Source organism: Strigops habroptila, chromosome 5 (genome assembly GCF_004027225.2).
Source record: "Strigops habroptila isolate Jane chromosome 5, bStrHab1.2.pri, whole genome shotgun sequence".
Lineage (NCBI taxonomy): Eukaryota > Metazoa > Chordata > Aves > Psittaciformes > Psittacidae > Strigops > Strigops habroptila.
In genome coordinates this window covers 56,678,768-57,255,483 of record NC_044281.2, presented here as the reverse complement: position 1 = coordinate 57,255,483, position 576,716 = coordinate 56,678,768, and the positions used below count along the sequence as shown (strand labels likewise).

Sequence of the window (576,716 nt, the reverse complement as noted above, 5' to 3'; positions counted from 1 at the left end):
TAGAAATAGTGGTTCTTAAGGTGTTCTGAAGTCATGATAAAGTCCTAGTGTAAATGGCTGGGTAAAATAAAGACCTACTATTAATTATCCATGAGGTTATGACAGCCATAAGCAGGGCATGTGAGGGTGCCTAAGCCATGGGATGCTGTTCAGAAACAAACTAGAGAAGACTCTCTCTGAGGCTGTGGCACCTTGTCTGAGCCATGGAGGCAAATGTCTTCTGGACCATTAGCCCTTCTCCCCCTTCCCTGTTGCACCACTGACTCCCATTGCATTTCCCCAACAGCTTTGTGGCTTCCCTGTGGACCCAGAGATATGCCAGAATACAAAAACATAGAATGGTTTGGATTGGAAGGGACCTTAAAGATCACCTAGTCCAGCTGTGAGCAGGGACCCTTTTCACTAGACCAGGTTGATCAAAGCCCCATCCAACCCGACCGGTGTGGCACAGAGCAGGTAAGTCCTGGCACTATGGTAGGAAATAAGAAAAGCAGATCTCTGCTTCACATCTGCAGCACATCTACATCTGCTTAATTCCCTAATCTTCTTAATCCCACTATTTCTGATGTGCCTTTTAGGGCTCTGAGGTGTCCCTCTGTATCGAAGCTGTAGACAGCTGAAGAAGACTAAATGTAGTTGCCAGGTATCAAGTCCTCTCCTAAAGCATGGAGGCAGTAAGGTTTCCTGAAGGATCAATGCCAGGTAGTGTTATATCACTTTATAAAAAGAGATAAGGTTTTTATTATTCTATGTTTGTTCTTGGAAATTACAGAAATGTCTTCACTGAAGCTTTCTCAAAACGTTTTCCCTGAGGTAGAAACAAATCCTGGGAAATTGCAGTCCAAGAGTTTAAGTCTGGCAAAGTTAGAAGCAAGAAGTTTGCTGTGATGTGTCAGTCAAAGGCTGGTATCAGGCATTGTTGTCTGCTAACAGGCAAACGGTTAAAAAGAACAAAAAAATCAGAAGTCTAAAAATTACATGGGGTTAGCTCATGTTACATTTGAATTGCAAAGCATAAGCTTTCACACTGCAGGTATTTGGCCGTTGCATTCAAAGGACATTTTTTTGCATTGAACCCTGTATGATCGTTTACTGGAGGCTTTTAAATGTTTTTAACGTTGACACAGTGACTTTTAAAGATTTTTCTAAAGTTCTGTAGAATAGAGCAAGGAGAATGTCTCTTGTAACATGGTATATGTGCTATTCCTCAAATGTATGAGGCTGGCACTCCTTCTTAAACTTTATTGAAACCTATTACTTCTAAGGAAATTTGACCATATTGAGATAAGGACTTTTAAAAATAATGAATTCTTAACTCTGTCATTCACAAGCAGCTTGATGGGAGTTCTCATTGTGTGTTAGTGCTCCTCCTTAGGGCAGAGATCCCTGTACAGTGACACGACTTTGATGGGTTGAAACGCTCAAACCAGAACAGCCAAAGTGTCACCAAAAGATGTCCTGGTCACTTGTTCCTCTCACACTCCCTGTGTTGAATCTAATATTGATATGATTACCCAGTAAACTAGATCAGGTGAATGGATTAGCTGAAAACCTAAAAAATGAAGTTAAAAAATTGTTCGTTATCTATCTGAACAACTTCAGTTAGAAGAAAGTATCGTTGTCTCAAAAAAAAAAAAAAAAAAAAGTTGAAGTGGAAAAGTCCTTCCCAACTTTAGCTGTAGTGATGGATGAGTTTCCTTTTCTGCAGGTTTCTCTCCTGGGCTCTCACAACATTCATTCATAAACAGGAATGTCGCATTAGCACTTAAAGTTGCTCAGACTGAAGGGTTGCTTTTTTGTGTTTTTTTTTTTTTTTTATTTTCCAAAGGCATTACTTGTAGCTTCATTCATGACAAATCCATGGAAACTCAGTTTAGATTTGTTTGTTACTCAGAGGTATAGCTTAACCCTGCAATAAACACTGGATGATGTAAATGATGTTTATGTGATTCCAAATGAGGGAGGAACTGATGTCAAGTCTTCAGGACAAATTTTCTCATATAATGGGGGTCAGGGTGCTAGAATAACCAATGCTTGGAGGAATGCTATGGGAATGAGAAGTGCTTGTCAGTTTTGAATATTATTCGTTCTCCTATCCAATGCTTATGAAACATCCTGTTCATGCCATACTGTAGTTTTGTGCCTCTTGGGTTTAACTAGCCCTGATGTAACTCTGACAACTTCATTAAAGGTGGATGAGGGAGGTATCTGAACCATTCACAGGAGCAAAAATGGGGTATTTTGAAAAGGAGTTTAAAAAACCCCCAAACAAATATGTGGCAAGAATCATAGAGAAAATACACTTTAACAGGATTTCTGAAAAGTATTGAACAATTACTACATTTAGACCTGTGCTAGTGATTGCTCTGGGTCGGATTTCAACAAAGACTGGGATTTGTTAGAACTTCATGTTTGTCTTGACCAAAGTAGTAAAATGGTTTGGCTTCTTTGAGAGCAGATCTCAGAACTATCAGATGCATTAATAATTAAGTAGAATCTTTTTTTGTTTGTGTTCAAAGGGGCCATTAATTTTTGCAGTTTATTATTCAGGTCACTGTTCAAATGTACTCTTAAAACAGGCATTTCTTGTGCATATTGTATTTTTTTACCCCCAGATATCTTCATCTCCAAAGGGTGTTTCTTTGTCAGGATTTCCCAACAGAATAGCACTGCTCCTGCATCTCCTTATAATCTATTGAGGATAGTGACTGTAGGGATCTGAACGAGTAAGTGAAAGCAGAGGCAAAATCAGGACACGAGACCTGAATAACCCTTTTCCAGTGAGGTTCAGAGAACTCCCTACAGTCAGTTCAGATTTCAGAGTGTAAGACTGAGCATGAGAGGAAAATATCCACTGGATAATAACCTTTTACTCAGAGTCATCCTAGGCAAATTTTAGTCAAGTACTGGCTAAACTAATCTGGCTTGACACCAATAATAAATTGTGCAAATTCCTGTGACCTTCATCACTCTTATTTTGTATTAAATGTCATCTTGTTAGATGATGCATGAATGAATGGTACAATATGATAGATAGCACAAATTATTGTCTGCTAATAGATTTTGTTAAAACATATCTGCTCTCTGGGTTGGTCCTTGAGAAATATGCCCAAAATTCTTTCTTAACAGGCCTTAAAAATCAAAGGAATGTAGGACATTTACAGGAATTGAGAAAATTGCTTCTATTTTCTCTTCAGCTTAAGATGTTGCTCTTCTCCTTGCTTTCATTACTCCATGTGTGTGGATACTTGGAGTGATGGACACAAATACACAAGCTTGGCTTGGATCTGATTCTATAGGTCATGATAAATAGAATACTTTTAAAAAGGAAGGCAGGCTGTTTTCAGAAATATATAAGGAACCCTCCAGATTAAACAGGTTGGTGTTTAAACTGAGAGGAAGTGAAAACTGATTTTTAGCAACAACCCCTTAAGGCCACCAATTCCCACCCAGGCTGTTTCTGTTTGCAGGGAGTCCTGCAAAGCCCTGCCCCATGGACACTGTAGGCCATTACAATAGAGGAGGTTCAATAGACTTTTTGCTTTCCATCGGCAAGCCAAGCAGTTCAACAGCAACACTTACACCTACATTAAAATAAATGCGCTAGAAGAGCTGTGGTTGCCTCTGAATTGATAGATTTGATGTTATTGAATTAAAAAGATATTTGCTTAATAACTTATAATAATTAGGGTGAAACTTATGGTGACCTGGTAATTTTGTCTACAAAATGTTGTCCCCAAACACATCCATCCTCATGCTATCTGTTGGCATATAATCAAGTTTTAAAGTTTGCTCTTCACTGTGCACTACTGATAAGCATTTTTAATATGTTTCCAGAGACTGTCAAATAGTAAAAATTTTAATTGTCAGAAGTTTTCTTAAACAAAACCAAAACCAAACAAAAAAACCCCAACAGAAAACTCAAACCCTTAAAAAATCTTTAAGGGTTCAAGATTGTTTGGAATTAAACATGATACGTTATCAGCCCCGCTCCTTTTTCTGTCCACATTTATATAGATCTAGCCAGATGATGTGATCAGACCTGATACATATAGCTTAGACAGAAGAAATTCTAGCTAGTATTGAAGAACTCTTGATTGTAAGGCAACATCCTCAACTTCTACAACTGAGTAAAATGCCTACTAAATGCTTTTGCATATCTACAGCCAGTTTCTTTCTATGGACTCAGAAAGCCCTGGACATTTTAAATCCTACGTCAACAGCACATTTTTATTCTAACAACTATATTTCTGTAAAAACCTTTTGATGTGTCATTAAGTAGCAACCCATTTTGCACAGGAACTGATGTTTTCCTCTTGTCCTATTACACCATGGAATTGTCTTGAGCTCTTTCCACTCAGCTACACTTTAATTGAGCGTCACAGAAGGTAGGTGGAAAGGAGTGGCACCTACTGGTGAAACTGCAGTTTCCTTGATGGAAAGGATGTAGCAATATCTGTGACACCTTCATTGTTGAATTACTGTAACCAGGAAAAGAGGAATTGTTTTCAGTGTTAATACTCTTAAACCCAAATTAACTAAATTTTACTTAGTTCTGACAATGCCCTGGTGTTCAGCAACAATCTGCAATGATTCCAGTGGGGCCATGGCTAATTCCACTAGAGTGGTTCCTGTAAGCTTAACATTGGTTCCCTATTTGCTGTCTCTATCTTGATGTCCATCTGTGAAATAAATGTTATTTCCTGACTGTGATACATTCAGCTGCCTGCTTTTAGAATGATGACCTTTCCCATTGCAGCAGTGGCTTGGGTTTGTTCCTCTAGTATAAGCAATAATGGGTGTTGAAAAGAAGAGAAAAGAAAGCAATGAGGAAGGGGGAGACCTTCAGATGCAAGAACAAAGCAATATGTTGAGAAGGGTGGGGAGAGGGTTGAGAAGGGTTCAGGAGTGCTAAGTAAGTGTAAGAAATGTGTCCCCTCAGTTTGAGACTAAGCGGTAGCCTCTTTTGGGGCTGCCATTTAAACACTTGCAGGAAAACTTAATATTGTGAGTTCCTCACATCTAATTTTGCAGTGAGGTGGCAAACAAGGAAAAGAGGATCTTAACAACATGAAAAGATTGTGATCTTTTTTTCTTCTGTAGGCATATTTGTTTGATCATGCTGGAGCTTTGAGACCAAATAGCTTGCAAATTGCTTTCTCATTTCAGATGTTTCCATTGCTGAAAAACAAATACCTTTATTTTACAGCTTTTAAACGATTCTCCCAAACATTTCTCCTTCGTATCCCATTTCTCTTCCTTGCTCCAGCATTTTCACTGTTGCTGCCATTCATCTGTATTTCTTTTTTCTTTGATTTTTGTGAACTCGGCTTCAGCAGCAGAGTTCACAGAAAACATCCCCTCCTCTTCTGTGTAAGACAAGCCACGTAAAAGTAGTTTACTGGAAGGGAAGGAAGGAGATAAAAAATAAATCTCCTTTGTAAATCAGGCCCTCAGGCCAAATTGAGCTGTGATGTGGGGAGTGTTACCTAGTCATCTCCCACAAGGATTTGTGCTTCTGGAATTGACCTACCTTCCTTTCCAGATGTAAAAAGATGTCTAAACTTAGCTTAAACTCTTCCCAGGAGGACCAGAGTCCTGTGGGAATCTTATGGATGAGGAAAAACATGACAGACTATGGCAGTGATGGTTTCTAATGGCTGAAGTGTTTTCACACTTAGACTAGGTGCCAAATTCCCCCCTGGTCTCTCATGTTCTTCTAAGCAAATTCTTTCACCTGTGTGCCTCTGTGTTCCTGCTCCCACTCATATTTCAATAACATATTATGATAAACACTTGGAAAAAGATTTGGGTGTGAATGACAATGTCAAGTCTGTCTTCAACGCAGCCTAGGATTCTGTTATAACTACCATTGTTTTCATTATCAACATGCCTAAGAGACACCCAGTGCCTATGTTTGTTTAATGTATGTTTAGAGATTCACTTCAATTATTTTTTCCAGGTGTTCTTTTTTTTTGTCCATAATATAATTTTCCAGTCTCTAATGAAAACAAGCAAAAAATATCCTGGATTTGCATGGGCAGGTCTCCATGTGGGAGCTGGACTTACGAGAAGAAAAAGAAACAAGTGTCAGAAACAAGAGTAGGGCAACCTTTCCTAGTTTTGATATCATCTGGTGTTATATTGTTTAAATTAACATTCACAGTGAAAAGGCAGAGCTCCTTGATGACAAGTGATTCTGTTATAGGAGACATCAAAATAAATAGTGTGAACAAACTCTTGCAGCTTTAAACATCTATGAATCAAAGTCTATTTGGTCTCTTCATTGTTATGTCCCTACATCTTAATTAATGAGATCTCTGAACGACAGGCTGGGAGCAAGAGTTTTTAATATAGTAGATAAACTGAAAAAGCCGAAAGGACGAAATAATAAAAAGCAAAAAAACCCCAACAAAACTGAGAAGCAGAAAAAGGGGACTGTCTCTATCTCTTAGATTGTTAATGTCTTTTCTCTCACACTTCTTCAGACATTCTTGTTGAGATCAGTTATGTTTCATTTTATAGTGCAGGTTTCTTCTCATTTTGCTTTTCTTTCTGGTTAGCACTTTATCTTCTCCTCTTGACTCATTAGCTGTATCCTGAGTGTCCTCCTCTTATTAGTCATACTGTCATGAAAAGAACAGCGAGGACTGTTTGTCCATAAGATATTAACTCAAGAATTTGTCTGAGGGTGTACTGTAAGATTAAAGATTAAATGGTAGAAATCAACCTGGGCTCCTTCCCCAGCTGCATAGGATTAAATTAGAAGGAACAGCAACCCCATCAACTAGCAATAGGCTGGAAAAGAGAATTGTAGGTGATGCCAGAAATCGCAGATAAATGTGAAAGTTGGTAATACATAGGATGGGCCATCCATGCGGGCTGTATTTGGTGGTAGACAGGGTTTCTTTCCAGTTTAACAGGATATTTTGTTTTCATGTGCAAATAACTTGTAGAAACTCTTCTTCCTTAATATCCATAATGTTGACATGAAGGATTTCAACTGTCTGCATGCTGTATCATTCTCTGTTACTCCTCTATGTACAGGAAGGTCTCTCCCTGTTCCAAAAGGATATCGTAGCTATTACTGTGCTAGAGTTTACTGATTCAAGCGGAGAGAGTAGGGACTTAACTCTGTTAATGTAACATCTTTCTTTTCTCGTTTTGGGAAGTCCATAAGCTCAATGTGGTGGATTAATTTTATGTATTTCATTTTATGCGTTTCTGAGTGTGATGGAAATGGGGAAGCTTGTCTTCTTAGGGAAAGAAGCTTTTTATGACCAAACTATAGGGCTGACTGTTCCCTGAGACCTTTAATAACTTCAAAATCTATTGGCCAGTTTCAGTAAAATACAACAGAATCTAAAAGACGGTAGCTTCCTACAAGTTTTGTGAAAATCAGCTGCTAGGAAGATAAGGGATATCTCTACAGAGAAAAGAGTACAGAGAAGTCAAGTCTTAATGATCTTGCCTAGTTTGCTCAGTGGGAGTGGCCAAAGTACCAGTCAAAACTCAAAATCTGAAGACAAGCCACAGCAAACTGGGTTTAATTCTGCACTAAGGATATGGAGAAGACCTGAAAATACTGAGGGGATGGGCTCCAGAGATGTTACTGGAATCTGGGGCATTGTCAGGGGTTGCTTAGTGACAGAGGTGTGAAGAGGAGATTGCAATGTACAGAAGAACTTGAGGATAACAGGTGAGTGGATGTAAAACACAAAAGTTTAGGAAAAAAACCAGCTTCCCTGTGACCAATGTTTCTGTTTCATCATTGTTACTTGTTTATCATTTTCACTTCAAGCTATGAGATTTAGCTCTTATGGGTCAATGTGAGTCACTGCTTTTATTTCCAGTTTCTTTTTCAGTAGACAATTATAAGCAGTATGATAAAATAGCAATAAAAAAGAGAAAACTGCAGGCACGGAAAGATTTGGAGGGATTGGGTATATAATTCATATGAATGTGTTTTTATGACAATTGTTTGTGTTTTTAAATGTTTTCTGATGCTCAGTGGTTTACATTAGGGCAAGTTTTTAATTAAGATTTCTATCTAATATTTCCGTTGTAAACTCCCTTAGTTTGCAGCTTCTGTGCAGTATTATTAAATTTCAGAAACAATATTGTAAGTTGATATGACCACCATTTGTAGTTCTGAAATAATGAGAGGCTGCGTATGAAATGCTGTGACGTTTTCAAATCTGCTAGAGATGTGCTGAAAATGAAAACATTAAATGACAAGGCTTTTTTTTCTTTTTCTTTTTTTCCTTCCTAATGCATTTTAAAGAGCTGCAATTTCAGATTGTTACTGTATATCTGGAAGAAAAGAGGAATGTGACTTCAGATTTCAGCACCACTGGAAACAAGGACAGGATAATTGTTATTACTGCTTAGCCAATGTACAATCCATCCAAAAAATGTCATGATGAACAGCCCTCTCTGAAGTAGTCTGTGTTCTTCAGCTGCTTGCCCTTACACCTATTCCTTTTATTTGCTTATCTCAATGGTTTTGCATTTTTCTGTCTGTGTGCCCATTTCGTAATCTGATTCATATCTTCCTTAGGTTTCATCTCATCTCTGTCCCTCTCCTCTTTTTGGCTGCTTCCATCTGATAAAAAATATATTTGGCTGAAGCTCTGAATCCCTTGTACAACAAATTCAGTTAAAAAAAAAAAAGAAATAGCGAAAGCTCACCGAAAAAACCCAATCAGCTGTAAACTGTTGTTCTGTTGGCTTGAATAGGTTTTGTTATGGCATACTGAATTCTGTGAAATATTTGTTAAGATTTCTTAAGCACAGGATGGAACTTCTAAAAAATAAGAGCGAGTACATATGCTGAGAGAATTGTTTGCCCTCTCAACCGCTTTGAGCAGGGATGTGATTCTGTATGTAGTTGAAGTAAACACACAGCTGAGCTCTTGGCATTTGTGGAGGTTTCTTTTCGTATTTTTGTTCCATTTAAAAGAAAAATTCAGTTTGCTCAAAATCAGTTGAAAATAAGTGTCAAAAAATGAAATCCTCTTCATGAGAGGGAACTGTTTTCCAAATAAATGTACCTAACTGGAACTAGGTACTGCCTTAGGTCAGAAGAAAATTTCCAGTGGAGGGCCACAAGGATGATCAGGGTCTGAAGCATCTCTTATGAGGAGAGATTGCGGGAGGTGGGCTTGTTTAGTCTAGAGAAAAGGAGACTGAGAGGGGATCTCATTAATGCATATAAATATCTCAAAGGTAGGTGCCAGGAAGATGGTGCCAGGCTCTTTTCAGTGGTGCCCATTGGCAGGATGAGGAGCAATGGCCATAAACTAAAACACAAGAAGTTTCACCTCAACATGAGGAAGAACTTCTTTACGTTGAGGATGGCAGAGCACTGGAATAGGCTGCCCAGGGAGGTTGTGGAGTCTCCCTCTCTGGCGACATTCAAAACCCGCCAGGACACGTTCCTGTGTAACCTGCTTTAGGTGGCCCTGCCTTGGCAGGGGAGTTGGACTAGATCATCTCCAGAGGTCGCTTCCAACTCTAATGATTCTGTGATTCTGTGAAAATCTCTTTTTACCCACACAGTGGTATCTTGCTGTTAATGCATAATACTGGAAGCAACAAAGGTAATCACAGATTTTTTACCCAAGACATCAGTAAAAACCTTTTAATCAGCTATTGTGTGCTATCAAGTAGATAGCCTCAGCAGCCTGTTAGCACCCATTGACATCTATGTTTAAGAGGAATACACACTTTTGGAGTATTTCCCTGAGAATAGCAATGTCTACATTCTTCCTGAAAGCCATGTAATAAATCCTTCTAATTGGCAGTCTGCAAGCATTTGATTTCTGCATACTCAGCCCAATCCTGCCCACAGAAGGTGAATGCAAAACTATGTGCTAATGAATCAAGCACGTTCAGCTCTTGTAGAAATTCGCATAGTGGTAATGTTGGAATAAGTGATAAATTCCAAATGAAATTCAATGAGACTGAATCAGCCTTTCTGAAACTTATTTATCTATCTTTCTCCTTGGAAAGGATCCTAGAGGAAACTGTTTTTTCTTTTTTAGTTACAATTGTTTGGATTTAATGCAGGAATCAGCAGGCTGGATCAGACCCAAGTTTGGCACTGGCCAATATCTTGTTCCTAGCACTGATCAGTGACATACGCTTCAGAATAAGGTGAGAGAGGTCTGTAGGAGGCACTCATAGGAGTCTTTATTCCCATTTTATGATAGTGATTAGCTCAAGCTCCAGATCACTGAGGTTAATATTGTTACCCCTAATTATATATTCTGGAGTATTCTCCACGCAAACATAGGGGTTATGGAAATCTTTACATAAATGTAGACATTTAGATATTGGCTTCTGAACTTGTTGGGTAGGTTCTCTTTCTGTTTGATGGAAAAAGATGGGTGCTTGTAGGATGCAATGTATCTTGCTTTAAGGCAGACATCCAAAAGACTTGTCTGATGCCTAGAAGAGACATACAGTGAATTTTCTTAGATAAATCCACTTATTTCTACTGACTGCAAAAGGAACCTGGAAAGCTAGCTCAGACTAGATTGAAAGCAGTCCTGATGAGGACTTGGGGGTTTTGGTCAATGAGAAGCTAAACATGACCCAGCAGCGTGTGTTTGCAGCCCAGAAAGCCAACCATATCCTGGGCTGCATCCAAAGAAATGTGAGCAGCACGTCGAAGGAGGCGATTCTTCGCCTCTGTTCCACTCTTGTGGAGTACTGTATTCAGCTCTGTGGCCTCCAACATAAGAAGGATTTAGACCTGTTGGAGTGTGTCCAGAGGAGGGACAAGAAGATGATCAGAGGACTGGAGCACTTCTCCTGTAAAGACAGGCTGAAAGAGTTGGGGTTGGTCAGCCTGGAGAAAAGAAGGCTGTGTGGAGACTAGATAGAAGCCTTCCAGTACCTAAAGGGGGCCTACAAGAAAGCTGGAGAGGCACAAGTGGGCATGGCTTTAAACTGAAAGAGAGTAGATTTAGATTAGATATTAGGAAGACATTCTTTACTACCAGGATGATGAGGCACTGGAACAGGTTGCTCAGAGGAGTGGTGGCTTCTCCATCCCTGGCAGCATCCAAAGTCAGGTTGGACAGGGCTTTCAGCAACCTGGTCTAGTACAAGGTGCCTCTGCCCATAGCAGGGGGCTTGGAACTAGATGATCTTTAAGGTTCCTTCCAACCCAAACCATTCTATGATTCTATGAAGTATAGTTATGTGAGATTAGTCTTGATCATTTTGTCAGATTGCAATATGTACATAGGCAATATCAGAAGTGAGGCATGGTGTGTTTTCTTTCAACCCTAAAACAAATTTTGTCCTCTCTAGGTCGTATTAAAATGCTGTTAGGTCAAAAGTTCAAGAGTTACTAGAAACAACATGGGAAGAACACAAGAGATCTCCGGGGTTCAGGGCAATGGCATGATAGCAACGAATATTTATGTGTGGAAAAAAGTCCCAGTTATTATGAGCACAGAAATGCAGCAGAGAATCTACTCTGTTAAAATGTTTTCTGAAGTGATACACCTTGTTCATTGGGTTGGTGTTTTTTATGAACTTCCATCACCTGGAGAGAAGCTCTGTTTCTGGTGCTCTGGTAAAGGTGGTGTTGCAACTCTTCGTGTACGGATGAGGGAGATCTTATTATGAGATGTATTTGCAGAAGGGACACCTTAATTGTCTTGTGTGTCCCTTTTGCAGATGTTCGTAATAGTATCAAGGCTTTTTTCTGGAATAATTATTTGCAGGAAATGGCTGTCAAATCTGAATGCTGTGTATGTTTGCATAAGCAGAACTTCCTAATTTTCTGATTGTTGTTAGAAGTTGACACAGCTTTGGTTGTTCAATAAAATGGTTTTGAAAAATCTTCCTAGACTTCAGTTTTTCTCTCATGAATATTTTCAGCAGACTCTGATTATGGATTATTAATGTAGAAAGTATCATCTATCTATCAAATAGGGTATTCTCCCAAATCGGACTCTTCTTTTACCTGGCCAATAACAGATTATCCAGTCTGTGGGATGGAATATTAAGATAACTGTCAGTAAATGTTAGAAACAGTAATGTTAAATCTATCAGTTAATTTTTGATAGAAAATTAATGATAGGAAACAGAAGTGTTTGGGAAAGGAAAAAGAAGCAGTATTAACTGGGAAAAGGTATTTGTTCAGACTTAGCTGCAGTATTTGCTCCTCATAATTGTGTTGTCATTTAATATGAAAAACCAAGATTATTTCAAGTTGAAGCATGCACCAGCTAAGAAAAAAAAATAAAAATCTTTTTTCAGTTGTGTTGGCTTAACGCTAGATCTTTTTTTTTATTGCATATGCAGCCTAAGCTGACCCTTAAAAATCTGTGGGGAAATAGCAGCTCAGTGAAATGTTCAGACCAGATATCGGTATTTTGAGTGAAAGGGCCAATATTTTTGGTGATGCTGTTGCATTATTATTGTGATGAGCAAGAATGCCTTGGCTGATGCTCTTAACAGTAATAGAGAAGAAGTGGAAAAGGTAAATTGTCTTTGGACTGTGATATAAAAGAATGATCCAGCTTTTCACTGTGAGAATGAGGCATGACTAGGTGGGTGAAGTTTAGCTAATCAGTGGTCACAAAGGTGGGAAAATTGTTCTCTGTTTCATGCCTGAACTTTGCAAATCTGTTGTAATCTATTATAGATCCAACTGAAGAACCTGGACGCAACAGAACAACCTGTGCCCAAGACCTACAGCAAGGACAACTTGAGGTGCGATCCCAGACCACAAGAAAACCAGTTAAGTACAATGGAAAAATTCTTGGGAAAGAGTTCAACAGTTTTCTTCTTAAACAAGCATACAGCTTACTGTAAAGCTAAGATGGCCCACAAAACATGAGCAGCTGTTTATCAACTCGTTACTGTTGCTGTGCAACTGAATCAAAGGGGAGCGTCAGATTGTGACTGATATGCAGTGAGATAGTAGAAGCAAAAGCAGAATGTTTATACTCTGAAAGGGTTTTAGAAACCTGTGCACAGGAAGGTAATGCTGACAGGGCAATGCACAAATATGGCAAATACAGGTACACAGCATGAACTGAACCAACAGTGATTTTAAAGATGGACTTGAAAGTGTGAAAAGCTATGCATAAAGAATGATGACACTGAGTTGAGTTACTGGGCATGCCTGGAGGACCAGGATTCCTGGGACCAGCTGGAAAGCAGAATAGCCAATACAGAATATAGTTAAATTGTTCAAGTAATACTTAAATGAACAGAGGATAAAGATCTTACTGTCTCCCCTGAAACCTTTCTGGGGAGTAGATCTTCCATTCTGATCTACAACTTTATTAAACAGCCTTTAACTTACCACCGTCTGGGTTGAGACCTGCTCCTTTTATGTGCTGGTTACAAGAAGTCAACACAGCAACAAGTACTTGTATTTCTCAGTTCCGCTCACCAGCCACCACACCACCACATTCTTACCAGGAAGGAAATGTGAATAAGGAAATCTCACCTGTCTTTACGCTGTCTACGTGTGACTTTCCTACATTTATATGATAAAGCAGAGAAATTAATTTGAGGATGGTTAAGACTAGTCATTACCTGTTACTGGCTTGGGGAACTTGTGGACCAGATAAGACCTGTGATTTCACTTCACATGACCAGAGGTTGCTTAATTTGCTTAGCACAGTGAAGGCAACAAGGAAAAGCAAGGCTTTGATGTTGGAGCATTTTTTTTAGTTCTTCCTTTATTCCCAACTATGTGACGGGTGTTTCCATATCATATGATGTTTTCCTCAATGCGAAGGCTTTTTATTCCCTTCACAATAATTACTGGAAGAAAGGAAATTTGTATTTGGTGTTAATCTATAACCTGCCGGAATAATTTCAAATACCTGTTTACCCTCTGTAAATATTGAAGAAAATTCCCACCTCGTTCTCCCAGCCTGAAAATGGAAAGGAAACTACTCTAAAAAGGCTTTCATTAACCCGATTTTCCCTAGTCACAGACCATTAGATACTCACCCTCACACTGAAGAACTGGACTATTCTTTTATGTCACAGTCTAAAGAAAATTTAGCTTTTTTCTGCTTTTTTCTCTGATAGAGTTCTGAGATAAACTGTTGAAAGAAGAAAAGGTCAAATGTTTTTACCAGGAGGTAAACTAAAGAGAGTAAGATATTTGGGCTTCAAAGGGCCAGATCATCTAGCTGCCTAGCTTGCAGGAAGTGGATAAGCTTTAGTCAGTTATGTAAAACAAAGAGTTAACCTAAGGCTTCATCCAGTCTATGTTCCTCCTCTTCTACATCACCATGAATTGTTGTGTATTAGTGGGATTGAGATACTGGGCTATCCATGTTTTTGTTAGTTATTGGGTGGTTGACCATTTTTTCCCCAATATATAAGGAGGCATATTATAGATAAGAATACAGTATTCATGCATGCATATATATATTTATGTGTCTGCATATATTTGTGTATATGGTACAGCATAATACGTGGTAATATATATGTAGTGTAATTCTTCCCATATTCCTTGTTTGACCTTGTCTTGAAGACTGCAAATATAACATTAACCTTGCTGCTTCTGTGGTTTTTATGAACTTTCTTTAGTAGTTCTAATTTTCTCATTGTTAATGCCTCCTGTAATTCAGGCATGGTACTGCACAATTGCATGGTAATTTGGAGCAGGGGAGAAGTCAGGCTCTTTAGTAACCTTTTCACTAGAAATTTCTCATGAAAGCAACTGTTAGCAAGTTTGGATGTGTCTTTTTATAACCTTTACAGTTCAGTGTGTGTCTTTATAATGAGCTCTTCCATAACTCAGTCCCTCAGCTTTTCCAAAACTAGTCATACTTATATGTAGTTGTGTAGCCCTGAAATTCATTCAATCGTTTTTTTCAAAACCAAAGTAACAATGCTAGGAGCCTGGTAAATACTAAGAATTTTGTACCTGATCACACTTAAGATGCCTCTAATTCAAGTTATTTAAAACCAGACATGAGAAGATACCTTGACACCATCTTGGCATGTGAATAAGGCAAGTACTTACTGATCTCTTCCAATACTCTTACATTCTGTCCCAACTAGTATTCCAGACTTTTTTAGTGAGCAATATCTAGCTGAACTTGATTTTCTTTTTTTCTCCCATAAATGTATCAAATTAGTTTTGCGTCAACGTGAATTTTAAACATTGTCAGAACAGAATTATTCTCCTAAATGCATGTCACCTCAATTCTTTTGTTGGTTTTGTACTTTTGTAAAATCATTGCAATACCTTCTCACAAAGCCATAGTGTTTGGTTTTGGTGTTGGTTTTGGTTTGTTTTGGTTTGCTTTTTTTTCAAAGTGTGTCTGTCTGGTTCGGTCTAACGGTACTTGCTGTACAAAATACCTGAAGTCTTATCCTGATCATCTCAGAAATATTAGTGTGGCAAAAGGCTTTTTATTATTATTTTAAACTGAAAATAATTGTAACAATTGGTGTTTTATTTTGCTTTTTCTCCCTTGCTTGTTACCATTTTCTTTCTAAATATAATGATTTTCACTGTATTCCAAAATAGTCCATCTCTGGTGGCTATGAAATACCTTGTGATCTGGTGCTGGTTTTGATTTTGAATTTACTAGCTAGGCTGGGCTTAGTTTGGGGAAATTTAGGTTTCATTCCTGACTTAAACACAGTCTCCTTATTTGATACTGCTTTCTTTATACTAAGAGGACTAATAGCACTTCTTTAACATGCAAGGATATTACAAGGATAAATTTGCTAAAACATCAAAGAACCTTGAATAGCAGATTACTGAGGGCTGTTGAAACAGCTAAGAGCAGCGATAGATATCATCTACTTGCAAGCTTTTCTCAGTATTGTAAAAAAAATTAAAAATAAAAATAGATTATTTTACCATATAGTCTTAGTGAGTTGATGTTGCTGCATCATCCTTCATCTTACCTGTAACCATGTAATTTCCAACATGAAAAGGCAAGCAAAAGTGCTACTTCTAATGAATGTAGCTTCCAGTCATGTCAGTTGAGTGGTTAGTAGGTTTTCTTCTTTGGGTGTTTATGTTCTGCATTGCTGGCAGGGTGTCAGATTCCCTGCATGCTCATTTGGACCTGCTGAAGAATTTCTAGGCCATCTTTTTTTCAACTTTTTCTCTGTCTTCATCCTCCACCACTCGCCGCCTTTAAAAAAAGAAATAAAAAAAATTTATTGATGCTGTTGGCTCTTGGAAGTGGAGGGACTGCATTAATCAGCTAACACTGCACTCTTTGGGGGTTCTTGCATGTGTGAGGGTTTTCTTTTGATGACAATAGTCTAGCTATTGAACTAAAGCTGCTGTTCTCATTTACTCCATTTAAGAGAGGGCATAGATTTTTTTCTACCGTTATCTCCTGCTGACCAGAACTCTCAGCTGTGACTCCAGATGAATGGCATAGTGAAAAGATCGGGCTGGGTGTTTTATTCATGGGTAGCTCAATGACCTCTTTGGAGAAACAGGGGGATTTGGTTTTCACAGTAGGGGTACTTGGGGGTACTCAGCCAATGGAAGGCATGTACGACCCGTCACTCTCTGATGTTGAGTATCTATTGCTGTAACTGGAAAACATGCAGAAGAAAAGAACTAAACCCACGATTTTATTTATTTTATTTTCCCCTCTCATGTGAAAAACTGATCTGAAAGTCACTTCCTTGATCCAGAACTTTGCTATTCTGAACTCATTTTACTTGTTAAAAGTCTTCTCTAGAGTTGTGTTGGTGGGGATTTGTGGCAGATGTGGACTGGGAATGTTCATAAGTCCGACGAAAAATAGAATGTAATTTCTCAATTAGTTGCCGTCTCTCACTTCTATGGAAATCCAGAATGTTTCTCAACTACTTTCCACTAAAGGAAAGAACAGACACAAACACTGAAATAGCAAAATGGCTTTTCCCTCATAGTCTTCAGGCCATCTTACAAGTTCAAATGGTTTGGACAGTTCACATAAACTTTGGAATATCATTCAGTCTGAGCGGAAGAAGTTATCAGGATTAAACTAGACATTCAGAGTAGCTCGTGCAAAATAAATATCTCTATCATCTTCTCCAACTTTGTCTGCAATCCAACCAGATTTCCTGCAGTGTTGTCAAATAATATCTACTCTTTCAATGAACGTTAGATACAGTGCTTAGGCAAACTAGAACTAAATTGCAAGTCATCTACTCTTTCTAGAATAAAAAGATTGCAATTTAACAGCTCTCTTTGGGCAGAAATTATATGTATCTGTAAAATTATATCTGTATTGTACAGACTAGCTGCAAATATAAACACACATGCTTTTCTTTACTCTGTCTGTGCATTTCTCAGGATGTTATACAAGCTGAAAACTAGCTATGGGGCCTGGTAAATAAAGATGACACAGCTGGAACACAAGCTGTCTTGAGTGCTATTTATCGTAATGCTCTAGTAGACTTGCTAGTTGAAGACTAGCCATAATTCCAGATATACTGAAATTTAGAAGTAACTTTTGGTTGCGCCTGTTACTGATAAAGCAGATCTATTTTATTTATGTGTTTTCAGACTAGATACTAATCATAAAGCAAATCTACTGTGCATTTGAATTTGCAGGTGCAAAATTCGCTTGCTTAATGTGAAACAAGGTGGAGTCCTGTTGTGTAAAATAAAATGGGTCTCACTGCCATCAAAGAAAAAGAAATGCTAACATAACATGAATTTGTTGTTGACTTCTTAGCCAAAAGCAGCAAGGAAATCTGTAGCAATAAGCATATTCACCTAGAAGCTCTCTATGTAAAGGGCAAAGTTGCAGAGATGACAGGCTAGATGCTTTAAGATGAGTTTTGTTGCTGGAAAGCATAAAGAGTGTTAGGACTTGGTGTATTCTTTTCTGAAAAAACAACTGGTGACATAATCTAAGGTCAACATGTAATATCTTTTCCATGTTCTTCTAAAAAGGCAGATTAGTCCTTTCAGCAGTAACCTTTCTCATATTGAGTATATTTGCTTTCCTGTCTTTAAAATTCATCTTCTATTTGTGATTTTTGACAGCTTGCAGGATTGCATTTTCCATATATCAGTTTGGATGTGCTGCCTCTGTCATATTTTGATGAAAAAAAGTATGATTTTACTTATAAGATAATATACACTGCAAAATTGATATATAACTTTTTAGCAAAAGATAGTATACTCATATACTCTATCATATATTTAAAAATAGAATTACCAAAATAAAGCATGGTTGAATTGTCATCACTCTGAAGTCATTGTCTGATTTTGAACACTTAATACTATTTATTTAACTCTCCAGAAGAAGGAAAAAAGTGTGAGTGTATGGTGGAAATGACAAGAAACCAAGAAGTGTTCTAAGATACTTTTATAAAATAGGTCCTATTTCCAACATATCACCCTTATCACTTTTATTGTAATTGAATCGTGTTATCTGATGTTGTTTTACAGAAAGGTATTATATACGTAAAAGAAAAGTGATTTCTCTAATTGTATCTAATAATGTGATGATACCTAAGTAGAACCAGCCAGTCTGAGTGCCAGTTGTGTTCTCTGCCCTTTAGGAAAGCTGATTTCTTTCATCAGGTTTGCTTACTGTCATTAATTGAGTTCTGTGGAAAGATTTTCAGTCACATGAATGGTTTTTACTATGGTGTGCTAAACAAATAAGGCTTCCTGTCAGTCAACCCACTCTAAATACTTTTGAAGCTGTTGGTCAGCTACCACTAGATTTTTTGGTAAGTGGAAGTCAAAGGTCTATAAAGCTTTGTAGTAATGTAGGATTGGGTAGGACCTACATTATCATGATTTCACAGTTTCATGGGATTTCTCTCACTAGGTGACTGCTTTCCACCTTGGAACGACTAAGTTTTTTCCCTTTGTGCTTTTTCCAGTAGGCTTTTGCAGATTTTTTCATGCTTACAGGCTTTCTCCTTTCTCCCTAGTTTTCATTAGGGCAAAGCTGTGCTGCCTTATTCCTTTGCCAGCAGCAACCTTGAGCTTTCAAAATTCTTTTGCCTTCCAGTCTTTTGGTGTATCTGTAGACTTGTTGCTTCTGTTTTCCTGGCTAATCAAGGTGATATCTTTTAGCCTCTACTATGGTTCCTAAGTTCCCTTTGGTATCCTAGCTGCCGGCCTTTTCATCTGTTACCATTTGAACAAATTTCTCTTGAATACAGGCAGCCAGAATTATGCAGTGTTCTGGTTGCAGCTTTGTACAATGTCGTCAGTAATCCTGTATCGCTACTGGAAGTACCTCATCTTTTACATCCTAGGAGTGCATTTGTCTTTTCCTCATCACCCCAAATTAATTGCTCCTTATCAGCCTCTGATTGCCAATAAGGGTCTTTTTCCTCTATTTTTATCAACTGATGAGACACCAGGTCAGATCAGATAGTCTCGTTATTAATCTCTATGAGTATGACCTTGTACTTTATGATAGTACAGTCTACACATAGCTTATTAATAAGTCTCAGTTTCACATCATAAGAACATTTAATTAGCATATGCAGGCCTGGGTTGATTACTGGGGATGATGGAGGAAATGTGTCTATAGTCTCCATCTCCAGTAGTACCATCTTACATTAGATGTGCTTCCACGCCACGTGGCACAGAATGGCCATGTGCCTGCATAATCCTCCCACACAGATTGAGGTTGTGTTAGCTCGTGCATTCCTACTTGTTATGAAGCCTCTATATCTGTCCTATTTATGAGGTGACACATACTTTTTTTCTTTAACCAGTTCCTTTGCCATGTTACAAATATTCTCTACCTATCTAGATGTATATTTTATTGTATCAAAGAAAACATTTAATCAGAATCTAGACAGAAAAAAAAAGGATTAGTGGATTTAATGTTGAAAAAAGATTAGATTCATCCTATTCAGAAAAATCAAGGAGTTTTATTAGAGAAGAGTAGGTTATTTTGATGTAAACTACCTTGAAGTCTACAGTGCTTTTTATCATGTCTTCTGTTTCTCTGTTAATACATTCTTCCTTCACTGTCTCCTCTAAAGCCATGCATGCCATAAGATCAGTCTGATGAGCTGACAGTTTCTCTAAATTTTACATAACTACAGTTAATGTTCTCTAGTTACTGTATTGTTATCAACTGACTTGACTCTAGGAAATGCATACTGCATTTGCAATGTGAAACACTGGTTCCTTCAGAGTACATGAGTGGAAATTTTGGCCCTTTCAATCTGAACATATAAATCGGGATTCAGCTTCTCTACCTGGGGAGTATAAGCAAAGAGCTGAACCACCTGTAGCTCCATAGATGGCTACTAACAGAAAACAGCCAACTGCAGGATAGCTGCTCAGATCTGAGAGAGTTGAGTCTCTCTCCAGAGGCACTTGTCACCTACAAGACCTGCAGAGAGTAGGAAAACTACACTAACTAAAGTTGGGTGGAATGAATGGTGCTTGGAGCAAGATTGTTCCCTTGAGCCTCTTCAGATATGAGACACCCTCCAAGGCGTGATGATTTTGTCATTACATGGAGTATAGAAAGGAGTGTGGGAAGACTGCAGTATTTAAGGAGAAAAGCCAAGGAAAATTAGACGAGTGTGCACACTCTCCAATGAAACAGTCACTTTTTCCTGATGAAATGTAGGCTGCTAATGGACACCAAAGTGTTTTCAATTGCACTGGATTCTAGCATTTGTTATCTTTCCATGAGTGTTCATTAATCTAATTGTGAGGCAAATGCCAACTTCAGACTAAAGGTGGCCTAAATGTCACATCACTCTGTAAGCATTAAAATAAAGAGTGTTCAGGAACTAATGAGCATAGTGTCCACACTTCTTATGCATAGCAACTGGTAAATCTCACCTTATGCCTCTTCAACACAAAATCTTCCTTAGTCAGCTATGTATTGTCTAGGTAAGTTGTTTTTCTTGCAATTGTCAGATAGCCGCTTTTTATTTGTTTATAACAAACCACAGTCTGTGGATCACATGAGTTGGGGTTTTTGATTAGCTCTATACAATATGAGAATTTTCCTTTCCTTCAACAAAACCTGTTCAGCTTCCCTTCCAGTGTTTTCTCCAAAATCACAGGATAAACTTGACTTTTCCCTGAGATACTTCAGAGTAGCAAGCTGACTCCTTTTAGATCTGCTTTCAGGTATAATATTTCTATTTTCCTTCCTCTTTCACCTTGCTTTTTATCCTTCATGAAATGGCAAAGGATAGCACTGTGACTGACAGGGTAGCAAGAAAAGATGAGGAAAGGCTGTTTTGAAGGGTGATCTGAATTACCCAAGCAAGGTTTATTTTGAAATAATAGTAAGTCTTAACCATTTTTTAACATGTCCATGGTATATCTGAAAACAAGGAATTTGGACTATAAATTCAATTACTCGAGGTAGACTTTGGACACAGTATATTGTCAGGGGGCACATTGTCATAGATTTTGCTGGCAATAAAACATCTAATGCAGCCCTTTACTGTAACAAGGTAATATTCTATAGAAAGACGGAATTGACCTCAACTATGAGGACAGAGCTTTGAAGCTATGTCCAGAATACCATTTCCAGTTCTAGTCTGTGTATTCTGTGAAGCCCAGCAGAAGAAGGGGCTGACAGGGACTTAACTGTTAAACTGCGCAGTCTGCAGAAAAATCCAGGCTTATGGCTGGAAAGGGCAGGGACCTTTACACTTCAACTGGTGATCTGAGCAGTCAGCTGCTACTCAGCTGGTGCTGGGGAGCACCAGTGCTAGGTGGGAGCAGAGCAATTAACAGGGACTTCAGCAGCTAACCCAGCTCCGAGATGACCATTACCTTTGAGGTAATGGTCATGTACTCATGTACTCAGAGCCTGTTGTTTTATTGGTGAAGCTGGCTTTATGGTGCCATTGTAAGGCCCTTCACCATTTCCACACAGTCTGTCCTCTTCTTTACCATTCTGAATAATTGCTTATCAGCAGAAAACTCTGGCATATCTCTCTATTAGCTCCAGGCCACTACAGTGGCCTTGGGCATTAGTATAAGGTTTATATTCTTCTGTGAAATACAGGAATTTAGTCCTCAGTATAATGCACTGCTTTAGTAATATTGAAGTTTTTAGATTCATCGCAAAATGCTTGGATAACATACAATGCCCACTAATAATCAGGAAGATGTCTTTCTGACATTAAATTTTGTTAAGTTCTACAATACATCGAGCCCCTATTTCTGTACTGAGACCCCAAATCACAATAGTGAGCATCTGAACATACGAACCCTTTATTCCTATGTATTTATTTCATATGTCCTGTCTTTCTGCATGGATCATTCCAGCTTCCCACAAGTTCTGTAATCCTCATCATTCAAATAATTTTTATGTTCTCCCACATCTCTTGCATATATGTGTTAGGACATATTGTGGCTGGTTAAGAATTACATATGTACAGATTGGCAAGCAAACATACATGCCCAGGCGGCCCAGCTAGCTTATGGCTTTTAAATATGTAAGGAATGAATTTGGTCTGTCTTTTCCTCAACTAGAAGAATAAATTAGAATAGTTATCTTGTTCAATCATCTAACCATTTGACAGAAGTAAAGAAAATTATTATCTTGGATATTTCAACTTGTGTTAGATAATGGGCAGCTAGCACAACACTATAAACTGTGCTGGCTTAGGAGACAGGGTTTGTACAAGAAATGGATGTACTGCTGCCATCACTGCCTCTAGGACCTGTTTAAGTTAGCAATCATTTGGAGAAAGTCTAGAAGATACTGTATGGTGAAGGTTTGAGGACTTGAAGTGATGGTAAAAACCAAAGGGTTTCTGACTCTTTCTGACTCTTGACAGCACAAGTAAGGATGCAACTGCTCAGTGCAGGGAGGAAGAGGTGATTAGGAAAAAGCGATTTGGTCCCGAAGTGTCAATGCTTTTGAGCTTGAGGATATCAGCAAGCCTTGAACTTTTCCTGCTATATCTCACAGTTCTAGTGTCCCCATGGCACTTGTAGTTTCTTATCTCTTGGCCCTCATGCCTCAGGTGTGACAGCAAGTACACAATGAATATTGCTGATTACTAAAACTTGCACTCTTCTGTGCTTCAGTGGTATTCAAATGTGCCAACTTTGCCTTTTGGCAGACTGTACCTATACTTTCAGTAATTCTCCAAAACTCCGTTCACATCTTTAGAGAGAGTACAGTTGAACCCTTAGGGCTTATTAAGGGCATCTTCCCATTGAAATTCTGTATGTAGTGCAGCTGGTTCTCCCTGCTTTAGAAGAAACTTTGACAAGCAGCCATATTTGACAGCTGTATAGCTTAATGTGGATAAGTCTCTTAATAACTGACTTAAGCCTTGAAAGTTTAAGACTTCTGAGTGATGTCAAATAAGAAAACAATTTTTGACTTGTCACGCTGAATAATTGTTGACATTGTGCTACCACTTTCTTCCACATTCAGCCTGCCAGAAAAGAACTGTGGAAAATTCTAACCATCCCATTTTAACTTTGCTATTATATAAACCATCTATTTTCTGTTAAATGTATTTTGAAGCATTTTGCAGTACCTAACGGAGTTATATCATCACAACAGTCTGAGGCTGCAATTAAAGTTTCAAAAAAAGTTTTTGTTTGATCTTTCTTGAGAGAGAAGGGTGATGATGGTGAATCACAATGATGCACTGAAGAGTTAATCTAACAAAAACGTTTTTTTTCTCAATCTACTAACAATTTTCTCCAAATGCATTTTCTCTCATAATTTATGCAATCACATTACAGAATAAACTTTAAAACACCTGATAGAGTGTTAAGAGTGTATGGATTCTATGCTACTGAGTTAATAAAAAGAAATTTCAATAAATAAATATATACACACACATATCCAGAAGTACAGTCTCATTAGTGCACAGTCATTTCAAATAACATGCGGTACTTGAAATCTAGGGGAATCTGAAAAGGGTCTTATGCTTTCATAAAATTTGGATACTACTTCCTTCCTGCAAGTGCTTAGCTTAATAATTACCACATCACGACTGAATTACTGAAATTGCTGCCCTTGCAAGGTCTTTTTTTTTTTTAACTAACATGCTTTTCTAGTAGGTGGCCATTTATATTTGGCCAGGATGAGCTGTCATGCAGTGTGGTGAGTGGTTATTGCACTTTTTTCTCTCCTATTTATGCAAAACTTTCCAGCTAAAGTGCACATGAGATAGAAAGGCATTCCTCAGTGATGAAAAATGAAATAATGGTGACAGAAGGATTTTCAATTTATCAGAAAAAGGCACAATGAAATCCAATAGCTGGAAGAGAAGACAGAGGCGGTCTTATTAGAAATAGGATATGCAGTTTTCACAATGAGGGATAGCTGTCTGTTGGAAAAGCACATCTAAAAGTGCAGTGAGATCTATGTTATCTGGAATATTTATATATAAAAAAGGATGACTTTCTAAAATGTGTTCTAATTTCAGGGGAAAATATGAGCTGTTTGTAGATTTATTCTCCCCACACACTCCTCCTCCCCCCAGTGACGTTCCCTGGTTTGTTCTGTTCAGTAGATTAAAAAAAGTTATCCCTGTAGTAATTTTCTCATTTACAAGCTGAGGAATGTATGTTCTACTGGTTCTCAAAACTTTCACTTTTGAACAAAATGAAAGGGGAGTGGGGAGGACACCACAGCTGCAATGTAATACACCTTGATAATTCATTTTTTTTTTTTTAACTGCTGAAAAGAGAGGTAGAGGAGTGCTACTGATAACTTTCACCCAGAAGAATAATTTCTTATTTGGAAAAAAATTGCAAAAAACTGTTCTAAATTTAAAATAAATTTTCATTTGGAGATTGGCAAGAAAAAAACTAAAATCCAATCTGTAATTATTTGAATTATTCTTTTTATGATATTCCTTTTATGATGAACCAGCACAAGCTAATCTTTACAAGTGGTGGGTGGCTGACTGTGAACTTTTAAGTGACTAGTCCAGCAACTTCAGAGATGAATGATGAATGTTCAATTGGATCTACAGCAGGTCAAAAGAAAGGTGATCAGCAAATATTCAAGCATTTGTTAATAAGGGATGGGGATGGTCTTTCCCATCACTAGTTAAAAATTCTTGTTGCAATAGTATTTTTTGAAAGAGTAAGGTAATAAGGAGACAGGGTTGGGTTTATGGGTGGTATTTTGCTGAAATTTTGTCATCATTTCACATGCCATTGTTCCAGTTGAGCATGGCTTTTTTGAAGAATTGCTTTATATGTATAAAATGAGTTAACTGAGTTTGTGTGTCCTCCTTTTGTGTCTAGAGATCTAGTCATGTCTTTCACATTTATAGTGATTTCCCATTATTTCTGATCCACAGCCCCTGATAGGAGAGAGGGTCATGGCTCTAGAGAAGACCCTTCAGGCAATATTTTTAATGGTAAATGTGGAGATTGCTTCCTATAAATGATCTGTCTGCATATGAATGACCCCATGATCTTAAGTCCGGAAATTTCTGATTGGTAAATTCATTCATCAGATGGACCAGAGAGACTAGTACTGCAGACGTAAACCTTCTACACACGCTTCACTACTTAATGGGTTCATATCCTGGGCAGAAAAGGATTTGCTTTCTTTTTCTTTTTTCTTTTTCTCATTTCAATTTGTTCCAGGTGTACTTAGTATGACCATTAATATCTATGTGCACTTCTACAAAAGGACATTCTTATGTGCAAATTACACATATGTTGATGTCAATGCAATAGGCTGATAGAGGATATTTTTTCCCCTCCTTGAAGTGCTAATACAAAATTTACAAAGTGTTTCTATAAAAGAAATTATTTGGAATTTGGATTGGCTAAAGGGACTGCAGTTAGAGGACATTTCTTTAATTGCAGTTTGAGATAACACTCTCCAAGTGCTAGGTACAGGCCAGCCAGGCTAACATGGAGCTATTAGCAGGTGGCTGGACCAGCTGGAGTAGAATTGCCACCTGCTTCAACTCCCACTGTTAATTAGGTAACCCATCATTAATTGCATGGCCTTCTAACTAAGATCATGTGCAATATCTGTATACTGTCTAATAAAATTTTTGCCTCAGAATGATAACTCTGAACTCTCAAAGGGATTGATTGTAGTGTAATGCTGCAGATGTCAGATGCACATTCAGAAAGAAGCAAATGTCCCAGAAACGCTGAGTTCATAGAGCCAAATCTCAAGCTATTTTACTTGAGCACAGCACCAAGTCACTGGGGCAACATCAGTTTTTGCTTAAGGAGAATCCCAACCTGCAGGGCTTTGTTGAACGTGGCTTCGTCACACCATGGATGATCTACTTCTCCTAAGACAGAAGGTGATTACCAACAACAGAAGGAACTCCATGCTCTGTAGTTCTCAACTGCAAATATTAATCAAAATCAGCTTTGTTGTTAGCAACCCAGGAGCTTCTGCTCTTTTGGCTTCTATCAGATGGTCAGGGGTTTTTTGTTTGGGTTTTTTTTTTTTTCATTCTGTGACCCATAGGCCGGATACTTAGGGTTCTCCTTTTCTAAAGAGTGCCAGTCATGGCTTTGAACCTGCAAAATAACTTTTTAATGTTGATTTGGAAGATCTTGCTGATTTATAACACATCTCCATAAATTCTACCCAAAAAAATGCTACTTAAATATTTGTTGGTGGAAGGATTGAGGAAATTTAGCTGCTGAAGCGGCACTGGCAGTGTTTGAAAATCGAATGCAAAATGCTTTCATGTCACCAAAAAGGGACATTTTTTGCACTTTAGGTGAGAAAGTCCAGTCAGTGCTCTGTTACCATATGAGTAGTGCAGTGCCTGTGAAAGAGAAAACCAGGGAAAGGGAATTTTGTCCTTTGTGCCTATTTACATATTAAAATCTTCACTCCAGATTCTGTTAAAGGTGGAAATATCTGCTAAAGTAAACCATCAGTGTAGCCCACTATGTTTTGCTGTTATAAGACCATATTTTTTTCTAATGGGTCTATGTGATGTAAAGGCAGCATTTTCAGGTCCAGTCCTACTGTCTATGTAAAGGAAGTTATTGGTAGGGACACTTTATGCATGTTTTCTGCTTGGCACTTTCTATGACCTTGTTTTGCTCACCATCAGAAGACGACATTGCTGTTTCACTAGAATAAGTAATATAACAAGCTTGACAAGCTCTGCAAACAGACTTTTTCACCTAGGTTTAATCTAAGGCAAGTACTCCATTCTTAGTTGCTGCTCTTGGTATGATGCCAAATATAAGTTCTTAAGCTGGTATACTCAAACTTCTAATTTCTAGTAATTAGTGTCCTCCTGCAAATGGATTCTTTTTTCTTTATTTTCAATCATTATATTAAATTAAAATTCAGAAGGGAAACACTGCATCTTATTTATGAATTGAAGAGTATGTGAGAGCTAATTACTATGATTTTAAAATATTGTTTACTTTGAAATAAAAGAAACTACAAGTGCTGTGAGCTTGAACGGTTCATTCTTTAATTTTGGAATGGAAACTGTTGTAAATGTGTGAATAGTTTGAGAAGCAATGAACTTAATTTTCCTTTTTTTTTTTTTTTGTCATAATAAAAAAAGCAGGGAAAAAAAGGAAGCACAAGAATTAAATAAAATTATATATATAAAAAAGTACCAAACAGTTATAAAAAGCACAAATTGAGTAGGAAACCCTCAGAAATCTAGGTCAGAGAGAGAAATCCTACATGAAAAAAAGCAACTTTATTTTTATGGCTACTTAAATAGTCTTTAAATCTACGCAGTACAGTATTGCTCACCATGGGAATAGTTTATAAAGAACAGAAAAACAATCATTTTGACCATTTTCATTTCCATTTCTACACCTTCTGATTCTATCCCAGTTATGTTGACATGTTTTGTCTTGCAAGCCACTGAGGTGATTCAAAGTCCTTTGAGCACAGGGGCAAAGAAACAAGATAATTATTCTGGTTTGGAAAGGGAATAGCTGTTTGGACAAAAAGGGGTGTTTCATAAAACATTATCCCTTTTTCACTAAAAATGCTGGGGCTTTTCTGTCTCAGAGCTGTGCAGCTTTCTTTGGAAAAACAGCAGTAGAAATAGAGATAAGATAACATGTTTAACAGAATAGGGAGCCTGACAGCTGGTATATGTGTGTAAGTTTGGGGTATTTTTTTGGTTGGTTAGTTAAGGTTTTTTTGTTTTGAAATCAGTTCACTTTTCATGGCGGGGTGGGAGGGGAACAATGGGAAAAAAGGCGGCATGTGTGGAATGGCACTAGGTTGTTTTCTCTGTTCAGGCTTGAGTGACATGACTTGATCATAAATAGGGGAGATAGATAGATATTATTCAAAGAGGTTTTTATTCTTACACTACAATCCCTTGGTGTTTCCAGAGTGAAATCATAGCAGCTTTGTACTAATTAAAAAATTAATGGAAAAATAATTTTAATCTCAATTCAGATTTTTTTTTTTCTGAATCTGTTAATCTCAGAGGAAAGGGGGAAAATTAAAACTTAAAAAAAAAAAAAAAAAAAGGCTGTCATTATCCAGCCATGGATTCCTGCTGTTATGGCATCTCCCACCGTCCTCAGGGAAAGGATTGATTTCACTGAAAATTAAAGATTTTCAGCTTTCCTGGTGATACAACCTTCACTCTGATACTTTTTCAAAATTGAAGAGTAAATACTTTGGGACATGATTTGAAGATCTTTATGGCTGAGGTTTCCCTCCTCTAAAAGAAACCTCCCTCTTCTTTCCATCAAGTTGCACTTGGGAAGGTAGTACTCTTGGAGCATATTGTGTTTTATTGTGCGCTGCGCTGCATCTATACAAAGGGCTTCCTTGTATCATCATTCAAACTTGATGATTCCTCCTCTCCTTTAACATACTTTCAGCTTTTTAATTTTCAGCAATATGATTAAGCATATAAAATTATAAGAAAAAATATTAATAGAAAAATAAAGGTTGTATAGACAACATAGGACTAATTTATTCCATTAATTAGAGTGATATTTTATGTTGTTATTCCAAAGAAGTAGACATGCAAGTTATTCTATCACTTAATAAATTACAATAAAGTCTACTCTAAATGTAATATCTTTCAATTCCACAAAGATGATGAATATTCTGTTATCAATGACTTAATCTTCTAATAACTTCCATGCAGCAAACTTCACTTTGGCATAAACACAAACAGTAATAGAGTTAATAGGAGCTGTTTTTCTATACCAATTAAATTTGACCTTGAGGACCAGACAGTTAACTGATATGAGGTGGTGTATACTCTTTTAGGATATTTTATATAATTAAATTCTATGATGATGTCAACGGAGTCCATGGAGAAATAACATTTTTATCTTTCTAAAGACAGGCTGATATAGATGATTAATTCCATGAACACTTCATAAAATTAGTTTAAGAATTTTCATTCAGGACCTTTGTTTTGACAGAAAAGGATATCATGAAGTACCTTGATTAGATACCTTTTTTCAAATTATTTTCCATTAAAAATGAAATTTTCATAATAAGGATTTTCAAAAATATCTCCATTATTATGATATTTCCCAGGAAAACATATATTTCATTTCCACAGAAATTATTTTGATCTATAAATTATAATCAGATATTTCTGTCTATTCTATGCAGCAGCTTCCTTTTATTTTTTATACAATAATAAAGGGTTTGACTACTATAGTCATTAAATATCTATTGATGTATCATGTCTTGAAATTGTATGTCAGTAAAATATGTTATGAAATAAAGGGAAAAGTATTTCTACATGGAGGTATTTTAAAATTAATTCCTTTCTGAAATGTCACATTTTAGCAGACAGCTTTTATCAAACCACATGTTCCCCCAGATTCATGAGATATTATATATCTTCTTGCCAATTTGGCATGAAGAAAAACCCAGCTTTCAAACACTGAGATTTTCTGGAGAAGGCAGGGTTGGGTTTTTTTCTGTTGGTTTTGGTTGGTTTTTTTTTTTTTTAATTGTCTGATCTTTCTGCAAAGCTGTATAATCTCACAAACCCACTTTGGTGTCAGTGTGAAACTAGAATGTAAAGGTCAAAAGCAGTTTTATGCTGTTTAAATCTTGTGTGTAGGTAGTAGGATGGCTGCTATTTCTTGTGAGAATGTTCCCTATTTATTTTATGCCCAAAGAGCAAGCATCGGTTAGCACTGGTCTTATTCAGCCCACAGAGGCAATGAATAAGTGGGTCTTTTCAGGTCCTCCTGAGCTCAGGTTTTCTCAGCATCCTCCCTCTCCTGGATGGCCAAAAGCACCAGCCTGATCTCTGCTGACTGAGTCTGCGATTTGAGCATCTGGCTTAGAAGAAAATTAAATAATTCTTTAATATTTTACTGAAACATAAATAAATGAACATGTGACTCAACAGCACTGTCAGCTATTTCGTAATTCAAAGTGCTTTAACCCTTGTCATCTTATTAGCGTCAGCTGATCTCTCTCTTGATTCAAAACCATTCAATCAGGCAAGTGTAGCAATGATTGAATTTAAACCTGGATGTTGCAGACTAGACATTATTTTTAGGTTGCATACTTTCATAGGAGTATGAAGATAAGTCACCGGTAGCGGTAGTTAATACACATGCTTCTTCAAGTCCTGAAATGTATTTTAATCAATAGTATCTCAATATTTTCACATGGTATTTTTTTGTGATAACATAATTTTTTTACTTTTGTATCAAATTAAGCTGTCCTTATATGATTTATGATTGTGGCTTCATATTTAAAATGCAGAAGTCTTTCTAAATACTTTTACATAGTACTTTCTCTTGTACTAGTTTAATCAGAAAAACTGTTTCTGACTAAATTTGAGCTCTTTAGAGAAAATAACATTTCCTAAAAAAAATGGATTCATGAGCTTGTGTCACCTGTATTGTTATTAATGTTTCACTGGACTAATATTACCTGTGAAATAATAAGGACTTGTCTGTGAAGCAGTACTAAGGACAAGTCTTTAAAATCAAGTAAACCTGTTAATTTTAAAGTGGATTTCTAACCTGAACTAATACTGTGATTAATACTATCAAAGAGGTTTGAAGCTATTTCAAGTTGGTTTCACACAACTCACTTTGGAAGTCAATAGAATTAAATTTAACTGAATTTGGATTCTGAACTTTTTTTTGTCAAGCTGAATGGACCTATAAAGACCAGGTCTCCAGTGAAAATGCCTGATTAGATGTTCTATAATTTAAATCGTCAAAGAAAATAGTGAAATTCTGAGGTGGGGCAACCTGTCCTGCTAGTGCTAGAACTCAGGGTCCTCTTGTGGTCTTCCTTGTCTGATGTTCTCAGGATGGAGCTGTCTGTCCACATTGGCGTAATATTTCCTTCCACTGTGGCACCAGCTATGGAAAACAGAGAGGGAAGTGACCTTCCTGGGAAGATTGTAAAGCTTTCTGTTTGCTGTATGCTTGGATAAGAACTGTATATCTAACTCTTCCCATAAATTATGAGAGCAGTGGATTTAGGAACTTCCTCTAATTCACTTAGTAAATCAATGAAACAAGCTTTTTGAGACATGAGCAGAGTAGTTAAATGAAGATGCTCCATATGAAAGGGCAGGTGAGAACAAAATGTGAAGATAACAAGTGTGGCCTGAGTCTGCTATAAGGGTGATGGATAAGGGACAGAGACAGATAAGAAGCAGCAGAGCTGTGAATGTTCTTGCTAGCCTGGGTAAGTAGCTGGGAAGTTGTGTATTGAGGGCAGCCAGAGGAGATTCAGCCATAGGAGTACTGAGTGATATATAGCTGCACCAACACTGAAATTGCAGTAGAAATTTCACAGGGTTTCAAAACTAAAGCCAAAAGATTTTTTTAACTTTTTTTTTTTTCCCTTGGGAAGGAGAATTTTTCAAGTCTCTGTGTGTGTGTGTATTTATGTGTGTGTATCTATATTTATATGTGCGTGTATATATATACACATACATATAAAAAAACACCACCTATATTTTTTTCTGGAAATTCAAAGTTGATCTCAAACAGGAATATCATAGCTGAAGTTTTCTTTTTTCCATTTTTTTGTGTTTCCCCTCAGCTCTCTTTCCTCAGTTTTTTGCCTCAGGAAAAATCAAGGAGGAGGAAGATACTGGGAATATGAAGAGCTGAAGGAGGGAGTCCTCTTTTCCCAACACAATTTTTTAAAAGCTACAAAAAAAAAAAAAAAAAAAAGCTAATAATGTTGTAGTTTGATATTTATTCTAGGAGAGAAAAGCCTACAAACTAATAGGAACAGCAGAATTACTTCCAGTCCAATTCAAATAAAAATGGAGAAATAAGTCACAATTGCAGAAATTTAGCTATTGAAAGAAACTACCAGAGGAAATTATGGATTTTGCAGATTTGGAGTCTGCAGACAAAGTTTGTTAACAGGATTTCTGATTCTCTGTTCTATTAATTGTTATTGTTTAAAGTAATCGAATGTTGCATTGTTCTGAAAGTAGAAAGTTTTGGAAAGGAACCTGTTAGAAGCCATGAAAAAAAACCCTCATAATGGGAGGCAAGTGGTCAGGCAGCCTGTTCGTTACCAGATCAAGGTACTGTCATACCCCAGCCTCTGCCCATAATTTTATTGGGCAGATAAGTAAATGGGTAGAGGCAGACAGGGGTAGATGCAGGACAGGGATAGAGGGCTGGGGGAGAGGAGTGGCAGGAATTGTCTTGGGGTTTGGGGTTTTTTTCATGTTTCCTGTCAAAACAAGCAACCCTCCTTCAAGTAAAGACTGGTAATCTCTTGGTAATAAAAGAGTTTTACTCAAACATCAGGGTTTTTTGGTTTTTTTTTTTCCCTTCCGTTCAGCATAGCAGTAAAAGGTAACATCCTCTGGCATGTTAGATGGGAAGGAAAACTTGATGAACTAATGATCCCTCCTAGCCTCAAATCTATGAATCTATTACCAGCTTGACTTATCAAGATTAATTGTTTGTTTATCTTCCTCTTCTCTTGCACAGCAAGAATAGCAAGAGGAATATTCATTATGTTCATGCTGCTGAGGAAAAAGTGATGTAGAACTGCAATATTAATTATTTTTTAATTTCCTTTATCTCAGCTTTTCTGGAGCAGTGTCTTGCTATTATTACAATTAATACTGTTCTGCAAAAAAGATGCATAGCTGCTACTAGAATTCGGGAAACTAACAGCAAAACTTGTCAAGTGATTAATGCTTGTGTGGCATTTATGCTGGCACATTTTTATAACCTGTCTAAATGGCACTGATACTGGTGGATAGAAAGCTCTCAAAGAGTCATTGAAGATGATTATAGATAGGGTCACCATTGGTTACAGTGACAGAAGTAACTGATTAATGAGTTGAAACAGTAGAGAAAGACCAGAGATTAAAGTTGGCACGGCAGTTGACCTGTGCTGACAGAAGACAGATGGTTTCAGAGAGATGATTTTTGTAACCTGAAGAAATACATGAGTGAACATGTGAATACCAAAACCAGGTAGAATTAGGTTTTCAGTATTATTGAATGGACTGTACCACTACTGTGGACCTAATGAAAGATCAATGATGATAATACAAACAAATATTTCTTATTTAAGAAATTGCACTTTCTGAAAGTTCAGCCTGGTACCCTGCATGAATCAAGTGTTCACTTGGTGGAAATCAGTATAGTTCAGTGGGATAAAGTTAGCTGCTATCATTGCAGAATCTATGTCTATAACATCAGGACTTCTTTTGCAACGACATCCTGGTTTTTTACCCTCTGGTTGAAACCAACATCCACTCAGTAACAGGAGCGGCTCTCCAAGGGAACTATAAAGCATGAATGACATAACACCACAGCACCCATTACCTGTTTTGTGATTTTATCATCAAAGACTGCAATATTCACCATATTTGCTTAGCATCTACTTTAAGCAAGAGAACTCCCTGCAGCTTGTTGCTCATTCAAGAAGGCTCAAGTTTTGTCTTCATATCAATAAATGTTTGTGTTTCCCTGGCTGAGACCAAAAAGAGACTTTCAAGAACTTCCCTGCCCTAAGGAGCTTCTGAGCTATCATATGTAACAACTTTCTTAAACTAATAATGTTTATTATTTACATTATATCTATCTGGAAATATAGAAAGAAAATGTGCAAATACTGCTCTGCTTCCAGCTTGCTTATGGTATTCTCTATTATTGTTACAAATTTTGGGGAGGTGATTGTTAAGCTACATTCATCTTTAAAAAGTAGCTTCTGTGCATTTCAGTGGAAGTGTTAAAATGAAATGATTACTTTTTTAGGGAAGTAATGTGTCGGGGAAAATCTCATCATTTATCATACAGTCTTTAGTCTCTCAATACAAAAAGGAATTCTTGAGAAAGTGGTGAAACTTGAGCACCTGAAGAGTTCTTTGACTTCTTTAGATTTGATTTTAGACAAGGTAAATTACTGACCATGTGCTAGACTTGCCTTCTGATAAAGGCAAAAGATGAATGTCAAGACTGTAATTGCCCCTTCCATGTGTCTTCAACCATCTGCAGTGGTACCAAAGCTCTCTATATCACTGGGAGATGTAAAATAGTTCCATTTTGTCTACGAATCTTGAAATCCCTAAAAGCCCATTTATTTAGGAAACAAAGATCAGCGTTATTAAACTGACATTCAAAATGAGCATAACTTTTAATATGCTTTCTTTTTTCTTTCTTTTTTCTGAAATATAACTACTTGTTCTGTGGGATCATTATTATTTTGCTGTGCGTAAGGAGTTTGATATATCAGACCATGGTATTAACTTTGGTCATCTCCTGCTTGCGTGTGTACATGTTTAATATCTGTTTGTAACCTCTGGTATTTGAATAAGGTTATTAGGTTTTCCATATGACCTAAGAATTTATTGCTTTTCCTAAAACTTTTCAATCGTATGGACAGAAATAGTTAACTAATAAAACTTACGTTGGCATTTTAATAACAGAGGTCTTTAGAGGAGGAAAAAACCAAGGCATAAGCCTAATTGTAAATGCAGTGACAACTTTAAGACAAAATCTAGGAGTTTACATCTGAAGGATGGTATCAAACCACCTGTTTTGTGTATGCTCCAGAGACTGGATTGCACACCAGTACATGAATTTTTTCCATTTACCGGACCCCATGTACCATCTTTACAGCAAAACTGTGGCTAAGTGGGTTAAAAGATGGAAGAATAGCTACACGTATGAAGAGTTTTACTTGTCTCAAGTGATAGACCTAAAATTACAGTAAGTGCACAGTTATGACATATTCTTTTGAGGATCAAGAAAAGGAGGCATTGCAGGAAAGAATGGTGAAAATAGCATAATTTTTCAGTGTTAAATTTTATGGATTCAATTGATTCATAGAAGAAGTCGAAGAAGAAATACACTGACCCATGTTAAAAGAAGCAGTTGCATTTTGCTGCTGAACATGCCCTGATATACCTGTGCTTTGGAGCAAAAACCAGGGATGTGCTCTTAGCACTCTCTGTGAAATTGGCTCACATATACTGCATAATTCCCTAGGTTTTTGGCAAGTAAATGCCATGAAGACATCATGTTCCAGTCCAAGCAGTGCAAGGTCTGCAACCCTCAGGACTGCTGCAGACCATGGTGGACTTGTGCTTGGGTATGCTGAAAGAAGTACAAAGTCTCTCCATGTGTGATACACATTTCAGTGGGTGAGGAAACAGGTGGGAGGATTTTGGTGCAGAGGAAGAAAATGGTGACATCAGGATTTGTGGTTTTCAGTATGGATTTGAAGAAGGGATGTCTGGGATTCATTATCATCACTCTTTATTTTCCACTCTGGAGCTTCATCCAAGATTTAGGTTTCCATTTGCCTAAAGTTCCTGGATACCTAGCAATGCATCATCTGCCTCCAGTACTTCTGTTCTACACTGACACTTCTCCAAGCACATGCAAATTAGTTGTGTGTAAGTAAGTCTGACAATTCATGGAAGTGTAGGAGATTGCCTTCGTGTGACTTCTTCCACTCATTTACATAGGTGTAATCTATCTGTTGTTTCCCAAAGGCACTGGCATCACTGTGTTTGTGTATGTGTGTGTAAATTGTATTTCTACCCAGGAAATTCAGAGAAGGCACCACGTCTGAAATAAAGAGTATTTCACAGTTCATCTAGTCCTAAGCTTTGTAGAAGTGTTCGGGCTCTAACAAACATCTTGCACAAAAAAAAAAAAACCACCAACCACCAACCAAACAACCAAAACAATCCATAGATGACAATTCTAGCATGCCATAAATCATAAAATCAATGAAGCCATTAGTTTCTGATGGAAATGACCTTACATGATCTGCCATTCGAAAGGATTTTCTGTAGGTATTTACATGGAATTGTGCTTCAGGTAAGAATGATTTCTTTGAACCAATACTGAGCTCCTCCTAGTGGAGTGTTTTGAAAGGCTTCTCAACCTAAATATAAATGTTTCAATGAGACCTCAGAGGAGGTGATTTCATAAAAAAATCTTAAGGCACCAGTTGCTTGAAGTAGAGATTTTAATACATGTCACAACCTGCAGATTTTTATTTTTAGAGGTTTTTCTTGCCCTGAGGTCTGGGGTGGGCTGTGTATGCCACCCCAGTTCAGGTCATTTCATGGTAATAGCTCCTTCATTAGTAGCTTCATCATACTTTTGGGAATACTTGTTCAGATTCCTTTTTTTCTTGTCTCTCAGACTAAGGAATGATACATAGTGGCTTTTTGTTGGTTTCATTTGGTTGGTTGGTTGGGTTTTTGTTTTTTGTTTGTGTTTTGGGGGTTTTCGTCTGTTTGTTTTTTTGTAAAACAGCCATCTTATACATCAGACAGTTAGTTTCTATCTAAATCAGAATAATGCAGAAAGATTAGTAGATAGAAACAGATAGAAACTTACAGACATATCCTTTGAAACCTGTGTGCATTATTTGTCCCCTTTTAACTTTTCTTTCTCTTTTGACCAATTTACAAGACAGTCCTGTATAATGTGTAACAAAGAAAACAATTTTATTCTGATTAGAATAGCAGAGAGAGGTGAAAGGTACTATCTGTCCTAACAAGTTACGAAATTAATAGAATGGGGCCAGTCTAACCTGTCTTTTTTTTCTTTTCTAGTGATGTCTGTTGATGTCTGCAAAATCATAGTACTCCTTGATGCTAGCACCTAGCTCTGAAAGTTCGAACAAGCAGAATTTACAATCATCCAGACAAAGATAAGACCAGCCATCACTGCAATTGTTAGATGTATTGTTTTAGCTGTTACCAGTTCTAGGTTGTTGGTCCTTTGCCAGCAACATACTAGCAAAACCCTTATGTATTAGGTGTTGGTAGCAAAGCAATTCAAACTTGAAATGTGCAGATCTTCCAAAAAGATTTTTTTTTTTAATTTTATTTATGTAACTAACCTTTGCAATTTTTCTTTGTTGTTTGAGAGATAGTAGTGTCCATAAATAACAGGTAAAGTTTTAGGCTTCTAATCAGTCAATTGTTCTTTAAAGGAATTGAAAAGTGCCTGTTTCAAATTCAGACCCAAAACAAGTATCAGTGTCTGACAAAGCTTCGAGATTTCCTTCAAAGCAAGATTTATTGTCTTTAAGACAGTAAGTTCTGGAAAACTCTAGGCTCAATTGAGCTTAAAAGACCACAGTGAATTTGTCAATGAGTTGCAATATTTTCAAGGGCCTGTTTCTCTTCTGACTGTGTGTCTATTGGAGCCTATATACAGCAACTTTAGAATAATGTCAGTGACATTGCTTAAGTGATATTTTGACCTTTTATTTATTCAGAAGAATTTCTCACATATGATTGAAAATTAAATAAGCTTTTTCAGTTTAATACAGGCAGACTCATACAGCTGGAATGGTAGCTGAGGCCAGTGCAGAGCATTTGCAGATAGCTTATCACAGAAGACCCTAGGATCATAATCACTTCTAGTGACTAAATCAGAGTTGATCAATTCCTTTTCCTTATTTGTTTTTTTCCATTAATTAAATAGACAAACTATAAACAGTGGGGTTTTCTTTTCCTCCTTCTTAAACAAAATGCTGAAGTATGGCCTCAGAGGAGGACTTCCTATATGTAGTAACTGCTGTTTCATTCTTAGCAGTGAGTGGTAGTCTTCCAAATCAAAAGAAACTCCTTTTTTGAAACATCCAGAGACAGAAGCAGTCATAATCAGCCAACTGGGTGTCTCTGACACTCTCTGCTAACTTCCTTTGGGTTCTTTCCAACTCTTCTGTGCCTCTGCCTTACATTGCTTTACCAGACCTTTAGTTAATATTTCTGAGAGCTAACTGCAGTGACAGTTGCCCCAAAGCTGGCTGGGTTTGAACATATTTGTCAGGCACCATTTTGACCATCAGAAGAAAGACTGAAGTAAACTCTACTTTTGCCACAACTTTGCCATTGTTCTGGCCAGAATCGCTCAAAGCAGGTCCAGCTAGGTAAGATTGCTCAGGGATTTGTCCATTTGAGTTTTGAATGTCACAAAGAATAAAGAGTCTTCTAACTGTGTTCGATGATAGACATCATTGGGTTTGATTCTCCTTGGTCTTTTGCCTCCTGTAATTCTTATCTGTGCAAAAGTGGCTATGAAATGCTTTATGACCGAAAGGCATTTTGTACATGCACTTTACAGAGGCATAAAAACCTGCACTTAATCAAACCCTCAAATCTTTCCTCAGCCTTACAGTTTAGACACATCTACAGCATTTGACCACTGTAAGCTCCTCAGGGGAGGCATGGACTGAAGAATTCCTGTATTCATCTTGAAAAATTCCTCTTTTTTCCTACAGTTCTTCTCTGGGGAGTTGGTGGTAGCCTCTTGACCTGAAAATATCTTCCATTTTCATTTTGAGACCTATAATCTTTCTTTTAAGAAGCCCATCTGTAAGGCGTCTGCTCTCTCTGATAAAAGATCTGTCATTTATTTCATTACACTGCTTCTTTGTCCTGAAGGTTTCTAATCATTCTGGCTATGTCAATGCAAATTCCCCCTGAAAGTGTTAAATTTCAGAGATTTGTGATGAGCAGAGCCAAGATGAAATAGAGATCAAACTAAAAGAGGGTATATTGTGCCATGGTTCGGGCTGATCCGAAAGCATTTTTACAATTTTTAGAGCAACACTATAAGACAGTTAATCCACTGGGAAGATATTAAGTTTCTTTTGCTGGTAAGAATTAAAGGTGCTTAAGCCCCTTCCAGGATGAAATCTTTACAAAATTACTTCTCATTTATACATAATAAATATGTATAATGAGTCACCCTTGTTAACTTTAAAGAAGGCTCTTGGATTTTTTACTTCATGCATATAGAGTCATGATGGTTGGTTTCAGGCATGTCTGTATAATACAACAGTATTTCCACTTAGATTTAAATTAAGATATATAAAAATAAAATTCATAATCTAAAAAAGACATGTTGAGAAAATCTCAACTCACCTTTTGAATGGCACATACTTTGCTCGTTTCCTTTTTTGAACTAAAATTAACATTTCACATGTTGTATCTGAAGATGTGATTCAGCAGCAGCAGTTTCTTCTCTGTCAGATATTTGCATGATTCTTTTCCTTGACTCTTGCTGCTAGTCTGTATATAGTCTGGTCTAAAGTAGTGGATTGTGAGGAACAGGGGATCCTAGAGCCTGCAGAGCCACTTCCCTCCCATTGCTCCTGTCTCCTCTTCCATGCCCTTTCCCAAAACTGGTTTGTATATATTTAGGGATGAGTAGGTTCTTGTAGCTTTGCCATAAATTTATATTTTAGCAGTTTCACCAACAATACTGATCCTTAAAGGAGTGTCAGGGAAGCAGAATGTGCATTTTGGAGCAATGTGCATTTGGGAGCTGAAGGAGAAGTCCAAGCTTTCAGAGGAAGAGGGGAACAATATTTATTGGGCAGCTTTCATTTGTTTCAGTCCATTACACGCATGCAAGCAAGAGGGAAAGTAGACCACAGTATGAATATGTCCTGCTGAGAGAACCCTGGAGGTTTTAAAACTCAGGTTTCCTCTTTTATCTTCAGTTAGAAGTCCACCACAGCTGTAAGAGATTGGCTCAGTTTAGCCCTGGAGGGGAGAGTGCTGCAGACTGCTCCCACTGTCAGCACAACCTTATATTCCCAGGTTGTCTCCCCTACATGTACTCAGACATGCTTGACCTTACCTAGTAAACATAATATGGCAAAAGTCATGAAGATAATGTTGCAGGCTGAAAAATGAATATGTTCGGTACTTCATGCTGTCATTTTGCATTATTTCAAATGTCAGGTCAGTCTTCATTAGATATAAGACCAAATGCATCCTTTATTTCCTCCTTTACTGGCAATTTCTCCTAGTCACACTTTGTTCTATATTTCTCTCTCCCTCCTCATGTCATGGTTCTCAGCAAATTTCAGCCTGATTAGTGTGGTGATATTCACCCTTTTTATGTAGTTTAGCAGGGCAAATGGATGATCCGCAATTCCCAGCTTTTGTTGTGTTTCAATATGTGCTTGTATTGCAGCAAAGACTCTAGAAGTTCTGTGATATTATTTCTAGTATGATGAATCTAACCCAAATTTTCTGCACAATTTTTCCAATTTGCCCCTCTGATGACATCCTAAAAAGGTACAAGGGATGCATCTTCCGTTTTAACAGTTTGTCCACATTGATTTTACAAGTTATTGCATTTTGTATTTCAGTAATAATTTCTCCTGGTTTATTCTCCTATACTTTATTTGTATCTCCAGTCTTCTAAGTGCTTTGGGATGCATAAAGTAATTTACAAATGCAATTAGATAGAGATAAAACATGCACAATGAAATAAAGACATCATAAAACATTAAAAACAATCTTAAAGGTCTAGCGACTGGAGCCATGGCGTGGCAGTAGGAACTTGTTTCTTCATTAAAAACTAGCCTGGGCAGGTGGCTACAAAGCTATTTCATTGAAGATGAGTGCGTCTGTGCTGAAATGCTGAAGTGAAGCTCAGGACAGAAGAGTTCACTTTGCAACTTTACAAGAGTTAGGGATATGCCATTTCACAAATCTGTTGACTTCCTCTCATAGAATCATAGAATAGTTAGGGTTGGAAAGGACCTTAAGATCATCTAGTTACAACACCCCTGCCATGGGCAGGGACGCCTCACCCTAGACCATGTTGCCTTGAACACTGCCAGGATGGAGCATTTACCACTTCTTTGGGCAACCTGTCCCAGTGCCTCACCACTCTCACTGTAAAGAACTTCTTCCTTATATCGAACCTGAACTTCCCCTGTTTAAGTTCGAAGCCATTACCCCTTGTCCTACCACTACAGTCTCTAAGGAAGAGTCCCTCCTCAACATCCTTGTAGGCCCTCTTCAGATACTGGAAGGCTGCTATGAGGTCTCCATGCAGCCTTCTCTTCTCCAGGCTGAACAGCCCCAACTTTCTCAGCCTGTCTTCATACGGGAGGTGCTCCAGCCCCCGTAACATCCTCGTGTCCCTCCTCTGGACTTGCTCCAACAGCTCCATGTCCTTTTTATGTTGAGGACACCAGAACTGTACACAATACTCCAAGTGAGGTCTCACGAGAGCAGAGTAGAGGGGCAGGATCACCTCCTTCAATCTGCTGGTCATGCTCCTTTTGATGTCAGCCAAGGATACAGTTGGCTTTCTCGGTTGTGAGCACACACTGCCTTCTCATGTTCAGTTTCTCATTGACCCACACCCCCAACTCCTTCTCTGCAGGGCTGCTCTGAATCTCTTCTCCGCCCAACCTGTAGCTGTTTTTAGGCTTCCACTTGAGCAATGGGAAAAATACCATTTTTTTATGAAAACCTCTGTATTTACACCAGTATTTGGCATAGGCTTTTTTTTCCTTAATTATCAACAAAAAAGGGAAGATAAGAGTAGCTGGGGACATCAAGCGAAAGTTCTCTATCTGATGGACTATGGACAGCTGAGGAAACAACTCAGGAGTTGTTCTTTGCTAATTAGGTCACTTACAAGGCCCTGGGATGATGAGAATGACCTCTTCTGTTGCCTCCTTCGTCACACCACAGATTCTATGTCTTAAAGCTATACTTTTTTGTAGTAAATTGCGGTGTGTGAAGTGTTTCTATTGGCTACATTTACATAAGGGTGTCTTGTTTTGCCAGGTCCTCACGAGGGATTTCTGTTTCTGGTACGTATATACAAAAACCCCAGGCTGAGAGAACAGTTTATCCAGCTGTCCTTCCTGGTATCTGGTTCCTGCAAACGTTTCCATCCCTCTTCTGACACTTGACTGGAAGCCTGTCCAATTAAATACAGGAGATGACTATATTCTTGTCACATGCTGATTAAGCTTCAGTTTCCAAGATAAAGGAGTACTGTTCCCCCAGGCGTCAGTGTAAAAGAATATTGCCCTAAGAAATTGATTTAGTGAAATTCCTTACTTGAACAATATGACTAATATAATCCGAAAATCTAATTCTCTTTAATTAGTTGTTATTTCATATTGATCTAGAATGGCTTGAGAATCCAAAGCAATCATTCTCAGTATCACAGCATATTGCCAGTTACTGTTTGAGTAGAGGAAATTCTTATTTCCTAGTGGGGAATATGGACTTGATTCCTTTCATAGAGCTGAATAGTTAGAATCATGCCCTTCAGTAAATATACGCAATTCATGTTTCTTATGCTACACTATGTAAGAAAGCAGAGTGTTTGGGGAAGAAAAAAACAGCCTGATCAATAAAAGATCTTTCTTCATGTTTAAACTTTCTGAGGAGCAGGGGGGCTAGTTATTTTCTTATTCTTACTCATTCTTTCTGCAGTCCAGTCCAACCAGATATCATCTTAAAATAGATTATATCTGTATATTAGCAATTGTTATGGGGTCTAGCATCTCAAAGAACTGAAAACTAGGCACAGACATTGACACTGAAATTCTGGAAGCAGGGCAACTGCTTTCTTCTCTTGTGCTACACCAGCTCTAATTCATTTTCAAGCTGCATTTTAGTAATGTGAATCCTGAGTCATGAGCTAATAATAGGTGACAGGAAAAAAAAAAGAAGATTGCTTTAAAAATAATTAAAAAAAAAAAAATAGTGTAAGAGAGAAGGGAACAAAAGACTCTGATCAACTGAGAAAACCCAGCAAATTGAAATAATGAGGCAAGGTTTTATTTTAAAGTCTTGAAAATAAGCCTTCAGAGTATCCCTTTTACCTTTTTCTTTTATTCAAATAATGCTTACCTGGGAGGTGATAAAGATAACCCTGAAGTTTTTGGAATAAAAAAATGAAGCTTAAGCAAACCCTTAGGATATACCTTATTAAAATATCTTCTTGAATTTTATGTTCTTATTCTGAGGAAAAGATGGTGATATTTTAACCCTTGTCATCATAGCCTTATGATACAGTTTTCTAGCTAAAAAAAAATCCCCAAAAAAACCTCAGTGGAAAGCATAGAAAAAAGATATGATCAATCTCCATATGTAAATTCTGTCAATTTTTATTTTATTTTACTAATAAACTTGTTTATCAAGTCTGAGAAGATATTTCTTCTGCTTATGGCACTGACTGTCATTAGCTGAGTTAGGTGATTAATGTGAGCTCCAAAAATATACAATAAAATTAACCCAGTGCAGAATTCAGGTATGCGGAGAAATTAAAATACTTGTTGGTCAGTAGCTGGAATTTAGACACTAGTCACCCAGTTACTATTGAATTGTGCCACAAAATACAATCTCACCATACTCCTGAATTAGTCCATGAAATCCTGTCTCCTTCACAGATCTGAGTTAAGGAAGAGAGATTGAATCAAGTACAGAAAGCTAAAAGCAATCCAATATACATAGGCCTATTGAAGAAAAACATGTTTCAGAGATGAGACCCTCAGAGAATTTGTTCTTCTTCTTTTGCATGAGAAGACCTCAGACTTGTATGCTTTTTCGAATGTCCACAGTATTGCCTACTGTTTCATAAAGAAATGTTTCATAATGAATGTTGCATGCCACATACCCCAAGACATCCTTATGGTGTGGTTTTTCAGCACTATTAAACAGCTGGATCCTGAACTTAGTGTTTGTAAATCATGGGGCTTTTTACCTAAGGATGCCAGTAATTAGTTGCTGCTCCCTAAAGGACAGTGTCCGAAGGTCAGCACTTTTCAGGTGGAGTAAAACTGAAGTGAAAGGTGCTGAGAAAAGCCAAAGGAAGGCTCTGCTCAGTCTTCAGCAGGAGTGTTTTGTAGGTGCCACCCAAATAAACTGACCAGTGTAACCTGGGCTAGGGAGGAACCTTGTCTTAGTTAAACTATTTTTCACCCCTCTCTGTACTCTGTCCTTGCACTTTTGTATTGCAAAATAAAACACACCTCTGAGCTTTGGCTCTCTTCTCCTGAGCACAAGATGTATCATGATTAAACTCCTTATTCCAGTGTGATTATAGTCTTCATGGGAGCAAAGAATTTGGCCCGTTGTCACCCTGTTTCAGAGGCACCCAACCTCTTAAATCTCTGGCAATTGATTCTGACTCCTGATTTTTATAGGCACATGGTTGGCCAGAAAGTGTCTTCAAAGACCTCATGGGGAGGTGGTGTTCCTGAGACACCATTCAGGCCAGTTGGTGGCTTCTGGAATTTTGTACTGCTCTCACAAAGTTTCTGAGTTGTTGACGTCTCTGTACTATGATCCTTGAAACCTTCTGAGATTTACCCATAACGAGACTAATTTCTTTGCTGTTGTGCACAATTGTTAGGCAGCATACTGAGAAGTGTTTTAATAAAGACATGGCTTTAAAGTAAGCTACTACCATCTGTTCTGCCCTCTAATTACAAACAGGGAAAAAAGGGAGTGAAAATAGTTTACAATTGCATCATAGAGACAGCAAGGATAAATAAGTGACATAAAGGTATGCAAGTCTCCAAATATGGCCTGTATCACTTCTGTTGCTTTCACAATTCATGTACAAATGGAAGATGAAACTGTTCCCTTGTGAGAGAAAAAGTTCCTTATGGTAGTGATTTGTTTTCAGGATATCAGAAACTTAATCTGAAATGGCATGCCTGTAACAATATATACCAGTTCCTTCTCTTTTGGTGTCAGTTACTTAGCCCTGGAGAAAACTATAGATGTGAGTTGTGTGTGTTAGAGATAAAACAAAAGATATGTTAAAGAAGATGATCTGGTAGGCAGTGGATAGAGACTCAGAAGAATTGACTTCAATTCCAGTTTCCACTCCTTTAAACCAAAATAAACAACAACTGGGTGCATAATTTCAAGTGTAACTCTGGATTTGATGTACCAGGAGGCTTACACAGTACTTGCTTGTAAAACAGCAATAACAGTGCCATATTGTATAAAAGTGTTGCCAGGGTTCATTCAACTCAGTGTTCGTGAGACATGAAGGTTGTTGCCTGGCAGGAAGCATACACAATGCATTGAGATATGAGGGGTTTGATTTGATTCCCTACAGCCTTTTCTGCCATACCTTTTGCACCACTATATGATACTATCTTTGTAGTACTTATACCTTTGCAACAAATATGGAGTAAGCTGACACTGAAAGATGCTCCACAATCCCTCTGTGGCAATGAAACCACACATTCTTGTTCCCAAATGTGCTTCCCAGTGTGGTTCATGCTACTGCAGTGGAAACTGCAAAATCTCCCATGGTTGTAAGGTTAATCATAATCCTCAGCCATGGGAGGAGTGGCCAAGCAAGAAAACAACAGCTGTTTGATGACACTTTCTTCACCCTGATTGTCTCAGAGGCATGCAGGCTCTGAGTCACTCTCTCTTAATGCAGCTATGCTGCTGTTTCTAGTTTCATAAGTTGGGGAAATGCTGGCCTCCTGAAGCAAATTCCTGCAGGTCCTGCAATATGTTTATGCACTTACTTAAATTATCAGAGGATTTATCTGAAAGCATCTGAGCACACTGCACAAACTGAGCAAGAACAAATTCCTGTTTGATACAGGGAAACAATCTCAGAACCATGCAGCAAAAAGGAAGCTTGGATGACAAGTTAATGAATCCGTCCAGTCAGGGAGGATCAGCTGATATCTGATCAGTGTGGATAATCAGATTGTTGTGTATTCATGGACCTAATTTTAAACACCCATAGGTGATTAAGCAGTTCAAAGGGAGAAGAAGCACTCATGTAGCTCTTTCTTTTTTTCCATTTTTCTCCAGTTTGAGCCTAAAGATCTGCGAATATATGTCTCGTTTTCTAACTGTGAATGGGTCCATTACACCCTTTTCTTTAGCAAATATTGACAATAAAAAATAGAGCAAAATTCTCTCTCTCTCCCTCTTCCATTCCCCCCAAATAGTAAAAGTGAATGAGACAAGTTGTTCCAGAACAGTGCCACGCACCAGAGTGCGACTGTAATTAAGGTATTTGCTACATTGAGGACTCCACCAAAACTGCTAAAATGTTTTTAAATCAAGGAAGAAATAAAATCCAGACCTGCCCTAACCAGCAATAATTTTCTGCAAATCATATGGTACAAGGGGATTTTAGCCATGGTGAATACTCTCAGATGCTTGTTTCAGTTAATGTCTCAGGCTCAGAAGAGATCACAAGCCTGCATTTAACTATGTCTCTAAAACTAATTGAATCCTTAGGCACTATAGGAATGAAAATTACTTCTAAGTTTGAATCCCAGAAAAAGCTCAGAGGGCTATGTGCTCTTTCAACGCATTTCAGATAAAAGATGGTCCATAAGACCACGTCAGCCAGCACACAAATACATATCTTTCAGCGTTTCCTTTAAGTATGAAAAACCAAACTTCATGCCCAGCCTTGCCAAAATATACTTACCAGGAAGCACTGGAAAGCTACCTACACTTGTAAATATGATTTCAGTTTTCGATTACTAAAAAGACATACTAGGACAGGGCTACCCAGGAGACAATGTGGGCCAGGGCTGGTGGTGTTTTCTACATTCTTGCAGAACATGAGAAAAGTTAATTGCATTGCTATGAATCCTCTTCCTGCTCTGCTGGGACATTGCTGCTTGAAGAAAATCAATGGTTATGGTTTATTCTCAGAGGTTAGTGTGAGTCTGAAGTAATGTGGTTGGAAGGGATCTCTGGGTAGCATCTGGTCCAACACTCATATGTAGCTACACCAAGTTCTCTAGCTTTGCATTCAGTGGAAGTTCTCAAAATTTTGGCATGCATTGGGAATAAGGAAAGGGAGAGAAAGGTTTTGTAGCACTTTTGAGACCCTCCTGCAAACAGATATGCTCTAATTCTGCCTTGTATCTCCCCTGAGACAATGTTCTGTCTCAGAAGGGAATGCCTAGTCTTAATATTAATGTCATTTTGTAACAAAGTCACCCTGCTTCAAATAGAAGATGAAACTAGTACTGAAAATAAACATAAATTATAAATGATCTTTCTATTTCCATATTGTTATATTTTTCTGCACTCAGCAGACGATAGTGAAGAAATCACCTTGGATTTAGTTTTGGTTCTCTGCAAATACAGAAATTAGTTTGTGAAACAAATACGTCCAGGAGTCTCTATTGTACAGATAGTATGTGTCTAATCTGAAATATTTTCCTATATCTGCAACTCATATATCAACAGATAAAAAAAGGAGATACTTTTCATATCTTACTGTGTAACAAAATATTTTGTTGGTCAACAATGGCACTAATAATATAAAACTACTTCAATAGTCCAGGTGGTAGTGTTAGCAGCTTTGTTAATCTTAAATGGTACATTAAATAGAATGAAAAAACATTTTTAAAATGCTCAGGAATCACACTTTTTATATTGTTTGTATGAATTTGTGTAATATAGTTTAGGCTACAGAGTTGACAGGACAGCATTATCATTATTATTGCTGCTGCTCTTTGCAAATATACTTACAGAATCATAAGAATGATTTCCACTAAATTATTTCAAGATTGCTTTTTGTATTCTTGAATTTGCATAGAAAATACCTGGAATTTTGAGGTCATCTGTGGTAATAAAATATTTCTATTCCTTTACTAAGGAATGAAACTTCTATTCCTTTATTAAGGAAACTCGTGTTTGTGAGTTGTTTGTTGTTTTGTTTTAGTTTTTTGTATTTTTTTTTTTATTTTTGTGCATATTGGTTGCTGAACATAACTTAGGATTGGAGAAAAGTTGTTTCAAGGACATGAGCTAAATAATCTTTATTTTTGTTGAATAAGCATAAATGTTAATATAATCAACATCCTTGCTTGAGGGTTGGGTATTCAAACTGAGATTATTAGCTTGAAAATTATTGCAGGGAGGAATGGCACCTTATTACTTGACAGAGCAGATCCATATGTGTATTTGAAGTCATAATATATTTTCACTAGGGAGAGAGAAATAACATTTCATTTATTATTTATTTTTCTATTACCTCCGCATACTAGATCATTTTGTATAAACTAAGTTGTCTTCTAGTTCTCTGCAGAACAGCAAAATAATCCCTCAAATACAACTACATTATGTCTTTGCTCTCTATGCTGCTTTAAGGCTCTGTGGAAACCACACAGACAGACTCCATACACAGTTTATATGAAATGTTTTTGTAAATATAAATTTCTGTGCCTTATGTAGTCACTTTTGATTCTTATGTATGGGGAGTTGAATTATTTGTTGTCATGAATTTGTGCTTGCTTTCCTCATTATCCAGTAGTTCTAAATGTAAAAAGAAGGTGGTAGAATATGGAGAAACAACAAAGGAAAATGGAGAAGGGAATGTACCAAAACTTTAGATGTGTGAAAGAGTATACTGCAGGAATGGGCATATTTGTAAGAAAAGCAAAATTAGTTTCTCCTCAAATATTTCCGCAACTACTTAGTGGAAAGTAATAACAATTGAAATAATATAATTACGAAGAAAATAAAGTCAAATTGGAAGCATTTTAATAAAAAAATCCTGACTTTTCAAAAAGAAAAATCCTTTTCCTTCTCGACTCTATAGCTGCTTGGCAAATAGAAGGTTGTTAATGTTTGTATTTCAACTTTTCTTAGTATTTTTCTAATCCTCAGAATTTGACACAAATAATTGCTTTCTAAATGTCAAGAGGCTAATGGTTTTAGTTCAGTTACTGCACCTGTATTGAGAAAAAAATCAGACTTTTGAAGCAAGTAAAGAACTTGCTTCAAAACTGATGGATATTGACCAATCTGACCAGCTGCATTGCACAGCCTCAACATTTCATCAATGTCTGGGAGGGAATGATATGTGGCCATCCTGCTTTCAGGTGCTCTGACACCTGAATTATTATCGTAGAAAGTGGTGGTCTCAATACAATTCCTTCTCGTCCTGTACTTGTTCAGTTCAGGAGGAAAGGAATAATTTTGTTCTCAAATTCGTTTTCCTTTTAATTAAGGGCTCTGTACTTGGAAGAAAAATCCATGATTATTAATCACAGATGGAAGGAGGCAGGCTTTGAACAGCAGGTGAAGCTCAGTGTTTAGAGTGCTTGCTCTGGGGAAAATCACTCAGGTCCTCTCCCAGATTCCTAACTCCTCCTGTGCATCTGTGTGCATCACCACCAATCAGGCCCTGGGGTATGTTCATGGGCCAATCCGTCTGTTTAGACACAGCGTTTTTTCATAAAGCCCAAAGCTCAAGCTCCCTTTTTCTCAGAGCTGACTTCTCAACATGATAATGAGAACCTTTTCTATTTCATCTGAGAAAGTCGGCAAGGAACTCAGGCATCAAATAGGAGAAGCTTTCATGTTTGGAAAGTTGACTGTTCTTCTAACACATATCTTCACTGTTTTGGGTTTGTTGGGGTTTTTTTCTGGGTTTTTTTTTTTTGTCCTAGGGGAAAAAAGAAGCATTTGTCTTTACAAGAAGGTTAAATATATAAATGAAGCACTTTCTATTCTAAGATACAGGATTAATGAGATGAAATCTTGGGACCTCTTGAAGTCTGATCCAAGCGGAAATAAAATCAAATGCAACATAGGCCAATTGGATGAATGTGTTAAGGAGGAAAAGAGAGAGAGAGAAAAATTGACCATGCATAGAGTTTGAACAGAGAGTTAAAAAAACCCCACAGTTGATGATGACTGAACATTCATATTGCCAGCGTGCTCCCAAAGCACAATGCAGCTGTTACTTGGAGTGGAAACAGTTTGTGAAGAGTTGACAGACTGAATTGATTTAAGGGCCTCAGAACGAAACAATTATTTAGCAAAAGAAAGTATGAAGATGGGTAAAGGATTTCTTAAGTCTTGAACAAAAAAGCCTACAATTTCTTTCCTGAGGTGCAGTAAATGCTTTTCCTCAAACTAATTTTCAGTGTTGCAGTGAAGAGGAATAGAGAGTTCAGTATCAGGCATCCCATGTACAAACACTTCCATTATGTCCTTTGTTCCCATTTGAAGGCTGCATAGTGGCAATTACTCTGAGCTAGTGTTTATTTGGATCCTTTCTCCTAGGTGAGGGAGGGATGAACAGGGAACAGTGATTTTTCTATTAGACAAAACTTTGACCTTATCAAACACCTACATAACTGAAACCCAGGGGGATTTACACTGAGAAATTTCTTGATCCCTTTAGTGTTTCGGGACTACTCTGTCGTGGTCTGCAAAAGTTGTCAGTGTCCATAGCTGTGCAAAGGGGGTAACTCTTGTGACCATGGGAGGCCACAAACTGCAGCCACAAGAGGATTAAATTCTTCTGAGATCAGGAGTGTTCTGGATTTTAACTTTCAATTGGAGGACTTTGTGTGCAGAATACTCCCCTTTTGGATCCACCCCAAGATCTACAATACAAAAGCAAGAAAATTTTCCGTTTCAGGAGTCTTTGGATGCTGACTCCTGCCATTTTTGAATTCCCATTTTTCTTTCCCTCCTTTTTAGGAGTGGTATAAGTAGGTTTGGTGTTTCTTCCACTTCCTCATTTTTTTTTTAAACAGGTTAATTGTTTAGTGTGCCTAATTACATAGTTGACATAGTGACTAAACTGAGAACACTTTTCAACATGCGATTTTTATTTGGGTTTTTTAGTTTTGTTGTTTGTTTGTTTGTTTTCCTAAATTTAGCTGGTAACACTACATTTACCAATTCTTTACCTAATAAAATAATTTTTTACATTCTGAAGCCCATCTTTAAGCCTCTTGAAATCACTGGAACAAAACCAGGAGTCAACATTCTCTCCCTTCCCACAGGAATGGATCCAGTGCCTCAATGTCCTCCAACAGCAGGTCAGGATAAGTGTCTCCAGCTGGCTTAATGCAGAGGATTTTTCTCCCTCTGTTATGATTGGCAGTGCATTTCAGCTTGGTTTATGTGAACAAAGCTAGCAAGCAAGAAGCAATAGGGCACAGATCCTCTGAGGCTTCAAAGCCAAGCTTTTCCCACTTAAATGTCAGTCGACTACTATTTATCAGCAGCATGGAAAGACCTGACAGTAGGAAATTGAGTCTTTTCTCCTGGTTTAATACCCATGTGGCAGTGGGCCACGCACGGTGCCACATTGGGAAGTGAAGCATGCCCAGGAAAAGCACAGTAAGGTGAAGCTGCTGCCTCACAAGCATCCCATTCAAGGACACTGCAGCAGCCTCAGGGCTCTCCCGACTTCATCTTTTAAAAACCCACCTGAGGGGCAGGGGTAGTTTCTCATTGCCTTGCTTTTTGCATACAAGAGGGTGTCCCAGGCAGCCTTTCAGTACCTTACTAACCAGTTCTGGGTGTTTTGTTGCTTTCCAGAGTGTATAATTATGCATACAGATCCAGAGGCACATGGGCTTTCTTAGGGTAGCCTCTGGCCCTGCTTATGAGTTTGTCATCTGGCCCAGCACTAAGTATGACAACGAAGGAAGCAGTAGCAGGGCTCTATGTGGGCTCTGGGGGATGAGGAGTGGTGTATTCCCATATGTGAGGGCAGTAGGGTTAGGGGTTTAAGAATAGGAGTCTGCAGTTCTTGCTTGCATCACTGACTTTTGTGGGGATGCTTTGGAAATTAAGGATGTTGTTTGTGTGAGTAAGGTGTTTAAGTAGAAAAGGATCCTGACTGTGCTTGTCTATATCTGTGCTGAAATCAAGAATGGCATCTCTATCATAAAAGTAAGGATTATAGTCAAAAGGGTTACTCTGATGAAAATAAATATTTCATCTAGTTGTTCATAAGCCAAATGCTGCAGATGACTCATCATTGGGTGAAGTTCATACTGCAGGTATCACTGCCTGGGTAAATAATGCTATTAATTGTTTGCATTTAGCTCTGCTTGTAATCTCTCTTGGACATTTTATTTGCAGTTGTCATCAAGATAAATTTGTACCCTACCAAATGGCAAACAAGAACTGCCATCCCCACCAGTTTATTCATGCCAGTGGTTTCAATTAGCTGAACTCTGAAATACATCTGTCTTAGGAAGAGAAGCACGATACCTAACAAGTCATTTTTCCTCTGTGTCAAAATAGCAATATCACAATGAAGATCTGATGTCTGATGACTGGAATAGAGCTATGAATAATAGTATCTAATGAAGATATTAATTTAAACTTGTAATATCATCTTAATGGGAACATGTTGCAAAGTTAAATTGCATTTTTTCCCCCCTTTCAAATTAGCACAGTCGATTAACAGGTGTTCTCCGTGTGTAATTATTTTCAGTGGAATGAAAAGCTGAGTTAAACATTACAGCTGTATAGGAGTATACAGCTGTATAGGAGATCAGGCACTTTGGGAGGATGAAGGCAGAGAGGAGTGGAAATGTGGACCAGGATGCTCTGGCTAAGTTCCAGTTTGCTAATCACATCCCACTTAGACAAAGCTGGCTGGTAGTTTCGATTAGTTGCTGTGCTGTCCTCATATTTCCTTGGAGGGCTGGGTGCTTTGCAATATAAAATTGAAATCTGCTTCCCCCTATGTGTGCCTGCCCTTAACTCTCAAGTGACACAAATTTCAAATAACAGATCTATTTCACCTTCATTTTTGTGTGCAGGAAAGGTTTTTCATTTTATCTGTTTCTCTGTATAGGTATATATATGAACATACATATGTACGTTTTTCTTTAAAGGCTGACTACAAACTGAGTCTTTTGCTTTTCTCATGGAACATCGCTGGATAAAAATTTGTCACATTGTTTTGGCCAAAAGATCTGGTTGTGTATTTTCTAGCTTTCTAGTTGTACAACGGATAGTCTCACAGGCTAATTCAGCTCATGACCCAGACTGATTTTGAATGTTTTGATAATGATGGTCTAGTATTAAGCTTCCACATCAAGACTTTAGAAACAGTACCTTTTGATGAGCTGGTGATGACAGGGGTTAAAGCAGGGATATCTGGGTCTGAAGGTATGGAATAAAGGACAAAGCTGTGTCTGTCCAGAAGAAAAACAGATATTTTATTCTTCTGGTATTTGTGAAGTGGAATATTGAGCATCTGTTGTTACCCACATGTAGAGGTCATCAGTGTGACTTGATCATGGGATTTATGTCCCATAATGCTGAAGGGATGGATATACCCTTCAAGGTATATCCATCTGACTGAAGGGGTACTTCAGAATTAACTTTATTTACTCTCATGTAAAATGAATATTCACCATTTAAGTAAATGAAATCTGTTTCATTCAAAATCCAAAGCCATCCAAAATCAATGGGAGACTTTCCACGAACATCAGTGAGCTTTGATTATAAGTGAAAGGAATTAATTTTGCAGGAATAAGAACATCTGAGCAGCCTTTACAAGTGGATGGAAAATCATAGGAACAGTTTGCATTTATACAGAATTCTTCCCCTACAGAGTTCATTCTACTTTGAAAAGGGACTCCTTGAACAAGCTTTAACTCCATTTAAATATTCATACATATAGAACTAGATTGTTTTATTTAAGAAGATTTTTCTTTTCCGTCATCAAACATAACCTCTTAATCATGGGGTTTTTTTTCTCTTTTTCTGGTTTCTCAATTTTTTCACCACCTCTACCCAGACATTAGATTTTCTAAGACATCCAGATCCCTGTTTTGACAGGTTATTAATTATCACAGCTGGAGGTGGAGTGCTGTGGCTGGTCCTTGCTGTTTGTCATTTGACAGTAAAACTGGATGAAAACTAAGGTTTTGGAAGAAAATAGAAATAAACCCCAACATTTGTATACAGAGCACATTGACAGAACAGCTGCTGGGTTATTTTTCAGACCATCTCTGATGTCTCTTATCCTTCTTTCTTGAACTTCTCTTTTCTTAACTTGAAGATCTTCAGAGCTATTTCAGCTGCTCCAGGCAATGAGTTGGCTTAATTTGGAGCTCAGCTCAGATGCCTCTATACAAACACCCATAGTATGGGGAATAAACAAGAGGAATTAGAGATGTGTATACGTCTATGGAGGTATGATATCACTGGAATCACAGGAACATGGTGGGATGGCTCCTAAGACTGGAGTATTGGAATGGAAGGTTATAGGCTCTTTAGGAAAGACAGGCCAGGTAGGCAGGGAGAGGGTGTAGCTATTTATGTCAATGACAGGCTGGAGAGTATGGAACTCTGCTGGGGACGGGTGATGTGCCAACTGAGAGTTTGTGGGTCAGGGTCAAAGGGAGAACAGCGATGGGGGACATTAGTGTGGTGGTCTTCTACAGGCCACCCAATGAGGAGGACTGTGGATGAAGCTCTCTACAGACAGGTAGGAGCTTGCAGGCCCTTGTCCTCATGGGGGACTTCAATCACCCCAATATATGTTGGAAGGATGGCACGGCTCGGCACAAGCAATCCAGGAGGTTCCTCAATTGTGTGGAAGACAACTTCCTCTTGCAAGTAATAGAGGAGCCGACAAGGAGAGGTGCCATGCTTGACCTTGTACTTGCCAACAGGGAGAAGCTGGTGGGGAATGTGATGCTCCAGGGCAGCCTTGGCTATAGCGATCATGAGATGGTTGAGTTCGAGATCCTCAGGACAGTGCAAAGGGCACGCAGCAAGCTGACTGCCCTGGACTTCAAAGGACCAGTCTTTGGCCTCCTCAGGAACCTGCTCGGTAAGGTTCCATGCAATAAAGCCCTAGAGGGCAGGGGGGCCCAAGTTTGCTTGTTGATATTCATGGATCACCTGCTACAAGCCCAGGAGTGTTGCGTCCCGGCTAGAAGAAAGTGCAGCAGGAGGGCCAGGAGACCTCCATGGATGGACAAGGAGCTGCTGAGGAAACTTAGAGGGAAAAAAGAAGCTTATAAAAGGTGGAAGTGAGGACAGGCAGCCTGGGAGGAATACAGGGAGCTTGTCTGGGAAGCTAGGGATCAGGTCAGGAAAGGTAAGGCCCAGTTAGAATTGAGTCTGGCAAGGGATGTCAAAGATAAGAGGAAAGGCTTCTATAGGTATGTTGCTCACAAAAGGCAGACTGGGGATGTGGGCCTTCTCTGGAAGCTAACGGGAGACCTTTTGGGTTTGGAGAATGCTGAGGTTCTCAATGACTTCTTTGCCTCAGTCTTCACTGGCAAATGCTCTGACCACACCACCCAAGTCCTGGAAGGCAGATGTAGGGACTGTGGGAATGAAGACCTTAGGCCCACTGTAGGAGAGGGTTAGGTTTGAGATCATCTTAAAAATGGCTGATGACACTAAGCTATGTGGTTTGGTTGATAACGCTGGAGGGAAGGGATGCCATCCAGAGGGACCTCGACAAGATTGAGAGGTGGGCCAATGCCAACCTTATGAAGTTCAACCAAGCCAAGTGCAAGGTCCTACCTGGACCAGGGCAATCCCAGGCACAGCTACAGGTTGGGCGGAGAAGAGACTCAGAGCAGCCCTGCAGAGAAGGACTTGGGGTGTTGATCAATGAGAAACTGAACATGACCCAGTTTCAGTGTGCGCTCGCAGCTCAGAAACCAACCGTATCCTGGGCTGCACCAAAAGGAGTGTGACCAGCAGGTCGAAGGAGGTGATCCTGTCCCCCTACTCTGCTCTCACGAGACCTCACTTGGAGTACTGTGTACAGGTCTTGCATCCTCAACATAAAAAGGACATGGAGCTGTTGGAACATAGTCCAGAGGAGGCCCACGAGGATGATAAGGGGAGTGGAGCACCTCCCATATGAAGACAGGCTGAGAAAGTTGGGGCTGTTCAGCCTGGAGAAGAGAAGGCTGCATGGAGACCTCATAGGGTTGGAGACCTGGAGGCCCCCCTGAAGGGGGCCTACAAGGATGCTGGGGAGGGACTCTTCATTAGGGACTGTAGTGATAGGACAAGGGGTGATGGCTTCAAACTTAAACCGGGGAAGTTTAGGTTAGATATAAGGAAGAAGTTCTTTACAGTGAGAGTGGTGAGGCACTGGAACAGGTTGCCCAAAGAAGTGGTGAATGCTCCATCCCTGGCAGTGTTCAAGGCCAGGGTGGACAAAGCCTTGGGCAACATGGTTTAGTGCGAGGTGTCCCTGCCCATGGCAGGGGGGTTGGAACTAGATGATCTTAAGGTCTTTTCCAACCGTAACCAGTCTATGATCTTAAAACAGAGAATAATATGATAGCAGACCAGTACAGAAGGTAGCAAATTGTTGCTGAAAATATCTTGCCTTACTTAAAGATATTTCCAAGAAATCTGCAAATCAAGATTGAAGTAGGATAGTGATGAGATGATATATTCAAAACAACCAGAAGACCCCTTCCAACAACAAGGATGTTTACAGGGAATCAATAGGGGATCCTAAATTCCCTACATCTAGCTGTTGTCTGAAATCACTTGTCCGGAGGGGTGATTCATTTGTTTTGAGGTGATGACTTGGTCATTTATTTCATGGATGCTTGCAGTGGTGAGCGTAACTGGCTAGGTAAGGATGGTGTTTGCAGAAGGATGTTGTTTGGGTTGCCATGAAGCTTTCAGTGAGCATCTATGCCACTTGCAAAATAGGATGAAGCAAGGCTCTCCAAGGGCATGCATGGGCCACGAGGAAATTCAGCCCAGGGATGGTCAGTTCTGGCATCAGGGCCAGCAGGTGCAAGAGCAGCTAAGGAGCACTGCTAGAAGCACAGAGCCTACAGAATTTGTTCTTTCCTTAGCTTCTGAGCATCTCTGGGACTGATGTTGAGTAGGGGCATTGAGAAGGAGTTGGAGGAATTTGGGCAGCCCATGCCAAGACAAATCATCTCTTGAGAAAGATGAATTCGTATTTGTCTGAAACTGATCTTTTTTACTCAATCCTCTTCAGGTGTAGCTGCTGTTGTAAGGCTCTGAAGAGCAAACAATATCCAGAAGAGGGCAGTGCTGTACTCACACATCAGCTGGATCAGGTTGGAAAGCCAGGATCGTTGTGGAAATATTGTGAGTGATGAGAATTTGTTCTTCTCATGTAATCAGTTCACTTAATTATCGACGGATTCTTCTGCCACATTTACATTCATTTTACTTTTGTATCTAGTCAATCTCTATCATGGAAGGCACTAGATGTTGTCAAGGTAAATTGTGACAGCAACACTGCCTTGCAGTTTTATTTTTCCTCCTAGTTAGAATGAGATCTGGGAGAAAAAGGGAGGGATCGTCATCCTAAGCTGAGGTTTAATAATATTGCTAAAAAGGAAAAACTTTAGCATCTGAGGAACACTTTATAATGTTTCCTGAAAGTGAACAAACTCTGTCTCCTTTCCCCTTTCTCCGGAAGTTTTGCTGTGCCCAGATCCCTCAGCCTGGATATCCATCACCTGTAACTCACTTGCACACTATGCCAGGCTTACTCATTCATGTCATCCCAAAGGACCCCAGCAGCTTTGGCTACACTCAAATGCAGCTAAATCAGTTGAGATCAGATCCTTTCATTGCTTTGCAGCATGTACCAAGGCCTTAAATTGTGGAAGGAGGTAGGGAGTGAGCTGATAACAAAGCTCCTAAAATACAGAAGAGAGACTGTGCATTTGAACAAACTATATCCAGACAGTGAACTGCAGTGGTCCACACTGGACATGACAAATGCGTAGCTCATCCTGGTCTCCATTTGGGAAGAAAGGGAGAATGACAGATGCACTTTGGCTTCCAGGAGAAGATGTATGAGGATCTGCGAACTGAAGTGTCTCTGGAGCCACAAGAAGCGTCTAGCACTCCAGGATGGCAAAGAGGGTATTTTATGCCCAGCAAGCTGAAAGACTGGGACATAAGCCTGCGTCCATATAAAGGCTTCTGGCAGTACCTGCCATTTATCTCCTCTGTACTTGTTTTCAGAAACAGGTACTTCTTTCTTGTCTGAGTTTCCCTTGCCAAGTGTACAGACCTCCAGTTGCTCCTCCACTGAAATGGAGACCTGTATGTTTAAGACCTGCATGTTTGACTCCTGCCTTCTACCTCACTGCTGCCAAGTCTATGTCCAAGAGGTGCCCACCACACAACAGACTCTCTCCTGCTCCTAAACTGGTCACATCTGACTTTGGGGAAAAACTCGACGAAATCTTGAAAGAGAATCTCTACCTCTTTTATCACTGCAAGTACTATATTTTAGAAATGAAACACAGCACAGGAGGTGATGCTCTGAGCAGTCTCCATTTATCAGCCTTTAAAAGTCTATGATTATATGGGCAAAAAAGAATGGACAAGTTGCCAACTAGATGAATTTTCATTTTTACATCACCCAAACCCCTTCGTGCTAGTCATTATTGCTGCATGTTAACATCACCATTCAAAGAAAACTTGTTTGCAAATTTGTCTTGAGGACAACTTATGGAAGAAGTTCAGTGCATGACCTTTTTTCAGTTCACCTCCTTCCTGCAGATATTTTAGAGTCACAACAAGTGTGAAGCCATGCTAGTTAAATAATGACCTCAGACTTTGCAAAACAAGCAGGGTGAGGACTGGGACATATTTGACTAGAGAAACCTCTAAAACAAATCCAGAAGCCCTCAGTAGGTGACATAAGAATTACAGGGCTGAACCAATGTCACTGGATGATGGGTGTTACCGATCTGCTGCTTTTTACAGAACTTCTCCCTTAGGTAATGCACTTACCTACATATGGGGATATTCAATCATGTATTTGTAATTGGGACTTTCCCCTAATGAGAAAGCTTTCAGACTTCTCTTTGGTTATTAGTCAGAAAGATCCCATTAAACCTAGCGAAGGGACCAGATTATTCAAATGTTAATGTGGGGAGAGGTGAACATAAAAGAACTATTCACAGCCAATACATTCTATTTGCTTGACATCTGCTGCAGGGTCTGAAGTGAAATTATACCCAAACATATCTAGAGTGCAAATAGCTGGGATATAAAATGGCAAAGTATTTCTTATGCCATGACAGAATCTTTCAAAGGAAAGGACTTACTAGGGGCCTTATCATCATTCTGGTTCATGCTTCCTGAGACAGTCATTTAGGGATTGCTGAATTGTTGCTATTTTGAAAACTTCAGAAGAGGGAAAGCTGAAATCTGAGCAGTCATTGTCTGATTACACCAGTTCCTCCTGAAATGTTACATGCATTTAATGCTTTTTCCTTATGGAGCTTAAACTGATAATAGCCTTGGTGTTAAAATGCCATATTGTGCAAGGGAAGAAGCAGATGCTTTCTACTGGGTAGTGTACTTTTTGTCAGTGAAATTTCTGTAAAGGCAGTGGGCTCTTTAATATGTTATATCCAGGAGGCTCTCTCCATAGGTTGAATATTTGCCCTTGGGATCCAAGTACACACAGGTGCTTCTGCAGTGGGATATAAAAATCCCTTTCCCCCACCTTAGTGCCTCACTGAACTGGTTATCTTGGAAAGAAACCCATTGCTGCCAGCCTCCTGTTTGCCACAAGTGAAGGTCAGTCAGTACCCTATCAGTTTCCACTCTCTTTCCATAACTGCTTCTCATAGTGAAAGAAACATTTTTTTTTGTTATCTGCCAGTGTGCGTTTACCACACAGCTTATGTCGTGGATTTATTTTCTCTTCTAGCTTGCTGGCATGTCCACTTCTTAGTTCAACATCTGTTTCTTTCTACAAGGAAAGGTTTCCTAAATGCGTGTGTGTGTCTAGAAGAGATGCAGGCTTCAGTTTGACAGTCACTCCTTCCTACTAGCCCCACAAATTCAGCTGCTTACTTCTCAAAAGTCTGCTGCAGCTAGGTTAGCGTGAAAGAAACAAAGCAAATAAGCTTGGTTTGTATTGCAAGTTTTGGAGATAATTTATTGAGTGGCAACATATGCTATCCAGAGGGACCTTGACATGCTTGAGAGGTGGGCCGATGCCAACTTTATGAAGTTCAACCAAGCCAAGAGCAAGGTCCTACCTGGACCAGGGCAATCCCAGGCACACCTATAGGTTGGGCAGGGAAGAGACTCAGAGCAGCCCTGCAGAGAAGGACTTGAGGGTGTTGGTTGACGAGAAGCTTAACATGAATCAGCAGTGTGCGCTCGCAGCCCAGAAAGCCAACTGTATGCATCCTGAAATGCATCAAAAGAAGTGTGACCAGCAGGTCGAAGGAGGTGATCCTGCCCCTCTACTCTGCTCTGGTGAGACCTCACTTGGAGTATTGTGTACAGTTCTGGTGTCCTCAACGTAAAAAGGACATGAAGCTGTTGGAACAAGTCCAGAGGAGGCCCGCGATGATGATAAGGGGGCTGGAGCACCTCCCGCATGGCGACAGGCTGAGAAAGTTGGGGCTGTTCAGCCTGGAGAAGAGAAGGCTGCATGGAGACCTCATAGCAGCCTTCCAGTATCTGAAGGGGGCCTACAAGGATGCTGGGGAGGGACTCTTCCTTAGGGACTGTAGTGGTAGGACAAGGGGTGATGGCTTCAAACTTAAACAGGGGAAGTTCAGGTTCGATATAAGGAAGAAGTTCTTTACAGTGACGGTGGTGAAGCGCTGGAATGGGTTGCCCAGGGAGGTTGTGGATGCTCCATCCCTGGCGGTGTTCAAGGCCAGGCTGGACAGAGCTTTGGGCGACATGGTTTAGTGCGAGGTGTCCCTGCCCATGGCAGGGGGGTTGGAACTAGATGATCTTAAGGTCCTTTCCAACCCTAACTATTCTATGATTCTATGATTCTATATTTCAGTTGTTTGCATTTACTACTTTGGATCATCTTACATGAGTAAAATATGCTTGTGAAAACTTCCTCACAAAGGAATAATCTGGGAAAAGTGATTGAAATTTTGTTACTTTGTTCATGCTGCAAAGTTGAAAGCTTCCTTCATCCAGAAATCAACATTTTGTCATACAACTAAATTTTCTCTAAGCAAACAGCAAGGTTTTATTTGAGAATACTAAAGAAAATATTGCTTGTTTATAAGTGGAAAATCTGGTGGTGTATTATATGAGAAATAACATGTGTTAACATGATCAAAAACTGGGGACAATATTCTCAGTGAACATTGCACAATGCACGGTCTAATATACACCTAATTTTCATGCAGTCCCAGTGCGCTTGCAAACCAAGCCAAGGTAGCAAGGTATGCTGTCAGAATAGGTGCAGAGTCAAATCAGACTTAAAAAAATGTATGCACGTCTTTGGACCATCTTATCAAAAAATGTAGCCTTTGCAGCTCTGGTTTCTGTGCACTGAAGCAAACTGGTGCAGCACTAACCTTCCTGTGCTCAGTGCCCATTTTGCCTCCCCTTTTCTGTTGGTGGAGCCAGCAAGAATGAACATCTGCCCAATATATTTTGAAAGCTTAATTTTGCATGCTAATGTAAGCCCAGTTTCAAGGGTGGCTTAAGCTAATATGCAGTCTCCCAAATTCACTGTTCAACCTATAAACACACATTCCTTTACAGTGTCCAGGGTTGATAACTGGTAACAAAAAACAGAAAGGAGTAACACCTTACACTCCCAAGTTAGCTTTCAAAAGCCTTTAGTCTCTCTGAGCCTGTCTTCCACCTGCAAAAGGAGTTAGGAAGATAAATGTGCAAAGGCTTCCACAGTGTGCCGTATCAAGGATAACAAATGTAACAAAGCCAGACTGTGTAGATGAAATGGAAATTCCAGCCAGCCTGTTCTCAGAATTGAAAATTGGTAGGATAATCTGGGTCTGATATATTTTTCCTGGTTGTCCTTCCTCAACTAGTGTACCAGATATACAAGTTAGTTAAAACACCAGTAATTTATTCCACCATTTCCAGTGTTGAAATCCCTTGCTGACATGTTGATGAAACTCGCCTGAGTTGGAGAGTCTAATTAAATGCACAGCAGTTTATAAAGCTGGCTAAATTCAGGCACAATCCACTGCAAAGCAGAGAAATCTGACCAATATGACAAGCCAGGCTTTCTGAGAGACATTCAAAAAATGAAGAAAGGGATTAGAAAATGAAAAAAAAGTAAAGAAGGACCAGCTAAATATATGTTATATATGTATGTGTGTGTATATATAGGTACGTACACACAGATATTATGTATGTGTGTGTGTATATGTATATGTATACATATAACAGGGACAAAACTGGAATGGTGTGATTATCAAATTGAGTGATAACAAATCCCGTGGCTTTTGCTTAAATAATAAAGATAAATCAGCACAGTGGTTTCTCAGAAAGTCGTCTTGTGTTTGGCAAACTTCTAAACCACAGAAGAATAGTTTTGAGCCTTAGCCAAATCCTTTCTCTATTGAGTTCACTGAGGTTCCTTTTCTGAGTCAGTGCATAATATTAACATGTGTGTTTATAGTAACAGCTCCACAAGCCCTTTTGGCTGAAAAATTAGTGAAACTGCCTATGGTTTTGATTAATTGATGAGTAATCAAGTCTTATCTAATATCAAGTTGCTTCAGACAGACTGCTCATTAGGACTGAATTATAGAGCTGAGAGATAAAGTGTTCTTAGCTATCATTGGGCTGATATTTTACAGTTGGCCATTTTTATTTTCCTGCTGCCTTTGCCTGTATTGTTTGTTTTGTTTATTTGGTAAGCAGATAAAATAGCTGCAGTTTTGCATTGGATTTAACGCAGTTAAAATCCAAGCTATTCATGAAAAGGGTGCTGCTACTTCTCCTTCATCCCAGGCTATTCATTCCCTCATCCTCTTCTTGCCACACCTAAAGCTGGTGTAGATCTCTGATTAGTCAGACCAAGGAGCTACTTTGGCTGAAAACTAACTTAAAATAAAAATCTGCACTCTCCAGAGTCCCCTGATCTCTCTCATGGCATAGCAAGGGCTGGGCCAAGGAAAGGGCAGGAATTCAGAACCAGATGCAGTGAAATGATCTTCTTCAGCAGCTCTGTTGATTTAGATTAAGCTTCATAGTGATTTTAAGCCATCCTATTTCTTACTGGAAAAATATGCTGTGTGTAGCATGAGTTTATGCTGGTCTTGAATACATTGTCATAATAGAAAGAGGAAACATGAAGTATTACCTGCTGTACAGAGCATAGTTTTGAAGAGTCCTTCAGTATCCAAAACTCATATTAATACAGAAATGACTCACTTTGGTGGTCTCTACACAGAGATGCTCATGTTAGATGTAGCTTTAATGGGAACTAGTGCTCATAAATACTTTATGAGTAGAGGAAGATGCCCAAACTGGAGATGGGTCTGGTCCTTCCCTGAAAAAATCTTGGTTCCCTGTAATTAAATCTCACCTTTAAATTAAAACATACTTTGTTAGTTTTGCAAATCCTCCAGAGAGCAGCAGAATTGTTTTCTATTAAATCTTACTAAATTAATTAGGTTATTTAGATAGTCTAAATTTGGTTCAGTTCAGAAGCAGCACTCCAGTTTCTGTAAAGTCACATCATCATTCTGAGAGCATAAACATATCTTTGATAACATATGTTCCTTTCATGCAGATTTTTCTAGCCTAAATCCAGAGCTAGGAGATAGGCAGTTTTTCGTTCAGAACTGAAGTTTGTGTTTTATTTTGTATTGAGTTTTTTTAGCATAAACCATTTCTAATTCTTGTATTATGCTTTATGTAAGTAAGCTGGAATGAATGGTTGACAACATAATCATTTGGTCATAGTTATTATAGAACAATAAAGATTTTGCCATCTTTTTAGTTTTCCGTCTGCAAAGCACGGATACAGTTTCTGTCTCAGAGGAGAGTTATGATGCTTTATTGGTTAATGTTTGGACTGCATTTTGTCTGTGCCAAGTATCATATAATTATTTAATGTCCCAGTTACAGATGGTTGACATTGAGTTGCATCCTTGGAGTATTGCTCACTTATTTTATTTTCTAAGACTCTGAAAATCTGAATGATACACTTTTTCTGAATGTAATGCATCAAACATCAAAGCAGAAATGTGAATTTTTAAAATAATACTAAGAATGACACACCAGTGCGTGCAATTTTTTATTGTTTTTTGCTCCTAATACACAATATGTTTCTATTATTTTATACAAAACTGACCAAAAAGTCCTGCTATATTTCTTTGTAATTTCAAGAAGACTCTTAGATGTTTTCTTCTTCCTGTGGCCTAGATTGTGACATCGTGTTATTGCAAAATTCACCTTTAGAAGATAGAGCTATTTATATGACTAAATTTCAGGTGTGCTCAAAAACATGATTGCAGTGTTGAGGAGACTAATAAAAGCTCATCACTTATTAATTGGAAACTAGTTTTAGTATGTGCACCTGAGCACAAAAAATATCAAAACTGAGTCATTGAAAGTTCTTATAGAAAGAAGTCTGCTTTTTAGAACAATTTGATGGCTTCAGGCCTCAACATTCTGCACTCTCTGGTTGTAGCAACCACTCATAATAAGCGCTGTGATTTTGAGTGAGTTACATTTATTTGACTTTACTCACTGGGGCCTCTAAGGAGAATAGGCACCAGCTCAACAGCAAACAGTCCAGTTGCCAGTGGATGGAGAGCAAAGTAAGCAAGAGCATGACTCTAGGAATTGTGAATGCACTTCACATTGAGATTTCCTGGATTTATAAAAAAGATATAAACAAACAGAAACCGTTGAAAAAATGCCTGTGTGACTCAGTTGCCTTTGATATCCTCTCCTACATGTTGTGCTCTGACTATTGGACTACAAAGTCATGTTCTTTCAGTACACTGCCACTTTGATCTCGTTTGTCCTGTTGAACTTGTCCCTGGGTGTTAGGTGTCTTTCTCTCCTGCCCTCAGAACACAGTGGTGGGACACCCTATACGTGAAGGGACCTGACTCCTTGCTGTGGAAGATGGTTGTGTGATAAAGTTGATGCTTACTCTTTAGGGGTACCTCAGTCTCTGACCCTGCAAGGTCTTAAATGTCACAAGTAAGTGATAGGACACTGCTGCGCAGAGCAGGTTTAGATTGGATATTAGGAAAAATTTCTTCACCAAAAAGGTAATCAGGCATTGGAACAGGCTGCCCAGGGAAGTGCTGGAATCACCTTCCCTAGAAGTGTTCAAAAACCACGTAGCTTAGGCCCTTAGTGACACGGTTTAGTGGTGGACTTGGCAGTCCTGGGGAAAGCTTGGACTTGGTGATCTTAAAGGACTTTTCCAACCTAGTCAATTCTATGATTCTGTGAAGCAGAGTCTGATGGGGTTCACTTGGAGACCCTCCAAAGAACGCCCCCAAGGCTACCCCAAAGAGTAGCCTTGTACATGTTCCCTTTGCTTTCCTTGCACACAGAATGGGCAGCATGCATGCAAACAACCTCTATAGTCATGGCTTGTTAAAAACCTGTCCTGGGAATTTTTGGATCAAAATTCAAATGCCTAATGACATCAGATGCTGCTAAACTAGGTTGCTAACTAGTGTTATAGCATAAGATTTAGAAATGAAGAAAACTTTCAAGTCCAGTTGTATGCACCCAAGTTTTTCATTAGATCTAGTCTATGCTTTGAAGAGATCTGCCTCTTTCAACAGTTCAGTTCTAGTCACACTTGCATCATCACAGCTTTCTGCAGTCAGTCCTTGGACTTCCTATATCCAGAGCTAAATAGCAGGTGACTGTCAGAAATACAGTCTGCAGACATTGATCCAATAGATAACTAAAAGACATGCTTAAAACATGAGTCTTAACATGTGAGACATACATGTCGTGTATTGACATCCAATTGGCTGAGACCTATCCCACACTTCACTTTCACATCATACATCTCCCAAAATCAGCACCCCAAACTTTTAAATTTCCCACTATATATCCACATCACTGCATTTTTCTTTCGCATTTTCTCACCCTTCTGTGACAGACCTTCACCTCTCTGAAACATATCCCTGCCTACCCTTGCTTTTTTTTATCCTCTTGGAAGATGTGGTTGCTTCTGGATGTATTCAGTCTTATGCCTCTGATCTCATTCAGCTTCACAATTCTCTGCTGCCCAGCTTTCTAGTGTGTCGCTCACTGGCTCAACAGAGTTCCTTTGCAAGATGCTGCAGGTCACACAACAGGAAAGTTACAAGAGACACAAGCTTTTGCCTCCCATGGGGGTGAGTTACCAGAGATTAGCTGCCATGCAGTGTCTTTTTCCTGCTTGAGGCAGCAACTTCCAACCCCTGAACTTTTCACTTCATTTCCATGCATATTGCTGTCCAAAATTAATGCCTTTCCCATTTCAGCATGCTAAAATATGCAGTCAGAAAATCAGCATATTTTATAAGCAAGCAGATCATGAGCCACTTCTTGGCCATGACTATTATAGTCAACAAAGAGAAGCTGCAGAAAAATTGCCCATAGTATCTAAATAGGAAAGCTTTGAGAAAGGTATTAACGTTTTCTTTATCTCTTGAAGATACAAAGAGATGTCTTTGTCTCTCCTGAAATTCTACCAGAGGTATAGCGGGGATGAATCTGCTCCATAAAACACAAAGTTACACAGAAGAAAATTAAACTAATAAAAAGAGAGAGAGATTACAATAACAATAAAAAACAATAGGCAAAGAGAAAACAACTCCCCCTCCTGGGAGTTGCATAACTGCATAACTGGATGTTATGCATCCAGTATCAGTGTCTTACTCATTTGTTAAACTTTTATGGCACTTGGGAGTCTCAAATACTAATTTTCTTCAGCATGAAAGTGCCCTTTTTAACTGGATGAATATGATGCTCTAAGTGCAGGCAAGTGCAGGCATCTGGAAGATGCTAATGTTACATTCTAGACCACTGAAGGTTTGTGGGCAAGACACCTTTGCTTTATTGTTTCTCCTACCCTTTTTCTGACCTAACCTGCTGATGCTGCAAGAACATTTGGTCAAAAACACTCTGTTAAAACCAGCTGTTTTGATGCTGTTGTGTTACAATTTCATTGGCAGCGAGGCTAAAATATTACTTTCCTGTAAAGTAAAATCTTGTGCCTCAAAAATAAAATAGTGTCCATGTGGAAATGAGACATGCATACTTCATGGGAAGGGAAGCCAAGCAGTGTGCTGTCATGGCTGTTCATGAGCCACCAGAGTTCACCTCCAAGGGGACATTGTGGTGGGAATGTCCCTTGCATTCTGCTAAATGAGGGTCTGATGAATCATAGGAGGGGTTATCTTAGGGACAAGGAGAGAAAGAGGCAGTGCAGCAGCATTATTTATTTGCAATAATGGGAATTCGTGTTAGAAAAACAATGTCTTTCATCCTTCTGTTAAAAATGGAGAATTAAAGTTCTACAAGTGACAATCTGAAAAACCTGCATACAGTGATGAAAGGCTTTGCTTCAAGGTCTTCATATGGGTAAAGCATACAGCTGAGCCCAATATGACTGGAATTTCAGTGCCCATAATAGAAATAATTAGCTATACTTGTTTGTTTGCAGAAGTTTTCATTACTTGCTGAGTTTTATTTAGTGTCACTGTGTGTATACTAACACCACACACAGCTCTCCAAGATTGTTGAAAAAGTAGGCCATTTAAACAGGCGAACATCACAGGGTAACCTTAACTATTGGTAAGAAGATGGACCAGAAATTATGTTCATGGCCATACTTGCAAGACTCTGATGATAATAATAATAATAATAAAAAAAGAAGGTATCATACCATTGACAAATAGAAACAATTTTATATCTAATAGGATTTAAGTAATAAAGGCTGAAAGGCTGCAACAGCTGCAAAGAGATTAGATACGTTATGTTTTCTCGGTGTAATAAGACTTGTCAAATAAAGCTGAATAAAATCTTCTTATCAGTGTCTCTGGCATATTTTTCCTGCAGCCTCTTTCCTTTCAGCTGATTGTGGGAATTACCATTTCTCTAGAACAGTTACGCACACGACAGTTCAATTAGAGTCAAGTTAGTGAAAGTTATTGCTGGATTTGCTCTTGGTTATGCCTGGTTTTTTTCAAGCAAAGGACATCTGCAGCATTTGGAAAATACGAAGCAGATCAAAAAGCCCACTCTGCCAATCTGTTACCAGTATCTGCTAATATTTACTGGACAACTGGGCTGGACTGTCTAGATCGGTGTAGTGCCATAAAATTTAGCACTGGTTTACGCCAGATCTGGATCTGATGTTAAAATAAAACACATCAAAATAACAAGACAGCTTTCCCCAGTCTCATTTGATGCTGCCTTGGCTACACCAACCTGTTCCTTTGTAAGGTCTCCCTTTTCTCAGCTATCTGCTCCCACCTCTAGGCACTGTCTGGAGTCTTTCTCCATTCTCTATGCTCCTCCTGCCTCAGTTTCTTCCTGTCTAGAAAGGAAAGCATTATCTTCCTAGGGCTGGTGTACTAATGTTTGCTGAAAGCTTGAGAACACGCAGATGGTATTTGCATTCAAAAGTGTGAGTTGTTATTATTACTTTTAATAAGATGTGACAGGCTGACATTTTGCTAACCTTTCCCCAAAATCCAAGGCCAAACCTTTGTCTTGGTTACAAATATGCTTGGATTTGCCATGTGGTCCGTCCTTCCATCCACACTAGTATTTCTGAACTTGTGTGCACATCTGATTTAAATTACATGAGCATCTAAAACAGAGTTATTGTTTTAAATATGGAGTGGGAAGAGCAAATGACGATGCATGTTTGAGCAGCACTTTTGTTGCCTTCAACACATATTCGAACAAAGTATATTATTTTCCAAGGCAGACCAGTAAACCTAGTAAGAAACGCCAGGGATCGTCCGAGCTGATGTAATACATAAAGACACAAACATCATCCATAAATCAATAGGCATTGATTTAGGTAAATGAGAGCTTTACCTTTAGGTAAGAAAAATTTTATTTGTTTATATGTACGTATTTTAAATGTTCATTTAAATTCATGCAAGATTTCTGGGGACACATATCCAAATTAATTAAAATTTAAGTGTATTACATAGGCACCCACAAACTCATTTTTTAAGATTTTTTTTTTTAATTAAAGCTTTTCTCCTACATTTTTTTCCCCTCCAGATAGAAAACCCAGGAAGCCAATGCATTATGACAATGTAATAACCAATTAGGGAAAAAAAGCTGAAACTGGTTGCTGATGCTAAAACTACTGTCAAAATCTACAGTGTATCCATGACTGAAACAATTTCTGGACACTGTTTTAAACTCATTTGTTCCTTGGAATGGGGGGGGGGGGGAGAAATTTCTATATAAATTTATTCTAATAATTTAATTTATTCTCAGGCTAATTGCATGGAACTGTGAAGATGCTTGGAAGATAAGGGTGAGTGTAAATCCTGTGTCACCCTGCAGAGTTGCAGTCAGCTCTGGCTGAGCTAGTGTGAGTCCTCAGAGAGGTAACTGCATTAACCAGAGTGTTCCCAGTCTCTAAGCTGGCATTGCAGAAGCACTACATGCATGTTTATTAGAAGGAGGAGGGGGATTAAGATGCTTCTCTTCCTTTAATAGCACAAGAAATCTGATGACTGGAAGGATGCGTTAATCTGGATTTGGAGACCCTAAAGCAATGAGGCCAACCCAGCTGTCATCAGGTGGTATACACACATCATGTGCGGCATCTTGCTTGTCTGATCACAACTGTAGCCCTGGTCTCCAGCATGGCCAGACTTTCTATGGAGCCAGCTGAAGTGTGAGTGTGTACCGTCTCAGTCCAGTGGTCAGCATCTTTGGGGGTCTTGGGCTATCTCCTCTAACTGCCCAATTCTCCACCTCTATGTTTCTATTATTATTACTATACAACATTATTCTCCCTTCCTTATAAAGTAAGGGAAGAGTTGTATTGGGAAATACTCTTCACAGGTTTAAATCAAGAATGATTCCAATGATTTTAATTAAGTTGGTTCAGTTTGTTTCCAGCTGAAGTTGTCATCTATTTGTTGAGAAGACCTAAGGTATAGCTGCTGATAGAAGTATTATGTTAGTAGTTGGATGGGTAACATTTTAGCACACGCGCTTCTTTTCCACTTGTCTCCCGGTCCTGTGAAGTCAAATTGTTACCAGTGACTCAGATACAAATAAACATGGCGAAGAGCCTACGTAAAGTTATTCCTTACCATGGCCTGGCCAAAGGGTTTTTCTAAAAATCCTTTGCCACTGAGGTGCACAATTCTCAATGTGACAGGAGATTTTAAAAGGCACCTGCATGGCTCAGCCCTCTGGACACAAAACTCTGTGTAGGTACAGAGCCAGCTTGTTTTTCTAGGAATAAGAACAGGAGTCAAGAGGGCATAGAAAATGGAGAATTACATCCTCTGCTTAAATTCTTCTACTCTCCCTGCAAGATTATGAAAAAATCCTGTGTGCAAGTAGAGACTTGCTTTGGCTGTCGTCAGAAGTTCACGTTTTAATATTAGTTTCTTTCTATTTTGTTTGGGTTCTCTCTTTTTCTTCTGGTGGTAAAAACTTAACGAAAGTTAGCCTGACAGGAAATGCTGAGATCCAAGTTGTGGATGATCTGCTGCCACCAAAGTCCTTTGAGCCTTAAAGTTCATCCTTATCACTGCTATTGAACATAACAGCATTGTCAGCTTACTTTCCAGCATTGGTTTTCACGCATGATTCACAGATGTAACAAGCAGGTAGGCAAGAAGCTTCACTTGTTGCAGGACAATGGATGTGTACATTAGAAGCTTTCTGAAATGCAGAATGTTACTGAAGGCCATAACCTGATATCAGTGATGGAGTTGGCTGCAAGCTACTCAGTGCACATCAGTTCTAATAATTATTTTTTTTTATTTTGTTACTCACCTCTTGCAATAGATCACCACTCATGTCCTCAAGGTATTTCTTGCATACCAGAAGCCCTCAGGACATGGGAACCAATCAAAGATATTGATATTCTTGCTTCAACATTAAGCCAGGGAAAGAATTGACAGGAATTTCAAGTTCACTGTGCATACAGGAGCTGGTTACCATTTCCATATGGCTTTCAGACTGCCTTTACTCCCAGTGAAAACCCACACCTGAGGAACACCCAGCAGGGCCTGAGGCATGATTTGCTCCAAACAGGTTTTGATTCCCAGCAGCATAATTTGTTGGAAACATTCTGCTTTTGTTGGAAACATTGACAAGCAGTCTGGGAGCTACTGAAATATGTCCCTAAGATCTACAACAGATTTTGAATGACAGAACTCGAAGTAGTGATGACCAATGGTTGGACGAAGTGCCTCATGCCTCATGACCATCATAGAATCATAGAATCCTTGCAACAGACCCTAGATCAGATATACACTTATGCTTTCAGTCACTTTGTTTGTTTGTTTGTTTGTTTTTTATTGGACATTTAGAAGTCCCACTCCAAGGCCAAGCTGGAGTCCCAGTATCCCAGCCTTTCACACGCAGTGTTGTCCTTTTGGATTTCACCAAAATGAACAGCTGCTGCTCATGTTCCCCAGCTGGTAGCACATGAAATACTGTGTGATGGTGGCTGGGGAGAAGGCAAGATCCTTAAGGTCTAAAGAGGCAATGATCCATATGATCTGCTCTTAGCTCATGCTCAATATGCTTTGCACCCTGGCTATGTTCCTGGGCTCTGCTCAGGAGCATGATGTCAGACCCAGTGCAGTGTTGTGAACAGCTTTATCCCTGCCTGAAAGAGGAAAGAGATAGAGTGTTCTAGACCTGAAGGATTTCTGGGGCTTAGCTTGGCATTTCTAATTTTGGCCTGCCTCTTTTCCTTTCTAGTAGCTAGTCAGTTCTTACGCACACAAAGCACACATAAATATAAAGCACTGTATCCCTCAGGAGCAGCCCCATGAATTAATGGAACAAAAATGATTTATAAACATCCCAACCTCAACCTTCATTTGCTATGTGTGGAAGTTCCAATAACTGTATTATAGATGACAACCTTGTATAGTCATGCTGTTGTTTTATCTGTTCTCATCTTGGTGACAAATCTCATTCCCTACCAGTTTTGATGAAATAAAGAGGGTTGCTTGGATGACTTTCAAGCTGAGTTTTTAGTTTAAGTTACCCTCTTCTTCCTCTGTTGGTTCACTCTCCATGTCTTTCTATTTCAGCCTTAGGCAAGTGAAGGCTTCTGACTTGCTACCATTTCACCAGTAGTTTTCATGTATGATTAAATGGCTGCAACGTTTCTCTGCAAAAGTCACTGAAGAAGTGAAGTGGTGCTGGTTATACTACAGTTTGTATTTCGCAGTTGCCCAGATACATAAGGGACTAGGGATGTGTTTGATTAATACTACCAATATTTGCTGTCTGTGCAGCAGCAGAGACAGACCTCCACTACTCTAAGGGCAATGGGTACCTCTAAGGAAACTCCATGTCTATTAAGAGTGAGTAAGCCAGTATTCATCTCTATCTACAAGATATGTTTTTAATACGGCCTCCTTGTCCAAGCTCCTCTTGTACTTGGTAGAGAGGGTGACAAATCCCTCTGGTTTCAGACACCTCTCTCAGGCTGGGATTAATCATCTCAGATGACAATCTTTCTGTTAGCTCTAGTGCTGATGTGACTAATGTGGATTAGATAGCTAAATTTTAGATTACCGATTTCCTTACTCCTTTGTTTGGTAGACTGAAGCCTTCTCTTCTCTACAGGTAAGAAAGAAACAGGCAAAGCCATCATTTCATGATGCATGTTGCCAGGTAGTGTGACTGTCAAATACCTACACTTGCCTTCATTTCTTGTACACCCAGTTTGGGAAAAGGAATAAGAAATTGGATTATGATTCTTGCTTTCCTGTCATTTCCTCAAGTGGCAGATTGATAAGGTAGCACAAAATAGATATTCACCTATAATAAATATATAGTAAATCCATTATATAACAAACTATAATGAATGGATTCTTTTGATTGGGGTTTTCTTATATAGCAAACATATTATGTCTGGTTGTAACTGTCAAGTCTAAAGAAATACATAGCTGCTGATTTGCCTTTTAATTGGACTGAAAATATTCTAACAGCACTGTAATATTACCATTTCTTTCTGACCCTGTGGAAGAATAATCAGAAAAGCAACACTACTCAGAGGCTCAAGGTGAGGTTATCTGTCTTTCTCCTCAGCAGCAAGAGCTGCTCAGAATGTTAATCAAAGCTGTTTCCAAACTCGGAGCCATCTACTTCTAACAGCAAACACTTAAACTGTTCATTCTTTAATGAAGTTGTCCCAATGGCATACCTTTCCTTCATACCACTTCTTGTACCCCTACACTGCCTGAATGTAACTGTCAAGGGCTTTATATAGCCCCTCTTCATTCTTATCCTTTTCATGAGCAGTTATCCTGCTCAAAAGTGACAAAATTTAAATGAAAAATTAGGAAGGGTCATTGCTCTGTTCTGGCTGGGAAGATGTGTACATATTGGGTTGAATGCCTCCATGCTGCAAAGTCCAGGTACTTTGTATTAAAGATTCTGCTACATTATAGGTGATGTTAGTACATGCTCCCCATAAACAACCAGTGGAAAGATTAGACTGAGACCTGCAGGCTGCAAACAGGAAAAGCTTGTAAAATTTGGCATCATGCTGTGGATTTGATTTTGGCCACCATCTGAGTTGGTCATTTCCTGCATGGTGTGTTCAGAGACACCAGCAGCTATAAAGCTTCCCATTCTTCTGTTGTGAGATTTTATCATTCCTGTCACAGGGTCTGTTGTGCTACTGCACCGAAAGAGCACAGGGTGGCTCACCCTTCCCAAAAAGTTTTCCCTGAATGAGGAAGGGCATGACAAGAGACCATGAGCTCTCTGTCTGCTCCATGGAAGGAGCAAGGGTTTGAAACCAGGAGCTGCCATTTGCTGTTAACCTTCTTTATTTTTCTAACACAGCATTTAAAGGAGGTATTTGACTATGAAGGACTTCACTCACAGAGAAGGACCAACATACATCTTTTTTCATAATTTTTAGATTTAAAGCCTGTTCTAAAGAACTTGAAAGAGGATTAAATTAGAGACACTTCTTAATATGAAATGGTGCAGCTTCTCAGTGACTGATGGAAACAAATCTGTTTCCATCACCTACAGATGCAGCCAAGCAGCAGGACCATGGAAAACCAGCATGAGAAAAAAACAAATAGAGCATTTTCCAATTTAATTATATAATTTATGAAAAGATAACTGCTTATTTTGGGGACTGCAATAAGAATTTGCATATTCTGTTTGTAAACAGTCCTCTGGGCACCTTATCTGTGTTTACAAATGATAGTTGCCTTCTAAGTATTTGTTGTGTTTGTTGAACACAAGATAAACACAGGTTAGAAGGCACCAAGACTCTAACACCGCCTGCGTTTTTTTTTGTTCTTTCACCTCCCCATTATTCCCTTTGTTTTGGGGTTTTTGACCTCCTAATGTTTTTGCTCCCTGACCCAGAATATTAAGAAACAAATCAAATCTCCACAGGGGAAAGGTGCTTGTTAAAACTGGTTTTAGTTTTCAATGCAGCAGCAGCACAAGGTTAGAGCATTTTTGACACAAATAACCTCAGTCTTTAACCTGCAGCACTGCTTTAACATTCAGTAGTCTCGCCAACACATAAGGGGAAAAAAAAAAATGTTCCTATATTTTCCTTCTTTGGGCCAAATAAGAAAGCACTTGTCAAGGAAAAATATTTTAATATCAGAGGTTTTCTTTTTCATTTCTTTCAGTTCATTTACTTTAGGAAGATGCTTTGTTCTGTATCTTGGAGTTAGAAAACAGCTTTTTGTGGTTTTGAAGGGTTTTTTTTTGTTGGAGTTTCTTTGTGTTTTTTTAAGAGGATATCAATAGCTGGAAAAGAGTGTCTGGGGGACACTTGCAATATGTATGGGTCTTATTGGTACCCCTGTTGAAGATGCATGAATCTCATGAATCATGAACATCACCTTTGGCATCTGCCATAATAACTCTTTACACCAAGACAGACAGAAGCTGCTCTTGGAGCAACCTGGCATCAAGGCCTGGGAAACGCTAACACTGTGCTGAGTCTGGGAGTTATTTCTTGCTGTCACACATTCCCTATGTGGCCTTGGGCAGGTCATTTGAGAACAGTCGAAAGCCAGGGAATTTCATAGGTTTATAAATCTGCAGAGACTGTGCTGATCAGTTAGTGTTTCCAGCTCCTGTAGGATTTCCCTGATTAAATTTCTGTTTAGCTATGTCTTTAAGTAAGAATCATGTAAACCTGTCTTAACTTTAACATGCCCAGTAACACTACAGCTCTTGGTAATCATTCCCCTGGTTAATTACTATTCATATCAAAGAAACTGTGCTGTGCTTGAGGAACCACAAAGCCTGGATTACATAGTTATTTTCCCTCTATATTATCATTAAATAAAGAATACAACAGAGGAAACAGGATTTAATTTCTGACTTACAGTTGCCTCTATGTCAGCAATGCAGAGGTACCTGAACTAGTTGCATGTGAAAGAGTCCAGATCCCAATGCAGTTTAGTTGGGTATGCAGATTATTAACTCAGGCACAGATCTAGATTGAGGCAGTTTAGTTTGTGCACCCTGAGTGATAAGTCAGAGTGGAGCTATGCTGAACCAGTGGGGCACTGACCAGCTTATGCCTTCTCTGTCCCAGAAGCCAAGGCACCACTTCATAATTCCTGTTAGTGCATGCTATGATCAGAAGGCAGGACTCTTCAGCCAGAGCAAGGTTTTAGGTAGGGTTCAAGGTTTGCTTACAGAGATCTGGAAGCCCTGTGGAATAATAATGCTGTATTGACTCTCAGACCAGGCTTCTAGTGGTTGACTAGGTCCAGCACCTAGCTTTTATGTGCTGAACTCTTATTTAGCCCATGCAAGAAAGACTCTTGTAAAGGCACAGTCACAACAGAGATGCTGCAATATGATCAGATAAACAGTATTGTGACAGACTGATTCTCTGCACAGTTTGAGTGGTATTAAGGTGCCTAAACATAAGCATCCGGGGGACCCCACCAGGTCTCTAACTGCTGTTTTAAAAGAGTGTTTCTGTTTGTGCAGCACAACCGGCAATGCTGCTTAGAAGTGTCAGACCTCCAAGGGCATTGGAAATGGCACTAAATTCCAATGTAGGGATATATCAATCACCGCACCACCAATGGAAGGAAACCTCCTAAATCTACTTGGAGAGAGCATAGTTCACAAACCTCAGTGATCCATTAAAGCATCTGCTTCATAAAGCTATGCTCCTGAAGTCCAAACTAATCCACCTGAAACTTAGGCATTTAAGACAGGGTTAAGAACTTGTGTACCATTAATTCCTTCTGTTAGTCGGTAAAGAGAGGCATATTTAAGAGTTTATCTAAAATCTAGCAGATTCTGCATAGGATTATTCCAGGGTTGACAGCTACCTAATTGTTGGCCAGGGACTTTCTTCCTACATTCTTATTTTGATCTACATGGGACAGATTTTTGTTTGTGGCATCAGTTTCCTGAAAATGGAATGTCAGGATGAGTCCAAGCTTGTGGAGGAGTCCCAGTTTGTGAGTAACTCCCGTGTAGCCAGTGGAGCTACATCTGCTTTTGAAAATGTGTCAGAATAGAAGCAGGTTCCTTCCCCCATTGTGTTCAGAGAAAAAATCTGTATATCAGATATTATCCAGCATTTGTCTACCTGAAAGTCCCTGCCACAGCTAATGAAATGTACACTCTACCTAAGTCTTGTTACCCTTTTGTCGTATGGATCATACCTATCTTGATTCAAACCAGCTTTATTAGTGAAAGGGAGAGGGCAATGGAGAAGAGGAAACTTTGCAATGTGTGAAATAACATTTCAATGAGAAGTTTGTCATTCAGCTGACAGCTGAAATCTAAATTTCAGAAAGATGAGGAGTGTGGATTCAGGTGGGCAGAAGTTTTTATACTGCAAGGGCTTGAATTCTAGATGGATGAACTTATACAGGCATTTGAAATTGACAGCTTACAGCGCATCAGACTCAAGTGGTGGGAGGAATGACCCAGCTAGGGGAATATCCATAGATTGTTGCCATACTTTATGATACGAATGCTTTTCAATGCATTCATGCAATAAATAAATAAATAAATAAATAAATAAATAAATAAAGTGCATTGCTGTCACCAAGGGCCTTTTCTGATATGTGTCAGAGACATGCTATGTTTTCCTTTTGAATAGCAACGATTTACACTGCTGACAGATTCATGTAAGAGAATCTCAAAATCTTAAAGCAGAATTGAAGATGTTTTTCAGCAGATTTAAACATAGCGAAATGAAATATTACATCATTTTTGCTGACTTAGCAGCTTCAATACACTGAGAAAGTTTTATATAGAAAGGTCCAAATTGTGTCTGAAAGTCCTGGAGGAAATCTGATTTTCATGACATCAAGATACATTACATTGTCACCTCTACTTTAATTAGGAAGGTGTCTTTTGTGTCATTGAAGAACTACTGAAATTGGTGTGATATATACGCCACTTTTTAATACTCTTCTATTGTGTCTTACTACTGATCACTTCAAATTGCAGAGAATGGTCATCAGGTCATCACATTTTTCCTCTGGAGCATGGTCCCATCTCTAGCTTCAGTTGATAGTATTTTAAGAACTAGATCCTGAATAATTGCAAATTTCCTCTGTGTTATGCTAAACTGACAATACCCTGCCCTGCCTATAGGTACTTAAATAGAGAGCCAGTGAACTGGTGTTGAAGACTGTGTAGCACTGCTTAAGATCTTGGTAGGCACAGTAAGTAGTTCCTGTTAGTTACTTCACATAGCTCTTCAGCACAACTCTACATCAGCTTCCCACCAGCAATCAGTCTCTACTCCTCAGCTTTGTCTGGAGACTTTCCTGCCCCTTGTTAGTGCCAAAAATTGTTGGTTTGTTCTACACCATTGTGCTTTCTACCATACAATAGCACTTCCACCTCAAAGAAACATTTCTCAACCATTCGAGTTGCTTAGGGTTCTGGGTTCGTTTTTTTATTTTGTTTTGTTTTATTTTGTTTTAGTTTTATTTTTCTGCCCCCCCCCCCCCCTTTCCATTCTTCACTTTCCAGTGTGGGCTTAACCTGTGACAAAACATTTGAATATTTCTGCAAGCACAGGAAAATCAGACTGAGGATTTCATAATTGAAACTGAAGTGTAACGTTGAGGGGAAAAAAAAAAGAAGAAGAGGTGAGAGAGTTGAGCTATTCAAGCATGAGTGAAAGGATAGAAGTTAAAAGATGGGACTTTGCGAGCATTTTCAGATCAGCCAGAAATTTTTCCTTAAAGGAGATTGATGAAAACAGATGGGATACTCAACATTAAAGAATTTGGAGAAGAGATTCTTAACCTGCTTCATCACTACTTTGGAAAGTGATGTTGTACAACTCTGGGCAAGTTGTTCCTTCTTTCTTCTGTCTCTTTCTTTAGTTTTTTTTTTGCCCTGTTTTTTAATCTGTGTTTTGCAATGTCTTACAAGAGATTTACAAAAGTAGAGCTTTCCATAGTGTGGCTGTAACAACTGTTAAATACATTTTCTGATCAGAAACAAGCCAGGGATCTATGGCATGAAAGTCTCAGAGACACAGAATTACCCTCATGGCTCTGAGGCTCCACCATCCAAAGGCGATAGAATGAGGTATAATGCTCCATCAGCTGTTTCCAGCATACATATAGGATAGGATATAAAGTTAAGTATGTGTTTGTGAATTAAGTTTCAAGAGATATGGCTTCAATTCAGAAGCTGCCCAGTGAAGTGGTTGAGTCACTATCCCTGGGGGTATTTAAAAGACATGTAGATGTGGCACTGAGGGACACGGTTTAGTGGCTCGCTTGCCAGTGTTAAGTTTACGGTTGTACTCAATGATCTTAAGGGTCTTTTCCAACCTAAATTATTCCATGATTAATCACAGACTATTTGCAGGACTAGGAAAGAGGCTTAATATAATGAATACCCAGTTGACCAATATTAATCTATGTGATGATGCGGTCCCGTGTTTCAGGAATGTTACTAGGGCCAGAATCTAACACTGTTTATAGATAGTTGAAATAATATGGGTTATATTCATCCTGCAGACTTGAATCATAGAATCATAGAATCGTAAGGGTTGCAAAGGACCTTAAGATCATCTAGTTCCAACCCCCCTGCCATGGGCAGGGACACCTTGCCCTAAACCACATGGTTCAAGGCTCTGTCCAACCTGGCCTTGAACACCGCCAGGGATGGAGCATCCACAACCTCCCTGGGCAACCCATTCCAGTGCTTCACCACCCTCACTGCAAAGAACTTCTTCCTTATATCTAATCTAAACTTCCCCGGTTTAAGTTTGAACCCATTACCCCTTGTCCTACCACTACAGTCCCTAAGGAAGAGTCCCTCCCCAGCATCCTTACAGGTCCCCTTCAGATACTGGAAGGCTGCTATGAGGTCACCACGCAGCCTTCTCTTCTCCAGGCTGAACAGCCCCAACTCTCTCAGCCTGTCTTCATACAGGAGGTGCTCCAGCCCTCTTATCATCCTCGCGGCCCTCCTCTGGACTTGTTCCAACAGCTCCATGCCCTTTTTATGTTGAGGACACCAGAACTGTACGCAGTACTCCAAGTGAGGTCTCACCAGAGCAGAGTAGAGGGGCAGGATCACCTCCTTCGACCTGCTGGTCACGCTTCTTTTGATGCAGCCCCGGATACGGTTGGCTTTCTGGGCTGCGAGCGCACACTGCCGGCTCATGTTAAGCTTTTGTCAACCAAACCCCCAAGTCCTTCTCTGCAGGGCTGCTCTGAATCCTCTTCTCTGCCCACCTGTAGCAGTGCCTGTGATTGCCCCGACCCAGGTGTAGGACCTTACACTTGGCTTGGTTAAACTTCATAAGGTTGGCATCAGCCCACCTCACAAGCGTGTCAGGTCCCTCTGGATGGCATCCCTTCCCTCCAGCGTATCAACCGAACCCAACCACAGCTTGGGATGTCGTCGGGCAAACTTGCTGAGGGCACACTCAATCCCACTGTCCAGTTCGCCGACAAAGTGTTGAACAGGACCGGTCCCAACACCGATCCCTGAGGGACACCACTCGTTACAGGTTTCCAAACTGGACATCGAGCCATTTACCACAACTCTTTGCGTGCGGCCATCGAGCCAGTTTTTTATCCACTGAGTGGTTCCATCTATCAAATTGATGTCTCTCCAATTGAGAGACAAGGATGTCGTTGCGGACAGTGTCGAACGCTTTGCACAAGTCCAGGTAGATGACGTCAACTGCTCTGCCGCTGTCCATCAGTTCCGTGGCTCCATCATAGAAGGCCACCAAATTGGGTCAGCAGGATTTCCCCTAGCTGAAGCCATGTTGGCTGTCACCAAACCACCTCGTTGTTTTTTCATGTGCCTTAGCATGTTTTCCCAGGAGAAACTGTTCCAAGATTTTGCCCAGGCACAGAGGTGAGACTGACTGGTCTGTAGTTCCCCGCGGGTTCTTCACCTTCCCCTTCTTGAAAATGGGGTTATATTACCCTTCTTCCAGTCATCAGGAACTTCACCTGACTGACAGGATTTTTTGAATATGATGCGACAGTGGCTAGCAACTTTATTCGCTAGCTCCTTCAGGACCCGTGGATGGATTTCATTAGGTCCCATGGACTTGTGCACGTTCAGGTTCTTAAGATGGTCTCGAACCTGATCCTCTCCTACAGTGGGCCTAAGGTCTTCATTCTCACAGTCCCTGCATTTGCTTTCCAAGACTTGAGCGGTGTGGTCAGAGCATTTGCTGGTGAAGACTGAGGCAAAGAAGTCATTAAGAACCTCAACCTTCTCCAAATCCATGGTAGCCAGTTCTCCTGATAGCTTCTGGAGAGGGCCTACATTGTCCCTAGTCTGTCTTTTATTTGCTACGTACCTATAGAATCCTTTCCTGTTATCTTTTACATCCCTTGCCAAACTTAATTCTAGCTGGGCCTTAGCGTTCCTAACCTGGTCCCTAGCTTCTCGGCAATGCTTCCTATATTCTTCCCAGGCCGCCTGTCCTCGCTTCCACCTTCTATAAGCTTCTTTTTCCCTCTAAGTTTCCTCAGCAGCTCCTTGTCCATGCCATGGAGGTCTCCTGGCCCCTCCTGCTGCACTTAACTTCTAGTCGGGATGCAACACTCTTGAGCACGTAGCAGGTGATCCTTGAATATCGACCAGCAGTCTTGGGCCCCTCTGCCCTCTAGGACTGTATCCCATGAAACCTTACTAAGGAGGTTCCTGAAGAGGCCAAAGTCTGCTTTCTTGAAGTCCAGGGCAGTGAGCTTGCTGCACGCTCTTCTCACTGTCCTGAGGATCTCAAACTCAACCATCTCGTGATCACTAGAGCCAAGGCTGCCCTGGAGCATTACATTTCCAACCAGTCCCTCCCTGTTGGTGAGCACGAGGTCCAGCATGGCACCTCTCCTCGTCGGCTCCTCTATTGCTTGAAAGAGGAAGTTGTCTTCCACACAATCGAGGAACCTCCTGGATTGCTTGTGCCGGGCCGTACCGTCCCTCCAACAGATGTCAGGATGGTTGAAGTCCCCCATGAGGACCAGGGCCTGCGAGTGTGAGGCTGCTCCTATCTGTCTGTAGAGCGCTTCATCCACAGAGTCCTCTAGATCAGGCAGCCTGTAACAGATCCCCACCGTAATGTCCCCCATTCCTGTTTTCCCTTTGATCCTGACCCACAAACACTCTGTTACCTCATCACCCGTCCCCAGACAGAGTTCCATACTCTCTAGCCTATCACTGACATAGATAGCAACACCCCCTCCCCATCTGCCTGGCCTGTCTTTTCTAAACAGCCTGTAACCTTCCGTTCCGACATTCCAGTCATAGGAGCCATCCCACCATGTTTCTGTGATACCAATGACATCATATTCCCATAGCCTTGCACACATCTCTAATTCCTCTTGTTTGTTCCCCATACTACGGGCGTTTGTATAGAGGCACCTTAGCCGAGCTCCAAATGAAGCCGACTCAACGGCTGGGGTAGCTGGAACATCTCTACATCGCTCAAGCACTTATTACGGGTGCTCGCAACTGACCAGGAGTGTTGGGATGGATCAATGCTCCCCTCCCCCAACACATCTAGTTTAAAGCTTTCCTGACCAGCCTGGCAAGCCTCCTACCAAAACAGCTCTTCCCCTTCTTTGTCAGACCAGCTCCACCAGCCTCCAGGAGATCTGGCCTCCCAAATGGAGCCCCATGTTCTAAATAGCCAAACCCCTGACTATGGCACCAGCATTCTAACCATTTATTAACCTGCCAAAACACGCCTAGCTTTTTTAAGTCCTCCCCTTTGTCCTGGAGAATCGATGAAAAAACTATCTGAGCTCCAGAGCCCCTAACCACCTCTCCCTGGGCTCTGTAGTCCTCTAATGTTTTCCAGGCTACTGCTATCTATATCTCTAGCACCCACATGGACCACTAGAAGGGGGTAAAGTCAGCAGGACTTACTAGAGCAGGCAGGCCCTCTCAGCAACATCCTGATCCGAGCCCCTGGCAGCAACACACCTCCCTCGAGGGACTGGATCAGGCTGGCAGATGAGTGCCTCTTGTGCTTTCAAAGTAGAGTCCCCTACTACTATGACCCTCCACTTTTTTCCTGAGGCACCAGTAGTGACCCTCTTTACTGGTGCATCAGCAGGTGCTCATTAGGTGCGGTGGTGCTTTCTCATTAGCCCCCTGCAGAACTGCGAAGCGCGTTCTGGGTGTGGGACATCAGATTTAGGAGAAGCCCCTTGTCGTTAATTGTCCTCTTCCTCCTTTTTTTGTTCGTTTTTCTCATGACTAATTCCCAGCTTCCTGGGTTGCTGCCCTCCTTCTTTCCTATATGAGCAGTGCTAGACCTTTGCAGCCCCTGCGCAGTTTGGGCCTGGAGCAAGCAGCCCAGCTTCCTCTCAGCTTCCCTGGCATCTTTTAGCTCACCAACAGCCTCCCGCAGCTCAGCCACCTGCTGCAGGAGGACCTCCACCAGGGTGCACCGAGTGCAGCCCTGTCCATTGTGCACCCTCGCCTCAAGAGACCAGTCGAGGCGCTTTCTACACTCCGAGATCTGCGCCGCAGCCTCCCCTCTCATCGGCTCTGTCTGGGTGCCTACGCTGGCCACCGCCGGGGCAGGGCTGCCAGAGCGGGCCCTGGTCCTGAGGCGAGTGCTCACTATCCCGCTCGCTGCCCGCTCACCCTGCCTGCGCCAACTGCCGCGCCACGCCCTGACTGACGTGCCACGCCCTGGTCGCTCGCGCTCCCTGGGATGGGTTTTTCCCCACTGAGAGCTGGTGCCGCCACTCCTGGCGCCGCCCCCTGTGAGTCAGCTGCTCGCGTGAGCTGAGCTGCCGGCTCCTGGGCGAGTCCTGTCGAGGACTTGAGGCTCCCTCGGTCGCTCTTGCCGCTCCGAACTGAGGCTCCGGGACGCTGTGCTTCCCCCTGCTCCCGTGTTAAAGGCGTCCTCTCTGGAGATACTCACCTCGGCAATTCAAGAATCAAGATAGCCTGGTAAGGCTCTTTCTTCAGAGAACATAGTATCAAATGAAAATCTGAAACGTTGTTTTGAATTGAAATCCAAAAAATTTTGTAATGTAAAAAATGTTTAAGCTGCTTTTTTCTTCCTCATTTTTTCCATACAAAGCCTGAACTTTTCAAATAAGAAAAATATTTATTCAAAAGATAATGTGTGTATTGGCTAAAATCATTGCTCACCATTAAGTAAACTTCTCATTTCTTTCCAGTTGCAGAGCTCCTGGCTTCCCTCTTCCTCCTTACTTCCATATATGTAGTCATTTTCATTGAGTGTATATGATACAGAGAGCTTATGTCATCATCATAACTGCTTAGGGCTTCACTTCAATCATTCTCTTCCTTGTCAACATTATAATTTTTTATCAAAATTAAAAGTACTAATAGAAAGTGGTTTCCCCCACCCACTCTTTCAGGTAAACAAAAGAGAACTTAAACTTGCTGTTTATTCTTTCTTCCTGGAGTTAAGCCCTAGGTTCAAGCAGGTGGCATTTTTTATATTTGGAGAGAATCAACCTCTGCAAGCAATGGTTCCAGACAGGCAGGGAGGGGATAAGGGCAGAAAAAAAGAAGAGCTGATTTCCATCCTTGGCTGGAATGGTATGAGGCTATCATTTATCCTCACTGTGTCTCAGTTTCAGTAAGAAGCTGTGATCAGCTCCTTAATTTCTTCAGTCATAACCTCTTTCTTCCTCACTGTTTCTTTTAAATGATCTGGATTAAAAGAGGTAAGGCAGAACTTTACTGCTTTGCACTTTTAGGACAGGAGAAGGCTTCAACCAATGTCCATGGGACTCATTTGTGGTGGGTTGGTGTGCTCAAGTGCACCCGTGTCCTGCTGTGATAAACACACTGGTCATTTACATGCAAACACCAGTCTGGTTCTCATTTAAAATCCTTTGTAAATGTTTCTAAACTTCATTTGCTGTAAAACTGAAACTCTCTTCTCTCACTGCCCCTTCTGCCTCTAGCTGGCTGGTAGACTACTGATTACTTGTCTTTATCGATGACATGAACTATGCCAGCAATAATATAAATACATAATATTTAAGTCTCGTTTGCATTAAGCTAGCAGCAAAGTGTTGACAACATTAAGGAGGGAGAGAAACAGAGAAAGAAAACTTAAAAAATAAAATCTCCCGTCAGAATGCAATTAGCCTGCTGCTCACCTTCTCCTTTATGGACTGTCAGAAGAAAACTTCTGTGTATTTACGGCAAGATGAAGTAACTCTTTTTTCCTTCTTCCTTGACATAAATGGAGATCCTGGTAATACTCAGCTGTTGAGTTGATTTAAAAAAAAACCAACAAAACCTGGCCTGCAGATCACTGGAAACTGGGAGAGTATTCCAAGAAAATATCACAATAGGTTTGTGCTAATTCTGTAGTTGACCCTTAATGTTTGCTGTTGGGGGAGGACACTGGGATAGTTATACTGCTAGGTTGACATTGCCCAGCTGCTGCTATGTTCCTGTGGATTAGGAGAGCTTTCCTTGGAAGGGCAGGAGCACACTGATTTTGGTTTTCATGAGTGTCTGCATCTCCCGGTAATAGCTGGCTGCAGGACTAAGCCCATACGAGTTATCATTTCTAATAGAAGTGGCACATTATGCTTAGCTGCCGAGTAGATGGTTCTGAAGGATCAAAATCCCATCTTTTCTACCCAGTGGTGTGGAAGGGATGCCAAATATGGACACATGCTCTCTTTTTAATTCAAATGCTGAGACTGCAGAAAGGTAGCTGAATTGAGCCAAGCAGATCTTTAAAGGCTGTCTTTATACTGAGAAGTCATTTGGATATATGAATCAATTTTTGTTATTCCACTGTTTTTAAAACCTTCTGACTTTTTAAAAGTGTAAAGATTCAAAACAATTGAAAAAGGAAATACACCAAAATAAACTAAAGTTTCCTTGGGTTTTGTATGACATTATTTCCTGGGTCCGGGTGAAGACACAGAACAGAAAGGTTGTCCATTTCCCTAGGGGCCTACAATGTAAATATAAGAAAAGACATTATAGACAAATGCAATAATAGGAAAACACTGAGGAAAAGCATGACAGAATTAAGTACTGGGTTCAGGAACGTAACATTGCAACATCTTCACACCCCCATATATTTTATTACTTTGCAAAGCATTTTACTTTAAAAATGTACACACACAGAGAAAAAGTAGTTATCAAGATCCTTTTTTATAATAAACCTGCCACATATTAGCTCACAAAACCTCAGAGAGCTCAGCTGCCTCTACTATTGATGAGTCTATGAAGTCGAGCAAATAACCTAGCTTCTTCTGCCTGCATTTCAGCTTGCACCAGTGGTCTGTTCCAGATAGGTAATTCTAGTATTTGCCTCTTGGCCAAAGTATATCTTGTCTATCACTTGCTATGCTATATGTCTGTGCAGCACATAGGATGCCTTCATCCCAGTCCTTTGCTGTCATTGTAGTGCTAATATTAAACATAATAAAGCGTATCGAGAATAACCAGTAGCAAAAATAAGACAGAACTTTTGTAAACCACAATACTGCTTTCTGGGCTACTGATACTAAACTGGATTTTGACAGATAGAAATCAAAATAATGCTATCATGTTCCAACAAAGTTCCAACAAAGCTGCGCCAGTTTACATTACATGTAAGTTTACTCATTTGAAAAGTTGTGAGCACACAGCTTTTGCAACTATATTTTTTTTTTTTCTCATTTTTCTCCCCAAAAAATGGAAACAAACTTACTGTCTACAAAGAGGAGATCTAACATATTAAATTAGATCACGGACCAACTATATTAGATCAACATCTGTCCTCCCAGAAGAGGCTTGCTTACTGTCAATAATACAAGCTGACAGCTTTAGGATCAATCACCTTATTAAAACTTTCTTTTCTTTCATCTTTCTTCTCTCCTGATCAATCACCTTATTAAACTTTCTTTTCTTTCATCTTTCTTCTCTCTCTCATTCCTTGAAGGAGCTTGGCAAAGTTTATTTGTTTGTTTCTACTTCAGAATTTCTCTCACTAATACTTCCATAAGAAATAGATTTGCCTCAAGTAGCTTACATTAATCTGGGACACAATAATCAATATTTGGAATAAATAATGCATAATGTTGAAGTCTGATTATTATACTAATGATGACTGACATCCTTCTAGTACCTTCCAACCTCAAATCCCAAGGCACTTAATTTAATGACTACAGATTTGGGGGCTGGGGGAGGGCATGGGGAAAGATCCCAAGCTGCAGTAAGCTGTCAAAGCTTCTCTGGTGTTGCTTGGGCCTCTTTACCATGCATGAAGTCTTTTTTTTTTTACACAACCTACCACACTATTAGCTATAAAATAGGATGCTTTTATTATGATAGTGGCTTCCCAAAAATATTTTTTATGTTGATGCCTTACTGAGTAAAGATATGTAAAAGGCTAATATTTGGGAGAACTAGCAGGGAGGTGGGAGGATACACCACCTCTTGGAGCAGTTTATGCTGTGATGATCCTCATTTATTGCAAGGCCAGAGGCAGGTAGGTGACTAACAGAGAACACCCAAGGGAAGGCAACAGCTGTTGCTGAGGCACAGGATAGTGCCCCATTGCATCCACTTTGCTTTTGTGCTGAAGAATAGGTGTGGCCAACAAAAAGCAGATGTCTTAGATGAGGATCAGCAAATAAGATATAGGATGCTGCTGAGCTCTAAGGGTTGGGTAGACAGGACAGTGCACTCCTGGAAAGCCCACCAGCTCTGGCACTTAATGAAGTGTTGCACTGTTCAACCTTGTAGTTGTTTGGTTTTTTTCACAAACAGGGAGCAGTTCATGGCGTTGATGTCAATGGTCATGGGAGGCAGGATTCAAACCTGGGGCTTTTCTAATCAGCTTCCCCTGGATTTGATGCTCTCCAAATCCAAAGTGAAGGTGAGGGATAAACGGATGAAGGAGTTGCCAGCTGAAGCATGACCCAAAGGATGCAATTTCATAAAAGCCAGCATTGAAAGAAGCTGCTGGCTTTTGGTCAGTATGCTTAGGGAGATTTGGAGAACATTTCCAAAATCAGTGGTCCATCTCTCTGCCAGAGCATCACTTCGAGCTCTGGCAGAGAAGGAAAGGCTACTTCATATTTTTGCTTTGAGGAACAACTTTCTCCTGGCCACTTTGACCCCAAAATCACTTCCCCTGGAGAATTCAGGGTATGAGAGCTCTGGGGTCCCCCTCTTGGTGTAAAGATCCTTCACTGTGGGTTATTTTTTGTTTGGTTGTTGTTGGGGGTTTTTTCTGCTGGCAGAAGGAAGCAAATGCATTCTATATAAAGCTGGCAGGTGTTATGGTGGCTAGTGGTCAGAGTAATACCTGGACGTCCCTTTCACAGCAGACTGTATAGCACTGTAAATTTTATGCACCTTCTACAGGTACCATAGAAAGGATTGTGTCTTAGGTGTCAGGAACATCATAACCATTTTAAGAATCTGCTTTGTCCCTGTTAAATTCTATGGAAGTAGACAATGCTCCCAGATGTTACAGGGATAACTGTGAACCTGTGTGTTCTGGAGCAGATGTACACAAGAGGAGCACAGCGGGGGCTTCTTCACAGAGGTGTACAGATTTATCCACAGGGTCATGGTCTTTGATGAGCCATATACATCCTCCATTTCATAAATGCTTCAGTGGGACTATTCATGTGAGGAAAGATAATACAAAGATTTGCCTATATAAGCATGGCAGAAAGAAACACAATGTGCAGCTGGAGAGTGATAAGGGAAATTGATTTCTTTTTCCTATTCCTTTTCACTTTATTTCTCCTGGGTGGCAGCAGCAGTTCTGTTCATCATTACATTGCCTCCTGCTCCTATTACAGGAGCAAATTTTCCGACAAGCTCAAGCCCACTGCCACACAGATATATTGAACAATTCTGCCTCTTTAAAAAGAACTGACTTTTCACAAAAAATCTGCTTTATTGTTCATCAAGTTATTGGAATATTTGTCCATTTTTCTTTATACTCTTCACCAAGCTATAGCAGGTGGTTTGGAGAGATACATGTCACCTAAACAAGGCTCTTATGCGCTAGGTATAGTATTAAACACTTAACCACTGTGTTACATGGGTCTAACACTGTGGAATTGGTCTGTGGTGGCCCCGCCCTGGTCATCTCGAGTGGGTGTGTACGGCGGGGGGCTGGCAGTGCCACTCCTCCTGGCGCAGAGTGGCCTCCTGCGTTGGAACGGGTGTGCGTGGGAAGGGGAGCCAGCATGGCCACCCCTCCTGGCGTGGGCTGGCCCCCTGCGTCAGGATGAGTCTGCACTTTTGACATATAAAAGCCCGGGGTTCGAAAGAGATCGAGAAAGAGGTGGATCCAACTACCTTTGTGGTCGACTTTACCTCCGTGGGTATGCCCGCTAAAAGTAGTGCCTGCCACCCCATCTCTTCATGATGCACCTCGGAGCTGGCCTCTTGGTCCATTGTATAAGTGTGTTGGGTCGGTAAGAATCTGTGCCTAACCTAGTTTTTGGTAGCCTTTAGTTATCTCTCTTTCTAGCTGGTTATATCTTTGGATTTTTACATCTATTCTGGATCTTGTAATAAACTTTCTAGCAGTTTGGGGTGTGTGTGTGCATGGCTTACATCCTTCTCTACCAGAATTCCTTCAATCCCTGAAACAACCACCCATAAGATTTCTGTGCAGTCTCTGCTTGTGTTTAGGCTGCAGATGAAGCAATGTCAACACAAGCATGATAAATTGGAGGTTTCTTCTGCAGAGTGCTTGCACACACACAAACAAACACTTCATTAGCAAGACAAAACCCACAGCAGTCCCCACAAATGTATCAGTAAATTGCTTCAGGGTAAGAAAACACGCTCTGCATTAAACTCAGGATATCAGGGAGACTGGAAAGATGCTGCCTGGCTGGAAGCATCTCCTAGCCTGCATGTTGCCTCTGCGAGAGGAGGCTGCAGAGTAGAAATCCTCCCCTCCCGCAAAGGGCCGATCTTGCTGGCCCCTGTCTGGCTGCTGCTGGGTTCCTGCAGCTATCAAGGATTTGGTACTTTGCCTGAAAACTGGTCCTGTGAAATTACTCAAGAAAAAGCATCTGGAGTTAATGCATCCTGGCACATGAGGAATGCTTGTGTCCCCTCCAATCCAAAAGGCAAGTTTTGAAATTCTGCTACAGAGACCAATACCCTTTAGGGAGAAGGGAAACATTTGGGTTCTCTTGGGTGTAAGAAAGAGTTGCAAGTAATAGTTTCAATGCTGTTTATCTTTCTGCAATCAATTTGGAGAAAGCTGAGTGAGAAATACACAGACACAAGTTCCATTAGGAAAGTATGCTTTCCCTGTGATTTTTTTCTTCTAAGTTTTCCTAATTTCTAACATTTCCAATTTGGAAATGTTAACATTACTAAGCATTTACACTCCTGCTAATGATTTTTGCTATTGAGCACAACAAAAAGAGTGATACCTATGGGATTCATAGAATCATAGAATGGTTTGGCGTTGGGAGGGACCTTAAAGATCGTCTAGTTCCAACTCCCTGCCATAGGCAGGGACACCTTCTACTAGATCAGGTTGCTCAAAGCCCCATCCAGCCTGGCCTTGAACACTTCCAGGGACACCCACAACTTCTCTGGGTAACTTGTTCCACTGCTTCACCACCCTCACAGTAAAGAACTTCGTCCTAATATTTAATCTAAATCTACTCTCTTCTAGTTCAGCTGTTTTCATTTTGTTTCTTTTCGCTTATGTATTTATTCAGCTGCCTTAAACTTTGTAAAAAGGTAAACCAAAGTCATCTTCTCTTTCCTGCCAAGATGGCTAAGATGTATCTTGATTTTTTATTTTTTTTTTAACTATTTTTTGAGACATTAGCTTTTGTCTGACAGTGTAACTATTGATTTCAAACATAAATCTAAAGAAAATAAAATACAAGAAAAGAGATTAAAAAAAAACAGTTATGAGGCTCATTCATAAAGTGGAATTCGTAGGCTGAAATTTGGTGGAGCACATATTTAAAAAAGAGAGGAAAAAAGGAAAAGCAAATGATAATGAGAAAAATAACAGAGTATTGGTAGTGTATTTCTGGAAGCATTGAGGCTGGACTGTTTGATGAATGATTTTTCTCTGTGACTTAGCAGATAACTATTTCATATGCTAACTTCAAGACAGTGTGATGTTCACCATTCCTCTAGAATCAAGGAAGTCTAGGCTGTCTTCACTCCATCCTTATCACTTGCTGATTCAAATTATTTGATTACAAGAATTCAGTGAAACTAAAAAAATGATACACTTCTTCCCAAAGAATTTTTCTTCAGAAGAAATTAGAATACATTTGCCATCACTCAACAAGTTTAACTGTTTTATGTTGCACATTATTTCTGAAACCTGCAGTGTTCTTACCTTAGCAAGGTAAGAACACTGCTTTTTCTGGAAAGATCATCCACATATGCATTTGTTAGGGTTTTTTTACAGAAAACTTTTTTCTCCTCCCTACTGCAAGCTGGCTTTTTAAATTGGTTTTTAAATTGGTAAAGACTTACAGATTGTGATATTTAGTAGTAGCTGTATCACAGTGACCTGCTGCTATCAGCCTTGCTTTCTATCTAGTGAGCATTGGGGTTTATTTTTTTGTTCCTCATGGTGCTTGGGTGTTTCTTAGCTATTGTCCCGGTATTTATGTGCATCTCTGGCTGAGTTTGTTGTAGAAATGAAATGAGTAACTGTTTGAAATATACTAATTTAGATAGAAGGGTTAAAACTTTCATAGAGAGTGAGAAAAGCTTTTTTATTATTATTTTTAAAGGCAGGTAGTACTTAAATATTTTGTGTAGTATTGTTTCTCTTAAACAAGGTACTGAAATAAAAGGCATGATTTCAGAAAAATGTATGTTGACTTGTAAAACAACCCCTGCAAAGAAAATGGTTGAATTGTTTGTCTTGATAGGTATGTTTCAGACATACTTGTGCCTCTTTAGACAGTTGTTTATATAGATGTATAATGATTTAAAGACTCCTCTGTATTTTTAACCCTTCTTCAGATTCTTTGAAGATTTTTTTTTTATACTATAGAATCCTATATTGTGGTACTGCCCCTTCAGTTCTTTCCTCAACTAGATCCTTTCCCTTCTTTTTCCTCTTCTTTTTTGCCTCTTTCTTAATCAGAGTCTCAAAAGTTTATGTTTCTTATTGCTTAAGTGTCTTCTTATCTCTTTGTATTTTATTTTTAATTTTATGTATTTTATAGTCCTGTCATGGGTGTGACTCAATTAATGAGTCAGCCTAAAATTAGAGTTCTTAGTATTAATTTTCTTACATTTCAGTAGTTTTTTCTTTCTTTCATCCTTGTCTTCTAAATAGGATCAAAGTATGACTGGGAAGTGATCTCACATTTCTTTCCTATAAATATATTTGGGGAGGGTCACATGGGCTTCTCAGAAGTTAATAAATTAATATAACTGGAATGAGTAGCAAAAATACAAAGAAGTGATGACATCAAAAGTGTCTACAGCTGTAACTTCCATACTGGAGATGTTTCAGCAACTTTGTACCCACTTAGTTTCTTGTTTACTTTATAATTTATATTATATCAAATTATTTTCAAGGCATATAATTAGTCTCTCTATGTGAGAAAACAACTGTTTATTCAAATTTACATGTTTTTAAAATACCACCAAGACTCACTGTTGTCTCAGAACTAATTCTATTCCATGGAATTTGACGCTTTCTGAACTCTTACTGCTGTTATTGTATTTACATCACAAAATAAAGAATTATAAAATGGGGCTTTAGACAGAGCTATCTATGCCAATATGAATCAATTGCACAATGTTTTATGTTCCCTTTGTGGGTAATATTTCAGTGTCATTCTTTTTCATTTTTTTGTCAAGCATTACATTTTGTGTTTGCATTTGATATGATGCTGGATGTTCACACCATTGCACTCTTCTTACCACTTCCCTCCCAAAAATATGGTGGGATTTTTACAGTGATTTATTTAGCAGTTCACTGGGAATCTGACTCTTCAATTTTATCACTTGCTTTTCTTTCAGTTTTGTAAACTTAGTATTGCCTGAATATAGAGAAGGGTTTTGGCATTTAACATACAGATAACTGTGCTTAAAATACCATTACTGTTGTAACAAACCAATAAACCCTGAAGAACTTGTTTGAAGGGCTGAAATTATATCCTTAATTTACATGCTTTTCCTTCTCCTTGTTAAGAACAGTGGTGATGAAGTGTCATCCTTAACTTTGAATTGCCCAGCATCTGTTGGCTTGTAGCACAGCCCAACCCTAACATTATTTAGATGTAGTTTAGTGCATCTGAATGTTAAATGGTGCCCTGAGGATTCAATTCAACAGCCAGGACTACAGTAGTTACAAGAGGATAATTTCTCTTGTGCTCATTTTGCTTTCAAACATCTATCTGACCAGTTCAGTCAAAAAAAAAAGGGGGTGGGGGGAGGCGGGAGGGAAGGGGAATCCAGATTCTATTTGTGGAAATATTATGGAGTCAGGGTTACCAATCTGTTTCTTTCCTTTAAACTTTCAAGTTAATTCCCTAGAGCAAGGATACTTTAAATTTCTCACAGCACTTCATGTTGGGTTTGCAAATTGCAGGGAGTTCATCTGTTCTTAGATTTGTTTTGGTTTTCCTTACAAAATGAACAGCAAAAACATATGCATATATAATGTATACATAACATGTCAGCTGAGGAACCCTGGAAGCTGAAATCTGTTTCTAGCAGAAGAAAAAGGTAGAACTAATTTAAGAAACCTGCTACAAACCATCTAAGCTTGTAAAATGGTGGCAGGCTACCTCTGCGTAAAAAGCTGTCATTCTCAAGCGCTGCCTGACTTTGTATGATGTTTACACAAGTTTAAATGGTGATAAATTCAGTAAACTCTGTTTTAAATGACAGATTGGTTTGCTAAAAATTTGGATTAAGTTAGTATTAAAAAATAGGGGGTTTGAGAATGTGGGTTTTGGTTCATTTTCTAGGATTCACAGAGGTCATTTTTTCAAAAGAACCCAGACAGCTTATTTAGGTGTCTTTTAATAAAAATGTGAATAAACTGTGCAAAAACTTAATGTTTTGTTTTACCCTTAGATTTCACATTTATGAAAATACGTAAGATTTTATTTTTTTTTTTATTTTAACCAGAGATTTAGAATCACAGATGCTTTGAAAATATTGCTTAGTTTTCCATTCTTGGGAATTATTTTATTTTCTTTAAAAGACAGATAAATTTCTTAGAACACTTCAGACATTTGGGCTAGGAAAAAAATGAATGCTGATACAATGTTGCAAGCCATAAAATAATTGGAGTTTTTCATTGCAAGTTTTGCTTCACTTGAATGCTTTTTCCTTCTTGCTCAACAGGTAACGTCAGCTGGCTTCTTCCTAGGGCAACTTCTAGTTTTGTGAAGAGGAAGAATTTGCCTTGCTGAGGCAAAGAAATAAGAGCAATCACATTCTTTCTTCACATTCTTGGCACTTATTCATGTCTATTTCTCCTAATTTTTCATCTTTCATATGTGGCCCTAAGCAGAATCTCATCTATTTACAATAATAGGAAAAATATTGAAAAATAGTAGATCCTTTCCAAGCTCCATTAGCTAAGCAATATGATGCATGTTGATGAAAGGTGCCAACAGCCTCTCGTAACTCAGGTCTGGAGAATGGTTCCATAACCAGTGTCAGCTCCATTGCTCAAAGCTCGCCCTTAATGCTACCACTTAAGGCGGCCACATGAGGAATATGGTTCTTTGAGCTAACATTGGCATGAAACTTGCAAGGAGTTTGATTCCATGCCTCTTTATCTTCTGCTGATTTCTTGTTTGAGTGATGACAGTTTCTTTACAGGCAGAAAGCACCTCAGGAGCCCCAAGTTGTCTTTAGGCTTCTTTGATGTTTCTAAGCAGCAAGGACATACAAGGAAATCATAGTTTTTGTCAAATAACGCCTGCAGTCTTTAATCATCACTGATGTACTCTTTACAGATGCATTCGGCTCACTCCCTATTGCTTTGTCAGACTCAGTTTCTTTACAGTTAGTTCTTTGGCTGATCTTGAGGAACCTCTTTGTGAGACCCATTTGAGGTCTGCTGATTGCTGGTGGTGTCCAAGGCTGTATCACTTCATGTAAACATGCTTGGCTGAAAAATGTAAATTAGTTTTGGCACGAAGTACAAGAGCTACAAGTGAAATATATTTGCCTAGAATAATATGGGGGCAAACCAGTGAGGATTAGTATGACACACGAGTACCTACACAAAACCAAACGTAAAAATAACCTCTGTTTTCCAACATATCTTTGTCCAGAGGAAATAGAGAAGCAGACTTGAACAACAGTGGTTTTATCCTAGTTACTCGTTGTTTTCCAATGTGAAAATAATGTGCGTAACGTATCTGTCAAAACATCAAAGGAGGACATCCAAGCAGTTGCTGAAGACCTGCAAATCCCACTTAAGTTGGTGGAAGATGCAGTGCCAAACTGTAGCTCAGCTCTTTGAAATGGCTGACTACAGTGAGTAGTAACAAAAGCAATAACAAAAACAATTAAGTCACAACTACCTTACAATGTCTATTTTGAGGAGACACATTATATGTCATAGAAAATCAAACTTCATTTCTTTACTAGAAATAAAATCAGACAACTGTTGCTCATCAGTGACTATTCTGGTTGCTAACCAAAGTCTATGTAAATTTTCTTCTTTTTTTTTTTTTGATTCATGGAACTTTCAATGTTGTTGTCTCAAAAGCAGTTATGCTGAGTTATAACAGCCTGACAGAAACCCTAATAAGTACTTTTTTAAAGGATTCAAAAGGATTGTGAACAACTGTTAAATGAAAAGCAGGAAAAGCACTGAAAGAAATTAATTGTCATACTTGATTGCAACAGGGGACTGTAATCAATGTTGACTCTGAATACCTGGGTCCTAAATTTAGACCACTGCATCTGCAGGAGATTAGCAAGGAGACACCAAATTGAGGTAATGAGTTTATGATTAAAAAAAGTAAAACTCATCTTCTCTCAAGGAGTTGCATGAGGGCCTTGAGGAACCCAGTGAAAGGCAAGCTGTGCATAGCCTCTTAAGGTCTCATTAAAGATCTCTACCTCTATTTGCCTTGGTATTTTACAGACAGGTAGGTATTTGCAATATTTTGTAGCCTGTCGGCAGTGAGCTGCTCATTCTTCAAGACTAAGTAGAAAAAAATGACTCTGCAGGCTTTCAGTTCTAATTCATTAAAATATTTTACTTACAGAAAAGGAGGCTGTTTGATTCTTCCATAATTGCTTTTTTTATAGATATGTTGACCACCCAACAGATTACATTCACTTCAGGTCTCATTCATTTGCACTTTAAGTAAATCCCCTGTTGTTTTAGCCATTTTTGTCTTTTGGGAAGATGTAAGCGGTGATTTTGGAAAAAACAGACATTTGTGCCTCTGGTTACTTTGCAAGCCTTTCAGTGTGACTTTTGCTTCTCATTCACACAGAAAGTCTTGATTCTGACTTTGGGATGCCTTTTTGGACTTCTGTGGGTCAAACAAGGACTGTATGAGTCATCTTTTAGCTTCATTCATTAAGTTCATTAAGTTCTCTAAAGAATTTAAATGTTACAATGGTTTTGCATGACTCTTCATGTGATTTCTACTAATTTTAAGACCACATTACATAGAACAAAACCCACTGCATTGTTTATTTTGTTGATGGATGCTGTGGACCTTCAGGGAACTTGGAGAACAGAATTGATCTTTTGACTATCTTTCCTTTTGTATCTCCCTTTAAGACTGACCTCATGAAGTAGGCAACTTCAGTACCAGTGAATGAGCTTCAAAATCATCTTTTCTAACATTTTCTTTGAATTGTCATCATATCCTTGTCTCATTTGTTGGTTTTTTTTTTTTTTTGTTGTTGTTTTGTTTTGGTTGGTTGGTTGGTTCTTTCTCCTTAATTTGCTTCTGTCTCAGGCCTTTAATAATCTTCAACTTTGAGTTAAAATGACCTGTGTGTAATTTGCAATTCAAACACAAAATTTCATTTATATTTGGCATTTAATCAACAAAGGGCAAAGCCCAATGTCAAGTTAACACTACTCTGTTATAGAACAGTATAGGAAAAGACAAAATGTATTTTCTTTAGGTTTAAGTGTGAATCTTCTGCTCAGATGTGCTTAGAACTGTGTGTGTATATGTGTGTTTGGAGGGCAGGTTGCCTATATTTTTGTTACAAATATGCTTTTTCCTTTCTTTAGTTGCATTAAGGATTAGGAGCATCACTATCAGCACAAATTTAACAGTCAGTGTTCGATGGCTGGCTTAACATCCTTTTTCCATCGTGGCCTAAGTCTCTCCTACACAACGTATCTGGTCTAGGTGTTGCCTTGTATAGAGGATAGACATGACAATAGTAGAGCTGCTGCTGTTAGTGGGCTGCAGTCTGGCTGCTTTCTCTTGTTTTTATCTGGTTTTGGACCTTAGACTACAGGTTGGAAGCATATGCCACATGCTTGTGTTCAAAATACAGCATATGTGCATGCACACACACAAATGCAGCATGAATTTATGTGACAATTATGCTGTTCTGATCGTTACCATAGGGACACAGCAGTTTACCATGGCCTCTCTGTGTGGAGTGTTTGGATACAACAATCTGGCAGCTTAGTAGTTCTGTAGAAGCAGAGTTTTTTGCTATGTCAGATATTTTGTCATATTTCTCTGGAGAAGGGCTTTTGGTTTGGACTTGTGAAATACATGGAAGTCAGCATCATCTCTGCAGTTATCTATGCCTACATGTTGACTCCCTTGGAGAAGTCAAGCCCACGAGTAAGGTTTGTATGTAAGAAAACACTTTATTGCAAACCTGCGTGCTCTTCATAGATGATGGCTGAGGAAAGCTTGCTTCATATCCTAGAAGTTTAGACTGTAAGAAAACAAGGAAAAGACTAAGTGCAGTTCTAGAAAACAGAGTGTATTCAGTTATTAAAAACCTGTGGGCATCATGGGCAGTGATTTTTCCTTTCACAAATAAGTGAAGTTATGCAACTAAATTTCATATATGCTTTAGGAAAATATGAATGTTGATATTCATACGAGATTATTTATTTGGTGAGACAGATCTTGCTGTTCTTTCGCAATTCCTTTCTTAGACCTCCAGTATATCACAAAGCTGAAGCATTGCTTAAACAAGATATTAACCATTTAAAGGCTAAAAAGCATTCTTTTCCTGAAGACAAACTATTCAGAGCTCGTATAAGGATTTGTCTAGGATAAATAAGTTCAAGAAAATAATGTTATTTTCAATTACCTGGAGGTTGGAGGAGAAACATTATTACTGCCTGATTTGATCTCTGGTTTAGTTCATTCTGTGTATTTTTACACTATAACTTCTATTCGAGTTAGGACATATTTTAGACAGCTGGTAGCCGTGGTTCAAGAGGTGCAGATAATGAAGACTCTACCACATCTATTAGCAGTTTCTACTAATGGCTAATCACTTTGCTATTAACTTTTTGTTTTGCAACTTTACTGTGACAAATTTTTTTTTTTTTTTTTTTTTTTTTTTTTCTGTTGTAAGTTTCCAGCTATTGACTCTCATTATCTTAAAACTTGACCTGTCAGTTGTGGGCAAGTTGCTCTATGACACTATATTGGTTAAATGATATTGAGAGGCTTTCTTTCCTGCTTGTCCTCTAATAGCTTTTATAGCCTTTCTGTGGTTCTATTCCAGCTTTGAGACCCAGCATGGTTCCACAATAGACCTAGGCAGGACTACAAGCCCTTCTGCTTCCCAGTGTGCTTGTCATAATATCATGCCAATCCATTTATCTTGGCATCATGCTGTGGGGCTGTTTGGTTTTTGTTTTTCTTCACCAAACCTTACTCAGATAACTAGTTGCCACTAGAATTCTGATTAAAGTGTTGTGCTATTTTGGGGTTCACCCAGATGCTTTAATAGGTCATGTGAAAAATACATGTTTGAAGAAGCAAAAAAAAAATGTGATGAGAGTCCCCCTCTCCCTAAATGTAAAATGAGAATTAGTGGAATTGGTGAAATACTAAAATTTCTTCATAGGTACTATGTTATCCCAAGGCTTTGTAACTCTCTTCTTTTTTGAGCCTCTCACCACAAGTAACTTTTTTTAAAGACACGATTCTTTAAAAATATAATTATCCAAATACTCACCTTAGGGTAAGCTGACCCAGTGGTTCTGTGCATTTAAAACTATTAAATCTCTGATAGCATATCCATTAGAAATGAATGAAATAATGATGTGGATGAAGCTAAACCAAAGCACACAATTAATTAGATTTCATTTTCTGTTGTGATAGATTCCTGGAGCTCTGCAGGCACTGACCAGACATACATCTGCTTTTTTCATGTAGGCTAATTGAATTACAAGGTAGTATGAGTCTTTAATCTTTGCTAGATAGAGTGAGATAAATGCTTGCTAAATACACTGAGCGAATGAGTAGCTTAAGAAAAGAAGTGACAAAAACAGGTGGTGTGAATATAGAGGCTTTAGCAATATTTTTTCTGGTGATGGAGGGGAAAAAGCTGTTCTATTGTCACTTGGCTGGTTAAACATACTGTGACAACAGGGGTAGCTGCTTCTCTGCACACTTTAATAAAGCCTCCCTGTATGCGCTGAATTTCAAAATGGGGTGTTTCCTTTACGTGTGTGCATAAGTGTCTTTGCTTTTCAGGGTGTCTGAAAATACTTGGAAAAATTTCTGAGTAACTCAGAAATATAGATTGAAAATATTCAGGTGTTGGTAGACATTTCTGCGGTTGAAAATGGATATCATATTTACATCTTGTGATCAGGAGTGAAAATACAGTGTGTGCTTTTGCACTTTGGGGTTGTGGCGGGGCTTGTGTTTGTCGTATTTTTGAAGGTATTGGAACATAAAAAGAAATATGACAGAAGTAAAATGACTTTACAATTCTGGTAATTCATCTTACCAATCACCACCCTAAAAAAAACAATGCCACTCATCTGTGACTAGTCATAGACCTGCATTCAAGCAAAAAGAGAGCATCAGATAGAGAGCAGATTATGAGCTGCACTGTTGGGTGGGGGAAAAGAAATAAATTTCAGGTTGTGCTAGTTTGATATTGGAAGCAATTTCCTGTGGAAGACCTTTCCTCCCAACCTGCAATTTATGGCCTACTTGAATACTGAGGCAGAACCTGATCTCTTTTGAATACCTGAGAAGCATAGAAGAAAGCACAGATGTGATTCGCTGTAGGAAATAGATCTGAGCACCTCTGCACTGCAGAGCTCCAGGACTGTCCTATGTAACCAGAGAGGGAGACTTTCAAAGAGACAGCATGTGACCAGCTTCTGTCCATCTTCATTTAAAAGCCATCTGAGTTGACTGTTTAACTCACCTGTGGTGCTTGGAAAACCTGGCCCTTCAAGGAGCAGTTCAGGAGCACTAAACAAACATCTTGAATGCCAGTAAGTGGGCAGACCACCTCCAAAAGCATCGGTATCCTGATGTCCTGTCATGAAGGTAGCTCTAGGCTGTGAATGAGCTTGAGGGGTGGATCATACTCTGGGGAGGAAGATCGCCACCAATTACAAAACAACAGATACTGTCAAATTCACTCGTTAAAGCTTGTTTAGGTTTGTTTGGATAGACATCCTGAATTTGCTCCATTTTAGGAAGGTCAGCAATAAAGAGCTAACACCCAGACCAGATACTAGAGACCACTTCTCCTCTTTCTGGGTCATTTTGTGGCTGTAGAATTCCGGGAAACATACAAATATATCCCGAATTCTTTCATACATACCAGAAAGGTCAATCTTCTTTCCTGGCTGCTTCATGAGGAAGTGATTGATACTTGGCACTTCTGTATAATAATAAAACATTTCTAAAGTTATGGTCAATAAATTTGTGTAATAAAGAATGTATCCCAATGCTATTATAGTTCATACTTCCACTTCAGTAACTTCGCAGGCTAAGATAATGCAAGTTTTGGTCATGCTTTTTTTGTTCTCGAAGAGCAAAGACATTGAAATTTCTTTCAATCTAGTGCTTGTTAAGGTTAGTGTCTCCTTCAACTAGTGATTTCTGCTGGCGTCAAAACTGTGATTTCAATTTGAGTTTTTTATGTGTCTTTTCAAAACAGAGTGGTCTGGGACTGCAGGTGGCTAATATTCTTGTGGTGGGATTTTTTGTTCTTTTTTTCTGGACAATTCTGAATACACTTGTATGTTTGGTTTTTTGTTTGTTTGGTGGGGTTTTTTTGTTTTCTTTTTTTTTAGTGAGATAGCACAGAAAACTGACTTTCTGATCAGGTATCTTTTCATGGGGTGTTTTGACATCTATCGTCTGAGACAAAATATGGTTCAGTCACTAGATAAGTCTTCACTGGCTCTACCAGTATTTGAACAAAATATTCGGGTAAAGAGATGTTATAAAAACACTCATCTTTCTTCAAGGCATAGAGTTTATAAGGCCTTTGTTTTGATTTGTCCCCTTTTTTTGTTTGTTTCGTTGTTTGTTTTTTGTTGTTTGTTTTTGTTAGCGGTCTCTTTTTTTTTTTTCTTTTTTTTTTCTTTCTGACTTTGGATTCAGACAGCAGCAGTAAACAGGGCTGATGGAAGAAGGGATTCCAGTCCTATTTCCACTGAAATGATGATGTGGGTTTGTGTTAAGAGCTCATGTTCATGTAAGGAGTGTAAATAGGATTTGGAGACCATATTAATGTGATTTTCAGTCACAGAAATCCCTGGCTGTTCCGGAACCACATTTCAGCTAGCTTTAGAAATTAGCTTTAAAAGTTTTAAAAAGCCTTTGTTTTCCTTTTAAAACTTCCTATTAGTTTGTTGGGGGTTTTTTGGTTTTTGGGTTGTTTTTTTTTTTTGAGACTTTTGGGTATGTTAGGCAAGGTTTTGTCTTTAATGTTTTCCATACAGCCATGACATCTAGGCATCAGTTCAGCTGCCAGAGCACAAATACATAAATATAAATACATAATAAATACATAAAAATCTACCTATATGTAAACAACTGAATTGACATGTTAATGTTTGGGTTTGCTTCCATTTGAAAACATGAGGAATGAAACTAAAATAATCTGGGCTGAAAAAGCCCTGAATTTCCCTTCATTACTAATAAAAAAAATCAACAATTTTTATTTTTCTTGCTTTCTGTTTCGATAAAACTTTAAACATTTCTCTTCAAATGGTCTTGTCAGGAGATGGCATGTGCTGTCTGGTTTGTCCTTGCACCTTCTGTCTCATTTCTTCTGTTCTTGTGCATGCTGATGGCATATGATGTAGCCTTTTCTACCTGAAAAATTTTGAGTACCATTTCTAGACCTGTCCAGCCTTGCACAATAGTTTGTACCTCTGACTTCTGACTTTTTCTTCTCACTCCATAAGGGCCAGGGCAATATTTTGTGCATTTAAGCAGTCTTTCAGCCTCATTGCAGTTCTGGCACCCCAATTTATAATCATCTGTTACCAGCTGCTGTCTCCCTTTTGAACTGCCACACACCAGCCACCTACAGGGAAAACTGATGCCTCCAAATTCATCCGTGAATGCCAGGTATTAATTTAAGCACAGAAAGCTTCATGAAGAATCCTTAGTGTTCAGGTATAAAAATACTGCAGTAGATTTGCAGCTTTTGAGGAGTGAGTTTAAATGAAGAAAACACAGCAATTGATGGCCAAAAGGAGACTGCGTGAGGGAGAAAATACATGGTCACTTGTAAGCTGCAATCTGCTGAAACCCAGAGGGTTCTTTTAAGTTTGTCTCTGATCTGTGTTTGTTTATTCCAGCAGAACATGTTTTTGTCTGGAAGATATTTTGTGCCTCAAATATAACATACAGCTTGGCACAAAGAGCTCTCTCTTTTAAACTGGTATCAACAATTATGAAGTTCATTGTGGAGACTGCACAAACAGAAATGTGAAGATTCAAGCTTTTAAGGACAGGCTTTTCTCTTTGACTGGTGAGATTGTAGCATCTATCTCCTCCTTGTAAAACTTGTACATTGCCAGTAAAAGAATCTGGGGCCTCTTTTTGCAGATAGCAAAGATAGGACAATTTTTATATTCCTGGACTTAAAGTGAGTCATGACCTTGTTCCGTGAACTGTTGCTTTTAGGTAGAGAACTTGGGCTTAAATTAGAAGTATTTTTCTCTGTATAGGTCCTCTCTTTGTTTCATTTATTCTATTACAGTCAAACTGAGTATCGCTACAGAAACTGAACCACATTGTGTGTGACACCATAAACACAAAATAAGCTACATTTTCTGTGCTGAAGAAGCAAGTAGGCCAGAGAGATGAGAGTATAAAGAGTAGGAGTAAAGAAAAATCAGCCCCTTTCAAAGTGCTGGGAACCTGAAGTTCAGAGCTTGTTCAAGGTCACTCAGGAGCTGTGCACCAGAGATGAAATTTAACCAGGCTTTCTGAATCTGAGGCTAGACTTGCAATCATGAAATATCTCTTCATCCAGAAGTTTGCAGTCACTTGACATTTGTGTTAATGCCTGACACTTGACTTCAGCATTTCAGCTTTGATAAAGCCACGCTGGCTTCACTTAAGATGAAAAGAGTTTAAAAAACGAAACAACAGAAAAGCTGTGGACTGGTTTTTGTGAAGGCTCCTCCATGGTATGTGAAAAGAGATCTGCCAACTCAATTTCAGTGAATTTGTGCCAGAAACGATCTGAGTAAAACCTTACTGTAAGGATAAAGCCTCAACAGATTAATATAATCAGCGGCTGCTTGCACTGCTAGTTGAAACAAGGGAGGCATCTTGTCTTTTCAGCATGAATAGCTTAGGGAAATATTTGCCAATGCAAAACAGGTTGTTTCTGCACTTTTTCCAGATTTATTTGTTTATGGTAGAAATCAACTGGCCTTATGCCAATACCTGGCATGTGATAATTCCGGAGAATCAGTCTGGAGAGCATGGGACTTTGCAGATGTTAAGAAAAAGTAACAGATCAAGGTGGGCTCATCTAACCTCAAGGTGTGGGCTATTATCGTTATTACTATTATTACCACCAGTAAATTCTCTGAGCATTTTCAGATAATCTGGGAATTGGCTTCTGTGGTTTTGATCTGTGGGATATGCATCACATATTTTGGAGGGGCATATACTTTTCATGATCTTTATGTCTTTCTCATGCATTGCCCAGTCCTTTAGGAAAGAGAGTGGGAGGAAAAGCAGAAATAAGGCTGCATCTACGAGAAGTACAACTTGTGCAGAAGTAAAGTTACCGGAAGAGGCCACCTTGTGGAAGCCGATAACACAGCTGCACCTTTCTGCAAACCACTGACTCATGAGCAGAAGGATTTTTTTATTTTGGGACTGATTATCAGCTATTACTGACTAGGCAGGAGGGAAAAAAGAGCCCCTTCTTTGAAACCTGTCAGTGCAGCTTCATAGGGCTGACATACAGAGTACTTAAGTTGTAGCATTCAACCTAACGGTGGCAAACAGCTTTGCAATTTCAATATTTTCAAGAATATTTCCTTCTCTCTCTTTCTCTCTTTTCCTTGTTCTTGTACCCAACTGCCAATTCCCCAGTAACTACTGGGAATCTGTTGATTTATAATAGGTTTTAAAGAGGCAGCTTGTCATAATATCAGCATCAACTCTCCAGGTTTCTAATTTGTTACTTGTTTTTCCAATAGTGCTTGCCTCTGCTTCTGCTCTTTTCAAATGCTCTCATTGCTGCTCATTTTCTGTTTGGATTATATTCAGAAAATAATAACAATAATTATTATTTCAAACTATGTACTCAGAGTCACTTCCCTGTTTTTGTAGAAGGAAGGACAAAGGTTGGGACAAGCATCTGTAAGCAAAGAATTGCTGTTATATTTAAGATCCTGTGAACAGGCAGCTCCTGCCAGGGGACATAGGTACCCAACTTAGAGGCAAAGGCACAGTGAGGAGGCAGGATATGGGGTACAATGACAATTTGTGATGTACAGTCCTCCCATGTGTTTGGGGGGGTGGAGGGCAGTGTTTTGTTCACCTCTTGTTTTCCTTTGGAATTTTCCTTATGTTATTTTGACACACCCTGAGTGTGACTGGTGGTCAAGGTTTGACTTGAATAGGCCAAAGCCAGAGAAGGCAAATGGTTTATAGGGCAACATTTTAAGAGCTGGATTAAAGAATGAATTGCAATATTTGTTTTCTTTCTTAAAGTAGATGCCTAAAGCACAAATAACCCTACAATGGGATTAATTGTTTCAGAACCTAAAAAAATAGATGTACACAAAACATATTAGTAACATTGGTGTATGTTTTTCTACCTGAAAGGAAAGGTTTTGGTTTGGGTTTTTTTGGTTTTTTTTAATACTTGAAGTCATCAAATAGAATAGAGAAGAGGGACAAGGTGTTTGATTGAGAGGAAACATGTCAAATGAACTGTGAATAAGCTTGGTGATTTTTCCATTTGGAGAGGCAGAGACAAGTTGTTTTTGAAGCACCTAAATGAGGGTTGAGTGGTTATATGACATCAAATAAATTAAAGGAGTGACGGCCTGTCTCCTAAATGATTTCTTGCAGTCACCCCTGTTGGGACCCTAGGGGGAAAAAAAATATTGAGTCTTTCTCCTGCCTGGCATAGCAGCAAAACTTAAAAAAACAGACCAGTAATGTGGAAAAGCTTCCAAAACAAGAGAAATCAATCAAAAGATGTGCTTGGTCAAGGAATCTGATGGGTAATGGCAAAAGATGCCTCATCACTGTGTAGAGAGGACCGAGAACTGTTAGTCTGAAAACATCCTATGTTAACACAGCTTGTAAATCAGTGTGCTCTCAATGAAAGGAGTGGTGGGTAAGCTAGTGTTAATGTCAGATTTATGTTAACATGCACTGAGGAAATCAATACAAGGTAACACTGTTTGCATAGAGTAAACAGATTTCTGGCATGCTTGCTGGTTTTGATTATCCAAAATTGTGTATGCAGAGCTGTGTTTGCACTGCATTGTACAAACCAGAGGGTAGTTCTCCTGTGTAGAGAAAGGAACACATTTCAATAAGGCATCAGAAAAGGCTTAGAGCCGATTTCCCTGTTGCTTGGCTCAGGGGTAGGGCCTGCCCTTTACAACAGTTAATTTCTTTGGTCTGAATCTTATTTCCTTGCACGCCAATTTGTTCCTGGGGCAGTCTCTTTAACTCTGCCAGGAAAGCGTAAACTGAATTCTTTGTATGGAGGAGGGAGTGTGTGGGAAATCTTAGACACAACCAAAATACAGGACTTAGAAGAACCTGATCAAGGAAAAAGATGCATGTAAGGATGCTCAGAATGTTTCTTTCTTTGCCGTGCAGTTAGATCTGAAAGGCCATATGCAAATCTAGTCACAAATAGTATTTGATCGGAACTGGACTGATTTTAAATGCTTTTTGAAATCCTAATCCGTTTTATCATTAGTGGCTGAAATTTCCATGAGCTGCAAGTTACAGCATATCTAACAAAAAGTTGGGAGAATTTGCATCTCTACAGCTCTGATATTTCCCTCCCATACTGTGGTACTACCTGTTTTATACCTTTAATATCCAGTTGTTAGTTTAGTGTAACTTTTTCCTAGGAGAGCTGTTAGTGTGCTTGGTGTCTCACCCCTTAATGAACTGTGGATTTTTTACAGCTAATGATGCTCACAGTAGCCCATTTTAATTTGAGGCTAATTTTCCTGGGTCCAACCAAAACCTATAAACCATAAAGAGCATAAATGGGGCCTGACTGAAGGCCTGAGGTTGTTCAGTCCTCAATTCCTTCTCCTACCCTCATGCTGCTAGAAGTTATTTCTTTTCATAATGAGCCGAGGATGCGACGGTCCCAGCAGGACTGGGCTGTGGGAAAGCAGAGAGGTTTTGCCAGCCTTTGGCTGCCACTGGTGTACCAGGTGTGATGGACCGGGGCTTCAGGCTCTGAGCAATGTCTTTGTACCCCAGAGGCAGGGCATGCCAAGCTTCATATACCAGTTCTCATTTTCCAAAAGCGAAAGCTTATTTTCTCACATCCCCAGGTGTGGAGATATCTCCAGTTTGGGAACTGATCCAGTTTGCATCTGATCCTTTTGACCTGTTTGGGAACAGTTTCATTAAAGCAAAATCTTTCTCAGTGAGGAAGATAAAGAACTTCACCAAAGAGCATATTTCTTTCAATCCTTCTCCTACCCTGAAAGAGCAGGTTAGTTTTGTACAGTGAACTGTTAGGATGCATTTCCCCTTAAAAGGATCCATCTTTCAGATCCCAAATGTGCAAAATATCTTTATGTTTTTAGAAACTTCTACACAGATTCCTATTTAGGTAAGAAAATTTTTTTTGAGGAAAAAAAAGTTGCTTTTTGCTACAAGATAAGTCCAGACACAACAGTATCTGCAACATTTATTTCTAGATGGCATGATATTTGTTTTCTGCATCACACGATGGAAGACTGATTTTCTTACTGTTTCTCCCAAACCCATCAGTATTAATAATCCAAATGATAAATCTAAAAAGAACTCCTCAACTCCCTCCCTTACAAGAACAGCCTGTGTGTGTTGTGTTTTGCTTGATACAATATTCCTTCTTTGTTTAATTCAGAAGCATTTATTTTTCCTTCCATCATTCATTTTACTGCATTACATTAGTAGTTCTGTGGGGATCCAGTTGATTAATGACTAATTTCCATCCTATGCATGCTCAAGAAGAACCTGTTCTCACAGTGCTTCCCTCCAAAGTAATGTATTCTTGAAAGAGGGGGAAGTTTAGGGGAGCAAAACTTTCATGTGAAAACAAAAACCTGGTAGAACTGCAAGGAAAAATGGGACATGTTGAAAAATTTGTATTTCAGTAGTTTCCTGGGTGAGAGAGCACTTCTGAACTGAATGCCTGTATTCACGCTTTCTCTTTTGACTGCCCTAGCAGCCAAAGATGTTACCGTCACCAACCAGTTTGTGTCATGACCCTCTTGGAGGTTAAACCTCTACTGACTTAACTGGTTGTTTGAATTCCTGCCAGCTTATTTTGGTTTCCTTCTTAGAGAGCTAGAAATTGATGGGTAAACTCAGAATCATGATCTTTACTCCCCTGAGAGGGAACAGAAGCAGGAAAGACAAGTGCATTGCTCTAGGTCATGATACACATTGGTCGAAAAGTCAAGAATTGGTCCCAAATCCAACTGTCTGCTTAGTTCTTCATATTCACACTTGTGGTATTCCCAGTCTGAGCTTCCCCAAAATAGCCCATAGAAACTCCCTGAATTGCTAAATGTATCCTCTAAGACATCAAAATCAAGAAATGGGCAATTGGCTCTCAGCAATGACTGAAGACCTCTAAACCCCCACCAGATGCTTGGAAGTGTGCAACACTTCCGAGTGCCTCTACCTTTGCAAGGAGGAAGTTGCATAAAAGTGAACCCAAGAGTTTGCAGTACAATTCAGTCAGGTCCTGGTAGTGGCTGATCTGTGAGAGATCAAAGCCTGCTTCTGCAGGATCACCACATATCTTTTTCTTGCAATATTTTAAGCATTTATATGTTAACTTACCCTTCATAATAAAACAGAATTCAACGAAATGCCATAGGTATTTTGGCAACTATTCTTTTTCAAGGAATTAACTAGTTAAATTAGTATGTCAGCAAGTGAATTGAAATGCAGGCAGATATTGCAGACACCAGATCTGAATTTCATTGTTTTGCACATCATAAAAGCCATAGGCATCTGGCAAAGGACAGCAACAAACTGACCTTCTCCGGTTACTTCCTTATGCTTCCTCTGAGGATGCCACAATGTTTTAATAGGTATTCCAATGCAATCATAGATTATTCTTCCCCCCCCCCCCCCCACCTTGTTGGAGATGAAACAGAGGCAGAGTTCTATTGCTAAATCAATTAGAAAGAAAACTACAGGTGCTCTTGTAATGCTGCTTGCAGGAAGACATATTTCCTGATAAATTAGTTCCTCTGACATGCTGTTAATGAGAAATTGAGAACCATGTTGTACTCTGTGCCTGGGCTTGACTGACTTAAATTTCTTTTCTTTCCATTTTGAGTGTAAAATATATTGGGGAAAAAAAAGTATAGTAATTCCTAGAGCAAAGTAGATTTTTTTTTTTTTTTTCCCCCTAATATGCACATTTATGCATCAATCTAGCCACACATGATTGTTAATATGCTGATAGGATCGTCCTTTGCCAACTTCAAGGATGCACAAAAAAACATTCTTTCTCTGATTACTAGCAGCTAACGCATCTTGTCAAAATTTTTGGAAGTAAACTTGTGAAGTCAGATGGCAGAAATGAGCATGTAGCATCTTAACAACAAATCACAAGACATAAGAGCTGCAACATAAGATCAATTCCCATATACAACATACCTATTTGGATCATTATCTTCTCCTATCTTAGACTTTGACTGTGAGTCTGTGAGTTGCTTTGTGAATGAAGTTTTAGTCAACTGTTTTGGATGGACTGTTAAATGAGGGTGTAGGTTCTGATCCTGCAAGGTGTGAAATGCCTTGTAAGAGCATGTCCAGTGTCCACTGTGATGAGAAGTGAAAATGTTCAAATGCTGTATCTCTCTGCTTATGAATATAAAATAGACATTTCAGCATCAAAATGGTTCTGTTGTACTGTTATTGGACCTCATAAAATGGAAAACAGTCCCAGCTTCAAAAAAAAAAGTCATGCACTGTATGTTTTACTGTGAAGTTATCATCCATACTAGGACGGGAAAAGGAGAAGCAGGATCCCTCATCTGCCACAGTTCATAGTCACAGTGCAAACCTGCCTTCCCCAGCCCTTAAACATAAAATGCCAGTCTAAAGTGTAACAGCTGAGAAGTCGGCACCCATTCACTTTTTTTGTGCCTGGTCCATAGAATCATAGAATAGTAAGGGTTAGAAAGGACCTTAAGATCATCTAGTTCCAACCCCCCTGCCACGGGCAGGGACACCTCGCACTAAACCATGCTGTCCAAGGCTCTGTCCAACCTGACCTTGAACACTGACAGAGATGGAGCATCCACAACCTCCCTGGGCAACCCATTCCAGTGCCTCACCACCCCCACTGTAAAGAACTTCTTCCTTATATCTAATCTAAACTTCCCCTGTTTAAGTTTGAAGCCATTGCCCCTTGTCCTACCACTACAGTCCCTAAGGAAGAGTCCCTCCCCAGCATCCTTATAGACCCCCTTCAGATATTGGAAGGCTGCTATGAGGTCTCCACACAGCCTTCTCTTCTCCAGGCTGAATAGCCCCAACTTTCTCAGCCTGTCTTCATGCAGGAGGTGCTCCAGCCCTCTTATCATCCTCGTGGCCCTCCTCTGGACTTGTTCCAACAGCTCCATGTCCTTTTTATGTTGAGGACACCAGAACTAAAATGGAGGATAACCTCCATGCATAAGATCAAGTTTGCAGCATAGCTGCTAAGGTATTAAACTACAGCAGCAAAAATTTCTAGGTTCTCTCTTTATCAGTGCCTCAAGGACTTTTGCCATGATTTCTTTCTGAGTTTGTTTGTTTTGCAGGGGAGTTTGGTATTGATTTTATATATATTCCCCCCCCCCCCCCCCCCGCCAAGGGCAGTGAGCACATTTTGCTGGCCCTAGTTAGCTAAAATCTCTCTCATTAGAGCACAGACTCCATTCTGGGCTAACTCACAGTACTTAATATGTCGTAATTCTATTTTAGCAGCTGAAATTTGTTAGCTGTTCATAAGCAGCCTGGTCTCACAAGATCATTTTTCTTCTGCAGATATTTACTTTTCCCCATGAGATTTTACAAAGGCAGTGCATACACAAACACACACACGTATTCTATTTTCAAAATATCCTCTATGTGCTGTTTCATTAGGAAGTGGATAATCTTCATGTCTCTAGTGATGCATTCTGGCTTTGTGTTCCAAGTCTATTGGTCTCATGTTTTATTAGATGAATTGCTTCCTGTTAGTCCTTCCTTTTTTTGGTATATCTCTTTGAAAATATATTTTTTGTGTTTGACACAAAGTGGAACTGGAAAGGTTTTCAGTGCAGTTGCTATCAAAGGCATTGTCCCTAACACAGCAGAGTAGGTCAGTAGTTAAAGATCTTCATGTTTTGCTAATGTAGATAAGAAGACCTCTGCTGAAGCCAGCAGAACTGAATCAGTTTGTATCAGATGGAGATGTAGTCAATATATTTAAGGATGGAGTGGATGCTTTTTAAAAAGTAAGTTAGGGTTTTTTTCTAGTGACTATTTCAGTTGGTCACATCTCATGTGCAGTTCATATTACATTCATGGTGGATTAAACCATGCTATGTTACCACTCAGATCGATGTGGACCCGACTTCACAGCAATGCCAAGCTTATGAACATTAAGCATTCTTTTGTTTCTATTTCTAAGGTAAAGTTAGGAGCTGAATTGCTAGATGCAAAGCTAATCTTTAAATAAATAGCTAACCACAGCCTGCCAACACAAAGTAGTTGACCAGTCAACACAAGTTGAGCCCCACAAGAAACTGTATTCTTTGCTTCATGATTCATTTATATAAGTTCAAGATAATCTCTCTGACCTTTACTGATTACTTACTAGGCAAAATCACAGACAAGTGCAACCCCCTGCATCAACTGCTGTAAGTCACTTTTGCTCATCTGTGTGCAGCGTTTTGTGCAGTGCTTAGGAGGTCCTTTCCTTGGTGGCTTAAGAGAGGATGAAAAGTTTTCTTTCCATAAAAAAGTGCTATCAAAATGGAAAAAGAAAATAAATGAAGAGAAAATCATTCCAGGATGATATTTGCATCTGAGTAGATGTAGTAACAAAATTGCTGTTAACAAATGTCTAGATAAGCCCTTCTTGCCACTGCATAATATGAGTTGTTAAGTAAGACCAGCCTTTTTGCTCAGACACTTGAGGTGGTATTGTACCATTTTTGTGTAGTTGATACTGCCCATTTTATCTTCTACCACTCCCACTATATCCCTGAATATGTATAATTTGCAGTATTTAAAGGCCTGGCTGTGACTTCACTGAGCTCACCAGTGAAATCTCCAGTGTTGTCAATGGCATCATGTAAAACCTCAGATAATTCCATGTTTTACAGTGAACCACCCAAGCCCTGGTCTCAAGGTGTGCTTGAAAGCAGCATTCCCTGACACTTGAAACAAGAAGGTCCTACCAGTCCTCATACTCAAGTAAAAGCCCTTTGTCCCTTGATTCTTATAAAGTGTCTGCTCGCCATGCTCACTAATGCACACCCAATGATGGCGTACATTTATTGTTTTGCAGGAAAACCTGCTTCCTTTCTACCATGATCTCTTGTATTTTTAGCAGCTGCATACTTCCTCCCCCACCGATGAGTAACTTTGTATAATAGCAAGGCACTGCTTACAATAAAGTAATTTAGTTGCAAGCCATTAGAAATGGTGTGTGGTCACAAAAAGCACAATGTTATACAAAGCAAAACACCAGAGGAAAAAATCTTATCAAACAAAAGGCAAAGCAAAGGAAATCAGAATGTGTGTTAAAGATAAATCTTATGTCACGACCTTAAAAGACTCCAGCTGGGACTCCGCTATTGAGAATAGCTCTTGGAAATTATTTTCAAAGGTTAGCTGCATGTGAAAAAGGAACAACATAAAGTTTGATCACTCAGGGATTTGCATGCTTCCCACATGCTCGTGGGAGCCACCAGAAGACCCTGTACAGATGACTTGAATGGAGGAAGAAATAGTTCAGCTTTCCAACCAAGCAAGCAGGAGTGAGTGTTCTGTAAACATTTGAATATCAAAGGAGGCCTTTTAAAACCAAAGCCCTACTTCACAGGAAGCCAATTTAATGAACACACACCAGAAGTAAAAAAAAAAAATAAAAAAAATAAAAAAAATTACAGGGCTGCAATACATTACTTGGTGAGATTACACCATTTTGAGGCCTGTCATTTTCCAAAGACTTTTCTGTGCAGGTCAAGGAGCAGGCTCTGATCTGAACCTCGTGGTATGATTAGTAGGGCAAGAGAAAGAAGCTTAGCTTCAGAACGGACCCAGATTAATGTGTAACATTTGAGAATGCACCTGGAGCCAGCTGCTACTAGAAAAATAGTAGACACTTGGCATGCAGTAATCCTTTCAGCAGGTTTAATGAAGCTTTGTCTCACAGATAGTCCCTTCTGGTTTATAATTTCTTATTATTCTCTGTCCTTGCTGAATTGCTTATTGCTGATGAAATGGAAGTATTACAATCCTTAAAAGCTGTGTTGAAATCTAGGCTTGGTTTTCAATGCATCTTTTCAGGTGGACAAAGACAAAGAGAAGTCTTTAAAAGCTGTCTTATGGATAGGTACCTTGAGTGCAATAGTTCCAGTTTGATGAAGGGGAAATTACATTCCTGCCGGTTCTGTACCACATAGTCCTATGCACAAACAACTTCCATTTGCCTCCAATGAATCAAATACAAAAGTAAGAGATAAAACCAGACCTTATTAATTTCAGCTTTTTTTCTTTTCTCCTTTCTAGAAATCCTTTCAAAGTAGTAGGACTATTTTGAATCTCTTGGAGCTTCATTTTGTCAATGTTAAATTCAGATACACCCATTTTTGAGCAAACAAACAAATACTGGTGCCCATGCCTACCTGTGCAAAGTTTCTGTGCATCTTACTGGCAGATACAAGCAAAAGTTTGGGTTGGGTTTTTCTGGGGTTTTTTTGGGGGGTGTGGTGGGGTTTTTTTGTTTTTGTTTGTTTAGAATGTCAAAAGTACGAATGGATTCACGAAAGGGTTCATGTCTCTTAATAGTAGTCTAGTCTTGTTACTTCCAACTTCGGATGTCTCTGTACCACTAACTACAACATATCAGGAAGCTGTACTGGGGAAAAAATTGCTCTCACTATGTCCTCATTATTATATTCCTTAATTAGCTCTAGACCCCCGCTGGAGCTGGGAGGCTGAACTTGATGGGCTCAGCTCCACCCCAGTGCAATGCTTATGTCCATGTCACACGCAACGCCTTTACAAAAAATAATGTGGTTTTGATATAGAGAGCCTGACACAGGAGGAGCAATGTAACAAAACAGAAAATATAGGAACAGAATCACAAGTATGATGGGAGATAAAGATGAAAAAGAATTATGTCAGTATAGATCCACTGACGCCAATGAAAATGTGCTGATTTACACCAACTGTAGTCTTTACTAAGGTAACAATATAAAAGGATCACTGGGAGTATAACAAATGTTTCTTTCTAGCCAGCCGTGGCTGCAAGTTGCATGTGCTTACTCTAGGGTTTAATTTGGCACAGTAGCTATAAGCATGATATAGCTTAGCAAATGATTTATGTTGGTTTTGTAGGTAGCTGACAGCAGAGATCTCCCAGTAAAACTGTATCTTTGAGGTATAGGAAGAGAAGTGAGTGACATCTCAGATGGCATGGCCACCCCAATCTGTACAGTAATATTTGTGTTGTCACAGTCCATCTATGTGAGCAAAGGACAGAGAAGAAATGCATGACCATAAAGATCCTGGGATTATTTCCAAATGGGCAAATTATTTCATCTTGTGATGATCCATTCACCTGTGGAGGGTGTTGGAACAGTTAATTCTCTAGGGCTTATCAGGGGAAAAAGTTGTGCCTGCACAGGCCACTGGATTTGGCAGAGCGGTCAGTGTGTTTCTAGTCTAGGGTGTTTTCCTCTTTTCCTGCAAACCGATAGTGTGAATAGGTTTGTCCTTAGGTTTAGCAGCTTGAGAAAGGAAGGTGGAGAAAATCCATTGCACTAAGAAAAACTGCTGCAAACTGGCATTGCTATGGTTTCCCCTGGGGTGTTTGGAAATAAACCAGCAGAGCTGAGCTATTTGGTCATACTAATTTGACATCATGTGAGGATGTACAACTTGGGCAAATCTAGAGCAGCAGCTCCAGCCCAGCAGAAAGTAATGAAAATTGAGTGTGCCAGGGATACTGTGAAGAGTGAGCAAACTGCATCCCTGAAAAACAGTGAGTATGATAAAATAAGAGCAGTTCATACCCATCACTTATCTGAAGAAGCATGTGGTAAAGATGATCTTGATAGCTGTGGCATGTCTCATGACCTGTCTCTTCCACATGGAACTGGCTCTGTTTGAAAGCAAAAGCACTTGGAAAACAGGCTGCTTTACATATTTTAAAGTAACCAGTTATTAAAATATTTTTCAGCAATTATGCAGAAAGAATCATATTTCAAAGTTACTGACTCTTACAAATAATAGTTTAGAGAAGAAAACGCAAACAAACAAAAACCTCACAAACCATGGCTGGCATGTAGCCATAGACAGAGACAGGACTACGGTTTAGATGAACTGTGTGTTCCTGGATTAGTAACTCACTGTGTTGCTTTGCCTTTGAATATAGCAACCAGGGCAAGACTGATGACTGCACTGGACCTCAGAAGTACAGGGTAGACATAAATGTGATCTGGAGAACTAAAACTGAAGTATGTGCCTCATATAAGCTAGGCACACTGGGAATTTAAGGAAGCTTCCTTTATGAAGAAAACAGATACAAAATAATAGATATGTAAATGTAATTATTAGTAGTACAAGAAGGTGTAGAAGGATCTATGTTGAGAACATTTGCAGTTATTAAAGCATGCACTTAAATAGTCATGCTGTGGTTAGCACACAGTGAACTTCCCATATCTTATCTCTGAAACAATTTGAGACCACCCATCTGCTTCTGTTCTGCAAGCTGGCTTGTGAGAGAACTCACTTTGTGTCTCCCATCAGGACATAGCTTGAAATATTAGTTTGCATTGTTGCTTTCTCTCTAGCATAGCCCATATGAGTAGATGCCACCAAAGGATTCATGCATGGTCTAATGTGCTGTGGCACAGGAATATGCCCAGAACAAGCTTCCATGCTGTGAATGTAAGGAAACTATTCAAAAACAGGAGCAGGAGTCTATTTACTTTCATTTTCCTTATTTTTTTTTTCCTTCTCCAATTTTTCACTTTTACCTCATTAAGCTGAGAGAACAAAGGAGTGAGAAGGGAAAATGGATAGGGGGAGACAATGTTTAGTATAAAGTCCTTGCTTTTGACATGTGCTTGTCTCATTTGTGTCTCTCCTGTGTGTGAAGTTTGTCTAAATGTCTCAGCAGTGAAGCTTGCTAAAGACTTCCTCATCTGTGATTCTATTCTCCCCATCTACTCTACAAAACTTGGCCTTTTCCATGTTAAATGATGTCTGAATTGTTAAAGCTTTTGGAGGGACAAAAAAGGGGAAATATAACTGTTACTATATGTAAAGACAAAAAAAGAGGTTTGTTTGGGGTTTTGTGGGGTTTTGTTGGTTTTTTGGGGGTTGGTTGGTTTTTTATTTTGTTTTTGTTTTTCCTAATAACGAGAAATCAAAAGTTTCCTCACCATGTTGAGGAAGGCAGCAAGACCAGCATCTTCTGCATAAGTTCACCCTCTTGTATTTCTACAGGATGACAGCACTGTGTCATTGCAGTCTCTGTTTTTAGAGAGAAAAATACTAAAACCTAAACCATGATATAATGATCTTAAAAACACTGTTTGTACATAATTTATCTTTTTAAAAGTTGGCTATAAATCTGCAGAAGATTGCATGTACAGTGTTCAGGGCTGACTAGATCTGCAGATGTTCAGCAGGACTTCTGTCATGCTGTGAACCTGAAAAACTTGGCCCTTTTGGGTGTTCAAGAGGATGTTGATTAGTACTGAAAAAATGTGCCAAAAAGAGCAGAAGAAATTTATAGGGCAGATCAAAGGTGTTAGGGTCCCCAGAACAGACTCTCATACCACGTGGCAGGGCTGCATAAAGGAAAGCAGCTGAAAGCAATGAGCCCTGGGTTGTTGCTCCTAAGATTTCTTGTACTTCTCTTTACACAGAGATAGGGAGGTCAAAAGCAAAATGCAAATGGAAAGTCAGAAATTCAAGGGCAGTTACAAAGCATCTGAGTAATTAGCAGGCCAAGCATATTTTGGTGTGTGCAGTTTTTACTGTTTTCTTACATGAATGATTATTTTGCCTTTGTGGGTGTGAGAAACTGTGTGAATAGAAGATGGAGGGGGCAGAGAAAGGAGGGGGAAGAGTCATGCAATAAGAGAAATTACTCCCAGAAAAGAAGCTTCCAAATCTCTAATCTTAGTCTCTCGCTTGTGTCTCTTGCTACTGCAATACCTCCAGTCCTCTGCCTTCTTTCCATTCTCACTGATCTCTGTGCTGAGAGGAACAAGATCAGAAGAAAGGCCAGGATTCCGCAGACCTAGCTAAACACTTTGATGGTACTCGCATTATTTGCCTTAACATTCCTGATATCAGTATAGCCGATGTTGCTATAACATTTGGTGAAGAAGCCTGTAGTTGAGGGAGCAAAAAAAATAATTCTCTCATGTTTCTGATTAAAAATAGCAACTGAAGCAAGGACTCCCCCTGTCTGTGCAGTCATTCTTGGCTTGGGTGAGTTGGTGACAGCCAACATGGCTTCACTAAGGGGAAATCCTGCCTGACCAATTTGGTGGCCTTCTATGATGGAGCCACGGAACTGATGGACAGCGGCAGAGCAGTTGATGTCATCTACCTGGACTTGTGCAAAGCATTCGACACTGTCCCACATGACATCCTTGTCTCTAAATTGGAGAGACATCAATTTGATAGATGGACCACTCGGTGGATAAAAAACTGGCTCGATGGCCGCACGCAAAGAGTTGTGGTAAATGGCTCGATGTCCAGTTGGAAACCTGTAACGAGTGGTGTCCCTCAGGGATCGGTGTTGGGACCGGTCCTGTTCAACATCTTTGTCGGTGACATGGACAGTGGGATTGAGTGCGCCCTCAGCAAGTTTGCCGATGACACCAAGCTGTGTGGTTCGGTTGATACGCTGGAGGGAAGGGATGCCATCCAGAGGGACCTTGACACGCTTGTGAGCTGGGCCGATGCCAACCTTATGAAGTTTAACCAAGCCAAGTGCAAGGTCCTACACCTGGGTCGGGGCAACCCCAGGCACTGCTACAGGCTGGGCAGAGAAGAGATTCAGAGCAGCCCTGCAGAAAAGGACTTGGGGGTGTTGGTTGACGAAAAGCTTAACATGAGCTGGCAGTGTGCACTTGCAGCCCAGAAAGCCAACCGTATCCTGGGCTGCATCAAAAGAAGCGTGACCAGCAGGTCGAAGGAGGTGATCCTGCCCCTCTACTCTGCTCTTGTGAGACCCCACTTGGAGTACTGCGTACAGTTCTGGTGTCCTCAACATAAAAAGGACATGGAGCTGTTGGAGCGAGTCCAGAGGAGGGCCACGAGGATGATAAGAGGGCTGGAGCACCTCCCATATGAAGACAGGCTGAGAAAGTTGGGGCTGTTCAGCCTGGAGAAGAGAAGGCTGCGTGGTGACCTCATAGCAGCCTTCCAGTATCTGAAGGGGGTCTACAAGGATGCTGGGGAGGGACTCTTCCTTAGGGACTGTAGTGGTAGGACAAGGGGTAATGGGTTCAAACTTAAACAGAGGAAGTTTAGATTAGATATAAGGAAGAAGTTCTTTACAGTGAGGGTGGTGAAGCACTGGAATGGGTTGCCCAGGGAGGTTGTGGATGCTCCATCCCTGGCGGTGTTCAAGGCCAGGTTGGACAGAGCCTTGAGCCACATGGTTTAGGGCAAGGTGTCCCTGCCCATGGCAGGGGGGTTGGAGCTAGATGATCTTAAGGTCCTTTCCAACCCTTACGATTCTATGATTCTATGATTCTATGATTCTATCAACTGGTTTGTGGTTTCACATAGGGACCTCAGGGTGTTTTTAGGATTCTGTTCAAATGTTCTTGTGTGAATAGGCAGCTGTCAACAGTCTGTGTGGCACAAATCAAAAACTGAAATGTCATACCGATCGGGATCCTGGTACTGCAGGTGTTGAAGCAAATTTGAAGTTTAAGAAATAAGCAAGTCCATCTAAAATGCAGATGATCAGGAGCCAGCAAAAAGCTTGAAAAAGATGTATAATCTTTGGTTTCTTCTTTCAGAGAATAATAATGCCCCAATTTTAATTTGTTTTTATAATTTGTTTTTTTCCACACTACAAGTAAAACTACCTAAGGTTGATTTTTGTGTTCACACTTACTCATTCTAATTTGGTTGTTATTCCACACTGTTTGCTTCAGCAACTTTAATTTCATTTTAGTTTTATCTGATTTTCAAGTCAATATTTTCTTGAAATCAGTGATATTTGGAAATCGGGGGTATCTTTAAAGACCTGAAGTGAATTAATTTTTTCAGAGTGATAGGAGGGCTTTGGATGACATCAGAGAATTGAAAGCAGGTCTTGCCAGTTTTAAGAGCTACCCGAATTTCCCTATCCCACAGAGAAACTAATATAGCAACCATGCTGGACAGAGAAACTCTCTTCATGATGCTTGGTCCAGCTTTTCGTCTTTTCTTTTTATTTCCTTTACCATATCTTCTACTACCAGCAAGGACTAGATTATTTTTACAACAGCAGTGTCCCACAAATATCTTCTAATCTAAAGCCATCACTACTAGTCTTATTAGACTAAAAGGTTTTAATTTCTGTTTGCTACTAGTGACAGGCATTGCCTGATGCTTCCTTTTTTGCTGTATTTTTCATCTTATCAAACCTCTTTATATTCATTCTCTTTCCCACTTAGTCAGACTCCTGTCTTACTCTGCTAATGATGTGTTTCTTGTAAAGATTTAAAAATATATAAATAAATAATACTTTAAAAAAGTGGGGAGACTGAGAAAGAGGCACAGGGTTGATAATATTCTTCAGCTATCCCAGACTTGGTTTCACCACCAAATGTAATGCAGAAAGCTCTTCACTTTCACAAATGTAATGCATTACTCTTCACTTTGATTTGTGATATAGCAGCTCTTAGAAGTGCTTGGTGGGAAAGGTGCTGTGCATATGTTTAAGGCCCTAAATTGCAAACACTATCAACAAACAAGAAAGAGTCAGGAGGCAAATGAGGGTCTAAAGATGTGAATAAAATCAGATAGTACCAAGCACTAGGCCAGTGGTCAAGAATACTACATTGAAGCTTGCTAACTATCAAACCAGCTGACTGGCAGTCAGTATCTGGCCCTGTCTTGCCCAGGTTGCAGGAGTGGTGGCCATCCTTGGCCTTTTTTGAAAAAACTCATCATGGAACAAGCTGGACTTATTTAAGTACCATAACTCTTGTCCTATATCTCATGAACTAGAAAAGTATGTTTATATAAGAGCAGTTTTTGCTGTTCTTACACTTTCCCCCTCTCAGCTAAAGATATTAATGCTATTCTCACAGTATTTATTTATAAAGAAAATTTATTCTGGTTGGGGGGTGACATTTATGCTGATTTTACCACAGCCTTTTCATTGCCTATGTCTTTTATTATAGCTGTATTTCTTTCATTGCCTGATGTTCATCCCCTCTTAGAAGTAAAATATTTTACTAAGCTGACCATCTGATGAAAGATTTTTTCTGCTAGGTTCAGAATATATTTACGAAGTAGTATTGGAGAAGTGAAGACATATAACATTTCCAGACAGTGTGCCACAGTATAAGGGTGATAGAGGTTTATGGGATATATAAGAGAGAAAGGAGGGAATCGTTTCCTTAGGGTGATTAAGCAGATTTTATTTACAGCAGAAACTGGACACATGCAAATTGTGTATCCATTAAACACAATACTACTTTAGATTTCAGGCAGCTAGAGATGAATGCTTTGGTATTAATTTTCACCTACATATAAATGTTAGATGAAATTAAAGTTTAGGATATATCAAATATCCTTAAGGGGTTTGGGTTTTTTTAAAGAAGGCATGAAAAGCAGGGGTGTTGCAATTATCTCTAGAGAAACCATGGCAAGTAAAATAAAATGAAAATGCAAATTAAAATTTCCAAGTAAAGTAAATAATGTAAGAGAGGGTAGTGCAAAGCTAAACCACACAGGCTGCTTAGGCTCTGCCATCTCATTTTTCTTCCTAGTTCTTTCACACCATTACAGGAACTGGTGAGAAGTCAGAGAAGTTAGGTTCCTTGCCTGTGTCTTGCCTCTCCCGTCATATTCAATCTTGCTTTCCAACAAATTAATCCCTACTCCCCACTGCTGACACTCTATGCAGGAGAAGGGGAACAACTGGGGTTCACCTTCCCCATGGCAGAAGGGCTATGTGTGCAGTGAAGCCTAGTAAGGAGGTAACAAAGGGTCTGACAGAGGTCCCAGGAGATGCAGAGAGGTGGGAACCACTCCTGTGTCTTGCACAGAATTAAAGTGGTAGAAATGAATAAAAGCCAGCCTGGATCAGACCCAGTGATCAGTGAATGGCAAGAGAGCAAGTTGCTCACCCAGGCGTATTGTGAAATTGGTTTCTGTGCACTTCAAACTAAACACAGAAAAACCCAGCATATTATTGTCTTTACAGTGAATTTACTTGCGCAATGGTAGAACAAGGAGTAATAAAGCCTACTCTCTGGTGGTTCACAGAGCTGCTCTTAACTCCCAGCATTTCCTATGCAACATCCTGTTGTCATCACAGTGAGCTGCTGCTCTCCATCAGGTTTAGAACCTGTGAGCCACACCAATTGGATCCTACCCTTGCTTGTTCATACACATATCAGGTACATTTCTTGTGAGCTAGGCCATGCTTCTGAGAGCAAATTGGTGAACATGAAGCAGGCTGGCTTTTGTATCTTTTACTCAACACCATGTACTTTGCACATATTCCCCTTTACCCTCTTCCCAATCTTTTCCACAGGAACAAAAAAATGCTCAAGTGTAGGAGATAAAAATCTCACCAGCTTTACAGGTTTCAATTAAACACATCCATTAATGTTATCCTCGTGCTTATTTATAAACACAATTTATTCTTTTCTGCAAGTCATTCACGCAGCTGCTACTGCTGCTATGAAAGTGCTTTCCACAACTGCACATTTTACTATCAGCATATTTCTTTAGCTACTTTCCCTTCGTCCTACCTTAGAAATAAAATATTTCATTGAAATGTCCATCTGATAAAATATTCCTCTTTAGACATATATTTACTCAAAGAGTATTTGAAAAGTAAATTTGTATAATATTTAAGGCAGAAAGTGGTGCCAGCAGCAATAAATTAGTGGCAGGCTAACCTGCAGGTTTGTAGGCATTCTCTTCCTGCAATAATATACAGTATGTCGTTGTTAGTAGGGATATACATACTCCTGTAGATCTCAATTCAAGAAAGACTTATGCACATGATTTGAACAGTCAAGTGCTCCAGTTATCCAAACTGGAAGGGGCTTTAATTACATATTTGACCTGTAGAATGAAGCTTCCCTGAGGAGTCTGGGGGGCCCATAAGGCCATGCCCTTTAAGAGTTCCCAAACCGAAAGAGCAGAAGAGCTTCAGCAAAATACAGAAGTGAATGTGTATTATATGTAAGCATGGTGTTCATTGCAAATTTAAGCATGGCTTTTAATTTAGGACAGATGACATTTTGCATTCAGAGTTCAAGTTTATCCCAAACCTCTCAGCAGAATATTCCATCCACCCATAGGGATTTCACCAGGGGCCAAATGTGGTAAGCTGCCAGGGTCTAGGTTTCAGCTAATGGTGCTGCTGGTGAGTTATCCTTCCGTTTGACTGTACTACCAAGCCTGAAGCCTGGTTTGTTCCCCACCCACTGCTCAAATATGAAGAGCCAACAGGCATCTGCAGGTGAGCCAGAGGAGTTGCCAGCAGTTCACTTTACACAGCTTTGCAGTGCCCAGATTCCTGCTCTAATGCACCCATTCCCTCTCAAGCTCCTTTCTGTAGCCTCAGGTATGCGTTCAGCTGGTACAAACTGGTGTAGCTACTCAGCTTAAGCGGTGCAAGTTCTGCTCCCTGAAATAATATGAGACTCCAGCATGACTGAACTTAAAATTCATGAACACTCAAATGTCATGAATGTGATATACATTATGAATTACACAGGCCACAAGACAATGCAAAGATTTACCTCACTATACGCGAGCTCATTTCCACAATCTCCTGCTTAATGCCTTACATTTGCTGACCAAAGAACCCTGAAAACACAAGGGGGTTAAGTGTAGAGAGAAGTCCCTACCTCTGTGCTACTTCCTCTCAGGGTTGTTGTTGTAGGTACTTTGGCAACTAGGGACTGTACGTGTGTTACAACAGACACAGAGAGATTCCTCTGTATCTGACTAGTGTTTGTAAAAGGCCTTGCAGAAGGTAAGCTGTGTGCATTATTTTAGCCCCTTTGTTGACTCGTTACACAGTAAATAAAAGCTCTAGAAGCCAGGGGAGGAATATACAGATGGATTTGAAGGTAAATAACTCACATGCACTGCTCTTTTCTAAAATCCTTGTTACACTGGCAGAGCATGGAAGGAGGCTTTTCTCTTTATACAGAAGTACTTTTTCTACAGTAATTCCAACCCCCCTACACACATCCCCAGTTGTGATCTGAGTTAGGCTTTCCCAGACTGTGCTAAAAAGGAATAGAGAGGTTTTGCCCCTCAAAGAAGCCAGGTGCCACATGTTATCCCTCTAAGGCTCTGTTGTTCTTACCAGAGGTAGCAGCTGCCAGTCCCTTTAAGTCTGGGAACTGCTGCCTTCCATGGGCATTTCACTCAAGGTCCTATGGATCTTGCCTCCTCTGATCTTTGCTGTGGGTGACCAGTGGGGTTTCTCTCTCTCCATTTGATTAAAGAATGGTGTGATGTTGCTCCATAGCAAGAGATAATGGGGCTGAGGGGCAGGGAATTTAAATATCACTCATGACAGACATGGTAGCTCAGGTCTGCATTAACTTAGTGATCCTGCTTTCCCAAATCACTCCTCTCTTCTCCATAGTAACCTCAATATATGCTTTTAAAGATAAATGATACTGGAATGCTTAATATTATCTCTGGTTTTTTTTTTCCTTTACACTGGTTATCCCAACTCTTCTCTAATCTCAGTGAATGAGGAGCTGGTGGGTCAGAACAGCATGCCAGTGGAGCTCCCACCGTATGCTCTGTTCACCTGTCTGTGGCGTTGTTAAATGTGTAATCCCCTGTTTCTGACAAATTAATCTTTTCTGTGTGCAAGCACTAACTGTGACACTACAGGAAGAGGATTATGCTTGCATACAGTGAAGAAGTAGCAGAGGAATGTGTACTTTGAACACTCCTTTAAGTTCCTGTTTCTTGTGTATCTTAGTAATAAAGATGTATGGAAGGGTGAAAATGAGAATTTCTAAGATTAATGTAAGTGCTTACAAGGGGCTTTGTGAAGGCCCCATAAAGTCTTGTTGTCATGCAAAGCCACCAATTAAATGAATATTTCTTCTTTCAAAGTTTTGTTAGGAATGTGTCATTGAAATAGATCTTGAATTTTAAAGGAAGTTTTAGATAAAAAGCACAGGCTTGAGGCTAGAATGAGAAAGTGAATGTCAAATTTATTGGGTTTTTTCAGTGCCCATTTTCCAACGGTCAGCCAGACTGACCTGGACACCCTGTCTGCTGCTGGGGTACTTCCTTCCCTGTCCCTGGGCTCAGGTGGCATATGACCTGGTGTGGATGAGGACATTGGACAGATTCAGAGCCCTTCCTCACATTTTCGGTCCTTTTTATCATTTTGCCTCCCAGTTGTACCTGTCAACACACATCTAGCATTAAAGTCAACCCAAGTGTGGCTCCCAGCAGGGTGAAGTCCATGGTTTGTGACACAGGTGCAGGTGAGAAGCCTCAGATGCCTGCTCTAGTTTGCTCTGTTGAAGGGAACTAAAGCATGTCTCCAGCCCGTCTGTCTTTTTGTCCTCCTCTCCTCTGGGTTTTTTGAACACAAGATGAGGAGGATTTGCTGCAAGATGCTTGCTGCTGCTATTACCATTTCTGTAGTTCTCATTAATTTCATAGAAGCCTTGTTTTGTCTTGCAGCCACTGGCAGCAGTTCATCAACAGTGGAAGCAGGAGTCCCCTGAATGGAAACTTACTGTCTTAGAAAGAAGTTTTATAGTGGTGGAGTGTTCAGGCCACAGATATCTTTAGCTATCTCATTTACGCATATTGGTGCACTACTTGTGCAGTTGGTACCCAGGGTTCAGATTGTAATGTGGAGCAGCATGACACAGATAATACTAATTTTTCATCTTTGGCCTTTTCTTTCTATCTCTCTTGTTAAAACCCAATTGAATTATCCCAGACCGAAAAAACTATTAATTTAGTACGTATCAAATAATTTGGGGGGGGGAGGGGAGGAAAAAAAAAGTTTTACTACTCCATTTTGTAGTAAAACACTCACATCCTGTTTCTCCCCTATTGCCATGCCAATTAGCATTTACCTTTTCTGTGGTAGGATGATAAAAAGACTAAATATTGAATAAGCACAGGTAGCATCTAATTTATAAAAATATTTGTCCTTGGATATAGCTGGACGCACTAGAGGGTAAGGCTGGGATACTTGTGAAATGGAATACTGAGTGAGAGAATTCCTGCTGGTGATCCCAACGATGCAGAGCACTGTGCAGTGCCTGTAATGACTGACATAGCCTGTGAGAATAGTAGAAAACCATTTCCAGTTCACCTGTCTGTTTGTACTCATTTCTAAAATTTTCTAAAACTTCTACTATTTGGAAAAGGATTCCTGTATTTTAAGATGCATTTTCATTAGTATCTGCTTTTGAAATAAAATCCTTTGTCTTCAAGCAGTGAAAAAGAGAAAAAGAACAACCACAGATCATGAATGCTTTTACAATGCTATGGTGTATTAATAGATTGAGATTTTTTTCTAATAGAGATTTTGATTATTAAAAATACAAATTGTTTGATTAATTATAAATTATAATTTGATTTATAAGATGGTGTTACATATTAAATACTGCCAGATGGTGCCATGAGGGCATTAGCTCCTCATAATAGATTCTGGATGACAAGGGAATTAAAAGGGGACAGAGTCTGGGAACCAAATTAAACAAGCAGTGAAAACTCTGCCAGAATAAAAACAGATCCCAATGCATTTCTTGCTCTCCTTCTCTATCTCTTTTTCAAAGAGTTAAACACAAAAAAAAACCCCTACCTTTTTTTTTTGTTTGTTTTGTGTTTTAATGCTTTCAACATTTATAATTACAGAAGGACTCCAAAGGCAATGCAGCATGGATTGTCAATAACTTCATATGCCTTATAAGCTTCCTTCAATATGTTTGCATTGGTTAGTAAAAAAATCTATTGTTACATACCACCATCCGAAAAATGTTTCTGGATTTAGAGCAGCCAGGTTTGTTCCTTGTGTTACTCCTAGGTAAGACAGTTCCCTTAGCACTAGTGGCTGAGGTACATAATTGCCCTAAATGAAGTTTCTTTTCCTATGCAGAATTAAATGAGCTGCTACATTGGCTCTACTGATAAACATGAGTTAAAAGGACCAAAATATATGCTTATACTCAGAATAGTTCAAGTACCACTAAAGCGAAGGAAACAACTTCCTCTCCCAGAGGTGTGAGGGGTAAAAAAATAGGGTATGCAAATACATAGATTGAAATTCCAGTTACATAATATTGTTAGCACTAAACTGGGGTTTTTAAAAATAATTTTCAATGTTGATTTTTGAATAGAAGTTGTCTGTTTAAACTCCTGTGTGGAAGGAGATTCTACTTCAGCACTGACCTGAATCTCTCTCTTCTCCTGGCCCTCAGTTCTGACTTTGTGCCAGGTCATTGTATTTAAATATCTACTAGTGCCTGTGCTTTTCTTTGCATGTTAAAGGAATATTCTGGAGTCAACTAAAATGCATGTTATAATTTCAAGTTTTATTTTGAGTGGTATTCATTAAGAGGTTGCTTGTTCTTTGTCCAGTGATTTACTACTGTTATGTGAGCAATGTGTGCTGATGTAGTAATACCCTCCAGAGGATTCTATCTGCAGCTGCCCCATCAAGTATGTTCTCATATCTTTTTAGTTTAAAGTTTGGTGTCCTTATTTGATGCCATTTGTTGAACACCTACAAAGACTTTCTTTTCCATCTTGCTGTTCATGGATTCTTCTGTACCAGGAATGCAGGGAGAGTGTATGAGACTGAAAGCTCTGTAAAATAATCCTTGTTATTGCAATAAGCTTCTGAGGAGCCTGAGAAAGTCTTTAGGCTTAGCAAGTATCTTCTTCCTATGGGAGCTGTGCTTCTTTCTATTCACACTTTTTTTTTGTGAAAAGAACGGTGAAATAGTAAGGCTGTGTTTCTTGAACTCAACTGCATGTATTTTATTTTGATGTGTCTGATTCAAGAGCACTGCTTTTTGGTTTTTTTTTTTTTCACTCTTGATGTTCTTGTTTTGATATAACATATTTCTATTTAACAATGACTGATGACTTCAGGCTTTGCCTAATGTGCAATGTTTATAAATGAATGAGAAAAGCAACATTGAACATATTTGCATGAGAAGATAATATAATGAAGTTAAACAAATTTTATCTCTGAAGTTCCCTATTAAGTGCACTGGTCTTCAATGTAAGATGATGTAAAAAGTGCTGAGTCTGGACTTTTGGTCTTAAACTTCAAATTTCCACTGTAGGTGATTCCAGTATTTCCAAATTTCTTTTGGTACTGAATAAAAGAAAAAGTTATATTATCATACCATTTATGAAGGAAGGGAGGAAATTTTATTTTATTCTCTTTTTATTTTTTATCTTTTTACTTTATATTTTATTTGTTGTATTTAAAATTAAAATTATCTTAGTATGCTGTCTGTTCCTGCTAAGGTTAAAATATTCATTTCAGTGTTTCATTTTTACTTTCATATTGTGGTATAGTTTTAATGTAATAAACAGTCTATTTAAAAATGAAATGAAGAATTTCAGTCACTAAGAATATTCTAGTAATTCTCATTCAAATATATAAAAAAAAATCCCATTTCAGTTGCAATGTTACAGTGTTTCAGAAGTATTTACTGATGAAAAGCACTTTTTTTTTTTGTTTGTTTTTCACTCATTTCTCAGAAGTGTGTGTTTCAAAGTTCTTAAGCGGTGGTTTAAAGTAAAAATAGAACTTGCATATTTCTACTCAGGCTCTCTATACCAAAAATAGTAGCAAGAACTCTCTAAATCTCTTAAACTTCACAAAACTCAGTTTTCAGCAACTTAAAAAAAAACCTAATTATAATTAAAATATTACTTCTGACACTGTTAAGCTTCAAGTAAAGACAACTAATTTAAACTTTGCCACAGTTCGGTCTTTCCCGGAACTGTCCAACCTCAAATTGTAATCTTGTCACATCTGATAAGAATCTTATAAAATCTAATTTAATCCAGTTTGGAGATGCAAATTGCTCTCAGGAGACCTCAGAAGCATGTGTGTATGTACTCGTATGTACGTTTCAATAAATATTACTCAGGTAATTGGTACTTTAAAAAAACTCTCTCGCCAAAAGCCCCCACTGCAAAACTTGCATCATTTACAGCAAAGAATGATGGTGTCTATCATGCTCCACAAAGGTTAACCCAGTTTCCTTCCCTCTTGGAGCTCCATCTCTGTAATTTCTTCACAAACTACTCTCTTTCCTTCTGCAACTTTCTGCCTCTAATTTCATGAGGTGTAAGGTCTCTATGAGTTATTTTCAAATATCTACATATTTAAAAGACTCTGAGTCAGCAGAAAGAAAAGAATATAAGCAGGAAAATATAACAGTGCTGGTGACCCATCATTTGATATTCTAATCCTGACCTGTATTACCAAACAAATGCTTCTGCCCAGTTGAAGCTGGACTGCTCAAGACACAGTAGGAAATAGGTCAAAATCTGCAGTGCAGTTCAAAGGGACTTGAGTCTTTGATTTGTCTTCTCCTGAGTACATGGTTAATTCTCTGTAGAAAACGCAGCCCATATAGCATAAGATAACATATGTCAGCAAGATAAACTGGACTGGGAAAGACTTCTGCCTGTATATTTGGTATACTGCCCGTGCATTTCCAGTTGCTCTTCTGCAGAGGTAGGAGATAAGAGTAGGGAAACAAAAAGGATAGGAAGTATGAGAAGGATTCAATACAAAAGGAGACTGAAAGCACTGGAGAAGTAAAGATAAAAACAAAAACTGAGGGACGAGGATAGGTTTCTGAAAGAAGGTTACCCAGTTGCTTGTGCTTCCATTTTCTTGCATTAACTAATCAAGAAATAATTAAGCTTACCACATAAGTATTAAAACAGACAAAAGAAAATGTCTGTCTTCTGTTTTGTTTTATGATATTAATCATTGAATAAAAACCTTATGGAATACTGTCCTGGAGGGAGGGAAGCTTTTACCTGAATCATTTGAATCAGTTTCACTGTACTCAAACCTTTCCTAAGATGATGAAATTTTTACTTTCCAGGACTTTCACTCCTGACTTTCAGTCTTTCAGTCAGCTTAGTTTAGGAAGATGGTTTTATTTACTCCATAAAGGTATCTTTTACATAAATGTCTATGAAGTACTTGAGTCTGGCTACTAGGTGAGGAAGATCTACTGATCCCATCTGCAGCTGCTGTTCATATATCAGAAGTAATAATGTCCGTAAGGATTTCTACACCTGCCCTCATCCCCCCAGTTAGTTTCAAGACTATTCTTGAAAGTGCTCTTTAGGAAAGGACAATTTAAAATAATTTCTCCTACCAAAAAAAAAAAAAAAGAAATACCGAAAAGGAAAAAAAATAGAGAAGCCTGGTGAAATTAATTTGATGTCTCGTATGTAGCACAAATTAATTGTGGTTTAAAATATGAAGCAGTTACACTGAAAACAGCTCATCATTGTGATTCTTACTCTGGTCAGTTTCGTTCATGAATGTTTTTGGCACTGTCAGTCATCACATGTATGAAATCAGGAGTTATGTTTCATCTTGCCAGTTCTTTAAACAGCAAGAAAATCTTTTGGTGTCTGCTTCCAAAAGTATGCATTTGAAAGGCAGGTTAGCTGCAAGCTAGTAAGAAGCTGGGAGACAGGATTTACTCTGATGTAAAATTTAATTGCTTGTTTTTTCCCTAGTGCATATCAACCATAGAGGTGAAGCACCTCTGAATAGGTTTGTTCAGGTATGTAACTCTATTAAGACCATTGTTCGTACACAGATTAATCTAGACTAGGGCTTTAAAAACAGAAATTTGACAAAACATGAAAAATTGTTGAAATAAATGTGCAATTAATTTAACTTGTGTTTCCAACACACAGAATACCAGGCATAATTTTTTTAACCTCCCCTGCTTTCCCTCTCTATTCATTGCTCATTTAAATTCATTATGGAAAAAATTAGGAAAAAAAATTCCTGATAGTTATTTTTATGATCAAATACCTTTTCCAATTAGTGTTGGCTCCTCACTATAATCACAATGAATGTTATTAATTCAGCAGTCTACATCCTATTAAGGGTTTCATCATGGCAGTGTGTTCAGGAACTTAATGGCTTTTGCATATTAATGCTGCAGCCTGTGGTCTTGTGTCCATTAGTACTGTGTAATATCATGGGTTTGCATTCATACATGTACATACAAACATATAAACTTATGGTTATATACCAGTCTTCATCAGGTGACTGCAAGGCTATGAAACTATTTTGAATCTACTTAAGCAATTATTTTTAGTAAGATTATTGTACATTCAAAACATTCCACACAGTGAAAGATGTAATGCCATTATAAATTAGCAGGATACCATTACAACAACATACAAGAGAAGATAACTGCAGTGGTGGTTGCTAGGCATGGTGAATAGGCATTGCTTATCTTTGAGGTCTTGGTAAAAGTACACCTTACATCTACAATATATTATTTATATGCTAAATAAAAAAGTGACTTAAAAACATGGACAAAGTGTTTTGTGGGAAACTCTAAAGGTTGACAATGATCTGTGGGGGAAAAATTTTGGTAACTACAGAGTTATAACAACCATTCTGACAGTCTACGTTACTTTCTGTTGACAGCAAAATAATTAAGAAAATATTTGAGCTATCCAGCCTTCAGAAGAGTTCAAATTTTGGCGTAAACTGCTTTTTTTTTTTTTTTTTCTTATTATAGAAAACAATCTAAGATTAGTTTCTGTGCTCTGAATTTCTAAGGGTACAAGGGTAAAGAAGGACCTCTTTTAATCATTCAGTCTCCCCCTCACCTCTGTATAATACTGGTGGTAGTCCTTATTTCACTTTCTTTCAGTAAACTTCTAGCTTTTCTTCAGTCTTTCTGGAAGACAATCTAGATATAGTTTTGACAATTTAAATGATGGTCAGGCAGTCAGTCAATTACAATTTAAATTGTCCCATTAATAACCACTGGTATTTAAATGTCTGTATCTTAGAATTTTCTCTATTTTTCCTCCCTATTCTCCTGCACTTTTTAAAATTTAGTCCAACTTCCTTCTGTCTTTGGATTTTAAATATCTGGAACATCTCATGCAAACTGCTGCTCCACTAAAGCTCTTGTTCCTAGCACTTTGGCATTCAAGAGCACTCCTTTTTGTGCATCTTCTAATAATCCAGCAGCACATACCAAAATCTTGACCAGGACTTGACATTTCTTCTAAATTGTTGAGCTTGTTGTGACACTGAAGCCTTCACAGAGGTAGATCCAGCCATATCACTCCCTTTTATAGTGTTTCCTAAAAAAACAAAAATCCCTGATAATGCTACTGCTGCAAGTCACCTAGTCTTGGGCAAGCCTTTGACTTGGAGGGAATGATCCTCTTGCTTCAAACCTGAGCACTTCTTCTGTCTTCCAAAATGAACATTACACAAGATCTATTTAGATATTATGCCTTCATCAGAAAGCACATTTACAGCTGAGCAGTGAAATAGTCCTTGTACCACTAATTAAAATTCAGTGGTGAGGTTGTTTAATTACTCCCTCCACTGAAAATTCTTACTTTACTTTTCACATCTATTCTGGTAATAATGTGTTGAAGAGCTCATCAGCCTCTGAAGGAAGGCAACAATTTTTCTCGTGTACATAATCATTAAACTGACAAATAGGCACAGCACTATACAGTTATCAATATTAGCGCAGCAGCCCCATCACTATTAAAACTCTTAGCAGCAGGGGATTAAAGTGCATAAAGGAGGGAAAAATGGTGGGAAACAACTAAGTTTGAGATCCTTCCCTTTTGCTCTCCAAGCAGCCCCCTCAAATCAATTCATACTGAAATTCCTCCTTCCTGCACAAAAGCAAGATAACTGAGTGCATTTGATTCTGTAAAAAATTAATGGCCTTATTTGCTTGTTCTTTGTGGGTTAGGCTGAAATGCTTTTATTTCTTTTTCTTTCTTTTTTTTTTCATTCATGATTGTAAGATCTTAAAGCTAGATGCTGCAACCTGCTTTCAAATCCAGCCACCAACTCTGCCAGTGAAATAAGTGGGGTGGAGGGGAGGACTCCCAGATTACCTTTTTGAATCTTGACTTGGGTGAAATAACTGCTCTGCAGCTCCTCAGCTATCGTCTCTGAGTTCAGAGAATCAGAGTGCAGGGACCACCCAATTTCACAAGAATAGGCTTGCCAGCCACAGACTGCTTCTGTGAATGCCCGTACAATCAGATGAAGTTTTCAGGAGTATCTAGCCTCACTAAACCAGGGAGAAGCAGAATTGCAGCAACAAGAAATAAAAAACCTGCAGCCATGTTGATTGTTGGTGAATGCAACGTCTCATGGCAGGTCTAGAGAGCACAGGTAGGATAATGTGCATTTTGAAAGCCTGGTGTGGTACTTCTGAAGCAAACAAATGAAAGTCAATAATAAGGTAAAAATTGCATTTCATAGCAAGTTTAGAATATGAAATAAAAGGGGAAAATAGTCTGTTTCTTCAGTAACTGCATCAAGGATCTGAAAGGCTTGCTAAGCTGCCATTAAAACAAATGGTGTATCTTGGAGCTGAAGATCAATTATACAATTAACACTGAGGGAAATACCAGTTCCGTTTCTCATTTTGTTCATGGCATATGTAGCTCCAGCTTTCAGTTTTCATTCTGAAAAGCATGAATGAACACCAAGGAGATTTTTGGTGCTCTCTTTCTAACTCCCAAAAGGCAGTTAGAGGTTTAGCCCTGACTTTGTAAGTCCAGGGTAGCAACAGCACAAAACATGACCACAGTTCAGGAAAAAGTTTCTCCCATTACTAAACAAGCAGGTTCACTGAATTTCATACTTAGTGATCAGCTCACACTTAGGTGCCTCAAAATGAGAGGGCAGTTCCCAGCATGGCTATTTTGCAGTAGTGTATTCAATTTTGCATATGAGGTTGCAATCTGGGAAGATGTTTGAAGAACCCTTTGCTACAGAGAGCTATATCCTATCCCATTATTTGGCTGATGGGGGTAGTGTAGTTGAGCGCTCATTTGGGAGAGATTATCTCCCTGACGTATCGTGCACTGTTAGTGCCAGCTTACCTAAAAGAGAAAACATGTCAGGAGATCTCATTATTACTGCAGCAAGTCTTTGCAGTGGCCTCCAAAGGCACTGAAAAGAAACCACGTATCAAAATTTATACATGAGGGTTGTATCATGGGGAGAATCTCCCTGCACCTTATTCACTCTTTGTTGGAGGGAGGCTGACTGAAACCTGACACAATTTACCGTCACCAGGATAACTTGCTTGGAAATGAAAGACCCAAAATATCCCCTGAGTTGTCCCCCAGGACACCAGGCAGTAATGCACCCCATGTGGGACTGAAGGGGTGTGTGGCATGATGCTGCCTCCATCTCTTCCTCGCATCTTCTAGCACAGCACTCTGGATCCAGAGATCTCTAGGCACTACGAATAGGCATGGCAACACTGCTGAACTGGGTGATTTACTAGCACTAAAAATCACTTTGAATAAAGAAGGAAATGATAGCAAATTTAGTCGCTCAAGAAAATAGCAGCACGATAAATAATGTATGGAAATGGGATATTTCTTTAAGAGATGAAGGAAGAAATGCTGAAGCTTATATTGAGCAGTTAATGCCCTCTCTACTTATTATCTTTGGAGTTTTTAAACCTCTTGGCAGTCAGACATGTTCAAATGGAAGAATTAAATTTCTTCCGCCCTGGAAGATAGGGACCAGAAATTTAATTTGACCTGAAGTTCCAGGATGTTAGTTTCATTTTACAGAGTTTGATGTTTTCTGTTGTTTTGTTTTCTCAATAACATTTTACTATGGGTCCACAAACAGGAAAGTAAAATTCAAGACATGTACCTGGAGTGTGATGCATACCTTCCACAGGCATTTTTAGCTTGGAAAGGCAAGTATTTCCTATGGCATAAAAATTATTCCATTTCCGAGTTTGCTTGTGATAAGCCAAGTGACGCAAAGTTCATCACTTCTAGGAATCACATCCTGGGCTTGTATTTTGAACTTGATACATTTGCTTACTGTGATGACCTTAGGCTGTTATTTACTTAACTTCATTTTCCAATCCTTTGAGGCATGTAAAAGAATGATGAAGAGGTAGAAAACCCATGAAGCTTGTATATTTTTGGCAGCATTGCCAGATCTTTTGGTGCAGCCTTACAAATGAATGTTCAGCTTTTATTCAGAATCTATCCTGTATCCAAATTTCCCTATTGTATCCTGAAACTGGGAGCCAAACTGTTCAAAGACTGTGCTAAACTTGTTGATTTGGATCAAACCTCTGAAAAGCTTAAAGCGATTTATATTGTCTTTATTGTCTTTGCATAGCTAGAAAAAACACTTGTAATGCATTTTGCAAATATTAGATTTCAGGTAATGGAAGATATGCTTTGATTTGGAATCTCTATTACTCTTCTTATTACATTAAGGCCTGTCAGATTCACTATTGGATGAACCTTCTGAAAGGGGGTGGTGGTAACTTCACCATTTTGAATTATTTTAAAAAAATCTCATTATTCAAGCAAAAGTAGTTGGATCTAATGAGGCAACAATGCAACATATGTTGCAGAAGAGCAGACTTAACTGATCAATTTCATCTATCTTTGTCTCTTACTAAGAGTTACAAAAGTAACATTTAATGGGGTTAAAGAAAGCAGCATACTTGAAGGCATGACTTCAGATGAGTGTTTGGATAACTCATGCCCAGCAGAACGCATAATCCAGATTTATGTTTTCATCTAAGGAGATAATTTATCCTGAAATCAGTATTGTGCTGGATATGTCAAGTAGCAATTATACAGTGCTTTATGTTTTCAAATCAAGAGATGACTGTTTGCTGTTCTTAACTTTTGTGAAAATATTTGGGGTAAATCAAGTAAAAGCTATTTTCCTCAAATTATATGCTAGCACAACAAGGTAAACAAGCATAGGAATCTTTCAATGAATGTCACAGTCTAGTTGGCTATGTCTGAAGTGCTTCTATTCAAAAATTATGTAGCAGCTCCCCTTCCCAAACATGGCTGGGCTTAAAGAGCTTTAGGAGGTTCCATACTCTAATTTGTTGTGCTGGGTAACCAAGGATCTCGGGAATGATTATGCTCTGTGGGATTTGCTACCATGTAATCTTCTTGCTAAAAGATATTTTCTCTTTTTATGTCTTTCTCTAAGTACTACTCAGAATGCAATAAGGTTTTTTTATTTTCTTACTCATTATCTTAAAAAAAAAAAAGAAAAACACCATCCCCACCCTCACCCCACACACACAGAAAAAAAGCCAAAATAACCCTGTGTTGAAAGCTTGCCTATTTACACTGACAAAGTACAGCTGATTTAGAAGGATGTGATTATCTTTCATACCTTCCACCTACCAGTGTCAATGATTGCATGCAAAGCTGCTTCTGACTGGAAAGAGCCCACCCTCTGAAAGTATATTGAGATATCTGATTTGAAAAGATGGTGCTGTAATCTGTTACCTCTCAAAATGAAATAAATGGAAGTGACATTGCACCTGCACTCTGATATCTGTCTAACAAAAAAATTATTTATGGCTGTATTTCCAGAATTACACCATTTGTAAAAACTCCATTTGGGAAATCATTTGTTGAAAGGGTACTAAAAATTCAAGGTGTAAAGGGACAAGAAAATCACAGCTCATACATGAAAAATTATGGGGCTCATTGTCTATTTTTATTTTTTGTAACAGTGGAATCTAATTACCTTTTTCTGTGTCACTTTTGGACCAAGAAATATGTCACTACAAAATATTTAGCTGTTGAATTAGATCTAAGCAAAGCCCTGTGATTGAAGAGGGAGGAAGAATTATCAGCTCAGCTGGTGAAATTGTAAATGTCCTAATCAGCAGTCCCTGAAGCTGGAGATGTGATGCATCCTCTCCCATGTCAGCTTCTTTCCTTCAGTATTGGATGTATCACCAGCACTCAGTGATAGTGAAAATGAGAGAAATTTCCTTAGCTTGTATCACAAGCCCAAGAAAGAAAGGTATAGCTCAGAGAAGTCCATGTGCTGATTAGGAATGTATTCTGCTTGATCAGTAAGGGGTTACTGAAAAATTAATGCCTGCGGAAGATCTGAGGGTTTCAGTGTAATAAACGGCTGTAGCAGTAATATGCAACGACCTCTTCTAAATTAGTTAAGCACTAAGCCTCCTACTGTTGCAAGCAAAATCTATAGGACCTGAGCTATATACTTGCCTGCATTTTAGAGCACAGCAGAAATATTCTTAAAAACAACTGATTGAAGTGTTGGGTTTTTGTCATTGTTTTTTGGTTTGTTTGTTGGTTTTTTTTTTTGAGAACATGTGAGACAAAACGCTGTGTATCTATTTTTAATGGGACATAATAAGCTTTTCAACTGATGAAATTTGAACAGTGACTTTTGTGCTTCTCCAGCTGAGCTGATGACCACAAACAAGCTCTATCTGAATGCAGATCTCAAAACTGCCAAGCATGCCAAGCAAGGGGCAGTACTACTAACGGCAGATTTCCATGGGTTTTGTTATGGCGTACAGCTTCTCCAGCCCCTACTAAGCCTTGAGTTGTATATTTTTTAGCACATGGACTATTTGCAACATCCCTTTTCCTCTCTTCTGTGGATTTGCTGCTATCTCATAATGCTTGAATTCATAGTGGTGTTTTCTGGGGTTTGGGGTTGGGGTTTTTTTTGTTTTGTTTTTGGTTTTTGTTAGATAATTACAGAGTTCTTTTTCCTCTAGCTGGTTACTGTTTATTTTCATGTGAGAACTTAATTTTGTTCAGCCTAATCTCCTGCTGTCAAATATGATTGACAGTTGTCAAAGAGCTAAAAAAATTATTAGAGAAGTACAGTCACATGCACAGACAGTATTTGTAATGTCTCCTGAAGAAGACTAAGGACTAAATAACTGATTCTGGTTCCTGGATCCCTTGACCACCAGGTGCCTGAGAGTGGTTTAGCTGTTAAAGCAGTGTGTCAGAAAAGAGGCTGAGGAATGGGTTGGGGTCAGATTACCAGCCTGTGAAATTAATTTTCTCCTTTTGTTTCCTTTCAAAACGAAGAAAATAGTAAGGTTAGGATGCAGGACAGGGAAGTCCAAACTGTTTACAATAATAGCTTTGGAGTTCAAAATGGGTAAAATGGGATGAAAAAATTATTGAAAATATTCTAATTTCTTCTCCTTCAAAATCACACTCCTACCCTGTATAAAGGAAAACAAACAAAAAAAGTACAGTATTCCTTGTTTGTGTGTGTTTTAACCTGCTTTCTCTTGTGATTGTAGTTTATTGACTTAAATCTTATAAAGATTCCCAGGCTCCAAATATTTTACTGGGTCACCACCTGGGTCTACGATTTATAAGGTGTCTTGTTGTCAGGCTGTTCTCAGGTACAATGCTGTCAAGTGTGAGATTATAAGGATGAAACAGAGAAAAGAAATAAATAGCAGAGGAATAAAGAAAGGGAGAAGGCATAGGGGAATGGGGCAGGTGGTTAAGTTGAAGAGAATGCTGGTCTTCACAGAGGGCATTTGTACAATGCCCTGCACAGTGTGGTTTCCATAACCCCAACAAGATACCAATACAGGGGTATGGGTTCAGCTGGATGACACTGTTAATGAAATAAATTAGGTTTTTATCCTTTGCTTCTCTGCCAAAGGTATAACTGGCATTTCTTTTGCCACACTCCTGTAACACTGAAAACTCTAATTGCAGTTCCTTCCTTCTGTTTACCTGGTGGATAACTTTCCTCTGTGTACTGTCAGCCTGGGACATTATTTATTGAGCTGAATCTCTTGGTATTTTTTTTGCTCTTCTTCAAAATCTTTTTAGAGTCCTTTGTTATTTCTGTCTTGAGTGGTGTTTGCAGCTTCTCCTAAATTTAAATCATCTGTGAAGTTAAATAACATGAAATTTGTTCCTTCTTAAGGAATGTTAATTATTACATTAAGCAATCCAGATAGACCCTTTCAATTTTCTGCATTACATCGTGCTAAAGCACAGTAGTAACTAGTTAATGAACCCTTTAATTTTTCCATTTTTAGACCAGATCTGAAAATTAACATCAGTACAGAACACTACAAGTTTCCTTGTCTCAGCCTCTGCTTAGTTAGAGAGGGCAAAATACAAGCACTGAATCACTGGAGGCTGATGAATCTATGTGAAGGGATTACTTAAAGAAAAAAACTTGCCTGATACAGATGGAGACCCCACTATTTCACCACAGATAAAAGAAGAAGGTATCATTTTGTGTTTTCTTTAACGGGGTTTTTACCAGGTTTAGTCATAAATTAGACCCCTACAAAGCAGAGAGGGTGAGTGGCAAGACTTCATTCTATTTGTTTTCTCATTTTTCCTTTGAAATTCCTTTTGATTTCACCAACATAAAGAACAGGCAGCCACCTCAAATTAAAGGTTTAGAGTGGGAGGATCAAACAAATCTTATCAGGCTGCAGGACAGAAGAGAAATTATTTGAAAAGTTAAGAAGTTCATGTCATCTTCTCTCCTGTTCTTTCCCAAAACAATGGTAAAGGGTTTGCTAAAGTCACTGGAAGAAAATGGAGGTCTGCTCTAGCAAACAAGCAGGAGTTCAGATTTTTAAGAGCTTTTGCCTCACAGCAGTCTTGTGCCACTGAGAAACTGAGGCACAAGGAGATGGAGTGATTTGGCTGTGTTTATAACAGATAGAAGACTCCCCACCACTGGTTTCCTGAATCTCCTTTTTTCATGAACTAATCCCATCAAGGTTGTAGAGGTAAAATATATCCCATTTTCTTCTTAGAAAAGGTAATACACTGAGTGTATCCAGAGACACAATAGTTAATGGTCTGTGATGGCCCATCCCGAGTCTTTCTTGCCTTGAAAGTGTACATCCCAAGCTTTTCTGCCTTGTAACTGTAACTTTATAACTAAGAAGGAGCAGAGAGCTGTGCTGAATTCATCGTGTTCATCAGAAGGGGATGTTGTAACCAGCTACCATAGCCAACTGTTGCCCATAAAAGGCAGCCAAGGACATTTAGAGGTGACGAAGACGCTGGACTGGGATGAAGATAGCGATGAAGAGGAGGGAAGGGGAGGAAGTAACCGGAAGTTGCCGACCCCTAAAAGACCCTCTTTGCTTTAGAACGCAAACTCAAACTAGTGCCAAATAGGTCACTAGGCCGCTCCTCTTGGCACAAGCTGGCCCCCTGAGCCAAGACGAGTCAGCACCTTTTAACTAATAAAAGCCCAGGACTCGTGAAGGAGGGGAGGCAGATCTCATTACCACCGAGGTCCACGTTGCCTCCGCAGGGACGCCCGCCGAGGTAGAACCTGCCACCTCTCCTGCTACGATGTATCTCGGAGCTGGTCTCTTGATCATCGGGTCCTTAACGGGGTCGGTAAGCATATAACTTAATAAGTAACCTGAACACCCTTTAACCATTTTAAGCATTTTTTTTTCCTTTCCTACTCTAACCATTGTAATAAAGTAAAGGAGAGACTCACTCTTGTTGGTTCCATTATTTCCTCACCGGAATCTTCGATTCCCCAGAACATAAATTGGCAACGAGGATGGGATTCCGGAACTGAGGAAACTGGAACAGAGGGTCTTTGTACGTCAGGTAGTGGGGTGCACAGCTATCTGACAGGTGCATGTGGGGCCATGTAGTGGAGTGCACAGCTACCGGATCGCACCACGATTAGAGAGAAGACCTGTTCACTTGATTGCTATTAGTATTTAGCAGAGGAATTAACATTATGTTTAAGAAAAGGGATGCTGGGGCTGCTTCTGCAGCACCTCCAGTAGACCGGCCCGAATGGGGGGCTGAGCCATGGAACACATTATGGGACAGGTGGGAAACTTGCACATTGGTATGTCCTGAGTCATGGACGTAGCAAAATCCACTGGAACTATTGAAATATTGGGGACAGTTTATAGAGGGACCTAATACAAAAAATAAAGAGAGGTTACAACATGCTGGGCGAATGGGGGGCAGCCTCCTCAGTGCCTTCAAGTTTATTTGGGGACATAATCAACTGTTAACAGAAAAGATAGGACAATTAGAACAAGAATTGACAGATAAGGTAGGCCGATTAGAACACGAATTGCAGGCTGAAAAAGCCAGAGGAATTGTACAACAGCAGGCACTAGTAGCTGCCACTCAGACGGGAGCAGGGTGGCAGGAGAAATTAGAGAAATTGGCAGCATCGTATGCAGTACGAGCTGCCCGACGCCGACAGAGGAGTCCTAAGGAAAAAACAGATCCGGGTCCACGGGTTAGAGCAATAATTGCTCAGCCTGATTGGGACCCTGAAACTTGGGATGGTAATATCTGGAGCTCTTCGGATTTAGACGAGGGTGGGGGGGAATTGGAAGAACAGGATATTGAGTCACCCCGAGCTGCCCCTGTAGTAAAGCGAAGGGGAGCGATGGACCCTGTATCAGGGAGATGGGCAAGAGCAGATACCATGGAAGATTTTTCACCAGAGGATGTAAAAAACTTGTTAGCAAAATTTAGTCAGCGACCAGGAGAGAGACCACAACAGTGGTTAGTACGATTACTGGAAGAAGGGGCCGATAGTGTCATGATAGATAGCATCGATGCTACAAAATTCAGTGGGATCTCTAACGATCCATATGTTCAGCAAGCCTTAAGAGCATTGCCAACAGGCACAAATGTTCCCTTAAGCACAGTCATAGCTTATGGAATGAACCAAAGATATACTTCTGATGGTGCGTGGCCCCCTGTTTCTAATCAGTGGATAACATTATCCCAAGCAAAAACCCTCCTAAAATGGGAAGGAATGAAAATAGCTGTTCAGCGAGGGGACCCTGGCAAATACTTAGCAGAACCTTTTACAGCATCAGTGCGTAATTTGTTGCTAGAAGGCTGCCCAGCAGCCTGGAAACCCTATATGATCCCGGTGGTAATGACAGCACAAGGAATGACCATAAGTGACATGATTGAGAAGATAGGGCAGTTGGGGGAACTACCAGGCCTGGACAAACCTTCCGACCTACCAAGAAATGAGGTACCCAAGACTAGGCAGGAGGAAAAGAGGGATCCAGAAGAGCGTACCCGCCTTTTCCATCAATTGTTACAAGAGGGGGTTCCCAAGAGAGATATCGATGGGCAACCCATCAGTGTGTTGAGGAGAATGGCCAAGGAAAAGGGGGGGAAGGTTCGTAGTGTGGCTGCGTTAGGCTCTATGGAAGAAGGAAATGGAGGATCACCCCCTGCCTTGGATAAGATGATATACCCATGGCGGGAGGTAGACAAAGTTGTTGCGCAGTTTCACCCCAAGGCAGAATAGGGGTGTGGCCAAGCCTCAGAGTCCCAAGTCCGTGTAACTCGACATGACCCGTGCCCCTTTGTCACATGTTGTATCTGGTGTACAGATAACAATGTACAACGGGTACGGGCATTGGTGGACACTGGGGCGGAGGTCACTATTTTACACGGAAACCCGACTAAACATAAGGGAATGAAAACAACTGTATGGGGATTAGGAGATGCTCCTGTACGAAGTGTACTCTATCATGTAGAAAGATACAGAAACTGCTAAATGGAATGAAGAAGCAGACAAACAGGCAAAAATCCGATCGGCTGCCCTGGATCAGGAGGAACAATTGGGTCTTAGTCGATGGGCCCATGAAAAGGCTGGTCATGCAGGACGAGAGGCAACACGGGCGTGGGCGCTTGCTTGTGGAATCATATTATCCCAAACAGTACTTGAACAGGTGATTGGAAATTGTTCAGTTTGTCAACTCCTAAAAAATGCAAAAGTCTTTCAGACTCCAATGGGAAAGCTGAAAAGAGGGACCAAGGGAGGTGAAATATGGCAAATTGATTTTATTGGTCCTTTACCAGAGCATAGGAGACAACGGTATGCATGTGTAGCCATAGATACCTATTCTAGTGTTATAGTGGTAATTCCCACTCGATCTGCAAACAGCCATGCCACTATCAGATGTTTAGAAACTGTTGAATTATATTATAGAACTCCAACAGAGATACAGTCCGATAATGGAACACATTTCAAAAATGCACAGGTAGCCCGATGGGCTAATGAACGAAATATTAGTTGGACATGGCATTTACCACATCATCCTCAGGAAGCGGGTTTAATGGAACGAATGAACGGCCTATTAAAGGCCCAATTAAAGCGTCTGGGAAATGGTAGTTACTCTAAGTGGGTAGACCATTTAAGCGAAGCCCAACGAATTCTCAATAATCGAATGCTCTCCCCTACACTAACACCTTTAACGTTGTTAAAGGGCGAGACCCATGCACTAGCACGGGTAGCACATGGTTCCGTCACCGTGTCCGGAGGGAAGGACTATATGGTATATCCTGAAAACGGAAGCATAGTTTTAGTCCGGAAACAACCTTTAACTTTAGGTCCAAAGGAGGAATACTGGTTGAGAACTGATGTCCAAGTGCATACACAACCCAGCACAGAAGTATTACTGCGACATACTGTCTTACATCCTGATTTGAAAAAATTAAACATACAGTTGTTAAATCCTTCACAAGCAGATTATAAAAAACCCATAATGTTGGGGCTGAAGAATCAATCTGAAAAACAACAAATCATTCCCCCTGGAACATGGTGCAATATTTATTATGTAACTGGACTAATAGAACTAAAATCAACAGGAAAATCCTTTGGTGGAGGTTGAGTTTGGTATCAGAAGCCTGGAACACATGTCCCGATACCAGCAGAAGTAATAGCTGCGGATGACTCTCAAGCAGTCACTATCATGTGTCCCGAATCTGAGCAATGGCTTAGAGTCCCAGCTGAGCACCTTCGTAGAAGAGAATAAGAATGAAGGGGGGAGGGGGGGGGTGTATAACATCTTTTATATTTCCTTCCCTACAGACTTTTGGCCTGGCCGTGGCCGATAATACAACCCCAAACCAATATATGGATCACCATTGCCAATATCACCCACCACGACACTCTCTGTTTGAGTACTGCAACACTATCTAACCCATTTTTGATGTGTTTAGTGGGAGTTCCTTTGACAGAAAAGGAACTCCACAAAGTGGTAAGCGCTACCCTCCCCACAACCTTACAGAACACCTTCAAGAACTGGAATGGCACGCAGAACTGGAACCTATGGCACTCTCATGTAGGCCACACACGTGTTGCCTCCCCAGGAGCTTAATCTACTTGGCACCTTACCAGGATCAGCAGTATGTACTTGGTTTAACTATGCAAGTGCCACTGTAATCGATGTCAGTATAACTATTGTCAATGCCACAAAACCCATTTATCTGAGCCACACACTATGGTGTAACATTAGTAGTGTGAACGCCACAACCTCATTTAACACACCAATGACTCTACCTGATGGACTCTTCTTGTTATGTGGTGATAGAGCCTGGTACGGACTCCCCGCTGCCATACAGGGAGGTCCATGCACCCTAGGCCGACTCACCCTCTTACAGCCAAACATATCCGCACTACAAATACTGCGGCAGCCTCATAGAAAATGACGCAGCCTTGACACTTTTCAGAAAAACTGTAATAGCAGAGTCACCTTTTGGAACTCTGAGAAAACCATCTTTGTCTCTTTCTTTGTGCCTGGTGTAGCCGCTGCTCAGGCTTTAACTTCTCTGCGTAAACTAGGATGTTGGTTAGCCAAAGAAACCAATGCTACTACAAATGCCATAAAGGAATTATTAGCGGACATTGATTCCATACGACACGCAACCCTACAAAATCGGGCCGCTATTGATTTTTTGCTACTAGTACATGGACATGGATGTCAGGAGTTCGAGGGCATGTGTTGTATGAATCTTTCTGATCACTCTAAATCTATCTCTGCACATTTAGCTGAGCTAGACAACTTGACTCAACAATTGAAAGTAGATAATAGTTGGAATTTCTTTAGCAACCTCCGATGGGGGTGGCCGTGGCTACAAAAACTATTGTTACTTGGCTTATTGTTATTGCTTATCTTCAGTTGTATTTTGTGTTGTATTCTCGTTTTGTTATCCTGTATGCAACGAATGATATCACAACTAATGACTCCTTTTGAAGTCAGGTTAATACGACTCGGTGATGGTACCAACACGGACCACGCGGTGGCATGTGTCCGAAAACACCATAGCTAACACCACTGCTGAGCAGTTTTTTGGCTTTATTCCTCACTGCCATCAGTGCCTACAACGCGCTACTACATCCTGTAATAATTAGTTTACTAATGCAAAATGTGTATACTTCGTTACAATAGTAATTTGTTAATAGAAGAGGTAGATAAAACTCTACATTGTCGATAGGATTGCCAAAGAAAGTTGTAAATGAAGCAGAATAGTTTGATGTGGAATATACTAGCCATGACAAGGGGGTTGAAACTGAATGCTCTTGGGGTCCTTCCCAGCCCAAACCATTCTATGACTCTATGATTGAAAGCTGGCCAGATGCCCTTACCATGGCCAAGGGCAAGACTGGATTGGCCTCTGTGTTTGCCACTAAGAAGAACCTTTAACTCCGCTGTTGGCTGCAACCCAATAGGCGTTGAGCAGTGGAAACACATGTCATACCAGACCTTGATGTAAGGAATGGCCTCCTCTGTTATAAGAGGACCATTCAGAGGGAAGGGTAGGCCAAGCTGCCTGTGTTTAACACGAGTCACTGAGTGGCAAAAAGCTGGACAAGACCTCTGGCAATCCCCTGTTCACCAGGGTCACTTAAAACAAACTACCCTAGACTGCACTTTGCTAAGTTTTTTTGGTTTTCTTTTCCTTTACAAATACAAGCGATTAATTTAACTCGGAAGTGGTCCACTCACGGGCCACGCGGTGGTATGTATCCGGAGACACAATAGTTAATGGTCTGTGATGGCCCATCCCGAGTCTTTCTTGCCTTGAAAGTGTACATCCCAAGCTTTTCTGCCTTGTAACTGTAACTTTGTAACTAAGAAGGAGCAGAGAGCTGTGCTGAATTCATCGTGTTCATCAGAAGGGGATGTTGTAACCAGCTACCATAGCCAACTGTTGCCCATAAAAGGCAGCCAAGGACATTTAGAGGTGACGAAGACGCTGGACTGGGATGAAGATAGCGATGAAGAGGAGGGAAGGGGAGGAAGTAACCGGAAGTTGCCGACCCCTAAAAGACCCTCTTTGCTTTAGAACGCAAACTCAAACTAGTGCCAAATAGGTCACTAGGCCGCTCCTCTTGGCACAAGCTGGCCCCCTGAGCCAAGACGAGTCAGCACCTTTTAACTAATAAAAGCCCAGGACTCGTGAAGGAGGGGAGGCAGATCTCATTACCACCGAGGTCCACGTTGCCTCCGCAGGGACGCCCGCCGAGGTAGAACCTGCCACCTCTCCTGCTACGATGTATCTCGGAGCTGGTCTCTTGATCATCGGGTCCTTAACGGGGTCGGTAAGCATATAACTTAATAAGTAACCTGAACACCCTTTAACCATTTTAAGCATTTTTTTTTTCCTTTCCTACTCTAACCATTGTAATAAAGTAAAGGAGAGACTCATTCTTGTTGGTTCCATTATTTCCTCACCGGAATCTTCGATTCCCCAGAACACTGAGCTTTTTCTGAAGCAAGTAGATTTTTTTTTTATAGGTATGTGACAACTTTGTTTCTCCCAGCTTGAGCTGAGAGGAAGGCTTTTCCAAGATTTTGTATATGATTCTTGAAATGAAAGACTAGGGGTTATACTGTTGATCTCTTTAGAAGTTCTCGTATTATTCATTTTTAAAGAAAAAAACTTAGGTTGCCCATTCGCTTCCATCTATAAAGAGAATAAATTTGCACTCTGACAGTCTTTTATGTTTATGTTTTAATGTAAATAATACAAGAATGTAATGTACAGACTGACAAATGCTATAATATTTCTGTGATATATTTTGAAGTTCCATCTACAACTTCAAAGCATTCACTCGTTGAACTGTGTGTGAAGAAAGAAATGTATGATAACAGCCCATAATCTGTTTGCATGGTTTGCTGTAGTGCTGCACAGGAGGTGTTGTGTATGAAATATTGCTTTGTCACACTGGCAAGGAGATCTGAAATGGACTGGATCTTTCCGAGAAGGAGATTTCGTTTTGTGGGCTGTGCAAGAACAGCCTCCTTAGCTTTGTGCAAAAGGATTTTAAAAAATCCGGGGGAATGTTGACAACATCTTTTAAAAATGATGCTCTGGCTCTCTAGTTACATTTTATGAAATAAAAGAGAAGAATTTGGAAAAATTACCCAGACACTTCGGTGCTTCTTTCCAGATGAAATGTGGATGGTTTTGGTTTTATTGAAAATCTTGCGAGATAGAACAAGTGACATTATTGGTCATGCAGAATGACACAGAATGACTCAGTTTTCTCAGCGTTCAATTCCTGGGCATGTCTCGTCTCCGCTTTCCAGCTTGGTGTTTTCTCCAATGGCTTCTGGTGAGCACTCAGTTGATTGCACACTGAGACTCTTACGGCACTTCTTCTCTTAGATCGGATGAGACAACTTTGACAATCCAAAGCTGAATCTGTTTATTGCTCACCTGGGGATCTCAAAGTCCCAAGGTACAATGAAATTTGTTGATTGAACTTCAGAAGTGTTTTCCCTCAATGTACCTTTTTTTTTTTTTCTTTTCTTTTTTTGCTTGCTTAATTGCTTTCTGTGTATTTCTGCTCTGTGAGAGAGTTAGAGAGTGATTCTGGAACAGGAGGATGTCATGTATATTCTGTAGGCATTAAGAGTTCTAATTACTCCCTGACGAGTCTCATTCACAAAGCATTTTATTTATGATGCTTTTTCTTAAATGATTAAACATGTATTAGTTAAATATTTGCTAAATGTAAGGGCATCACATCTTTGATGCTGGTTCCCAGTAGGAAAATAAGAATAAGAAAATAGTAGGTATCTGTTACGGGAAAGTCTTTCCCAATAGACAGCAGCTATTTATCAGAAAGATACAGGCTGCCCTGTTTTTTAAAAATATATATAATTATATGACATTTTTTAATATGTGGTTCCATCTGAATGGTTTTGGGTTTATCTGCTCTTCATCATATAAATAAAACCTTTTGAGGTTTGACTTTGTAAAGATATACCTCAGGTAGCTCATTGGAATCGCTGCTTTGTTTCCAAATTGTCAACAGCATTTTTTTAAAGTTCTCACCTTCATTCTGCTGGAGATCAAATGAAGTGTGTGCAAAGAAAACCAAACCAAAGGACACAGAGTGGAAATTAACCAGGGAAAAGCACTGAGTAGCTGTCCTAAAGATGCAGGTCTCATAAGTGTCACCTCTGCGTTTTCAGTTTGTTTTGGGACCCTTCCTTGCCTTCTGCTTTTAGTCCTTTCTTCCCTTATTTCATATTGACTCGTGTGATTCCCTTCTTCTAATTTGTTCTTCTCTTAATTGACACTATTTCCCTTATCTCATCCCTTATTAGTAGCTCTGCTTTCTCACCAGTTCCACCTTCTTTTCACACAGTCTGCATGTTGAGATTACCATTCTTGCCCTGCCTCACAGCATTTTCAGTTATCATAGAATCATAAAATAGTTTGGGTTGGAAGGAACTTTCAAAGGTCATCTAGCCCAACCCCCCTGCAGTGAGCAGGGACATCTTCAACTAGAAGAATTTAAAGTTAACAACTTCCTATTTGCAAACTGCTGTCAGCAGGAGGGATGACGCTGGCATCTGATAAAAAATCCCTGAAAGATGGGGGCACCTGCACGTGAGTTCTCATCTTCTGTTTAAAGCATGGCTGTCACAAGCTTTGAATGACAGTGTGTGTGTCTGTGTGTGTGTTCCCACATGAGGCATGCACTGGGAAGAGCTGGTGGAAAATTTTGCTAGAGGTTGGCATTGTTAGAGGGAATTGGGTGCTGACTAGTTAGGAAACTTATTCCAACTCCCAAGTTGTCTGCTGAATGTCTCCCTTCACCCTTGCCAGGTTTGTCATATTTTGCATTTTTGATAACTTGTTCTGTGCTCTTGATGTGAAACACATGCACATCTTAAAATGATACTACTTTTATCTTGATGGAAATCCCACTCTCATCATTATATCTTCTTTCATGAAACCAATAGCTTTTAAGAAAAAAAAAAAATAATACAGAGGCATCAAGGTCAGTTACTCCTGGTAGTGCATAAAATACGTGAGCTAAAGTAACCACAATCATCATGGATACTTTATTGGTCCAATAGAACATGCCAAAATAAGAGGAATTAAATGCTCTAAGGTGTATCTATGTAATGAGGATGGAATGAAGCATTGGGCCCCACACAGACTTAGGACTTGAGGTCATGTAGGTACTGTATTGAGGCCTAGCAAAAAATCCTTTGAAAAATGTCACCCTTCTTGGCATGGTACAGACAGGCACCCAGAAGAGCTGCAGCAACAATGTATGTCAGGGGAGGAATAAACTGAAGTACTGTGGGCAGGCAGTACAGCTTCACCATGGTATTGAAGGTTGAAGGGGTAACTACTGGCCTAGGGAGACAGGGGAGGTTCAGAAAGCCATGGCTGGCTGGGGAACTAGCTTTACTCTCTGCAGCAGGGACTGGGTAAACCCCATTATTCTAAGATGTAATATCTCAGCCTTCCAGTCACTGACCAGGTCTTGTGAGCTGAACATCACCAAGAAATGCATTTTTCATTGCTGAGTGATTGGTAAGTTCAGAAAGCCTCGAATGTGTAACTCTTTGTATGTCAGGAGCAGGCTGTGTGTGGGACTGCAGATAAAAAGACATGACAAAATGGTTTTCTTCAAAGCATTTTTATTTTCTGGGCCTACAGTACTGCATAACATGTAAATTCAGAACAGCTCCACCAAATCCAGAGATGGATTGTGTTTACTCTACTGCAGGCGAGATCAAAGTGAGGCTGGAAGACGTATGCATTTTAGTGCCTGTAACATTATTTATTATGCACACAACCCGACAATTCCTGAGCTTAGTTCCTGCTGTTAAGTGTCTTCCTCACAACCTGCAAAGGCAGATTCTTTAATTAACCTTTAAATGATAATTATTTCCCTGGCAGTGCACCAAGCAGAATCAAAGTAACTCCGTTTTATACTGTATCAGACTTGTCTCCTGAAGATATGTTAGATTACTTAGAGTAACTCAGTGAAGCTGAAGGATACTACGTCTATTTGTTTGTGCTGTGTTCTACCAGATCTGTAGGCAGATCGGATTGGATGCATGGGGCAGGGCAGATGATTTGCTTTTCTGAGAAGCTTGCTGAGTGGAAAAGCCGGACAATACAGTCAGGAGTCATTTGGGAAGCAACACGAAAACGTACCAGAAAGTGCAAAGGAAAACTGTGGCCAGCTACTGTGACTTTGGAAATGACCTAAACAGACTTTACTGTGACAAGTGTTGCTGCGCCAACAGGGAAACACTTGCTATGATACTTGAGAAACATATATCCAGATAGTATTAAATGATATCATTTGCTGTTATATTTATGAGCTGAGCATGGAGTAGTTTGTATGGGGGGCTGGTTGACATGCTTGGCTTCTTGGAGCTGCAGAGAGCAATAGGGCAAGTCATCTCAATACATGGGAGGTAAACTGATTTCCCAGGTATTTAACATGCTTAATTTCTAGACCATTCCCTCACTCCTCACTGAATTTTATGCAGTGAGTTCATGTTATATCCTGGCAGTTCAGTACCATCCCCTGAATCAAACACCTGAAGAAGTGGTAAGTAATCAAGGAGACAGAGGCATATTTTCGCCTCCTGAAAGCCTCTCCCAATGTTGTGTCCATAAAAGCTACAGTAGAAGTGACTCCCCCAACCTGGGATAGAGATGCCAGTGAGGTGAAAGTACGTGTCTTAAACATGTTGATTATACATGCAGATCCATCATTTTAGGGAAAGAAATGATGCCAGGGCTAGCAGCATCCCTTTTCCCCACATATTTATTTGTTTCCTCCAAGTCTGCAGGAAGCAACTACCATGGGATAAATGAAGGAAAATGGTGGATAAATCGCCTTCTGTTTTCAGGACATTTTCCAAATCTGATTGGAGCTGCCCTTGAGAGTGATGGTACTGTCTTTTCTTATTTAAGTCCAAACTGTCCTTAGAAGCAGAATGCTGCCACCTTCTCTGCCTTTTTGATTCTCTCAGCAGCATGTGTCTGTGGAGGTATGTTTTACCCTTCACCATAACGACACTGTGTTTTTGCACACAATTCACTGGTTCCCATTTATTCCCAGATGTTCATAAGCAAGTCTCTCATCTGAATGACTGGACTATATTGCTGTCTCTAGGCTAGTAAAGTAAGAATAAATGGATGCGACCACATTCCTTATCTCCAGACTGCAGAAACTTTTGTCAATCCGTGAGATAGACTGGGCGGAAGCCGAACGCATAACAAAATCATTTGGGGTCATGGTACAATGATTAGATTCCTACAGCCTGTGTTACTGATGATTAGTACTCTGGCTCCCTGGAGAAAAAACATTTGAAATTCTATGCTACAGCCAGATGCCAGGCAGGCCATCATAAACAGTGTGTGAACCTGAGAAAAACATGCATCCTTTTAAGGTACTGAGATCTTTTCCCAGCAAACTCTAATCTCAGTCCTAAAGGGAAAGCTCCGTTCAGCTTTCAATGCTGTACTGCAAAGGGGATATCTCTGGCTACTTGCAGGGATCACAGCTGTGGTTTGGTAAGCTTTAGGAGGTGTTGCTTTTTCTTGAAAGAGGGAGGGAAGTCAGAAATGTACAAAAACTCTTAACTCAGTGACAGAAAGTTTTCAAAAGCTTTGTGGTAAGGCCCAGAGAAGACTGGCAAGGTATTGCCTTTTTGTCATGGCATCAATTATGTTATTCCCTGAATATGTCTGAGGCACTGTGAAACGAATGAATGCAGGACATGAGGTAGTCCAGGGAGATGATCTTTATTCAGCACTGGCAAAGGGAAGTTTTCCATCTTTTGGATGTCTGACTGTAGTTTCATGGCTGTCAGATTACACAGTCAAATGTATTCAACAGGTGAAAACTAATGTTCATTTCCAGTTTGTATATTTGCTCCTGGGATAGGGGTTTGTCAGTGTTCTTTTACCACATAGCTTTGGCATCCTGGTAGCTGCTTTGGATATGGTTTGGCTTATAAAGAAAACAGGCTTAATCCTGATTTACAGGCAACCCCTTAGAGTGCTTGAGAGCAAGTGGTTTTTTCTGAAGTCTTGGCATCATGTAGAGAGAACTTCAGATTTCTATAGACACACTGCATACCTTCCATGGAGAAATACAGTTGTGGGAAGCTAAATTTCTAATACAAGCATCAAGCAGTGAAGTATAATTAAGCCCCATATCATAAGAAGAACAAAATCATTCTCCTAACAGGGCACAAACCCAAACAACTCCCTGTTCCTTCCTTTTTATGTGGCAAAAGAAAGAGAAACATTTCATCCTGCCAAAAAACCAAAACCAACAATAAGGTGTTCACAAATGTGATCTTATTCCAGCAATGTCCAGCTTAAGAGAACAATTTGTGCTTCTGCCAGTAGATACTGCAATTGGATACTATTTTGCAGCAGCAGAATTGTTGTAACTGCTGTGGAGGCACAGCATGCTGCTAAAAACCCGGCAACTTTTATGAAAGCCGTTTATATTACTGTAGGCTTTCTATAAACAGTGGCAATAAAAAGCTAAACTGTTTTAGCAATAAGATGCAGATATTAGAGATGAGTTTTGCTGCAACAGTAATGCCTTTTGGCAAGTATGCTGGCATTTAGAGAAAAAAATAAAAATAAAAAAATCAAAGTATCTCTTAAAGACTTTCTCACTGCAGTTTTGACAGCGAGCAGAACCCCTTCCCCAAAAGAGAGCACTGGCTGCAGAAATCACACAGAATTGATTTTCTTACTAAGCTTGTATGAGAATGGGGGCAGAGCACTCCTCCTAGATAGCAAAGGCATCTTTTTTATGGATGTAAATATTCAGAGGGAAAGGAACAAGTTTCTCAGCTTCCCTCTGATGCATGGCTCCACTAGGTAGAAAACAGCTTTCCAGATATTTATGTAGAGCCATTTGGACTCATGTATTAGGAGTTTTAGACTGGGGAGGAAGGGGAAGTATGTGGTTGTGTGTTGGGTTTTTTTGTTTGGTTGGTTTGATTTTGGTTTTGTTGGGGTTTTTTTGTTTTGTTTTTTTAACTGTGCATGCTAGAGTTTTCCTTTAGGTTCCAATGGATTTTCCAATGGAGACCTTGGAAACCAGACCACTGATTTATGGACCTCACTGCAACTCTCCACACCTGATGTTAAGGATATATATTTGAAATCTTTGAATTACATTAGTTTTGTTAGTGTTCATTCTAGACATAGCTTCTATTGGTTTCTAGACTTAAGAGGGATTTTCTTTTAGAGTCAGATTCAAAACAGTTGCCAGAAAATGCTTGAGTTGAAAATATCTGGAGCTAAGAAATGTGCTTGGTCTATGTTCTTCACTAGGCATTTTCTTTCGGTCATCACTGGGGACCAGTTGCTAAGCTTTGGTTTGAACTATTTAAGCTGTTCCCTTATCCTTGTTTACTTGCACACTGATGATGCTTTCCAGCCAAAGAGTTGCTGGGAAAGAAAGAGGGGAACATAATAAGAACTATCTTTCTATTTTTTAGCTCCAAAATCCTTTTGAACAGCTGTATGCTGGAAAATCACTCAGGTAGACTCTGCTACACCTGGTAAGAATGATCTCTCTATCCCAGAAGTCCTCCCTTTTAAAGGAGATATGTATAGGTCTGCTTTATGCTTTCCTGTGTGATTTAAAATACCGATACAATCCCACACATGCCCAACAGCAGAGAATTTAGAAAATTTGAGATGTTGTAAAATTATGGGAGACTTACAGTCATTTACACTTAATCATGGGCTAATGGAGAAGTGTGGGAACTGTATGTGAAGTGTATGGACGTTTTCTCAATAGAAAGTTGTTGCACATATATTGGACACCTAATCCCCAGCATAGCAATACATCCGGGGTTTGCTTAAGTGTATCTGAGATTAGGCTGTAGTTCATTTCTGCAGCAGTAAAAGTTATGCCTACCTAAGCTGTATTCAGTGCCTACTATTTATCCTACCTGGAGCAAGATAACAAGAGGCTATGATATCTGTGCCTACTCTCTTGATCTTAAGTGATTATTTCTCCTACTTTGTGGGAGGCTGTGACTATAAATACAGTTAAGTATAGTTTTCCCCCTTTTTTCTTGTTGTTTCACAGAAGCTTGAATTCTATCTGCCACATTTAGTATTAGCTATCTTGCAGAGCTGGGTACAATGTATAACACTTTTTATTTTTCTCCTTTTTTTTTTGAAAACTAGACCTTTCCTTCCCCCTTCTATTTGTGGACTGCTGGTGAACAGATCACTGTTTTCTCAAAGTTATTCAGTATGAGAGTAATTAGGGACATTGAAGCATGAAGTTTGAGGGGAAAATAGAAAAGGAAAGATGATTCTCTGGCTGTATATAGCTTCTTTAGGGATGGTGTTTAGTGAGCACTGAGATTCAACATTCAAGCTGTTTGCATTGGATTCTCTAACTTCAAGGCTTTGTTCCTCCTATTTGAATGGTAAGCAATCAGGAATCAGCGTAGTAGAGCTTTTGTCAAAAATAATTGCTCTCTACATTAAATCTGAAATGCTCACTTACAATTGAATTTGCCCAGACGTGAATTTGTGAGAATTGGGTGATGTGAATTCTAGAGGTTTATGAATATATCTTAAGAAACTTATTTGAATGTTTGCTGAAAAGTGTGCAGAACATATTTTTTTCCAGGCTATTCTCCAGTTTATTCATTAAATAATTGTTTCTGCAGTTTCCAGTTGATGAGGTAACAAATCCAAAAACTAATCAGAAGTCAGTCTGCTATTAGTGGTATCAGTAATCAGATTTGCCAAATCTATTTGAGAACAGGCATGGAGCTGAGAGAGGCAGTCTGCTGCCTCCAAAACCCTCACCTCCTTTCCCAAGTGAGGACTTAAACTCAGTTTCAGCCTATGTCCACGGGCTGCTTTTGAAAACCACTTTCAAAACTATCTGGGGGAGGCTGCGGCACAGTGTGATATTGAGCCCTCAGAACATATGGATATGCTGCCTTTTGGACTGCCTTAGGATACCTGAGCACCTGTGTGCTGTGAGCCAAAGGGAAACAGGACCTGTAGGGTACGAGAACCTCTCTAAAGAAGCAGCTGGATGCCACTCAGCATATCCAACATCCTATGGGATAACATTAATAATATTTTTATAGAATCACAGCAATGCTGTGGTTGGAAGGTACCTCTGGAGATTGCCTAGTCCAAATGCCCTGTTGAAAGTACGGACAACTAGGGCAGGTTGTCTACAGCCATGTCCAGTTGTTTTTAATCATCTGTAACAAGATTTCACAATCTCTCTTTGCAACCCGTTTCAGTCCTTGGTTATTGTCACAGTAAAAAAGTTTTCTCTTGTATTTTGAGGTATTTGGATGACAGGACAGCCTGCAATATAAATCCTGTTATGTCTAACTTGAGTACTGTGGTCACCAGCCATGGTTTAGACACCTCCAGGCGCTTCTTTGCATTTGAATGGTCGTAAGAGTGGGAGATGCAGGCAGCTCTGTGCAGGGCTGGGAGGAAGGTAGCAATGACAAGAGAGGTCCCAAATCAGTGTCCCTGTAGTTGCTAAAATTGCAGCATATTAAATTAAATTCCCAATGGTCAGATTCATGTGATGGGCAAGATGATGTAACTTTAACTTAACTGATGTTCAGATTTTCTTGTGTCCCACTAGGGCATGTTATGTTTCCCAGTACATGCTGTTACATTTAGAAATAGATACCACCTGTCCTATGTGGCACACTATTTTGGGGGGCAGGCAATCATATTTGTCACTTCCCTCCTCCACCAAGAAGGCAGGAGCTGGGAAATCTCACCCAACCTCTATCCAAGGGAAAGCACATCAGCATCTTATACGCAATTTCTGAAATTTGCTAGTGGCATAAACATCCATGAGCAATTCACAAAGCAGGTAGGAATCAGGTATGCTATAGGTAGATACTCTAGGCAACAAGACATTGATGGGGCCTTTTGCAAGGAAATAGGAAAAAGCAAATAGCCTTCATATTCAGTGCAGCAGCCCAAGGATGTAGCTGCATGAACTGGTCAATCTGAGGTAAACAGGAGTGTGAATGTAGAGCAAGTAATTCTGTGGTCACTGCCTGAGTGCTTGCTGTTCCCAGCAGTAAATGCAAAGTAGCTCATTCTGTTTCTCACTGCATGCAGAGTGGGCTCACGGCCAGCTAATGTGCATCTATGCCCAGGCTTGCCTTCAGTGCTCACAGCCCACATGATACATAAATAAATCAGTGTGTCTATCTGACAAGCTTGTTCCAGGCTAAGAAACTTCTCAATAGAAGATACATATTTTGCCAAGGAAGTGGGAAATATCCTAGGCTTTTTAATAGTGACCTGCTGGGTTGGACCAAGGGTCCCTCCTGCCTGGGACTGTCACTGAAGGGGTCATGGAGACTGCGTGAGCCTGCATGCTGTCTGCAGACAGTTCTCCTGTGCTTCCCTGCATCTGCAGTCACTGAGTTAGAAATGTGAAAAAGCACATCCTTGCCTGTTCCTTTTGGTATCTGTGGGGACCTGTTGACCATGATTTATTTTATCTGTTTTGAAGCTGCTGCTGCTTTCTTCCTCCAACGTCCTGTGGCAGCAAACGCTCTGGGCTTTATTTATTTATTATTTATATACAACAGTGTAGCTTTGGCCTCCCCTGAAGATCAAGACTCTAGTTAATACTCTCCTGATGTAACAAGCCGTTGGTACCTTTTCCAGTGGACAAAGTTGGCCACCAGCTCCCTCCCAGTCATTCTCTGGCTTTCTTTCATCTTTCCACAACAAAAGCAGCAACAAAACCACAGTTAACCCAATGGCAGGTTAAGGAGAGTTGCCACATCTCCTGCTCAAAGATGGAGCTGCATGCCTGCTTAACAGAAGAAATTTAAAGCAGCACTCCCGCTGTGCTCTGAGGGTCATTTTCTTTCATATTATGGCCACTGGGTAATCAGGAACTACTGACTGTCACAGCTACAACAAAGCTACGAGGGAAAAAAAAAAAATCTATACACATTCATTATATGAGTCGAAATCTTACCATCTCTATACCAACTGATACATACATATATATATAATTGTATACATCTAGGACATGGCTCTGCGTGACATAAGGTGAGCGTAGGACAAAATATGATTGCTTGATTCTAAACCCTTTAGGAAAGGGACTATGTATCCTTTTCTTTCTTCTATAGACAAAATGTGCCTTAAGTACATAAGGTCTTAAATGATGCAGTAGCCTGCTACAGTCAACAGGAACTTCACTTCCTATTAGCATCACACCAATCAAGTTCCATTAGCATGAACAATCACAGAAAGAAAATTTCAAAGCAATGCATGTAGTGGGAGAGACAGGATTTTAAGGATTTAAGAATTTTAAGACCCCATCAAAGAGACTGCAGAAACAGTGCCATGCAATTCCCCTGACCTTTTGAACAAAATGATAGCTCAAATAGCACATAATAATCCATAGGTTTAATATTTGAAACAAAGAAACCAATGTAGAATTCTAAATTAATGAATATGTTTGAGGAACTCTACCCTCGCCAAAGACAAGCAAAAATAAAAGGTAAAATTTATCAGATACATTACTGGGAATTCACTGATTTCTGTTCTGTGAGAAGTGATGTGGGCAGATACCATCACACTTCAGATTCACCTAGCAACTTTCATAGAAATAATTTATACCTGCCAATTTCATTGCTGTCATTAGGACTTTGCCATTTTGAACTCAAATGGACTCACTGACTCAGCTGGAATCAGTGAGATTTTGCTGCTTGCTAGCACAAGAACTTGACCAGTCCCTTTGATTGTAATTTTTATTGCAGTCACAAGCATCTTTCGTTCTTCAGAACAGGAATAAAAAGATTCCAACTTGTAGTTAAAACTAGATGATTATTTTTTCTTCTGTTGAGAGGAGCAGAGGAAACTGAGAATTTGTTTTTATTGACATTTCCCTGAGATTTTTTTTCATCTTTTTTCTTTACGGAAAGCTTAGGATACAAGTGTTCAGTGAAAGTGGGTCTCTTTATTTAAAAAAAAAAAAATGTACAGAAGCAAAAAGATTCAAAATACTATCTGTTCTCAAACAACCTGATTCTCAGATGTAGTCCACCCCCCTGAGAAAATTTTGTTTTAATTTATTTGGCTGCAAGGGAACAGAAGCCCTGAAATTCCCTTGTTGGCTCCTTCCACTTGGGATGTCGTTAATACAGTTCCCATGAGATTTGCTGTCCAGTTCTGCAGATATCTGAAGTGTAGATTTTTTCTGGGGAAAAAAACCCAACTAACCACACCCCACAACCCCAACAAAAAAAAAAAAAACAGATCTAGAATAAATTATGCTGTTCCAGTGCACCTCTTTTACTCTTTTTTTGCTCAGGGAAAGCTCCCTTTGAAAAGGCTGAAACTACTGGGTGTTTTGTGCTGGCTGGCACCAAATATAGTGTGAATCATGACTTGAGGTTGTTAGGATGCTTCACTGCAATCTCTTGGCCTGGGAGCCAGCTTGGAAACAGGGCTGGCGATCACAGAATATCTCTGTCCTATTTATGCTCTCCATGTGGCTGCTACTTTTTCTTCCTGCCCTAGAGAAATCTCACTGCCCATACATTAAACACATAACTGATTTATTTGACTTCATTTATTTACATTCTGACAAATAGTTTTTAATCAGCCTATTTACTAAATTTATTTTCCCCAGAAATAGCATGGCATTAATTTGTGACAAATGACGTTTCAGCTTGTGACATCTCTCACTTACTTAAATTAGTTTCAGGTGACTCTGAGTAAATTTGTAATTATATTAAGCATGGGTCCTAAAAGAATATTTTGGTATTCAGTATTTCTCACAGTAATGAGGCTGAACTCCTTCTCATCTTACCTTTCTTTGGCAGTGTACAATGAGTCTGGAATCTTCAAGGGCTAAACCATTAAGATTTTGTAATGAAGTGCTAGAAGAGTTGAATCTTAAGAATATTAAGAAGAAAAGATGATAGAAGCATGTCACAATAAATCCAGGTTCCTAAGGACCTGTTAAGGAGAGTGGGTGGGAAGATCCTTAGTAATCTTTATATATCTGACAGGTATCAGAGTAATGTGTACCAGTGTATCACTCAAGTGAACTTTAATCCTGCTTTGAAGTCTTAATAATCTGTAGGGTTTTATGCATTAAGTAAATAATGTCTAAAAAGCATAAAAAATCAGCAGTTTAAGAAGTAAACATTAAAAAAGATAAAGCAATTTGTTAAGAAGGGAGTTTCCAAATGACAGTATTTATTTTCAGAAGACTGAAGAGAATAAGACATCATTGTGTCTCCATTTCTCACCAGATAGGCAGAAAGACAGACCCAAGAGAAGGCCACCACCTCTGGTTTAGATGTTGCTTATGACCCTCATATGGCTTCTGCCTGAGCCAGTAGTAATCCTTGCCCTGAGGTCAGAGAGGAGACTTTTTGCCCTGCTCTTGGCGGTGGACATTCATTCATTCTTCAGTGGACATTCTTCTCACCATGGGCAGAAACCCTGGAGGAGGGCCAGCCCTGGAGCTTCTTTCCATGAACATTGTGGGCAAGATCCCTGCAGAAACACTTGTGACGAAAAGTTGAAGCCAATGCTTGACGTACAGTTTGCACTGGGTGCTTCACATATAGGAAGACTGCCTGAGCACAGTGTGATGGTGATAAGTTGGCAGCTTTCTCTGGCCCTCCAGGGTGGGCTTGGTCAGCAATTCAAACACGTTATTTTATACTGTCAACTTGCATACCCTCCACCGGCAGAAAGCTCTCAAACTGCCTACTATATGAACAGGGAACTTTATTTAGTGCAGTCACATGGAAATGACAGGTCTTCCCCATTCCTGTGGTACTGCAGCTATTCTACTCACTAAAAACTCAGCTAAGCTAAATATTATCCAAGATATTGATATTCTATTATACTAGGTTTCAGCTGTGTGCTACTACATATTTTAAGATTTCTTAAAAAAAAAAAAAGTATTAAGAAGCAGCTGTAGTGTCTACCCCAAAATGTTGTAAAAGTTCTCAGATGCCAAGAGATTATGAGAAATCAAAGGGTTCTTTTAATGGCAATAAAGGCCTAGTTTAATTTTTATGGATTTTTTTTTTTTTTTGTCATTTCAAAGTATTCAATTTGCACTTAAGTCAAATTTTCTACCTTTTCTCCAAAATCAAAAGGAACAAAATCTACTTATAAACAGTGAAAAAGGAAGGAAAGGAAAATAAAGGCACAAGTCTCAACAGTTTTAATGTTATTGGGCTTAAAACATTAAATATTTTGAAGTATGATTTATGAAAACCAGAAATGGTATGTTGGTCTCTTTGGGAAAAAAAAAAAAAAAAAAAAGAAATCCCATTGAATGATGGATATCTGACATTTTATTTAAAAAAAAAAAAAAAAGAAAAAGAAAAAAGAAAAAAGGCACTCATTCAAGAAAGAGATAATAAGTGTCAATTAACCATTACTATTCCAATTCTGTGTGATTATTACTTTGGTTTGGTGGAGAAATTTGGTTTTTTCGTATGTACTGTTTTTACTAAATGATTGTATTTAATCTGAAAGAAACTGCAGTAAGTATCAGGGAAAAAAATACGCTGTGGCAAAAAAAATATATTATTTTGTTGTACTATGATTTCAAATTTCAGTTATTAGAAACCCTTGTTCCAGCCTTCATAGTTTTTTTCTGATGAACCCATCTCTATCTTTCTTTCAACAGTATAACAAAAAGGCACATAACTTTAGACTTTAAAACTCTTTCTTTACATTTAGCTTTGGTTTGGTTTGCTTCTGTCTTTGTTTCTAAGTCACTTGCCCTGCACAAGCAGTCAGTCTTCAATAAAAGCTTTGTGATTTATTGCTCATACAAGGTTGTGAAGTTCAGGTTGTTACATCTGTCTTCTCTAGGACTACACGATATATATAAACGCAGAAAATTTAGGCTGAACACAGTAATAAAAAGTTACATATCTTGACTTATGTATTTAGCCGCTAAAAGTTGGGAAGTTCTTTCCCAACTTTTAAATTTTCTATTTGATATGTACGGAAATTTCAACTCTAATCTAGAAATTTATTTATCAATACCCTGAGACTTAAGACTATTACAGGTGTCAATAACAGATATAATACTGAACTAAAATGCTGTTCTGAAACTTATTTGAGGGGTGAGACAACAGTGATAAATACGAAAATATTTTACATATTGGAAGAATCCAAAACCTTCATTAGCTTTAAGGGTTGATCTGCTCTCCTCTGTTTTCCGCATGAAAGAGTTCTATGTGAAACAGTGGTACTGCTGCCTCCTTAGGATTCATTTGTTAGAGAAAGGCTGGATTCTGGCCTATCCCACATGCTGAGTAGCTGTGTAACTTCTGCATGGCGCCCTGATGGTAAATAGGATGTTACTAGTGGGTGATGAGGGATAATTTTATGACTGGAATGGTATATGTTTGCATGCATTTGTTTTAAGCAAAATAAATAAGCTGGAAAGAAAAAGTCAATACAAAAGAATAATACCCGAGACATATCTTTTGCTATTTGTTTGGGAAATATGTTCTATGGCTACAAGTACCATATTTTTAATCTATTTTCCAAATACAGTTAGACCTAGAGAGTGGTACCTATACAGCTATTCCTCTAATATAAGCAAAGTTCAAATTAATTTCCAGAGTTCTAGAAGAGTTGAGAAATAAAAATGCATCCAAAATGTTAGATATTTGTGTGTGTAAACAGAGAAAAAAAAAAAAAAAATCTGAAATTTTAGTAACATTTTTTAAAATACGTGGTTTTTTTACAGAGGTGTCCCAAGAAAAATTCATCCGAAAATCCTAGAGTAGAATCATAGAATAGTTAGGGCTGGGGTTAGGGTTAGGGTGCACAATGGGCAGGACTGCGCTCAGTGCGCCCTGGTGGAGGTCCTCCTGCAGCAGGGGCTGAGCTGCGGGACACTGTCAGTAGCTGAAAGGTGTCAGGGAAGCTGAGAGAGAGCGGGACTGCTTGCTCTAGCCCAAACTGTGCAGAGGCCACAGGCGTCCTCCATAGCGCATACAGAAAACAGGAGGAAGAGTACAATTAAAAGGGGCTTCCTCCAAAATCCATCTCCCCACCCAGAACCGCTTCGCAGTTCTGCAGGGGACTAACGAGGAAACGCATTCCCCACCCTCACCTAAAGAGACCAGCGGAGGCACTTTGTGCTCCCCGAGCACTGCACCGCAGCCTCCCCTCCCCTCGGCTCTGTCCGGTGCCGCCGCTGCCACCGCCGGGGCAGCCGGATCAGAGCTCCCGGAGCGGGCCCTGCCCTCAGCCGAGCGCTCCCCGCCCCGCCCCGTTGCCCGCCCGCTCTGCCGGCGCCGAGGGCCGCGCCCCGCGCTGCTCCCGCGCTCCCTGGGGCGGGTTCTCCCCGCTCGGGCGGTGCCTCCCTCCTGGAGCTGCCCCCGGTGAGTCCCTGCGCGGAGCAGCAGAGTTGCGGCTCCTGGGCAAGTCCTGGCGAGAGCTCGGGGCTCCAGCGAGGGTTCGGGGCTCCCGCGGGGGCTCTCGCCGCCCAGAGCTGAGGCTCTGGGGTTGAAGGAGCTCGCTGGAGGGACTCACCTCTGCAAATGCAAGAACAAGATTGAGATTTGTTTCTTGCTTACTTCATGTCAGCATATATCTTTTGACCTCTTCAGCTGTAGACCTGCCTTCCCTTGGCTGGGCCCAACAAACTGGTGACTGGGGAGGCAATGAAGCTTACACATTAGGAAGAAAGTTAGCACAGGGAGGCAGCTGAACAACTGACAAGAAACTAGTGGAGCAGTCAGTTGGCTTTTTGTAATTCTCATCTAAACTTCTGAAAAACCTTATAGGTATTGGCTTCCCAGTCAGTGAAAACTAATTCATGTTGATGAACATTTTCAATCTCTTACTAAGACTTTTAGATGACTCATGTTACAGTAGGAATCTTCAGGGAGGAGTGTGTTGGAAGGTAAAAATAAAGAGGAGGAGGCTATATTCCTGCTATAGCTGTATTTTCTATGCCATTTGCTTCCCAAACTACTGGTACTTTTTGCTGTAAAATTACTCATCTCAAAGTGTTTGGAGAGTGTCCATGAGGTGGGAAATACGGCTCTTCATAAACCAGAGAAAAGTGATCTTGTTGGTTGGAGTCTGCTTTCTTCAAGGTGTCCAAATTGCAGATGAGCAGAGTTGCTTCCATTAAAAGTCTTTTAATCATATGAGACTCAAAAAATGTTAGCAGATAAAGAAACAAAGGAGTGAAATACTAAAGAATAAAAACACTGATCAAAAACCTATGATTAAACCTTTTTTTTTCTGATAAAACGTTTCTGAACAGAGTAGCTTTTTTTGCAGAACGTGATTGTACACATTTAGATTTCAGTGTTTTCAGATCTCTTTAATAAAAAGCATTTTTAACTGCTGACAGAAGTGGTTAAAAATATTTTTAGGAGAAAAAAAAGTTAATGCCCCATCAAACAATATCATAGAGGTCTGAGTGCGCAGAGATTTCAGTCTTTCCTTAAGTGTAGCAAAAACCAAAATACTATTTTCTGTTAATAAAACTGTTTTCAACCTTGTGATTTCTTAAACTAAAGAACTGTCAGGAAGAAACAACTTTAGCTAATCCATTGCGTTCATATCTCTTTGAAAGTGGTTGAGTTTGGACTATTGATATACTTAAAAAAAAAAAGCCCTTACAGTTTCACCTTTTGCTTTTTGAATTTTCTACCTTCAAGGCCTTATTGTATACCAGATTTAAATCTGACATTTGGAGTAAATTTCAAGAAAGCTCAGAAGAACCTGAGCTCTCAAGTCTGTGGTACACTTTAAATTTTAACAGCTGAGTCATTCTAGTCCAGATCTGCATTGAAGAAAACAGAACTGGGTAATTTGATGTTCTCGGACTTCAGATTTGTGGGATGTTATATCCAATCAGTATAATCACTACAGTGATATACACAAGATCTGCTGTTGTTCTACAACACCATCTCTGCCACGCTAACTTAATAACAGATGTGGTGATGATGTGGTATAATTTGAATTACTTAGTATGGTATGAGTATATATAAACATATATACTAAATTTTTTCCTACTTGAAAGAGATTACATTAAAATAGCAATATGCCAACCCACGCAAACTGTAAACTCACTAAGCAAGTCATCAGTGTGTTTTATCAGGCCTGCCTCTTCCTATAAGTAGTGCAGTATTTTGTGCCCCTTCCAAAACCCTCTCACAGCCTTCAAATATTTATCCAGTGAGATCTCTGTGACTGTCCACATGCCCTCTTACCCCGAGTCTATTTTCACATTTGACTGCGGTCAGCATTTAACAAAGGAATCAGACACACTTCTGCAGCAGCAAATCTATCCCAATGTTTTATTTAAAACTGTCCCTTATCCATTCCCACCTCTCATCCACTTAATGCTGGACTTATCCCATCCTGATGCTTTTTCTTTGGTGTGATAAGAGCCTCATGGTTTTCCTCTTTGGTGTGACAACAGCCTCACAGTTTCCCATAGTTTCCAAACAAGTATAGTTGGGAGGTATATGTATGTTTCTAGGTGTGCAGTTGTTTTTTAATTCTTTTTCATTCAGCTGATTTGTGACTCTGCAAATTGAAAAGAATGATGCTTTGTTTGTCAACTTGCTTTTGCTTTAGAGAGGAAAAATGCTGTAAGAGAACTATGTTTGTTTGTGACTATTATTCTGGCTTCTGTCCCATTTTTATGTCTGAATTCATTATGTTTTGGAGAAATTACTTCTTTTTATATATCTGGGTAACCATCCATCTGCAAAACTAGCATTTAGGCAGAGAAAATACTGAACAAAAAGGTGTTTGTTTGTTGTTGGTTTTTGTTTTGTTTGCTTGGTTTTATTATTTTGATTTTTGGTTTTGATTTATTTATTTATTTTTTTAATTTAACATCACACTAGCTTTACAACAAAAAGATTATAGATTTGAGTTTCCTTGTTTGTGAGCGAAGGTGATAATTTTCCATACTGCTATAACTCAGCTAAAAAGAATATTCCTGTATAGTAAAAGCAATGTGCATGTGTCTTGTTTTAATCCCAGCTGGTAACTAAGCCAAAACACGGCACTGTACCAGCTACTTGGAAGAAAATTAATTCTATCCCAGCTGAAGCTGGGACAACATGCAAATTGGGAGGCAGAAATAAAAAGTGGAGGAACATCTCAATGACTTCATGCCAAACACTGTCTTACTGCATACCTGAGTTTCCCTAACTACCTAAATGGAGTGAGGTTTTTCCTCTTTGCAAATACTGCTAATATCAACGCTTAAAAACTCATAAATCCGTGGCTTGGAAAGCACTCTGACAGAACTGTATGTTCTCTTGAACCTTTCAAAAGGTGAATAATTGGTCCTTCTTGGTTACAAATTGCAGAAATAAAAGGAATGCTACTTTTATTATTTTTAAATCATTTATTTCAGCTCAGAAAACCTCTCTCCTGTTCACACTTGATCATTATATCTGCCTTTCACCTGCAGATTTTTCTTTTTGTTCCTGTGGTAACTGCAATACCCAGTGTACATATGCATCTTTGATCATTGTTCAGCTGATACCACAGTGGGTGGCAGAGAGGTAAGAGGCTTTCCTGTGCAGCGCATTCATCTTTTGCTGGTCTGTTGGTTATTATATTGGCATGGTTTACAAAAGTACGAAAAGTTTTTAAAGATTACCAAAATCAGTTATTCTTTTTGCAAACAGTGTCATGGGTATGTATAGCTGGGCCTTAAAAAAAACCAAATAAACAAACAAAAAAACCCCACCCAACCAAAAATAATCCTACAAACGATGTATGAAGTGAGATAAGAAAGACTTGCTTTTAGCCTGTCATGATCGTATGTGGCTGGAAGCCTAATGACAGAATATATGAGCAACAGGATGCTCATTCCAGCTGCTATTTGAGGTTGCATTTTCTTGCATCAAGAAAAGTTAAATACAGATTACCAACTGTTTGACACTTCCTTCACAAACAAAGAATTGGATCCCCCAGTAATTACTTTTACTGTGACTTCTATGAGCCACTTGTCAGACCAAAAACTTGGATTAGAGTCGCATTTATAAGAGCTAAAGGGTTTATCTGGTATGTAGGACATACGCTGGATGTGTTCATAGGGATTAACAGTGAAGCAAAAATCCAGGTCCCACAGAAGCAAGTAGAAAAACCTCCACTAATGTCACTGGAAGTTGGATTGAACTGTTAAAAAGTTTCCTCAGTAAAACCAGGACATTTCTAGTCATGCCTACAAGGAAAAATTCCTCTGCAAGTTTTCTCCCTGAAAAATGGTGATGAAACATTTGGAGCTTTTGTTTTTTCCTTTTTTTTTCACACCCTATATCTAATCCAGTTAGCATGCGCAGCCAGATATGAACCAGTTTTGGATATATGTGCTCCATATCACTATGTTAATCTAGAAAGGTACATTAATCTGTACTTACATTTAGGTCAAATAGTTTTCTTACAGTTTTGCAGTGAATGTAATACATAAAAGGATAATGTAGATGTGAAAAATAGTGCAGTTTGAGGTGATTACAATGGGAAGAGGGGTTTGTATAAATGGCAAGTATATTTCAAAAAGTCATCTTTTGAAAGCACAAAAATGACTAATGCCTTCACTTAGAATGAAAGAACTCTAGAAATAGAAAAGTTTCATTAGTACTTCTTCCCTAATCACTCACAACAACCATCAGCTGCCTACTGGGTGAGTGGGTGGAGGAAGTATTCTGAAAGCCCCTCAAAATGAATTAAAAGATTTTAATAAATACAGTGGATGTTGAATCATCTGGCGTGAGCACTGAATGGGGAATGGCAAATTCCCTGCAAAACTTACACTTGCTTAGGAAAGTTCTAAAACAAGCATTTCTCTCCAGAAGTGCTAACATCTCTTTCATATTCAAATTTGCCTTGTTCCCAGCTTGAAACTCTTAGAAGCAAAGCATCTAATGTCTCAGTACAACAGTAATAGGGATAACACTTTTTTTCTTTATCCAAGCCATCCATCTATAGCTAGGTGCGCAATCAGGAGAGTCCAGAAGAGGACAAGAATGCCCAAATATAAAAAATGAAGAAGGATTAAAAAAAAAATCGAGTTCAGAAAAAGAGAATGCACAGGAAGTTGCTGTGGTGTTCCTAAAATATGAAAAAGGTCACTGAAAGGCAAGGACAATAAACTGATTTCTGAGGATAGAAAGAAACCACAGACTTGTACTGCATTAAGGTATATGAAGGATAGATGCTCAGAAAAGCTTTAAAGTAGTGGGAATCAGGAAGCAGTGAGGGATTGCCAAGGATCACATCCATAAAAAGTTAGACAAGTGCCTGTCAGGGGAGAGTTGAGTAGAGCCAGTCTTTCTCCTATGTTAAATCTCTTACCCTCAAAATTAAACTAGTTATATCTGTTGACTTATAACAACACGGTGTTCTTCTGAGCATTGATTACCTACCACCTAGCCAGACCCCTGAATTTTAAACAACTTTCATTTATTATTCTTATGTTCATCTCCTGTACTCAGTTACATGACTGCCTGGGTACTGTGGTCTGAATCTTCATTAACTACAAGTAATCTTTGCCTTTTTGCCTTCTTTTTTTCTGTTTTGTTTTTTTTTTTTTAATTATTAAGTATTCACCCTGAAAATTCAGAGCAGTAATTTTGTCAAAAAACAGTTTCGTGATCCTTGTCATGTTGAGCTTACTAACTTGTCAGTTTTGGATTTGGTTATATTGCTGTTCGGTGCAGGTAGTTGTATTGCTGTTCAGTGCAGGCAGTTGACCTTATTTTTATAACTTTATTCCCAAAACAATTTTTCTAAAGTAATTCTGAAATAATTCTCTTTTAATTTCATATGCATTATTGTCTTTGGCTACTAAGCACCAGACAAAGTAAGATTAATCCTCTTTAAGAAGGAAAAAGGGGGGGGGGGGTGTGTGTGAATGTGCTCTTGAAGCTAATATCAGCCAACATGCATATTTTTCCCAAACTCTTGCATTATAGAAGCTCAAAAAATATTATAGTATCTAATGTTTTTTAAAAAGAATGGGCTGTGTTTAATGTATTAAATTATCACAGTTAAAAGGTAGAATAATCAATTTTTTTTCTTCAGTATCTTGCATTTTGTTAGGTATTTTAAATCTAGCATGCATATGATTTATTCTGAATTCATGTCTTTAATGCTTTATGCAGACAATAGTTGTCTCAGATCCTCTAAAGAACAAGTTCAAAACCAACGGTAAGTTAGATAAAGTTAGGATCTTCATTGACGTGAAATTATACCCCAATTGACAAGTTAATTAAGTATGTGTTTAAATCCGTCCTCTTTCAGCAAATAATTTCATCTTAATTTTTGGCAAAAAATCAAAGTTAAGCATAAATGTAGGTAATGAGTCTTCAAGCATATTATTTAGTGTTTCTCTAAGTAGATTAATTAAGCCCTGGTAATGAACAAGACCATCCTGATAGTAAATACTGAATTTTGAATCATGTATTTTTATGGTTTGGACACCTTTTTGTTTTTTTTTTATTTTCCTTTTTGTTGTTTCATTTTGCATGTGTACATTTGCTGACAGTATTAAAACCTAGGGATGGAGAAAAATTCACATCTTATACTTTTGTTTGGGATTTTTTTTTAACTCATAGCAGGTAATTCCCAGAGGATTCATAGGCTCTTAGCTGAGATCACTGTGTGTTGCCACCTTGAAAATGAGAGCTCTGGTGTCAGAGTCGAGTCCCCAGCACTGGCTCACTGCCGAGTGAAGTCTCAGAAACTGTGATTGGAAGTAGGATTATATTTACAAATCTGCTACTAGCTCTTAAATCAGTACAGGGGTCACAGAACTTACTAAACATAATGTGAATGAGAACAAGTATTTGTCGTTAAGAAAGAAAGAAAGAGAGAAAAGGAAGGAAGGAAGGAAGGAAGGAAGGAAGGAAGGAAGGAAGGAAGGAAGGAAGGAAGGAAGGAAGGAAGGAAGGAAGGAAGGAAGGAAGGAAGGAAGGAAGGAAGGAAGGAAGGAAGGAAGGAAGGGAGGGAGGGAGGGAGGGAGGGAGGGAGGAAGGAAGGAAGGAAGGAAGGAAGGAAGGAAGGAAGGAAGGAAGGGGGGAGGGAGGGAGGGGGAGGGGGGGAGGGCGGGAGAGGGAGGGGGGAGGGAGGGAGGGAGGGAGGGAGGGGGAGGGGGGGAGGGAGGAATACCAAAGGGACAAAGATGAAGAAGCAGCCATTTTTCCATTTCAATTTATTAATATTACGACTCTTCAGAGGGCTGTATACATATCATCAAGCACTGGTTCACAAATGTAATGCAAACTGCTGGGAAACAAACTCTCCATGTGGGTGTGATCTGATTTGTATTTTCAAAGTTTAACAGGGTCTACCTGACTGAAAAGGTTTTGGTGCATACTTCATTTTTGTTGAGGAGTGATGGCACTTTTTTGGGGGAGGGGAGTTCCAGTAATACTGGAAAGGTTCAAAAACAACCTGCAAAAATGTTTCTTTGTACAGCAGACCTGAATGAGTAGGACAATCAGGACAGTGCAGCTTCCTGACAGTTTGAGGATGTTTGTTAGACTTGTGAGGGATTATAATATGATTTGGATAAGGTCAACAAATACTGAAAGCGAAACAATTTCTGAAAGTTGACTGCTGTTTGCTAATAGAAAACAGTATTTGATGGAAGAAAGTTGAAGACTGTTTCATACTAAGGACAGGATGCCCATTTCAGACAAAAAGGGTAGTTTACTTGTTGGGGTAATACATCTAGAGGTATGTTGAATTCTGCATCACTGGAAATCAAAGACTGGAAACCTTTCAAAAACTGGGTCAAATCAGAATCATAGCCTTGATGTAGAAATGCAGACAATAATTGTCTTAGATATTCCAAAGCACAAAAGCAATAGCTAGTAAACTGCTGTGGAGGGTGCTGGAGGAAATGATCAGCTGACACCTCAGTCTTTAAAAATGGTTAATCTGAATTGCTATTTTACATCATGGTTTGCTTTACTAACATATAAACTATCATACTACCATCTAGCATTATTTTATGTTAGCCTTTTTTATGGTACAGCTACTCTGTTGTTTTCTTTTTTTTTCTCATAACATCATGTTCAGGTCATGTTAATTTTTGCTTTATAATCATAAAGAAATGAGAAATGTATTTTTAATTCATTTGTTTTATTTACGAGGAAGCACCTGCTCACAGTTTATGGGAGTTAGGTCTCTAAAAAAGAATATTCTGATTCCTGATATGACATTTCAGAGGCTGAAATCTGAGTTACACCTGCTAGGAATCCAGCCCAGTAGTGACATGCTCTCACATCGGATTACCTAAACCTGGCAACTCTACAGCTGAGAACCACTATCGACAAATGAGCCAAAATATGGTCAGGCAGGTCATTTCCCTTGAGAAGCAGTGTGCTGAAACTTCATCGTTCTTTCACTCCATATATTTTTTTTTCATAACAAGATAATGACTTTTACTTTTTTGACAGATACTGCCAAAATTAGATACTGCCAAAAGTGGTGTTTGTGCTAAGTATAATAAATTCTGTTTAACTGATGGTGATGTTCTGGGACCTGTCACTAAGCCACAAAAAAAAAAAAAAAAAAAAAGTCCTTAGGAGAGCATTTTGTATGTTATGTGAGAAAAGTCGGGGTCTATCACAGACCAAGCAGCCAAATGAAAATAAAATGTGTGACTTAAGCAGAGTAATAACAAGAGGATTTCAAAATACCATAGTTGTCTCCTTTATTGACTCCAGGCGTGGGAAACAGAACTACTGATCCTGCAGGATTATCCTTTCGACTCTACTGGCATCCAAATTTCGATTTAAAAATATATCCTAATTTTAGAATTAATTTTTAAAATCCATTTTCTTAGGAACAACACTTCCATGACTGACCTTGAAATATTTTCCTCTTTATAAACCTACTCTGAAATATCCTGCCACCTTTTCCCTCCCCACCCCCCCCCCCCGCCCCAGTCCCTGGAGCCAAGATGTGTCATTGTTGGTTTTCAGCATAATTATTTGTTCTGCAGAGTGAACTTATTGTGTAATTATACCTACCACTATCAGTAACTATCACCAGCTACAACACAAACAGGACTGCTGGGTAAAATAGTCCTTCTCAGAAGCCTCCTTCAGTTATTTTTCTGTTAAATCACACTGTGTCACTTGCAAAAATATCCCACAACCAATTGCGTGCTGAGTCCTAAGGGAAAGGGAACTCAAAATCGCAATGGTTTCTAGATAAAATAGAAATGATGGCACTATCATCTTTCCTTCAGATTCTTTCCAGGCTCCTGTCATCCTTGCAAGCATTGGTATGGGCTCTAGCAAGTGCTGATAACACCTTGCTTACAGTATAAAGATGCCACCGGGAAATCTCAGAGATAAGCAGCAGTTAGACTGCTTATTTAAGGGTCACATGTGTCGGTGTATTATCCACTGACATTTGGGCATAAGCCTTGCCTGTGATTACTGCATGGATCAGTAGTATGTAAAAGGTAGGATTCCCAGGTTTGTCCAAATAACCAATTAGTGCAGTGCAAAAAGAAAGATTCGGGATTTGATTTCCGTGTCTGCGTTGGGTGTGTGCCAGCAAAGAGGCTCATGCAGGTTGCTGATCTCAGCTGCACGCCCCATGTCTCTGCCCAGCAGGGGATGGTGCACCCACTTCACAAGTGGGGCTTTCTCAATGGCAGCCTGGCTGTGGCCAATGAGGAAACTGCTTAAGCACATGATGTCCTTGAACCAGTACCCTGTGCCTTCTAGAGCACACTGATACTCCAGTGTATTCTAGCTGCTATAGATACTCATTTACTAGCTTATACTGGCACGGGATTTTGGTAACATAAAGCATTCAGAAAGTAAAATGATAATATAAGAAGAGTTCTCTATGAATTTTTCTAGAACTTCTTGAGCACTTATAACACTGGAAGGCTCAGTGCATTAAGCATCTGAGTGCCATATAAAGCATTAAAGAAATACTGAGCAAAACAACTACTATCCACAGTCACAGATCAGCACATGTACTGACAGCATACATTCCCTCTGGCAAGGACCTCGTGTACCTTTTAAGTTTTTTGCCACACCAGATGCACACACGGTTCTTGATAATATTTAAATAACAACACAAGCAGTAGTTCTGCTTTAGTTTCTGATTTTATATAAGGCATACTCGTTCCACCAGATATTTCCAGGGATGAGAAACTTACAAGAATGCTTGCTGTTCTGTGTGATAGCAGCAGGGTTGTATTTGGTTGTGTGTGCAGGAATAGCCTGAGGAGTTCACAAATGTGTTTGATTTGTATTGAGTGAAGAACCGTAGAAACTGCTGTGATGAGCAATGTGGAGAAGCACAAGTAAATACAGCAAGCAATCCATTGGTGTGTAGCACTCTTGCATTAATACAAAGACATCTTGTCTTTGAAATCTAGATGGTTTTATTCAGTTCTCATATGATGGCAAATCCATGAGATCAGAATGAGACTGGAGATCAGAACATTTTGTTGATTGCAAGCAAGAGCTGCCAGGACCATAGAATCCATCACTCATTCCAGGAAGGATTTTAACCATGAGTTTTTGCAGTCAGGCCCACCTCCTGCTGTTCTGAAGACATCTGCATACAGTCTGCATTGCTTATTTATATACAAACATCTGGAGAGCTTACAGACTTTGCTGTGTCATTCCAGTACAAGGCATGGACAATCAGTTCACCCAGTGGGAAATTAAAGGTAACTCTAGCTCAGCCTCTACTGTATTGACAAGTATTTATTGACTGTCCTCTTTGGCCTTTCTAAGTCTGATGAAAGATTAAATAGGGAGCTCTATCATGTCCTTGGAAATGCTGATGGAAAATGGTAGATCAGTGATTATATTGAACATGGATAAAAAGTGGTCATATATCACTGGGGTTTAATCTCTTTTGCAGAAAAGAGAGCATATTGATCAGATTCAGAACGCTGAAATTTAGGTATACCTTAAATGACAATGTTGGCACCTAGATATGCATCAATAAGGCTATTGTAATGTGTCTTATATTATTCTGCCCAAATTATTTCATTGGCTTTTCTATCATCCTTCTAAAAACCTAATGACCTCTTCAGTTATTGTTTTATGCCAGGATGTTCTTTGTTGCATTTGCAGTGATGTTGCAGTGTTCTGATGCTGCTGGAATCTCACTGAGATTGTTATTTGTTAAATTACAATCCTTGGGTGTAAATGTGTGGTGAATTGAACACTGACTTCTTGCTTTCAGTCTCTGTGTCTCTAGGTCTCTGGTGCAGTTGTCAAAGTAGCCTTGCTTGGAAGTTCCAGAATTATTTTTAAATTGCCCAAAAAATGCTAAAAAATCTAGTTTTAAAGCAGTGAGAGAGAAAAGAAGTAATTTCATACTGTTTTCTACATTATTCTTTCCTTTTTTTAGTAATTGACTTGATTTCAGGTCTTCACATTTTCTTATTACTCTTTGCTCTGATTAATATCAAGAAAATGGTGAGAAAAAATTGTGCATGAGTTTCTGTAGATCATCACCTGCAACAGAAGACAAAACAACTATAAGCTATTGAAAAGAATATCACCCAATATTGTACTGTCCATGTTCTCTTTCTTCAGGGTAAATGGGTATACAAACTTTATCAAAGTTTTGCTCTCTGGAAAATGTCTCCAAGGCATCAGTCAGGAGCTGGAAAATTGCTGAAACTTTCTGCTCTTACTGTATTGGCAATACTTTCCTGCCATCAAAGGTCATTCATAGTATAAACAGGGGCTGGCTAAATAGACAGTTTATCTATTTATGGGCATATTTACAGACTTGGCATATTTGAGAGATACAGCTAGCATGGAATACACCATTCATTTTGTAACAAAAGCTAGCCTATTTCTTCTTTTTCATGTTGGTTTGATGAAGAACGGAACTGTTTTCTTATTTGGCTTGTTTCATTTGGAAGTCCCTTTGTAAATCAGTCTTCAAAGTAATTATGTTCAGATCATTAAATGTACCCTGAAAGTACCATTGTTAATACAATTGCCTGCTTGATTCCACAAAAAAACAATCTTTTGCACATAGGCTATGCTCCTTGTTTTATGTACAAATATATGAAGGGACTACACGTTACTGACATTGCAGGGAAAGCTTGAAGAATGACTGCTCTGGATCTGAAGAAGAAAAAACCTCAAGACTTGCATTTTTAGGGTGAAAGAGTGAGAAGACTGGTTCATAGTTCGCTATTTAGCACTCAAAGAACTGGGCTCTTGTGGTTATTCTTTTTGTCACTGGGAAATTTGCAGCTAGTTGCAGCTATAAACTACTCTTTATTAAGCTGATAACATGACTGGTTTGCTAGTTCTTCATCAGTTCAGACAGTAATCTATACAGTGGCAGAATGGCAAGAAACTGTTATGATGTGTATGATGTTGTATCTTTCAGAAAACCAGAACTCTTTGGATGTGAATTAAGTTCTAGCGTCACTTACAATCTGTTCCAGAGCTGCTTTCTTTGGAAACAAAAAAAAGAAGGAAAAAAAAAAAAAAAGAATTCACCCTTCTACCGTCTGTGCCGTGTAGCTGAATTCACACAGAATATTTCAGGTCATTTAAAACAAGCATCTTGGAAATCAGGAACACATGCTCCTTGAATAGTCCATCAAAGTCAGAATGCTAATGTGACTTGCTGTTTGCTGCTGCTATTGTTTTTCCTGAAAATCATCCTTTAATACAGACTCCAACAATTTTGATGCAATCAGAAGAAAACACAGATCCTGTATCAAGTTCCATTTTAAGCTCTGTTTCTTTAATCTGTAAAACAAGTCATAACATACACTGAAGCACTGTCTTTTAAATTAAGCATTTGCCAAGATGCTATACTAAGGTACTCCATGATGGTAAGTGGATGAAATTAAATTCTCTGTGTTTGCCTTTGTAATAGGATAAATGGGCTTGCATGTCACCGCAAAGACCTTAACTTATTACATTTTGGATTGGATTCAGTCATGAACCATCAATTATTTGCACTGTAGGTTTTCTTTTGTTCTTTGTTGTTATCAGTGCCTCAACTCATTGACGATTTGTTGTGTACAATTTGTGACACTGTTGCAAATTTCTTGCCTTTTGCAAAAATCCACATGGAATCAGCAGCTTCTGCTATGTGTTTTCAGGGTGGATTGTGCTCAGCACAGAAGTGGTGTGGTGGTGGCCTGTTTTGTCTGTTGCACATCCAAAAGAATTCCGCCAATACAGCTGCACTCGTTCCCCTACTTCAGCTATGCTTTCAGCTATTGTTACCTTTTCTCTTTGGATTTCTTTTATAAAGGCAGACATTTTCTGTGGTCATCACTGACTTCAAGGGGTCTGACACAGAGAAATTTTTATTGACTTATTGCTTGTCTCCTAGTACTTTGCACAGCAAGTTGAGCTTTGCGATTTATAATATCCAGAAAAGAGCTACCTTTTCCTTACCACTTTCATCATTATCTGTTGTCTATTAATTATAATTTCTTACCTCTTGTAATGGTTCCCAAGCAAATGAGGCCATAAGCTAATAAGGAGCAGTCATTCTGTGCACTCATTATTATTAATCTGCACAGATTACTTCAGGCTGTATGGTATGACGTGCCACCTGGTCCAGTCCATCTGGTCTCAGCCCATCCTCCCAGTGTACTTCTCCTGGATGTGTTGACAGCAGTATGCCTCAAGTGTATGGCTTCAATCCCCACTTGTTAGTACATCTTCATGCTGACATAGCACTATGGCAGCCGGTCCAATGGCAAAATGGGAAAGCAAACGAAGAAGGATCATTTTATTCAAAACTTTGATCTCCTTTGACCAGCCATGTGTGCTGGTGAATGCTCTGTACTCCTCAGCTGCAATCTGATTTGTGTCACCAGCTGTGCTTCTCCTCAAAATATTCTTATCAGTATGGGAATACTATACAAGTGTAGCTATCACTGCTCTGTACAACTACATCAGGGTTTGCAATCTATATATGCTTCTGCTTCAGCAGGTTTTGAAAGCTTCAGAAGAGTTTTAACAGAAGGTGTGGCCCATGGGCACTGGACTATTTGCTATATAACCTGGCCACTGACTTGGCAAAGAACTCAAGAGCAGTTTAGGATAATTCCTGTAATCTGGACGCAGTTGAATTTGAGGGAAAGAATCCTATCCTGATCCTTTGGATAAGATCTGTGCCTAAGCACAGCTGAAGAAATAATCACTGAAGCTTTTCTGTTGGCCAGATGTATTGAGGATCACTTGTTATGTTGCTATCCTCTGTAGATGTTGTTCAATAGGAAAAAAATGCAGGCCATTGAACTTGCCTTAGGGGAGAGGTCTTTGGCTGTTTAGTCAGGAAGTGAATGGAAGACCCGTATTATCTGGTTAGCTCAGAGTGTATGATAGTCTCTATGGCATTAAGATGTAGAATAAGTATCACAGATTCTAAGGCCCAAAGAAGTTGCTTTGATCCCATTATCTAACCCTTCTTATAATGTAGATGATATAATCATCCAGGTGTTTATCATAACTTTTCTTAGGCTGCACAGATGTGGATTTGGGATAAGAGAAGTGTCACTTGTTCTCACCTCTGTAACTGTATTATCAAAACATCAGACATGGATGTTTTCCTCTGTCACATGAGGAATTCACTTACTGATCAATGTTTTCTCTGCCTGTGGCTACTTAATCCTCTGTGTTTCTCTTTATGTCCTTGTATATCTTTTCTCTTTCTACAAACAGGAAGAAATCAAAATGCACAGTGACTATATAAAATTTGCATACTATACATACTGTAATTTCTCCAAAGGTGACATATTGTCAGCATGTATAAGTTATTTATTTTCAAAAGGTGTGAGATGAGTTCCAGAGGAGTCCACATTGCTAGGAAATAACTCCTTCTTCAAAAACACACCAACTGCTTCCCTTTTTCGTGAGGGTGTTTTGCATCGTGTCACCACCTGACATCATTTGCCTTGGAGGCTCCAGGAAAGGAATGGAATAGTTGCCATGTTAATTAGAGGAGAGTGATAAAACCTGTTGTTTTATTTATTTTCTTGAAGAGGGATTTGTGTGTCTTATCTTGTTTTATGGTGATATTTTTATGATTAATTTCTTCAAGTTTAGTTCAGAATCACTTCCCCTGAGGAACAAGTGCTACAGCAAATTACAGAGGCCCCCAGTGCTTGAGATTTCTCATTAAAATTAACCCACCCCTGACTGCAGTTAACAGTCATCACATCCTCAAGGACTCTAACATAGCTCCTGATGATGCCACAGGCAGAATTAGGCATACACGCTGTTTAAGCATTTATCTTTAATGACAGAGATTGAATATGTATTGTGTCTAAAGTGCTAGTTTAGAAACACTGCAAATACCTGGATGTTGCAGCATGTTATGCTGGGAAGGGAACAGAGTTATCTCAGTCTATTTCACAGAGATTGAAGATCTGAACATTGTCATGGATCTTGGACCATGGTTATTCTTTTGCCTGGCAAACAAGCATCAGCACTTACACGAAATGAACTTTGGAGCTGACAGAACTCATGGAGTATGTAGTTGTATTGCTATAAGTACAAAGACTTGTCAGATTTGAATGGAGTCAGGACAAGTCTGGACATATTACTCCCTGCTGATCTTTCATGTGGGCACCAGTGATAACCAAGCATAACGTGAGAACAATCAAAGGGGATTTCAGTCCTCTATGAATGGCAGACAAGGGTCTGGGGGCTCAGGTATTTTTCTCCTCAATCCTGCCAGTGATGTGAAATTTGTCGGCAGCCTGGGCTACAGTGTTCATGAGGTCGTGGAGTTCAGTATCGTGTGAGTAAGATCACAACCTTGGACTTCAGGAGAGCTAACTTTAACCTCTTCAGGGACCTTCTTGGAAGACTCCCATGGGAACAGGCCCTAGAGGGAAGAGGGGTCTGAGAAAGCTGGTTAATATTCAAGGATTACTTCCTCTATGCTCAAGAGCAGTGCATCCCCATGGGTAAGAAATTGAGCAAATGGGGCAGGAGAACTGCATGGATGAACAAGGAACTACAATGGGAAAACTGGTTGGATAGATAAGGGGACAGCAGTGTATGTTGTCCACCTGGACTTCAGCAAGGCTTTTGGCACTGTCTCCTGTGATATCCTCATAGGTAAACTCAGGAAGTGCAGGCTGGACAAGTGGACAGTGAGGTGGATTGAGAACTGGCTGAATGGCAGAGCTCGGTGGGTAGTGATCAATGGTGCAGAGTCTAGTTGGAGGCCTGTAACTATTGGTGTCCCCCAAGGGTTAATACTACTTCATGAGCAGTGTGCCCTTGTGGCCAAGAAGGCCAGTGGTATCATGGACTGCATTAGAAAGATCATTGCCAGCAGGTCGAGGGAGGTAATCATCCCTCTCTACTCTCCCCAGTACAAGAGAGACATGTAGGTCCTGGAGCAAATCCAGCAAAGGGGTGCTAGAGTGATTAAGGGTCTGGAGCATCTCTCATGAGGAACAGCTGAGGGAGATGGGCCTGTTCAGCCTAGAGAAGAGAATGCTCAGGGGGGGAATCTGATCCACGTACATAAGTATCTGAAGGGAGGGTGTCAAGAAGATTGAGCCAGACACTTTCGGTGGTGCCAGGTGATAGGACGAGAGGTAATGGGCATAAACTAAAACACAGGAAGTTCCATCTGAAGATGAGGAAGAACTTTACTGTGAGGGTGACTGAGCATTGGAATAGGTTGCCCACAGACGTTGTGGAGTCTCCTGCAGTGGAGATATTCAGGAGCCATCTAGGCACAATCCTGAGTAATGTGCTCTAGGTGACCCTGATTGCGCAGGGAGGTTGGACTAGATGACCTCCAGTGGTCCCTTCCAGCTTCAACCATACTGTGATTCTGTGCTAAGATTGCCCCAAGGCAATTAAATGAGCACAGCTCTCCTCTTGGAGCAGAGCTGGATTTGGACCTGTGTGGTCTAGAAAGCCAAGGATTAAGGCAGAGAAGAATAGTTTTGTCTTCTTTGGTCTCAGATTTGTCATAATTCAAGTTTAGGATTCAGAGAGACAGACTAAGCTGTCATACATAACGAAACCTTTGTTGAAAATCAAAGTTTTCATTCCTTTCTTGTGATCCAGAGGAGTCAAATCCAAAAGGCAAAGACCTGACTTTTGTACACATCTTGCTTTAAAGATCTGTTTTGTATAAGTAACTTGACTGAACCAATCCACACAGCAGCCTTGGTATTTATGTTGTAATAGTCCCTAAAATCTCCAACCATGCATGGGATATTATTTTTTCTAGATACTGTGTATAATTCAATAAGAAGAAATAATTTCCAGAAGCATTTATAACCCAAAAGAAAGCTTAGGGCTTAGGTGGGAAAAAATGTCCAATAAGAGAAAGACCATTTAGTACATACTAACTTTAAGCACAGATTAAAATCAATTGCCATTCAGGAAACGACTTAAGCATTTTCCCACTGAATTTAGCTCACCATCTATTTGGGGCTAACACTGTTTTACACTTGGGTAAACAGTTTACCTCAGCAGGATTTGGTTCTTGATTGTGGCTACTTGAAACAATTGCAATATGAATGACAACAATAATATTAATGAGTTGCATTAATTAGGATCACATACTGCCAAATTACCTCTAAAAAATACCTTCCCTGTTCCAGACTTTGTACACTTTATTGTGATTTTTACTGAAAAACTTCTGGGTTTACCTACAAGGTCTTTGCCCTGGCTCTGATTTTAATGAGAGAATGGTTTTTACCCAACAGCATATTATTCACAATTTCTGAGTGTTTGTCTTATGCTAACTACATGAGCAGCTTGCCTTCTGTGCTTGTAGTCTTGCTGCTAATAATGTCACGGATCATATAATGAAGTTAATAATAAAAGCAACTGTGTCACTTTCATTGTCTATACCACCAGTGTGCACAGATGAATAGAGGCTGCTGTGATAATTTTGAAAGGACTCAACAACCCACCATGTGTGGGAGCCAGCAAGTGTGGGAACATTTTACCATGGTTTAGCACTCTTCAAGTCCACTGCTTGCTGAGAAAAAAAGGGTTTTCATACTGCTTCCTAGAGGTCCACCTTTAGATTCTATTAAACCTATTATCTGGATAGAAGAAAACTAGTCAGTCCAAGGGAAATGGTACAAAGACACAGTTTTTGCTGTATTTGTCACAGATTTGAACAATGTGTTCCTGCCAACAATTTAAATGCATCGCTTTACAAAGCTGTTTATGCAGCATTTGAATTATTTGGGATAAGTTTCATTATGGTGATTAATATGCATGACACTGCATCACAATATGAAACCTATCAAGACTGGATTGTTTATTTTATTGTTGTTGTTGTTTTTCTTTTGATGGTATGCAATTTAAGAGCAAAACCACCCTCTCTCAATAAGATCTCTGTCTTTTCATAGGCTCAGTCTCTGTTCATATTTCCAAGATGTGATCATGTTTTTGAAATGTCAATTTATATGCATAATACCTTTGTTACGTACACTTCATAAAGAGCAAGTTTGGTTTATAATATGCATGGAAACTAATTTTCTTGTAGTTAGACTTTTGAGCTTTGTAAAAGATAGACACTACAGCATTTGCTTGAAAGACCTTCACTTAACACTGGCTCAGGATATGTCCCCCACAGAACTGCGACTCTTTTTGGGTTTGCATATGAACAACCCTTACTCCAAATGAAAGGCAATTTGAACTGGAACTGCCTGGGCTTGTTTCTTTCTCAAAGCCTTGTATGCTGTGAATTTTACCCAAACTTTGACCCTAATGCACCTTTGCATCCTTTGAGAAACTAGGAAGAATGAAGCACATGAATTTTCATTCCATGAAACTATTTAATGAAGCATAAAATCTAGAGAGTTTCTGATTGGTTTAGGTTTCATCTTAAATATTCCTTTGAGTTTTGATATAAAGTATCTCAATAGCATTATATCATGAAAAAACTCCCTGTCATTCTAACTTCCATAAATCTAACCTAGTCAGATTTCTGTGAAGCTTGTCATATTTTGCTATGAGAACTGATTAATTAAGATGAAAAGGAAAAGAATTAGTAGGAGGCCCATAAGATGGATAAGAAACTGAAATATGACAAAGGAAATACTAGGCTGAAAGGAGCTTTGTAGCTGAGAACCTCAACCTCCATCTTGTTTACTACTATCATGGACAATAAGCAATGCACATTTGAAATGTGCTAATATTGCAAAGGTAGAAAGGATGCCAATAAAGAAGGATCCAGGTATTATACAGCATATACTGAGTGACCTTGAGGTCCTGGAGTAGTGGAAACAGAAGGTCATGCACCCTAAAACTAATACAAAATATTGCACCCATAATATGAAGTATTAGGAGAGTGTTTCGGTTAATCATACTATGACTATATAACACCTACAGAAAAAAGCAAATATTGCTCTACTGTGTTTCAGGAAAAGTGTTTACACCAGAAATAGCAAAATATTAACAACCCTGTGTAAAGTCTATATACTTGGTTTTATTCCTCTTTTGGGTTTGCATGGAAAAGTTTTGGTAGCAGGGGGCTCAGGGGTGGCCTCTGTGAGAAGCTGCCAGAAACTTCATGTGTCCAACAGAGGCAAGGCCAGATGGCTCCAAGACAGACCCACTGCTGGCCAAGGCCAAGCTCATCAGCAATGGTGGTAGCATCTCGGGGATAACATAGTTAAGAAGGGGGAAAAATTATTGTGCAGGAGAAATTGCAGTAAAAACATGTGAGAGCCAGAGCTCTGCAGACACCAAGGTCAGTGAAGAAGGAGGGGAGGAGGTGCTTCAGGCATTGGAGCAGAGATTCCCCTGCAGCCCCTGGTGCAGACCATGGCTATCACAGGCTATCCCCCTGCAGCACATGGAGGTCGACAGTGGAGCAGATATCAAGGAATTAGAGACATCATATAGGAGAATGAAAGATTTTTTGCTTTTTTAACCTAATAAACTCAAGGTTGTGACTGATCTCTCTAAATTTCTCAGGAGAGAGAACCTTCAGGCCAGGTATGAGATAAAGGACAAGGTGGACAAAGAGTAAAATATGTATAAATTAATTTAGGTTGGAAATCAGAAAAAACCCCCACCTCATTTTCAGAGTTAGGATAGGGTATCCTATACTGAATTATGATAAACCTGCCTGTGTAAGCACAGACACACAGCTACATTAATGGAAGGAATTATATAAGGTGTCAACTGTTGACAGCACTTTGATAGCCTGTGATGGACCTGATGACTCAGCTGAATCCTGTCTAGCCTTACACATGCCTCTCTCCCTAACTGTCATGCTGTGAATATGTCTTGCTCTTGCAAACTTTCATATTAGCAATCTATCCTACGGTCAGAATGACATGTGAAAAGGGATATTTCTACTCAGACTGATGCCTTGTAAAATATCGTTCTTTAGAAGTAAACTGAAGTTACTGCTTTTGATGGAGAAAACTGTAAGTTCCAGAGAAATCTTACACGTTTTTGTTTCTTTTGCTTTTGATTTCCCTTAAAAAAAAGCAGTCAAGTGAATAGAGTTTCCTTAAGAAAGACATTGAGGCTACTCAATGCATGCATAGAAATAAGACAGCTAACACTGCCTTCCCTACAAATGATGCTCCAGGTTTCAGGATTGCTCCTTAAGTCCCCAGGTGCCCAAATGGGGAAGATCACACTGCACAGCAGCAGGTATAAGAAGAAGTGGTGATTTGTATTTGTTTTCCTCAATAGCACAGTTAAGCTCTTGGCACACATCCACTGATGTACAAGAAAGGTGAACTGTCAGGGTGTTGTGACTCAGTAGAAACATCTAGTGTCAAATCTTGTAAGACTAAATAATACAGAATGTATTAGAGGCTAATAAACAGCTATTAACCACCCAGCATTCAGATTTACCAATTACCACAGTGTTCTAGGCCATGGACCTGCTCACTATGGCTGACAACATCGCATTAATGAATCTCAAGTCTTAACCTCCTTGAATTCATGAATAACAATTTGACTCCATGTAACTTGATTACTATGAAATGGAAACTTTAGTTAAGTTTAAACAGTGGTTATGAGGTTGAGACGGGAGAAAGACAACCCTACTCCATCACTGGTAATTTAAACTCATATAAAACCAAGCACCTGTCACAATGATAAATGGGTTTTCTTGTTATCTCGCTGTCGGTATCATTTCACAGTCAGATTCCTATCAAACACACAGACAACACTGTGGAAACCAAGGTACAATTGTCTTCATTTTATTTCTCTTCCAGAGAAATGGGTAAAGGTCATGAGATGCTTATAAATGTGATTGATTTCATTTTCTTTGAGTCATTCCCAGAGCACAGATTAATTTACTTGTATATGCAAACGTAAGGTTTTTATAGTCATCACAGAAGAGAAAGCTGCTTATTGTTTACTGACTCCAAGCAATCAGGAGATGTCCCAATGGGTTACATCTTTCAAGGTCCATTTTGCTGTGTGTGGTTAAGAAAAATCAATTTTTTAATCTGTTTTACTTTAGATCAGTGCCTCAAAAATTTAAGGGTATTCTCAGCCTGAAGAATGAGGCTGAAAGCATAATGTGAGCAAGCTCCTTCCTTACAACTCCATTGTGTCTTCCTTCAGTTGTGTCATATTTTTTTCCTAGACTAGTTTGGGTTTTTTTTTTAGTTCCTTTTTAGTTTAAATCCTTTGGTTTCAGACCCTGATGTGTATCAGAAACAGAAAAGATATAGGAATATCAAGAAAGAAGGAAAGAAAAAAAACTTCAATATTTAAAAACATTACACTTAGAAGAATTATCTGTCCTGCATTAAGCAATATGTCTGAATAGACAATCACCGCGGTCATTTCAGAATGTAGAAGCTATGCACAAGCTGTCACTTGGTATCACTATGAAGGAAGAGAACTGTCTCATCCTGCCCTATCTGATGGGTTTAGGATTAGCTCTATAATGCTGTAAAGCACTTTTATTCTTCTACAGTGTCCATGTCATACATCCAACATGATTATAGTGAACTTCTATTCTCTCTTGCTGGACCGTGGTCTTAAAATATAAATCTGAATGTTCATAGATTTTATTACCAGGTGCACAGAATAGTTTGTGAACATGGAGGGAACCCTCCAGAGATTAGAATAATGTCACTGCTGAAGGAGATGGTAATGATGATTTTTCTCTCTTTTGTAGAAAACTTGAAATAAACCAAAGACTCAGATTCTGTTGCTTTTCCGTATTTCTTCTCTCCCTAAAGCGATACAAGTAGCAGACTATAGGTTGGTCTTTCCCGTTGCAAGCTGTTTCTGTGTAGAGAAAAGTACATATGTTATTTGATTGTGAAACAGGAGCTAAGAAAGAGGATTTTGCCTAACAGTTAACTGGTCTCTCTCCTTTTGTGAGAAAGGATGTCTGCTGTTAGAAGATGCTTTAACAATTGGTTCTATATTTAAGCTGGTGATAAAAGAAGTAGCAATCCTGGAGAAAGGAGTAGAAGGACCCTTTCTAAAAGGGGCAATAGGGTTGTTTCTACATTGACAGTAAAGTAATCCAATAATGTGGTCCTAAGGACAGCCTCCTGTGGAGGGTCACAACCCAAAGGTGGTAAGTGCAGCCAAGCCTCACTGGTCTCTGCCATTGCCTTCCAGCAACAGATCCAGGAGTTCTGCTGTAGTCTGTGCAAGCAAGAGCCAAAAACAGAATTGAAAAGTCCAAATTGGAGATGGGAAAGTGACGAGATAACCACACAGTAATTATCAAAATGTTTCACTGTAGAATTTCTCTGAGATGTGAAATTGAGTCATGTCAGACATAGCAGAGAATTGAAGCCATTTCTTGAGTGAACCCTCATCTGTAAAGTCTTTGTGTATCCAGGGCAAGTACATGATACTTCCTCCTCCTGTTAAGTTTGGAAAGAAAGGAATGAGGTGTGCTAAGCTCTTTGAAATAAAACTCCATTTCAGGAGCATGTTTCAGGCTTCTGTCTGATAAGAAGGGGGATTTTCTTCCCTGATATTGCTTACTGATTAGGTCTAAGATGTTCCTCCTCAACATGCTGATTGCTTTGGATCCCACCTGAGCAACTGAATTTTCATTCAGTTCTGTGCAAGGGTTCAAATCCAGGTTCCTACTAGTTAGCTATTATAGCACTTCGTATTAGGTTATTAGTGAAACCCTTTACTTGATTAAGATCTGATTAAGATTGTAATTTATGATGTTGCAGAAGTCAACACAAAGAATAAAATCCTTATGCTTCTTATCTATTTCCTCAGGTTACCATTTCTCTTGAATCAGTGGCCACGAAAGATAGCCCGTTAATAACCATGACCCTTTGAGATGCAAAAATGTAATTTAGCTGGAAATGTGTGAAGTTTTGCTTTTAGTTAAGCTGAATGTCATCCTTTCTTTGAAGAAGACAAAAAAGACAAGGAAGGAAGGTACAATTTATCCACTGTATTGACATTTGGGTTTGGAAAGTACAAAAATACGTGAGCTGCACATACTATTAATATTAATAATGTTAAAAAAAAAAAATCCTCTCACAAGGGCTTTGTGTTAATCTTACATGATTCAGCTCCTGGCTACATAATGAAGATCTTATATATTTAATAAGCAAATTGAAGTAGGCCCAAATGAATGAACAACACAGCACTGTAAAAAGAAACAAGGAGGTGGGAATTCTTGTCAGATAAGCTGGCTGAAAAAAATTCAATCTACTGACATTTTTATGTCTCCTATCAAATGTCATTGTGAATTGAAAGTGGAATGTCTGAAAAAAAGCAGCAGCAATTTCTATATAACCTGATGAATGTAACTCCATTGTTTCCATGAAATCATATTAAAAAGGTCATCACTCTACGTATGAAAATACCATGGCAGCTGCTCTATTGCTCTTTCAATTTGAAATAAGCACTTGAATGTCATCAAAGAGAAATAGCTGATATTCTGTAATTAAAAGTAGATTTTGATTTACAGTGAGGAAGATTGTAAGAATGGATCTTTCCATACTGCTGATGTAGACATGCAGCTTATTTGGGAATAAAAGAAACTTTCTGAAGGATGAAGGGAAAATATGGTTAAATTAAAATGCTTAGGGTATGAAAATGTGCATGTGAAAGGAACTGAAAAATTCCCCCTTCTTGTGGTATTCTACAATTAACTCCTTTAGGTAAAGCCTTTGCCATAGCAACAGATAAAATCTTTATGAGGTATAAAGTTTTGCTAAGAAAATTAAGGTTTTCTATTCCAGTTCAGTTGATGTCTTGAAATTAAGTCTGGCACGAGATTATCATCAGTTTAAAGATGCACTCTTTATAACAAAACAGAGTCTGGGGCGCTTCTAGAGAATAAGATAAACATGCATGGTGCATCTTCCTGATGGAGATGAAAAGCAGAAATCAGAACCCAAATGCACAGTGGTTTCATTTACCCTTTCCTCTGTCTACTGTCCTATCATCTGTTCTTTCTCTTCCATGTCTCATTATTCTTGATATCTGCATTGCTATCACCCCTTTTAGCCTCTCCATGTTTTCTATGTTTTTCACGTTTTTTCCAAATGAATGGAAGCAATGTGATAGATATTGGCCTTAGAGTGTAACTTCACATTTCTGCTTGCTCAGCTTTTTGCTTTGCATTACATCCCTTACATCTCACTGTATTCTCTGTTTCTTCTATGGAAAATCAGAGATCCAGGCCTTCCCTCATCCCTGTTCTTGAGTTTATTTTTCAATCACCAACAGCTCTCCATAGCACCTGTTCCTCCAATAGGCTTTAGTTTCCATTCATGGTGAGGGTCTCAATGATTTTTTTTGAGGATTTCAGCTCTCGTGTGTTCTCAATAATGCCTCAGTGGATAGACTGAAATTGAAATTTTCTCATTCTGTGCATTCTTGTGAAGGCTCCTAAAAGCAGAGCTGCGAAAGTCTTTGTTATGTCATCGTCCTCTTCGCTGAAAGGCCCCAGTTCTTTTCAAGACCCAGGGAACTATCTCGAAGGATTAGGGTGAGTCACAAGAGGATCCTCTGATTGTCTGACAGTCCTGTGAGTTTCTTGGCATTTGTACTTTTGGACTTTAAACTGTCAATTACATCTGCAGATGGAAGTTTTCCACTATGCCAAAAAAACACTATCAGTTTTCATACTGCCTTTTTGCCTTTACCATCAGGAACATCAGTTTGTGAATGAAAATTCTCTGTGTTGCAAATTGCTGAACACTTAAACTAATGCCCCTTCCCCTTTTCATGTTTCATACCCTGGGCTGTGTAGTTCTTTCTCTCCCTTTTATTTTGCTCCCTTTTTTATTCCTCCTTGTGTGAGGGATCTTCCTGACATTGTGGAGCTGGGACTGCAAGATTAGAATGACGATGTGTGAAATGGAAACCTCTGTCTATCACTTTGCAATCAGCACTCTGCTCTTCCCTGGCTGCTATCAAATCTCTGAGTTACACTTTTATCAGCTGGTTTGCTTTTATTTTTAATTTTTTTTTCCTCAACTCGGTCCTTCAGTGCTTTTTGAAAGCTGGCAGGTCAGCTGAGCTGCCTCTTCCTCATCTTCGTCTTGAATACAGATTCTCAAGGTCTCAGAAGCGTGGGACTAAAGCAGGCATTGAAATAGGGCTCAGAAGTTTGGGTCATGCTTTTGCACATGTTGGCAGCACGTTGTGTTCCTCGGCGAGGAGCATTCCCATTCACAAATGAACTCTGGGGAGAGCAGTGAAAAACGTGGCATCGCTTAGGGATCATCTCATCATTATCACTCCTCAGCATCACCTTGTGACTGAGGCCGAGACTGCATTGCTACCATGTACTTAAGCTGGTTTTGTGGGATGTTTAGACTGACATGCAGACGTACAACACAAGAAGGAGAGCCCACCTAAAAAGTAAAATAAAATTACCAAACTAAAAAAGGAAGTTATCAAAAAAGTTTTCAGCCATTCCAACTCAAGAAATTTCTTACTTGCAAGTGGCAAAATATTCGATACTTTGCACTCTCTTTTCTAAAAACCTTGAGGTGTGTGATTAAGCTTACTTTTCGGGGTAATTTTGGTATTAAAGTACCTATTCTACTGCCTCTGGCATTTCATTCAAGGACATAAAGTTTAAAAGAAAGTGAAAGCAAAATCAACCTAATGGGGAAAAATCAGTCTTTTCTTTAGAAAGCCTATATTTTTATTAATTTTACTCTGGCTGGCTTGTAACAGTGAGGAGGGTAAGGATGTTGATTCCTGGCTCTTTTTATCTTTTCAGTTCAGTGCAGGCTAATGCATTTAGTTACTTACGCTGCTTACATACACATGGCCACTTCCTGCTTTTGGAAGTGCACATTGTTTTTGTCTGATGTGTTTGACTGCATTTGAATTTATATTGTTATATGTATTAATAATTGGCTTTTGAATTAATAATTGATTATTTTTCCAAACAATTACTGTGATTCCCAAGCACTCTGTATGCATTACAACACCCCTGAACTATGAAGACTACAAAAATGCCTTTTGTGTTCAGTACAGGTTTGAATGAACTGAAATTCGCTCATGTTCCAGTAGGGAAAGTTCTAGATTTCAGTCTTCTCACACAATGTCCAACATTTTTTCCTACGGGCAGTCTAATTTACCCTTTGAAGTAGTCATTGGAGTGACTGATGTCGACTAAACAGGTGAAGACCTGAGGCTGGCAGCTGTCTGGGAATGAGGCAGGAGGATGCTGTACTCTCTGCTCTGTTGAATGCAACACCAGAAAAGATAAAGGAAGGTGAGTCTCCATTGCAATCCTGTCTCTTCAGTATCCTCCTCAGGAAGCCATTCTTAGGTCTGTATTAAAAAAGTTAGTGATTTTAACATGGCTTCAACTAGGAACTGAATGTTTGGTTCAGTAGTGATTTGCACTTTACAAAACCAGTCACAAGTTTGGTCCCTACTGCAGATAAATACCCATGTCCTTTTCCTTGCCTTTCCATTCAGAAATGAATGTGTGAGGGAGGAAATAAGTTCACTGTAGATAAAATCACAGACACTATATACACCATAGTGATTTCCTCTCATCTTCTCCTTCCTGGTGTGCAGAGGACCACCTATGTGTGTTCCCTCTGCAGAAGAAGGTTTGATATATCTCCTTTATGCAGGTGTATGGGGACCCGACTTTCCTCTTCTCATTTCTGTCTGAAGGTTAGAACTCTGAAAAAGAGCCTTGGCTTCCCCTTTCCTGTATGCAATTCCTGGAAAAAAGAACGAGGTAAGCAAAATGCAGCATCTGCAGGTGTACATTCAGTGAAAATGTCAAGGCTATTCAAAAGCTTGTTGTCTATAGCAATTAGCTGCCCTGCATGTCAAAGACACCTCCACTTAATCTTCAGTTTGTCTTGGCATTGCACTGTATGTTCAATCTTTGATGGCTTAGGAAACAAGGCTCCCATCACAAAAACATGGGCCAAAATGCATTCAAGTGAGGCATCTCAAAATCCAAGGCCACCAGGGAAATCCAGCTCACCAGTGAACACCAAGGATGACGAGCAGCAAAAGTTCAGGCTCCAAACTGTTGCAGTTTCTATTTTTAAAGTCCTGAAGGGGATTTACAAGCCACTTAGGCCAGTGGAAACGACTCTCAGTCCTTTTCAGAGATATGAAACTGAGTCACAGAGAGGTGAAGTGAGCACACACTAGCAGACTGGCCATGCCTGGGCTCTCAAAAACTGACCTGGGTCTCTCCTGAGCTTGGATCCTCCAATCCTAAGCAAAACCAGATGGTGACAAGGCCTTTTGTCCATGATCTGGCCAAACTCCTGTGGAAGCACCAGGATCTGAAGCCAGGTCTCTTCAGTCTTGTGCTACTGCTTTTATTTTTATTTCTCTTTCTACCCACATGCTAACAAGGCTTTATTAAGCATGCTGCTTGTTATCTGTTATAGACTACTGTTGTAACTAATATCTGAAATGCTTCCCTTACAGTTTTTCTTTGATCATACCAATTGGCAGTATTTATATAGTGGGCACCGTAGCATCTTTATAGCAACATTAGGTGCTTGGCAAGCTCTGAACCGAGCTTAGCCCTGACTGAGACGTTCAGAAACGTTCAGCCAAAGGCAAGATTTCCCTTGGTGCTTGCCCTCCTGTGCAGCATGTCTGACATCATTTATGAAATATGTTCAGTTTACTCAGTTATCCAAAGGTACGGTATATCTCTTTGAGTAATGCCTGTGAGTTCATCGCTTTTTTTTTGTGCTACTGAAATATAGCTAACTATAGGGCTCTGAATTTTGGCCTGTGTGTCTCAGCAGAAGCAGAACTGTAAGTTCCTGGGTTTATGTATTTATTTAATTTTCTCTAAGCAATGGTTTGTTATGAGTGATGATTTAATACTTTCTGTTCCAGATGAATTCTTTGTGAACATCAGCTAATGAAGAGTTCAGCAAAAAAAGAACCCAGGGTGTCTCACCTTTGTTTTAGATATCTCGATTTGTGTCTCACCCTAAGGATTTCTAATCCCAGTGGTCAGGCTAAAGTGAAAATCTAATTGCTCGTCTTCTTCTGCATGGTCAGACCTTTGAGTCTTTTGGTTTTGTTTTTGTTTGCTTTACCTCTGCATTTTTCAATTTTATTCAGGAAAGTGCAGAAGAAAAGAGTTAATTTAGTCTCTCAGATGAAAAATCCCTCAGCACTGACAAAACCTGCTATGCTTGTGCCAGGTCTCTGGCAGCTTGAAAATCAAATTAGGCACAGAAATATTACAGACACTGTTTGCTGTCAACAACCTCAAGAAAAAAAACCACAAAAAAACCCCAACCAACCAACCAAAAAAACCAACCAACCAAAAAACAAAAAAAAAAAACCAAACCAAAAATCAAACCAAACAAAGAGAAAATGCCTTCTCCAGAAATTTCAGTAAGAGCCATGCTTCGCAATCCATTTGCAGCGTCTCACTTCAGCTCTAGTGCCCTTTTGCCAAGCGGTTGGGACTGAAACAAGGGCTGCAAAATAATGTTTTAAAAAGTCATTTGAAATGGAGCAGAGAGATTACATGCCAGCTTGAAAGTATGACAGCAAGAAATATCTGAACTTGCTTTTCCAGTGATGAGGAAACCTCACCAGATTTGCTCTAGGTTGAGCTCACTGGAGTGGAGGAAGGGAATTTAATCTCAGTATTTGTAAGACTTTCCCAGTGCAATGGCATATGCTGGTCGTACAGCCTTGCTGCATTTTCTCACAGCGAAATTGAATGCTAGTGCATTGAAGCTACCTTGGTTATGGTCACCCTCCCTGAATGTAAGAAAAGATGCAGTGGACCAGATTGAAAAAGGGGGGGGAGTGAATAGATTCTTTCTAGCCCAGTCTCTGACTGTGGTCATGAGCAAATGTCTAGAGCACATTAGGAATGGCACAAGCATATGTGACACATTAGTCACCCCAGTGCAGTCCAAAATACCATGTCAATAATAATTGTCAGTGGATTCTCTGTTATGAACTTAATCACTCTACTATTGAATGTATATAAACTATCTACAACATTTTTTAGCTAAATGCTCTGCAAGTCTTCTACTCCCTATGGGGTAAATAACCCCTTTTTTCTGTTTTGGACTTGGCAACTGGTAGCTTCACATAGCATACCCTAATTCTTGTGGTTGTGAAGAGATGAACAATCAGTTCCCATCCATACTCTCCATGGTCCTCCTGTTTCCAAAGTCTTTTTTTCTCATCCACAGGATTTTCTATACATTTGGTAAGCATTGCTGCTCTCCTCTGAACCTTTCCCAGTTCCAGTATGTCCTTGGTGATATATGGCAGAAAGGGATATCTTGCTGCATGTCCCATGTTCTGAGGTTTACAGCATCATCTGCTTTTATTAGAGCCATCTGAGCTTAGTTATCTTCCCTTTTCCGCAGCACATGGTCTCTTCAGCAGCGTATCAGCTCACAACAGATGTGCTGCAGAGTTTGTCCTGTCTTTCTTGGGAGATGAAGGGGGCTATGAACTCTTAGCTGGCCTGGTAATTCTTCTTTTGGTGTCCCCTGACCTGCTTTGGAGGTAAATTCAGTTGTCACTGTCAATGAAGGTATGTTGGGCTAGAAATCTGAGCCAACCTGACACCTCCTATATATGTGGTTTGATGTACTTGTTTTGTTGATCTGTCTATGTCCTGTCTTGCCTGGAAAAGGCATCACAACAAATGGAACTACCTATGGGGGAAAGTCTCACCCATTACATTTTGCACAGGCTTTATCACTTTAGTTATGCCTGAGCCATGGGCAGAAGCTTTTGCAGCATGTTAGTGATGCTGCAGTTACGCCGTCGTCACTGTTAAAGCTTGTGGCTAGTAGGTAGCACGGGGTAAGCTTGCAATTTCTGTTTTAAAGAGATTTATTTTTCCTCCTCCCCAATATGTGTAAGGCAACTTGTCACATTGAGCTGTTTTTTATCCCCTGCCAAGTTGTAAATGTAATTTTGCCAATGTATGGTTACTACTTCCCAGTAGGCATGTAATGCAGACATTGTGAATCAACTTGGATCTTGACCTTTTTGTCTTGTTTTAGGAGAAGCAGAAAGAGACAACACCAAAACAGAGGAAATATAGGAACAACAAGTTAAACTCAAGCAAGAACCTAGGAGAAATATTTGTAAAAGTTCACCTTGCTTTCTTAAGTTACTAGGCAAGATTTCCATGAGCTACTTCTAACTAATTAGAGAGGATGTAACAATATGGAACTTTCAAGTATGGATAATTTTATGATATTATGTTGTTGCTCTCTCTTAACATTTTGCCTCTTTTCACTGCGCCATGTTGAAAGGGAAGTGTTTGTTTTGATCTCTACTTCTTCAGCACAGTGGACAGCTTGTTTCTGCAATAGTACTTAATGCTTTGCAGGAAATCCTGTTGAGGATTTTCAAATGCCTCTTGTTTGCAGACACCAAAAAGTGGTTGGAAGTAGGGAGAGAATAGTCAAAAATGAGCTGAAGGTGCGGAAAAGGTTTTTTAAGGAGAAAGTTGATAAAACTACAGAGGAATATTGAATTTTATGCTCTGGGTCATTTAAAATTGCACAGTACAATATATCCACCAGAATGTGAACTGGTATTGGACTTGAGGAGTAGATTAAGCACTCTGGTTGGCTTTGAGGATGAGATTCTCAAAAGCAGACAGTCTGCTCTTTCTGTTTAAGTGGCAGTCAGCATTCAGCACATTTTGAATATCCCAGGATTTGTCTCTGGTTTTATAAGCTGAATCTTCAGTTCTTTATTAAAAGAAAATACCCAAAATTCAAAGACAAATTTTGCTGAAATAAGATGTGCTTGCAGGTTCCATGCTGCAAATATGCAGTTTTATTTTGTAGTGTTTGAAAATCTATCAAGAAATCCCATGTTTTTGCAACATCTTGGATCACTGCTGAATCTCTTTTAAGGTTAACTATCTCATTCCCCCAATGTGTGATATTGACTTTCAGAGTAAGATTATCCTAATAAATCTGTCTGTACTACTGTTGTGAATCCCTGCCTTTGTTATGTTTTGCTCTGTATGACAGTGGAAGGGTAGAAAAGAGCCTACATTCAAAACACCCCAATTTGATCATCTTTGGCAAGAGGAAACAAAAGCTTTCAAAAACTTACTTGATTTTCTTTGAAGAACAGATGGGAACCATCAGCACATGCAGTATCCACGCATTATCACCTGCAATGCAAGTCTGAAGTCAAATGCACATCACAGTGTTTCCTAACCCTGGCAAGCTCTGCAGCACACAATTGTTCTGCTTCAGCTAAACGTGCAGCCTGAGCCAATTGTAGCAGACATAATTTTGAAGACAACTTCCCTGGCGTAGGAGACTGGACTAGACACTTCCAGAGATCCCTTCCAGCTCACATTTCCCTATGACTATGATTCTGGGAGTGAGCATCCCTTCAACCATGTCCTCAGCTCCTATAATGATTCACTGAAATTACTGTAGATCTGTAGTTTTAAAATCACCAAAGGATTGCTCTGGGTACTTACTGATTTCTGAAACTGCTAAGGGTAGGCCACTGTCAAGCCATTTTAATGTTTGAGGCACAGCTTTTCTTTCCCAGCATGTCATCTAGTCTCCTTCCACTACTGGGAGGCTTTACCTCCTCACAGGTGGATCTCAGTATTACCATGTTTCTGCATGCTCTTCCCTTGAATGGAAGCACTGAAAGGTTTTCTGCATCTTTTCCCTTCAGGTGCACTCCTTATTGTCACAGCTCAAACTAAGAAAAGTATCAGAGTACAGTTTGATGAAGCTAAAATAAGATATATATAATTCCTTAAATAGTTGGCAGGCCACTGAGAAATAGCAAAAACCAATAATCAACTGGGAATAGCTGAAGCACAGAACTTGTCTGCAACCCCATAGATAACATCTTTCATCTTTTAAACTATTAACAAGGGTTGAATTAAAACCACAAACATTCATCCCTGTGCTGCATTATTTTCTTTACCATGCTACTGCATTCACTAAACTGATTATTTGTTTCTTTCTCAGTTGCCTCTGGAGAAGGGAGAAGTTTGAAGACATAAAAGACTAGTAAGATAGTAATCATTGGTTCACACCATTTCCCTTCCAGCAACTTGCTGTAAGCAAGAACAACAGAAAAACATAAATATACAAGACAGAGAAAGAAACAGAGCCTGAGGAGAAAACATTCATATTGTCATTTAGATGAACTATGGAGCTATCTCTCTTGACACACCTATTCTACAAACATGTTTCTTCTCAAGCTGGTATTCATTTTCTGTCCTTCTTCATTACATTAGTGATTCTTTTTTTCCCCTTCTACTGTGCCTACAGTCTGAACCACTTGCTTATTTTTTTGGCTATATTAGCCAGGTTGTTTGTATTGCTGTCCTGCGGGTGACCTAGCAGTTCAAAACAATAGCACATATTTCTTTGTCAACGTATTACTCTTCAAGCTTGTTGAAGACATTTTATATGTCCAAATTGCAGTGATGTATTTTGAGGATAATAACACAGAAGTGGAATTAATGCCTTTTGGACCTTTCTTTTCTTGTAAGATTGAACTAGCCTAGATAAATGGTTTTCTCACCTAGCCTATTTTTTGTTTTCTTTTGTTTCAAAACTCCCGAGTTTAATAATGTTGGGGTTTTTCCAGATCTCTCCATAGAATTTTTATGTTTGTTTCACTTGGTTTCTTCTTATATATCAGGATTGGTAAGTCCTGGTTCTAACTAAAAATAGAATAAATTCAGACATTCCGATATCATGAAGGTGTGATTGGTTTCATTTACATTGCAAAGTGCCTGGGACTGAGACTTACACATTTGTATCTATCATAATGAAGTTTCTTCACTAGGATGAGGAATCTGGTGTGTGTTTGAGATTCATGACACGATTGAGGCCATGTTCCTGGTAAAGATAAATTAGTTTCAGAAAGAAGGTAGAATTATTTTTTTATCTCATCTCCCTCATTTGCCTTATCATTAAACTTGTAGGAACATTGTATTTTCAAATCTGAAACAAATTTGGTTGAAAATAGCCACTACAGTCAAGGCAGATGGACACATAAAAGTGAGATGATCACAGGAATTTTCTATGTTTTAAGAAACCAGGCTAGAGAAGAACTGGTGATAAATAGTTATTTCTTAACTATCTATTGATGCAGAGAAAGATGTGCTGTCAGAGTCCATTGCAGATAAGGCATGGCAATAGAGTCCCACATTCCTCAGGAAAAGAGTAATTATAAGGATTTTTTTCAAGGAATATCCATAGGCCTCAGAAAACAGAGGTCAAGTTTGTCCCTCAGGTAAGATTTCATCCGCATACACGAGCAGAAAGTCCTGGTCCTACAGACGTTAGGATATAAGAAGGTAAGAAAGCAAAGGAATATAGCAGAAGAAAATAAATTTACCTTATTATTAAGACATGGAGGATTTAGCCACATTTTAATTTAGTCCCAGGTCCTCACATAGAGTTACGCGCCCTAGGCCCATTGGTTTTCCTGGGAATTAGTTATTTAAATCCTTGTGACTTTTTGTGTGTGGGCGCCTTACCCAAGGTCATGCACATACCATCTGCAGAGTTCAGGTCTCATTGGGACCGCAGTCAATTTCACTCCACCGCCTTGCCCAGGTTAATCTGAGTACACAGATAAAGTAGGGTATTTCTGACTGTTATATCTCACCTGTTTTTGCTTTGTTTTTGTAATGCTACTGCTGGACACAACTACAGGTTTTATTTGGTTTTAACCCGCAGAGACAACTTCTAGTCACACCTTCATGGAAAGAAAAAAAAACCTTTGAAGTTCAATTATAAGCCATCAATCTAATTTGAGTGTAATAAAATATAGAAATTAACCTGTATAGTTAGAGCCTAGTGTTGTAGAAAGGATGCTGGTTTTTGACATAAGTTTTCACCATTAGCTCAGTCTGGTTATTCAGTTCCTTTTCCAGATAATGTCTGAACAAACACGTTAATTCAGATGCTGTGCATCACACTCAATCCCATTAGCCACAGTGCACAAACTGTGGCTCCAGCCTTGAGCACCTCAACAGTGAGATGACCAATCTGCTTGCTGGCTCCACCCCAATCAGCAGCATGGGAACAGTTGGCTCCATGCATTGGCTCTGCAAAGTGAAACATAGCTACCAAAGGCAACATAGATGGAAGTGTTCAGCTTCCTAATGCTAGGCACATGAGGAAAAAGAAATGGCTGTTTCCTCATAAAAAACAATCAATAATGCTTAATTTATTTAGCTTGGAAAAAAAAAAAAGGGTGAAGACTCAGAAGGCAAAAAGGCGGTGGAAAACCAGGTATGTTAACATTATTAAAAACTGACATAAACTATGGATATTATTGATAATGGAAATTGCATGATGATTTCTAACCTTCAGAGGGACAAAGACCTAGAACTCCCTTCAATAGTTGGAAATGATTTAAGAGAATATGGATCCCTTTTCAAAAGCAGTCTGTCTGAATAGCTTAGTAATTTCATTTTTAACTGAGGAACATGACTTACTTTGGAGGGAACATAGTGAGGAAAAGTGAATGAGTAACCGTGGGATGCTAAAAGAGCTACTAAAAACTAGGTAGCCAGAGGGGTTCAGCTGTGAACACTGCCAATAGCTCAACATGTAGGATGTAGGATGTCTTTGTCTTGTTTCCAGGCCATTCTGGAGTTTGTCCTACTGTATCCTTTCAAATTAGCCATATCTATAACACAGTAGCCAGCAATATGTTAAATAATGTATATGAGCCAGAGAATAGTGAAGGAGACAAGAAATAATATTTTTCACACTCAAATAATGGATTCATGAAGGTAAAATGAGCCATGGTATTTGAAATGTCAAAATCATTAATATAGCTTTGCATGTGTTTGGGTGTTAATTTGTATTTATAAACTAAGCAAAAAAAGAGTGGCAAGGAACAGGTGACAGGCTTTTACCGAAGTATCTACTCCAGTAATTTCCTGATGATGAAAGCATTTAGAATATGTCTAAGAGATGAAAGAGATTTTCTGATCAACTGAAACAAGGATGAGGGTTAACATCTCATCGTGTTCATGGATATATGTAGGAGACCCTGAAACAGATAGCTTTGATACACTCTGAACCTTTTAGAGCAGCAGATTTTAACAGCTTCTGGGTATTCTGTGATTCAAAACTCTTTTGAAATGTGTAAGGCTAATATTTTCCTAACAAACACAAAGTGATAACGCTTGATTTCAGGGAGCTCTGCTGGAAGTTGGTGATCTTCTCAGTTAGTAAAGCTGTGCCTTCACATGTGTATCAAACAGCCAGAGGGATTTTTTAAAAAAAAAAAAAAAGGAAGTGGTTTCTACAACAGGAAAACAGGTATTCTTAACAGATGTAAAGCGATACAATTCCAACATGCACTGCAATTACAAACCAACCTGCTTATTATCTCCATGGTGGTTAGTGTTACCATTCTGTCAGAATTTCCTATTTTAATCTGAGGAAAAAGCTGAAGTGCCAGGCTACGTTTTCCTAATGTGCTGATTTTTGGAGGCAGCTTGCACTGGGGCACCAGCTATCTCTCACTGCATGCTCTAGGAAGTAGAAATAAAACCACAATGTCTCACATGAGCACTTACCCGACAAGAAATTTTCATCTCATCAGGCACAGTGCTGGTGCCTTGAATTCTAAGCATTTTGCCTTGTGCTGCTGTAAACTGCTATGCGAACTCTAAAGCAAACCAATGCACATTTTTCTTGTGTCGGTGTTTCTCTTTATTCAGGATAATTCTTGGTGAGGTGACACAATGGGCTCTTTTCCCTGCAAGCAACTGCTTCAGAGCTGACAGCATAGAGCTCCAAAAATTGAACTGCAGCACTGGTTCTTGTTTATCTCAGCAGCAGGAAAGGGAGAATTATGTGGAAAGAAACTTTTATTTTATTTTTTTTTAATTTCTTAGCATTTTGTGACCTTCCTTGCAAACATGCTCAGAAGCAGTACTGAAGGGTGAACAGTTGAACTGTGTATATTTATTCAGCTTTTCTTCAGCTCAGCTGTCCCTCTATGTTGTCAGACTCACCAAAGCCGTTTTTTTAAGCTGATCCTTTTGTCAGCGTTTATGTGCTGAGGAAGACTGTGAAAACTTGCCCTGTGCTTCCTCACTCAGAGCTGCCAGGAATTCCTTTATAATGGATTAGCAACTAGAAAACTGTGTGTGGGGTTTTTTTGTTGGTTGGTGGTGGTGTGTAAAATGTGTTTGGAGCGAGGGTGGTGTGTGAAATGTATCTGCAGTGGCATTTCGCATACCCAGAAATTCTGCAGTCCTTCGAAGTTTGCTATTGCTGGAGGAATGGCTAAATGATGAGCCAGCCTCCCTGTTGTCAAACCAGAGCACAGACTTCCAAAGTGAGCCTGGTGCTGCTTTCTTTCCTGTCTCCGTTGATTTGTGAATCCATACTTGCCAGAAAGTGTGATTTTGTTTTTGTTTCTCACACTTCCCTTGAGCTAACTGTGTCTGTTATTGTGTTTCGGGTTTGGTTTCAGGTTCTAACTGAGATTTGATATAGAGTGCAAATAAAAAAAAAAACCAAAAAAAAAAAAAAAAAACGGAGGAAAAAAGGTGGGTTATAATGTCTGTGGGCCTTTTGGTGGTTTGAGATGGTTTTCTAGCCTGATCTACTAGACATGACCATTGTAATTGCACACTTCATTTTGTGAGCATGGGTTGAAGGGTGAACACATAGGAGTCCAGCTGCTCTGTAACCTGTAACCAAGCCCATGGAACAGCTCTTCTCTCACTGATCTGCATGCTGGCGTGTTCCATGGGTTCACTGCACTGCAATATCTTTTATTTTTCTTACTGAGAATACTGAGTAACGAGGGAGATGTGGATGAAACCTGGAATTCAGGAACAGGAATTTTGGGATTGTTTCCAGCAGGTTTCCTCTGCTTGATGCCTCCATTCCTCCATAAATATGAAAAACATGGCAGAAAATGTTAAGCGCAGGTAAGTGCCGGGCTTAAATCTCGCTCAGACATGGAACTGAAAGAAGTATTTACATTTGGGGTGTTGAGCTGTTTTGGGGGAAATGATGGGTTGTACAGAATGCGGAATGATCAGACATGGGAGGACTTTAGGAAGATCTTAAAAGTTATCTTCAGTATCAGTGAGCAAATTATGTTTGTACATTGTATTCTACCTGGAACTCCTAGGCTCAATTCAGATCCTTAAGTATGGTTGTGGGATATAAAGAAGCCAGAAATTCTGGTCTGGTTTCTTGAACTGATACAATATTCTCACTATCCCAGTTTCCTTAAGTCTAAAATTGAAATAGTCTATCTTCTAAGAGACAGCATGCTGATGATTTGTTTCATATTTCCCTTTAAAAAATGACATTATTATGAAACCATCCCTTCTTGCAGCATGTGATGATAAGGTATCACTGTACCTTTAAAGCAAAGGCAAAATGTGAAGCAGTTGCTCCTTTGGCATTGATGAGTTAACATTTTTTTTTTTTTTTTTTTTGCATCCCAGGCTATCCAGATTGAGGAACATTATGTTTCACTTAGTGTTTCTCTGAGGCTTCTTGTTACAGAGCTCCTTAGCTCTTTTGAAAGGTTAATTGTCAAACTTTAGTTTAGGACTGTGTAATGTACTTCACAATTCCATACCTTGACTTAAAGTATTAACATTAATGTGGTGGGTGATAAAGAGTTGTTTTTCTTATTATTTTGAAAGATTGAGCTCATATTATTATTCATGATCGAGTAAAGAGGTTTTTATTCCAAGGTACTAACTGCTTCTGAATTTCATCTGACCCCCATTAAAGTTGATGGAAAGGTTTATCTCGATATCCATGTTCTTTGGATCAGATTCTTTACCTAGAATAAATGTAATTCACCTTTCCTTGGTCATTTGGGGCAGTATTTTCAAAACTGCCTCAAAAGAATGAAGTATAAAACCAGATGGTATTTAATCAAATGTTTGCGTCCCCTTTTCCCTCCCCTTCAGTGAAGTGATGGAGGAATTGTGCAAATTACTCTGATTGTTGTCCCTCTTGCCCCATCTATTAAAAAGGAGCTATAAGACAGATATTTATAAAGTCCTTGGAAATATTGAGGGAAAAGTGCTATGGAAGAGTTAGGTAAAAGAGACATTGCAGAAGTTTCTATATTTGTTTTATTTTTTTCTCTGACAAGATTGTACAACTCCAAATGTACAGTGATGTAGAAGACTGAATGTAAAGTAAGCAGGAATATATGGGCACCTACAGAGATGCCAGTTCCTCAAACCGTGCAACTGCATCTGGAGTCTTTTTCTTCCTTTTCCTTATGCTGTGTCCAGCAATGCGAAGTTACCACTAATACAGGATTTACTTAGCTATGGCAGGCAAAGGTCAGCTGCAGCTGGGTTCCCTGAAGGAAAAGACAGCTTTAGCTTGGTCATTCCTTCAGGCTGGGAGTTGCAAAACCTTGTCTGCTCCCTTGCTTGACTCATGCTGTAGGGTGCCCTAGATAATATCAAAAAGCCAAACAAGCATGTACATATGTATATGTGGCCCCCTGTGCAGGAGCCACAAGCATCCACCCTAGCACAAACAAAAAAATAAGGAGGGCATTATTAATCCAGGAGGTTGAGAACTTGTAACAAAAAAAAAAAAAAAAAAAAAAACACCACAACAAAAAAAGAAGAAAGAGGACAAATAAAAGCAAGGGGCTTTCTCCAAAACCCAATGTCCCCACCCAGAACCACCTCACAGCTCTGCAGGGGGCTAACGAAGGAACACCCATCACACCAGAGGAACAAGCAGTTGCCGCACCAATAAAGAGGATAACTGCTAGTGCACCCAGGAAAAAGCCGTGAGTCATACTAGTAGGTGACTCTATGTATATTTCTCTTTGTGTATGCATGTATATATGTATATATAATATGTATGTGTAAATATGAATGCATATTTTTGTATGCTATCTGTGTACACATTATGTATAGCTAGTGAAGACACTGTAAAGAGATGTCTAAGCCAAGTAAGTAATAAATGAAGATGATGTTAGTTGGACAGTGCTTTCCTGGCAGGAAAAGTCCTATATATCATTCTGTCACTGGACTGTGGTCTGGAGTTTGCTATGCCTCTGAACAAGTCCACATATTGTCTCCTGCAGATAAAAGTTGAGTGGCTATTTCTGTAAAGGAATTTTGTCTCTCTGAGCACAGATTCAGGACACAGCTGCATTTAAGTGAACCTTGTTATAGCATTTCTTAGATCATACCAGAGAGACTTATGACCTTCATAAAGCCAAGAAGGACAAACATTGCTGCCTTAAAAGCTTTTAGGAACTGAACATTTTTCATGACTACTTGTCTGTGGCAGTAATAGTAAATTTACTGTTCTCTACCTGGCTCCAAGATACACTTTCCGTTATTACTGAACCACACCAAAACATACTGTAGTAATATATGATTCTGGCTTCAAATGTGGCTGTACTGCTTTGGTTCATTTCCATGTAACTTAGTATTTTTAGCTGTACACAGGTGGTTCTTCTCCCTTTAAAAGGTGATATATAGAAGTCCATAGAAAGGGGGTTGTTTTTAATTTGCAGCTTTCTTAGATCCAGATGTCCTTAGAAGTATTAGTTTTGCTATAGTAGTAGGTGCTTTTGCCATAATCCAGAATCCTTTCTGCTCTGCTCTGCGTATCTACTAAGGAACAGGTCCTTGCCCAAAAGCCTTTCAATCTCAAACAGTAGATGATTTCTACTGTTTTCAGCATTATTATTGTTAACTATAATCATATTATTAATAATAGAATTTGTTGATTATTATAACGATATTATTAACAACATACTATATTACTAATTAAATAATAATAATAATAATGTACTAAGTAGCATAGTGCTTCCCAACCTTAGGATTTTTTTGGCCAGAATGGAATTGACAAACAGAAAACCTTACTGCCACAGAAACAGGAATCCAAATTATTTACCTAGACCCTATTTAGCTGCATGCTATAGACAACAATGCTTTCTGACACCAAATAGCTTATTACTTAAACGTAAGACAAGAAAAATAGGTGCAGGCTCCATGGAAACAAAGGTAGACTCATGGTAAACTCTCCTGAAATTTCAACCCTCAAGAAAGCAGAGTCTGGCTTGACCTTTTTAGCAGTGCTCTGGTATAAATAATGAACACTTCATTAAAAGTGTCCTTCAGGTAGCAGTATCCAGTCAATTAAGCTGTCCTCAGCTTTACTGTTCTTTTTCCTCTCTAATAGTTACCAAAACCAGTGCTTGCATTCCCTTTTTATGAATGGCTAAGGAGAATTTGCCAGGCAGGAAAGCACAAGCTTATCTGTGCAATAATTCCAGGATGTTTGTTTTGAGATGATTTGACATATTTTGGTTTGTATAGCAGTGGGACACATTTTTTTTCCCAGGTGGCATGTGTAAGGCGTTGTGTGCCCGGATTTCCAAAACCAGCCCTTTCTTAATAGACCTTAATAGCTCAAATTGGAAATTGGAAACAGGCAGAATATCCTCCTGTGGGAATTTTCACAGATCTTGGTCAAAAGCAATCAATCATATTCATTTTTATTGATGTTAACACGCTGAAAAACATTCTCCCTCTGGAATAGAATTCCACAGAAGACTTAAAAAACCCCAAATTAACAAACTAACAGAGCTACAGAAAACAGGTATTTTTCTATTAATTTTGACAGCGATTATTCTTAAGGTCCGTATAACCAGAGATAGTACAGTATGTTAAAAAAGAGAGTAAATAGGAGAAACATTAAAAGAACTTTATTTCTTGGGTTTTAAAAAAAAAAAAAAAAAGGCTCAAATCACAGGAGAAACATTAAAAAACCAAATCACTTGAGATATGATTTAGCGTAACAAGAGGGGCTGAGATGCAGCTAAGAGTAATGCTCCTGAGTTACACTTTTCAGTTGGGTCACAGCCTTTTGAAGTAAACCTGGGGACCTGGGCAGCGAGGGAGCTGCCCAATGGTTGGATGCCCAGTTTGGCAGATCAAAGCACCAAAATTCAAATGCACCTGCTCTAGAGATGTAATGAAGGATTCTTGCCAGCCAAACATGCAGAAGAAATGACTCAGACAGTGGAATTCAAGATCTAAAGGAATTTATGAGAGTTAGAAAAACCCAAAAAAAACAAAGGAAAAAAGTTCTTTCTGGTTTTCTATGTTTGGAATAATAATGTTAAACAAACCAAACACCTCAATGTGCAGGCACTTATTTTCGTTCAGAAACAAAAGCTGAGCATTTCTGTGAACTGAGATACGTATACTGCAAGACTCACAATAAATTACTGAAGGCAGCTAATACTGGAGTTAAAGGAGGCAAGATCTATGCTATGTAAGCCCTTCCTTCAAGCTCAGTGTCACTGACAGTGTATATACTTCATAAGGGAAGAGAAAATATCTTTTTTTTTTTTTAGAAACTGTAGATGAGACATGTTCTATAGTTCAGTGATGATGATTCACAATGTGGTCTCAAATATCAATGTTCTTTAGGACATCTGGAAAATACTGACTGGAAAATTAAGATGAGATTAATATTCCTTCTGATGTTTTTATCCTCTTCATGCCTCATCATCACGCTCACTGTACCATGAGATCAACAAGATTAGATATCTTTGAAACCTGCTCTCCAGCAGAATGTGATATTCAGGATGAGGTAAGACACTGAGAACTGACCTGCAAGATTCACATGTCAAACTAGACGTCCATCTTTGTTCTAAATAAGTGAGGTATGAATCCACGATGCGTAGATGTGTTGACTTAACTTCAGCTGAACTATAATTCATAAATACTACAAATGCACAGTTTTTTTCTGATTGTTCATGGTTTGACTGACAACAAATAACACTGGTGCACACAGAAGGTGGGGGGAAAGAAAAAAAGAACTTTGAGTAAATAAAATTAAATACTGATTTTAAGTGTAAAATATATAAAAATTAGGATATATGAATAATACACAATACATGTAGTTTATATGTATAATAAATACATTTATAATATATTTTTGAGGATGATAAGGGGCCTGGAGCACCTCTCATATGCAGACAGGCTGAGAAAGTTGGGGCTGTTCAGTCTGGAGAAGAGAAGGCTGCGTGGAGACCTCATAGCAGCCTTCCAGTATGTGAAGGGGCCCTACAAGGATGCTGGAGAGGGACTCTTCCTTAGGGACTGTAGTGGTAGGACAAGAGGTGATGGGTTTAAACTTAAGCAGGGGAAGTTCAGGTTAGATATAAGGAAGAAGTTCTTTACTGTTGGGGTGGTGAGGCACTGGAACAGGTTGCCCAAGGAAATCGTAAATGCTCCATCCCTGTCAGTGTTCAAATCCAGGTTGAACAGAGCTTTGGGTGACATGGTCTACTGTAAGTCATCCCTGCTCATAGCAGGGGGGTTGGAACTAGATGATCTTAAGGTCTTTTCCAAACCAAACCATTCTATGATTATGATATGCATATATGATATGCATATGCATATATGTGTATGTATATAAAATATACATGTGTAATATATTTGAAAAATTGAGGATTTGCAGAATGCACCTCTACATTATGTACGTAAAAATAAAATAATCCAATCTCGAGGAGCATAGATTTTTTTTTTTTTCAGTAGCTCAAGAAGTAATGGGCTCAAAATGCAGTTCCACAGGTTAGACATCAGGAATTATGCTCCTGGATCATATGGAACAGACTAGTTTATGTTACCAAAAATGAGTATGACCAGGGTGGACAAACATCTGCTAGTCATGATATAGCTATGTTTTCTCCTTAAGATTACTTTTCAGCATCCTTCTAGCCCTATATCCTTTCTATATCCCTCTAGACTTTTAAACTCTGAACATCAGAAACGCATTTAACCAAAGCAATGCAGCATTGGAAGGACAAATTCCTTCTTTGGATATATGTGTTATTTAAAGGAAAAAAAAAAAGAAAAAAGGCTATTTCCTGTTTTCAGTTATGATAAATTTCCTTCCTTCCTACTAGCTGGTATAGTGCTCTGCTTTGGATGTAGTATATTAGAATAATGTCAATAACACCAATGTTTTAACTGTTGCCAAGTAGTTCTAAGCCCAAGTCAAGGACTTTTCAGTCTCACGCTTTGCCAGTGAGGAGCTGCACAAGAAGCCGGGAGGAAGCAGAGACAGAACACCTGACCCAAACTAGCCAAAGGGGTATTTCATACTACAGAACATCGTGCTTAGTATATAAACCAGGGGAGCTGGCCAGAAGGGACCAATTGTTGCTCTGGGACTAGGGATCAATTGCTGCTTTGGGACTGGCTGGGCATCGGCCAGCAGGTGGTGAGCAACTGTGGTGTTCATCAGTTGGGTTTTCTATTTTTTTTTTTTTTTTTTGTTCATTTGTTTTATTCCTCTCTCTCATTTTATTTCCTTATATTTATATTACAGTTGTTAACAATAAGAATAATTAATAATAATAATAATAATACAAGCATCAACTTTATTTCAGTGATTTAACTGCTCTTGTTTCAACCCACGAGATTTTTACTTTTTTTTTTTGTAATTTTCCTCCCCATCCCACCAGGACGGTGTGAAGTGAGCAAGTGACTGCGTGATACTTAATTGCTGGTTGTGGTTAAACCATGTCAGGCTGTCTAATGAAGAACATGCTCTTCCATCCAGCAAAGAGTGAGTCATTGCAGGATGTATCCAGATGACATGAAAGAACGCAGATACTTCAGAGAAAATGCAATATGGAAGTGAAATAAAATTTGAAAGTGGTCACCGCTTCTGAGACAGGAGAAGGGGGGGGGGGGAATGGAGCTTGGGGGGGTGGTGAGGGGAAGAAATGCCAAATAACAAAGTAATTAAATGTTTCACAGAATGTAACTTTTAATATAGCAATGGGAAGCAACTAAGAAATTTTCCTCTTCCAGACAATTACTGATTGTTTATTGCTCAGAACTTTTGTTACACAAGCACCTAAAGGGTAACTAATGCATCTTCTTTATGGCAGTCTCCAAGCTTCATGCAAGAATATCACTGGGCTTTTAGGATCAGATAAAAAGGAAGTGGTTTGGAGAGGGCACCACTAAATAAATGCATTCTAAAATAAATGTTGAGTAATTCAATCATCAGAATATATGAACAGAGTGAGCTCCAAAATGAAGCACAGTGACCAAAGAAATTAGAGGAGCCAAGTTGCTAAGCAGAGATAAATAGGGGTCTAATTGGTTTTATACATCTCAATTGAGGTACTTATTCATGTGCAAAAAACTCACAACATTAAAAATAATTTGATTTAGAAATTATTTTTGTGGAAAGCATTTGGTATGAAGTTCCTCTTTCAATGCAATATAGTGACAGCAGAAGAGAAGATATTCCCAATTAAACACCTGAAAGCTTCTGTTGTGGTTTAAACCCAGCCTTCAACTAAGTACCATGCTACCACTTGCTCACTTACTCCCCTTTCCCTGGTGGATGGGGACAATTGCAAAAAGGCAAAATCCATGGGTTGAGATAAGAACAGTTTAACAATTGAAATAATAATAATAATAATAAAAAATAATGAATTAAACCCAAGAAAATAAGTGATGCACAATACAATTCCGCACCACCCGCTGACTGATACCGAGCCTGACCAGAGCAGCGATCAATCCCTTCCAGGTAACTCCCTCTAGTTTGTATAACTGAGCATGATGTGCTGTGGTATGGAATACCCCTTTGGCTAGTTTGGGTCAGGCGTCCTGTCTCTGCTTCCTCCCAGCTTCTTGTGCAGCTCCTCGTGCAGCTCCTCACCGGCAGAACATGAGATTGAAAAGTCCTTGACTTGGGCTTAGAACTACTTGACAACAACTAAAACATTGGTGTGTTATTGACATCATTCTCATACTAAATCCAAAGCAGAGCACTGTACCAGCTAGTAGGAAGAAAATTAACTCTATCCCAGCCAAAACCAAGACAGCTTTATATCCATAATTTTGTAGGCAATAGGGTTCATATGAACTGCAGCTCTAAATGGGAAAATATGTTCTCTCAAAAAAAAAAAAAAATCAGGCAATTGAATGATATAAATACAATCTGCAAATTCTCATAGGTCAGTAGTTACCTTTGTGGTTAAATGGAAATTATGTTTTTGAATATGTTTAGCTGCTGTGTTCTACTGATGAATGCCAAAGTAGCTCAAAAAATTTGGGTATCCATGAGGCTCAAGAAAGAAATAGACCTATGTACATCCCTTGTTAACTGCCTCTTCATTATTATTTTACATCAGCCAAAATTAGTTTGGGATGCCATTGTCCAGAACTTTCCAACGTCATGCAGATAAATTATCTAGTAGCTAGATTATCAGCTATCGTGCTCTAGTTTTTCTCTCCTGTTTTCTTCTTACCCCATTCTTGCTGCTCAGCAAGACAAGGCAGGTAAGAACAATATATTTAATAGCTGCCATATTCCAGCCAGTCAAGGATGGGAGCTTCAAACCTGCATACATAAAATGAAATTTAACCTGGATGTCTTACTGGATGGGGTCTTTAGTTACTAGAGTTTACAAGGTGACTTCAACACTATTATGTGGGAAGTCTGATCTGGTCAGTGTGTCATAGCTGTACTCAGACTCAACCTGCTCCTTCAACAAATTTGCAAGGCCTTAGAACACTGTTTCCTAACTATTTTGGCCTCATACCTTTCTTCTATCCCTTGTGTTATAGGTCATGTTGTTGCACTGCTGTTGCCTTGCTACCTGGGACTTCATTGTAAAAGTGAGTTAGCTGCCATCACTTTTACTTCAATACCAACCTGGTTTTGGCATCAACATGGAAGTCACCATATTCAGTCCAAAAATGCTTAGCAGCTGAGGTGGTACTTTCACAGGAGTGAATCGATCTCACTAGTGTCGAATGTGAGACCTAGACTACAGCTCCTGACTAAATCCATGTAGGCCACGTTTCTGATGCAGGGACAAGCATACCCAAATGAACTTCAGGCACTTTGGAGTTCACTGCAGGTTTCCCAGTGAGTTCAAACTCTATTTTGGGGCTATACGCTTCCAACCTGGCTACTTTTCTTTCACTTAAAGAACCCCGTAGGCACAAAAGTGCTGCATTACTTGTGGCTTTGAGAACAAAGGCACTTAACAAGTAAGTAAAATTTCAGGCCGAATACTAAGAAAATGGACATGATTAAAGCAATAGTTCAGTAATGCACTTGCTGAACCAGTCTAAGATCAATCATTGACATTCTAGATTATTTCTTAGAAGGAAGCAAGGAACAGATGGGCACTGCTCTTTGCTGGATCTTAATGAAACGTGTACTTCAATGGAAAGAAAATAGTCTTCTGGTTGAAAAACATGCTTTTAAGACAAAGAGATATGTCATACAAATACTGAATTAACTAAATGAATTTTGTGTTTCAAAATACTAAGCTTCAATTAAAATAGTAGTTCAGTAAATAGAAGGTCATGATAGATCAATTGAAAGATTAATATAGAGATTTTTTTCTAAATGGAAAGTAAGCCTGTTTCATATCCTTCTAAGAAAGTTTTAAAATACACAGTTTTGTTTCTCAAAAGAGTTTTGTGTTTTAACCAGCACAATGGCCTTTGAGTGTGCTGACCACTGATGCCCTAAAGTCCACTTGGCAAGGAAAAAGATGTGGAGAAACATATCTCTGGCAGATCTATAGTGACTGCTGAATGACAGCTACTCTGGAAAACAAGGGATTTTTTTTTTTTTTTTTTTGTCTTAAATGAAAGTCAAGATCACCAAATTGCTAGCTTTCCTGAAGAGGGTTGTCATTTAGTGCTCAGCCCAGGCAAAAAGAATATCACCGTGAAATTCTTGTGGGAGAAGTGAAGACATGGACTGATTCACCGTGCCTCAATTCAGAGCTTTGGATTGTGCACAGCAGATATTTTTACCTGAACGAAGAGCACGAAGATTTTTTATTAACTGAAAGGCTCCTTCTTCACCTCCTCCTCTACTAGTAAGTATCTTCAAAGAAGAGGCTAGCAAGCTGGAGGTGGCATTTAGGTACCATTTATTTCTTCATGCTGTGGCATGGCTTCAGTCATTTGGTGGGTTTCAGACTTTGTGAAGCCATGGCTCTGTAATATCACATTGGACTGAACCCAAAGGTTGCTGAAGTGGGGAGCACCATAGGGTGTGCATGGACTAGACTCATAGAATCATTTAGGTTGGAAAAGACCTTTAAGATCATTGAATTCAACCATAAACCTAACACTGCCAAGTGTACCACTAAACAATGTCCCTAAACACTATGTCTACAAGTCTTTAAAATTCCTTCAGGGATGGGGAGTTGACCACCTCCCTGGGCATTCTGTTCCAATGCTTGATAGCCCTTTCACTGAAGAAAGCTTTCCTAATATGCAATTTAAACCTCCCCTAGCACAGCTTGAGGCCATTTCCTCTTGTCCTGTCACTTCCTACTTGGGAAAAAAGATTGACACCTACTGGTAGTTGTAGAGAGTGATAAGGCCACCTGAGCTTCCTTTTCCCCAAGCTAAACAGCCCCAGTTCCCTCAGTCACTTCTCGAGTTGTTCTCTAGACCCTTCACCAGCTTCATTACTCCTCTTTTGACATCCTCAGGAATGGAGAGGACAAAGGCAAAGGGCAGAGAAAACCATCTTCTCTGCTGAAAGAATTGCAAACTTGTCCTTAGGAAAACTAAGGAAATGAATCTGAGTCAGCTGGGAAAGACAGCAGGGAACAAAATACTTGGAAAAATTTCTTAACCCCCACTGCACAACTGGTGACTGCGCTGCTTTCCATCAGGTGGCTGTTTCGGGAAGGTTTAACACCCTGGTGAGAGTCGGTTTCCAAAGATCATAAACAGTGACTTTTTCTTTCTTTTTTTTTTTTTTTTTTTAACTGTTGTTATTGCACGTTCCCTACTAAAAACAGCAAAGAGCAGAGACCATCACAAAGCCTGGAAGACATGAACTTTAACTTTCTGTGAATTACCTTTGACACTTCTTTGTCTTCAGACTTCTGGATTTAAAGCAGCGAAGCAATTAGCAGAAAACCTGCTAAGCTGACCACAGAAAGAAATAGTGAAATAAATAACTGAATACCTTAAATTTTTCTAACAGGTGCACCTTTAAATTCCAGCACCAAGGGACTGTGATGCCCCCTTTGGGAGTATATTTCCTTTGCTTGAATTAACACAGTACAGGCAATTTTTCCACTCACGTTTCACATAGAAGTTTATTTGCTAGCAGTAAGAAGTAGATACTTAGCTGCTTTTAAAATTTGAGGAGCTGTGTAATTGAAGCACTAAGTTATTCTGTGCACAAAAAGACCTCAATCAGTTACTGCTCCCTCACAACATATGCCAAACTTTGGGGGCTACAGGGTTTTTTTTTCTTTTTCTATTGAAAATGTACAGCACATCCACTTTATAGAAAACTGGTTTTCTCTGAACAAAAACATACCTTTACCTTTCCCCCCTCCCGCCCTTATTTGGTGGTTCTAGAGGATAGTTTAATTTTTTTCTATGGTCATGTTGAACCGACGTGTTTTGGTCTCCTCAAAATCAACAGGTTTAATGCTGAATGCTTTCAGCATGATCTTGAGTTCATTCAACATGAACATGAGTTACTCTAACCTGTGAGAATGTTGTATAGGATCTGGAGTTACTACTAAACATAATGTTTATCAGTTAATATTAAATAAAATATTACAGCTAGAGAAGTATACAGCCGAGTGTTGTGGACCTGGTCTATTGAACTGGATACACACCTTCTAAAAATTCTCTTAAAATTCAGAATACTGTTAACAGCCTGTTTATGTATACATAAATATATGTATAGCTCTATATACATATAAATCTATGTGTGCATATATACATAGCCTTCTCTGAAGCTGGCTAAGAAATAATTAGATAATGTCTTCAGAAAATGTGTCTCACTTTAAAAGTTTTAAAGATACTGAAATAAATCAGCCACTTGTGAAACATAATGCATTCTAAAGACATTGACTTTGGAATATCTTATATCAAATAATTTATAACCTTTCTTGAGGGTATATGTTAATTTTCTTACAAGAACTAGAGCCCAGCTTCTTAAAGGTATTTTACTCTCTAATTCCCAGTGAAATCAGAGTGGATTAGGGACTTATGCTGGCACTAGAATTTTAAATAGTTTTGAGAATCTGGATATAGTCTTTTAACCACGATGGCATTTATAGCAATTAAGAAAAATAATAAGCGAATTATAAGCGAAATAGCGTTATTAACTAAAACTTATCTCTGTCAATACAGCTAAGGCAGTCCCTCCAGATGTGGAAGCATTCAACTGTGGATTGAAACTGTTTGTTGTATATGAAAGGCAATGAGACTGAGCCACAATCAACACCCCGATAAAGGTCACCTGTTAAAAAATAAAGAAATCTTTCAGTAGCAGTCTACTGGCTCCTGAGGGACACAGTGAATGTCATCAAATGTTGCCTACCCACAGACCTTAGCAGTGTGTCTTGGCCATGAAGGCAACTAGGTTAAGTCACTTGTCCTGATCCCATTATAGGGCACCTACTTGTCCCTTATTTTCATGTCTTCATTTATATGCTGCACTGTTTTGTTTTTGTTATTGCTTTCTTGCCCCTCCAAATATTTACTCTACGTGCTACTGAGAATCGTTTTCTTCTGCCCCAGAGCTGGTTGCCCTCATCTCTGTGGTGGGCAAAATAACTCCTGGGCAGCATTTGTAGTCTTAAAACACTCGTGGGCACCTGGGATGAAGGCGATGGATGTGTTCTACAGGGAAGATAGTATTCTTTCCTGCCCAGCTTCCACAGGTGGCCAAATTATGTTAGAGAGTGTAAGTATACATATATACATCCGGGTATATTTCTATATACAGTATGTATAAATGCTGCTTTCTTACCAGGCCATTTTAAGTTCTTCTATTTCGACTAATGGTACAACACAGCAGTCCGATGTATTTACTCCTACAATCACTTTTCTTTTTTATCCAGCAACTATAATTGTAATTAGCTACTGCTAATTAAGAAAAGCTAACAAACATCCAGACTTACGAAAAGTGGTGATAATGTACGGTTTAAATGAATAAGGAAAATAGAAGTTAAACTCATTAAAGCTTACAGGAGTTAATGACCAGGAACATTAGTCAAGCATTGCTCAAAACTGTAAAGGGAACTATTGCTTTAAGAACATAGAAATTCAGCAGAAAATCCCACCCCCAACTCCCAGCCATTTCTCAGAGACCAGAGGGGCCGGGTGCAGCAGGGCTGAACTCCTCGTTAAAACCAGCTCGACATTGTACATCCGGTCGCATTCAATAAGAACTTCCACTATTATGGGTTCACGAATAGAGCGGTTTATTGAAGCAGCAGAAATACAGATTCGGAATTGCCCTCAATAGATTCACTTACTGCATTAGCGCTCAAATCCAAAGGTAGCCAACAGGTAATCAAACTCACACAGAAAAATAACCAATTGATAATTCATTAAGCTCAGAGCCACCCGGGTATCACCCGACGCCGTCGGAGGCGCAAATCTTACCAAAGAGATTTCTCTGCTTTGGGGAGGAGAGACGAACGAGCCCGTCCGTTCCTCTGCAGACAGGGATCGTGTTCTCATCCTCTGCCATGGAGGAGTCCACATGCCAAATATATGCTTTGGAAAGAAGTGGCGATGAGACTGCAGCCAAATTACCGGTTGCTGTTGCCATATCTGGTGGGGAGCAGCCCGTCACCCTTTGGTGAACTTGCTAGATGTAAACTAGCTAGAGGGATAATGAGAGTTTGGATCACCTTCGGTCAGGCTGCTCAAGGGCTGAGCCTTGTGCAAGGGTGGAACAGAACCGTGAAACATTCACATCACTCCCTCTTCCACCCAGCTGAGGCAGCTTTAAGGGCCATCAGGCCCCTGCCTGCCAGCTTCATCACACCCATCAGCAGCCCATCGTTCCCATCAGGGTGTTGCAGCTACCACACCTCGTTCATCTCTTCACTACATATCTCATGGACTCACTACTGCAGAAAGAGCTAAATTCCTAGATTCTTCCCCCTTATTTATAGCTGGAATTTCTCACAAATGACAAAGCACATTGGCGCTTTGCTTTTGGCAGGGTATTGTACAGGTCTGCTGCGCGCTTTGGCAGTGACTTGCACTGAGGTCTGTCCCCTCGATAAGGAGATTGGTTCATGGGTCTGTTATTTGTGACACTTTTTCCCACTTACTGATTTATTCTTTTCATTCATGTGAAATTATACCAATTTGTTACACATCAGGACCATTACTGGTGCAAAAATCTTTTTTTTGAGATCTGCTTTGCAGATATTTGACTTCTTGGATATTGGAAGGTTTCTGCGTAGAAAGGTCACCAAATTTTAGGAATTTGTAACAAAAAATCTAGTGACACTGGCTACCAAGGTTTATTTCAAGTCTTAATTTCTTTAACATGATTTAAAAAACACCCTATCTTTTCGATAAGGATCTGGCTTGCTCTGTGAGAATACACAAACGAATGCTTCAAACCATGTTTTTGCTGATGGTGCCTGTAGATATTTTGACTATGGGTAGAGGGCTATGTCTTTCTATTTTAAACTGCTTCCAAGTCTATTGTTACTGAGGGGAGATGAAAGTGTGTAATATTTTTGGTCCTCTAAAGAAACCAGCCCCCTGATCAATGTGTGGGAGCTGTGCATGTATGAAACATTGAATGCTGCTCACCTACTGAGGCCCATTATGAATTGGTAATGGTGGTTAACACCACTAATACGTTCTGTATGCATCAGTAATATCATATAAGATGATTTCTGTCAGGAAGCAGTTAGTCTTTGGAATTTAGGAATGCATCATTATAATGACTTCTGAGATACCTGCCACTGTGGACCTGAACACTTTAGTAGATGCTCTGAGCTATTTCAGGGTATGAAAGTCTCCAGGTGACAGAGCTGAAATGATATCTTCAAACAACTTTTAAAGAACAGAGAATATCCAAAGGTACCTTGAAGTCTATGCTTTTCTAAGTAGGTAGTTCTCCTTGCCTTAGATATAAAAAAATTTTATCAGACGTGCTTGAAATTCAACAAACTTTTGACAGAAGGAAACAAATGTTCTTTTCTAAAACAAACTAACTTTAAAATGGGAGGGAAGATAACTAGAAAAAAAAAAGCAAAAGTAACAATGAGTAAAACTGAATAATATATATTCTTTTAATTAGTTTTGGTACTGAAAATAACAGAATCAACCAAGAAAAGTGTTTTGCTCCACTGTTTGTTTTCAGAGAAATACAACGTTTAGAGAGCTTTTGTAGAAAAAGAATTTGCAGGCTCTGGGGACTTAGTTATATGATCTAGGAGGGCTAGGTTTACTGAACATGCTTGTAGTATTTCAAGTTTTCTCCGTGAAGAAATTTAAGCAAGTAGTTCCACAAGCAGGAGAACGAATGAAGCCCAACTTCATGTGGCTTTGGGTGTTCTGATTGAATTCTCTGCTCACATCTAGTGAAAACCCCATTGAAGCTTTTCCTGGAGACTGCCTTTCCCCTGCAGTTCTAGCAGCTGCCTTTTCCCAGGCAGTGGCAGATCTCTCTTTTCCTGCCTTACACACGGCTTTCTTGAAACTCATATGAAGACAAAATTGTTAAAAACGCACCCTGCCAAATGCCAAAATAAAGGATGTTTGTACACATGTAAGTAGTTCACGGGTAAAATACCAGTAGATGGCGCTTGAGAATACGCAGTGCTGTTTCTGGGTTCTGGAGCATAATACATCCTCTTCTTCCTTTTTTGCACCTTTACAGTATTTTGTCGGTAGATCTTTTTGGAACACTCCTAACAGGAGCCCCCTCACGGGATTGTCCTGGCCGCTAGCAGCAGCTGCACTTAACTCTTCAGAGTTCCCTGCAGCTGGGGTGGGTGAAAACATGGTGGTCCCATAAGGGGGCATTGTTTTTGCCTTACAGATACTGTGTTTTCATTTGACTACTAAAAGGTGAGCTGCTCTGAACGAGTGAGCACAGCTGTGCTTTGCAAAATGGGCAGGCACACTTCTGGCAAGTGAAAAGAAAGCTAAATGGTATGACCCCCAAATGACACATGACAGGCAGCTGTGTACCAAGTCATGGAACCACTGCAGTGCTGTGGGCTCTGCCTCCTCCATGATAAGCCTTCCTGGTTCACACCAGGCAGAACACAACTCTTCAATTGAAGGAAAGATCATAGAATCATAGAATGGTTTGGGTTGGAAGGGACCTTTACAGTGTATTTAGTTTCAATCCCCCTGCCATGGGCAGGGACACCTTCCTCGAGACCAGTTTGCTCAAAGCCCATCCAAGCTGGCCTTGAATACTTCTGGGGACAAGGCACTCACAGCTTCTCTGGACAGCCGCTTCCAGTGCCTCACGACCTTTAGAGCGAAGAATTTCTTCCTAGTATCTAATCTAAATCTACTCTCTGTCAGTTTAATGCCAGAAAGATGGTTTATTTTATCACCAGTTGGTCAAGGATAACAGTTGGGACATGACATTCTTGAAGTAAAACCACAGTAATAAGGTGACTTATAATTTCTTACAACAAGGGAGAAAGACACAAATCTTTTTTCAGTACACCCTGGAAAGATCTGACCCTTCATATTTCCCTTCCAATACAGAGATCCTCTTGAGACTCTTGGAAAGACTGGCAATGTTTCTTTGAGGCTCAGAAACATTAGCAGAAGATTCACCTGGGTAACAGGACCTCCTCAGAAGCTCCCACTCCATGCCATGGTGTTTTCTCCCTTTCTGGTCAAGTCATCCCCACAAGCTTCTGCAGAAAAACGCTACAGATTATAACCAACATGAGCAGAAAATGGTCTTTAGAGAGTGGTGACAGCAAAAGAGCATTAAATTTGGACTATTGGTAGTGGTGAGAATCAGTGCTGAAGCAGCTGTACCTCTTCTGTGTGCTTCATGCTGCCATTTGAAGAGATCACAGATATCGTGAAGTGAAACACATGGAATGACACTTATGGCTGATGAGGAAGTGCCTGCTACAGGGACAGGCCATGTTCTATTTTACTGCTCCAAGTTGTTTGTTTTCAGAGAAGGGTGGCAAAAGTCTGCTGCCTTTGTTGACCCAGCCTCCACATGTTCTTCAAAGCTCTACCACCACTGCTGTAATGCTGAAAGGCTTTTAAGTTAGCTTACTTAGATTTTTTTTTTTTCCATGCTGTCTCTGCACTACAGAAGTCTAGTAAGTTATATGTCCCATAGCCAGTTATTCCTTTATATGACAAAGGCTAAGCAGGAAATATTTACTGTGACTGAAGAAAAAAAAAAAAAGAGAGTAAAATATCAGGGGTATGTATGTGTATGGAATTTATGTAATTTTTCACAGATATGACTTACCATTTTCCTACCACAAGGGAGCTCAGAGCTGTAGATGGAGGCAAACAGCATGCCTTAATGTGAGAGAGAAATTCTGCTAGCACTTTGCCAGAATAATGGGCAAAATTATGCATTTGTGTCCCTTGGAAAGGCTGGCATTGCAAAGGGCCTTTTCATCCCAAGTGAGCACCTGAATAAAATTTTTGACAACTTTCATGAAGCAAATGCACAGTGTTTTGGGGAAGGTTTTTGTTTTTCTTTGATGTAGTTGCAAAAATTTCACCTTTACTCCATTGTCACATAATATAACACGTTTGTGAATCACTTTCTATCCTTATCGATATGGCATATTTCATGTTGTTAGACGATTTTTAATAACTCATGAAAATATTGACAAAATCTTCACATTTCTGTAAATTGTTTGTATGTAAAAAAATCAGTTTTTCCATTAAAACTGCCTCCAGACCTTTTGTTATTACCCAGATCTACATTTATTTTCTATAAACCTTTTCCTGTAAGGTGGCTTCAGAAACACTAATCAATGAAGTTTTGCAGCCTATCTTGGTAACTCAAATCTGAATTTCCATTTTATAATGTCTTAGAGTATTGGTTCAAACACAATTATATCAGTGAGAATCTTTCCATGAATCAAGCTTACAGAGACCCTTAGGAACCAAGGAGCTGGTCTTCTACTCCTTGAAATGGGGGCAATATTCCTCCAGCTTGTGTTGGAGAAGGAACTAACCATTTTGCCCAAGTCACACAGAGAGTCAGTTTTAGTGGAACAGATTTCAAGGGTTATCCTACATCATCACTTCTTTCTGCATTCATATAATTTAAATGCTGAAGAGAGATCACATCAGTCATTAACCTCCCACAATAAGCCCTAAATTATTTTATGAGGTTTAAAGCCTTCTCCTTGCAGAGAGGTGAAAAGGTAGATGGAGAGAGAGGAGTGAGGGAGAGAAAGGGGATGAGATGTTATTTAGGTCTAGTTGACTCTTGAGCACAGGTTGGACAGATGAAGAAGAAAAATGAATAATGGCAGAAGTAAGCAAATAGAGAGAATTGGCCATCTCTCTGGAGGATGAAGGTGAGAATAAATGCATGTTATGTTGCGAGACTGTTCTCAGCGTTCAGAGGACACCTATAGAAAACTATACAAAGCTGAAAAAGTGATGATAATCTTTCAAAAAAAAAATCTGAGGTGAAGATAATAAATTGTCTGGGGAAATTCCTGCTGAGATATTGTGGTAATGGTTTAGAAGGTAATACAGTAACTGTAATCCCATGGAAGCTATGTGTTAATAACAAGGGATGCTAGTTCTGGGATAAATGCCCTAGCTGTGTTAACAAACTGCGTCACTATCTATTATATTTTGTGGAGAAAAATACAAGCAGTTAATTAATGCTTTGGGGACTTAAGGGGAGGAAAAACGATAACAAAAAATCCAAGCTAGATTTCTCCGAGATCCCCAGGGATAAAGAAATGCAGGAGGTAGAAAATAATTTATTATTCAATGTTTTTTTATTTCAGCCAGAACTTTGTCAGAAGACTACAAAGTGTAACTGGGCTTTAATCAGTGGAAATTTTGAGCTTGATTCATTTCTAAGTAGCATTAAATTTCATTGGGTTTATAATGATATAAATGTAGAGTTCTCAAGGTGATCTAGTCCTTAATAGTTACTAGTGAATTTGGCCCATACACTGCATTAGTTAACTCTACTATAAAGATGCTAATGAGGTGAAGGGCAAGTAAGTAATTCTTTGCTAGCATAATTCCAATGATCTATGAAGGAATTTATTATGGTGTAATTTGTTTGTTCTGAATAGCTTGGTCTGTAGTGCAAACTAGTGGAAAGACCTTTTGGTTAGATGGAGGAAGTTAAGATACCTATTTAGCAGTAGAGAAAATTTATATACAAAAATAAAGAAATAAAAACCAAAACCAAAATATTCCAAACTAAACCATAAACACAAACATTCATGCAAGTAATATGAAAATAAAATCTAAAACATAGTGTCTCCAGAAGAGCAGTTTTCAACAACTTTGAATGGGAGTAAGCTGTAAAAATGTGAAGATACTGAAAGAGAGGATCTGGACTGTTTGATGATTCTGGCTAACGACAGGAAAGCTGCTGGGATTGTAGCAATGTGAAAAGAAGAGCTCCCTTCTGACTCACTTGGAAGATAGTTTTGACCTGTTGAAGTCTTCAGAAAAATTCCTGCTGATTTTCTGGGACTTTGATTCAGGTACTGATGAACAGCTTAAAGGCTTCTGAAGCACATGAGTAGTGACAGGGTGGAGCGGTAAGGAAGGAAGGAAACAGTTTTGCACTGAAATGTCAGTGTGCCCTGACAGCCCAGGTGCAAGTCTTTTGAAAAGCAGTCAGCTTTACTGTTTTGCCTGAATGTCAATAGCTCCAGCCTGTATATGGTGAACATCAACTGTGAAAAACATCTGTTCAATATTTTTTTAACTATGCTGATTATTTTTAGTTCAATGCCTCTTTAGACCTGAACTGCTCCCTTATCACCATACCTCTGAGAAATCTGCCTTCTGGCAGTTCTCCTTTGAAATTTGTTTTTGCCCATAAGGTGCAGATGCTTAGGAGCAAGCCTGTTTTCCTCCTTCTCAGCCTTTTCCACTGAGAATACAAAAGGAAACTCCATCCAGATTTCATGCTGTTCCAGAAATCAGAGGGTTATCTGGCAGAATTGTGACTTCACTCGATTTTGTGCCTGTGTGTGAAAATGTACAGATTTAACTAAAATGGGCACTTGCACTGCAAAGCTCTGCACACTGCAGGAGATCATGTTTTGAAAGTGTACAAACGTGTATTTCAAAGTATACGCTCTGCGAATGTGTGTATGCATGTGCAGACATGGATGCAGTTGTTGCAGCTTGATGTTATGTTGGAGGGATTCAGCTTTCAAAGGAGGACACCTACATTTATGTCTTGACAAGCAAGTTAATGGAAAGAAATATTGCTATTAATTATTGTCTATTATTTATTTTAATTGCATCAACCTCAGCAGTGGGCAGCAGCCACGCTTGGGTCACAACTGGCACAGCAAAGATAATGGCTGAAGAAAATCTAAAGAAGCCTTTTGAACAACATCATCATCATGATATTTATGTATCAGCTAATTCATCAGTTTTTATCTCCTATTTTAGTGGCTCATAATACATTCACTAACTGTCCTCATTATTGCCATCATAAGAATGGTTTTCAATTTCTTTAGATACCCACCATATTAATCCCAGGTTTCACTTAGATCCAAAGCAGCCTCCAAAGTCAGTCTTTCCCTTAACCTTTTTGTACTTGGAGTCAGCAGCTCAGCATGTGAGCTCTGTTCCCAAATGCCTGAGCCTTGTGGGCATTTAGTGCCAGTCAGCAAGTGGAGTTTAGGCTTTTAAATATTTCATGGGATAAGAGACAAGAAGCACTTCTTTTGCCTCAGCAAACCCAGGTCCTCCTGCTGTGAAGGAAGGAATCTTATTCCACAAAAATAAGGATCAGGGGGCTTTTCACTGGCTGAAATGTGGAAACCTACACCAGAGGGGGATTTACATATGTGTAAAGATATATATTTATATATACATACATATATATACACATACATACTTAGGTGTATGTATTTTATCTGTTTATATGTGCATGGACATATATGTATATATAAAACAATATTGCACCTGAGGAGTGACTGATCCTTTTTGTTTCTCACAGTAATGTCCCAAAGTGATGTGCTGGGTTTCAGACCCCAGGACCATTGTCTGCCCCTGCAGATAGATGGAGTCCCTTTTATAGCCTCTCCTTTTTGGCTACAGTTTTTCAACTTGATGATGCTGAGAAGCAGCCTCTGGATCAGACTGTAAGGGTCCTGCACAGCAGTCTGCTCTTGAAATGAAAAATAAAAATCCTTTCCTTCTGCGATATCTTTCTTATTTCAATATTTACTGAATTCTTGGCAGTGTTGGCGGGGGAGACAAAGCCGCAACATCATCTTTTCTCTATTGCTTTTAAAATGGTCTCCTCCCAAAGGGAAGCTGGTATCTTTCTGTTTTCACATCAGCTTGCAGTCTTTTAGGAGGACACGGTGAACTAATGAAGGGAGATTTTTGCATTACCCTATGGGTTGAAGTGCTCCTCCATCTTGGGCATCAGCAGCAATAGGAAATAAAGCTGATGTTCCTCTGCATGAGCAGAGGAATGGCCTGAAAGGTGCAGCCTAGTCCTTGGCTATACTTGGTGTGAACAGGGAATTCTCTGTGTGTGTGTTTGTACATATCCTGAAAACGTGCCTTAATTGTGGGTCTTTATCAGTCTTTTGCATAAAGTTCAGGCATATCCTATCCATGGAAGACAACACTCATATATGGGTTCAGATGTATCCTGGGGCAGAGAAGTCCTGAGGTCCTGGCCGTGTGACTATTTACCATGCCTTATTATGACTGAGAGAACTCAGTAGAGAAACTGTTCCTGGTTTTCTCACTCACTCCCTGACCAAATTCAGGTGTGAGATGGCCTTAAAGAATAGAAGGTTGTAAGCAAGACTTAGGGTGGGATAAAAAATTTAAAAGAAATAGCAAATTCCTCAGCTGCCAGTTATTTTCTTCCACTCCATCTCCAGCACTAGTCAGTGGAAGTATGATATTTTAGGCATCAGCTCCTAGGACCACCACCTACCACTGATGTCCATATGGAAGCAAAAAGTACATAGTACGCTTCACTTCTTTTGTTATCACTCATATTCCTACCCTAAGGCCAATATTCTGCTCAAGTGCACCATCCTTCATTCAGGAAAAAACGCTTCATTTAAACCATATAAACTTGCTAGCAGACTGCTAGCTTAGGTTATTGAAGCTGAACTATTTATTTCATGCTGAATCTTTCATTTGTTATGTAGCAGCTTGTTGCCTTTCATACATTCATCAACCACATGCTCTCTCCATCAGATCCTGTTCATTTCCTGCTCTGTCCTGCTTGTTACACATTATTTTATGATGCAACTTGTAACACACAAAATATCCTCTTCACTTCCACATTGAAGATTTTTTTTTCCTCTGTAGGTGTACCTTAGCAATGGCAGAAATCCAGCAGCCACCTTGTACTTATACATCGTCTCCTTACTAAGTAAAGTATACAGCAGAGATCTTCTGCCAGACCTGTCAGTTCCTAATTTCCCATTGCCCAACAGCTTACTAAGTGGGAATGAACTAAGAAACAAAAAGTTTGGACAACTGGTCTTTTGGCAACCCCTTTGTACCTCCTAATGAGGCAGAAGCACTGTAATCCATCACACGATTGAATTTCTTGCCACAGTAATACTTGCTGTGTGTGAGCTGCTGGTAGTAGGCGCTAGATCATAATATTGGTGCCTTGTGAGTGTTTTGGTTTTGCAGCATGGCTTTGCCCACATCACTGCAGAGGTCTGATGACATTTTGTTAGAGAGGGGTGCATGGATTAGGGCTGAGGAAAATAAATTTTGAGGAGGAAAAAAAAATCTTCTGTAGATTAATTATGCTACAGTGAATTCTGACACCACAGATGGTAAAACTAAGCATCAAGTCCTTATCAGACTGCTTTCTGTAATTATATAGGGTTTATAGAAATGCAAGAAAAGGTATAGGGGAAGTGGGGTTGGTTTGTCCAAAAACAAGGAAGGCTGAAGTGTGTGGGGAGCGGGAGAGATAATATAGCTGTTAAAAAGAGAAAAAGGGCTGTTGCATGACAGGAAGGGATCGAGCTGTTCTTTCCATTCCCTTGGGAATGAGATGAGCTGTAATGGTCTTAAATTGAGGCAAAGGCTATTTAGCTCAGGCTTTGAGAAAAAGCTAGCAATGGTCTCAAGCTAAGAAGAGTTAAAAATACAGGCATCACCGCCATGGAGGGTTGGAGGAACAGTATGACCTTGTGTGGCTGCTTTCTATGATTTCTTGCTAGGCTAACAAGTATAGAAAAATCATCACTGACTGCAGCAGCCTAGTACTCATGCTGTGGGGAAAAAGCCAAAAAATACCACAGCTAACTATAGAAGGACTCTCCTGCATTTCTTTCACAGAAGCGCTCTCTTAATGATATCTACCTATATACAGGTGTCAATGGGTTTTGGTTGAAGGACTTAAGCTTTAACATGAAACTCTTACTGCTCATGTGGATGCTGCAAAAAAGGTGATTTTTTTTTTTATTTTAATTTTTTTTATTTTAATTCTGCCTAATAGAAAAGGACAGCAATTGCTGAGGAAGAGGGAGATTTGATGACAACCCAGCATGGTGTTATGTCCCCCTCTTCCAAACCTTACTAACTAGTCATAAACTGCAATTGATGTTTTGCCAGGCCACCAAATAGATTTCTGTTACAGTAGTGAAATTATTTAATGCAACCTTCTGAACAATATCTTTAACTTATCACATTAGAGTTCAGGAAGAAAGAGGCATAATGAATTAAAAAAAAAAGTCATTGGGTAGGCTAATGCAGCCACCGAAGGTGTTAAACAAGAAGAAAATAAAAATAATATCTCTCTGCACTCATAAAACCAGAAAACAAGTCCAGCAACATTTCCAGACTGTAAGCCACACAAACTTAGTTTCCAAGGGTTGGATTAAAAATAAAATTGTAGGAGTCAGTACTATCCTTACAGGCCTTCGTAAGGTTACTGTTCCTGCTCTGTTAGCTATGAAAGTAGAAGGCTGGAAGATTTATATTCTTTCTTCTTCATTTTTTCCTGAGAAAAGTAACTTGATGTGGAATTCATTGTAACTTGAAGTTTCAGCTAAGTCAAGTGATATCTGAGCCCCACTGGCTCCCATCAGAAACAAAGGCACACTAGGAGGGTAATGCTGGGTAGGATGGCTTTTGTGTCTGCATACCGCATGGCTGGTTGAGGACTGGGTCACCTGTGGTAGGTTGGATCAGCCCTGTGAGATGGGCACTTGTACAGTGTTGCCTGCAGAACCCTAAGGTAGGTACTGCAAAGCTGTCCTGCCAGATAGCACACCTCCATGCAGGACTATAAACACTTGTTAGCCCTGCCTTTTGGATGGCAGTCTGTCCAGAAATTACGGTGTTAAAAATAAGACTCATAGAGAAGTTCCTAAGATAATGAGACCCACAGCTCCTTTGCTAGTATAAAAGCCTTTGGATGATTGAAACAGAATGTCTATGCACTGAAAGTTCAGAATGAAGACTGCACCAAATCCAAGCACGTGAAACTCTTGAGGGAAAAAAAAAAAAAGAGTTCTCATCTATACTTAGTAGGAACTGCTATTTTCTAAGTCAGTGTTTACTGGTTCTTGGTCGATAGTATCAAAGGCTGTGATTTTCAAAGGAGACTAAGAGATTTATGTGCTCAGTTTCCATGGAGAGGGAAAAGATAATCAGTGAGACTGAAAGCACAAAGCCAAGGCAGAATCACCAAGACAGCCAGGTCCAGTTTATCATGCTAGGGACATGTGTGGAGGTGGCAGTGTGCAAGTGTGATCCCTGTGACAGCCAGAGGTGTGGTTGTTCCATGAGGGAACACATGGATGAAGCAGGACACACTTGTTTATACATGGCAGGCTGGGGAAAGAGTATTAGTGTGCGTGCACATGTATGTGTGCATGGATACCTGGAAAGCTATAGTTATGACTAGGCATGTTTTCTAACCAGAACTAAAGGACATCTCCACACATGACTTTTAACCTCTTAAGGCATCTGGATAGGTGCTGCAAACCAGCATTAATCAGTTATATCAGGGATGTAGGTGATGACCAGATATCCTCTAACAATAACTTTTAGCCATAGCTGAAATCAATCCAGGTTGGGGGCACTTCATCTTTTATTAATACCCAGTCAGATTTGCTGGCTTAGAGTTAACATGTAAACACCTGAAAATCAGTTTTCCCATAATCAGCACTTTTTAATGTCCATTCAGCTAGAAGACAAAATAAAAACACAAGAGGAGGCATTTGTCTTCCACACAAAATCATACAAAAAGTCTCTTTTTATTAAATACACATTACTTACAGTTTAAGTCTTTCTTCTGTACAACAGTAATCATAGAAAACAAAAGAAGCTAAGGCTAAATTTTGTCAATCCCCGAACAGTTAAGACATGTTACATTGTCTACAAAACTGACTTGGACTGAGGCAACATCCTGTGGAATTCTCTTCAGAAAACCAGACAGTGAAAGGGGAATAATCTAAATCTCCATTTTGCTTTTTACTGTAACTGAGAGACTCTTGCATTATCCTTGAACAGACCATTAAAAGAAAAAAAAAGTGGGGTTTTTTTTTTTTGTTTTGCTACTGAAATGAGCAATGTTCTGAGAGATTTATTTAATATAATTTGCATAGAATAAAGTAAAATGAATGATGAAGGGCTCATCTGTAGACAGAGCCAATTTTTTTTTAATACGAGCATTCAATCTCAGCTTTCACAGCCTGGGAAGCTTCTCTTTTTGCCTTTTTTTTTTTTTGTCTTTTGCTTTTAGGGCACCTTCATTTTTTAAATAGAATACAGTTTACCACAGTCCATCCAGGTGTGGACTCCATTAAAATCCTTCCAAAGTCAGTGGGTAGGCTCACATGTTGGTTGGCAACACACCTCCACAGACTATCCTTCCCCCTACACACATTTCCAGAAACTCCTGAAGGTGACTTAAGTCATGTCATGGGCTTAAGTGGAGCTGAAGTTCATTGCTTTATAGAATCACAGAATTATAGAATCAGCTAGGTTGGAAAAGACCTTTAAGATCATCAAGTCCAACCATTACCCCAGGACTGCCAAGACCACCACTAAACCATATTACTGAGGGCCATATTACACGGTTTTTGAACACTTCCAAGGACAGTGATTCCATCACTTCCCCGGGCAGCCTGTTCCAATATGTGACCACCCTCTCTGTGAAGAAATATTTCCTAATATCCAATCTAAACCTCCCCTGGCGCAGCTTGAGGCTGTTACCTCTTGTCCTTTTGGTTATTACTTGGAAGAAAAGACCGACCCCCACCTCACTACAGCCTCCTTTCAGGTAATTGTAGAGAGCGATAAGGTCCCCCCTGAGCCTTCTCTTCTCCGGACTAAACAACCCCAGTTCTCTCAGTGGTTCCTCATAAGACTTATTCTCAAGTTTTACCCACAGTTCTGCTAGGAGACACACACAATTGCAGTGATTGCAACTCTTGTTGACAGCAGTAGGGGATGATGATTATAAGGTCCTGACTTGAATTCATATATGTCAGCCCCAGTTTGCAGGAGATCATCACTGCCCTTGCCTAGGGCAATCCAAGGCTGAATTCATCTGTGATGTATTTACATTGACCTCAACAGGATTACAACCAGGTCTGAAGCTGGCCCTGTTTCTTTCACAAAGTAAGCTTCAAAGCAGATCGGCTACTACAGTGTTTAGCTTCTCGATACAATGGTCTATGTTAAATATTTAATTTGCAAAACTTGCAGAGCAAATATTTTTATGGCTGGATGCCTGAAAAATCATGTACCTGCTTGCTCTCCTAACCTTATCTGAAATTTCATAGAGCGGGCTTGGGTGTCTGAGTACTCCTCTGTGTCGTGAATGAGATCTGAGCCTCTGACTGCCTGTATCCAAGCTTTACCTCAGAAGCAATCAGTTTTCTTTCTTGATGATAGACACATCTGCTCAGCATTGGCAGCAATGACAAAACACATCAGAAAATGGTTTGCCTAAATGATGCAAGAAAGAACCACAAGGGCATGCAAAAGTGAGTAATTTCCCATGCAGAAATCATATCAGACAGACTCTTGAGGGTTGTGGGATTGAAATCCATGAGGAGAGTAATGACCAGCATATCAAGAAGCAAATAATGGTGTAATGCGAACAGCAGTCAGTAGAAAAAAGCTGCCACAAGCATCCTAAGTGAGGGAGGGAAGGGAAGAGGAGAGTCTCTAAGCAAACACCATTCTTTGGATCACCTGTTGTACCCAACATTTCATTAAATGTTATGATTATTTGAGGGAAATCATCTCCAACTCTTCTTTTGCATATCAGGGAAATTCTAACTGGAGAGATTCAGATTAGCATCAGCCAGAGGTTTGAAATCCTCTCACATGTTTGAAGCACATCTCTTACACTTTACAGATCATCAGGACAATTAAAGCTATGTTTTGGCAGGCTAACTAGTAACTCACTCCATGGCAAAAATGAATTGTGGAAAAAGACTTAAAACCCTCATATCCACCTGATGGTTACCATGCCTGGTTTCCAACAGCATAAACTTTCTGAGAGCTTTTGCCTCTTGCACTGTGTCATCACAACTCTAATTTGCAGAGTTCATGTTCCCATTCCCCCTTACAAGTCACCACTTATAGGTGACTACATCTCCACGGTGGAGTGCAGTCTCCCTTCTAGTAGAATACCTGGCCATCACTTTGAAAATCATGCAATTTCTTTGAACTTCTGGTTTCTACAACTGTCAGGAGAAAAATCATAACCTTAATTAGAACTGTAACACAAGATCCTCTGCTTCCTACCACCAATTTGATAGCTGCACATGTGAAAAATAAAGGAGAGAAAAAGCAAACAGAGATTAACTAGATATGGAGTGACACTGTCAACACTGTTGCCTTAATCTTTCTTTAGCTCGGCTTGTAGACTCAGTACATTACAAACAACAAACAATTAGCTTACAAATTACGGCAGTTCACCAGAAAGTGTGGGGGTTTTTTTTTCAGTTTTTGTATTTGACAGAGTAAATTAGTGCAAAAGATCACAAAAATTAAGTACCAATACATAGAAATACCCAATTATCCTATATGCATGACTCAAAATAAACAAAAGTTACTTCAGACCCAAAAGCAGAGTGTTTTTATAAGTTTCATGTACAAAAGGAGCATGGAGGATGGGACCACCTACACCAAAAGGGGACATGGAGAACTTTCATTGGGAAGGGAAGTGCAGTAAAGTGCAGAACCAAAAGGAACAAATCATACTTTGAAGCTTTGATAGTAACTTGTGAAGAACATCCCCAAAACCCCCAAGGGCATGGTGCAGCCCTAACTGTAGTCAACCAAGAGGCCTCCCATCAACCTCAAGAGACTGGATAAGGCCCTTGGTTTGGCAGGGGTGTAACTGTAGGCATTACAAAAACTGCATGAAAACTTTGAAATAGCACTTGTCTTAGCCTCGCAAGGTCTTAGCTTTTGTGCAAATCTTTTACAAAGTGTTGCTTTCTGAATAATAATAGTAATTAAAAAAAAAAAAAAGGCAAAAACCCCAAATCCCTTTGTGTTTGTGAAAAGCTGACAGTGCAGAAAAATAACTGAAACTGGTCTTCTTCAGTGTAAGCTTTGTGTAGGTGACAGAAACAAACAACAATGGCATGAGGTGGTGGACCACAAAGGGGTCAAATTCTGCCTCCTGTTACACTCTTGTTAAGCTGAGGTGAAAGACACACTTCAACTGATTGGCTTACACTAATAGAAAAGGAAGGTTGATTTTGTTCTGAAGATGGGATTTTTTTCAGTGATTCATCTCAGAGAAAATTTTGGGGTTCTGGATGGGCAATTACTATAATTTGAAAAACCAACAGGTATCAGACAAGCTAGGCTTGGGGCAGATGCAAGACACCACAGACTGGAGACTTGCATCTTTACTGGAGCTGCAGAGATACTCTATATCATCTCAAATGGTGTGAGACACACAGGGCTAGAAAGGCATTTTAGGGGGCTGAGTTAGCTCTAGATTATGAAATCTGTGCAGGTTTGCCTACGTGTATACTATCTGTCAATGCTCTCACATGAGGCAATGAATAGATTTTGGATCTTGGATCTAGAATAGACTGGAAGGAGAGCAATCCTCTCTCATGCCCCGCAGGTTACTGGTAGGATGGCCACCAACTCAAATGGGTGCTTTTTTTCATGTATTTTTCATATCTGGCTATAAGCAGATGCATACATTTCCTAAGCAGAGATGTCTAGTGTAATGTGAGATGCAAGGAGGTGTCCATTCTTTATCCCAGCTGACATCTCAATAAAAACCAAGTCTCTTTTAAGACCTGTGCAAATGTGTCTACTGGAGCTGCAAGACTAGCGTAAAATTCCTATATGTAGGCAAATTCTGCTAGAAGTAGCTAACCTATTGCCAGAAGCTTACCCTGACTCTATAATCAGTGGAGAGAAAAATGCAGCTGTAGAGAGTGATTTATTTTATCTTAAAGGATATCTGAGATATTTGCCCTGTCCTCACTGACCACAGGACAGGATTGGATGACAAGTGTAAACCAGGTAGCCTGTAAAACCAAATGCAAAATGAAACAAACCCAAAGGACTCAGATAAAAGCAATCTTCAAATGCTTCCATAGGTCTAGGATTCAATCTTATGTTCAGCAAAATCGATAGCTGACTTCATTAGGAGAAGATTCATATCCCCTCATCATTGTGAAACTATATGATGTATTGATTGCTCCTCCCTAATATGCTAAATATGTGATCAGCTAAATGCTAATATAGACAAGCATCTAATTAAAATAGGGATTTGACTTACGCTGTGAAAACTGAGTAATAGCTAAACAGGATGGGTTAAGTCTGGCTAGATCAGGTCAAAATAAAGCAGAAAGAAATCATCTCATATTTGCTTTTTTTGCTATTGGTTTTAACTTAGGTGTCAGGGGAATCTCATGACTGAACACAATTAGGTAACACTTGTTATCAGCCTAAATGGCTTGTTTTCACAGCTACCTTCACCCACATGAGAATCCTGGTTTAGCCAATGTGAGTAAAAAGCCTGTCTGTTGTTTGGTTTTGTTTTCACTGCAGATATGCCCTAAGTGTCGTGCCACAGCAAGAACAAGAAAAATAAAAGGAAGTGCACATGCTAAAAATCTACTCAAAGCACTCACTCTGTCTTGTCTCTAGTGAGTAAATAAGGACAGATGAAATACTTACTGCAAATTACACAGGTGACTTACTTAGGACCAATATTTTATTTCCAAAAGAGAAATGGGACTCAACTTCCAAAAGTATTTAAATGTCTTGTAGCATTTTAAAATATTTCACAGCAAGACAGAAGCAGAAACCCAACTGAAATTAAGTAGAGTCAAGTATTCATCTTGTTTAGTCACTTAAGCATTGGTCTACATCCTCAGAAGTATAAACTCCTTCGAAAGCCCAGACTTCACTCAGGTGCAGCATATGTCTCAGTGAAAGTTAGTGGAATTTAGCTTTCTGACAGAAAGCCTTCATTTGTTTTCTATAGCCAAACATCAGGATTCTCAGACAGTCCTTCTAGGTATCCAACTCAGACTCTGCATGACTAAATATCTTTAAAAGCATGGCTGTTACTGGCCAAGTCATTTCTGGAAAACAAGAATTTCCAGTGCCTAACTCCATATTTAAGTGATTTAAACATTTCATTGCATAAAAATCCCTGCCTACCAGTAATAATTTTCAGACGTTACCATATGACCAGGAGAAAAAAAGAGACTTGGCTTCCACCAGCCCCTTACTTTTGTTATGAAACGTGTCTTGGGAGAAGAAAACCCAACCAACCAAATAATACCTTAAAAAACTATTTTATATTCTCAGGTTTTCCATTAAAATAAATCCTAACATTTTATATGTAAAAAATATTATACCCTGTGTCTACTGAAAAATGTTATCTAGAATGATAGCTAAAAGAAAAAAGGAAAGACCCCCACCATTTAAAAAAAAATTTTAGCAAAAATAGCACAAATTGTTTATATTAGATGGGAAAAAAGGTCTAATTTGAACTGTGGGAAATGAAAGCAATTTTAATGCTGGTACATTTTTTTAAAAATTGCATTTCTTCTGTTTTTAAAAAAAATATTTTTAACTGCCTTTAACTGGCACTGAAATAAATCAGATTATTCCCTTGCTGAAGAAAACATAATAAAAAAAACCCAAACCAAACAACAAAGCCCCCCAAAAAACCCAAAAAAACCCCAAAATAAAAAAATATCCAGAGTTAATATTAGCATTAGATTACTTCATACACTATCTTTTAGCTACCTTTTAATATGAATAATATTGACATCCTGGTTTAGAAGATGATAGGATTTTAAATCGCAAGTCCATACAAATGTGTTCATTTGTCTAGCCCTTTAGCATATAAATATTCGCATCTCATTACATCCATAGGTATTGCTGCACGTTTCTGTATACTTATGCATGCATGTATGTATGTGCAGTTCTTTCTTTTTACAGATACACAACAATACAGCTAAATTTTCAAGGAGCCTTACCAGCCTGGGCTATATTAAATGACCATAAGGAAAAATGGACAAACAGACCACTTAAACTGTTTTGCCGGGTCTGAGCTTGCACACAGGATGCCACTACACCTGTTCTCTGGCCCAGGACTGAGCCACTGACCTGTATCTGAAATGTTTGCAGCAACACTAATACCTACAGTTGGAGATGGGAACTTGATCCTCCTGGAGAAAGCTCAGTGTCTTGCAGAATCAGGCCCAAGATGGCTGAAAGTAATTTAGTCACTTGAGAAATGAGAGGACTCTGCTTCATTGTTCAGTCTCCCTTTTCCAGCTACTCTTCTGCTAGAGCAACTTTGTGCTTTATTGTTGCACTTTGTAGTAATTTTATTTCTGGAAACTAACATGGAGGAAAGCAGAAGGATAATCTGTATCTGTTAGTTTGGCTAGGGCTTTCCCCTCCTTCTTACTTCACTCTCCATAAAGCCAATGAAGTACATTAGGACTTCAGAGATGTCTCATACAGAGGCTGTTTCAGATAAGATGGCTCAAACATGAGCAGAGGAGCCCATGTTCTTGCTTATTCCTCTCCTCCCACCGTGCCAAACAAAGCAGCTTTATGTGGGGGAAGGAAGGAATGAAGGAGAGAAGAGAATTGCTTTGCTAGGATTTTACTGCAAAAGATCGAGCAACATAAAGGGAACACAGCTAGTGAGTCCATCATTAAACATTGCATCATGCCAACTGCCATCATGAGGCAAAAGAGCTGCTGTTAACCACAGTCTAGGAAGAATGGCACCAATACTAATTTCAATATAAATGGTTTTATAAAATTGCTTAGTTAAGAGTTCTGGTTATGGGGCTGGCCTCACATATTCCTCTTCACTTGAGAGCAATTATCATTCCAAGATTGCATTCTCTACACCAGACGCCTCTTCTCATTAAGTCTTCCGAAAGAAGTGAAGAATCACCATATCCAAACTGCCATTTATTTATTCCTCCCTCCTCCCATCAAAAAAATAACCAGCTACATACCTTTGAGATGCACTGCCTGGAAAAACAGTACCTGTTGCATCTGTAACCTCATCCCTGGTTTGCTGTGGGTTATTGCCTCATACTGCGCTGCTTTGATTTTAATTCATGTAAAAAGGGTCGCCATGTGGAAACCCCAGGATGACTTCAGAAGGGTGTAAGGGGCAAAGAAATAGATTCAGCTGCACAATTAATTGTCTTAATTCTTATTAAGATTATTGCAAGAAATATCTTTTTTTTTTTGTCTTAGCCATTGAATGGATTTAACTCCTTTCAGAAACCTTCAAGTTTAACAGCAAATTCTACACACTCTTCAGAAGCCCTGGGAAAGCAGTATGCCACACAGACACAAGCAGGGTATGAAAAATCTCTCCACTTCTTTCCCTTAGGATGTCTGTGACTGACAAGAAGGGGTTTTTAGCCTCACACAGAAACCATGCAGCACAAGTAAAATGGGCAGGATTTGAGTCTTCAGTATTGTTCCCAACCAGGAAAGGACAGATGACTTTTAGAAAAACAGGAGAGAAGATTAATTCAATGTAGAGTATTTGGGATCTTTTTAAACTTGCCTCCCTAATGTTCTTCCTTGTAAACAGCGTTGATTAAATATTAACCTTTTTAGATGTGACATCAGACCTCTCTTTATTTAGCTATGGAGAAGATATTCCAATTTCTATAAACATGAAATACCAATCAATCTTTCATGTAGTTTGGAGGGGAAGTTGAGTAGGTAGATTTTATTATTCTTCTTTTTTAGAACTCGCAGAAAATGTGACTCATGTTTAAGATTAAACTATTTTTGTTTTTTTCTTGTCTATGTACTTCTTTGCCACAGTGGCAACAGTATTTAACCTCAGTGTGTGATAATCCTCCATATGGCATGAACAGATATATGCTGCATTTTTAACATTTCAGACAAATATAGAGCACCTAAATCCTAGCAGCTTCCTAAAACCCTTGGAGATTCCAGCTACTATTTTCCATGCTTCAGCTAGAGTTACGCTAGAGTATGTTGGGTCTACATAGCCAGCCTTATGAGATGGAGGTGAAAGAAGTGCATAGGAATGACATTTATTGTTGATATATATATTGTTGGAAAAGTACTGATAAGCCTAAAAGTTACAGTAAAAGGACAGGAGGTTGTGGGAAGGAGCTTAATGAGGACAGTTTTATTTTTCCTTACCTCATACCAGCTTCTCAACTGGTATAAATTAATCATTGAAATCAATAGATACATATATCAAATCATATCATTTGAGAATTTGGCCAGTTCTTTATGATTGTTGTAAATAAGCCTGTAAAATAGATCAGGCCTTTCGGACTCATTCTTTCCCTCTATCCTGTCCCAGTATCTGCAGAGCTATGTGTTCAGCTACTTTATCTCTACTTTACATAGTCCAGCTCTAGTGTAAAAGTGATGAATTAAATGGCTCCAGAGAAAAAACAGAAATAAATGAAGGGACTTTGAAACAACCAGGAACCCACAGCAGAAACCAGGTGTGCATGTGGATCTTACTTCGTGTAGGGTAAGTTAACAGGTCTCTTTAGCTGCAGAAGTAAACTGTGACTGCCAGGTTCTTGTGCAGAATGAGGCACTGTGTTGTCAGTGTTTCCTGTGCAGGGCGGTCTTTTCCAAATGAAAAAGGAGTTAGCAAAAAATGAATATTTAAAAAAAATAATTACAAAAAGAAAAAAGGAATAAAGGAAGGAAGGTTAGGGGAGTAAGAGTAAGAAGAAATTGCATTGTCCATCAGATGAAATATTCCCGTTTGCACTCGCTCACTGTGTTCTGCAAGTCTATATCAGCTTTAAAAGAGCTCTCGAGGTTTTCTGGGTATTCCTTCTCCTTTGCCTGGCTACTTCGATGTGCTTGTTTGTGCTGATAAAGAAATCTGCTCATGATGGCAATGATGCAAAAGATGATGAATATCACGACTGCTATTACACCTGGAGAGGGTAAAAAAGGAAGGAGAGGAAGAGTAAAAATTAAAACCAAAACAAAACCCCCGTTACCTCAAAAATACATTAGCAATGCACAACAGCTAGTGGATATGATAGATCATTGATGTGAGTCTGTAGATAATATTCTGTCTCTATCCCACACTCCCTGGTAGTTTTTATTTCTATTTTGTCATCTGAAGTAAGACTTAAAGCAGCAAGAATTGATGCAATGGAGTTCTAATTTCAGACAAATTCTGCTTTCACAGGAAGTTGGGTCAGTGTGTTTGTTTTAAGAAAAACAGATCTGTATGCTTATTCAAATTCCTGATCTGTTGTATTTTCTTCTGTGTTATCTCTGGAAACCTTTCATGAGTCTTGTACACTTTGGTTTATAGCTTCTAGATATTATCAAAGGCAGCTCCCTACAGGGCATCCTATAAAATAAACAGAGATAAATTGCTTTCCAGGTTGTTCAAGGAAAATGAAAACCATACATGAAGCTGTAAATGCTTCTATATAACCTAGCAAATTTCACTACACCACCAGTTTGCAAAAAGAGAGCTCAAGAAATACAGGAATGTGAATTTGAATACTGTATTGATACTCTCATCAGAGTGGTGTGTAAAACAATTACTAATTAGCTGGGTCTTAGATCACAGACTTACATGGAATCAGAGATTGCTGAGATTGCAAGGGACCTCTGGAGGTCATCTTGTCCAAATCCCCCGCTCAAGCAGGCAGATTGACTATATTATAGAAGACTCATGTTCTTGACAATCCATAACAACTTTTTTTTGGGTGATATCCAACATCACGTACTGCCACTATTGGCTTTAACCACAATGCAGGTGCCTATCTTAATACAGATTTGTGCTAATAAACACACCAACTACTAGACCTGCAATAGACTACAAAAAACTTGAATTGGATTATTTTTCAATTGCAGTTTTAAAAATGAAGTTACCTCCAATCACAGCTGAATCACTTCTGACTGCATTGGTGAGAGGTTCTCTTTCATCTGCCTTCCCAAAAGGATCTGCAGTTGGTTAAACAAAACAGGACTTATTTTCTGTATCAACTATATTAATTTTCTTAGATAGAAGCATCCCCTTACTCTTATGAATTCTAATCTGTTTTTAAAATATATGATTTGGGGGTTTGAAGAATCAAACCAGAAAGCTCTCTGAAAAAGAAAGTGAGCTTGCAGGACAATTTTCTTGTACATCTTCAGAGGCAAATTCTGCTAAAGGTGTATTTAAAAGGAAACAGGCTCACACTAATATCTGAAAGTGTTGTTTCAGTAGAAGAATCAGTGTGACATTTGAATGAAATAGCCCACTGGGAACTTTTCTCAGTCAGAGCTTTTTTCTCTTTTTTTTTCTTTTTTATTAACCTAAGAAACAATATTGGAAAGAAGCAAAAGGAAAGGCAGACTAGACAGATTTAGAGCTGACCTATGTTTGTAGATGAAGATGAGTTGAAATCAATTCCATAAAGCAGAGAAGCAGTCACTGATTGGGACAGCTTCTTGGAAGTGATGTTTTTCTTTCTGTTGCAGAAATGCAGTGGTCAAATTGGATTCAAAACAGAGAGGGCTCAGAAATTAATTCCTATATTAAAAGCTCCTCAATGTTGGAGCGATCCTATACCTTATCTATAAATGACTACTGTTGAAACACTGGGCAAAACAGTCTACATTCTGTCAGTTTCAAATTCAGATCCAACCCTGAGATGTCAAGCCTTCCCTGAAGTTAATGGAGTTATGGCAGTGTCCTGCATGTTTTAAAAAATGCCATGTTTTCTATTGCTACCTGAATCCAGCTTTTCTGAACCTTCACTTTCTTTTCCTTTCAGCCTACCCTCTCCTTTGACGAGGGTTTCTCTCGTGTTTCTCTCCTTCAGAAGCCTCCAGGCTATCATACAGAGGATGTATATGGGAGTTATAGATGATTGTCTTTGCAGTATATTACACTGCTTTGCCAAACTGATCTTTCTGATGCAAGAGGTGGAAGCCTAACTGAGAAATTTGATGTTGCAAAGTTTATTGTAATTGAACATCCTTGCCTTAGTAGCTGATTCAGCCACATTTTGGTATCTCATTATGCAAGAACATGTTTTTTTAATTGAAATAAGCGACAATATTATATTTGTGTATCAGGAGGTGCTGAGTTTGTAATAATAGTGGCTTTCAGCTATTTAGGTTCTTAAAGGGAGCACTACGTCACTGATACCAGCCCCAAAGATGTGCAGAAGGCATCAGCCTCAAAGAGACTTTCATGTTTTAAAAGATGCAACTCTACTGCTAGTTTTAGGCTTGCAAGGATTTCACAACAAACACATCCATACTGAAAAGTCAGGGTTCTCCATATCTTCAGTTCACTGACTGAGCTACAAGCACAAAAGGGACTTCTGGAGCCAACTGAACACCTCCACTACACCCATTATCAACATGAATGGTAATTGCCAATGACAGATTTGGACACGCAGGTTGAGACCTATTTACAACAGGCCCCTTGCTTGGATATTGGGTGCCTATGGTGATGTTGCTAAGAAACAAACAGTCACGGCAATGCTTCATCTCATTTACTACATTTGTGGGACTAGAATGGGAATAAAAATTGTTGTTTTACACATAAATACAGATAGCATCATAGAAAAGGTTAGGTTGAGAAATCTGGAGGTAATTTAGCCTAATCTCAAGCTTTTGAGACTAGGATCAAATTAGGGACAAATTCAAAATTAGATCAAGGTTGCTCATAACTTTGTACATCATGGGTAGGTTAATCTTTATTTTTTGGTATCTCAGAGTTATCAAAACTATAATTTAGGCTCTTTTTATTTAGTCACACCCTCCCTCCCTCCTCCAGACACTTTATAACCTAAGACAGTTGTCAAAGATGGACAGTGTGGTTAGCCTATTTTTTTTCCACAAACTAGAAGAGGGGAGTAACCATTATTTTAGACTCAAGGTGATTTAACTTTCACCTGCCCTCAGTTGGCACCAGTGAAATCAGCTATGATAAAAATTAGTTATTTATTGAAATCAGTCCTCTTGTACTAGAGAAAAATCTCCATCTGGTATCTGGTGCATGGCATTAGTCAAATAGAGTCCTGAAATACTATTAACTATGTGTGAAAAATACATGAAATCAAATTTCTACCTTCAAAATTATGTAAGACGTCATTCATGCCTAAGAGATTATGTAAGATCTGACATTTAATGTTATTAAAGTGCTATTATTTTTTTTGGTAGCTGATACCAGAATTTAAGCACTGAGAGGAAATCAGAACAAATGTTGGAGATCAGTTTCCGAATGGAGGCCAACAGACACAGGCCTTAAGAATTATGTTTTGCTTGAGAAATAAAATCCGGATACGATGAGATGAGGTTTTTTTTTTACAGCGGAGCAGATGGCATGTGACAGGAGAACCATACCCAGTGGGAACACAAACTCTGAAGCCAAAGAAAAGCAATACTGTGTCTCATATGAGACTGTAACAGGACATCCTTGTCCTTTTAGATAAAATTGATGACATTACAGAATGAATCACCCCTCTGAAAATCATCTAGTCCAAACACATTCTGAAATCAGGGTCCAATAACAGCAAGTTTCTTAGGGGTGTATCCATTTGGGTTTTGAATATATCCAAGGATGAAGACTTCACAACCTCTCTAGGCCTCCTGCTGCTTTTGCTAGATTTCCTGCTCAGTGGGATGGACCATTCTTGATCTTGGAGAAGGTGATCCTTGAACCATCTCTCCTGAACCCCTCTTCTCACCAGGGCTGTATCACATGGGATTCTTCTAAGCAGGTCTGTGACCAGGTCAAAGGTTGTTCTCCTGAAGTCTGGGGTTACAGTCATGCTTTCTGATTTTTTAACTTCCTCTCAGGTTCCTGAACTGCACCATCTCAAAGGTGCTACAGTTAAAGCTCTCCTGGCACATCCCTGGCCAATATCTACTTGTTTGGAAATATCAGGTCCAGCACAACTAGCACAGTGAGACATGGATGTGCGCTGTTTAAGCTGCCTTTCAGAAGAAAGTTTTTCTGTGTAGTTTCTGACTTAGGAAATTTTCTGGCATGTTTTTACTTTAAATGCATGAAGACTTGCTCTTCAGCTAGAGCAGATAGTCCGCTCAAAACTCCACCATTCACACAGCTGAATCTGCTCTGGCATTTACAGTATTTTAATATAAATCCCCCCCCCCCCCCCATAGTAAAAGTCTATTATACCTATGCCATCAGTACAGAGTTCAGAATACCAAAACCTCAGCAAGGAAGAAGGTTATTTGCAGGTCTTTGTTAAATACCAAAACACAGTAAGTCACCTTTCATTTTGTGTTTCCTAATCAGAAAGAGTGTGTACGGATAACTATGCCATGAGTGAATGGATTTTATTCCATATCCATCTGCTAGGAAACTTTCTTGAAGACAACATGTATGCCTCTCTGAAGGAAAAAACTTCAATTGTTTTCAAGTTATAAATATAGAAAGCTTTTTTCACACATTTAAAGAGAGATTTCCTAGAGGGCTTTTTTGTTGTTTCTGTACATTAGAAAATTGACACAGACATGTACACTGAGCTTTGAAGTTCTATTTTTCTTCTCAGACACTCAATAATGAGAAATTGGGAACTGATGAATTGAGATATGAGCAGTAAATTTGAAAGTTAATACTTAACTCTGACTTCTTTTTATTTCTTAAAATGTGTCCTTCCCATGTATAAATGTAATTCTCAAGTACATCTATACAAAGTATAATTTGCTACAAATCGCAATTTTTTTAAACAAGAATCTGCCACCCAGTGCTCTTACTATAGCATATAAAGACATGAAGTCTTCAGAACTAACTTGTTCTAAAGATCTTATTCAGTCTTTAATCAAATCCAGTGTGAATAGTGAGGCAATAGTGTCAGTCAATTCATCATATTGAGAGGAAATTATATTTTAAAGCACAAAGTGGCAAAGACAGGGATGAGCTTTTATAATAATTCTGCATTTCTGATGTAACTGTGCTTAACCTTCACAAAAGAGTGCTTCTGATCATAAGCTTTAAATATTTAAGTCCAAATTTGCTACACTCTCCTGTGTTCTGTCCTGCAGTTCTGAGCCTCAGGTTTTACTGCTTTCTAAACTCCACAGAAAAATTAGATCATTGAGGTGACAGACCTCAGGGCAAGGAGTTCTCATTTTCAGTATCATTGCCCATTCGGAATTTACAAGACACGTTTCTTCTGTGCGTCAGAGCAGATACCTTAGACAACCCTGGGTGTTGAGAAGAAAGTTGCGGGTGGGGAGATGCACACACATACTGGCAGCCACTTTCCACAGAGTAATCAGGAGCCTTTTTTCCCATGCAGAATGCTAATAGCATCATTTGTTTTCTGCTGAATACCTTAGGCAGAAACTGCAGGAAATGGGGATTTGATGCAAGTACAAATGTCAGCGGAACCATAATATGATCTAAACCAGTTTTATTATCAGAAAAGAGAAAGTGGTTTCATAGGTCAAGGGGCAAAAAACAGCCCTTAATTTGTACCCCTTTCTGGTCATTGAGAATTCTGCCACATCCACTGGTGACTAAAGCAGCAACTTGATTGCCCCTGTTTTGGTGACAACGCTTGCAGCTGCTCTGAGTTTCCTTCTCTGCATACAAATTCACATACGCAAAATACTTAAGATTCCCAGAGGACAGTTTCAGGGTTGCAAAAGATAAACCAACTACTGGGATCATCTTACTGGTATCGCTCAAGTAGTGCTGCTTCTCTTTAGCCTGAGAGAATAAAGTACAAGCATTCAATGTAAGTCATGCACGTGTGTCGAGGGCTTTGTACAAGGAGTTTTTGTGTCTGCTAGGGTGGGAACAAATTCAACTTGTTTGTTGTATGACTCCTATCTTCATCACATCTGGGATATGGAATCTGTGTAACATTTATATTCCTGTTTGAGATCTGCAGCACTAGATCTATTTATAGTGGACAGAAATGGCAAATCAGGTGCATAACCATATTTAGAATGCTGTTCTCACTAAGGTTTGGGAACTTGTTTGTATGTTCTAGGCATATTTTAGACAATCTAGGAACTTTGTTTCAGTAAGATGACTTTTAAAGGGGCCTTGGCTAATCCTAACACCCACCCTCAACACTCCTAATTCTGAGAGAAAAGGCATTTTCCCAGTTTCAATATTTATATTATTACAGTTGCATGACAGCAGAAAGGAAGGAAACCTCACTCTACAGTATACTTTAAATTCCCCATTCCCCTCTTGGCAAGACATACCTGATGAGGAATATATCGTGGTTGCTGTGTTCACATCAGCTTCCATTATGGATGCACAGCTGGATTCAGTCAAGGAGCCTTTGACAGTCACAGGAGCAATGCTGGGATGGCGTAAGGCAGCTTTCAGGGGAGCAATGTGGTTGTACTGAACAGAGGACAGGCAGCCAGTGAAACCGTAGGCATTTGCCTTTGAGACTTCAGGGTCCAGTGGCAAACTATCTGCAGTACAACAGAAAAACACACTGGGAATTATCTTTCTTAGGAAAGCATTAAAAAAAAAAAAAGAATCTTCTTTTTTTTTTTTTTCTTACCTACCCCTTTTACTTCTTTCAATTTCAACTGTTTAGGCTCTCCTGCAGCAGCCTATAAGTTCTCCCTGGCCTCACCCAGGAGATTCCTATTCCCGGAACTGCCTCTATAATGCTATTTACAGTGAATCAAGTTGGGTCTGACATAAAAATCTGGATTGTGCTTCTTTACTGTCTGGACAATATCTAACACATCATAGCTGCTAACCATGGCAATAACAATAATAACCAGTAAAAATATCAACACTAAATATCACTGGATCCTGGGGATCATGCTCTTTAACTTTTTTTTGCATCTATTAACATCAGTTTCACAAATAGGTTCACGGGCCTACAAGGATGCTGGGGAGGGACTCTTCATTAGGGACTGTAGTGATAGGACAAGGGGTAATGGGCTCAAACTTAAACAGGGGAAGTTTAGGTTAGATATAAGGAAGAAATTGTTTACTGTGAGGGTGGTGAGGCACTGAAATGGATTGCCCAATGAAGTTGTGAATGCTCCATCCCTTGCAGTGTTCAAGGGCTGGTTGGATGGAGTCTTGGGCGACACGGTTTAGTGCGAGGTGTCCCTGTCCATGGCAGGGGAGTTGGAACTAGATGATTCAAAAGTCCTTTCCAACCCTACCTATTCTATGATTCTATGATTCTATGAAATATGGATCATATCTTCAGATATTCTATCTCCTCCACTCTTTTAATGAAAAAGCCTGCTCTCTATTGTCTATTATACAATGCTTCATGTGGCCTAATACTGAATGGCTTGCTAATACAGGCTTCCACCCTTCTTCAAGAGTCATCTTGCTTTCCTGATGCACCTAATCATGTTACTACATTTTTATAATCAGGGTTCCTAGAAATCCTCGTAGTTATGAGGCAGGCTCTCACTCTGCTAGCCCCATGCCACTAATAAAATAAAAAGCAAAACAATACCTCTATTTATCTAAATCAAAACCAAAACAAATATCTCCATGCTCTTTTCCAGCCTGAAGATGATAAAGCACCATTAGTTTATCTGTTGGTCTGTTTTCATTTACATTTCACAAAGAGAAAGCCAATTCAAAGGTGTTTTTTATTTAGTTCCAAAAGTTTTAGTATCAAAGATTGTTTGGGAAAATCAGTGAAGGACAGTGAAGGCATCTTCTCTTTCCTCCAAGCTCTCATTTGTTTACTTTCCAGAAACTGAAATTCATACTGCTCAGAGGTCTGTAACATGATGCGCCTTATATCTAGGTCAATCAAACATGAAAAACCACACAAATACACACATATATAGTATCAAAACTTATTAAAAGTCTTAAAAATTACCTGTTAATGAAAGAAATTTTTAGCATTGAAAGTTTTGGAAATACTTCCAATAACATTGGAAAATAAGGATTCCCAGCTTTTCCAGTTTATTTCCAAAGCTTGAATAAGATGTTAAACTTTAAAATAAGGTTCAATTTTTCCACTATCATTCAAATAAAGTGATTTTACAAGCTCTCAGCCAAAAAGATTTAGGAAAAAAGTAGACCTTATCTATAATATTGCTATGTGAATGACAAACTTCTTTTATGTACAAGAAAATACAGAGAAATAACAAAACTAGCCCAAATCACACAATATTTTGGTGCCAAGATCTGTGACTATTATGTCATGTAGTCAGAAGGAATTAGCAGAGACATTCTGTTTAAATCTCTTCATGGAAGTATAATATGGAAGAGTCTGACTGTTTCCCAGCAAAGCAAGGTACAGCGTGAGGGGTCTTATAGGAGAGATGCTCAGTCTGCAGAGCTGTCATGAGGACAGCCTCTGGGCTGTGAGTAACTGCAAGCAAGAGAGATGGGAAAGGAAATGGTGAAACTTTTCCACTGGAAAAAAGGCAGCTTTTCAGAGGTTCGCATTTGCTCTTCTCCACATGTGTAGGATTGGCTGCATTCAGGTTTTTAATGAGATTTTGGCAGGGGTGTATAAAACAGACAAAGAATTGTTTCCAAGTTTCCGCAAGAAGGCTTATACAAAACTAAGAGACCGATTTAGAGTATTTGCCATCTTTGTTGAATTTATAAAACCCTTTGTAAACATTCCTGCTCTCAGCCTTTCCTGTCTTCTTAGTTCTGACACAAAAGGTGGATTTGTTGGTATCTTTTAGACATCAGGCAATCTAAATTGTTCTGTTCTGCCCCAGTGTGCAAAAGGTAAAGCCAAAGAAATAATGAATTCCTTTTTCACGGTACAGTAGTTTGAAAAGTCTAAGATACAGTATTTTGAAGGCTTTTTTTTAAAAGTCAAATTAAGAGCCAATTCCAGGAGTCTTCTGTTAAAGTAAGCTTTGCATGAATAAGAACTAGATTTGTTGTTGAAAGGCTTCGAAATTTGAAGGAAAAAAAAAAAAAGAAATCAAAGAACAAACCAAAACCAATCTCAGAGTCCGCTGGTAAAAATTTCCCACGTGCACAGATACAGTTTGCTTTATTATATGCCTTTAGGTGCATGCCTTATGTCTTTCAGAAAGTGGGGCTTTCACTGTTCTCAGCAGGAGCCCTACACAATTAGGACGTGGATAACTTGTGCTGCCCTCTGAATTCTTGAGTAGGTAATATAATTCTGTGGTTATGACATGGTTACCTCTGTGAAAGGCTTAGTAAAGGCCACTCTGTCACTTGAAGTCTTTAAATCATGACAAAATCTTTCTCCAAAAGATATTTTTACTACATGACATGGAGGTCAGTAAAAGAAGCAATTCAGTGAAATTCCAAGGCTGGTGTTGAAGCAACGTCATATGAAACGTCAGTGGCCTTCAGCTGACCTGGTTACACTGTCAACCTTTCCATGTGTTTGGCCTGGAAAATCACACTGAATTGCTGCTGATGATTTGGTTTGATCTGACATTTCAGCATTGTGATTCTGTTCTCGGTTCTGGAGATGGAGTTACTTTGGATGATTTCTACATGCAGGGGGTAAGAAGGCAATCTTTTTCGGCTTTTGAGTAATTTAACTGTTAATTCCCCACAACTTAAGTTTACCCATGTTTTTAGGAAGTAATTTTTAAGCTTTGTCTGCTGAGTTGTGCATAAGTTGGTCTGGCTTCTTGCTGGATCCTCTAGCTGCTCCCTGGAAGCTCTCTGTAATGTCACAGCTCAGTAAGTTTTGTGACAGTTATACTTTCATGTTTTCCATGTATTTGCAATAGCTTTCTGTGATAATGAGGATTAAGTCTAACATGTAGTTGTATTTTTTAAAATTTATTGATTGTATTGACATAATTCATATGCTGATTCATTCCTATTTACCAAAACATCCGCTTCTATTGCTGGTTTTTTGTGTATCTCTGCCATACACTTGTTTTAAGATCTTAAACAAATAAAGCAATTTTAAGTCTTAATATCTCAGTAATGGGAAATTAATTTTCATCATAAATAGAATTCTGCTGGAATTGTCTAGCACCAAACATTAAGATGCTCAGCAACATATCAGCACATTGACATAGTAAATGACAACTATCATGACAGGTAAATGGAAAGAGAGAAATCAAGCGTTATTTTCATGCAGAGAGAGTGGCTCAAAAGACCATCTTCCTAAAGGTATCACTGCGGAAAACAGGACCATAAACTTTATCCCATATATTTTTGTTCTTTCTTTATAAACATTAATTTCATGTCACTCAGAAACTTAAACCTGAGCCCAAAGTTCACCTGTGTGCTCACTTACATTCAGGAAGACACACTGTGGATTTCCTTAATAGAAAATTATTTTTAACGTCAGTCAGAGCAGACATTGCCTGTTTTAAATGTCCATGCCTTAATTAATTAATTAAAGTGAATCACTAGTAGATGCACAAAGGGTAATTTACTCTGTATGCTGAAGTTGCTCTTTTTTTGAGTCTGAGAAACAGAAAGATGATTTTTGGGGGAGTTTAAGTGTATCCATCACCTCCTTTTACTAAGGTGCTGAACAGCACTGGAAGATTATTTCTTGGACATTCTCACTGGAATTGAGCCCGTGACCTTGAAGTGAAAGACTCATAGTCTCCACACTGCACCTGTCTCAGAAGAGTTGACCAACAGGTACTGTGTAGCTACCTTGAAAAATATGCTGCTATGTATTTCAACAACCTCAGTAAACACTGCTGATACTCATCATTAATTTAGAAAGGGAGGAAAGCATATATTGGAGTAGACTGGAATTCACAAAAAGGCATCCTTGGAATAGTCTCATTTCCTGGTGTAAGCCTGCCACAAAGGCAGCAGAGTGAACAACACAGAAAATTTTCCTGGTTAGAACCATTGAGCTCAATCAGTTTGTCTCTTGATTATAGAAAAGGACAAGTCTGAATGCGAGATAGGTTCCAGGCATTCAATGCACCTCCAAGACACTTCTGAAAAAGTAAGGGACAGCAAGAGCAAAGTAAAGGTTTTTCTCAAGTTTTTCCAGGAATAAACAGCATATGCCAGGATTTGCTTGCTGATAATTGAATATTTCATGCCAAGTGGAGCATCTGAGAATTTTTCTTTCATTAGGCTTAGCTGAGATAATTTCAGACATGCATTTAGTATGTTTTCTTAAAGACAGTTTATCATCGAAAATGAAGCACTGCTTGGAGTTGCAATGTGAAATTTGTTAGATGTCACAGTTTTTGACATCTGAATCCTAATCTGTCACAACACAGTCAGCTCTATGTGATTTCACATGGGCTCAAAACATAATCTATAAAAAGAAGAATCTATGCAAGAAGATGGAGAGATGATGTGCAAAAGTATACATGCTTTTCTTAAAAGCAGACAGCTAAAATCAACACAAGTAGCAAGAATTCAGACTAAAAAAAATTCAGACTAAAAGATGACCATGGACACTTATGTAGGCAGTATTATCATTAAAAAAATGGGTGTTTAAGCATGGTGTTATCATCATAAGGTAAATGATATTGCTGGGGGAAAAGTCTAAACAGATTTGGTCTCTTTTTGATAGATACATGATGACATTATCGGCTTAGACCTTGGGTTGCTTGAAGTGCCTAGGGTAGCCAGACTGCTTCTTTTAACTCCTGCCATCTTGGTCCTAAATACCTCTCCTCTTTTATCATAAGTAGTAATTTCCATTTTCCTTAATGCTTTACTAGGCTACAAAGAAAAAACAATGACTTTTGTCATTGGATGCCCTATAACGCACTCAAGAGATCTTTCTGCAGGGTATTTAAGTATTTAGGGCAAGAAGAGCCTGCGGTAAAGAAAAGATCTTTGCAGTGACCACAAGATTCCAGCCAGTACCTCCTGAAACCACTGCTATGTTGTTTAAAATGCTAGAGCACGATATTCTGAGACCGTGACTTTAAATTTCTCAAGCAAACTGTGACCTTGTAAGCTTAAAAAATCAAATGACTTTCCACCCAAAAAATGGAAATCTTTTGCATAGAAAGTCTCTAGAAGGAGATTCTTCTTTAAGGAACCTTTTGTATCTCAGAGTAAATGTCAGCTTAGTCCTTCTGACTTAATTATCCCGTTATCATCTCCCCCAGTATAATACCACTTTTGGATGAATTGCTCTGTGATCTCTTTCAGTGTATAGATTCCATTTTCTTCTTGTGAACTTCTAACAAGAAAAGCTATTGTAGAAATCATAAGAATGGTACTGCACCTACATAATGATTTTAATAAAATTATTTTTTAGATAAACTTTCTTCTATGTACACTTTATATGAAAGCTGAATGATTCAGTGGAAAGATTCCTACAACTTGAGTGTTTAGCTCAGGCTTTCAAAGATAAAAGATATCATGACCATGTGCTAGACTACACAGTTCTTTACATTGCCTGTGTAGGGAGGTCTGCTAATTCATCACTTTGAAGACATAAATAAATTAGGTCAACACTAATAGGTGCTAAAGAAATTTTTGCAACCTTTTTCTTCAGAATACTCTTGAATCCCTTTTAATGCTACCCTTTTACTCTGGTATCACTACATAGCTAATATATTAAATTGCTCAGAATCAAATATGCAGACAAAGAGATTCACTTCTCTGCATCAGTGATTATTTTTCCAGGGACTATACTGGTGAAAGATTTAGACATGCTGGGGCACTGTAGAAAGTTTTCAAAGATTCCTTAAGGTCAACCCCAAAACAAAGAAATTAAATCTTCCACTGGGATAGCAGCTTCTTCTATACAAGAACTAAACATATGCAAATATGTCTCTGAGATAAATTAAATTGAAATAATTGAAGTTGAATAATTTAAGTTGAAAGATATCTCTGAAGGTCATGCAGTTCAATCCCTTCCTCAAAGCAGAGCAGCTTCATAGGTCAGACTGCCAAGGGAGCTCATGTGGTTAAATACAGCAGTATGATCTCTGCAAGGAGTACTTAAAGTAAATGAATTGGGACTCTGGTTAAGATTTCACTGAGGCTTTGCCATAAACTGTATGACCCACTTGGGGCCTGTGTCACTCAAAACCATGGAAAAACTCCCATTGATACTGATGAGCTTTGGATAGGTCCTTTTGTGTCTTGCCTCTATATCTGTGAAGTAAAAATGACAACAAACTACAGGATAATAATATTTTTCTATTGCTGTTGGATACTGTGAGGATGAATTCAGCAAACGTCTGTTGGCTACTTGAATGCTGCTTCTTTTTACTCCCTTGTCTTCAAAGCCACACTTATATTTAGATTGATATTTCTGAGGCAGCTATATGGCCCCATTACCGTGGATCTGAACAGCTCACAGCCTTTAATGCTTTTATCCTTCTAGCACCCTCTGACGTAGGGATGTTCTATTATCCATGCTTTACTGATAGAGAACAGAGATAGTAAAGCTCAGACTGGTTCCAATGGGAATAAAATGCCTGCTTGCCTTTATATCTGCACATAAATGGCTTGCCCAAGGTCATTCAAGCAGTCTGTGGCAGAGGGAGTGTCCCTATGTTTTGAATTCCAGGTGAGCCTTCTCTGACTTCAACAGGTTTGGTTTTAGTTTTGTCCCCCTCCACCACAAATTCAGAGCTACATGTAGGGAAACCACTGGAAAATACAGCAGATTTGAAAAGCAGAAAAAAAAGTCTAAGTTTGAGTAGCTTTTGACTAAAGGAAGTGAAATGGGGTAAGGTGGTAGGAGGGGAGGAAGCACTATTATTTAAAAGCTGGTCATTGTGGACATGCACTTTTCAAAAGTGCTAAAACAGTTATCAGAAGAAAATCTCTTAAGGAAGAGATTCCAAGCTTTTATTTGATGCTCGAAGCTGTCTTTGAGATTCCTCAGCCAGTGGGAAATGAAAAGTCAAGAAAGAAGGTGCTATAATCATCTGGTTAAGCAGCCAGGATCAGGCTGTTAGAGCAGGCAAATGAGCAGTGGTGTGACAGGAAGTAAGAGTCAAATTTTCAGAAGAATATAGCATGGATATGTTGGATACGTAGAACAGAGATTTTTTATACGGTTCTATTTCAGTGGACACTTAAATGTTCCTAATGAATGCCTTTAGATACCTAAATCCCAGTGGCATCCGAAACAAAGACTACAGAAAGCCTAGGTCTACTATGTAGCACCATGTGCCTCTGAAAGTTTATGCTTTACTCATGAACAATGACAAGGATGAACTTGGAGGATATTGCTTTAGGTCACCAATATTCACCTTATGGTGAGCTATCATTTAAAGAAGCTATAGTAGACATTTTACCCATGTAACAGTATAAATTATGAATGGACATACTTATGTAAGTTTTACATTCTTAAAATGACAAGGTCCAGCTCTCCTCAATACAAGGTGGTATTCTTGACCTTGTAGAAGTAGGCATTTTGTTGTGGTTTGGGGTTTGGGTTTGGTTGGTTTTTTCTTGGGGGGGGCTGGTGTTATTTATTTATTTTTATTTTTTTGCCAGCATGGCAAAGCTGACCATGAGCCAAATATGTGTCCTCGCAGCAAAGGCAGCCGACGACATCCTGGCACCCAGGGTTGCCTTGGGAAGAGTACTGCCAGCAGACAGATGAAGGTGGTCCTTTCTTCATACTCTGCATGAGCATAACACTACCGGACCCATGGGTGCTGGGTTCAGCACTGGGCTCCCAATCGAAAATAGACACAAACTTCCTGGAGTGAGTCCAGTGAAGGGATGCAAAGATGATCAAGAGACTAGAGCATCTTTCATGTGAGGAGAGGCTTGATAGAGCTGGGACTGCTCATCCAGGAGTGGAGAAGACTCAGGGGGATTTATGATTCTGTGAGGGCACAAGGACTCTGCTAAACACAGCTACAGCTGTTGGATAAAACCTACAAAATGAAAACTTGACATAGAAGAAAACATTTGTGGAAATTCACTTAACATATGAGAAAGAAACTAGAATTAGGATTAGGCTGGAATTAAAGTGACTTACTGGGATGCATTGTGTGATTCCTGGTACAGCAATAAGATTTCCCACCATCTGGATGGCCAAGTTTATGGCATTACAGAGTTCATTACAGAGTATGAACTATTGTTAGTATTATTATTATTACTAAAACAAAATCCCAATAAACTGTGAGGCAAGAGAGAAATAATAGAATGATATATCCCTTAAAAGCTGTCTGGAAACAAGCCTGTGGTGTTCAGTGGAACTGAATGCCAGACTTCTGGAGATACATCTGGGCTTTCTGGCTTGGCAACAACCTTGTACTTGTAAAGTTAATCATATTTTTGTGACTAAATCTAGTTTCTCTCCATGAAGCTGAGCTGCACTGTGTCAGCTTGCTAGCTACATGTTTGAAGGTCTTTGTCCTATGTTGCATCCTGCTGGTTAGAAAAGCCTTGGTTTATTGATTTGGTATCTATAGCTGGAGCTTTAGGTAGAAGTTATGATGAGCAATGTTCTTTTAGATTTTCAGCACTACAGCTGACCACTGACGAAATGAGATTTTTAGCTTAGCTCTTACTTGGGCTGAACAGTGTCAGGTTCCCAAACCAGTCCACAAATGCTTGGAAGACTGCTGCATTCTGAACAAACATTAAATGTATTTAAGGGGAAAAATCAGTTCCTGCCCTTAATCTACTTAGTAAAACATGACGCAGAATGCACTAATGTCATATACAGTTATATTGCACAAGTAGACACTAAAGGATGTCTATAGTTTCTGTCCAGCTACCAGTCCCGCAGGCTTTGGGTGCTATTAAAAACACATATAGAATTGTAGTAAGTGAAACAGATGTCAGGCTTGATATGAAGGTCCAATTCTAACAAAGGACTAAAATGTCTGTAACTAAGGAAGCATTTAGAATCTTACTGGGGATGAATAAGACTCTTATATAAAGTAATATAACATACTTGTCAACAAAATAGAGGAGTTCTACTCTCTGTCTTGTAACGTCTTGGTAGTGTTGGAGGGGTAAAGATCAAGAAGATCCACGCATAGAGCATGCAGAATTGTGGCCTCAGTGCTATATGCAATATAAATATTCCTTGCAGAATTGAAATGGAAAAGAACTGGGAGTAAAAAAAGGTAGAGATGATGAAGGCTCACAGTGATGTTCTTATCATTAGGAAGCAGAGATGGCCCAGAAATGATATCACTGGGCTAAGATGCCACCTTGTGCAGCCACACAGGCAGTATGAATCACTTTACTGGAGGAAGCAATGGGAGTTGATATTACTACCAGTGCAAACAAGTAAAACTGCCAAATTTTTGCATTGACAAGATATACAAATAGGAGTACTGAAATGCTCAGGCCAATTCTTACAGCTAAACCAGCCAAACAAAACCCCAATCCTATTAAAAGCCCAAGACACCAGCACAGGTTAACTCCAGCAGTATAACAACTGATAAATCAGGAATACTTTTAGTAGAACCTACCTGTGACCTTGCCCAAGGTGAGTGATTTAATGGCCTTAAAATCAATCTCAGAAAAGTTGTGTTTGAGTTTGAGAACTTGATCAACCTGGAAGAGGTCAATAAAATTAGTCCATTAAAACAGCACGTAGACACCTCTAGATCTCCCTGTACTGCAAACTTCTGGGAACGCTCTCAGCTGCAAATCAGTTAATTCTGCCCCCAAGCATGATTCAATTTCTAAAGATAGCAAAGTGAATGTACTTTGATTTTAGCATGAGAAGCTGAAAGGTATACCAGAATAGTCATATAAAGGGCTTTGAAGAAACTTCCCCTGCAGAAAAGCTTAAAATGTTTGACACTGAAATCCCCTTGCTTCCCAAAATCCATGTCTAGTCACTTCAGAATACACTCAAAAGAGGGCTCTCTAGAAATGTATTGTTAAGAAGTAGTTCTGCACAGAAGAAAACCTCAGTGCAGACAAGACTGGTACTTACGCAAAATCCCAGCTTTTAACAATAAGCTTCCTTCCTAGATAATCAGGCCTACCCACCCTTGTTGTATGCTGTGTTATCATTTTACCACCCAGACACAGAACTGTAGAGGAAAAAACCCAGCTGTGGTGCTCCCTGTGTTTCTGTCTCCTTCTCATTCTACTCCTTAACACATGGCTTCTCTGTAGACTTTGCCACCCTTCCCTGTTAAATGACTGCTGCCAGATTTACCCAAGTCATTTTCAACTGCTATAATAAGCCTCAGAAAGAGAGCAGAAGGAGCAGTAAGGTGGTCCTCTTCTCCCTGACTTGGAAAAACAGGTGATGCAGGGAAACAAGGCAGAGGAGGGTTCTTGTCTCTCATGAGGCTGTCACATTCAGCATGGCTTGCTCAGAGCAAAGGGACAGGGCATAGTCATGAATATGGTGACTGCACCCTGCATTCCCTCAGCTTTTCCTTCTCTGTGAGAGGGTAAGGCAGCTGGGGTCATATCCTCCCTTGAAGCACACACCCTAAATGAAATTACATTCCCAGGTGCCCATTCCTCAGCTGGTTTTTTCCCTTTGGAAGCTTTTTAATGAACCATACTGCGTGCTTCCTCTTGGACTACACATCACACAGACATCCCTAAGCCCCAGAACCACTCCAATGGTCCAGATGAACATCTGGCCAAAGGTGTTTCCTAATTCACATATTGTCATAGACAAGGGAAGGATCGTTCACAGGAAAACACTACATTTGGGCACTCTCTGAAGCAGGGCATGGGTGGAGCTTTGATCTAACCTGCAGGGCTATTCTGCTGCTGGATCAGATTTGGCTGCACCAGAAGAATGTGAAACCTTTGCCTCCTGCTGGCGATCAGGCATTGAAACCAGTAGGTCTGTTTGTGGCATGAAGTATTATTTAACACTCAACATAAGGCATGGCATACCTGAACAGTGAGCTCTCTGCCTTCTCTGTTAATCTTCACATGGTGCAGCTCTCGATTGGCAAAATTTCCAGAGTTAATGGTGAAAATGAGGAGCCCATCCTTACTCAGCTTGTATCGGACCTGTAAACTTCCTAAAAGCAGAGCAAAATTCTATCTATAAAACATGTGTCAATAATGAGATACCATTCAATACCTTTACACAACATATAACTAACTTTATTACAGTGAAGTAACAAGGTTAGAAAGTCAAGGAAGAGGCTGAAGAGAAACGAAAGAGTTCAAACTGTAATGAAAAATGTGAGAAAAATAATACACTGGAAGAGCTTTCCTTTCTACCAGGTAACAAACTGCACTATGGAGAAACATAACTTAATTAAGTTTATCAAGGAGAGTGTGTCTGCCACAAAAGCTGATATACATTAGTCTGTTAAGGATCGCTTCCACCAGAGGGCATGCAGGTCTTGCACTGTTCTATTAAACTAATATTGGTGGATTTTATTATTCCTTCTCATCAAGATGTAATAGACAACGCAGAAGACAGCAACAACTGTGAGAACTACAGCTTAATTTCAAACATCTAGAGGCCCAGATTAATTTTAATTTATATGCAACACAAGAAAAGATATATTGTAAATGATTATACAGAAAAAAATATTTTTACTTTGGTATTCTAATATATTTGAAGAAATAAATATAATTCATATAAAAATGAATGCGAAGCTTCTCTTTCAGTCTTTGTATCAAAAAAAGCATTGTGACTTCTGATAAATAACAGTACCATGACAAACCAAATTGCACAAGAAAACAGAAAACAAGGAATCCAATAAGCATTTCCTTCCACAAATAACTACAGAGAAAAAAAATATATATATATACACACACACACATATATATATATAAAATCTAAAAGGAATAGAACCTATTCTGAAAAGATCCCTTCAAGCTTACTTTTCTGGGAATTAAGCAGCAAGGAGAAGAAAAAATCTCTGAACTTTTGGAGCTCTTTCGATACATCAGCAACCAAAATACGTGGAACCACAGTGGCACTATAGCATTAAAAAGCTTTCCTAACAAAGCTTTTACTTTGTTACTGTCTCCAAGGAGAAAATGAACACTGACAGCACCACAACCTGAGCAAAGGGTCCTTCATTTACTCTGTTTTGAAAATCATCATAAAATCCCCTCCTATTAACTTCAATTTCAGCACTTCTGTTAGCACAAGTTTAAACTATTCCAAGTATCACTAAATATTGCAAAAAGCTACAGGCAAATGTAACTTATGCTGAATGGTAGGGACCAACTATTTGTCACTGAAGGATGCGTTCACATTATGTTAGTTCTAGGACTGGTTCCAGTGTTTGCAGAGGCAACGCTTATGTGCACATCGCAATGCAGCACCATGTCAGAGAAACCCACTATACATCTGTACAAGCTGCTGCATATCCATTGTGCACTGCAATGTTATTCAGAGACAGGTCTGACCCCAGAAAGAGCCTAGCTGCTTAATGAGGTAAATGAGCAGCCCTGCTTGTCTCCTGTATTCAGCTATGTTAATACTGCAAGACTGCTTGCTGGTCTAGAGTTAGTGAGAAAGGACATGGAGCAATTCTCCTTCACTACATAGTGTGGACACAACTGCTTGCTTCAGCCTTCCAAATCCTTCCTTAGTAAGGTCAGTTCTGTTGTCCTACAAGCTACTGTAAAACCACTTTAAAAAGAGCTTAAAACAACATATAAATTTCCTGCAGAGGAGGAATTTAGCCACCTCTACACAACTCACAGTGATGCTGGGAGTCGTTCCAGATTGGACCCAGAGGCCAGTTAAGATCATCCCTCCTGCTCTTCCCTCACCAGAATGTTTGACTGCTCAGGCTTCTAAGAGCTGCACTTTTTATAACATTCAGTATATCCCAGATGAGCACTGCTGCTATCTGAACTTTGGAAGACAGAAACAAAGCTTCCAAAAAAGAGAGGTAAAATGAGAATGAACTACTAGGTTGAAGGCTTTTTAGCTGATTGAGAGGGCTGCTGGATCAGGCGAGCTTTTAAAATAAAAAAAAAAAAAAAAAAAAAAAAAAAGGAGATGGAAAACATTTATTTTCTCACACATAGTCATGGATGTTGGAGCAGAATTTGTGAAGAGATCTAGGTCAGTAGCAACTGCTAAATTATTCAGTGCGATATTATAGGTCTTGATACAGCTGCCCTGAATCATACTGCAAAGCTCCCAAATCCCTCACTGCGTAGTGACAACAAGGAGCTACTGACTATCACCACTAATGTCACACTTAAAGGTCCAAACTTAAATCGCAATCCCATTTTTTGGTACTGAATGAAAGATGCATCAACAGGAAATAACGGTGTAAACATCTTACAATCACTTTACTCCAGAAAGACATAAGAAAAGAAGCCCAAGCATAAGGAAGTTAAGCGACCTTCTTCAGACTTGCTCATTAGGGCAGCGAGAGAGTTGATAAAAAATTGAGATGCCTAACCCTGCACACCACAGCTGAGATGAACACACAGAATAAGCTGAAACTAAGATGTGCTAGTGTAACAGATGGGTCCAAAGATTAAAATCATGTCCCACCAGAAGGACTTTATAGACTGCCTCTTACCAGGATCCTTTGAAAGGAGTGCAATGCAAAAAATGAAACAGGGCCTAGATTTGGTCTGTGACCCTATACTAGTTGCTTAGTTTGTAAATATGAAAAAAAAAATTCTGCTCTTTTAGGATGCTATGAACACACCAATGTATAAAATATAACTGGTACTACTATAGTCAGGTGATCAGCAACAACATTTGTGTTCAAAGAGAGCCAGCAAGATCTGCAATCTATCTAGGCTCTCAGCTGATGCAAACAGGGATTTATGCTTTGACTTTATCAGAGAAGCACTGATTTTAAAACAGAAACCATCTGTTCCATTTGTTGGAAGACAATGGAGGAGGTTCTTGATATCCATTAAGAACAGATCTTACTTTCCACAGTGGTACAATTTTACCTTAAACCATGTAAAGAGATCTGTGAATGGCATCTTATTTTATCAAATTACTTTGAATTCCAGTGGCAACTTTTTTTGGATGGCTGCTCTTCAAAACTACTGAATTCAAGTTGGCATTTTGCCTGGGGTCAAATTTGCATTAATATAAACCAGAAGAACATGGGCTCATCTCTCCAGAGGTGTTTTGGAATTTGTACCACTGTAGCTGAGAGTTGATTTTGGCTTGCATTCTATACCAAAACTTCTTCTGTTTTCAGAGTACAGAATAATTTGTCTAGCAGATTACATTGCCATTTTGCTACCTGACAGGCAAAATAAATGGATTATTAATTAGGATTATTATTAAGATTTTTTTGTTTTGTCCTCTGAATTTTGATTATCTGGTCCATTGACTTTCTCCACCGCATCAGCCCAGTGTCACTAACTGCAAATAAAAATCTTTATATAAACCAGCTGTATTCTCCCTATCCTCTATTCTATCTGTATTTTGCATAATTTCTGCCTCACAATAGGGATTCACGCTAATCACGAACAGTGTAATTTCTGGCATTCTTGCTGTAGTCATGCCTGTCATCCTCTTTTCAGCTCCCCATGTCTAAGCATGTACACCTGGAGTGCCACAATGCCCAAGCAATGCACTGCCTGTTGTGTTTTTCTCCTTCTCTAATGTATGTGGGATTGCTGGAGGCAATTTCTATTAAGCCCATAAAAGAGGGAGGGAAGGAAAAAAAGAGGTATCATGTTTTTGGCCTTGGGCTAGAAAATTTACTGGGCATATTAGCTCAGCAGTGCTAGGTAAGAGTAGGTTCACACTTGATTATTATAGTCATCCTTTTCAGTTTCAAATTCTGCAGACTTTAGATCAGCATGGAGATAGATATGCTGTGCTAGCTCTAGAGCCACCCAAGAGGCAGCAGGCATAGTTTAGTCACAGAGTTATAGAGCACAGTGTGGCCTCTTTTCACCATTTCTAGAGGAAATGAGTGCATGTGGGCTGCCATGCTACTGTGATGAGACCACTACCAGTATCAAAGCTGGCTTGCTACATACACATCACTGTGGTCTTCAGCCTGTAATCTGAATTAGTTTAATCCATGACTGTAGGGCTGAATGACATCTCTCTGCTGATATAAAAAGAGCTACAGAGCCATTTTAACAGGATTCCTGGGAGTCCCCTTCTGCAGGGGGAAGTTCTGGGAAATAGAAACTAAAGTGCAGTATTTATGCCATCCCATGCTGGTGACTCTTCTGAAACAAAACTCTCCCAGGACACACTTTCAGTGGGTTACTACTAGCAGGACACTAATGATCAGTGCCAGTGTAACCAACCTCCAGGCAGCTACGGGAATAGCATGGTGCCTTCAAACTCCTGCTATCTTTTTGCTGAGGAGAGGAAAGATGTAGTAGCAGCTCTTAAGTCTAGTGGTAATGAGGACATTAAACTGGTTGGAGATTTCAAAGTGTTCAGCCTGAAGAAGAAAAATATATTCCCAAACTGCAGTGTGAAGAAATACCTTGGCCATGATGCTACATATTGTGTGTCCAATACCTTTTCTGATTGAACATGTCAAGAGGAGAGTCCTCTTTCTTTTGCCTCTCGCTACAGCAAAACCTGAGTGGAATGTCAGCAACATCTGGTGGATTTGTGGCCTATGCCAAGTAACTTTACATTCATTCTGGACTGCCAAAGGTTGTGTTGAAAATCAGATAATAATTTTTAAATCATCAGCTGGAAAAGGGAGCATAGGAAAATGTTACAGAGAGTGTTCTAGCTCTGAGAAAGACTTCTTGGCTTGAAATATCTCACTCCAGTGCTAGATATTTGGCAAAAAGGTTAAAGCAGCTCTGCAGAAAAGAAAAAAACGGATACCAGGAATTTGGTCTATATATCTATCATTCATAAGCAAGGTTCCTGTACACATGTCACCAGGACCACAGGTGTTGTGTCATTTAGTTTTGAAAAACCAAACAGCAAGGAAGGGAATGACATACCCTTGGAATCTCAGACAGCTCTCCAGGACCTTCATTTACAGAAACTGGTTTTAAATGAGCCCAGATTGAAGCCAATATCTCCACCAACTTCATTAGCACTTTTTAATGACTTGAACTGTCTGTAGCAGCTGGCAAGACATCTTGCACCACTCAGAGAAACTGAGGTTAGTTCAGGGAGCACATGTGGGTGGCACACATAAAATGTACAAGTTTATCACTACCATGTAACATCAGGAAAAATCATCTAAACCAGGGCAGCTGACAACTCTGATTTGGGAGAAATATGTATATATAATTAACAAAACACTGAATTAGGAAAAAGGCCTAGGACTACTCCTGCATGTCGCATTGCATCAGAGGTGCCCAGAAACAAAGGAGTTTAGGACCAACAGAACCACTTGCAGCTGTCTCAAACAGACACTCAACCTTGGCAGGCTGTAAGATGTTAACTACACCACTACACCCAACCTCAGCACTCACGTGAGCTATAGCTAAAAGAGAAAATTATTAAGGAAGTCACCAATTAAACAAAGGATGGAATATATTAGTGAGGCTATTGATGTTGCTGCTATGAAACAGAAAAATAATATTAAAGTACTTAGCCCAGAAAGCCATTTGCAGCTCATAAGGTGGAAATGTTTATTCATTCCTGATTGCACAACAGCACAGTTTTCAGTCATCTCTACCACAAAATATCTCTCTGGCAACTTGCACAGCTTCAGTGTGACAGTGTCCCTATTCATAGCCTAGATATCTAAAAATGAACCACTCTTTTCTCTATTAGGAGCAGCTGGCTAAGAAACCTGTTCCTTAATTAGCAGCTTCTCCCCAGGGATATTTACCCAGTAAATTTACTCTTCAGTGGAAGTACCACTGGTGATTTGAAAGAACAGGGCCCATCTCTTCAGTGTCCAGTGGCGTTTAACTAAGACAGTACTTGCACATTTTTAGGAGGGGATTCTTGCTATTTGTTTTGCAGGGAGAAAACAAAGAAGTGAAACTGTCAAACATGTTTGTTGATATGATTACTCAGCTATTGCATTTGCTTAGGTGACAGTTTCATAGGGTTTAAAATAAAAAAATCCAACCCCCAATTTTTTTGTAATCACTCATAACAGTGGGAAAAAATAGGTGCTTATTTGAATGCTTCCTACCCAATGCTTGAGACATTCAGGACTTAAAGATTATATTTAGGACATCCTATATTTAAAAAACAAAAATATTTTCACATTGAATTTCTTTAACTTGGAAAAAAGCACACACCCAAAAGCCCTGAAAGGCTTTTTTGGGGGCCCATGACCTCAGTTGGAGGCCCATGACCTCAGTTCACTTTGCAATCCTGCCAGGCAGTTGGAGCCAGATTGAGAATGTCACTTAAACATCAGCAAATGTAGCTAGTTCCTTTACGTGACTGACAAATGTGTTTAACCTTCACAGACATCTCATTCCCACCAGCCGCCAGGTGGCTTAACACAGGCTGACCAGCAATTAAAAAGGAACTGGCAGATTCTTTTTGCTCCAAAGCTAGAAAATATTGCAAGTCTAAAAGATGACCCAGAGGACCACAGACATAAAACTCATTGTGCACATACTGAGTGGCTTTTACACAGAGCTTATTCCAGTGATTTTAAGGAGAACACTCATCTAAACAAAGCAGCCCATGTCCATGCCAATGTGGCTGGGCCTAAAATGGGATCAAGGTGAACCCATGGTTGTGGGGTAATACTAAACACTGTCTTTCCAGTTAGCTCATGGGTAAGCATACACAGTGGTGTATTTATGTATCCTGGAGGTGATGGACAGAGCACTGCCACATTTTGGGATCTACCAGCTGGATGACTGCTGAAAAATTGTCTTACTTCTTTGTGTCACAGCTTATCTGTGGGTGAAATAAATGAGTGTTAACATCCTTTGGAAAATGACATGAAACCTCTGGGTAGGCAGCAATTTAAAAAGCCTCTACTAGTCATTATCATTATTTTTCTATTCCTAGATACTTCTTTTTGGTGAAGGAAGTGGTTGCTGTTTCTTTTGCAAAGTGATGCTGCATTAATCATCTTTTTGCCTTGAAGGTGACTGAACATAAAGATGAAGGAAAGAGCTGAAAGCATCAGATGCAGTTAAATCTCCCTGAAATTACCTGTTTTCTGATGGTGAGATTTATTTTGGTAAATTTTAAGTTATATTGTTTCTACACATTCTTTGTAATTTTAAAAGTCACTTTAAGACCCTTCATTAACAAAAACTATCTGTATGATACTATTTGATCTGATGCTCAGATGTCTCCTCCTGTCTTTAAACACAGAGTGGATGCCATTAGTCTTCTCATGGTCAGACATTAAGTAGGCCCTATGGTTTACTCACCTTTGTATGCAGAAAAGTCTTGCCAGGCTTTCATCTCACACTGTACTTTTCAATTAAGACTACTGCAGCAGCCACAATGGCAGGAAGAGCTTTTATTCTTTACCCAGTGAATGAAATAAAAAGTATCATTCTATGAATTCCAAAAGTTCCATGTGGCCTTGCCGATTATGCATCACCACTAACTGTGTGAACAGCTTGCACGCAAAAAAGGCTGAAATCCTCTGTTGTGATACCCTGAGGAATTCATACCAACCTGCCCTAACTGAGATCCTGGCTTGTAGTTTCCATTCTTTTCCTAACGTCTTTCAACCACTCCTGCTCCAGTTTCGGCAGTACAGATGACACCTGTTCAAGCAAGAACTTGTTTCATGCTGATCTAACAACCAACCATGATGTTCAGCAATGAGAACATGGAAAAAGATGGTCTGAACAGAAAAAAAGAAACAACCAATTTGAGCACTACACGATGTCTGTAGAGCTGGAGAGTGAGCAATAATCTGTTAAATAAAACTGGAGAGAAATAATCATATGCCTCTCTTCTCAAATCACCTTTTCATTCTAAACTCCTAATAAAGTACAGTACAGTACTTTGTAGATTAATGGCTTTCTGAGGCTAATGATCCTTGTTTGTGTTGAGATCTATACACAATGCCTGGCTGGTCACAAGTCTCTGGAAAATGTTCTGCTCTTCTGACCAGTAAGTCCACCTAAGTACTGCATATTTCACAGATTATGCCAGCTTCTGTGACTGGAGAAGTTGGATTCTTTAGTCCTTCTCCTGATTATAGCAAACTCTCAAGGGAAATATTTGAGTTTCATAACAAGCCACAACCACTGACATAAAAAGAACTGACTCATGTTCTTCAGTCATCTAATGAAGAAAATTAGAAGGGTGAAACATTTACTTAGTAACAAGTACACAGTACAAGAACCATATAATGGTAGCATTGTGATGACTCTTCTGTAGCAAAATACATTCTTATACACATATACTTTCACTACTACACCTTCAAATGCATACTTCTGCAATCTTTCACAGAATCCTAGAATGGCTGAGGTTGGAAGGGACCTCTGAAGATCAAGCTGTCCAACAAACCCTGCTCAGCAGTGACACTTAGAGCTGGTTGCCCAGGGCCATGTCCACACAGCTTTTAAATATCTCTAAGGATGAAGACTACAATTCTTTAGGCAAGATGTGTCAGTGATTAGTCACCCTCACAGTAAAAAAGTTTCCTGATGTTCAGATGAAACCTCATGCATTTCAGTTTGTGCCCATTGCCTCTTGAGTGGTCTTGCAATGACATCTGTCAGCTTTCTCAGCACTCATGGGTGCATCCTACCAAGGCCCATGGATCTATGCAAGTCCAGTTTGCTTAAGCATTCCCTGATCTGACCCAGTTCCACCAAGCATACATCTTACTTGCTCCAGACTTTTCCCCTGGTCTTGACCTGGGATTCCAGAAGGCTAGTCTTCCAAAGACTAAGGCATAAACACCCAATTTCACCAGGCAAGATGGACAAAGACGTCTTTTCATTATCCACCAACATAACTGATATGTTGCGGGGAAAATTAACATCGTAATAGGAACACTACAAGCAAGATAGAAAAGGAGGTTTGCCTGGTCCCAGGCTGGCTCTTCCAAGTATTATTAGTTTGGGCTCTATGTTGTGTGGAGATAGCTACACTGCTCCAAAGCAGCACTAGAGCAAGTGGTTCTGCTGGACTACAGCTCTCACTACACAGCTCTCTCCATCCAGAACACAGATAATTCACAACGTAAGAATAACTGAAAAATGATTACTATCAATCCTCAGGGATAAAGGTTTTGGTAAAATGAGTTCTGAAGAGACCCTCATTTCACAATTACTGAAGAGTATATATATCTCTGTGCATCTATTTAAACATGGGAGCTTTTGACCCTCTGTCCTTCCTTCCCATCCTTTTTAGGGCAGTTCTACAGAAATCCAACAATCAAAATTACTTATCAACTGCAAAATGCGAGCTAGGAACTGAAGTCTTCTAGGAGATAAACACCTCCTCCAAGCAAATGGGAATGTATATTTTCTTCCTAGCCGATTATCTGCAGCTACTGGTCTGGGATTTTATGTCAGACATCAGTACGTTCGAAGTCAGTCTGTATATATGCAGAGCACAGATCAATTATTAAAACTGCATCCTCAGCCTTTCCTGCTCAATGTAATCCAATTACAGTTCCCTTGTTCTTCCCCTGTGGGTCTCCAGAACATCTCTTGACCCTTCAGTGTGGCAAAAAAAACTCCATGAGTACAAACACATCCATGAATTCAGCTAATGAGACAGATCCTTCAGTTCTCTCCTCTTGGAAAGAAGACAAAGAAATCTGCCAGAGTTCTTGGCTGAATGTTGTGTCTGCTTCTCCTTTCAAGTTAGTTTTGCACACTTCAGAGATTTAGAGTGCCATACGCTAAAAACAAAGAAACAAACAAACAGGGTTTGGGGTCCAAGTCCACATCTTCCCTCAAAGACTTCTTAGTGCTGGATTTGAACTGAAAACTCTAATCAGCATTCCTATTTCCTGTGAAGCGTGCTTAGAGTAGGGAATCATCCAAATGACCAGAGATGTTTCTAACCACACAAGTTTCTCTTACTTACATAAAGAAACTGATTGGAGGTCTCCTGCCACCTCAACCCTTTCTACTCATGGTGCCACAGCTAGCCTCCCATTTACAGGCAACTGGGGAGTATTTCTTTTACATTCACCATTCCCAATCAAACTCTCACTAGCCCCTCAGTCAGTAAATAACATAAGATTTCAGGGCCAACTACAACAACTGTGTGAAATTACATTTAAAAACATATAGTACTACCTGTCATATGAAATAATTTAATGGCTGTGAACCAGAGCTAGACTGGGAACAATTCTCAGTCACTCACAAACAGATGCTTGAAAACTAGTCTCCTCAATAAAGCTATCTCCCACACTTCCCGGCACAACTCACTTCCTGCTCCTGATCTGTTAAAAATAACTATACCTGAAACTTGTCACCATTTTCCACTTAAGTCACATAAATTGTGCAGGTCGCTCAATGTATATAGAAGATCTTTCTGCAGCAGTTAGTTACGTACTGTGGTAACCACATCCCAAAACTAAAACCCACAAGGTGGTAAAGTAAAAGAACCAGCAAAATCACCCCCCAGACCCACACCAGTATTTCAGTAAGTCTTATTTTACCTAATTATTTTAGTTTTGCCCCATTGAACTCCAGAGTGCACAGCAAGAGCAGAATCAAAAGATTCTTTATGTCAAAGATTGAACTACATTTTTTGCCTTTCTTTACCATTGAATGACAAAAGCTTTGGTTTTGCTTGAGAAAAGTTGTTGAAGATGCAGCTCAACAGACTTGCAAGGCAAAACCAGTAAGAATTCACATGTTCAACAGAAAGGCTGCTTCTGACTTAGAGGCAGAAGGAGATTACAGTAGATTTCTCGTTTATTAAAAATAAAATCCAACATCAATAGCTTCTCACTGATGACATTTGCTTCTTTTTTGCAGAGTATTAACTCAGCTTACCTCTATTACTGCTTTCGCTTTCTTTTCCTATTTACTTTAGGTATCAGCTGATATCAGCTGACCCTTATAGAAGAGGGTAGTGGAGTTGATCTAGGTCCTGCTACTGCATTCTGAGTATTAGAGTCCTAACAGAAGAATTACTCAAGCTGTTGTCATTTTAATCTGTGCCTTTTTCCTTGCCTTTAATGTTTCCTATGCAATTTCAGAGTCTTGATTTCCAAAAGAAATTGAGAACAGAGCTCACTATGATGGCAATAGGTACTGGATAGAAATAAATTAAAAAAAGGACTCAAATTGTTTAGTTTCTTATGAGATAAGATAATAAATACAGATAAATTTTCAATCACTCTAGGATAGTTTGAGATTTTATCTCTTTTATTTGATGCTGGATATCTGCTGATTTCTAGATTAAGAGTCATATTGTTTTTATGGAGAAAGCCAACACTGAGAATCACAGACTCGGGAAAACATTTTCTAGACAATATACTTTGTCATATTCATAGCTCATCTGATTACTTGCAGGGGGGAAAGAAGATGGAGAAAGAAGTACTAAGAGTTTCTTTCTTAACATTTTTCTCCCCCATCAATTATTGTCTTTAGGGATCAAGACACAGATACTAATACTAAGGTACTGGTAGCTTGGTGAAATCATGTAAATGCAAAAATGTATGGTGAAAATTTAACCTATTTTCTTCTTGGCAGTAGCTTCCCATGATGTGAATAACTTCTGTGGACTAACACACTGAAAAGGCTAATTAGAGACATGTATCCATTTTCTGTAGCTTAGTAATGGGTACTGTAACTTAAAATTTCTACAGCACTGATATTATACTAACACTACCAATTACTACAGTACTGCTAATCTTTTCAATGTGGGATCAATGGGACTATGTGAGCTTTACATACAGACCCATCTACATACACATATACACACCCACCTATATACAACATACACATCCATACATATGTGTAATTTAAAAATCCATGGGTATGATAGCAAGATTGGGGAGGACAGGACAATGCTAAGATTTTACATACAATTTTCAAAGGCACATGTATGATTTAGAAGTGTAAGCTTTAACTAATGGTGTAAAAAAATCCCTAAGTTATCTTTAAAAACATCAACTTTCTAAAACTTACCCATAAGCTGCCATGACATGATCCAATTGATCAAAGGTAAGAATAACCTTGTGATATAGATAAGCTATTTGGGTGGGAACTGTTTCTAGAAGTATTAGCTGCTAGGCACTACTGAGCCTCTCACTTTCTAGGGGAAGGTCATCTGTATAAGTCTAGAATTGTAGCTTCTACATTGACATATGGTGGTACCCAACATCTGTCATTACTTCTTTTATGAACCACCTGCCCTCTAAGGCTCCAAGCACTGGAAGGGCTTTCTGTTGTGAGCAGAATTGATTTGGGTGGGTGAAGCCATGAGTGGGCATGAGATTTTATTTCCTTTCCTAGGCCTGATACTGGCCTGTTGGGTAACTCTAAATGAATCATTTTATTACCACAATTCTAGTGTCTCAATCAATACATACTGTATCTTCTAATGATATAATCTACTTAACAGACTGACAGTGCAAAGTGTGTTGGGGTTAAATGTGATTATTTATTAATTTTACTGAAAAGAAACATTTCACACCTGACTGGCTTAGACTATAGCTGCCTATTCAAGTTCACTTTCATATAAGCCCCTTTAAATACAGACTAGCTATGAATAAGCCTTGCAGACACTTTCACTTCTTTAATGTTAAATATTTAGCATGGAAAGTCTTAATTACCAGAAACATTCTTCTCATTGTCACTTTTATTAACTAATAATTTGCCTAGTTATTTTGTGGACAACAGAAAAGAGGAATAACAGGGTACATGAGAAGTAGCTTGAAAAATACTTAGAAAAGGTAAACTAGTAAGGTATACATAGACTGTTCTAATACAGTTTCTTAACAAGTGGAAAGGGTCTTGGGAGTATGGCAAAGAATATTACTGCTCACCTCTTCAGTGAGAATGCCCATTTCCATTTCACTGGGAGCCTAACCTTTATTTAACTAATCAGTTATCCAGCAGGGACCTGATTAGGTCCTACTACACAGTCAAACTCAGCAAGATTCCTTGAAAATGAGCCAATAAGAGACAATGAATCACACTCATTTTTAATGCTACAAAGGACATTGGTATGCATAGTCCAGTAACTTTATGGTGAGCATAAACCTCTTAGAGGAAGACAGAGTAACATATCTGAACATTATTTTCATTGGAAAAATTTCAATTCCAACAAGACTAAAAAATATGAGGATATGAGATTTAAAAGTGATTACATTTGTGACAAAAGGCAGAGAATATACATGACTGAAATGACTGTCTTGAAAGAATGACACAGAAGCACACACAGAATAACCCTGAAAGAAACTTTCAGGAGTTAACCAGGGTCAGCTAGTAATCTTAATAATTCTTTGTATATAGTGCTACATGTCATAGTCCAGAGACTATAGTCCGGATGACATCTCACCAACCTCCTAAACTACTGTCATCTTCATTTTACAAGTGAGTAAATAGGGGTACAGATCTGAGAAAAACGCCATTGTTTAAACTGCCTGAGTGTGCTGCGAGTGGCTCCACCTAATTTCCAGAAGTACTGAGAGTCCCTATCTCCTTCTGAACCAAAGCGGAGATCTGCAGATGGTGCAGCTGTTAAAATGCAAGGCTTATCTCTGCTCCTGCTGAGCTGCTACAAGAGATCCCAGTATCCTGACACCAACCCCTTTCCCAATCACCATTAGAGTCCCTCCTTCCATAATATCACAATTATAGCTTGCTTATGGTTGTATTTCATCAATAAGAGCCAATTGACTTATGTTTCTAAGGTCATTTTACACTACTCTGGCAGCAGTAAAGGTGATTTGAATGCATATTACATTTTCATTCACTTTAGAGCTACTTTTGATTGCCTGAGTGGCATCAAGAAACCAGAGTGTAACTAAGAAGTATTCCAAGTTTCACCTCAGCAGGGTCTAACCTCTGCCACCCGGAGCTATGCACTGGAATATTCATATATCTGAAAATCATAAACGCCTCTGAGAGCAAATCAGAGATGTAAATCTAGGACTGGAGGGAGAGAGGATTTCCTCAGCAGTCCCACTGCCCTGCTGTGACTTCTGCCTAGGGTAGATGGGCCCAGGCTGATAATGTCCCAGCTGCCCCTCCCAGGGATTTGGATACTCATCCCTTGCCAGCCTGAATGCTAGACACATGATGTAACCAGGAGATAAACTACTACAAAGCCCATATAGAGAATAAAACACTTTTTATTTCTTTTTCCCCTTATTAGTTTCATTTGATGCTACTTGAAAGCTTAGCTATTTTGGAATTTTCAAGGCTTTAGAGTGCTCTGGGTCATTCGGTCAAATGTACATATTCAACCACGTAGCATTAATTTTCTATTCTTCTGCTGCAGGCTAGTGACTCACCAATATGCTTACTCATCACTTCCAGTGCTCCAGTGCCTGATAACTCTTGAATAATTCAAATATCCCCATTTGTCTAGGATGATGTTTGTCTGGAGTCAGTTTTCTGAAAGCACTGCAAGGACTCAGGAACCAGTCTTTCTGAGAAGACATAGGGCTTATGCCCCTAAAATCTTTACATGTTTTCAAAGAGTTTCCATGCCATGTACCTTTTAATAGAAAATGTATTTACACCTCATGTTTTTGTCAGTGAACCTAGAAAACTTTAACATTTTCTGGCTTTAATACTCAGATGTACTGGCCATATTCCATTGAAACAACCCATGAAGAGCAATACATGTGTCAAGACAGAATGCAAAAGATAAAATGATAATATATTTCCCCACCAAGTGTTCTTGCACATTCATGGTATTTCTCATTCCCTTATCTTGGAGGTCTAATGGATCTCAGTGTGGAATAAATAGCAAGGAATTGCTATTGTACAGTCTTGCCAAATGAAAGTCAAAGCACATTTTAAACCCCAAGAACATGATTATTCAAAGACTGAATAGGCAAGTATAGCACTGAATGCCAAATACAGGGACATAAACAAGAGTGATGGCCATTTGCATGAACTGAATACCACAAAGTTGATAAAGTTGCAGACACAGAAATGAACTTAGAGCAGAATTCTGTACTATTCTCACAAAAAACTTAACACAGTTACACTGGTCTCCCTTTGGTAGCAAATCAAGATTACTTACCATTTTTGGAGAGAATCACAGCCAAATATTCATGAAAGTAGGTGTTGATGTACAGCAGAAGGCTGGGAGTATGTGCTGTGAGAAAGCTAAATGTAATATATTCCTTGGATATGACAGCATCCACATAAATGGCAGAGCTTGAAGTGCTTGCATTTTTTGTGACAGGATAAGGTTCTTGGAAAATATACGTAACGGAAGTGCCAGCTTCAAATAACGCAGAAACCTCTGAAAGCATACATAAATCAACGGAATTTCAGCTACTGCATTTTCAGATTTCCAAGACAGGCATGGATATGAGCTGACTGCCTCAAAAAGAAAGTGCTGCAAAATACCCGTGACCCAGCTGATGTCACCGTTCCTTACTTTGGATGAGCAGTGTGTCCTTCCTTAGTCTGTTTGTGTATGGAGGCTGGCCTCTAAATTCAATTGTTTTAGTGCCAGAACAAGAACTCCACAACATGGAACAGGCCAAAATGTCTGTCAGCCAAATAAATGCTCAGTTCACCATCTTCTGACAGCTGACTTGTAAGGCAATATTCTCTGTTTCTCCTCCAGTAAAGACAATATATTTGTCCTTTCCAGTCTCCTTTGTAAACAAAGTCATTATTAAAGCAAAACATTGACCCAAGGACAGCCAGTGGGGGAAGCTGTCTTTGGTAGCTCCAAAAGAAGAGAAACATCTACCTGTGCGTGCTAAGAACCTATGAACTCATGCTTGTGTTTTCAATGAACACAGCATAGCCTGGCCATGAAATACACAGATGTGATAAGAGCAGGTTTTTTCTAATGTGAGGTAAAGTCTGGATGGTGATATCTTCAACTACAGACTGACTGCAAGTACTTTCTCCAGTAAAGCAGCTCCACCTATACAACAGCACCTACTAACAGTACACTATGTGGTTATTTGATACACCTCTCATGCCATCGGTGCCAAATCCTCAGCTCATGTAATTGAGGACAGTTCTGTGGACTGCAATGCAATTACACTGATTTGCACCAGCAGGTGATGCAACCCACTTAGTAAACCTGTTGTGTTTGTAAGATAAGGGGCAGCCATGGAAATTAAAACACTCATATGGCACCTTGCTGTAATTGAGCAGGAGTTTTGCTAGTTCATTCCAATCCCCAAAAACATGCTATCTAAATTGGATGCTCTATATTTGCCCTGCTCCTTTTTCTGGTATTGGCAATCTCTCCTATGAGCCACCAGAAAGGTTCAGTAAAGGCACATTCACCAGAGACTGAACCAGGTAAATCAGTTTTCTCCTGGATGCTTCACGCTTATTTTTTATGTCTCTTAAGTAACTTTGGATGGATTGTCACAGAAATGGCAAAAAAACATAAAAAGACTACCTCTTTTTGTCACACCATTGCTCTAAAACTCTGTAAATAAAAGGTCTCAAGGTTTTGTGAAAGTGGATGAAGCTGGATAAGGTTTAAAACCAAACAAACTAAACATTCGGATTCAGGCAGACCACTGAAATTTCAAGAGAAGAAATTACAGTTACAAGAAATTTCAGCCCTATTTGTTAATTTCTGGGCTGATTATATGCAATTGAATACAGGGATCATAGCGGGACATAGTTGGTAACTTTAATAGGACAACTAATACCATTTTAATTTCTGAGGCCATCACTGAAGTCCACAAATGGTGGCTCTAGGCTGCTTAAGATAAACAAATGCTGAACGGATAGCTGATATTAGAATGTCTTCTTGTAACATGGGGAACACCAAGCTGACATGGGTGAAACTGCTGTAATTCAGAGATTGCTAAGGACTTAGGATCAAAGCTCGCTGCCTACCGTCCTTGCAGAAAGGTCCTTCATAGGCTGAGTTGGTACAATCACAGGAGTAACCATTATACTTCTCTACACATTTTCCTCCATTATGGCACAGGTTACCATAACTGCTGCAATGCCCTGGACATCCGGGTTTAACACCAGGTGTCATTTTAGCTTTCTCTTCAAGCTCAAGTTTCTGTCCATTTAAATGCAGAGATCGAATGCATCCCAAAAAGCCCTTTTTTCTGGAAGCTGTTCCCCCTGAAAAAGAGAGAAAAAAGGACATGCATTCATTGGTGAGTCTGCACAGCAATCAAAGCCCTGAAGTCCAATCCAGAAGTCCAAATATGAATCCACGAATTTTAAAAAATACTCTCTATGTCTATGCATACAGTGGCGGAAGATGACAGATGGACAGCCCTGGAAACTAAAGGTCTCTATTTATCTTTATGAAAGGACTAAAAAGCTGTATGTGACACTTTCTTGTTGCCATTCTTCTCTTTCCTGCCTTATCTACTGCCCTGTCTGGCATTTGAACTGAAAATTCATTTGGGAAAAAAATTAGCTTATCGTATGTCTGCATATCACCTAATAGATGAGAAACCCAAACCTAAAATTATATTTTTTTTTCCCATTTATTGCCATAGTACAGAGGATAAAGAAGACTCTAATCCCAACAACAGGTGAGTTACACATGCTGATGAGTCCAGATAGCAGGGATGAATCATGTCCAGCATCAGGGATGGGCGAAGGGAAATGAGTCAGAATTTATGCATGACTGCCCAACCTGATGTTGCATGTAAATGGTTGTTGTACGCAAGAAACATGTGTTCAGGTTACAGTTGTGTTATTTATTACAATTGTTAAACATAATTGCATTTCTTCCTAAACACCGGACCTGAATGATTCTACACAAGAGGGCAGTTCCATCTCTACAACGTAACTAGTTCTTATCTGCCCAATGAAATTGCTGAAAGTATTACAATGAAGGCACTTTTTCCATAAGAGGTGGTCTCTGAGAATGATGCTAATAATGATTGTTAGTTTGTGAAAATATCACCATTTTTCTCATTGCAGGCTTTGTTTGGCAGTTGCCAATGTTTTGCTTTTGAAGATACTGCAATTTTGATTGCTGCTAAGAAATCTAATTCTGCTTCAGAAGTTATCAACATTTGTAGATCTGCAATGCTAGCTTTATTGGTGATTTTCCTGCAAAAGTAGTATGAAAGAAGCTATCTTTCCAAATTACTCTTCTATAGAAGTTCATTCTATATCAAAATGCATGAGATAAGAGATTACACATATTGCTAAGTCCTTGCAGAAGAGCATCTGTTTTTTTATAAATTGTTTAATTAAAACAAGACTTCTGCAAACTAAGAGAATGAAGCAACAGTCTGAAAAGCAATCTTACCAAAACACTATTGTTCTGCTATACCATTCTAGCCTATTTTTCTTTCTGGTACACTAATAGCAGAAATACTGGATTTGAATTAGAATAATTGAACTACAGATAATATGTGTGAGACAGGTTTATTTCATGCTAATTTTATGATACCTTTCTCAGACAAACAAATACTTTCAATTTTTCTTTAGCCAGCTATTCTTTTCAGGTGAGAAAATGTTAGCTCACTTATTTTAAAGGTTGTCTGAGCACACGAATTGGACCTTCTGCATTTGCTGCACTGTGCACACACAATCATTTTCTTTGGAGATTTTGCTCCAAAACCAAACATACCATACAGAATTTCCAATAATGTTGAAATAAGTAGAAGTGTGATTTCTCCCTTTAAGGTTACTAGTTACTCTGTTTTCTTTTGCATGGGAGGTTACCACAAATATCACAAGTATAAATGACAGTTTTCTTGCCTCTTCTCTCTGCACACATTCAAGTCCCAGTTGTAACATTTAAAGAATGAGTACAAACTATTGCTAACAATTTCACAGATGTCATGTTTATTGTACTACCCATATTCTTCCTGATCTCTAAAGCACTTCGGAAAGCCATGTAAAATAAGTTTCTCAGTTTTTCTGTCTGGAGAGTATAGGGCTTAACAGAGACCATCTAAATAATCCTAGATTCACACAGTATTGATTAAACAAATCTGTGTATTATTTGGGCATTTGAACAGTTTTTTTCTATTGATTAGAACTAATCTTTAAATACATTCCTGAGAAGCAGAGAAAAACGAAAACCAAACAAAATTCTTCCCCAAATTAGGCTTTACAAATTCTTCCTAGTCTAATAGACTGTTTGGACTGGACAATTTCATGGACATGACCTAAATATTTTGTTCAGGAAAACAGATTTTAGGATAAGCCTCAGGACCATAAACACCAAGGTTAAGAGTGTTCCTTGCTGAGTGGAGATGACAGTCAAATGAACCATGCTGTTTTATGTAGCTAAATTTTAGTGGGAAGCCTTGGGGCAAGGAATAGAAAGGCAGAGAAGGGAGCAAGGGAATAGAGAGGCAGAGAAGGGAGCAAGAAGCTCACAACTGGGCACTCACAGTATATCTTGGTGACACATTTGGCTAAATAATTAACGTTCCACCAACGCATGGAGGATGTGCTTTAAAAAGCAAAGGACTTTTTGTTGGTAAGAATTGGATTAGGGAGGCTGAAGCAGCATGAATAAGTTAGGAGCATTCTTCCTTTATGTAACTGATACAAAGAAAAGGAAAGGTCATGGGAGTATAAGAATCATAATTATTATTACTCAGGAGTAGGAGAACTTGCTATGATATTCCTTAGAAGACATCCATGTCACACTTGTTAGTCTCAAACTGAAAGCTGCAGAAAGCTGTCAGGATACACAGGGATTAATTCCTTGTCCTAGCCTCCAAAATATCCCAAAGTGTCTACAGATTCCTTTAAAAGCAACAACAGTAAACAAAGTATGCCACTTCTTTTTCTCTCTTTCTTTTTCTTTGTCTCCCAGGAAAGTTTCTCAGATATTGACTCTGGAGCATGTTACATTTGGACTGTCTACAACAGACAGGAGATCCACCCAAGGAGTCCTTGCTCCCTTGCTCCCAAGTCAAAACCAGGAACCTAAGCACTTAACTTTGCTAGTCTACTTAACATACCAAATAAATAGCACAGAAACTTCTGATCAAATGCTTTATGCATAAAATTAACTTCTTAGGATTTGTATTTTGCTCCTCTGATGTTACCAGTCTAAGTGCAAATCCTGTTCTTAAAAAAGATCTGCGAGGACTGCCTTTCCCCTCCTTATACTGGAATGTTATGGTCATGCCTTTTCCACTAGCTGAGAGGAGATGATGACACACCTCCTCCAGGACCACAGGGACATACTGGTAGACAGCTGAACTATTCAAAAAGATGTCACTCATTTTGAATGCTGAAAGCCACTGTCCATTGAAAGGAATCATTCTGCAAGTAATGTGCCAAATTGGCCTAATGCTGGGAAGCTTGGTGCAGTTGATATTACCTAGCCTGTATGTTTGTTTGGGGTTTGCTCCTACTGTAATTTTTTTAAATTAACAGAAGTAACATAGCTTGGTGCCAGGATACCCATGCTGTGACGGAAGATTATAAAGCAGCCTAAAGCAGTTAGATACTCAAGACCCCTTGAAAGAAAGTGAGAAATGGTTTTCTAACTCTTCTAGGCTGCTTTAAAATTCAAGCTTGTTTGATTTTGAGTGTGCTGGCAGTGAAAAGTCATTTCTCCTTTCCACTTTGCACTCATAGAAAGCTATCTCAGAAGCCTGCCACACAGAATCATTTAGACTGGAAACTCCTTAATCACTGTCAGTATGCAAAATGCAGCAGAAACAAATATGTTGTGGATTAGAAGGGGAGTAGGGAGTAATATTATGTGGTGCTGCTTCTTTCCTTTTTACAATGCTGTTTATGCATTTGTTTTTCAGATGGATAGAATTCATTCCACATGGTTGAGGTGTTAAATCAGTGGCTTCCCATTAGAGAATGGAATGAGACTTTCACTAGAGACAAATTATGCCACATCTGTGTATTGTTGGACTTCTGCCACTTTTTCCTGGAGCACCCAGTGACAGCATCAGAATCAGGAGGCTGCCCAGGTGTCCATTTCTTCTGAAGTCATGAACAGTTTTGGCTTTCAATATGGAACAGCTAAGGTATGAAAAAAGCACTCCTAAAAACATTAGGTTTTCTGTCCTTTTTTTTGCAGGGTTCTGTAAAAGTGTAGATGGACAACCGAATGCAATATATTTAGTGCATAGTGAGAACTTTTCACCTCTTGGCTGAGATAAAGTAACTATGTCCTAGAGTTTACTGTAAATATTAAGTACAATCAGAGAAAGGTGGAAGTCACTGCTGGAGATCCACTGGACAAACCTGTTTCTCAAAGCACGGCTACATTCAGATGAGGTACAAATTCACTTCACCAAAAACAACAGGACCTTTTCTGCACAGCTGCTACCCCAGCTTGTAGGGATACATGATGATATTCTGCCCCTGGTGTAGGGCTTTGCATTTGTCTTTGCTGACAAGTGTTCCTGTTGGCACATTTCTCTGTTGAGTTCCTTAACTGTCATGGATTTCCATGATGCAATTCATCGATTGTGTCACTTTAAAACCACCATCAATTTTGTTCAGGTAACCTGTTTATTTTGCTGAGGCAGAGAAGCAAGCTTATAGGTAAATACTGCTTTTCAGATGTGAGATGGTAAGCAGTTGAAATATCTGATATATCTGATTGGTGACTTATGATAAATCTTTCATTTTTACTCCTTTAAAAAGACACAATGAAAAATTTACAAAAGCCTATCCAGTCATTAAGCTCTGTATATTTTCTAACTGGAAACAGTACCTTGGCTAGATTTCTCTAATGCTTCTGAAGTGTCTGGCAGCCCAACCCTACTGCCTTCAGGCCTGGCCTCCCATAGAACATGTTCTTAGGATCATCTTGGCATTTACGAAGCAAGTGATTAGCAGCATGCTTCACACCAGGAAACAGAAACCTTTCACTGTGACAGCCTTAAGCCTCCCTTCTGTGAATTCTTCAGTGAACTTTCCTCTGGCTGAGCCTGTCAGAGATCATTTTAGGTATAAATCAATAGCTATGTGGGAAGGGGGTCCTGGCCATCGATGCAGCTATATCTATTAATTAACAGATTAATTCCTTATGTTCAGAGCCCAGTAATTACTGCACACATGCACAATAAGCAGCTCAAATAAATGCCCCAAAATCTTCTTAAATTAAAAGGTGTGGATACACAGGTAAACTTTATTAAAATGAATTGACAGATTGAGGTTTGTTGCAGCATTTCAGCTAAGAAAATCCATTTTATGGAAAGAATCAGTAGTTACCGTAGTGGCCCTGAATAAGCAACAGGTTACAACCCACTCTATCACTGAGAAGATTACTCGGAAAGACAGTGCTTGAATAAAGAAAAGGCAAAATTCTCTTTGTTATCCCTGATTATATAATAAAATACAAGCTGGTCCCAATATAGATTTCACTGTCAAGGGAGATAGGGAAACAAAGTATATGCAAATGGAGATTTTTAATTTATTGATTTTTTTTTTATTACTTTTTAAAGATTACCTTCAGTTAAAATAACTGTATTTGCTTTTACTGTGTTCATACTTCTCTTATACATGCACTCTATGGCCAAATAAGGGTTTTGGCAGGCGTGATTGAAGGAACAGACTTTAAGACCACACCGTCATCAAGCTTTGCCCCAGAAATTTTTATGATGAATTTGTGCCTTTTACATTGCATCTAAAAAGAGAGATCACATTTCCTACAGCAAATTACACATCTAGTGCTGCACAAGAAGAAACACTATGAATTCCTTGGCAATAAATACATTTCAAGCAATCTTAGACCCTAAAAATACCATCTAATACCATGGTTAAGCTATGGTTAGTGCTTTAAATGTAAATGCAGGAGTCTGGGTTTACTTTATGTTCCCTAGGCAGGAGTGGAAGAAGAGAAAGAAGAATAGGTCACCACATGCAAGCTCAATGATGAAACAATACCATTACCAAGGTATGGACATGGAAATACCATATATATCTACAGAAACCCTTACATGGTCCCTACCTACAAATAATTGGCTGTTGAGCTGCAAGCGGAAATGCCCCTCGGCAGGTGCCTCCAGGACCTTCTTGGGGAGGCTGTCCACCTGGAGAGAGGTTTGCTTGAGGTTCCTCTCTGCTCGGACATAGTGCCACTGGTTGTCATTCAGGGGTGTGGGAGACTGTACAGTGGCTTCTCTGGGGCCATTCCCAACATCTATGGAGAAGGTGATCTCTTTGGGAGCTGGAATAGACAAATAGATATGAAGAGGAAGTGAAATTAAATTGTGTTTTTGACATCAAGACATCTTACATAAGTATAAGGTCCATTAACTTTTATGTCAGCAAACAGTACAGCATCATTTACCTCCCATCTCCTACACAGCAGCTTATACATAAATCTATGTCTGCAGCCTCACTGTTTGATCTCTGTTGTGATTATGCTTGGCTGTGGGTACCCATCTTTTTTTGCTATAACAATTGCAGTGCTCTAGAAATAGTAGTTCTCTTTTACTTCAAAAAGTGCCAAATGCTGTACAGAAGTCACACAATGGTAGCAAAAGATTTTGGACAAATAATGATAAGATGAAAGAAAGGATGAAGGGGGTCTTTCTGCCTAAATCTTTCAAAATTCAGGTACTTAACAATTACAGAACTTGGCTGCATATGGTAGAAGAGAATCCTAGAAGCATTTGTTTGTCTGAATAAGCCTGACCCCTTTTTTTTTCTGGTGATCCAAGACTAAAAAGGCATATGTAACACACATCCAGAGATAGTAGGGCTCCTAGAAACAGGACAATAATTGAAAAACAACAGACATATAGAGGATTCCCTCTGCTGGAAGCCTGAAAGGAGACAGAACTTTTTAACATTCTTGCTACTGACTATTTTTCCTCCTCCTAAAATGCTAAATATGTCAGAAAGACCAAGACCCAGGTCCACAGACCACACAACCAGAAGGCTGCGGATTGCAAATTCATAAAAACCTGTTATTTCAAGCCCAACAAATTGGATAGGCCTAGTTTAGAAGCTGCTTCTTAGATAGTTAAGATAGGAAACACTCCATAGGGATATACAAAGATCCATTCTGAGCCTCTGCATCTGCTAAAAGGCCATTTCCCTATAAAGCAGCTGGTCTATGGAGCTTCCTTGATACAAGGCCTTTAGGCTGCAAATTCCATCTGGCAGCAAGAAACACAACACCAAACTACTAATGAGAAACCTACATTTAAAAGACTTTCCCCAGACTTTTAAGAACTCATTTCTCTAGGAGTACAGATTTAACATACATACAAAAGCTTTCATTAAACAATCCTCTTAGTAGTTTACAGTATTTGTAATATTTGATATCAAAACGCCATTTTACTTCTATATCCCTGAGAATGAAATGCAGTACACTGAAGTACAACCACATTGGAATTTGATGTGCAATTAACAGTAAATCATACCTCATCACCTTGTGATAACACACCATGACATTTACCATTTTTTAATGAATTGAAGGGCCTTGGGGCCCTGTTTTATTAAATTTTATATTGGGTATATTATAAGCATATTGTAAAATGCATAGCACTCAGTTTGTTTTTCCTAAGCTTAACAGAATTTAGAATACAGGAGTCACATTTCATGTCAAAGCCACAGTACTCTTTTGTAACTAATAAATATTTGAAGTCATCAAAACAGGAGTGAGGCAAAACCTCACTAATTAAGTCCCTGCTACTCTTCATTATAGACTGAGTAGTAGTTATATTTCAGTCACTTACTAGATTTTGAAATATTCAAGGCCCATTACAACTGTCACTGACTTATCTTGAATTAGCATCCTGTCCTTCATAGACTCTCACCTCGTAGCTGTACCATACACACCGAGTTCTCTGAACACTAGGGCTCTACCAGACTGGGTATATTACTACACAGAAATAAAAGTAAACATCAGAGTGGCTGTATTAAAATTTTCAACTAATTTTTTTCAACTAAAATTACAATCTACAGGTACATCTAACCAGTAGCTTTTTCTCTAAAGAGGAAAAAAAAAAGTAATTGAAAAAGTAATTTCAGTCACCTGTTTGGTTAAGAAAGGCAAACCTAGCTATAACTAGATTAAGTGTAATGACCAAGGTTATAGAGGGAAACTGACAGGAGACATAGATAAGTCTAGATTAATAAGTCTATATGTCTCCATCTTACCCTCTTCAGGCATCTCCCACCATTTCAAGACAGAAGAAGATATGTTCTTCCCACTTCCCTGCACCTGTCAAATTGGGCAAATACACTAAGATTTCTTGGAGGTGAAACTTACATCTTATTTCAACTCGTATGAAGTCTTTAATCCCAAGGTTTTCCAAGAACACCCCAGAGGTGGCAGTAGTTTTGAAGAAGAAGGAGATGTCTGCACTGACCTCGGCATGGAAGGTAGGGAAGTGCAGGTAGGAGGCCTCCGTGTTGAAAGAAGCGGCGTTCCAGAACTGCCCTGAAAACACAACACCCTTCTCTATAGTTAATTGGCACAGGACAGCAGCTGTGAGCTACGCATGGAAAAGCCACCTTTCATCATATAAATACATAAAACCCCCCATCCAAACCCAACAAACACAACAAAACAAAAAGAGGGAACATTCTGTACCTATAGAAATTGAGAAGAGCCAGTACTCACTGTCTCCATAGCAACGCAAAGGGCCGATTTTCCAAGCAGCTTCAGAATTTGATCTGTTTGTGTCAGTGATCACTATCTGAGTTACAGGCAAATGGTCTTTGAAAGCAAGGAGGCCAGTGTCATTTGTCCTGGATTATAATAAACAGGAGACAGATTAATCACAGACAAAATCCCCACCATTCCTTATGCAAGGCTATATTTGACAGATGCTTACTTAAGGATGGAAGGTTTTTTGCAGAATTGCCTAGAATTGTGACCAGCACACACTCCTTAAGACATATACCTGCACGTGTATGTTCTATGCTCATACATAATTCTGGCCACTGAAGACATTGTATTTGGATACATGATAACATCAGGTATGGACTGTAACTGTTTCAGCTGTGCCGATTGATTGTGAAGCTGAGGCAGAGTACTGCCATTCTGCCTGATGGGCATTAATGTAAACTGGGCTCTGCTGGGTTTCCTCAGCAGAAGGAATTTGATGTGGATCGGGTTTAAGTCCAAGTTTGCGCTTCTGTTAAGTTAGCTGGAGACAGATAATGACATTTATGCTGGCTTTATGCTTTATCTGAGCAAGAAGAGGACACACAATACCTGATCCAGCATGTAATTAGCACAGGGCAGCCAGACAATATCTGATCCAACTGCAGGATGGCTGGTACACAACTGACTCAGCACGCTGTGAAGATGGTTGGATTGGCAGAGAGTTTGGACTGAATCAGCCCTTTGCATTATATGCCTCTGCGAATTTTAGTTCAGCAACTGAAATACTGAAGGCTGATTTACTGCATTGTTGAACTGCAGTCTCTTGTTTGTGTCAGCTGGGCTTATTCTTCAGCTGCGACTAACTTACACATGGCTGCTAGAAAGGAAGAGCGAAAAAAAGAAAGATTCCTAAAGGATCATTTCTTTAGTTTTACTCTGAGTGTGCTGGGCAAATTGTTGTCCTCAGAATGCAGCACAGCATTTCATGGCAGCCGTTGGTCCCTAAGCTGATTCAGCAGCTTCGACTCTGGCAGGGTATACAGATATACATTCATCCCACTGTGCTTCATGAACTGAACTGAGTCCCTCAGGCATTCAACCCTGACCTTACCAGAACCAAACCGCCCTCTCGAGGTACATCTCTATCAATTGATAGATTATAGAGAGGAGAGTGCTACCATATCTTACATCCACAGTGATGAGTTTTTCCTTCTCCTAGCATTTTTAATCAGGGTTGAGGTCTGCTGTGCACCTGGGCACATAAGCTTGGCAGCACATCCTTAACGGAGCTCAATAGTTTTGGAGAAAGGGATCCCTACCTCTGCATGGTTTAGCAATCTGCATGCAGGGTCTGGACTCAACTCACCTGTCTGCTCAGAGGCGAAGACTACATTCTGCAATAATCCCAAATTTACACCCACTGCTCTTTCAGGCAGCTATGACAAAAAGCCTCAGGAAACAGGTATCACTTTCTGAGTGATATCACTGCCAAAGAATCTGATATTCCAGGCAGGATCCCAGACTACCTATACGCTGCTCGTAATAACACCACCCACAAACATACCTCTCATAGTTCCAGCTGTGGGAAGGGACACAGTACTTCAGCAAAGAAATAATAATCAGGAAGAACACTGCAGCTGTGCTATAACACAACTTCAGATGTTTGCTTGGCTAAGTGTGCTACTTCTGTTTAATGTTAGAAAAAATAGAAGGGATATTTTGATATTTTTTATAAAGGCTGCATACATTTCATTCATTTTTCATTGTTTCTAATTGCATGCAGCACAGTTAATTTTCTCATAATTCAGAGGGGAAAAGGAGAGGTACCCTCTCTGACTACCATTTTTTCCTTTTTTCAGCGGTTGTCTGTCATGCAGATAGTTACAGACAAAGAGCAGCAAGATGAAATTCCCAGGCACAAGGCAGAGTGATGCCTTCAGTACAGGCTCAGAAGGAAAAGCACTATGAATCAAAAGTACATGATTTCCAAATCTTTTCACAGAGGTCTCTCAGCAGCATACTCATATAGCTTATTTTATCAGCCTTTGAAAGTTAGTGTAAATGCTCTCAACAGATTATGAAACAGCTGAAACAAAAGCTGAACTATTTATTTCTTAGGAAGATAATTAAATAAGGTGCTTCAGTAGGTGGGAGAAAGAAGAGTATGAATGAATAAAAGGCAGAAAGATGCGCAGAAAGATGCACAGAAAGAGGACATAAAATATGCAATAAATACATGAATAACTAAGCTGGCATTTGCTTTAAAAAAATGAAATAATAAAAAAAATCCACAAAATATTTAAGGAGGTTCAAGGTTCCCTGCAAATTTATTTTCATTCAAAAAATAGTGCAGTCTTTTGACTAGCTATGATCAGCATTAAAATAAAAATCAGTATCTTCCTACAGCTACCACTGAAGATATCTACAAAAAAACCAGAAATGGTGACATTTTAAAGATATCTTTTCCACAACTCTGAGAACTGCATTCCTTATTAGATATTCTGTTATATTGCATGAAGTTCTTTTACATAGAATTTTATGACTCAGAGTTTTTACTAGCTATATGCCAATGTCACAGAGAACTTTAGTAACATAGCTCAACTGTGAGAAAGAAAAACATTCTAGAACTAATAAAAATATTCACTTTTATGTTAATGCTTGTTTTCACTTGAAAACTCAATTAAGTTTCTCTTGAAGCTCAAACAGCACATTTTATGTATTTTATCCTCTCACACATGATAAAAAAGAATTGTGTAAGGATAGATATTCTCATACAAGCAGATGCTGAAACCCAACGTATCAGGAAAACATTCTGCCCTTCAGAGAAAGTGCTTATGATAGGAACAACGTACCCATTGTTGCAGTTTATTATTATTATTTTATGGTGGGAAATCAAGTGTTTGATAAAAAGTCTGGAAGTTTCAACTAAGAAAAGCAGAAAAGAGGTTTGAACACACAATGCAGGCCCTCACAGGAGCTAAATTTTGAGTGTTTTCAACTCCTGGTATTCTTGAAGTTAAACTTATTTCTGACTCCATTTCTTACAAAGCACCACAATTGCTCTTCTCTTTACCTAGTGCATGATGGCAGCCTCTCAAATACAGTGTATTATGCCTCAGAGAGGAGTGTCTACCTGTAAAATAATTTCCCAGAGGCACTGCTGTGGCACTACAAAATACAAATATTCCACATTTTGGACAAAACATTTGGAATTTTGCCCAAAGGGGGCTTGGGGATCACTTGACTGTTCTACAGTTTTCAAATAAAAAGTTTTTCGTTGTACGTATTTTAATTTATCAGTTCACATATGCTTAAAACCAGATTCTATTTGGTTTTCCATAGCTGCTTCTCTGGTTAGCCAAAACCATTACTTTATTTTTCTTAGCAGGTTTCACATAGCACTCTGTGGCCTCTTCCACCAAGCAGCCTTTTGCACCATGCTATGCCCCCCCTCTCAGTATTGAGAACTACAGGTTGGTCCTGCCTGCAGGAGGGTCCCGGGGGGTGATACTCCTTGGCCAGGAATGTAAGTTAAGTCCCAAGTTCACAAAAATCAAAGCAGGTTTTATCCCTTTCCTTAAAGGAGTCCTATAAATGCAGAAAATGGTATAAATATATTACTAAGCTTGGGAAGTAGACTTTCTGCTTATCTAACATAGCACTCAATTTGGCACAAATTCAGATGAAAATATATTTCAGAGGGTGGAAAGCACCCTCAAGAAACAGATGTTTCTCTGAGTTCTTTGCATAAAGGGTGGTATCAATTTGTACTTCCCATAAGCAAAACCCAAACAAAACAAATCCAATAATGCCCTTTACATTGAAAAACTGAAATATTTTTAGTTATGGGTATTAAATACAGTTGCATGTCATCTATTTATCCATGTCTGAGGATTAATGTCTGTATCTACCCAAAGGACTTCCTCAATAAGCTATGAGGCATGTTACACATCAAACAAATGCTCTATTTGTTTGGGCAGAGGGGCAAAGGAAAAAAAAATTCACTGCAAGTGCAGCAATGCTAAAAGTGATAGTGCAGCAACTGGATACTTCGAGATGTAGCACAGGTAGTCTTACCTGTAAATGAAAAATAACTATTTTGATGGTAACCTTAGGAGACTATTTTTCTTCTTCCTGGCTATTAATAAAAGCATGGTCAAAAAGTTCTCACTCTATGGTATCCTAACAGTATAAACGATCATAAATTGGTAATCTCTAGGTTGCTGTTTCTGTATATTTTAAACAGATACTAGAGCAGTGGTGCCATTAAATATAATTTATTCTGGTATGATCCCCTGTTGGTACGTTTTCTTCTCATACATTAATGAAAACTGGTGGGGTCTAAGCCTCAGTAGCTCAGATATTCAGTACAGATTTTCATGAATACAGTACATTTGGGGAAAAGAATACTATCATCAGCAGATGTCAATGAACTGCTGAGGAAAGGGCTAGTGAAACAGACTTCCATAAGAAAAGTTTTGTGCCCTATGCAGGACGCATCATTAATAATCCAAAGGAATAAATTTTAATTGCTCTCTTACCCACTATCTGCATCCAAAAATGCTTTACTGGGTACAATAACGCAGAGTACAGAGTAAAGAAAAAAACAGCAGCAGAAGGGGACATACCTAACAGTTGAAGGCAAGATGCAGTGGCTATATTTTGTTGAATTAGAGAAGAGGTACAGAGAAAGAGTTTGGTAGTGATAGTAATGAACTGATTCCTGACACCTCAGGGGCCTGCTAGAGTCAGCTCTCTGCAGGCAGATTTTCCAGTTTGTTGACAAATGCAGTCATGAAGGCAGATATCCAAGACAGCTCTATACAGCCAGGTCACCTCCAGCAGGGTTTATTTATGAGCTCACAGGCTCTGTGGAGCTGCCTCCACCGCTTCTGGGGAAACGGATTCAGTGCAGGATAGTGGCTGAATGAACAAAACCTGTCAAATCTGGGCTTGTCAGTGTCTAGGTTTCTCTCTCCTGCTCTCCTCAGCCCTTCCAGTTCAGCATCCTTGCTCTGGCACATATTTGCACAAATATAACTCATCCAAAGAGGGCTTCATTTGCCTCCATGTGGCATTACTTGTCCCAACAGTTAACTATTCTCAGTGTTGGGGAAGGGGAAGAGAGAGAAAAAAAACATTTTCTGAACTAGACTTAGCTTCAGCTTGTGGCCACTGGATTTCTATAAATCTCCCCATCCACTAGCAAGACCTTTCAGCAGTCAGGAATCTCTCCTTTTTGGAGGCATGCATTAAGTCATGTCACGTTTAACACCTTTCCAGATCCCTTGCTTGAGTCAGGGTGACAACTTACGTCTCTGCTTCCTCAGCAGAGGTCTTCTCCCATTCTACAGCAAAAACCATGAAGATGTTCCACTATCCTGCAGTGACAAAATTAGCTGTCATCAAACTGTAGGGTTTGGAAGTATGGTGAGTAGCTAGATGGAAGAAGATACTTTTCACTAGAGTGCTTTAATAAAAAGAAAGGTGAAAAATACAAAAGCCTTCCCCACACAGCATACAACCTATTATATTTCTGTTCATCCAGAGGAACTCACTTGGTGTCGAGTAAGAGCCCAGAGATAACAGCTGGCTCAGATGTCTGCTTAGATATCATTTAAAACTCAGCATGCCTAGAAGTGTGCATTTTGTACTGGCAAACACCTGGTTCAGGACTTTTTTCAGGTCTGTTTTCTCCAGTTTTCCATTTATTTTGCTGCTCTGAGAAATTAGTAGCTTCTTCTGCACCTAAGACTGAGTCTAGGGAAACCAAATAAAAAACCTATGCCTGTTTCCTCTTCAGGACACTCCAACTATTCTGGTGAATTTCTACCTCAGAGCTGCAGTGAGCAGCCTGGTTTACGTAAAAGGAGTGAAAATGGTTTTCTGGTTTTCCACTCTGCAGCACCCATTTTATTTCATGCTAAGGCAAATAAATGCATCTATTCCTGTCTTGCTCCTTTCACTATAATGTATAGCAGGTTAAAGTCACAGTTCAGATCTTTGCAGGTTTCAGATTCAAATGCTCATTACGTATCAGGGGGTCAGTATTCTAGCAGAAAAACACAAAGCTATCTTCAAAAGGCATGAAATTTCTTATGTTTAGAAACTCTTTGTAAAAGTCAAGATTTTTTTAGCTTTTAAAAAGGCAATCTGCAATTTAGAATACTACCAAAGTCCAAATTTCAAATGGATTTAAAACTAAAACAAAACACCTGAATCCCCAAACCAACAAACAGTAGGCAGGTTAGCTGGGGAAACTTCTATGCATATCCTGTTATTATCATGAAATCAGGAGAAACAAGTAGCTCTGTGTGCTGCCAAGCTAATGAAGCATCATTTCCAACATCTCTCTCCCATGAGGGTTTTCCAAAATCAAATAAAAGTGTATGCTTCCTTAACTTCCTTCTTTTGGGTTTTAATTGGCTTTTTCCCCTCAGCCTGGTATAAATTTTCATAGAATGTAATTTCTAATACTTTTGAGATTTCTCCTTCTCTGCTAAAGATGTTTGAAATGTGCCTGCTTGTTCAAAATCATTGGGTGTGGGGTGAAAATGGAGATAAACATCCACAGCATAACTCGCTTAGGTCTCATTTCCTTTGGAGGCTCAGCTGAAACATTATAAAACTGCATTTAGCTTTCACCTTGAATTTGTTAGTACAATCTAGTAGTGCACTGTCCGCCAATCTCAGACTACAACTCCAGTGGTGTGCCAACATAACACACCCTGCTCCACTTTAGTAGCTCACTGAAAGGTGAAATCTGGATTATAAAAAGATCCAAGCCCCAGTAATAACAGATGCTTTTCATGCTCATGCGCAAACCTCACCAAATGCGTCTGACAACCCAGCATTAAAGAAAAGACAGATTAACATGCACAGCCAGGCCCCTCTTTAAATATCTATACAAACCACATTCATAAACCAACATTTACATAATGATCTTCATGAAGAAATCCCCTTATGGCTACGATTTTTGAAAGTGAACAGTGACTCCAGGGATATAAAGGATCCAAGAGAATAATCACACTGTCTGGAAATCGAGCAACCAAAAAAGCCTCACACAGTGACAAGTCATTTCTGAATTACTTTTTTGGTTTTAAGACCCCTTACAGCTCCTTTCTGCTCATTCTGTTTTAAGTGAAGGTTTCACAGGGATAATTTGGTTACTATTTCAAACACAGTAGCCTGTTATAGCAAGACATTTCTTGTCTACAACCATTATTCATAATTTCTGTATTACTCAAGGTTAAAATATCTTTATTTTTAGAGAAGGGGCAGCAGCTCCTATCAGTTAGTCCAGAAGGGAGAGAGGGTGAAGCAGAGTCTTCAAATGCATTTTCAGTGTTTCAAATTACACTTTTAACAACACTCATCTGGCATTTCTGTCCCCTTCAATACAAATATGGAATTAATTGGAAAGTTCACCAACTAGCTCTCAGCTGCTGGACAGTCTCTGAAGGTAAAGATGATGGAAGAAGGTTGTGAGGGTGCTTTTGTAAATTCATGCAGCAGACCACAAAGGTCCAAACCCAAGGATGACTTTGAATGCTCATGCTGTAAATCTAAAACTTCCTATGGAGACTGAGCTAAAGCATACAGAAAACAAAGGAAGTCTTTCCATTGACTTTAAAATGCTTGGGACCCAATGTAAAATAAAGTTAAGGCACATACAGATATACTGTTTCATAAGGAAAAATTGAGACTTTTTTGATAGAGCAGATTTCTTGTTGTTTAGCTGTTTGAACCTGAAATTTCTTGTCTATGCCTGAATTTTCTGCTCTGGTGTATATCCATGTACCAGCCTCCTAGAGCCTTTATTCATGCAATGCTCCAGCTGAATCAATGGAAACTTTTAAACAAGTAGAACAACTGGATTTGGCATTGAACAACAAATATTTTTTTAAAACAACCCATCTCAGCAACCTGCTTCAGACAGATATCATGTCTTTGTTTCAAATAAGAAATTTGAGATGAAACCAGAAGTCTAAATTCTAGTTTGAATCTCATTTTCATTTGACCATAGTCAAGCCATTTGAGCTTCCTGAGCCTTCTTGCCCTACTTCCTACCCCCACCTCTCACAAAGATACAACTATAATCACATGAAATTTATTACCATTCTTCTCTATCTGCGTCACAGTTGCAAAAATATCTCATATCCAGACAACTTTCTTCCAGTCCACATGCACACTGTTGAATGCCTGGAAGAGATCCTCCCCAGTAAAGATGCTTTTCATTGGCACGGCCAACCCACCAAGCAAATGGAATTCCATCTGGATGAAAGGGAAACAGGGAGGGGGAGGAGAGGAAAGAGAAAAGAGACAAAGAGAGAGAGAGAAAGAAAACTTGATAAGCAAATTGGAATCTCCTGAGAAAGAAAAAGAGAATGGAGGTGGACACGTTAAATAATTCTGAAAGAAAAGATGCAAACTACAGATGAAGTAACAAACCATAAACTTTACCCACGTTCCATTTTATGGAATACATGTTGAGAAAGCAACAGCTCTATGGTAATCCTGTTTGGTTTGAAGACCAGATGTTTTCCCCATAGGGTTCATGTGCCAATCACCCATGAGAACTTTGGCACAGTTCAGCTGTAAAGACTTTTACCATGCAAACCCAACACCACTGTCTGTACCAGCTGTGTGTAGTGTTTTTGTGTAATGTTAGAGGGAAAATTTGACCACTGAAGGAGTCTGACAAAAAAAGTCTCCTGCCATGACTCACACTGCACAGCTGTCTTAAACCACTCACCACTGGCTAAGGATCTCTTGCAGAGTCAAACAGTTATGAAGGAGACTCCAGCTCTTACATCAAGATTCTTTTACCTTAAGGCTCACATATAATGAGCAAAACCCTTCAGAAATAAAACACAAACTGAACTATTACTATGGGTTTAATACAGTTCCTTTCAGAACTAGAAACCAAAAATTGTGCAGGTTTCTAAGGCAGCAGTCCAAGAGTGGAATTTGCAATTGCAAAGCTCCATAAGATATTAAACCAGGTAGGAAATAAATGGGGAAAAAGATCTCCCTATTTGGGAATTAATGTGTCTCTGTGAATTTATTTTCTATCTACAGGAACTCCAAGATCTGTGTATTTATATAAACCAAGACAGATTTTGTTTAAATTTCATAATCTGTTATACATCAAGCATTTAAATTTTACCAGTCAGATACAGTAAGTAAATTAAGATGTAATAAAATCCACACATTAATATTTTGCTAAGACTGACTTTGTCTTCCAGCTCACTTCCAGGTAACTTTTTCATTGACTTCTTAATCCTTAAATCAAGAAATGTAATCAGTTACACACAGAGGCAGATGGCAAAATTTAGCAAAATTGACATATCAAGACTTTTTGATCAAAGGAGTTTGGAAAAATAAAATGCACTGCTAATGTAGAAAAATGTATCAATTTATTTTTCTGCTTTACTAACATTATTAGTAGGGAGTATTCCTCATTATACAAAGCAAGAAAGTCTAAAATATGAAATGCAATCAAGGTTAACTGTAGAGTGTAAGGGAGTAATTAAAATGAGTTTTAGAATCACTTGGCAAAATTAATTCATATTTGTTTTCCTTCTAAGCTTAGACTGCTGAACTGTAAATTCATAAAAAAGGGAAAATAAAAATAGGAAGAGTAATTCTGTTCTCATGATACCAACAATTAAGACATGATGAGTTTGATCAATACCCCATGGAACTCATTAGAAAAACACAATTCAAGAACATCTAAGGATTCATCCTCCAAAAATGTACACACTCATTTTAGGTCTCATATTATTGTCAACACATTTATGTTTTCTTTCTTATCAGCCGATTTTCTTGCAGAAGGTGATTGCTGCAGCCAGAGAAACAGGCCTATACTATATTATTGGGAAATTACACAGTAAAGCTTGGAATAGTAATCTTAATTGAATAAAAGGGTGACTTGCCTAGGAGTTGAAATAGATATTATACAGAAGTGCTTAATCTAATTTTAAAAGTGCCCATTCTGGAAAAAATATTTAGGTAAAGACAAATCCTTTGGGCCATCAGCCCAAATAATGGCATTCATTAATCAAATTCAACCTCAAATTCTTTTGGCAGAAATCATTATATACTTCAACATAACAGTAAAATGAACAATCATTCACAGGAATTAAGAATGAGTAGTTTTCTGATGTCTCTTTCAGATCTGTTGTTATTTGTTTTATCGAGCAATACCAAGCAGACACATACACGTTCAGATTTATGATGCAGACTGGGGAAGTGATAGAAGCACCACAGTTCGAGTCATTTACAACTAAACTAAATATAGTGCTAAAAAATAGAGCATTCAACATTATAGGGAACAATCTTAGATTGTCAAGGGAATAGACTATAAAAAACCTAGTGTCTTTTCAAAAATTCTATTTATTAGGCAGAGTTCTGCCACCCTTTACTCAAGATAAGTAGATTTTTCTCCCTAACTAGTCCCTTAGAAATCAATTGTAGCATTAAGGAAGATTATGCCCTCATTCTTCAAAACTCTTTTCCACATGCTTAATTTTTAACACATGAGAAATCACAGAGCTTTTCAGCAAAGATCTTAAATCTAAGGTACTTCAGCAACATCAAAAGTGTGTAGGAATTACTGAAACTTATATTGTATGTCATATACCTGTAATGCCTAAGTAATCAGTAATTCACTAGCAATGCTAATCAATCTATTCTTGACTTCTTTCTAGAAAGTTTATACCATTGTACCCTGGCAGAGCTGGAGGGTACCTTGCATTAAGATTGAGTTCGGCCAACAGGTATTGATTAAGATTCTTTCTTCTAAGTCTGTAGATTTGTTGCAATATCTTCACTTCTGTAACCATGACATTATAATTTCTCAGAAGCACTGTCCATTCTCCACCACTTCAAAATGAATTAATTTCCGCTCCTTGGTGAAGCCACAGACTACGTCAATGATGTCAAGGATCACCTGCTACGTGCTCAGGAGTGTTGCAACCCGACTAGAAGAAAGTGCAGCAGGAGGGCCAGGAGACCTCCATGGATGGACAAGGAGCTGCTGAGGAAACTTAGAGGGAAAAAAGAAGCTTATAGAAGGTGGAAGCGAGAACAGGTGGCCTGGGAAGAATATAGGAGCATTGCCTGGGAAGCTAGGGACCAGGTTAGGAAAGCTAAGGCCCAGCTAGAATTAAGTTTGGCAAGGGATGTGAAAGATAACAGGAAAGGATTCTATAGGTATGTAGCAAATAAAAGACAGGCTAGGGACAATGTGGGCCCTCTCTGGAAGCCATCAGGAGAACTGGCTACCATGGATTTGGAGAAGGCTGAGGTTCTTAATGACTTCTTTGCCTCAGTCTTCACTAGCAAATGCTCTGACCATACCACCCAAGTCTTGGAAAGCAAATGAAGGGACTGTGAGAATGAAGACCTTAGGCCCACTGTAGGAGAGGATCAGGTTCAAGACCATCTTAAGAACCTGAACGTGCACAAGTCCATGGGACTTGATGAAATCCATCCACGGGTTCTGAAGGAGCTGGCAAATGAAGTTGCTAAGCCACTGCCCATCATCTTTGAAAAATCATGGTAGTCAGGTGAAGTTCCCGATGACTGGAAGAAGGGTAATATAACCCCCATTTTCAAGAAGGGGAAGGTGGAAGACCCGGGGAACTACAGACCAGTCAGCCTCACCTCTGTGCCTGGCAAAATCTTGGAACAGCTTCTCCTGGAAAACATGCTAAGGCACATGAAAAACAACGAGGTGGCTGGTGACAGCCAACATGGCTTCACTAAGGGGAAATCCTGCCTGACCAATTTGGTGGCCTTCTATGATGGAGCCATGGAACTGATGGACAGGGGCAGAGCAGCTGACGTCATCTGCCTGGACTTGTGCAAAGCATTCGACACTGTCCCGCACGACATCCTTGTCTCTAAATTGGAGAGACATCAATTTGACAGATGGACCACTTGGTGGATAAAGAACTGGCTTGATGGCCGCACGCAAAGAGTTGTGGTAAACGGCTCGATGTCCAGTTGGAAACCTGTAACGAGTGGTGTCCCTCAGGGATCGGTGTTGGGACCGGTCCTGTTCAATATCTTTGTCGGCGACATGGACAGTGGGATTGAGTGCGCCCTCAGCAAGTTTGCTGACGACACCAAGCTGTGTGGTTCGGTTGATACGCTGGAGGGAGGGGATGCCATCCAGAGGGACCTTGACACACTTGAGAGGTGGGCCGATGCCAACCTTATGAAGTTTAACCAAGCCAAGTGTAAGGTCCTACACCTGGGTCGGGGCAACCCCAGGCGCTGCTACAGGTTGCACAGAGAAGAGATTCAGAGCAGCTCTGCGGAGAAGGACTTGGGGGTGCTGGTTGACGAGAAGCTTAACATGAGCCGGCAGTGTGCGCTTGCAGCCCAGAAAGCCAACCATATCCTGGGCTGCATCAAAAGAAGCGTGACCAGCAGGTCAAAGGAGGTGATCCTGCCCCTCTACTCTTGTGAGATCTCACTTGGAGTACTGCGTACAGTTCTGGTGTCCTCAACATAAAAAGGACATGGAGCTGTTGGAGCGAGTCCAGAGGAGGGCCACGAGGATGATAAGAGGGCTGGAGCACCTCCCGTATGAAGACAGGCTGAGAGAGTTGGGGCTGTTCAGCCTGGAGAAGAGAAGGCTGCGTGGAGACCTCATAGCAGCCTGCCAGTATCTGAAGGGGGTCTATAAGGATGCTGGGGAGGGACTCTTCCTTAGGGACTGTAGTGGTAGGACAAGGGGTAATGGGTTCAAACTTAAACAGAGGAAGTTTAGATTAGATATAAGGAAGAAGTTCTTTGCAGTGAGGGTGGTGAAGCGCTGGAATGGGTTGCCCAGGGAGGTTGTGGATGCTCCATCCCTGGCGGTGTTCAAGGCCAGGCTGGACAGAGCCTTGGGTGACATGGTTTAGTGCAAGGTGTCCCTGCCCATGGCAGGGGGGTTGGAACTAGATGATCTTAAGGTCCTTTCCAACCCTTACTATTCTATGATTCTATGATTCTATGTTAATCAAGGAGTTAACATGGCACCATAAACTAATGGTTACATAGTCAGTAGAATTTCTAAGCCGACAAGTCCATTTGATAAAACATGCTACTAATTCTTTCTGTGCTTACATACACCTAGTGAAGCATTATCTAGTGAAAAAAGGTAGTCAAAAGCCTGCTGCAGAAATAGAAGTATTATTTTCCATGCATTTTTGTCTATTTAGAACTGAAAAAAAACCCCTTGCTATAATAAATTTAAGGTTGTCTTTGAACTCCGTACTATGGTTCTGAAGCAGAGAATATGTGGGGAAAAAATCCAAACCAAGCAAACAAGCCCCAAGTGACTGAGTTCACCAGTAAAAGAACAGAGATCTGTTTCTTTCAAGTGATTTCCTCCTGTACTGCTTAAGCTGCCTTAGGAAGGTTTGAATTTTTATAAACAAGTCCTCAAAAATGCAAAACTTTTTAAGGACAATAACCCCTTCTGTGATGATGCTGCCTGGAAGACTCTACAAACAGCTGTGATATTTTCATAACTTTTTTAACCATAATTTAATATCGTATTAAATAAAAGAACTGAGCAGGCAGACAGTATTTTGTATCAAATCAAGTACTGCTACTCATTCATACTGCAAGGCACAGGCTGCAGAAAGTAAGGTTGGCACAGGTCTTCTGAAAGGCAAAAATAAGGGGTCTTATCTTCAACTGATCATCCTGATGTTTCCCTCTACCTGTTTCCATAGGCTGGTCCTCTGTGGTCTATTGGTCTATTCAACAGCTACAGTGTGTATGTAACTGAAGAACCAAATAAGACTTTGGGTCATTACAATACTGAAATGCATGGACAAGAACTCCATTTTTCTTCATCCAGCAAGGCACAGAGAGTAAGCTCCTTTCAGATGTCAGTTTTTCAGCAGACCTCCAGTACCTGCTCTATCAGTGTGCTTAACTCAACTGTTCATTGTTAGTTCTCTTTATAAAATCTGCTTCAGCAGAAGCAAGGCTGTCACAGACTGTACAGATCACAAGCACAGAGGCTGAGGACTATGAAGAGAACAGCAGACACATAGAGGTTGTTTCCAATGATCCTTAGAAGGAGATGTAGATTGAGATCAAATTCACCTGCAATGCGTATCTGGCTCTTCTAGTGACAAGAATGGCTGAATGCATATTTGTTGTCCCTCCACCAGCTCACAAGAAAATGTCTGTCCTCCTAAATCTCCCTTGTGCTGACAGTTCTCTCAGTAAGAGAAGGCATTGATGTTGCTAGCAGTACAAGTTATTTTTAAAGGTTTTAGGCTTGCTCATATTTTAAATATCAGAGAACCTTTGAAAATAATTATTTGTACAGGCATTCAGAAGCTGGGGTAAGAGAAGCAGCAACATATTCCTACAGCATTTAGAACCAAATTACTATGTATATAAGTCCCAAGCAGCTCCTGTGGACTCAGTTTACCTTTAAACAGGCAGAAAGTCCTAGCATTGGCTTTTGTGTTTATACAGTACGAGTTAAGACAAAGCCATGCATTTTTAAAAGTATTTAAAATCTTTGTCAAGATTTGCCTGCATCATTTGCCAAATGGTTCTTGTTATTGCAACAAACAAAAATCTAAAAGTGGAAATATAACAGGATAATCTGGATCGCTTGCTAAACTTTTGTACTGTATGCACCTAAAGTCTGACCCATACCTCTAACAGAGGTAAGGCTTTTGGGGTGCCCAAATTACTGAAACATGTCTTTTCCACCACCATAGCAAGTCAATTTATTTGTACCTGTCTGTTGAAACATTGAAACCATATTGCATTCAATCAACGTTCTTTTGGCAGTCTTCATATTAATTTTTTCCTCCAAAATCAAACTGAGTTAAGGAGAACTGAATTTGTTAAATCTTCTTTCTATACATCTTATTGATGAAAATGTAGACTAATTTACATCTATGCTATTTTCTCTTAAAAGGAAAAATTCACAATCAAGAGATAGTGAAAACTAGGAAAATATTGATTGTGGAATTGCATAGAGCAATCAAAGCCAATTCTTTGCTACCGCACTCAAAAACATGAAATATCTGTTTGCATTAACCACTTCAACAATATCAAATCCTGCAAATGGCTCACCTGATGCACTGAACATTACGTGAAACAAGCAGCAGATTTTTTTATACATGTATCTGTATATATACACACAAATATATGAGGCAATTTCAACCTCAATAAATGAATCCAGAGGCCAATCCAGAGCACATATTATGACCTCAGATAATCCATTTTTAAAAGGCTCTTGAAAAAAAATTGAGAAAGGGGTAAGGGATTGAGAACAAGGAAAAGCTATGACTCAATATTTTTTGTAGGAATTTACCAAGGTCATGTTTTCCCATGCTTGTTTTTTTTCCATCACAACATTTTTCTAGCTTTTTTAATCAGAATTTTAAATATTAAAGATTGAAGTAAAACCAAATTCTTTCCCTTCAGCCTTTTCAACAACAACAACAACAAAAAAACCGCAAACCAACCAAAAAACCAAAATCAAAAACAAACCAAAGAATTTGAGAAATCAAATTTTATTTGAGAAATCAAGGAAAAAGTGTTTATAATAGTTCTGGACAAAATTACGGACAAATTGGAGAACTATTCCATATTTGGTGGATAGTACAAAATTAATACATTCTTAGAGGATGTTTGTTCAGTGAAGAGGTCTGTGGTGTTAATAACTCGGAATCTGTATGGTTTAAATGACAAGTCACACCTGTAGGTGGACAAAATGAATATATGTAATATGGACCAGGATAAAAATGAGAATCCCAATGACATGCTTCCTTTGAACACTATTCACTGAGTGAGCCACTAAGTCGTCCAGTTGGTTTTGTACCCTCTGCCCCCATGTGGACACACACACTTGTTTTATGCCTGGCTTTTCTCTTTTCAGTACAGCCATAATGAACAGCTAACACTTTGTTCCTTTTACTCAAAACCTTCCCCATGGCAATTGTGCAATTCTGTTTTATAGTCCTTTCTCTGTCTTGTGAATGCTCCATCCCCGGCAGTGTTCAAGGCCAGGCTGGACAGAGCCTTGGGTGACATGGTTTAGTGCGAGGTGCCCCTGCCCATGGCAGGGGGGTTGGAACTATATGATCTTAAGGTCCTTTCCAACCCTAACTATTCTATGATTCTATGATTAAAACTATAACCCACACACCACTGCCCTAATTTTCAGAGATGACAAACACAACTACGCTGGAAATCATGGCTGGTCAAACACTGCAGCAAGACAGATGCTATTCGGTACTGAGTAACACCAGTGCTAGTCAGTGTTGTTCAGATTTGCACTGAATTTGATTTCAATTTCTGGTCAGATCCTGAAAACCTTATTCAGAGCAGCTATCCGAAAATGAAGTAGTCCTGCTAATTCCAGTGGTCCTACTCCCTGGAAATATGTTACTTAGTCATGAAGCCTGTCCTTCATTTTAAAATAATTTTGTTAAGTGTGGTTAGGAAAAGGGGAAAGAAAGGCAGTATTTTGCTGACATTTTCTTTCTCATTATTCAGCTTTGCTGCAAAGGTGCACTGCTTTCATATACAGTCCCAGGCTGAGGCAATTACTCAAAAATGAAAAGAAAAAAACCCACAACCATGCAGCGCCATTTGTCTGCATCTCCTTCTCTTAAGCAGAGCAACTGCATCTCCCTCTGGTGCAGCTGTTATCATAGTGTGCTTTGTTCTTCCTGGAGTTGTTAAGATATTCTCACAAATGAGAATGGGCAGAAAGAAGGTAAATAAAAATGAACCTTTGCTTCTTCTGGATTTAACAGAAGGCTAATGAGCTGCAATGACAGAGTTGTGCTATCGCACACAAACAGTGCTTCAGTAAAAGCAAAATCTTCAACAAGCCTTTGAGAGACAGATTTGAGGATGGGCGTAAGGATTTCAGACCCAACCACTTTTATATGCCAAGGAAGATTGGATCTACATCCAGACTAAAATTTTATGACTCGTGAATGTCTCTGCTGAAGGCCAAAGAAGGATGAAAATACTATGAGTACTTGCATTCTCCCCTGCCATCTCAGGCTGGGTTGTTTTCTCAATAAATTTCTGGCAACGTGACAAGTTTCCTGAAAGATGCAAGCAGGACTCCAGCCAGCAACAGAAACTATGGGAACAGTTAAAGGCCTGCAGGTTAGGAAGAAAAAGCATCAACAACAAACTAACCCAAAAACAAAAACGCAGAAAAGATTACAGTTTTTATGGATAAATGACAAAACAGAGAAAATACCAGCTTTGAGTCCTCAGGAGTTTTGCTGAAGATGGACTAGATACCCTACCCTGTTGAAACAAAAACTTTATCTTATTGCCTGTATCTCCTGCATTTCAGCTCAGCTTCACTTCAAACCTATCCCTCTTGCTTTCAATTCCTTTTCTTCTTCATTCGCCTTTTCCTTTCCCATTTTTTCTGTTTAGCCTAACTCCTCCAGGAAAATTCTGATAAACAAGCCCTGCATTGCCTTAACAGATAGGCCTATGACACTGATGCATGTCCTGCCACATCCTGACTCTATAGTGCGACCTGAACCCCATCAGTGGCCTGGATTCAATTGCAAGTGAACAAGACCATGGATAAGCCACAGTAGGCTCCAGCATGACCCTGCCTGGGCCAGAGGAGCAGGTCCTGCTTGATGGATGTCTGGACTTTTTTCCTATGTCATAGGTATAGCCAGTAAGAATAACATCAATAGGATGATGCCAACATTTTTTGCTCTCACACTGCTCATTCAACTCCTATTTATTCATTATAATCACATTTAAAGGGGGTAAAAAAGGAAAATTAATTATATATTTGATCCATTTACTCTTGAAAGATCCATAATGGCAGCTCAAGCTTTTGGGATAGTGTGTGGACGAAAAGTAACAGAGGGACCCTACCTGCAGCACTCTGCAGCACCTCTTGCACTGAATGTGGTGCAATGGTGAAGCTGTACAGCAAAGTCCCCAGCTGCACCACTCCCAGGCTCATATACTTTCACCTGCCTACCAGCCTGAGCCCTTCATCAAGAAAGTCCACGAAAACCCAAGTCTACAGCCTGGCCTAACAGTAATCTGGAAGCCCGGGTGTAACTCAGAGCAGGTTGCTCAAGTTTATGGACACAAGTCAATTGGTGTAAAGTTGAGTGGAATTAATTAAGGTTTAATCCAATTCTTGCAGGAAGACATGGAAGATTTGCTGATCATGCCCACAACAAAATGCAATTTGATAAACTAGAAAAAGAAAATAGATAAAATGGGGACATCTGGGACATTTAATAGAGACTGGATAAGTTACAGAAAAACATGCTGTGGAAAGCAATCTTTGCTTGGTCCTTTGGGAGAAACTACATTCACTAATAACAGTTCTTCACCCTTTATTTTGAAAAGTGTCTGAGTAAAAATGGAATTACCTTACTCAACAGAACTGTTTCCTGTATAGGCAATTTTAACTATCAGCATTAATAATGAGAAAAGTATCATTATTACTTTTTTTCCCTCCTGCTAACATCGCACCAATACAGTCAGTAGTGACTGAAATGAACTCTCTTCTGACTTGACAGCCCTCCAAAGAAAACAGATTAATTTTGTTCCCATTGTACTTGTGATGGCAGCTTTTTGGAATAATAAAAGCTAGATTTGAGTACAGAGAATCTTTATTAGCGATATTGATTCACAAAGCAATGAAAACACACCTCATCCTTCAGCTCCCAGGTTAACACAGCATGGCTGACAGTTAGAGAGTAACATCTATTTACATGGAGTGAATATGATGAGAAAGTCACTGGGACAATGTTATTTCCAGAGATGGCCTTTTTGAAATATAACCACTAACTGGTTCCTATAAGTGGCTGATAATATCTACTGAATTTCATGGATTAGATTGATCTTAGAGAAATAAGAAAACATCATCAGTAAATATGCTGAATTTCTGAAGTGGAATAAAAATAGAAAAACAGTCTTAATAGAACATAAATTAGAAGAGGTAATAACATGTTGTTAATCACTTTGAAGCTGCAATTCCTAATTAAATAAAAGAGGGGATTTTCTTAAAACTGATAATAGCACTCAGATATTATTGGGATGGTCCTTCTGTTTCAGAAAGAATCCTTTGGAAAATTAGATGTGAACATCTCAAGTTCCATGTAAAATTAATTGAGCAAATTAGAATCTCTGGTAAGAGGGAAATTTGGTATCATTCCCCACGCAGCTTTATATAAAAAGCCAGAGGTTTGGGATTTTTTTTTTTTTTAATTTTGTTTTTGTTTTTGTATTTTTAAAGGCAAAAAAGCAGTGTATTTAAATCCATGCTAAAGAGCTGAAAAAATCCCTGTGCAGAGCATGCAACGTATTTGCTGTACTCTGTAAGACAAGCATTGTAAACAACCAAAAAATGAAACCAACACTCGGAATAGAGTTTAGAGAATAAGCAGGCACATTTCAGAGTCTTCTACTAATTATGAGCCAACAGGGCAGTTTGCACAAGCAGATTAAAAGCCATGCTCTTAGCCTCTCCTCCTACTCTTCTGTCACATCCTTACTGAACTGAAATCTCACAAGACCAGTTGAACTGGATTATTTACTTTTGCTCCCAAAACATGTTAGTTGGCAAAAGACAACACTCAGTTATACTTCCTACAATCACAACAGTACCTATCTGGACATACAGCACAGCAGTGGAGAAAGCCCAGTTTTAAGTGCTTTATCAAAAAACCCCCCAAACTCATCAAACTGCATCCCTGCAACAGATTAAACTTCTTTATAGTCTGATGTGTTACAACACATTACAGAGCAATGGTAAATAAATAACTGCTGATTTGACACTGCTTTCAACTGCTGAGCAATTCTGCTTTCCTCAGTGTACAATTAATGTCAGCAGTTAATGCCTTAAGTGGTGGAATTGGAAACTCGACTACAATAAACAAATGCAGTCAAGTTTCAACTTAAGGATATAACCAAACTGCAGCATGGCATTGGTTCAGCCATCCCTGTCTCAGGCTGCAATTATAGTTCTGTTGGTCAGAGCAGCAGGGGCATCATTTGTCATTCTAAGGAAGGCTGGAGTGCTGTGAAATTGGGCACTTTGGAAAAATGCAGCTGTAGCAGAACATATGTATAGCCAAGACCATGAAATGAACTGGCTCCAAGCCAGCATGTAAGGAGGAAAACAAGAGAATATAAATGGAAAAATTCATAGAATACTGTACTCAGAAGATGCTCCTATTGATATATCCTGACCAGCTTTAAAGGTCAGGATGACAACAATCTGTCTTCTCTATGGAACAGCTTAATCAATTTGCAGCTCTTTTTTCTTCACCCTGTTAGCAATGAGTTTACATCTTTCAAATAGATCTTCTATTTAGTTTTTGCTATTTAATTGGTCTCAGGTTCCTGTATCTCTCTCTATACAACTGCAGCAAACAGAAGGATATATACATGGGTGTGTATATACATTCACACATAGACTGTACTGGATAGAATATGAACTGTTCGGCTATGCTCCATAGCTCTACTGTCACTAACAGAGGTTATCATTCAGCTCAAGCGACAGTTTTCTGCTCCTGAAGCAGAAGGAAGAACTCAGCTATAGCTTTACCACTGCAGTGAATACTGGAATGAGCAGAGGCTGCAGAAGAATGACAATCATGCAATCACAAGGAACCACCAGTCAGTCCTTCCTCTTTTTCCAAACCCTGAACAGAACCGTGTGGAGAAACAGACTCCTTCCCCCACCATGCATGCACACGCACATACTGCAGAGTGGGGCTGGACACTTCAGTAGCTCTAAGAAATGTATCAGCGTATGCTCAGTGTCAGAGTCAGCCACGAAGCTTAACAGTATTAAGAGACAGCACCTTTTGCCCTCTGGGCAAGATCAGGGCATTTTATCCCAACCCAGCATAAGATGAGCTGGCCTCATTCATTGATTACTTGGCAGTTCTGGAGCACAGCTCTTGACTCTTCAGAGAACTCCAGTTGCCACACCGATTGTGAAGATCACGTGGGCTGCAATGAGCATTTCATATACCTTTTTTTTTCATTTTCTTTCTTCCCATGAAACATACAGTTCACAAGTTTGCAGTTCATATTTTCAGAGTAATTAATCTTGTGTTCATTTCATGCAGTTTTCAGCACTTCACTGAAATGGCTACATCTATGTGCCTTCTGTATTTAATGGCAAGAGAAAGAACCACCATCGAAGCCATTCAGTCAACCTACAATCTTCATGGAGTAAGAACCAAGATTTTTACACACAACATAACTTTCTACTGTAGGACTTTCATGACGGCTGATGAAAGGCAAACTTTTCTTGTGGGCTGCATCATGGCTGTGAATCAAAATCCCACAAGATCATCACATACATCACCATCTTTCCTTCCAACAGTAAGGCTCCTTAGTCGGATATACCTTCCTCAAGACAAGTATAACCTGCTACAAGTCCTGTCTACTACTGGTTTGGAGAGATGTAGGCATCTCCCTCATGTAGTGATGCTTGGGTGGAAACAGTACAACTAAGGCAGGTAAGTCTCTCTAAGACTAGGGTAGAATTTTGGCAAGGTACACATTAATATATGTTGTTAGAGTTCTCCAACAGCTATGCAAAAAGTAACTGGGTTCAATCACTTCCATTAGCTGTCTACCTAATTTGCCTGAACTCTTTCCAAGATACGGAGCCCCAGGGGACCAGAAGTCAGAGGAAATGAAATCATGGACAAGATCAGACCCAAGGTCCAATCAGTCCCAGATCAGACAAAATGGGAATCCCTGAGTGGCAAACTACTTTTAAAAATATAAAAGAGCCCCCCCTTCAACTTCTCTATACATACAACTGCATGAATATGTACACCTCTTATAATGGAAGCTTTTCCACTGAGTTTTACATTAGGGAATTAATAACTGTAAGTTATAAATTTATGGATATAATACACTCCTAAGGATTATGCTTTTTCTCACTTCTGAAGAGCAGAACAAATGCAGAAGCAAACATTACCCTGATGTATGCTTCATTACAGAACAGGCTGCAGAAACAATCAGCAATATGCAACCTCCCGTAAAGAAAAGTGACAACTTTCCTCCCCCTCCCCCCATTTCAGTATTGCTTTTTTCCTACCCTCATCCTCAGACAAATGACATTCAGCAGTGTTGATGCTGCACCTTGTATTTTCTTCCACTCACATGCAACTGGTCAAGATAATGTGCAGATACCCAGAGATTCTGGTAAGACACAGCTGTATTATGTTGTAAATTCAGAGATACAGAACACTGATCTGTGTAAAGGCAGCAACCCCCTAATACAGGAAGAAATGTATTTGTCTGAATTTGGGTTTCTTTTCTCTTCCACAATGTGAGTAAATGTTATAACTGTACAGCTTTACTTTTAAATGAAATACATAAATGACTCCCAAACAGCTGGCCTACTTAACACTACTATGTAAACATCTGTTGACATTTATGCATGCAAATAAGTACATCGGCTAGCAAGTCTCTTAGGCTCAGATTACTCTTTATCAAGTCCTCCCAGAAACCACTGGGGTCAAGGCCAATGACTGTGTGAAGGGGGAGGAAAGGGAATTCTTAAGCTTTTTTTGGAGAATTGATCCTTTGAGAAAAGATGGATGATACAAAAAACCTCAACTACCATGCTTTCTATTTTTCAGTATATTTGCTTTAATGAAAGTTTTCTTTCCTGCCTCTTCGTGGTGATATCCTACTTCACTACATATTTTAGTAGCTTGTTATATAAACAGACACTGTGTCAAATTTTTATTTCCCTTTATTCAAACCATCTTTTGAAAGTGCCAGGGATACCAGGCCTGCTCCTGCTGAACTAAATGGGATTCTTGACATTGACATGAACAGAAACGGGACTAGGCTGGCTGTATGCCTCATTAGATACACTATTCTATAGCAACCTCTAAAATTCTGCTGAACTCTCCCTTTCAAGAAAATAAAGCAAGTAAACTCAAAGGCCATGAAATGTCACTATTACATTTCAACACTTAAGCTGAGGTACCTGATGAATTAGCCATCTTCTTGCCAGGCATCTTAGAAAACTGCAGCCCCTGAGGGATTTCCCCTGGCCATTACCACTTATTGCAAAGTCAAAGAGAGAAAGCTAAGGTTACCGTTTTGCCTGTGGAATCAAAATATGCTGAGAGAGCATTTTATTCCCCAGACTTAGAGGTTTATTGCGTTTCTAATTCACACCTAAGGTCACCATATGTCAAGTGAGTATGCATCCTGCTACCATGGCTCCTGTCATTTTAACTGTAATGCTAAATAGTCCTAGACTTGAACAATACTGCCTTAGAAACAATGCAATTTAGTGCTTATAGCAGAAGACTCATATTCCGATTGAAGATAGAAAATTAAATGTTCTGGTTCCACCTTTGGGTTTGTCAGACTCTTCAAAATTATACAAGTTACTCAGTAGCTCTGGACCTTAATTTTCACACTAGAAAGCCAAAGAACTAAAAGCCCTGAATAAACAAAATAAACAAAGCTAGTACAGCAACAACAGTGTTTTCTTTTTTGAGAAAAATTAATAAATGAATCAATCTTTGAACAAATTTCATTTAGCATTTAAAACTACAAGATGAGGTTTGAAATCGGTTTCTTATGGCCTGATACAATTATACCACGATGATGATGCTTCCCTCTGCACAATGCATTAACGTGAATTTGACCACACAATTGTCATTTCTTGTCTTGGAATGTTAAGCAGCCATAACTGTCCTTTGGGTGTTATCTTAAATACATTAAAAAAGAAATTGAATGCTTTCACCACATTATAGATGGGACAGTTTTTCAAAGCTAATTTCTATGTCTGTGAATTATTCATAATACACTTCAAACGGGCTCTTTTGGATAAGGTAATTGACCTTGTCTGTATAAGGCACCTCGTGCCTTGCCTTGGGATAATTAAATCTATGATGTGGTCCATTATTTAAAGGTAATGTCTTTTCATTAGGTTAGGCAATATATTATCACTCAAGTAGTCTCCTAATTCTGCATTTAGTGCATTCAAGTTTTCATCATGTTTTCTCATGGGTTACGCTCACCGTAGTAATATCTCACATTAAGTAGCACAATGCAACAGCAAGACAGCATGCTTTTAATAAATGCAAACAGGACTTTGAGGACTAAAATATCAAGATTCATCTCTGCATTTGCAACCTCAGTTGGCTGTGCTTGGAAAAGCACTTTATTGGAAAAGCAATAAAGCGTGCCTATTCAGTGTCAGGTCAAAACTCAGGTACAACTAACGTACCAGGTGGCAGTGGCTACACAAATTCACATACCATTCAGTGAAAACAGTTCTGTGCCGCTGAAAGGTATGCTAAAACACATGTATGGAATTATGATCTAAGCTAGCTCAGGTACAGAGTTTTATTTTGCTATGTAGAGAAACCTTTGGTTGGCCTGCTATCCAAGGATTCAATTAGCAATGCTGGCTTTCATCCAGGCTCTGAATCATTTCAGCCTTCCCTGTAACAGATTACTAGGACTCAATTCCCCACTACCTATTCTCTCAAAAGATTTTGCTCAGTGAAGACCTAAGTAGCTGATTATTTCTACATATGCATGGAGTGAAAACTGAGAGAAAGCTAAACAGTTGAGCACCCAATTCTCTTCTGCGCTCCAACTATTTTGAACCACTTTAGCAGAATAGAGCAGCTCTGAATCTAGTCAGTCACTGACAAAGTCCTCCTGCATGGGTAAATTCTTCAGTGGCACAGTGATCCTGCATCAATCCCTTTCCTGGCTCTGAAAAATGGTCAGAGATGGTATTCTAATTTATATTGCACCACTCCTGCAACCAGGCTCAAAGATGCTTCCCCACCCCCCTCTACTTCAGTTCTGCAAGGTATGTCTGTCTATTCTATTATAGTACTGGCTTTTTCAATCTACCAGTGCTGAAGTGTTTAGACCCTGATTGCAAATACTGCATTAACAAGCTATGGATGAACTTGTTAGCTTCTCTACATATCTGATTTTTTAGAATGTTTCTGTGTTTTGTAGTTTGTTTTACATTAAAGAGGAATTTAATGAAAGATGTAACAACTAAGGAGTTAATCCACCACCTTACTTGCCTAAATCAGTACAAATACACTGAAACCAATGGAACTGATCCTGCATATCTTTAAGCTTTGTGTTTTTTTAGTTGAATCATTCGATATTGTAGCTTCTCTCAAGCTGTCCATTAATAGAATGTTATAATTATGTTAGCTATTCAAAGCTTTTTAATCATGTTATACAAACACAATTCAGCCTATGAATTGTTTATCTTGATTAGATATTGTTTGAGTGTTCGCTTAAAATTATGAAGCATTATTTTAGAACAGAAATAAAGACAAGGGCATCAAAAAGACTTCAAGGTGTTAGAGTAAAAAATTACAGTGAAGGCCTTTGGCTGAATTCCTACTTGCATGAATATTCACGAACAATCTATTGATGCCTCAAGAACATTTCTGCAAGCACAAAAATTTCAGTATTGTGGTCCAGAATAATATAAAAAAAGGATTATGAAAATTAGAGTTAAATTGAAACAAAATTCCAGTAGGATAGAAAAGAAATAGCTGCCATTTATCATTTTCCATCAGCTAAAACAAACTAGCCAAGGAAAGTATTGTTCTAAGCAAGATTACATGCAACTGGCCTGTCTGCTAAATCATATTTCATAATGGTTGACTGACTTTCGCTATGTAACCACAGTTGTGTACTATACATTGATAGCTCCTGTCACTATAATACAATTATGTTTACCCATTAGTTTCTGCTTGTGCCACAACCCAGCAACTACAGTATTACAATGGTTCTAATGGTCTGTTTCACTTTGTTCATTTACCTACTAATTTTGGCAATGGCATATTTCATGGAACATAAATTTCATCCTCTGGAAACATGACAACCTGTAGTACAGTATGGTCAGACAGATTCTGGAGCTTTGTATGGAAGTAAAATGAATTGTCCAGGGTGGCATTTTGGAAAGAACATACCTCCCTCTGGAGGCATCAGTTGTATCTAAGGTGATTACTTCAGCAGTAACAGGATGTAATTACTCACTCAATAAAATTCTGCCCATATTAAGTAGGTGCTTCTAATGTTCTGCAGATAGACCGGTGGCCCGAGCATGCCTCACAGAGGCAGTAAACAAAATGCAACACAATCTCTTTGAATCCAGAACATAAGTGTTCACTGGGAAGGAAGCGACCTAGAAAGCCAGCACTGCTCTGAATCTGGAGGCTCTGGGAAACACGACCCCAAAACAGAAGCTGAAAAATGCTCATTGCCAGAAGGACCTTCCCCAGTTCAGCAAGAGGCATTAAAATGTCAAAACAAATGAACCAAACAGACTTTTCATAGCCAGAGAAAAAGCCAAAGGGAGCTGAAACTAAGCTTACTTCAGGAGAAGACAATTTGTCTTAGAATCCCACCCTCTGCTGTCTGTTATGTTAACATTCAGTTCTGAAGAACTCTTTCTGAGGAACAACCACTAAACTACTGTTATACACCAATATAGTTTCAACTGGCTAAAATCTGAGAGCTTGAAATCATGGTGAAATTGGCAGGTAAACAAATGCGAATGTACATAAAGCCTTTAACTTAATGGGGAAAAGAGTAACCAACAACTGACTCATTTTGCACCAGGTTTGACAATGACCCATCCAGTGATCCAGGAAAAATTAACTGCAGTCAACTTTAATCCTTCCTTTCCTCCCAACCTATCTGCACATATCTACATAAAAGTGCAAACACATTCTTTCCCCAAAAGAAAGCACTCTATCTATATATAATAATGGATGGTTTATACAATATCTATTATATACAATACCTATTAAATAATACGTATAATATCAATTATATTTTATCTGTGTCTAATATGGACTGTAGTGACCACTTGAATCGGCAAGTAAAAGGAAAACTGGTAGTTAAAATAAACATATCGTGTAATTGATGTTACTTTTTCTTCAGAACCACTTTTCAGATCTCTGCTCATTTTTTAAAACATATCATAGGCTTGGACTTATCAGTAAAACAAACTTGTCACACGGGAACTAGCTGCAGTAATACAAAATTGAGAAAAAAAAAAACCCCAGCCAGGAATTGTTATTATCTTTTTTTTTTTTTCTGCCAATAAGTGCTCCTTTGAACATTTTGATCTCATTGAATGAGGTAGCTTGAAAAAAAAGAATAGAAAATGGTTACTGATTGCAGACTAAACTACTGGTAGCACTATTCATGCGCTATTAATGTTAATATACTGGAATCACTACATGTTGTAAATCAGACATGTCATTTTAAACTTTTTTGGCAAACCAAAGGTAGAGGAGAAGGGGAACAGAGAACTGATCATCCTGAATAAAGAAACAGGCAGCAAATGAGGCAGACAGACAGTGAATATAGCACAGAAGCGTGTGTCCAAAGACCAGTGAAAGACTGATAGGTACTGACAAAGTTCAGGTGAGTTTAGGATATACATTTGGTTTACGTTTTTGTTCTTTTGCTGAGAAGGAGACAGACATTTGTGTCTGTCATTTGTGTCGCATTTAGCGTGGTGAGAAAATACTGCACTTACATCTCATTTTAATCCAGGTATCAGAGAATCCATACAGAGGCTCAAGAGTAAAGCACAAAAACATAGGGAAAAAAAGCAACATTTATTACTCCACCATTCATTGAGCTATTGTTTTGGCAAGAATAAACAAAGAAACAATGTTCTAAACTGCCAAAAAAAAAAAAAAAGAAAAAAAAATCAGTAGCACAGATAAAATAACCAAAACTGTATAGTTGGGAGAGATGCTGTTCACTAGGCAGAAGCATGAGAAGATACAATATTTAATCAGTTTGATCAGTTCCTGTTTAGAAAGATACCTAAAGTAAGTTGGAAGTACCACCTTCAGTTGTGTGTATCTCTAACTGGAAGAACTTGGACGTCTACCTTGGGCTGAATGCATAACCTTCAGACAGCTACAGTAAGACTACATGGACCACCTTAGAAATGCAGGCCTGCTTCCAACAGCTCTAGTAAGAGTCATTTCCAACAACAAGGGTGCTGTTTCTTAATTACAGAGTCCCTTCTTGCCCTTTACAAAGGAAGACAACATCCTTACCATACAACTATGCTATGTACTTCAATAATAGGTACAACCAGGAAACAGAATAGGTGTGATGGTTTCTAATCTGTGCAGGTAACAACAGCTATCAACAGTGGATGAATTCTAGCATTGAATCAGCATTACTGGCGACAGACTCTGAAGACTAGATTATGAACCCATGCCTGCTGCATCTGGCTGTATTCAGACCCATACCTAGATTTAAACCATCATGGCTAAGCTAACACTTTCTGAATACATGGCACTCATTCTCAGGTAAGCTTATCTTTCTTCCAAACATCTATGAACAAGAAAGACAGGGCTGTCTATATAGTATCCCACTGTCTAATAAAGAAAGTAGGCTTGGGGTTCTCACACTCCTCCCTTTACAATCAACCACAGCAGCGAAGCAAAATCCAAACACTGCCTGAGAAATGAAGAGGAAGAAATTTCAATGCTCGACTGATGCTTCACACTGGTAATATTATTCCTGGGCTACAGTGCAGAATCACATCTTTCTCTCCTTACCTGGCTGAATGTACCAAACATTCCAGTGTATCCCACCTGAATACACCATTACCTCCCTTGTAATTTAGTAGGTCCATATAAATTCACAGAATCACACAGAATCACACATTTCTTGCTAAACCACTGTAACTCTGTTAATAAGGTCACTATAAAAAACCAAATGTACCTCTAAGGGATTACAAGTTCATTCTTCCACTAGCAGCACAAGGCCCAGGCATAAGAGGTACCTATATAGATCTCACATTTGGAGTGCAGGTCTTCAGAGGTGTTTGTCTGGGAGGAAACACTCTTCTTATGATTCGTTTTTGTGGCTGTACAAATTTGGCCATTGGTTTTAGGGTGGTACTTTCAAATAGATCTAATGGCCCATACCAGTTTCAGGCAAAATTGTCATCAGTAGCAGCCTGATACCTCAATTTTCTTTGCTAAACAAGGCAAGATAACTACCTTTAGAAGAGGACTGCACAGATTAATTGGTTTACATTTCTAAATGCTAATGTTAAAAAAAAAAAAAGTTTTCTTCTGGGACTTTTAAATTCTGCTCTTGAGAGCAAAGGAAGAAGGCTCTTGATGTTTGAGTCCTGGACAGCTCAAGCAGGAACACACCCCTTGGCTAAACCAGTCCCCATTAAAGTCTGAGCCTTTCTCCTATCAAAGGGGCTTGGAACAAATTCAGGCTGAAAAGCTTTTTCATTTTTGTTCTCAATCTTCTGGCCCAGCAGATATGAAAAAAAGCTTCTCTAAAGAAAGTTTTAAAAAGATTGTTTTCTTTCAGGTCACCACTTCTTTCTAGCTACTTGTCAAGTCTCAGTCAGATCTGATCATCCCCAAATCAATCTGGGTTGGGGGGAGGTAAATAATTCTCAATTGCTTTTAGATGCTTCTTGGAACGGGAAGAAGTACATAACTTTTTTCCCCAAACGCGTTTGGGGAAATGTTTTTTCCAAGCATGCTTGTTTACCCTCTATATTTTGCTTTTGGTTTTTGTTTGTGTTTTTTTTGTTTGTTTGTTTGTTTGTTTGTTTTTTGGTGTTATTTTTCTTTTATTTTTCTAATCCAGAGAGAGTAACAGACATTTAGAAAAGCTACTTTTATGCTCCCCTTAACATCAGATGGTTCAAATAAGCAAAACATTGAACTAAATACTCTTAGGGAAGGCTCTTGTTCTGTTGCTGTTTGAACACCAAGCACAAAGTAATCTGAAAATACAGCCTTCAGCAGATCCTCGTTTGTTCTTTTCCCTGGTCTCTGCCTTACCACTGCCAAAAACAGAAAATACATTTCCTGAGGCTATCCTCACGCTGTAATGGTGGTAAAATTCCTGGACTTAAGATTTACAAGCAATGAATCTGAGCCTAACCTAATCTACACAGAGTAAAAATTTGACTCCTTTTTCCATAAGGTTACATCTTCTTTTCTCCTAATTACACTACCTAACGAAATTATGCCATTGTTCATTTTGTGTACAGCCCCTTAACACCTCCGTCTTCAGGGATAGGTGGGACCAATTAAAGTGAAATCAAAGCATATGGACTCTGTCCCATTCACTTGCTCCATCCCATCTGATTTTCAGCAAGTCCCTTGCTTTGCATGTACTTTCCCCTCCCTCCCCGATCTAAAACAGGAGTCAAATGAACACAAAACACATATAAAACTGAGAGATTAAGGCCCCAAATGCTTTCCTACCCTGAAACATAATGTAAATAGAAATGTAAATTACTAATGCCTCACTCTTGTGAGGCATCTTGTGGCATCTTGGTAGAAGAGGTCAACTGAGAACTCTTGCATTACTATGATTTGCATCTTCTATTCTCCAGAATCAGAAAAAATCACTCTCTGCACTGGCCCAAATTTGACAGAGAAACTAGTTTAATGTCAGTAAGACAGTCTGAGTCTAGTGGAGCCCAAGATGCTCAAAGTAGGACATCCAAATGAAGCAGACAAATGGAAGTGTGATACGAACACACTCCCTGCTGCAGCTTTAATGAGGGAGACGGCACACTTTTCTGCTCAGGCAGCAGTACTGCTTTCTTTCTTGAATGGTGGACAGGTTGCTGTCATAGCTAATGACCCATTAATGTAACAAGCCATGGATTAGCTGTTTGTTTCTAATTGCCATTGTTTGTTTATTGTTAACAATATGCTGAGTACTGCAAATTAAAAAAGACTATCACTACTTGTGATTAAGGAAATGTTGACTGGGGTAGCTCGAAAAAAACATGTATCTGCCATCCAACTCAGGGAACCGAGTACCCTGAGGATAGCTGGTGTGACTATTAAAGACTAAAGCAAAGGCAGCATTAAGTAGCTCAGCCTTTTCGTCATCGTCAGCCACTAGGTTTCCCCTACTATCCAGTAGAGGATGGAGGTTCTCCTTGGCCCTCCTTTTATTGCTAATATATTTGTAAAGTACTTTTTATTATCTTTTATGGTAGTGGGCAGATTTAGTTCCATCTGTGCCTTTGCCTTTCTAACTTTCTCTCTATATAATTCAACAACATCCTTGTACTTTCCAAGGGGTGACAGTCCCTTCTTCCACAGGTGATAAATTATCTTTTTTTTTTTTTTTTGAGTTCAAGCAGTATCTCCCTGTTCACCCAGGCTGGTCTTCTTCCTCATCAGTATAATTTTCAGCACAAAGGGACTGCCTGCTCCTGCACCTTAAGGATTTCATTCTTGAAGAGTGTCCAGCCTTCCTGGATCCCTTTGTCCTTTAATAATGTTTCCCAAGGAATTCAGCCAACCAGCACCCTAAACAGGCCAAAGTCAGCCCTCCGGAAGTCTAAGGTAGAGGTTTTGCTAACCACCTTTCCGACTTCTCCAAGGACTGAAAATTCAATCATTTCATGATTGCTTTGCCCAAGACAGCCTTCAACCACCACATCACCCACTAGTCCTTCTCTGATTGCGAACAGCAAATCTAGCCAGGCATCTCACCTAGCTGGCTCACTAACTAGCTGGGTTAGGAAGTTATCTTCCACACCCTCCAAGAACGTCCTGGATTGTTTCTTCTCTGCTGTATTGTACTTCCAGCAGACACCTGGTAGGTGGAAGTTCCCCGTGAGAACAAGGGCAAGCGATTGTGCTCATTTATAACACCAGCAATAAAAGTTCACACAATGATTTCCAGATGCCAGGCTCAAAATCTTTTGTCTAGATTTACATTTCATTTACCTGTAGTATGCATCTTCATTAATACCCCAGGTACAAGCTTCTGGTATAATGTCAGTAAAACAGATCTATTCAGTTTGGACTGACAAAATTGTTTTCTAGATAACTGTATAAGATTTCTTAAAAAAATATTAGAAGTGTAATTCCAGAATTGCTACTTAGACTTAAAAAAAAAAAAAAAAAAATAATTCAAGGGAGGAAAAAAAACCCAACAAAACACAATAAAAAAAAACAACAGAAACATCCAGTGACAGCAGAAGTATGAAGGACATATTCCACATTCACAGAAGCAAACAAGAGTTACCCATACAAGCTACTTAGGCTCCTTCCTCACTACCAGGCCCCACTTCAAGAAGTGTTTTTAAATTCACCTGACATTGTGTCCAAAGCAAACACAGATAATGGTGCTCCAGTGTTCACTCGAGTAGTCCCAGCAGAATTTTGGTGTCACTCCAGAAGTATGCCAGTTAGCATTAAGCCTGTCCTCCCCGCAGCAGGGTTCAAGGGAGGAGCATGTTTTCTTCTCATTGTGTTAGAAGCCACCCAGTGTATGTTTGAGCAAGTATTTCTTCCCATGTCTTTCCCATCACTTGGTCTCTTGGCTGCACTACAATCTCAGAGAAGTGTAATGGGACTAGAGGAGAAGTAATGCAAGCAGCTGCCATTTCTTCCTTGGCAGCTATAGTACACTTTGCCTCACTGCCAGTCAGGAGGGATTGTATATGGTGAAGGGAGTAAAGGGTCAGAAACTGGGATAATGACATTGCCATTACTCACAGGTGTATGCATACTAGATGCCAAGTTACCTCCTCCACACAGAAGTTTTTTTATTCTCCTTAAACCACCTGCATTTTAATCAGCTGCACACAACTAACAATACAGCACCTTTAAAAATGGCATTTAAATCTCCCCTACAAACAGGTGGGCATGTTGCATTACTGTGGCAAACTCAGTTCAAAAGTCTCTAAATATAGCACAAGTTACCTAAAATTGTGCTTGTGCGAAGCTGTCAGCACTGCCACTTCGGAGGTATACAGTAGGGGGTGGAAACACAGCTGGTAAGTCAATAATTTTCAATTTCATACCTCAAATTAATTACAACATACAACCTACACCTGCTACCTACTCACCACTCCCTTCAATATGAACTATTTTTTGAGGGCAGAGTGCCCTGTTCTATGTAATTTGATACAATGACAAATAAGCTCCTGGTAATGCAATAACAATTTCAAGTTATTTTGTGCAATGACAAATAGTCTTTGGTAATGCAATAACATTTTAAAGTACCTGGAATGCTAAAATGGAAATTATATTTGAAAGGCATAAAATAATAGTGAGCAAAACCCCAATGATAAACGACTGCTTGTTCTGGGTCATTTTATATCACCTCATGGTACATCCATGTAAAAAACTTAATCAGAACCCAGCTTCCACACTCCTTCATAAAGATTCATACTGCTCTGAAAAGTGGTGTCCTCACTATACGAAATCTTGGTGCAAACCACGCCTCAAACACTATGGGTCATTTCTGGTGAAAAAAATACCAGTGCTAGTGAAGGTCCAAGAAGGGCAACTAAACGGACTAAAAAGCACTAGATGAGTGCAGCACAGTGATTCACCACACCCTGCAATACCAGAACTCAGTGGACTGACTAAAACATTAATTTAAAACATGTTAAAAAATCCAGTAGTTCTGTACATGGCAAGTAGGGAACTGCTGGAAGCTGCTTTCCTAGGAGGCTGCAGAGACCAATAATATAATGAAGTTCAAAAAGCGATTAGAGAAATTTATGAACACCAGCTCCATAGTGGATACTAAAAGTGACTGGCAATAGCATAAAGTCTAACGCCTTTACTAGAGCAACTGTGGGTGATGGGAACATATTGAGTGATGTACTGAAGACATCCAGACTTGTCAACGTAAGCTGCAGCTCTCCAAGAGCCACTATTTGAGGCAGGATCCTGCAGGACATCTCCTGGCATCTTACACTCTGACATCACTTGAGGTCTCATCTGGAACTAAAGAGAGAGCCTGCACAGATGAAGAGCTCTAGCAACATACAGGGCATGGATAAAACACCACTGAACTGTCTTAGCAGCAGAACTAAGTCTAAACTAAAGTCTAAACTCAGAAATTAAGACACGCTTCCTGCTGTGATGTACCGCTACATCTTTCCCTCCAATGATAGAGGTACAAAATGCAAATGCAGTGGTTCACAGGTGAGGGGAAACAGCTGTTTCGCATAAGGAATCAGAGACCTAAAGATGGGATGTGATGCAGCTTGGCATCGAGATACAGGTCTAGCTGGAAGGTAGAGGGGAGAAGAGGAGGTGGAAGCCTGGGTGCAAGACGAATAATACCGGGACTTGACAAATCTTAACAGGGACAGGCAGAAGTTCAGGCATAGTTTAGGATGGATGTTTGAAATCAAAGCTTGAGGTGACATGGTATGGGAATTCTATTGGAGAAACAAAAGTTAGGAAAAAGGAAGGGAAAAAAACACCACCTAAAGACATTCCTATTTCTTTGATTTTGCTCTAGGACTGATCTTTCCTCAGTCCCTGCCTACACAAACATGCTATGAACTTGACAGACTGTCACCCAAGTATTGTAAAGCAAGCTATCCTGACACTGATACAGCCATCACTGTGTTAAGTCCTTGATAAGGTGGATGTGAGGCAGCTTCCCAAACGTTAAGCCTTCGAGTACACCCATAGCTTCTAGAAAACTCAGCAAATTCAGAGCGGACGGTTTGTTCAGCTAATAGCGTTTTCATACCTTCAAACATCTTTATGTTAAACAGTTTATTAAACATGCATGTGCATGCAAGCACCAATCCTTGTACACATACCCTTTTCCTAGGTATTACCCAAGATGCTCCATAAAGAAAGGAAATCGGAGCCCTAGGGGTCTAAATTTCTTTTCAGACTCCCAGAATACAGACAGCACATATAAAAGTAGTCCAAGCTTCCTGACCAACCCCCTCCTCTCCTGCTTCCTTGTCTCAGACTGTGCTTCTACGAATGAGGTGATGGTAAAGTCTGCAATGTTTAGTAAAAGTGTGAATGACTTTCCTAATTAATGCCAACTGTCAGACTTGATCTGGTTATGTGAGTGCCTCTCCAACAGGCATGGAGAAGTCACAAGAGACTTGCAACTACTGGTCATAAATTACAAGTTTCATTTGCCAGCGTCATGAGAAAGCCAGCTATTCTTTTGATGAACAGACATCTATTCTGATGCTCACAAACCTGAAAATCTATCTGATGGCAGAGATGTACAAAAATGCAGTTCTGGGCAATTTAAATTTAGTTTTAAAAGAAATGCTTACAGCTAAGCCATAGTATAACAGTGAGAACTGATAAGGCTGTTCCAGACTGCAGGAGGTGGAGATGAGTAAACTCCTTTGCCAACTGCCAGATTGCATGTCTGACACATTGCAGATGTAAATCCAAGTAACTCAATGGGGAGACTACGCTGAATCACACCCACTGGGGATGTGCCTATGTCTTCAGAGCACGAGCTAGTAGGAAGAGAGGAAAGACAAATTCCTTGATATAAACTGCAACAACTTTATGTAAGCCAGGAGCCTCCCTTAGTTTCTCTCTGAGGCAGCCCCGAGTGCCATGCTTGTCCCTTTGCCCAGGCACATCTTTTTTTTATTTTTCTTTTCCCATGTCAAAGCTGTGAAAGCCAACATTGCTATGTAAGAACATGCATCTTTGCTGGAGAGTAACGTTATGAATGCAAAAGCAAAGATTTTTATTGCTTCTCTGTGAAACATGACAGTGCTTAGATCCTGAAGACAAGGATTTGGGGGTTTGGTGCTACCAGCTGAGATATCCTAATCATGTGTTCCATCTCCTTGGAAAAAAAGAACAAAGTCCTATGATGAGAGGAAGCTCAAAAATGGATTTGATTCCTTGCAGGAAGAGGAAGTTTTATGGCTCTGTCAAGATCAGATATACCTCTGGGAGATGCCCTTCCAACAAGCATTCACTGCTGGGCTTATTCCAGAGGTATTAATGAGTGGTGATATTCAGCAGGCTGGATTGGGTCATGTAATGTTTCCTGATGGCCTATAAAAGCTGCATTGTCATCAATACGTGTGCATTGTATACTATCTTCTGAAGGAAGATCTGAAGTGTGGTTCGTTAACTGTAATTACACCTTATGATACCTGGCAACACAGAGAGAACATAGTGCCTCAGGCATCCAAAAGTCTAGGCTAAATCACTAAACAAAACCCTAGAGTTTTTATTTTTGTCCTGTTGTTCTGGCCCCAAATCAAACTCACTCCAGTCACTTCTGGGCATAAACAACATAGGTGACAACCTTCTGCATAAAGTCCACCAAAATGCTCTAGGTTATTTGCACTTGTAGCTCATCTTCAAGTTTGGGAATGTAAATTCTTTAAATCATAGAACTCTTCAAGACACCTATAGTATTCAGCACCACTGGGTCTCTAGGCTTTTCTGTAATATAGCAGCAGTTCATCTCAAAATGAATATCGATTAATAGAGCTACTTAAAGCTTTGGGGGAAAAATGTCAATAATTTAAAAACACTTAATACTCAGCTAAGAACAAATTGTTACCCATATCTTGTCATTTTAAGAACTCAAATGATTTATTTTTGAGCATGTTCCACATCTTGCCAATCTTACAGTCTTATGCTATTGAGAATGTTCAGGATGAAAAATTGGAAGTATAATTAAAAAGCATACAAAAGGAAAAGAAAAAAAGAGGAAAAAATAATGGTGGTGGCCATATGCACAGCACTGGATTGGATTTTTTTTTTTTCTGATTTATCAGCTGGAATGGTATTAGAGATTTATGAGTTGTGCAGTTCTTGTGTGACCAACTGTCAGGACCACAGTGGCACTGCAGCAGCTGCAAGAGCACAAGCCAGGCTGATGGACACCATCCCTGTGCTCTCTTTCTTGAGGAGTCAAGAGTCACAACTTTGGTCCTGGACAAGTGGAGAAGGAGCTGTCTCTCAGGAATTGTCTTAGCCAGTCGGTAGATAGATTATCACTACTTTTTTGGTGGGGTTTTTTTTGTTTTTGGTTTTTTTTTTTTCTTTTCTTCTAAAGGAGTAATGGGCTTGGATCCTTAAGAAGTATCCCTAGCTTTATAGAGGCACCACATACAAAGGTATTTTAAAGTGCAGTCATAGTGTACCTTCCTGTGTACGCATGACCAAGTACCTCACAGAAATGTGTAAAAGTAAACACATGCAGCCCTGCTCTAATATTGTGGCCTTCATCCTTAAATATTTTGGAAATAATCACAGTGTGATTATATCTTTATAATATGTCAAGTATGGTGTGCGATACAGAAGCAAGCAATGCTGAAACTATTTATAAGACATTACTTGCCCCTCTTTATAAGCAGTTATCCCTGCATTTTGTTTTCCTTCTGAGCTCTCCCCGGATGCTGATATTAACATTCCATTCTTTAATAAATTATTAGTAATGGCTAATCTTGGCTGGTAAATTCTGACGATAACAAAGGACATGATTCACAAGTTTTAAAAATAAACTGACTGTAAGGCATCTGATTACTGGATCCATAAACATTCAGTGTTATAGTAACTTTGTTGGAACCAGGCAGTTTTTGATACATCTTCTTAGGTAATGTATTTTTAACACTATAGGAATTCCCACTGCAAGCTCCCCTTAAGGCTTTCTGTGGGATTTCTTCTCATCTACTAACAAATTTAAGAGTTGCTAATAATCAAAGAATCACCAGGACCATACAGACATTACAAGTAACTAGATGTGACTTAATGTCATTCATCTCTCTGGATAAGCAAACACAAAATCTCAACTCCAAAGGAGTGGAAGGCAGCCATCCTGAGTAGCCACTGGAAATTTGGTACCACAGAGAGACACAAACGTACATTCTGCTTTCTTGCTGCTCCTACATTAAGTCAGAGAAAAAAACTTATTCTTTCTATCATGAGGAGAAAATTAGTTTTGCCTCAGAAACCATACAACGAAACACCTTAAACATCATGTTCAGGGCTTTGGGACTCATAAGACGGTACACCCTTCCTCTCCAGAAACATCGTAAGTATATGAAGCAATCTGGATGCTTCCTATCTTTAATATACAGTTAAAACCTGTAAATTAATAAACATATCCATTTACCATCAGTTAAACACAGTTCTTGTGATTTCTTAGTAGGACTTTCCATTGCAGAAGCTTTCAGAGCCTTCGTATGCATGAACTTACAAAGCAGAAATGCCCCTGCCGAGCTCTGACCCTCTTGCATCAGAGGACAGGCACTGCACAGTGGTATCCAAGAAGGTAAAAGGCTTTTATATTCTGTATTCATTTTGGTTGTGGTTTTTTGTTTTGTTTTATTTTGTTTTTTCTCTTCAGTCACAGTCCAGCCTGTATCTGCTGTACAATCAATAAGAGTTAACAAGGAAAGATTTGGGATCATGGTGCTTACTTGGGGTATTCAGGAGACGTGACTTTTTGCAGTGGTAGGCTGCCTCCTGTTCGCAGTACTCAGCACTGTTTATCATAGCTTCAAGCTGCTCCACGCTGCTGTTGTAATTAAAGAACATAGTGTACGGCTTCTCCATATCAGCTCTTTGGACTCTGGTTAGCCCTGTGTTGTTGTGCTGCACTGCAGTCCAGATCTTATCTTCTGTTAAATGAAAAAGGATTGAATGGGAAGTTAACAGCAAAAAACTTGCAACAAGCAGAGAACAAAAAAACTCGACTGAAATCTAATGTTTTACTGCATGGGAGAGAGCATCAGCAGGACCCTGGTCACTCTGTGATGAAGACCTATTACACGACAGTGTAGCCCACAGAGACGTTTCTCTCTGAACCAGCTCAAGCAAACACTACAGAGTCTGCTGAGCAAGACAGAAACTACCAGCTCCCTGGGAACCACAGGAGATTTGCAGCATCTTCTGTCGCCAGGTATCTGAAGAAAATTAGATACCTTTCAGCTAGCTTTGGCCCTGAAAGAAAAGAGATAATAATATGGCTCATGGGGGTACCACTGATCTTTTGCAAACATAGCTGCATCTGAGAGCAAAGCCCACACTGTTATAACAACAAATGGTAGCAGAGAACTGTGGCTGACGAGCTTGCACAAACTCACCACAAACAGAAACCACAAACTGTTGCCAGAAAGCTGAAACTGAAAGTATGTTCTTACCACCCAGTTGGAAGTCAGATCACTCATTTTATTCAGTTTTCAGATTTTTCTGTATATAAAGTGAGTGATGCTGTACTTAGATGATGATACAGAACAACATATGATTTAACATCTGTAGTTAACTGCAAATGTTGATGCTTTTCCATGCTGGGGAGCCCATTCTGATCTTCTTCACTGCATTTACTGGCAGAGCAAGAGAGATCGCAGGTGACAAAAAGCAGAATCTAGGCTTAAGAACAACCACCACTGTAACCACCCAGCTTATGAGCAGCATTGGGGTTTGCATGATATGGAGAACATGGCAATTAGAAGCAATTAGCTTAGCAGGGAGACTTTCCCAGTTGGTTCTGTTGAGATAGTAACAGGTAAGATAACAAGGACAGCCTGAATGGCCAATCTGCCGAGGTGACCCAGAGTAAAAGGCAAACTCTTTAATAAGTATTCACAGGACTTAGCCCTGCACATGCTCCACAATATTATGAAGAGTCACACCCACTAAATTCCCTCTTTATCAAAGACCCTGCTTGCCTACAAAATACTGACTGGGCAAAAATTTAAGGAAGTAAATTCTAGTTATTTGATGAAAGGAAGATTTCAATCACACTTGCAGTAACCTATGGACAGTTACAGAGGAAGAGGCAAGATCTAGACAAGAAATTCTATTTTGTTATTTATGCTTCAACAGGGATACCCTGGATAATACTGAATCAGATCTTTTCTAAACTGATCTTAAAAACTATGCATCTAAGTATTCAGATGTTTTTACCAGACTACCTAGTCTAAATTCTTGCTGAGCTTGCATGAGTTTTACAGTTACTCTCCAATACACTGGCATAATAAGCCCAGTAGCTGTGTGGCCACCATAATGCATTGCAGTTGAAATATTTTTCATTAGGCTACAAACATCCCACAGATGACTTCAAAAGAACTCTAATAGGTGTATAAAAATCCTAAATGGACTATCCATGCAAAGAAACTCAGATGATTTAATGGATTGTCACAATGGAGGCATTCAGATGACAAGCAAGTAACAACCACCATCTGGAGACTATTTAAAGAGGTCTGTTCCAAGTCCGAGCTGCAAGCTATGGGGAAGTTACTCTCCCAGTAATGTATGCCATTAACTTAAGGTCAGTTTATGCTCAGCAAACCATACATTCACTCACAACACTATCATCATTTCTGTGATGGCAGACAGAGTTTGCTCACAGATCTGTAATTCTGTGGTTCTTACTGAGTTCAGGATGCTGCTTCTGGATCCTGTGAGTTGGAGCTCACAGAAACACTGCTGCAATGTGTGATACACGAAAGTTAGATTAAAATCACAAGACATATTACAAATTTATTGCTTGTAAAACTTGCCCCAGTGGTTGCAATCACAGTCAACACTGTAGCACAATATCCTGCACAGTCCTGCACACATATTGCACCCAGCACAATATAACTCAATGACTTCGTAACACACATCTGAAAGTAGTGATTCTTATCAGCCAGAGTCACTCTGGTTTTATTTTTGTTCTCTCCAGGACTGACAAGAACAGAATGGATTTTTAAGAAGCAGTTGAGGGTGTTCTAACTTTCCTCTTACTGAAGTTGGAAGAAGTTTAACTCCTGCCTTCACTGAAAAATCTACTAAAAAGACCAACATCAAGTTGCTGATACTGTAAGCAAGATGCAAAACCAAGAGATGATGGAATTAACTGGGTGCTGAAAGTCCGGATTGGCAGTCATAAGATCCTCCCCACTAAGAGTTATTTACAAAATTTTGAGAAATTGCAATAAAACCAATGCGTATAATAGTGGCTACAGTGCTGTCCAGGAAATACAACAGGCTAGAGTTTCAGAGTGGTTAACATCACTGTGCTTTCCAGGCTGTGTATTTGTGCACCAAGAAAGGTGCTGTGTGGGTATCTGAAAAATTGAAAGCATAAAGATCTAGTAATTTAGAAGCAACATAGGAGTACTAGGAAAAACTTCTTAAAAATACCATAGCATAAAACTTCCCAAGAAGTCTTCCCAACAAGTGTTAGAAGCATAATTAATTGACATGTTTGAAATGATGTTGGACAAGACTTCAACAAACATACTGCTAGTGACAAGCACGCGTTAACAAGTGTGTTGGACAGACAATATGACAGGTCTTTGATTTTCCTCTGTGATTGTTCATTAATTTTCAATGGTCTTGTTATCATTACAGCTGCACTCAGCTGTCCTGAGATTTGAACTATGACATTCAAGAACTGCTTTTCCCCACAGGATCTTTTAGAACTGAGACAGTAACTTCAGATTTTCCATCCTCTAGTTTGCGAAGGGAAAGGAAAAACAAAGTTTCTCTCTGTACTCAAAGTAATTGTGGTTTTGCAAGTACATGAGAACAGAGAGTTCAAAAAAGTAAAAGCAGAAGGGAAGAATTCCAGATTTACATTTCAGAGATTTTACAGATCAATGAGATCTGTGCTTTGCTGGTCACTTCAAAGATTCCCTCTATGTTGCATCTTGGAAGTAAAGGTAACCATCAGCACATTCTCACAAAATATATACATTCAGCTCACTGATCTAGTAGTGAAAGGAAAGTCACAGCCACCAGCAAGCATCCCTATGGGATGGCAAAAGCTACCACCATTCAAAAGTTTTTTTCCCTATGTAGCTGGTGTAGACAAACATGTCCTCTGCTATCCTTTTTATTTTTAACAACAACGACAACAACAACAAAAAAGCGGTGAAAGACGCTTTAACAACTTGTAGTCTGAAAGGAAGTCTTCAGATTAGAAGGGCAGCCTAACACTGCAGACGCAATACAAAAGAGGTGGTGACAACAGTGTTAGAGGAAGAGGAGAAATGAATTCAGCTATTTCAGCCACACTTCCTCCCACTTCCCAGGGAAAAAAAAAGTACACCCATTGTAGCAAGAGGGATGTGAGGCACAGAGAGGCTAGGTAATGTGCACGAAGTCACATGCAACCTGCTAGATACAGACACAAAAAAACCCCCCAAACAATAAAGTTCCTTCTTTCAAAAGGACAGCCCTTTGTTTACATGCAGAAAATGAGCCTGAAAATTATTTAATCTTTAGTTTGCTTTGTACAGAGTGGGAGAGCTGACACTTCTCCCTCCTGCATCTCAGCTGACTGAGGGAGAAGTAACTAAGCCCAGGAGGGCAGTAAATTCTTGAACCATTCCAAGACAGTAGCAAGACTATGCGTACGTGCCTCCACAGATCTGAAAACTACACAAAAATAATCCCAGCCTTTCTTCTGAAGACCCTCACCATTCAGGTCAACTTTTGGGTTTTATTCAAGCACCATTATCTCCACCTTAAACCCGGCAGCATTAAGAAAAAGATCGTATTTTTTTTCCGCAAATTCATACGCACGAGCTTAGCTAGAGCTGCTTCCAGAATACAGCTGCATGCCTTGGAATGAAGTAAAGGAATTGACCATTACAGCTCAATCAGTGCGTACTCTGAAGCCTACTGGCAACAGCTTGGGAACTTGCATTTCAGGCGTGCTTTAGAACCTGTGTAAGAAATGTAGCTGCAATCTTGACATGCACACAGATCACTACACCTAGAAATCAGTGCACAGCTGTCTGTAACTTAGCTCTATGACTTGCATATGTCTTTGCATGCCTCTCTGCAGACTACGTCCATGGCTTTTCAAATTAGGGCTTAAATACTGTTCCTATTTCACAATATGAGGTTTGGGTTTGTTTCTTAAATCTTTATTCTTTTTTGTTTTGTTTTCATTACATTTTTAGGCAGTGGCACTGTAATTATAGATGCAAATCAAGTTGAGTGCCACTAGTTCCTTCTAGACATTTCCATACCTGGAAACTGTTAAACTAGGCAGATAAGGAACTCTTTTCCTTTATTTCAACAAAGAAGTTATCATTGTGTTTTTATATCTATCCATACTATATGTTTTTTTTCTGTTTACTCAATTTAGCGAGCTCTCCCTGGGCGCCTAAATTTGCAATGAGAATGAAAAAGCTGTTCTCAGGCAAAGGTCACTGCCTAATTTTACCTTCTGTTATTCAACTTTATTATTACTTTCTCAGCTTGGTAAAATTTTGAAGCACACACAAGCTGAAAGTCATTCTAAACCCAGTAGGAGAGTGAAGCCATATGATCTACTGTATAACCTGTAATAGTCAAATGCAGCCTTCAAAAGCACATTCCCTAAATGCTTGTTAAATTGTTCCATAATTCAAAGGTGACAATGCTTTAATTTCAGGGTAATGCTACAGCTTTATGACTTCACAGTTTTATTTAATGGTCCAATTTACTAGGATATTATGCTGCCTGTATTTGGCCCTAGGAGATGTTTTTACAGCATGGGACTGCAATGCATTCAGTACATTTTAGACCCTCTGTTTAGCCTCACCCATTGCTCTATCATCTTGCTGGAAGCCTCCAAGTTGCTTTTGACAGCACACAAATTAAATTGTGGAAAATTAGAGCAGCTGGAAAACTGGCTTTCAATGAGCTCTGTATTGTCTAATTCTCATTTTTATTCTTCAACTTGAAATATCCCTGTGGAGCACATTTCACCCATACAAACTGCATCACTCCTTTGTGATTTAGGAGGTTTGTCACAAAACAAGATTATTCAGACTGATTAAACTTCCAACAAGCCAAGCATACGGTAAATGCTACATGAGAGAGAGAAAAATTGCTCTGAGAGCTCATATGATGCATTTGTTTCATGGTGCTTTACAATGAATGCTAAATATTGTCCTGAAAGCTGTACGTATAACTACAGGAGTAACCACACAACAGACAGACTCTCCTCCTTGAACGCTGTACTGTTTTAAGCTGCAGTGGCAGTTTAACCCAGTTGGTCTAACATATATTCGAATATTCTTTGAGGGGTGTAAGAAGAGCCAATTTCTTATCACGAACAGCTTTAATTCACTGACTCCAAAGTGTTTTCTGAGTTTCCTACGAAACCTACCCATTTTTATGCATTTTCTTTTCCTGCTAGATGATCCAGCAATATGTGCTTCTGCAGCTTGTTTTGGGCTCATCAGCATCCTCCTAGTTTCTGATTCAGCCACTTCTAGCCATTGCAGAAACTGCAATGCATTTCCATGGAAGCAGTTCGGGTGAGGGGTTCCTGTCCCCCTAGTCCTGCATGCAGCCCACTCTCCAATGGTGCTGGTTGACTGCACCTGCAGTGTGCATTCCTCAAGGATGTCCACACCTGGAACCGTTCCCCGTCAGTAGCCAGCGCCAGGAAGGCACCACACCCTCGGCTCCATAGACATGCTACCTCAGCCCTGGCAGAGAGGGAAAAGCTGGATTCCTGACTCTCTTATACCCCAGGCATGAAGTTTGCTCAGTCTGAGCCTACAGTTCTCTGCCAGCAGAATGACCATGCCAGGTGTCTCCCATGGACGAGAACAAGACACCTCTTCTGCAGCCCCTTGCACCTTCATCCCCAGTGTTGTGCTGAAGCCCAGAGACCACAAACCATTAACCTGCTAGCCTACTTCTTGATTCTCCATTTCTGTATTTCCTCTAATACAGGCTACCTACAATAAGCAGTGAAGAGGAAGTTGCTGAACTACTTCTTAGTGTAAAATGGACACGTCTCCACTGCACTCACACTCATTGCACTTCTGACAACAATGCAGTCCTCTCTGACTCAGTCTCCTTCATCTAAGGTAAGTTTTGAGAGACTCAACATAATCACTTTCCTGCTGTTTTATGTGCCTTGTGATGGCTCAGACATTTGCATGAGCCTGGCAGACAAGAAGTGGAGCCTGTAGGAGACCCGCCATTCTTCTGGTGCTGAACCAGGAGGCTGATATCAGCCAGTAAGATCAAATTAATCACTGATCTAGTCATGGCAATTTCTAAGCTTTATTGATTTGATAGCCCAGGGTGTACATACAGTAAAACAGCATCAGTAAAGTACAGTGACAGAAAGAATCAAGTATTGTAACCAAATCTTTCAGATATCAAGGGCAAACCAGGGCATCTGCAGGTTTCCAACATGGCACTAAGACATCTGTGTCTGGGGCAAATGGATCCACGCCTTCCTTGTTACTGAGACAGCTGGAGTGACTTTTGGAGAGCCACGGCTTACGTCTAACTTTCAAGCACTGCAAATGTGGTAGGAGAGTGATTAAGCTGCAGTAACCCTCGGTTAAAAGGTAAAGCCTAGAGGAAAATACCTACTGTTCCGTTCTTCTGCACTAAAATTTCCTTGGGGGCCTCCTGCAAGTGTGACAGTGAGGGCAGCCTGCAGGACATTTGCTCTGATGCTCATAAGTAACACAACAAATTCACTGAAAACAGCAAGGAAGCTGTTGACAGCACAATACCTTTGACATAAAATAAGTACCAAAGGTTTTTCATTTTATAAAGTTTGGGAATCCTGATGGAAATTCAAACCAAAAATATATAAATTGTCAGAACTACATTGTGCCAAAAGACATGTAGTGTTTGAGGGGATAAACTCTAAATCCTAAGGGCTGTCTTTGGTCTAAACTGCAGTTAATAATTTGTAAAATATTCCGAGTTATTGTTTTCTCCAGTGATAAAGTCAATCACAATTACAGACAGTCAGCTGCAAGGTACACTCATCAGAAAAAAGAAAAACACAAATAACAAACAAAAAAGACACTCCAAAAACTTCCTTAAGAAGTTCAAAGCTGTAAAATCTTATCTAGCTGTTCTGAGAATCTCAGGGAGTTTCACCAGTTAAGTACCTTCCCCACAATTACTTAGTTGCAAGTAATAAAAACAGAATTAAGGACATGACCACCTCCTCCTCCTTCTCCTCTCTGTTATTGCTTCAGGCTAACCGGTGACAGTCCTTCTTTCCACATAAGAGTCTGCTAAGCCCACAGGAAGAATAACGAGGGTTGGATGACATGTTGACTTCTGTATCAGTATAATTGCTATACAAAGTAAAAGAAGACCATTTCTTATGGAAATTGGATTAATAAATTATATAAGCAAAAGAACTAAGATTTTTGTGTGGAAACAAAGGCAAAGGTGGATGCCCTGGACAGTAATAACACCAGTTCCATGATTATTTTGAGAATGTCAGGGGGATCCCTACTGCAAGGATTGAGATCCAGCCTGCTGTGCTTTCCAGTAGTCCATCTCTTTGTTACTCTATTATGCTTGTTCACAGTATTTTCCTCAAATAGCTGACCAAATATCATACTGTAAGTGGGGCTATACAGACACTTAAAGTATTTAGGCACTTCACCTACAAAAGCAACTGGTATCCTCCTGAAATCAACCCTCTTTACACACCAGGGAATATGTAGTATATGGAAGACTAAAATCTTGATCATTGTTAGCTAGAGGGAAAAAAAAAAAAAAGGCTAGAGGCAATTTATAAAAAATTGCAAGTGTGACTTTGGCAATAGCCTTCACATCTTCATAGAATCCCTTACATTGTGATTTAAACACAGTTTTTATACTGTTTTCTGAGTTAGAGAAAATAAAGTTTTACTTTTCTTGCACCACAGAGATGATCCACAAGAAGGAGAGATACATTTTTGTTCACTAATGATTTTTTCATCATGGCAGTTTCAAAAACAGATCTTGGATTAGCAGCAAGACCTGGGATAAGGACTCGTCTTTCCCCAATCTGCACCAGTGAAGTTAAAAAACAAAAAAAAGTCAAAAAGAAAAAAAAAAGTCAAAACTATTTGAGGACACGACAAGTATTTGGCTAAGATAAAATTAACCAGTGATGGTGATTTCTAAGCATTATTGATTTGATAGCCTAGAGTCTGCATACAGTAAAATAGCATCAGTAAAGTACAGTGACAGAATGACTCGAGTCTAACCAAATCTTTCAAATATCAAGGGCAAAATTTACTTGGGAGAAGATGAGGAAAGGTGATTACAAACACTTTCCATACAGTGCAGCAAACCAAGTACATGGATGTAGACTGCATGTCTATAGACTTTGTACTAGTGAATATGATTATTAGCATTTAAGTAGTACTCCAGACAGATCAATAGATTTCTAAGCAACAAAAGACTAATGATCACAATGATAGAAAGACTGTCAGACCAGAGGTTCAAAGGGTCCATTAGCCATTTTCTATATTGATTGTTATCAGTCACTTCAGTGGGAAGTGAAGATTAATTCAACTGGGCTAATTATCAAACAATCAGCCTACAGGGAAAATTTCTTTCCCAGTACTGGTGGTTGTTCATTACCTCAAAGCATGATAGGATACATTCTCTCTGTACTTTATGCAAAAAAGTGTGGGCACAGGGTACCATGCATCATGGGAGAATCCAGGTAAAAAAAGCAGAGCTAGTTCACATTCATATGCAGATGGCCCTGGAAACAGGCTCATTTTGTTCCCTTGGCACTGAACACAATCATCACAAAGTAATAATCCCTGCACTGACCTGCACAAACCCTCATGGTTTCTCTCATAACATCCAACCACATATGACCATGGTTTGGCCACATATGTCTGGTTTACTTCCTCATGCAAATGCGTATATAGTGTAGATTCTTCGTTGTTTCTTACAATTGATGAATTTCCCCATGAAAATGACTTTGCTTTGTGTATAATGGGTATAGAAGGTGAAAAAAACATTATGTTAATAAGGCGCTTTTTTTTTTTTTTTTTTTTAAATCTAGTTTGTTGTCTTTCACTGTCATTGAACTGCCTCTTTATTCCTACTCTAAGAAAATGCAAATGAACATAGCTTCTGTCAATGAGGTCCATTCACTTTGGGTCTTCCCAATCTGAATAGCTCTGGATTATTTACTTCTAGCCTCTCTTTGAACAGATATCTTTCTGAGCCTTTAATTAAGTACATTATTGTTCCTGATAACCTCGTATTTCAACAACATATTTTACTTTTGCTAGAAATAAACAACCTTCAAGATAAGATCCTTCCAAAGTGCTTCACACACTCTTACCTCTTCTTGACCAATTTAAATAATAGCATGTCATCTACAATTTTTGTCACCTTGCTTTTTCAGACACTTCTCCAGACCGCGAATAAATACATTTATCCACTTTGGTATCTCCAGATGTCCTGTGACACCTCACTGTTAAATTTCTTACCATGCTGAAAATTGGCTTTGTTATTAATACTTTTTTCCTCCTTTTTTTCTCCCTGAAAAATTCCCCTTCCCTTATTTCTCTCTCCCTCTTTGTCTTTCTATGATTGTCTAATTCCTTCTCAACACACACAATCACAATTTTCTGGTTTCTTCAGAATTTTATTCAGCAGTGGACTGTTAAAGTTGACAGGCTGCAGAGAAATCACTGGGATCACAGACACAATAAATTAACTTGTAATGTTGACACTTCCCATATCCACATATTGGATGCCTATGACCAGATACCGATATGTGAGAAAGCTGGTTTTAATCTGCCCTGGTTAATAACTGGCTACAAACAAGATCCCTATTTGGTTCAATTAAACAGGTAAAAATAAGAAAGAATTTTAAACAAATCTAAGTGAACATTAAGGAACAACATTGTTCTCTAAATACAATGACGCTACTAATTTCTGATGTTCTGATTCCTTCTTTGAGTTCATCCTTCGCAGATTCAAGCGCTGTAATTACTATCTCACTGCACCTCTACTTCTAAAAACACCAAATGCGTTATTTCCTAGATTTTCTATTCCATCTCCAAATTCTTCAGCCTGAACATGTTTTGGGCATAAAGAGGTTACTGTTTCTTGAACTGTATACAAAAAGAACTGCCAATGTAAGAGCAAAGCTTTATTTAGCCCAGGAGGCAACCTCTGCCTTAGAGTGTGAACAGATACCCAGGTAAGCAAGGAAAGACAACAGATTTTCTTGAAACTCATTCCCATTTCCCAGCAATTTTTGCCTCATGGTCACCTGAGCTGGTAACTGCAATTAAACCTACATGTTTAATTGCACTTTCTGAATCTATCAATCAGACAAGACTGGGCCTTTTTCCAGCCGTTTTTTTTCCCCTGTTACACTGTAGTAAGTTTCAAGTTGAATTATTCATTGCATCAGGAAAAAGAAAAAAACACCCTCCCATTTCTCTCTCCCCTCCCCCCATCCTGCTATCTAATAATTTCGCTATCCCTTATCTTGTATATGATGAAAAAGAATCAATCCCTATTTGCTTTCTGTAAGCCACATGATGTCCATGCTTTCCTGTGACAGTTCCCTCCACCATCTTTTTCATTTATTTCGTCTCCCCATATGTGGAAGCCATCCATGGCTCTGGACCATCTATATTTTTCCATTCATAGGAGGTGTGGTATGGATTTACGTCACTGAACAATAATGTTGACTTTTTTGTTCTTTGTCTGCTTCTAATATAACAACATAGAATATCACTTTTTGACTTTTCCTGAATATTGACACTTTCAGAAAACTATGCAGAAGCATTACCCAAAAAAAGTAACAAATTCAGAATCCATCCCTGTATACATAAAGTTATTTTTTCCATACTTTGCACATAATCTACTACTGTAAACAATTTTTATCAATATAACAATAAGGTGTCTTCCCAGACAGAAAAGAAGCTCTTATTATTAAGGCACCTAAACCATATTTAGATGATACAGAAGCATAACCCAATTGTACCTCAAAGTCTCTGAACAACTGTAAAATAGTAATTTCTTTCTGTGTCTCAGCCTTCTTCTATGCAACAGAAATAATAGAGATGCCTGTGACAAACGACCTTCCCCTGCATCAAATAAGACATCTAGAGGAAAAGAAGAAATATGAAAAAGTTCTCCAGGCTAGAAGGTTATGCCACTTTTCCCCACCTCCACTTCTCTCGGAACCAAAATAAAATTAGAACGTCAGCAAGTTCATTGCAGATAGAGAGAAATTCAGGAATATGCTTCTGGATTTCTGCCAGATAAAATTTATTTGAGGAAAGCAGATGCTTTCTGCAAGGAGTTTGTCAAAATCCTACTTCTTCAGCAGAGATGAAAAGCACTGACAATGTTTTGATCACACATATTTATATGATAAATAATAAAAATGAGCACATTTCCCATACTGGAGATCAAGGAAGGATATTCAGACAGAAAGGTGAAACTGTTTCAATTCTTATGAGATTCAACAACAGTGAAGGAGGCACATCTTATTAAATATTTGCTACACTTGAATAAAAAATATACTTAATAATTAACTGGTGTGCATTTAATTAACATAACAATTGCCCAATTATATCAAAATGAAAATTTAATTTGAGACGCTTTAAGTATAAGGAGATTAAGGATAAAATATGAATATATATATCCTGCATCCTTAGTTTTCAGGACTGAGTGTGGAGGTGATATGTGGCAAATTAGCTCAACCAGAATTAGCAACTTAGAATGGGTAATAAAATATTCTTTCATCTGCACCTGGCCACAGGAATCAAAAAATGTCAAACAGGAGACAGTCTAGGAAATTTCCTCTCCATTTAAAAAATAAAATGCAGAAAGGACACTCTACTGTCTACCCCAATCCACAATACAGGCTATGTAATCTTTTCTCATGCCCTTGCACGACAGTCCTATATACAAAATAGGACCCATTTAAGGGGGGATTTGCCAAACATACTTTTTTCTTTGGTTTTGGTTTTTCTTTTCTTTTTTAAACTACATATCTGTAAGGTTAAAAAGTCTCAACCAATAGATCATCTTGCCAGGCTCTTGCTCCACTACTTGTCCTTTGGTGTCCCTCCTTCTAAGGACATCATGCCTTCTCCTCCATACAGGTACCCTGGACGATCAAGGTTTCTATTCAATCAAGGTTTCTATTCACTGGGACATCAAAGGCAGCATATTCATTTGAGAGGAGGTACTCCTGCTTAAGTCAGACTGGAAGGGTTTACAGCTAGCTCAGTGCAAGGAGTTTAATAATTATTCCCAGATCTAGTGTTCTAGTAAAGCAGAGAAATCATTCAGTTACAAAAGAAAGTTTGAATTCTAAGTTTCTGCATCTTTAGTGAAAAAACATAAACATCTCACTAAAAGTTATGCTATTATGAAAAATACACCAGCAGTGCCTTTTATAAGGTGCAAATAGCTTAAATACAACTTAGCAACAGTACAAGGTGAGCCCTTCAAACTTTGTTTAAAAATTACTTTTACTTGGATCCTATTAAAGGAAACATTTCAGAGTTGAACCTCAGTGACTACCAGTTCTCTGCTTTTTCCTCACTACTGAGCAGTATTATTGATGTGCCTATCATTGTATTAGTAAGAAGATCTCACAATCATATTAGAGCCAACATAAAGCACTGAAGACAAGGTTAGTTCATTACCTGTTATATTGCAAAAAACACGGAGTGGTCCAAGAGGTCCACTTCCATCAGAATCGATGTAGAAGAAACCTGATGTCTTCCCTTGGTGTCGATAAGCCTCACAAGATTGTTCATAGATAGCTTTAAAAGAGAGAGAGTGATTGTATCACAAACAAGGAGAAAACATACAGACACGTTTCATACATGAGTACTGCTTTAATCATTATCATAACATAAATTGTTGGTTCACTGCTGATTAGCATGTGGAAGATTTTACTGCATTTGGACCCAAGTCCATGCTCAAAATTAGGCATGTAATTAACTACTTCCTTGAACTTCATTGATTCTGACTTTAAAGATACAGGCATTGGCCTTATTTTGGATTAAAGTATGTAAATACTTTAGTAAATGGATATAAACTTTCAAATGTACCACCATCTAGTTGTGGAGTGATACATATAAGCATCCACATAATGGTATTTCAAAGACATTATGTACATACACATGTATACATGATTTTCTACATAGGCATGTGCTCAAGTCTTGTCAACACAGATGACGTTTTTAACAGTTACCAACTTCCCTGCAGGATACTGTTAACAAATAGCTATAAGCTCCTACCACCATGTACTACCCAAATGAAAACAAGCCAAAAAAGCCATTGTTCCCTAGCAGAAAAGCTCAAGCTTAGATATGGTCTCCATCCTGGGTGACATCTTTTTGCTTCAGACCTATTTTTATACAACCCTTTCTCTCTGCTTATCAATATTCTTCTTTTGGAGAATTAGTGCCCATGGAAATCCAAGTGGTTAATAAAACAAGCACAGCAGGTCACCAGGAGCAAGAACAGGAGGAAAAACTCCCACAGGCCAATACAATTCCTTGTATTTCAGGCATGTTTTCAGGCAAGATATCATAACCGTCACTTCAGATGGGGCAAAGAGAAAACTCCCCCAGAGAGGCAGTTAGGTCATATCAGAAAGTCACATGTATGATCCTGGATCTTGAACAACAGTAACCTTAAGTACCATTGCAGATGGATTGATTTCTTTTTCCACCCACTTAAACACTTACCTGATTATACTGACAAGGTTATTCTCCATAGCAGCTTACGATTGTTCAACTAATTGTCAGCAAACACAATAAAAAACATAGATTGACTTAGCAGATAGATCAAGACTTCCTTTTTTCTCCCTATGAGACAGCATTATTTGGAACACACAGTAACTGAAATGCAAGCAAACAGAACTATCTCTAATCTTTAAGTAAGCTTTTTGGCGCTACCAATAGCAGAATATACAGAAACATATTTGGACATCATCTTTGGCTACTCCGAGGTCAAATCTATCTTTTTCTTACCCCATAATTTTAAAAGGACACTTAGATACTATTTGCATATTCATAGAGCACTCTGCAGCAAACACAGGACTTATGCAGGCTGGGATATACTATGGGGAACTTGTGAATAACCCATTTGTTAGCCACTGCAAATCTTTTTTTCCAGGCCCCCTCAACTCTTCAGTCAGAAGAGCAAAACAGTTAAACTTGACAAGACATAACATCTGCTGTATCAAGGTTGTAAATACAACTGCAAAGTTCTCAGTGTTTTTCATCTGGAAGGACATTTGCAGGTTGAGCGTGGGGAGAGAACTTCCTCACCACTTCTGAAATGCAGTCCTAGCCTCTCCTGCAGAAGGCAGTTGCTCTGCATTAGTAGAAACTCCTCATTTCTACTCCTGTGTGCACAGGGACTCACATTCCTCTTTTCCCCTCATTCCTTAAAAGTAGTTTCTCTAAAAAAACAAATTACGGAAAGGCTTAAATGGCCAGCTTGAAATAGCCTTTTCTGATTATTGTTCTGAAGAATGCTATAAGATAGTTCGCCACTCAGATATTAATAGAATTTGGACATTTCTTCACTTCTGGCAACAAAAGTGAATCACAGTTCTAGGGGCTCTGATCCTAAACTGGCTACAAGTTAAGGGTCTCACCAGCCAATCACTTGTACCGTTCACCAAAATGTGCTCTTCCCTTGTACATTTCTCTCCTGACTAGACATCTTAAGCAGGTAGAACATTACTAAGTGCTAAACATACACAGTACTACCCTTGCCAGAGTTAAGAAGCTTCTTAAGGTACTCAGCACCTGGTGAGGCAGTGCTTTAATTAGTATCCATCCTATAATAAAGAGAATTCAGAAAGCTTATTCTTTACAGTTGTAAGCCTGATGTAGAAAGCACTGTAGGAGCCCAGAAGATCTCTAAATTCCCTCTCTGCTAGCTGGGCAAGAGTACACGTTAAATGCAAATAAAATAAAATCTCCAAACCAGAACCTTTTCTTCCAATATTCACAACCTGCAGGGCTAACGGAGAGCCCCTCAGCCACCAAAGTGCTGACAAAAGCAACTGGGATATGGAGGGTCAAGAGAGAGACTGTAACAGGCAATTAAGTAAGCAATCAAGGAATCACGGTTTGATCAATTTGCAAAGTTCTCAAACTGCAGTTCACTTAGTGAATTTGCTGTCATCATCATTACAGGACACTATCTTGTCTCATTAGGGAATATGTCAATTGCTTCCCCTGAATTGTTTGCTGAATATTTTTGAAGACAAAGGATGATGCAAGGGGTAGAGACATAAAACTAATACGTTGTCAGTGAACTGTCACAGCTAGAAACTCATTCTTCATCACAAACTTTTTCTTACTGTTTTGCTTCTTCTTGATTGTCATTTTGGCTAGACCCCAGATCTACTTTTTTCAAATTACTAAGGAAAGATGTGAAGATTCAGCCACTAATAACGTGGTCAGATGCAAACAGAGATGATCACTCAGATTTAAATGGCCCCTTTGTCATTGCAACTTTGGGAAAAAAGGCTATATAGAGCTAAAAATCAGGCTAGGGGTGCTCAGCTGGTATAAATCTGAAAAGATGCACAAGCTTCAGTGAAACTACAGTTACGTCTGCCAGAAGAAAATCTATCCTGGTATGTTTTCCTTTTGGTTATATGAGAATTCCAGCAGTAAATACTAGGGAGTAGTAAAAGAAGTGGGAAAAGGCTATAAACCTCAAGCTCTAGCACATAAAACATACTCTAACCGTCATGACTTAGAGAAAAACTGTTTTGGCGGACAGTTTATTTTGCAGCTGCAAGCTGAAAGTTTCACATGTCTGTATCTTAAGCATTTGGCACTGCATGCTTCTAGACTGGATGGGCCACTGCTTCTAGTTTGCCTTTTTGCTATTTTATGCTGTATAATGCATCAAGGAAAAAATGATATTTGTTTTCCAGTCAACTGACAGATGCCCCCACAGACATTTCAAGTGCACCATCCATTCCAAGCTCTGCTCAATATCTTTGCAGGCTGAGCTGACTAGTTTCAGAATAAAGGTATGCAATTCCATTTACTGAAAAAGGCCCTCTTACTCCAGTGACAATGACTTGAAGTTGTCTTCATGGTTCAATGAAAGATAAGATCTCTTTGCAGTGATTCTTCTCTTCATGCAACCAGAAATATCATACAAAAGTAAAAAACAGATGAAGTCAGCTGTGACTGTTAAGACTCCAGAGCCTTAACTTTAAAAAGTGCCTTCATATTAAAGTTCCTATTTTTTCCAGACTTCTCTGATATAGATGGAGATATGGTCATTTTGGCAACAGTAGGAAAACCATTACTGTAGTTGTCATTAAAGAGTCACCAACCATTTATGCATGCAATAGGGCCTCACTTTCCAAAAGGAAGCACCAAGTGTAATTATGGAATTGTTGACAAACGCATACATTTTAATGTCAAACAACATTTGCAGTAATTACACCTTTTTAATAAAGGAGAGGTATTCATCAGTTCATTCGGAGTAGAAGACATCAACAATTTTCAAGCATTATTTTAAAATTAATAATAAACACAAACAAAAAATAGTGATTTTATTCCTTTCTGAGAAACATTTTAGTAGTGTTTACACTTTCACTTTTTCAAGTTTGTTTTCAAATTTTAAAATGTTCACCAAAATGGGACCAGAGCAACAAAAATAATGTTCTTTATAGGCTGCTCATGCAAAGCTTCTTTTCTCATTAAAATGCTTCATTAAGCACTTTTTGAAAACATAATTTCAAAAATTAAACCTCTAAGTTGTCTTTTGTCTCAAAGAAGCAAGACCAGTTTTGCTTCTCTAACCCTCCCACGCTTTTTTTGGACTAATTTTGATTTATGCCAGCCATTGAAGATAAATGATAGTTTTCCACCAACATTTGTTTCACTGAGCCAAAACCACTGAAAATCACAGTTTACTACTTTCAGACTGTGCTGTGTTTCTTCAGGCCCTTTGGGGAACAAGCTGTGCTGCCATGCAGCAATAGCACTGCAAGTCCTGCCACCAAGTTCCTGCAGGCAGTCAGGATGAAGCTCTTTGCTTAACGGAGTTGCATTACACTAGTGCTCGACAGAAATAGATGTCAGCAGCACACATGAACCCATGCTCCTCCCCGCAAGTATTGCTTGCACCTCACAGTTGGGTATAGGAGGTAAAAGCATTAGGACAAACTACAGCATAAGGCAAAAGCCAAAGTGTAAAACATGTCACAGGGGAAGATTTTGGCTGGTGGGCTATATCGCTGGTAGCAGTGGCTATTCCAGGAAGACAAACCAAGAAGCAGCGTGAGTCTAAGGTCCCAGACTTAGTAAGGGAAACTGGTCATCAGAAATATGTTTTACTTGGTCCCAGAGAGACTGGATGCCTTTTCTTCCCCTTCCCCCACCCCCTCCACCTTTCCCTCAAGATCACTTATAAGCTTGTATTGTCATTTTTGCAGTGCTCTTTAAGGATTTTTTAAAGGCTACTGCTGTGTTTCACAAAGAAATTTAAAATACTCCCAGAGCTAGCTACTGAAATTGATGGAGCCTGAGAACCCTATCCTTCATACCAAGAGCTGCTTCCCTAAGTACTATATGTGCTCTTGACTACCCACTAGGATGAGCCGTGCTGATGGTGTCCAGGCATGCACAATACTGACAGAATTCAAGATGTCTATCTCCTAACAGACTCTTATAATCCTCTGTGAAACACATATAACCCAATTTCTCCCTTACGTATCTCTTTCAGCCTTAAGCATCTCAAATTAAACTAGCTTTTCATATCAACAACTCATTCCATCAGAGCATTCATTTTGAACACTGCTTTACTCACTGATCATAATGGCCATCTTTTCCTTTAGTTCTCATTTCTCATCCTCCCAGGCGCTTAAGAAAAGGTCTGTCAAACTTTTAGCAGCATTTACAAAATAAACACTTTATCCCCAGTTGGATCGACATCACATAATTCTACAGGTTGTCGTATATCTCCTGGGATATAAAGATTCATAAGCTCAAATATCAAAACTATGGATCTGAAACATACACATCCATATCAAGCCACAGAAACACTACATCCCTACGGAAGCATGCTATCAAAATTACAAATATACACTTGGATTGATCAAGGTTCAAGCTATAGATCCATGATTCAGACTTCAGCACCAGAAAGGCATAAAGAGATTTTAACGTCATTACAATAACCCATTTTGACCTTTTGTGTAAAATCAACTATAGAACGTCATTTTCCAATTCCTGCATCAAAACCCTTACAGCTGGTCAGCTGGAGCATACGCAGTAGCAATCTGTACCCTGCAGTCAGGTCCGACAGGGCTGGTGTCCCTCTGCAATTGAAACTTCAGCCTTGATTCAATACGCTGCAGGCGCCTGACAAGTTTTAAAAATGATCAATTTCATCACTGTTCAGCTCTCTGAAGTATCTTGAACCTGTTAATCCAACCGTTTAACTATAGTCCTTAAATCAGAAGCGAATGTACTCCTGCTGTAGCTGAAATCTTTAACAGCACATGGCTGAGCACAAACATTTTCAACGTCAATGTCCATTGTTTCCAATAAAACATCTTTTTATTCAGTTTTTCACTGACTAGCTGTTACTTTACTGACATTTGCCTTCCAATCTTACTTTACCCCAACCAGTCCATCTGCAGTCTCTGTGATAGCCTTCACTAAGGACAAGCTTACTGTTTCATTGTGGAGCTCCCTGGCAGATAAGCCTTTAGCTGGCCTCAGTTTCCCTGAGTACTTAATAACTCTGATTCTTTTGCCCCCAAGTTCCTACCTTATAAAACTTCTCCTCTCTCTCACACCACTTTATTTTTCACCTCCAGTTCTATTTTGGCTTAAAAAAAACCAAACAAACAAAAAAAACAACAAACTGTTCCTTGTGCAAAGACTTGAACTCTCTTCAATGAATGAATGTTGTTGTTATTCACCCAGTAAGATACACCCCTTACTCATATTTAAAACAGTGTTGGCTGTTGGGCTCAGTGCAAGGGTTACAGTGATAACCAGGCTTCATTTTTACTGTTGGGAGACCAGGCAAGGTAAGCCTTCTTTCCCTCTATCCAGAAGTATGTTACCGGCACAGATACAACCAAGAGCGTAAACACCAAATCAAAACCAATTTCTTTGGGGTTTTTAGTTTGGTTTTTGTTTGTGGGTCTTTTTGGTGGGTTTATTTGTTTGTTTGTTTATTTGTTTTGGGGTTTTTTTTGTGTGTGTGTGGTTTTCCTGTTTGTTTTTTGTTTGTTTTTTGTTTTTATATCAGAGGAATCTGTTCTTTTCCGATTTAATGGGCGCCAAGATAACTTTCTTCAAAAACTAAAATTCATTAAAAGTAAACCTTAAAATCACCAGCATTTCTTTTCTGTACTTCCAATTACTTCGGAAATTGATCATACACATTTCATTCCAAATACTCTGAGCTGGAGATTCAGAATTTGAACTACACTAGTTATGATTACCAAAATGAATCCTGTAGAATTGCTGTTTCTAGATTGGATTCTCATAATCTAATAAAAATCGCTGATAATTTTAAATTTCTCAGAGGGAGATAAAATTTTATGGTGATATAATAAATAAAATACATTAAAGAGCCCTAAAGATCTTTAATTCTTGATTTCATTGGGAGGTGCTGACACTGCCCACTCCCTAGCTAAAACACAGCAGCAAGATGCATGTTGCTTTTACCACCTCTAACAATTGCACAGTCATTAAAAATTGTAGGCAGAATATTTACTACTAGGTCATTTGGGAGTCACTTCATTGCTTTGTAATTCTTTGCACCTTAGACACAATGAGCAGTAATAATCCCTATAATAATTCTTAATACTGTGTATTCTGAGGTCAAAACTTATGTACTGGTTAGACTGGAAATGCCAGTAAGAACTGGTGATTCTGTCGGGATCTGCAACCAGCCCTGGACTGACCTTGGACAAATTGGTATGCACAAATGCTGACACAGACCAAATTAAGCATTCTCACTAAAACACTCAGAGCTCCTGAAGGCAGATTGGACATGACTGTTTCACCCTGTGCTTGTATACCTCAGGCCTGACAGATTTGTTCTTACAGACTCAAGAGTACGGATTTTTCTAAATAACAAATAAAGGAATATGCAATCAGAAGTTTCTTCTTCTCATTCCAATAGCAGAGAGATTAGTACAGGCAATGAACTCTGGGAATGATCGTCATTCTCACCCTTATAATACAATTGTCTTGTTAAATGCCAGAAAATGAAATCTGTACTCTTGAAAACCAGATTTTGACAGCTCTGCTGCTGACAGACTAACGCAGTCTCTACTGTGATGTGCCTGGATGACAGATGGCTTATTTTCCCTTTTTAAAATATGGATTTACTCATCTGATAAAGAATGCATTATTTCCATAGATAGATTTAAAATTACTTTTACCACAATGTCACCTAAATGGATGTTTGGGAGGAATCCTTCCATTACACATGGGGATTAGACAATTTCCTACCATCCACACTAAGACTCCCCCTGGCTGAGGTATGAAAGGTTATGTCAGCCTGTCCTCCCCTGTCGCTTCCCTGCTGAGGTTTGAAGGCAACTGTGTCAGTCACACACCCCAGTGGCCCCTGCCCAGTGCTTACGCAGGGTGACCTGCAAGTCCTGCTGCTGCAAGAAAGCAGTTAGGGAGACCTACACCATTTTAAGAGTAATGTTAGAGGCAAAAGAGAAATCAAAGACTAGAAGGACACAGTGTAAAGCATGGTATTTCAGCCTTGCTCTTGAAAGTACTGGTGTCCCTGTGGTGATGGTCAGACCTGACACAGTTAGGGTTCAAAACGGATTGAGCTAGTCCCACACGTACTCTGTTTTGCAGTAAATTCCCAAAGAGCAATATTCTCTGTGTTATTTATAAGGAAATGTTGGTCAAAAGGAAAAACTTTTTTTAAATGAACATCGCTGAGAAATGCAGAGGTACAATTTACAGATACACAAACTGAAGGGAAAGTATTAATAAGACAGTAACTTATTACAAAATAAACAATGAAAATTCATATCCCAGCAACATGGTGTGAACAAAAATATGCAGCAACAGTAACTACAGTAGTGAAGGCTTGATATGAATATTAAATGTGTTTTGTTTAGTCAAGCAACACCAATGTGTTTAAATACACATGGAAAAATCTTATTCCAAGAATCTCAGACAGAAAAATTGACTACTCAGGACACGCAAATTACATGACTAGACTCACCGTTAGACATCTGGCAGACTGAAAATCTCTGAACCTCATTCACCCAGCCAGCAAACTCCATACACATCTCCCCACCTTGGAACATGAAAGAATTACCACATCTATGGTTGGCACTTTAAGGTGCAGCTGCAGTACTGCTAACAATCTGGCTGAAGCTATATTAAGCTTTTCAGATCAAAAGTGATATATGCAGTAAGCATATTAATATTAAAAAATACATTTTCAAAGCCTGAAGTTATGTTAAGTTTATGTCATATCAACGACTATATGACATTTCCATTATTGGATAGATCTTTCCTCCAGCAATTACCCAGGCCAATAAGACACATGCCTGTATGTGCAAGACAGATCACACACCGAAGCAAATATCCAGAATTAAATTACATTCTGTTAATTATCACCTTGCAAAGCTTTGGGACATGTTGACATCCACAGAACATGAAGAATAAAACCGTTATTTTATGTATCTCATCATCTTTTATGTATTTTCAGCACTCTTCACAATAAAATAATACACCCAAGACTAAAGGGCATCTGAAAACTACCATATATAAAAATAATAGAAATACAGAAAAGGAAGATGAGGCTTTCTAAGGGGCTAACATAACTCATAGAAAGAGGAGATTATTAACCATTACCTTGCAATAAAGTTATAACATTCTGTATCTCAGGGCCATTTTACACTGGTCTACTGCTTTCACTATCACATGATAATTACAAGGAGAATTAATAGTATGAGAGAGATGACTATGCAGATTTTAAACTATGACCTTTCAATTTAAAATATTTTGTATATATATACACCTGTAATTTTTTTCCTCTCTGTTTCTCTCTCTTTCCCTCCCCTCCTATAATTCTGATCTAGCTTCAGTTCCCTGTTGTATGTTGTCCTGGGTTCAGCTATAGCAGTCATTTTTCTCCTTCTTAGTAGCTGGTGCAGTGCTGTGTTTTTGACTTTCAGCCTGGGAACAACACTGGTAACACTGATGTTTTTAGTTGTTGCTAAGTAATGTTTACTCAGAGCAAGGACTTTCTCAGTCTCATGCTCTGCCAGGGAGGAGGGGAAGCCGGGAGGAAACAGAGACAGAACACCTGACCCAAACCGGCCAAAGGGGTATTCTATACCATGGCACATCATACCCAGTATAGAAACTGGGTGGAGTTACCTGGAAGGCCCAGATCGCTGCTCAGGTCTGGCTGGGTATCGGTCAGCAGGTGGTGTGCAATTGTATTCTCTCCCCTTGTTACTCCCCTCATCATTATTATTATTGGTGGTAGCAGTACTGGTTTTGTATTATACCTTAGTTACTGGACTGCTCTTATCTCAACCCATGGGAGTTACATTCTTTTGATTCTCCTCCCCATCCCTCTAGGAGCGCAGCGGGGAAGAAGGGGGGCGGGGAGTGAGTGAGCAGCTGCGTAATTCTGAGTTACCGGCTTAAACCACGACAGTTCTTTTTGGCATCCAGCGTGGGGCTCGAAGGGTTGAGATAACAACAGATCTGACCAGAGTGTGCCTAAACATATTTGTGATAAGCATTCATTGTTTCGGATTAATAGTCACTCATCACAATGCTGATTTATTTGCTCTCGGAGTTGTTGTGCCGGATCTCAGAGTTTCAGCATGTCATACCTTACTTACAGCCACTATTTGCTGTTTTAGTGTTTATCAGCTAACAGAGTGGGGGGCCTGGGCTAAGGTTACTATTTCGCTGTACTTCATAGTAATGACTTGTAATACAATAGAATCATTGATCATGAAACTGTGCTGGCATGCGTTCTCAGAGTGGTCATTGCCTCTATAATTTGGGAGACATATAATGGAATTTTTTAGCAATTACACATCTTTCTTTTTCCTTTCCTCCGGGGGTCAACCTATGGAGGCGATATTCCCTCACACTCTCCACTCCTCCACCAAGCTATTTACTGTGGGAACAGATCCTGGAAAAGTTAAAGATCTTGAATTTCCTTTCAGTGCCCTTGAGAGCATCCTGCTCCTTTTGCTGCGAACCAGCTTCCTGCTGCATACGTTATGTTTTGCCTATGGCGTGACCACCCTGAGAACTCCCAATCTTGTCCAATCTCGGAAGCTAAGCAGGGTCTGGCTCGGGTCTTGTCTAGGATTAAACGACGATAAAGGAGGACCACCAAGAGATTTTCCCCAAGGCTGGACAGTCATGAGTGGCAGAGTGTTTGGGGCAGTATGGGCAAGTATCTAAGCCAGTGGGACCCTCCAGTGATTTGGAAGTGTCGGACATGGAAGGCAGCTGCATGGAGTCCCCTATGACAAATTGGAGAAACTGCTGAAGGACAGGGTGAATCAAGTCAGTCTGCAGAGGTGAAAGCCATCCAGCTGCCCTTGGACATTGCTGAATGAGAAAACGGACAGTACTTTATCTCTACACTGACTCTGGGATGGTGGCAAATGCCCTGTGGGGGTGGTTGCAGCAATGGAAGCAGAGCAACTGGCAACACAGAGGTAAATCCATCTGGGCTGCTGCACTGTGGCAAGAAATCGCTGCTCGGGTGCAGAACCTGGTGGTGAAGGTACACCACATAGATGCTCAGTTACCCAAGAGTCAGGCCACTGAGGAACACCAGAACAACCAACAAGTGGATAAAGCTGCTAAGATTGAAGTGGCTCAGATGGACTTAGATTGGCAACATAAGGGTAAACTATTTTTAGCCCGGTGGGCCCATGACACCTCAGGCCACCAAGGCAGAGATGCAACATATAGATGGGCTCATGATCGAGGGGTGGACTTAACCATGGACACTATTGCCGAGGTTATTCATGAATGTGAAACTTGTTCTGCAATTAAGTGAGCCAAGCGGTTAAAGCCTCTCTGGTATGGAGGACGATGGCTGAAGTACAAATATGGGGAGGCCTGGCAGATTGACTGTATCGCTCTCCCACCGACTTGCCAAAGCAAGTGCTATGTGCTTACCATGGTGGAAGCAACCACCGAATGGCTGGAAACATATGCTGTGCCCCACGCCACTGCCTGGAACACTATCCTGGGCCTTGAGAAACAAGTCTTGTGGCGACTGGGCACCCCAGAGAGAACTGAGTCAGACAATGGGACTCATGTCTGGAACAACCTTCTAGACACTTGGGCCAAAGAGCATAGCATTGAGTGGGTATATCACATCCCCCACCACATACCATACTCAGGGAAAATCGAACAGTACAATGGGCTGCTAAAAACTACACTGAGAGCAATGGGTGGTGGGACTTTCAAACACTGGGATATACATTTACCAAAAGCCACCTGGTTGGTCAACGCTAGGGGATCTGCCAACAGGGCTGGCCCAGCCCAATCAGAACTTTTGTGTAACGTAGAGGGGGATAAAGTTCCTGTGGTGCACATAAAAGAATTTCTTGGGGAAGACAGTCTGGGATATTCCTGCTTCAGGTAAAGGCAAACCCACTTGTGGAATTGCTTTTGCTCAGGGACCTAGACATACTTGATGGGTAATGAGGGAAGATGGGGAAGTCCGATGTGTACCTCAAAGGGATTTAATTTTGGGGGAAAACAGCCAATGAACTCAAGTGTAGGCTGTTGCCTGCTATATAACACTTTTATAGCCCACCAGCTAGCTTCTTCAGGTCACCAGCAACTGACCCTGACTTCCCTCTGATCATTATCCCAACAAAGAATGAACTTTGACGAAACCAGACGAGCTCAGCAGTGACCAAATGAGTTCGGTGGTGTCATCAGCAGGAAAGCTGCAGGCAACAATCCAACACTACACACCATCCCTCCTGCCCTGAAATACTGTTACAAGAGATGGAGCCTGGCATCATGGGCTGGATGAATTCAGCAGCTTTACAGGGATTGGTCTACACACTAAGGAATGAAATCTCTCTCTTCATGTATGTGTGGGTGTGTTAGACATACGTCTAAGCTAAGACAGCCTCCTTCTATAGATGACAGACACTGGCACGTTTCAGACGTGGCCCACAAACTTACCTTGAACAACCTATCTCACAGTGGTGTTAGTCAAGTTCTCAAAATAGTTCACACTCTGTTATATAGAGAAAGCAAACACACCACTATCTTAGATTATATGTCACAGTATCAGACAGCAAAACTAGATGAGCTGAATCCCACCCAGGCCTTTTTCCCAAGCTGTGTACTAACATCAGTGCTTCTATTTAGAAGAGGAAAACAGAAAACAAACATTACATTATTATCTATTTTGCTATGGTTCACAGAGGTGATCACATAAAAGATCCTCTCTTATCTATCTGGATTAGATCAGACTACTCCAATACCTGATGGATCAGCAGGCTACCCACCACACTGTAGAAATGGGAAAAGTATTGATTGTTAAAAGGGCTTCAGCTGAGCTAATCTTCCAACTTATTTAAATGCAAGCTGTGTGAAGCACATTTAAAAGATAAATCAAAAGCAAAATGATGTATTTTACAGAATTTAAACAAGATTGTGTCCTCAAAGCACTGTCTTAGCTACAGATCAACTCAAGTAGTGGTAAGCAAACAATAGCTTCAAAGGAAAGAATCTATACCATTTCAGTACACGATGTAGATCACATATAATATACCTGCAAATTGGATCCTTTTCCCAGCAGAGGTCGAGAAACTAAGGCACAACAAAACTCATACACAAGCAAAAGTAACTCACCTACCATTGGCTTAATATCCTATAGGGTTATTTCATGACTCCTTGTTTCCCCAAACTGTGGGCAGTGAACATCCTACCCAGAGACAGTCAGGACAAATTCTACATTTTCATCAAATGGAAGCGCAAGGCACTAGCACATGTTTTGGAGTTTCACAGCTACAGTTAGTAGAGAGATGAAAACACAATTGCTAATCAGTACTGTGACTAGCCAGCAAGACGATGTGAATTGCACTGGAAGCTGGAATGATGAGAGGTAAATTCAAATCCTCATTCCCTATTGGAAGAAAAAAAAACCAAAACCAAACCAAAACCCCAAACAAACAAAAAGAAAACAAAAAATACTTGTAAGGTATTGATAATATTGCACGTGGCAGCTTGTAAAGGAGGATTAACTGTCACCAGGGAAATGGATTTATGCATCAGGCAATAAGCTTTGCAAGCAAGAAGCAACCTGTTTAGAAAACATTCAGACTCTTCGCATATGTTACTGAGACCCAGAAAACACCAGTGGGTTTTAGTGCTATTCTTCCTGTATTTACAGCTAAACTTGGAGAAAAGGAAGAGAACAGAAGCAGGACCAGATGAGACTTCAGTTCATGAAACCTGTCTGCCACAGAATAGCTATTTAACAGGACATGAGCCTACACACTTTCAGTGGTGGACCCTCATCTGGATCATGTAGATTGCCATACTTCCTGTAACAGTTTAAGACCTTTCAGGATAAGAAGGGATTTTGAGTGAACAGAAGAATACCTGAGGTTTGCAGAAAATTGACTGCCTTTAGGAAGATTATATTAAGGCCATGCCTAGACTCAGCTATTTCTTCATATGTATCTTGAGATGTGCACTTTTGTTTCACCCACACGTCTTGAATTTCAACCATACCCACTTTCAGTCATGACACACACAATCTTGTCCCACATATCTGACATGGTCATGCAAACGTTGTCCCAGCTGTGGCTTCTATCAACTTACTGTTCTGCCCTAATACTGTCTACTTCTCCTCTGTTGCATCAAATGCAAACTATTTATCTTTGCTTTTCATGGCATATTTCCAACCTATCTACCTGTCACGACTGGTATTTGCCCTGTCAAAAATGTCAAACTCCTCTGGCCATAGCCTTATATTTGTCAAACCAGCACATTATTGCTTTCTCTTATGTCACTCCTTCATGCCCGCAAGCATTCAATTTCTTCCTCTTTTTAATCTCTACTCTGTGACTTTTTGCCTACAAGAAAGTCTAGCAACAATTATGTACCTGGTAGACTGAAAATGCCACCTGTGATGCTAATGAAGACTTTCTGGCACTCCATCACCTGTACCAGAGTGTTTTTTCCCCTCAAAAATTTAACTACAAACTCTCTGGAGAGATGATAGTCTATATTGTTACCTGTTCCACACAGTGGGATTCAGTGTGGTCCATGAATATTTGCAAAGAAACCAGTAAGACTGCTTATGTATCAACCACAAAATATACTTCAACACATTACAGACGATAGTAAGTTAGGGACAATGTATCTTCAGATTTCAGTTCTTTAAATGGTAAGGTCTCTCAGTCTAAGCTGGTAAAACATAAATCAATTAATTTTCATTTGCAGATGCATGTCCTGCAGTTCTTCCTGAAAGAATGGCAAAGATTGGGTCTTTTTACATTGTTCAACCAGTGGCACCCACCTCTTACAAACACCAAAAAGAGGCAAAACCCACGCTAATGCAACTCAGAAACAAAATCCATGACACTAAAACTATTCACACTATGTTTAACTTGCAGCAGATTGGCAGTTAAATCTTTCCACTGTTGCTGTATGGACTTGCATCTGAAAGGCAGTTTAATAAAAGAAATAGCTTCTCCAAAGTAATACAAGTTCAATTTCAGGCTTGTCAGACTCAGTCTCTTTGTAAAAATCAAGATCTGTTGAGATAATGTTTCAAACCTTAAGAAATTAGATGTTTTACTTTGATAGAAGTACATGGAATTACATGATTGCAAGAGTTGCCTGTACACTGAGGATATTCAAGAGTTATGCTGTGATCAGATCTGCAGCTTTCATTCACCTGCTACAAGGTACTTCTGTACATCAGTCACTATCATCTGAAAGTGATAATGTCTCTTGTTCTGCAGGATTCTTATCAACAGTCTGCATTTACCCACTGGCTTTGAAATGGTTTCATTGCACATTTCAAGCACATGAATGCATGTCTCCAGACTAATGATGCTTTTTATCAGCATTGCTTGGCTTACAGGGCAGCTGGCTCTACAGTCTAGCTGGAATCAAACTAGTTGCTGATAATATGGTTGTAAATAAGCTGAGCAGCTGAATAGCTGTACATTACATGTATGCACAGCTTGATCTGCTGGAAAGTCTTAACATAAGATCTTCCTGAGAAACTTTTCAGAGTAGTTTTTACACATCAGTGAACCTTAAATAACTATAGCTATGTATGTGCCTTTGAGAGCGCAGCCTCAATTTCACAGAAGCAGGAGGCTGGACTAGCTCCGCGCAAATGTCTATGAGGAAAACTAGTCATGCACCAATCCTCTGCAGTAATGAGGTGGTCTCCTTTGGACATGAGACGCACTGAGCTGGCACAGACATAATGAGCCTCGGGCCCCGAGCTAATACGACAACGCGGATGTAGCCTAGAGGTTAGTGTTTTGCACCAAAACTGGATGGCCAGTGTAAATCATCAGCTGGTGTAAATACATTGGTATATCCTCAATCACTGCATGCACTCTGGGTTGGGGATCTTGAAGAAGGGTGATGCCTTTGCAGCAACAAAAACATTAGACAAAAAGTAAACCCTCTTTTCAAAACTATGAACTCATCATTTTTCTTCCCGTCTTGTGTGTGGCTTGGTATGATTTCTGCACTAAACTTTTAGCTTCCTTTGTTCTTACAATGTAGAGTTCAGGTGACAGATCTATGAATAGACTTCTCAACAGCCTCCCCTGTCAGCTGCAGACCCTACACCACAAATGATTTCACTGTTAATTAGTAAACCATTAAAATCTTCAGAATTACAGTGTGGTTGCCAATATTCTCAGCTTCAAACCACTAAGTACCTTTTCTTCTCTTCTGCTTTTTAGCTTAACAGGGCAAAAAATGGATTTCTCACTAATCTTTTCCTATCTGTGGTTTGAGTGCTCATCAAACACCTGGAGTGGTTATAGTTGTATTCCTGGAATTGTTCTTACTCACCCTTGTTTTCTCTTTATTTCTAGTGACAGAACAGGAAGTTTACCTTCATTTTCTAACTGCTTTTCATTTTTGTCAGCTGTATGAACAGGTTTTATTTTGGCCTTCCTCTTTCTCTCTGTTTTTTATTAAAATTCACAGCATGCTGTGCTTCTACAGTTTGATACTTGTTGGGTTTAAACCTTTGAAACATTATATTCCTTTTGCTGTGGATTTCAGTAGCTGCATGCTTCACGTACTGCCACTGTTTCAGATCCTAAATTCACCTAAATTCAACTAAATATCTAATGAGCAATGTGTCTACAATGTGTACGTAATATTAATAGATTTAAGGTTCTCCAAATCAATGAGAGAAAAAAATGTGGAAAATCAGTTAAAATAATCTGGTTCGCTTCTTAAAAAAAATGCAAATCGATTTCTGTGCATTCCCAACCATATTCTTGACCTGTTTGAACCATGTCAGGACATGCTACATCCTATAATATGATATGACCTCTCACAAAGCTCTTCTCTAGTTTATGCGTAACTTGACATACCATCTGTAGTAGAAAACACTGTATGTGTGGGTTTACTTACAGTTATGACAGGTAGCTCCCATGTAGCCTGTATCATTACAATCACAGTAAAAGGTGGTCCAGGATTGAGAGCATTTTCCTCCATGTTCACAGTAGTTGGGTAAACATCTAATTGGAGACAGTTTAAAAAAAAATACAATTAATGTGCTGGAAAAAATAATTATAAAACTGTCTCAACTCCTCATTCAGGCAAGAGTTTCCCATGGCTGAATCATTGTATAATACCAGAAATAATTACTTGTTCCTCTGATCTGTGATTCACTTCAAATACAAGCACTGAAGCCAACAACATTTAATGTATCCAGCAAGTAGGTAAAGATTACTCTCAGAAAAACATTCCACTTGTCCTTCACTTGCTAGCAATTAAAGTGCCACAAACCTAGCAAGCATAGAAAAGGACAAGTAACAGGTGAAAATGATGCTGAAATCTTGTTTCAAAGGAGAATCCCCTGTTCTTTGATTAAACAGGCATCATTGTTATCAAAATTAGGCTGAGTTACTTTTGTGGTAACACAAACAGCATGAAAATATCAGAAGTGAGAGGAAAAATATGCTTCAATTATGAATTCTCTACTCTCTCTTCTTTCCCTCATTTTAGTTGGTATGCCTCTAAAGTATGATTGTGAAACAAATTATTAAAAGAAGAAAGAGGCACAATAGCATGCAGCTTGGGAAGTGAACAGAAACAAAAGCTGTGGGAGATAAATTCAACCTCCAGGACAAGAAGCAAATGCTGATCTGAACTACGCTGGTGTGAACACAGCCAGTGCAATGGAGTTACACCATCCACCAGGGATGGTTTCATTGTTTGCCTCTTCTGTCCTTCTCCCCCTCTCCCACTTACTGTATAGTAGATAATCTCTTTTATACTGCATGTTTGACTTTTAAAAAATGAGTAACCTGTTTATACCACTGATTCAATTGTGATGGGTGGGTGGATAGAAAAGAAGCAATCAATTTCTCTCTTGCACTCCATTAAGGTGTGCTTTGCTGTAAATTGAGCTTCAAACCCCTTTTTACAGCCCAGATGTTTCAATGGTATTAGTAGTGAAGTCACTGATGCTACCTAGATTTGTATGAGCTGAGGACATGATTTTATTGTTACTCATCTCATCCTTAGGAAATGTTTTTGCATGTGTCCTGGGTTCAGCTGTAACAGCTATTTTTCTCCTTCTTAGTAGCTAGTGCAGTGCTGTGTTACCAGCTGGGCTTAACCCACGACAGCATGTAAGTGTGCATATTGCCTTTAACTGTGGCTTTCAGTCTGTTTCTTTTAGAATCTGTACAATTAAAACACATTTTATGTGTGCAAGCAGAGAACCTGTATGTCACTAAAGACCATTGTCTTCACGGGTCTCCCAAGCCCCACCAGCCAAGCATTCATCAACTTACCTGAGTCCAAGACTGTTTAGAGCTGCCAAACAATGACAACCTAAAGAAACCTGTTTATGCGCAGAGAGGCCTATCAGAACTCACCTCTTGACCTCAACATGCAGTATGCAAGTATGTGCATACATACATATACTTGTCTAAGTGTGAGTCTGAGATTAATTCTAGAACTCAGGTTTACTTTATCACAATTTATACCATCATACATAAAATTATAAAGAGCATATAAAATATTAATATGAAATATTAATTTTTATTAATGTTTACTCATTATAAATATTTATTATTCAAACACTAGAGACATAAGGAATTAGAGAACAAAAAGTATGTTATTTATAACTATCTGTAACATCTTTTGAAACAATTATAAGATATATTGGTCGTATAAAAATTGTTGCCATGGCTTCTATTAATCACTGGGTTCAAATACAAAGTGAGGAAAGTGAATGGGAAACACATGCCTGGTTTTCCAGCTCCCCAGGGAGCTTTTTTCAGTGCTCTGGAGAACAAAGTCACAGAATGACAAACTGGTTGGGGTTGGAAGGGACGTCTGGAGATCACCTAGTCCACCCCCCACTGCCACCTCCCACCTGACAAAGCAGGTTCACCTAGAGCAGGTTACACAGGAACGCGTCCAGGTGGGTTTTGAATATATCCAGAGGAGACTCCACAACCTCCCTGGGCAGCCTGTTCCAGTGCTCTGTACCTTCGAAATAAAGAAGTTCTTCCTCATGTTCAGATGGAACTTCCTGTGTTTCAGTTTGTGCCTATTCCCCCTTATCCTGTTGCTGGGCACCACTGAAAAGAGTCTGGCCCCATCCTCTTGACGCCCACCTTAAGATATTTGTATGCATTCATCAGATCCCCTCTCAGTCTCCTATTTTGCAGGCTAAACAGGCCCAGCTCTCTCAGCCTTTCCTCTTAAGAAAGATGCTCCCATTCCCTGATTCATAGCCCCCCACTAGACCCTCTCCAGTAGCTCTTTGTCTTCTTGAACTGGAAGCCCATAACTGGACACAACACTCCAGGTGAGGCCTCAGCAGGGCAGAGTAGAGGGAGTGGATCACCTCTCTTGACCTGCTGGCCACACTCCTCCTGACGCATCCCAGGATACCACTGGCCTTGTTGGATACAAGGGCACATTGCTGGCTCATGGTTAACTTGCTGTCCCCCAGGACTGCTAGGTCCTTCCCTGCAGAGCTGCTTTCCAGCAGGTCAACCCCTAACCTATACTGGTACATTGGGTTATTCCTCCCTAGGTGCAAGACCCTACACATGCCTTTATTAACTTCATTAGATTCCTCTCTGCACAATCCTTGGTCTGTCCAGGTCTTGCTTGAATGACAGCACAGCATTCTGGTGTATCAGCCACTTTTCTCAGTTTCGTATCAACAGCAAACTTGCTGAGGGTACACTCTGTCCCTTCATCCAGATTATTGATGAGTAAGTTGAACAAGACTCGACCCAACACTGTCCCATTGGGAGTACCTTTTAATGGGATGCTGGGAAATAATCTAACAGACCCTAACACCTGGCTGGTTCAGTGACAGCCTAGCCAGACCCTCTGCCATTACATCTACTCCTGGCAATGCTAAAAAGAGATTTAGAGGCTTTGGGTTGGTGCTGAAGAAAGCAAGAGCAGCCTCTGATCTGAACCAGCTATACTCTGCAGGACTGCGCCAGCTCCCTTGAACTAGCAACTCCCCAACAGCTTCGTCCTAGAGGCTGCAGGAGAAGCACAGCAGCTCTGCGGTGACATACATTAATTTTGTCTGTAAGAGCAGATTTGTTCATATTTGTGCTTTGGTCATGCCTGCCCTTGGCCTCAGCATATTGCCTTTGCTTCTACCTGCTATTTGGTGACAAACATTCATTCATGTCACCTGTACAACAGCAGTAGTTATGTTCACATCACGAGGTGCTGGCAACAAGAAATATCTGATGTTAATAAAGGTCTTTGGATTGGTAAAAATAACAGTACTATGTTATTATCATAATTTATATCATCAGTGTAACGGACAAATATGTTTTGTGCCTATTTTAAGCTACGTTTTATTAATTAACCCAATGCAGTAGAGCCAATTACTAGTCATTTGTGGTTTGCCAAAGGCCTGCATCAAAGGCTTAGCCACATTTATTCCCCCAAAAGTGTCCTTTTAAAGGCTTTACAAAGTTGAAGGTCACTTCTCAATTCTACTTGTCTTACAAATGCAGACACTTTTTCTTCCACCAACAATGCTCAAAACTCAAGTCAAACTAGCCATGTAAGCTTCTAACGATATTCATAAATTCAGAATTAAACCTTTTTTCTTCCTTAGTCTATTTGTTTTAATTACCACCAACCACATTGATCTTGTTTTTGGTCAGATAACTAGCCCTTCTAAGAGCTTATGAAACAAATTTCTTTGCAAGTCTAATAATTACCATAATCCCATTCTTGCTGAGCAGTTGTGTCTTCATTATAAAATTTATCCTAATTGTCAGAGAACTCAAAATGAAGAAATAGCTATGACTAAATTTAACCAAGGCATGGATAAATCACAGGTTGTTCCATTTGCTAACTGTCCTGGATCCTCATGTTGAAGGATTTAAATAGATATCATTTAAAATTAATATTTGCATTCTAGTAGAATCAAGCAATTTTAGCAAAAAATGCAGTGGTATCATAGAAGGTTTCATAGACAAAACTTTACAGCAGGCAGCTGCTGACTTGTTTAGAATTGAAATGAACAAACAGATCAACTCATTTTTTGTGAGTATCATAAATGGGACACTTAGAAATTTAATGATTTGCCTAAGACAGTTTGTGACAGACCAGGGACTCCGATCTTCCAGATTCCAGATTAATTCATAGAATATATCATGGTGAATGAGTCTTATAAAAAAATAAATGAAGGAAATAAAATTTTCCCTCCTCTGGCCACGCTGGAAAACACACACCTTAGCCATCCATCTAACTGAGCAATATGCAGAGCCTGCACAAAAGCATTCACTGTCCTTTGATGAAACATTCACCTCCAAAACTGTATGTGTGCTTCTTCTGAATTCAAAGGACAAACTGCACAGGCATTAGAAGGCAAAATCTGGCCTTTTAATAGGAATGATGAAGAAATAACAATGACAAAATTACTTGAGTGGGAAGGCTGAAGGAGTTCTGCACATTTGATGTTACACTTGACTGGAAATAAACCTGGTACTTTCAATAAGCACCTCTCAGATATCACTACACTCAGCACAACACATTTTGCCTGCACCACTCCTTATTCTTCCTAAATAAAGAAGGAAAAAACCCCAAACAAACCAACCCAACTATTCAGAGAGAATAGCATGCACCTCATAAATATTGCCAATATACATCATTTTGAGACAGCCACTAAGCCCCTAAAACGCAACAATGCCCTAATAAGAAAACACAAGGCATATATAAGTTTTTCTATCAAAAAAGCGTTTGCCTGAACTTATCTCAAATTCATTGTATTTCAATATGTTTTCCTATTTACGGGCTGCAGCTATTTCATGTATAATTAACAAAATATAACAATTACAGCAATGACTTCATATATGCATGATGAAACTCATAGTGTTACTGTAACAGCCTACACTTCAATAAAATGTCTTTGCACCAAACTCAATAGATTGAGGCCAATTGCAACAGCGTGGATTTTGGCCCTGCTCTGCTGAGCTCTAAACCTGTGAAAATCCTTGCCAAAGGTTATTTTGGATACAAGAAATGGGTTCAAGAGGAGACCAGACAAACATTTAGAAGAGAAATCCACCAATGTTACTACATTGACAGTGTGTAACAACTTCAGGGATTTACCAAGGGGAAAACAAATGAAGATCAGACAGCATTAGAAAAGAAAGTACCACAGGAGCATATCCCACTTTATTTTGCCTTGGATCTCTGTGGAAAAATAGTGGGCTAGATCTCCTCACCTATAAAAAAAGAAAAAAAAAAGGGGAAGTTCCAGAATGAGAGGGAGGAAGGGAGAAAGAGTGAGTAAAAAGAATTTCAAGACAGGCTGCAGAAATGTTAACACTCTCCAGATCTTTGGCATTCCTCAGCACACATTCCCTACTCATCAACACACCTCCCAGATTCTTTCTTGCAACTTTAGAACACTGAACAACAATTTTTTAAAAAGTGTGGTGGTATACTTTAGTTTTGGGTTTTTTTTAGCCATCCATATTTTCTTCCCTAAATCTATTATGTTATGAGAAGTCCTGGAGTGCAAACAGAACAAGAGCAATGTGAATAAGCATGATTTTTCCTTTCCACCCTGGAAATCATTGACTTTATCACACTAAATAGATGTAAAAGAAATCTAAAGAAAAAAATAAAGACATTTTTGTAATTTTAATAATTTGTCAGTTTCAAATTTCAGGTTTTCTTCTTTCTGAGATTTGCAAAACTTGATGATTGAACTTCTAAAATACATTATTATTTCCATTGTTGGCCACCTTGGTTCTCAGACTGCGTTTTCACATCATTGTGAGACCAACATTTAGAAGATCTGAACATTGGTGCCAACTGCCCTCAGGCATGCGGCTGGGACAGAACTGTGGGAGAAGGTTGTGCTGGGTTTGGCACAAGTGAAGGGAAAAGAGGCTGTTACCTATGAGTCAGATAAAAGGCTTCTTTTTTAAGGTTTGATTGCTTTGTTCTTAGAACACCTACATTTTTAATAGAGGCAAATGTGCTGACAGTTTGGCTTGGCATCAGCAAAAAGGATTTTATATAAATAAATCTGAAAATGAAAAATAGGAAACAAATAAACCATTCTGTACAGACAGCTGTTTCATTTAGAATCCATCATTTTACAAAGTAAAAGCAGAAAAGCAATCTGCAAAAGCAAACCAAACAAACAAGGACAGGATATTATATCCTACATACATCCCTATAGCTGGCCTTTAATTTACCATGGGATTGCAAAATGTATGGGGTTGCACATCCCATACATTTTGACTCTAAAGGAAGAGCAATGGGGGTGAACTCTATTCAGGTCCCCCCAGAAATTCAATTCCACACTCAAGTTGGATTCTAAAAGTTGGGTCACTTAAGTAGCCCCCTATCAAACTTGAAGCCACATTCTTTCTCCACAGGGGGTTCATTCAGGGCAAAATCCCCTCTCCAGCACTAGTGGGAAGGCCCTCCACTCTGTGTCAAAGACAAACTCCATCATTCTTCCTCATGTACAAATCGTTGCAGCTACAGGAAGGAGTTAATCCCGCTCAAACCCCTTACAGCATTTACTAAACACATTTCAAAGGATCAGATCAGCACTGCTCTGCAGTGGCATCAGGTAAATGAGATTTAAATTCAGCACCATTTTCTTGCTTCAAGTGAAAATAAATACAACTAACAAACTTATCTGGAAAAGAACAAATCTAAATTAAAGCACAATCTGTCTCAAATTCAGATGTGGTGATGTGAGTGTGGCAGATGAATCTGAAGAAACTGTGTTTTGTTCTGAAACACAGTACTTCTACAGACCAAGTGCACCCTTCATGGGTGTCAAATCATTGTTTTTTGCAGCTGGTCTTGCATGTATGAAACAAATTCAGGGAAAACAAAAAGCCTTAAAAATAATGCAGAACAGGCAAAACCAGTTTCTGTCATTGTCCAAATAATCTGAGCATTCCCTTTCATTCACATTAAAGAAATATAAAAGACAGAAAAGTCCCTGCTCTTCAGTGGTAGCATCTTCCACTGTAGCTGCCTATTTTTACATAAACTTTGTTCTGTACAAACATATCCTTGTTTTATAACTACCACAGACCAAGCTCATCTGACAGTGCAAAGATCATATACCAGTTTAAGAGTAGGGAATTCTTCTAATCGTTTTTATTACACTTGTTAGCTGGCCCTTAAGCTATCAGCGAGAAAAGCTCTGTCATTTCCTGCAGTATCCAGCTACATTTAAACATTAAAATAGATACATGAAGATTGGGGGATGTTCTTCAGAACTGCAGGTATTTTAATTCTGACACCCAGGTTTTGGGTGCTCTGGGTTTGAATTTTTTAAATCTTGCCCAGTTTTTCTGCATCCTAGCCCTCCACCCTGAAACGTGGGTGGTATTGAGGGGGTTTCCAAGACTCATATTCCAAAATCAACTACCTGCGATGGTTTAATTATATTAGATAGCATGTCTAATTTGTTATGTAGGTGTATAATTTTGGGAAGGACCCGACGGGTTCTTCAGCTCTCACAGAACATCATGTATTCTATTTCTAATACTGTTTTTTCCACTGTATATGGATCTTTACAAGGGATTAAGCCATTAAGATACCTTTTTCACCTTTTCCTTCCATGCCATGTAACATAAATTGGATTTAAGATGTTTTCCCCCTTCCATTTCCATATCATGATTTCCAGTGTTTTGCTTTGTTTTTAACAGAGAGAAAGAGGAAGAAGATACATTCTGTAAGGACAATGTGATGAAAGAGGCATTTCTATCAATGCTGTAAATTTTGCTGTAAAAACACAAAGCAAATTGTCAGTGTTTTACAAAGTACCAACACAAGCATGAGAAAAGGAAAATTTTGAAAATCTGTCCATGATTTCCTTAATTAAAGTAGAAACTGAAAGGAAACATGATGCTTCAGTGTGCCCTGTACTGTTTGTAAACACGTCCATCAAAGCTTACTTTGGCAACAGGCAAGAGACAAAAGGTGAGAGGGAAAAGAGTCACTCACAGGACTGAAGTGATCCTTTTAAGGTGACACAAAAAATCAAAAGAACTCTAACTTGGACCACCAGATCATTACAGTTAGACAGGACAGCCTCTCCTGTATGTAGCAGTTGATGAAAAAATTCTAGAAAAAGATCCAGGTATTCCAGCATCTGAAGGTGTGCAGTTTAAATGCTCTGTTTTGGCTGATGATAGAGATATAGGTGGGCAATATTCAAATCTACTTTGGGATTTACCCAAGATCAGAAATGTTTTAAAATAAGACAGATTACATCTCCTCTTATGTCTTCAAGCTGTCCCAGCTTTGATCACCATCCGAATTCAAGTAGTGTGATCTAAAACCATCAGACTCATTGCTATAAAACCAAGAAGAAAAACATCAGATGATTTCCTGCAAAGAGAAAATAATCTGGACTATAAAATAACTGTCATTTCTGCTGAGAAGACACTAAATACTAAAAATATGAATACTAGAGAGAAGGAAAAGAATGGATGCCAAATTGTGGTTTGGGTTTTTTTTTTTTTATTCTTTCTGCAGTGCATTGCAGGTATTTATGTGGCAGTGAATGCAATATTAAGTGTTTGCTTTTTCAACCCCGGCCTGTAAAAAGTAAAATTAAAACTCACTGGGCAAAATTAGCCAGGGTATTTTCTCATTTGCTTGACCAAATTCAGGGGCGGGGGAGAGGAATCATATAAAATTTGGCTTCTGCTGCAGGGAAACGTTAAATCTTAGAGATTTGGGAAATACACAGAGAGACTATGTTTTCATCAGATTTATCCTAACACCCCTCACCTGCAATAGTAATTAATTTCCCAAAGGCCCATTTTGACAGTACAACACGGGAAGCAATGTTAAGCTCAGTACTGAAATAAAAGGAGGAAAAGGTAAAAAAATTATTATTTCTTGCAAGTAAAAATTTATAGTAAAATCTAATGAAACCTACAAAGCAAATAGACATAAAACAGGATTTGAAAGGTCAGCTCCATTTAGCAAGAAAAAAGAACACTTTAAGCTAATTTATTTAGAAAATGTTATGAAGAATTTTCACAGATAAAGCATGGGTAGGGATAAAAGGATAGGGATTTAGGATGCTATTTGTGCTCCATAACTCAAATAGTGCATACTGGGAAGCAAACTCATGAATCAACTCAGTATGCTTCTCCCTAATGAGGTAAACTGTTAATGCCAATCCCATTGCAGTGATTATTATGTATACCACATGCTGCTCTCTCCATTTTTATTTGCTAGAATTGGAATATGCAGGTGAATCTTGGTTTAATAAGGACAGCAACATCAGTGTGTACTTGTGTCTGCCTGCTGATGCTACAGAGATGAACACTGTTAGAATTCATAAGAAAGTATCTGAGGTTAAGTTTGCATTCCCCATTGCAGACCTCTGGAATTCCCAGGATATCCTGCAAGATGCACCATCTATCCATCTGCCAAGGTGGATTAAACATGAAACTTTCATTTTTCCTTTCCTCCTCCCCCAGGTCACTTAAGGGAACTGAAGTTCCCAGTGTTGTCCTTGACAAATACTGTCAGTATCTGCTGTAGCGAGGGCAGGGTGCCAGCCAAGTAAAAATAGGACAACCCACTCAAAGCTTCATCAGCGCAAAATCAACATGAACTGCAACAATCAGATTAAAGTACCCTAGCAGTTGTAGACAGGGAGAGCAATGCATGCAGTTTATCTATGCATTCATGTGAATCTGAGCCTAAAGGAAAGCAGGCTCTGACTACCCTCATAATTCATTTATGAATAATGACAGGTTCAACACATAAATGGCCTTGTTAATCCCAAGACTACTTATTTTCATATACTGAAGCAAAAATGGTGCATAGAATTTATGACAATGTAACAATGGCTGTACAACACAGTGCTGCTGCATCTGCCTTGGCCCTACCTCTCTCCAGGTAAACTTCTCTACCAAAATGTCAAGAGTTTCAGCCATTGCAGAAATAGCAGAATCATATGAAACGTCAGTCTCCTTAACAGAGCTTTCTCTGTCACTAGCCAACTTAAATACTATGTTTTTTGTTATAAGCAATAATGCAACCAACATCACCGCTAACGACATGTCCAAGAGGATGTGTCACATCTAAGGACGTGCCTCAAAAACCTGGTGGAAACAACCATTTGTTTAGCACCATCCTGAAGGGCAAAGAACGCTATTTCCATAAAAGGTGTCAAGTCAGAGAAAACGAGGTCAGTTTTCCCCCTTAGGAGAGCTATTTGTCACAAGTTATCCCAACTGTAATGCCTCCTAAGCACTTCCCTTTACAGAATTTAGAAAAGTTGGCAGATCTAAGCTGTTGGTAGATCTTCTCTCTTTATGAGCACACAGAGTTACAGAATCCCTGGAAACCGAGTTTTCTTCTCTGTGACTAACGCTGCAAAGCAGTTTGTCCCATTGTATGTAAGAAGTGGGTGAGATTAATCAACCCATGCCTTTGGGCTGCAGGCAACACCACAGCCCTTGCTGCTGTATTCCAAGGGGTCCATCTGCTGCAAGAGCAGCCAGCCTTTCTCAGCCCAAAGGGAGCATCTGTGCCATATGATGAAGGGCTGGAAATCCACGGTGTTTCTGGACTGAGGTTTAATGATTTTCTGGCATGTTTTCCTAATATCCATGGCAACTCTTGAGCTTCAATATCTCATGAGCCCACATTCCTGCATCTATTCTCTGAACAGGATGCCAACTGCAGAAAACAACCAACTCAGCTTCAGGACTGAAGCTAGTATTTCTAATTGCAAAATCTGGCATTCCAGCCAATTGCTGAATGGGAAATCCCAGAGCTACTCAACAGTGTGGCCAAACTCTCAGCATCTGTGTATTTGTTTTTCTACCCATTTAATTTATTTTTAAATGAGAGGCTGCCTGAATTTCCCCCAGGCTATGCCTTCCATTGTTTGCCCACACACACGGACCCACACTCCCACAAATCCACTGCCATGTAGGAAGAGAAAAACACAGTGTAGAAGGCACTAGTACTTAGCAAAATTCACAGATTCCAACATATTTTGAGATTAGCATTGCTATGACAAAATATTTTTTGGTTTTGAACAAAAGAGGTACAAAGAGCTGCCCGCAGTGAAAATGATGTTTTTGAAACAGTAAGGGATTTAGGCTTCCTAGTCCTAAGATTATCACCTCCTTCCAGACTTCACTTCAACACTGCCTCTCCTCCAATTTCTTCACTCTGACAATGTCACTGCAAAGATGATGATGAAGTAAGTGTAAGAGCATCCCACTGAAAACTTCGCCAGCTTTCAGAAATCTGTGGTTTATGGATTCATGTATGCGTTAGCTTTTTCCTTTATATTTGACCTCTACAGCATCTAACAACATCCAATTTGCTGCTGTGTAAGGTTTGAATGAGGAACAGCAAATTCTTGTTTATAATTCACCTCCTTCATGCTGCTCCTCTTAGCACAACCCTGCCTAGCCCTCTCTTCTCCAGGCTGAAGAGTCCTAGCCTATTTAATCCTTCCTTGTAAGGAACAGTTTTGGCATACAAAAGAACAGTGTCAGTTTTAGAAAGAGCTGTGAAGCCTGAATGGCAGACTCTTATAGTCAGAGCTGCACACAGCACCACCTCTGAGTGACCCAGAGAGGATGTACTTCTTGAAAAGGGATCCTCAGGCCAAGGTTGAGGTCAGTGACTACATCCAACTGGATCTGCGTTTCATCTTTTAGCACCAACACACAACTGTTGGCTTGATTTACTAAGAGGAAGATGTTCCTGTGCCTCAGTTTCCACCTCCTCCTCAGAGCTTAGAAACTTATCACCTTCATTTTGACCACATCTGGAAGAGAGAGAGACACCTCAGGTTCAAGAAGTCAGAGGATCTTGTGACAATAGAGAGTTAAGTAGAAGGGAATCAAATTACTCTTTATCAAAGAAAAACACATAGCCTGAGCTGAACCATCATTCTAGACATCATGGAATGTGCAAAGAAAGAATGACAAGAAAAAACAGGGCAATAAATTCTGCAATCACAGAGTTTTAGCCTGCAATTGTAAAAATGAATCATGCGTTTTTAGAAGCAAAAACCAAATCAGAGGAGTGACAAATTATTAGAAAGTGTAGTTCCTTCTTCCCTAGTTCTTAACACTCCAAACTTAACATATACATCTCAGGTTAAAAAAAAAGGCACTAAATCTTTCCTATAGGCTACATGGTCCCTTCTCCCTGCTACAGCACTGTCTTGCATGTCTAAGGGATACACCTAGCAAATGAGCTTTCCCACAGGTGTCAGAAATCCTGAGCTGAATTCCTGAAAGATATTTCCCACATGTTTCTGGGTTTTGCTTTTTTTTCTTAAGCAGTGTTATTGACATTCCAGAACCCCTAAAACAAGAACAAGACACAGTTATTCCAGCTGGAGGAGAAGCCTAAGTGAATGCAATAGAATTGCACAGAGCTAGAGGAAACTCAGAAAATCACTTAGTCCATGCTCACACCCCAGGCAGGGTCACCTGTACCCATGTTTGTTATTTCTCACAGACTCATTTAAGCTATTTGTAAAGCCTTCCAGTGACAGAAACTTGACAGTCTCCTCAAGCAGTCTATCCCTTTGATGCTCTCCTATATATCTTGGTTAGAAAAGATGATTATTCCCTTCTGCACTGCAGCAGCCTTTTAGCACCTGAAGATCATTATGCTGCCTCCCCTCAGCAATTTCGTCTGGTTACAGAACCAGAACTTAAATAATCTAGGTTTTCTAGACCTATTCTGTGTCTTTTCATATAGGCAGAGCCATTCAAGAAACAGTTCAGGATCTGTATATGTTTTCAGAGAACAGAAATTTAGAAGTATGACTGCAAATGAACCTAGGACAGCTAAATACCAAGTGGCAACCCTGGCTAATATTTACTTCACAGGATTTGCTCATCCCGCTGCTGCTCCTCACTCAGATGCATCTGCCCACCTGTTTTGCTCACTAGCTCTGTTTTGTATTTCAAGATTTGTAGAGTTGCCAATGACCCCCAATTTAAAAACAAATGCTGTAGATTCTAAGAGCTTGGTATTTTGGTATCAATGCTATGGCTTAGAGACCCTGCTTAGATCAGAGGAATGGCAGCAAGCATACTTCCCTTCTAAGCCAACAAAGGAAAATGTTGTATGAAAAAAAAAATCAACTGATCTGAATAAACCTCAGGTAAGAGAAACATTATTAGCACTACAGAAACCAATACTTTTATACCACCCTCCTGAAGAAACAGGTTAGGATTTGTCAGTCTTCTTGTGCTGACAGAAGACTCAACCCCCAATTCTCCGCACACGTATAGTAGCCTGGGAAGGGAAGCACTGACATCCCTGGGGACAGCAGTCTTGTGCCTTTCAAAAGTGTTAAAAAGACTGAAAGAAGAGCTCTGCTCCAGCCACACTGCCCAATTGGCTGCTGCACTAGATGCAGCTGTGATTTCTTACCCTGCTGGGTGATGCTTTTTCTCTTCTCTGACAGGTGGACCCCATCAGCCCCTAGTAGACCAGATTTCTCAAAGCAAGTCCCATGCACTAAATATCCAAACCTGCAACCATTTGTTGATTTGCCAGATTCGACTGACCCTTTCCAACCCCTTCCCTTTGATCAGAAGGATTGCTGAAAAAACTACCTGCACTCCAGAGCCCCTTAACACCACTCCCAGGGCTCTGTAATCCTTCTTGATATCCCTCACCTATTTGCAGGAGGCTGTTAGACAGGGTCAATAAGTCTTTGAAAACACTGTAACATACTGAGGAGGGAAATACATAAGTGAAAACACCATTAGGAAAAATACATCCTCTTGTGGTTTTCTTTTTTTTCTCCTCTAAACCAGAAGTATTTAGGATGGTCTTTCCCCTAACACACTACCTGCAGGAAAAGGACAGGAAGCCTGGCCATACACTGAAAGCCAGAGACTTAGTGGAACTCAAGAGATGGGAGTGAATCCCTTCTGACCTAAAGCACCTGTGAGAAGCATCCAGACATCTCTGCTTTGTTACTTTCTGCTCTGCACCATACCATAGAGGGGCAATGCCAGTATGCTGTAAGAAACTGTCTCTTCTGACATTAATTCAGTATAAAGCAAACAACCCCTGTTGTGCACCTGCACTTTTAACCAAGTCGAAATCCTGAATAGGCGAAAACAAAGAGGGATGAAATGAAATCTACTTCCTTTTAAATATGGAGCAGACTTCTGTGGCTTAGTAGGATATTGTCTCATTTTTCCTTTACCTTTCATTGGAATGGGGAAAATTTCATTGCAGGCAGCTACGACCAATAACACTTCGTAACAGGAGCAGTGTAAGCACTGAACTTTGCAACATCCTCAAAAAGACTGAGCAATTTGTGTATTTGGACAACCACAACAAATATACACACTACAAACAAAAGAAAAAAAAATTAGCTGGATTAACAGTAGGCAGGCAGTGGGGATAATGACAAGAGTCCTACACGTGTATTGCTATGATAAAATTTGCTTCCTTCTACAGATTCTACTTTCCTGTTCCATAAGGCATTGAGAACAATTTGCAGGAAAAGCTTTGTCTTGAAGGAGGCGAAGAAGGAAATAAGCCAGTACTTTGTAGGGCTTGTGGAGCAGATACAGCTCTGGTATGAAAAGATTGGGGATGCCTCTCCTTGAACAGGATGAGTCACCTAAGGACAACCTGTAGGTAGTGTACAAGGAAATGGTAAATCAGAGATGACTTCATATGCAGCAGTAGGAACATCAGTGAAGCTGGCACTGCAGCTGAGGGCTGGAAACAATCACTTAACAGGACATGGTGCTAACTAACCTTCTTCCATCATCAGGACATATTGCTGTGTTCAACTCCAGATGGTACAGCATCCTAACTTCCTACTGAAAGCACAGAAGTCATGAGTTTTCTTTTAATCCCCGTTCTTGCAGATACATCCTGAACTGCCCACTCAACCAGGACCAGAGCAGCTGCTGACCCTTCGTTCACAGGGTCACTGAGGCTGTAAGGAGCCTCTCGAAGTCTCTGGCAAGAGCTCCCCCCTCAAAGCAGGGTCAGCAACAGGGTCAAGTTCTCTCATGTCTCCAAAAACATCATCATCTTCACTGTCTACCCAGGCAACAAATGGAAAGGCAGCAAAACACTCTATAATTTCTATGGACTCCCCCATTTTTTGTGTGTACTCTCTGACAGCTCAGCTAATGACAGGGAATTTACTTCCTAAGAAATACTTACTGAAGAATGGAAATAACAAAACAGAGACAGAAGGCATTCATGCCAAATTCACTTGAGCACGCATACAGTTCAAATAGTAGAGACAAGACACGGTGAGATATTAAGGCTTTCTCTCTCTGATGGCTCCATTTAAATTAACAGAGTCTCATCACTTTATACAGGGAATCCTGGGGGTGGGTTCGATGGTGTGCGTATATAATATGCTTACATAACTAGATTCTCTCTCAAAAACATACTACCAGCACCAACAGTAGTCCCAGTTTATCATCTTTCAAAATAATTAATTCTCTTTTTAAGAGCAGGCACAAGTTGCAGTGAGCTGCCTAACCAGTGCTTTCAGAACCCAGGTTGGAATGAGCTTGGCCTACAAGCCTGTAACAAATAAACTGCTTTCTAAATAGAGGCATATTCCTCAAAAGAGGTTTTTTTCTTAGATAACTAAGACAAATGCCCCATTTACATGTTAATTAAGCTACACAATTCCCACGTGCATTAAAATTACAAAATTTTTTGCTTTACAGTGCTTTACAGCGCTTTACAGCAATACTCAGCAATAATTCTTATATTTAAAGAGCGATCACATTTCTCAGGAAAGATGTTTTTACGGAGTTTTAATACTCCTTATGTAAGTGTTTTAAGTATCATAGAATCACAGAATGGTTAGGGTTGGAAAGGACCTTAAGATCATCAAGTTCCAACCCCTTGGATACTGCACAGCTAGAACCAGACCACAATTTTCCCATAGTCCAGAGCTGCTGCGATACAAAGTACTGAACTACGGTGACTAATTGAATTACAGTGACTGGAAGCGTCAAGACATTTTGTGCAATGAACCAATATGAACAAGATTTGAAAACATACTCAAGGGTACACCATGCAGAATAGACAGCAATATAGTCTTTAGAGAAGAATTAAAATCTCCTGTTCTCTGAAACTTTCCATCTGTAGTCTGTTACAACCAATTATGCCATAATATAGGCGTGCAGAACCTAAAATTTTCAAAAATGGTTCAGAGGAACACACTCCACAACTACTTTCTTGTTCAGTCTTTCCCCAGCCTTATCCACTGGCTCAGGATTTATCATGTTGGCAAAATAACACAAAGGATTTGCCCCTTGTCTGCAGTTCCCTTATTTTCTTTGAATTTCATCCCTCTTTCCACCTGTCCGTTGCTGCTCTGACTACTCTTGACTCAGTACTGGACTAGCAGTACTTCACACTGAATCTTCAAACAACTTTTGTAACTTCCTGAAAACAATTCTGTAAATTTAACCTCTTTCAAGATTGTGTCCCAGATGTGTAAAATGCGTAATATAATAATAATAATAATAAAAAACCCCCAAAAACCACACACACCCCCCGCCCAAAGAAAAAAACCAAAACAACAAACCCTTCCTTTTTCCTTGCAAAACAGCTTCAGCACATTTATTGGAGTTGCCAGACAGGGAGAGAGCACTGGGTGTTTCACTGAATGAGAAACCTGCAATCTTCAAGATGCCAGTGAGGTTCATGCCCTTTTGCAATAAGGGGAATTTCTGATCTTCAGCCCAACACTTTCCCACACCACAGGCTTCTCTCTTCCCCTTCAGGGCACCTCCACTAATACACTATATGCAGTCACAAGAGAATAGATTTTGTGAAGAGTAAATCAAACCCTTTTTTTCCTTTTTTAAAATCTACCCTAGTTTTGTGGTCATATATCTAGGTAGGTCACATCTACTATATGATCATAACTACTATATGTTGTGGTTCACCCCCAGCTGGAAACTACCACACAGCTGCTTGCTTACTTCCCCCCATCCCCAGTGAGATGGGGAGAAGAATTGCAAGAAAGTAAAACCCGTGGGTTAAATTAAGAACAGTATAATAATGAAAATAAAAGATAGTAATAACAACAACAATAATAATAATATAATACAGGAGCATGAGAGAAAGAAATAAAACCCAAAGAAAAAAAAAAAAGGCAAGTGATGCACAATACAATTTTTCACCACCTACTGACTGATGCCCATCTCATCCCTGAGCAGCAATTGGCCCCTCCAGCCAACTTCCCCCCCCCGTTTCTATACCAGGCATGATGTTCTATGGTATGGAATTCCCTTTGGTTAGTTTGGGTCAGGTTTCCTGGCTCTGCTTCCTCCCGGTTTCTTGTGCCCCTCCTCACTGGCAGAGCATGGGAAACTGAAAAGTCCTGGACCAGAGTAATTGCTACTGAGCAAGAACGAAAACATTGGTGTGTTATCAGCATTATACTCAGACTAAACCTAGAACACAGCACTATACCAGCTACTAGGAAGCATAACTACTACAGATCTACCTAGATCACATAGTACAGACACACAAATTCAAGGCTGTCCAGAGAATCACACTGGAAGAGAGTGCTTTAGTCTTGACCAGATCACATATAACTCTTGTTTACACGCATGATATTTTCAAGGCAATGATTATGTAAAGTGCCACCGTTCTTATTATGTTTGGATCCCTGACCTAAGTAATTGTATGCTATGATCACAGCCTGATGCTTGTCATCCTTGGGATACTGAAAATGAGAAAGACACTTGCTGTAGTACCACAGATTTATACTGTAGCCTGGACAATATAAGCACTAGAGACATCCTACAGAACCTCTGCATCATACCAGAAGAGTTCTTTTCTGTTTCAATACACAAATATACAAGTTGCCTTTGAATGGTCCACTTGATCTTAAAGAATCTCTTTTTCCAAGAAAACAGCAGAATTCTTTTTCTTAGTTCTCAGGAAAGTTTATATTTACTTTCTTTCATTAAAGCAGTTACATCTATCAATTCTGTCTACCATTTCAGGCATATCAACTGAGAAATTCATATCCCTCTGAATTCAGTCATCATTAAACATGGAAAAATGTTTGATCAGCAGAGTAGGTATTTTCTCTGTACAAGCTAACAAACATGAACATACAAAAATGAGGTCTCAGATAACAGGGGTTTTGCCCACTCTTTGAAAAGATTGCAGCGCCAGCCAGCTGATCCTCCTACAGTAAATAATGGAGAACGGCCTTCAATTCCTCTTCTCCAAGCAACATGCGAAAAAAATATGTAAATGCATAAGCTCCTAATGCATTTCCAAAATACCTTTACAACTCCCTTAAGTATCTGAAGCACGTGAAATTTCCAGCAATTCCATTTTCAGAACTTCAGTAGATTTAAAAAAAAAAACCAAACAAAAAAACAACCCTCCCCCCCAAACCCAGTCCAAAACCAATATCAGAACATATTATTCCATGTACTAACTTCAAAGTAAACATTTGCTGAAATAATTCAGAAATATTTAGACACTAAAAATCCACAGGAAGCAAAGGAGAAATTGTGAAATACTTAAAAAACTGGTTATTTCCTCTCTAGTCTTTATGAGAAAATCTGGGTTTCCTGTCAGGTTTTAGCTTAGGAGGGATTCAGATCAGTATTTAACCGGAAATGTGTCTCTGGTAGATACAGCCATTTCATCATTATGTTGTCCTACTGAATGGGCGTATGTCGCATGAGTTGTACCATATCATCATTATAAATGTGCTGTGCTGTAATGGCTAACAAGAAAAACTGTGAATGATCTACTTAAGCATAAACAGCTAATATATTAAGGGGATGACATGTTCTGATGAATCAAATAATTTTTCCTTCTCTTTCGTTTCCTCTAAAACTTCAAAGCAATCAGATGTTGTTTATGCATAAAATTTTATCCTTTCACCAATCTCTAGTTTGATTGAATTTGCATACTCTATTTCCTACAAGTCAATCTGAAGAGAGCCTCATGTAATTGAAACCATTTCCCCTACAGTCCTCCTATCTTTGCTGTAATATTTTCTATTAGTAGCTCTATTATGCCTAATATCCATAATGTTGGCAGATCAGAAATTTCACTTAATGCAACCTGTATTTATAAACCACTAGGTTGAAAAAAGTAACAAATACAAGCAAGAGGAAACAATAATTACCTGTCTTTGATGCCACACAGATCAATGTGTAAATCACTAAAATTCCCTAGGGAGCCTTGCTGAACTAAAATGAGGTCCTTGGGCTGGTTATCAATAAAGATGAGCCTCATACAGCCTTGAAAAGCAGTAATGGGATTTAAACATTGGGAATTGGTGAAATTGTCAGGGCACCCTGTGGGAAAAAGAGAAGAGACACAATAATACTGGAATGTTCATCTATTTCTGCTGAGATTTCCTGATGCAAGAACTCAGAGACTAATTATTCCAAGTGCTTTCATTCCCTATGACACACAGCCTTCTGTGTTATAAATCCTTCAGTAAGAAAGAAAGAAAAAAAGAGAGAAGGAAAAAAGAGCAGCCAGCCACTGGAAATATCAGAGTATGAGGTTTCATGTGTGCTAATCAAAATCAAAATGTGGGGTTTTTTTCTGTTGTCTTTAAACTCCACAGTTGATAGCAACTGAATCCCATTAAAAAAGCTGTGTAAATTGTAAAATCATTATGGGTTAAATTCTGCTGCACGGAATTTATGTATTATTATCATGTACACAGTAAAAGGATGAAATTCTGTGGACAGTAAGCAGGAAAACCATTTGTATCTGAGCTTCTTCAGCATTTGGTCAGCTCTGAGGTTCAAAGTCTCCTGTGCATCGTCACTTAGTGCTGTATCCAGAGGGTTCATTGAGACCAGAACCTCACTATGGTAAGTGCTACACAGAAATCTATTAGATAAAACGACATTTGATGGCACTACCTTCACCTAAATTAATGCTTGCACTGCATAAAGCAAAAGGTAGTATTTTTCAAGACTGTTCTTTCAATTTTCAAAATTGAGCTATATCCGCATTCATCTCCATGAGAGCACAGTACCTAAATATCTTTGTAGATCTGAGCAGTATGGCAATAAGCTCAGAAGTTTAAAGTCACTGAGCCTGATCAGGACAGCAATATCTACAGGAATATAATAATACTAATAGTCCTCAAGACTTTTAACTAGAAAAAACCACTCGTGGCTAATACAGATAATGTAACTTTTGTATGTTTTGCCAGTCAGATGTAGGTACCCATTGGCTACCACTACCAGCAGTCCACTTTCACAGCTTTCTTAGCAGTTCTGTTCATTCTCTCTCTGTTAGAGTTGACCAAGACCTTTCTATCTTCCCACAGTGCTGTATGCTCTGCAGCTCCATAGAGGTTCTAAGAACAGTATTCCATTTGCTCTTAGCTGCAAACAGAGTTCACCTGGAAAGACCTCAATGCTGAGGCACCTGAGGATCTGCATCATGAAAACCTGCCCTGCATCTGTCTGAAACAACCTACCTCCAAAATAGTAGCTGTTCCCAGAGTAGATCCTTGAGGCAGTGGTTGCATGGCTAGCAGTGGCAGCATTGTTATCCAGTGTCAGGGTAATGCGATGTCTTCTGGCATTGATGTTAACAGAATGCCAAAGCCCATCATGGAGATTGGTGCCTGGCAAAAAACAAGTACTAAGAGTGAAAAAAGAGGTGCAGGAGATAACTGTGTTCTTCAAACCTCCTTTTGCTTCCATCTTGTGACCACAAATGTGCATTTGACCCCCCAAAAAGGGAGAACTGGCAGCTGAAAGGAACTCATTACCTCTGGAAACAAACTGGCACAGAAGGAAAGGCCCAAGAAAGGGAAAGCTTTTGAGAGTATTTAAGTGGGTCACTTCACATTTTAATCTAACTTGCTTCTGGTACGGCATCAAGATAGCCAGGCCCTTCATCCTTCCGGTAGCACATTATTACCATTTTGTGTGTATTTATGTCTACAGTCTGCTGGGACATGCTTATAGGTCACAGGAGTGCACAGAGATCTCTGCTATGTTTCTGGTACTAAACACATGCCTGAGATTGCAGAGGATTAGACTTGGTGAGATAGCCATACCTCATGTCAGGCTCCAATATGAATCCTAACAAATTCCAGTGGGTATCAGTTGGATTTGTCTTTGTTAAAACCCTTGAGTGCTAAGTTAGCACACAGTCTTATTAACAGATGTACCAAAGCGTTTCTATATTGGATTTTGACATGGGTCTTGTTAGAGCTGGGATTGATGCTCTGACCAGGAACTTAACAATGTGCATGAGAGATTCTGGTACTGGGTAGCCTCTTTCTCTTCTAGACACTTGTGCGAAGTGGGAAATAGCATTTTTGTTTCCTTATTCTGAAAATCAGTGTTGCATCTCATGCCTGCAAAGAAACTCCTCATTCTCTGTTCTGACAGCCATGAAAATCAGTGGACAAGCTTCTGAGCTCACACACTGTGGTGCAGATCAAAAGTAACCTAATTACAGTTCAAAATATGTTACCGTCAGGCTGGAGACACTGAGATCAGGCACAGACAACTAGTATTTACTCCCCTCCCTAATGGAATATTTTTCGTTAATGTAGCTTTCAGAAGAAACAAACGATCACTTAGAGACACAAAGAGGTGTGAGAACAGTTCAAAACAAAATAAAAAAAAATGTGGGTGTTACATGTATGAAAAGCTATTTCATTATGAACTTGAAAATGAGACAATTTTAACAGTAATGGCTGTTAATGCATTCACAATTTCCACAGAATAAGAGGCTGGCTTCCCAGCAAAACTGGATTATTTTTCAACCAGAACAAGTCCATTTTGAAGTGAAATATGTTGTTGAAGTTTGAAAAGATGTCAAAACAAAATAGGTCCCATTTGGGGCAAAAATAGGTCCATTCTTGAGCAAGCACGAGTTTATTGTCAGTACCTGACATCTGCAGAGCATGGCACTTGCAATTTCTGCATATTTTCCATATTAAAGTAGGCCGTTTAGCAATGTTTTGGATAGCACCAAAGGCTGGGCTCACATTCATGATTTCAGAAGTACATAAAAATGAATACATCCATCCAAATATTGACATTGTCTCAGCTTTGTCAATAATTTAATTAGGACTGCAATAGAAGCTGGAAACGAATTTTCAGCATTCAGTTGCAGGAAGCTAAGGCTTTAGTAACCTACACGAGTAAGGATAGATGCAGGGCTGCCTCATTTTCTATCATACAGAGAAATGAAACATGCACACAGAACAGCTCTGCTTTGACAACTCTGTCAGATTTTACCTCTACTTCTTTTAATAGACACATCTGCTCTCTTTTAGTCTGTACTGGGAATCTTCTAACATTACATATTTTTAAACAGTTGCTCTTTTAGAAAATACTGTTATTATTTAGTTCCATCTGAGTTCCATCAGTCTATTACTCATCCACCTTTGGAAAACGGGTATTCAACCTATGCAGAAAATTAATTTCCCAGTCTCCCACCCATCATGGTTGCATAGCAGGAAAGGATGTGCAGAATCCATGGGCTAAGAACATTTCGTTTTGGCATGCCAGCATGGCTTATATAGGTCACACTGGAATGACAACTGGGCCACCGTGGTCCTGCCTCTGTTGTACAGTCTGAAATTGTTTCCCTGTTGTCTCTGGGAGACAATGCATAGCTGTACTGTTAAGTGGTTACAAACAACTTCCTTTGAATTTTAAGTCAGAGAGGCAACCTCATTTCACCCTCTTGCATCCCACCAGCTGCACTGCACAAAGCAACGTGCAAACTGGCTAAGGAGACCAATTGAGGGAGCATGAGGAGAGGAAGCCCATGGTCAGGCGCACTTCTGAGCATAGGATGAAGGGAGAGTGTAAAACTGCAGTCAGAGGAAGAAAATCAGCCCTGAGTCTGCCTTAACTTGTACTGGCGAATGGTGCAGCAGCTGAGCTGGCTCCCAGCTGACTTCAGCACAATCTCAGGACAGGAGACAGCAAAGTCTTCATATGACCTGACTGAAGAAAATCTAATGTGTCTCTTTGACAACATAGAGGCTAAGCTAATTGCCAGGTAGACTGAATCTGGAGATCTCAGGATGCCAATTTTCTATGCTTAGATCTACCTCAAACTGCACAGAGTGGTTCTACCACTGGAAAGCAAGAGAAAATTTGAAAAGAGAAAGGAATATTGGGTGCTTCCTTACTTCCTGGGGGGTTGGACCTTTGCATTTGAAAGAGACAGATGAGAGTAACCAAAAAATAAGTACCTTCAGTGATTTCCACTGGGTTCTCTGTCTCCTTCTGAATAAGTAGTGTCAATCTCCCACCATGGAGGTAAACCAAGAGAGGTCCCGAATTTTCAGACAATTCAGTGTACAGAAATAAGCCATCTTTATTCCATGTTCGAAACTGGAAGCTGACTGACAAACCGTCAATTTGAGGAGTGCCAGGTAGTAGCAAGTAGCTTTGACTGGTGCTGAGAAACGTGATAGGAACAATTTGTGGTTCTGAGCAAGAAAATGTCACATTCCCCTGCAAATAATAGAAATCAAATGTAATAAACATGACAAATTTTTTTGGTCATCCCAAAACATCCACAGTTAAATAAACAGCCTAACAGCACTCAGGGCTGAAATAACGGCCCTTATCAAGTCCATGCCTGGGTACAGAAGAGCTTATTTGCTAGCCCAGACAGACCATCTCCATATGGCAACATCTACTTTGTGTTTCCCAAAACCACCCATTCCAACCTCAAGTTTAGCTTTACGTCAAGAAAATCAAACTCATTTGGATCAATGCTGACTTCAGGAACTGACACTGAAGGAATAGTAAGTCCATGAGATGTAAAACTAATACACTGCATTGACTATGCACTGATTTATTTGAAATATAAGCTAAAAGGCAGCTGTTAATGACAGTATTTTTTTTTTTTTTTTGAACATTTACACCAATGCTACATAAGTTTAAAAGTAAAAACTTCCTCATCTACTTGAATCTACTACATGGGGCAAACCATGAAGCAAATTTTTGGGTTTATTTCAAATACTCAATATATAACTTGTGGTAGCAGTACTCATTATGTTTTCTTTTACCAAGAGTGATACAGCCTTGTGTTACTACAGATAATGAAAGTCCACTTAATACTAATACAAATAATTAAAAATAATTATTCTGAAATTACTTCAAAATTCATAGGGAAACTCAAAGAAAAAGTCACTTGAATACAGGACTTGTAATGGGATGAAACAATAGCGAGATTTCCTGCCCAGTGCTAGGTCCCACGGTTTCCATGGGGCATTTTGAGGAATTATTAAAACATTACATACACAGCAAATGTGGCGAAATCTAACACCATTTCAATGCCAAACATAGTTGACTACCTCAGTCATCTGGCCCTAAAATCAATAATGATATTTGCCCAGAAGAACAGCACATTTACTCAAAGCAGTCAGCAGAATCTGTACCAGCATGTATCACTGCAATTTGTAGAAGAAATGACTTCACCGTTTTGTTCAACCATTGCAGAAGATTCAACCAGGTCATTCAAGCCATGTAAATAAAGCCTTAGTAATATATAAAGCTGGGACACATTAAAGAAGCCATGCCTTTTAAAGCCACTCCAGGAGCTTGTTGTAGCCAGCTAGCTTAGCTGTTTTGTAAAATACCAACTGGAATCTAATAAAATATTGGAGTAAAAGGCTTTTTCCATGATATGCCGTATTCTCATCAGAGCTGGTACCTCACTCTAACAGGATAATTATAATGAACAGCACTTTTTGGATGTGTAGGAAGTTGCATAGTGCTTAGGGAATTCCTACCTGAAATCTCAGACAGCTAATGGAACTGTTCCCTATCACTTTCAAATGTCTTTCTAGTCTTTATTTTAAAGTTGGTTTTGCCTGTGTAAGAGATGCCACAGTCCTTCTTTTTGTTATTACATTTCCACCTCCATTTTCAATTGAATTCATTACAAATTACAGAAAAAAAAGATGGTCAACTGCAGCAATATAAACAAATATCATTAACATTATCTAGAGCTTTTCAAAAGCTTAGACATTTAAAATGCCAATGACAAACTTTCTTTAGAATTTTAGGCATTTTCAGTGTTACTACAGATTATGAAAGTCCACTTAATACTAATACAAATAATTAAAAATAATTATTCTGAAATTAATACCACACAATGGTACCACACAAAGTAGTAAGTAGTTTACAGATCTTATACATACACCAGCGCTTGGGGGAATGTTCAAATATTGCCTGAGTCTGCACTGAAGTACCTAATTTGCTTCACTAGCAGTGGAAGGCTGTAACAAAATGCAAGACTGCATTGCAAGGGGGAGGATTTGCAACATTTGGATAGGATTTTTGTCTCAAAGCTTACTGCAGATTTTACCTACTAGCAGAACAAGCTATACCTAGACTGACTTAATGGTGCTGGAGATGGTGAATGTTAAGATGAAGAAACAGGTTTGCAATGCACAACAAACTTTCAGACAACCTTAAAATAAGCCAGTAAGGACCTTCCGTAGTCAACAGAGTTTCAGCTGTTTGCAGCAGCACTGTAGAAAATATTGGGTTTGCGTGGCAAGGTTTTGGTAGCGGGGAGGCTACAGGGGTGTCTTGTGTGAGAAGCTGCTAGAAGCTTTTCCTCTGTCCAGTACAGCCAATGCCAGTCAGTTCCAAGACAGACCAACTGCTGGCCAAGGCTGAGCCCATCACCAATGGTGGAAGTACCTCTGGGATAACATAGTTAATAAAGGTGAGGGGAAAGTGTGCAACTGCAGCCAGTGAGAGGAGTGAGAATATGTGAGATCAACAGCTCTGCAGACACCAAGATCAGTGCAGAAGGAGTGGAGGATGTGCGTCAAGTACCAGATCAGATTCCCCTGCAGCCCGTGATGCAGACCATGCTGAGGAAGGCTGTGCCCTTGCAGCACACGGAGGCTCACAGTGGAGGAGATCTTTACCTGCAGCCCATAGAGGACTCCATGCCAGAGCAGGGTGATGCCTAAACGAGGCTGTGAACCCATAAGAAGCCCGCGCTGGACCAAGCTCCTTGCAGGACCTGTGGCCCCGTGGAAAGAGGAGCCCACGCTGGAGCAGGTTTGCTGCAGAACTTCTGACCCCATGGGGGACTCACACTGGAGCACTCTGTTCCTGAAGGACCGCACCTATGGAAGGGACCCATGCTGGAGCAGTCTGTTCCTGAAGGACCACACCCATGGAAGGGACCCATGCTGGAGCAGTCTGTTCCTGAAGGGCTGCACCCTGTGGAAGGGACTCATGCTGGAGCAGTTCACAAAGAACTGCAGCCTGTGGGAAGGACTCACATTGGACAAGTTCATGGAAAACTCTCTCCTTTCAGAGAGGCCAAACACTGGAGCAGGGCAAGAGTGTGAGGAGTCCTTCGCTGTGGAGGAAGGAGTAGCAGAGACAATGTGTGATCAACTGACCACAGTCCCCCACTCCCTGTTGCCATGCACAGCTTGGGGGGAGGTAGGTAGAGAATACTGGGAGTAAGGCTGGGAAGAAGGGAGGAGTGGGGGAAGGTGTTTCTAAGGTTTGGTTTTATTTGTCATTATCTTACTCTGATTTGATTGGTAATAAACTTATTTCCCAAGTTGAGTCTATTTTGCCTGTGATGGTAATTGGTGAGGTATCTCTCCCTGTTCTTATTTCAAACCATGAGGCTTTCATTATATTCTCTTCCCCCTGTCCAGTAGAGTTGAGGAGTGATAAAGCACCTTTGGTGGGCACCTGGTGTCAAGTCAGGATCAGGCCACCACATAAGGTCAAATTTCTGTCTGCTTCTGATACGAGGTTCTCAGCATGTACTACTATTTTACTACCTAAGCTTATGGATTACTTTGACCCCTTGAAAAATTTAGCAGTACTCTAGTCATTCACACTAGCTAGTAAGTCATGCCATCTGGGATCCGCGCAGAATTCTTATACTGGAACAGGAGCAGCAGAGTAGTGACTGAACCCAGGGCCAATGCTGGGACATATGGACTAGACATACTCGTCTCCTCCCATGCTTAACCTGCTGAGACTTCAAGCTCTGTAGCCTCTCCATTGACTACACTCAAGCAGAGCAGGTGTGATCCCACCTGCCACAAGAACAAGCAGGTGGGAACACATAAAGGGGGTGCTTAAATTTTCTATGTACGTGGGGTTAAAGGTATATTTAGGGGATAGAAAAGAGGCATATTTGCCTTTTAGGAGGATTCCTTTGTTACTCTTTCAAGAATTGAGACCTCCGTGATGTAAAGGCCATAACCCATTTTAGTCAGAGTTAAAAACTAGCATGCACGTTTGGGAGAAAAACATTAAATAAACCAATTGATGCTATGGGAACTTAAATCAGTTCAACTGACTCATATAGGAAGCAAACACTTTCTTAAAGCAGCATTCCAGAGCAAAAGCAGATGATGTACTTAATACACACCAACGATAGTTGCTGATGTCCTTACACTGACCAACAGCGTCTACCCTCCTAGAGAGAATAACATGAAAATTTGAAAACGAAATACACAACAATTGCTTCGAAAAACATTCATCCACTGAAGTGGGATAGGTTCCTATTACAAAGAGTGTTAACTTTGCCCTTAATTTTATTCACAAACTAATTATTCCAGTGGGCCTAAGTGAGAAAAATAAACAGCTCCCCCTAAACCTGTATCTGATCAGGAGCATTTTGCTTTAATTGGCAGCAGTTCTGGAACTCTCTAGGGTTCACACAAGACTTCTGGCAGACACTTGATTTTATAATTGAACCCAGTTTAACTGAAAAGTAAAAGCTCATTGGCTAGAAAATGGGATAAGAAGAGTCTAATCCCTAGAGAAAATAAAAGAGCCGCTCAGCTCTACCCAGCTGCTGGAAACTCCAGCTATCATGTGGCATTTGAGAATTTCATTGAGTCCATCATCTCCAGACTGCTTAATGACTCCTCTAATAAACAGTGAAATCTTTCCAAAAGAGTTCTTATTCTATTTGTCGTGGTTTAAAAGGCAAACAGCATGTAGTGACAGGACAAGGGGGAGTGGCTTTAAACTGAAAGAGGGTAGGTTTAGATTAGATATTAGGAAGAAAGTCTTTACTGTGTGGGTGGTGAGACACTGGAACAGGTTGACCAGAGGAGCTGTGGCTGCCCCACCCCTGGCAGTGTTCAAGGCCAAGTTGGACAGGGCTTTGAGCAACCTGACCTAGCGGAAGGTGTCCCTGCCCATGGCAGGGGGTTGGAACTAGATGATCTTTAAGGTGCCTTCCAACCCAAAACATCCTATAAAGCTATAAATACAATGGAAATATTTGCAATTTGTTCACTGGCTGCCATGTCACTTGTCTCAAGAGTGAATGCACCCCAGACTTGCACAGGCAGGGTATGGTTGCATAGGTGGTTCTTGTTCAAGTAAGATGTTGAATGAACAGGCAACAACATGCTGTTTATTAACATGTACTATTAAATAGAGAATGGAAGAACACAGTTCCTAAGTGATGAGGATAAAAGAGGATTACATAGAAGATTCTCTGGGCCACAAGCCTCATCCAAAAGTCACTGGAGTCTTTCCAGTGACTTCTGAACGACTTCAGGAAAACCTGTATAACCTTAATGAACCATTTCAGTCTCTCTTCATGTAGTATTATGTACTATTGAATGAAGAAAGAAGACTGCTACACCACCACAGTCAGGGCAATTGATGATAAGTTTCTTATACATCCCCCTCGCTTTCACAGAGTACTAATCAAAAGTCATATGAACTTGGGAAATTATTCAAACTGACAGTTGAACTGAAATCCTCAACATATAGTCTACCAAGTATACAGGCTAAGATTACAGATGGAACAGGAAGAACTATAAATGAGTATTTCTGAGTTCTCATTCTACCTGCAGGTTAGAGCATTGAATGGGCACTTACTTTCCTCATTAACCACTCTGGGGATACTATCCAATAAAACGGATATCTTGTTTTCTGCAGAGGATTAGAAAGAAAAGTATAATATGACAGGTAGGAGGACTAAAATCACAGACCTGGCTGAGATACAAATGTGGGTAAACTGGCAAGAATATCTCCAGCTTGGAAATCGGAGGATTGTTTCTAGCTGTGAAGAGACTGAAGTTGCAGACCTCAAAATTTGCGAAGAGAGTAACAGAAGAAAAAGGTGACCTCTGATGCAGTTTTAAAAGGGTAAGATAAAAGACTGTCACTCAACTCTGGGCAACTGGATTTTAGGATGGGAAAGGTCCCTTTAAATCCAGTTTTTAAATTAGCTGTCTCAAGCACAACAGATATCAGGAGACCCACACAGATTTTAAGTACTTCTTAAATCAAGGCATTGCTAAGCACTGAATGAAAAGCAAATCAAAGTGAGATACCAGCTCCATCCTCCTGAAATACTGGTGCAAACTGTCTTCAAACAGGATGTGGGAGCAACAAGGTGCATGGTGTTACTCGAGTCAGGACTAGTCCTCTGAGTGAGCAACCAGTCCATCCCAAGAGTGGGTCTCATATTTTAAGAGAAGTTCCTATACTGAAGTGGGTTTCTCTGAGCAAAATTTCATGATGGAAATCTGAAAGCTTTCCTGATCCAAATTTCATTGAAACTAGTAGATCCTTGTGATAATCAACCCTGTGATAGAGAACTGCCCCATCTTCTCTCACTCCAGGTATCACGTATGTCAATAAAATGCTAACTATTTATCATATTGACTTAAGTTGTTTATATTAAGACAATGTTTCTATGTGAAAAAAAAAATATTAAAAAAGAAAGCTTTGAAAAAACTAAAATATTGTGACTGTGACAGAATCAGGGATGCTTGGCTAGATATTTCTGGATGTTCCTTACCACTGACTCCTAAGCTATGTCACTGGACAAAAGTGAAGCATTTTACCATTCTTATGCTCACAGTAATGCTCACATTATTGTTTCATCATACAGAATCATAGAATCATAGAATGGTTAGGGTTGGAAAGGACATTAAGATCATCCAGTTCCAAACTCCCTGCCATGGGCAGGGACTTCTCGCACTAGACCATGTCGCCCAAGGCTCTGTCTAACCTGGCCTTGAACACTGCCAGGGAAGGAGCATTTACCACTTTGGGCAACGTGTTCCAGTGCCTCACCACCCTCACAGTAAAGAACTTCCTTATACCTATACTGAACTTCCCCTGTTTAAGTTTAAACCCATTACCCCTTGTCCTATTGCTACAGTCCCTGATGAAGAGACCCTCCCCGATATCCTTGTAGGCTGATATTGGAAGGCTGCTATGAGGTCTCCACGCAGCCTTCTTTTCTCCAGGCTGAACAGCCCCAACTTCCTCAGCCTGCCTTCATACGGGTGGTGCTCCAGCCCCCTTATCATCCTTGTGGCCCTCCTCTCAACTTGGAAGTACAATAGCTAAGAGTTGCTGACAAAAGATTGGAGCAAATTCTAAATACATTCTAAATACAGAGCTAATTTGGAAAATCATACATATATTCCTCAGAGAGACAGGAAAAGAAGAAACAAAGGACAGGAGGACTCACAAGAAAAATACAGACCACTTAATAATTTTTTCCCTCTGTGGTGGGCTTGGACACCAGATGCCCACCAACCTGCTCTATCGCTCCCCTCTTCAACAGGAAGGTGAGGGAGAAAATAAGATGGAAAAAAACCTCATGGGTTAAGATAAAGGCAGTTTAATAAAGCAGAGCAAAGACTGTGCACTTCCCATCAGCAGTTATTGTCCAGCTACTTACCGGGAAGTAGGGCTTCAGTACGCGTAGCAGTTGTTCCAGAAGACAAACGTCACAATAATGAATGTGCCCCCCCCTCCTCCTTTCTCTTAGCTTTTATTGCTGAGCAGATGTCATATGGTATGGAATATCCCTTTGGTCAGTTTGGGTCAGCTGTCCTGGCTGCGTCCCCACCCAAGATCTTGCCCACCCCCAGCCTACTGGTGAGGGGGAATGTTGGAGAGACAGCCTCGATGCTGTGGGAGTGCTGCCCAGCAGTAGCCAAAACACTTTCTAGCTACCAATCAAAGCATAACAATATAAAGGCTGCTCTGGGGAAATTAACTCCATCTCAGCCAGACCAATACACCCTCCTCCTTTGAACAACGAGCAGGAATGAAGCCAGCCTTTCAAATTCACCTTGCCAGAAGTGGGTAAGATAGATGTCTTAGATTAAACTGGAAAATTAGCACAATCCAAGCTCTATTTTCGTTTGAGTTCAAGGTAAACTGATCTACAGCTTATTAGGTTTTATTACCTGGAACAAACCACAGCTGCAAGGAGATTTGATTTTATTATTATTATGAAAACAGAGCCACATCTACCTTAAAACAGAAAAGTGCATAGAAAGCAACCCTTATCAGCATATTTCTGTGTGTGTGTGTTACTTTTCTTTGTTATATTTTTCTCTTTTAAATTCTGATTATCTGTGTATCATAGCACAACCCCAGCCCAAGTGGTATGTATGAACTGCACAAACTCTGGGGTATTGAGTCTTGACTGTGACGGGGTCAGGTTGTCCCTTTCCAAAAAAAAAGACATTTAAGCCTTGGCTTTACAGCAAATTACATTCTTCCCCATTTTCCTTATCCCCTGGCAACTCCTATGGCAGTAATTAGCCATCTCTCTTGCTCTCCTACAGAGACTAACAACCTTACCACCGCCCACCCTGAAACATCCTCCTCTGCTCAGTAGGTACTAACTATCCTATTCACTCAATTTGACTACCCAGATAATGTAATAAATTAAACTCTGAACTATTGTTTCTAACCTGTAATTTGCTGAATACTGATGACTCTCAAAAAGGCCTTCTTTGCTCAAAAACGTGTCATTGTTTTTCCTGCATGGGAACTAGTCTTATTAAAAAAAAAAAAGGTCTCTCTCACTGAAAGACTTGCTTCCCTTGTGGTCATCACAACTATCAAAATTGTAACACAAAACTTTTACATCAAGGAAAGAAGAGTTTATTATTGCAGCTATATGCTGGATTAAATATTTACAGAGTGAAAGTCTTTAGAATTGTAGACAATGCCAACTGAATTCAAGAGAAAAACTGCATTTAAATACTTTCAAAACCTTGATTGAGGTGACACATTCAATTTCTTTCAAAAGAAGCCTGCTACACCATTCAACAACAATAAAATGGGACCTTAAAATTTATTCTGTGTAAACTTTCTTACTATTTCATACTGCAGTTAGGATGTGAAGGAGACTCATCTGAAGACCCAGAGAGCAGACAGGAAGACAGAAGATGACATAAAAAGCTATTTTTTTACAGGAACCAACTATTTCTGGAATTTGAGTTCACATGTTTTAGCTAAAGAACATAAATTCAGTTTGTGTGTGACTCACTCTTTCATTAAATAATTGCACAGAAGTTTTAAATTAATCCAACTTAGACCTATAGGAAGTTGTCACTAAATAGTTACAACATATTTTATTTATGATTCTTGTAATCTGATTGCAGTGCAAACAATGAAAAATGTATCTAACTCCTGGTTCTCTAAACTCTAGTAGAGGCCTTCACAAATTACCAGCCTGATATTCACAGATATATCAACACTTGCAATAGCACTTTGGTAGAATGAGACATGCGTAGACAGGTAAACTCTTCTCAAGATGAAGGTATCACAAGTCAGCTTAATAAAATAGCATGTTTGGATTCTCTATAAAGAGAATGAATTATTAGTTTACATCCTCCTGTCACTAGATATCTTTCCTTGCTCTTTGATGCTGGCAATTGGTTATTTCCTTGAGGCACTACAGTGATGCATTTACGTGTCACCACATTCCTTACCGTGCTGAACTGTCACTCCCAGACTTCACATGGCAGGCCAATGTAGAAATTTAAGCATATCTGAGGGCTGACAAATTCAACTTCACAAATACCCTGCGTTCCTCTCAAGTCACTGCAGGGTTTGCTTTGTGAAATAAACATACAACCACAATTCTTATTAGCCAAAGGTAATAGAAAGGAAAGCGGGATAGAGTTTTCACCAGTTTGAGTGAGTACGTAGGGTGGAGCACTGAGAAGATCAAACACAGCATTTTTTTGTAACCTCGTCATTTCTCTTCTTCAGCTAGACAGCGGCTTCTTTTGCCATCACAAACTTGTGACACATAGAAACACTTAAGACCTTGGCCACAAATCACATTAGAACAGTTTCTAAAGGTGCATCTGAATCTAGCAGCAAGTAAGCACTGGTGGCCAGGATACTATAGCTATTTTCACGATGTTATAGCTATTTTTATCTTCAGTACTCCTTCAGTGAGATGTATTTAGCAGTTCTCAATGGATTTCTCTTCTCATCTTGTCCCATCTCCTCCTGCATCTACATACACTCTTAACAAGCAAAAAAAACTTCAACAAGGACTTCATCGTCACAGATATCAACAGGACAAATATCCTTCTGTGAAGTACGATTCCCCTTCTGCTTCTTGTAAACGTGGCTCCTACTAGCATATTTCCCTGCCCATAACTACTTGCCCAAGCAACGTAACTGCTGTACAATTTCTCATAATGGGCAGTCTGCACTTCTTTTGTGCTGAGAAGACAGCTAGCAAATATGGTTCATCTTCAGATTAATTATTTTAAGGCATTTTCTGAGGTTTCCCAATGGTTCAGCCCTATGAACCATGACAGTGGTAATTACAGAAATTTACCTTCTCATAACCTCTTGCAGTTAAAAGCAGTAATCACTTTGGAGGGCAAACAAAAGATCTCCCATCATTTCTCCACACTCAATGATATGGGGGGGGGGGGGGGGGGGGTGGAAATCACAAAACCCAACAGAACAGGATAGACTGTCCAAATAGATAGGGCTACCACATGTAGAGGTTAAGTATCAGGCAATATAAAAATGGAATTCTGAAGGCAAGTTTCAGTTCAAAGACACAGGCTGCCTCATTATCCAGAGATGTCTTCTTAAGGGGATTTACTGCAAGTCTGACAACTGCAAATGAGTTAAAGAAAAGAACAGGCGGAATGATAATCACAGCCACCACCCAAGAGTATGATACATAGCACAGTTCTCTGTTATTGACAACCTGTAGTTTCTTTCTCTGACTTTAAATGCAGCTCGTTTGGGACCATTATTTATATGGATGAGGAACTACATAAGAGGAAATCTATACCTCCAAAGCTGTATCATTCTCCTGCTTGTGTGAAAGACGCCAACAGTAAAAAAACAAAGTTGATGGGTGTAAAAACCCATAAGTTTGACTCACTGACTGTGTCAACATTCACAAAAGCACAGAGAATGAAGCAGAGACTGAGTGTTACAGTCTGCCTTTCTTTTGGAGGCAAAAAAAAATAAGGTCTCTGAGCAGCAATGGCTTTCTAATCCCAAATTGGCCAGTTTGTCCTCAAATATATTTTGTTAGAAGACAAAGGTATTTTGGGGACTAACAATGCAGAACCATCTCTGCTGATCTCCAGTTTGTGGGGAGGGAACACAAGTACACAACATGTTCTTGGAAGAAGTGGTTCCCAGCGCCTGCTATATTTAATTATTCTTCTGTGCTGTTCCTCTTATGCATTTCCGCTCCAGACAACCTTAGCAACTACAAAGACGCGAAGAAGCTTGAAGCTACCTGGGGATATAGATTCTAAATGAACTTTGAGTAAAAGCATTTAGTGCAGAAGTCTGGCAGGCAAAAGACTACATTTAGTAAGAACAAGTTATTTTAATTTGAGCAAGTAAATTGCTAAGGAGTGGAGAAGAGCAGGAAGATGGGAGAGGGAGATCAGCCTGTGAAAGCTGGAAGTACCCGAGAGTTGTTGGAGGAGATAAATAGCTGTGATGGAAAGGATGTCGGAAAACAACAGATTTACGGGGTCTGTTTCCTATAGAAGGATGTGCATGTAAGATTCTGAGGCGTTATGAGTGTGGCAACCTTTCCACACACTTTGCATACACAAGTGTCACAGACACAGCACCTAGCAGTTCATAAATCTTGCAAAATGCAGTTAGCAGCCAGCCTTTGAAAACTATTGCATTAAAACCATCACTTCTGTGAGGCAGACTGAACAATGGGGGCACATCCCTGCTACCTTAAATTGATGAAAGGAGCAAGATTTCTAGAACTTCAATCTAGCATCGGCTGAATCCAGTATTGTGATAACAGTTTCATTGCTTGTGGCCACGTTAGCCCAGATAATATCCTTCAGAGAAAAAGTGCATTACAAAGTTTTTCTTCTCCCCTATAAGAAGGCCTTCCTATTACCCAGCTGGCAAAACAACCGTTTAATGACCTAAGAAGCAGACCAGGGCACTTTACTCCCCTTAGAAAGTAAGTTGAGACGGAGATCAGTGTAACACAGTTCGTAAGATTTGTGCCTTAGAGTCCTGAGTCAGAATAATCAAACTTGAGGTTATTTAAGCAAATTCTCCAGTCCCAGGCTAGGTGAGCATCCTTGAGGGAGTCCTGACTGCCAGCAACACAATGTGGGACTTCTCACCTTTCCATTTTCCATTTCCCAGTATATTCAACCTCACCCCAGTCAGGAAAATTGAGAAAAGGAAGGACTTCTTGTGGTTTTCTGGCTTGCTTTGTTGCTTCTTCAGTCTGTTCATACACATTACTACAAACTAGAGAAGCAGTTTCACCTCCACGTTCTCCAAAGACACAGTATTAGCCAAAAGGCATATATCAAAGTACAGTGCAGGAATGAAGCACAAGCTAAACAAAGCACTGAATTATTTACAATTTGTCAAGGCTGCAGGGGAGTGTACTGTTCTCTCTTCTTATGAAATAAAATGTTCTTTATTTTGCTCATGATATATTTAAATATATCTGTAATTTTAGGACATTGTTGTGATTTGAATTTATATTTATGTTTTATGTTAGCAGGCTGGATAAGACCATAGTTTCTTTTGCTTTACCTCTACCAGCGCACATTTAGAGACACCAGTGCCAAGTCAGTGGTTCTCAGAACTGCCAATACACTGAATATAAGGGGCAGCACAAAGGAAATTATTTCCGATACTAAAACAAACATTTATTCTTCTCTATAATACCAACTCAAATAGCAGAATAGAATTTTGCTACTACTGTACTACACAACAGTGATGGACAGTTGTTCAGAAAATAAGATTTTTATCTGAGTTAACCAGGGGGGGAAAAAAAAAAAGTGTCTATGAATTCCATCATGCCACCAAAAAGACAAATTTTAATCTTGGGGAAGGAATTCAAAAGTTTCTCCACGCAAATTCTAATACACCTGGAAAGTCAGAGAAATGTATTGATTTCCACATGTGTTTTTCAATAACTCCCACCACAGCAGTCAGTGCTGGCTGATGTTAGCCTCAGCAATATCATTTTAAGAAGATAATTATGCCCATAGCTAACTAAATCTGAACTCCACTCATTCAGTGCACCCAGCAGCACCAACATTATGGAAGTAAAAAAGCAAGCATACATTATTGTCTCTTACCACAGTATAGATCTGAGGTTTGCGCCTTTTTGCTAGGTCAATTATATTGACTCCATTGTAATAAAGGTTCTCAATGCATCCATGGAAATTTTTCCTCTGAAAGGTTCCTGGTTTCCCTGGGACAGGAATCCCTCCAAAACTGAGCTTTTGGAAAGAATAACAACAGTATTTAGTTATCACCCTAAATGCAAGAGGGCAGAGCCCCGCTCCATGCAACCAGCTGGGATATTATCTAAGAACCAAGTCACATTAACAGAATCATCTTGGAGCACGAAGCAGAACCTGGCTGCCCAACAGGGGAATTACAGGCCACACAGCATTACAGCTGTTGGAGAAATGCTGCTGCCACAGACAGCTCACTAATTTGGAAACAACTTTAAAGAGCCTTGACACACCACTTCACCAGCCTAGTACCACCAGCCCCCCCTTCCCCAAATCACAGGGTTACGTTCAAATGGTCTCCAGTCCATAGCCCCCACCAGCCTGGAAGTTGCCACCTAGCAGCAGACCACGGCGGCCAGGAATTGTTGAGCAATGGGGGAATAAACTCTTCCCGCCCACAGAGGACTGGAATTGCCTTGAGCTGGAGTCACCTCTTTCCACAAAGCATGTATCTGAACAGTTCTGATTTCAGACAGTGGAGTGTAGTATCACACACACAAACTACCCCATTTGCACTTTGCAATCGTTTTCCCTAAATTTCCCTGTGGTTTGGTCTTTCCAGTACATGCACATGGTATATGCGACTGAGCAGTGTAATGGAGAAGTTCTGCAAGCTACACATTTGAAAAAACCTGCTGTGCTGTTGTATGAGTACTGAAAGATGTTAGTATCGTGCAGATTACAGCCTGTCACTTAATGGAGGGCTGAAAGCCCTGGAAGAACAAAGAGCCTAAGAAAAAAAAGCCTTCCAAAATCATTGGAGCATAATTATTTTAGATGACAGATTTCTAATAAGCTCCACTGGCCTTTTTGGCAAAGTCTTACTGGTGGTACCACTGAGTTTTTATTCATTTTACCATTGCAGCCATCAGCATTGTGAGTGTTAGAGTACAAGCTGGGATCCTGCAGCCACCACCCTTCGCAGTGCTTCCAGTGCATCAGGAGCTGCGCTGCAATCCTGCAGCATCCACTGCAGCAAGGGCATGTACTGCTGTGCGGCACCGCTTACGCGCTGAAGACTGCTGGAACCTGGTCAGCCTTATTCCTCTGTCATTCCTAATGGCTCACCTCAGCTCATTATTACAAAAATAAAGGGCAATTTGGAATTTTTTAACTTCCACTCCAACTAACACGCTGGGATACATAAGCAAATGAAAGCTCTCTGGATAACCCTGAAAGCACTTCCTTGAAAAGAAGTCCTTAATGAACTTGCATCTCAGTTGTCCTAATTGATGACTTCAGAGAAATAGTGAACAGACTCCTACTTTACATCACTTGCAGGTTTGTTATTGGCATAAGGGCTTATGTGGTAGCAATGGGGTTTTTTTGAGTAAGAATCATTAGTTCTTCCTTAACACACCAGACTTTCCTTCTTTCCTGTTCTATTCATTCAGTCTCCTGCTTAGGGACTGTGTACTGGGTTTCAAAACCAAAAGAAAAATCAATATCAATTATACCACTGCATTATTAAGAAAACAGTTTCCTTTGTGATTGGTAATAATTTTAATTACCAAACTAATAGTTTTATTACCCTCAGCAAGGCCTTTAATCCCTAAAGTGTGCTGAGATAAACTTTCAGTAGACTGTATTGCTGTAATGTTCACTTGAAAGATTGCCTCAGTGCAAATGGAAAGAAAATACACTGTGTGAAAAAATAAGCACTAGGGGCCAGGACTGAGTGCCACAGAGGTCAGTGGTGATACCGATTTACATCAGCTGAAGATCTTCTGTACCATGTTCCCTGTTTTGGAACATCTGGAAAAATTGTCTGCAAATTACATTGGAGCTTGAATTTTCCCTAACTGGCATCGCTCTTGTATCTGGAAGCAAGGAATTGTATTACTTTGAAATTAGGAAAACTGACGACTTAAAGATGGCTTTTCTCAACTCCATCTTAAAAGCAGTTACAGTTTTCACCCTTGCTAGTTCAGTCTGAACCTGTTCCAGAATCTCACTGCTCAAATGTGCTGTCCTTAATAAATGTACTCGTGATTTGGTAGAGCAGTGCCAGGGGACAGGTACCATTCTCTCCACCCTGCTTTGTGAAATGCAAAGAAGGGAATTTTAGCTGGAACATGGGAAGAGCAGAGAGCAGGCACCTGCCACTGCTGTGCTGTCTGCTGTTGTCCCTTGGGCATGCTGGGAATTGATCCTTTCCAGAGAAATGAATCCAAAGTGCAGAGGGGAAATTTGTGGTTTCTTAAGCAATGAACCATGCCAGCTCAACACATCCAGACAGGGTGATGGCTCTGACTGTGCAAGCATGACCCTGTGCCTCGTGGCCTAGCAAGACTCAGTTGACAAGTGCATGGGGATAAAAATGAGCATGGGAAATTCACATACAGGTGTGCATTGGTTAAGGGGGATGGATGAGGAGCTGACTTGCATAAAGATATGATGATATAAAAGTTTTTTAAGGTGTTTTTCTACTGCCTATTGGCCATAAGCACTGAAATGCTGAAGTGATATGAACTGCACTCTGCCACACCTTGGCCTCATCACAGGGGAGCACACCAGCCTCAGGTTTGATGGGCAGGCAGGTTGTTTCTCTGCTCAGTCCTCCCTTGGCTGAGCTGCTCTGGCTCCCTAGACCGGGATGCTCTGCATCACAACCCTAGATGTGAAGGGACCTGGGTCAGAGCTAGTTGTCTTGACAGTCATGTTCAGGGTCTCCCATTCCGAATGGGAAGACAGTGGTCTTTACCTGCTCATCTCTATGTGAAGAGATGTAATCCAAGCAGGTGGTGGCTGGATAGAAGCACAACTCAGAGCTGGTATCCCTATGGTCATGCCAATTGGATGCATGGATGGTACACAATGATCTCATTAAAATCATATTGGAGATGGTAGCACAGCACCTCTCCCTACAGATAAGTGCAGTTGCTCCCTGAAGATTTAACTAGAACCCAGGCTATATCTTTTAGTTTACCTCAAGCTCTGCCGTACTTTGAAGTGTAAGCATAATCTAATGTGTATTTGCCCAGAGACTGGCCATTTTCTGAGACTATCATATACAGAGTTGCACTGACATAGCCTTATATTTGTTAACTATAAAAGGAGCTCTCTTGGAATGAACTATTAAATAAAGAAAAGATCTTTGCTGAAAGAGACAGCTCAGAGGGTGGTTGTTTTTCATCACATTCATTTTATACCTATTCAGCCTCTTCTCCCATCTTATAACCTAAGGTCCTTCACACACCTCATAATCAATATCCAAGTGATCTGAATCCCCCTTCGTTCGGAAATGCTGGGTGTGCTTGTCCACCGTGAAGTTTACTTGCTTGTTGAAGCGCTCTATGAGAACTGAGTGCCAGTGCTGGTCATCCAGGAGGCTGCTCAGGGTGACGGATGTGTGACTGTTACTGAAGTGCAGGTTGGAGTCCCCTGAAAGGGCAGAGACAGGCAGAAGACACCAGAGTTACCTCGAGACCCTTAACTGAAGCATGGGGACTCAAGAGAAGCACAGAACAGTGCTCTTAGATGCAAACTGATGCTCTGCCCATCAGAAACAAACCCTTGTCAAAACTTGCTTTAGATTCTTTGGTCCTCTTACTTATATATGTCTGTATACACACATGAACACATACATACATTTTTTTCCCTCTGAAATTCCTGTGGTGAACCAAGAGGTTTTCCTGATGCTGCTCCCCACATTGCAGCAAGCAGGGGACGGCTGCTCTGCCTGTGCCCTTGGTTCTATTATGCATTTGAGGCCCTGGTGTTTTAACACCTCCCTTCAGGCTGCACAAAAATCTCCTGTCTATTCACTCACACTAACAGACCACTCCCGACGCTTCTGTTTCAACTATGTGATTTGTGTATTTTAACAAGAAAATTGCACATGTCCATTTTCAGAGAAAAAAAAAGCCACAAGTCAGTGAAGCAACATGAATACAAGTGTTTTGTTCAGCTCAAAAAGATTCTTAAACCTGGCCTAAATCTCCAAGAGGTTAGATCAAGAGTCATAAAAATATTTAGGCTCTAACCCTGGCAATTTCAAGAACTCTTCTGTTTTCCAGCTGGCTACATGTCTGAGCACTTCTGAGCCTCTCCTGGAAAGGAGTATGTGTCCTTTTTTCTATTGCAGCAGAATGGAGATAACACATGCTCCAAAACCGTCTGGCAAGATGCAAGCAGATTCAAGAGCAGACATTAAAACCCTTGCCCATGGCATATGAATGAACACAGAGCACTTGAAATGTTTAAAATCTGTACATTTGGAGCTACTCTGAAAAAAAAAAAAATCTCATCTCTGAGCATGTGTATTCACAATAGCATCTCTTTGGAAGAAGTAACACAGTGTATTTAACTATACTATTCTCTTATCCTAGTATGAAACATTTGTAAGAGGAAGACAAATCAATGGAGACATTCAGAGGCTTGGGATGTAGCTACTTGGTTCAAGTAACATCCAAACACCAAATCGGAAAAATGCTGCATTTTCATTTCTATGCTTGGATGAACTAAACAAACAGAAAGAAAGAAAATACTAGTTGGAGCCTAAACAATTAATGAGCTTACGTAAAAATGAAATCCAAGAGCTGTGGAAAATTGTTACTGACATTTAAAACAAACATAATTAGGCACGAGGGGAAAAATGCAGAAAAAATATCTATGAATTCTGTTTTAGTACCTCTAGTTTGCTCCCACTAGTTTATGTTTTCTTCTAATTCCCCACATCATAAACAGTGGACTGAGATACTGCACTGTTGCCTGCTTTATCTGCTCTAGACAAATTTCTTAAAGTGTCCTGAAATTGCTAGTCCGAGATCTGTCCCTGCTAATACAGTACATTACTAGATGCTACATCTCCCAGTTTTATTAAAAACAGCCTTGGCAGTCTAAGCACCATGTCCTGCATGACATCAGCCAAGTCTGTTCTCTTTTGCTTCCCCTACCACCTTCTCTGACGAGTATTTAAGCTGTGAGCTGTTTGAGGCACACAGCAAGTTTTGTTGATCTCAGCTGGAGTTTCTACATACTGCCTAATATAAATAAGAGATTTATAAAAGCAACCAAGACAATCCTTTTTACAGTAAATGTGAACCAATAATCCTAATTACCCTTACCCAGGTTGATGTGCAAGGAGAGCTTCCCTTTCTGCAGTTCCAAGGTAATGTAGTCTCCACGCTGTCCTTCTGCATGGAATAAGACACCATCCCCCTGCATGCTCTTGAACTTCAAAGAGACCACATCTTTGAACGTGCTCATAAGCTTCTGATTGAACCTGTAGAGGAGTGAACTTCTGCCGTCGAAGTCTGCAATATCTGACTCTGGGAGAAAGAAGATGGCAAAATGAAAAGGAGTGCATCAGGAGAGGGAGTGTACTTCTTCAGGATCTTTTCAAATATCACTTGCAGCCAGGTTTTCTCAGAAGCATACATCCACAGGATGTACATGGCATTTGGGCAACCATATTTCACCCATTTCTATATGGGGAATGGGAACACTAGGATAAAAGCAGAACTCCTCTGCACTTGTTCTCCTCTCTCTCATGCACGACTGCTTTCTCACTCAACTTTTTAGAACAGAACAGGTGCCTTCCATCATATTCAGATCTCAGAACATCCCTTATCACATTTACTGTTTGTCTCAAAACACACCCAGGATGTTATTCATTACTTTGAACACTTCAGTTGTCACCCCACTTTCTGTAGCTTCCAAGCATCTGTTGAGCTGTTTCTGTGTGCCAGCCATGCCTGCATCCACCTCTGCATCTAAATAAGCATCATCTTGGCCTCTGAGGGTTGGCTGCTTATTTGAGATGGACATTTATCAAGCATGTTTCTGCATGCGTATTGACTAAGCTGGCAGGAATAGTCAAATATCAATTCAAAAAGCTTTTGAAGGGATTTCATGGGAACTGGGCATCTAAACTGATTATACACCTTTGAAAATCCTATTAGAAACATATTTTCCCCTTCAGCCAGCCTCTAAAACCTAATCACTGTGATAGAAAACAAGCTTTCAATTCTTCAGTTGCAATTGTTAATATTTCCTTTGGCAGCAGCAGCCTGCAGTACTCTCTTTGCTTTATACAGTAGTATTTTAAGCAAAACATATTTTAATAAACTTTTCAAAAAAAATTTATAGACATATATATATATAAAAAACCAGAACATTTTAACTAATACATTGTCTTCACACGTGTGACTGACATACATAAATTCTAATTTCTATCCAAAAGCAATTTGGCACTTGTAAATAACAAATCTGTCAAATGGTATTTCCTGTTGTTAAGAAAAATATTAAAAATTAAGAACACCAGATGATGAAGAGTCTGAACAAGGGTTTATTAAGCTACAGAACTACTTTGATCATGCATAAAGACAAAAAATACGTTCATAGTAGCCAAGAAGAAAGAACACAGACTACCTTTGTTTGTGAACCACATGTTTTAATGATAATCTACAGCTATCAGCTTTCCATTTTCTTTTAAAAACTGAAAGGTCCATATGCAAAACAATCAAGATTTCCAGGCGAGCAACTACACTGTGATTAAAGTTGGTGATTTAAGTGACCTAAACTCCCTTAAGAGTTCTTCTATCCTTTTAAGCATTAATGGTAGTTTCATTTGTGCCCCTCTAAAACCACAAATAATAGGGATTGTTTCCCCCCCCCCCCTTTTTTTTTTTTTTAAACTGGACCAAGTTTTAAAGAGGTTTGCAATTAAAACTATTATAAGCTCAAAAATAAAAGACCTGTTAATGATTTATTACCATGCAAACTACCATCAATAACTTCTGCATGTTAGAATGACAGTTTGTACAGAAGTTTGATGGCAGACTTACAAACTTTGTAGGGAGCTCAAGATTTAAATTTGAAATGAAATTATATCAGTCCAAAACTGATTACATTCCAAATCAGAAGGCAACTGATTATTTCTTATGAGAATAAAACCACAAAGAAATTCAAACCTGAGAAAAATTCACTCCAGAATAAACTAAGACCAACTTCTAACCTGTGATGTCAGAATTATAACATGCTGTTTAGCATCATATGTGGAACATTTGCTAGCTTAGGAAGTATCATGAATACAAAAGTATTCACACCATCTGCTTTTACTGTTTTTTTACTTCTGAATTAGGTGTTCAGAAACAGCTCCTTCAGAATTGCTGATTTCTCTCTATTGACACCTTGACTGCCAGTTTCTATAAAGGGAATTAAATTCATAGTTTGTTATGAACTTTCCCTAGATACATAAAACGCTTCAATTTGTTTAAAGTAAATTGCAAGTGTTATCATAAAAATGGTTTCATTTTAACACAGGCAGGAATTAGGAAATGGCTTATAAAGAAGTTAGTCTTTGATTTCCAGTACATTTTCCAGTTAAAGGTGATTTTCCTCCTAGTTCTCAAAAACGGAGATAATGTAACAGAGCAGTGATTTAACATTGTCATAATAGCAGCCCTTTCTTCTTTTCCTTCTTAAAATCCAAGCATTCAACCAGTCTAAATTCACACTTCAGTCCTTGTTCTCGACTAAGCCACAGCATAACACACAGTTCTTGAAGAGTTCTACCACTGACATTTACAGAGTATAACACAAAGGAAAACCTGTTTCTGAAAGGTTCTGCTTCACTAATTATCAGTTGAGAGTACACTGGCCAATAAACAGCCCTGAAAGAAATGGGAATATGTCAAGTAAATGCTAACACTGGCAGCCAAAAGTCATTAGTGGCAGTTTGCATGACAACAAATCATTGTCTTCCTGTTAGAAATTGAAAGATACAGCAAAATTCTAATACAGTCACTCCAGAAAACTGGCTTGTTTATTTAGTCCATGCATGTCCATAATCCACTTGCAGCAAGAGGACAAGAATCAGAAGCTTTGCAAGTTTCAGAAACCTTGTAGGAATAACGCACTAAAACACAACACGTGGTTTCATTCTGTACTGCACACCGATTTACTTACACTCCTTGAAGACAGACTCAGTCTGGGTGCTCTTCTACACTGTCCGTAACAACAAGGCTATAAAACTCATCAAAAGTGGTAACAGGCAAAAGACAGTTCTTTCATTCTATTCTCCACTGACCAGTAAGTCAAACAGATGTTTCTGCTGTACATATGTACAGAATTGTTTAAGCTGGAAAAGACCTTATTAAGATCATCGAGTCCAACCATTAACCTAGAACTGCAAGTCCACCACTAACCCCCATCTACACCACATCTACAACCTCCAGGGATGACGACTTCCCTGGGCAGCCTGTTCCAATGCTTGACAACCTTTTGCTTGGTGCTTGAAATAAGAGACTAACCTCCACTTCGCTACAACTTCCTTTCAAGGTAGTTGTAGAGAGCGAGAAGGTCTCCCTTGAGCCTCCTTTTCGCCAGATTAAACAACTCCAATTCCCTCAGCTGCTCTTCCTAACACTTGTGCGCTAGACCCTTCACCAGCTTCATTGCCTTTCATTGCCTTTCTCCAGCACCTCAAGGTCTTTCTTGTAGCGAGGGGACCGAAACTGAATACACTGCTTGGCGTGCGACCTCACCGGTGGCAAGTACAGGGGCAGGAGTACATATGTACTCCTGCAAACAGGCAAAGGAGTTCTCATAAAATAGAAACAATTCACCAAGCTTTTCCGAAATTCAGTAGAGGTTCTGGCCCCAGGGGTGCTGGTTATGTCATTCCATTTGAATTTCCTTTCCTAACACAGACAAAAACATTAAAGTCGCTTGAGGGTGAGTAGAAACAGAGGCAGTTAGTTGAAGGTGTACTACCAGGTTAATTCATAATTTCTATTTAAGAAAAAAAAAAAAAAAAGGGAGCATGTAACCACAGGGCTGAACCTGTGGGACCAGCTATACCGAGAGAAGCCAGGCTGGGAGCAACGTGAAAGCATGCAGTTTACTTGTGCAGCAATCTGCTCCTGGAAGCAGAAATAGCATTTATACTTACAAAGACAATCCTCCTAGTGATTTTGGAAAAAGTAAACATATACTTGGCAAAGCTATTCTAAAATACAAAAATACCCTCTATGAACAGTTGTAATTTGAGACAGGAAATTTTGGTCTTGCACTTGCATCAACAAATAGAAGCTTTAATTCCCTGCAGGAGGAAGGAAGACTGTTCCTGGTCCAAACAAATCTTCCTGGCCAGTCATGCCTTACTAGCTTGAGTGAGTCTAAAGCAATCTGATTTCCTTCTCCATACCCCTCTCAGACATGCAATCCAAGGGATGACTGTGGATAAGCACCTCAGAGGTGACTATCCTGCTACACAGCTTTATCCCTATCACAAATCTATGCCTCTTGGTAAGCAATTGTTTGGGTATTTATTATACAGAGTTGGTTACAAACACTACTGGTCAATGACCATCAGACGGTAAGTGGTTCTGTGCAATGTGTACTTTTCTATTTCATAGGAAGACAAAGGAGAGGATGGAGGAAGGTGGGGGGAAAGAAAAGGAAGGAAAAAAAAAAAAGAGAGAGAAAAAAAGATCTAGCAAAAATATCACTGAATGAAAAAGCACCATATCAGATCACATTCCCTGAAGCAATGACCACAAAAGATGAGAAATCAGAGTCCTGAACTGCGAGTGAAGAACTCGGATCTCAAAAGAAGAAGATAGCCTGTCTCACACCCTATCATTGTGTCTCCTGTGGTTTCCCAGCCTGATAATTGCACATACACCTGATTCTGCTGATGCATTTTGGGCTGTTAACCGGTTATAGAATATGATCAGCCTCTTCAGTGTGGCTACAAATCTTACCCTATAAAAGCAATTGTGTCAGCAGATTTTTTTCCCAGCACTAAGCTAACAAGACTTTTCCCAAATATAAAGATATTCCAATTCCTCCTCACCACCTCCACCATCAAAAGCAATTGGTTTGGCATTTGTTTGAACACATCCTCTGCTGCAGATCTGGTTATCTGCTACAATCACACTGCTTCTGAAGCCACTGCTGCACAGGGACAGTGAGAGCTTACACATACCTCTATATGGAAATTTCTATTTAACTCATCGTAAATCCTTTTCTGAATAGGGAACATTAATATATGTTTTCAAATCAAGACGAAATCCTTCCTATTTCAGTACCTATTTTCTGAGGTGGAGTCTTTACAGGAATTTCAAATAAATGTAATAAATTTTCATTTAGATACATACTTTCTGTTTAAGAAAGTTAAAAAAAAAAACCCAACAAAAAATGTTTGTTTGATAGCTGTGAATTTCAGCTGAACTGACAGCCTTGGAGTGCCTTGTTGCACGGGAACTTCAATCTGTATGCGATATGCAATCATTCAATCCGTTTGGTATAGGGTCAAACACACTCACGTGTCTGAAACAGCTTTACTGTTAAAAACATGGTTTTATGTTCGAAAGAAACAATGTTAATTGGCAGCCAAATCAAAGGTAAAAAAAAGAAAAAGGGGGGTGAGGGGGAAGAGAAGAAAGCTCTCTTGCTTGACAGAGAAGTGTTGGGATGTTGAGGATAAATTCATAGGAGTAAATTACCTCTATGTGGAGGAAGGTAATTTGTGCCATTCAACAGCACAGTGCAAACACATGTTAAGTTAGCCACTTTGGCATCTACTGCGCATAGGAGATAATCTCTAATGTGATATTTCAGTATTTTTTGTCATTTTGTCCTGGCAGAATGTTTGCTGACCTACAAGACCTGATGCTTCCACATACCCCCTACTAAAGAGTCATCACTGAAAGCTGCATTTGCCAGAAGTCAGCACAAGGCTGGTGTTCCTGGGACCCCTCCAGAAAAGTATGCTGCACGGGACAGTCATACTCAAAAATGAGAGATCAGAGCCTTGCACTGGCACAATAGTGTCACATTCACCTAACTTTGCCATCACAAAAATGCTTAAGCAGAAGCGAAGCCACAAACCTCTCCTGTCTCTCATCTTCTGCTCTAGTATGCAAGGTTAAAAAGGAGCTGAGGTGAGCAGAGACCATCCAAGGAACCACAGGCTATTTTGCACACCCTGGTGTATCACAGAAAGGTACTCAGCTGCATGTTTGGCAGTAGTCCCAGGGTTTTAACAGATGTGCAGCAGCACATGAAATTCAGATGGCCTAAGCTGTCAGTATCCCCAGACTTTTGCTTCAGTCAAACAATGAGTGCTGCCACTCACACAAAAAAGATCTCAAGCTTGCCTGTAAATGAAAACTTCTATAGTTTTCTGCCCTGGGTAGTAATATAAATCAACTCTGTCTTTAGATCAGGTGCTGTGCTTCTGGGGGCAACATTTGCCTAAAAGGTGGAATGGACAGCCAGCTGTCCAGCATCATCTGAATTTCAACCTACAACAGGCTCACAGGTAGAAACGACCCAGCAGTCACACATGTACATTTATGCAGGATCTGGTTCATATGTGTTCCCCATGCACATGTTCCTTTTTTATCTCATACTTCAGGACTGGATTCAAAGCTAAAATGTTGGTGGAAATCCCTTCTTCAGCTTCAGTGGACTTAAGATCAAATACTCTGGGTTTGTTTATCTATAGAAGCCTTTAAGTCATTCCAATGTCCTAAAGAAGATTGGGAATAATGGGGAATAAGGTTCTTACAGTTGAATTTATATCAGCTGAATGCTCTGGTACAGGTTGGTGACTTCCTACTCCCAGACGCACACGCCTTCTTTCTTACACACAAAGACACCTGCACAAAGTTTCATCTCCTACATATTGTGCACATTTGGGACATATGTTTGTCTTCTAGCACTGTTTCCTTCCTGGCTTGTCCAACAGCCTGTCTCTAGTGATCTTTTTTCCCTCATTTTATGTGAAACTCTTTTCATATTATTAATATAGTTCTTTCAATTCTCAATATAGAATTGAAAGTGGTGGATGAGTCTGTATGCTGTTTGACATCACATCAAAATACAGTTATATAGGTGTACACCAGCTCAGGATCTGCTGCAGATATTCTGTCAGTATAACAATAAAGATGACATTTTATAAATGATCAAACATCTTTTGTATGGTGCTGGAGTGCCTGGCTTAATAGTAGCCAAGACCGTGAAACTATAAAAGCAAAACTTGTAGGTAGGTACTGCTTGGCATATGCAATTTGCCAGAGAGAAATTTGAACAGCACATTTATATAAAAGGAATAAATATTTCAACACTCTCTAAAACTTTTATGAATCCCTTTATTTCTTTTCTGGCTTGCTTCAATCTCATACCTTAATTCTGCACAACTGTTTTTATTTCCTGTAACTGCAGGGGCACAGGAAAAAGATGAAGACTTAGATGATATCAGTACAAGGAAACTCAGCCTGCAAGTGACTGTGGAATCTTCTTCGTGTCATAAAATATGTAACCACAATCTGACATGAAAGTAGTGCCCATGTAGTATTTCACATGGACTAGCACCAAAACACATTCAGCTACAAAAGTTTCAACCTTCAGTTTAAGTTCTATTTGTTCCACTTCTGTTTGGATGATACTTATCACTGCAGAGGTTTGTTTATCATTAACAGAAGAAAACTCCTTGAAAACAGATGAGACAGCCGCTTTGGAATGATGTCATCAAGGGCAGTTGGTTTTGATTTATAGGTTTCAGTTTCCTGTCCACTGGTAGGGCTGCAAAAGGTTTCTTGCCTTAGTGACTATCCATGCAGACTAAGCTGTTGCAGGTCTGTACTTAAATGAATGATAGTCCATAGTGCCCAAGCATCGAAGTAGGTGGAGAAGCAGCACTTAAAAAAGCTGAGTAGATCTTTTAGATCTACATATAGATCTACATACAGACCACAGCAAGGATCTTCCTATGAAACCATGTGAATCAATGCTAAGATCCAAGTGTAGTGATGAGGCTCCTAAAAGTCCTGGAGCTATATCTCTGTTTAATGGGATCATGTGAATCAAAAGTCTTAAGACACTTTGCTCTTTCTTTCATTCTGCTCAGATGAATTTAGGAAGTCTTCCAAAGACGAGGTTTTACACTTACTATCTTATGACCCCTCTTCTGCAGCAAGCAGGAGCAGATGAGTACCTAAGCTAAATGGCGAGATGTACAAGTACAGCAGTGTCACATTATGGTGACTTGTGACACACCATGTTGAACTTATGGTAAAATGCTGTTAATCCCCTCAACTGTCCCCAGCAAAATCTCACCTGTCTCCACCAGTGCCTCAAGACAATTTTTACCATTTTGGAAATAAACCCACAGCTACCTGAGAAACAAATACCGGCCTTTTGTTTCCCCATTTGTGGACTTGTTTTTGCTTTGTGCTAGGGAGGTCTTTTTTCTTTACATTCACACTCTTCTGTAGTGATAGGTCTTACATCTGCAGCAGTACACCTATATAAATATGTGGCTGAAATGCCCCAAGACAACAACATTTATAAGCTGCTCCAAAGCCCATGTGACAAAGGCTGCAGACTATGTCTTAGAGGATCATCACCACATGTTATGAGTGCCGAAGAAGATACACATGCAAAAGCAGTTAAGGCAGCAGATGAGTTCTCTGTTCTCTGGAGCTATAAAGTCATAAGCCTCAAATAGGCGTATTAGCTGCACAATCTGCAGCACTTCCCTCAACAACTAGTTAACTTGCCTTAAAACCAAAAATGAACTCTTTAAGGAAAAGGTAGTACCATTCCTAAATAAAGCCCTGCAAAAGATCTGAAGCAGCTTTGTGCCTTCCAGCAGGGCTGGAGGTTTGTAGCATCTGACTGCCCTGCACCTCGCAAGCAGCAGCAAATAGCTCTGTGATGGGCTCAGCTCTGAGAAAGCTTCATCAGGTGAGCGAGATGGGCGAGCACATCCTTGAGCAGAAAGGCAAGAATAACTACTGATGGCTATGTATTTCACATTATATTTTAACTCATAAAACTTGTGCTGGACACTACAGCACTGACAGCATCAACAAAAAGCTCTGAGAAAATGTGTGTTAAGATGTAGTTACTTACTATAGGAGCAACCAAAGACCTCCACTCTCAGTCCTATTCGACCACCAGCATTCCACTTAAGAGGGATGAAGCGCAAGAAGCGGGCTTTCGTGGAGTGCAGCAATTTGTGGTGAACCACACTGTCAGCGTTGTTGTTCCCTGTGAAAACCTGAAAGGAAAGGGAGCCTTAGTGAGACATTTAGCACTGAGAGGTGAATGCAGCACTCTGAATGAGTCTCATAAACTACTCAAAATTATATAAATTGATTGTCAAGTTTTATTCTACGTGCCGTGTCACTTATGAAGGGAAAGGAGGGAAAAAGCAGCACAAAGAGCACCTCATAGGAGTGAGGAGTATAAAGGAAGTTACAAAAGCAGGTTGTAGATGGGGATGTTACAGATGCTATATAATTTCTCCAAACCCAAGATATTCCTATGCACCACAATACCCCACTGGCTTTTAACATACCCACAGTCCCTTCAATGCAGTGAACAACAGGGCCCAATTTAGCTTTTGGTGCATTTGGGGTATAGAAAAAGATGGCCACAAGGCACTGAGGTTGGCCAGAGCCTGTGAAGATAAACAGGAAAGCATACATCTAGATACGCCACAGAAAACTCAAGCAAGACACAGGAAGAGATGAAAGCCTGCGTCAGTACAGAGGAGAGTCAACATTTTGACTGTGTTTGCACCCAAGAGGCTTAAAGCTAGCAAACAATAATAATTTAATTTTTTCTTGCCTATTTGATTAATTGCCTGCAACTTGCAAGCCAAAATTAATGGCCCTACGCAGAATTAACAAGAGGAAACTCTCTTATGGATGAAGAATGACTGCAGGATTTCAAAGACAAACCTTACGACAAGCATTCAAGCTCTGATCCTGCCTGAAGCTTTTCCAATTCATCTTTACACCCTTACTCTGAAATATCAGGCTAGAAATCCCATACACTTGCTGCAATCTTCAGAACATTTGAGTAACTCAGCTAGGATTTAAATTTGAAGCTAACAGTTTTACAAAACATGAAAACCAAGACAGAACTCACAAAAAATAGTGTCACAGAATGGCCGTATTTGTAAAAGCAGTCCTTCACTTTATAAGTATAAAATTTGATCACAATAAGTTGAACCAGTTTTAAATGCTTCTGCAGTTCGAAAGCTGGCATCATTCACCTATGCAATATAACTGCAAGCACAAATTAGAATAATCCCAGTAAAGTAGACCTACAATTCGTTCCCGATAGCCAAAGGATGAGTTAGAGAGGTTTGGGGTTTCATCTTCTGAAGAAGATGAAAAGGACTGAAGAAAAAAGGACTAATTAGCCACTGTTTAAATTTTTACTCAAATTCAAGCATTCCACCTTTTCCTACATGTTGTTTAAAATGGTGTAAAACTTCAAAATTACTAAATTTGCTTTACTAAACCCAGCATGCTACTGTTTTATTGAAACTATATTCAATAAAAAATATCCTTGAACATTTCTAAGGCACAATACCCTCAATCCATATTATGCTTACTTCCTTTCACCTGAAAAACTCTAACCTGGGAAAATTCCCTTCTATGCAGTAAGCCTTACTTTCCATTCAGTCATGAATGTAAAAGACAGCATACATCTTAATTTCTAAAGCATGCGCTGCAGGTGGATTTCACTGCTGGTATTGCTTGCGTCTGAAAATGAAGTGTCACTGAAATGATCTCTCACAACCTCAGCTACCTCTGTGAACTGAATAATCACCCTTCAAAACATGTGATGTGTAAAATTATTTTTATTAGGAGCTTATTAGGCTGAAAAGGGTATACAATTTGGCTATCCCAACTGTCCCCAAAGGTTTGCTTATCCTGAATTTGTTGTTCGGAACACTGTATGCACAAGACCTTGTTTTCTACAAGTATTACATGATTGTTAACTAACCTGTCTCAAATTTAGCTATATTATATATTTTTTTTTGGATGAGGATTCTTGTGGATCTTAGTGCAAAGTTAACCACTTACAGCAGTTCAGCAGCTTTTCCCATCACATATGTTTTGAGGAAGGCCATAAGTAGCACTTTAAGATGTCCTGGGCTTACTTATACTGCTTTCCAGATAGGAGCCAAATTCAAATACCAGCAGAGTATTTCACAGTTTTTTTCCTGTAACATTTCAAGTGAAAAATCTTGTTCTTCTCAATAATGAAACTGTCAGCAGAGAGTAAGTCTCACGGTCAGAGCTGTGGCAGTGCTCGCAATTTTATTAAGACACTCGAGAATACATAAGATGGATAAAGGGAAGTGTTGTTTCCTGTTTCCTTAGAAAGCTCATTCTCTTGGAATTCTGTGATTATGTAAAAATATCACCTTTTGTATGATAAAAAAGAAAGGAGAACGAAAGAAGAAAAAGAACAGGCAGGGAACAAAGCTTTTCAGTCTTCCCAATTGTGAAGAAAAGCTTCAAACGCAGTGACTAGAATACAAGCGAAAGGTGAAAATTAAGAGACAAAAAGTACACCTTAATGCAACAAGGCTGTGAAACAAAGGTCTGTGTCGTTTTTTTCTCATAATCCTCTCGCACACAAGACTGTCAATACTGCACAATGCATCACAGGCCCACAAGGTAGTAATTTTTTGGTTTATATAAAAAAGAAAACAAGCTGGGAGAAAGACCAAGTTGAAAAGCACAACACCTCTAGAAATATTTCTTTGCAATTACAAAGTAATGGGAACTATGTGATTTGTGAATACAAATGTGTGCTATACAGCCCACGCAATCCTGCTTGGAAAGCAGGTAGGAACGCAGCCCGCACTTGCACACAGTGGCATGCTGTGATCAGCAGGTCCTCATGGCTGCTGGAAAACCAGAGGCAGTACACAACTAACTGTTGGTAATGGCAGTCCTAACATCTCTCTTGCAGGGCAAACCTATAAAGACATTTTTTTGCAAAGCTTGTGCAAACCGCACACCAAAGCACAATGCACAGGAGCGTCACCGCTGCTCGTGCACTCAGACACAATCCTCTGCCTCCAGGCAGATGGTGTGTACAGCACACTTCAGGGACTACCTGAGCAGTCAAAGGAGCTTTGTGGTTTTGCCAGGTAAAATGGAGACAGCTGTACCCCACCGTCCACAAGCAGACCCAGATGCCCACCCACAGGCATCTGTGCTAGATAGTTCCCTTCAAGACACCTCAAGGGAGAGCCAGAATTACTTGCGTCCAGCCTCCAAATCACCTGATGACAAATCTGATATACGACAATGTAAAAACATCCTTCCCACATTGAAATAGTCAAGTCGATAAAAATAAACCCTTCAAAATTCCAATAGATCCCTTACAGCAATGTTTCTCAAGCTTCTCTAATAACCAAAGAGCCAACAAAACGTTCAGGGGAAAAAATCAACAGGCAATGCTGTACCCATCGATATGTGCCTACGAGATGGTTTTGCATGCATCTGGCACATTGCTGCTTGCTGCTAACTGCAGGGCGTCACTGTGTATGCCTTTAGGACTGCTTTGATTTTCACTTCCAACTCCCACTGCTATACAGATCACCTTCTGATGCTTTATTGACCACCTGTGGGCTGTAGACCATTGACTGGATAACACCAATTGCCACAGATGGTCAGTTGAAAACTTACATCCACAGCTGATACAGAAATAATCCATCCATTAAAGAAGATGAAACAAGGATGCAATACCAGATTTCACAGCCCTGGAGGTTCAAATATTGATTAACAGTAAACTTATCAGTGAGAATGGCAGAAATACTTTCTCTTGAAAAACAGCCTCCATTACAACTTGTTGTTGATAGGGATTACTTCACAGGAACCAAACGACAAACTAGTGAAGAAAACAAAGCACCCGCATGCCATTTCCTATGCAACCCAGTTGTTCTGGGAGGGAGCATAACACTGAGATCTGTGGTTTCTTACAAACGCTGTAAACAGACTGATGATTTACCTGGGAAATTCTGCTTCTGGCATTCTATGGGGCTTATAAATCAAAAAGCTCCATTAGCACCAAATATTGCCACCAGCTTCTTGAAGGCAAAAGCTTTTCCCTAGTGCTAGCAGCTGTAAGGTTAACGGGCAGGGCTACCTCAGACCAAGCTTGTTTCATGATGCCTGGCTGCATGGTGCTTCACTGTGACACAGACCATGGCACCACAGTAATATTTTATGAGACTTTTTTTATGCGGCAGCACAGGCGGTCCCACTGGCACAAAGAGGTGAGGTAAGAACAGCTGCAGTGGTTCGGAGCAGGGTCTGACCAGCTCTTCGGCAGCGGCTGTGGCACACAGGGAAGAGTAAGAATGAAAAGAAGGATACAAAATACTTTTCCCAGACCCACCTGGTTCATGGGTCATACTGAAGTGGAACAAAATAGAATTCTAGTTTAGAAGAAGAAGAAAGCTTTCAAAAGAAGTTTAAAACTCAGAACCACCATCACTACCTGGAATTTGGATGTATGACTCCCTCAGGAGTCATACAACCATTCAAATGATTGGGCTGTTTATACAACTCTTCCATTCAGAGGGATCCCAAAATCTGTTCAAGGGCAGTTCAGGAAAATGTCACGCAGCTGTGGTAAAATATGACAGTTGTTTAATAACCCTGTAGATACACATTTGTTTCTCTACCTCATGTATTAATTCAGATCTAGATCATACCTATGAGATCTAATGTGCTGAAATTTAGATGGCCCTTTAGCCAAACTCTTAGACTCCACCTTTAGACCTGCAAGTGGAAATTGGGTGCAAGGAAAAAGGAAAGTGCCTGCTCATGAGAGCCTAATCAATTCAAAAGACGGCATCAGACATGGGACTTGATCTCCGTCTCCCCTGCGCATACACTCTGCCACCAAATGGCAACTTATTTACAGAGCTGCAGAAGTGGTTCCCATAATGACTCTGCTGAATATATTTTGCTCTCCCACTTTGTTAGGCAGGTAATGAGATAGGTTCAAAATGTGTATGCAAGCAGCAACATAGGAACAATCAGCTCTGAACAGTGAGCAGGCAGACCTGAGGTTAACTACCTTCTAGGGGAGATATTTTAAGACATATTGAATACTCTCATTTCTGCCAAAGTCATTCTGATGAACTCCGCTGAGGAAAAAAAACCCATCAGATTATGAACGTGCAGAGGGCACATAACACAGATGTTAGCAATTTACAACATTTCAACCTTCACTGAAAGAAATACAAGCACAGAAAAGAGCACCTTCAAATCTCACACATGCCATTGTTGTATGCTGTCTCCAATGCCTAAAGAAATAAGGGCAGGAGCACACTTAATTCAAGCTATCCAGCAGCTTAGTGAAGGAACCAAAGTGAAACAAAAAGCAGCTAAGCCTGTCATAAATCCCAAAACTGCAGTACTTAAACAGTGTCATTCTCCCTTTTAGACTTAGTTCCTTGGATGAGGAAGATCATGAGCTAGGAGTTAGCACTGTGATACAGAACATGCTTCCTGGTGTACGCCTCCCAGGACCTCCTCAAATACTTGAGTGTACATGCACTTTAGAGAAAACATGAATTCCTGAGAAAGAAACAACATGAAAATCTGAAACAGGAAGTAGAAAGTACTGCCTAGCTTTTCATATTTTCTAAGTTGTAATAAACTCTGACTCAAGGATAGCTTTTATCTTTTCCAGAGGTAACAGGATTTCAGTTCTGCTCAAGTCCGTATTACCTGGGATGGAACTCACTGGACCTATTGAGCGTGGGTATTAATTCCAGGTTTTGGGGATGCCAGTGACTGAAACCAAGTTATGGTAGGAGTCCTGCATCTCTGCTTGTATTTGTGGAAAAAGGCTGAATGCTACCATAATAAGGACACAATACAACTACAAACACACCATATGGAAACTCAGCAGCCTGTTGATTTTAATGGGATGCTAGAGGTTTTTCTTCACAGAATAATTACATCACATCGGTGCCTGCTAGCAACACCTTGGGCCTGGACAGATTTGTGGTGACTTCTGATAACAGTAGAAATTTAAAAAAACATGTTGTTTCTACCGCGAAATGAAAGCAACTGTCAGTTCAGGCAATTCTAGTAATACTCCCCCTTCACCTCAGCCCAGCCCTTAGAAAAAGAGATTACTCAAAGATGTTGGGGGGTCGAGGTGGCAGGAGGGAATGCGAAATCAAAAAAAGACAACTTCAAAGTCTAAATGTTCTTTTTACATTTTGCCCTTTCTACACGCTGTGCATCTCAACAGTGAAACATGCTGCTTTGCTTATGTAATGGAAAAAAAGTCCTGCCCGACACATCAAGCCAGAACTGGTAATATCTTGTCATGAAGAAACACAGTGAAATGGCTTTGCTGTCATATTAATTGCCCCATGTCCAGACTGGGAGCTGTTAAAAGCTCCACCTCATTTGGAGGGTGAGTTAAGAGCAACTCTCCAGCACAGAGGTTCATGGCAGGACCTGGCCTCTGGGAGTTACCCTCTTATGGCATGTGGCCTTAAAAATCGTTTTGCTATTTAAGGGGGTCAGACCATGGGGAGAAGGAATGGATAACAGGGAGAACTGCACAGCTCCTGAAAGAGCTGCAGTTTGGACTTTTGTTTTCACCTACTGCACAGCCACCTTTGGCACATGGACGGCAAACCTATGAATTGTGTTTTCTGACCTCTGTTTCTCAAGAGGCAAGTTGAATTTTATTTCATTTTTCAATCTCTAAAAATGAAATACATTTTTTACTTCAAGAACAAGAAACCTGCATGCTTTAGACTCAATGGGAGCCTTTTCCACTGATTCAAGCAGGTTTCAATCTGAGCCAATGAGGAAACGTCTGCAAGCCTGGTCCAGGAACTGGAAGCTGGAGGGCAGGATGTGTCCTCGTAGCACACCACTTGACTCCAAGCATGTCTTCCTGCTTCATGTCTGTCCTCCCTGTTAATGCACCGTGATCTTCATAACAAAAAGAAACGAATCAGTTCTGGTTAACAGTCTTCTGAGATGAGCTACCTGTTTCCAGGCTCATGTTTTCCCTTCCAGGTTGAAGACTATGACTCTAGATAGGCTTTAGACTATCCTACCTTCAGGAAGAGAAGCCTCCATTCTGCTTACGTTGCTTTCCTAACAGCAGCCACATTTTACTCTTTGAAACACCCATCCTTGAATAGAACCTCAAAAACAATATCCCCTGGCCAGTGTCAGAGCTGCTATTAGAGAGGAGCAGGGGGGGAAAAAAAAATACAAAAGGCATTTTTTAAAAGTATCCTCCCATAACATATTATCTGAGGATGAGACAGCTTCCCCCCCGTCTTCCCTGTCTCCTCCTCATTCCTCCATCTCCAATGGAAAAAAAAAAAAAATGTACTGGTCTACAAAGAGGTAGTTTAACTTCCCAGTACAGTAAGAATTAAAATGAATGGCTGCAGTATGGGTTATCAAGCAGCAGCCCTACTGGGAAATATGCACTGCATTTGATACTTACTGAGGGGCCGACTGCTGTGCTTTAGCAACGCAACATCCACCTGGGCTCCCGAGCATTAGTTAGTCACCTCTGAGCTAATGGCATTTTCTGTCTGTAGCAGGGTGGTCCAGGGGAGAGAAGATGCAATAACGTGGCAGAGTTCATACTACTTCATCACTTCCTTGAATAATCTGCTCAAATGGGAAGGTTGCCTCTAATCTACCCACTTACACAAATGCATACCCTTCTTTGGTTAGTTACTTTCCAAATACAGGAACAAATACTGTTAACAACATCAGTAGCCTCAGATAGATGACTGCCCAACATAAGCCACATTTGTATTAAGGATGTTGCTTATTATCAATCCAGAAAACATCAGTTCAGTTTTGGTGACACTGAAAACCATGAAGCTTCTTGAGTCCCTTCAAGACAATGAAACATTTCTATTTAGACTGAAGAAAATGAAATAAAATACTGCAGAACTTTCTTTATGTCTCTCTCTCCCCCCTTCCCTCCCTCCCCCCCCCCTTTTCTCCTATTCTGATTTACCATAGAAAATTCTAATTTCTTTTCTTGCTTTGGTCAGCAGCACCTCTCAAAATGCTGGTTGTCTATACTGGAATGGATAATTTGGTCTTCAAACAATTTGAATTGGTTTCAGTCTGTTTCTAGAGTCTGACAGACTGTACCTTAGCAAAGTCTTAAGTATTGTATCCAGCAGAGACAATTCCCAATAGGCAGTTTGGGTAAGATGATCTGTTTTGAAGAGAAAAGAATTTACCAAATGGATAATATATGAGCTCCAGACTAGAAAATGGTCTCTGTCGTCTTCTATTCACACATAAAAATGTAGCGCAAGTGTTTGAGCCAACCTGCAGTTGGTCATGCCGCCCTTCCCCTTCCCAGCAATGGAACAAGTACAATTTCCTTACCCTACTGAAACACTCTTTGCATACATACGTGATGTTGCATCTCACAACATCAGTGAGATGGAGAATTGATCCCCATCTTTAGTTTTTAGAAGCAGCTCTGTCTTTGGAGCACCTGGAGGTGAAGCTGTTATTATTATCATTGCTACATAAATTAATAATAATGGAAGCAAGAAGCAGCAAAATTAAACCCGTAAATTACAAGTCTTGACTGAAAGTCGGCAGCTAATTCCTGTTTCTGCTCAGCCTCCTGCACTTTATCTTAATGGCAATCCTACGTACAGGTGGTATTTTAAGCCGTTATCACAGCAAGGATAAATATTTCTCCAGTACCTTGACTAGATTAACCTTAGCCAACAGACTGAAACTGCTTTTTCCACTGCCAACACTAATCATAGATTTCAACTGTTCTTCTGCATAAATCTCATGGAGACCTTCATGCTTTACATTAAATTAGTGGGATTAACAATGCAGTGAATGTGTTTATGTCTGGCAATGTTGAGGAACTCTGGGAACCTTCCCTGTACTTAGTTTCATCAAAGTGCATTTAAACAGCTAGCACTGCACACTTGGTATCTCTCTGGTTATAATTTGCCAGACAGATCCAGCAGGATGACATGAGAGAGGTGTTAGTTATTCCACACAACAGTGACCTCAGATGAATATTGTGCTTCATTATCTTACATTATTTCCCTGTTATAAAGTTTGATGTCATTTTCATTTGGATCAGTAAAGTAATATCCTGTGGATGAAGATAAATAGGTAGGCTTGATCTTCTCCAGTGTTTTCTAGTGCACTGAAGTGTACATGCATACACACATATTTTCTGCTATATGCTGCCTTCTGCAGCATACCTTTATGTCCTCTGCACTCACCAGAATGGATGTGGCAACCCAGACAGCACTCTCACAAAAACATGCAGCCATCCAGGTCCCAAGCCACACAGAGCGCCAGAGCCTTTCACCACTAATGGATGGCAGTAGTGAGAACAGCTGTGTGAGGTGTGAGCAGGTGTATGATCTGCTTAGCCTGATGGTAGAGCTACGAGAGGAAGTGGGAAGGTTAAGGAGCATCAGGGAGTCAGAGAAGGAGATAGACTGGTGGAACCATGCTTTGCTCTCCCTGAGACGGAAACAGACAGCAGACAAAAAAAAAAGAATAGCCTATGGTTTCTACTACAGGCCACCTGATCAGATGAAAGCCATCTTACTCCAGCTACAGAAGGCATCGTGCTCACAGGCTCCCATCGTGCTGGGGTGCTTCAACCACCCCATCAGCTGTGGGAAAAGTAGCATGGCACACTGTATGCAATCCAGGAGACTCTTAGAATGCAGGATAACTTCTTCAGCCAGGTAATACACATCCCTACCGGAGGGAATGTAACACTAGACCTCTTGGTCCCCGATGCAAGTGAGCTAATTGGTGATGTCAAGATCGATCACTGCGTCGCAGTGATCATGCACTGGTGGAGTTTGCAGTCCTGAGAGATAGGGATCAGGTGAAGAGTAAAATCAGGACCTTGAATTTAGGAAAGCAAACTTCCAGGCTCTTCAAGGAGTTGGTCAATAGGATCCCCTGGGAAACTTGTCCTTAGGGACAAGGGAGCAGAACAGAGCTGGCAAATCTTTAAGGATGCTTTCCATAGAGTAGAAGAGCTCTCGATCCCCAGCTGTAAGAAATCAGAAAAGGAATGCAAGAGACCAGCATGGATGAGGCAAGACCTGCTGGTCAAACTAAAGGGCAAGAAGGCGCAGGCAGTGGAAGCAGGGACAGGCATCCTGGGAAGAGTATAGGCACACTGCCCAGTTGTGTAGGGACAGGGGGTCAGGAAGGACAAGGTGCAGGTGGAACTGAACTTGACTAGGGATGCAAAGAATAATAATAATAAGAGCTTCTAGGTACATCAGTCAGAAAAGGAAGGTCAAAGAAAGCATACAGCACCTGATGAGCAACACTGGCAAACTGGACCAACAGACAAGAAGGCTGAGGTACTCAACAACGTTTTTGCCTTGGTCTTCACTGGCAACCTCTCCTGCCCACACCTCCTGAGCGGATGGACTGCAAGGTGGAGACAGGGGGAGCAAAGTCCTCCTACTGTTACAGAAGATCAGGTTTGTGACCACCTGAGGAACCTGAACATACCTATGTGACTTGATGAGATGCATCCCAGAATCCTGAGGCTGGCTGCAGTTGCCAAGCCACTCGCCATGATATATGAAAAGCCATGGCAGTCAGGCGAAGTCTCCGGTGACCCAAAAAACAGGAAACATTGCACCCAATTTTAAAAAGGGTAGAAAGGAGGACTCTGGGAACTACTGACCTGTCAGCCTCACCTCTCTGTTACTGTAGATCATGGACCAGATCCTCTTAGAAGTTATGCTAAGGCACATGGAGGTTATTTGAGAGAGTCAGCATGGCTTCATCGAGGGCAAGTCCTGCCTGACCAGCCTAGTGGCCTTCTATGATGGAGTGACTATATCAGTATACAGAGGAAGAGCTACAAACGTCATCTACCTGGACTTCTATGAGGCCTTTGACACAGTCCCCCACACCACCCTTCTCTCTAAGAGATATGGATTTGATGGATGGCTGTTCTGTGAAGGAACCGGTTGGATGGCTCCAACCAGAGGGCGATGGTCAATGGCTCAATGTCCAGTTGGACAAGTGGTGTCCCTCAGGGGTCCATATTAGGACCAGTACTGTTCAATATCTTCATCAATTACACAGTGGAATGGAGTGCGACCTCGGCAAGTTTTCAGATGACACCAACCTGAGTGGTGCAGTTGATGTGCCTGAGGGATGGGATGCCATCCAGAGGGACCTGGACAAGCTCAAGAAATGGGCCCATATGAACCTCATGAAGTTCAACAAGGCCAAGGGCAAGGTCTTGCGCCTGGACCATCAGCTAGAGGATGAAAGGATTCAGAGCAACCCTGCAGAGGAGGACTTGGGGGTGTTGGTTGACAAAAAGCTCAACACAACCCAGCAATGTGTGCTTGCAGCCCAGAAAGCTAACCATATGCTGGGCCGCGTCAAAAGGAGCATGGCCAGTAGGTCAAGGGAGGTGATTCTCCCCCTCTACTCTGCTCTCATGAGACCCCACATGGAGTACTGTATGCAGCTCTGGGGCCCAATAAGGACATGGACCTGTTGGAGCGAGTCTAGAGAAGAGCCACAAAGATGATCAGAGGGCTGGAGCACCTGTCCCATGAAGACAGGCTGAGAGAGTTGGGGTTCAGCCTGGAGAAGAGAAGGCTCCAGGGAGACATTATAGAAGCCTTCCAGTACCTAAAGGGGGCCTACAACAAAACTGGAGAAGGACTTTTTACAAGGACATGTAGTAATAGGACAAAGGGAATGGCTTTAAACAGGAAAAGTGCAGATTTAGATTAGATATAAGGAATAAATTTTATAAAATAAGGTTGGTAAAACACTGGAACAGGTTGCCTACAGCAATGGTAGATGCCCCATCCCTAGAAACATTCAATGTCAGGTGAGATGGGGCTCTGAGCAACCTGATCTAGTTGAAGATGTTCCTTCTTATTGTGGGGGGAGGGGTAGTAGGACTAAATGACCTCTGAAGGTCCCTTCCAACCCAAACTATTCAATGATTCTATGATCCTGTATTTCTTTTTTGTCCTTTGAATAGGAGAACGTTCACATCCTAGCCAAGATAACAACAGTTAACATCACAAAAAGGCACTGTGCTATTTACCTTTTTCAGGAATGCCATCATCATAAAGTACACAAATATGAGCTTACAAATAATAACAACAACAGTGATTGTTTCTAGTGTTTGTTATGCTCTGCTTACAAAAACACCATGTAATTGCAAATTAAAAAAAAAAAATAATCTTTTTGCCCATGTATTTCTCTAGACTTTTTCAACCATGCCTTGTTAAACTGCAAATTCAGCTGTGTCAGTACACTCTGTACTGGTATAAATCATTACAGCACCCTTCAGAGCAGTGAAACCATGTTTGTGTACATCGGCCATAGTCTTGGCCCAGTGACTTATACAGACTTCTCTCTTACGGCAGGAGGGTTAAATCTAATTGACATTTTCTCCTTCAAAACCACTACTGTAATGTTTGCAGCATCCTACATTCAAGTCTTGACATTCCACTTTCACATTGGGGTCTGTCATTGAACCACATTAAATTAATTTCCTGGACACTAAAGCAACTTAAAGAAACCACTTCTCTTCCTCTTGAAATAGAGTAAGATGAGCATTTGCAACATCTCTGCAGGCAAAAATCTTCCAAATGAGTGTCTGCCCATTAAGTTTCAACCACACAAAAAAACTCCAGCAGTAGACTCTGAAGATCATGATTCTCTTAAATACAGCATGAAATAAGTTAACTTTCTGTTAGTGACCTAAGGAGGAGGTGGCCTGGATTCTGACCCTGAATTGTAAATTTTGCTTGCTTTTGCAGAAGGCCTGTAACTGTTGTTATGGTAGGACATTAAATGGAGTCATGATATTTGGCAGGGTCCAAGATCACAGTAGGCCATAAATTTTATTTTGGAAATACAAAGAGGATAGGAACTGCTCAGTGAGTTGGAAATTCCAGGACATGTAAAAAAAATATTTCAAAACGAGGATGATCACTGTGTGCTGAACATACAGGAAGGAATGTGTAAACTGTTTCTTGCAACAAGAGGAGTTTCTATGCAACAGAGCTTTCTGTAAATATGTCATCTGTGTTGCATTATGCTTGACTGTCCCCAAGACCTTTGGTAAGAGCTGCATATTTGTCTTTTCCCCAAGGAGGATCATCTTAGAGAGACTGTGTCTTGGCATCCTCTAAAAGCAAGATATGCAATGCTGATTTATACAAAAAGATCACCAATTTTTAAGTGGTTGTAATGGATCACCCATAGGAAGGCAAACAAAGACTGCTAATTGTCATCCTCTGCTGTCTATCTCCACTTAAGAAAGCAACAAAAAAGAAAGAGGTGTGGAAATATTCCTCAGCCTTGCACTCTGTGGCACTAGGTTCAGGAGCCTCGCACACCATTTTAGAAATGTAAGAATATTAAGAATATTATTTCTGTATGGACCTACAGCCCAAGATTTACCTTAATGGATACTTTTAAAGAAGTCAAACCAGAGCTATGGCTTAAGTGAAGGGAAAAGGTTTAAGTGAAGGGAAAAGTGGAATTACATTTGAAAATACCATGTCAATAATTTCAATATAATGCCTCTTAATTCTAATTGGATAGTGTGCTTTCCCAGAGTTATTTTATCACACTTCTTGTAAGCTGCCCTTTCTCCTTTCACTTCCATACAGTTTTTCCCTAAATCATAGCCAAGCAAAGACTTAAAAACTAGAAATCTTAAGACTTTCTCCAATGGCACCAATATTTCCTATTTCAATATAGAAAAAGAGAGAGGGGGACACTGTGCTTAACAAGCCCTTCTCCAGAGGTGTGAAATCTAGCACACAGAGCTCTTTTATTCTTTTTAATCTCCTTAACATAGGTGAAAGAAATGACCCATGAGTGGGATCCATAAAAAAAGAGCTTGCCTTTAGAACAAGAAAGAAAAACCCAATTTATTTTTTTTTTTAATATTAAGATGAAGACATAGTGTTTAAGTTTGTTTTTTCTTTTTTCCTGAAAGCGGTGTGAGTAGCTACACATTGAAAAGTAGCAAAGAAGGAAAGAAAGAAATAAGCGTTTTAGACAGTACAACCCACAGAGAGGAAAATTAACCTATTACAGGATTTCCTTTCAAAACTTCTGCATACTGTGAGGCCTGAATAATAAACTGTGCTAGGACATAGGCTCACTGTTCAGTCTTCAGCAAAGATGAGCCCATTTTCTGACAAACAGAAGAGGACTGTGCAAATATACAAATTTAACTCCTAATAAAGAAGGACACTGATATCTCCTCCACTGCATCTAACTATACTTTCATGCATGTTTGAACTCATCAGGTTTCTGCAATATAGCATTAATGAACAGCCGAAGCAGTGCCCACGCAGAGAAAACACAGCCTTAAGACAACAGTTATTTAAAACACCACTAAATCATCACATTATGATCAAAAGAACATGCAGCAATTCTGCAGGCTCTCAGATCTTTTATTATATAATATCCTTGGAGAATCTCAGATTAGCATTTTCAGAGAGTTCAATTTCCCTCTATGTTGGTGTTCATAAGACTTACTGAGGAATGAATTGAGCCAAATTCCTTGGGATTTTTTATTACAGAACAGGACAGAAATGGACAAAATGCACGCCTTTTAACCCGTAAAGTATGGTCTCAGGAAGTTGAGTCCCATCTAAGCAAAGCATGTCAATATAGGTCTCTAGCATTATGTCAAACGTATATGTGCTAATTCTGGAAGTCTAACCAACTTGAGTGAAAGCCTTGTGTATTTGAAAACACATCTCAGCAGACATATTAGTGGAAAGAAGACACTTGGAGGAGGCAGTGCAGTTGCAGCGTATAAATGACAAAGAGTGGGAAAAGAAAGGTGCTATGTTTTAAAGAGAGGTTAGAACCCAATAGGGACAATGAGTTACTACGGATGATCCTAGTATCCATATGGATTGAAATTCTTCCACATTAGAGTGTTAGATCTGGGTTATCAAGAACATGACGAGGTGATGTTATCATTTCACAGAATTATACGGAGGCAGTAAAAAAAGATCCCTGTCTAGACAAAACAGAGAGACTTGAATAGAGAGGGTAACTGCCACAGTGACTTAAACTCCAAATTTTATAAAATAGAAGTATGCAATTGCTGGAGTTGATAGGCAAGGTACCTAACATGCAGACACACTGTATGCTTTAGACTTAAGCAGCACTCAGAATGAAAACACTGCTATTGAGGAGATACTCTCTAACAATGGCCACACAACACTGAGATTCAACACACTTAAGTGCACAGCTATACATACACAAAGAAAAAATACATCTTTAAAGCAGATCTTAATTTCAAAAACAGGAAATACATAAAAATTAGGACTTGACAGAAATTCAAACTAACAACAGGATAAATTATTTTAAGCCTCAGAAAGGTGTTTTAAACTCATCATATTAGAGATTCAAAATAAATGCGTGCCATTTATTCTGAAAACTAATTTATTTGAAAGGAAAGAAATAAAAACAATCTGGAAAACCAAGAGCCTAAAAGAAGCTATCCCAAGTAGGAAGACTTACTTCTAAAGAAGGAGTCATAACCGAATGATGAAAATGGAATCAGGATCAACTCTGTAAATATAGAATACCAGCATAATATAGAACTTTAAAAAATGGTAAGTCACTTGATACAATGCATAAAAACTAGCAATAAATACTTTTTAAAACATGTGATAGGAAGAAAACATGAGAAAAAGTCTGCAAGACAGGCTTGAAGAAGACAAGGCCATAGCTGAGATGTTAAATGGATTCTTTGCATAAGAGCAGAGCAGGATACAGGTTATGACATTTATAACTCTAATCCCTTTCTTTTGGAGGAATGGTTGATAAAAAACATTTCGATTTGAAGTACTGAATTAACATGTAAAATGAACAGAAGAAATCCACTAAGCTCAGTTAATATTCGTCCACAAGGAAATTCCATATAAAATTGCTCAGCTATTAGTTGTGAAATCTATCCTATCAAAGAAATTTACTTCATTACCAGAGGAACAGAAGGTGGCAAATGCAGGAGCACACTTTAAAGGGATTTAAGACAGGCCTGGGTGCCCACACACAAATAAATCCATAAATCAGTAGAAACTATTTTAAAAATCAGAATAAACACAAGCAGATCATTATATAATGACCAAAAGGCCTTTGTTTTTTCAGAGGGGAAACAGACATTTATCAGAAGTCTTCAAAGGAATTAGATTATGTATCAAAAATGATGGTGCCTTTGATACTATGTGCTTGCACTTCCACCAAGCTTTTGTTGAAAATCACTGAAAGACAAAAAACAAACCAACCAAGCTGGTATATTTCAAAAGGAAATGTGTCTTTATGGGTTAGTAATTTATTAGAGTATAAGAAAGAAAGATTGAGAAGAAAATTATCAGACGAGATCCCCCTAGTGTCCATTGATCTATGCTGTTTCTTGACTTTGTAAATGCCATAACAAAGAAAACACAGAACATAGAGAACTGCCACAATTTTACAACAACATGAAATTTGGTGGCTTGTAAAAATAAAGGCTGACTGAAAAGCTGCACAAGGATCTGATGATACCAAATGATCAGGTAATAAAATGGAAAATTAATAGCATCAGCAAATGTAAAGTACCACAGCACGCAGACATCCTCACCACACACCTCCTCTGAAACAGGTTGTAAATCTGCTACCATCGTTCAGGGATCTTCAAGCCTTCTAAACTGCTGGATGCAAGCATCAGTTCTGCACTCAAACATGGCCAAAACCCCAAAGAGGTTATTAAGAATTATTAGAAAAAGTAGAGAACAAGCCAACCAGAAAGCATCAGAATGACATTAAATATTAAAAAGCTATGTGACCACAACTGGAGAACTGAAGCTTTTGTCTCTCCATCTGACAAAGATATCATTGAATTGGAAAAAATATAGAAAACAGCAACAGGGTAGGCCAATAGTATAAAATACCTTTGGAAAGTGGAGAGATTTAACAGACTAGGATTTTTCACCCTGAAAAAACGATGTCTGAAATACAATACAACACAGAGCTATAAAATAATGAATGACAGACATAGCAGGAGATTGGGGAAGTATTATTCATGTTTACTAGCACATGAAAGCTAAACAACTAACATCATTTTCAGAGAACTTGTAGACCCATCAGCTTTTGTTTTACTAGGGATTTCTAGATATCTTTTTTTTCTAGTCAGATTTTTATGTCTGTCTGTATGAAATGTCAAATCTACTGCTAAATTTTCAAAAATTATAAAACCTGTAAGCTCTTTGTCAAAGATGGGTATGTTGAGATTCATAATTATTCAGTGTCTCAGAGCATTTACTGACAAAAGAGTTGAAAAAGCTCTACTCCTTTTCCCCTCGTGAAAAAGGTTAAGAAAATTTCTTATTTGGAGCTGGTGACATTTCATAGGAAATTGTGCTTTAAAAAACCAAACAAGCTAATTTTATTTCTGAACTATTTATTCATTGGCTTATTTTCCAATAACTATACTGAACAGAAGAAATCTGAAAAACAATAAAAATTTAATTTGATTTCAAAGTTTCTCTTTGAAAAATGTCACTGAAAATGTTCCTTTCCCTTGAACATAAAATGGTACTGACACAGGTCATTTTTCAAAATGAAAATTTCTCCATAAATTGACTAGTCGTAACCTGGGATCGCAACTGCAAAGTTATTTGGAAATCAAATGCGGACTTTGCACCACAAGCTTGTTGGTTTCTTTCCACTCCTTCCTAGCTGACCATCCTTACAAACTGTATGACAGTTAGGAAGCATCAGTAGCTGCATGTGCATCCACACTACTCAAAAAACAACTTATTTTAATGACATCCTAATTTCTCTAAATATATACATTACTTCTAATAGGCACTTCTGCCTCATCCACAATTAAAGAACCAAGCAGAAAAATAATACTTGAATATTTTTACACTGCTTTTACAAAGAAATCTTGTTTTTTCACTAGTTCCGAAGGCTTCAGGATGCTCCCCCAAGCAGTGGAACATGGCAGACAGAAGACCAACCATTTCCCTGTGTTGGCTTCCCAGGCAGGAGCCCATGAGACAGGTGGGGCCTTTGGGAACCCTGGGTAGAAGTGGGACACAGCACAACTGTTACAACCACAGCTTCACATTCACCAGGATCCTCTGCAGGCTGGTCGTATCCCCATAACCTAAGCTCACAGTACAGTACACATATAGAACCCACTTGGGGAATGGACGAAGTAACCAGCGGTGGTGGCACCCCCGACCCCAGGAGTACCCCAGCCCTCCCACCTGTGTGCCACTACTTCAGCCTGAATCCCCCGCAGAACCTGCCACTGCACACTTTGATGGGCAATGTGCCACGTGCTCTTACGCCATGTGAGCCATCTTGATTGGCTCAGGCACCCAGGACCCCTTTAAAGCAGAAGCAGGTACATGACCAGCCTGCCTCCAGCCAAGGGCTGCCTGTACCCAGGGTGGCAGACCAGGGGGGAGGAGTAAGGGGTACTGCTCACAGCACCCTATCTATTGCCCAATTTACAAGTGCATAAGTCTTATTTGCCTGTGTTTGCCCTTGACTAATTGATGCTACAAAAGCAGCCCCTTTCTTTAATACATCTAATTTATGTAATTTTTCTGCCATGGCTTAGGGCAAAACAAGCTCAGCTGCATCCCAGCAAGGATGATCACTTATTTATCTTCCCCTCTGCCTCCAAGCCAAAGGGCTTTTATTGCAGCCACTGGAAATACCACGCTTGGCAGCTCTCAGGGATTTACTGTTCAGTGCTGACCTTCTCCAAGGTTCACAGTCTAAACAGTATTTCCAGTTCCAAATCCAAACAGATGGAGGGGGACACAGTGGGAAATACCCTAGTCTCCAGGCCCAACATCTACTGGCATTCCCCTACCCTGTGGAGGGCAGCTGACAGAGATCAGGAGGGACAGGAAGCACTCATAACATTAATGAGAGCTACCATTATCTACTAAAGAAAAACAGAACTGAACATTTTAACAGATGAATTCTTCTTTTTTTTTTTTTTGTATCATAAAGGAACATAGAAAAGACATGGTTCATTTCTAAGGTCACCCTTTGCATTAATTTTCACCACAGTTGGGTCAAACATCACGAAGCATGCACTTCTTTACCATAACCACCCAAGACACAATCAGGTCATGCTGAATAAAAACTTCTTCAAGCATCTTCAGATGTTGCATATGGCAAGTTCCAAGCCTGGTGCTTAGGACAACATGTGAGCTGATACGTGCCCCAATCTAGACAAAGCAAATGAGAGCACAGACCCAGGGACACCTACCTGTGAGCCATATCAAAAAGAAAATTACATTAAGCTGGAAGGACTTTGCACCCGATTGACTATCAAATGTTACAAACTCCAACATCAGGTTGTTGGAGACTAACCTGATCTGTGCCCTAGAGATCCCATTAATTTTGTATTCACTTCTCTTGCATGAGCTCTGTCAGCTTTGTTAAACCACTCCTCTCCAAAACTACCATTAGGGTAGAGATTGTTGGTCTCCTAGACAGAATTTAGAGATTGCTGGTCTCCTAGACAAATAGAAAAATTATAAGTTTTGCCAGCTGAGTTGGATGTCTCTTTAAAGGATAGTACCATCTGTTAGCTTTGTTCTGGCACTCCCTTTCCTGTTTTGTTACAAAACCTTAATCTCAAATCAAAGATCCACCAGAAACTTTGCGAACCTTCCAGATTGTACCACTGTACAATCTACAATGCTAAACTACATTGGAGGTGGGATGAGCAATCGGTCTTTTTAATTACCTGCAATCAATTAAAACAGTTTCTGCTATTTCAAGCAGAGATGTTTGGGTTTGTTGGTTTTTTGCTCTGTTTTGGTTTTCTGCGGGTATTATTTTTTGTTTGTTTTGTTGGTTTTGTTTGTTTCATTTTTGGTTTTATTTGTGGGAATTTTTGTGTTTTGGTTTTTTTTGTTTGGGTTTTGTTTTGCTTTTTTAAACTCAAGTAAAATACTTTAGTTACGTGAAACATGCTAAAACCCTCAATCTTCTATCAGATAAACCTAGCCTTTGTAAATGCAAAAGTAAAATTGATGCCCATAATCCAAAGGGATTTTGTGGTGAAAGAGCCAAACAAAAAGGGCAAGGCAATGGGAATGCTTAAAACTGGGACTCAGTCTTTTAATTCAAATTATTCCATATGTTCTCATAGGGTTGGGTTTTTTATGACATTGTCTTGATTTCCACAACTTTGACTAACACACAGTCATCCAACACTTTTGTAAGCAAAGAGTTTTTCACACTGGCCCAAGAAACTGGAAGGGGCTACAGCATGACCTACTTCTTAGGTTGATGCCATACTGGGTTTTGAATAGCCACTTGGACTCCTGCAAAAGGCTAACTTCAACATAAACAAACCCAGATGGCACTGTTTTGACATATGTAAAATCTTGAATCTGCCATCGGAGGGATGTGAGAAATCTCTAGCTTTCTACTATCTAATTATATAGTCTACTTTAAATACTCAGATGCATGCACAGCATCACCAGGGAGATCATAGAATCATAGAATAGTTAAGGTTGGAAAGGACATTAAGATCATCTAGTTCCAACCCCCCTGCCATGGGCAGGGATGCCTCGCACTAAACCATGTCACCCAAGACTCCGTCCAACCTGGCCTTGAACACTGACAGGGATGGAGCATTCACAACTTCCTTGGGCAACCCATTCCAGGGCCTCACCACCCTCACAGTAAAGAACTTCTTCCTCAGATCTAACCTGAACTTCCCCTGTTTAAGTTTAAACCCATTACCTCTTGTCCTACCACTACAGCCCCTGATGAAGAGTCCCTCTCCAGCATCCTCGTAGGCTCCCTTCAGATACTGGAAGGCTGCTATGAGGTCTTCATGCAGCCTTCTCTTCTCCAGGCTGAACAGCCCCAACTTTCTCAGCCTGTCTTCATACGGGAGGTGCTCCAGCCCCTGATCATCCTCGTGGCCCTCCTCTGGACTCGCTCCAACAGCTCCATGTCCTTTTTACATTGAGGACACCAGAACTGTACACAATACTCCAAGTGAGGACTCACAAGAGCAGAGTACAGGGGCAGGATCACCTCCCTCAGCCTGCTGGTCATGCTCTTTTTGATGCAGCCCAGGATACGGTTGGCTCTTTTTGGCATGCGAGTGCACGCTGCTGGCTCATGTTCAGTTTCTCATCAACCAACGCCCCCAAGTCCTTCTCCGCAGCGCTGCTCTGGATCTCTTCTCCGCCCAACCAGTTCTGTAGCCCCATCATAGAAGGCCACCAAATTGGTCAGTCAGGATTTGCCCTTAGTGAAGCCATGTTGGCTGTCACCAACCACCTCATTGTTTTTCATGTGCCTTAGCATACTTTCCAGGAGAATCTGCTCCAAGATTTTGCCAGTCACAGAGGTGAGACTGACTGGTCTGATGTCCAGGGCACTTTAAACTCTCTCCAAAGACCTAGAAATCCTAAAGTTTAGGACATTTTAAAGAACTAACATGAATCTCTAGGAAGGAATACTGAGGAAGAGAAGATTTCAAAATTAAGGCATATGCACTAAAAAACTGGCTTCTTCCCACCACTGATTTCTCAAAGTGCAATGTACTGTTTCTGTTCTTAAGCAAGACATTACCAAACACTTACAGCCAGTTTGCAGTACTGGTGGGATGCGCCTCTTTCTCCTGCCTGAGCCCGATGGGTTGAGACTGCTTTGAATCACCTAATTCTTTCTCCATCATTGTTTTATCTCCTGTGATGATTTTACAAGGCAGTTAAATGAAATCTACAGATGTTTGAAGCAGCAAAACAAAATGACTTCCAAATAATTCCTGCAGAGTTTTCTCTGCCCCAGCAATGTCGTCTTAGTAGGTGACAGCAATGTCATCTATTTGCTACTGAAATGTACTTGAATGTTTGCACCTCTCATTGAGAGGAACAATTCTTGGGACTTCATGCTATCAATACCACCCCTCTGCTTCCTGGGGCATCTCATGTCTCTTTGGTACGATGATCTACTATTTTCAATGCTCAATTGCCAGATTGTTTGGGGCAGTCCCCCACCCAGAAACACGGCTTTTAGCAGTATGTGCAAATACACACATCTTTGCATTCGCTTTCTGGGAACTCGCATAAGGCCTAATGTTGAAAGACCCATAACAATTATGGTATTTGACATTACATTCTATTGGTCCTTCCTTCTAATCTGGCAGAAAAATCATCTGGCCTCAGAAGCAGTTAATAATAAAACACTACAAAGTGATTTGTGTCTGTAATAATCTATTTCCTCAATGCATCATGGGAAGAATGTTTAATTGAATTATATAAATGGGAAGGTTCTTTAAATTGCTTGATTTTTAACCTTTCAAGTTCTGTGTTTGCTTGGGCTTGTTAGTTTTAAATACTGGATGAAGAAAACAAATTAAACAAGAAAAATGAAATATGGAAACACCGATGTTGGAAAAAGAACATCGCGTTTCTAGTTATTGACCCTTTTGTCCCAGATGATATGACAGCACACTGATAAGTATTGTGCTAAAATACAGAAACCCCAAATCAGAAGTCAGATTGCATTCTGCTAGGAATTTGAAATGCTGATTCGTCCCCACAAAATATTTGCAACCAAGACAATAGCTCCCAAAAAGACAATAGCTTGAATGCAAACAATTTTCATCCCTCTTGTTATAACTCATCACTGAATACAGAGAAACTTGCCCAAGGTGAGGACAGGATCCTGTAAGAGGATGTAAAAATCAATCCTTTATTTCAAATCACAATCTACTTATTTAAATAAAAATCAAATCCAGAGCATATTCTTGAACATCTCCTTGAGAGGACCAAAATTCAAAACTAAACACTTTGGAAGCTGAGAAAGTCTAGATTATATTTCTGATCAGGTTCTTCACTTCCAAAAGCAAGGATTCTGCAGTGGAGTAAGGACCTGAAGCTTGCCTCAAATCCCACCCCCAGTGAACCAAAAAAGTAGCATCCCTTTATGTCAGCATACCAGTGGAGATGACAGCAAATTTTAATTCACTCAGAACACAGGGTTACAGCTAGATGAAAGTTTAGGAAAAAAAAAAAAAAAAAAAACAAACCAAAAAACCCAAAACCCAAAAAACTCCAGTTTGCACTTCTCCCTTCAATCCTGTCTTTGCTATTTACACTTGCCTACCACTTGGTGCATCATCAGCAGCAATTGCTTCTAGCACAGTTATACACAAGTATTTCTGCTGTAAGCACTGATGAGGGTACCTGCAAATGACTGTAAGAGTTTTGCAATTCCACTGAAAACAGAAGGTGAATGCTGAAATACATCTTAATATACGCAGGGTAGAGACATCCTCTGGCTCTATATAGCCTACAGTCTCCCCAAAACCTTGGGATTTGAATTAACGCAATACCAGGACCTGAAATTTATATTGTTTGATTTTAAGAATAATAAACTATCCAGTACATGAACCTTAACACAAAGCCTCAGTTAGTGGCTATCATAACTACTTCCAGGCAAAAATATCCCAGTGATGATATGTTGTTTCTTAAATCTTACTATCAATAACTGCTCCACTATGAACTCATCAGAAATATCTAATGTCAACTTGCAATTATGAGCTTATCCTATTTAGTCTATTGTAACTACATTTAATTCCTTTCCATGCTTTGCTGCATTGCCTAGATATGTAAGGAGAATAGGAATCTCTTACGTATTTCAAGGGCTCCTAGAGGGACAGCCATTTCTTGTATGACAAACTGCACTGCATTCTCTTCAATAGGAATGACAGCATAATACTGTAAAGGATCTGCAGCTTGTCCCAATCTCAGTCTCATAAATAACCTTCTGAATGCTTGCTTGGATCTTATAGGGCCTGAAACGTGACCTGGACTAAACAAATCAAGGTACCACTACTGATTCTTTAAAAAAAAAAAAAAAAAAACAAAAACACCAAAAACCCACAAGAGTACAAGAGTACCAGCAAGTTCTAAAAGCTTCAGCTTTTCTGGGGGTGAGGGGAAGAGTAGGTGGCACCAAAGCTCCAAAATTTCTAGATGTTAGAATCATAACTAACCTATAGCGAGGAGTCAAAAATCAGTATTGAGGAGTAAAAGTCTGTCCTACTGACTATCTGCAATGTTATTTTAGGTCACTGACAATTCTGACCATTGCTCTCTATTGATGTGCGACTATCATTATCAAGTGCTGCAAGTATGAAAACTATTTCATAGGTGCTTTCAACAACCACTGGCAAGGTTATTTATACATCTTCTATACCACTGACTTGTCTTAATCATGCTGACTTGATGTTCTCCACCAGCCCCACCTGCGGGCTCTGCCAGTCCTTGGCCTTCAGCCTGCTCACTGCAGAAGGCTGCTGCAACCAACTTGGATTTGCAAGGCAAGATGGGCTGGAGAACAGGACTCTTCAGCAACATGCATTGGCTAACAGTGCTGTGAGAGGATGAAGCTGCCACACCTCTTAAGGTTTATGCTGCTCTGGATGACAGCACTCAAAGATCCATGCTACAACTGCTGAATACATACACAGTATCACCTTCTAAGAACATACCTAAAGAATATGGCTAAAATGATTCTCAGCAACACATTGCTTCATCACTGAAATTCTGCTCATTTCACTGGGCCATATTTTAACCCACACTTAAAGTTTGGTTTGGCATTGCTGCGAACAGAAGACACTGCATGTAGTAATCACAATTCTCAATGGTTTTCATGTGTGTGTGTACATGCAAAATGAAAACTGGTTTCACTCACACCTAAACTCTCGTGCCTTCCACTTCATCATTCAAAACTGTATTTCTTCAGTCACAATCATGTTTTGGGTGGATGTAACAGTAGTGTAGCAAAGTAGCTTCCTATTACAACAAACGATTCACACTGCAGATAATAAAGATGCTCTTCGAGCCTATTTTGGGGAAAGCAGCAGTACTGCTGGAATTGGTTTTAGCAGTGAATAGGTGTATTAAAATGCATGCAGGCAGGCAGAGGAGACGGACAGTGAACATTGTAAAAAAAATGGGACAGCTTAAACTCCACAATGCACAGAAAGGCAGACAACTAGTATGACTTTTTCCAAAATTGCTTTATCCAGCATTGCCCCTTGAAATAGCATACAAGAAAATGTATCTAATTTATTGCAGTAATATGGCACTTTACACTGAACAGCAACTGAAGTAGAAAGACTCTCTGAGGCGACAACCTGACACCAAAGTTTCCAAGACAGCAGTGTGCTCATTCCGCCTATCCCACAAACTTCCTGCTTATGACCCTACTATCTACATTTTAAATCTGGAGTCCAAATTTCTTGTGTTTCAGTGCTCAGTGTAGCTTAAAGTAACTCTGTTTTGTCCCGAATCACTTGCCAAGTCTGCATAATGCTTAGCAATGAATATGAAAACATGAATTAGATTTAATATTATTACAGATAGTTGGGAAATCATATTTCCTCTCACAAGTGATTACTAACAGACCAGCCTGTGCTGTACAAGTCCTGAAGTACCCACAGAAATTATATTCCTTATATGCTATTGAACTACTTCTCATTCTGACACTATAATCACTCAACTACAGCTCATCTTGGGTCGTACAGGAGAAGGGCTAATTCAGCATCCTTGTGTAATTTCCTTCCAATTGAATGCCACAAAGTGACATTCACAAATGTTTGGTTATTGCATCTCTAGCTAAGTTCAAGCCATTGTGATCCCACCAGACTCCAGCATATCACCTAAAAAGGTACAGACTGAGACTTCAACTATTTTTTGGTGTGGCTAAGTAAGTGTGATGGGTTCAAATGACATAATGCTTGTTTAAACCTGGAGTAACTTATTTCTTTGTCAAGATAAATCTGCTGCTTACCTGGCTAGAAGTTGAAATTACTGACACAAGTTGGAGTGTCACATTTCAGTGGATTTAAGTATAATCCAGAGACCATTATTATTCTTCCCTGTAGCTGCTCTGTATTCTTTTGATTAAAGGCAGAATTGCTAGCAATTAGCATGCTAAATTCTCCATCACAGATGAATGTTTTCCTTCCACAAGGGACAGAATTTAATTTTGTAAGGAGGCATCCTAGGAAGGATAAGCGAGAGCACCTCCAAGGATTGCATTTCCCTTTGGATCTGTTCTCCTAGACCTTGCCCATAGATAAAGAGCAGATTATTCACACGGTTTATCCAATCCAAAAGACTGCAGAGTTCATAGAGCTGAGCAGAAGAAAGAGTGTCATTTTACTGTGGCCGTTCTCATTTCAAAATTATCACCTTGCTTCTCTGGTCTTTATGACAAATGTCTAATCTAGTTTTTCAGGAAAAACAAGGATCTCCTGCTTGTTGCAGCAGATACGGGCACCTTATGCTAGATTTGAGCCATGCAAGATTCAATGACACTGCACAATAGGGATTCCACATATGTACATATCCATCATCCTGTGTCAAAAATATTAAGGCTGCCAAGCAGATACTAGCTAGGAAATATTATAATTCCCCTCCCATTCTCTCTATTATATGGTCATTTACTATTTCTGCAGGACCCTGGTTTCAATAGGCAGCGGATAATGTTCCTGGAAAGCTCTATTGTTATATGTAGTTCCTCAGTAAGGCAGATGTTGCCTTTAACACCTTCATCCTTGTAGAACTTGGGGGGGTCAGCAGCAAGCAAGCAAAATGAAAGGAAGCCAGAAAAAATGTTTCATTCATAAGGCCTGGGAGAACACACTTTAATCCCACCTGTACCTCACAGATAGAAGGAACTGCCAATTACGAAATACCAGTTTTATGGTGACAAACCATAGGTAGAAGACAATGAAGACTTTTATTCTAAAATACCATTTACATTTAATAAAAAAAAAAAAAAAGCTGATTTATGGGAAGAGTTCTGATGGTCTATTATGAAAGCAAGTTACAAAAACTGATATTTTAGGGCCTTGAACCACAATTTGGTAATTTCAGGCTCAAATCCTTACTGACCCTTATTCACACCTGGAATGTGAGAATTTAAAATGGAAAGTGAAAGACCACCTGGAACTCCATTTTGAATTGTACGCTAAGGGGTAGCGAGCTGGCTCACTTCAGTCAGTGCTTGTGCCTCCACTCTCTTGTTTTAAACACTAGTGCTGTTACTAAGAGATTCATCCATAAGCAAGAGACATGGGCTCAATGTTAAAAATAACAAGTCACTTCTGCCTCTCAGGCAACATCTTATACTACTTTGCCATAAATTATTCGGGTGAGGCCACCTTGTGGAAAGGATATAAGGGCAGGTTAACCATGCAGATGGAAATGCCAAAAAGTAGCAAGCATGACTTTCATCAGCAAAAGGTTCAGGCCCCAGCTGCCAGGAGTATGCTTCTATACCACATGGTAATTTTTAAATGTACAGCAAGTATCCATTCCTGAGAATAGAAAAGATATGTTTATTTTCATAGCTTCTCCTCACCATCACCAGGTTTGGTCTTTCTGATTTGTAGCAACGATTTTAAATGCAGCTCTCAACCATCTCAAAGATACCGGTTTAGTGCCTTAATGACACAGTTAGGGAGGCAATATCTCTCTGGCACAAGACACATTCTTGCTGTTACTTGTTTTTTGTTTTTTGTTGTTGGGGGTTTTTTTGTTTGGTTTGGTTTTTTTTTTTCTTTAAACAGGTCTAAGTCTTGTTTTCAGCCTATGCTACATGGGAGTAAATAAAAATCTATTTAAAATACTGTGATCTGATTTGCTTCACCAGTTAGTATATGCAATTGAAATAATCTGAAATTTTTCTTCAAGTGCATATAAACTGCTGAAAGACAGTTTTATTTGCCCTCAACATAGCTTCCAAATTAATGTATGCTTTTTCTTTGTGACACAATTCACTGTCTGAAAAATCATAATAACCCATCAACCCTTTTGAATGGTGTGAAAATAAGCAAATATTTGTGAAATAAATTTTCTTGTGAAGTGTACTTCAGAATTTCCCATCAAGAAATGAACAATTATGTTTTTGAAGCTAGGTTTTAAGAGTATGCAGTGAATAAAATGTAAGGATGCGTATTGAGGAGGAAACAAAATATTGAACAGTTGCTCATTAATTAAAGACTACCTGGTTTCTATGCTGAAAGGAGTGAAGGATGCTGTGCAAAAAATAGTTTGTGATCAGGTAATTAAAGCCCTTCCTACTGCACACACATTAGGGGGTCTAATTAAGATTGCAATGACATTTTCTATCCTTCAGGTTTCTAACTTCACAGCTTAATAATGTTCTTTTAACATTTCTTCTTTGTTTGTAATAGCTCCCTACAATGCCCCAACAAGACATTTATACATTAAGATGTTATATATATGCATCTGCCTTTGATCTTTTTTTAAAGAATTTCTCAAGTCTTTATACCACAGACATAAAATGAAGTATGTAGCACTTCCTTGCCTACCAGGAAATACAATACCTCATTTTTTTTCCCAGACACTTTGAGCCCTTAGAATAAGCTGTGGGATCTCCATATTCAGTTCCTCTCCAGCTTTGGAGTTAACAGCTAAAGAGCTCTCAGTTACATAAAAAAACAAAGTTGACGACATCTGTACCACAGATCTATAGATAGGTGTGATTACCATATAAAACAGCCATTTCCCAGACTTTTATAAACTCTCTTCTCTACAGAGTACTCCACTTTTCCTATGAGTCTAGGCAAGCAGGGAAAGAACAGGGAAATCCTCAATCCCACTTCACTGCTTTCCTTCCTCTTCTACAGAAGCAGAGAGTTTAAAGCAAGGAGCATAAATTTAAATGTAAAGTGTGCAGATGTAAGAATCCTCTAGTGTGTGAAACACTCCTGCCCCAGCTCTGCTTTTTTATCATAATAAAGTGTGAAGCTTTTCTTACTAAGACTGGAAAAGCATTCAAGTCATACCCAGTTGTACCCTAAGAAACATGAGGATACAGTCCTCAAAACAGAAGTATCAGTCTTGTGCTGTTGAACACTACACATGAACATCTTTCACTACAGTACTTAAAATCTCTCATTCTATGACCACAGCTTTCCTCCAGATGCTCTGACAAGGAACATGTACATTCAGCCAGTGCCTTTTCCTCTGCTTCATTTGGAGGTGCTGAGGATGCCCAGGGCTGAACTGCCCAACCATGCACCCAGTGCTGCTGGAGAAATACACAATATTGTAATTAAAATCCACACCTTTTCTCCATAACCTCCATCCCTCCCCTAGGATTAACAGAACCAACCGCTACAGCATAAAGTGCAGGTTATGTATACATTAAAGGAAGCAATGCTTATAAATTACCTCTTCTCTGCAGTGGACAGTTAAAGCCACCACATCATCTTATCACTAGAATTTTTCTCAATCTAATTTTGTTTGCTGTTCCTCAGTGAATATCAACAATAACTCATTTCGTTTTAATGACATTAAAAGTAGAGCCTGTCCTTGAGATAGCATCTAATTTTTCTTTATGAAAGCCAACATAAATTCTATGTATGAGGTCCCTGACAGCCTGGTAATAGAAGTGGTGTTAAAGTGAGCTAAAAAATACAAGCCAAGATAAAAAAAAATGTATCTCTCAGAGGAATCATTAGAGAAATTGATGAGGTTTGCTTTCCTTGGAATCTCTGAGGATTCAGCATGGAGCTATCACTAAGTTTGTCACACAAAGATAGTAGTTGAACAGATCTTGACCTTTCCTTCCATTTACGCAATAAAGGTTATTACAGGAATTCTGCAAAATCCCCTTATTATAGTTATCTCACACTTCATAAGTTAGTAAACTTGTAGCTATTTTTTTTTTCTCCAGTAGGAATCCCCTATGCAGGGAAGAAATAATAATAACTAAAAAAATAAAATAATAATAATAAAAAAAAAAAATCTGGCCCTTAACTCCTAGATCAAAATGCATATTATCAAATGAAACAGAGTAACCTTGCCAAGGCAACTAGTTCTGCAATTTCCTAACTTTCTGCTTGACTTTGTAGCCTCACTATTTATATTTGTACATAATATGTAACTGAATGCAATTATTAATAGATCTGTGAGTTTGTGATATGCATAGCTCAGTGTTTCCTATTGTGGCAAGTGTATCACTTATTAATAACAAAAGTAACACTAAGTCCTGAAACACACATAGAATGTGAATAGAAACAACACTGAAATCTATAGGGAACTTTTTACACATGTAATACAGAATGAGATACTGTTTCACCAATCTAATGATATCAAACTACTTTCAAATCTCAGGAGATCTTCTTATGTGGAATTGAGACCTCACTGCAATATAGAACCACAGAATTGTTTAGGTTGGAAAGGACCTTTAAGGTCATCAAGTCCAACTGTTAACACTGCCAAGTTCACCACAAACCCATGTCCCTAAATGCCACATCTACATGTCTTTTAAATACCTCCAGGGATGGTGACTCCACCACTTCCCTGGGCAGCCTGTTCCAGTGCTTGACAGCCTTTTTGGTGAAGAAAGTTTTCCCAATATCCAATCTAAAACTCCCCTGGCACAACATGAGGCCATTTCCTCTTAACCTATCACTTGGTACTTGGGAGAAGACACTGACTCCCATGCTGCTGCAACTTCCTTTCAGGTAGTTGTAGAGAGCAAGGAGGTCTCCCCTGAGTCTCCTATTCTCCAGGCTAAACAGCCCCAGTTCCCTCAGCTGCTCCTCGTAAGACTTGTGCTTCAGGCCCTTCACCAGCTTTTTTGCCCTTCTTTGGATGTGCTCCAGCACCTCATTGTCTTTCTTGTAGTGAGGGGACCAAAATCGAACCCAGTATCAGCCTCCCCACTGCTGAGTACATCAGGACAATCACTTCCCTACTCCTGCTGTCCCCAGACTATTTCTGATACAGGCCAGGATACTGTGCCTTCTTGCCACAAGCTGGCTCATGTTCAGCAGGCTGTCAAACAACTTCTCCCCAGATCCTTTTCCTCTGGGCAGCTTTCCAAACACTCTTCCCCAAGCCTGTAACCTTGCATGGGGTTGTTGTGGCCCAAGTGCAGGACCTGGCACTGACACTTGTTGAACCTCATGATTGGCCTTGGCCCATCAGTCCAACCTGCCCAGCTCCCTCTATAGCACCTTCCTACCCTAAGCAGATCAACACTCCCACCCAACTTGATGTCATCTGCAAGCTTAGTGAGGGTGCATTTGACTCCCATATCCAGATCTTCGATAAAGATATTAAACAGAACTGGCCCCAATACAGAGCCCTGGGGATACTTGTGACCAGCCACCATCTGCATTTAACTCCATTCACCATCACTCCTTGGGTTCAGCCATCCACGCAGTTTTCTGCTCAGCAGAGTATACCCACCCAAGCCACGAGAACCCAGCTCCTTCGGGAAAACGCTGTGGGAAATGGTGTCAAAGGGTTTACTAAAATCTATGTAGACAACATCCACAACTTTTCCCTCATTCACTAAGTGGGTTACCTTGGCACAGAAGGATATAAGGTTAGTCAAACAGGACATGACTTTCATAAATCCATGCTGACCAGGTCTGATCACCTGGTGGTCCTGTAGGTGCCACATGACTGCACTCAAGGGGACCTCCTCCATAACCATCTAGGGCACTGAAGTCAGACTGACAGGCCTCTAGTTCCTTGGATCCTCCTTCCAGCCCTTTTTGTAGATGGGCATCACATTTGCCAACTTCCAGTCATCTGCGACCTCCCCAGTTAGGCAGGACTAATGGCAAATGACTGAAAGTGGCTCAGTGAGCATTTCCGCCAGCTCTCGTATCCTTTGGGTGGATTCTGTCCAGCCCCATAGACTTGTTTGTGTCTACATGGTGTAACAAGCTGCTGACCATTTCCTTTTGGGCTATGGGGGCTTCATTCTGCTCCCTATCCCCGTCTTCCAGCTCAGGGGGCTGGGTACCCAAAGAACAACTGGTCTTTCTATTACAGACTGGGGCAAAGAAGGCATTAAGTAACTCAGCCTTTTTCTCATCCTTTGCCACTTTGTTCCCCCCCCTCCATCCAGTAAAGGATGGAGGTTCTCCCTAGCCCTCCTTTTGTTGCAAAAGTATTTATAGAAACATTTTTTATCGTCTTTTACAGCAGCAGCCAGGTTAAGTTCTAGTTGGGCTTTGGCCTTTCTAATTTCTTCCCTGCATAACCTCACGCCATTCTCGTAGTCCTCATAAGTTGCCTGCCCCTTCTTCCAAAGGTCATAAACTCCTTTTTTCTACTGACTTCCAGCCAAAGGTCTCTGTTCAGCCCGGATGGTCATCCTCCCCACTGGCTCATCTTTTGGCACAAGGGGGCTACCCCCTCTTGCGCCTTTAAGATTTTCTTCTTGAAGAACATCCAGCCTTCCTGGACTCCTTTGCCCTTCAGGACTGCCTCCCAAGGGACTCTCTCAACCAGTCTCCTAAACAGGGCAAAGTCTGCCCTCCAAAATTCCAAGCAGCAGTTTTCCTGACTTATTTCTCTAAGAATTAAAAACTCTGTCATTTCATGATCACCAAGCCCAAGATAGCCTCCAACCATCACATCACCCACAAGCCCTTCTCTGTTCACAAACAACAGGTCTAGCGGGGCATCTTCCCTAGCTGGCTTACAGGAAGTTATCTTCCACACACTCCAGGAACTTCCTAGACAGTTTTATCTCTGCTATACTGTATTTCCAGCAGACATCTGGTAAGCTGAAATCCTCTAGGATAAAAAGAGCTAGCAGTTGTGAGACTTCTCGCTGCTGCTTATAGAATATTTTGTCTTTTTTTTTTCTGGGCAAAATCATGACCTTCAACTTTCCTGCATCACTACTGGCTAATCGCCAATTTTCAAATTAATATTCTTCTGATTACTGCAGCATGACTTCACAAAGTTTGCTTGAATTTTAACCCAGATTCATGTAGGTCTAGATTTATAATGCATTCTTGCCAAGTGTCCTCTTCCTGAGGCTACCATCAGATATCCTCAGGAGTAACATGCACATTAGCTGTAATGTTTTTCTTACTTTTCATGATCTGAGCAGCCTAGAAGCATTAAAGAAACAAGTAATGATGCTCAGTATCAGGGCTGGATCTCACCTTTTAGTACCCATGACAAAACAAAGGATAAACAAATCCCTTCATAAAGGAGTTAGCATTAATTCCACCCCACCTCCTCAGGCCTGCCAAGGGTTACTACTCATCTGGGCTATTAAAATGTAGACTTGGGAGAAATTAACTGGCTGTTGGCAGAACAGTTCTTTCACCAACTATTAGAAATTTGTTTTTTAAGACCTTTTCTACCTGCTTTCTCCAGATTACATTCATGCAAGTCATGTTTTGCAATGCTAACTTAGTGGGGCACCAAATCTTTATTTAAGATAATTAGCTACTCTATCTCTGATAATGCATTTAACTTTCATTTTTTACAGTGTACCATGTATCTTTTCCAGAAGTATTGTGTTCTGTTTCCAGGCATGCTGACTTCCGTGTACACTATGAGCAATTGTTTCCAGTAAAACAAATACTTTTATTTTAAACAGATGTGTAAGAGTTACTGTAAAGCTCAGTACTTTATGTTGTTATCCAGTAACAGATAGGCAAGAGCCAAACTTAAACTGCAGCACAAACAGAAGGCTTACCTGAAGACTTATAGAAAGCTGAAGACAAATACAAGAAAACAACTCAATGTTTCTTAATGGAGTATTTTATTCCGTATCTAATTACAGTTTAGCTGGATGAATGCACAATGCCTAATTCTGTTTTCTCTTGGTTTTTTGTTCAGAAGTGAATTGTTCTTAAAAATAGATTAAACCTTCATGATAAAAGGAACTGATGTATTTTATTCTTTTTTGAGAGGGACATGAATTCAGAGATTTCCCAAAGTTCTCCAGCCACCTTAAATGCAAGAGTCTAGAGAGTCCACCATTCACCTTGACCTTGTCTAGCCCAAATATCAGCATGAGCCACATCATCTTCCTCCCCACCATCTTTCTTGGCATGCTTATTGACACTGGAAATTTGGGTGCGTTGGCCTGGAGGGGCATATGGAAGCTTCCAAAATGTCCCCCCAGGAACGTTCTCTTTAGGAAACTTGAGGGCATGTTAAAACTTAAACAAAAATATAAAGGATCACAAACAAAAGGTAAGAAAAGGCAGAGATATTTATGCACTACTGGTAAAGCTTACAACGTTTATTTTCTAAAGTGAAAAATACAGAATTATTTGGAATTCTGGATTCACAATTTACTAATAGCACTGCAGGACAACATGTTGAAAGTTGATGATAAGGTATATTCATCAACATAGTAATGAATTTAAGAGACAGCACATAACTTAGGATTCTCCCAATTAGGTAGCCCTAACATTCTGTCAGCTCAAACAAAATTTTTTCTTCTTCTCCTTATTTTAAATTAAAAATAAATGAAGAAATAAAAAGGGAAAAAGCCTCGCCTACAATATTTGCAGCCCAAAACTATAAACCTTACTAAACAGCCATGTTATCTATTAGAAAAAAAGTTAAATAATGCTCTTCTCTCTGATTAAAAGAAGAAATAGAGTAAAAGTTAATACCAACATACAATAGACTTTAAAAGATCTAAGTATCAATGCACAAAATAGGATCCTTTGGGACACTGTATTCTCATCAACCAACACTGCATTACCTAGAATACAACTTCCCAAGTATTCTAGACCTCCAAGTCCTAACCTCTTTGGTCAGTACACTTTTCAGAACCTTCATGAAAGAAATTAAAAGTATGTCTCACTCTTGTACAAATGTTTTTGATAATGAAAGCAGATTAAAAATTGGATAATGCTGGTGCTAATTCATAGTGCCAAAGTCACCAGGGTCAGAACTAATATTGGAGCAACCAAAAACCAAGCTATTACCAAAGCTTGCAGAAAGCAAATTCAGGCTAAACTAGGGTCTATTAGGATTTAACAGCATTATTCTGTATGCACTTCCAAACAGTTCTCTAAAGTTTTGCTCATTGTGTCCACAAGAGCCTCAAACATTACTAGAAAACTGCAGTGCACAGGGACTAACGAACCCTGGGAATGACCCTTGGAACCACAGAATGAATCCCAAGGTGCAGTATAACAGACATAAACAAAAGCTTTACTTACAACTTTCTTTGAGAGCAGTAGTGAACCAGAATCTTCAATTGTATCCTAAAGGAAGTGAAAGGAAAATGAAAAGACTCCTCTCCAAATATGCAACTCTGTCCTCCAGCAAAATTAGGATACAGTGACTTTCAGAGAACTAAGTTTGATGAAATCTAGATTATTTTTTTCTTTTGATTTTTATTCCTGAGAACTTGAGTTCATTGTTTTTTTCACAGGACTAGCACCAAAGTATCCCCTTTGCTTCTTACGAAAGTAGCAAAGTATATTTTTTGTCTGCACTACATTAATGTTTAGTAGTTAAGTGGCAACGAAACCTGTGCATTAAAAGTTAATAAAAATACTACAGCAAATAGGATGTATGGAAATTATATCCAGCAAAACTCTGCAAGAAAGACTAAATAACAGAAGCAAGAAAGCTACACTGAAGGGTGTAAAAAAAAATAATTTAGAAATGAAAGGTGAAAGAAAGACAACGGGGTTTTACAGAAGGAGCTCTGCCAAACAGTCTCTAAAAGCAAGGAAGATGACTCATTGGTCTAAATCAACACTGAAATGTGCTGATCTTCATATAAAGCATCCTGTTCTCCATATCTCATATGGCATAACCTCCACTGTGCCCCTTAATAGCACCTATTTTAACACTGGCAATTTTTCTAGCTTTATTTTTCCATATACAGTTTATCTTTTTACCGGATGAGCAGCCCCAGGAGTATGGTGCCTCATCTCACAATATTCTGCTCATCCCTCTTAAAAAACTTTTTAAAGCAATATAGTAGAAATATAGTTTTAACACATATGTTACCTTCCCATTCCATTGGAATCTCACTCGTATGCACATTGAGGGGATTTTGAGCAGAACACCTGAGCTAGCATAGTGTTACTGGCTATCTCATACCTATGCGACAGAGGATGGAGAAATTAGTATTTGCAGCAGATTCTTAAAGAAAAGGCCAGGTGTACAACACTGAATTACCCCAGATTGCACAGTGATGAAACAGCCTTTGCCTCTCTCTTGCTCCTGAATGACAGCTGTACTATTAGTAAACTCAAGTAACTAAGCTCCCACCTTAACATGCTCTTTTCTGCCTCTTCCTGAGAAGTGCAATGGAGTAGTCACATGAGTGGCAGCTCATATTTGAGATAAAAACAAACAAAAGAACTGGGTTTTGTTCCCTTACACATACTTTAAAAAATGCTCTGATCTACTACCCAGAAAGGAGGTGCCTCTGGAACCCAGCAGAGGAAGAGACCAAATGACAGTTGAGGGTGGTTCGAGTACAAAAGCAACTTGCAAAAAGTAACTCTGAAGTTTTGCAGTGAGGTCTGAAAACCAAGATGCTGAAGGACACAGCTGCAGCGCCCACAGTGAGGAGACTGACAGAAGAACCCATTTACACTGCTTAGTAAAATGTAGATGCATTTGCTCAGACAACAAGCGGCTGAGTGGGTTTAACAAGCAGGATAATAGCTCAGGGTATCATTTTGATCTGAATACATAATTAAAGGGGATCAAGAAAAGGCTCAGGTTTGGAAGTGGCCTTGAATATCTGCAGCCTAATTAAGATTGATTTTGCCAATCACTGCTCAGAACATGACTCTTCTCTTTGCGCTTGGTTTCCAGTAAAACACATCAGCATAGCTTCTAAAGGCATTACCCACATAGAAAATATGGTGGGTTCAAACTTGGCCTACAATAGTTATATAAAAATCCTATGGGTTACTATCTTCTAACTTTAGATTACTCAAAACAAGTGCAATTGATAAAGCTTGTTAGCCTGAGGCTTGGTAGGTCTGTAATTATTTTTTTCATCTTAGCCTGTATGCATAAAATGCTAGGTCAGTGAGGAGGCACAAATGAAGCAGTTTGTTTTTTATGACAACATCAGTCAATGCACTCTATTACTAAATGAATTAAGTAGCACTGCAATAATTGGCTTTTCTGCTGCAACTTTGTTTTTTTAAAAACTGCACAGAAGAGTGAGATTGATTTGCCTAAGTCTACCGCCATTTTATTACAATTCTTTCACAACAGAAGAGAGCCCATCTACCAGTGCCCCAAAATTTATGTAACCATAAAACTAGATTCACCTAAAGACTTAAAAAAGTACTTGAACAGATTTAAGCCTTTGAAGTTCAAAACTCCAATTCTAAATCTCTCAACAAAGCATCTGGTTGATCCAGGAGACTCCAAAACTCTTTGACCATTTGACATGAAAGTTCCCCTGCCTAATATTGGACCTACTGAAGAGGAGCCCTCTAAACACTCAATGTTCTACAGTGCTAGCAGAACCCTTGGTGTCATTACAAACAGAAGTGGACAGAAGAAAAGAATGCGACGTAACAAGAAACAAGTACCTTGAGAATGAAACACCTGTGCTCATTTGGAAGTGAAGGGCTTGGTTTCAGCTCTGCATCTTACATGAAGGAAGTCTCACCTCATCTTATGTGAAGGAAGCCTCACCATGGAGCCATCATTTCTCCCATTGTTTGCCACTACTACAAGAGCCATTTCATTCTGGCTCACTGGGCCAGAAGATCAGAAAACAACAGGGAACCTGAACGCAGCTCTGGGCCAAAGGCACTCACTTTATCATTGGAAAACCTCAGGAGATCAGGCATTTGGTGCTGATGAGGTGTGCCTTCATCCCTGAAGGAGGTTCAAGGCATAGAAGAATGGCCCATAGTAGCAGGAAGTACATGGCTGCACAGAGATGAAAAATCTAGGTGATTTGAGTGACACAAATGCTGGGATTTCAGCCTTTAGCCAGTTATAAAGTATGTGGGAAAACTTCAGCCTACTTGCCAAATCTGAATTACAGTGAACTCATTTATACAACCACGTGCTTGAAAGTTAGCAGGTGTAACTGGGCCAGGAAGGTAGTGATTAATTTATGAAGAAACATGTCTAATCAGAGGATTTGAGAAAAATTAATATGAAACAGGCCATGGCTACTATCTAGGGCTGCTAGACATCTAGGACTGCACTGCTACTTCATCTGTGGCATTCTGATGTTTTGTTTATCACTGTGCCTGCTGCTGCCCAGGCAAAGAAACCCTCTGGGACCATTTGATGCTGCATTAAGTTTTGTGCCTGAATGCATAAGGCTCCCTAGATGGCAGCAAAAGGGTTCTAGTTTTAATGTTACAGAAAATGGCAGCAGAAAATTGGTGTACAACTTAATGTGCAATTGTGTGGTAATATTCAACAATTTGGCTATATACTTGGACATTCACCAGTTACCCTTTAGCATGCCTCTTCTTTTCACACCTCAAAGCCAAGGGCATTTTCAGTTTTGGTAGGGTCTTTTGGGGGAAGGTAGAGGGACTGGTACAAAAATATTTTCTGGCAGCTACTAAGTTATCAAGACTGCAGTCAAGGATAAAATGGCTTTATAAGTAACAAGGGCTTTGATGGCCATGAAATCAGCAAGCGTTTTCCTTGAATGACAATACTGGCATAGGGACCAGCAAGGAAAGGCTTTGGTGAGCATGGAGCCAAACACGAAAACTGAAGCCCCTAAATTCAATCTAATTTGATCACTGAAATCTAGCTTTTATGTAGATAAAATGCAGAAAAGGGGTGCTCTGAAGTGTGATTAGGCTTATTTTTAGATAACGACTGACAACATGTCCAAAGAGGAAATGTAGATGTCTTCTATGTGAGGGTTTCTTTTGTTGTTGTTTTTTGCTGCTTTTTTTCAACCCGGAAGAATAAACAACCATTTCAATTGATAATAAGGATTCTGTTGGTGTAGAACCAACTTTGATTTGGTGTATGAAGCTAGAGGAAATTTACTTCCTTCCACTTCCCTTTTATAACCAACTGTATGAAATAAGAGCCTGGACTAAGTCCAAGGGACTAAACCAATTATGATAAATAGCTAAATTTGTGAATATGTAAAATCAACTGATCATCGCATAATTACTTATACTCCCGAGGCTATGGTAAAAACGTGGCAGTAGAATCATCATTACTTTCATCACAGTAATTATAAATCATCATCGCTGCATTCTTGCAGATATGGCTGGATGAATGCCACCTGAAACTCTGCCTTCCCTCTATGTCTCGGATTTGCTTCTCCACCGTCCTATGAATTTAATTTATTTTTACACACACACAACTGCTCTGCATGTTTGCCAATAACTCTTCAAACCTGCCTTAAATACCCATGAATCTTTATTTTCATGAGATTATTCCTTGCAGATAACCATTTCTGTTAACCTTTATAATGATGTATGTGTTACCACATGAACATATTTCTCAGGCTGAAATAGTGCACATATTTCACAAGGTTATAACCAAATAATGTCGATGGATTATAAACACAAGTAACATTATAAGCCTTCAAATACTAAAGCTAAATACTAAAAGCTGACCTCTAGCTTAGTAGAGAGAAAAGAAGAAACAAAGTTAGGTGAAGGATAGTGAGAATTCAAGGCCTTATTTTATCGCAATGTGCTATTGCAGCTTATTTTAAAAAAATCAGATTGACTATATGCATTTGCTTCCAATGACTCTGGCCAGTGCAAAATGTAGGTACGAAGAAAGCCTCTCCCAAGATGAACCTATAGGCAATAGGCAGAGAAACAGTTTTCCAGGAAAAAAAAAAGGGAAAACAAACTTCACAGTAAATGAGACAAACTAAGTAACTTTCAAGTTCAGCAAGTATATAATTGTATAGCCCCTACTCTACAATATGTTATGCTCAGTGCCTAATTACATGTGTGAGATGAAATCCTGGCACCACTGGAAATTTATATAGAGTTATTTGGAATCAACATTTCAGATTTCCTCATTCCTAAATTGTTATGCTTCATGGCTCATTCTGCAAATGTAAATGCACAAGTTAAGTGCCCATATGTTTGCCAGATCACGGGCTAAAATCCTCATTCAGATGAGAAGTTATACCTGAATAAACTCACAGATTGTAGAAAGCATTGTTCAAAGTCAGTTATTAGTTGCTTTAAGTGGAGGTAACAGAAAGTGGTCCTGCTAAAAAGGAGATATTGAGAACTTCCAAAACCTCAATAACCATCTTCAGATCCTTTTCCACTTGATAATTTCCACAGCAAAATTAAACACCCCTCTGAACTCCATAGGAAAGTAAAGGCTATCTAAGTTTTAATCTTTGCTATCCTCTTCACTACAATACATGCTTAAGTTGGAGAAGGAACCACACAAAAAGCAGTCTAATGTGATAGATGAATTAAGGAAAAAAGTAAAATGAGAAAAAGAACAAGAAAAAAAAAAGGGGTGTGTGTGAAAAGCATGAAAGGACAAATTGTGAAGACACCTTTTTCATTCCTCTGGTACACAAAATTCCCCTCCTACAAGGAAATTCAGCAGCATAGCCAGAAGCTGCTAGACACGACTTCCATGGCCATCAGATTTCCAAGAAGGAGTTTCTCAAAAGGTGACTGTCGTTCTCTTTGTGCATATTTTGGTGAGTCCCACAGGTTCTGCAGATAGAAAGATGGGAGAACGCGTCTGAATGCTTTATCCTTACTATAGTACCTAATCTTGAGTTCTACTGCCAACAAGTTGCTACCTGTAAATGTGTCGATCATGAACCACATGACTGCTATACAAATTGCAACTACATGAAATTTTTTAAATCATTCTACAGGGATAGCTTTTGCGTTGGCTGACCGAAATTTGTTATGTTTGTTGGCTATAATTTGTTAACAGTGTGCTTTCTACAGAAGTCAGCTGTACACTTCAGCTGTCTGCACATTAATGTAAAGGACTAAGAAACTTGGGAAAGGATCTAACTCTGCTTAGACATTACAAAACTGCAACACCAAAAACAATAGTTTTGATTTTCCTTCTAGAGAAAACAAAACCAAGAAAGAGCTACACATATCAGTGCACTAGCTCCAAATTTTCTTCAGCATAAATCATTTATGGTTTTATTTGTGTGCTTGTGATCTTGTAACAAGAAACAAGCTGAAATTAGAAAATTTAAAGATATTAGAGAGTTCTTATAAAGGACCACATATTAGATGCACATAAAAACCTGACTATAAGCTTCTGGGACACAAATTAAAAGCAAGGAGAACCACCTATTGTGAAGACATGTAATGAAAACAGTAACAGATGCCTAAACAATAATTCCATTATAAAACGACTTAGAAGCCATGAAGTGGAAATTTTTCCTAGATTTCTAAAGAACAGGTTTTTTTCCCCAGAGACTGCTTTATGGGGAAAATACTGAATTGTGCCCTCTTCCTTGGAGAGAAAATCTTTTCCCTGAAGCATCAGATTATGTGAGAAGGTAGTATCTGAAAGATGACCTTCAAAGATGACGAATCTTAGCATCTGCCCTCATGACTAAATTCTATCTATATATATTTACTAACAGACCACAGAAGGCTTTTCAGGAGGCTCTTGCAGTATTTTTTCTTTCCCTTTCCTATCTTTTTTTTTTTTTTTACTGAAGTCCAAATGACAAAGCACCAAGAAGCATCTGCTGAGCATATGCAACTTACAAGTATTATCATTAATGGATACTACTCATGGAAAGATTTTCTTCGCCAGGCACACATATATTATGACTGTCATATAAATGCTCTTGGTCTGAATCACTTGACAAGGAGACCTGAGTAACGGTCTGTGGACCAGTTCTGAAGCGCAGTTTGAGCATCTGTGCCCAGAGACTACCAGGAAAACAGAGGCTTGGGTCTGACACAGAGTATGCAGGACACACTTTAGATGTTTGGGAAGTCTCCCAGTGACAATAAAGTGTAAAATAGAATTATTAAACCAGGATCCAGAACTCAGAATGCAGTTTTCTTTAGATACTACTATAAAAACTCCTGCCCCATAATCTCAAGAACCTCAGTTCTCCCTCAGCAGCACCCAAAGAAAAGATTTGACAGCATCATCCAAAATCAACTATCATTCCAGTGTCAAAAGGACCTGCACCTCTTGGATTTGCAGGGATTCATTGAAGGAGATTATACAGAATTGCTAGGCATTGCCAGAATTGCTTAGTCTTCAAAACAGTTCCCAAGTGGAAGGTGTAAAGCTTTCTTAAATTAACCAGCACAAGTTTGGATGCTTTCTTGACTTTCTATCAAGATGTAGACCATCCTGAGGCAACTATGACACATATTTTAAACTGATAGGTCTTATTTCCAAATGGAAGCTATTGTAAATGAAATCATTATTTTTGAGAGCTGAACCTAAACATTAAATACTCCAAAACAGTCAGTCTTTACATATAAATTTTCCATAGTCTACCAAACCTCATCTCAGGAAAGCAAGCACTTGTTCATTCGTATTACTGATGTGGAAGTCTGTATATTTAAAATAAAAGTGATTCACATTAAATGTTCTCCAAGCAAAACAGCTTGACTACTTTTTATTTGAGCCAAATCTCATCCCTCCTCCAAGCTGCAAAAGTGTTTGTATATGGAACCTTTCATCATGTTTGCAGGACTGCATTTCTACCCCCAGCAGACGAATACTTGTTCCCTGAAGGATGAAAGTTCTTCAAGTAATACTACTTCAGGATTTACCCTCTATCTTGGTTTGCTCACACTTTATCTTTGATTACTAACTCCACAAACATAAGTTGAATCCTGCAGAACAGGTGTATGCAGCTCCCCAAAAGTGTCAAATGCACATTAAAGTTTTACAGTCAAGTTAAATTTCAAAGGAACATGGACTGGCTTATTTATTTTTCAGATGCCAATTTTTATTCTTACTTTTTTTTGCACCTCAAGAGATCTTCTAAGAATTTCTATTATTCCCTATTTCCCTGAGAAACAACTTTGAGAATCAAAAGTACAATTTGTATAATGACCTTCGAGATCAGTGATTTTATGAATGTTTTTAAAATTCTTGTTCACTAAACTTGGAAGCCATGGAAAGAATATAAAATATACACCACACATTTGGAAAGTCAATGTATTAAAAGACATCTCCCATACTAAGAATAATACTTGTATTCATTTTTTTAAAATACCAGTAATCTCACTTCATTAGGCAACTTATCTAATAAAATATATTAAATATTTATATTTTGTCTATATCAGGCATTACAGAAACACTGTTTCCAGACTTAGAATATTCCAGTACAGGCACTGATGGTTAATAAAAAATAATTTTATAAAACTTGCTTCTTGATGAGAATGAAAACAAATAATTATAAAATTCTTTCTGCAAGGTAAAAAAAGCCCTCTTATTTTCAGCCTTTGAAAAATAAATCCATATTATGCTGAAATTACTGGGGTGGGTGGGAGGAAAGTCTACAAAGAGCATATTTTCAACACTGTAAAGATGATGTCACAACAGAATTTCTTGGTTAGCACAAAGGAAAGAAAATCTTACTTATCAGGCAATTCTATTTGTGTATCTATACTTTATCAATGTTTAATATCCTAATAACATCCAGTCCTAGAGGGGTTTGCAATGACTTATTTATAGCTTGCCTCTTCTTCTTACAAGCCATTTCCACCAGCCACAAGTAACAGGTTTCTATTTCTCTGTTCACAAGCTTCTGCAACAGGAATAATCCAGAATTTAGAAAAGGGCTCAGAGTAAAACAGGTACAATCTTAAAACAGTTACTGAAGACCTGAACTCTCCAAGTTCAAACCAGCTGATAACTGCTGATAACCCAGTTATTTATTTGGATTAATCTAAGAGCGAATTAGTAGAAGTGACACACTTTTCAGCAGCAAGACAGCCTATCTTACTTTATAGTACATGATAATACAATAAAAGTACTCGTTAGCTAGCTCCCCAAAAGAATTGGCTTTTAAGACAACTAGAGCCATTCTCAGTTGTTTCAAAATGTACCAAACAACTGAAAAGAAACTACCTAAGACCTGCACTCCGGAAGCATACAGACTGAAGCACTATTTGTTCCATATTTATTAATAATTTCTAAATACACCTATTTATTTCCATATACCATAGAACACAATTTACAAACAAGAAAAACGAAACTTGGTCTACTGATATAAAGGAGTTGCTGTCTAAAATCCCCCATCTGAGAGGAAATGTCCACTGTTCTCCATATGAGTCATCTTAGTGTGCTGCCACTAATATTTACTCTCTTTGTAGAAGCCTTTGTAGAAAACAATAGGTTTCTGGCTGTGGCAGACAAATCTGCTGGAAATGGTTGGAAGATATGTGTGTTCTTGGGCCAGGTATCACCAAGCAGAACCAAGCCAACCACTCTTTCCACAACAATCTGTTAGGGCCAACACTATAAAGTCATACCTTACAGTTCCTAGCATGAAGCAGTGGAAAGTTAAGAGCATACAGATCTGGGATGTGGGAATGAGAAATCAAGGAACACTTCACAGCCTTCCTGTGCTAAATGGTTACAGAAAACGTACATTTCAGGCAACTTGTGAAGAAATGAGACTGGGAGGTCAGTGATGATGGTACAGGCTACAAATAACCAAAATTCTTGCAGTTTCCTGGGTCAGGGTGAACTGCTGCCAAATACCAAGCATGGAGACTTACTTAAAACATTATTGATGAATATCATATTAGTATCAGCATTAAATTCTCTAGACTGCACCTTAATATTGCTTTAGTTAACCAACTATAAAAGCACAATGTAAGGTCACAGAATTTATACAAAATTCAGTTAGCTTAAGGCTAACTCAAGTGTCTCAACACTAAAGGGTAATTTGCAATCTAAGTATATCCATTCTATTCAGGGATAAATCCATACAGACTGCACTTAACAAAAACAGATATACTGACACTTTGAATTATCCTCCCAATGGGAGAACTGCCCTGGCCATATCAAGACAGACAGATTTCCTGAGAACATGCTCAAAAGGACAAGTTTCCAGCTAGCTCAGTAAGCTAAACCAGAATTAGAAGCAAATTAGTAACATCCAAACAGCATCTCAGAGTCAAGCAGTCTTCAACCACAACAGTCCTAAATACAGCAAATCGGCAATGGCCACCTCTTCTAAACCTGTAACAACATAGCTCTTACAGGAAAAGTGATGAAAACCTCTGAAAAACATTGCTTCCCTGCAGCAAGACTGAACTGGTTCCTTCAAAGAAGCAACTGGCTTTTTCTTTTCTCTTTCCTTCTTAGAGCAAAGGTGATGGAAAATAAAATGATCCATAGATACTTACTGTTTAACATCTATTTGCCTGGCAATAATAACTGTGCATAGAAGAGATTGAATATATCTGATAATAGTACAACAGGAAGCATTATAACAAGACAAGCAGAAACTCATTCTCTAATACAAGTAAACGTAGGCCTTCTCACTACAGGTAGAATTTTGCTCTGGCATTGCTTGGAGAGTGTTAGGACTAGGAACTAAAAGATGCCTTAGGATAAATTAGTACAGCTATAAATCTGACAAGAAGTTTAATATTCTATGTTCACAATAATTAACTCACCAAAACAGTTCCACAATCATTATCCAACTAAGGTGGAAATGGAAAAGTTTACAATATTCCTGTAGATTTATAAGCCAATTAAGAGAGACCCTCCTCTAGATTTCATTAGAAAAGCCTTGGGTTCAGCAAAAGCTCACACAGGCAAGTAAGAATTTCCCTGAGGAAAGGGGATGCAAGGGATCTTCATCACCTCTATTAAACATGTCTCCTGCTCCCCTGAGAATTATATACTCTTAATGCATCCTTAGAGTCCTGTCAACTCTTCAGCCCTTGTGTGGTGCTCTCACACCTGCAAGAAGTGGAACTGACACTGGCACTTCCCCACAGGGGGAAGTGCTGCTCTGCACCTTGCATGACCCAGATGGTCCAACATCGGAGATGCACTTCCTATCTTTTGATCTAGCATTAGAGTCAGGGCTTATAGTCCCCCTTCCACCTGAAGCCACCTTCTCCCTTCCATGTGCAGTCGAGAGCAGATGCATAAGAAGCTTCACCAACTAGCAGTAAATTCCAAAGTTCTGCTTAGTATGCACAAATACGTGCAGATGTTTGCTCAGAGTATGAAGCATCTCCCTGCTACCTATGCCATTTTCCCCCTTCACTGCCTTTCCACAGAGACTCATTGTTCTAATATAAGAGCCTTCTCCGCCACTGTCGAAGCAGTATCCCTTTATCTCCAATTCCACAACTTCCCCTTCTCCTTTCAAAATTTTGTCTAAAGAACATCTTTTTTCGCCTTTTGTTGCATACATCTATGCCTGCTCCATCCCCTTTCCTTAGTGTCTTCCTGCATAATTGCGTTTTCAGCTTTGTAATGTATTTTTCAATACAGATAGAATAAAAATTGCTATTTGAAATGAAACAGCATTGTATCACAGCCCACATTTTTGTCCCAGTAATATACACAATTTGGGCTGACTCAAGCTGTGGGCATATGCAGGTAAAGTAAATTCTGAATTATTCAACACTTAAAAACACTGAAAAATCATTTACGTGTTACAAGCAATAGGATTTATGTTTTATGTCTCCCTATCAATAGCTAGTGTGTCCACACACAGCTGATTTATCCATATTGAAAATATAATTATAAGTCTAGTTTGCTCTGAACCACAGAGTCCTTTTGTAACAAGATTATTTAAATACAAATGGGGTTGGAAAATTGGTTTTAAATGGCTAATCTGTCTTGTCTTCAACTCCAGCTGCAGAATTTACTAACATCATAAACATAGGCTGAGTGAAAATATAAGAGGTTTTCTGATTCTCCTCGCAATCTGTCTATGCAGCACTCATTAACGGTGAAGTTGATGGGAGCTGTATGCATGCCATGAGAGGAGGATAATAAGCCTTGTAATCTCTATAAAGAGAAAGGAATTTTTACTAGTGATATGTCATATATACTGGTGGGCACACGTTTGTCTTATTGGCAGCCGAATAAAGAATTTATGTACTCAGGTTTCAGATGCACTGAAGGACACGTATGCCATATGGGTGGACAAAACCTACATCCAGATGGCTGGAAACAGCTCCTCAGAAGCACCCCTTGCAATATGGAGCATCAGAAATTGTGAAGACATGATTAGGAAAAGTTTCATCTAGGCAGATTTACCCAGGGATTACGAAAGGGGCTACTGCCTTCCTGCTGTCTCCACCATCATGTGACTAATAGCCCATGACATGCAGCAGGGAAAGGCTGTGCCAGTACATCCTTCTCCAAGAGACCACTGTAGTATAGCCAGCTGGGAATAGGCCATAACTTTGTCTCTGGATCATGCAGATGGGCTGGGAGAAATTGCAGTTCAAATTGACTTAGGTTGAGTAGAGATTAAATATTTCTGCCAGTTTTCGTTTAACAGACATAGTAGAGAAGAAATTTCAACACCATGTTTTCCTTAGTTGGAAAGCAAACTATAAGAAAACAAAGTGAAACCTCCAATTTCTACTTGAAATCAAACACTTGCCTTGAAACGCAGGTACTTCTTACACCCTTCTTTTCAGCAGTTTAGTATATTGTTATTCTGTCAAATGGTTCTCCACATAGTTATACTACTTTCAGAAAACAAATTCACCAGACTATCTAGATCCCTTATACTGCTACATAACCTTCGCTTTCAACAGCTGCAGATGAATGATATTTTCTCAATAAGCTATTAGTGTGAGACATTCAGTAACATCCGTGCAGCAAAGCACAAACTTCCAGGTAGTTTTACTAAAATAGAAGCTGTATCAGTGAACCTGACAGGTGCAGTGCATATCAGTATTTTATATTGATACAGCAGACATCATCTAAATGATCCCCAGGCAATAATGATTTAGATTTCACAGCCCTGTCTGAGCTGTGAATCAGTTTTGAGCACTTCTTAAGGTAAGACAGTACAGCTTTCTGAAACAAAAAGCAATAAAGTAGGTAAACTTCTAACCCTTTTAGCTATGCACAAAAACTTAAAAAGGAAATCTTGAAAAGCTTAAAATCCTGCGGGACACAGTACTAAAATCCTGTCCTAAGGACAGAGAGAAAAATCTTCAAAATTTAAGCCGGGGGAAGGGATGTGTTTCCCAACCAACTATCTGAGATTTCTGAAATGGTGCACTTTCCAAAATAACCTAGATTTTAACCCCTCCACTTCCTATGGATGAGAGGTAAACTGTTAACTTGCTACCTTGCACTGACATAGGAGACTCCTACCTTGAAACCTGCTTTAACAGATGCTCCTGCCCACCCCTGAAAAAGAAAGGGAGAATGTGCTGGTTTTGGCTAGGGTAGAGTTCATTTTCTTCATAGCAGCTAGTACGGGCTATGTTTTGGACTTGTGCTGAAAACTGTGTGGATAATTCAGGGATGTTTTTGTTACTGCTGAGCAGTGCTTACACAAAGTCAAGTCTTTTTCTGCCTCTCACACCACCCCACGAGCAGTAGGCTGGGAGTGCACAAGAAGTGGGGAGGGGACACAGGCAGGACAGCTGACCCCAAATCACCCAAGGGATATTCCAACCATATGACATCATACTCAGCATATCAAGCAGCAGCCCATCAGAAAGTTGGCTGGTGGGCTGCTGCTTGGGGACTGGATGGGCATCGGTTGGTTGGCAGTGAGCAATTGTTTTCATTTGCATCACTTATCTGTCTTGGGTTTTATTTCTTCCTTTGTTACGTACCTTTTTATTACAATTTACTATTATTATTATTCTATTTCAATTATTAAACTGTTCTTATCCTACAAGTTTTCTCACTTTTACCCTTCCAATTCTCTTGCCCCCCTCCTGCTGGCAGGGGGACAGAGCATGTGGCTATGTCGTGCTTAGTTCCCAGCTGGGGTTAAACCACCACAGCCGAGGTGTGAGCCTCACCTTGTTCCAGTGCAGTCTGTATCCACGACAAAGGGCAGGACTGTGTTTCCACCTATAGGGCAGTCAGTTCCAGGTATACTGGATACTCCTCCATGTGAGAGCAAACTGTGGCCCGCACTTTGCTGCCAGGGAGATCACGTAAAACACACTGGCAATATCACCTATTGCACACCATTTGGCAGCCTCTGACTCCAGCTCATTTTGGAGTTCTAGCACATCTGCTACAGCAGCACTCAGCAGCGGTGTGACTTCGCTCAGGCCTCAGGAATCCACTGTTAGCCTCCGCTCTGTTATATTTTTTTGCACTGGCCATATGTGACTATTAAAGGGTGAATGAGCCTTACTGATCACTCTTTGAGTCTCCAGTCACAGGATCAACTTAGGGATGGGAACCAGGGAGTCTCAATTGGTGTGATACTGTCGCAGGTGCACTGCCATGGTAGCAACTGGCACCTGCTGTTCTTCAACCCACAGCAACCCCACCACAGAAGGATCCTCTGAGAGACCAGGCAAGCTAGACAGCTGTTTAATCTTCTCCATACCCAAGGCAGCTATGCCAAAAGCCCACCAGTACCCTTTTGGATCTTTGAAGTACCCTCTCCAGAGGCAGTCTTATGCCAAGGATGCATGGAGCCTTCAGACCAGTCACAATAGGATGCTTTTGCCATTCATTCCCAGTTAGACTCACCTCAGCCTCCAACGCAAGACAGTTCTTAGGATCCTCCTCTCACTCCAGAAATACAGATGGAGTCTGCCTCTTTGTAATCTGATGGTATTAGAGTACAATGTACATCAGCATCCACTAGAGCTTTACACTCCTGTGGGGCTGATGCGCCAGGCCATCAAATCCATATAGTCCAGTAAACCTCGCTGTCCCTTTCCTCTGCCTGGCTGTCGTGGTTTGAGCCCAGCCGGTAACTCAGAACCACACAGCCGCTCACTCACTCCCCCCCTTCTTCCTCCCCCAGCTCCCGGAGGGATGGGGAGGAGAATCGGAAGAATGTAACTCCCACGGGTTGAGATAAGAGCAATCCCGCAACTAAGGTATAACACAAAACCACTACTGCTACCACCAATGATAATAATGATTAGTGAAATAACAAGGGGAGAGGATACAATTGCTCACCACCCGCCGACCGATACCCAGCCCGACCCGAGCAGTGATCTGGGCCTTCCGGGTAACTCTCCCCGGTTTATATACTGGGCATGACGTGCTGTGGTATGGAATACCCCTTTGGCTAGTTTGGGTCAGGTGTCCTGTCTCTGCTTCCTCCCGGCTTCCCCTCCTCCCTGGCAAAGCATGAGACTGAGAAAGTCCTTGGTTGGAATAAACATTACTTAGCAACAACTAAAAACATCGGTGTTATCAGCGTTGTTCCCAGGCTGAAAGTTAAAAAACACAGCACTGCACCAGCTACTACGAAGGAGAAAAATGACTGCTATAGCTGAACCCAGGACACTGGCCAAAGGCAAGGCCCCTGTATTCCTGGTTGGAGTCTTCATTACTTGATTTTTGTAACTGCAAACAGAAGTCCCTTTATCACGGTTAAAAGTATGATCAGCCTTTCTACTCTGACCAACAGACACTGGAGCAGTAATTTTCCTGGAGGGATGCTTCCTAGTTCTTGTTTTTCCTTGCACTTCCTGTACCCAAGCTTCTAGTCTCCAGGGAGTTTCACCATCCCACTTCCTTCTGTTGTCCCCCTGGTTGCGCAGGAAGAACCACAGGGCTGCACACACTGTGTGCCACCAGTACACTTTCCCCTGAACAGAGAAAGGCTGGTTTTTAATAGCTGAGACCTTGGTTGGAGTGTGTGAGGAATACCTACCCTTTTCAGCTTGCTTGGACATTTTTTGGGTCAGTTTGTCCACAGCCAAGACAGGCCCACGTGGAGGAAATGAGATTATCTTCATATTCTCAGTTGCCTGGTCAGTTCTTCTATAGTTGGTGCCTCTGTGCTGTCCTGCTCACCATCACCTGGGTGCAAGTGTATGACATCAATGCATTTCACAAAAACGTTTACCACATGGACTGGATTTCATCTGGGTCTTTGGATGCCTGGCCATCACACAGGTTGTTATAGATCAGCTCCAGTTCCCTCAGACGGAGGGTATCAATGCTGGTCCATTTGCTTTGGGAATTTGCAAATTCTTCCTTGAAGGCATATCTGTCTTTCACACTTGACAGCAGTCACTGCCAAAGACTGAGGATTCCTGCCTTTGTTCCAATCCCTTTGTCAATGGCCTTATCCTTAGCAAGAGAACCTAGCTGTCAGATTTGTTTACCCTCTGATTCCTGGCTACTGGCCCCAATATCCCAGCATCGGAGTAACCAGCTGAGAATTAGCTCACCTCTTTGACTGCTAAAATCTTTTTGCATATCTTGCAGCTCACTTGGAGGTAGGGATCAGGTGGTTTCTGTCTCATTTATGATTTCAGCCTCCTCCTTTTCTTGTGATTGCCCTGCTGCAGAATAGGCTGCCTCTTTTGATTCTTTCTCCTGCTCCCTCTTAGGAAAAGGTTCTTCATCCCTTACTAAGCAAGCTGTGAGCTGACTACTGCTGCCATTGTTTCTTTTTAGACATTGTTTCTTTTTTTTTGGACTGATTTAGTGTGTCTGGTTTAGCCACAGTGTCTGTTGGTTTGTTTTCCCTTTCTTCTTCCTGAGGGTGCTACATAATACTGAGCAGTGTTTGGCAGATGCTGGCCAAGGCCCACCACAGTGTAGGAAGCCATGGCTTTTTTTATTTATTTTTTTTCCTCAAACATTCTATCTCTTCAACAGGATCCTATAGTTGTTAAGAGATAAGTTCCAGACCACTGCAGGTGAGAAGTTCTCTAGATTCCCATGCTCCCCCACATGCTGTACCACTCATGACCATACTCTCAAAGAGCCTGGATCATATTCTCAAATTGCTTGTTAACCTTAGAAAAATATCAAAGAAATATTCCTAAGAAATAGCATTAGAAGTATTTTAACCCAAGGACATCCAAGATAGCAAGAAGTTATTGTAACAAGGGAGAAATGATCACAGAGAAAGGTAGCAAAGGTGTCATTCTGTATTTCCTTCACAAAAAGAGCTCTCAGAGGAAGAAGTATAACTGTTAATTGTCTCCATGAGATGGTATCTAAAATACAGTAATGGCTTAGGTACAGAGCCCAAATACCAGATTAAGCTCAAGGTCAATGTTTTAATAACAAATCTCCCAGGTAAAACACCACTAATCATTACAGAGCACAGTAAACTGCAAAAGCCAACAGCAATCTAACATGTACAGCAAAAAAAAGCAAAGCATGGTGCAGATCAGATAAACTAATATCGAGAACAAATGGATCAATATTGTGACCTGCAGCTGTTCACAGATACAAATACCTTCTAAAACGCTTTGGTCAATCTCTTATTATCTTAAACACTTCGAGCCCCACACTGGGCGCCAATAAAAAGGACTGTCATGGTTTAAGCTCATGGTTTAACTGGGAGCTAAGCTAAACAATAAGCTCAGATTAAAAAAACAAAACAAAAACAACAACAACAACAAAAAAACCAACAAAAAACAAACCCCCCAAAAACCCCCAACATATTGCAATGGAAAGGAAAATAACAAAGAGAGAGAAATAAAACCATAGAAAGACAAGCAATGTAAACGAATGCGCAGCCAGTCCCCAAGCACTCAACCTTCCCCCAGCTTTATATGCTGAGCATGATGTCATATGACATGGAATAGCCATGGTCAGTTGGGGTCAGCTGTCCTGGCTGCGTCCCCTCCCAACTTCTTGCACACCCGCAGCCTGCTCACTGGTGGCGGGGTAGGAGAAGATGAAAAGGCCTTCAGTCTATGTAAGCATTGTTCAGGAATAACTAAAACATCTCTGTATTATCAACGCTGTTTCCAGCACAAATCCAAAACATAACCCCATATTAGCTACTATGGAGAAAATTAATTCTACCCCAGCCAAAACCAGCACGGGTACAGATTCCTAAGGTTGAAACTACCAATCTCGTGACAGATTGGTACAGTGTACACTGTCACAGATTGTGACAGCGGAGGCTACCCTGGGATGCTGCTTTCCTAGCCCTGTGAAATGGTCCACTCTGCTGCCTTCTCTTAAGTCAAGGGAAGTTAAGGTTCTTTTCTAGAAGTGTGCAATGTGGATCTTTCCTTACAGCTATTTAACACCCAGATATTTAGGAAAAGCACCATTTTCAGCTTGTCCTCATTTCGTCCAAGGGTCTGACTTTTATAGGAAAACCTTCAACATATGGCTGAACAGCACACTCTATTTTTCTTAGTAAAAAGCCTACAGAAAGGATTATTGCCAATAAAACAGAAACACTGCAAAATTTGGAATGATACTTCTATACATGCTTCTGCAAACCTCTTTGGCTTTCCTCTTTATGCTCTGAATGGCTCTCAAGACCTAATCTAATTCCATGAAACAAATCCAAAAGTGCCAGGAAAAAAAGAATCAACTTTCTCTTTAGTTAGAATAAAAATTGTAAAGACGGAATTCTTGATCTTCGTTAATTCCATGGGCAGGCATACAAGCTCCTGGATGTTAACGAGACTTGCCAGTTTAGGTGGACTATAGAGTCCAATGAAATGTCAAATGAGCCCACTTTGGACTTTTGCTATCGGATACTCCCAACAGCAAAGTTTGGCAATGCATGCTAACAATCCCTTCACGCCTTCTGCCTGGGAACATGGAGCAAATTGTTCTTCTGGACTGGAATTATGTTACTGGCTCGTGTGGTCAGTGTGGCTTGTAGAAACTAATGTGAGGGGAAAAATATCTAAATCCTTCCCCAGTGTTACATTTTCCATATCCAAATTCATTTCATTTTTCCTCAATTATATACAAAATGATCCTCCGTAACCTATGGTGGTTTCCATTAGAAAAGCATACAAAAATTACCCCTCGAGAAAGCAAGCTTCCAGGTCTACTTTAGAACTTTTATCAGGGTCTGCTCTGAATCAACTTTTTGCCTGATCAAGGAAACCAAGAGAGTTCAGGTTAATCATAAATCCTAATTCACTATTAAAGCCTACGAGGTTTGTTCTTATTAGGTGCTAGATCAGAAACTCACAGAACCAGATGCTTAAGGCATGAAGATTTGCTATGGTAAATTCTACATGTTGTCCTTTCAAGTTTCCATTTAAGAAGAAAAATTAAAAAAAAAATAAAATAAAAGGCTACAGGTTTCCAAAAAGGAAAGGACTGAAAAGTTAGACATGTAATAAAAAATTTATTCATCTTAATACAAAATTTTAACAAGGCACATAATAGTCCCAGGGAAGGAAGCACTTAATGACACCACGTCTGCAAAAATATCTCAGTTCTAGATTTCTGAGTCGTAAGGGTGGAAGTCAAGAGCCAGGTTAAATGATCCCTATATTCAGTCCAGAATGAAATTCACCTTGGTTTAAACATTAAAAAACCCACAAACAAACAAAAAAACCCCAAACCAAACAGGTGTAAGCATTTGGAGCAAAGACAACCTAATAATATGACTTCAGAAGTGACAGAAGCAGAGCCACACTTGACAACTTCATAATCATCCTTGGGCCAAAGTTGCCTTTATAAAGGAAGAAGGATTTCACTAGCTTTCCCTAAATCAAACCATGATAAAAAGACAGTGGCAATGCAATGGATTTTAAAACCACAGAAGTTAACCTCCCTCTACAGCATCCCGATTGTCTGAAAAATGTTCAGGAAAAAAATTAAGCAGCCCTCCTCCCCTCTTCCTGCTGCACCACAACTCTCCTCATTCACAGTCATTATTTTCTGGAAGCAAAATCTGCTTTTGCGACTGTCGTGGTTTGAGCCCAGCCGGTAACTCAGAACCACACAGCCGCTCGCTCACTCCCCCCCCCCCCCCTTCTTCCTCCCCCCGCTCCCGGAGGGATGGGGAGGAGAATGGGAAGAATGTAACTCCCACAGGTTGAGATAAGAGCAGTCCCGCAACTAAGGTATAACACAAAACCACTACTGCTACCACCAATGATAATAATGATTAGTGAAATAACAAGGGGAGAGGATACAATTGCTCACCACCCGCCGACCGATACCCAGCCCGACCCGAGCAGTGATCTGGGCCTTCCGGGTAACTCCCCCCGGTTTATATACTGGGCATGACGTGCTGTGGTATGGAATACCCCTTTGGCTAGTTTGGGTCAGGTGTCCTGTCTCTGCTTCCTCCCGGCTTCCCCTCCTCCCTGGCAAAGCATGAGACTGAGAAAGTCCTTGGTTGGAATAAACATTACTTAGCAACAACTAAAAACATCGGTGTTATCAGCGTTGTTCCCAGGCTGAAAGTTAAAAAACACAGCACTGCACCAGCTACTAAGAAGGAGAAAAATGACTGCTATAGCTGAACCCAGGACAGCAACACAGTATTTAACCAAGGTGTTAACCGAAGAAAAATTTAAGACAAAACCACAAGTCTATTTGGTCACTTTTAAAATGTCCCCTTTAATTTTCATGAAGAATGTGTTTCATTTACCACCACATACTATCATGCTACTAGCGCTATTTTTCCCTCAGAACTACAAAACATAGCACATTTGTTAACAATTCACTAACAATTCACATTTCCCCATATAAAAGGAAGACTTTTAAACTCCATCCACACCTGAGGTGGTACTGCTACTGCAAGCAGGCCTACCCACAGCACCTGGCACACACTGAACTTGTGACACAGCAAGCATCAAGTCTGCACTAAAATTTCAGGAAAAGCCTTGAGCACTTTTAGCATATCTGCTAAATCATCCCACAACTCACGCTGCAGCTCCAGCCTTCTCCAGCCGAGGAGCAATCTACCACCCACCTCCCCCAGCATGAGCTCTGTTGTTCTGGCCAGCAAGCTTGCATAAGACACAGAGTTAATTTCCATATTTCCTGGAGAAACTACGTAGGTGATTAGCTCCATTTACCCTGGTGTGCCTGAATCAAAGCCAACCAGGCACAGGAGCGTGCAGGTCATTTTGAGTGCCCTGAGCATCCTCATAGTCTGAAAAACAATGTAGTCTTGAGGGCCTAAACTTGTATTACACAGAAAGTAAGTAACATAACCCATTTAGATCAAAACATCCTGCAGAGTCTCCTCCCTCCCCACCACAGCACTCCTCTGATCTGAAACCAAAGCTGCTTCTCCAAGTGCCAAAATGAGCCCAAACCAGGAAGATCTGGGGACAAACAACATCCACAATTCAGACCTACCCAGATGGTGTCGTCTTGTCTGTACTGTTTCCAGTTGCGGCCGGTGTCACTGAACATCAGCGTATAGCTGGTTACCCAGTCTGAGCTCCCGTACCTGCCCTGTGTAGCAACCGCAACAATCTCCAGTCTGTCTCCCAGATCGACCTGGAGCCACTGCTGTTCATTTGAGTCCAGCGGGGACCAGCCACCAGCTCCTGAAGGAGATTGGATAAAGATAATTTAGATGACAATGACAGCACAAGAAATTACAGTTGAGAAAGAACCACATTATTGTTTCAGGTCATCACAGAGGAGTTTACTTTCTGAACATACAGCTGTTTGTTCGTATATCTGTATTAGGAAATATGCTACATGAGGTGTGCTTCCTTAAGGTTTTCTTAATTAACTTGAAATACATAATGAATTTTGAATTTTTAAGAAATTTTAAGGAAATTTATTCTTTGCCAGCTGGACAAGTGAGGCTGGCACATGCTCAGCCACAAAGAAAAAATAAAATCATATCTCTCCCCTCCTTGCATGCTTGTGCAAATCTGGGAATACTGATTTCACACTTCTTATTTGCTTTGAAATTTTCTTTATTGTTATGTTTTGAAAGACATGCAAAAACGTTAGTTATCAGGATTTGAGCCCTCTTAAGTTTTTTAAACAACAGCTTCATTACAGGTTGTAAATGCACTTCAGATAGTATGTTGAAAAGCTAGAGACCATTTGATTAAAAGGACTGCTTTCACACTGGAAAGTAACCTCTTCCTTACACAAGATGCTTGTTGAATGAACTTGTATATTATCTTAAACAAAAGAACAAACAAGATCTCCACAAGGACAACCACAACTTGCAACTTATCTGCTTCCGTGACCCACTTTTCCATTCAGGAATGGAAACTTCAGAAGTCACATGGAAACTGACAGCTTGTAACTCATGTTTGTCCCTTATAAGTAAAGATATGTACTATCCCTTGAATATTTTTAGAGCTTAAACAGGTCCATAGTAATGCCAAGCCAATGAAACACAGAACTGCAACCACTGCTTGAATTTTACCACTTCACTCACTGCAGTAAATGAGAGTTTATAGTTAAAAGGCAAATCCTTCCAGACTGGAATATATTATTTAATGTTCTCTTGCTTTCTTTTACACCCTTAAATTACCAGTGATGTTTATTTTTTTTAACTTGTTTCTACTTGCACACATTTATTCTCCGAATACACCCAGAGTTCACTGCAGTCTTACAAATATGTGAACACTACATCTATGAAGAATGTGGAAGCCATTAATAAACTATCCAAACCAGCAAATTTTCAGGCTGTCACTGCTTCTGCAACCCATCATCTTGTTTGTGCTGCCATTATTAGTGAGGTTTACAAAAGCATTTCCCTGCTAACAACAAACTCAATCACATTGGGAGGGAAAGGGGGAAATACAGTTCCTAGATTCATAGAATGGTTAGGGTTGGAAAGGACATTAACATCATCTAGTTCCAAGCCCCCTGCCATGGGCAGGGACACCTCACATTAGACCATGTCGCCCAAGGCTCTGTCCAACCTGGCCTTGAACACCGCCAGGGATGGAGCATTGACAATTTCCGTGGGCAACCTGTTCCAGGGCCTCACCACCCTCACAGTAAAGAGCTTCTTCCTTAGATCTACCTGAACTTCCCCTGTTTAAGTTTAAACTCATTACCCGTTGTCCAATCGCTACAGTCCCTGATGAAGAGTCCCTCTCCAGCATCCTTGTAGGCCCCCTTCAGATACTGGAAGGCTGCTATGAGGTTTCCACGCAGCTTCTCCAGGCTGAACAGTCCCAACTTTCTCAGCCTGTCTTCATATGGGAGGTGTTCCAGCCTCCTTATCATCCTCATGGCCCTTCTCTGGACTTGCTCCAACAGCTCCATGTCCTTCTTATGTTGGAGGACACCAGAACTGTACACAGTAGTCCAAGTGGGTCTCACAAGAGCAGAGTAGAGGGGCAGGATCACCTCCTTTGACCTGCTGGTCACGCTCCTTTTGATGCAGCCCAGGATACTGCTGGCTTTTCGGGCTGCAAGCGCACACTGCCGGCTCATGTTCAGTTTCTCATCGATCAACACCCCCAAGCCCTCCTCCACAGGGCTTCTCTGAATCTCTTCTCCGCACAACCTGTAGCTGTGCCTGGCATTGCCCCGACCCAGGTGTAGGACCTTGCACTTCACGTAAAGCATTAACAATTCCTCATGTAACTATGATTCCAAATATGCGTCTCCAAACAAAAAGAATTACTAAACTTTGATTACAAATCTCTGGATTTACTTTAATATTCTAATCTTATTAACTGATCCATCTCAAAGCTGCTCCATGAAGAGTTTATCAAGGTAAACTGACCGGAAAGATCAATAAATGTGGTTTATATCAAAGAACTCAATTTCTGTAACTTTGCCCTTTAAAAAATTTCTTGATTTTTGTGGACCACATTTTTTTTTCCAATTCATAATTTAAATTCCTTTGTCTAAGAATAGGTGTTAGAGTTTTCATTTCTTACAGTTCATTAAGATATGACCATGGCATGAAAGACCTAATGAGAACATTAGGAATTTCTTCACTCAATTCTTCTCTCACTTCTGCATAGCTCTCTTTTAAGTTCATACCTATATATAGTTTATATAAAACTGTAGTTTTATATAGTTCACTATAACTTCCTGTTAAAAATCCTAATGTTTATTCTTACACACACGCACATTTCCAACGTCCCCAATTTTATGTGCCATATAAAGAATATTTCTGTCATGCTTTTAAGATACAAACTATGTAACCATTCAAAGACAACAAGCTGCATATTTCTCCTACATGGAATTGTGACTAATGTTCACAAGACCAAAAGAAAATTTCCTTTGGATTATAACATCCAATACCTGATCTAGTGGAAAGTGTCCCTCCCCATGCCAGGAGGGGGTTTGGACCTAGGATGCCTTGAAGGTTCCTTCCAACCCAAACCATTCTATGATTTGAAATAGACTCTGAACACAATAGTTGTTGCTTTGTTTACAGTTTTATGCCAAGAACTGTTGGGACATAGAAATGAAGTTCAGAACTTCTGGCAGGTCTGTGGCACAAAGTTGTTCCCTTAAATGCTCCAAACAGCTTATTCTAGATGTTTTCAGTAAATATTCAAAGAAATGCAGGCATTTTCATCTTTCCTGGATTGTCTTTATGCAATATAAACAGCAACAATGAGATGTGAGATGGAGGAAAATCGCTTATCACAGGTGATTTGTTTGATGAATTTCCTATTAAAAAAAAAAATATAAAAAAATCTTTTGCTTTCTCTATGCTAGTTTATACCCAAGTTCTTAAGCCAGGCTTATTACCACAGGTACTTTCTAGTAATTCATTAAACATCATAACTAGCATCTATTCTATGTAATTTATGCTTTTTCCTTTTTGCTGCCAGAAGTGGCAGAAAGGTGACAAGCTTTCCACGAAAGTATTTGGCTTTACAATGCACTGTTAATTTCCAGTTTGAGCATGGCACAACAGGTTTACATTGCTGAAGTAAGTCAAACAAACAATACACACTGAATGGAAATTTGAGAGATCTCTAGTGAGCTTATGCTCACAAATCACAGATTACATGGCATTTCCAAACTGCATATCTCTTCACATGAGCACATCTGTCTGTTGGGAGTGTCTCTCTTTAGATATGAGCACTGCATGATACAGCAGTGACACCTGCTCATAGTATCACTTCTCTAGATGCTGGTCTTGCAAGAGAGACATTATCACTGACAGACCATGTCTTTTCAGAACTGCAGATGCTTCATATACCTCTTCCCATGGGGGGAAAAAACCCACTGCATTTCCCCCTCCCGAACCTTCCACCATTATCATTTCCACAGATGGACAGTAATTTTACTGACTTGTAAGAATGGCTGTTAAATTCCCAGCAACAGCAAAGCTGCATTGCCTTTGTGACTGAGGACAGAACTAAAGTTTTTCCCATTGGGCCTCTCTCACTTCTGCTAGTAAAGCAAACACATAACTTCTGCCTACTTTTGTGGGTATCTCAAATCCTCACCAAATACTGCTGGGAGTGCCAAAAATCAAGAAATGTTCTTTTTCCTCCATATTTGCTCTGTTATACAGAACAGGTGGCACAAGTCCATCTTTTTTCAGCACAATCTGTGTCTGCATATTTCTTTTATGCACATGATTCCTTATAGCACGTCAACACTCCATACTTCTTTTATTAAGTAACAAAAAAGCACATCTGGAGTATAGCAGCCCTTTTTACAGCCATTTATTCCTCTACCCACCAGCTATGCTAATGCTGGGGAACATCTGTCAGGGCAGGCCCAAGACAAGAGACAAGAACACAGGACGCAAAGGCTACTGAACACAATACTTACAGGACACCAAACACCTTTGAACATACACAAGCATAACCTTGACACTCTTTTCCTGCAGTTGAGCATAAGGAAATTAAACAGGACCACACACCTTTTATTAATAGTGTGGCATAAGCATAAAACAGACAAAACGTGCCTCTGATTATACCCAACAGATCTGTACATTTGATTTTAGGTAATCTGGAAAGTACTAATGCATGAAGATGCCACATTGCCTCTCTCACAAGGACAAAAGAGAGACTAGATGCTCAATAAAGTCAATACACATTTGGGACTTTACAACATCATGTCTGAGGGGCATACAATTTCCCTTTCTTCCCACCAGATTCCCACTGGCATTGATAGGATTCTGCACATTGTCATGCTCTGTCACTGCTCATGGTTCACATGTTTCACATTTTCTGTGGATCATTTCAAGGGAGAGGTTCAACATGGTATGGAGAAAAAGCCCTAGTGGAGAAAGTACCACAGGTATCTAATATATTGCTCGCTCTCCATGGCAACAAACCATAATGCTAGAAATATGAGGAGAACAAAGATCAGATGGTTTCTCACTTGGAGACCCATATAACTTCAAGAAATATGATCAAATACCTTTTTTTTCTTTTTCAGACGTTTTGCTATAATTGTTCCAAAAATTGCATTGAAGCCAAGTGTTATGCAGTCAGTGGTCCTTGATGTTCCACAGGGCTGCTCAGGATGCCCATACTTATTTTTGGTTTATTAATACGAAGCAAAGGGAATGCTTGTTTCCACCCCGCAGTGCCTTACAAACAGCTCAACTGGCTTTATATTGTGCTACAGACTCTCAAGACTTCCTGCTGCAACTAAGTGCTTTCCTGCTGCACAATCTTACTTTAATGCCCAGATCAAACACTTTCTGGCCAAGAAACAATTTCTTTTTGACATTATATACTTTTTATATTCCCATACATAATTGCCTGTACTGACTGCTCAGACTGAGAGTTAACAGAGAAATGAAAAAGCTTAGTTGATAGAGTTATATTGTAGCAATTTTCTTATTATTTTTCATTATCATTTACCGTAAACAAAAAAGCCGATTAATCCCTCTCATGTGTAAGTAATATATTTCACAGCTCAGGATCATATTTATCAGAATTATACTTTTTTACTATTACCACTACAGATTTATCAGCATTTTAATTGACTGCTTTCAGCAGTTCACCCAAAACTTTACTCATGGATAATGTGTGTAGGGTTTTGGGGGGTTCTTTTTGGCTTTTTTTTTTCCTCCCAGGGTTTTCTGTGTGTTTTTGTGTTTCGTATTTTTTTTGTTGTTTGTTTTGTGGGGTTTTTTTTTGGGGGGGGGGGAGAGGGTTTGGTGGGTTTTGGGGAGGTCGGGGATTTTCTTTGTTTGTTTGGGGTTTTTTTGCTTTGGTGTTGTTTTATGGTCCATTTCGCTGTTGCAGGCCTTTTTTTAAACAGCCTTGTTACTGTTACCTACTAGTGAATCAACCTGATGAATTACAACTTTCTATTGATGTAGGTCTGGATTGTATTTTATAAATTCATCTTCACCTGCTGCATTCCTATTTATACTAACAAATATATTTACCTGGCTTTCTACCTGGAGGCACTGTTACTTGCAGCACTGTCTTATCAATTACAAACAAAGCTAAGCCAACTCATCAAAGCACTCCAACATTATTAGAAAGCCACGGCACTGACCTTGTGAGTATTATTTATTGTAAAGATATCTATTGTTTGCATTCCAATGCCAATTCCTTCAGTCACCATCTACCACTGTTTGCTCCTCCAACCCAGGATGAGGTACCCATGTGAATTCTGTTGGCAGTACATTCATGCATTTCTACAAAAGTCAGGGCAGTAAGATAGCTATTGTCAAGCTAGACCTTGACTTGCAATAATATTGACTTTGAATCTCTTCCTCTTTTCTGCAGATAAAATGAGTCATTAGAGACATTTGCAAAATCACATAAGCAGGTCTATTCACTGTCCCATCTAGCAGTTGGAGACAAAGGCAGGGCTCAATGTTTACAACTTACATAATGTTGAGCAACTACTATATGACTTTTTCCTTGCTGAAGAACTCTGGTTCAGGAGTTTAAATATGATATAGTAACTCCCATCTAACACTTCTCTAATGACATAGCAACTCCTTATCATTAGTGCCAAGTATCTGAGAGAGCCCTTTGCTGGCTTTGCTGATTTATCAATCAGTCTTTGATTAAAACAGACATTTCGGGGTTGTTTAAGTAGGAAAATTCTTTTTTTTTTTTTTTTAATTAAAATATCTTTTCTAGTAGTATACTTTCTAATGTTTCTTATAATTAAAATCACATGTAAAGTAGTAATACAGGGCTTTCCTCTTTTAGAGGCTCTAACTCGGGAATAAGATGGGAGCCATCAACACAAATTTGCAGCACAGTGTCAAATGATGTCCTAGGTACTGCCAACTTCTCTTTTCTGGTACCAAGTTTGATCCTACTAAGTTTCACCTTGCATGTGAACTCATTATCTGGGCCTTGAACATTCTTCACTGCAAATGTCTGCAAGGTTTTCTTCATTCATTTTCACTAGATCTGCAGAATTGTGTAATCACTGAATTCCATTGGAACTTCCATATCTGGTTGCTACTAGCTTTTACAAATATCTACATTTTAGAATAGAGCCTCAAACCTAATGACCTTCAAGCTCTAAAGATTATGGGAACTCTTCAAAAGCAAAAAGACTATCTGAACTTCCTTTAGGATGTTTCTACAAAATAAGTGGAGAGCTTCAAATTTAACGGAAGTTTAACAAAGGAAGGAATTGCTCCTTAACAGAGCTCTCTCAAAAGCATAAATTAATGTCTCTATTCAACTTCATTCTGAACGCACTGCAGACAAACAGCATAAAAGGTTATTCTTTGCAAAAGTGATTAAAAAGAACAGTTTAGACACTTCATACTGCAACCTTACCATCTCGCCTGTTGAGCTTCGCAAAGCTGGGACTGTGAGTACTGAAGAGGTCGGAAGAACTCGTAAGGGCTGTTGAAGGTAACGAAGATACCAATGCATCATCACAATTATCTAAAAAAAAAAAGGCAAGAAACAAAACATACAGAGGTCATCACATGAGCAACAAATATGCCAGCTTGTGTTATTTCAAGGTGGTGTTTATTTCTACTTAGCAGACGGAGACTGATGAAAGAGCACACTTGTGCTTGAATTTACATGCAAGACTGAAATTTACCCTCCAGAATGACAGTCTGGTGGGATGGCAACAGGGTGGGAGCTGTTGACAAGTCATGGAATACTTGAAAAACTGGAAAGTGTTTTCCTTTCAGTGAATGAAATTTTATTATTTCCCCTCCAGTTAGAGGGTAATGACTTTTGTTGCAAAAGCCACTGGAAGAATGTAGGAACAACCTGGCAGACTTTAGAGAATGCCCCAGGCAATGCGTTTAGTAAAGTCTCTCCACAGAGCAGACACACAGGGATATGCCACCCGGCCTTTCGCAATGTGTAAAAAGCATGTACCATGCTTCACAAGAGCCCTATGCTGCATTGCCATTATAAAATCTGACCAGTTCCTTAATTTCTTCCCCAGGCTCACACAGACATACATAGCCAAATTACTTCTGTTAGCTCAAATGAGTAGTGTACTATGTCTTTCCTCTCTTACTTTCACATTCTCATTTGAGGACAGATGGGGTAGCCTAACACTCAAGTTGAATTTTTGAGACCATAATGTTTGAATAAGGATAGAATCTGGTAATGTAAGTTTGTTCATTACGACGCTGTCATATACACACTCAAGAACATAGTGAGGAATTTCAGAAGGGAATAATAATAATAATAATAATAATAATAATAATAATAATAATAATAATAATAAAACCCTCTTATTTTTAATTGAATCTCCCATTGAGCAAACATGATCTAATTACTGGAAAAGTCCTGCAGGTTAGCAGGATCTCAGGCACCACAGTGTCCTGACACTCAGAGAGTAAATACACAATTTGCAAGGCAGGGGCAGGGGGTAGGATGTACTGAATTAATGATATTTCAGGGCTACAAAAGACAATGAATAAAAGCAAAAATTGCTTGATGGTTATGACAGCAAATTTAGACTGTTCCAAAACTATGTGATACCTCTCCTATATTGAACCAGATTACATTAAAATATTTCCCATGTCTTACTACAATGACTCTCTAGAACAGCCCAGGTACTTTTGTAACCAAAATACAGGTTTTTATGAAAAAATCAGCATATTTGATATAATTTATATCAGTGCATTGACTGATGGACCTCAAAAAGCAAACCTCAGTACAAAATAATTCCCATCTCTTCGGTTAACATCAGCAAAAAGGCCTAACAAGATCTCAGAGTTCAACGAATTAAGGACAAGTATGCCACTGATATTTTGATCATGAGGATAATTAGCCCACAAGCTACCACATTCCTGAGCAGATTCTCAATCACTTACGGTCTTTGAGTCTCAAAGAGAACTCCTGACTGCAATGCAGGAAGGTCTGTATAGTGCTGTGCTCCCTAGTACAGCATGAGGTCAGGCCATAATTACTCTGTTTGAATTTTAAAAAAATATAAATCTGTAAATTAAAATAAGGCTCCTAAATTCATTGTCACGTGTGACCTCAGCAGTGATCTAAACACAGATCTCAAATGGTAGGTACATCAGGGCTCACCCAAACTCACACCAAACTCACACCCAAACTCATCCAAACTTTTGTATTCTGTAAAACCCAGTGAAAGAGGTTCAAGGTCTTAGCAACAGATCTACACGACTCACTAGCAACACTTACAGCCTAAAGTTAGAAATAACTGAATGCAGAGTTTTCAATTTAAATAGTGTCTAGACTGCTGGCCCTCTTTAGTTCCCTGTGGTTGCTCCCAGACCATGAGAGAGCTTGGCACATCAGACTGTGGTCCACAAATTGTCCACAAGAAGAATCACAGTGACAGTCTCTGGGTTCTCACTGTTCCTCAAGGTTATAACTGGATACCTATGAGGCACCAAGTGTCTCAGCATAGCAGCACATGTAAACCATTTCAGAGCAATGCATTTAAGGTTCTTCCCTTTCATCTCTGGAGGCTCCAGCCTGGGAAGTGACAATTAGCTTTTCTAAATACCAGATGCTTTGTCTACGTTTCTACACTCTTTGCTTCTGCCCCCAGACACACTCATCTGGATCTCTGCAGCTGCAGCATTACAAAGTCATTTTTATGCCAGATTCTGCTATCCTCATTTGGTTTTCCTCTACAAAAAAACACGCCAGGAATCCTTCCCTGATTTCATATCTAACTATAAAAACATGTAATTATAAGGCTTCAGGATTTAGACAGCATTAATAATCTGTATATAGTTCTGTAAGCACCAGGACCAACACAGTCCAACTTCCAGCAGAAACCAGATTAACGACTGATTGACTTCAGAGTACAACTAGGAGTTTCCTCCAAGTGAAGTTGATTTTTGAATGGTTACTTTGAAGAGATGCAAGGTCACTCTTCTGCCCTTCCCTCATTCAAAACTAACCTTGCAACATTGCAGGTTGCACCCGACAGCTCTACATGCACAGACCTACAGTGCAGGACATGACACAGCTTTTACATGCCAAATGAAATTTCTACATATAGAAATATGTAGTATAGTAAAGTGCTTAGGATGCATCGGTCAACTTGTGCATGCACAACAATTCAGATCATATGCAGAATAGCTGTGGTGCGTCCCTTGTCAGACACACTACACATACAAACTGTGCAGATTTCAGATTGTTCTATCTTTATAAAATTTAGCTGAAATAGACCACAGGGTTCAAAAAGGTAGGGTGGCACATACAGTGAGAACCATCCTATAGGCCCTGCTTCCCTGAGAAGACAGAACTGAAAAACAAACCAGCCAACATGCATCTCTCGAGATTACAAAACTCTCTAAGAAAGGTTGTTATTATCGTATTTTCTTTCGTGATGGTTGCAGACAAGAAAGAGAAAAAACATTTTGTGCTTATGCAAGGTCAGAAGACCCATGGTAAAACGAAAAGCAAAACCAATATATCCTGATTCTCACCATATAATCCCAGCTCACTCATTTCAAGAGACTTTATCTCCCTCACTTGGTGTAACAGAAACAGACCTTTATTGCAGGTGCTCCCAGATTTCTAGTTTCTGACCCTACTCTTTTCACCTTGGCAGTTTGCCTGTCAGAACAAAAAATTCCCTTCTTTATGTCAACTGCATTAAGTGACTATTAAAAACATTGTTTCTAACAAAGAAAAATTCAGAAAAACACTACAGAATCATTTAAAACATCTGCATACTCAGAAAGAAAAGCATTTGCCAGCCAGTTGTTTTTTCCTATGTTTACTTGCCAACCAGATAATTACCAAAAAAGATTTTTTAAAGTGTCTAATTGTACATATAAGCCACCTTCTTCATGCAAATCACATAACAATACAGATGTTCACTTTCATTTGAGGAATGGGTGCTGACCTTGACTATGCTAACTTCTGAGAAATAGGCAATTAAGGATAGCATTTACAGTGTTATGTTTATTATTAGAACTTTCATCAGGAATGTTGCTTCTGAAATGAAGAAAAATATTTACCCATAGGCAACTTGAATTTTCTGGGTTTTATTCATTTTTTATTTTTAGATAAGTTAAAAAAAAAAAAAAAAAGAGAAACTCACTAACTTATTATGAAGTTGTTTGGTTTACCGGTTATGATTCCTTCCTTGTAGCTTTAATTGCCCTCTAAGTAAATACAAGGAAATCTTGTCTCCCCCTTTCCCTGTGTATTTAAATTTAAAACAAATATAAAATTTAAAAGAAATGTAAGTATTACTTCAAGAGCATCGAACTGAGATTTAGACACTAAAACTCTTGGGGTCCTCTGAAACATGCCAGATAATACCAGCTTTAGCTAATATTCCATAAACTAGCTAACTTCAGAAAAGGCCTTTTGCCAAAATATCCGATTAAGCTCTATGTTTCGTGAAGGCCTTCAACACCTGTGACAAGCATAAAAAAAAACCTCAGAAAAATGTATCCAAGTCCTAGAGAGACAGGATTTCAGAGTATCATAGAATGGTTTGGGTTGGAAAGGACCTTAAGATCACCTAGTTCCAACCCCCCTGCACAGGCAGGGACACCTCACACTAGACCATGTCGCCCAAGGCTCATGTCCAACTTGGCCTTGAACACTGACAGGGATGGAGCATTCACAACTTCCTTGGTGTGGGCAACCTGTTCCAGTGCCTCACCACCCCCACAGTAAAGAACTTCTTCCTTAGATCTATCCTGAACTTCCCCTGTTTAAGTTTGAACCCATTATCCCTTGTCCTATCACTAAAGTCCCTAATGAAGAGTCCCTCTCCAGCATCCTTATAGGCCCCCTTCAGATATTGGAAGGCTGCTATGAGGTCTCCACGCAGCCTTCTCTTCTCCAGGCTGAACAGCCCCAACTTTTTAGCTTGTCTTCATACGGGAGATGCTCCAGGCCCCCCTTATCATCCTTGTGGCCCTCCTCTGGACTTGCACCAACAGTTCCATGTCCTTCTTATGCTGAGGACACCAGAACAGCACACAGTACTCTAAGTGGGGTCTCACGAGAGCAGTGGGACAGGATAGTAGGCTTCTGAAACACAGCTAACATTATCAAAATTGAGTTTGCATAGAAATCAGAGATTCAGCCCAACTTTACTAATTCTTCTGGTACATGTTTTACATCAGTGTTTGCAGGCATGGTACGATCCAGTTTATAACTTTCTTTAAGCTTAAGGTAACATTCAGTGGCAGCAACCGATATAAATTTAGACAATTCCTGATTAGTGGACACTGAAATATTCAGAAAGCCATAAATCCCCAAAATCTATTGTGATCGCATTGATGTTTCTTTCACCCTGTCCTTTGAAAAGGATCAATCCCTGGAACAGGGGCAGGGTTGATACCAGCCACGACTGAGATGCGTTAACACACCTATCCTGCTATTTCCCTTGTCCACTTAAAGAGTCAATGGGACAAAACACATTGATTTCCACTTGTGAAAGCCATCCAGAAAGGTCAGTAATATTTCCTTAATGAAAGCTTTGATGAAGAGGACATGATCAGTTAAAAGACTGCCAATCCCTAGGCTGCATAGATTTCCCATACATCAGATTTTAACTGCTTTTAGTAGTGCTGTACCCTCAGAGACAAATGTGCAGAAAATCTTTGACTGTGAAATTTGCAGTACTTCTATATGGTAGTACCTTGCTAGTCAAGATCTCTTTTCAGTATGATAAGTAGCACCATACTTACACCACTGATCTCATATCACTGTAAATGGAAAGTATTTGGCAAGCCACAGTTAAGACTGTGGTCTCTGCTGCAGCTACTCTATTAAATAGTTCTAAATACACAAGACAGCAGTACCCAGAGTAGGAATGCAGGACTAGAATCACTCAATAATGCAACTGGAGGAGGTGTAGGAACAGGGCACAGCATGCAAACAGAGTAAAATTGCCTTCTTTTTGCAAAATATGCAAATTGGAGAAGATAAAAAAGAAAATTACAACTCAGAAACTGGTGTGGGTAGGTTGCACGATGGAGTCCAAAAGGCAAATTCAGAAGAGAAGCAACATGCCTCCTACATCATTAGTAATAAAAGCTATTTTAAGGGAAGATAACTGCCTTCTGTAGGTGCTCCTCTTCAAGGGCCTGGCGTGTCACCAAAGAGCTCCTGGACTAGATAGAGCTCGCTTATAGGTCTGAACCAGTCCCAAGTTGTCCAATGAGGGTAGGCATACTGTGCAAACCCTGAGCTTCAGAGATAGGTTAACAAGGGCCTCACAGAACCACAGATACCTCTTGTCTGCAGCTTGCTATTTAAACCATAGAATCATAGAATGGTTAGGGCTGGAAAGGACATTAGGAGTATCTAGTTCCAACCCCCCTGACATGGACACAGACATCTCACACTAGACCATGTTGCCCAAGGCTCTGTCCAACCTGGCCTTAAACACTGCCAGAGATGGAGCATTTACCACATCTTTGGGCAACCTGTTCCAGTGCCTCACCACCCTCACAGTAAAGAACTTCTTCCTTATATCTAACCTGAAAATGTAGATGTGTATGTTTTATAGTAAACATCAAGGAGATTTCAGGATAAATCAGAGGCCTTGTAGCTTCCTCTTGGAGACCTTGCTTGGAACTCACAGGTATTTTATTTAAGTGGGATTTTTGTTGCCAAGACATAATTTTATTTGTTATTAAAATACCAGCAGAGTTCACATGGTGCTGAAGTTAAATTGTGTGCATCATTTGATTGCAACTGTAAATTGGCTCCTACTGGGATATGAAGTTGAAAAGATTCACTGGTATTTATAGGACAGATAAAATTCCTCTTAGCATTACCCACTTAATGGCATACTTTGTTTTAAAGACATAAACCATGCATGTTGTACCATGCCTCTAACAAGGCTCTAGGAGTGACAACTAATGCCTTCCACTTCATCTGTTTTCTCCTGTCTTCTGTAGCTACAGTTCTCCTTAGTAAAGACAAGAAATAAATATTTGGACTTACAGTGGAAATTAACCTTCCACCTTTACAGTCCAAATGAAGTGCACGTGTACAGGAGGAGGACCTTCTGTGAGGGAGGAGAAAAAAAGATACACACAAAGACACAGGAAATGTAGTAAGCAGAGTACAGCTACAGATCTGAAAGAGACTGAGGGATTACTTCATATCAAGGGTCCCTACACAAAGCATCTCAGCAGGACTAGCACGTATTAATGGGTTGTACTACCGTGCATATCTTTGTACAGGACTCTTGGAAAGCTGGGGGGGTGTGGGGGAAGAAAAAGAAATCTGTAAAGAGAAATTCTTTTTTATTTTTTTTCTCCTAGAGACTGGCTACATGCACATTCACAGCTGTGAACTCCATCTGTTAGCTGAAAGGCATGGCATAGTTTTCAAGATATAAGACACTAGAGGAAGTACTTAACAACACAGGTTCCTTTTCCTTTCACATCAATAGTTAAGCTAATAATAAACTCTTCCTAAACAACTGCAAATTACCTATGTGTTCTTTCATTTGCCTGTAAACCTCAACATAAAAGTATTAATCAGTGCATTTATAGAGCAGTCTTTTATGGTACAATCTGCACATGTAACCTTGTCTCACATGTAATCTTGTCTCACAGAAAGTAGTTAAGTTTGATCCTGAACAACACAAGAGGCTCTCAAAAAACTCTGATTTAATAGTGTGTCTTATTTTTTTATTGAAACAAGCACATCAGCCATATAACTCCCATTCACAATAACAAAATAGGAGTCGAATGAGGAACACAGTGATCATGTGACACTTGGGCTTATGGAGCCCAAATGTTAATTTCAAATAATCATCAACGCAGCTTCAGTAAACTAATATACACAAGCAATACTTGTTTCAAGAGGATCAAAGAGCATCAGACAAAACCAGTTACTAGCAAAAATTAGTTAAAGAAAAATGGTCTTATGTTTAAGGAACAAATGTTCCCAGATTCTGGCTCAGTCACAGCCCATGCCATTTAGGTGAGTCATAGTGTCTGCATCTATAAAATGAAGGTACCCATCACTCTAGCTTATACTACATGCTTCTGATTAGATCACATATTTCTTTAGGACAGGAATGAGGTATTGCCAATGAACAGCAAATGCATCACAGAAATCCTCTGAATAAGAGGATAGTCTGAGATTTCAACAATTACTGAAATCATTGTCATTTCTATATGGAAAAGAAAAAAAGACTACATCAAAAGGATGTGATGACTTGGCTTGTCAACATTTATATTCCAGGGAAGAAATCTGCAAAAGCATATTGTTGTCCAAAGCTGTGATTTACTTCCAGCAGGGGTAACAGCAGTTGTCAGGGGTTCCTACCACTTTCTACTCAGAATATGCTTCTTGTGCCTATTTGCCTTTTACTTCCACATTTGTGAGATCCTGCAAATTTAAGAGTGCTCTGATCTTTGACCCAAGAGCAGAAAGCTACAAAGCTGACCCAGCAGACAGAACAGGTTTTATATCTGAAGTTTGCCCTTTTGACATTTAACATACTTTAATGGACAGACAGTATAAATCCCTCCAATCCATGGCAAGACAATGTATCCAGAGACTGCCCTTCTGTACAGGGAAAACACAGGTAAGTGATTGTGTCAGCACGGGGCAGTTTTTGCTAAATTATGGAAAATACAATCCAAGAACATAGGGGTCCTTTGCTGTGCCTACGCAGCATCACAAGCATTCTTTTTATCTTGGTCTACCTAAGATTTGTTACTTGTGCATTTCAAACAAAGTAGCTAACATATGCCAGAGATCAGGACTGTCTCTTAAAGTTTCAGAAGTTTTAGCAGCACTCACAGAAATGTAAACTTGATGTCCTTCAAAAGCATTAGACTGCTACAAGCATGCTCTGTTCACCAGTGGTCATCACTGAAGGAGGAGTTCAGGACTCCATCAATTAAGCCATGGATTCAAAAAAAAAAAAAAAAAACCGAAAAAACAAAAAACCAAAAAACAAACAAACCAGAAGAGTATTTGCCTTAAAATATCATAATATGTACAACTAAAACAACACTGAATTTTGCAGAAGAAAAGAAGTTACAATATCTGCACCCATCAGCAACGCTGCCAGGCTCACTATTAGAAGAAAAACACAAGAATGATCAGAGACAGTTGCAATGGGTTCAGTATAGGCATTCGCTAACATAAAATGCAGATGGGGTAAGGCAGATTTTCTGCTGATGTTACTTGGTGTTAACATTGTTCAGGAATTCATTGGTGAAGCAGTTTTTCAATGTTGTCTAAATACATGTTTTTAAAATGTGAATGTAAATACCTGTCTCAATGAGAATAAGATGTATGGAAAAAAATAGCTTCAGCAATCTAAGTAAAGCCATGCTGCATTCTACCACCTAACAATCAGCCAGAGACAGGAATATAGTTCAGACTATCTCCAAACTGGACGAGTCTTTCATACAGATAGACATCTATGATACTCCCCACACCCTGAGTGACCTTCAAATTCAGCATGCTTGTAGCAGCACTGCTGTGAACTTCAGTGGAGCATCTCAACACCAACTGTTTATCACCATCGCACCTGCAACCAGCAACATAAGCGCAGACTCCTTACCCTGCCTTTGTGGAGCTGCATATTGTTAGTTAGGGTACCTTAGAGAACAAAAATAAGAATCCAATTCCCATGGTGGGTTTCCTTTTGAGGATTTATACTTGACCCTGATTTCTGTGATTTCAAGATGAATGTAGAAAGGGAAGTTAAAGGAGAATTAGCCTTTTATAAGTTCTTGTCTCCTGCTTCCTCAGCACAGTACTACAGTTCATAGAATGGTTAGGGTTGGAAGAGACCTTAAAGATCATCTAGTTCTACCTAGATCACCTAGTTTCAACCCCCCTGCCATGGGTTCACATAGTTTCTCTGCAGTGCTACAGTTTCCCCCCACCTTGAAACAGGACCCATCAGAATCTGCATCAGTGTGATGCCCCACTCCCATTCTCTCTCTTTTTAACCCAACCACTGCTTCAGATGGGCAATGAAGTTGGGCAACCTCCCTCAAATGGGAAACTTGATCAGGCCTCAGCTTTCCCAAACAAAATTCTTCTGCTTTGGTTTTCCTATGAACCTCTATGGAAAAGGGTTCATTTATACAGGTAGTCATTGCAAAGACTTTCAGATAATGCCCTATCTTTGTCTGGTAAGGTTATTTTGTGCACATCTAAATTTACAGCTGCTATCTCTAAGCAAACAATAGAAGCAGCTAGGAAGGTGTGGAATGCTGATGAATTTCACAGGCATACCCGGGTCACAACGCACAGGAATTTAAAAGCCATCAGTAACCAAGAGGCTGTTCCTTGAATTTTCAAATCAATCACAGTCAAATGAATTCAGTTTTTATTTTTCCTTTGCATCTTTGGTGAACTCATGGATAAAACTAATTAAAGAAAAAAAAATAAACAGCATGGGGTTCACTAAATATTTTCTGTTTGGAAGAGAACCTCTTCAAATCATGTAACATGCCGGATGGCATACTGAAAAGCAATTAGAACTCTGAGAATTTCAGTGCATCGCATAAGGCTGAGAGTATGTTCAATTTGCAGGCTGTGAGCAAGTATTAACGGAGATGAAGGTAGCAGTAAATGCCCATGTACCACTGCATTTAAATATAATGTCATTTCTAGGGATGGTAAGTAATCATTTCATGTCTCAATAACCTCCAACAAAAATGCTTTATTTAGCCCCAAAACATCAATTTTTAAGACTTTTCTATGCAAGTTAATGGTTTAGATAAGGGGCTGGATTGAAAAAAGTTAAAAATTCCCATTTTTAAGCAAGGTGAGCGCAGCTTTGATGTCAGTTAATAGATGGAAATTTTCTGCCAGGCATTTCTTAGGGCAGCATATTCTCTCTTCATCAGTCACAGAGGCATTTTTATTGCCACAGGAGAAAAGAAACTTAAAGATCTCTTAGACTGAACGTGTTGTCAAATAAGCAACAGAGTTTATATACAAATTTTGATTTTTCTCTTTAACCAACCATGATTATTTTGGTAATCAGTTTTAAGACCCTCATGTCTTTGCTACTATCTTATGCTACATTACACCCCAATCCCATGCTCTGAACAAGATCCATGGCACTAAATGATCACAGTCCTCAGCCTTCACATCACTACAGTTCTAGCCCATGACTGCAGACTCACTTCAGCACCGCTGTCATTGAATTTTCTTGTTAAGTGGAAGGTATTTCCTGACCTTCTGAGAAACTTTCATCCCCCACTGACATTATGCAAGTATACAAGATGTTGGCAAATGCAAGGACAGAGGACTCCGGCAGTCAGAAGACCAGGGCACATTATAAGGGTGATGGCAGCACCATTCTTCCCAGTGATGCCCTATCCATCACTTTCAAATACAATCCTAGAACTGTTAGGAAGGATGAGGTTGTAATCCAGATAGTGAACTGGTAAAGATATTTTTAATTAACAGTTCGGTCACAGATGCATTCCGGATTTGAGCCTTGATGAGCTCAGTTTTTCAAATGTATTATTTCTTCCCCTCATTGGTCAGGACAGCAACAGTTTGAGGAAAAGGTGTTTCTCACTCTCGTAGCAAGCAAGGGTGAGAGCCACGCAACTGCTTGTGGGTACAGAAGACAAGTTGAAGGCTGTGGATGAAAACATGTAACTAGTCAGGACCTACTGGGACTAGCAAAACCTGAACTTTATTTGCATGCAGAAACAGTATCCTTTTCAGTCAACACTAAAGATGTTTTAGAGAACAGATATTCCTCAAAAGATCCATTAAAATTTGGCAATACTTACATTTTCTATTATTAATAGATTCAGCATTCATGTTCCCTTCACCCATGTTGACAATACCTTTTAATTCAGTATCCAGAAAAATTTATATGAACTCTGGAATGGTTTTGTCAATCCCAAAGAATGACATTTTTTTCCTTAGTGGAAATTAGAAACCAGCTAGAGTAGTGGTCTCAAGGCCACACTTGTCATGCCTGGTTAGCTGCTCACTTCCCAGTCCTGTTCAAAATCAACTAGAAATTTTACATGCAAAGATAAAGGCTTGATACAAACATTTCTGAGGACTGGATGTGGGGAAGAAAATTTATGTGGCCTATGCAAGTATAATATATCAGAAAGAACAGAAAAGGACATAACTAGAACATATCAGGACTACACTTTTGCAATATTTGTTCTGTGATAAGCTTACAAATATTAATAACAGAATTAAGAAGTAAGATACACTAAGGATTGCAGTGCAGTATTTCTTTCACATGACATTAAATAAAACCAGGCATTCTTCATTAAAAGAAAAAAACAGTGATTTAAAGTGTTGATTAATGTATCAGTTTAAAAGCCAGCAGAACTCTAGTAGTCAGCTACCTTTTACTTTGTATAGAGGCCATTCTTCAGTCAACAAGGAAAAAGGCTCACCTTCTATCAGCAGTCATCCTTGTGAAGAACTTCGCATACAGAAAATAAGAAAATCTCCACTAAAAACAAACACACACAACAAAACCAAAGCAAAAAACCCTATCTTCCACTGCGCCCTGTGAACAACAGTATACAGAAGAGCCATCCTTGCAAAGTTGCTTTAAGGAGCCTTTGTAGATACAACTGTCTAACGTGGAACAATTTGGGTAATAATTTGATAACTTTATTTTCAGATATGACAAACAGACAACTCCCCCAGGCTCCCTAATTGCTTGTCACTTTGTTTAGACAGATCCTACTCTTTCAGTGCTGAATGACTAGTTCAAATGCTTTCACATATAATTATGGCTCAATCCAGGCATGGTTCCATAAAAACAAAGAAACTCTATATATTAGGGTAATAAGCTTTTAAATGCAGAGGAAAGCTCAGCTGTGTATTTTCTTACTCTCTTTAAATCAAATTCAGATCCTGCTTAGATTTCTGCTGGTTCACATCCCATTTTAATACACAAACTCCCACATGTTTTATCTCTTCAACAAAGCAATTAATAAAGCGTGGCTGAAGCCATTAAAGGTTTTACGCCCCTCTAAATCCCTTGAGATAAATAAGAATTGATGTTTATTTTGAGCCTTTTGAAATCTGAATAATTTTTGCAAAGTCCTGCAGCCCTGAAACTAAAATCTAATTACCTGCAAGTGTTAGCAGATATAAGTATACATTCAAATTCACTCTCCTATGTGGCAAGCTTTTTAAAGATCAAAGGGCTACCTCTAGCCTTGAAGCTCCTTGTTTGAAAATGCACATGAACATTTAATGGTGTCACGCACCAAAGCCCTGCACACTGCTTTGAAAACGTACCCCTCAATGGTGAAAGTAGCTTTCCTTGCTACTACCACTAATCAAAGAGACCAGGATTATACATTCAGAAGATCCTCCACCCAAAGAAATGCAAAGCCCAGTTGTCTTATAAGAGATTATTTGCAGCATCCTAACTCAATATATCTGCCCAATGACTAGGCACGAGACAACTGTTCCCTTCAATTTGGCCCTGGAGGAGTCAACAACAAGCTCCTGCTCCTTTTCTTGCCATTGAACAAAATCACTCATGAAACTCATGAATCAAAGAATGGTTGAGGTTGGGAAGGACCCCCAGAAATCATCTTCTCAAGCAGGGTCTCCTATAGCAGATTGCTCAGGACCATGTCGAGACTCATGTGCTACTTGTAAGGCTTTTTCCTAACCCTTAAGGGCAGAGAAGCAAGGTCCATTATGCAGGTTCATTAAACCTATCCTATCTTAAAATAGAACATGGCATTCAGGAATAAAGAAGCTCTTACGGTGTAAGTTGTAGCCTGAAAAAACTATAAAAAGCCACCTTCTGTGTCCTACTGAGCTGAATGGAAGTCAATTCTCCAGGAGTTAATTCTCCAGGACAGGAAAAAAGAAAAAGAAAAAAGTAATATGATAATAACATCTCAAAGTTGTTTGTTTGATTTTTCCATTTTGGTTTGCGTTTGGTTTTTTGTTTTCTTTTTTAATATGATAATGCAGATCATTAGATGATGATGATACGGAATTTTTCATGTGTATTTGGGGAAGGGTTAAGGAGGACAGATACTTTTCTTCTCTTTATCTGTATTCTTCCTATCTGTTTTCCTATTTTCTTGAAAAAATAAATCAGTTCCAAATCAGCACATTAATTTCTTCTATTCAGGTGTTTTTTGGGTAGGTTTGTTCATTGAAGATGTATCTAAAATATGGAATTCAAGCAATATGCTTGAATAACAGGGGATGAGGAGGATGTTGTTTGGTTGTTAACCTCAGGGGCTTCCAAAATAGTGAAAAAAAGAAACAAAACGTGATAAAGCTAATTCTAAAGCATAATTCTCCCTTACACTCATTTTTAACTGTATGAATCCCATATTATCCAAAGGATGCTGAGATTGAACCACTTATTATTAGAGACCACGCAAGATATCACATTGGCTTTTACTACTTTTCAAATTGCTCTTTTCACCTAGGTTGGTAATAAAGAGAATAGCAAGTGAAACTGGTCAAGCCCCTCCCAGCAAACCCATGAAGCTCCAGCATGATCTGAGGAGTCCCTGCACATACTCATCCCTGGAAGGTTAAGTGGATTTTGATAAAGCCATCAGCTTCAGCTACAAAGAGCTTGAGTCAACGCCAAATGAGGTCAAAGGAATTTTTCTTTTTCCCTCCATTACCTTCAATGGGCTCTTAATAAAAACCGGAAGGCTCAAGCATGCGTACTAATTGTAAAGGGAATTAGAATCCCAGTAAATCATTCTGACTATGGTCACTTGAAATCAGAATGACAAACGGAAATCACATGACCCCTTGCACATCACTGTGAACCACTGAATGAATGGCAAAACCATGATAATGTCCCAGAATTTAGGAATACCACCTCAGACGATGCAAACCAGCACCTAGTACACCAGATTCAGTCCTGTCCCCTTGAATTCCAGAGCAATAATTCCTCATAAATCCAAGTGACTTTTTATGTACTCACATCACACCCCCTAAATAGCCTCTTTCACTCTCAAAGTTATTCTACTTCTCACAAAAACATTTCAAAAGTTCACATCTCTTGGTACAAAGCAGAGACTGATACAAAGGCTGCTGGACTGTATCTTTTAAGAATAAAAAATACCAAGTGATAAACGTTTATACAGCCATATATATGCATATAATCTCAATTTTTTAAATAAAGCTAGGCTTGTTTATTAACCAAATTCACAGCACAACAACAGACAAGCTGTTGCCACATGGAATTTCACATTGAACCATTCTTTAAACATTGGTCAGCAATATGATGCTACTTAGCAGTTACTTTGCTATTAAGTGTAGGATGCCCATAGCATTTGGTCATGGCCTTGGCTAATGCCAGTCATGTTATTTCATTTTTGTCAGCACAAGTGTTTTCAGAACAAGTCCACATTCCTGTGACATTCACAGATATTCTCTGCAGACAGTTATCCTAGCAGAAGTACGCACAGTAATGTCTGTGGGCAGCACATACAAGATCATGCCAAGCCTAGTTGAATGAACTGGAGCAAATCCAAGCTTGTTTGTTATTCAAGTGACATAGAGCAGTCCTAACTGAAGTAGGGACCACGCAGGGTACGAAATGCATACAGCAAGAGTCCACTTTAGAATGGTGCTTTATACAGCATAAAGCATGCCTTCCGTTTCTCTGGCAGGGCATGTTACTTTACCTACATTGCAAACATAGAAATGAGACAGAAGACAAGGTCACACAGAAATCATTTGGGATAAGGGGAACTGAACTACCCTCTAGAGCCCCCCAACACCAATCAGCTCTGCTGTCATTACTCATTTTTCTTGAATGAGCCATTTGAAACTCATCAAATGCATGAAAAGTGTTAGAATTGAGTCTGGGAAAAGGACAGGGAAACTAAAGGAGAAAATTAAGAATATAGGCATTAGGAGAGTTGAATAGGACAAATACAATGAGAAGAGGACAAGCCGGAACATTTATAACCTTCCACTTTTAAAAGAGCTCAGCTCTGTTAGTATAGTATTTGAATAAAGCAAAATGGAGTGCTACGAGAATGGCAGAGTAGAAGTTAACTTAGGTACATGTCTGGATCTTAGGCTGATTAGGTCATTCACAGCCTGAAGCTTTCTGGCCATAATAAAGCCTATTCCAAATCATCCCTGCTGTGTCTCACTTCTGTTTATTTGACTAGTTCTGTTCAAGGTCCAGATTTGGCAGAGCCTCCATTCCCCCCAATATGCATTTCATTTTCAACCATCTGCTGAAGACTCAGAGTCTTCTCTCTGAAATTTGAAAGATTTAATGACAATTAGCTTGAAAATGCTCTTTTTAATTTTATTAACAGATTGTTGAATCAAGACAATTCACAGGGGAAAAATGTATTAAATAGCACTGCCTTTCCCCATCACTCGACCTGCCTACCAAGCAGTACATACAAGGCATATATGGGTAGAGCTGCAAAGCACTTAGAATTCAGGGCTACAACATTAATCCTGTAAGAATTAATCCCAATGCTCAACTTGTGCCATCATATAGCTTTACTGACTTGAATAACACCTTGTGGAGATGCACAAAGCCATCTGCAAGTTATGTAACAGAATCTTGTTCTTTGGTGTCAAGTCCCCTATCACTGGCCTAATCTGCCCCCCCCCCCCCCCCAAATATCAAATTCAATAAATATTAGAGGAAAGCATGTTCTCATACTGCTGGTCAGAGAAGTTCAACTTGAATAAGACTTCACCTGGGAAGTTTCATTACTACACAACGGATGTACAATATGGGACGACTTCCATACTTTGAATCATTTTCACTTTTTAAAAGACAAAGCCACTCATTAAGTTTCTTTGTTTGAAGGTATCCATAAATTCAGGACATTTCTGTATGAGTCAAAGGCGCTTTGCTTTCATTTCTTGGAAACTGCCTTTTCTTTTTCTTTTTTTAATACACACTGTCACTGCACACCCTCTCTCCCAGCTTCATAGTAATTCATGTCACTAGCAACCTTTAGAAACTTGACTCATACTGCTAATGTAGTAAAACAAGGCTGACATGTAACTATGCCCTGAAAATCTTTTGTGAGCTTTAACAGCATCTCAGACATCAATTGTGTTAGTTCCACCTGTCAAAACTACTGATGGTCAGATGTGTCTCAAGAACGCCTATCTACTTGATGGTTCATGTGCAACTACTTATGTTGCTTCCAATGCAGAAATTACCTCTTTTTGTACACTATGAAGCAAAAATACTTTGGTTTTTTCCAATTGGAAGAGGCACCAGGTCTTTCCTTCTGCAAGCTTGTACCCAACTCTGCTTTACGGACCCAATGGAGAGGTATAGCTCCAGTCTGTGGCCAGATTTATTTATGACTCAGATTCCACTGTGTATTCACATGCCCAAGCCACTAGTTCTGCACAGGATCATCCAGACCAGTGCAACTCGAGTCTCTCTCAAAAACAGTTTCTCCATTAAAATCATACAGGCCACAACTCCTGGGCTAGAGCTGGAGGAGAGGCAGCACTTCAGAAAGCCCAGTATACAAAAACAATCTAGAGTACTTTGGGAGGTCTGTTTACTTTTCAACCTTCTGAATTATGTCATCTGGAAACCTTTAGTTTCAACGGGCTGAAGACAGAAGTCAGAAGTCAAGTTACCTGTGTTCAAACGAAGTACATTTTTGAGAAACAAGGCACAAAGTCTTGTATGACCCACCCTTCCCCAAGAAAGCATCTGTGCAGTGTTCCTTAGTGAAAGCACAACTTTATTATTTTTAGAAGCATAGAGGGAGGAGGTTGGATTTTGGAACTAGTAGAAAAGCAACAGCTAATAAGCCAACCAACTGCAGTGTGAAAATATGACAGGTGCAAAATTAGCTTCTGTATTTCCATGCCAGCCAGAGTGTGCTTACTCATTCGTAATTAAGCTTTTCACACCGTACGTAGTCCAAACAGATTTCTGGCAACATTTACTATCATAACACTTCTTTTAATAGCAGAGACCTCAGTAAGGAAAAGTGCTTTTTGATCACACAAGTAGGGTCTCCGAGTCCTGCTTTCATATTTTATATTCTTGTTTAACCACTAATAAACAGTTTTGGGTTTAACTTCTTCCTTTAACTAAGTGGCACTCCATAGCTTAACAAATACCCTATAAAAATATAGCTAATTTAAATAAGTTTTATAATTTCAGAACTGGTTTTACTTTGTAAACTAGTTCATTTCCAATCTTGCAAATCAATCATTCTTTCCCAATATGTTCCGTATTTTTCTATGTGCAACCTTAATAACCATGTAGTTAAAAAAAAACAAAAACAAAAACACCCCTCAAATATTGTTACATTTTCATACCAACTTAGCATGTGAAATAAGCTGTACTTATCTCTCTATAATTCAACAGATTGGGTATTAGGCAAACTCCAATCAACAATGAAGATGGAAAAGTATTGCAGTTATCTAGAAGTATGCAACACTTGTTCTAACAAACTTAAATTTATCTATCTGCATTCCTCTCCTGGGAGGAGACCTGAATATGTGTGTATTTAAATGCCATGGATATTCTAGAAGGAATTTCCGCTCGAGGAACACACTTTAAACAAATACTTTGATAGAAAAATGTTTTTATAATTTCTCCTTTTAAGAACTTATACTGGAAATGTAAATTATTTTCACGCAGCTCTGTAAGTGACCTGCCATTGACATGTTCGATGCAAGTAAAGGTTGTATTTCTCATTTCATCATCCAACTCAACAAACTACAGACTAGAACCTATTTTTAGCTCAGACCTGGAACAACCTGGCACTCCACAAAACAAAATTTGATTTTTAAACTTTACTTTCTTTTTTTTTTTTTTTTTTTTTTGTGAATCTTACCATTATTTGCATTGGAAAACTTACAAGTCTTCCAGGACTGGAGCATGCTTAACTCTTATTAATTTCTTTTTATTTGTTATCTTTTTACTTGAAGATGCTTGTTTCTGTCCTTGATGGCTATTAACATTTATAGTCAACAGCCTTCATCCCTTTTTTGCATTAAACCACAGATCCCACTAACCTCTGGGACCCAAAGAACATTTTCATCATGTTGTCCTGAAGCTCTATATGGCACACAACACCTCAGCATGCTCTCTGGTGAAAGATGACAGCCTGCAAAGCAGGTCCTACTCAAAAGCTCCTTCCTTCCTTCTTCCCAAAGGAACAGGATGTTCCCAGGGAACAACTGGCTTCACAGCAAAACCTTCTCAGACAAGCTGATGCCTCCCCAAGCCTGAAGAAAGTCCTGCCACTACTGCTTCTCACTCATCCCTTCTTCCCTTTTTGGAAAGCAGTGGAAGTGCCTTGCGCGGTGCTGTACAGCAAGGTACCTTTGCTGCCCACCTTTGCGGCCTCTTGGAATAAGCCTATCAGTGACGCAGAAGCCTGTGACATAATCACTTTCACAACCTTCAGATGTTCCTCTACAATGTGACCCTGAAGTGCAGTGAGAGGCTTTTCCTTCCATGACAACATGCTCCAAGCCACTGCTCATTTGCTTTATTTTCCAGTCCTCTACCATTTCACTCCTTGATTTTTGCTAGACTTGCTAGAAAATGGACCATCAGCAACATCCCAAGTAAGTTTGCCATTAGGCTATTTCTTCATGATTTTGCAAATGATTTAATCAACATGCAAAGGAAGAGAATCACAGGTCTCTGATTTGCTGAACTAGATGCACCAAATGCTGTCACCGACTTTTTCCCCCAAAGCATTTCTCCTCAAGCTTAATTTCATTAGCAATTCAAAAGACATGAATACAAATCCCAGAAGATTCATTTATACTTGGGATTAGTCCCAGGAGACTATTAGTTGTGGGTGGTATGGAAAGAAACTCCTAGTAAGTAATGCATCTCACATAGTCTCGCTCCGTATCTAGATCTAAATGCTTCTGAGGCTTGAACTGACTGCTACATTGCCTTGTTTAACCTCCAGTATAACTCAGGCTCTACAAATCTGCATAGCCAATCTGACATGAAACACAATAGACTGCTGTTAGATAAAGTGCTGGAAAATCTACTTGAGGTTTGGGGGGTTTTTTTGAGTTTTTAGTTTCCTTTGGGGTGTGGGGGGGAGTTCTGTCAGGGGGAGTGTGTGTTTTGGGGTTTTGTTGTTGTTTTGGCTGGTTGTTTTTTGTGAGGTTAAATTAGTATAGGTGCTTTTTTAAAAGAACCGCAAATTACAAAAAAAGATACACGAACATACAGTATTTTTTGAAATGCACGAGGAATTTTATTTTTTTTAATGTGCAATCTTGTGCTTCCTTCCTGAACTGTGAATTACTGTAATCCAACCATTAGTTTCATCTCTGAACATTTGCAGGGTCAGCAAAGACTATATCCAGCTCCCCAAAGGAAATTCTGAAAATGTTCCTTCCTGCACTTTTGCTGCATAAGAACCCTGACAAAGGTGTTATTTAAAGATCCCTCCAAGCCTCTGAATGGCATCACTATGTAAATGAGCAAAAGAAAAGCTGTGCAAAGCAAAAAAAAAAAAAAAAGGAAAACAAAAAAACAGAAGAAACACAAAACAAAGCCTACCATCACCACAGGCTGCTGGGCATGATTTCAGGTCTTTTCCTGAATCATGCCCAGGTGTGATTTTCCCATGGGAAAAGCAAATGCACATCCCTATGAACTTCACGGCACCTTTTTGATGCAATACATATTGGTCAAGATCTCTAAACACTGGCACTCCTATGTCACACTGTGGACTCTAGACTACTGCTCATAAAAAAACAGGAAAAGGTGGTGTGAAGACATGAACTAAATTAGAGTTTTAATATCCAAATTAAGTGATGGGTTGCTATTTTAGGGAGGGGGGAAAAAAAAAACCACCAAAACCCACAACAAATACAAACAAAAAAAAACCTGCGCTGAAAAAAAAAAAAAAAAAGAAAAAAAAAAAAAGAAGAAAAAGACGGGGGGGGGGGGGCAAATAAAGAGGGAAACTAAATGAAAAATGGGCTCCAATTGGGTTTTTTGAAAAAATGAACGACCCAACTTGAGACCTGAGACTCTCTGCAACACACCAGGATAGTACTTTTTCAGAGTATCAGAGTATTATCAATTTACTAACTCACAGAACTCTGGTTCTCTCCGAGTCTCACAGACCAGAGAGCTAGCAGTAAAGAGTTAGTCAGATAGAGGAACAGCTGTCTACAAAGAAACCTGCTTCCTTCAGGAATACTTCTACGGGACACACAACAGACCAGAGAACTGCAGATGTGGAGTCCAGCAATGAAGGGAAGTTACGCAATGGTTCCTTAGCACTCTATGGATAGGACTGCAATATGCAGAATTTTATGGCCAACAAAAACTTTTAGATAACTGCACAAGAAGGGCATCAACATCTACATTTATTTTCCCACTTCTCAAAAAGGTATTAGAAAAAAAAAAAAAAATCGAAAAGGAAAAACCCAACAACTTTTACTTCAAAAAACCAACCAACCAAAGCCCATTCCCTCCTAGTGTCAAGTGCACAGATCTTCTGCTTTTCTTGAATAGTACTTTTTAACTCCAACTCCTCACCTCACTTTTCTGAGAAAGGAAAATAAGAACGCAAATTAGGAAAAGTCTAAAACCTTCCCCTTTCAAGATCTAAAGATTTTAAGCAATTAAAAAGAAAAAAAAAAAATAAATGACACACCAACAGAAACAAGACAGAAAACCATGTTTTAGAATAGTTCGAACAACTGAAAAGTCTGCTTTGCCCTCTGAATCAGTGTCATCAAGTTGCAAACACGTATTCACCTGACAAAACCAGGAACTACAAACATAACGAACAAATACTCTAGGTTATTAATCTTCTCTATGTCTTTCTTCTCGACTATATCAAATAAAGACACAATGCTTCTTCATACTGAAAGAGCAAGATGCAGAATGTAGCAAATTTTTAATTTTAGTAGCTTTCACAGAGAACTGAAATATTTGGGTTTTGGTTGTTTTAAAAAAAAAAAAAAAAAAAAACCACCACGAAAAAAAGGCAAAAAAGCACAGCCCAGGAACTAATTACCAATTAGACACAGCCTCCACTTTACTTTGTGTTCTCCAAAGTAAAATCATAGAATAGTTAGGGTTGGAAAGGACATTAAGATCATCTAGTTCCAACCCCCCTGCCATGGGCAGGGACACCTTGCACTAAACCATGTCGCGCAAGGCGCTGTCCAACCTGGCCTTGAACACTGACAGGGATGGAGCATTCACAACTTCCTTGGGCAACCCATTCCAGGGCCTCACCATCCCCACAGTAAAGAACTTCTTCCTTAGACCTATCCTGAACTTCCCCTGTTTAAGTTTGAACCCATTATCCCTTGTCCTACCACTACAGTCCCTAAGGAAGAGTCCCTCTCCAGCATCCTTACAGGCCCCCTTCAGATACTGGAAGGCTGCTATGAGGTCTCCACGCAGCCTTCTCTTCTCCAGGCTGAACAGCCCCAACTCTCTCAGCCTGTCTTCATATGGGAGGTGCTCTAGCTCCCGATCATCCTCGTAGTCCTCCTCTGGACTTGCTCCAACAGCTCCATGTCCTTTTTATGTTGAGGACACCAGAACTGTACACAATACTCCAAGTGAGGTCTCACAAGAGCAGAGTAGAGAGGCAGGATCACCTCCTTTGACCTGCTGGTCACACTTCTTTTGATGCAGCCCAGGATATGGTTGGCTTTCTGGGCTGCGAGAGCACACTGAAGCCGGCTCATGTTAAGCTTCTCATCAATCAACACCCCCAAGTCCTTCTCCATGGGGCTGCTCTGAATCTCTTCTCTGCCCAGCCTGTAGCTGTGCCTGGGATTGCCCTGTTCCAGGTGCAGAACCTTGCACTTGGCTTGGTTAAACTTCATAAGGTTGGCATCGGCCCACCTCACAAGCGCGTCAAGGTCCCTCTGGATGGCATCCCTTCCCTCCAGCGTATCAGCCAAACCACACAGCTTGGTGTTGTCAGAAAACTTGCTGAAGGCGCACTCAATCCAACTGTCCATGTCGCCGACAAAGATGTTGAACAAGATCGGTCCCAACACCGATCCCTGAGGGACACCACTCATTACTATTTTCCAACTGGACATCGAGCCATTTACCACAACTCTTTGCGTGCGGCCATCGAGCCAGTTCTTTATCCACTGAGTGGTCCATTTATCAAATTGATGTCTCTCCAATTTAGAGACAAGGATATCATGCGGGACAGTGTTGAACGCTTTACACAAGTCCAAGTAGATGACGTCAACTGCTCTGCCGCTGTCCATCAGTTCTGTAGCCCCATCATAGAAGGCTACCAAATTGGTTAGACAGGATTTCCCCTTAGTGAAACCATGTTGGCTGTCGCCAACCACCTCATTGTTTTTCATGTGCCTTAGCATGCTTTCCAGAAGAATCTGCTCCAAGATTTTGCCAGGCACAGAGGTGAGGCTGACTGGTCTGTAGTTCCCCGGGTCTTCCACCTTCCCCTTCTTGAAAATGGGGGTTATATTACCCTTCTTCCAGTCATCGGGAACTTTACCTGACTACTATGATTTTTCAAAGATGAGGGACAGTGGCTTAGCAACTTCATTCGCCAGCTCCTTCAGGACTTGCAGACGGATTTCATCAAGTCCCATGGACTTGTGCACGTTCAGGTTCTTAAGATGGTCTCGAACCTGATCCTCTCCTACAGTGGGCCTAAGGTCTTCATTCTCACAGTCCCTGCATCTGCCTTCCAAGTCTTGGGTGGTGTGGTCAGAGCATTTGCTAGTGAATTGCCGAGGTGAGTATCTCCAGAGAGGACGCCTTTAACACCGGAGCGGGGGGAAGCACAGCGTCCAGGAGCCTCAGTTCGGAGCGGCAAGAGCGACCGAGGGAGCCTCAAGTCCTGGACAGGACTTGCCCAGGAGCCGGCAGCTCAGCTCACGCGAGCAGCTGACTCACAGGGGGCGGCGCCAGGAGTGACGGTGGCAGATTCAAAAGGGCCATCATCGACCACTAACGATCAATTGCCGAGGTGAGTATCTCCAGAGAGGACGCCTTTAACACCGGAGCGGGGGGAAGCACAGCGTCCAGGAGCCTCAGTTCGGAGCGGCAAGAGCGACCGAGGGAGCCTCAAGTCCTCGACAGGACTTGCCCAGGAGCCGGCAGCTCAGCTGACGCGAGCAGCTGACTCACAGGGGGCGGCGCCAGGAGTGACGGCACCAGCCCTCAGTGGGTAAAACCCATCCCAGGGAGCGCGAGCGACCAGGACCGCGGCGAACAGGGCGGGCAAACAGGGTGTGGCACGGCAGTTTGCGCGGCAGTTCGCGCAGGCAGGGCAAGCGGGCAGCGAGCGGGATGGTGAGCACTCGCCTCAGGACCAGGGCCCGCTCTGGGAGCTCTGCCCCGGCGGTGGCCAGCATAGGCACCCAGACAGAGCTGATGAGAGGGGAGGCTGCGGCGCAGACCTCGGACTGCAGAAAGTGCCTCGACTGGTCTCGTGAGGCGGGGGTGCGCGATGGACAGGGCTGCACTCGGTGCGCTCTGGTGGAGGTCCTCCTGCAGCAGGTGGCTGAGCTGCGGGAGGCTATTGGAGAGCTAAAAGATGCCAGGGAAGCTGAGAGGAAGCTGGGCTGCTTGCTCCAGGCTCAAACTGCGCAGGGGCTGCAAACGTCCAGCATTGCTCGTATAGGAAAGAAGGAGGGCAGCAACCCAGGAAGCTGGGAATTAGTCACGAGAAAAACGAACAAAAAAAGGAGGAAGAGGACAATTAACGACAAGGGGCTTCCTCCTAAATCTGATGTCCCCACCCAGAACCGCTTCGCGGTTCTGCAGGGGGCTAATGAGAAAGCACCCACCACACCTAATGAGCACCCTGCTGATGCACCAGTAAAGAGGATCGCTACTGGTGCCTCCAGGAAAAGGAGGAGGGTCATAGTAGTAGGGGACTCTACTTTGAAAGGCACAGAGGCGCTCATCTGCCGGCCTGATCCAGTCTCAAGGGAGGTGTGTTGCCTGCCGGGGGCTCGGATCAGGGATGTTGCTGAGAGGCTGCCTGCTCTAGTAAGTCCTGCTGACTATTACCCCTTCTAGTGGTCCATGTGGGTGCTAGAGATATAGACAGCAGTTGCCTGGAGGATATTAAGAAAGACTACAGAGCCCTGGGAGAGGTGGTTAGGGGCTCTGGAGCTCAGATAGTTTTTTCATCGATTCTCCAGGGCAAAGGGGAGGACCTTAAAAAAGCTAGGCGTGTCTGGCAGGTTAATAAATGGTTAGAAAGCTGGTGCCATAGTCAGGGGTTTGGCTATTTAGAACATGGGGCTCCATTTGGGAGGCCAGATCTACTGGAGGCTGGTGGAGCTGGTCTGACAAAGAAGGGGAAGAGCTGTTTTAGTAGGAGGCTTGCCAGGCTGGTCAGGAAAGCTTTAAACTAGATGTGTTGGGGGAGGGGAGCATTGATCCATCCCAACATTCCTGGTCGGTTGCCAGCACCTGTAATAAGTGCTTGGAGAGATGTAGAGATGTTCCAGCTGCCCCAGCCATTGAGTCGGCTTCATTTGGAGCTCGGCTAAGGTGCCTCTATACAAATGCCCGTAGTATGGGGAACAAGCAAGAGGAATTAGAGATGTGTGCAAGGTTACGGGAATATGATGTCATTGGTATCACAGAAACATGGTGGGATGGCTCCTATGACTGGAATGTCGGAATGGAAGGTTACAGGCTGTTTAGAAAAGACAGGCCAGGCAGACGGGGAGGGGGCGTTGCTATCTATGTCAGTGATAGGCTAGAGAGTATGGAACTCTGTCTGGGGATGGGTGATGAGGTAACAGAGTGTTTGTGGGTCAGGATCAAAGGGAAAACAGCAACGGGGGACATTACGGTGGGGATCTGTTACAGGCCGCCTGATCAAGAGGACTCTGTGGATGAAGCGCTCTACAGACAGATAGGAGCAGCCTCACGCTCGCAGGCCCTGGTCCTCATGGGGGACTTCAACCATCCTGACATCTGTTGGAGGGACGGTACGGCCCGGCACAAGCAATCCAGGAGGTTCCTTAATTGTGTGGAAGACAACTTCCTCTTTCAAGCAATAGAGGAGCCGACGAGGAGAGGTGCCATGCTGGACCTTGTGCTCACCAACAGGGAGGGACTGGTTGGAAATGTAATGCTCCAGGGCAGCCCTTGCTCTAGTGATCATGAGATGGTTGAGTTTGAGATCCTCAGGACGGTGAGAAGAGCGTGCAGCAAGCTCACTGCCCTGGACTTCAAGAAAGCAGACTTTGGCCTCTTCAGGAACCTCCTTAGTAAGGTTTCATGGGATACAGTCCTAGAGGGCAGGGGGGCCCAAGACTGCTGGCTGATATTCAGGGATCACCTGCTACGTGCTCAAGAGTGTTGCATCCCGACTAGAAGAAAGTGCAGCAGGAGGGCCAGGAGACCTCCATGGATGGACAAGGAGCTGCTGAGGAAACTTAGAGGGAAAAAAGAAGCTTATAGAAGGTGGAAGCAAGGACAGGCGGCCTGGGAAGAATACAGGAGCATTGCCCGAGAAGCTAGGGACCAGGTTAGGAAAGCTAAGGCCCAGCTAGAATTAAGTTTGGCAAGGGATGTAAAAGATAACAGGAAAGGATTCTATAGATACGTAGCAAATAAAAGACAAGCTAGGGACAATGTAGGCCCTCTCCAGAAGCTATCAGGAGAACTGGCTACCATGGATTTGGAGAAGGCTGAGGTTCTTAATGACTTCTTTGCCTCAGTCTTCACCAGCAAATGCTCTGACCACACAACCCAAGTCTTGGAAAGCAAATGCAGGGACTGTGAGAATGAAGACCTTAGGCCCACTGTAGGAGAGGATCAGGTTCGAGACCATCTTAAGAACCTGAACGTGCACAAGTCCATGGGACCTGATGAAATCCATCCACGGGTCCTGAAGGAGCTGGCGAATGAAGTTGCTAAGCCACTGTCCATCATATTCGAAAAATCCTGGCAGTCAGGTGAAGTTCCCAATGACTGGAAGAAGGGTAATATAACCCCCATTTTCAAGAAGGGGAAGGTGGAAGACCCGGGGAACTACAGACCAGTCAGTCTCACCTCTGTGCCTGGCAAAATCTTGGAACAGTTTCTCCTGGAAAACATGCTAAGGCACATGAAAAACAATGAGGTGGTTGGTGACAGCCAACATGGCTTCACTAAGGGGAAATCCTGCCTGACCAATTTGGTGGCCTTCTATGATGGAGCCACGGAACTGATGGACAGCGGCAGAGCAGTTGATGTCATCTACCTGGACTTGTGCAAAGCATTCGACACTGTCCCACATGACATCCTTGTCTCTAAATTGGAGAGACATCAATTTGATAGATGGACCACTCGGTGGATAAAAAACTGGCTCGATGGCCGCACGCAAAGAGTTGTGGTAAATGGCTCGATGTCCAGTTGGAAACCTGTAACGAGTGGTGTCCCTCAGGGATCGGTGTTGGGACCGGTCCTGTTCAACATCTTTGTCGGTGACATGGACAGTGGGATTGAGTGTGCCCTCAGCAAGTTTGCCGATGACACCAAGCTGTGTGGTTCGGTTGATACGCTGGAGGGAAGGGATGCCATCCAGAGGGACCTCGACACGCTTGTGAGGTGGGCCGATGCCAACCTTATGAAGTTTAACCAAGCCAAGTGTAAGGTCCTACACCTGGGTCGGGGCAACCCCAGGCACTGCTACAGGCTGGGCAGAGAAGAGATTCAGAGCAGCCCTGCAGAAAAGGACTTGGGGGAGTGTTGGTTGACGAGAAGCTTAACATGAGCCGGCAGTGTGCACTTGCAGCCCAGAAAGCCAACCGTATCCTGGGCTGCATCAAAAGAAGCGTGACCAGCAGGTCAAAGGAGGTGATCCCGCCCCTCTACTCTGCTCTTGTGAGACCCCACTTGGAGTACTGCGTACAGTTCTGGTGTCCTCAACATAAAAAGGACATGGAGCTGTTGGAGCGAGTCCAGAGGAGGGCCACGAGGATGACAAGAGGGCTGGAGCACCTCCCATATGAAGACAGGCTGAGAAAGTTGGGGCTGTTCAGCCTGGAGAAGAGAAGGCTGCGTGGTGACCTCATAGCAGCCTTCCAGTATCTGAAGGGGGTCTACAAGGATGCTGGGGAGGGACTCTTCCTTAGGGACTGTAGTGGTAGGACAAGGGGTAATGGGTTCAAACTTAAACAGAGGAAGTTTAGATTAGATATAAGGAAGAAGTTCTTTACAGTGAGGGTGGTGAAGCACTGGAATGGGTTGCCCAGGGAGGTTGTGGATGCTCCATCCCTGTCAGTGTTCAAGGCCAGGTTGGACAGAGCCTTGAGCCACATGGTTTAGGGCAAGGTGTCCCTGCCCATGGCAGGGGGGTTGGAACTAGATGATCTTAAGGTCCTTTCCAACCCTTACGATTCTATGATTCTATGATTCTATGAAGACTGAGGTAAAGAAGTCATTAAGAACCTCAGCCTTCTCCAAATCCACGGTAGCCAGTTCTCCCAATAGCTTCCAGAGAGGGCCCACGTTGTCAGTAGTCTGTCTTCTATTTGCTACGTACCTATAGAATCCTTTCCTGTTAGCTTTCACATAATGCAACTCTTCATCAGAATGTTTTTCTTTCCGTGTACCTAACTTTTGGGTTTTTGTGCTCAGACACATACAAATGCAACCATCCACTTTTTCTTAGCATAAAATCAATCATCCATCAGTCCCAGCAAATTGCACATAGACCGGTGCTATGCAAGCCCCATAAAACTGCCTATAGAAGCCACACAAGTTTTTACCTTCGATTTTAAATGAAAACAGTTTAAAAAAGTTTAATAACATCAAAGCACCTATTTCCACCACTACCCTTCCCTGCCAAGAATCCCTCTATTGTTTTTAACTGCTCTGCTATTTCAGCTATTGGGTCTTAAAGACATCTGCTACACAGAGGCTTAAACAAGAAATATTGCAAACAAAACCAAATACAGTGGTCAAAAATCTTATGTGGGGTAAATTAAAATAGAAGATATGCCCCTATCCTAGAAGACTCTTGCTTGTACAGCTACAGCCCCAATTCTATACATTACTGTACTACTAACAATAAACCCTCAAGGGTGATTAACAGCAGTGTCTTCCCTTTCAATCAACATAGTTTAACACAGCTTAGCACAGGGAAGAAAGTAACTGGGTTTTCTTTATCAGTTCGTATTTCAATGTTGCACATTGAATTTAAGGATTTTTATGCTACCAATAGGAAGTTGTAACAATCCAAAAAGATTTTTCAGAAGCAGTAACTTACTGCATGCTTAGCCAAAGTGTGTATGGGTTTATTTTTGTTTGATTGGATTTCTTCAAAGTTTTCAGATATTAATAAGCATTCTTGGTGCTTGAAGGAAAAAAACCCCATTCTTTTCCAAAAATAGTTTGTAATAAATAAAAGGTCCCAAAGTCCCAGAAGTGTCAGGATGAATGATGTTTGTGAAATGCTGTTGGACCCTCTAGAATCTGAAGTCTTTCATGACATAGCCCTAGGATCACTGGCTACAGTGGGGGTCCTAGGTGACTCACCATACAAGACAAAAATCAAAGCCTGTGTAATAAAGCCTGTAGGGTGAATGATACGAAGAGTCATCATCTTCAGGATTTTTTCCACAAGACCACTCCTCTCTGCTCACGTTGGAAAATATGTAGTGGGTACATATTTTCCAACATGAAAACCTAGAATATAGAAGAGAAAAGCAGTTTCAACCCTCACCTTTGCTCAGAAGAACTTGTAGTTGGCTGAAAAAGTAGCAAGACAGTTTCGTAACAGGTATTCCTACATGCAACTTACGCAAGTTTGCCCGTTACCTGCAGAGAGAGGCTTAGCACCAAGATGAACAAGCACAGGGGTTTGAGAGGGCTGATCTTCATGTATCTGCTGCTGTATCACCAAGGGGTTTCCTCAGTTCAGAGCATGTAAAGGTAGTTTCTGCTCTTGCCCCCTCCTCTCTGTTGACCTGCCCTGGATACCATCACCAGTTCATTAAACAAATCTCAAATAACATCATATGATATTATATTATAATTATATTAATCATATTATCTTTTGCTTACAAGTATATATGATAGTTACAGCAAGACCCAGGTCAGTCCTGAAAACACTTTTAAAGTGTTTTCACCACCCTGGAGCTCTTCTCATCCAGCTGTTGGGCAAAGTAACCACAGAGATGGCTTAACTACTTTGGGACTTCCTAAAGCAAAGGTGGGATACAGACCAGTGTGAGCTCTGATCACAAACATCTCCTGTGCACAGGGCTTTAACTTATTAGTTGGTTTAAAGGCATAGATTGGATAAGAGAAAGAATAAGGATGTAATAATAAATAATAAGGATATTATTACTGTTATTGATTTCTTTAGTTTTAAAGATAGCTTTGAATGCAAGAATTTTTTTTTAACATCACTTTCCCAATGAACTGCTGCAGAAAACTTTTTCATCAAAACAGCTCAAAGTTGTATGTTCTCTAAAAATCATAGTAGGAACAACAGCAGCAAAAAGATTACATTTTCATTTCTCTACCAAGGTCTACCTGACCTAGATGAAGATGTTAAGATGAATATTCTTGAATAATATGCATGTCTGCGGGGAGGAAAGATGAGCACAGTCAGTCTGAGGTAAATTACCAGCTGCCAAGACCTAAAAATCAAATTTATCAAAGATGCACTGAAGTTTTGTTAATCCTCCAAAAGCCAAGCAGGTTTTAGGAGAGGTTTTGTGAAAGGTAATTGACGCACTCCTGCCTTCAGATGAATTAGGACAGAAAATTTCTGCTTAGTTGGTCTTAAATGATCAGATTCAAAATGGTATCTCAACTTCTACTGTCACCCACTCCCAAGGTCTGTAGAAAGTGGTGCTTCAAAACACTTTTTATCATTTAAGCAAGTATTGTAACTACAATCACACCTGAAAGTCAGCTGATTTTATATTTTCATGTTAGTAAATTTCTGTGTGAACTTTCCAAGTCTGATACTGATTTAAAGTAATCTTTTAAGAGAGTACTAATAAATACGTATGGCATTCATCATCAGAAACATAGCTGTACTTTCTTCCAGATTGCAATTCACCTCTGCAGTAAAAAATATGACTTGAGGCTTTTAATTTCTTCTGTTAAACAATAAATTATGCAGAGGTAAACAAATCAGACATCTGCAGCTTCTGGTCTCAGTTCACACCATGGAAGGAAGACATTTTGTCATGCTTTCGTACAAGAATTGTATTATATTTCCACTTTCAACCAGGACATTGAGTCATCCAAGCTGGATAAAGCTAGATATGAGCAAGAGAATACAGTAAAGTACATAGTTATTTCTTCTTAATATGTTTTTAACTGTTAATATGATTTTAACTGTTTTTAAATAATGATGCTGCTGTCCCTAATAACAATGTGGATCACAGGAAAAGTATCAATATATTTCCACATCTCCTTCAAAGACAAGCTTTGTTGCTGGGAACCCAGCTTGTCATATTTCCATCCTCATGCCAATTACTTCAGCCATAAGACTGACATGACATATTTAGGGAGGTTTTATTTTTAGTTAATGCTCAGCAAGCAAACAAAGTCAAGTCTTGAACTATGAATGAGACAGTAAAGGATACTGCAAACACATCACCGAGTTCAGCACAAGTCAATAATACCAAAGTTATCAAATTTTTTCCTCGTTGTATCTAATTCCCTTAAGGTATAATATTAGTAAATGGAAGTTAAGATCATCTTTCTACTTTTCTAGAGCTGTCTGGAAATTTTCTGTCATGATTTGCTGCTTAGCAAAAACAGTTTCTACAGAATCTTAGTTTTCCGTGGAGTATGCTTTCTCTGATCAAAACTAAAGCGAAATCAGACACTATCATTTAAACTAAAGCTAATTCTTTCACCCATGTTTTCTTATTCAGCAGACTAAATTCAGAACTCAGAGAATCAAACTGGCCCTTGTTTTCTATCCAATTTGCACTTGGCTATTTCGTTATGAATTGAGTAAGTAAGGACTAAAGGAGATGACCTCTAGTTCGTAATTATAGAGTTTGAGATTATATCAAGTCATTTTTTTTCCAGATGAGCTTGTTAATTTTGCTGATAAATACACTTCTTATTAAACACAGCTGAACCACCCAGTCAGAGTCTTCAGCTGGCGCTTTTCAAAACTGCCCCTGGGCTTTTGTGTAACTGAGCACAAGCATGCCCTTCGATATTGAGATGGTGACATTGTCTGTTAGTGTTACAGCCCCAGGAGAGTTATAGATCATCCTAAAGAACTTAATATTCTCAATAGATTAGAAATAGAAAACATTCAGTGAACTAAGTCTGTCTTGGCCAAGGAAGTGTCTAGTTGTGAAAACAAGAGAAAACACAAAGCTAACTGAATTTTCCTTAACCTACAAAAGTCAACACCAGGCAAATATGGAGGACTTAACCCCACCTCAAATAGTTCTTGGTTATAAATACATTCATTATGTACACACAGCTTCACAAAGAATATGGAGGTAAAGTAGATATACTTCTTCATTCTTGTATTTATAATCAAATGCAACATATTACAAAGAGATTTATGAATACAACTTCACTTAGAGTATTGAACACCTATCTCACAGGTCTGTAATTTGAATGCTAGCAGGACTGCCAACCTATCTGCAGCAAGAATATGGTATTTACAAGCAGCTGCTGTTCACTTGCATCTCAACTGTAATGCAAACCCACACACACTCCAGTCTCCCTAACTAGAACTAAATTCAGCTTTTATTATGGTATTTCCATAATGGGGGGAGGGAAGGGGGAGAACCTGAATCCATAAGTATGTACCTGCATTCTATTTTATGCAGCTGTTATTGTTCATGTATAACACACTGAAGTACAAATTCCATTGATAATTCACATTTTTTGTAGTGTTTTGTGGTGGATTGGTGGATTCACATTGAAAGGCACAGAAGTGTCAGACTGAGGATGAATGCTGAAGACAGCAGCAAGACCAGAATTGAACCTGACATTTTACATCAGCAACATTTTATGACAGCAGCGCTGCGGAAAATTGTTCTTAATCAAATCCCAGGTGATGCTCGGGGTGGGGGGTTAATGACAACTCTGTTATCAAGGCACTTCCTCAGCAAAAAGAAGCCCAAGGTTCTTCAGACTAAGGTAAGAATATAACCCACTAAATTTAAATTTCTAAAGCTATGGTAAATTTAAAGCTCATAGAAGGAGAGAGATTGGCTGCAGTGAAAATTAATTTATCTGCATATTGAAAGAGACAAAAGGTAGTCAGAGCAGGACTACTTTTCCTCTCACAGAGCTTGTCCTGCTCACCTTATTTCCACCTTCACCCAGACGTTCAGTCTCAAAGCTGAAAGACTATGAGGTAGCAAAAATGTGGGAAAATAAAAACCCAAGCAAACAAATAAATAATAAAAAAAAAATCCCTCAGCTAATCCATAACTATTAAAAAGAAGCAAACAAAAAATCCACACAAGCCTTGTTCCTATGAAATTTTACTTCAACTTCATATAGACTAAAAGGAAATGCTAAATTGTCCTACAGGCATAATCTTATTTCTAATTGAAATATATGCATCTGTTACAGTACACTGCATTATTAAACGTAACTCAGTAATATAATTTGCCTTAATGAGAACTGTGTAATAACCACAATGAAATATCACATATGATGTTTTAATGGGGATTATGGCATGTTAATTTTAAACTGAACAATAAGGCGTGTAATGTAATCCATGCCCCGCATACAGTTCAACAGCTGCTAATATGTTGGACTGGTTCATACTAGTGCCTGATGTAGATAAGTACTGAGCCTATTACACAGTTGGTTGGTACACCTATTTATGGTGTCAACTACTTTTTCAACACTGAAATGAAGTCATGAGGGCCCCATTCAACACTTTTTTTGGATCGTCTGTGCTTCTACAGCGATGACAACATTTACAGTCCTAGTGTTCTTTCCTGCATCTATTTAAACTTGGGAGCATACAAATCAACATCCCAATATGAACTATATTGTCTGGTCTTTATGAAAAGCTTCAGCTATTCTTAAATAGAAGTTTACTTTTCTTTCCATATGTAAAGATCCAAACTCCAAAGTGAACAGCTGTTGAAGGCAGTTTTCTCACTAAAACACGGTATCAGTGAACAGACCAAGCTGGAACAATTGATTCAGTGATTCCTATACAATCAGGGGACTTCGAATGAGTGAAAAGCAAGACAAGCTCTCCTGAGGTGCAGGCCAACACTGACGTGCTTTCTAGAAAAACTTGGATGCTGGAGGTGCAAATAAAGTAGGATTTGTATTCAAAGGCAACCTCTGGTTTCAGAGAAAACACCACCACAACAGAAAAACTAAACATGCACACAAAACCAAGAACTCAAACCTTGTCAAGAGCTCCCAGAAGAGCCATGCAGAACACAGTACTTCCATTGTAGCAGGGTCAAGCCAAACTGGCTTCAGTTATAGCTAAACCTTGCTCTGCATGGCCCTGGTCATTCTGAAGACACAAAGGGGACTACAAGCCTTGACAAGGTTGATGCTTTCCTTCTCTGTAACCAGTATGTTCAAGCTTGAACCTGGAGTCCCCTTCACCAAGCCCTTTGCTTGAAAATGGCATCAACAGTACAAAAACACCACAAACCCCTCACTGGCATTTAGAAGTAAATTAAGGTCTGTTTCATCACAGGAAAGCTAAGTAGCTGAGTTCTCAAAATTCTTTACTCTCCTCTGCATTTTCAGGTGATTACATGACACGCAGCAAGGTAATGTAAAACAAAACTTCTTTTCATGTAGGAGGTTATTTTAGTAGAGCTTATGACATATCGTGTTTCATCTGAAAAAAACAGAACAAAACAAAAAAACCCCAAAAAACCCCACACACAAAAATATCAAGAAGGACCAAAAAATAATACCACCCCACCCCACCCAGTTTCCCTTCTGGCTTAATTATCAGATGAAATATAGAAATTTTAAAGGTTGTTTCGTTTTGTGGGTTTGGGTTGGGTTTTTTTTAAGATTAAAATATTTAAAAAATGATGAAACATTTTTTACATGGATAAATGCTTCCTTAGATCATTTCCAGAGCTCTAACATGTCTAAAACTACTAGTAAGAGGAAATAACAATTCCTCACAGTCCAACACAGGTGAAATTCAAGCAAGGTTTTTCAATGGTTCTGCCCTTCATTCCGCAGGAATATAGAGCTTTCCAAGGCAGTATCCACAGATATGCTACACAAACCCAGTATGTTCGATATGACTTTTTCCAGTGCCAGTCTAAAGGTTTTTCTTTGGGAAGGGAATCTGAAGCTGTAGAGGACTTGTCTTCAGCTTAAAGTTTCAGGCAAAGAAAGCTGAATTTACAAGAGAGAGAATTTAAAATGAGAAATTCACTTACATGAGCAATTTTGAAAAAGCAATCATGAGGATGGTGAAAAAAATACAATTATCTTTCAGAGACATGATTTTGCTGGGTTTTGTTAATTTGTTTTTAAAAAGTTCTTTATTGAGAGCTCTGGCTCAAAGAGAAAAAAAATTTTAACTGGTAGTTTCCATACTTAAGCAGCAGCTTCCTAAATGTTACCAGTAAAACCACCTACTCCCCTTTCACCTCCCTCCCCAAAATTGCTTGCCTTCTAAGCAATTCTAAGAGGCCATAAATAGAGATGGGATTTGCAACTTCTTACTTTTTATTCCCACACTGCAGGCTGAAAACAATGAGCCAGAGTGAAGAGAGGTTTGTATAGGGAACTGCACTAGACATAGAAAGCCACCAGTTTACCCACCTCAGAGCCACAAAGCTCCTGAGCTACTAGCCTCAACCCAGCTAGGCAACCTCCCCGTAAAAACTCCCCAAATGCATCTGGATTGTGGATGGTGGACATGGTACAAGATGACTTTCTTCCATTCACAGAGTCCTACTTCCACTCAAGGTTCTTCCCTGTGTTCAGAGACATTAGGAGAGGTATTCTTGAGTTGACTCATCCTGTAGACCCTCCTCAGCTTCCCCAGGCACACTGCATTGCACTCAAGCACAGCTCTGAATAAACTTAATGGCTGTTTTGAATGATTTAGGATTAAATGAACAGGCCATAATGTAGTTAAACATGCCAGGAATGAACAATGCAGAATGTGAGTGCCTACTGCTGTCAGGAATTAAAAAGGGAGGCTGCATGAATGTTTATTATTTGCATGAGCAGCTGGTTACTGTAGAAGGGGAAAAAAAAAAAAAGCTCTTTGGAAACATGTTTGACTTCTTGTACAAATATTGAGCATCTGTACATTTTCACTACTGATACAGTCAATGCAAGAATAGGAGCATCCAAGACAGCAGATTTTCTATTACATAATTCAGAGAGTATGTGTTTTCTGTTAAAAAAATATATGAACGAAAGATAAAATTCATGGGACCCAGTCCTTGTGGTTTCCCCTCAGACACACTTTGCACCCTTGATACTTGCATGCACTGAACTCTATCACAGGTAAATGGCAACACTAATAATCTAAGCTTTCCTTCACTACTTGACTTCCAGCTTCTGGAGCACCTGAACCTCCTTTGACAAGGACAGGGCAATAGGGAGCAAGTTAAATAGGAACCATCTTAGCTGTATCCTTCCAACCCTAAAGCTCCGGGCTGACTGAGCATCATACCTTCTCCACAAATATCTGGCCTTTGGGAAAGAAACTGCAAAGAGACGTCATCCAGGACTGCAGTTCTCTAATAAAACACCTTTTTAAAGAGAAGCTTATTTCTAGTTGAAGCACATGCACAACAACATAGAATACTTAATCACAAACAGGATCTCATAATCTTCTAAGTTTGGCACAAGTTGTTTTCTCAGTGGTGCTATATGTCCAAGAAAAAAAATGTTTTCAAAAAGGTTCAATTTTGGTTTTCATGATATGCAACCCACTTGGGTAACACTGGCAGAAGTTGTTATTGACATATTTCCCCCTCACTGGCAATTCCCTAATAATTATAATGCAGTTATTTCATAAAAATAAAGAGAAAAAGAACCTTTCCTTTCTCTAGAGAGAGAGATAACCCAACCAAAAAGTAAACATAAAAAAACAACAAACACAAACCAAAACCTTAAGTCTTAACTGTGGAGACTTTCACCACTTCGGCCAAAAATTCAAACACTTTAAATAAGTTTAACACACACACAATAAAGTAACACTTGGAACAACTTCTGAAACAGCTCAGAGGGAGTTCGACACACTAAAAAGGTGTGATTTCACCTCCATAGTAGAGGGAGATAGCAGCTGGTTTTTAAGTATATTAAAATTTTGCATTTGCTCTTGAAGCATTGTCCTGCTAAAAGACACCACCATAATACAAAGGTACAGTGATAACATAACCATGCTTCATCAAGGAGGAAAACAGTTACAGAAGTGATACATGTTCAAATGCTTTGGAATAAAGACTCACTAAGTATAATTTAAAAGAACATAAAAATCTATTGAAAGTCAGCTACTATGATTTAAAATGCTTAAAAATGAACAACAATAAATTCACTTAATATTTTCAGCAAGTCCTCTGTTGCACCCTCATTATTTCCAGTCTCTTACACTACAGCATCAAGATACTAACTACAACAATTTAGAATTATAGAGTATTGTGCTTTAAGGATTTCACAAGTGATTTTCCTCTATGTATCTCCTTTCATTTTGCAAGTTGATAATTCTGTATCAGCAAGATGGGTTTTGATCCTATCTTTACCCTTTCTCAGACAAAGAAGTGGCTGATTATATTCTCTGTAGGTATCTTGATGATCGGCCTTAAACTTTCTTCAAATAGGATATTCTCAGTAAGTCACAAACGGAGCAAGGCTTTACTGTAGCACATCTTGTCCCACCAACAGGCTTCAAGATTGAAGGAAATAAAATATGAAACACCAATAGGAAATATTCAACAATTCACTGTGCTAAGGACCTGACTTGCTCTAATAACCCAATCTGGAAGTAATAAATGCAAGTTATATTGCAACAAGATTTAAATTTAAAAAGGCACACACCCTCCACTGTAGGACAAAGATGGTGCTGCATGACATGCTATGTATCTTTCCCTTTGGAAGATTCACTGGTGATTTTCTTGCCCCATGTAGCCTGGATGCATTTGGATGAAGAAACAGACTGTTCGATCAGAATAAACACTGCTCTATCAAGAACCAACATATAAACACAATAACCAGTGGTCTCTCTCAACTAGCAAGCATCAAAAGGGCTGCAGATTGTTTAAAGCAAAAAGTTCAAGAAGCAATACATGCTTAAGAGAGCCCTTGTGTTGGACACAGGAAACACCACAGATCTATCCCTTTCAAAACATTTCCTGGCGTTTCCCTGCCCACCTGCTACAGAGGAATAAAATGAGTTATTTAAACTTCCCTCTAAATTTGCACATTCTTGTTCTGGCTTTATAGTCTGGATTCCTTTCATCCACTGCTTTAATAAAACATGGTTCAATGATATCATGTCCAACTTCCCATCGATGAGCTTGTCTGCATGCTTCAGGACAAAACTGCAGCTGCAAGAGGTCGAAGACACACATAAAACACTACAAGATCCGCTGATGGTGCATCTATGACCCAGGCATGGATCTGTACTGCTGGAAGCTCCTCCCCCAAACAGCACACATAGTCTTTCAGAAACATCTTACCCTTGGGCACCAATAAAAAACACTAGTCAATGAGTATTCCTAATGAAGCTAAAGGAGTTACAGCTAGCATAGGAATTATTTAGGTGAAAAATAAAAGGAGGGATGGATTAGTAGTAGCTACCCGATTTTCCATTTACCTAATTAAACAGCTTTAGAAGCCAGAGAAGTATTTTTCTACATTTCCATCACAACGTGACTGTCTTCAACTGGCAAATTAGTTAGCAAGGACTGTTCTAGCAGGCACTCAGTTTAGGTTCCAAGTGCAGCAACAACTACATAAATCAGTCATAACAACTTTTTGGAAGAAAACTAACCTAATTACACTCTGAAAGAATAAGAGGAGAAAGAGGGGGAAAAAAACAAAACCAAAAACACCCAAACAACTTATTTCATGGACATCATTTCTTTTTTTCACTGTTCAGTGAGCTTCTACTACAACAAATTCATACTCTCCTCCCCAAACTAGTCATTTACCTTCTAATCTTCATGACTTCCCTTTTACTAATAAATATTGCAAGAATTGCATGCTGCTACTTTCTCTACTGATGCAGCTCACTTATTGCCTTACCAACTTTTATTACAGATGAAGCTTCCATAATTCACTTCATTTCCATTCCCAGTTCCTTTTGCTAATAATAGGCATAATTTCCACTTTTTCTTGGGGGAGCAAATAGAATATCTTCTTAGTATGCCTCATTATTTTTTGACAGTCATCTCATTCAGTGGCATAAACTCTTCGAGCCTGTGCTCCTGCTGTTTTTGTGTGCACCACTACACATTTGAAACCTCTTTGGGCTGTGGTACTTGTACTGCAACCTCTGAAAAATTCATTCAAAAAAAGAAAAAAGAAATACCTGAAAAGAAATACCTGCTGCTTGTCCAACTTGTGGCAAACATTCAAAAAAAACCAAACCCCTAGCCCCCAAGTAATTAAGTAAGACAGCTTGAACAATTTAAAAATTAAAAATGCATTTTATTATTTAAACATTTCATAAAAAGAACACAAAATCTCTGCAGCAGACAGATTTGAGGTACAGTCAGAATGCCAAATGCCCAGTATGCTGTTAAAAAGAAATAGGACTTTCCTGTATTTCGTACAATATAAATTTACAAACTCTCCACCACAAGGAGGAAAATTGCCTTGTGTTAACCTTACGCACAGGGTTCTGGAACAAAGCTTTGGTCACAGCTTGTGAACCCCCAGCTTTGTAGCCATCACAAATTCACTGCCAGCATCTACAGACTTATCTTTTAGTTCAAACCCAGAGAGATCAGCTAGTAATTTTGTGCTATTCTACAAAATATGCAAATGCCTCCTCCCCACCTGACCATTAGTAAGTGTGACCATGTTACTAATGAAGTAGCTCTGGAAGAAAGGCACGGAGTTTGTTTTGGTTTGAGGTTTTTTTTATAAGAGATGAGAAGAAAAAATGGATAGCAGGACAGACCCAGATGAGCATCTAACCTCCTTGATTCCCCCCTAGGATTCATTTACTCACAAATATCTACTGCCAATTTATGATTAAAGAACATCATCTTTCAGTGAGTGGACAAACCTACAGCACCAGGACAGATTTCTTCGCGTCTTGAAATATGTACGCTGCCCTGAGGTTGTGCCTCATTTCTAGATATGGTGGCACTGTTCTGAAAATGCTACCACCTTCATTCACAACAGCAAGGACAAAAGTGGGCAGAGATAAAGATGATTCGCTTGTGCTTTGACTTGCATTTACAGTGAGAAAAGAGCAAACACAGAACACTAACACATTTCGTTTGCCTCAGCTCCCCCTATGCTGTGTTCAGGTTCCCACCTACATTTGTCAGCCATGCCTACAGAGCACATAGCGGTCAGTCATCATACTGACTGCAGCCCTGCTTTGGCTTCACACACCTAAGTGGAATTGTCTCTCTTAGCACATATTTTTGCAGATTCAGCTGTCTCATATGTTTCCTGCTGTTTCTAAAATACTTAATTTCAGATACACTTCTCCTTACGCCCCATGGAAGTGTCAGCTTTTCTTTCCTCCTCCTGAAAATGGCTTTTAAAACTCTGCAGAGTTCTTTTGGCCTTTTATTCTTTTGCAAATTAAGGCTGGTAACCTATTTGAGGCTGAAGACAAGAACATGGAAGTTAACAGCTTTCCCCACTGCTTTCTGAGCACCAAAGTGTCTTTATCTCTAGCTATTATATGCCTATCTTGATTGGTTTTCACACAGATCCCATTAAAAGTTATAGTACTAAGCATTCATGCAGGATGTACTTAATAAGATACCCATAGTTAGATGAGCTTAATTTCCCTGACAGATCACTTCCAGACCCACACCGTATGTTATTATTCAGAGACCAACACTTCGCAGCAGCTACACAAGCTCCACACACTTCACAATGTGCCTCCATGCTCAAGTCAGATTCAACCAGTTCAAAGCTAATTTTCCAGGAACATCAGAGACTTTGACTAAACAATCAGCTCTTGAATACACCCCAAACACCACCTCCCACAACAGTTTTCGATCAAAATGCCTGCCCCTTGTGTCATCTTAGAGCTATCAGTCTTCAGGTCTAACTGACCCCAAGGTAACAGGGCATTTCCGAGATGCTGCAGGATATCACAGGACTGCACAAAGAGACATAAAACATTTTCCAGCCAGCAGCTGCTGCCACCTGGGGCTTTTTACTTCTGAAAACCACTACATTTCCCACCAAGTAGCTCCACTCAGAAGAAAAGAACCACAACACTAACCTTGTACAGGTTCAAACCTCCTCTTGAAATCTTACATTGGCAGATTATTCCACTTTCTCACCAGTTTCACTGCCACACCTCAACAGCTTCCTCCTCAGGGCTACTCTCTACAAAACTCCCCCAACACTTGTGCTACCCCAGCAGGTGAAACCCCTCTGCATGCCTAGGTCTCTGCAGGTGTAAACAGCCACCTGGTCACAGCTGAGCAGAGGTAACTGGCCCACTCTTGCAATCCTGTCAGTATAGGCCAGACCAAAGGCCTAGAGCATCCCAACTGTCATAAAGTAAAATTTCTAACTTTTGCCCTTTTGTTTTGCAAGCACTTCCATTTTTCTGCTCCTTATAATAGCCACAGGCTTCCTGAGCAGATTGGGGCAGCAACAAATAATTAAACTCCAATTTATTGTTTGTGGGGTACTTGGATGCCTTTTCTCACGCAAAGTTTTACCTAGCCTTTACCTACCATTACATTACAAACTACAACACTATCACAGGAATGACTGGAATGGAAATATCAGATCTTAGCCACAGCCTGGGGAGTCCTTCAAAGTTGGACACCTGAAGAATTGAGTGAAGCAGTATGGGACTGGGAAGAAAACTTCTTAGCAGTGTATCTTCCTAAAGCATTGGGCAATGACAGCATTAACAAGGCACATTTCACTTATGTCCCATATGATTCCAGCATTCATTATGTGAAACTAATGAAAACTTCTGCGCTTTGGACTGCACTGCAGCACTAGAGAGCAGCAGCCCGTATTTACTTTGCAGTGTCCTATCTGCAAACCAGCACCTCAACAGCAAACTTAAATCTTGAACATAGAATACCAAACACCTCAAGAAGCTACTGTGCCACAGGAAGAGACCACAGAAATTTGGGTCATGCAATAACATGAAATCTTCAGGTGAGCATTTCTGCTTGTTCTCTGTGTCTCTGCATACTCAGTGAGATTTTTACAATAGTTGTCTTGCCTTCATTTTTCCCAATCCATTTTACTAACCTTTCTGCATTACCGCTTACAAGATTTGAGAAAGGACATTTACCTCTGGATCCAATCCAAAACCACACTTAAGCATCCTTGCAATGTGACACAAGTAGTCTAATTGCAGTCAGTGAAACAGAGCACACACCTAATTTTTCAGAACACCAGCTGCCAAGTAAAGTCCTGTCTGTTTTCTACTTATTTTATGAAATTTTAAAGCAAAATTAAAACTTCATTCCTTCTTGATATTCTAAAATTTTGCTATTCCATTCCAAATAAATACAACACCAGACGACCGAGCTTTATGACAGAAAGGAAACATTGAATAGAGAAATGCAGAAATGCTGGCTTATTTTCTCCCCTCTACATCAAACTGTACCACTCTGAGTTGCTGGAGATTCTTTCTTTGTCTCTGTTCTTCTTAGAGGCAAATTCCCTGTTAGGACTTCATCTTTCATGATGCTCTGAGGGAAACAGTAGTATAGTACACTATGAGGGATGAAACTGAGCCAGCAACCCTGATCCAAGTAAGAGAATAAGCACTATGAACCCGAAAAATCCACCTTTGTGATACACCAAAGCATGCGTATCTGAGCATTTAATACATGTAAAGCATTTTGAACAAAATGCTTCTCTTAATGTTCCTGGAGAAAGAATATTACATAGATGAGCTTCTGGGAAACTTTACTTTCTATTGAAGAAAACCCTCAGACAAGGATATTTCAGTCTGAAAATATTTTTAATGTACAGAATATAAAATCCAGCACAGAATATTAAAAAGGCTGTTCAGTCACTCTTTTTTTAAAAAAAAAAAAAAAAAAAAAAAAAGGATGAGGTGAGGGGAAAAAAAAAAAAAAGAATCCACTTAAAAGAATCACAAAGGCTGAAATGCTAAGTGATATTGTCAACAGGCTATAGCAAGTACGTCCTGAATGCATTTCATTTGCTGTATGCTTGGTTGTTCCCAGCTTGCTTTATATATGTGCTATAAGAATTTTTTCCAAGTTATTTTTACCAAATTTACATAGAAATTATAGTAAGTAACCCTATGACATATGTAGATATTCACACATGTACTTCTTAGCTTGCTTGGCTCCCAAATACTGTATCTGATATTTATGAGATAGACAGCATGAAGGCAAAGGGAAAAGACATTTGTAGCTTCAGCTAGCCTCCAACTGTAATTATTCACTCCATCTCTTATCATTCGTAAGTTCCCATCCCCCTCTACTTTCTCAGGCATTGAATACTTACTGTCTTCCCTACAATTGAGAGCTTGTTAAGGAGACTGCTGTTGTCCAGAGATGTTCAAGTTTTTTTAAAGCTAGAAATTTATTCTTCTTTCATTTGCACTTATTCTTGATAAAGATCAGGATTTTCCATTCTTTCCCTCTTTTTTTCCTTGCCTTCCTTTCCTAATACAAGCAACAATGTAGTCTGAGGTCTGCATGTGAATTAAATCATCCTCAGTTAGCAGATACTTCCATAGAAATACATGGTTCAGATATGCTGTTAGGCTGAGAGACTGATTCTTACAGCTCCGTAACCTGTCCTGTCCAAGTAATGCTGTTGAAGCACATGTGCATTAATGTACGGGGGGGAAGGAATTTTCCCACTCCTGCAGTGATCTGTTTTGGCTGTGAAACAGGATATTATTTATAAAGCAAAATGATCATACTCCAAACATGAGGATTTTTCTTCAGCTCCGCTGAAGTCAGTACATGACATATTTCAGTGTAAGAATACGTTCTGTTCTTCTTGGTTACAGTGATAGATGCTTTCATAACATGTTAGAATGTGTACCTAATCATCTAGAGATAATGGAAGTTATCATACGGCCTCCAACTCTTGTAAATTACTTTCTTGGTAACAAAGAAAATAATTTTCCTGGTCATTTCTCCCTCACTGTGTAATTTTGAATTTCATGGATCTCCTTATTCCAGATCTGTTTCCTTTCCTCTGTACTTATTAGAGTCCCGAACTGATATTGTGCATGATAGCTAGGTAGGTCAAAGATAAGTCTACTCATAGATTTGCCCATAAATTCTAACAGCTACAAAGTTGCATCTACTTTCTGATGATCTGCCTCCTTCTGAAGCTCCATCTTTGATCTGACATAATATTCTACAGATTCATATTAAGTAAGACCGTAAGTAGAACATACACATCACTGAAACTTAAAAATGATGATGTCTTTTGGGATCTTGACATGTCTGATTGCAGGTAGAATGAAACTATTTTATACTCACTTCAGTAATCACTGTAAAGAGATGTAACACAGCATTTTTTTTTCTTTGTTAGTTACTTCACTTAAAGAGATATGTTTTCTTAATGCACAGAAGATCTTTTCCACCAAAAAAATTGAAGCAATGTAGCCATGCTGGATTAATTCTCGGCTGTGATATCCATTAAGAGAAAAACAAATAAGCTTTGGGGGAAAAAAAAAAAAAAAAAATGAATACCCTACTGACACACTGTAAGAGCACAGCTGAAAATACAACTGTGGCTCAGCTGGATCATCTGTGGTTCTTTGTGTTTCATGGATCAGGACAGTTGCAACTTCAAAAGGGAATTCCTTTATTTATGACCCAGAAAGTTCACTAGTAGTTTGGCAGTGGAAAACCTTCTATGGGAATATGTGGCAATTTCAGATGGCTGTGCACTTGGTTCAGAAATTGCAACGTCTTGATTTTTGGCACTGTTCCTTTCTGATAAGCCCTAGATGACTGTTTCACCATAATAATTTTCACAGTTACTCACACGGACTTTGTGCAATTATTTTCCTGGTGTGCATTTTGTACTTTTCCTCCCTCTAACTTTTTAAAAAAGGAACAATACTGGTAGGGTTAATAACTCCCTACTAAACTTCAAAACTTTCTAGCTTTTCACATGAGCTCTGCATATTGCTAGTTAATCTGAATTTATTAATAAATATGAATTACAGACTGTATTTTCACTTGATTGCTAGTCCTTATCTGTAACTATAACATGTAAAGACTCCTCCCTGCTAAAAGTGCAATGGAAATTAAAGCTAAGAAATACACTGGTTTTTTTCCAAGACAGCAGGAAATATATATATACAACAACTTGACAGGCAGTAACTGCTCTAAAGAAACATGAAAATAAGAGTCAGTTGAAATGAGTGGTATTTACACAGACAAGATGTTTATTTTACATTGAATTATTTGCCATATGCAGTTATGTGAAATAGATCCAATTTAAATTCCCTGAATGAAGTCAACCCACACATAACATACTGTTCAAGATCATGGTGGATTTTCCCCTGAAGAAACCATGAATATAGCTATACCATCTTAATTATTTTGCTGCAGGACACGAAAATATCAGAAAGATAAATTTAATCCTTACCAAACAGCTTGAATAACTCCATTCAGGAAAGAGGAAATGAGATTAGGGAAGAAAGCAAACTCCCACACCAGAGGCACTTGCTGCCACTCCTTTGTCTTATCTCAAAATTACACTTCCAATTGCCTGAAATGAGTATGACCAAAAAAGCCCTGAATTTGTGCATAGTATTTATTAATTATGAGATGCCAGTATAGGAGGAAACACAGGTTAAAAATGAGAATGACTCTGAAAGAGAATCTTCTCCTGGATTGCTCAAGCCATGAGTACCTTAGAATCATAGAATAGTTAGGGTTGGAAAGGACCTTAAGATCATCTAGTTCCAATCCCCCTGCCATAGGCAGGGATGCCTCACACTAGACCACGTCACCCAAGGCTCTGTTCAACCTGACCTTGAACACTGCCAGGGATGGAGCATTTACCATGCTGCTTTGGGCAACCCATTCCAGTGCCTCACCACCCTCACAGTAAAGAGCTTCTTCCTTATATCTAACCTAAACTTCCCCTGTTTAAGTTTGAACCCATTACTCCTTGTCCTGTCCCTACAGCCCCTAATGAAGAGTCCCTCTCCAGCATCCTTGTAGGCCCCTTGTAGGCCCTGGGTGTCTTTGGACATCCCAACAGCACAGCCTCCCTCATGATCTGAACTAGCCTTAAACTAGGCAGCAGGAAGCAGGACTTTTGGGATCTTAAAAACACAAGCATCCAAGATATAATTATCTGAGTGAAGATGAGATATGTATTTCTCAAGATCCTTTCTCCCATTTTCTGATCATTTTATTTCCTTATTGATAGTATTGGTAGGATCAACTTTTTGCCTTTTGCCATATTTAAATTAGAAAATTATATTTGCTGCAGAGGAGTGCGAAGAGGCAACTAAGAAAATAAAAAGGGAAGAAAGGCAGCAGAAAGCAAATAGCGCTGTGCTCTTTTGAAGTGGATCTGAAGTTCCATGTCTACAATCAGAATCCAAAAGCAAATACAGAAGCCCTAGAATGCACTTGTCTATTTGCAGTTAGAGCAGTATAAAAGAAGGGACTTGGGACATCTTGCATGGACATTCTTCAGTGAAAATTTGTTGTCGATTCCAGACAGAATTGTAAGTGTCTGAAGCAGCTATCTGATAACATCAAATGATTGAAGGAAAGCAATTACAGATATAAAAGACCTGAATAACAGAATTGATGTTTGGCATTATTCAATGTTTCTCCTTGCTTTTGGTGGTACTACAAAGGCAAAACCCAAGAGATGTTAGTAACAGGTGGTAAGAAACCTCAAAGGCCCTCCATATCAGTGAATATATAACCAATCTAAGGAGGGACTTCTCTAGAGGCTAGCAGAATAGATCCTACCCCACTGTTGTCCAAGCACGTAGTTAATTTACTGTGTATTTTCACAGTGTTTTTTCAATGAAATTGCTATGTACACAGTCTATCCTGAAAGCCACTCGAAAGTCTAACGGTGTCAGATGTGGCTACCCTTTACTATCTTCACACTGAAGACACGTAGTCTTATTTGCAAAATTTACAAGCTAAACTTAAAGATCATCACAACTTTCCAAGTAAGTGAGCTTGCTCTGAAACTAAGGATGGACATAACTGAAGCAGAAGGTAATCTTTCCATCTTCCCTCTACTGAAGTGTTACGAGACTGTTTTAAAAATAAACCGTCTGTTCTTCCTACAAACAGTAACAGTAACTCACATTAATACAGTTACAACTAAACAAGCTTCTTTTGAAGAAAACAGAGAGGTTATGTCACTACAAACCTAGGAAGAGAAATTAAGATATGCTCAGTGCTTTGTCACTTTTCACACTTAATAGACTGAATATTGGAACAACAGTATCTGTTAATAGGTTTGTTAATTACAGGTGAAGAACTCATTAGAAAAGAGTTACACTTATCACCCAACAATTTGAATGTGCATGTTCCTCAAAAAATAAATCAAACATTCACTAAAGCAGGGTCATATTTATTGCTTGGCTACAGCAAAACACATATAAAGGACCTATTCATTGGATGGGAATCCCTTGTGCAGGGGTACTAGGGCTGTGTTTCAAAGCAGGTCACTCAGGTAATTTGAGGTCACCCATTACCTCTTGGAGATAAACAATCCAAGGATTTTTGGCCAGTGTGGTAATTATGCTCTTTTTTTCTTGTATATGATCTTTATGTATTTTTAACGCATATGAGTAAGAGACAATCATTCATATATCAAAAACTCCTACCAGGTTAATTGGAGAAGAAAAAAAAAAGGGGGGGGGGGGGGGGGGGGGGGGGGGGGAGAAAACCTCACCAAGTTCTCCAGAATTACGCATTTTACTTACTGGGTTCATTTCTTATACTGCAGACAAATAACCTCTTTTAAGCCCCACTGGCCAAAGATGTCATTCATCCGCACAACCTGTCACCACTTGCCATCTGGACATTTCCTCTCGTACTGGGCAAAAAGGATCTTGCACCTCCCCTGTTGTCAGCTCCAGACCAAGTCAGCTGGTCCTGCTCCAAGCAGCTCAGCAAGCCCAGACAGGTTGTACCACTGTGGTGAAATCCCTCCAGCTGCGCAACTGAGAGAAAGGCAGCATCCAGCACAGGGGCGCATAAAAGAAGAAAGGTGCTGGTGTCTCCAGCTGGCACAGCTGTTTACTATATGAAAGTCTGTTCAGTGCATTAGACGGTAATGATGAACTGAAAAAAATTATAGGAGGTTATGTGTTGAGTAATAACTGAGATTCTGCTCCTGGCTCTACCCCTTCTTCTTCACAAGGGTCAAGACAATTCATCGATTTCCTCCTGAATAAAAATGGGATTAACAACATCTATTAATTTACCTTAGAGTTACAGAAGTGATTAGTTAGTATCTGTGTAGTAATGTGAATATGTCAAATGGGCAATAAAGACTAAGTATGCTTCCCACCTCCATCAAGAGGCAGCTCACACCCACCTGTAATATATGAAATATGTATTTAACATTTTAAAGCTTCCTTCATAAATCACTCCCATTTGTCCAGAGGAACACAGATTCTTGAAAAGCCCTTAGTGGCAGACATACAAAGACCCCAAATACAGGAACTGAAGCAAAACTTGACACATTCAAGCAGGAATCTTAGATTCTCATGAAATTTGGTACTGTCATATTCCAGTTTGAGAGTAAGGAAGAAAATAACCTATCCATTATGGGGCTATAAGCACAAACATCATATTGAATATAGGGGGTTTTCCTCCTGTGTGTCTCATTATTTCACTTGGGAAGGTTGGTTTTTTTTGTTCCCCACACACAAAAAAGAGGGGAAAATTCAACTTAAGTTCTGTATTGTGCAGAATATTGGTGAACTTGCCTAAAGTCAACCTTTGTCTATCTGCCATCATTAAAGGATTCATTTTATGGCTAACAAGCTAATAAATAAAAAAGTATAATGCAGTAGCCTTCCATCTAAGGGAAGCTTCCTATATATTGTTCCAAAACTACTATTGCATTAATGAAACCATTATTACTAGCCACAGCCTAAGTGCAATTAATGTAAATGCCATGAAGATTCTACTCATATTTTCCCCACAACTTAATTAGGATTGTGAGAGTTTTAATAGCTCTGCACCTCTTTCCCCTAAATGAAGAAAATCTCATTGTCCTTGTAATTCTTACTTTCATTACAGCAGCATCATGAGAGATGGATTAGGTCTCTAATGAGCCTTTCAAATGAACAGACCCATGAACTTGCTGAGGCACTGTAGTAAGAAATGTACATTAGTTAGGCTTTGGCCTTTACAAATTAGGAAAAATTCAATGTGAAAATTTCCCCCCTTCATTTTCCCATAGTGTTTTGAAATGCAGGATGTTTAGAAAGTAGGAGAAAACAGTCCCAAGAACAACTGCGTCAAAGTGTGGCATCCATTATCCTCAGTGTCCTCCTTTTTCCTCCTTCATGTTTTAAGGCTACTGGATTAAAGATTTTAAATCTCGTTATGCTAAAACTATGCATTAAGTATCTTCTTGCCATTGCATTCTATTTATTCTTAAAGACAAATTTCCTCATATAGCTGCAAAAGCAAAGGCTAAGAGCAGGGCTACAAACATGCTGGGTTTTCTATTAATGAGAACTTTTGCCCATGTTAGAAATCCATGTTGGGGCAGAATCTATAATTCACACTAGAAATCTGCAGAATTGTGTGATTTAATGTCCATCAAACTTAACTGCAATGCAACAGGGGACATCAGGTACAGAATCAAGAAATTCTGTTTTCTTGACCTTAAGAGAAACCCACTGGAAAGATCAGCCACTGAAGTAAAAGACTTTGTCTTACAGCATGACCTGTGAAATCTTAAAAACCCAATGTTTTCCCCCATACACTTTGTAGGGTGAATTTCACTCAATCACAACACACGCAATGCCTACCCTACCTAAACCCCAACTCTGACCTAAAACTCTTCAATTCTGATAGAGCTTCAAATTTTTCTAATACTGAGGAAAACTACGTACAGTACCTCTGACTACATTTGTTCATATTATTATGAATATTCATATTGTATTGTTTACATTAATACCAAAGGAGATGTGTGAATGAAAAAATAGGTATGAACAGATGTAAAGACATGGGGACTGTACCTGAAAATAAAAGTCACCATATATTCTGACAAAAGAAACCCCTTTGTTCTTCTCCAGTCATTCCTTGGTGTATGGGTGTTCAACACCCATCCGTAGCTAAGCCGCTTAAAAAGAAGTTTTATCTTGAAATAATTTCTGCAGCTAGAAAGAACAAACTTCACCTTGGCAGAGAAGACAAGCTGACAAAGGTTTCCCTGGGGCAAGCCTGATGCTGATTTTCGTGATGCATGAACTTTTCCACAAGGAAATTGCCGGGCAGCCCTGTGACAGCCGCCAGCTGGGCGAGACCTACACACCCTTAGCCCTTCATTTGCATTTCTATTGCCTCTGTGCCAGTCTCTATAGACAAGGGCAGAGCCCATCTTCAGAAGTTTAATCCTGACTACTGAAAAGATACAGTAGCAGGATGGAACACACAGGAATTCAAAGGAGTATTATGGTAAACATGGGCAAAGACATAGGCCCGTGATGCTTTTAAATCCATACAAGGTCAAAGTCTCCATGCACAGCCTTGGTAAAGATATTCTGACAGGATCCCACCACGGTGAGACCAGAGGCGGACCTAGCAGTGTGCCTGCCTCTTCTCTGTGAAGCACCTCCGCAGTCCTAAATGGGCTTCCCACCTGAAAAACTTTTTGTTTCAGATAAATTAGAACAAAGAACTTCTTAAAGTAAAGAAAACTTGAGATTGTGACTAACAAATCTCCCCATGTTTTCACAGTGTCCTAAAATGGACAGGTTAGAGCCTTAGGCCTGTTGTCAATCTAGCATGTAACTAAAACTTTATCAACCTCTGTGTTACAAACATTTTTTTCCACTATCTTCTCTAGGTCTCTAGAAAAAGCCTGTATTCCCATTAGGGCATGGCTGCGTGTCTGACAATTGCTCTTCTAAGTGGACTGCAATATTACAGATGTATGATTGTGCTCCCCTAGCAGGTTCTCTACCTGCTTGTCCCTCTCCTACCCTTTGCTCCAGCTGGTTCAGCTGTACTGCAGGGAAGAATCAGCCCCTCTCTTTCCTCCTCCAAAGTGCAGAGTCAGGACAAGTAGCCTTCAACACTGCTGTCAAGCCATGCTTTACAAATCACGAGAAAAATCATCCATATTGTTCCTTCAAGATTTGGAAGTTCATTGTTTTTAGGCAACACAGTAGGATTTGAAAATGTCCTAACAATGAACATGAGATTTAAAATGGCCCTAAATATGAAAGATGAAATGATACAACTGCTGGCAGCTGTTTCAAAATTATTTCCAAGCAGCAAGCCTGTATCAAAAAAACCCCAAAACCCCCCAAATAAAAAAAAACCCACAAACCCAAAAACCACAAAAAAAAAAAACCAAAAAAAACCCACACACACACAAACCAACCCCCCCCCCCCCCAAAAAAAAAAAAAAAAAAAGGAAAAAAACAAAGCACACCAGGTTTTAATCAGGAAAAAATAATTTTCTACTGGAGAAAGGTTTCACAAATGTACTTCTTATACTATTCATTTACCCTGATAAAGGCTTCCCAAGCAGTAAGATACAACCTGGCCAAGTTGTAAAAACACATTTTTCCCTGAGTTTGAGAACCTGCTGAAGCAAGCCCAGAGGAGGGCCACAAAGATGATCACAAGGCTGCAGCACCTCTCCTATGAAGACAGGTTGAGTTGATGTTTGTCAGACTGAAGAACAGAAGGCTCCATTGAGATCCTAGAGCAGCCTTCCAGTACCTAAAGGGTGCCTACAAGAAATCTGGAGAGGGACATTTTACAAGGGCAGGTAGGGATAGAAAAAGGGATAATTACTTTAAACCAAAGAATGGCAGACTTAGAATAGATCTAAAGAAAGACATTATTCACTGTGAGGGGGTGAAGCACTGGAACAGGTTTGCCCAGAAAAGCTGTGACTGTTCCATCCCTGGAAATGTTCAAGGCCAGGCTGGATGGGGCTTTGAGCAACCTGGTCTAATGGAAGGTGTCCCTGTCCCTGGCAGGGGGGTTGGAACTAGATGATCTTTAAGGTCTCTTTGAACCCAAACCATTCTATGATTCTATGTGGAATTTAATGTTAAAGAAGGTGCTTTCTTCAGCTTTCTGAATGGGAGATTAGTGTCCTGTTGCCCTCTGAAGACAGTGTATTTTAGAACAATGGCACTTGTCCGTATCAGGGGATGAAGAGTAATGTGAGAGAGAAAACACTGTGATGAAGGTAGGTAGTATTTAAAAAGTGCTTCTTATCTCAAGAAAATTTAAGGTTCTCACATACACTGTAATCAAGCCTGTGGAAACCTTGCCTCTAGTTTAAAGTTACAATAATTACAAGTGGGGGGGGAAAAAAAAAGGCAAGAAAAAAAAAAGCTGCATTTGTATAATCTCAGACATGCAAACAGGTTCCTTAAAGAACAAGGCAACTAAGTTCTCAGACACATTTCTTCAGCATTATAACTTGTCAAAGCGAATACTGCTAATCAGACATCTAACAAGATGCAAACACAAAGTCTGTTCTTGAAGACCCTCTTCAAACATAGCAGAAAAGGAAGCAATTAATGTTCTTCCTAAATACTGGGGCATTGTTTCTAGAATTCAGACCCAAATATTTATTTTCATAACAACATATGTGTGCATACAGAAAGCACCATGAGGCTGCTCTGTTTGTATGTGTAGAAACAGACACAAGGTTCAGTCCCCTCAAGAAAAGGGAAAGGCAAGGCAGGATGCCTGGCAACAGCAGCACCAGGCTGCAACAGCCCTACTCAGTACACCTGCTGCTCCCTGTGAAGTGCCAAATTTCTCAACATGGCACAGGGAAAAGCCTAACACCAAACTTCTCCCAAGTCTCTCTTCCAGGCAAACACCCATGACCAGACCCCATCCACCTTACATGTAAAAGCAAAGCTAACAGAGATCGCACAGGAATCTCAGCTCTAATCAGTCACTACTGGACATTTTGACTGGGATGCCTGATGCAAAATGAAACCAATCTGCAGTATTTCTAATGCATCACAGTTTAATTAGTAACATTATCTCTCTGGTCAAGCTTCTATCAATCACTTTCAATTAATTCCATTTATAGCTGTCTAAATATAGGTGCTTCATGAATTCATATATTAGTCATGAATGAAGTGTCCATTTGTCTGAGGGGAGGAAACATCACCAAGAAATACTAAACTGTGTTTAGTAGAAGGCTGGATCAGTACTTGAGATGTATTCAGAAAGGTGGTTGTAAAGGCTGCTCCCTGTTCTGAATTTACTTTTCCTCAGTGGATTGCATGATAACCTCCAAGTTAAGATAAGACTTTTCTAACTGGCAGCTCATATACTGATTTTTAATCTGGAAAGGGCTAGACCTCTCTCACTTCACATAGCTCATTGCCAGCGATTTTCTTGTATATGTATTCTGAAATACATGGAAGCTGAGAAAAATCCAGTGTACCTTTCTGCATCCACTCAGTCTCCACAGTGCTGACCAACAGTAAAACCAAATAGTTTCCTTTGGCAGCAAACCTAAACAAATATAACCTGGAAGATATCCAGAAAGTGGTATTAGTAACACCAAAGTACAGTTCTGATGGAATCATTCTCCTGGTCCTAGAAATGCTTTTGAACCTGCTATCCACTGCATTTCTCATCCACTCTGTCAACATGGGTTTTATTTAATTGCCACTATTAAATAAATTAAATAAATTTATTTAATTTAATTAAATAAATTAAATAAAACCACTATTTGTTGGGTCGAGGGTGAGTGCATTCCTTCTAGGTAGCAAGGTAAATGAAAACCTGCTTTCTAAATTTTCTGACAGGATTTAAGGTTGGTTTGGGTTTTTTGGGGTTTGAGTTTGGTTTTAGGAGGGCTGGAGAGTTTTTCTTTGGGGCAGGGAAGTAAAAGAAAGAGCTGAAGAGATGGAAAAAATATCCACAACCTCAAGGAAAAAAAAAAAAAAGAAAAAAAAATCCCTCCACCTGAAATACTGCTGAGTGGTATTTGTGGCCAGTTCCTGGAAGCAGTGGCCTGTGGACCAGCTGTGGCCCTCTACTCCAGTTACTCCAGTCAGAGTTCACAGAAATGGTATTTTCATTCATAATATTATCAGTGAATGCTAACATATCCCTTAATGTGCTGGGCTGTGAAAGGTGTTTGAGAAACCTTCAGAAAGGAATAGGTTTCCTTTCACTCCAAGGGCACGCAACACAAGTCAATACATAGCCAGCGCCAGACAGCGCTAGAAATGGTCTCTCCTTCCATCAAAAATATGAATCTGAGTTAAATATCTACATGGATATAGACACATGAAGAAGAATAACGTGAGAAGTCTTGTGGTGTTTTGTAGGGAACATCCAACATGCATAAAAAACAAGTATGAGAGGGGAAAAAAGGAAATCTTTTTGCAGCCATATAAGAATTTATGCTGGAGGTACTTTGGACCTCTGTCCCAGCCACATAATTTGGCACTTTCTCAGCCCTGTCCCTGCTGCACATCATACTATCCCTTCTGCATTTAATGTGCACCACCTCCAAATACATTTCCTAAAAATGCTTTTATTTTGGTTTTGTTTGTTCTAAGGGACCTTTGTGAGTCATATGATAGAAGGGAACATTTAACCAAACTCCTAAAGGATAATGTCATTTTTAGATCATGCTCATTATAATTCATAAGTACTTCTCCACTTGACAGCTCTTTGGTTGCAGTTTCAATCTTACGCTAGTTTTTTCTTGAGAGCCCTTTTCAATTTTCCACATTGCTAATAGAGCCTGAGGCGAAGCTAAAAATCATTTTGGCTTCTTGGAAGGATCAATAATTTTTGTGTGCCATGCATTTTAGAGTACACAGCATCACTGACACAAGCACTGTTCCTGCACTGATAAATATAACACATCAAATAACGTCAGAAGTTTCCACGTATTTAAAAAACAATATTCAATAACATGCAGAGAACAGTATTAAGTATATCAGAGACCAAAAAAAAAAAAAGGCTTAAAATAAAGTTACCAGAAGACTGAATAAATTCTTTTCCAAATACTGACATTTTCTCTGCATCTCAGCTCACATGACAGACTACACAGAGGTAGAAGGTCTAAAAGTTTCACTCCCTCTAGTTTTATAGCAGCATAAAAGCTGATGGAAAAAAGTTCATTCAGCTTTCTCTGTCACCCATCCAAGCAGTCAAGGATACTGCAGTCCAAGTGCTTAGACATGCTGTACTCAAAATAGTTAGCTCAATAAATTATTTGTTCAGCACCACACAGAACAAACTGTATTTTAGGTGGACAGCATCTTTGCTTGCAGTTCGTTCACTTACAAGACAAGCAAGAGACTGCAGTAAAAGAAAGAGAAGGAAAGGATTACTAACATGGAGCTGTGTTTTTCTCAATTTAAAGCTGCTAAAGAAATTGCTTACAGAGCACATAGGGGCTGACAAACCGAGCACTACTCTGCTGGTGTCTGTTTAACCCTTACCAAGAACATGTTACTTAAGATATGTTGAAGCTTCTAACAGACTGAATGGAGACACACGTTTTTCAAAGAAAGCGAGTGTTGAAGTAGCATTAGTCAGACTGTGGAGCAAATGTGGTTTTACATAAGGAACTCTGAGACATATCACAAGATTGGAATATAAGGAAGGAGACAAACATAGCAAAGACATTTTATATTGCCTTTTTTTTTTTTTTTCCAAACTATGCTCCATTATTTGCTTCTGCCTTCCCTACTACCATTTCCAATATAACTTAGAGTGCCTCATCATCTCCTACTGCTATGATTTCCAACCTTCTCCACTGCTGTGTTCTTGAGATTAAATAGGAAACTGAGAATCATAAAACTCAGTATGATTCTGCAAGCAGGTTCTTTGTGCAGGCACCAGAAAATAAATGAATGTCAAGTGTTGATCTGTTAGTGTTTTGCATCTGCTGAGTTATCTTACCTATAGAGCATTCAGCAGTCCAGAACACATTTGTTTGTAGTTGTTTGTGTGACTTTCACCACAACTAAAAAGACTTTCTCTAACTGAAAATGCTTCACTGAAGAAAGCTGTAATGCAAGTATGTGAAACTGGTCAAAAGGCTTTCACAGAATTATTAATTTTGACCAAATATTGTTTAAAAAGTTTGTTTGTAAGGAAAAAAGTCTCTTATTTAAACAACAAAATAGTTTTTTAAAACTGGGAAAGAACTGTAACCCATATTCAGAGAACAAACTATCATGAGGTACATTGGGTCCAAATAATTTGGATAAGGCTGAACCAGATGCGTAAATTAAGCCATCTCAACATGAGTATCTGCCTCAAATTCATTTTTCCCTTGTCATTAGGTTGGGAAGCTTATTACCCTTCTCCCTGAGCTTCTCTAGCCTGCCATACAACCAGTAAGAGACTAGTCCCTGCCCTGTTGGAAGTTTTCTGCATGCTGGAAGGGAAAGCTGTGCTTCAGGTCTCAGATGCAGAAGCATTTCCCCACCTGTATGCATGCCCCTGGTTTCTGGTGTTGGAAGGAAACTGAGACGCTGTGGGTGGCAGAAAAGGAAGTTCCCAAGAGGGTCAAGTCAGGCACCAAAGATGGGAAACATGCAGTACTGCCCACACCACTTAGCTGGGAAAGGGCATAACTGGAGTTACAACTAAATTGGGCTGGGTGCAAGGTGGAAGGACTGAGCAGTGACCCAATCTCCTCCATGTCAAAGGGTACACACAGGTGGTACTAATTGGAGGGTTATGAGCTAACCCGAGACCCACTTAGCTCACAATTAATGATGATTCTACTCTCCTTCCAAAGAAAGGTGTTATAACTCTTCATTAATCTGGCTGACATCTCCTCTCTCCCTATTGACTTAGATAAAATTTGCAAGGTAAAATATGAGATTAACCTATACCTCACACTTGAGTAATTTTTCCAAACTGTGAAGGGAAATTGTCTCAGTTTACCACTGCAGAAGTCCAAGTAAACACATTTTCTGTTCTGTGACTTGCTTTCCTCTGGCTGCGTATTTCTTTTGCCTCAGCTATTGCCTTTGCAGAAAGCCCGAATTGTGGCTCCAAAGTTTTAGGAGACATGCCTTTAATAACTCCTACATTTATTCCTCACTTACTCTGCTGCCACACTTTCATCAGATCAGCTTTCTTTCGTCATTGTTTCTGAGCTAATTATTCAACATTTAGCTCAACCAAACTGCATTTACCATTCATTAGGTATTTCTGAGCCAGAGATCAGAGTATTGGATCATATTGATCAGATGATCCAATACTTTCTGGATTTCATTGTACCTTGTTATGTGCTATGCTCCCATGGTTTAGTGGTATGCTTAAATTTGGCTTTGAATACCATCACTGGGAGCAATTTGCATGAATAGCACGAACTGCAAGACTTGAAAGATAATGTAGAGCAGCAATAGGAACCTACTGGCATCACCTGATCAAGCCAGCATGCTAAAATGATGCTGACAAGCCTCCAGACTCTGGTGGCACAAGACTGAATCCACACTATCTGATAAAAGGGGTTTGAGTTCACTGCTATTAACAGGCTATATAGCAGACTCCTAGCCTGATCAGATGCATTACAGAGGAAGTAAAATATATGGAGGAGAGGAACAGCAGGAAAAAAACAACAAAAACACCCCCACAAACCTGCCTCATTTCCCCTAGTTTTTTAATGGTACTTTTCCATTTGAATTGAAATGTTCATTTTTATGCTATAAAAATGGAAACCCATTTTGAAGTGAAAAACAATGATCAAGTCTTTTCTTCCTGCTTCTCTATTTCCCCTCAAATGGAGAGACTGATTTTCTTTTTAAACTACTCCAACTCTAAGAAAATTACAAAGATCAGCAATGAAAAAGGGAAGGGAGAGAAAACAAGGAAGTAAAGGGGGTAGAAGAGAAAGCCTAACTTTGGCTCTTTGAACAAATAATAAAACTAAATGAGAAGCTTCCTTTTTATTAACAAATCAAACTCATTTCTCAGTAACAAAATTTTTCATTTGAACTATTAAACCTTTGAATATAAAAATATTGAGACATGTTTAGCATATTTCTCCATTGGGAGTCTGTGTGCTGCAGAAATAATTATTTCTCTGCAGCTTTTTCTCTGCATACATTCCCTCTTTTAATGGCTTTTGGAGTCCATGTCCCTAGGAAAGGCTAAAAGAGGATTTAACACCGTCTCCTCCTCCTTCATACCTCCAATTACCTCTGGTATAGTTCCCAGCAAGGAGTTACACAAAACCACGTTTTGTTTTCAAAGAGCATTTAACATTCACACACAAGCTTCTTTCTTCTCCTCAATTTTCTACCAGGATAAATACTGCTCCGAGACCCATCGTGCTATGAGTATCTTCAGCTCCAGTCACAAACCCTGAAACCAGGACTCATGTCTAGAGTAACAGCTCCCAGACCTAAAGCTCCACACACTTTATTTTAACATTAGTTAGTCTCCACCCCTTAATCTCCAAGAGATACTAAAGCCTTAGAGTTCCATACTCACAGAGGGTAAAGAGTATAACGAAGAAATATTCCAGGTTTCATAGTGATTGCTTTTTATAATTCAGGTGGCAAACAGTTGAGCTCTCTGTGGTGCTTGTTTAGCCAGTTGACTTATTAGAAAAAAGTTTTGGAAATCCTGCCACCATGATGTTTTCTCCTTCCCAGAAATGAGGGGGAAAGGGAGGAGTAGCCATTACTGGTCAATCTGCCAAGACACATGATATGGGACTGGAGAATGAGAAGAGGCAAGCTCATATTAGGAATGGTACAAAAAGACATGTTTGTAAGAAGACTCTGTAATAGGAAAAATTTATGGCAGTAACTTCAGACACCAATTGAGACGTATTTCACAATTAATCCTGTGCCAGTATTTTTCTTGATGACACATATGCACACAAAGCACTGGAGGAGATGCTACAATCAAAATCAGGCAAGTGGATTTATCTTATTGGCAGATAGGAGTCTTGGGCAGCTCCCTGTAGAGAATGCAAGGTAATGAGACTAGGGATGAAGAATAAGATACTGTATAAACCTAAAGCATAAAAAGCAAGCATGAGAGACACCCGAGGGTAGTTGTGGATCATTTCACTTAAGCCCTGTGTTTGCCAGCAAGAATGAGCAAAGTAAGCCATAGTATATTTACAACCAGTATATATGTGTGTAAAGCACACGGAAGAGCTCTGGCACAGTGACTCCAAAGTGCTGTTTCAGGGCTCTTCCTTGTTCTTTGATGTACAGTGTGTCAATGTGTTGGTGCTTATGAATATTCATGTGAATCCACCTGTTTCATATTGTATTTTCACTATTCTGCTGTAGTAATGCCTTTCCCATCAAGCAGGTAGAAAATTATGTGGATTTTTGAACATGATGGTCTAAACATTTGTATCTGTTTTCCTTGACAGTTAACCTTAATTTTCTAGGCAATTGCATATTTATAACTGTGCTTCATTATCAGAAATCTGATTTATATATTCATCTTTATAAATGATAAAATATACTAAATATTTTATCTTACAGTTCCTCCTGAAAAAAGAAAACTAGTATCTTTTACAAAAGCTAGTTAGATCTAAGGAAAAGCAAAAAGCATGTCCTCCTATCCTGTAAAAATTTTAATCTTGAATGCTTGTTTGTTGTCATTCCATTCTCCTCCCACTCCACTCTAAAACAGAACATAAATTGAAATAAAAAATTTTGCAAAGCAGGATAGGTTTTGATTCAGATCATTGGAAAATAAAAGGAATAATAAGGATACTAATTCAATAAACTGAGTATCTTTAATGTCATGTCAAAACATCCCTCATTAAGTCTTCTGTGACTTGACTGAGTCCTTGCTTCTGAGAAGTATGCAGGAAGATCCATCAGAAGCTGGGGCATAGAGAAAGTTAGTATTTGTTCAAGCCAGACAAGAAATCTCTTTTCTTAATTATGTTGCTGTCCAGCTGGCTAAAATCCTTATTACTGCACAAGATAAACATATAGTTTTCACAGATGATGCATCTGTAGAAAGCATATTTATGCCTTAGATTTAACTGCAAAATCTTTTAAAACATTCTAATACCATGAATTCAAAATTTAGTATCGGATTTTTTTTTACATGAGCTGCTAAATGCAAGAAGTCCTACAGAAAGGCTCAGGCTCTGCTTCATCAAGAGGCAGTAGGAGATATGTAAAGAAACTTTCCAATCCCCAAAGCAGCACATCATATTCTACTTTTTAATATTTCTTTGGAGCATGAACATCTGAAAGCTGTAGGTACGTATTTGCTTATAAACATGTACATAGAGTATAGATAATTACCTGTGTATGTTCATATACATATACATACCTATAACTGTGTGAAAATATAAAAGCATTTAAAGGAAATGGGAATTAACTTTGAATGCCAGGTTCTACAAGATTTTGGACCTCATGACTTGGAAGAAAGGACCTCTCAAAGCCGAATAAGCAGTAGTTATAGAAGAGAGGTGCTAGACTGAAGCAGATAGAGCAGATTGCTGTTCTGAGCTGCTCATTCAGCCTGAAAATAAGCAAACCTGATCTGCAGCTTCAGATATAATTATATGTTTTCCTTCTTCTAGCAGATACTGTGTCTCTTTATTTGGAAGGTGATTTTCCTGAAGTCAGGAGTATTACTAGTGCTTTTCATTATTATTATATCAAAAGACCCTCAGTTTCTCTTCTCTATCTGCTTTTCGTAAACTTTCACCGTAAAACAGCACTTCCCATCTTATCAACCACAAGAGAGGCAGGATTGTATCTATCAGCACGACATGGAATAGTTGAAAACTATATTTAATCTTGAGGAAGGAGTAACAAGATTTGGGCACAGGCTGAACTACAGAAAGCCAAGGGAGTCTGTGGTGGTAAGCCTGAAGGACAGAGAGGATAGTGACATTGCACTTACGTGATGAGAATTAGAGATCAGAATACAATAAACAAACAAACAAAAAAAAAGGGGGTGGGGGAAGGGGGAAAAAAGGAAAACAACAACAACAACAAAAAAGGTCAGTACTTGTAATGTGACTGAAGACAAGTTGAAAGCTAGTGAGAGAACCAACTAAATAATGGAGGCAGAAATCAGCACATGGCCTACATGAAGGTTCTGCTGGACGTAATCTTTCTTCTTACCAGAAACAGTGGCAAGCTCTTGAGCAGAGGGCTCAGAAGGTATAACAGTAACTAATGATGTCCCTTTCTACACAACTTCTTCTGTAATCCTTAAATGGGACATAATCAGTGGAGAGAGTTTACCCTTACACTGCAGAAAAATTTCTGCGCATGTATAGTGAAACAGGTAGAGTTTAATGATAGCAGATTCCTTTAGCTCATCACAGGGTCTTATTTGTGGTATTGCAGAGCATCAGAGGCTCACCAGCCATCAAATGAGAAATGAGATAGAAAGTCACAAATTAGAAATTTTTAGAGAGGATTGCATGCAACAGTCAAATTCCTAATAACTCCTCTTCAAATAACTATAAATGTCTGATTAAACAGAATATTGAAGCTACTCAATCTTAGAAAATTATTCCCACCCTAAAAAGTATAACAAAGGCAAAATTAATATATAAAAATGGAAATTAATGGATTTCATCAGGGAACTGGTTGATTCCACAACCTCATTTTTTCATTGTATTTTAGTAATTGTAAAGAAATGGTTTTCTGTAAGAGCAACCACATCCAAAATATTATCCTACTCTGTACACAGAGCCAAAGGTATGCACACATGCAATTTTCTGTTAAAATGTCATATATAGGTAATGCACATACAGAAGTCAGTAGAAAGATCTCAACATACCTATTCAAGATCAAATTCAAAGTGTTCCATTTACAATAGGAAATTTTGAACTGAATAGTCACCAGAATTCAGGAACAGCATATTTTGAGGGTTTGATGTCTCATCATCAAGGCTGAGCAGTCTTTATTTAATTTCAAGGTGGAGGAAGCAACATTTGGAGAATAGAATTTAAAAAGTTAAATTCCTCTAAAAGAAGGGGAAGAGAGAAAATTTATTGTCATCATCTCTATTTACTTTTCAATACTTGGAGTCTACCAGGAAGTATAAATACTTTTCTTCCAGTTGAACCATTCTAGTTTCTGATACTGTTTACTGGAACATTTGACTTCAGTGAGCACAAGGAGTATTCATTTCAGTTTCCCATTGCCTAAGTGCATTATCACTTAGGCAATGGTAAGTGATATGGTAAGAATTAAATCCTCTGGACTCAACTGAAACATGTTTATACTGCAAAACCTAACCTCCATAGTCCTAATGAGATTCTGTAGCCATTTGCTTTTCAAACTACAAAGGCAGGCTATTTAAATGTTAAATAAAACAGAGCATCAGGCACAGAAACATAATGTGACCTGAAAAATGAAGATTATTTCCCCAAAGATTCTTAGAAACAGCACTAGAAGCGCTTTCTCACTTGTTCTTTCATCAAAGCTGACCAGCAACCTTAAAAAACTATTCAGCAATTTCTAGAAGACATCGATCTGAAACAAATCCTTTACTGGGGTAAAATCCTTTACCCTGTAAAATACCAGGACTTTTCTGTATTCAGAAAGGTCTTTTCTATTACCTTATTTCTTTGACAGACACTTACGTGATTTTACCAGCATTTCAATATTTGAGGGACTCAGCTTTTAATCTAGCTGAAATGATACCACAACACCTAAGTAACTAGATGTTGCAGCCTGCTGGATCTCAGGTCTTTGACAAGTTGGTGCAATTGAAATTGTTCTACCCAGAAAAAAGTAAGGACAAAGCTGAGGAAGAAAGACAGGAAAGAGACGCCATTGCTGATTCTGGTGTTATCAGAAGGGGTAAGTCTGAAAACAGTAGTGACGGCAGATGGGAAGGTCCAGACTCATGAAGGAGATAGTCCTATTTCTTTCCTGTTTGCTCCTCAACCTCTTCCACCAGTAGCCACCAATTTTGCAAGGTTCTGCCAGAGATAAAATAGGCATGACCTATTATTCTGATTTCCCCTGTCTTCTTAATTAAACATTTCCTTGCTCCTAGGGAAGCTTAAGAAGACAAAAAAAAAAAATCAAATTACTGAATGAATGTAGGCAGATTCACTCTAAGTCTTGTTCATTTCCATAGCTGATAAATGTTTCACTTCGTTTTGATCTTGGTCACTTCAGTGAATGAAGTGAGGCTATGTGTTATGTACTGTTTATTCATATACTTACAGTAAGTATAAGCATAAGATTTATTTGCTAATATAGGTAAGAATATTACAGGAAGCAGTTTTCAATTACTCTGACAAAACTATCATGGAGTGGGATGATCATATGGTTTATTTGGCTTTGAGCATACTAGTACTAGTCTCAGACTTTCTCTTGGGTACTCTGCTTCATACAAGAATAGTTTCAATTAAATGGACTTACTGATTAACGCAATGCTTTGAAGTATCATGAATGACTTCCGCCTTCTTTCATATATTTATGCTCAAAAGTAAGTTAGACATGGAAAGGAGGAGGGTTTTCCCATCACCATTATTTCCTAATTAAAGAAAATCTACTAGTATACATACATTGTGGCTATCTAAGAGGACCTAAACTTTGCTATCTTCACTATCAGCTTAGTGAGCTTCTTAGTTAAATGCTATTTCAAAAAAGCTTTTAACTCTTTGAGGGTTGAAGGATTTGTTTACTATTCCCAGACTAGAATGCTCCAGCTGTTCTCATCAAACTAGCTATTTGCTAGACATCAAGACTGCCACCAGTCACTGACATACAAATATGCTGAAGAAGCAGAAGATGCATTTGCATTCATACGTAGTCTTCAGAGCAGAGACTTCACTGTTATCATCACTGGCATGAAGAGATCCTCCCACTAGGATGAAGACTTCGTGCTTCACACTTATTAACACAGAAAACCCATTCCTACCCTGAAGGAGTCTAAATCAATTACCCTTCTCTGTGCATCTCATGGAAGAGAAGAACAGGCATTTCCAGCTGTGAACTGTTTTTCTCCCTGCCTGAACACTGAATTGAGTGCCTGTCTTGGAATTTACAAAGCTTAGCTTGAACATGACTTTACAGATTTGCTCTAAATTTCCTCTAAGCTAAGATTGTAGTTTCCCTTAATGCAAGAAATAAAAGGGAATAACACTTCTCTTGTGCAGTCCTTTTGGCTATCAGGATGTTTTTTTTTTATAGTCATATGTAACTGGTTATCATTCTTTACCTTAACATGAATGCACCATTTCCATCACACAATTTTAGTTTAGCACCAGTGCAAGCAACTCAGTGCAAACTTACATGCTCTCATAGGGAGATGCAAGTTAGCTTTACCTATGTGCCATATAGAAAGGACTGGAAGGGCACAGTGCTCACAGAATTTTTCTTTTTTTCCTGGCTCACAGCCAACTAGCCCATAGCTCTCATATCAAAGATTGCATAGGTTTACATAAAGATCATAAAAGTTGCTGCACGTAGACCACTATGGAAGTCACCAGGGAGAAGCAGCACAATCACAATGGTTTAGGTACTCCATTATTCGTTGATGCAGTTAGTACTTTTAAAAATGTGCTAACAGCATTATTGCTTATATTAAGTTACTACCTCGCATAAGGGTTTCTTTCTCTTATCCACGTTGTTAAGTGTCTGCATACATTAGAAGAGATAAATGCTTAACTCTAATGAGATAAACCAGATAAACTCAAACCCAAAGCAATTAAACACTTCACCTAATTGTGCCCAGGCAACTTTCAAAAAGTTAAACATCAAATCCAGGCCTTGCAAATGTGAAGATGGTGCCTCTCCTCTAACACCCACACTTCCATCCTAACACTTAGGAGTTTTATGTTAATTTTCCCATGCTACATTTTTCAGTGCATAAGAAAAAACAGATAATTGCACTTGTAATTGTGGTATGCCCTTGTAAAGTCTGTCAGGTGTTAGAATACTGACCCCACTGCTTGTGCTAATTAGATGAAGTTGCAAAAAACAGCAGGCACTATAAATCAGATGCTAAGATGGCAGGGGGAGAGGGTAGGAAGAAAATCTGTTCTATTTTAGCTCTCACTGTCTGCTTGCAATCAGAAAAAGGATGTCAAATCAGGAGTTCCTTATTTAATTCACACAAATCATAGACGTCCAACCCAATGACAGAATTGGTGGGGTTTGGGTCAAGCCTGTCAGAGCAAGTAAAATAAGTATTTGCCGTGAAATGAGTCATGGTGGTTGATACCTCCTTTCATAAGCTGAAGTGGAAAATGACTTACGATTTAGCAAGCAGATCTTTTTTCTATCTATCCTGCTGAGGTCTAAAGAAAGTAGGCCACTTCTTTCATACTGGTTAACCTTGCCGAACAAAGTCAACCACAGCTCCTGAGCAAAAGTACAGATGAGAAGCACATCTCAGATGCTTGCGTGAAAAATAGTTTGGGCTTTTGCAAACATTCACTGATGAAACTGAGTGTGTAAAGGAGTCTGTAATCCAAACTCAAAATCATGCAGTAAAAAGACTACTTTGACTCATGTGCACCTCTTTGGAGGAGGCCCCAAGGAAAGTACCAGCTACCAGATGTAGATTTTAAAAAGAAAAGAGTTTATAATTTGCAAACAGATCTAAGATTTAGTTAGAATGTGAAGTTTAAATATTAGCAATTTTAGGAAAATTTGGAACTCAGGAATGACTAATACTAGTTTTCAGCGTGATTCAGTTCATCCTTTCATCCCCACAATATCTGGTTCCAGCCTATATGCCTCACATGAATGTCAGAGCCAAACTCTAGTGGCAATTCTTTGGCTTTCCTAGAGCATAGAACTCATTCAGTAGCTCTCCAACAGGAAACCAGGCCAGAAAACAAAGGAAATTACTTAATGCACTTCTTCAGAGGAGGAAGATAGGAATGGGAAAAAATGGGGGATTTAATTTCTTTAAATGTGTCTATGCAGACTTTTGTACACTGTCATGAACAACCTCATGTACCTAATATTACTAGCAAAAAGCTAGCTATATGTTTTCCAGGCTGGAACAAGCTTTCATCTGTCCACCCAGAAGTACCAGCAATGTGAGCTCAAGAAAGACAGCCAGGAATATCCTTGGACTATCAGCTTTGCAGAGCATTTAAAATGTTTCCTTTAATGCTTGTAAAAAGTTATCATTACAATTTAATTATATGTGTTATAGTGGCAAGTATTCACCTCAACGGAACAGGAGGACCCAAGAAACAGTACAACTGTTGATAAAATGTGAAGAACGCTAAAGGGTGTGCAGCTTTAACTTACTATATTGTTAATAAGTTGGATACTTGTTGGCACAGAGTATGACAAAAGAGCAGTCCAATGCATCCTGATATGATGTACTCAAAAGGAGCGGCAACCACCAGGAAAATAAAGTTTTTCATACTGACGTAGAAACACATCTTGTATTGCATACATTGCCAACCAGGTTTTAAGGAAAATAAACTTCACAGGAGAACAATAACAAGGATACTACACACTGGAGGAACAGACTTCTGAGGAAAAGATGATCTGAAATTTGAGTCATTCCCTTCATTTTCAGGAAGTTTAGACCAGGTCCTAGATGAACTGAGTCTGCACAAGAATTCAGTGGATAACTGTCCAAGATAATGAGAATTAATATTATATATAAGATGAGCTCTGCACTTACAAAGCAGAGCTGGGAAAAGGGAATTTGATAATCTATAAATATTTGAATGCTGCAAGCTACATCTGATTGAAATTCATCAAATTTTCATTTTCTTTTGCAAACAAACAGTCTCTGTGAAAAATGCCATAGCTGTTTAATCTTTCTAGAGTTTACTGAAGGATGTTCTTCCTCTGAAATTAAAATGCAAACTATTTTGATACAAAGTTAAAAAAAAAAATAAAGTAACAAACAAACCCCTCTGAATTGGGGGGAGGGGCGGGGGGGCAAGTAGGAAGAAATCCAATGTCACTGTTCTCTCCAAGGTTTCTCTTCTCCCTTCTATCTGCTGCTCTATTTCATGTCCAAGTAAGCAGCTGTAGCAAGGGTAGGGCAGCCTAAGTGCAGAGTGTCCATCTAGAATCTATTATATCCAAGTTAATATTCTTTTTCAGAAACTTCCTAGGTAGCTTTAGACAAAACACTTTAGCTCCTCTGAAGCACCAGTGTCTGTAGAGGTACCAATGCTCCCTCTCCTGCTGATATGACTGTCCAGGAGCAGATGGGTAAATGCCCACCCATATTATCTGAGTACACTGCATCCTCCATGTTTCAAAGCATTTGCTCTGGCTACAAGAGGTTCACTGTGGGCATATTCACAGACATGTGGAGACCATGGGAAGACCACGAACCATTACAGCTACTAAAATGATGCTATCATTACTCACAGAGGTAGTTTCCCCAAAGATTATTTAGAAGAGGTGCACTAGAAGTGCTCCCAAGGCCAGCTTTAGAGCACCATATCCTCTCAACAGAAGCTCCCTCTCCATTTTGCCTGCATTTTCTCTTTGGTTTAGCTTACCCTCTGCACTGTAGAGAATGAGTGCTCCTTAGCTCATAATCCTGTGGGGCAGGCATTGCTCACAATCCATTAAATATTTAGACCTTCATATAGCAAGTAATGCTGCTAACTTGTTTGACTTAAATTATACCCCACTGGCAAATCAAATTAGAGAAGATTTGAGTAAATCTACCTTTTAAAATAAAAGCTGATTTTCTCTGTGTTCAGCCATTTGTGGGATTAACTTTTTAATGGGTTCTTATGTGCACAGTATTTTTGTTTTTGTGGATACTAGACGATGAATTATTCATCGGGGGGGGGAATCTACAACATGCATTTTCATAACATATTTAGTCCCTTTTGTCCTATTCATAAATTAATCCCGATTACTACAAATGAATGTGTTACTCCTAATGGTTCACTGATGACTCACTTGGCCCATTAATTCAGACCTCCTTGTTGAGTGCATTAGAAAGCTGCCACTAGTAATGGGAAACTGGGAGAAGATCCTTTGTGACTTCCCTTCTTCCCCTACACAGAACAGACTCCATTGCCTGCTCCTTTCCTTATTTACAGACACACACATATTCCCTAGTAAAAAAACAAAAACAAAAAACAAACAAACAAACAAAAAAAACCCAACAAAAAAACCAAAAACACACAACACCAAAAAAAAAAAAAAAACCCCCACAAAAAAAACCCACACACAACCCCAAAAAACCCCTCACCCATTTCCCCTCCTGCTCCAGTGATAAATTTGCATAAAGAGAAAGAAGTAAATGGCCTTATTAATCTCAGTAGGTTGTTTTTATGACCTGGAAGGAGGACAGAGAGCAATGGCTCATAGTATCTACATCAGAAGTGGGGGCAATTTAGGCCCAAACATATAGAGACATCACTGAACTAATATGGGAATGACTATAGCTATGTCACTGGTGACATAGCTCACAAGGTATTTGTCTCTGTTCTGGACTGCTGACGAGCTGTCATCATTGAAGAACCACTGTCATCGAGGAACAATGCCTCACCATTTAGAGCAGAAGTAAATGGAACTTGCCACTTCTTATCCAGGCAATACAGCATTTATCAGCTCCTTACTGCCCAGCTGGGAATGAAGAAAGAATTCTACCCATTTGAAAATTATTATTATTTACTACTATATTGGCAACACAGTGCACTGAATAGTTTTAGAAGAAAAATTTATGCCCCAGAATTCCTAAGGGCCAACACTCAATCCTTTGCAATATACACAATAAAACAGAGAATGAAAACACATTTATTTCCTTTGCAATCCAATTGCTACTGTGCCACAATGGTTAGTATTGAATACCATTCTGTTTCATGCATCGGAGCTCTATGCTAAACTCTAATTACCAATGTCAAAAAGGAAGCATCCCCCAGAATGGTACCATAGTTATTCTTTGCAGTTTCCACTGTTAATGAATACTTTTTGAATATTTCTGGGTACCAGGCTGAAATGAGGGCAGTGTGTCCCACTGCAATGCTATGTTCTTTTACCCCATAAAGATCACACAATCCCAGGCAATTAACAGTTTGGAAAAGAGTACATTAACACCAGCCACTGAAAGCCCTTTATAGTCTAGAATGGCACAGAATGAGCAATTACAAAGTTAGCTTTCCCTTGTTATTGCTCTTGGGAATCCATGCAGAATCATAGAATGGTTAGGATTGGAAAGGACCTTAAGATCACCTAGTTCCAACCCCCTGCCATGGACAGGGATACTTCACATTAGACCATGTCACCCAAGACTCTGTCCAACCTGGCCTTGAACACTACCAGGGATGGAGCATTTACCACTTCTTTGGGTAACCTGTTCCAGTGCCTCACTATCCTCACAGTAAAGAACTTCTTCCTTGTATCGAACCTAAACTTCCCCTATTTAAGTTTAAACCCATCACCCCTTGTCCTATTGCTACAGTCCCTGATGAAGAGTCCCTCCCCAGCATCCTTGTAGGCCCCCTTCAGATACTGGAAGGCTGCTATGAGGTCTCCACACAGCCTTCTCTTCTCCAGGCTGAACAGTCCCAATTTTCTCAGCCTGTCTTCATACGGGAGGTGCTCCAGCGCCCTGATCATCCTCGTGGCCCTCCTCTGGACTTGCTCCAACAGCTCCATGTCCTTCTTATGTTGAGGACACCAGAACTGCACACTACTCCAAGGGGGGTCTCACCAGAGCAGAGTAGAGGGGCAGGATCACCTCCTTCGACCTGCTGGTCACACTGCTTTTGATGCGGCCCAGGATACCGTTGGTGTCTGGGCTGCAAGCACACGCTGCCGGCTCATGTTCAGTTTCTCATCGACCAACACCCCCAAGTCCTTCTCCGCAGGGCTGCTCTGCCTCCACCAGTAATAGTGATGCTCACTAAAGATACACCTTAACCCCAAATTTAGGGGTGTGTTGTCCAGCACAGTGGTGGCCTGTTATAAACTAATCACTGGTGCAACATGCCTGATGCTGACCAGGACAGGAGGGAGTCACAGAGACTCTTCCTAGCAAGTCTCCAGCATCTACATCCAACCCATTGATAAGCCAACCTCTATGGTCAGGAATCTAGACTTCCCTGGCCCAATACAAGCACACCAATACAATCCTGGAGCTGAAACAACCTCCAGATGTTGAATCAGTGCTGTTGGTGAATGTTACTTTAAATTCAGCTACTTAAGTAATCACCATTCATGACAAAACAGAAATCATCAAGCAGCTGTAATCCAAAGCCAGTTTCAATTAGACTCAAACTGAGGAGAAAATCTACTAGCTCACTTAAACCCCCATTTGCACCCTGGTTCACCAGAAACTTCCTCCGATCTGCAACATGGCACCTCACAGGAGTCCGATTCCAAGCCTGAGTCCTCGCTCTGATTTGGCATGTGCATACAATTAGGAGAAAAGTTATGCTGATATGCTGCCACTGGTGCAGAAGGAGACTGTGTCACTTATGCCATGTGAATAATTTCTTGACATTTCCTTCTAACACTAAAACCTTCTGCCCAACCAGGAAACAGTCACCAAATACACATACAGTGTCTAACAAAGAGCAGAACAAGCACTTCTTTCAAAATTACTTCCACAGACAACTTCTGGCGTGGAAGAAACAAACCTTTTCATCACAGATGTCCACAAACTCACCGCATCCTGTTGCCCTGTCTGTAGCACACATCTGGTATTTGGGGATACTCAATGCCTATGCAGGTTGACACCTCTGAGGTTGTACTGGAGACTGATAGGTTGAACGTTGGTGAGTTCCTTATTATGGTAGAGAAACACTGGGTGAAATAATAGCTACCATTACTTAGAAAACCATTTTGTGTCTCTGAACTCTGTATCTTATTTTCAGCTAAAGTACTACAATTGTACATTCAAAAAATCAACTCCTAAGCTTTTAATTCCCAGGTTACAAAATACAATAATTGAACCTACCAGTACTCTAATACCTGTTTAGTATTGTAAATGGGTAGGTTCATACAGATTTCCACTGCTTTATTCAAAAGCTGTGTTGATAATCTCTGAACACAAACTCCTGTAGGAGATGGACCAAGTTATCTAAGTTCCAGCATATGTTTGTAAGAACGTAGAGAAAGAGCTACTATCCTGCAGAGGCAAAACACAGACAGAAAAATGGGGACTCCTCTCCTGGAATATAGATCAGGCAAGATCCTTCATGACATTTACAAATGGCCTCATGCTCTCTCTCTTACCAAGCTACTTTCCTTTATTTGTGGAGCAAATGCAAGCGAAAATCTGAAATACTTTCTGCATATCTATTTAGAAAGGCAGTTAGATCACCACACTAAGAACTAGCTTTTTTTTTTTAACTGCTTACTAAAGCAATTAATTAAAAATAAATAAATCAATGTTTTGGCATCTCTTTTTCTTGTAGATTCTATATTGCATTGTTTTCATAATTTAAAACATCCTCAGTTGCACTGATCCAGTGAACAGATGGTATTACCAGCCCACAAGAATCTGCACAGGGCAATTAGAAAATTCAGATACAAGATTAATACAAGGAAATTAATTATATCAGTCCAGCACTGCGTGCAAAAACTTTTTTCCTCTGACTCTACAGAGGCATGCTAATAGGTCTACTGATGCTTCCAGCTTTACCAAGTGATGCATTCAAAGCCTCTATGAATTGCTTGTAATTTTAAACCTTTATTACATCAGGATTATACTATTCTTTTTCCCTCTTTCTCTGTTTAAGTAGAGACAGCTTAGTTAAGAATGAAAAAACCCAAACCAGTCCATGTCTCCCTTACTGAGGAGAAAGAAAATATTCAACCAGTTCTTTTCTCTCTTCCACCCTTCTTTTCTGCATAGACCCAGAAGACATATGTCCAGGGAGAACCAGATCCTACAGAGATGATGCAAATGTAGCCTGTTTGTCAGTAAGACAGCAGCAGTCTGAAAAAGTGAATGCTGCTGGACCAGACTGTCTTTCCCCCAATTCTGGGAGCAGAAAAACCCAGCAAAGTCAGTTATTTTAAAAATAAGCACAGCAGGTTACCTGGTGCCCTATATAGACATCCCTCTCCCCCAAACACTTGGTAGGACTCCAGGGGCTGGTAGGCTAAGGGAAAGCAGATGCATCTAGAGAGCCTCTGTCACATCTGATGCAGGCAGATACACCTGCAGTTCTGCTTTCTCCCATTCTCATCCCTTTCAGAATGGGAGGGGCAGGGGGGTAAGACAGTTAATTCAAGTTTGCCAAGTCAGCTGAAACCTGTCACATTTATAGAAAATGCATTTTTGGGGCTAAAAATAAATAAATGCTATCCCACACTGCCACTGCCTTCAGATTCTTACTAATTTCAGTATCCACCTACCTGAACTCCACTTGCTTCAAATAGCAGCAGAGAAAGGTGAATGAGGGGAAAAGGAAATGGGCAGCCATCTGTGGATTTAGAAACCTTTACAGGGCAAATATGAAAAAGAACTAATAACAGAGGATGGGACATGATCACACCATATGGGATCAACCCAATTGATCCCAAGGGATACTTTGTGCAATCAGTGTGAGAATCTATCTCCAGGCTTGCTTATGACACGCTGCCTCAGTTTCCAATTTGTAAAAGAATCATTACAGTGATTAAAAAAACATTCATCAGTCCTACACTTGCTGGGGTGCTGGCAGAAGCCTGTACATGCCATGTGCTGGGAAAGCTTCATAAGTGTGTTGTTCTACCCAGAATCACCATGTTTTCCACTTGAAGTCTATACTTTGTACAAATGTACCAAGCACATTTGAAAACAATTTGTTCTTGCTGTTAATTTATATGAAAAATCCTGCTGCATTTGCCTGACATTAAGGGGGGGGAAAAAAAAAAAAAAAAAAAAAGAAAAAAGTCCAAGCAGACAATGTATTTGTTACTGAGATGATAATAACCCTGGAGAGATTCCCGTGGGCTGGCAATGCCATCTGCCTAGTAGGTGCAGAATCCAAGGACTGATGTAGTCCATGCAAAGACCAACTTTAAGACTGATGCAAAGCCAAGGAATGCTAGTTGAGTCAAACTGATTGAAAGCTAGATAATGACAGACAGTGCAAGAGCAACAGTGATCGACGGTAGGTCATTCACAGCCTTTCTCTCATGAAATCTCATTAATCTGTACCATTTCTTCATTGTTGCATCTGAAGGCACGGAAAAGCTAAGATTTGTATAGGTTTTTCTCCCTGTACGGAACTAAAAGGAGGAAAGCAGGTCTAAAAACTATTCTCTTGCAAAAAATATTTAAGTACCAGAGCCAGAGATATGTGTCTGACCCCTTTTACTCAACCTACAAGCAAATGAGCCGCAAACTGAGATCAGATGATCAATATTCTACCAATTTCAGCAGATCTCTTCAAAACTTAGCGTAGCATTTCTGACCACATGGATAGAAAGGTCACTGTTTAAGAGACCTCGTCTTTACCCCTGCTGACCTGACAGGTCTCATACATGCTGTTACAAGTCCCAAACACACCTACTGATCTTGATGGCCTCAAGTATCCAGAATTAAATTTTCTCTGTAAGTTTCCACTTACACTTGTCCAACTCCTGCACAGCTACCATCAAGTTAGATCACTGCAGAACAGTACAAAACACTTTTGTTGCCTAAATAAGTCTCCTTGACCAAGAAATTTTGTTTTCTTCAATTTTTTTTTCCCCATTTCAAAATAAATAGAAATACAGACACACACCACATACCTTTTAACTGAATAGCTATTAAAGACAGCATTCTGTAAGACCACATCTAAATCTACTGCACAGTAGTGGACCATACTTTGACCATGCATTTCAATAAGAAGTTCAACATGAGATCTGATTGTACAACATGTTGCATTTCTGCAGCTTCAACTGACACATATGCCCAAGTTTAAGTGCAAGGTTTGAAAGTCTCATAATCAGGTAATAAATGCTAGTGAGCTGGGATAATAAATGCAGTGATTCTGTGAGAGGAAGAAGAGGCTGTATTCAGAAACAGAAACACATAATCATTCTGAGTATAACTTTTGCAATGGGAGTTATAAGGTGCCATTTCTTCAGGAAGTGTTTTAATATGCTGTATCTTTCCGTCCATGCAAGAAAAGTCAGTCAAGAAAGATATAAATAAGGGGGAAGGGGCCATAATGTGCAAAATAACAAAAGGAGAAATTTCTAAGGTAAATGCCACCACACCAGGTGAAGGATCAGTAACCACGAATGCTCCTGCAGTGTTTTTCTGGAGCTGCAGACTAGCCCTCAACTGCTATGTCAAAGCAGTTAGGAAAAACACAAGTTCATTTCTCTTTCCTTATTTTCACTATTTCCTTCTCTCTCCAACTTAAAAAAAAAAAAGTTGAGGAAAAAAAAAAAAAAAAAAAAAAGAAATAATGCTCTCAACAACCGGAAATCCAGATTTACCAAAGCTACTAACGTTTCCACATCACAGAATATTCTGCTAAAGGGCAACTAATTTGTTATATAGCAGCCAAGACTTTGCGTCTGCTTGTCTGCCTGATAAATGTAGACACTTCTGTTCCCCCAGATATCATATGCACCACATTTCCAGTGTTATGTACATGGCCATTTATTCATTTTCTAGTAATTAGTATCCTGGGGACAAATCCTATTGCCACTCTATTTACCTAACACAATAAAATATTGCAAAAAGCAAAGTGGGAGGAATTTCTTCTGTTTTATTAGCACTTGGTAATTTTGATCTTTCTAATGATGTCTACTGACCCCTAGCCTGTAGCTGTGTTTCAAAGCAGATTCTTTTGCATTTTCTGTTTAATTAAAAACAATTACCAAAGAGGATATTGGAATCAAATATCTCAGCAGTGGGGAAGCTTTTGACTTACTCAGGACTTTTACTTTACAGAAACTAAGTGAGAGGATTATCATTTTTAGAGTTCCCTAATTTAGAAGCAAGAAAAACCCCAACAGATTAATGCCAGGCTAGATATTAGGAAGAAAACTAAGTTGCATTCTTCCTCCCAGAAGCATACTCCTTTGCCCACTGAAAATCCTATTCCCGGCTCTGCTCTTGTTTGCAAAACCTGTCAGAAACGAGGCTGTTGCAGCCATGGTAAATGCACCAGTACAGGCATCTGAATGACATTCCTTTGGTCAAACTGTTCAAACAGAGGAAGGTGCAGAAGCAATACTTTTCGGCTTTCAGATAGAAGGATCTCATCCCCTGGTATCAGCACCCCTTAGGCTTCCAATTTGGGGAATTTGATAACTTCTTTTGGAAAGTTTACTGGGTACCCAGGAGCTCAGTAATCCTTACAAGTAATGGCACTTTTATGCAGCCATTTAAATATACTACAGGATACTACTTACAGGCATGTAATGTTGAATATTGCTCCCCACATATAAGCTTTCTTAGCCCAAAACTAAGGAAAGGAGCACAGTTTCCCTGAGCTCCAGCATACAGAGATGATTTATTTAAAAAGGTGATGAATTTTCATACTGGATGCAATTACTGAGGTCCTTGCACACACACAGATACCTTCACATGCGAATCTAATGAGGTTCCTAGGGAACTTGTAGCTATTACAGATTCACAGGCTCCTTCACTTAGCTCCTGGGAAAGCACTTACAGCTGATTCCATGTTAATTCATTGCTCAATGAATAAGTAAAATCTGTACAGTATAATAAAACCATTGATCATTATGCTTGAAAAAGACTGACTCCTAAATATTTAGGAAGCAGTGTGTACTCAATGGAAATGTTTATTGGCACTGGGAAATTAAACTGTCACCCGTGAAATAGTAAAACTCATTAATGCAGAGTTTCTTTTTAAGCATTAGGAATTAACTTTATGACTGCATCAGTAATGGCAAGCCTCAGCCTTAAATTGCCTGCCATTTAGTATACGTGAACAGTATTAAAACATATTAACCGTAATTTAATTGACTGAAAATTAAGAAAAGGAGAAGAAAAAAAGAAGGATATAGAGAAAGGTTCACCGCCGGCTGTCTTGGCAGCACTTCGCCGCGGGGCAGCCGGCCGCGGGGCAGCCGGCCGCGGGGCAGCCGGCCGCGGGGCAGCCGGCCGCGGGGCAGCCGGCCGCGGGGCAGCCGGCCGCGGGGCAGCCGGCAGAGCAACAGCGCCCTCTAGCGTCTGTCGCGCCCCGGCGGGGTCCCCGCCCGCCCAGCGCCGCCCGACGGGCCGCGTCCGCGGGGGAGGCCGCGCCCTGGGGCGCTCCGCTCCGCTCCCTCCGGCACTGCCCGCCCCGCGCTTTCCCGGGGGAGGGCGGGTCATGGAGTATCCTCTCCTCCGGGCTACAAGGCCCACCAGCTCCGAAGGTCCCCGGCTGCACGGAGCTTGCCGAAGTGCCCGTACAGCCGCCGCTGGTGCCCGCCCGCCGCGGCATGGCAAAGCCTTGGGGCAGGAAAGGCTCCTGCCTGCGGGGACAGACTCCTCTGGCACCGCCCGTAGGGCCAGCAGCAATACGCGGGGAACTTACTATGGGATTCCCGAGGAAGAGGGAGCGAACAGCTATCTCCCAACTGGGCTGCTGCGGGGGAAGCGGGGACAACGAGCACGCCCCAGGACCCCGCCGCGCCCATGGGAACCGACGGCACCGGCCGGGCCACGGGTGGACCCCCGGAGCCGCCAGCGCGATTCCGCTAGGTTGGAGGGGGGCTGCGCCTGCAAAATCCCGGCATCCCCGACCCATGCGGGAAGGACCGACCCCTCCCAGCCCGGCGAGCAGAGCCGCGCAGCACCGGCCCCGTCCCAAGGCCGGCAGCAGCGAGACTGGCCGCAGAACAACGCGGCCGGCGGAAGGGCAGAAAACAGTGACGGGCAGAAAACCCGTGAGCAGCTTGTTGCAGGCTCTAGCGGCTCTCGCTCACGTCCACATCCGCACCGGCAGGACGGTGGCGAGCAACCTCTTCATCTGGCCGCAACTTTGCATTTCTAAGCTCCATCAGCAAAGCGGAGCCGCGCTAACTTTCTTAGAGGTCACACTGCAATAACCCCCATTTCCAGGGAGTTTTTTTCCCATCTCTCCCCGCCACCACTCTCGCCCCAACCCCAGACAACCCCTTGCGCTCCCTCTACTCACAGTTTGTTGCAGTTAATCCGAGGTGCCAAAAACTGAAGAGCAGCAGAGTAAAGCCCCCGAGGACTTGGGAATCCATGTTCAGCCCCGGAGGGGAAAGCTAGCCACTCGCCTGTCTCCTCCAGCCCCAGTCTCCGAGAGCGTTTCAGCCTCTGTGCGCTCCCTTTTCCTCCGCTCATTTACACCATCCAGCATCCAGACAGGCACTCCTGGCGAAGGAGTAGCCAGGGCCAGAGTAAGCCGAGGGACTCTCCTCCGCGGCCCTCTGAGGAGCTGCTCCAAGCGCCGGCGGCAGCCCCCGAGCCGAGCCCGCTCCCCCGGCTGCTGCCACGGCGACTCACCTTGCGAGGTGCAGCCGGGAAGCAGCAGCCAGGCGCTGGGCACCTCCTTATAGGCGAGAGCCGCGCTGCTCTCCACCTCCGCCCAGCCCCCTGGAAGTCACTCCTCCTCGCCTTCCAGGGAGGATCCTTATTGCAATCTTCACGCGTTGTTGATAAGCATCAGAATCACGGGGTAAATCAGATGCCAAGAGGGAAAAAAAAACCAAAACCAAATAAAATGAAATCTTCCTCTTTTTTTCTCCTTCTCTCCCCCCCTCCCCCCTTTCCCCTCCTTTAGGTACCGCTGTGGATGAAACATTTGAAAAAGCCCTCAGCTCAGTTGTTTGTTTGCTTATGAATATATATGTTACATAGTTACATACACATACTTAAAATATACACGTATATCCCGGCACATATAGTGGCAGCACAGCCCGACGAGTTGCAGTCCCGCTCCCGGAGCTCAACCTCACCCCAGGCAGCGGGGATGGAGCCTCGGAAGGGGCAGACGCTTGATCCGCTCTCCTTCCGCGGCGGGTCCAGAGAGTCCTCGCCGAGCCCTCCTGGCAGGCGAGCGGATGCAGCCCTGGGACTGTGGACTGGACCAGACCCGCACCCTAGGGCCGTATCCCCCTCCCGGCTGGAGAGTGCGACGCTTGGCAAATCCGGATTTCATGACGGATTGATTACCAGCTGCTCAGCAGCTGAACAGACTCTGATTGCCTTCCAGAGTGGGGGCACAGGAAAGCAGAGTTTGAAAAACATCTTTCTGGAGAGCTCCCTGAGCTGGCACCTTGGGCCATGCCTGGTTGCCTCCTGCACACGCAGGGGGTACACGCCCTCTCAGGAGCTCCAGCTTAATCACTGCTGAGATCTCACCTTGTTGCTTTAATGCGGCATCACCCAGCATCAACACAGTGCTGCATCAAAGGTCAAAATTGCATTAGTGATTCCACTGTAATCTGCAAGGAGAGTGTGTTTGGACCATTGAAGTCTTTGGGGGGTGGGGAAAAAGTGGCTGGTCCTCAGCCATAATCCCTCACAATGGTGAGGAATAATTAAAAGAAATAGACTGTTCACCAAAGCCATCCTAATTTGCCAATGCAGAGTGGAGGTTTAAATTGCCAGCATGTAGTAAGCCTTATATTAAAAAGTAAGGAGGGTGGAGGAAAGACATCATGCTTAGCTATTATGTACTGTATCAAAGAAAAGTGTCAGGGAGACATCTTAGCTCTAAAGAAACACTCAGCTTGGAAAGCAAAAATCCACTTTTAAAAAATGACCTTATTATTTCACCTTCTGTTGTTACAAGTGACACAAGTGACACAAGGTTAACAGGGAGGAAAGCTGCCTAGCACTGAGGCTTTCAGTCAGAGTCAATAGAGGATTTAACCAGACAAAACTAAGATTTAGGAGGAACTTAAAAGCCTAACGAGCTCTCCGAGTCTATCGCTTTTGGCTTTAAATACAGCTGCACACACCAAGGTTTCATCTTTGCTCATGAAAGACCTGACCTAGTTGCTCTGTGCTTCACTTATGTGTGAGCCCAGCGAGATTTTGGAAACTAGGGGTAAGAGTCAGTCCAAGGCTAATGCATCTTCATGAGGTACCTGCTTTATCCTCCAAAGGCCCTGAAAGAGGTGTTCAACTAACCACCCAGGAGATGTTAGTGTAAGGGCACACACACATTCTTCTCTGTGCAGGCCCGTTTTTGAAGGTAGTGAGCTGTGCTCATTTCCCTCAGTGGGTGAGGGAAAACTTCAAGTTTTCTGATCCTAGTCAGAAACATCTCATCTTCCCCATACTGATCATATACAAGACTCTGGCCCAGAAGCTAAGAATTGTATTGCTTTGCTGCATTAGGCCAGGAGGCTGGAGTATTGAGAAAATTATGTTATTAACTTGACTTTTTCAGGTGAGTAATCAAGCTTCAGAAGTGCTAGCAGTGCTTCCAGAGCTACCACTTGAGTAAAGCTAAGCAGTAGAATATATCAGAAAGCTTAAAGCCAGAGTGCATGTGCTCTAGAGACACACAAGTCTTTGACACAGTCACAACTTTGCAACTATGTTTTCTGCAATTAGTAGAGGAATTCAGAATAAGGAGATTAAATATGGGGTGAGTTTTTTCATACTTTCCTTTTAAAAAATGATTAAGATTAAATGGACCGTTTCAAATATTTTCAGTGTCTCTTTAAACTATCTGGCACATCGGTTCACTTTGTAACTGACTCACTGAACTAATTAGTGGCTTGTTTATAGGAAAGCAGATGTGGAAATGAGCTATGCAGACTAATTAAAAGCTGTCAGTAAATATGAGCCGAATCCTGCAGTGCATCCCAGTGGTCACCAATATGGATCTGACTACAGGATCTGGACCCCAGTTACACCACTGGTTTTCAAATCAGACTTGTGAGACCCATCTCTCCTATAAGCTCCTTCGTATCGTAAATGCCAGGCAGGTGTCTTAAGATTTGTGAATGTTTGGGTGCAGGAGCTCTACAACTGAGAAGTTATGACCAGAGTGGAGGGCTAAGCAGCTGTTCATGTCAGGAAATTATGTAAATAATGTCAGGTTTAAGGGCTTTTTGCCAGCAAGATTTTTATTAGGGTAAATTTATTAATCACTATTAAAGCTGTTCAGACAAAAAGTATGGCTCATCCTCAGCCGCAGATCTGAGTACCCTGCGTTTTGGGAAAACTCAGTTGTTGATTTAGTTTTAGTGTATCTGGACTTTATTCAAAACGACTACGATGGTTGCCACTGAAGGCATTGCAAGCCTTGGCAATGAGTGAAGGCTTTGTTACACATATAGTCATTACTCCTTTTTATCTCAGTGGTAACTCCTTTCTAACTCCTCCTTTCACTGTGGCACATGTTTTTTCCTCTTCGATGAAAGCAAAGCTGACCTTAAGAGTGAAGGCCCTGAAATCATTCCTTTAAATTCCCACCTCTTCTTTGCCACATTTTGGTTATAGCCTTTCGCCACTCGATGTTCACTCCCTGTTTATTACACAGGGGGAACACACACTACCTCATCTCATACAGATGGCAGGAGGAGAAATCCTAATGTCTGGCACATGTTGAGAGTCTGCAGTCATGGTCATCATATGAGCACCTTTATAATTTCAGAAGCAATGTAGATCATGATCAGGTCATCTGGGGCTGTATAGAAAGGGGTCTATTAGTTCTGTGTGAGAAAGCCTACTATGGGCATTCAGTTATCCTCCTCCCCAGTTGCAGGTGAGTGCCCATATTAAGGCTGCTCAGGACACAGGCAGTAGATGACCTGCACGATGGGGAGAGGAAGACAAGCAGCATTAGACCTGTAGCTGTTCCTGTCACAGTATTACTGGCTTCACAGTGAAAGCAACAAATTGCTGAAATTCAGCATTTAGTTTTTCAGCCCCAGTGTCCTATCCAAGTTTGTTCTACCAGTCTGGAGCCTTATTATTTGAGCAGAAGGAACCATTTGTGGGACTTAGATGAGAGAGTATGATTAGGAGAGCAACGGACGGACATGAACACATAGGGAAGAACAGGAAAAGCTGGCTGCCACCAGGGAAATAAGAGTACGCATTTTTGAAGGAGAAAGCTTTTTAATTTAAATGTTTATCTGTGATCTGATAATCTCGTTTTCTTTCCTAGGACCAGTAAACAGCATTAATACTGCTATATCCCATCTTGAGTTTGCCCCCAGAAGCAATAATATTTTATCCCATGAATACAATCAATCCAGCTGTTTGGGTAATTGCAGCTGGAAGCTTTATGTCTGACCCCAACCCTATAGCATTCAGGGAAGGAGAATATGTATATTCTTTATACTTATGTATATTAATTTTGAAGAGCACATACAAAGAGCACAAACTTCATTGTATGTGGCTTTTGGATCACCTATTGCTGTTTCCTGTTGATAACCAGGAATTTGTCTGAAGAATATAACCAGGAATTTGTCTGAAGAATATCATGTTTCTTATCAAAAAACCTAAAGGTCATGTAAAAAAAAAAACCCTAAAGTTTTTTGTTGTTGTGATTTTTTTTTTTCTTAGAGTTCTCCCCTATAAAAAGAAAGGACTCCTTCATTAAAAAGAATATGTGGGAAGCTTTCATAAAACACATCGACCCCAAATAGGTGAGTGCAACAGCAGGCTGCTCATTATCCTTGGATAGTTCCACAGCACACCTAAGTCTGGAGGATAAGAAAATTTAATGATCTGCTGGGATAATCTGATGGCCAGTAGCATTTTTCAGATGCATGTTGAGATTAGGGTAAAAGAAATCAGATGTCAAGCTGTGCAGTGATTATTGGAAGACAAAGAACTACAATCACCTCTTCCTTCATATTGCCTTTCCTTACATTATTTTAGCACTGTCTGCTGCTATTATGGCTTTCATTGCATTATCTTGTCTGCCTATGAAGACATTTGTGTCAGTCACAGTCAGATACAGCTACTGGACTTAAAGGATCAATCACCTGACTAAATAATAGTACAAATGGCTATGGCTACAAACTACCTAGAGACTTGAATAGGCCTTATATAGGACACACTTCTCCCCGGTTTAATTCCAGTGACATTGTATGTTGCAGTTCAGGACAGAGTCAAAGGGGTCAAAGAGGGCATGGTTCATAGCCAGCTGCCTGTGATGGTTCCACTCCAAATACAGTGGTCAGGACCAGCTGGGCCAGCCACCGTTGTCCCTGAGCAATACTGTATTCTTACTAAAATGCAGTGTCGTCATGGCATATTTAATGTCCCAGAACCAGCTGTCCACCAGTGTCCAGTGGAAGGATGGACTTCATGAGGTCTTGGCATAAATGCAAAACGCATTCCTGCGATCTCATCAACCACAATCAGACCTGAAGAGAGAACTCATATACTAAGTAACGCAATTTCTCTCTCTCCCCCCACCTCCCCATTTTGAAGCCACACAAATTAGAATGAAGAAACCCCTAAAAGGTCCCTGGACAGTTAGATGTCACGGGATGGATGTAATCCTTGGACAACAGCTGTCTAATGGGAACATACCATAATAAGAACTATGAGTCCTAGCTGAGGTCAAAGCACAGAGTCTTGCCTTACAGTACTTAGAAACTTCAAGGAAAACTAGGGGGGGAAAAAAAAAAAAAAAAAGACAGAAGGTGGGAAGGCATTTTAGCAACAATCTCTATTTGATAGACATTCCAGTTCAGACCACAAAGAAGGGAGACAACGTTATCTGTATGAATACATATTTCCATACATAAAGAAGGCAGCTTTATTTGTCATTCATTAGTCAGTATCAAGTCTCCATTTTGCAGAGATTCAGTCATTCAGTCATGGAATTATAATATCTGCCATGTCACTGATGTGAGTAATGACATTTAATGAATAGTCACTGGGATAGATTTTCAGAAGCAATTAGTGATTTTGCATGAATAACCAAGGTAACTCTTACGGAGCAATTTTTCAGAATGATTTGGGCCTTTACCTCCTGTGTCATGATCTGTCTGTCCAAACAGCACAGTTAAAAGGAGAGGCATTCAAAATCATTAGTCTCTATTGAACATGTCCACCTCGGTGTACCATTAACCCATAGTCTCATGCTTGAGGAGAGAAACAATCACCTGGGCCTAGATACATAATGAACAACTTTGAATGTCTCCATCATTTTGCAGAGAAAGTTTGCAAGGAGTGAAAAAGAGAGCTAATTTCATCAAATAAATCATTCGTGACAAATGGCTCATCCAGTGCTAGCACTCAGAAAATTATTATTAGAAACAGCTGGGCTGGGTATGACAACCTATATTCAGGCATTCTTTTTACTTTCCTGCCTGTCCTTCACTAATCTCTATTATGGATAGAGGTTGGAGAGGAGTGAAAAGAGGAAAGTTGTGTGGAAACTAATGCAATCATTAGGTCATTTTTAACCTTGCTGTAATTATCATACAGAAGGAGCCAAATGAGAATAATGGAAGGCGAGACTGTAATTTAGACTTCCCTGAAAAAAAGGAAGAAATGAATATACTTTCTTTCAGAAGCCATCAGAATTTCTAGGTTTAAGTCTGCAGGAATAAGCAGGTCCTGAGCACTCCTGTATTGTTCGCGTCTCAGCATAGGCACAGGAGATTCAGAGTCTTGGGCCTATGTTTTTACAAAAGCCTGCCTTTCTAACACTAATGTTGTCATATTTTTTGATGCAGACATTGAAGGACATGGAACAGAAAATGGGATTAATAGAGGTTCCTTAATCACAGTATCATTGAGCTGCTTCTGGAAAGTCCTTGCTGAGGGCTGGGCTGGAAGTTAGTCTGGATTAAACTATGAAAACCCCCATATATGTGTTACATTGTACACACAGGTATTCATACATGTATATATATGTACATATGTATACACAGGCAGATATACACACAGAGAAATATGGGTAAAACAGGAAATCGAACAAGGTAAACTCACCCCTCACTAGGAGATCCATTTATTTCATACTTACTGACTAAAAATGTTTATTTCCTCTAGGAAGTGAAGGTATTTGCATCAGAGTGAAACAATTCCATGTAGACCTACCACTGCCTTTTCAAAGTAAAGTGGTTTTAACTCTGTGAGGGATAGCTGATTATACTATAATGTGTAGGCCTGAGTCAGACACACTTACTTCTGACTTGAGCCAGCTTGAGGTGTAGGAAGCCTCTGCTTGCTGCCAGTCTGGATTGCAGATTACACTGGAGTTAATGAATCCCTCCTACTCGGTAAAGATCTGCTGACAGCATGAGAATATTAACATAATGTAGCTATGTAGAGGGGCGAATATTCAGGAGTTTTTGCAATCAATGTATTTTGCATTAGTTAAAAAAAAAAATCATTAGTTATTTTCAGCCACCACTATCAAAACTAAGTCAAAATAAAAAATCCTACTTGATGCACTTTTTTTTCTGACTCTCAGGGGCTGTTTTTCTCTTGTTCTAAGGATAATTACCTATACTTGCATGATGTTGTGAATTTCAGTCAGGGTAAGGAAAACATCAGACTTCACCATTTAAAGTTTTTATGCCTGAACATAATTTAAACTAGAGCAAACAAACCCCACGAGGTTCTCATGAAGAGGGAAAATCCCAGCCAGTCAAAATTTCTGTTCACTTCTTAGATATATGTTGAATCAGTTGAGGTTCAGGCAGAAAACAGAAACATACTACAGAGATTTCATTGAGCTCACGTGAACAAAAGCTTTTTTGGGTGTGTGCAGGGCTGAAGATGAAGGGGTGAAGTGCAGCAGATCATGCCCTGGAGCTCAACAAACCCCAGACTTTAACCTGTCATCCACATGGTTTGAAGATGAGATGAGTTTAAGCTTGAGACTGTATTCAGGCTCACTTTCAAAGGTTACAGAGTTGTATCCAGGGTCAAAAGACAGGATTAAGCCACAGAGAAAGAGTGTGGCAGATCCAGGAGGTTAGCCCAAGTTGTCTGCTTTCTTAACTGGAATCTATGAACTCTATTATCTCTCTTCAGTTTGCAAATGAGTTCCATAAATGTAACAACTCAATAGGATGATAGTCATATGGGACAATAGCATATGACTCAAATCTTATCCAGTTCCAGGCAGCAAAGTATGGCATGAACACCTTACTTGACTTTGTTTCGCCATCTTAGAGGTTAAGATGCTCACTGCAGACAGATCCAGGCAGCAGAGAATCTCAGCAGTGACAGCAAGGCCACAAACTCTCAGATGTGCCCCCTAGAAACCTTTAGCATTGTCTAATATGAAGAAGCAAATGTGGAAATTAGCTGTATGCATCCTCTACATGTGTTAGTACCACTTATGTAATTGCACTTATTATAAGCAACTCAATTCCCATAGTGTCATTATGACAGATGGATAAACAAGATGCAATATACTGTTCACTTTATGACAATGATCACATAATTCCAGCTTCACTGCTTTTAACTGTTTGCATGAAACACTGATTAATAAAGCTTTGAAAGGCTGTCAAAGACATATGAATGTGTAAATGATACAAGTGAAATTATTCACCAGTATAAATATCCCTAAAGTTGCAAAACTAGTGAAGGTGGATTAGGATGAACATGATCTATTCTGTCCATCAGGTTCTCCTTGACAAAGGCTGGAGCAGTGACTACAACCAACTATAATCATTATCCTCCACTTTCTTTTTGTATCTACTTTTGTGTCCATTTAGATCACAAGCCTTTGGGAAACAGCTGCCTTCTTCCTTGTCTATATGCATACGTGCGGGAGTCCTGATGTCACTATGAAGGGTTTGGATGTTTGCATAATATTACCATAGTAAACCATTAGAGAGAATTATAACAGTCTGCAAGCACATCACTGTGCAAAAGTCACAATGAGAAAAGGAAATAAGAGTTACAAAGAGCTTAGAAGGATGGAGGGTTAATTCCTTTATCACAAAAACATGTTAGTGGAGCTACATTCTGTGGATTAACATTACTGATACATCCATTTTGTTAAGTGCATATAGTTGTCTGCTGACACATTCACTTGAGATGATTGCATTATTGAGGTATCTCACAGGAAGTGATACCAATTCATGCCAGTGATTTTAGCAAAACTACAACCTAGTGGTGTCAGCTTTGAAGATTTAAAATCTTTTTAAATTAAAGAATGGGCCATTTAACAGTAATTTTGGTCCTGAATTAGAAAATATGTTTCTTAGGAATTAAATTATTGGTCAGTGCCCGGGGAAAAAAGGGTCCTTAACAAATGATCAGATTCCTGGGTATATGTAGGTGAATCCCTATCCTTTCTATCACCTGGACAGTGATTGAAATGAAAGGTCAAGGTGAAATCTGTGATATTGTGCTTGTTAGGTGATATGCCATGACTCCAGTTTATGCTTCTGGTACCTAAGATTTCCAGAGAACCTAGTCTCTGATAATTATTCAAATCCCAAAGCTGCTGAATATACCATGTTGCCCTTGGGATCTGCTATTTTGAAAACTACTTCTTAAACTTTCTGGGTTACAGCTTCCCCCGATGAAACTGTACATAGGTCCACCTAATTTTAATGCTGACTTTCATCAGCTAGATGTCATATGGTGCTAAAATAAAACACAGAAGCCAAATTCTAAAGGTTTTATATAATTTTAAGCTACCTAGAGAAATCAGTATTGTTTAGCTCTGGGGATCTTGTGTTAGCTTGTCTCATAGTGACACAAAAGATTACATCAAATGAAGAAGACATGGAGCAAATGGATTTCTTTCATAATTCTGTGCTAATCTTCACAGTTGTTCAGTTGTTTTTCTTTTGTCTTTCATAAGCTATTTACTAGGAATAATCCTGTTAGGAGGATGGTGCTGTATACACACATCTCTCTACATATCTCGTTCTATGGGGACACCAACACTTGAAATCAGAAAGTGATTCCTAGCCCTATTTTTCGTAAGGATCTCACCTTTATTACACTCCATAATCTGTATCTGTGATGTCAAATCATAAAGCATAAACCATAAAGCAGGGGTGAGAAAGACACTTTAAAAAGAAGAGTTTTACCTTTTTGGTTATCAAGAGACTAAGGGTGAGAGGACATCATGCAACATCCTCAGTAAGTGTTAAACAAGGGATCCCCTGCGTGTCAGAGGGGTCTGAAAAAGCCTGAACTAAACCCTACCAAAGACATTAAAAATCATTTGTAAAATCAAAGCCATTTGATTTTAATGGGGTTTTTTTGATGGCTTGTTTAGCAAGCTTCCTTCTCCCCCATGTGCAGGGCCTGATTTTCTTACACCAGTGGGATGGGCAAGAAACATCCTCCAATTCCAGAATACCCTGAATACAAGAAAGATCAGAGATTGGCCACAAGTTCCACACTATTTTACTTTTTTTTTTTTCCTGCTGAATTACTAAATTATATGTTTTCCTTCTCTGTTATGTAATTTTCTGAAGATAAACAGTTGTTTTAATAGAACGGGAGATTGCATAATCATTGTGAAGTTCTTGAGCTTTCTGCTAGCTGTGGATTTCTCTGTTCAAGTCCAGATGAGCTATACAATGCAAAAATATAGCTGGTGAGTTGTTCATTGAGATTACTAGGAAGGTGTAATGACTGTCGGTGTGATGTCCACAGGAGGTGCTGTCAGGAAGGGGAAGGAAATAAACCCTCCAAACCCCCTGCAGACATTCAAGAAGAAATCTTGTACTGTCAAGTAATTACAATTCTCAAAGGAAAAAATAGAGTTGGATAAACCTGGAGGCACCTTTATGTTTTTCCTTTTGAAACCTTCCATCTCTGACACAATGCTTTGCTGTTCTGTCATTTCTGTCACCATGCCATGCTGGGCTAGTTCTTTTTTTCAGGGGGGAGGGATTATTTTTGGTCCTTAGAGATCCCAGTGTCTGAACATTTAAAACAAATAAAGTCTTTGTTGAGATTTTTTAAAAGTCTATTAATAAGCAAACAGAGATATTATTTGTCTGTTGGAAGAGAAGCTGCAAATATCAGGGGAATTTCATTTCAAATGGCATGTAAGTTCTTTGTGTGGGTGGTGAGGTAGGCAGGCATTGCAGCGGTAGGTTATAGTCATGTTTATTATATACTGAGAATGTTACTTTGCTGAAGTCAGGAAGACCGGTGTACTAAAGAGCCTCCCTTCCATGCCGTTTTCCCACTTGTAAAGAAATCATGATGGAGATTGTAATTGTGAAGGTATGCAGTCACAGAAATTGCATCCCAGGGAGGTGTTGTGTCTTGCTGCAAATTACTGCTGTCCCTTTGTCTAGACAGAAAATGGCTGAACAACTCTCTTGTGTTACACCATTTCTTCCTGTTCTTTCCTGTGTGAATCCTTTTCACCACTTTCTTTCTCATTCACTTTCTTCTCACCACTATATCAACACCTTTTTTCTTCTCAAGTAGCTCATGGACAAGTCAGGTCACGTGCCACCAAATTATGCCATTCCTTGCAATCTCTTTGGCTTTTATATGGGTCCTAAAATCATCAGTAATGTGGTTTGGTTTTGCATCTTGTTTTCGGTAGGGTTTTTTTGTTGTTGATTTTTTTTTGTTTGTTTGTTTTTTGGTTTGTTTTTTGTTTGTGGTTTTTTGTTTGTTTGTTTGGTTGTTTTTTGTTTGTTTTGGTTTGGTTTGGTTTGGTTTGGTTTGGTTTGGTTTTTCTCCTGATTGAAACTGATGTTCCCTTTAATTGCTTCTTTCTTCCCTGAAAGTTTATTGTACTTTCCACATTGTTTCTAACTTTGCTTTCTGACTCTTCCATTGGTGCTCCTCCAGGCTTAGAGAGCTCCAGGGAGTGCTCTGCTGTCTTTTAGTTTTCCTTTGTGTTCTCCAGTGTGGAAGAAACACTTCTATCCCACTATGGCTAATTTTCCTACTCACTCTTTTTCATTGCTTTACATGTTGTTTTGTTATTACTACCTTTACAAACCTATCTTCACCTGTCACTCTCTGCCCTTGATTTAAAAAATGGAGGGCAGGCTATGTATCTTGCTGCATGGAGGAAATATTGCTGATAGAAAGCTGCAGGGCTAAAGCCAATGGCTAAAATGCTCAAACTTCTCTATGCAAGATTTCCCTACAAACTCGTCTTCTTGATCTATGGCTGTTTTATGACAGTGAAGCAACCACAGATTAGATTCATCTGGCCTAGTGCTTTCATATTTCACCTGTATATATGTTGAAATGTATTTGCTATTTGCTGTGTGTATTTGCTATCGCTCTTTTCTATTTGATGAGGTGGGTTTTTTTCCATCTTGTAAAGGCTCTTTGGGTGGGACTCAGCTGCCTAAGAATGGGCATATAGTGTTGTTTAAACATTGTAGGGTTTCCTGTTTGGCCAGTTACTACCTCTCCAGAAGGGTACAAGGCTTGAACAGGTAGTGTGCTCCATGCAGATGTCTCATACTGCTGCAGTATGCGTTATCCTGATGCACATACCCTAGTGCATCTGTGTATTAAATGCCTGTGACTAAACAACACAGCATCTCTCTTCTTATCTTGCCATCTTAAGCTTCCTCTGGCAGCTTTTCAGGATGTCATAGGAGTCACACTTATGCAGAAACCAAACAGAAGCACAAATTATAGCAAATGAGAAATAGACCCATACTACAGAGCAATACTTTCCTAGCGCAAATACTGCTGAGTGAAAATGTTAAGACAGACATTATAATAATAAAAGAGAAAAATAGAAAAAAGTAAAATAGAAACAAACCAAACCAAACCATTAACAATAGCCTGATCAGAAAGCCCGGTTAAATTCAGCCATCATAGAGGTCAAACTGGACTGCCGCATCCTTCTCTATGACTTTTGTTAGCTTAACCCTCACCTTGAGAAATACCTGCTCACCACTGTGGATCTTCTGCATAATAATCTTCTAGAAACCTTCCCCACTCCCTCACCCCCCCTTTTCTCTTAAATGTTTTTAATGTTTTTCCTGAATCAGGTTGTAGTCTGTTTTGGAGCAACCTTTCTATTTGCATTAAACTGAGACTGGCATACACCTATTTATTACTACAGGGGTGAAAGGATTTTGCAGCACCTCTTTCAAAGATCTGAGGCTCATTATAATTCCACTGAATTAAGTTGATTAATATGAGGACCTCACCCACATTTCTGTCTCACAAAAAAAAAAAAAACCAAAAAAATATATATTTCTGCTGGATGAGGAAATATACCTCATTTTCCTGGCATACATTTTCCTCTTCCGTTATGGACTTTACATTCCACATAGAAAAGACAAGACAGAATTTTTCACCTATTATTTCTCAAAAACAAACCACCAACAAAATTCTACATAATTACAGAGATACTCAAAATGTTAGAGGTAATAATGAAATGTTGACAGGAATTTAACTTCTACTGGGGAGGAATGAGCGATTTAGTTAGGATGAGCTAATAATATATTTCCAGTGGTAAGTAACAGCTCTCTGTTCTGGATAAAAATGATTATTTTAATAAGGCTTGAAATTGCAGGCATGATATGTACTGTGATAGTACGTAGGATGAACCAGTAATGCAAAACCAAAAACACTAAATGGAGTTTGAGCAGGGATTCTCTGAGGGTTTGTTAAAGATTACAACAATAGTCTGTTAGCCTTTGCAACTAGATTTATGTGACTTTGCATAAAACAATTATTTGCAATCTGGAAAAAAACCCAAAACACTAAAAGCCTTTTTTTCCCCTTGTCTTTTTCTGTCTTTTCCAAATATTTTGCTTTTTAATATTTAAAATGCATTTTCACACTTTATTATTTTTTCCTGTTTCCAAGGATGATACACAACTTAATTCTACTACTGTTTAAAGACTGCAGGGTATATCTCAGGGTTATCATGTTAATATTGGAGGAAAAGTCTAGCTTTTTCAGGCTACAGGCTGGGGTTGTTGTTGATGGCCTTGTTATATTTTATCAGCAACAATAAGTTAGACAGTAACGAGCCCTGGAAGAGGCTCATGGTCTGCTATAAAGCAGTTCCTGTGGTAGCCCACTGCCCTTCTGGTAGCCAGCTACATTATTTAAAGCATATCAACTTCTTTGCTTTCTATCTCTGATTCTCTCTTCACCCCTCTTTTCATTGTAACCTGAAAGCTGTTTCGGGAGAAGCTGACAAAATCTACTACATAAGGCTGTGCTTGGCACCACAGGACATAGATCTTGGCTGGAGCTTCTTGGCAATGCAGTGATAGAAATACTACACTGATAATAAAGGTTTCATACAGAAAGATCAAAAAGTACAAGACATTAGTTCTTTAAAGCCTCCCCTCTTTTATAATTAGTGGGGAACAACTCATATACAATCCATCACCCTCATGAGTTTTGTGAGAAGTGTATAATGCTTGCACAGTGCTTTGAAGATGTAAAGGCAAATCTCTGGCTGTGTTAGAGTTCAGATAGTAGAAGGTAGTTTAATACAACCAAAGCAAAAAGTCATCTACAGGATTTCTTGGCTAGTGGAGAGCAGCTGTGGAGGTTATTTCACCATCTCTCCTAGCCTGGCTGTTAGGATGAGAAGTCTCTTGCCTCTCCCTAGACTTCCTACTCCTTAGGGATGGACTTGAGATAAGCTCTTTTTAGAGAGGAGCCTGAGGATACTCAATGCCTCCAAAAGCTCTCCTTCACATATGATCCGGGTAGAGCAGGACATTAGAGCAAAGCACAAAACTCAGTCCAACAGCAATGTCCAGCTCTGCATTAGCATAACATTGGACACTGCAACTTACAACAGGGCTGCAACTGTTAGTGTGCACTGAAGTTACAGAATCCAAGAACTAAGCATGTCTTGAGCTTTCCTCCCTATTTCAGTGTAGACATAATCATAGTGGCCCAAAAGCTAGAGTACACTTCAGGGCAACCGAGTCTATGCTGTGACCCTCTTCCCCCACCTTATTCTCTCTGTCATAATTTTTGACACAAGATCTAACTAATGATTTTCAGACTCCATGTCCTAGATATACATACACTATATTTCATCCCCAGAAAATTAAGTCCAGGTTCAGCATGCATCCATGATGCCATCTGAAATTGATGGGCCTGGAATGGCGTTCAGTTAAGACAGAGAAGGCTAGAGGGAAGGAGTTAGCATTTTATGTACCAAATCTCATGTTGCTCAAACCTTTCATGTATGGAGCCTTAATAATTTCAAATCTCCATCTCCATGTCATGCTGCCATTTGTCACACTGTTGAAAATAAGTTTAAATGAAAATGAAAATAAATGCATAAAGCAAAGTCTGACCAGAAGAACAGATATTTAATGGGGAAGAAGGTAGCTTTCTTTTAATAATGTGCTGTTATAAAGGAAAAAAGCTGAAGAAATGTTGCTTTTATTTTTTTAGAATCATAGAACTGTTTAGGTTGGAAAAGACCATTAAGATCATAAAGTCTAACCACATCCCTAAGTGCCACATCTACACGACTTTTAAATACTTCCAGGGGTAGTGACACAACCATTTCCCTGGACAGCCTGTTCCAATGCTTGACAACCCTTTCAGTGAAGAAATTTTTCACAGTATCCAATCTAAACCTCTCCTGATGCAATTTGAGTCCATATCTTCTTGTCCTATCACTTGGTACCTGGGAGAAGAGACTGATCCCCATCTCACTACAACCTCCTTTCAGGTAGTTGTAGAGAGCAATAAGGTCTCCCCTGAGCCGTCTTTTCTCCACACTAAACAACCTCTGTTCCCTCAGCCGCTCCTCATAAGACTTGTAACGCAACTTTCGAAACTTCAAAATCACTTTTGAAATACAACAGAACTAAACAATTCCATTTCTGTCCATTTAAGCTTTTTAGTGGGTGTAGATGGACATCTTTCAAGACTTGCACAGAGCGATAAAGCAAGGCCAATTCATGCCTTCCTGAGAGTTCTTTTTGTAAAACAAAAGCATTTCTCAGAAAAGGACAAGAGAAGATTTCGATCTGTTTCAGAATAAGTCACTGGAATAACCTACCTAGAGAACTGAACTTGGGGTCCTCTGATTGTTTTTGTTGCTTTTGTAGCAGAAGAGGTTCAATGCCACCAGGAGTTATTAGTTTGGCATAAGAGTCACTTCACATAAATCTATGGTTTATAGTATGCAAAAAGTCTTAGAAGATTAGTTTTGCTGGCTTAAATGTACTTATCCATTAATTTCTTTACAGTAAATCACAGTTCATCTCCAGCATTCACCTATTTGCAGGGCAGAGCTGAAAACAGTGATCCTGTTGTCTTTTGGTCCTCTGAAAGCCTGTGCTATTATTTTGGTGGAGTAGGCAATAGAAGAATCAGTTTATTTACCATCAAATGATGGGATTCATTACAAAGAAGTGATGGCAGTCAGGGTAGTAAGCTGTGATATTTTTTCCAGAAGCAGAAAAGATACTAGGAGAAGAGGAGTAGAAACCAAGTCCTCGAGACAGCATTTGTAAGTGCTTTTGATGCTCTGGTTTTGACCAAGCATAAAACTGTGAAGAGCTGCTCCACAAGCACTTCTTGTCCTCCACTGACTTCCATTAAGAATCACAGCTCTTGCTAGCCTGAATAATCCCTCTATGCGTATGCTTGTGTGTATGTATTTACACAGGAGCAAGCTTTCTCATCAGGGAGGATGGCAAGAGCTGTTGCAGCCCTGTTTGCACCAGGTCTGGTAAGACTCTCTCCTTTCTTCAGACCATCCTCCTGTTCCCTCTTATTTAAAACCGAAACACTTCTAGAAACACTGAGAAGAAGCTGCTTCTTCCCAAAAAAAGAAGGAAAAAAGGAAGCAAACAAACAAACCACTTCTGTGTGGTAAGTGCACAGAAGGCATTAGTCTGAGACAGCAAGACACAAGCCCACCTTTACTGTGAACACAGAGTTCTCTTGGGGTTGCTAAATAAGCTTTAATGTTGGGTCTTTCCCTTTTGCAGTTAGGATTCAAAATAATCTTTGCTGTTCTAGATTTCTGTTTAAACTGCTCATAGTTGTTTTAGAAAATACTCAGAATATTCCTCCTGCAGAAAATATTGTGATTTCTATTGCTTTCTATTTGCAAGAAAAAGGAATATTAAAAATGCATTTTTTTATATCAACACACAGAGATTGGAAAGTTTTAAATTGATGATGTTAATATGAACTCTTCTGCGGATGTTTTCACACAGAAAAGTTTGCTATTTCAAAACAATTTTCTTTCCCTTGAAGTAATTTTATGAAATTTTAGAATGCTCTTTTCAAGTGAGTGTGAAAGAAGCAACACAGCATTTTTTTATAGGAAATGCTCTGACAAGTCAATAAAAGCCTATTAAGATCTACTGCAGATACTGAAGAGGTGGTGTGAGTGCAGCCAACATCTGAAAAAGAGAGGATGGCACAAGCTAATCCTGTCATGGGCCCTGTGGTGCTTTTCTCCAAAGGAAGAGTCAGCAGCAGGGGGAAACCCAAAGGTTACAGCAGCACACTGTAGCTCCTGCCCTTAACTCCTGACAGGCACAATTTTTAAAAAACCTAAGCACTTCTCACTCCACTTCCAGTTGATACAACTGCAGATATTCAACAACTCGAGAAATCGCTCTGTCTTGTTTGGGCCCAGTCTTAAAGCTTTTTTCAGTAGAAATTTAACCATTTGTACAGCAGAACTAATGATTACTTGCCTGCTGCACAGAGAAAGGAGGTAGATAGGAGATGCAAATAGTTTTGAAGGATTTTGTATTCCTTTGCTGAAAGTTATTCTAGAAGTGGGAAAACACTGTTACTGTTCTACTACTGGTTTTAAACAGATTTTCAAAGGTCATTTTAAATTGATGGAAATACTGGTTCAAAAGTCAGGAGACTAGTATAATATGACAAAGCCATCAGAAAAAAAAGAAGTTATCCTTTCCTTTTTATGCTGATTATTTGGGTTTTGGTTGCATTTTTTCTTCAGAGCTACTGTAAAAACAAAATGTAAATTGCACAATTAAAGACTTGGAACAGCCTCTTTTATCACTGTATAACTCACAGTGTGTCAGGGACATCTAATAACATCCTATTACAGATCACTTATCAGATAGTTGTTGAGTTAAGCGCTATTATCTTCTTTGCCATCCCCCATAATTTGATGTGAATACTTTCTGATATTTTCAGGGTGGTAATAATCTTCCTACATTGTTATGCAGCCCTTTTCTCTCATTTTTAGGATTCATCTTCTGTTTCTGTTCTTGTGTGCTTTGTGTTTTCACCTGCAGGTAGCACTACATAGATTATACTACGCGCTTGCTCTTTCCTTATACCCTTCACATTGGCCACTGCTGCAGACATTACACTGGGCTAGACTGACTTTGTTCTGGTTTAATGGGGCTGCTATTATGTTTGCAACTGCTGTTGGTGATTGGTATGTTTTCTAATGCAGATGCAGATGTATGCAGGATGGCTAAGGGCACTAAAGCTTCTGCATTAGCAATGCCTGCCTGTAGTGGACATCATAATTGTCTTTGACACTCATACCATCCTATTATTTAAGCAGCTGGCTGTGGCTGTCTTTAGCGCCTGTTGCTAACTAATGCTACATAGATGTGGGCAAGCAGCAGTTTTGAGGACTTCATTTTACACTCCCCTTCAACTCCTCTTTCGGTAGGAACAATCACAGCTTTTTGACTTGCCAAATGCTGGGACCACTCTGCTGCTGCTCTCTGGGACAACTGACAGCCCAAAGGGATAGGAGTGCTGGGGAATAGTGAGAACATCTGTTTCACCCCTGAGACCAGGCAGTCTGAATACTTGGTTTCCACCATGAGCAGCTTCTGCTCCTCTACCCTCCCAAGCATCCTCCATGGAGCAGTCAGCTCCTACATTTGCTTGGAGAAGCTGGAAGCAGACAACATTTAGCCACATGTGGGGAAGTGAGGTGGGAAAAGGCAGGAGCCAAAGGCTCCATGATTATCAGCCAGTCTAGCTGACTTTGTGCTTTCTCACAGCATTTTTTATGAGGATTCAGGTAATCAGGCAGAACAGTTCTGATCAGGAAATCCAGGTTATGAGCTCTCTCTCACTGTTTGTTAGGAAAGAAGTTTTGTGCCTGTGTAGTCTCTAGTAGCAGTCAATGCAGGCAGCTTTCACCAAGTTGATCAGGGTCTTGAGAATTATCATGAAAACTTATTTCTTATAGTTCCCTTTCAGTTCTGATTTTTAAGCACTCCTGTTCACTGGTACATCAGTACTACAGGTTTCTCAGTAAGTAAGAGTGCATATTGTGTGAGTTCTAATGTGTCAGCTGAATATGCACCTGTTGGTTAAAGAAACCTTTAATTTTTCCAGACTTGTTTTACCTAGGAATTTAATTTTTAATCAAATGGCAAAATTGACTAAGCGGTGATTTTATAATACTTTCTCACCAACTGCCCTAAAGTTGGAATGCTTAATACATCATTAGTATTCCCCACTACAGCAAGCCTACAGCAAGCCAGTGTTAATATTCCCAACTAGAAAAACCCAAAAGTTTTGGGGTTAACTGTTGCTTCTCTCCCTGTGAAATACTCATGAAAAATGCTTGAGAATATTTCAGGATCATTCCTAACAAAGTAATAGAATATCTTGTGGGTTGTTTCTTTTTTTTCTTTTTTCTCCTATCCAAATACTAATTCAGCACTCAGCTCAAGTCACCATAAAGTATAAGAATGCATTTCCTAATAAAAAGTGAAGTTTCCCTACAGGAGCGGTGAGCTGTCAGCTATCTTTCTGCCTCCCTTTATTTATTTTTCTGCCTTTCCCTTTTGTTAGCTCTTGTCAAATTTCTCTGGAACATTTTTTTCTCTTTTTACTGTTCTACAAGAGCAGAAGAAAAGAAAATTGGGGGGGGGGGAAGCAAGGGGCCTTAAAATTTAAAAAATAAACATGATCTGGGAACTGTAGAAGCAGCTGTTAGTTGCACAGGCCATAATTTACTAGAATACACATGACTGTAGTCAGCAAAATTAGTGTTTGCTTGGGTTTGCATTTCAGGCAACTCACCACTTTTGAAACTAGCATATAACAAAGACATCCAAGGAAGGCATAGAAAATTATTTTTTTTTGTGTGTACGATTTTTATTTCAGCACGCTTACTCTCTTACAAATTCCCCTTCCTCAAAAAATGTGTAATTTCTTTCATTTTATGATCAACAAACACCATCATTTTGTGAATATCAGCAGTCAGTCTAGTCGCCAACATCACAGCTTCATGGAAGCCTGAGTTCAGGATAAGGAATGACTAAGGATGTGGAAGGTTTATGAATTAAGTGAAAAACTACAGTTGCTTGGTTTTCATTTCCCTTCTAGCAATGTGTCTACCTAACACTAACAGATTTTAGTGAGAAAAACCTCACTGATAGGGTCCCACTCCAAGGACCATCTGCTCCTCCGCTTATTACTGGGAAAATAAAATTGCATTCCAAATGCTTGGAAATTCAGAAGTAAATGAGCTGACTCTCTCAGTTCAATTCAAATCCACCAGCAAACAAAAATAAATATACCTTGGGTTTTTCTTAACCTGTTGCTTCATCAGAGTGCACCCAAAAGTGACTCTGAGCATTCCTACATTCCCCCACAGCTACTCTTGTGTTTGGGCCTGCCACTCTATTTGGGGGTCTTTGCAAATCCCACAGTCTGTCACCAAGGTAGGGTAATTAGACTTTTAAAATCAGGTCAGTTATGATACTATACAGCTGAAATGTACGCACATGGTTAGTGCACAGCATGTGCAACTGAACATGGTCATGTTTATAGATCTGGAGCAGAACGGGTAAGTGGAGGGAATGAAAGATTTTCCTGATAGAACAGGAAGTGCTAAAAAGCTCAGTTCAAAACACAACCTAACTTAAAAAGAGTTTTTGCCCAGGAATGGATATTTGATGTGTTTTCAGTAATGGAAATCCTAATTCTTTAGAGGGCCCAAACACTTAGCACAAGTCCTATGAGACACGGATGAATTCAGATGGTCTGGCTTAAGTCTCCGCTCTACCAAAAATTCTTATTTAATCTTGGCAAAACTCTGAGGATAAAATTAAGGCTCATAATTAAAGGCTGAAGGAAGTTAGGTCCCCTAATTACTGCAATACTTTTGGAAATATTTACTCTCTGACCTTCTGTATTTTCAAAACATGCTTCAAAATTCTTCCTGATAATGTTGTCAGCACAAAGCCGTTAAAAACTGTGATGCTCACGTGAGAAGGCAAATAGATGTAGTATAATAGCAGCAAAAGACAAAAGAACCCTAACCAAAGCAAAGCAAACAACCCACAACTATTTTATGGTTGCTACTGGGTTCCTAAACAAAATGAGTCACAATAAGAGACCATGAAATATGTGACCCTCAAACACCAGTCAGTACTGCAAATACTGCCTTTCTTCCTACTTTCACGTTAAAAACCACTGTACTAAGTGAAAATTAACCCCATTTGCCCTTCAAGCCACTGTTCATTATGAGATTACCTATCAGTACCACACTACTGCAGCAGTGTTTGATCAGATAGATATTCCATCAACAGAACTGAGCCCAAATAATAAAAATAGCAGGAAGAAACAACAACTACAGATAAATTTTCTGATTAAATATTGATGTAGAAATTATTATTTATGTTTCCTGGCTTTCCTACATTTAGTATTTGTTAGCAGTGTCGCTCACTCATGAAACATTAATGCTCTATTTTTATAGCTCACTTCTTAATCTGAGATATTTTATGAAATGACTCCTTTTTATGGTGCTGAGGATTCAGATTCTTTCTGCCTATTGAGCTACATCATTATTGTCATCTCAAGTGTAGCAAGCTTTTTTTAAACTATTTTTAGAAGGAAAGAGGGTCTTTTTTACCCTCTACAGATTAGCCATTGTGAGAGATTTCAGCCTGCCCATGTTCACAGGCTGCAGAATATCCTCCAAACACATTACCTTGGGTGTTACACCGCTGACTGAGAGGTAAATCCTGTAAACCTTGAAATTTGTGAAGTACTGAATCAACACAATCTGAAATGCATGTGACATCAGCTATATGAGATCATAAACATCATGAACATCAGGACAGCCACAGCCAGTCAGACTGTGATCCATTTACCTCAGTATCCAGTGTTCAAGAAAGAACAAATGGTATAATAGAAAAAAGAACGTTTTCTCACTATATATTCCCAGATTTCACCTAACCTGCATCTTAGAAACTTTCTGAGTCAGAGACAATGTCTTGGTGTTTGACAGACTTTGTGTAGTTTTTTAACCATATATTTGTGAAAATAATTTTGTGGGATGCAGAGTCTTCTGCAGCATGAGCTTGAAAGAGGAAGTTGTCTTCCACACAATCGAGGAACCTCCTGGATTGCTTGTGCCGGGCCGTACCGTCCCTCCAACAGATGTCAGGATGGTTGAAGTCCCCCATGAGGACCAGGGCCTGCGAGCGTGAGGCTGCTCCTATCTGTCTGTAGAGCGCTTCATCCACAGAGTCCTCTTGATCAGGCGGCCTGTAACAGATCCCCACCGTAATGTCCCCTGTTGCTGTTTTCCCTTTGATCCTGACCCACAAACACTCTGTTACCTCATCACCCGTCCCCAGACAGAGTTCCATACTCTCTAGCCTATCACTGACATAGATAGCAACACCCCCTCCCCGTCTGCCTGGCCTGTCTTTTCTAAACAGCCTGTAACCTTCCATTCCGACATTCCAGTCATAGGAGCCATCCCACCATGTTTCTGTGATACCAATGACATCATATTCCCGTAGCCTTGCACACATCTCTAATTCCTCTTGTTTGTTCCCCATACTACGGGCGTTTGTATAGAGGCACCTTAGCCGAGCTCCAAATGCAGCCAACTCAATGGCTGGGGCAGCTGGAACATCTCTACATCTCTCCAAGCACTTATTACAGGTGCTGGCAACCGACCAGGAATGTTGGGATGGATCAATGCTCCCCTCCCCCAACACATTCAGTTTAAAGCTTTCCTGACCAGCCTGGCAAGCCTCCTACCAAAACAGCTCTTCCCCTTCTTTGTCAGACCAGCTCCACCAGCCTCCAGGAGATCTGGCCTCCCAAATGGAGCCCCATGTTCTAAATAGCCAAACCCCTGACTATGGCACCAGCATTCTAACCATTTATTAACCTGCCAAACACGCCTAGCTTTTTTAAGGTCCTCCCCTTTGCCCTGGAGAATCGATGAAAAAACTATCTGAGCTCCAGAGCCCCTAACCACCTCTCCCAGGGCTCTGTAGTCCTTCTTAATGTTTTCCAGGCTACTGCTATCTATATCTCTAGCACCCACATGGACCACTAGGAGGGGGTAATAGTCAGCAGGACTTACTAGAGCAGGCAGCCTCTCAGCAACATCCCTGATCCGAGCCCCTGGCAGGCAACACACCTCCCTCGAGACTGGATCAGGCCGGCAGATGAGCGCCTCTGTGCCTTTCAAAGTAGAGTCCCCTACTACTATGACCCTCCTCTTTTTCCTGGAGGCACCAGTAGCGATCCTCTTTACTGGTGCATCAGCAGGGTGCTCATTAGGTGTGGTGGGTGCTTTCTCATTAGCCCCCTGCAGAACCGTGAAGCGGTTCTGGGTGGGGACATCAGATTTAGGAGGAAGCCCCTTGTCGTTAATTGTCCTCTTCCTCCTTTTTTTGTTCGTTTTTCTCGTGACTAATTCCCAGCTTCCTGGGTTGCTGCCCTCCTTCTTTCCTACATGAGCAGTGCTAGACGTTTGCAGCCCCTGCGCAGTTTGGGCCTGGAGCAAGCAGCCCAGCTTCCTCTCAGCTTCCCTGGCATCTTTTAGCTCACCAACAGCTGACTGCAGCTCAGCCACCTGCTGCAGGAGGACCTCCAGCAGGGCGCACCGACTGCAGCCCTATCCATTGTGCACCCTCGCCTCAAGAGACCAGTCGAGGCACTTTCTACACTCCGAGGTCTGCGCCGCAGCCTCCCCTCTCATCGGCTCTGTCTGGGTGCCTACGCTGGCCACCGCCGGGGCAGAGCTCCCAGAGCGGGCCCCGGTCCTGAGGCGAGTGCTCATCATCCCACTCGCTGCCCGCTCACCCTGCCTGCGCCAACTGCCGCGCCACGCCCTGACTGACGTGCCACGCCCTGGTCGCTCGCGCTCCCTGGGATGGGTTTTTCCCCACTGAGGGCTGGTGCCGCCACTCCTGGCGCCGCCCCCTGTGAGTCAGCTGCTCGCGTCAGCTGAGCTGCCGGCTCCTGGGCAATTCCTGTCGAGGACTTGAGGCTCCCTCGGTCGCTCTTGCCGCTCCGAACTGAGGCTCCGGGACGCTGTGCTTCCTCCTGCTCCGGTGTTAAAGGCGTCCTCTCTGGAGATACTCACCTCGGCAATTCCTCTGCAAACACATCCTGCAAAATGTTCTGCGCTGTCTTTGTTTAGAATGCATCAACTGAACATTTTATTGGACTCCTCCAAGTTTTGTGTTTTGAAAAGCAGTGAACAATCATCCCTCACTGACCTTCCCTGACCCACTTGTGATCTTGCATCCAATGCTTCTTTCTGGGGGCTAAGTCCTAGTAATTTTTTGTCATTCCTCAAAAGTAAACCATTCCCTACATTCGATCATCTTTAGAGCACTTTGGGCATTTCAAATTTTCCTGGGAAAAGACAAAAGCAGCAGAGTAGGGATGACTGGCTATGATTTTTGCACATTTCTCCTCCTTTTCTCTATCAGTTCAGTTAATACTCCTCTATATGAAAGTCTATGGGGAAATTTCACTTTAAAGTAACTGGAATAACTAATCATCAGTAAAGAAATTTGGATTTCTAAAGTCTTGAAGAAGTTCTATGATCTCCCCTAAGTTTCATCCTTCTTATGTGCAGAAAAAATGCAGCAGTTCAGAGCAGTTCTTGTTCTGGTGTAAGTCTAATGGCTCCCACAGCTGGTGTATATTAATGTAGCTCTATTGATTAAATGAGTGCTACACTGATTTATATCAAGCAAGGATCTGGGCCTCTATGTCCCAGCAGAATCCAGTGATAAACATTGTTTTAAAATAAGTTAGGAGGAGTAATTCTGTTGAACCACAGCCAGGTACATACTCTTAATGAGAAATTTTAAAATGTTATTTGCCTTAGAAAGACAACATCTGTGATAATAGCAGCATATCTCTATTGTGGCCACAAGATGGCCATATTTCTGAATGCAGTTCGACGGGAGTGTTACAGCACAGGAAGTGAATTTATTCCTTTCAGATGGACAAGGCAGACACCGGCAACAGTGGCATTGTGCTTAAGGCACTTGCTGCATCTCAGCTGCTTGTCTGGTATCACTGAATACAAAAACCTGCAGGAATCGGCAGATGCTGATATGCTTTAATAGAGGAAAGCAGCTTGGAGGTTGCAAGAAGTGTGTGAACTGTATGTGATTCCTGATACCTCACAGATGACAGACCACACTCTTAATTTGGCTGTGCCAGATTGTTCATTGGTCTCAATATATCCACCATCAAATTTCTGCCTGTCAGGCATAGCAAAACTGTCCCATACAATTTGTGGCACCAACAATTGGATGCTGGAGGAACATACGCAGTATGTCACTGGCTGTCAAAAAGGACAGAGTAAGAACATAACCCATATGCAGTTTGGTCACAAGTCTGAAGTCATGATGTGGTGAAGACAATGCTGATCTGCCTCAGGTTTTTGGGTCAGCAAATCAATTAACCAATGTGGCAAGCTATTCACTGGGAAATCAGAATGTGTCTCGATTGATAAAGCATAGCTTTCAGGTATGCATCACACAGGTAAGGTTGAGCATTACAGTGGAGGAATGCCTGCAACTCTTTAGTCTTTAGGGATTATTTTTGGAAAATAATTCCTCCAGTTTATAATTAGAAACTGCAAAGCACTCACTAATGTCTCAGTGATTAATGTCTGAAGTTTTTCATGATTTGATCTATTTTATCAATTTACATTTTGTTAAGAACTTCAGAGTTTTATGTATCTGTTTGTTTAATTACATGCCCACTGACTCATGCAACAGAGGAATAGAGGCAGGAATGAGAATTCGGAAATTTAAGGGGTCACAAGTCTCCAAAAAGGTTTAACTGAATACGTCTTTGTCAGCTCCTGCACCCATCCTTCACAGCTAAGCAGAGAACATCACTTTCTCTGTGTTCACCTGCAGGGAACTGAGGCATATGAATAAAGTGGGCCTGATTCAGCTCACAATGGATTTATCTAAAGAAATCCCATGGAATAAACAAGAACAGGGTTGCAGTAACAGGCTCTGTTCATGGAAGAAAATGGATGATGAACTTTTGACTCCTAGTCTAGTTTCTCAGCCACTTGGCTGCCTTACAAACTTCTCTTTGACCCCAGTTTAAGAGTATATGCTCAACCACATGATAACTTCACGAATGTGACTCAACAGAACTATTTAGGAGCTTATATTTATGCATGTTCTCAGGTATTCTGCTAAAACTCCATTCTCCTTTTGAATAGACCTTTCAGATTTCATCTTTTCCTCTTATTTCCTGAAGTATATTGAAAAGATAGAAAGCAAAACAGGAATCCAGGCAACAGAAGCCGATATTAACTTGCAAAGCAGCTTTGTAGTTAGTAACTATTCTTTTGTAATTATGACAGACATCAAGAGAACATCAATAAAATAGTTTGTCTTCACTGTTCATGCCAGTCTCAGTAAGATCATAAAGTCTGCTTTTGGAGAGGTTCTTTGATATAAATGGTTTTATTGATCGAAAAACAATGATACTAAACTACGTACGAGACTTACAGAGATCCCAGACAACCACTGAACAAGAATTCACATAGCAAGTACATGCTTCTGGGCTGCTACAAAGCTTCATCTTCAGCAGTCCCTGTCCAACAGTCTAATTGGCATCCTTTTCACAGAGCTATGCTGTGTAATATAGGCACAAGACCAGGAAAATCCCAAATTTCTCATGGTTCAGAAAAATCTGCAATTGTATCAAACAGCTCTGCAAATAAAATGCTTGCAGGAAGTAATTTTTGTATTTCAGCAGGCTGATATTTTAACATTATAGAGATTTCTTGCTTAACTGTAGATAATTGGAGTATACTTAAAAATGCACATACATTGCAATTTCAGTATTTTAAGAGAAGTAACACAGCAAATATTAAGGTGGTACACACCTATTACTTTCTCTCTGACATTTAGAATTAGGAATGAAGAAAGCAATTTGAAAATGTGAGTTTGAATTAGATCAAGAGACCTGTGAATATTTTAGCATTGTCTGCTAGAAATGCTTTTTGAACAGTCCAGCTCTCACAAAAAACTACTGCAACATCAAATACAAACAGTATGTGAAATGCATGCACTGTTCTTCTGATATCCCCATATCAAGATCCCAGATGCATGGAGAATAAATGGTATGGAGTATTTCATGCTCTCCTGATCATTATGTAGTATTATCACAGTCTTCATAAATTTTAGAATTGAGGCAGGACTTTGTGAACACAATATAAAAATATGGAACTGAAAGAAGGCACTCATTCAAATTCCGTGAAAAAAAGGAGAGAAAACAAATGAATGGCAAAACAGAATCCAACAGAATATTTGACAGTAAGGTAAGTCATGGTCTGGAAATTTATCAATTGTCAGTTTTCAGGTTTTTTTGTGGGTATCTGACAGAGGACAATGAAGTGGCTTTATAGGTTCCTTGGGAAACTTCTCTCAGACAGCAGGATAGAACGGCAGGAAAAATGAGTGGCTTGAAAATTTAACAAGTGGGTAAAATGGGGACCAGGACAGAGTGGGATCAATGAACTGGCCTATCCTCAATTGGTAAGATATATGATATGGAGGGCAGACTGGGAAGAACTTTACAAGTGAGACAACTATCTCACACTTAAAACTTTCAACTAACCCATTAAAACTGTTAATATGAAAATGAGTGCAATCCTGAATCCTCTGCACTGAAAGAAGTCACTGATCAGCACAGCAGTTAAATAGATGTTCATTCTGCAAATCAGTATTAAATGTTTCTTACTGTCCCTCTGCTAGACACTGACTGAGGTTGCACGACCTCTCCTTAATCTGCTTCAAACAGACTCATTAAACCATTAAGGAAAGTGGATTGAGTTTACCCCACTCATTTCATCTGAAGCAGATTAGGGAATGGTAATCTGTTCCCTGCAGATTTGGGGTTACTAAGCCTTCCAACATCACTATAAAATCAGGAAATCATGTTTATTTATGACCAAATTAAAATTAAAAAAAACATGGGCCTGACATATCTTTTCATCAAACAAGTCCTTTAGCCTGTGACTTGCCCTACAACAGGATGTATTAAGGTACTGGAGTACCTATACAGCACATGCTCCATACAGACAGGTTTCTAAAAGACCCTGGCACCTTCATCCCTTTCCATAAGAAGAGAGAGTACTTGGATTGCATATCCTGGGAGTCCTTGAACCAGTGCTGGGAGCACTCAAACATTATCAGAACTTGGACAGGTTTTCAAGCTTCTCTGTAAGAATTTCCATCAGTGCCATGACATTTGGAAACATGTTAACACAGTCAGGCAAAGAACCCTCTTAGAATCATAGAATGGTTTGGGTTGGCAGGGGCCTTTAAAGGTCATCTCTTCCCACTCAGCAAAGCAACCAACAGGATGCAGCAACCTTCCCCTTCCCAATCTCAGCATGTCAGTAAACAGCATCTCCCAGTGCTCTCATTTGTCTTGGGACAAACTAAAGTTTATCTTTTGTGTCTGTGCCTCATTCTTTGTCAGCTTTAGAAGCTTGAAGATGAAGCTGTGTTCCCAAGCTGAGGGAACTGAGAGCTCTGCAGCACCACACCGTTGCTCAAGAGAAAAAGAGACATGAGAAGGACTTGTCCTCTGAGGCTAGGCAGAGCAGAGCCAGGAGGATGAGGGGGAATAAAGAATGTCCTTCAACACCCACCAACTCTGTCAGCTGTCAGTGCTGGCATCTAGAAATATTTTATGTTTTTTATCAAAAGCCAGCTTAAGCTGCCTTTGCTTCATTTCAAGATTTGAACTTCTTGGAGGTTTCACTGAGTTGAAAGAGCCCACCCACCTGTAACAGTGGGACTGCAACAGAGCTGAGCTGAAGGGGCACAGATGGGTAAGGAAAGGTCCCCTCTGGCTACCACTCCTGCTAGTCCCGTCCTTGTACCTTACAGACATCCCACTTTATCCTAATAGCGTTTTGTTTGTTGGGTTGTTTTGTTTTGGGGTTTTTTCTACATTGTGGGCAGAAAATGAGTTGCCTATATTTTTTGGCACTGTCACATAGTGATTCTATTGTTGTGTCAATGAGGGTGATGACCTGGATGTGTCTTGGCTGGCTTGCGGCCACCTGATATTGAGCTTTACTTCTGTTTCCATTGCAGAGAACAAGAGAAGATTCAGTGTACTATTTTGCACATTATCTAAGAAGCTTAACTTGGGAATTTGTAAAAAAGCAGCTTTGCATGAAAAAATACCTAACAGCTGTAGTATGGTTGGTATTGTCAGACCTACATTTAATCTCAGAGGTGCCAAACTGTTTAACAGCACACGATGCAGAAACAAAATTAGTAAATGACTTGTTGAGCTTGGTAGAGAAACTCAAGGATCATCCTTCACAGAGGTCAGATAATCTACTTAGGGGGAGAAAGGTCATTAGATAACCATCTCCTTCTTTAAAATGAACACCTGATTATTCAAGTCGGGTTTGAATTGTCTCCTTTGTACAAGTGAGGTGTTATTTTAAGATTTGTTTTAGAGATTGTACTCTGCATTTAATATCTCCTTTGTGCGTAATCTTCTCTATCTCCTTTGTTCTTGTCAAACAGATGAAGGAAGGAATTTCTGCTAGATTTTTTGTTTCTCATTTGGCATATTGCTATAAATTTTACACACAGACCTTCATAAAAGCTTTTATTCACCATCTTTTATTAAGAATCTCTGTGCAAATGTATGTGTCTGTATTTATAATAATCTATATTTGCATAAAATGGAAGAGGCCAGTACCCAGAATAAAACCAAAGAAGAATGTGAACCTTAGCAGTCTGAGAATTCAGCTATGAAATTGTTAGGCTCATTAAAGAATTTGGACTAATTAATGAAAGGTTTTGTCTTTGAAATTTCCTTGCTACATGCATTTGCTTATACAAGTCCAGCAAATCAGTTAATAAACCAGAATTCTCTAAAAAAATCTTCCAATTTTTTAATTCAGTTTTCCAAACAGTCTGATATATTGACGTTTTCTGCACTAGAATTGAATGTGGTTCTTTATAACTATTATGCTGAGCACATTTATATATGTGTAGTGCACTTTAGAAATACAAAGTAGCAGTATCTAAGTGCAATGAATTTATTCAGTGTTTGTTGTAAATATTCATGGTGCTTCTTATGTCAATAGAAAATAACACATTATATTGTGCTCTTGTTTACAGTGATACTGATTTTTGATTATTCCACTGACTATATAGTAGTGTTCTAGACTTCAATAAGTGCATCTAATACAAGGATGTCACTTATGTAAGAAAAGATGGAAATAAAAAAAATAAAAAGCATTGAAGTACAAGGCTTTTCAGGCTCTGCGTTCCTTCTGCTCTGAGACCTGACCTAGAGCTAGATGATAGGCATTTTGTAGTCAGACTTAAAATTGCAGCTTGAAGTGTCTGCCTTGGGAGAAACTGCAGGGAAGTAGAAAACCTTTGTGTATGTTATTAGTCATTTCTAAATACCTGGTGAAGGGTATTAAAAAGTAATTGCTGTTTGTTAATCTGAGCTCTAAACTTTCAGATAATTACTGTGCTAATGGATGCTGACTGAATTAAAATGGTTAATGTCAACATGACAAAAGATGGAAGAGGAGAAAGGAAAGAAAGGAGCAAGCTTTTGTCTAAACTCACCAGACTGTCCAAATTTATGTTGGTTAAGGGATACATTGGCTTGGACATTTGCATAGCTGCAGGTGAGCACACTATTGCTGTTTTTCAGTATCACAGAATCATAGAATCCCTTGCATTTAACTGGGAACTCTGCAGAGACTTCATATTTTAGGTACTGAAGCAGTCATCTGGTATGTTAGGAAGTGGCAGATGAATAATGGCAAGTCTGACTCTTACGCATATAGCTGGAAAGCAAAGGTCTGAAGTAAAAGCACTCTGTAATAACTGTGACTTAGGGTTTTTGAAATCAAACAGCCTGACTATTGCTTTAATGGTAAAGGTTGCATATCTCAAGCTTGCCCATGATACTCAATTGTTCAGGTAGAAGCTGGAAGAGCTGAGTCTGGGCACACACAGTTGACATCTGTCCTGGGGGATCTTTGCAGCAGGGTAAGATAAAGTTATCTCTTGTTGCCCTCTTTTTTTTTTTTTTTTTTTTTTTGGAAAACAATCGAATAAAATGAGATTAACAAAGAAAAAATAATTTCTTTTTGTTCCTTTTTAATTTTGAATGCTGAGATGATACCCCTCCTACATCTTCAAGAAAATCAAGAAAATCACTGCGTGAGATTTCAGTGTCTAGTTCTTAGATGGATATCTTAACCTTCAACATATATTATTGGTGCTGGCTCTTACTTCTTTGTTATCAAAACTTGTAAAACACTGTAGTTTCTTGATTCTGAAAAGAATGAAAAGCTGAAACATTAAGAAATAATCTAAATATTATGAGATTGGTAATAAGCCTGTAAATGAGCAACAGCATTACGTTCTAATGTAAATTGATGTTAGCTGTGCAATCAGCTCATATGAAATTGTGTTCTCATATCTTCCTAGACTATCTGATTTTTTTTTTCTTCTCTGAAACTCAGAGGTTTTTTTCTTCCATAAAATAGAATTGATACACTGAAAAGGTAGACCAAGGGTACAAATTTCACATATGCTTTACAAGTAGTTTATGGGACTAATGCAAAATCAAATGTAACATTTTACCTGGTTTTAGCTGTTTCTAAGCTGACCTGCTGCAGTAAATGTAAAGACACAGATCTTTCTGCTGAGTGCAGCCTGTGAAGAAATCTAAGGTTACCTTAAACACCTGTTCCTTTAATATTCAAATTTTATTTTAAGTATTAACAATATTATAGAATTATAGAATCATAGAATCATTTAGGTTGGAAAAGACCATTAAGATCATAAAGTCCAACTGTTAACCTAGCACTGCCAAGTCCGCCACTAAACCATATCCCTAAACACCACATCTAACATCTTTGAAATATCTCTAGAGGTGATGACTCAACCATTTCCCTGGGCAGCCTGTTCCAGCACTTGACAGCCCTTTTCGTGAAGAAAATTTTCCCAATATCCAATCTAAACCTCTCCTGGTGCAATCTGAGGCCATATCTTCTTGTCCTATCACTTGTTACTTGGGAGAAGAAACCAACCCCCACCTCACTACATCCTCCTTTCAGGTAGTTGTAGAGAAGGTCTCCCCTGAGCTTTCTCTTCTCCACACCCCCAGTTCTCTCAGCTGTTCCTCCTCAGACTTGTGCTCCAGACCTTTCACCAGCTTTGTTGCCCCTCTTTGGACATGCTCCAGCACCTCAAAGTCTTTCTTGTAGTGAGGAGCCCAGAACTGAACACAGTACTGGCTTCACCAGGACATCAGGACAATCACTTCCCTAGTCCTACTGGCCACACTACTTCTGATACAGGCCAGGATACACTGGCCTTCTTGGCCACCTGGGCACACTGCTGGCTCATACTCAGCTGGCTCCTCATCAACACTTCCAAGTCCTTTTCCACCATGCAGCTTACTCTTCCCCAAGCCTGTAGAGGTTCATTTGTATGAACCTCTTTGGGAAAGTAATGATCCCAAGGACAATAAACTGCAGTTTAATTTTACCTTGGTTTAGGCAATTTGAGCTGCCTAAGGGTAGTATTTTCTGGTTAACAGTTACAGAGTCCAGCACAGGATGGCAGCAGAACTGCCAAGGCCGGAGGGGCTTTTAATAAATAAAGAGAGATCCCCCGCATTCACTGGCTGTTCTGCTCACCACCATATTTCTTCTTCTTCATGGCATTATGTTTATACTGGCTAATTCTGTAAGCAGCAATTTTATCTTGCCCTCAGTATCTTGTGGCAGTGAGCCCCAGAGCATGCTCTATGGAGCAGTAATTCATCCTCTGCATTTTATATCCGGACAGAATAATTTCTTTGTTCTGGCAGAGTAAATAAGAATGTCAGGTTTACCATCCTCAGGTCATGTCTCTCTATACTGCGATTTTTCTAACTCTGCTCCTCTCTAAACTAAACAATATTAAGCTATTTCAATTTCTTCTATCATTATCCATAATGGACTTTCAGAGCTAAGAGAGGTGAGAATAAATATGAGATCATTGTTTTTTCACAGAAAGCTGATCACATAACTTTTGTTTTACACAGCTCTCAGCTGTTTACTTATTTACTGATTTAGCAGAGGAGTAGGAACAGATAGTACTGATGGAGACAGCTATAGTGAGAGCGTACTGTAGCTAAATGAGTTTGCAGAAGAGATTGGAAAGGAAGAAGTGAAATCACTGAGCAAACAGCACAAGGAAGACTGCACAGCCTGATTAGCATGGGGAAAAAAGCATGATGAAGGTAAAGAAAGGGTATAATGGGCTGAACTCAACTACCTATAGATGCACTAGCTGAAATATTTAATTGACATATTGTTGGAGAATGTTTTACTTCTTGTGATCCAAAGGTAAAAGAAAAATATAGACCATGTCAAAAACATATACCAAATCCTATTAATTATTAACATTAAAAATGTAAAATATTTTTCCAGTGGAATATATACATTATTTCACTTTAAAAAAAAGTTTTGTCTACTGAAAACTCCAAACCCCAAAATTATTTTAAATAATTCTAAATCAATTACACCATATGTTTTAAATATCTGAAACGATCAACTGGAAAAGTAGAGTCAGACATGAATACCAGGCACAAAGAGGTGCAGAAGGAAGTGAAATGTAAGCATCTAGTTTTGCTATGTTTTCCTCTAATGACTTATCACTTATTTATTAAATCTGTTTTACCTTTTTTTCTTTCCTGTCAGTCTGGGTTATTTGTTTTTACTGTCTACCATGTAGAGTGCTGGGGAATTCTGGAGTTCCCTGTGCTTTGGTAAATGGGATTTTATAATCACTAGACAAGAAGTTGATGTTCTATAATATCAACTCCATAATCTCTATATTACAGTATATCTGCATCAAAGCTGTCAGGACAATTTCCCCATAGGAGCCCCTGCAGCTCCACAACAACTATGACCATATTAAATATCCTACACAGTTCTTTGTTTTAATGAAATAGTTGAAACAGAAGAGCTTTGGGAACTGGCTGACAATTTTGCTGAGGATGGACAAAGTAGATGAAGACTCATGTTATGCTCTTTTATGCTGAATAGTGTTGGTTAAACGGAATTGAAAACTAGCAAATGGCAAAAAGCAGTTGCCAGCTCCCTGAACGGCAAAAAGCAGTTGCCAGCTCCCTGAACTGCAAAAAGCAGTTGCCAGCCAGCAGAATATGTAACATTTTAGCTGGTCAGATCACAGAAGCAGTGAATGATTTGGGGTTTCAAGCTTAATAGTGTTAATAAGGCGTTTGGAAGAAGATGAAACCACAATAAGCCTCCTACCTTACTTTGAGAAAGGGCTTTTTAGGATCACTTTTGCAACTCTTCTGGAAGAATTGTGCGTAAAGGGCTGCTTATTTAAGCATATAATACTGTCATTTAATCTAGATCCTATTAAAATCAAGGGAACATACAGGCATTTAACTGCATATTTTCAATCTTTACGTATGTTACATAATCATAAGAAGTCATAAGAGCTGGAAGTACCATACACCAAAACAGTGTCAATCACACTGGAAGCAAAACTGGAGATATTTTCATGGATTTGAAGGATGGTTTAATGAGAGGAGACTTCTCTCAAAAATCAGACATTTTGTCTAGGCTTATATGAGTATTTTAGGAGAAATTACAGCATCATCAGACTACAGAACAGGATTTCTGTTCCCTCTACGTGGTTCTCTTATTCCTCTGCTATACACTGTCAGTGACTTTATCTGTCTGTGTTTTCTTCTGTCACCCATCTGTGCAGCTAAGTTCTTTCTTAAGGGATTTATTTGCACAGTGTTGAGCATGCAGAGCCCCACTGCAGTAACTGTTGCTACTACATTGTTTTGTAACAACAATACTTATAAAGATGCAGTGATGTTTTGTGATGCAATTATCTCATGGACCATGGGAAAAAAAAAAAAATAAAAAAAAAAAAGTTTTCAAATGTCCTCTCCGTGTCCACTGTAATGCCAGGAAAAACCACAGTATAAACTGGATACATAGCCATAAATTAAAAATTTAAATATCTAGGATGGAGTTTCAGTTTTGGTTTGGTTTGGTTTTCTTTTAGCAAACATGCCAGATCATTTCCCTAAATGTAAGAGTGGAATAATTTGTCACAGCTACTCTACAATGTATGAAGGACAATGTAGTCCCCCATTCAGGTAAGGCAAGATGAGCAGTAAAAACCCAAAATATTTAAAAAAAAAAAAAAAAAAAGTGAAGGATCTAAAGAAACTTCTGGTTCAAGCTCTGGATAACATCATTGATATTCATTTGTTTCCATGGATCCTATCCTAACACTTTGACAAGCTAGAAAGGGAGCAGATAGCACGAATTCCAGGCTCTATACCCATCCCAATCAAAACAATGTCTCAGGTATAGGAATAAACCAAAACTAGGGCCAGTATGATACAATTGCATCCTGAATTCAGGGGGGTATTCAGGTTCAGGGTTCAGCATATTCTGAACCCACTCTGGCAGGGAGCTTTGTGCAATCTGTATGCCCTGATCTGGAATTACTCACTTTCACTTCATAATTTCTTAGATGGTGAACACACAAGCTATCAGCAGCCCCCTCAAAGCACCTTTGTGCTGTGAAAAATTGATCCTGCTTCCAAAAACTCTCTGCTGAAGCCATTGCTTAATTAAAGGTAGAGGAGCCTCTGAAAGAAGCTGCCACACAGCAAAGTAGATCATGTGTGATACATCCTGCATGACGATCTGCTGGGGACCAGCCTGGATGTCTATAACTCTTTTTTGTGTGCATCTTGCTGTTTTGGGTCAAAGCCTAAATTAAAAGCAGAGATTAGACATATGCATGGAGACTGAACTAATCAGCCGTTATTAAACGCAATGGTCTGAATGCAACCTGTTGCTAAAATGTCTGGAGTGTTGATTGATGAAGGCTGGAAGAAAAGAGGCAAGGGAAGAATAACTTCAGATTTTCCATTTCTTTAACTTTTTGTCACGTATTTACTCCCGGAGACAGAACCAGGATACTGAGCTGCCACAATACTGAGCTCAACCCTTTCTATAACAGCCCACTCACACGAATCTGTTATTTCTTTAATTTATATGAGCCAGAAAAGTCTCCTTTGAAGGCGATCGTCCTGAATCACCTTGCATTTTAAGTTTGAAATTGAGTTGCCTCAGCATGATATCGGTGCAAAACAAGACATGGTTAATTCCATTGAGCTAAGTCAGTCTCTCATAAACTTTCACATATCCATTAGTTTCAGTGTACATATGTGGACTACGACTTGGAACCTACTATTTCTGCTTAATCTGGGAAAATACATTACATGGAAAGGGCTCATTATTTTTGCAAGCAAACAGAGAGAAAAGCGCCAACCAAACATTGTGTGTCTGCTCTCAAGCAAACAAAAAAGGTGTGTGGCATATTCCTCTTCACATACCTAGGGAAATTCTGCAGCAGCCTCATTTATTTGTTTAGAGACTCATGGGAGAGGTTGAGAACCCATGCAGAAGTCTACTGATGATAATAATGTTAATAACTTTCTCAAGAGCAGACACTCTAAGACAAGGGAGAACATGATAATGAACTGACAAAAGAAGATCTGGTAGCAGATTCACACTGCATCACAGTTTTATTTATGTTTTGCTAACAGAACATTCAATGATGGAGGGGAATGGCCAGATCTTTGGATCTGGTCAAATTCTGATTCTGCTGTTTTCTCCCCAGGCTGTTGTTCTGGCTTTGTCACCATACTAAATCAATGTTGTCCATTAGTGGAAGGGTGCCACATAGGTAATTTTTTACTTACATCTTCTGTTCAGGGTATATAACCAGGGATGTTTTTATATGAGGACAACAGGATGGACTGCCTATTTAAAAAGAAACAATTAAAGGAGTCTGAGGCAAGGAGGAAAAGTAGAACTGAAGTCCTGTAGGTAACTCTGGGTGCCACTGACCCCAGAACCCAGAACACAACTTTGAGCAAGTTCACAAGATCTTCATTGTTTCTTCCACGACTTTTAGTTTCTCATTCCTGTTAGCATGTGACACCCTGATGATATTTTCTGTGTTCCCACAGATTCTGTGAATGATGTTCCAGATACTTGCTCTGCTCCCAATATCTATCACTTAAAGAAATCCTCTCTTCCAAAGCAGTGAATGACTGGGTGCTTTTCTGGCTAAGTACACTTTTAGAAGAAATATGAAGTTTGCTGATTTTGAAACATTAGCTAGATCTTCTTAGAACAACCCCTCCACTTACAAAACTGTCATTTTTGTAAAGACACTACCAGTCTCTTACTCAGTCTTTCACCTCAGTTACAGGCTTCTGAAAATCTAGAGGCTAACCATTCAGTCTTTGTGACAGGGAACATCTTACCAAAGAAAAACTTAATATCGCAAGAGCTATATTCATCTCACTTGATATTTGCCATCTAAACCAGAGGCGTCCAGGCCAATCTAGTTTTCTAGTCTTCCCCTATACTTCAATAGAGAGAAAAAGGGGCAATTTAGAAGGTTTTGTTGTACCTACTTTACAATCAGCATATGCACCAGGGTTGGATAGGAACAACCACTCCCTGAGAGATTAATCTGTGTTCTTCATTGGCTACAGGGGTAGCTGAGACAAGCTGCCGAAGCATTACAGGACTGAAGTTAGCATACATCTCCTATCTCTCTGAAGGTCTGTCAGGAACAGGAACACAGCCAGCTCCTCCATCCTATTTCTTCGTTCACTCTTCCCTTTTTTCTTCAGGAATATGAAAGACTAATTACATGGATCTGAATTCCAAGTGCTTCTTACAACTTTTAGATTTTGAATGAGATGAAACAAGATTACCTTCCTTCAAAATAATAATAAAGATATTACATTTGGACAATCTAAATGTCTGACCTGTGCAATCTAAGATTCATTCTTCTTGCAAGCAGAGGTAGACTTGCCTCCTCCCTTCTCCACAATAGCAATATTTTGATTTATTCTGCTAGGCTTTTCCACAATTACATAAGACAATAAAACACTTACCTAGAGCTGTAGCAACCAACTGCTCAGCTACTTTCCCCTCATTCTTTAAAAGGTATCAGACAACTTAGCGTTGCAGCTGTTTCTAAAGCTTGTTGGTTCAAAGGCAGGTTCATACCTTCAACAGTCAGCACTGATGTACTGTGGTAACAGTCGATGTATGTCAGGGACTAGGGAAGGTAGGAGGGGACAGAGAAGCTTCAACCAGTCTTTAGTACAAAAGAAATCTGATTTACTGCAAGGAGCTTTGGTTGGGCTCTTAGATTATCTACTTTTCAACTGCTCATTCACCACAGAACATCATTACTTAATGGGGCTCAGTGCTGCCCTTAGTTTAGAGAATAATAGATACTGGAAAATTAATGGTGAGGAGGACTGAAGGGATGTTAAGGCTTACACTACCAATGAATCACTGTTTTTTTTGCCCATTGCCACCAGAATGGACAAAACATTGACAGGGTTGTTTGTAAAAGTCGATGATGATAATCAAGGGATATTTTAGGACTTCCTCCAGTTTAAATGATGCACTGGAGCCCTGGTAGCAACCAAAGGTTCCTCTCTTCCTGCTGGTTAAACTTTCAATTTAAAACTGACAGATAGGCTATTTCCTTTTTGTCTGAGAAGTGAATAATACTAAATAAATTGAAATTCGTTCTTTTGATTTTAATAAAATATTGTCCATTTGCTTTCTCTCCTCACATCCTCAAATTCTGTTAAGAAGCATCCAGATTTTGGTAATATTTTGTATGCAGGTTTTGGTTAAGGGAAAGAAAGTCAGCAAAAAGGCATTTTTACATGTGGGGAAAATACAATTTTATTATGGTAGAAAATACTTCATAAGAAGTAGCTTTTAAGTGAAAATTATTTTCCAAGTAGACTAATACAACTGAAAAGCTACCATTCATTGTCATTCATTCTTTTTTTTTTTTTCCCCTCTTCCATTGGGTTTGTTTGGGTTTTTTTTGGTTTTTGGTTTTTGGTTTTTTTTCTTTTAAACAAGGTTTATTATAGGACTTTGTTGAAAGGATAATGCAGTCTTTCATCAATGATCAAATCCCATCTCGAAATATATCAGTCCTTGTTGGCTGAATTATACCAAATTTTGGAATTTTACTTTGATGTAATGCTGCATGATGTGTGACTTGCTATTCAATAGGGTTGTTAGAAGGAGTTATCTGCAAACCAATTGCTTCATATCATACCTGTAGCACAAGAGGGTATTTTTTTAAACTTTCCATTTTCAAAGGAAATCTACTTTGTTTCCTCATTTCAAAAGGCAATGCAAGGTTCTCTGAGTGTATGTAAAACTATCCTGGCACCTAATGTATGCATAAAAGACTAGCTTCAATTTAGCTGGTTGCATCCCTCATTTCAAATTACCACAGACTATTAACTCCAAAGTAAAGCTTTCTTATGGAAAGCTAGTGACCTTGCTTTCTCTCCCAGCAATCTAACCATAATTTATTTAGTACTTAGTGTTATATGGTACTTTGATCCTACAGGATACAATGTTCTCACTGGATACAGTTTCAACTGGCCTTTATATGGCCCAGAAAATGCTGCATCAAATACAGATGTTTGAACACACAACCTCACTTTTCAAACTACTGTTTTTGTGCTAAACCCATTACTACTTGGAATCTGACTGGATACAGAGTCATCTATTCAATGCGCATCAGCTTCATGCGGAAACCAGCTGCAATTGGAGAGATGGCACAGAAACTGTAAAAGCTTATTCAACAAAATACTGCCCTTGACTTTGGCTCAGTATAGGTCAGTTTGCCTCCTTGATAGTCTGGCCATGGAAAAAGACAGTGTGCAGTGCTCCTTCCCATGGATGGGTCTTGTCAAGGTGCTGTGCTGATCTTCTTTCTGTATACTACATCAAGAATCAACTAAAGCATTTCTATGTGTGTCTGCTAGGTGTGCTTCCTAAGTCTCAACCACTTTCATGTTCAAGAGGTGTTTCTCTTGAGCAAAATATTTAATCCTTTTTCACATACTGCTGTTTCACACATACTCCAGGATGTGTTTGAGTGGAGAAACTCCCACTCCCATTGTACAGCATCAGATTAGCAATCCCCACTGCACCAGGCAGGGGCCTGAGTAACAATTTTTGTCTTCCCAGTATAAGGTCCACATCCTATTTGAACTGAAAAACTGAGCCTCTGAAGTGAATGGGTAAAAACTTAAAAAATCAGTTTTAAGAATCTGCGGTACTTGTTTGTATGCCACCATGTATTTGGCTGAAAACATTCTTAGCAAGAAGAAAGGCAGTGCTGAGGAGAAATAATTTTCCCTCTGTGAGTGGAAGCATTATTAATCTATGTGATTAATTCTGTGACTATTAAAGAAACTGCAAGGCATTTTCCATTTAGTTAATATCACTAACAAATACACATCTGTCACTCAAAATGCTGTGTACACAGCAATGTTGTTCTTACAATATTAAATATTTACTATTTATTATGATTGTTACTTTTGTTACTTATTGGCTTGCAGCAGCCAAAAACATGCCAGGCAGCCTGGGGAGGAACTAGAAAAACATTTTCAAACCAGTCTGCTTTAAAGTGAGGCGCTTAAATACAACAGTAGGTATTTTGGCTTTGATTCACAGAAGTCCTTTTACCATATGTCTACTGGGTGGGTGTTAAGCACATGCTGCAGTTATTTGCTGAGGAGGGAAGGAATTAAGAGTTTTGCTGGATCAAGGCTGTGGCCCATGGTAGAAGCATCTTCCTGCCTTTTGCTGAGCAATGGTCTTTCCCCTTAGGTAGTGTTGAAAATGGGAGCAAAATTTGATGGAGATTCACAGATTGTTTTCCCATGGGGACATTTCCAGCAGATGGATCGCGATATTGTGTTTACACATATTTGCTTCTATTCTCAGGCTGAGTAGTCAGAAATGCCTGATAACAAAACTCCTCTGTCTGAGTAGCACCAGTAGTTTCCAATTCATTCACAGAAGACCCCACCAATCCACTAATACATTTTTAAGACTTCACAACCCTTGTATCTCTTTGGACCTATGATTCTGACACCAGGAATTTAGTGGATAAGAAGGAAGCAGCCAACCAACTTATAATAATAGTAACTTAGAAGAATGCCTCTGATGTAACACATGAATTTCTGTCCACAATACATGCATTGATTTTGAGATAGCTTTTATGAAACTGTTAGTAAATTGTGGATAAGTATGACTATAGCAAATACTGCTTCTTATCATGTCATCATCTTCCTTTTCTTATGATTCCTAAGGAGCTGAATGAAGCTACGATAATAATTGCAGTGATGTTCAATTTCCGTGCCTCAAAAAACAGATGAATTTTGACAAGACGGATGTTTCCCTTCATGATGTAAGTTTGTTTAATTTTTCTTTTCTTTTTTTTTTTTTCCTTGCCTGTAACTTCTTACTCTGGTGGTATTAAGTATAGATTTTAGAGAAACACAACAGACTAGATAGACCTAAAATGAGCATTCATTCAAGAGCTTATTATAGGTAAGGAGTTTCCGAATTACTAATGAAGTTAGGAAAGAAATTTCAAGTGCAGGAAAACCACGTCTTCTATGTATTGCATTTTGCTGTGTTCTGCCTGGTGTAACTTTATTTTTCTGTTGTATTTGTATTGCGTGGGTTTTATAGCCTGTAAAATGAAGTCAAATTGTGTTCTCAAAGCATTTCTTTCTCAGGTTTTGATAATTGACTATATTTCCAGAGACTTCACTGAATTGCCTTTAATTGAGACCATTTGTTATGAGAGGATTTCAGAGCTCAAGACCAATGGCTGGGTTTTCTCTTCACAATGTTGCTCCCAGCAAACAACCAGGAGACTCTTCAGAAACACAGAGACTTTTTAAACTAGCATTATAACTCACTAGTAAACATAGAAGGTTATAACATCTTAAAATAATTTATGGTACTGCCAGGCCTGAAGAAGAAAAGACTTCTCCTGGGAAACAGTTTCAGCAGGAACTTCAAAAATTGTATGTTTGATAAATAGCACCACAACTAACAATGTGCAAAGTGCAAGGAT

The 576,716-nt window shown here is 39.7% G+C and overlaps 1 protein-coding gene and 1 long non-coding RNA gene across 3 annotated transcripts; one reads left to right on the top strand and one right to left on the bottom strand.

Annotated features, from left to right (window-relative positions):
• Positions 1–199,380: 199,380 nt before the first annotated feature.
• On the top strand, positions 199,381–215,631 carry LOC115608454. The gene is made up of 3 exons (XR_003991546.1): positions 199,381–199,832; positions 202,485–202,647; positions 214,581–215,631. It is a non-coding gene; the product is annotated as an uncharacterized LOC115608454 (long non-coding RNA).
• A 7,641-nt stretch (positions 215,632–223,272) lies between these two features.
• On the bottom strand, positions 223,273–535,109 carry CNTNAP5 (contactin associated protein family member 5). 2 transcript variants are annotated; one of them, XM_030487761.1, is made up of 25 exons: positions 534,698–535,093; positions 457,852–457,962; positions 450,533–450,726; positions 429,583–429,627; positions 394,582–394,729; positions 385,779–385,982; positions 383,909–384,093; positions 380,548–380,691; positions 367,378–367,642; positions 364,627–364,776; positions 363,307–363,478; positions 344,046–344,152; positions 327,054–327,173; positions 314,079–314,279; positions 283,930–284,086; positions 275,825–275,952; positions 275,471–275,641; positions 273,197–273,415; positions 267,166–267,405; positions 265,364–265,588; positions 250,240–250,370; positions 248,838–248,922; positions 238,743–238,961; positions 233,427–233,498; positions 223,273–232,468 (listed from the first exon to the last, which is right to left on the bottom strand). In XM_030487761.1, exons 1-25 carry the CDS (start codon positions 534,771–534,773, stop codon positions 232,272–232,274), a joined length of 3,966 nt encoding a protein of 1,321 aa, XP_030343621.1. In that variant the 5' UTR covers positions 534,774–535,093; the 3' UTR covers positions 223,273–232,271. The 2 variants fall into 2 exon arrangements, with proteins under 2 accessions (XP_030343621.1, XP_030343622.1); XM_030487762.1 differs by lacking the exon at positions 429,583–429,627 and having other exon boundaries at positions 534,698–535,109.
• Positions 535,110–576,716: the final 41,607 nt, after the last annotated feature.

Excerpts from the sequence above, each read along its gene's own strand:
- CNTNAP5 (XM_030487761.1), bottom strand. The coding sequence starts at position 534,773 with ATGGATTCCCAAGTCCTCGGGGGCTTTACTCTGCTGCTCTTCAGTTTT. Across the intron at positions 248,923-250,239 it reads GCAGAGAGCTCACTGTTCAG|GTTGATCAAGTTCTCAAACT; the intron begins GTATGCCATGCC and ends GACCTCTTCCAG. Across the intron at positions 233,499-238,742 it reads CACGATATATTCCTCATCAG|ATCCTTTTGGGAAGGCAGAT; the intron begins GTATGTCTTGCC and ends AACCAACTGCAG.